Below are 471,521 nucleotides of genomic sequence, written 5' to 3' on the forward strand. Positions count from 1 at the left end.
CAACCAACCACACAAAAAATTAAATTAATTCCTCAATGTTTTTTAGCTGGTAAAACGATTACTGTTAGCCCTTAACTACTATGACCGTCTCTCACACTGCTACTAATTTTTGCGTCGAGATATTTCTCACACCCCGACAAAGCCACATGGACTCTTCTGTGTACCTTCCCATTGACTGTCAAGCTAGGCGTGGCAGCATTGTTGCTGCTCTTTGTTTCGTAATTATTAGCCTTGAGAGGTCTCACAGACACACCATAGTGTTTGCATGTCATGTTTTTGTTGCATGTTACTGTTTCTCCATGGTGGGGAAATCTGGGCCTTCTATGCAACGTGTGTTATGTGAGTCAGATATGGATGTTCAAGATCTCCTCGTTGAATCTTCAGATGAAGACTGATGACAGTGATAATGACCCTGATTTTGAGATATTTAGTGATCATGACACTAATTCAGAGCAGGAAACTGCAGGAAGTGATGAAGATGTGACAGCTGATGATGATGGAGCTTACTTCTTCGGTAAGAATAGATGTTTTCGATGGAGAAAAAAATCAGCCACCAGCTAACATAAGAACAAGGCAACACAACATCATCTTGCAGTTTCCTGGACTACGACAGATGGTGAAAAGTCTTGGAGAAAACACTGCTGTTTTGGAAGTATGGAAACTGTTCTTTACACCAGACATTCTAGACGAAATCGTTCAATGGACAAAACTGAAAATATCTAAGCTTAGAGCAAAGTATGCTAACGATTGCTTATCCCATCTACAAGACATTAATATCATTGAATTGAAGGCTCTAATTGGTCAATTAGTGTATTCAGCCATTTTCAAGTCGGGGAATAAGTCTGTTTACAGCTTGTTTGTAACTGACGGAACAGGCAGAGATGTTTTCAGATGCACTGTCAGCAAAGAAAGATTTCTGTTTTTATTGTCTGCATTATGAACTGACAATCCAGATGATCGGGTGGAAAGAAAAAATATAGACAAATCAGCAGCAATTTCACAAATCTTTTTGCGTGTCATAGAAAACAGTCAACTTTGCTACTCTGTAGGTGCAACATTGTTTGTCAATGAAATGCTTGTTCCTTTTTGTGGAAGGTGTGAGTTTAGAATGTACATGTCAAACAAACTGGCAAAGTATGACCTGAAAGTTCAGTGTTTGACTGACGCTCGTATAAGTTACTTGCACAATGCATATATTTATTCTGGAAAAGGCAGCAACAGTCACACCCTTCCCAGCCATGAGAAAGGTCAGAGTGTTCCTACACAGGCTGGTCTTCAATTGGTGAAACCCATTGAAAACACAAGAAGAAATGTTACATGTAACAACAGGTACCCATCAGTAGAACTAGTCAATAAAATTTAAAAAAAAAAGGTCTCACATACGTTGGTACGCTGAAGAGAACAAAAAGGAGATCCCACAGAACGTCTTACCAAATAATAAATGTGGTGTCAAGACATCTATTTATGGTTTTACAGAAGACATGACTCTGGTTTCCTTTGTGCCCAAGAAGTCCAAAGCTGCAATACTGACCTCTTCTACACAACATTCAGAAAACAATGATCCTGAATCAGGAAAACCTCAGATCATCCTGTTTTATAACACAACAAAAGGTGGTGTGGACTGTCTCAACCCAAGGCGTGCAGCTTATTCGTCAAGTCCCCGGGCAAGAAGATGGCCTTTGGCCATTTTCTTCAAATTAGTGGGTGTAGCTTGCAGTGTAAATTGTTATGTGGTACATCAAGTTTATCCAAAGGCAGAGGTAATGTCAAGATTGGGCTTCATGAAGACTCTAGCAAGAGACCTAGTTGAACTTCATATGAAGCATAGAATTTCTATTGGACGCTTGCCAGGAAAGCTGAGCGACACCATCAAAAGAATACTTCACTTACAAGATGTGCCTCAGACACGGTAATAAGAATTCGAAAATCAAAAAACGTGTGCCTTTTGCCCTCCTCGTCTGAAGAGGAGGAAGGTCTGCGTGAAGTGTTTACAGGTGGAAATTGACTAAAGTATGATTCAGTGGCACCAAACAGGTATTTAGTTTTTACTTGTAATTTTAGAAGTAAAATGTGGCAAAGTTTCTCCATTCATAGACTTATGGACTGAAATATTCGCTCTACATTGCAAAGATGAGTTGTAAACTGAAAGTTGACTTTGCACACAATTTATCATAAGTCAAATTAGATTTTTCTTCCTAGTTATATAAACCCTCTGATGAAAATCTGGGTGTGAGTAAAGAGCTAACTATTTGCTGTTATTTTCATAAGTCATAAAATAAAAATATACTCCACATTTCACTTTGTTTTAGTTGTCAAAGTGTTTAAAATGCTGCATTCTTTAAAAAAATCAAATTTCTACAAAGACCACCTCTAAGAAGTGTTATAAATGACAGGAAGTCAAGAAACTATATATATTCAGCAAAATTCTGGTTTGATATATAAAATATAAGAATGCGGTCTGTGAGACCAACCCATTGTAATTGTGTTCCTGTGAATGACCATAGTAGTTAAGGGTTAAGTCATACTACTTATTCATTTCAACCTCGAACACAAACAAGTTCTTAACAGTTTAGCTCTACTTTTTGTCAAGTAGTTACTTACCAACCTGGTCCATATGCTGTTGCCTCATGAAGATTAATGGAATGTGTACTTTAATCTCCTACCTGTGGCTGTTTAAGGAGGTGAACTATTATTAAACAATGTACACAACAATGTACAATTTAGTTTTCATTTCTCTTCACATTTATCAACACCCGGCTCAGTTCAAAGATCGGCTTTGTAAACTATGGGATGTCTATATGTTATCACAGGTTAGTAAGTACAATCTATTACAAGAATTTTCAAATACTTTACAAGTGGAAATGATTAACAAACTGACTGTGTGTGTTGCAGATTCACTATGTACTTCTCCAGATTGACACATAGTAACTACACACTTTCAATATGATCTTCATCTTTTGAATAATGGACACAGACCAAATGACACGTTAATTTAGTTTATGATTACTAAACATTGACTTACATAGTGACTGTACTAACTGAATACCAATTGCAGACTGATTGACACAGTAACTGCACTGTTTGAGTAGTAGTCACCAACTCAGTATGGTTTTGTGCCGGACACCTATTTACATACCAGCAATTTGGTAAAATATTAGGCTATTACATTTTGAATATTAATGTAAAAGGGAAATCACAAGAGGTAAATATACCATAGGCAGTTAAGTAAGTGTATACCTAATTGCTGTGTAATTAGAAAATGCAAAAGTATAAGTACTGTTTTATGACAGGGACGTTTCCATTTGCACAGGAAATCTCAGACTTCACCAAAAAGTTTCTGGAAGTGAAGTGTCCATACTGGAATTATTCACAAACTAACAAGTTATTTATGTAAATGCATATATCATTGGAAATAGAAAAATCAGGGCTGCAGAAACATGGCACTGGATCTTAGAAATAATTACATTTTAAGACTGTAATATTCTGGAGCATGAAAATTTTGAATAAATTATGAATATATTACGAAAAATAGAGCTTTCGGGAAAAATAAAACATTCATGGGAACGTGGAGAATGAGCTATGTGGACCTTAAGATGACAACTTTCAGAAATATGGAATTTTGAATTTCACATCAACTGTGAATGTAAAACATTCTGAACATTTCTTTTAAAACAATGTTTTCATAAGAAGTAAATGGAAATGAGCATTTGGCATCATTGGCCAGGAGGCTCCTTACGGGGCATGTCCAGGCGCCTTGGTGCCGTTCTTATTACATTCGATGCCACATTGGGCGACCTGTGCCAGATGGGGATGAAATGATGAACACAACACAACAGCCAGTCCCTGAGAGGAGAAAATCCACGACCCTGCCAGGAATTGAGCCCGGACCAGTAGGACAGCAATCCGCCACGCTGACTACTCAGCTATCAGGACGGACATAAGAAGTAAATAACTTTTGTTATCAGCAACTGGCAAACTACATAATGGATAATTAAATTTAATGAATTATTGGTTGAATAAGATACCAGTTATTTCATGTACTAACTGTCATATATATATACTATTAACAATAAGAGATCAGGAAAGGAAGAAAATAATATTGACATCAGAAGTGGTAAAAGAAAAAGTAAGGTATACCCCCCACTTCACTCTGTTACAAAGTAAGACATTTGCTCAATTAACTGCTTCCTGTAATGCTTGTTTGAAAGTTCTTTCCAAAAAATACTTAATACCCATTTTAGACACTTAATCCATACAATTAAACAGAATGTCACTATATCTTGACACAGCAGGCCATTAACAGGGTCTTAATAAACAGTGCAAAAACTGAGCATAGCAGGAAAAGAAAGATCTTGCTGCTAGGTAGTGTTAGTGGAATCGGTGTTAGACAACAGTTACAGGACGAACTAGGACTAGGGTATCATATGACAAGTTTGTTAAATCTAATGCTAGCACCATACAGTTAATAGATGATATTAAGGCACTGACAAAGGTTATGAGTAAAAAGAACCAGGTATTGATACTTTAGGGATGAGACATAGGCATAACCAACAATAGAGATTAGAGTACTGCGAATGACTAGATTATTTGACAGCAGCAACCTCACACACAAATGTGAGCTCTGTTGAGTTTCTGGAATGACACAATCAATCCTTGACAATCAAATCTGACAGGCAAGTTAACCAGGAGCCCACTTTGGGTAGGTCTCACATCTGTGTTGTCTCAGTTGCTGCTACTGAGACACAGTGATACAGTAGGGAAAAGATAGATCAGATGAACCTACAGCTGAAAACATAGTCCCTTACGATAATAGGCAATGGCACCCAAAAGAAAGACATGGGAAAAATGGGGAAAACTGTACTGGAGAAAATGGAAGAAGTAGTAAAATCAATTAATCAAGTGAAATTTTGTCTGTGTTAAAACAGTCAGTGTTGGTGCTAGAAATTCACACAAATCACTTACGTCCTTTATCCACATCAAAGATAAATCTACATACATCTTCTTTTACCACTTTTTACTGTGATTAGGACTCCAACATCAATTAATTTGAACAAAAGGGCTAGATATGATCAAATGTTGTGGCCAAGGCTATGATGGAATGAGGACCATGAGATTTATTTGCGAATCACAGACTGAAAAAATCTGCACAACACACTTAACACGGACGAAAAATATTATACGCTCTGTAATATAAAGGCAATCTATAGTTGCGGCAACACACCTCTGTGCAGACTTCACAACCTGTGGTGTGGTGGGCAAACTAGCTATGAAATACTGCTGCTGAGGCTGCAGTATTGCTGAAGCATCATGTTACATGACCCCAATCTGCTGCAGGGACATGCTAAATGTCCCCGTGCCATGGGCCTACAAATGCAGTGCTTTTGTCATGTACATGACCAAAGATGCAGCCTTGTCACAACGAAGCTGGGCAGAGCCACTTTAATACCCATGCTCAGATCCTTAACGTCCCTTGTCTACACAACTGCCAATGTTGAGGTATAATCCCCAGCAGCCATTACTGCCATGTGGGGCAACCAGCTTTTTCTACATCTACCTGTTCTCATCCACTAACTACTGGTCTAAGAGCTCCTATTAAACATGATATTTCCAAGGCTTGAGGTCGTGCCGCAAGATTGACTATGTCCAGTCTCTGGGCGTCTCCAAGGGAGCCTGTGCACCAATTTGGCACATGCCTGACCTACTGCTGGATATGCTCACTGTCCACCTCACATGCTGCTGCCTGCCAAACAGCTGACCTCAGTTTCACATCTGCCGTGTCACACCAGCTGCTTCCACTTCTCTGATGAAGCACTCGTGCCCTTAGTCCTCTTGCTGCCACAGCCAAGTACATCACCATGTGCTACACTGAGTTAGGAGCTGCTGCATGGGAGTCTTTGGATGCCACTGAACCACCACCATCAACCTCTCTATGAGTGCCTTACTGAACAGAGAATATTATTGTTAATTGCTCTCTTCTGACACCATGACTGTATAAAAGCTGGTAAGACATAACCAGTGTGTATATGTGGACGAGGAAAAAAATTTCCGGATTTTTCCTGGAATTCCCAGTTAAAAGTTCATTTCCTCCCGGGTGAAAATACACTTTTCCTGTGTTTCCTCGGAACTGTAAAACTTATCAGTCTTTTGAATGGTTATGGTTTTATACACGGGCGTAGAATTTCCCAGCACTTTAGAAAACGATACTCAGGGAACCAAACACGTTTTGGGAAGATGTCTGACATGCAGCAACATGTACACTGCACATTTTCATATTACGAAAGTATAAATTCGAATTCCACCAAACATCGCATGTTACTTTCCGAAGCATTGAAATCGTTATTACGATGGGACTTTGTGAGTGAGTCATAGCTCACGTCACGTGATCTCGCCAGCCGATGACAGCGGATATTCAGAACATAGGACACATGATGTAGTTGGCCAAAAGCAACATCACTGTTAGGTAACGCGAACACACAATAGGAAAAGTTAATGGTTTAACTTAATACACCTAACAAGAAAAGAAAACTTCCACATATAATGTTGCCCCTTTTTTTGCGCGTGTTACACTTTAAGATACATCACACAAATGTAACAGTAAAATGTCTAAGAAAGACATAAATGTTAGATCTTCTGGACTTGAAATTATTCTAAATCATCGTACTCAAAGTGTTGATTTTTAAATGACGAGTCAAAAGCTCTGGGATTTATGAAATTCATCGTACATTCTCGCACATAGTTCATCTTGCGTAGAAGGAAATTAACTTTGAAAGTAACGCTTTTCAAACCACCATTCGCAATATTTTCCAGCGACCTGTTAGAAACAGGTTCGTTTCAGCACTTGCCAGAGGGCGCCTGATAACAAGATCTTAGATAATGTCATAAATGAAACAAGACATTAAAGTACACTCGAAGAGTACGGGTATTTCGTGAACCATACTAAAATGCATAATTCGGCTTAAAGTGCACATTTGTACGTACAGATTCGGATGTAAATATTCTTGGAGTACTACTACTGTATTATCTCATGTTTGGTTCTGTATTATGGCATAATGCCATACGTTCTAGAAGATGAAAATATGCGCCTGAAATGCAGCGAACAGTTGAAACTAGCCAATAGTATGGAATTAAACACTCCGTTTCAAATAAATTGGCTGGTTCAGCGGAAAAGATTAATAAAAACCAAATTTCTTTAGCAAATCGACAGAAATAACTTCACTGTTCTGCAATGCATTAATGCTTCACTGTCAGAAAGGGGAAATAAAATAAAATCTGAAACTAATAACATATTTTAGCCTTCCGTAATTATGTAATTCACTTGATAGCTCCCGGTCACAGAAATCAGTTTTGTTTTCATTTGACGTAAGAGCAGTAAACGAAATCAGCAAAATCACCAAACGTAAACACGGGTCACGTGAGACTACCCACTTCCCCATTACAACTTAAGACTGCTCTGTAGATCTGCACCGGATCTACAATATTTCCGAACCGGGGCAGTACTAGATACTGGCATGTGGGAAAACTCACAGAAAAGATACTCCCATTCAACAGTAAGTGGACTAAAGCAAAAGCCATAAGTGTATCAGCAACGCACAGAGATGTCAAATACATTAGACATAGCAGATGTGTCTGTGTTGATAACTGGCTCCACTGATGCAGGACCGGTTATCAACATACATACATTTGGCAGCAGTGCTCTATCTAATGTACTTGACACCTCTTTGCCTTGCTGATACAGTTATGGCTTTTGCTGAATTGGGAACAGCAGTAAAAAGTGGGGCAAAAAAAAAAGGGATCATGGAAATTGTTAGATGCTACTTATGAACTAAACAACCATAGTTCTAAAATTGTAGGCAGTTTTTTATGTAAGGAGAACATAATTTAAGAGTGAATACTTCCTTAGCGGATGAATTGCAGTTTCCAACAGAAATCGTTGCAAGGCACTCTTAATGCGCTTGAACTCTTTTTTACTAGTGTTCATCGAAATACTCAGTTTTACTAAATAGGCCTATAATACATAATTATCTGGAATGGAACGTTCCAATAAAGCGTTCGTAGTACTAGTTCTAATGGCTTGCTAAATCGTTTTTGAGTAACCGGCTGCCAGCAATATTGCCTCCGAGACTGCCAGCGATACATCAGTCGTGTGTGTGCCGCTCATAATTAACTCGTCGACGGAACAACTTTCGTCAGGTCAGTGGATTCATAATGGCTTAAGAGGTCCTGTACAAAAGATATTGTCATAAATTATTCATTGATTATTTGTGATATGTGCATGAAAAATGTGTATTTCAAGATACACGCTATCTTTACGAGCTACAAGTTGGACTCGGCACATCAACTACGCAGGAAAATGTATAATTTGCACTACTCCGATTTTCCTGTAATTAAAACGAAACGGATACACTATTACCCAAACGCCGAGCAACAAGCAGCGACGAAGAGAATGCTCACGTAAGCTTTCAGCCAAAGCCTTCAGAACGGGCATAAATGTTCATACAATTAAACGTTTAAGACACACACAAACGTATTAAAAGTGGCTTGGAACTTTTTTTTTTTATAATTGGGGACTGCAATCCATCTGCTAAGGATGACTTGTGTTCCCCTTACATAAAGAAAACTGCTCACAATTCAGCATTATTATTAAAGCAGTTCGAAGTCCAGTGACCACCACTGCCGATTTATTTTGCCAATTATTTAAATAGGAAAATTGGTTTTCTTGCAGAAATGCAGCTTAAAGCGAGAAATCTGCCTACAATACGTTAGAAATCATTTTAAAAACTTATTATTTTTTATGATATGTGCATAGAAAATGTGTGTTTCAAGACTCACCTTATCTATATGAGCAAATATAAATTGGACTTGGCACATCAATTTTGCAGAAGAACTTATAATTTGCAGTAATCCGGTTTTCCTGTAATTAAGATAATATATATTCATATTTTTCTGAGTTAATTGCCGGAAATGACCTTAAATGTAGCTTATCTCGGATTGGTAGAACTCTGATAGACTATTTGCAGAAGGTTTACCGCCTGACTAGTATCGCTGCTCTGTGCTCTTGCTTCATTTCACGGTTTTTCTTAAAGAGTTTGCTGAATGGAGACGGCGACATTCATTCACGCTCGATTCACCTCAAAATGATGCCAAGCAACGGCCTGCGGCGCTGTGAAGATCCCGGTATTGTTGAAACCAGCGCTACGTCACGGTCACGTCGCGATTCGTTGTTTATTCAAAGAATATAAGCGGAAATAATTACCATACTTTTAAATGCTACTATCAACGATAATAATAAGAGCATAAACCATGCAGGCCTGCCGCGGTGGTCTCGCGGTTCTAGGCGCGCAGTCCGGAACCGTGCGACTGCTACGGTCGCCGGTTCGAATCCTGCTTCGGGCATGGATGTGTGTGATGTCCTTAGGTTAGTTAGGTTTAAGTAGTTCTAAGTTCTAGGGGACTGATGACCACAGCTGTTAAGTCTCATAGTGCTCAGAGCCATTTGAACCATTTTTGAGCCATAAACCATGCAGGTAATAAAAGAAGGGAAGTGTTATTACGTCACAAACTTGAATCCGATGTTCGCCATATTAACTAGCCCAAAACATTCACTGCATTTATACCTCAATAGCTCACCGTTGTGATACTTCTCCATGACGTCAGCCTGTTGTAACCGTGCCTAGTATCGACGGTGTCGGGTGTTTTTGATTGTGTAGAGGCGTAGTTGTTCCATCAAAAATGTCAGTTTGCATTGTTTTCATGTGTACTAATCAATACGTACTTGGTCTAAAGTTTAAAGGAATCACATTACATTCGTAAGTGGAGCCATCGAAGCAATATTTTCTTTTTTACACGTCAATTATGGTTTCACTGTTTCTTTTATCGTTCTGATTTTATTTCTGTGATTTGACTTTAGATTTGCCTTACTTTAGTCAGTGTCCATTCTCTCTCTGCTTTCCGGTCTCGTCCCCGCACAACACATGGCTACGCAAATGCGCTGATTGTTGGGGCCTAAATTCCTCTCGCCCATAATGATTCATTGTTTACGTTTCCTCCCTCTTTCAAAAAGATTCGAGCTAGAACAGCCGGAGACAGCTGTCATGTGTGTGCAAGTTTTATGCGTATGATTGTATAAACATTTACGTGTGTTTTACAGTACAGTTATTTCCCAATGAAGTTTGTTGTGAATATTCCGCTGCACTCCAACAGGAACGATTATGTACATAATTACAATACCACAAGAAAAAAGTACATTCATTATGTCACATTAAGGTTGTCTGTAGCACAAACAAGGGTTCACAGTTCTGCAACTAAAAGTTTTGATGGTTTACCCATTGATATAAAATTCCTGACACACTGCAAAGGACAATTGGATACTATACTGAAAAAGTTTGTCTTCGATAACTTCTCCTATTCTGCAGAAGATTGTGTATTACTATAATGTGTAAATGGTGATGCGTAGGAATTACGAACATCAGGCTGCCTGTAATCAAAAAACGTAATGACTAATAAATGATCAGCATGGAAGCATATTTACATAAAAAAGAATGGTGTCACTATATAATGACTCGTTCCGTATCATTACGATTTTTCGTGCAAGGGCTATCATTACTAAAAAGTTATCCCATACATGTCAAAGCAAAATATCCATTTGAAGGGGTCTTAAGCGTTTGAGATCATTCCCCTAATCACATTTGTAGCATTCCACAATGCTGGAAGATGTTTAAAAAAATATATGTTTTTTTTTTACTCTGTAAATTGTTATTATTGGCCACACACTAAATGACATATCATAGCAAAGATTTCAAAGTGAGAAGATATGTGAACTACTGTGAAACTAATGAACTGGAATAAAACAAGAACTCTATTTTGCATGTAGGTATGCCTCTACGCAGTTATGTTTCTTTGACATTTCAATAATCGTTCGCTCTGTTGTCATGCACAAGATATCATGCCTTGCTTATTCCCTCATCCACACATTTATGGGCTAGCAAGGAAAACGCAGGTAAGTATTTTGCACAAGTGAACACAAAAAATGCTGTGCATATGAGTTGAAAGCTGAAAATTTAACGAACAAGAACCAGTGCCGGTACTAGTAAGCAAACGGGCAATGGTTTCAGAGATCTAGTTTCGTTTGCTATCGACACAAATACAGTAAAATCGGAATTAAATGGATTACGAAAGCATGCTTTTCATATCACTTCGTTCTATTTCTGGTTATCCGAAATATAGTAGCAAAAAACAAGTTACGTTAACACGGCCAAATGTTTCGTATTACTAGAGCAAATATACATTCAAGAACAGAAAAACTTTCGGAATTGCCATCCTGACACTTTGTCAGTCCTGTAAGCTCTATAATTTTAGTACTTAAAACAGCTGTTGCGCACACGGCAGAAACAGTGAACAATAAGCAACCATAAACACAGTCTGCTAATGTTTTGAGCTATTTAAAATGGTGGCAGGTCCCGCAAACTCTGCCTTCGGAACAACGTAGAGCGTTAAGTCTGTAGCACAGATCATTGTCAATGGTCTGTAGTGCCACCTCCCTTCTTCTTTTACCTCCATGGCATAAACAGACTCGTGCCACTGAAGCAATGACCCCAGATTAGGCGCCCATGGCCCAGAAAGTAAGAATGGAAAATATTACGAAAAATTAAAATGCGAAGGAAAAGTGGGAAAAATTAGTAAGATCGACCAATTACGTTAAAATAATGAACCATTGTTTTGAAATATTTTAGAGCTGAAGATATGCGAGTCATTTATCTCCTTTATCTAGAACATAGATCAGTCTGCATCAGGACATGAATATCTGCTACCGATTATTAAGTTTGGAGATGGGGCCACTTTCAAATATCTCGTTTTACGATATGCACTCAAAGAAGAGGGCGCCGTTGTCAGTGCCTTGACGTAGTGCGCCGGCTGTTTTTCTATATCGCCTCAGTCCATAAAATAACCTTATCGTCCGACTGCAACGAGACTGGTGCGACAAATTGGTACGCCAGCAACTAGGAAGGTTGAGTTAGTGCTCCACGGATGCTTCGCACTCTCTACTTTGAAGAGGACATCCTTCATCTCGTCGAAGAGGACCTGACAACGAGTACTTGAAACATTACTTATGCCGTGGATGTGCCCCACGCGAATGTCTGGCGTATTCTACATGACCAGCAACTTTACTCTTGCTCCTAACAGAATGGGCTTGCACTAACTCCGGCGGATTTTCCGCTACGTGTCAATTTCTGAACGAGCTTTCTACATCACTGTGTCGACATGCCCGAACTTTGACACTGCATTCTCATTATGGTTGAAGCTCCCTTCACCTGGCAGGCTGTTTGACGGAAGAGTCACATTTGGAATGAAGAAAATCGTCATTCCAGACATTCATGTGTATTTCAATAACATTTCAGTAATAACTATGGGTTGTTATTATTGACAGTTGTCTTTTGGGCCGTACGTTCTTCTCTACCGCCTTACGGGTCCCTGGTACTTCACATTAAATCAAGAGATGCTGCTGGAGTTCTAGGAAGATTTGACACTGTCACTCCGTCAGCAAATGTGGTTTCACCATAAAGGCGCGCCCGTGCATTTTTTACGTGGCGTCCGCGAACATCTGAACCAAACATACGATGAAAAGCGCAAGGGTTGAGGACTACCAACTTCTTGGCCAACACAGTAGCCAGATCCATTGTTGTTATATGAAGAACCTTGTGTACAAGGTTCCTGTACAATCGCATGATCTCCTTGCTCGAGGTCTCTATCTGTCCTTCTGCAAATAATGCATCGCAGTATTCTGCAACTATGACTTATTAAAGTTATAGTTCCAATGTCCGGAGTCTTTGTCAAGTCTGCCACGCGAAGTTTCTACAGGACAGGTGCGTTACTCCGTGCAAGAGTGTAACAAAGATGTTGAGAGAATGTAAATTCATTCTGATTGGAGATAAGCAACGGCGTTCCCACGAAAATCTGTAGCATAAATTTAAGGACCAAGAATGTGTGTTTGGCATTACAACCAAACTAATGCCTCCATCATGAGAATGAGAAAAGATACACTAGCATGCACACAGCAACAATATAATCCTCCAACCTTACACGCATATAGATAGTACGTGCAAAGTACTTCCCGATATGCACTGTAAAGTAGGTTTTTCAATATGTACGTAGATTTGAATAGTTTCTCCCCAGTGCATTATCATACCTCATTGTATGTACTCATGAACCTTGAAACAACTATGGTGTTCCTAAGTAGTTATTCCTTGCCACACACTTTACAATGAGCTAATAGTGAAGAACAGTCACAATCGGATAGTGGGATAGCAATGGAAGTAGGGATAGGGCTTAACTTGTTGTAGATGTCAAGGTAATTGGCGATGGAGTATTGACTTAACAGTGGAGAAATATGAAACTTCCTGGCAGATTAAAACTATGTGCCGGGCCGAGGCTCAAACGATGGACCTGTGCCTTTTGCGGGCAAATGCGCTACCAACTGAGCTACCCAAGCTCGAATCTCGACCGACCCTCAAAGCTTCAATTCTGCCAGTACCTCGTCTCCTGCCTCCCAAACTTCACAGAAGCTCTCCTGCGAATCTTGTAGAACTAGCACTCCCGGAAGAAATGATATTGCGGGGACATTGCTTAGCCACAACCTGGGGGATCTTTCCAGAATGAGATTTTCACTCTGCAGCGGAGTGTGCGCTGATATGAAACTTCCTGGCAGATTCCAGTCTCCGCAATACCCTTATCCAGGAGTGCTAGTGCTGCAAGGTTCGCAGAAGAACTTCTGTGAAGTTTGGAAGGTAGGAGACGAGGTAGTGGAAGAACTGAAGCTGTGAGGACGGGTCGTGAGTCATGCTTGGGCAGCTCAGTTGGTAGAGCATTTGCCCGGAAAAGGCAAAGGTCTCCAGTTTGAGTCTCGGTCCGGCACACAGTTTTAATCTTCCAGAAAGCTTCATATTAGCGCACACTCCACTACAGAGTGAAAATCTCATTCAGTGGAAAAACAGTCACAAAAAAGACAACAAAAGCAGCTTTCAGTTCCCTGCGAATCCTTGCATCGTGTGAAGCTGCTTAGAGACACTGTGGTAAACATAAATCAGCAAGGATGAGACAAAACGGGGATCCGAAGCACAAATCCTGTGTTTCACTATAAGTAACCAAGCAACAGCTTTCTTTTTAAAACAGTGGTTTTCTTTCTACAACTGCCTGCTACTCACCCTCGTCCGACAGGAATCGGCAGCTCTTCAAGGTCTTAAGAGACCGAAGACGCGATGATCGTGTGAGGAGAGATCAGGACCATACAGCTCGAATGTCCCCCACTAAAGCTGGTGTTACTTCTGCGTTACGACGTTCGCGATATGGGACCCTGCGTTATCATGAAGCAGCAGCTCTCCTCGTTGCGCACCATTCCATAACGGTTGTTTTCCAAAGACATGCTGCTGCATACACATTCTTTCTTCTCCGATGGATGTTTGTGTGTGTCGCCCAGCAGCCAATAAAAGAATACAGCACTTTGGTCCTATTCTGACGTATTTAGTAATAACGTCGTTATACTTCATGTTTCCGAATTTACTGTAGGCACATCGGAAATACGCGAATGCCTCATTAATCCCCCGCCTAGATGTCCGTGCTTATTTACCCGCATTGCAGTGCACTAGTGCTACCTTGCTTATATGGTGCAGCAACGTCCTCAAACGGAATCTTTTTGGCCGGGCTTGTATTGGGTTAAGCTTAGCTGGCGTAAGCACGGAGCAAACACAAGAAATATATTAATATTTTATTATTATCACAGGGTACGGATCAAGTTTTTATGATTTTCTTTTTTCAAAGTACACATCAATTCTTTCCACACCCCTCTGCCCCACCCTTCTCGCTAATGGCGATAGGAACAAGCCCAGAGGAGCACTGAGATGGTGTTTCTTTCTTTAATTTCGTTTTGGACACCTTGTATCATAGAAATACAGTGAATTTTTCATTAACGACCACCGGTTTTGGGAGAGATCTCTTCCCCCCCCCCCCCGCCCCCCCGCCACAGCAATAAAAAAAGTTAAGTGTCGCATGGACAGTGCGTGGAGATGACTGTACTCTCTCTCTCTCTCTCTCTCTCTCTCTCTCTCTCTGCTCCTCCTTGCCTCTCTCCCTCTGTCTGTTGACGTCTTCAGTTTTCCTGTAGTGTCGTCTGGCGTTCACTGCCAGCTGCCAGAAGCGCAGATAACGTTTCAAGGAATAAGAAACCACGAAAGTGATCAACACTCTCGCGAAAAACGGAGGAAGTGTAAATAGTTCCTTCTAGCAGGAAACCCGCAAGAGATGGGAACGTGAGCGTATCCGCAAGTCGCGAGTGGATGAGTGCGAGTGGACAGGTAGGGGAAGCATATTAGCTCTCTCGAGCTCGCTGGCGGACTGGAAATAATTCAAATACAACGAATTGCAAATACAGCAAGTATAGACACCAACGAAAAAGGCAGATATTGCCCATACGGTGCAATTCTGGAGGCAGTTCTCAGCGAGGGGTTTCGAAATCTGGAACCAAATTGTGTTTTATCTTGTGTCTTCTTGATCGACAGCGAAGTTACTACGAAAGAATTATTTACTTTTGTTTGGCAAAGATCAGCAAAAAAACATCAGTTTTCTTGAATAAAAGCGTCGTTCGGTCACTTGTACGTGGTGATTTTCAAATCTTGAGCCGAGCTGCAGGACTCGGGAGATAACGTTACACGCCCGAATTACAAACTGGTCACATCGCGTTGATCAATGAAGCGAAAATGGGACAATTATACACCAAGCTTCTTGTCTAAAAGTTAGCAGGTGGACTTTTATGTGCGCAGGCGGTCCCAAATTAGTGTAGTATAATATTCAGCTTAACGATTTATTTGAACGGGGACAACAAAACAAAAAGAATAGGCAGTACTCCGTGAACGATGAGCAGCGCTGCTGCAAGGAGGTATGTAGAAGACAGATAGGTCCGGCACTCGACGTGGGGAAAGCTCTCACGTTCATCACATTTTCACAGAACGACTTCCAAGTGAAAACTGTACTGGGCTGTATTATTAGCGGGGTCAAGTGGCTTGCTCTCTGTCACTCGGTAGCAACAACATACGCCAGAAGACCAGTAGATATTTCTTCCGCACGGTCTTTGTTTTCCGATTTGCCCGTCGCGTACGCCGTGCAATGCCACGCTACCTACTACTGCAGATGCAGTAGCGTCAATGAGTTGCTGCTGAAGAACTAATTATCGTTTGTATTTTACCATATCTGTTAACACAGTATTGCACTAGACTAATCTGAGGCCGATCTGAAGAACTGGCCATAGAAGTCCACTTAAGAAACATTTTGTTCGTAACGAGCGTCGCATTATAACGTATGAAGAGTAGCTGTCGCTTTGGTCTGACTCCACATGTGCTTGGCAAAAACGAAATTGCAAATATCTAAGCATCCGAGAAAATGCATGTGATGGTACACAAATTGAAGGTTATACAGAAGTCTATACAAAACATCTTTGGAATAGGAACTCTGTCAGTAATCCTGGGCCAGTGAAAGCTTTGGAATGCCGGAAACATTAAGGACAATGAATGCTTACGCGCCTAAGATCAGTAAAGATGATATACTCTTTATCCAGCAATTTTGTGCACAACAGAATGTGTTCGAAATAGCAGTCTTCGCATTCAGTAAAGACACAGCATCTTCGAACAACATTCTGGCACACCTTTAAACCGTCTCCGTACTGTTTATTGATTTATAGTTTATTGTTACTACTGACTGGAAAATTAGGCATCGGACAGTCATAAGAAGTCAGTTTTGAGGGCGAACTTGCTCTCGATATAGATGCTCCGATAGCTCTCACCATGAGCCTACAGCACATACCCTATCTATTCTCCCACACTGTTCTATAATTCATTCCCTTCCAAAATACTCTAATAACAATGTAGATGATGTATTATGTGAACACTTTTGTACGGCACAGTTAATTCATTCCACCTCAAATTCAAGTAGCTTGTCCCTACTCGTTATGATCACACTCTACTACAATTACTGTCATTCATCGATCACGAGCATGTAACAGTTCATCATTGCCGATTCTTTACTGTACGATTGCTTTTTTATTGTATAGCAACTCATCCGATACGGAATTAATCCTAAGCTTCAAAATTCTCACTTTGCCCACACATATGCGCGTCCTAATCGCATGATGGCTCTAGCGCGACTTTCAATATAATATTTGCGCAAAATACATCACTTTTATACGCGAACGCGAGGAGTGCTTTGGCGTCACTGACACACACATTCGCGCCAAACCCCTCCAGGCGCCAATCTCTTCCCTTATAGAACTATGGAGAACCCCCGTCAGGGACGCCGCTGTGCTGTAGCAAAGAAGCGAAAGAGTAGATTCGATCCTTCAACTACAGGATCGATATCTGTACCTTTATACACACAACCAGCTACACCAAGCAACGCACGAGCCTCATAAGAAACTGCAACACCCCCTCCCTTCCCCCCCCCCCCCTTCCCCCAACACCCAAGCACGCACACACACACACACACACACATACACACGATTAAAATCAAGAGGCGTCAGATCGGGGGAGCCATGTGGCCATGTAATTGGCTATCCCTTTTCGATTCAGAGAGAAGGACGGAGAGAGAGAGACAGAGAGAGAGAGAGAATGAGTGTAGTAGACACAGGAACTCGTACAGCAAAGTATCAAGATATTAACGGTTATCGCAGTATCAGTGCGGAGAATCTGCGAGTATTGCCTGAGAAGTTCCCTTGAGGGCCGTTGAGCCGAACTTTTACATTTCCCAGCAGAGGTGAAACGTAGAAAGCCAATTTCGCAGGAGACCCAGGCGAGAGCGCCTGCTCACCTAATCTCACCCCACCTCACTTCACACAGTGAGCTACAGTGCAGTACGGCTGCTTACACACAGCCGACTCGTGACATTAACAGAAGCGTGCTCCTGTCGTTTACATGATGTCGGAGCGTCGACAAAACATGTGGGCTTCACAGCTAGATATGTAGGTTGTAACTGAATTCCCTTTACAGACTTTGAGCATAGACTTCTTACATCACAATAAGAAAAAAAGTCTAGTAAATATGGGCTCTAAGGGGCATGCCTTAAGAGCTATGAGCACTTTCTCATCTTCGAAATTGTGACACGTCTCTTCTATCGAACAAGTGTTCATAGCTCTTAAGGTATGCAGTTTAGAGCCAATATTACCTAGACATTTTTTCCCTTGTTTTGGTCCATACTACCTTCTTCCAAAATATGTAAAGCAAAGAGCTTGCAAGAGATGTATCAGTATCGAAGAATGTATGCATTTTAGAGTCCATATTTTCTAGACTTTTTCCTTGTTTTTTGGTGGAAGGTCTGTGAAGTCTGTAAAGCGGATTTGGTTAAATCCTGTGTAAGAAACATATAATACTATAGCAGTAGTAGTAGGTGCAGTTTTCTTCTTTCAAGGCTAGGTTTTACAGTTGAAGAACGAAAATGTAGTTCATATATACAAATATTTACATACTGGGTGATTATAATTAAAATTACAGCTACTCACGAAGGTCCGGTGTGCATTATAATTATTGTATGACAGCAAAACTTGATAGATATGTTAATGCGGAATCTATTTATGATGGAGAAGATAGTTCCAGTTTTGGCTACCAGGTGCCAATCTGGCGCTGTGTACAGTTAACGCATTAGCGTATCTACCAAGTTGAAAACAGCGTTTCCGCATTCCATTTGTGCATAGTGTACAACAATGTCTTGCAGAGAAGTGTTTAAAAACTAGTATAACACTTTTCATTCATTTTTCATTATCGATGACCCCCTTCCTCCACAGCGCCCGCACACACACACACACACACACACACACACACACACACACACACACACACACACACACACACTGGAGGATCACTGTAACACTACACACACTATCAGCTGACGACATTTGGTTTTCCGTTTTGAGCACCGCAGCATTCTGTTTTCTTGCCCGAAAAACTGAGTCACCATCGCTTCTTAACGAGTGGTATGTCGTGCTCAGAAAGGGGATAAGATGTCAATAATCTACATTGCAGAGCTTTGGAAAAACGTTTTATATATAAAAAAACATTGTGATGTACTTTTATTTATCCATGTATTGCCAAACTAGTACGTAGTATCGGGCGCTTGTCCATCAGCGGCATCTGCATTACAGGAGACAAAATATCTTTCAAAAGACATTTATCTCTAAAAGTTTCGTATTATTTAATGTGACTGCTGTTTCTCCCTATAATCTAGCGTGTCTTATACTGTATAGTGGTTTCTGAGCACATGCCAGATATATTTGTCAATTATAGTCATATATTTATCTAATTATATGACAATTTTAATCAGCATATTTTGGATGCATGTACTTTTCAGTGGCAATGTGTTTAACGTTGGGCCGGCCGCTGTGACCGAGCGGTTCTAGGCGCTTCAGTCCGGAACTGCGCTGCTGCTACGGTCGGAGCTTCGAATCCTGCCTCGGGCGGCATGGCTGTGTGTGATATCCTTAGGTTAGTTAGGTTTAAGTATGCACGCCCGGTTAGCCCTGCGGACTAACGCACAGCTTTCCGGATTGGGAAGTAGCGCCTGGTCCCCGGCACGAATCCGCCCAACGGACTTGTGTTGAGGTCCGGTGAGTCGGCCAGTCTGTGGATGGTTTTTTGGCGGTTTTCCATCTATGCGGGCTGGTTCCCCTTATTCTGCCTCAGCTACACTATGTCGGCGATTGCTGCGCAAACAAGTTTTCCACGTACGCGTACACCACCACGCAAACACAGGGGTTACACTCGTCTGGTGTGAGACGTTTCCTGGCGGGAGGGGGGGGTTCCACCGGAGGCCGAACCGTACAATAACCCTGGTGTGGGGCGGCGGTGGGGTGAAGTGAAGTGGACTGCGGTAGTCGTCGTATGGGTTGTGGAGCACTGCGGCTGGGGCGGGGACGGAGCCTCTCCGTTGTTTCTATGCTCCCGGTTAACATACAATGCAATACAACAGGTTTAAGTAGTTCTATGTCTAAGGGACTGATGACCTCAGACGTTAAGTCCCATAGGGCTTAGAGCCATTTGAACCATTTTGTTTAACATTCAAAGATGCTGATTAAGTAGCTTACTTTGTGGATTACATAATTTAGTTTCTTAATTGTATCGTTCGTGTTAACGGAATCTCCACACAAAGGAATGTATTTCAGCACAAAATCTTTATAAGAACATGGGTGTAATTTTAGATGCATTTTAGTGTATTACGTTGCTCTATTCGTTCGAAATAATGCCAAGATGTTTCGTCAAATATTGAAATTTTCTGTTCCACCAAAATGTCCTTGATACCTCCAGAAATGAAACTGTCCTAAATATTTTTCCAAATTTAATATGCTGAATAAAACTGTCACATAATAAGATGATCATCAACATGAGTAAAAGTAATCTCTACTGCGCAGCTTACATGTATACAAAGACTGCCGTCTCTGCTAAGATTGTCAGGCACATTTTCTCTGGTGCTTCGGCAGATATTTGCCATTTATTTTCTGTAAGGTGTAGTTGAAGTTGCACCGGACAAATACAGCTCGTCAACGTCTTTCAGGCTAACCCAGAGTCGACTGAAAGTGTCGATTTGTTATTCCTTACAAACAAAGTGATTTTTAAAGCGGAGTTTTACAGAGCGGCCCCAGCGTAGTCTAGTGCGATATTTGTTTTGCGGATATGTATTAACAAGGAGAGTAAAACACGAATAATAAATAGCTAGTAGCCCAGGAGCGACAGCACCGTGCGGGACCGCGGAGACTACTACTGCAATGCACCAACGATGCTCAGTCGCTGCGCGCGTTCTGCTTACTCTTCCTGTTGTTCTGTTCCTGATAATACCTATCGATAAAACAAATAACGCACTAAACTAATTTGGGATCGCTCTACCGAATGAGCACGTAAAGTTCAGCATCAAAAGTCATTTTGTTTGTAAAGGAAAACAAACCGACGCTTTCTCTCGACGCTGGGCATCGCAAGACAAATCTGACGAACATTATTTCTTTAGGCTGACTCCAGCTACACATCGCAAAAACGAAATCGGAGTTATCTGACCAACGATTTATTTATCGAAATGATATGGAACTAGTCCGTTTACAGGTTATGTATACATCATTAGTGTTAATAAACAAATTATTTTTAGTACTACTTACGCAGTTACAATTAAAAACTTTTTCCCTTCAGGCTACCAATTTTCAAATACAAATTCGTCCATGGAATAGAAAGAGTTGCTCAGGGGAAATTATTTCAGCTTAGATTCAAAATTTATTTTGCTAACTGTCAAACATTTTATATTATTGGGCAAACGAAAAAAAAATTTTTGCTGCATATTGAACTCATATCTCAACAACTGACAGCATTAATAATGAGTAATAAACATCGTTTTTCCCTCTATGGACCCCACTGTTGTTCTTAAATTGTGATATATTATTTATGACGAATTTCAGTTGCGAATTTGTGTATTGTGACAATGGAGTTGGAATGCCTAGTTCCTTGAAGAGGTACCAACATGATGTCGGGGTGAACACCAGATACTATATTTTTCTTACTTCACGATATCATTCTAAGTAATGAGTTACATCAGAAAATTACTGCACCAGGCATTATTCAGTGGAAATACGCGAAAAATTTGAGTTGGTTAATTTGTTTGTTTCTAAGATTAGCAATTATGCAAAGATCAAAAGAAGCCGAACTTAATTGTTCGAGAAGCTTAGTAATATGGTGCTTCTAGGTCAAGTTTTTATCAGTATGTACACCCTAAACTTTGGAGCATTCTGCCCTAATTACTGACTCCTGCTCAGCCGGCCAGAGTGGCCGAACGGTTCTAGGCGCTACAGTCTGGAACCGCGAGACCGCTACGGTCGCATGTTCGAATGCTGCCTCGGGCGTGGATGTGTGTGATGCTCGTAGGTTAGTTAGGTTTAAGTAGTTCTAAGTTCTAGGGGACTGATGACCTCAGATGTTAAGTCCCATAGTGCTCAGAGCCATTTGAACCATTTTAAACTGACTCATGCTCATCTGCTACATCAGTTGTTGGAGTCAGTGTATTTGCTGTACAGAACCGATTATAGCGTGTTTTTTTCCAGAATTTTGAGAGAATCCATTTTCTGAGAACCACTTTATAATTGTCTGTAGAACCTCTTTTATAACATTTGCTGTCGTTCTCTTTCCAATGGGAGATATTATAACACTAATATCGTCTGCAGAAAGTACCAGTTCTGCTTGTTGAATGTCAAGTGGTAGGTCACTCACGTATACAGGGTGTTTATGATTAAACTTTCGCTACTCGCGCCAGTGTAGACGCAAAGCTATCTACCGTTTGGGTACCAAACGTTGTAGGAATGGTGTTCAGACTCCGCGCTGCAGGATTTGCGTTGTTAGTACATGACTTGCCATTAGGCGCTGACACTGGTACGACGACGTTGTATTGAAACACAAGCACAAGTATGTTTTAAAACCGCAGACAGCCAACAAAGATCTGGACAAGCTGAGCAGGGCTTTACTCGTAAAGATGTTTTACCATAACAACAGCAACAGTGCTGCCACACTCTTCGCGAGTACCGAGGAATTAAAGCAATGCGGAGAGGTCCTCTTTCCGCACCTAGGAAGAAGAAAATGATTTGGAAGTTCGAATAAACTGGCGGTTTGGAAATTGCTCCTGGGAGATGCCGACGGCCAATTGCGCCACAAATTGTTGAAGAAGTTACTATTGTCATGGCTGAGAATGATGGGCGCAATGTGTGACTTCAAGGAGTGCACGAGCTGTGTCACGACAGCTCAACATTTTGTGGTCCACCGTTCGAAAATGCTGCGAAAAATTTATTGTGAAACGGCAACCGTACAAACTTCCAGGAACGTAAGAACAACGTAAGGAATTACCAAATGTTGCACTCTCATGTGGAAATTAAAATGTGTTTCTTTCAGTGGTTTATTCGTTATTTCTCTTTCGCACGTCCTTCCAAATGTTTTCACTAACTATCCTTGCCCTCCGATTACTCGTTTTTCATGAGGGCCCTTTCGAGTAGTAGCGAAAGTTGAATTATAACAACCCTATATAGGGTGTTACAAAAAGGTACGGCCAAACTTTCAGGAAACATTCCTCACACACAAAGAAAGAAAATATGTTATGTGGACATGTGTCCGGAAACGCTTACTTTCCATGTTAGAGCTCATTTTATTACTTCTCTTCAAATCACATTAATCATGGAATGGAAACACACTGCAACAGAGCGTACCAGCGTGACTTCAAACACTTTGTTACAAGAAATGTTCAAAATGTTCTCCGTTAGCGAGGATACATGCATCCACCCTCCGTCGCATGGAATCCCTGATGCGCTGATGCAGCCCTGGAGAGTGGCGTATTGTATCACAGCCGTCCACAATACGAGCACGAAGAGTCTCTACATTTGGTACCGGGGTTGCGTAGACAAGAGCTTTCAAATGCCCCCATAAATGAAAGTCAAGAGGGCTGAGGTCAGGAGAGCGTGGAGGCCATGGAATCGGTCCGCCTCTACCAATCCATCCGTCACCGAATCTGTTGTTGAGAAGCGTACGAACTCTTCGACTGAAATGTGCAGGAGCTCCATCGTGCATGAACCACATGTTGTGTCGTACTTGTAAAGGCACATTTTCTAGCAGCACAGGTAGAGTATACCGTATGAAATCATGATAACGTGCTCCATTGAACGAAACTAAAATGAGCTCTAACATGGAAACTAAGCGTTTCCGGACACATGTCCACATAACATGTTTTCTTTATTTGCGTGTGAGGAATGTTTCCTGAATGTTTGGCCTTACCTTTTTGTAACACCCTGTATAAGGAATAAGAGTGGACTCAAAAGTGAATCCTGTGGGACTCCCTTTGTGATTTCTCCACAGTCAATTTTTCTACTTTTACATACGTGTACTTAAATGTAAACTATGCTCTCAACTTTTACATATACTGATGAGTCAAAATATCACGACTACCTGCTTAACAGCATGTTGATTCACGTTTGGAACGGAGTACTGCAGCTATTCTACGTTTCAAGCATTCGACAATGCCTTGGCAGGTTTCCACAGGTATGTGGCACCAGATATCTCCGCGCTGGTCACGAAAATCCCGTAAATTACAGCTGATGGTTTGAGGGCGTGGAGACGGCGCCCGATAGCTTTCCAGGGGTCCTCTATTGGGTTCTGATCAGTCGAATTTGGTGGCCAAGATATCAACGTCAGTTAACCGTCATTCTCCTCAGACTACAGTAGCATGACTGCCTTGTGACACTGACAGTTACCCTGCTGGAGGAAGCCATCGGAAAGGCGTCAAGCATGAAAGGATGCAGATAGTCCGCAGTAATGTTAGTGTAGTCTACAGCAGTCACTGTACCTTCGGTTACTGCCACAGAAGTCCAGGTGAATGACCCACGCTGGCCAGTGTCCCTGGTGCGGTGGATAGTACCTGTCACCTTACGCCTGTGTGACGGTATATCCGGACACGACCACCGACCTGATGTAACAAGAAATTTGAATTCATTCCAGCAGGTGAAAAGTTTCCATTGGTCCTCGGTCCAGTCTCGATGATCCTTTGGGCACTGCAGTCGTAATTGACGATTTCACTAATCAACATGGGAACATGTAGGTATCGTCCGTTGCGGAACTCCATATCAGCAAAGAATGCGGAACCGTGAGCTGCACCTGCATTATGTTCTATCGCTATATCTGCTACAGATCGACGTCTATCCTGCTTTACAGTAGGGCAAACCACCAATCTCTGCCTTATGAGAGGCGTGATCGTCCAAAGTCTGGAAGCTGCTGGTGGTTTCATCGATCTTCAACCACTTTCCACAGATGCGACAGTAGCAAACAAACAGCCGACTAGCTTCAACGTTTCTGAGATGCTCAGTGCCAGACGACTGGTTTAACAATTTGTCCCTTGTCAAAGTAGCTTAGATCAGTTGATTTCCACATTTACGGCTTGTTTGTCGTCCTTTGTTATGGTCAGTTTCATGAATGATGACGACTCGCTCAGGTCGAGGCACGGACAGGGTTCACATAGTCACCGGTTCCAAGCGACAGCTGCAGTACGCGCATACAAGTGCTATGCTCTTGAAGAAAGTGTGTACCCTGCAAATTACACCTCTCGCTTGCTTATGTAGAATTTGTCTCGTATCACCACCGTCACCGGTGACAACTCAAAAGCAATGGAATAAAAATTCATTAAACAAATCGCTACGATCACGTTTAATGGTCGCACCGGCTAGGACGTTCACACCAGAGCGCTAGGAACACTACTGAACGCCGCTGATAACCTCGCCTTTGGGCGCCCGTAAGCTCCATCACTGAATGCTCGGCTGTCGGAGGATGTGTGACGTAGATGCGCGAAACAAACATAAATTCGTCCGCTATCGTTGGTTCTCCAACTACAGCACACATACCGGTACTTTCCTTACCTCATCACTTGCCCGCAACGCTGCCAGGCGTATAACAGGGGACAATGTTCATAGTGTTTTGGCCAATCAGTGTACTAAGAACTTTGTATTTTATTCGTCTCATACATTTTACAGATAATATGACCACATTGTACGAGAGGCATGTCAAGTTTTATTTTTTGATAGTTACTAAATATTCTGACGCTACAGGTTTTCCATAAGTAGGCTGATTCCATGCTTTCAAAAGATGTATGCACTCCGTCTTCAGGCCACGAGTGGACTACCAGGACCATCCGACCGCCGCTTCATCCTCAGAGGAGGATGCGGATAGGAGGGGCGTGGGGTCATCACACTGCTCTCCCGGTCATTATGATGGTATTCTTGACCGAAGCCGCTGCTAATCGGTTGAGTAGCTCCTCAATTGGCATGACGAGGCTGAGTGCACCCCGAAAAATGGCAACAGCGCATGGCGGCTGGATGGTCACCCATCCAAGTGCCGGCTACGCCAAACGTTGCTTAATTTCGATGATCTCACGGGAACCGGTGTATCCATTGCGGCAAGGCCTTTGCCCTTTCAAAAGATGACTGAAAAAATTACATGTAGAAAATAGTTTTGACTCACATTACAGTGGCTCAATAGGGACACCTTTTGTATCGTAATACGTGCGTGCAGTAAGTCGCCGATACGATTTTTTATGAGAAGGAGCGAGATCAGCCCGCTTTGGTAATCTGCTCATTCCGTTGCCTATCTGCAGACACGAAATAACTCAGTGCGGCAATTCATAGCGAATGACTTGACCGCATGTTCTCATATGCCTGCCCCGTAGTTCAACTACGCATCGGCGCGTGTTACTAATCGAGACTACATATAGAGAGATGCTCTATTCTCCGACATGTGTCAGTTTTCGGTATATTTTGCAGTTTTCATGAAGTCTTCTTCTGAAACCGCTGAAGTACTTACGAATAACCCTTTATTTTTGTAAGAACCATTTTATAATTAACACAAAAATACTATTAATTACTTTCTACTTATATTCTAAATTTTCTGATTATTTAAAGCTATATTTGTCACACAGTTCAAATTATCATCTCGTCATCTTGTTACTGAGCACTAAAAATTTCTTTACTCGCATATCATATAGTTTTCTCCTCAATGAACCTATATCCTTACTCAGTACATCTCTACCTTTCAATTTAATGCAAATTTTTAACTACCGTTTACTCGTGGTGCCTGTTAGAGTTTTAAGCGGCGCTTAGTAATCTTAAAATTCACTTTGTGGCTACTGTTATACACACGTTTGCATATCTTCGTGTATCATCATACAACGCACTTTACATTCTCGGGAGAAAGTACCGGTCTTCTTCGAGATATCTTGGTGCTACTCAGAATGGGAAGCTGACCGTCATTCATGTCTTTCCAAATCGACGTTGAGATGCGATGACTCTCAATTGATACCGCTGTTGCTGTTGTTCCTGTGCTCCACAGATCGAATGATCGAACTAGGAGACGCAGTCGCTGAATCGCTGAACTCACATTCAGGTGAAACCTGGAGTCTGATCCCTGTCCGATAGCTCAGATTTCGATTTTCCGCCATTTCCAAAATCGCTTATGACAAATGTCGAGACCGAGACTGCGTCAGTGAAAAACTTAACGTCGATTTGCTTCACCATCATTTTCTAATCTAAGCTCGTATTCTATCTCGAGTGCCATTGTTATCGACGGGGTGGTAAAATGTAACGTTTCTCCTTCAAATGCACATTGTGCCATTTTCATGATGCGGAATGACAACTGGGACACTATGCTGTTTACGACATTATGCTGAAAACAACTTTTCACTGACATTGTACTTGTAGAGAAATCATTTAGAAATGGTTTTCTGCAACGATTGAATTTTTATTGCATATTTCTGCGCAACTAAATGACGTACAGGGCACGGTATCGGACATTTCTTTTCGAAAGTGGCAGCCATAGGTTTCTAGCCCTGTAACCCCGAGAGGGCATGGCTTTTAAACAGGTTCTCAAGACAGTTTAAGTGATACCTCTTTGCTCGATGATCTCTGCCCCTTAAGCATCACACACAGACAGTTAAATACGAAAGAAAAACGAGGCAGGTAACACAAATGGCGCCCACAAAAAGATGGTATATTGTGGAACAAATGCAAGGTGTAACGCGTGGTCCCGGCGGAGGTTCGAGTCCTCCCTCGGGCATGGGTGTGTGTGTTTGTCCTTAGAATAATTCAGGTTAAGTAGTGTGTAAGCTTAGGGACTGATGACCTTAGCAGTTAAGTCCCATAAGATTTCACACACATTTGAACATTTTTTCCTAACTCGGGACTGGAGGTAGCACTTGTGAGCGCTAAGTTAGTGCTTGACAACGATAATAAGTAAAACTGGCAGCTTCACGTTCTTACCAGTGTTGGAGGAAAGTACATCGTTAATGGCTTATGGTGTGATATTCGTGAATATCCCCTCGCTGAGGCAAGCCTGAGAGGGTACAGTGGCGGACCTGGGAGGTCGCAACGCTATGAATACGGAACGGCTCAAGCTCTCCCCTGCTGGGCTGTAGGTTTGCAGAAATTTTGTGGCCACGCACTGGCCAATTTCCCGTTTCCACGAGGTGGCACTGTCTTGGACGATAGCAGGGTGACCACGAGTTCCCGCCGGCCGCGGTGGCCGAGCGGTTCTAGGCGCTACAGTCTGGAACCGCGCGACCGCTACGGTCGCAGGTTCGAATCCTGCCTCGGGCATGGATGTGTGTGATGTCCTTAGGTTAGTTAGGTTTAAGTAGTTTTAAGTTCTAGGGGACTGATGACCTCAGAAGTAAAGTCCCATAGTGCTCAGAGCCATTTGAACCATAAGTTACCTGACCATTTCTGGTGTGACGAATCTGTATTTCCTATTGGCAGCTGCACTTGCACGACGCGGACATTGTTCCGCGTTGAGTGTGGGAAAATTCCAGAATCTAACTGTCAGCTAATCAGAAAGGTCATCAGCATAGGCGCTATAGCGTAAATATCTGAACCAATGACCGACGACACAGCATATACACTTCTGGAAATGGAAAAAAGAACACATTGACACCGGTGTGTCAGACCCACCATACTTGCTCCGGACACTGCGAGAGGGCTGTACAAGCAATGATCACACGCACGGCACAGCGGACACACCAGGAACCGCGGTGTTGGCCGTCGAATGGCGCTAGCTGCGCAGCATTTGTGCACCGCCGCCGTCAGTGTCAGCCAGTTTGCCGTGGCATACGGAGCTCCATCGCAGTCTTTAACACTGGTAGCATGCCGCGACAGCGTGGACGTGAACCGTATGTGTAGTTGACGGACTTTGAGCGAGGGCGTATAGTGGGCATGCGGGAGGCCGGGTGGACGTACCGCCGAATTGCTCAATACGTGGGGCGTGAGGTCTCCACAGTACATCGATGTTGTCGCCAGTGGTCGGCGGAAGGTGCACGTGCCCGTCGACCTGGGACCGGACCGCAGCGACGCACGGATGCACGCCAAGACCGTAGGATCCTACGCAGTGCCGTAGGGGACCGCACCGCCACTTCCCAGCAAATTAGGGACACTGTTGCTCCTGGGGTATCGGCGAGGACCATTCGCAACCGTCTCCATGAAGCTGGGCTACGGTCCCGCACACCGTTAGGCCGTCTTCTGCTCACGCCCCAACATCGTGCAGCCCGCCTCCAGTGGTGTCGCGACAGGCGTGAATGGAGGGATGAATGGAGACGTGTCGTCTTCAGTGATGAGAGTCGCTTCTGCCTTGGTGCCAATGATGGTCGTATGCGTGTTTGTCGCCGTGCAGGTGAGCGCCACAATCAGGACTGCATACGACCGAGGCACACAGGGCCAACACCCGGCATCATGGTGTGGGGAGCGATCTCCTACACTGGCCGTACACCTCTGGTGATCGTCGAGGGGACACTGAATAGTGCACGGTACATCCAAACCGTCATCGAACCCACCGTTCTACCATTCCTAGACCGGCAAGGGAACTTGCTGTTCCAACAGGACAATGCACGTCCGCATGTATCCCGTGCCACCCAACGTGCTCTAGAAGGTGTAAGTCAACTACCCTGGTCAGCAATATCTCCGGATCTGTCCCCCATTGAGCATGTTTGGGACTGGATGAAGCGTCGTCTCACGCGGTCTGCATGTCCAGCACGAACGCTGGTCCAACTGAGGCGCCAGGTGGAAATGGCATGGCAAGCCGTTCCACAGGACTACATCCAGCATCTCTACGATCGTCTCCATGGGAGAATAGCAGCCTGCATTGCTGCGAAAGGTAGATATACACTGTACTAGTGCCGACATTGTGCATGCTCTGTTGCCTGTGTCTATGTGCCTGTGGTTCTGTCAGTGCGATCATGTGATGTATCTGACCCCAGGAATGTGTCAATAAAGTTTCCCCTTCCTGGGACAATGAATTCACGGTGTTCTTATTTCAATTTCCAGGAGTGTACATTGTATCAACTTGTGGGCAGTTAATGGGCATACTATAAGCGATGGTGGAGAAGTTTTGGCAGGCTTCCCCTTGCGTTTGAGTGTGTAGAGAGTAATTCTTGGTCGTCACAATTTAGGAATCTTCTCCGTCAAGCGTTCTTTTTTCTTCTGGAAGCAGAGAGGAATCAGAAGGAGCTGAGGAGTCGGTGCGCCGCCGCGTGGCCAATAGGTCACATTGAGAGAGAGAGAGAGAGAGAGAGAGAGAGAGAGAGAGAGAGAGCAAGAGGCGCCAGGTCGCAGCCTGGTGAAGTTTACGCTGAATCGATCGAGTAAGTGTCGTCTTTTTAGTGCTAGCACTGCATTCGCTCGAAGCATCTCACCTCACGAACTGCGAGACCAATTCCGTAGCGTGTCTTGCTCATCAGTGTCTTTAGATGGAGTTTAGATCTGGTTTTTAACTTGGGTTTGTGAGCTGCACACATTTTGGAAAAGCCAATCGTGGTTCCATATCAATCTTCTGTTCAGTTAAAAGTATTCACCACTTGTTGCTAGAATAATCTGCCCCAAGTGCGCTTCGCAAAACGATCATTTATTGTACTTTGGACACATAAATGTGCTTTCCATTGTGGAAATTGGTGAGTTAGATTTTTGCAGAAACAGTTTATCTTTAATTTGACTATCAAATGAATAATTTCTCGTATATTCATTTCGATGAAATATTAATTTTAGTAGTGAAGCACTTTAGAGAAAGTAAATCCAGTGTTTCAAAAATTGATTTGTGTTCCCCTTTTTCTTTAGTCCTACAACAAATTGGGTTAGGCGATCCATAAATACACTACTGGCCATTAAAATGGCTACACCACGAAGATGACGTGCTACAGACGCGAAATTTAACCGACAGGAAGAAGATGCTCTGATATGCTAATGATTAGCTTTTCAGAGCATTTACACAAGGTTGGCGCCGGTGGCGACACCTACAACGTCCTGACATAAGGAAAGTTTCCAACCGATTTCTCATACACGAACAACAGTTGACCGGCGTTGCCTGGTGAAACGTTGTTGTGATGCCTCGTGTAAGTAGGAGAAATGCGTACCATCACGTGTCCGTCTTTGATAAAGGTCGGATTGTAGCCTATCCCAATTGCGGTACTCAACGACGAACCTGGGTGCACGAAAGGCAAAACCCTACATTTCAGCAGGATAATGCACGACCGCAAGTTGCAGGTCCTGTACGGGCCTTTCTGGATACAGAAAATAATCGTCTGCTGCCCTGGCCAGCACATTCTCCAGATCTCTCACCAATTGAAAACGTCTGGCCAATGGTGGCCGAGCAACTGGCTCGTCACAATCCGCCTGTCATTACTTTTCATGAACTGTGGTATCTTGTTGAAGCTGCATGGGCAACTGTACCTGTACACGCCACCCAAGCTCTGTTTGACTCAATGCCCAGGCGTATCACGGCCGTTATTATGGTCAGAGGTCGTTGTTCTGGGTACTGATTTCTCAGGATCTATGGACCCAAATTGCGTGAAAATGTAATCACATGTCAGTTCTAGTATAACATATTTGTCCAATGAATACCCGTTTATCATTTGCATTTCTTCTTGGTGTGGCAATTTTAATGGCCAGTAGTTTATAAATATGACCAATTTCTTCTACACAACTAAATTGTGCACTCTTTGTGCCGGCGTTCCTTTGTAAATCACGTGCCCCTACATGGAACAAAATATGCGTGGTAGCATACTTAATCAATTTACATGATACTCGATTGATGACTATTGCTCCTATTTGCAGTCACAGTCTGGAGACCACAGAGCATTTTCAGTTACTGCCATTAGCAATTTTCTGGGTTAACAACATAAAGCGTACATCAGTTTGCATATCGTTTGTGTTTCGAGCATTTAAGTGTGGCAGGCAGATAGCACTTTCCACTGCCGAACCGTGGCACGTCACACTCAAAGCAAAGATCTTAAGAACCGTGCATTTCAAGTGACGTTGTTCTGGTGCCAGTACGGACTGCTCATGGATGCATTTTCACTAGGTATGGCCCACACCTGATCAGAGGTGAGAAAATATAACTAACCCATGAAGGAATAGTCTTGTCCAGTAGTTATTGTCACGCTCACAAATAGGTGGAAAGCCCTATTATTGGTTGAGCTCATGATTGCCAAAACAATTACATCTATTAAATATCTGAGAGTATGCGTATAGAGAGATTTAAAATGGAACCATCACATATAACTAACCGCAGGAAAGAGAGAAGCCAGACAGAGTCATTGGAAAAAAAACCTCTGGAAGTGCAGTACACACACCATTGAGGTATCTTACAACACCATCGTTCGAACAAATCTTGAAAGGAAGGAATATTAGGCTTTAAAGGCTTAGGGAAGAGGGGAAGAAGCCCCCATTCTTTCCAAAGGAACCAACCCTCTATCTGGTTTAAGCCAGGCATAGGCAACTGCGGGCCTGATTCACATATGTATTTAAGCTAACTCGTCACCTCGTCAAGTGACGCGACATCAGCGCTCCTGCCGCATAAAGTCAGTTCTGTGCCGTCCGAGACGTTAATTTTCACAGGGTAAAGCAACGACACTGCGCGCCAACAAATTATGCTCACAGCATGGGTTTTTGAGAATACATTCGTTTTACATTCACCCCATCTTAAAATGTTCACATTTGCTTACGCGTCGTGAGCATGCGTCGTGAGCGATGTTTTCCAACAGCTACCTTACAAACTTCCGTTTCAAAATTCTGCAGCGCCGTTAGTAAAGAGAATGTTCATAACAAATAAATGCAAACGTCTGAATATGAGATGCCAGGCTTCTTGTAATGTCATCCAGGAAAAATAAAACCCTATAAAAGCAACGGGTAGCAGTTAATTCATTACAATACCTTCTGTTTCAACGGTTGCGGGGTTCTAACATGTACACAACGATCAAGAATTATTTGCTAATATTAAAACGAGAAAGAACAGATAAACGGCAACGAGATAAGCACTTCCAGTCGACAAGCAACTAGGAGTAACTTCACGACTTTTTGGCCACAGGCATGTCATTCGAGTACCTGAAATTTAGTGTGTTAATGTCCATAAATACCATTAGTTGTTGTTTCAGAAACTTCGCAACATGAACAGTCAAAACCTTTCTTTTCGCACAACAAGAAAAATCAGAGAGTTTTCTTTCAGTAGAATAACAGTTCATTTAGATTCAATTAGTACACAGTTCTGGAGGTTTGAAAATACACCCACTGCAGAACTACCCAGAGAACGCGACGAGCCTCAAGCTCTCACAAAGAGAAACCAGCGGTAACGAGCATCAGCTATGTTTGCACTTCAAGGAAGGCACAGAATCATGTCCTAACAGCATTGACCACGTACGGCTAGCGACGACAGTTGCGGTGCCAAGGAGAGCGCAGCACGCTTTATGAAGTCCCAATTTTATAATCATCTCGTAAGTGAGGAGAACGCAGTAGCTCTGGTTCAGAAAAATGTGTTCTACCTAATTAGTCGATTCAGTCATTAGAAATACCTGTATATGGTAGACTGGCGATCCGGACCGTAGGTCTTGTCAACATCATTACATACCTCCAGTCATGAACCTGTCACAATGTACCGATACGTCTTGAAATCTTTCAGTAGTATTTCAAACATTGCGCACTGACGAAAGGACATGTCGCCGTTAGCCATTTTGCTATAATGCGTATTACTTACGTGGTCAACAGCTTGTCATTAAAATGGAACAATCTGCTACAGCACGCAAACATAAATACTGAGACATGTGACGTAGGAAAAGAATGTTGATCAGGATTTCAATGTGACATCTCCATATTAAAAACTCATTCTATAAGCGATGTATGATACGTGACTTCAGACAGCAAGATGATGAGGCCAATGAACATGAAATGTTCATGAGAGTGAAATACAGTAGCTCGACGCCAACACAGATAAAAGACTTATGACTGACTTAAAAATCTGAAAGTGCAGTAAAAGGAAGAAAGAAAGTTGGAGGTCATCGCTTCCTCGGCGTCAAAGTGTCATTATGGAGAGAAAACTGTAGGGGAAGAGGTTTCATTTGCTAGACTTTTTAACCCTGCGATATCAGCAGTTCAGAAGTCCACCGTTAGGACTTCAGTTGGTAACAAAACTTTTTCTTACAATTCATTTGAATTCCGTTTTTAGCAATGTGTCGTGTATGCTAAAAAATTAAGTTCCACTGTGGTGCCGATTTCACGTTAAATTTGGCGTCTCTCTATTATTGCTTTGCCCCCGAATGCCTTGTCGCAGGAAGACAAGGAATATTACCTCCAACAACAGCGAGCACAATATAGCCGAAACCGATCATAGAGGTCATGACGACATATTTGCTAAATATCAGCAATATTAGAATAGAGTTTGAAATTTATAAAGATTAGAGTACATAATGTATACAAAAGACAAACAACACGCGACACTGAAACTTTTCTGTCGGCGTGAGTCGGATCGGCACTCAAATTCTGACCTTTCTTCTCACAACCGATCGAGTGAAAGCTTCACTGTGCGAGTGTCTCGCTCCTAACCTTCCTAAGACCACAGAAGTTCCTCTGTGTACTTTGAAATAAAACAACCTCTTGTTCTACATTCCTTTTTCGACACCCTAATAAAATACTCTACGACCAGGTAATTTGTTGAAAGTTTCGCAATTCCAACTGAATCTAGTATAAATGAACAAAATAAGTGATCTCGTGTAATACATTAAATTTCATAAAATTTACACTACTGGCCATTAAAATTGCTACATCAAGAAGAAATGCAGATGATAAACAGGTATTCATTGAACAAATACAGTGTACTAGAACTGACATGTGAATACATTCTCAAGCAATTTGGGTGCATAGATCCTGAGAAATCAGTACCCAGAACAACCACCTCTAGCCGCAATAACGGCTTTTATACGCCTTGGCATTGAGTCAAACAGAGCTCGGATGACGTGTACAGGTACAGCTGTCTATGCAGCTTCAACGATACCACAGTTCATCAAGAGTAGTGACTGGCGTATTCTGACGAGCCAGTTGCCACCATTGACCAGACATTTTCAATTGGTGAGAGATCTGGAGAATGTGCTGGCCAGGGCAGCAGTCGAACGTTTTCTGTATCCAGAAAGGCCCGTACAGGACCTGCAACATACGGTCGTGCATTATCCTGCTGAAATGTAGGGTTTTGCAGGGATGAAGGGTAGAGACACGGGTCGTAACACATCTGAAATGTAACGTCCACTGTTCAAAGTGCCGTCAATGCGAACAAGAGGTGACCGAGACGTGTAACCAATGGCACCCCATACCATCACGCCGGGTGATACGCCAGTATGGCGATGACTAATACACGCTTCCAATGTGCGTTCACCGCCATTTCGCCAAACACGGATGCGACCATCATGATGCTATAAACAGAACCTGGATTCATCCGAAAAAATGACGTTTTGCCATTCGTGCACCCAGGTTCGTCGTTGAGTACACCTTCGCAGGCGCTCCTGTCTGTGATGGAGCGTCAAGGGTAACCGCAGCCATTTTCTCCGAGCTGATAGTCCATGCTGCTGCAAATGTTGTCGAACTGTTCGTGCAGATGGTGGTTGTCTTGCAAGTCCCCATCTGTTGACTGAGGGACCGAGACGTGGCTGCACGATCCGTTACAGCCATGGAGATAAGATGCCTGTCATCTCGACTGCTAGTGATACGAGGCCGTTGGGATCCAGCACGGGGTTCCGTGTTACCCTCCTGAACCCACCGATTCCATATTCTGCTAACAGTCATTGGATCTCGACCATCGCCAGCAGCCATGTCGCGGTACGATAAATCGCAGTTGCGATAGGCTACAATCCGACCTTTATCAAAGTCGGACACGTGATGGTACGCATTTCTCCTACTTACACGAGGCATCACAACAACGTTTCACCAGGCAACGCCGGTCAACTGCTGTTTGTGTACGAGAAATCGGTTGGAAACTTTCCTGGTGTCAGCATGTTGTAGGTGTCGCCTGTCGGTTAAATTTCGCGTCTGTAGCACGTCATCTTCGTGGTGTAGCAATTTTAATGGCCAGTAATGTATTATTTCATTTGTTTACTTGTGTGTCATGTTCGTCCAGTATATGCTAGCATTATTTTGCATTCACTAATTAAGCCATAATTAAGAAACAATAGGCTGGCATTCAGAATGAGATTTTCACTCTGCAGCGGAGTGTGCGCTGATATGAAACTTCCTGGCAGATTAAAACTGTGTGCCCGACCGAGTCTCGAACTCGGGACCTTTGCCTTTCGCGGGCAAGTGCTCTACCATCTCTTTTTTTTAAAAAATCTCATTTTGTTCGCTTTTGTTCGTTGCATCTGCTCGGGGCGAACGTCGTAAGACATCCATTTATGTTCGTTTTTTTGATCAATTCACTCAGTTTTTTTTATTACAGAGGGCGCGTAACCCTCTGACCGAACACGCTGACCATCTGAGCTACCGAAGCACGACTCACGATCGGTACTCACAGCTTTACTTCTGCCAGGTCTCGAGTTCGAGTCTCGGTCGGGCACACAGTTTTAATCTGCCAGGAAGTTTCATAGGCTGGCATTGTTGTTTTTCACTATCTCATATAATGTGATATATATCTTATGTAATAATCTTTTATATTGTTTACGCACGATTGGGCGTAAAATGCGAATGGTTTTGTATTTTGTCGTTCATAATAACTTTGAACTTGTAATTGCTAATATTATAAATTGGGACTATAATTTTGTTAACTTCATTGTTAAAAACATATAAATAGGGGGAGCAGAGGCTCAGAGGAGGCTCAGTTGGAGGCAGTTCACAGACGTGACCGCTGTGTCGCACGTCAGTGTAATAATATAATTGTTGTACTACATTGGTTTTGTAACTATGCAGACTGTTACGTGGAGTGGGCTCCCACCAAGAACAAGTTATGGAGCTTATCATAAATAAACCACTATAAAACGACTTGGTACCTGGATTTTTTCATGGAATTCACGTAACTAGATCCAGTTTTCAGATGAAATGGACAGGGACGACGACTTCAGCACGGCGCCAGGGAGCAGATTACTCCGAGTCACACCGAACTGAGATATGTATAAGCAGTGCACTAAACTTTATATGTCACTGCAGAACTAAGTACTAAAGCGCAATGTTTGGAAACTGTTCTAGCAATAAATATATGTATTTGTCTCCAAGTTATCCTTGAGTGATGGAGACCAGAGTGATGAGTAACGAGGAGACCCCCGTGATCACACATTCTTGATGTAGAACAGAAGTATAACAACAAACTTTTCAAAATGGGTTCAAATGGATCTGAGCACTATAGGACTTGACTTCTGAGGTCATCAGTCCCCTATAACTTAGAACTACTTAAACCTAACTAACCTAAGGACGTCACATACATCCACGCCCGAGGTAGGATTGGAACCTGCGAACGTAGCGATCGCACGGTTCCAAACTGTAGCGCCTAGAACCGCTCGGCCACCGACGGCAACACACTTTTTAAATTCTGTGCAATTCGTTACAACTTGGAGGGACTTGAATATCTCCGAGCGCGGTGACACAGTACTTAGCACACTGGAGTCACATTCGATAGAACGACGGTCTGAACCCGCGTCCGGCTGTCCTGATTTAGGTTTCTCGTGAGTTCCCTAAATCGCTTCAGTTGGGACGGTTTCTTTGAAAGGGCACGGCCGACTTCCTTTCTGTACTTCCCGAATCCGATGGGGCCGGTGACCTCGCTGTTTGGTCCCCTTCCTCCAAATCAACCAACCGACCAACTGAAATATCTAGACAAAGAAATTTCTAAGACAAGAATAGTCGCTTGGTCGCAGTCTGTTGGCTGTATCTAGAATGAAACTTCCAGTCTACGGCGAAGTGTACTCTACAATCAAACTCTCTATCAAGTTAATACTATCTGTTGGATCAGGGCTTGAACGCGTACCAGTCGTATTATCGTGCGGAACCTAGGTCTCAATGTATAGTTTCGAGACTGATACCGATTGAGCTATGGGTCGTCGTAATAGCGTGCCTGGATGATAAGCGCGTTGCCCCAGAAAGGCAAGCGTCTGCGTTCGAGTGTCGGTCAGGTATTTAGTTTGAATCTGTCAGGAAAATTAAGTATAACGAATATTTTATTGAAGTGCGAACATTTTAGGTTAGGCCTAATAGTGATTGTTATGAACATCAACTAAAAATATAAATTAGTGTAATCAAGTCACACTTTAGATCTTCCCACAACGCGTTTCGTAGGATTATACCTCCATCTTTCGGTGGATTTATTTAAAGTAATGACTTAGACGAGTTGTACATATGGCTTTTTTTGGCAACCTGTGGCGCTATCTGACAGCAGAAGGAGATAGGTTGGGTTGATTTGAGGTGGGAGGGGACCAAACAGCGACTTATCAGTCCCATCGGATTATGGAAGGATTTTGAAGTAAGCCGGACGTGCCCTTTCAAAGGAACCATCCTGCCATTTGCCTGAAGAGATTTAGGGAAATCACGGGAAACCTAAATCAGGATGGCCGGACGCGGGTTTGGACAGCAGAAAAAAAAAATATTTGCATATGTTAGAATGTCACGTAGACGCTTTGATTGCAGGGGGCAAACAGTAATAATATATATTCCATATCACTGTTTTCTTTTTATTATGTTGATTCTCTCTCTCTCTCTCTCTCTCTCTCTCTCTCTCTCTCAGGGTGTGTGTGTGTGTGTGTGTGTGTGTGTGTGTGTGTGTGTGTGTGTGTGTGTGTGTGGTAGAGATAGATAGATAGATAGAGAGAGAGAGAGAGAGAGAGCAGACGTGTTGACACAAGACAAAGGTGTTTTATTACCACTGAAAGCTATGCATATTTTATTTACATCACTGTTCACTATGCAATAGAAGCATGTAAGAAACTTTGAGTCATATAGCACAACGGTTTCTGGGCTTCTGCTGCCTCATAGAACTACAAGTCGTCCACAAAAGTTGTATGTACAAATGGTTCGTGTATTATTAATTTAAACAAATCTCTCTGACTCTGGAGGCATAATCTTCGAAATGTGTTGTAGAAATTCACATTCACGAATATTTTTAATTTGTATAACGCACACTCGGTGGCTTAGTGGTAAAAGAAGACTGTGTATCTAAAGGTCTCCGGTTCGATCCTTGGTCAACATTACGACCTTTGTCACTAGTAATTTCCATCCCTTCAGAAAATACTTGTTTGTGTGAAAAATGCCGAGTTGAACCGTGGGTCGGAGTAAAAGTTCAACCGTATGGCCCCCTGTAAGTGGCTTGGTAAGTCATTTCAAAGACTAGAGAAAGGCAAGGCCGCGATACGTCTAACAGCACTATGCATGGTACAGCTCCGTGGTGTTCAAATCAACCTTCGGGCTTGTGACAGCCTTGCCTTCAACGCTTGCAGTGAAAGTTTCTTCTTCAAGATGGGTGTTTGACGCTTAAATAGTCAGTAAACACTGGATTATGCCACTAGTTCCTGGAGCAGCTTGCGACTTGTACGCTTCAGGTGGCACGGCCCTCTCCGGACCGACGGATTTCCCCAGAAGTGAGTGGTCCAACTGCGGTTGCGGGAGGGGTGTGATCTTGCGGCAGGTCGGGGAGAGATGCGCCGTGTGGCTCGCTCCCCGTGCCCTGGGCGCTCGCCGCGTATGGCGTGGGGGAGGGGGGAGAGAGTCGCTTTTCACTTTCCGTAGGCCGCAAGTGGGTCAGCCGCCGCCCTCGGAGGACCTCCCCAGCTGCGCCGGCCAGTACGCTCTCGTTCGCCGCCACGGACTCTCGCGTCCCGACGCCAGCGATCGACCGGAGAAAGTGTTCAGCGCGGCACGGCTCCCGCTGTTGGCTTCGACGTAGGGCACGGCGTTTGGTACGCGAGGCACACACAGCTCGAGGAGTCGGCATTCTGACGCGCGCTCTGTCGGTAAGTACTGTCCGCCAAGCGACTCAGGTCTCCTTCAGTATGAAAACGATACCGTCGTGCGAACTGTGTAAATCTGTAATGTCGATGACTTCAGCTATCCTAGCAACCGAGTTTGTCATAAACTTTAATTATTTTCTCTATTTAAGTCTCTAAAGAAGTTCACCCGCCCGTCAACATCGACGAACGAAGTCATCAGAGGCGAAGCAACAGCGGCCTGAACGCTGTGTACAGAATGGAATGCTTAGTCTGCCCAGGGCAGGCGAAGCTCTGGCTTCTAGTATCCGACTGATGTTCACCCAATGTCTATCGCGAAGTTTCGTTACAACACATGTTACCATGCAGCGGAAAGTTCTTTCTCGTGATGGGAGATAAAGGTTTTTTTATATACGAAAAGGGTGGTCGAGTAAACTCCAATGTTAACGACGAAATCCGCTCGTTAATCTGCTGTTTCAGGAAGGTTTAAATGCGAGATGTCATCGACATCGAGAACATTTGAGACAAGACATTAACGACGTTGGATAAAGACGGAACAGGAAGTTTGATGCAGCATTTCTGAAACAACCGTGCCAGAATATGTGCTTCAACGAAACTGGAGGAAATCTAAACCAGTATGACTGGGAGACAATTTGGTCCGTCATACCGCAGAAGGTGAATTCAGTGTCCTGTCCACTTCTTCTGTCCTTGTCAATTCAGAGACCTTCTATAAAATGTGCGTAATAATAGCCGTGTCAACTCACGGAATCGCATAGTGAAACTAATCTTTTAACACTAGATCACGTGTTTGACCGTCTTCCCCACCCTCCTGTCTCGTTATTAGTACAGTCTCACTGCTACTTTTATTCTCTGTCTGTTTACGTTTCAGGTTGGTGTAACTGTTAGTCTTCCGAACACTACAGTGATTAGTAGTGCATTCTGTTCGCAACCTGCAGCAACAATGTTCGTAATAAAGTTTACAAAAGTTGCAGATGATGTATCCAATATATCTAAAAATCAGTCTTCATGGAAGTTGAACTGGTTTATCACGAAGATTAACACCCACATTTAGGAATCTTTTGTGTCCATTGGCTCCAAATTTTTTCTTACTTCTATTGTTTGTACAATATTCGTCAATAATAACACGCTAATCTCACAAAAACGAAAACAATAAAGTGCTCTCAAAGGGAATTCTGTTAATAAAAGGAATTAGCACCTCTTTAAAACCGAACTGCACACTAAGATCATTTTCTACCACTAACGACGTAAGAAGTGGTATAGGTAGAGCACTAGATGCCGTCCCCGGATTCCATCCAAGATAAAGGGGGGGGGGGCGGATTTTTTCTCGTTTAGGTCCCTCCAGCGCGACCACAAGTCCACTCAGACTGCTATCAAATGACTACCTGTGATCTCTCCCAAGGGGCAAAAACGTGGTCAAGGCGATGGGCCCGCCACCCTCTCTCTCTCTCTTAAAACGGTAACAAAGCACGACTGTGCTCTGTCTTAAGTCAGACTAATAGTTCGGTCACGAGCTCTGCTACACAGACTTTACCTTCTTTTAATAATGTAAGAAACTAGTCACCTGATGTGTGTTGGGTTGGAACGAGATCAAGCTAAGGGCTTCTGCTTGGGGAGTAGGAAAAGTAAAAAAACGGTTTACAATATTTATAGAAGAAGTGAATCGCAGAGCGAATCGCAGAGCGTAACTTTTTTCGCCGCTTCTAACACTGATCGCAAGACCCGTGCAACGGAGATGTATTTGTCTGTGGCATACCGAAAACCATTTCGCGAAGGAAGTTACAGATATCGTAGGTTTAGCTACGTGTGCTGTTACTTATACAAAGACAGTGACAGATACTGTAGCCAGCAACGAATTCATAGACAGGGACGGGTAATACGTATCCCAAATCGTGGCCACAACTCGCTCCTCTAGGAGGCAGGTATAGCTGCAATACATTAATGTTCTCCTCCTCCATCAATCTCAAAAGGTCCCCCCCCCCCCCCCCCCCCCCGCGGGTGGAATCGAATCACATGTACACGTAGAACACACCTACACTTAGGAAAGAACTTACTTATTTTCCCGGTTACTATAGAGTGAGAAAGAACTCGCTTTGTTGCCTATACATATCAATGACGCGTCTTGTCATGCTAATTGCATACCCAATACACCTTCCAGAAATACCGCAGAGCAACAAAAAAGTAGTTCAAATGGCTCTGAGCACTATGGGACTTAACATCTGAGATCATGAGTCCCCTAGGACTTAGAACTACTTAAACCTAACTAACCTAAAGACATCACACACATCCATGCCTGAGGCAGGAATCGAACCTGCGACCGTAGCAGTCGCGCGGTTCCGGACTGAAGCGCCTAGAACCGCTCGGCCGCCGCGGCCGGCAGAGCAACAAAAGCAGAGCCTGGAAGCAGCTCTGTTTACACTTGAAAATAAGTAATTTGGAAGAGTCAACGGCACTTCGAACTATTGGACATACAAGTTTCAAATTTTTTTTCCGTGCAGAGACATTACCAGCTATCTCTCTGCATGGCAGACTGCACATGCACTAGGCTGAAACTGTGACTGCCTTTAGCAGTGAACATTTAGGAGCAGTAAAAGTTCTGGAATGGCCTGTAAGTTTCCAAGTTTGAATCTCTATGAGAAACCGTAGCATCTCCTTGAACGACGCTCGAGTATGAAAGAAGGCGTCCAGGTGCATTGGCCGACATGTTCGGGTTGTCGGGGCAAGGTGGCTGGTCGTTGGAGCTTTATACATCCACGTCTTCGTTCAGGCCAAGTCACAGGTGACAACGAGGATCATTTATTTTATTTTATTTATTTATCAAGTTCCGTGTGACCATAAGAACCAAAGCGACTTGGTCATGGGATGATACAGCACATAGCTTTTACAATACTATTTAGAAAATGTATAAACAAAAGAACAAGAGAAGTAATAAAGAACGAAAAACTAGTGAGACAGTCTATGAATAAATAACGAATGACAGAGAAAGGGTGTCAACTACCGCGAGGAATTACTGTACAGAGTAGGAGTGTGCCGTAGGTTAACTTCTCAACTTGTGGAGAACGTGCATATGCTAGAGGTAGCTGCATTTAGCTTCTGCACAATATCACGAATATGAAGCTTCCAAGAAAGCTTTCCATCTACCCTCAGTCCTAAGAATTTAAAATGGTGGACTTCGATGACTGACTGATCACGTTGACACAGTAATATTTATCTTTTATAGGACTTTCAAAAAAAATGGTTCAAATGGCTCTGAGCACTATGCGACTTAACTTCTGAGGTCTTAAGTCGCCTAAAACTTAGAACTAATTAAACCTAACTAACCTAAGGACATCACACACATCCATGTCCGAGCCAGGATTCGAACCTGCGACCGTAGCGGTCGCTCGGTTCCAGACTTTAGCGCCTAGAACCGCACGGCCACTCCGGCCGGCTAGGACTTTCATGTCAGGAACTGTATGTGTTGTGTTTTACTCCAATTAAGAGGTAATCTGTTCTCTTAAAGTTACATGTTGATATTACTTACTAACCTGTTGACTATATCACTTGGATTACTTTCCATGTCTTTCACAGCAACAATTTTGTCGTCTACAGGGGAGGCTGTGCTGAGAAATAATTTTTGAGAACAAAAAATCGATGCTTTTTGCGCCATTTCCGAGCCATTAAGCATTGATGCTAGTCAATCAGGTCGCAGCACGCTCAAATTCAAGTAGCCTGCCAGGGACAGTGACATCAAACGTGGTTTTCGTTTGGTTTCCTCAAACCGGACTGTTTTTGACCATCCTGTATAAAGAGAAAAATGTCTTACCAGATGTTAGGACCGAGAAGTCCAATAACATGAATTGTGATTTTATTAAAGTAATAAAATAATAATGTATACATTCTTCAAAGGAAATGTTCTTCTTAGCATACATCTTATTCGAATATTAATGCTACATAGAATTGAGCGCCATGGGCCCGTACCCGTGTTGTCCCTGGGTAAATGTCGGTCAGAGACAACCAGCCTTCATTTCTGATTGTGACAATCGTCACACCCGAAACCGTGCGCCTTTACTGATGTGGTAAACAAGGTGAGAGCACTTTTTCTGGGACCTTGGTTCGCTCAGTTCCCGTTTCCTCTGCATTTTTAGCTTCTAAATTCCTTCTAATTTGCTAGTTTCCGTTTATAGACCCTTTAATCAACTTGGGTGCACCTCATTTCTCATGTTTTTATTCAGTTACCCAATCATTTTTTATATTCAAGTTTCTTAGCATAGTATTTCGACGGACGGTTACCACCACAGAATTCAAGTCATGGGCTGCGAACCAGGATAAGCATCTTGACAGAAATCTGTTTAGCGCATATAAATTAATTTATTTTAATCACTTAATTCCAGTTTGACGTGTCACTTATCATGTACAATTTTTTCATCGTGTATTTCATGTAGGCAGATACCTGGCCAGTAGTCCTCCTTTACTCATGCTGTCAAAGCTTTTGTTCTTCATACGCATTTAATGTCATGTCAGACAGAGCACAATCTCGAATTTGACAGGTACAGGGAAGGCACTGGTAATGCGCATTTCAAAGAAACCATGCATGGAATCACCTTACCTAGTTCATGAAAACCGCGGAAATACCGCACCTCCATTGTGCGAACCACTGCACCTCCTCACTCCGTTTAAAGCTCTGGATGAAGAATACAATCATTTAATGGCGAAAATGAGTTTAATACAGACAGTAACTGAGTCATATGATATTTTAATCGTGTGCAAAGTGAATCATTAGTACAAGAGGAGTCAAAAAGAAAGAACGGGTTTCATTTATTACAAAGTACATTATTCTAAATGATGGACCCATTTTCAATACTTCGTATTTATTCAAGTACAAATCCTAAATGAAAAAGCTTAATGTTAATGAAAAGAGGAAGTTTCAAGCTTTTTTTCATAATGTTTGGTATCAGTTTCATAAATTTAATAATTTGTGATTAATTAGTTTTTCATAATTATAAGTGTGATAAATGTCATAAATGTTCAATGTGGCCACCGTTGGCTGCACGGCGAACATCAACACAGTAGCCAAACTCGTCCCGCACATGCGAAAGAGTATCTGCTGTTTCTGAGTGCACGGGAGCAGCGATGTGGCTCCGCAGATCGTTCAGAGTGGTTGGCAGAGGCGGGACGTAAAACGCTTCCTTCTCATAACCCCTTAAGAAATAGTTGCAGGCTGTGGGATCAGGAGATCTCGGTGGACAGAAGTGCAGAGCCAGGTCCTCAAATCCTCTGCGACCGATTCGGCGCTGAGTAAGGGAGTCATTCGAAAAGCCTCATACATTACGCTGGCAGTGGGGCGGAGCTCCATCCTGTTTGAAAATGAAGTTCTGGGAGACTTGAGGGAGCAGCCATTGTTCCAACATCTCCAAGTACATGATTCCTGTTACATTTCTTTCCGCAAAGAAAAATGGTCCATAAACCTTTGTATGGGATATGGCACAGAACACGATCTTCAGTGAGTTCCTTTCGTGTTGCAATGGTGAATGTGGATTTTCCAAACGCCATATGCGAACATTCTGTTATAGCTAAAAATTATACCCTGTAGAAATGCGTCATCCTCCATCTTTGCTAGCACATAACCACAAAATGCGAGACGCTTCTCTTTGTGATTGGGGTTGAGAACCTTCACAAGTTGTAATCGGTAGGGCTTGTACAGCAAACGCCGTCTCAGAACTTTCCATACAGTTGGCTGGGGTATTTCAAGTTCTCGACTGGCTCGATTGGTAGACTTACTGGGACTGCGTACAAAACTTTCTCGAATCCGTCGGACATCATCCTCTGACACATGTGGTCGTCCTGTGCTTTTTCCTTTGCATACACTCCTCGTCTGTTTAATTGCTTAAACCAACGGCTAATGCTTTTGCGAGTTGGTGGTTGAATACCGAATTTGATACGAAATGCCCGTTGCACTGCAATTTGCGACTCGCTTTCGCGACCTCAAGAACTCAGAAAACCTAGTACACCACAGTCGCCATCTCACTCACAACTGATAGTGAAACGGAATGACAGCCGTTATTGTCGCGCGAACTCTAACGGCTGCTTCTGAAACCATCACCGCCCGTCCGCTACAATCCGCCAAAAACTTTGAAACTACCTCTTTTTATTGGTACAAAGATTGTTCGTACTTGAATACTTTAATTTTTTTTAAATGGGTCCATCCTTTAGAATAACCCTGTGTAAAAGATAGGAACACAACTGCGCATGTTACTGGATAGAAGAAGGCTCAATGTTTTGGCACTGGTGCGCTGTTATTTATTTGTAGCAACAAGGTGACTACACCACAAGAGAAATCATTTTGTGTGTTGGAATTACAAGCGAAATTAGTCCATTGTTCAACAGCAACGTGCATTCCAACTTCGATTTAGCAAGAAGCCGCCTCTGCACAAGCAGATATATGAGTGTCATACAAAATTCTTGGAAGCTGGTTGCATATTCAAAGGAACGAGCGCCAGTTGGCCGCGCACGTCTGAATGTAAACGTCGAACTATCCGAGATGAGTTCACAGGGAGCCCTCGGAAGTCTACAAGACGGGCACGCCATGATCTTCAACTTCATCGAATAAGAGTGTGGCGTGTTCGGAAACGCAAGTTGCAGTTACTGCAGCAGTTGTATCCCAACGACCGCAACAAACGATATGAATTTTGCCTTTCAGATCTCCAGGATATGGCAGAATACACCTATTTCGAACGGCTCATATTTTCGGACGAATCGACGTTTCAGGTATCTGTTAAAGTGAACTGCCATGATTTAGAATTTGGGATCACAAAATCCTGTCGTCGTCGTCTAACATGAAAGAGACTCACCGAAAATGAATATTTTGTGTTGCTTCTGTTCACAAAGTTTATGGACCTTTCCTTTTTGCGGAATAAACTGTGACAGGGATGTCATACCTGGACATGGTTCAAAATTGGTTGTTTTCTCAACTGCACGAAGATTCCAGTGATTTCATTTTTATGCGTGACGCCACCCGGCCTCACTTTCACCTTGGGGTGCGACGTTATCTGAACAACACCATCCCCACAACGTCGGATTGGATGATATGGACAACAAGATCTTGTTCATTGCTTTTGCCTTGAAAATGAAGGGGTATGCATCTGTCGTAATGTAAGCGGTTGTCGACGTCAGTCGGCTGTATTTCGTAATGAATGTTGACGTGAGAATTGTATGTGAAAATGTAGCACGTTAACTCTCTGATAGAACACCTTATGATTTTTTTCTGTGGGTAGCTCCATAAAAAACAGTCTTTCGTCCCAACTATGGCAGTTACTCATCATAAGTTGAGAAAATAAATTATTGCAGCTATCGAGTCAGTTAACAGAGACCCGTTGATTTATGTGTGAAATGAAATGAACAGCCGTTTCGAAGTTTCTCGAGCAGTTCATGGTGCTCATGTTGAGTGCGAACATAAATTCTGAAACTTCCGTCCATCGAGTGATATGCGCATTGTGTTTCTATTTTTCATAGTTAGTCTGTAATAAACCTGTTAAATCCGTTCTTTGTTTTTCAATCTCTCTGTACTTAATAGCCAGAATGACTTAGCTAACAAATACTGTTTCAGACTGGTATGTGCTTCTCGCGACAATGGCACGAGAACATCAACTTAACCTATAGGGACGCTCAGAAACGTAAATCATTTATTTCTATTGGGAGACATATTTAAATGTTTTACTAAAGACAGAAAAAACTGCATGTGCAGCTATTTTTCAGAATAGCTATCTTTTTGAAAGATACATCGGCAAAATTTCTGAGTTGTTCAGCAATAATTTTTGGGTGTTTTGGTATCAACGACCCGGGGCCTCTGGCGATTCATTACAGAGTAATACAATTTTGTTCGATTTCTTGCCCCATTTATTTTTCTGTACTGAAAATATCTGCTCAACAGCGCAGTTGTCGACTGTATGCGCTGTGTGATTTGTTTAGAGAAGAACTTGTCCCACTCCCATTGCTGTTGCTGTTGAAAACAGAACTGTTTCGCCCTCAAGCTTGCGTCCACCACTTCGCGGTTCTCTGTCGCGATTGACTTTTCCGGCAATGTTACTTGTATATGTGCGGTGTATGAATAGAGACGGATCAACATTTCATTTCTCATGGGCAAGCAACCACTGCGATCTAAATTCCTATTGAATGAAAGACGAAAGGTACTAATTCTGTTAAAAATTTCTTAGCTGTTACAAGTATCGAATACACCGCAAATTACAATTCCGACACTGAACAAGAAGTGACGACAACACAAAAACATATTATGCATACAACAGTTCGCCGGTACTTGCAAACGTGCTTCCCGGCGACTTCAGCGCTAACCACGATGCACGGAACGAAGGTAGGCGTGGCAAAAAGCGTTTCAAATTGACGAGCGACGTACTCTTATGAATCACCTAGGCCGTAAAAGTGTACAGGTTTGGCTTCCTGAGAGCAATTAACTTCTGCCTAACGGCGTCTGGCAACGAGAACAGACTCACTTATTCTCACTTTCATTCACTCTTGATAAACCAAGCCTGCTGTAGAGAGGACACGTTCAATGCCAGCGTACCCCGGTTACCCGTCAGATAAGAGCACGCGCTCGTAAGTTTAGCCTGCCGAAAGAAAAGGCAAATGGAATTTGGCACATTGCGTTACTGGTGAGCAGTTACTGATCTGATGTAGTGTATGTCAGCTTTAAGCTAACGTGAAAATTCAGACAGCTAGAAATATATTCCATTGGCGATGGTGATGAAACTCATTTTTTTAATATGATCGAAAACGATTCTTGCCTGTGAGTTACTGACACGATTCTAACAAGATCCACATGGTTATGTAAATGGTTTATTCCTGAAGCGGCGAAACATAGTCGACAGTACTCTAGGCGGCGTGTATCAATTCGTTAGTCCATTGGTCAGAAGTAGATGAGACTAAACTGGACACCTCTCACTTAGGACGAGGACAGATTGTTAGAGCGGAGTTTTTGAAGTAAATGTATTAAAGACAGTCAGTAAAACGCCAAAAATGAAGACGACCACGATTATTGACACAACATATTAAAGGAAAGCAAGTCCAATTATTACGATACCGACAAAGTATAGTACATCTAATGAGACACAATTGATGTCACAGCTCATCAAAAATCTCAAAAAACCGGTTTCTATGACTACAGCTCGAGACGAGATGTAAAAACTAACATCCACTAATGGGACACATGCCGTGCAGAAAAAACCAGCGATGAACATTAGAACGTGATGTGATTCGAAGAGTGGGTATTCACAGTTTCTTCAGGTACTGAGCGGTCTCATAAAGCGTAGCAGAGATCCTTGTAAGCGTATGTTTCTTCTTCCTTCAGATGCGTTTGAACATTGCTCAGCAATAATGGGAGTCGTTAACCCAGTAACTGACTTGGTAATTTTGTTCAAGGATGACTTATAACCAATGATTATGTAACCATTTTAAGCCACAAAGCGTATTTTATCCATACGATAAATGAAAACTTCCACGTTGGCAACGATTGTGTTTGTACCGTTAGGCCTGTTCGGGTCTGACAAACAACCCTAATCTACTAACGTCTGTCCTAGATTAACTGGTAAATCGAATAAGGGATGCCAACAAACACTCAGATATTTAGCTGAGGTGAAAGTGCTAAATGAAATCATCTCTAGTAGCAGTCGGACCAGTTACGAGTTAAAGGTAACGAAAGGTAGGAGCTACAGTACAACGGACGAGCGTTATCGACGTAGCATCTTGTGACACTTGTCACACATGTTTCAAGTAAGGTGTAGTAACCCTTCGAACAAGCATCAATGCTCGTGCATCCCCGTCTTTAGGCGTTTATGCCTTTGGTGTCCTGTGCTTCCACCACAAGTTTGAGTGTAGAGAAGCTAATATCATGCCTCCGTCGCAAAAAGATCTTCCTGGGGTCAATAACAAGTATTGAAATTTGGAAGACATGTACGGCGATAAGAACTCTCCTGGCGATCGTGAAATCGAACACTGTATCTTGTATTCGTTGAAAGTATCTCCAACGAATTACTCTCATTTTCTCACGTTCCTGATACCCTCATTTGAGGCAAAGAACAAGTTAGGTAAGAGATGAATTAAGGTTGATTTGTTTCCTGCATGATGTCAGAATATAAATTGGATACTGCTGTTTCCTAACATACCAAAATGAATTTCCCCTTCACTGTACAGCTTTCATTTGATGTTTAAATGTGTGGTTCATGGTGTGGGTTCCTGTAGTCATGTCCTAGTTCATGAATCACGGGCAACGTATGAGTGGCCAAGTAAGTGGTCCCGACAGTCGGAATACCAGTTACCTTGGAATAAGGCTGGGCATCTCGGACATATTCTGAGACGTGGTCACCTTTGTGCTCATACGGCAAAAACTAGCAAATCCACCGGTTAATCCCTCAACCGTTAGGGGTAATACCCAATGGGACTCGGGGCAAGTAAGGCTAGCAACCTGCTCCCCTGATACTTTAAATATGTTGCTGGCAACAATCAGAGCAAAATGCCTCGGACCTTTGGAGGTGACGGAGTCCCACCTCTAACTGACAAACCAGGGACTTCTAAGATACGACTTGGCAAACAAATGGCAATGAGATGGGGAGCTACTAATATCAATGGGGGCTACTCTGGGAAGAAGGTAGAGCTGGCAGAGGCTGCAAGTAAGATGGGGCTGGACGTTTTAGCTGTTAGTGACATTCGGGTAAGGGGTGAGAAAGAAGAGGAAGTGGGAGAATTCAAGGTCTACCTGTCAGGAGTCAAAGCAGGAATAGCACAATGGGCTGTAGGTCTGTACATCAGGAGAGAAATGGAACCCAGCGTAGTTACAATAAGGTATGTAAACGAACGACTGATGTGGATAGATTTGACAGTGTCTAGCAAGAAAATTACGATTGTGTCAGTATATTCGCATTGTGAAGGGACAGATTAAGATAAGATGGATAGTTTTTATGAGGCACTCAGTGATGTAGTTGTCAGAGTAAAGGACAAGGACAGTGTTCTGCTCATGGGTGATTTTAACGCCAGGACTGGAAATCGAACTGAAGGGTATGAAAATGTTATGGGTAAATTTGGAGAGGATATGGAGGCCAACAGGAATGGGCAACAACTCTTGGATTCCTGTGCCAGTATGGGCTTAGTAATCACAAACTCCTTTTTTAAGCATAAGAACATTCACCGGTATACTTGGGAAGGCAGGGGAACCACATCTGTCATTGACTATATAATAACAGATCAGGAACTCAGGAAGGGTGTGAGGGACACACCTGTATTCAGGGGATTCTTTGATGACACTGATCATTATTTAATCTGCAGTGAAATTGGGATTGTGAGGCCGAAAGTGCAGGAGGTCAGGTCCATATGTAGGAGGAGAAGAGTGGAGAAACTTCACGATAAGGAAATCAGGCACAAGTACATAACAGCGATCTCAGAAAGGTACCAGTTAGTCAATTACAGTAATTGGAAAAGGAATGGACAAGGTACAGGGACATAGTACTAGAAGTGGCTAAAGAATGTCTGGGAACAGTAGTGTGTAAAAGGAGGATGAAGCAAACAGCTTGGTGGAATGACACAGTCAAGGCAGCCTGTAAAAGGAAAAAGAAGGCGTATCAAAAATGGCTACATACTAGAACTCAGGTAGACAGAGAAAGTTATGTTGAAGAAAGAAACAAAGCCAAACAGATAATTGCAGCATCCAAGAAGAAATCTTGGGAAGACTTTGGAAACAGGTTGTAGACTAGGGTTCAAGCTGCTGGAAAACCATTCTGGAGTATAATTAGCAGTCTTCGAAAGGGAGGTAAGAAGGAAATGACAAGTATTTTGGACACGTCAGGGAAACTGCTGGTGAGTCCTGTGGATGCTTTGGGTAGATGGAGGGAATATTTTGAAGAGTTGCTCAATGTAGGTGAAAATGCGATCAGTAATGTTTCAGATTTCGAGGTAGAATGGGATAGGAATGATGATGGAAATAGGATCACAGTTAAGGAAGTGGAGAAAATGGTCAATAGACTGCAGTGCAATAAAGCAGCTGGGGTGGATGAAATTAAGTCGGAACTCATCAAATACAGTGGAATGTCAGGTCTTAAATGGCTATACAGCATAATTGAAATGGCCTGGGAGTCGGGACAGGTTCCATCAGACTGGACAAAAGCAGTAATCACACTAATCTTTAAACATGGAAACAGAAAAGATTGTAACAACTACAGAGGTATCTCTTTAATCAGCGTTGTGGGTAAAATCTTCTCAGGTATTGTTGAAAGGAAAGTGCGAGTGTTAGTTGAGGACCAATTGGATGAAAATCAATGTGGGTTTAGGCCTCTTAGAGGTTGTCAGGACCAGATCTTTAGCTTACGGCAAATAATGGAGAAGTGTTATGAGTGGAACAGGGAACTATATCTATGCTTTATAGATCTAGAAAAGGTATATGACCGGGTTCCTAGGAGGAAGTTATTGTCTGTTCTATGAGATTATGGAATAGGAGGCAAACTGTTGCAAGCAATTAAAGGTCTTTACATGGATAGTCAGGCAGCAGTTAGAGTTGACGGTAAATTGAGTTCATGGTTCAGAGTAATTTCAGGGGTAAGAGAAGGCTGCAACCTGTCTCCACTGTTGTTCATATTAGTTATGAATCATATGTTGAAAACAATAGACTGGCTGGGTGAGATTAAGGTACGTGAACACAAAATAAGCAGTCTTGAATATGCGGATGACTTAGTTGTGATGGCAGATTCGATTGAAAGTTTGCAGAGTAATATTTCAGAGGTAGATCAGAAATGTAAGGACTGTGGTACGAAGATTAGCACCTCCAAAACGAAAGTAATGTCAGTGGGAAAGAAATATAAACGGATTGAGTGCCAAATAGGAAGAAGAAAGTCAGTACCAAGACTAAGTTATCTGTGCACCGTTCAATCTTTCGACCAACATTGTTGTATGGGAGCAAAAAGCCGGGTGGATTCTGGTTACCTTATCAACAAGGTTGAGGTTACGGATATGAAAGTAGCTAGGATGATTGCAGGTACTAGTAGATGGGAACAATGGCAGGAGGGTGTCCACAATGAGGAAATCAAAGAAAAACTGGGAATGAACTCTATAAATGTAGCAGTGAGGGCGAAGAGGCTTAGATGGTGGGGTCATGTTACACGCATGGGAGAAGCAAGGTTACCCAAGAGACTCATGGGTTCAGCAGTAGAGGGTAGGAGGAGTCGGGGCAGACCACGGATAAGGTACCTGGATTCGGTCAAGAATGATTTTGAAGTTATAGGTTTAACATCAGAAGAGGCACCAATGTTAGCACTGAATAGGGGATCATGGAGGAATTTTATAAGGGGGGCTATGCTCCAGACTGAACGCTGAAAGGCAAAATCAGTCTTAAATGATGATGATGATGTTGATGATGATGATGATGATGATGATGTGTACCTATATTGCCGCACGGAGTGGCCGCGCTGTTTGAGACGCCATGCCACGGATTGCGCTGCCTTTCCCGCCAGAGGTTAGAGCCTTTCCTCGGGCATGGATGTGTATGTTGTTCTTAGCATAAGTTAGTTTAAGTAGTGTATAAGTCTAGGAACCGCTGACCTCAGCAGTTTGGTCTCTTTGGAATTCACACACATTTGTGTTGCTATTGTGATTACCTCTCCATCTTTGAAAGGCAATACTTAAGAATTGCTGCTACAAATTTCAACATTTGTCTTTCATTTTTCCTTCTTGCACTGGTTTTAAACTGCTAAATTTCTAGTCTGGTATGTCATATGACATGCTACATCGCACTTTTTCCAAGCATTCTGCATAGCTGTTTTTACTCATCGACAACAACCTTTTTTTTTCATTCTGCAGTAAAGTGTAAGCTTAATGAAAATACTGAACCACTATTTGAGATGGCCAGGATTCCAATCCCCATCCGCTCATCTAGATTTAGATTCCCCATAGCTTCCTCAAGTCGCTTAAGGTAAATGGCGAGGTAATTCTATTGATACGGATATAGCTGATTTCCTTCTCTCTCTCTCTCTCTCTCTCTCTCTCTCTCTCTCTCTCTCTCTCGTTATCCATCCCCAACTTCTGCTCGGGCTGTTACGAAAGGGTTGTCACAGGACGTTAAATCCCAATTTCTCCCCATATCTTTCTTTCTCTTTGTTTCTTTTCTGTAAGGAAACTTAATACTATCAGTTAAAACAGTGTGCCACACCATGATAAAGACCAGACCATTGCCTTTCACGAGCGACGCGTTACGAACGAATCCTAGAAAGCCTCTTGACTCGACTCAGAGTATATTCTGCTACTCTTCAGTTTCCGTGTGACGTAATACCTTTCAGCCATTCCTACAGTTGTCTGTGATGCAAAAATATAAGTTCACTAACTGTTTTTCCAGTCCTTAATCCACACCGAACGGCATGTCGGAGGTCAGTACTGGGTGTTTCAAAATAAACATACCAGTTTTAAGGCGCTGTAACATTTATTACATTCAACTTACAATTGTAAATAATACACCAAATGAAAGAGCAACTCAAACAGTTTTGTTTGTATATCTGTGCGCAATGGGAAGAGTATGGAGTGACAGAGTGACTGAACAACTTGCTCAACGAGTGCGAGTCTTTCACGCTTAGCCCCAAGAAATATCCTCGCGGAAAGTTTATGGGCCTGTCTTTTTCGGTGACTCAAGTGTAACTGATGTTTCTTATCTTGATGTGCTACAGCTATGGCCCGTACCTCAATGGGAAGAAGCTGTATTTGGGAGCAAGATAGTGCGCCTCCTCGCTGGTATAGCCCAGTACGCGACTGGTTAAACGACGTTGTATCCGACCGGTGGACAGGGCAAGAGGGGCCGCTTGACAGAGCATTTTATGCATGACCTCCATGTTCACACACGATCTGACGCGATCATGCGTATGTGCCTCCGATATCAGCTGATCCACCCTAATTCAGAAACAGTGTTATTGCAACAGTTACTCCTGACACTTTGATCAAGGTTTCGGAACAACTCGCCTATCGACTCGATGTGTGATCGGTGTTCACACTGATTAAGTGTAAGAAAAACTGTTTGTGTTTCTCTTTCATTAGGTGTTTTATTTATAATCGTAAGCTGAATGTAATATGTGCTACGAAGCCTTAAAACCCGTATATTCATTTAGAAACACCCTGTATTTCACGACAGTGGATATCTCTCTCACTCAACCTCCCTTTCTCCCTCTCCCTCTCTCCCGCTGCCGACCACTCTTTCGCCTCTCCCCCCCTCCCCCCCCCTCTATCTCAAACTCTCGTCCCCTACGTGCCTCCTGCCTAGCCATGTCACTCCCTCCCCCTCATACATATTTCTTATGTCACCTTCAGCGTCTAGCGCCACAGACGATACGATATTATTGATATGAGTATCAACTATTGCGATGCCAACAGATTTGGTATCGGTGCCAAGTAATCAACGACTTCATAGCAGCGTATAAAATATCGCAATATCGGTATTGGAAATATCATGTGACAAGAGATGAAAATAAAAGCTAATTAAACGAGAGTTCAAATGTATGTAGTATGCGTGTAGTGTCGGTGAAGCGCAAGTGCAGTAGCAAAAATGTACATACTACACGAAATCTGTAATTAACGTATCACATTGCAACAACGTATGCCAGTAACATTAGCTATATACACCCACTACCTTGTAAAAGTGGTTCTAGTATTTATTTTTGTATCTAGTTGGTTCATACAAACGTAACATGGTTCCCAAGTTTTGCGTTATGCTCAAAATGAGTGCTTTTTGTCTCAAGATAAAGTCTATTGTAAATGAGTGCTTTTTTCTACATAAAACCTAATAACGATGCACTATAATAATGGCAGGTATGCCTAGCATATTATTTATATCATGCCCCAGTTTTTTTCGCAGATGGAGTATTTATCCTAAACTCCTCATTTTTATATTTGAATTTTGTGCGGAAGTCGGTTCACGAAAATATAGCACGAGTACCATTTTTGCCCTGATATTTAACGAGCCTTGTCCGAAGCTCGTGGTCGTGCGGTAGCGTTCTCGCTTCCCGCGCCCGGGTTCCCGGGTTCAATTCCCGGCGGGGTCAGGGATTTTCTCTGCCTCGTGATGACTGGGTGTTGTGTGATGTCCTTAGGTTAGTTAGGTTTAAGTAGTTCTAAGTTCTAGGAGACTAATGACCATAGATCTTAAGTCCCATCGTGCTCAGAGTCATTTTACGAGCCTTTAATGGCGAAGAACAGCTTAATAAGCACTATTGGCCATTATAAATGCAACACCACGAAGTTTGGCAAGTAGCGGATTTCTATTTAATGTGCGTATACAGTGTAGCTGGAAGACTGTATGATAACATATGTAGGTGATTTGGGTATGTACAGGCTACAGGGCGCGAAATTTAGTACACAGAGCTGACACCTCTGGAATCGGTAGAGGCTCTAAACTGGCTGGGCATACAATATAACTGATCTGGAATGACACATATGGATACGTCAATACTAGAGTTCAGCAATCGCAGTGACTGACGAATGATGTGGTGCCAATCTTTCAACAAGCAATAACCAGATATTCTCAAAGGATAGAAGATCTGGACATTCTCGCCAGGGTAACAGCAGAACACCTTCAGTATCGAGTTGGACCATGACAGTACGGGCAACATGCAGTCTTGCATAATTTTTTTAATCTAACGTCGCAGGAGATCTCGAAGACAGGCCTTAAAGCGTCAGAAAATTAACGACTCCCATCAAAAAAAAAATTAGGATATGCGAAACAGAGGCGATCGTGTTGGGTTCCCGTAGGCAACCCGTACCATCAGGTAAGGTGTACAATTTGGCAACGTTCGTTCTTCTCGAAGTCTCCACCGAAGGTGCGTCCATCGTGACGCAGTACACAGATCCGGGACTGGTCTCAAAACAGGATGTGATGCCACTCAGCTGTCCACGGTTGTCGCTGGGCGCACCACCGTCGGCTCACCTCTCTGCCTCCGCATCAACGGAAGCCACAACAATGGTCTCCTTGTTGGCAGACAATAGTGTCCCAGACGTCGTCTCACTCTCGATGTGGCTACTTTTCTTGCAGCAAACAAGCCATTTTCCTGACTCGAGGTACGTGACCTGGCTACACTATCCTGTTTGGCCGAACGAACAATACGTCTGTCCACTCGGGGGCTAGTCGCGGGCTGTCGTGATCCCGCTTGGCGTCGAATATGGTCCTTCTGAACTCATTGATTCCATACTCGCGTAACAGACGCGAGATCTTGACCAATGCGAGTAAAAATATGGTGGAACGGTAAACTACAGACTAGACAGACCATAATCCTGCCACTTGTAACACATCGCCTACAAGGCCCGTCAATATTTGTTTTAACTCATAAGTACGCTTCGTCTTATCATGATTTTAACAAATATTAACGTCCAGAGATCAACGGTCTACAGGTACTTACAATTTTATGTGTGCTATGTTGTTGTTGTTGTTTTTGTGGTCTTCGGTCCAGAGACTGGTTTGATGCAGCTCTCCATGCCACTCTATCCTGTGCAAGCTTCTTCATCTCCCAGTACCTACTGCAACCTACATCCTTCTGAATCTATTTAGTGTATTCATCTCTTGGTCTCCCTCTAAGATTTTTACTCTCCACGCTGCCCTCCAATACTAAATGGGTGATCCCTTGATGCCTCAGAACATGTTCTACCAACCGATCCCTTCTTCTTGTCAAGTTGTGCCACAAATTTCTCTTCTCCCCAATCCTATTCAATACCTCCTCATTAGTTATGTGATCTACCCATCTAATCTTCAGCATTCTTCTTTAGCACCACATTTCGAAAGCTTCTATTCTCTTCTTATCTAAACTATTTATCGCCCACGTTTCACTTCCATACATGGCTACACTCTATACAAATACTTTCAGAAATGACTTCCCGACACTTAAATCTATACTCGCCGTTAACAAATTTCTCTTCTTCATAAACGCTTTCCATGCCTTTGCCAGTCTGCATTTTATATCCTCTCTACTTCGTCCATCATCAGTTATTTTGCTCCCCAAATAGCAAAACTCATCTACTACTTTAAGTGTCTAATTTCCTAATCCAATTCCCGCATCATCACTCGATTTAATGCGACTACATTACGTTATCCTCGTTGCGATTTTGTTGATGTTCATCTTGCTAATACCGGTTAAAATGTTGCAGAAGTCTTTCACATATACGAGTCACGTTGTCCAAGATGCGGCTAGAGGACTTAAAATAGCTGCCCCTCTACAGCGAGTGCTTCAGCAGTTATATGTTTCGTAGATGCAGTCGTGTCTAGGCCTATTCGAACTCTAAACCGTATGCGGTCAGATATTGCGTTACTCCTACCTGATTGGTGTGGTTGCACTGAAGTGTTTATCGTTTGCATGTTTAAGTCCGTAGTACACCTCATGTCAATTTGACGTTTGTTGCTTACCGCTTTCGTACTCTAGGGCAACGTCGATATCGGTATCTTTCAGCTGATGTTAACGACGTCTCTACACAATTTGATGTATTGGTATCGACATCAAATGTCCCATTGAATCTGGTATAGGAACATAATTACTTACAAGCAATGTCTCTCTTTTATTTGCTGCTTAAATTGTCGTATTTTACACTAATGGCCATTAAAATTGCTACATCAAGACGAACTGCAGATGATAAACGGGTATCCATTGGACAAATGCACACTGATGACCATTAAAATTGACACACCACGAAGATGACGTGCTACAGACGCGAAATTTAACCGACCAGAAGAGGATGCTGTGATATGAAAATGATTAGCTTTTCAAACATTCACACAAGGTTGGCGCCGGTGGCGGCACCTACAACTTGCCGACATGAGGAAAGTTACCAACTGGTTTCTCATACACAAACAGCAGTAGACCTGTGTTGCCTGGTCAAACGTTGTTGTGATGCCTCGTGTAAGGAGGAGAAATGCGTGCCATCACGTTTACCATCATCATAATATTGTAAACAGAATATGGATTCATCCGAAAAAAAAGACGTTTTGCCATTCGTGCACCCAGGTTCGTCGTTGAGTACACCATCGCATGCGCTCCTCTCTGTGATGCAGCGTCAAAGGTAACCGCAGCCATGGTCTCCGAGCTGGTAGTCCATGCTGCTGCAAACTTAGTCGAACTGTTCGTGCAGACGGTTGTTGTCTTGCAAACGTCCCCATCTGTTGAATCAGGGATCGAGACGTGGCTGCACGATCCGTTACAGACATGCGGATAAGATGCCTGTCATCTCGACTGCTAGTGATACGAGGCAGTTGGGATCCAGCGCGGCGTTCCGTATTACCCTCCTGAAACCACCGATTCCATATTCTGCTAACAGTCATTGGATCTCGACCAACGCGAGCAGCAATGTCGCGATACGAGAAACCGCAATCGTGATAGGCTACAACCCGACCTTTATCAAAGTTGTAAACGTGACGGTACGCATTTCTCCTCCTTACACGGGGCATCACAACAACGTTTCACCAGGCAACGCCGGTCAACTGCTGTTTGTCTATGAGAAATCAGTTGCAAACTTTCCTTATGTCAGGACGTTGTAGGTGTCGCCACCGGCGCCAACCTTGTGTAAATGCTCTGAAAAGCTAATCATTTGCATATCACAGCATCTTCTTCCTGTCGGTCAAATTTCGCGTCTGTAGCACGTCATCTTCGTGGTGTAGCAATTTTAATGGCCAGTAGTGTATTTGTACTGTTCGGAACCGGGAAATGCGGTATCGTGTTTGCTGAAGTTCCGTTTCACGTCGCTGCCGAAAGTACAGGAAACAAAACACGGTGTGACAGGCGTGAAGGCCGGAGAAAGGGGTGGGCGGCGCGCCGTGGCCGCTGGGCCGGCGCCGGCAGCCGATTCGTCACGAGCGACGGCCGCTTCACTTTCCTGGTTTCGGCACGGTGGCTGCCCGTCGTCGGACGACGCCCGGAGGCGCTTTCCCGCGTCTGCGCTGAAAGGGAAGGAAAACAGGAGCACCTCTGGCGCGACACCGACACGCGCACAAGAAACCGTAGAGGGACGAGGCTTGGGAGAAGGGTGCATTCCTATGGAAATGAACGCGCGTTTCCCCGGACTGCGGCGAGGAGAGGAGAGACCGGCGCGAACAAAGCCGACGGCAGCAGCAGCAGCAGCAGCAGCTGGGACCGCGGAGAAAACGGGAGAGCGGCGCGCTGCGGCGCCCGCACGGCCTTGCACTTGCCTGCGGGAGCTTTCAAGGGTCGCTGTCAGCGGGCCCGGCCGCGTCACGGCGCCGCCTGCACACTCCGCGCTAAACAACACACAAGGACTGCTTACCTGTCTGTTCCCAAGATACTTTAAAATACCGAAAGATGTAACCAGACGCATTTATTAGATTAAACTTATCACTACGATTAATCTTATCACTACGCGTTTCGAAGGATTATCCTTCCAGCAGCAGGTGGAGTAAAAATAATTAATAACGCACAGATGTATTCGATGTATGACTTCTGGTTAATATGTGGTACTGTACATAGTATGTGATGCACATACGTTTGGAAAAGGAGCTTCTGACCACTGAAGGACAGTGCCATAGAACACGCAAAAGTCGTACATACACCACTGGCCATTAAAATTGCTACACCAAGAAGAAATGCAGATGATAAACGGGTATTCATTGGCCAAATATATTTTAACAGAAATGACATGTTATTAGATTTTCACGTAATTTGGGTGCACAGATACTGAGAAATCAGTACCCACAACAACCACCTCTGGCCGTAATAACGGCCTTGATACGCCTGCGCATTGAGTCAAACAGAACTTGGATGGCGCGTACAGGTTCAGCTGCCTATGCAGCTTCAACACGATACCACAGTTCATCAAGAGTAGAGACTGGAGTATTGTGACGAGCCAGTTGCTCGTCCACCATTGGCCAGACGTTTTCAGTTGGTGAGAGATCTGGAGAATGTGCTGGCCAGGGCAGCAGTCGAACATTTCTGTATCCAGAAAGGCCCATACAGGACCAGCAACATGTAGTCGTTCATTATCCCGCTGAAATGTAGGGTTTCACAGGGTTCGAATGAAGGGTAGAGCCACGGGTCCTAACACATCTGAAATGTAACGTCCACTGTTCAAAGTGCCGTCAATGCGAACAACAGGTGACCGAGACGTGTAACCAATGGCTCCCCATACCACCACGCCTTGTGATACACCAGTATGGCGATTACGAATACTTGCTTCCAATGTGCGTTGACCGCTATGTCGCCAAACACGGATGCGACCATCATGATGCTGTAAACAGAACCTGGATTCATTCGAAAAAATGACGTTTTGCCATTCGTGCACTTAGGTTCGTCGTTGAGTATACCATCGCAGGCAGCGTCGAGGGTAACCGCAGCCATGGTCTCCGAGCTGATAGTCATGTTGCTGCAAACGTCGTCGAACTGTTCGTGCAGATGGCTGTTGTCTTGCAAACGTCCCCATCTGTTGACTCGGGGATCGAGACGTGGCTGCACGATCGGTTACAGCCATGCGGATAAGATGCCTGTCATCTCGACTGCTAGTGATAGGAGGCCGTTTGGATCCAGCACTGCGTTCCGTATTACCGTCCTGAAGCCACCGATTCCACATTCTGCTAACAGTCATTGGATCTCGACCAACGCGAGTAGCAATGTAGCGATACGATAAAGCGCAACCGCGATAGGTTACAATCCGATCTTTATCCAAGTCGGAAACGTGATGGTAGGCATTTCTCCTCCTTACACGAGGCATCGCAACAACGTTTCACCAGGCAAAGCCGGTCAACTGCTGTTTGTCTATGAGAAATTGGTTGGAAACTTTCCTCATGTCAGCACATTGTAGGTGTCGCCACCGGCGCCAACCTTGTGTGAATACACTGAAAAGCTAATCATTTGCATATCACAGCATCTTCTTCCTGTCGGTTAAATTTCGCGTCTGTAGCACGTCATCTTCGTGGTGTAGCAATTTTAATGGCCAGTAGTGTACAATGAGATGACAGGTCATGGGATAGCGATCTGCATATACACAAATGGCGCACGACGGGAATTAACGGAGTTTGGACGCGGAATGGCAGTCGGAGCCAGAGGCATGGGACACTCCATTTCGATATCCACAGTGTGAAGAGTGTCCCGAGAATACCAAATTTCGGGCATTACTTCTCACCACGGACAATACAGTGGCCGATTGCCTTCACTTAACGACTGAGAGCAGCGGCGTTTGCGTGAAGTTCTCAGCGCTCACACGTAAGTAATACTACGTGAAATATCCGCAGAATCAATGTGGGAGGTACTACGAACGTATCCGTTAGGAAAGTAGAGTAAATCTGGCGTTCATGTGCCACGACATACGCGAGTGCCTTTGCTAACAGCACGACATTGCCTGCAGCGACTCTCCTGGACTAGCGACCCTATCGATTGGACCCCCGACGACAGGACTGGTTAGATGAGTCCTGATTTCAGCTGGTAAGAGCTGATGGTAGTGTGGCGCAGATCCCACGTAGCAAATGGACCCACGTTGTCAACAAGGCACTGTGCAAGCTGCGTGCTGTGTTTACATGGAACGGATTGGGTCCTCTGGTCTAACTGAACCAACTGAGACCATTTGCAGCCATTCGTGGACTTCATGTTTACAAACAACGGTGGAATTTTGATGGATGACAATGCGCCGTGTCACCGGGACACAACTGCTTGCGATTGGTTTGAAGAACATTCTGGTCAGTTCGAATTATTTGGCCACCCAGATCGCCCAGCACGAATCCCATTGAACATTTGTGGGATATAATCGAGATGTCAGTTCATGCACGAAATCCTGCATCGGAAACTCTTTCGCAATTGTAGACGGGTAAAGAGTCAGCAAAATTTCAAAACCTTAACCTTAGAGGAAAGTGAAGGGTTGTGGTACTGGTAGAAAAACAGAGCGTGTTCGACAGTTCGGCAACCAGTTTCACCAATCTAAGAGGCAGTACAGGCAGTAAATCAGCCATGCAAAATGTCGCATAGTCGTCTGGCAGGGTGAAACATTCATTTTCCTCTTTCGTTAACCACAATCACTTGCTAGCTAAGCACTTTACTGTTTGGTAGGAAACCTGTTTCGACCAATCGCTTGCTCGCGCAGCAATCCGCAATATTTGCCTGTAAAATCAGAAATGACTCACTGAATTCCACACCCACGCACTGGAACACACTTAACGAATTTACTTAAACTACATATAGTGGATAATTTTGTGGATCACGAACCGTCAATAACTCCTGAACTTGCTTCTACAACAATCTGCAAATTAACTTCTGCCGTCAAGTTGCCCACGACGTACCTCGTAGAGCCAGGAGAGATGCTAATCACCATCCGAAATGTGAAACTCTTTTAATCACCTTCACCACCCTAGTAGGATCGCATCTTACTCTCTACATCTGGAACGGCTCGCGACCTTTAAGCAGCTCCACGAAAGCACGAGGCGCTGTCCACTCCTTTCTCCGGCCTTCACGCCTCTGACGCCGTGTTTTGTTTCCTGTGCTTTCGGCAGCGACGTGAAAGGGAACGTAAGCAAACACGATACTTCAGCAGTAACAATAAGAAATGACAATCTAGGGAGCAAACACAAGAGAGACATTACCCGTAAATACGTATGTTCCAATACCAGATTCGATGCTACATTTGGTATCGACACCAATATATAAAATTGTATAAATACCTAAATAATATCGGTTCAAAAGTATCAGCACCAATAGCACCGTGAAGTATGAAGGCAAATACACCAAACATCAAATTGGCATGAGGTGTACTCACGGTTGTATATGCAAATGGTAAACATTTCAGTGCAAAGCCACAAATTAGGAGTAACACAGTCTACATTCAAGCCCTTCAGATAAGCGGCCAAAGGAGCAAAAGATAGGAACTTTCATTGACCACTTTCTACTCCTGCTAAAAGCACTCCCCTGGAAAGCGCTGTTTTCTGACAGGACTTTTCACTAGTTTATTTGCAAAATGTGCTGCAAAACACTTGATTTTATGGGAAAGCCACTAACCCTTCAGCTTGTCTAGTGGGCTCCGACCACAACCCAGTTTAGGAGGATTATGGAAAGACCAACCAATCAGATTTGAGCCGAACAAAGCCCCCTTCCACTAGATGACAGAAATCGACTTTGACGACCAAGACAACGACCTATCGGCGCAGCCAGGAGTAATATAGCACTCTGTCTTCAGGTCACAAGTGGCCCATCGGGACCATCCGACCGCCGTGTCATCCTCAGTTGAGGATGCGGATAGGAGGGGCGTGTGGTCAGCACACCGCTCTCCCGGTCGTTGTGATGGTTTTCTTTGACCGGAGCCGCTACTATTTGGTCGAGTAGCTCCTCAATTGGCATCACGAGGCTGAGTGCCAGGAGTAATACAAGGGGCACAAAATTCCAGGTGCGTTGTACATTTATGTGTAGGGACGCAATCGTCTTTCCAGTGGGCAGTCTGTGTGTCAGATGTCAACCAAGCCTGTTCGATGCTCATCCGACTGAGCTGAGGCCCAGACACCTAAAGGTTCACAGCGGGAGTCCTATACAGTGTTGGAGATGGACCGTCGGCCTTATGGTATTGGGATACACGGTCTCACAGAGCAGTAGTCCAAGAGTGGATACAGTGAGGAGCAGGAGAGGCAGACGCTCTTTCGCACTCCCCTCCCCATTCAGGAAAAAGTACTCCCAGCGCTTTACCAAACACACAGCGACATATCAATTCGATTTCAGTCTGAAGAATGCTAGAACATCTAGTACATATTTATTAGTAACAAGCGTATCCAGATACATCTTTTGTGAAATACCAGAACTACTTTGTCAGTCACCGAGAAATTAACACGATTAGCCCCTAGCCCCCTCCACCACATCTGATGTTGATAACCTCTCGCGTCACGCTCTTCGTTGTCCCCTGGATGAATAGAAGAGGCAATAGGGATGAATCTAGCAAATGCCGGTATGGTTCGCCATTTCCCGAATGGTAGGTGCCATTAGGCGATCAGTTGTCCGGTATGTCCACAGACGCGGGTACGACTGTGACTTGGCAACTTGGTCCCCAACAGAAATGATTTTCGTCGCCTAAAACCACCGACTCTCTTCAGACAATTGTCCAATATGTCCTTTGCATACACAACTAGAGACCTCGGCGCCTATAACCTGACATTTCCCTGACAACCAAAGGACACACTGCCCCGCCGGAGCACTGTGTGTGTGTGTGCGTGTGTGTGTGTGTGTGTGTGAGAGAGAGAGAGAGAGAGAGAGAGAGAGAGAGAGAGAGAGAGAGAGAGAGAGAAACACTACTTCTAACACTGACATGACATATTCTTCTGACAATTTTCTACAAGATGACATTGTAACCTACAAATCTTTCCTGTGAGTACGCAGGTTATTTTTGATGCTGTTTCTTACAAATTCTGCCTGTTATTTAGTCTCGCTGTTCTTTAATCATGCCTTACTTTAAATCTTTCTTCTTGGCTAGATTCATGGGTGTTGTATTGGTAACAACCTGAACTGAAAACTACTTACACGCCTTAGCTCAGTAACTGTTGTCTAATAGGTGAGTAGCGGACTTTAGAGGTGACATACTGTTCGTCTTTTCATGGACTGATATCTTATGGAATCATATATTGGGACAACTATTCACTGAGAAATATAGTGATCGTTGTGCAGAAGCGTGTAACAACAATAGTAATAAAACCTTTTTTCGTGTATGGATCCCCTGGATATAAAAAGTTTCTTAAAGATAGCATTCTTATTCACAGTTATAATGTTAAATTTGTTGTGGGCGATAGTTCAGACCTTACGTCATTGTCAACTACACGAAGTTGTGTCACAACAAAACTGAGTGAAAGATTCACAATTTATTGTTTGTTTTATATATCGTGTTTGCACCTCTGATTATTAGCCACAAATCTTGAAAATATCAGCATGTGGTTCCTACATAGGACACTGAGCGTTTTTCACATAGCTTATGCCTGGTGGAACACGCTTATTCTTAGTTCACGTGTTTGTTAATAGCTTAACGGTTTGGCAATAACAACAAATACGGGAGGACATCACAAAAAGTAAGTTACATATTATTATGGCAAGCCTTGTAATTTTTACTGAATGCTGGACTACACTTCTATATGACACAGGTACATGACACTATTTTTCAATATAGTAAGTTGTGTATGTTCGTTACACAGGCGAATCCAGGGAAGGGGGGGGGGGGGGGGAGGGTGTGCTGCAGCATCCTCCATTCCAAAACTATACCTGTATCTCCCTAATTTGTGTGTGTGTGTGTGTGTGTGTGTGTGTGTGTGTGTGCTGCACACACAAATTAGAAAGAGACAGGTGTAGTTTTGGGTTGGAGGATGCTGCAGCACACCCCTATCTTCAGTTAGTTGTCCAATATGCCCTTGCATACACAACCAGAGATGTCGTCGCCTATAGCCCGGCGTCAAAGAGTAAACAAACGCCGGGAACACAGAATTGCTGACCGACTTTCAACTGTGACATTTCCCTTACAACCAAAGGACACAGTGCACCGCTCGAACATTGTGTGTGTGTGTGTTTACATATATCCGTTGCAATACAGTTTTACAATAATAGTTTATCTATTATAGATTGCGAAAACACCTTCGTTTACTCTAGAGAATTTGGAGGCGCCATGGCGGCACAAAATTTCTATGAGCTCAGCCCCAAACCAGACAAAAATCCTGGATTCGACTGCTGGTTTGTTGCTTGTTGCGGTCCACGGAATACGCAGATAACGAAGTCTGCTGCGCCAGCGGGTTGAGCCGCGTGGTGACGGTCGCGGCCTTGACCCAGTGGGCGAGCTCCCACACAAAGGAGCCCCGGGCGCAGGGCAGGGGCAGCCGGGGCCGCGCTCGCGCATTCCTCCACTGCCTTCTCAGCTACGGCGTCAACAGGGATCTACACTGACTGTGACAAGTCTGCAGTAATTATATCACACGATGTTAATGGCAGTTCAGTTACACTCCTTAAAAGAACAATTTCGTACTCAAAAATATAGTAAACATTTGTAAGCTTTCGGTAACCTTACAGTTAATATCCTAACCTGCTTTCAGTTTACATACCCATTCTCTAGCAACAAACGTTTGATACCAAGCCAGTCACTTTCAGGAGAAGTGGAAGTAGGGATGTCAGATCCTGGAAAATCATCGATGTCTAAACCATAGACGTCTAAACCATGAACGTCCAGGTATCGATAGGCGACAATAAACAACCTCGAAACGTCATTTTTTTTAGCATCGATGTTAAACCATGAATTTATAGAGTAGCGTAAAAAGAAACGCATACAAATACATCTAACATATTTATTAATAAACTACCTGTACCTGTCTGTGCTTTTTGTGGCTCAGTCTGTTTAAATGGAAAAGAAAGAAAAGAAAAAGCTCACGTATCCAATATGTGTGGGAAGTGGATATACATCCTAATCTCCTCTCCTCTGTCTCTGTCCATTTCCTTCCCCCCTCCCCCCCCAGTTTCTTTCTGCCCCTCTCTCTGTCCATCACCTCTTCAATATTTCCCTATCCATCTTCTCCTCCCCCCTCTCTTTCCACATTCTCTTGCCCCTCTCCACCCCTCTCAATCTTTCACCTTCTCCCTCCATCTCTCTCCATCTCCTCCTGCCCCCTCACTCTGTCCATTTCCTCCCCCCGCCCCCAGTATGTCTCCTCTTTCCCCCTCTCTCTGACCTTGATTCCTGTTTATTGTTATTGCAAATTCAGATTCTTTAATAGTATTCTAATTATGAACCAATAATCCACAAATACAACTTCCCTGTTTCACTGTTGCAGATTTTATATATATACTTATATATTAAAAAGTATATAGTCTATATGTGTCTAAATGTTCATAACTGTAACGTGCAAAAATTAGAAGTAAATTGGTAAGGTAGATTTTGAGATCATTGGTAACAATGTTCTCCCTTTTTTATATATTGTATGTATTAAATATATACATATATTAAAGAATTACGTACCTAAAAATACGCCCGTATTATAATTTAACGTCGTATCAATATTTCAAAGCAACTGGTCAAGAACTTTCGAAGATTAATGATTCTGAAGAAACAAACATTTACATTTTCATTTATATATATAAATATAACAATACTCAACATACCTACCCGTCCACAATTTATGTATAGACTATAAAAATGAAATTTCTGAGACAAATTTCCCCTTCAATCCACTGCATGGTTGACAGAGAGCATGTGCTGCTTTTGAGAGCCTTTCGGTAGCTGACGAGGTTACTGTAGAAATACTGACGCGCTGTTTTTCGTAGCTTTGGACATGTAGTTCCGTTGATGTGATGCCATAGTTTTGATGGACTTTGCTTAAGATGTAAAAGGCGACTTTTCAGATTATAATTGAACTGTCATGGTAGATCCGTTTCTGTTTCAGCGTGTAAATTATTATTTTCTTGTGGTGTTTCGTAATGTGCACTCTATAAATCGTATTTGATTTCTCAATTTTCGTGTAATGCATCGGTGTACTACCCATACTCACTGCCTGTCGTTTCAACAGCTCCATACAAACCGTTCATTGTTTTGATTGTCTTTGAACATGTTAAACCCTCCTGAAAGTGCATGTTCTTGAATGTAGGCTCAAGCAACGTTGAAATGGATGAGATGTTAACGTTCTACTTCTCTACGCAGTGAAAGAATCGTTTATACGACAAAAATAATAATGACAAAGGTAGCAAGTAGCTTGTTAATTTTTTTTTGTTGACATAATCGAAGGTCGACATTTTAAAACACAATAATGGATAACATCATATGCAAAGACTTCACACACAAACCTATGGAAAGAAACTCTAGCCAACATTCCATTAACGAATAAGATAAATGTGAAACCATAAAACACTGTTCACGTCTGTCACGCGAAGCTGTCAAATTCATTGGAAACGAAAATTTCAACAAAAATTACGTAAGAATAACATGTACTGCCGAAAAAAAATTATATAAACAACAGCTCCATCCGTGCTACAAATAAAATACGCATAAGTATTTGATAACTGCGATGTGAACGATGAGATATGGAAGTAGGTATTCGACACACTGTAACAAAACCAGTCACATATAACCTAAAAATTGTATACAGTAAGAGCTGCGAGTAATTACGGATCGCTTGAAAATGGCAACGCAGCGAAAATAAGTTCATCGCCTAACTGTATAACTCTGGAAAAAGCTTCAAAAATAACTGCGTCCTGGCATAATATAAAGCGTTATAAAATATGTTAACATGTTCAGTTGGTAATAAGCGCTTTCTTATTGCTGTTATCATGTTACTGTTAAGTTGCTAATAAGAACTTTTTTATGATGTTACTGTTTGTAATGGCTGCACGCTAGATATATTGATATTCAATATAATACTTAACACGTTACTTTACTATTTACAAGTTACTTTTCTATGCATAGAATGATTAGTTTAAGTCCAAAAAATAATACTGAGAGAGGTAACAAGCACCCCGTTTTCTTTTTTTTCTTTCTTTTTTTTTGCCAAAATCGAATGTTAAAATTTTGTCTTTAAAATTAAGATTACTAAGTTTTCAAAGGCTTCAACATCGAAATCAAACATCAATACCTAAATTACAAACTGAAGTATTTTATAAGCGTCAATGGTAATGAAACATCAGTAACTGAAAGTGCCTGATGTTACAAAGGGAATATTGTGTTAGGACGTGCTACGGCACTGGAATAACTAATTTGGAATACTCCATACTCGAACAGAACAGCAATATTAGGTTTAATGACAAACTGAGAGGGTACAGGAAGAAAATTGGAAGTAAGTGTATTCCTTGTCCGCAGCTCGTGGTCTAGTGGCTAGCGTTGCTGCCTCTGGATCAAGGGATCGCGGGTTCGATTCCCGGCCGGGTTGGGGATTTTCTCTGCCCGGGGACTGAGTGTTTGTGTTGTCATCATTTCATCATCATCATCATTCGCGACAGTGGCTAGACTAGACTGCAAAAAAAACTGTATAAAAATTTGCTAATTTGTGCGGGCTCTGATGACCGCGCAGTTGAGCGCCCCCCAAACCGAACATCATCATCATTGAGTGTATTCCTTGTAGAGAAAATTGTTTGGAGCGACGAAAACAGAGCGGAAATTACATGCCTCTAATAGAAAGGTAGCAGAAGTGATAGCAGAACTGCCACCACCTCATACCTGTTGCAGAACGTTGGAACATAATATGATTGAATTGTTGCATAACTTCAAAGCAGTTTGGTTTTGACCATGACGGAAGATATCTATGACCGGACGACTTGTCTGGCGTAGCAGTAACAAGTTATATACACAAACCTTTCTCTTGGATCTCTGTCTGCTAGCGGAAAACGTACCAAAATCTCTACAGCAGTTGTTGAGAAGAACCTTCACATACGGACAGAAAACGCGCCGGGTATAGGTAGATATCATTCATTAACAACAATGGAATGTAACCTTCTTCGCCTTTTTCCCGTTTCGCTACGGGACATTGTTGTACGAGTTCTCGCGATTTGATTGACAGCTGGTGGCCGGATGCTCTTCCAGACTCCAACATCGCCACTCCCCCCCCTCCCCTCCCCCCACACGATTCGAAAAGGACTGAATATTACTTGATATTATGGAACGTATTCCTCGCGCCTGGCTATTATAATACTGACCCTCGCGGAAACTCTGTGCGAAGAATGAAATGGAATAATATATCTAAGGTTTTACAATAGTATAAAGAATTCGTAGGTTTATTCCTTAGACTTCCATTAACCCTACAAGTTTCGAAATGAAAACATAATCATCAGGCAGTTACGGCAACGCGAAAATACTTGTTAAGCTTTCATAAACTGGAAGGTTGGTCTGAACACCACAGTGCAATGCCCTATTAGAGCGGATACGCAAGCCTTCCTGCAACATTTGAACGAACTTTTACAGTCACTTGAAGAGACCTGTACTGCGAACGAAGGCATTTTTCCCGATGTGCAAATAATTGCCGCTTGTGAAACAAATGACAAGTGCTAAAGATCGTCGGACTAATTGAGGCTCAATCTCTTGGTCATTGGATTGGTTGTCTGACAGTTGTCCACTTGCTTTCTGAGACAGACACTGTCTCACTCACACCAAATACGTAACGATTTTTCTGTGGTATTATCGGCGTGACGTTGACGACGAAATCTATTCCATGTCCGTCACTAATAAATATTTTCATTTGATATATCCCTCTTCTTCTGTCACTGTAACTGCTTTAAATGTTGGGGATCACTGCCGGGAGTGTTGTAGGCGTAAACACGAGCACAGTGCTCAGTGAGTAAATAGCAAAGGAAGACATCTAGCCGGCCGGAGTGACCGTGCGGTTCTAGGCACTAGAGTCTGGAACCGAGCGACCGCTACATCGCAGGTTCGAATCCTGCCTTGGGCATGGGTTAGTTAGGTTTAATTAGTTCTAAGTTCTAGGCGACTGATGACCTCAGAAGTTAAATCGCGTAGTCCTCAGAGCCACTTTTTTTTTTTTTGGGGGGGGGGGGGCTTCAAATGCCGGCGGACACGGTGTTCCTCACTAGACACGAAAACAACGGCGTCGAAAAAATATTGTTCGTGCTTGAGTACATGTTTAGTGTAAGGTCATATTTGCCTAGCTATGTGTTTCTTCTTGAAAGATGTAGCAAAGTGAAAATGTTAGCAACACACCTAAAAAACTGTGACTGATTGCAGCCTCTGTAAATAATATTTAAATCACACTGTCCTTGCGGCCGCATGAACAGTTTGTTCTAGAATATAACTCCAGGGTTACCACAATTAATTTTCACTCTGCAGCGGATGAGCACTGATTTCAAACTTCCTGGAAGATTGGAATTGTATGCCGGACCAGGGCTCGAGGCTGGAACCTTTGCCAATTTTCGCGGTTAAGTGCTCATCCGATTGAGCTATCAAAGTACGATTCACGACACGCCCTCACAGCAAAGGTCCCATTCGTGTCCCGGTTCGGCACACAGTTTTAATCTGTTTCGCGGCTCCTAGGTCTCCTGCCCTGTCTAATGACCTGTGCTGTTGTACTTAGCCCTCTGCCGGTCCTGCATACAGGTCAACGGTACGGAGCTATACCCGCATGCTAACGCCAGCAACCTGACTACTGTATCGCGTACTCGTTGGCGGTCGGAAGTGTGCTACGCGGCTACACCCACACGACAGGGATACTAAATGTCGGTTTATCATATGGACGTTTTTCTTGTGGGGCCGAGGCGCAGTCCTTTGGCGAGCGCGATGTTTGGGCAGGCCTTCCCACGGACGCCGCGCCGCCCACTGGCGCCACGAAGCTGCCTCGAAAGTAGGCTAGGCCGGCCAGCGCGTGGGCGCGCGGAAACGGAAGCTGCCTGCGGCTCGACGCCGCTCGCCATCTTCTCTACTTGTACGCGCCGCGCGTCTTTAATGACCCCAATGTCAGGGCAAACACGGAAGGGTTGTACTGTTACCATCTACACATGAAATGCATTACGTTACACAGCACTAACAAACCCACAGCCCCTCAGGTTGTCTCAGCATGATTGATTAATGGTATGTTTTCGGTTGTTCAGCCGAGCTGATTTATTTTGTGAGCGATATTTTGATGACCGACCCTGTCAGTTTCTTCGGGTGCTCTGAGCTTTGTTATGAGTAGCCACGGCCTGGACTCCAGCGTCTTGCCGCTACTGTAGCTGAGTTGGAGTCCTGCCCGCACTGCTATTTCATTGAATATACATTCAACCAGTGTATTGTAGCTCTGATGGGTGATATGGCCGAAAGGATTTTAATAAAATTTAGCACTATACTAGTGATCGTCAAAGCTTTTTGCTCGAGAGCCAGTATTAACATTGAGGGACGACACCTCGGGCCGCATATGTTGTTGTTGTTGTGGTCTTCAGTCCTGAGGCTGATTTGATGCAGCTCTCCATGCTACTCTATCCTGTGCAGGCCTCTTCATCTCCCAGTACCTACCACAGCCTCCACCCTTCTGAATCTGCTTAGTGTATTCATCTCCTGTTCTCCCTCTACGATTTTTACCCTCCACGCTGCCGTCCAATACTAAATTGGTGATCCCTTGATGCCTCAGACCATGTCCTACCAACCGATCGCTTCCTCTGGTCAAGTTGTGCCACAAACTCCTCTTCTCCCCAATTCTATTCAATACCTCCTCATTAGTTATGTGCTCTACCCATCTAATCTTCAGCATTCTTCTGTAGCACCAGATTTCGAAAGCTTCTATTCTCTTCTTGTCCAGACTATTTATCGTCCATGTTTCACTTCCATACAGGGCTACACTCCATACAAATTCTTTCAGAAACGACTTCCTGACACTTAAATCAGTACTCGATGTTAACAAATTTCTCTTCTTCAGAAACGCTTTCCTTGCTGTTGCCAGTCTACATTTTATATCCTCTCTACTTCCACCATCATCAGTTATTTTGGTCCCCAAATAGCAAAACTCCTTTACTACTTCAAGCGTCTCATTTCCTAATCTAATTCCCTCAGCATCACCCGACTTAATTCGACTACATTCCATTATCCTCGTTTTGATTTTGTTGATGCTCATCTGATACTCTCCTTTCAAGACACTGCCCATTTCGTTCAACTGCTCTTCCAATTCCTTTGCTGTCTCTGACAGAATTACAATGTCATCGGCGAACCTCAAAGTTTTTGTTTCTTCTCCATGGATTTTAATACTTACTCTGAACTTTTCTTTTGTTTCCTTTGCTGCTTGCTCAATATACAGATTGAATAACATCGGCAGAGGCTACAGCCCTGCTCACTCCCTTCCCAACCACTGCTTCCCTTTCGTGCCCTTTGACTCTTATCTGCTTTCTGTACAAATTATAAATAGCTTTTCGCTCCCTGTATTTCACCCCTGCCACCTTCAGAATTTGAAAGAGAGTATTCCAGTCGCATATGTACCAATCTTATTATTAATTGGTAAGCTATACAAATCAATAAGTTGCAAGCGTCCAGTAGACTACTTGTGGTAAGGGCGCGATAAGTTGGCAGCTGTCACCCTTGTCGTGATCGTTAAAAATTGGTACCATTCAGACCACTTGGTGTCAGCTGTTCTTTATTTCAGATTGTTGCACCCTCAGCGACCCCAAAGTCGTCGCAAAGTTTTGCCGAACTAAGTCTTCTGTTGTATGTGTGAATGGATGGTTAATTGGTTAATAAAAGTAACTGTACTTATGTTTCAAAGCATTATTCATTATGAGACACTATGACATATGATTTGAATGTCAGTTTTCTTCTACTCATTGCACTGTATTAGAAGATCTTTAATGTAATGTTCCTCGTTGCAAGTAAGTACCACATTTGAAGATGACCGTCTCTGTAAGACGCATTCACAAATCCATGTTGCTTCCGTCCCAAAATTCATACCGTAGCAGCTGATCGCTACGAGAGCTCGCAAACGTGAGTTATCGGTACTGGAAGACAAAACAACAAACGTTTCCCGCTGTAACACAGCAGTGACCGCGCTATTTGACCCCTATATCTCTGAGTTAATCGGCCAACTTTACTTTGCTCATGGAAAAATTCATCAAAATCGATTAAAATTAAGCACATCTTAAAATCATAACTGCCTGTGTAAGTATGTTGTTTATTAAGCAGGAAAACTGCAGCTCTTAACGTTAGTTGACGTTTTGGATTCGGCTGTTAGTTGATACGAATACTTGATTCGGGCCGCATGCAACCCGCGGACAGCAGTTTGACGACCACTGCACTGCATTGTAAACGTTACTTAAATTAAAACTTCTATCCTCATTTATTAGGTTTTCAGATGTCTCTGTTTCGACATACACCTTAATAACGTTGTCCTAGAAACTTGGCATTCTTTGCACGATGCTACTGATTTCGTATTCATTCCTTCATTGTAACCGAGGCAGTGCTCAGCGACAGATGATTTGCTTCTTTGGTTTAGTCGGGTGAGTTGATGTTCCATCAACATCTCCTTGACCGTTCTAGTAGTCTGCCCCATATAAAACATGCCGCATTCGCATAGAATGCGCTGTACAGAACTAGACTCCTGAGACCTAGATCTTCTTTAAATTCAGAAAAAAAACTCTTCATCTTTGTTGACGACAGCCAAGTACATTGGATACCACGTTCCAGAAATTGGGCCAGTGTAAGGACGATAAGCAATTCGTGTCTGCTCTGGAGCAGGTTCCTGGTAAAGCCAACTAAGATTCTGATCGAACAGAGGAGAATTATCTACTAAAGGTTAAGAATAAAATGGAGGAGTGGTTGGCATTGCCGATAAGGAGCCCTTACATTGCAGACTTTGATATCACATTAATTCCAAGTTTCTGTGGGGAAAAGTTATCGACGTAACAGGCAGTGCCCCTGTGTCATAGGGTTGCTGTTTTGCGTATTTCTCTAGTATTACGTCGATTCTGCCAGAACTCTTGCAAACAAGTTCATTCTGCTATCATTCACATCACGACTTGCATTCATAATTGCTTATGCATTTCATACGATTGGACTTAAGTTGTTAGTACCTCAGTCAGATTAACGAAGTGATTGACTGTCAAAGTTAGGAGGGGGCAAAGTTGTCCGTTGACGTTTGTCTGCGCACACCACATGGCTGTGTTGTTGGTGCTTCTGTTCTGGATAAATTCTCACGCTGCCCGTCAACCTGCAGAATCAGGTTTGCTTAGCAGGCCAGTGACAGTGTTATTTGTCAGCACACTTTACAGCTATGCAATAAGGATATGGGGGTCAGCCTTGAGAAAATACAATTTTTCTTTGTATGCTACTCATACATATTTCGGAGAAGTTTCTCTATCTTCAGTGGGTTTCATTCATTTTCTGTTGAACAAGATATCAAAAATTTATGGATTATGCTATTTGACAGTTTTCTGAGATTATAGTATTTCTATCACTACAAGTGTTGACAGAAACAATAACATGATGAGTAAATATGTACCTTATTATTATATACTGGTGTTCACAAGTCTGTCTGGTATTTGCTGCACAGCCACCTTCAATTAGTAAGCGTTTATTATGGTTTTGTTATGTAATTTCTGACAATTTTTAAGGCCTATCGTGATATTAAGTTGTGTCTGTGTTTCTATTAAATGGTCTCAGATCCTTTTGTGTAGGTTTGCTGTTCTGTAGGTATTTTTCAGTCCTTGTTTTTCTGAATATATTGCTTATTCTGTGAGCTGCTTTGTTGTTGTAGGTACGTGTGTGCCATTTTTTTATTGTTGCGGACTGAAAATTGCCTATATACCAGATGACTCTGTACAAAAGAAACTGCGACAAACGAATACTAACACAGACAAACACAGCACATCTGGGATCTACCAACTAATGTGTCAAGATCGTAACTTATTTTATGTTGAACAAACAATTAGAAATTTAACCATCAGAGACATTGAACCAGAAGCGCACTTAAGAGTAACAGCAGTCACTCCACATTTGCAGATCATCTCATGGACAAGAAATACAGACCAACAGACATAAACATCAACTTAAAAATTCTTAAATGCAGCAGTAGCCCTCTGCAGGAACTAAAAATAGAAGAAAATTACCATATACAAAAACATCATAGCGGAAGGAAAAGAAGTGATGAATGAATCACAGCTTTATGCAATGGAACCCTGTTCTCAGCTCTACAGGATTTATCAGAAATCCAAGATGCATAACACACGTAGACATACAAATACAAACAGACACAGACACACACACAACCTACTGTCACTGCAAAATTCAAAACTCCCATCCAGAACAAGATGGAGCAACAACTGAACATCACGCAGACAGTGAAGCAGAATGTGTTAGGAAGCTCCGCTCAAACACACTGTAGAAGCACGAAAACGCGAGATCTACGAAAAGAAAGTACACATTTACATACATAGTTTGCTCCCACATCGTAATCGACATTTCATAAAGCCCAATCACAATCAGCATACATTTCAACAAAATTTTCGCAAAATAGTACAGTAACCTAAAAAATGCAAGTCAAAGAGTAAAACAGCCAATATTTGTTTACAGTACATCACAATATAATGACAGTAATCTATATAAAGAAGAAAAAACCTGTAATGTTATATTAGGCCTTAAAAAGTTGTGAAAGATTATATAACAAAACAATGATAAACACTTATTAATCACAGATGACATATTGGATGGGAATAATTGTAGATGTGACTGAAATTGCAAGCAGACTTGTGAACACCGATGTGTAATAATAAGGTATATATTCATTCTTCATATTAATATTTCTATCAATACTTACAGTAATGTAAATACTATAATCTCAGAAAACTGGTATATATCATAAGGCATAAATTCTTTGTATGTTGTTCAACAGATAATAAACAAAGTCCATTTACGATGGAGAAACTTCTCCGAAACTTGTATGGATAGCATGTTATTCAATCTGTATATTGAGCAAGCAGTGAAGGAAACAAAAGTAAAATTCGGAGTAGGTATTAAAATCCATGGAGAAGAAATAAAAACTTTGAGGTTCGCCGATGACATTGTAATTCTGTCAGAGACAGAAAAGGACTTGGAAGAGCAGTTGAACAGAATGGATAGTGTCTTGAAAGGAGAATATAAGATGAACATTAACAAAAACAAGACGAGGATAAGTCGGGTGATGCTGAGGGAATTAGATTAGGAAATAAGACACTTAAAGTAGTAAAGGAGTTTTGCTATTTGGGGAGCAAAATAACTGATGATGGTCGAAGTAGAGAGGATGTAAAATGTAGACTGGCAATGGCAAGGAAAGCGTTTTTGAAGAAGAGAAATTTGTTAACATCGAGTATAGATTTAAGTGTCAGGAAGTCGTTCCTGAAAGTATTTGTATGAAACGTAGTCATGTATGGAAGTGAAACATGGACGATAACTAGTTTGGACAAGAAGAGAATAGAAGCTTTCGAAATGTGGTGCTATAGAAGAATGCTGAAGATTAGATGGGTAGATCATATAACTAATGAAGAGGTATTGAATAGGATTGGAGAGAAGAGAAGTTTGTGGCACAAATGGACTAGAAGTAGGGATAGGTTGGTAGGGCATGTTCTGAGGCGAAGAATGCTGAAGATTAGATGGGTAGATCATATAACTAATGAGGAGGTATTGAATAGGATTGGAGAGAAGAGAAGTTTGTGGCACAACTTGACTAGAAGAAGGGATAGGTTGGTAGGGCATGTTCTGAGGCATCAAGGGATCACCAATTTTGTATCGGAGGGCAGCGTGGAGGGTAAAAATCGTAGAGGGAGACCAAGAGATGAATACACTAAGCAGATTCAGAAGGATATAGGTTGCAGTAGGTACTGGGAGATGAAGAAGCTTGCACAGGATAGAGTAGCATGGAGAGCTGCTTCAAACTAGTCTCAGGACTGAAAACCACAACAACAATAGCATAACAAGAAAAATTGTGTATGCTCAAGGGAGAACTACATTTCACTGTTACATAAAATAATGAAATGAGCATATGGCATGCGGGGGAGTTCGGCCGCCGTATTGCAAGTCCTTTTTGGTTGACGCCACTTTGGTGACTTTCAGGTCAATGGTGATAAAAATGACGATGAAGGACATACAACACCCAGTCCCCTGCCTGGAATTGAGCCCGGACCCCTGAGTGAAAAGCTGAAACGCTACCGCTATGCTACACAGGCGGACTCCCTATTGCATATTAGTAAGAATACGCAGCCAAGGAAAGAGCTTCGACACAAAAATGGACTTTCACAACTATTTTAGAGCATCCTGACTTATAAAACACATACGCCGCACAGAGAAAGAATGCAAACAGCAAAACGTACCACAATTGCTACTTTACAGGGCGCAAGCATTGTCTGCAACTGGACTTGTGAGCTAACGCCTGAAGCTGCAGAATGATGTGGCAAAAGCAAACAGAATAGGAGACGTGACCAATGTATGAATGCCGAGTCTCGCGGCGATAACATTGAATAAAATGTTCTCGGGTTTCCAACCGCGTCAATTGCTTAAAACTACACGAGCTTGCGGCCAAGCACTCCTTGGCCATTGTCAAGTGGTATGATTGCCGGTCGGCTGTTGGTGCGCCCTTATGTACGCTAGCTGCCGGCTGTGACGTCACTGGTGCCCGTGGCATTGCCATATATGGGCATGTTTTGAGTCGGCGTTCGATGTGCCCTCTTCAACCACGCCATCACTGAATCCCACGCAGCGTTGAGCTGCAAGCCACCGATAAATTACGGCAAACACCCTCAACAGAGAAAAGCACAAAATCTTTAATCACGTAATGAAGGAAAAGAAAAGAAAATGGATATTATAAAGCAAACTGAAATTTTTAGGGGTTTTAAAAATGAACCACAGACACTCATCAATGGCAAACAAATCACAAAAACGGAAGATTCCTCGATAACGTTAGTCACCTTCTACTTGCAGCTAAACGAAACTAAAGTAGCCGTTCTGATACTAGGTATCGTTTTCACACTGACTAATAGGATAGTGTATCTCTATTGTCTGACGGCAAAGTACTTGGAAGACAGAATAGTGTCTTTAAAAGGGAGTCATAAGATAAAAATCAACAAAAATACAACATGGGTGATGGAATATAGCCAAATATAGATAAGGAGATGAGCCGCTACAAGTTGTAGTATTTGAACACAAAACAGCTAACAATGGCCGAAGATGAGTACTACATAAAATGTAGACAAGAAATATCAAGATAAGTGTTTCTGAAGAAGAGAAATACGACAACATCCATTTAAGTGTTCGGTAGTATTTTTTTGAAAGTATTTGTCTGGAGTAGCAGCCTCTTACTAAACTGAAACGCAGACAGTAACCGTCCGGACAAGAAAAAATTAAAAGATGTTGAAATGATGTGACTAAGAAGACTGCTGAAGATAGATGGGTAGATCGAATAACTAGTGATGAGGTACTAAATCGAACTGGGGGAAAATAACTTTGTTACGCAACTTGTCTAGAAGAAGGGAAATGTTGGCAGGATACATCTATCGCCATCAGAACTGTGGATTTGGTAATGTAGGGAAGACTTGGAGGGAAAAATTGTAGATGGAGACCAAAGCGTGACTACAGTATCTGGGTACAAGTACTATAGGTTACAATAAGTACGCAGAAATTACGAGGCGTGCCCACCAATAAAGCTGCAACAAACACGTCGTGGGACTGAAGACAGTGACGCCACTAAAACATATAATACAATAGTGTTGTTGTACAACAAGTATTATCGATTTTTGAATATTTAACTTTATATTTATAAAAAGTTTAATACTTTAACTGTTTTAAATTTTAAATTTTGTTTTAGTTTTGGGACAAACACATCAGCAGCTCCATGTTTTTTTGCAATAAAATGTTATACATATACTTAACTTTTCTGGGTATGGTATGTTCGGACACCACAGCATGTCACTAGGTATAGTCCTATCGGAGGTGGTATGCCTTTTTGCCTTCATTTGGCCTCTGCGCTGACTTACCCAGCCTCTTGCAAGGGGGACTCCAAACTTCGGAGTGAGTTGGCATTTTTCTCATTAAAATGTGTTTCCAGAAATGAAAGAAGCGATAAGGGATCAAAAATATAATAATAAGATTGGCGGGGTTCTCGGATTTGCGGTAGTCTATTAATTACCTTTTTAGATAACAAGCCATACGCGAATAAGTATTCTTGCATATAGCTCTGAAACGAGTAATCTAATAGTGCTCCCTACCTAAACTGGATGTCGCATGGGTGCTCACTGAGCGTGCCGTCCACAGATTGCCGCACTTCCTTTCTTTGCTAAGTACATGGTGACCACGAAGGGTCACCATCAAAAAAAGAAAATACTTCCAGAGTCAGCGCACACATGACCTTCTTATGTCGGCCATTATAGATTTATGGAGAACAAAATGAACTGTTTTCAGAATACTGCAAAAAACAATGACAGATCGGGTGTGTCCTGTTTCCAAAATCCCAGTGTGATCTGGACACTGACAGGAGGGCCAATGTATGAATTCCGCTTAATCCCACTTATGTTTTACTCGTAAATTCTCCAAAACAACACCATCAGATGCTCTAGAAATGCTTGGTTATGTTCCGCTTCTTGGAGATCGTTTGCAGCCATTCACGGACTTCATATTCGCTGGAATTTTTATGTGTGACAATGGGCCATGTCACCACGTCACAGTCGATTCCCGACAATTCGAGCGACTGATCTGTCCACCAAAATCGGCCAACATGTCGCCCATTGAATATTTATGAGACGTAATCGAAAGTTGAGTTCGTGCTTAAAATCCTGCACTGGAAACACTTTCGCAATTATGGTCGGCTGTAGAGGCAACATGGCTCAAAATTTCTGCAGTCCGTGCCAGGCTGAGTTACTGCACTGCGCCGCGTAAAAGGAGGTCCGACAGGGTATTAAGGGGTATCTCATGACTTTTTTCACCTCGCTGTATGTTCGCTCTCAGTGTCATAGAGACACCTATTATCTCTGGGTAAGTAACAGTGTATTTTTATCAAGAGGATTTCACTATAGAGGTTTCTGGAAGAGTATTTGTACTTCTGAATTATAGATGTGGTTTTGTTTGAAAACATGGATACATGTAGAAGGTGACAGACAACGATTTTACATTTGCTTATCAGTTTGTTGCTGGAGATACACAGGAAAGGTGTAATAACACATGAGATACTTCTGGAGTGTTAAATTTTGTGTTGCTAGTTGCAGAAACAAAACCATAAGAGGACCTGTAAAATTTGTAGCTTATTTGAAGGAAGGAACTTTTTTGTTTATATGGGAATGTTGTAATTAAATATTGCAGTATTGCGCTGATCAGATGGATACAGTTACAGTGAACGTGAATTAATTTTTCGGGGCTACGTTGAAATACAGTTTCACTCTGTCAATACTTGCTTAAGATGCAGAGGGACGCCCGTGTAGGAGAAGGACTTTGACGTTTGCCTGTCTCTTTAAAATTTTTGAGCCTCCCATACTGGCCTCAGTAACTCCGTAGTGCCGTTTTGCCAGATTTCGATTCTGAGTACCAGGTGACACCTTGCGCTTTCTCTTGGTTTGTCACCATTTTGATGCATTACAAGTCAAATCTGCAACATGGGAAGATGAAAAAAGGCTTTGAGAGCTGCTATACGTGTTATAACAAACAACGATCCTCTCCTTCCGTTTCCAAGTTACGAGTTTCTGAAAAGATAGCGCGGCTTTATGGGACCCTGCGATGTGTTCAAGTTTCATGTTAACAATGCTGTATCCTTTTTAGGAAGGTACGCTGTTGTGTGTCCTTTCATAACATTGACAGTAACAGTGGGGCATAAAAGTTAGTTGTGAACTTTTACACTTATATTTGACAGTAGAATTTGTAAGTGCAATTATGAATACGTCTTCAGATTTAAATTTCGGCATTTCAACAAGACACACGTGGCGAATTTTCAAGTTCTTATTTGCAAATTGCTTATTGATGTTGTAGGAAAACGCTTTTCAGTGGCTTTATAAGCCGAAGCTAGGTATGAATATGATTGCACACGTGAGGCAACCAATAAGAGGTCTCAATAAATAGACTGTCAGACTAGAATAATTTTGTCTTTGTTGTAACGACTTCTGTTACACACAGGTAGAAACAATGAATATACTTGTGACGAAACTAAAAGGTTAAACATCGAGTAATTAATTGATTTTTGGGAAGGAGTTACTTCAAATGGTTCAAATGGCTCTAAGCACTATGGGACTTAACATCGGAGGTCATCAGTCCCCTAGAACGTAAAACTGCTTAAACCTAACTAAACTAAGGAGCTCACACACATCCACGCCCGAGGCAGGATTCGAACCTGCGACCGTAGCAGTCGCGCGGTAACGAGTTACTAGCACCGTTTGCCACGGAATGGCTGCACGTGTGCAGCAGACTAAATGTCAGCTGCCTGTCTACGGACACTGGGAAGACGAAGCCAGAGGCTAAGGCGATCACGCAGGCGGGACCGGGAGGTCCCTGCCGGGCAGTGATGTCCCCCGGGCGCTCACGGCCAGTACGAGCCCGCTGCTGGGGCGTGCAGCGTTGCGAGACGGCCTGGTTTATTTGGTATGCCGCTGCTTCCCACGGCACCCTGAGCTTCACAGGAAACGGGGTTTCTCTCTCTTCCGACTAGGCTTTCAATCTCCGTGATTTAGAGAGAGATTCCAGCCTATTCAGGTTTATAACAGAAGCGCCTACAACGCTAAAGTAAAAGAACCTTTGTTGGTGAGATATTTCTCCTTATGCTAGACTGTTTTTTTACTTTTCCCAAACATGTTTCAGCACTTATTGTGCTATCCTCAGTGAGATTTTTTTTATTTTACTCAGTCACATGGTGTTAGTAAGGTGTATTAATGTTGGTAGACTTGTGACTACCACACGTTTCCTTCCAGCCTGTCATGGTTTTTGGTTCTGCTAGCCTTTGTTCTCTTTATTTATGATGTGTTAATGCACTTATTTTCTTTAAACGGAAGTTCTATCTGTCTCGCGCGCATTTTATCAGAACTTCCGCAATAAAAAAGTAAGTGCCTTTAACAAATCGTACATAATGAGAATAAAGGTTAGAAGAACCAAAAATCATGACAGGCTCTAAGAAAACGTGTGGCAATCACAGATCTACCAACATAAGTACTCCTCATTAACACCATGTAAGACTGGAAAATAAAAGTATCCCACTGATGATACCACAGTAAGTACTAAAACAAGTTTAGGGGAAAGACACTACTGGCCATTAAAATTGCTACACCAAAAAGAAATGCAGATGATAAACGGGTATTCATTGGACAAATATATTATACTAGGATTGACATGTGATTACATTTTCACGCAATTTGGGTGCATAGATCCTGAGAAACCAGTACCTAGACCAAACACCTCTGGCCGTAACAACGGCCTTGATACGCCTGGGCATTGAGTCAAACAGAGTTTGGATGGCATGTACTGGTACAGCTGCCCATGCAACGTCAACACGATACCACAGTTCATCAGGAGTAGTGACTGGCGTATTGTGACGAGCCAGTTGCTCGGCCACCATTGACCAGACGTTTTCAATTGGCGAGAGATCTGGAGAATGTGCTGGCCAGGGCAGCAGTCGAACATTTTCTCTATCCAGAAAGGCCCGTACAGGACTTGCAATATGCAGTCGTGGATTATCGTGCTGAAATGTAGGGTTTCGCAGGGATCGAATGAAGAGTAGAGCCACGGGTCGTAACACATCTATAATGTAATGTCCTCAGTTCAAAGCGCCGTCAGTGCGAACAAGAGGTGACCGACACGTGTAACCAAAGGCACCCCATACCATCACCCCGGGTGGTACGCCAGTATGGCGAAGACGCATACACGTTTCCAATGTGCGTTCACCGCGATGTCACCAAACACGCATTCGACCATCATGATGCCGTAAACAGAACCTGGATTCTTCCGAAAAAATGACGTTTTGCCATTCGTGCACCCAGGTTCGTCGTTGAGTATAACATCGCAGGCGCTCCTGCCTGTGATGCAGCGTCAAGAGTAACCGCAGCCATGGTCTTCGAGCTCATAGATAGTCCATGCTGCTGCAAACGTCGTCAAACTGTCCGTGCAGATGGTTGCTGTCTTGCAAACGTCCCCATCTGTTGACTCAGGGATCGAGACGTGGCTGCACGATCCGTTACAGCCATGCGGATAAGATGCCTGTCATCTCGACTGCTAGTGATACGAGGCAAATGGGATCCAGCACGGCGTTCCGTATTACCCTCCTGAACCCACCGATTCCATTTTCTGCTAACAGTCATTGGATCTCGACCATCGTCAGCAGCCATGTCGCGGTACGATAAATCGCAGTTGCGATAGGCTACAATCCGACCTTTATCAAAGTAGGAAACGTGATGGCACGCATTTCTTCTCCTTTCACGAGGCATCAGAACAACGTTTCACCAGGCAACGCCGGTCAACTGCTGTTTGTGTATGAGAAATTGGTTGGAAACTTCCCTCATGTCAGCACGTTGTAGGTGTCGCCACCGGCGCCAACCTTGTGTGAATTCGCTGAAAAGGTAATCATTTGCGTATCACAGCATCTTCTTCCTGCCGGTTAAATTACGCGTCTGTAGCACGTCATCTTCGTGGTGTAGCTATTTTAATGGCCAGCACTGTAAAACAATCCAACAGGGTCTTCCATTAGCCAGAATATAATTACCGTAATAGCTGCCTTATCAACAGATATCCGTTTTGCATTCAATGCTTTTTGTTGCGGAAGCTCTCTTCAGCTTGTTCTAAATTCGCTCATTCTTTGTTTTAGTGCGAAAACAATGCCCAGAGAAAAATTTAGTAGTCCACCAGATGTATTCCTGTTCTAGGTGATATACCTTTGTCTTCCTCCGACCTATAGTCTGACTTACTCAGTTATAGGGGGACGTGCCGAGAAAGAAATTGTCGTATGCCATTGTTGGTTGGGAGATGCCAAGGGGGTGTTCAACCGATTTCTTCCTCCGTACACAATTCCCTTCGTCGTGGTGTGTGACAGTTGTGCCGCAAGTGTGTCTGTTGAATATGGGTGACTGCAATAGCCGTGTATGTATAGTGTGGTGTCTTGTCCTCTACTGTGTAAGGAGCGAAGGCTGAGGACGATGCTCAGGGCCGCGACATGGTTCCATGTGGGCCGCCGGGCTTAATGCTGCACCTCGGCATATTTCGCATCTACAAATTGTTGCCAGTGGTGAAGTAGGTCGAAAGTGATAGGAAAAAGTACTATGGCCGGATAGTTTAAAGTTTAAAAGAACTATCGTAAATGGCATTCAGGAAACGACTTACCTAATTCTTTATACTCACTGTTACCAAGTAAAAGTGCCAGAAAGATGAAAAACTGCAAAAAAAACCTTTAGAAAAGACTATAGAAACGATGCAGGCAGTTAAAAAGGTGTAAATATGCTAAACACTAGAAGAAAAGTACACGACGGAATGATAAAGGTGTCGGTGAAACAAAATTTAGTAACTTTTTAGAAATAGACGTTAACATGTCTACATTGCCAAGAGACTAACCCGGTTGATGGCTCCACGTTACCGTATTTGTAAGGTAATCAGAAGTCTGAAGCTGTTTTCCACGTGCGAGTTCAAATCTTTAAACTGTCGGGGATTTACTGGTTGACACGTACTTTGCTAGTTAACAAATAACGGCTAAAGACCTCAATATTAACTAACGCTGTATTTGAAGGTTTCCAGAAAGCATTCGATCGAGTAAACAGAAAAACCTTGAGGAGATCGTTTAGGAATGTGGGTATCTGAAACACATTATAAACAACACTGCAGCGTTCCACAGGAATAACAAAATGGAGACAGTTCTGGCAAATTCAAGTGGTGAACAAATTACTGCGAATAGGGGTGTCCAACAGGGATGCAACCTTCCAGTTACTTTTCTAAGATACCTTGATGAGCCAACACATTATGACCATCAAGCGCGTGACGAGGTAAAGAAAGTATATATGAGGAACAGTGACGAATGAAAAATCATTTTAGCGACGATACGGACCGCAGATGGGGAAAGCCACTGACATAAGCAACTATGACAATGGGCAGTTTGTTCTGGCCCAGTGGCTGGGAATGACCTTGGAAAGGACAAAGCTCGTCGGCTATTCGCGTGCTGCCGTAGTGAGCATCTACTGAAAATGGTTGAACGGCGGTGGAACCATGAGTAGGCGACAAGGTCGTGGATATCCATACCTCAACAGAGGACGTGGAGGTCGCAGGCTTGCTTGTTCTGTGAAGTAGGATAGTTGGCGATGTGTGACAGAGCTGACTAAAGAGCAAAATGCTGGTGCTGTCACAGGTGCTTGTGAGCATGTCGTGCAACCAACCTTGTATATGGTGCTCCGCAGCTGACGATCTCTACTTGTTCCCATGCTGACCCAACGACATAGTCAAATTCTACTGCGGTGGGCAAACAGCCATCGAGCTTGGACTGTGGATCAATAAAATCGTGTCACATGGTCGGGTGAATTAGGTTTCTTGTTTCACCAGATTGATGGTCGTGTCCGGATACTGGAAACATGCACCGCGCACGGACGCCGGCCAGTGGTGGTTGTATTATACGACTGCTATTCGGAAAGTAGGGAACGACAGGTCGCGAAATGGAAACCACAGTCAAAATCAAAACTGTTTCATTTGCAACGGATAGCTACACCTTCCAGCTTCTCTACACAGTCGCCGCTCGGACTTAGACATCTGTCATAGCGTTGTACCAACTTTTCAATTCCCTCGTTATAAAAGACAGCCGCCAGTGCTTTTCGACAATTTTCTACTCTGGACTGCAGCTCGTTGTCTGTGTCAAAATATTGTCTTCATAGACAGAGGTTCATTTGAGCAGAGATGAACCTCAGTGGTAGCCAATTATGGGCTGTATTGTGAGTCATCAAACACTTCCCATCGAAAACGCTGCAGGAGCATCTTCATTGCCCCTGCAGAGTGCGGCCGAGAATTGTCGTGCAGAACGAACCGCATGACAATAATGTTATGTGGATTGCATAGCTTCAGGAGAAATTTTTCGGCAGGCCGTCATACTTGGCGGGAGACGCTAATTTCTAGTCATCTTTACGTTCTCACTGTGAGCTCAGAACTGAAAAGAGCGACATGATGCGATCGACGGGCGTGCTAGACACAGTGCCCAACGCATCTGTGCAAAGCTTCATCAGATTTTAACTGTATTTTCCATTTCGCGACCGATCGTTCCTTATTTTTCGAATAACCCTCGTACTATTTGGGAGGGACGGGGGGGGGGGGGGGGCATTCACCTCGGTTTCCGTGGGACCTGTTGTAGTAACATAACGGACGATGACAGCTGCGGACACCTTGAATATGACTGCGAACCACCTGCATCTCTTCATCCTTGATATGTTCCTCGATGGACACGTCATCTTCCAGCAACATAATTGGCCGTGTCACAAGGGCAGAATTGTACTGCAGTGGTCTGAGTAGCATGATAATGAACTCACTTTGATGTCCTGGCCACCAAATTCACCTGATCTGAATCTGATGGAGCACATCTGGGATACTGTCGGATGTCAACTCTGCGCTCACAAACCACCAGTCTGTCATTTACGGGAATTGCGTGTCTTGTGCGTGGACATCTGGTGCTGTATGCCTCCGGAAAACTACCAAGGGCTTGACGAATCCACACGCCGCAGAATCGCTGCTGTATTGCGTTCCAAAGCTGGACCAACACGCTATTAAGCAGCTGGCTCTAATGTTTTGGCTCCTCAGTGTAATGCTTATATCTAATCGACGCTCCAAAAACAAGAAAAGAACTCTTTACACTCAAAGAAAAAATTGACAGCTGTAAGTTACAGATGGTTGTTTTTGCTGATCACCTTTCAGTTGTAAAATACACAGAAAACAAGCCGTTATTAATCATTCGAAATTTGAACCAATATGATGTGATCGCAATTTAATGGCCGTCAAAAAAATACCAATACAAAAAAATGATTGCTGATAATAAGGAATTCGAATAAGATTCTCGTTATAGCTAATAAAGACCCGACATCAGTTACTGCTATGATAATGGTTATCAGATTATACGAAATGTGCAGAACAATAATATGCCGTCTGAAAGGATAAAATATCTACTTGACTTAATATTTGATAAAGGTATGACTGTGTCATTACTTTTGTATGGAAGTAAAACATGGGTCATGACTAATATGGGCGAAATGTCTATAGAGGGTTGCAAAGATGAATTCCTTAGATCGATCAAAGCGATCATAGCGGTAAGATAAGAAAATCGAAAAGCTTAAAGCTTTTAGCATCAGTGACAAAATTAAATGTGACCAAAAGATATGGAAGGAGAGTGTAAATCGTATGTTAGAAACGAAAGCTGTACACCATCTACGTTGTAATGATGTAAACGTTCTGATCTGAGTTTTGGTCTTCAAACTGTTTTTATGTCGTGTTTATGAGGCGGAGATGCCAAAGGAACATGAAGTCTTCCTAGATGCCACAGTCGTGCTGGCTGAAGTCGCAGACCATCCGTCTTTATTTTTGTACGCGGATTCGATCATTGAACATCTCATGTCCTCTTCTCTAGAGGTAATGCTTTATACGTTATACTAGATAAGCCGCTCGCTCCAGTAATCCAGTAAGCACAGTAACAGTACTTCTTTTCCATGACCACATTAATCATACAAATTGATCGGGACGATAATGAGCTACTTATGATCTTAGTATTTATTGTTATTTTCCGCAGAATTTACGCTCTACAGCGTACGGGACGAGTGGCATGGCATTTCAGGGCTATAATCCAATAAGAAACATGTTTTTGCATTCGTAGGGAAAAGTTGGTGATTGAAATTTCGTGAGATCTTCCCGCAACGAAAACAGCCTTTATTTTAATGATGTCCACCCCAAATCCTGTATCATGTCCGTGACACACTCTCCCCTATTTAGCAATAATACAAAATGGTCTGCTCTTCTTTGAACTTTCTCGATGTACTCCGTTAGTCCTATCTGCTTAGGATACCGCGCAGCCGTACTCCGAAAGAAGACGGACAAGCTTAGTGTAGACAGTCTCTTTAGTATATCTATTGCATATTCTAACGGTTCTGCCAACAATTCACAGTCTTTGGTTCACCTTCCCCACAGTATTTTCTATGTGTTCTTTCCAATTTTAATTATATATAACTGCAATTCCTAGGTATGTAGTTGAATTTACGGTCTTCGGATTTGACTGATTTATCGTGTAACCGAAGTTTAACGGATTCCTTTTAGTACCAATGTGGATGATATCACAGTTTTCATTATTTGGGGTCATTTACCAGTTTTCATACCACACAGATGTCTAGATCGTTTTGAAATTGGTCTTGATCTTCTGGTGACTCTACTAGACGATAAACCGCAGCATCATGTGCAAACAACCGAATACGGCTGCTCAGATTATCTCCTAAATCGTTTATACAGATAAGGAACAACAGAGGGCTTATAACACTACCTTTTCGAACGCCAGAAATCACTTCCGCTTTTCTCAATGACTTTTCCTCAATTACTATGAACTGTGACCTCCTTGACAGGATCTCACGTAACCAGTCATACAACTCAGACGATATTCCACAAGCACACAGTCTGACTACAAGCCGCTTGGGAGGTACAGTGTCAAAAGCCTTCTGGAAATCTAGGAATACGGAGTCAATTTGAAATCCCTTGTAAACAGCACTCAACATTTCATGTGACTACAGAGCTAGTTGTGTTTCACAACGATATTTTCTAAATCCGTGTTCACTGTGTGCCAGTAGACCGTTCTCTTAAAGGTAATTCATAATGTCCGAACACAATATATGTTCCAAAATCCTGCTGCATGTCGACGTTAATCATATGCGCCTGTAATTTAGTGGATTACACCTAATACCGTTTCTGACTATTGTTGTGACCTGTTCAACTTCCCAGTCTTTGGGCACGGATCTTTCGTTGAGCGAGCGGTTGCATGTAATTGTTTAGTATGGAGCTACTGTGTATATAGTCTGGAACGGAAGACCTGCTCTTATTGATTCAAGTATTTTCACTACTCCAAGGATATCTACTTTTATATTACTCATTTGGCACCTGTTCTTGATTCGCATTTTGGAGTATTTACTTCGTCTCCTTTGGTGAAGGAATTTCGGTAGGTTGTGTTTAGTAACTCTGCTTTAGCAGCACTGTTGTCGACAGTGTTTTCAGTGCTGTCGTGCAGAGAGGGCATTGATTGTGTTTTGCCACTAGCATACTTCACATACGACCGGAATCTCTTTGGATTTTCTACTTGGTTTCGAGACAAAGTTTCGTTGTGGAAACTGTTATAAGCATCTCGCATTGAAGTCAGCGCTAAATTTCGAGCTTCTGTACAAGATCATCAATCGTGGGGGTTCTTGGTTCGTTTAAATTTGGCATGGTTTTGTTGTTGTTTCTACAACAGTGTTCTGAACCGTTTTGTGTAAGAAGGAGGGTCAGCTCCATCGTTTGTTAATTTATTTGGTATGAATCTCTCAATTGGTGTTGATACCATTTCCTTGAATTCAAGCCATATCTGGTCTACATTTACCGGTATATTGTTAATTTGGATGGATTGGAGATTGTCTCTCAGGAAGGCTTCAAGTAAATTTTTATCTGCTCTGCTGAGTAGGTATATTTTTCGTTTATTTTTGGAGGATTTGAGCATTCAATATTCAGTCTCGCTACGACGACCCTGTGTTCGCTAATCCCTCTATCCGTTTTGATGCTCGTTATTAGCCCAGTATTATTTGTTGCTAAGAGTGGACTCATGAATTAACTGCACGAAATAGTTTTCAGAGAATGCGTTTAGCTCAATTTAGGACGATGTTTTATGCATACCTCCGGATTTAAACACGTATTTTCGCCAAACTAATACATGATAATACGTGTAATAGTGCGTATATTGCTGGGAGCTGACTGCACGCAGTGCTATACCTTCGTGGAGCCTCTACTAGACAACGCTACTCCGTGACTTGGTCCTTGCGCCAAATATTTCTATATTCTCCGCTAACATGGGTTTAGAACTACTAGATCTGTAACATTTCTTTTATAGCAACATTTTTCGCTCTGTCGTTTCACCTCTTTTTGCGACTTTCGTTCGATCGTGGAAACGAAATCTCAAAAATCGCGCATGGCTTTTACTCGTACAAACTTTCTCTTGCGAGGTGTATCACGCTGTTTGTCTGTTGCATCTCCAGTCAAATCGGTTCAGAGGCCATTGGAACATTGGAAAGCAACAGCGAGCCACTTTCATTGTTACATCCTCGGGTTCTGTGATATACGAGTAGCATGTAACGTCAGCAAGGTGTACTCTGAAAATGTTCGTCAAAATTTTTGGTGCTTGAAAATACAGTGTGTACCATTCCTAGCAAAGCAGTCTGACAGACGCCTAATCCCGCAATCCGTGACAGAAAAATGAATGGCAGGAAATGGCCAACAATAGAATAACGCTTCTTGTTGTTCTGTACGCAGCAGATAGTGGTGATTGTGGTTGTGCCAACCACAGTCAACGAAGTAAAACTTTGTAGTTGTGTTCTAAATGTACACACTTTTTATTATGTCATTAGCTACTTTAAGTCATCTTTCTGTTTTACTTCTAAATTAATATTACCAGTGGTTGCTATTAACATGATTTACTATACGTAATGTAAAACATTGTATGTCTCCATGATTGACGAATATGTACGACCTGTTCAGAGTTTCCAGATAACAGGTCTAAAATTCGTAACAGTAAATTTAACTGAGTTGAATTGAAAGTCTAAGTCATGACGGCGACACATTTCTGTCACTTGGTGAGCATTGTTTAAGAAGGTTGTTGGTAAATAATCGATTATGGTATATAATATACATTATCATGTTTTAATAGCATTTAGCCTAATCTGTGTGTTGTTGAACTGTAGGTCACCAGAGGATGTTCGTATGGAGTCAAACCGGTCGTGGCTTTCTTTATACATGCACTTAAAGTAACAGCTTTGGTGCTTTTCTTAACACTTATTGAATAATGAAAAAGAAAGTTTGCAGTTCATTTGAAACCGTATAAGACTGTACCAGAGACACGTGTTGTGGCTGCCACTTGTATGACGGATCAGTGAGATGAATTATACTTATGTTGGAACTTCAATAGTAGCAACACTGCTGTGGAGACACAATGCAATGGAGTCTACTATAGTCGCTGATAGCACACGTTGTTGACATACCTACCTTACCTCCCGAGCAAATGGACTCGCCAGTCCCACGTCACCGACGTTAGCACAATCTAGGGAAACACAGTCACCTGAGAGCGAGCGGTCTAACGTAACGGTGTCACTATGTTTTCGAAACAGGAACAACGGAGATGGATCAAGATTGAATGTGCCAGAGGTCGTACAGCACGACAGTGTCATCAAGGTCTTCAAGAGGCGTGCTGGGAATCGTCATTGCTGTACAGAACAATGCCAAGTTGGGTAAAAGCCTTCAATGAAGATCGGCAAACTGTGGCAGACATGCATCGTGCTGGTCGTCCTTGCGTCTTTGAAGAAGAAGTACATGCTATTGCCGCTTTAGTGGAGAGTGATCAACGTCATACGATTCGTGAGCTCCGCCACGAAACCGGATTAGCGCATACGACTGTGCTTCGCATCCTGAAGAAACGCGTGGGCGTGCGAGAACCTGCATCACGATGAGTTCCGCATGACTTGGCGAAAATGGAGAAATGGATGCGTTACGACGCTGCTCAGACGCATTTGCAGCGCTATGAGCGCTAAGGAAAGGCTTTCTTACGCCGTATCGTAACACTGGATGAGACATGGGCTACATAGTACGAGTCAAAACTGAAACGCCAATCCAACGAATGGCGTCATTATGGGCCGCCGCGAAAGTCGATAGTGCATCAGAGCTCCAGTATGGTGAAAGTTATGGTGATTCTCGTGTACGACTGTGATGGTGTTATCCTAACGCATTACGTTCCTCCACGGCAGACCGTCAATGCACAGTATTACTGTTCGTTTTTGGAGCATCACCTGCGACCAGCTTTGCGAAAGAAGCGGCGACACTTTGTGCGCAATCCACCCATCATTTTGCACGACAGTGGGAGGGCGCATACAGCGCAAGCTGTGGATGCTCTGTTCGGTCGATGAGACTGGGAAGTACTGTACCATCCACCATACTCCCGGACTTAAGTCCTTGTGACTTTGATTTGATTCCGAAGATGAAGGAACCACTTCGTGGCAATCGCTTGAGAACTGTTCCAGAGATTCGACAGGCAGTAGACCGCTCCACTCGCACCATCAACAGAACAATATACTTACATGGATATGGTGTCTGTTCTTTCGGACAGACACCATATCCATATAAGTATATAGTTCTGGCAACACCGGCTATGACCTCCTTTTTCTGTGCGGGTGCACACATATTCCCCGAACTCTTACGGGACTTGGTAAGAATGTCTTCCACAATTAATGAGTGTGTTGGTGTGGGACACTACGAATGTAGTGTGTGGACATACAAGATGAGAATGTGGGTCTCGCGGGAGGTGTGAGCGAGATAGTGCCCTCGGTGGCTCAGATGAATAGAGCGTCTGCCATGTAAGCAGGAGATCCCGGGTTCTAGTCCCGGTCGGGGCACACATTATCACCTGTCCCCGTTGATATATATCAACGCCCATTAGCAGCTGAAGGTATTAATACAATACTAATCAACAGAGCAGGCTCTGCTGACGGTTTACTACGCCTTCCACATCGCCTGCAACGGGTTCTACACAACGCTGGTGACTACTTTGAAGGACAGTAATAGGTGCAAACATGTAACTCTTTTGTATCGGTTGTGAATAAATAGTTGCCACTATTTAAGTTTCAACCCTCGTATAATGATTCAATGCTCTACCAACAAGATATTCAGACTTATGCCCTGTCGATGATGCAAACACAGCACACAGCTGAACATACCACTGACCGCTTGAAGGACATCACAGATATGAAATATTGTGGATACATAGAGCAGGAGAAACAAGCTTTATGTAAATAGTGGAACTGGTGATCATTGCGAAAGATTATTTGTTGTCTAAATGCAGCATTCAGGTAGTTCAGTTATTTGCAAGACGATGTAACATAATAAGACACTAGCACATACGTCAAGGAAAGTCCATATTCGGTTTGACACAGTGTTTCTGTCCGCAGCTCGTGGTTGTGAGGTAGTAGCGTTCTCGCTTCCGGCGCCCGGTTCCCGTGTTCGATTCCCTGTGGGGTCAGGGATTATCTCTACCTCGTGATGACTGGGTGTTGTGTGATATCCTTAGGTTAGTTAGGTTTAAGTAGTTGTAAGTTCTAGGCGACTGATGACCATAGATGTTAAGTCCCATAGTGCTCAGAGCCATTTGAACCATTTGAACAGAGTTTCTGGAATTTCAGACAGTGTACTACGTATATTGGTCGCTTAATACGGATCCAAATTAGCATTTAGGCGGGATTTGCTCTACTTAAGATACGAATATCAGAAACATATGGTTAGTGGGTAAAACAGCATTGTTCAGCTTTTTACCTGCACTGATATTCTACCAACAAGCTGAGTTGATGACAACTGAAATGCTGCATTTTGTCGAACATGGGGGAGAGATGCGTACATGATGTTGTTACTGGAGATTTGCCCTGTAATTGAATATAGTGAAAAGGTAACGTTCCGAGTTCTGGCCCTACATGGGGCAATAGGGCCCGGCTGACTGCCGTGTTCTCCTATCTAGCTGCGTCAATGGATTCTCCTATCCAGCTGCGCCAATGGATGTGGTACGGGAAGCCATGTGCACGCCATTCTCCAGCCCATTGTCGGGTTTCTTGACCTTCGAACCGCTACTAACCGGTCGAGTAGCTCCTCAGTGGCCTTTCCCTAAATTGTTTCAGGCAAATGCCGGAATGGTTCCTTTGAAAGGGCACGGCCGATTTCCTTCCCAATCCTTCCCTAACCTGAGTTTTCGCTCCGTCTCTAATGACCTCGTTGTCGACGGTACGTTAAACACTAACCGCCACCGCCGCCTCGTCAGTGGTCCTCACGAAGCTCAGGGCATCCCTACCAGACCGCCCACCAAGGAAAAAATTTCTGTGACCATCGAGAATAGAGCTCGGGCCCTCCAAATGACAATCAGTTGTACTGACTACTGCGCCACGCTACTGAATTGAATATAAGTACAGTGGACAACTAGTTAATCTTCCCTCCGGGAACTATCAAGTTAATATCGTGAAACACCACCTGTAACCTTGACTTTGATCTCAAGTGGCTGAGGAAAAGAGTCCACAAGTTTTTTCAGGTAACGCAACATCCATCATTAGACGTACAGAGCTACCAAACAGTGGGGACATTAACTACCATGTTTCATCCGCTATTCCAAGTAGTCCAAGACTTTTCTTTCAGGTTAAGGTTGGTTATTTAGCAGTTCAATGAGGTGCGACGTGGTGCCTGAATGTTAGTCAATCCTGGAACGTAAGCATGTATTACTGAGAACATGGTTGTTGCCTTAAAAAAAAAGTGAGGGTTTCACTGTATAATCCTCATGAAGGTGTAGAAGAGGTTACCGAGAATGTTGAACTAGACATCCTGATTCATGTACACGGTAAACTGAAAGAGTGGCCCTCGTTCATGGTACGAAAAACTCCTCGCAAAACATCAAAGCATCACATAACGACCTCCGACCTGAATTACACCATCCACATACTGCAGGCCTTACTGGACCGTCGGTGCACTCGACACATTGGCTCACTTGCAAAAAGGGCAAAAGAGTGACTCGTAGGACCACAGTACTTACAATCACTGTTCTGATGCTGCGTTACATGGCTATGAGTGGTATAGTATTCCCTATAGACGCCTTTGATATATCAACGAACGGGGAAACTCCATTCACGGCGTGGTCACAGACACGAAAAATAAATTCATTTCTGGGGCAACGTTGGTCGTTAGTCCAGACATAAGTTTTAAAAAAAATTGTATATATGTTGTGTGCATGTACATCGTGTACGTGCTCATGTGTTGCTGTACATGTCACGTATCCACGTGCTGCACCGATTCCGTACAAATCACTGCGACGCGCGGATCGCCACACACTCGTGACTTGGTGTCAGCGGTGGAGGGCCACAATATCGCCTGGTACCAGTTCTATATCATGTACTACGCTCCAAGGCGACCAACGAGCTCTTTTAAGGATGTGATTGATACTGCGACTGGTTAACTTAGTTCTGAGTACTGGCCTGTAACTGCACTACGTCGACTACTACACGATGCAGTTGACGATCGTGAAGGAGAGCCTCAGTGCTGAGCATGTTCCGATCTCGCTTTGAATTGTCAGAAATGATCTCACCGGCTGTTACTTGCCCCTTGCTTTGTACGCGTTATGTCCCACTTTCTGTGGAAGGAGACGGGAAACCCGGACGAGTCTGGACATCTCGTGTGTGGGCTGATGACGGGGCACGAGGCGGCGCCGCTCCGTGTAGCAAGCTAGTCTGGGCCACTAGCGGTACCGTCACTGACTTATTAGTCTTCAGTTACTACCCGTCAATGCCAAATTCGTTTTGTCTCGAGCTTATTAAATTCATCCAGTTGTCTAACTTCGTCACCAACAATTGCTTTGCACGAAATATTAAGCAGACGTCTCTTATTATTAAGGATAATGGTATGACTCAGTTCGCTTTCGGTCCAAAGGCATCTCACAGTTGTTCCCTCAATCATATCTGAACAGTAGTGTATGTTTATAAATCTGAACCGAGCGAGCCAGTTTCTCTTACACTAGCGGAACGAAACGTAAAAATATAGTAACTTTTGACTAGAGGATTAATGTGTCACAAATAGGTTTAGACATGCGATATAAAAACCTGGGAATAATGTATAGAAATATGCATTGGAGCGACTACATAAGTTCAGTTGTTGTTAAACAAAATCGAAGATTTCCTTTAAATGGTTGGCGTTGGGAAACTACAGATTGCCTACAAATCCAATAGCTTACAGAACCCTTGAACGGCCTGTACCCGAAGGATAATGGAGCTTGTGGGATCTGTATCAGGGCAGTCTAACAGAGAACATCGAAGACACAGTAATAACATCAGAGTGAGCTGTCACAGTGTTGCTTGACTGTCAGCAAAATTTAATAATAATGCCACTAAATCTTGAAGAGAGTCGTAGAAGGACGCAGCATATTTCGCGATAACATGCTCACAAAAAGAAATTCCTCTTAATTCGCAGCGAAATGTTTAATATTCATTCTGACATGTCGGCGTTCTTCCTGCCCCACATTCAATAAAGAACTTCAAGTGCATTCAGGGAAGATTTCTAGCAGCATGCGTATTAGCTCTGAGGTTACTGAGCTTCGCAAACAGCTCTCCCTAAACTAACACCGTAGTAACAAGATGGGTGACGCAATATGGTGCAGGGAATAGCAACAGAAGATCGTAGAACGCCAGTAAAGTGCAGCTTTTATCAAAACGTTTCAGTTTGAGGGCGTTGCTGCAGCGTATGAGAACGTAGCGTGTTTCCGATGCGGGTATATAAGCACCGACTTGTAGGCAAGGAATTAGTGTGCCACTTGTGCCTTTCCGATGTGCGTGCGGTAAATACAGAAATGTGCATTTTGGTGAAGTTATAACCACCGTTGTGGAATGGTACGTCAAGTTTTTTTCTGGTCACGATTGGACACAAGACGCCGGTCGATAAGGAAGGCCGCCTCATCCATTACGGACAAAGACAAGTGGGAGAACCCAAGCACCCAGCCCCATATTCCCGATCTCTCCCCAAGTGATTGTCACGCCTTCGGTCCATGTGCAGCAGGCGGCTACGGACTTCTTCACGCAGGACGACCTGGTACGTAGGTGGGATTATTGCCTCAATGCTCAAGGCGGTTTTACCAGACTGGCATACTTACTCTGTCAGTACGGCCTTCGATCGGCATCTTTTTGCTCGTTCCTTATACTTTTCGTATCAGTATCGCGGCCACCTGTTTCGAGATTACGAATCATGTATTATCGTATACATCTTTGATAATGAGTGCTGAACGTGTGAAAATAAAAGAAGAGACACATTCGGCGAAGACTCGCGTTAGTTTCTGTTCTAATCGCTTGAGAGGCCGAATTCGCTTTCACACTGCAGCCTGATACCGCCTATCGCCGAAGGCGACGCCAATAGGCTAATACTTCGATTCTAGCAGGAAACAAGGAATTTCCAACCAACATACTGCAGTCTGCCTGCCTGTCGCCGTGGCAGCAGGGCTGATCCTGGAAGACAACCAATATCTTCGGCAGTATATGTTACGTGCCCTGCAGTGACACACACACAGAAACTGCTGATGAAGACCCGTCCGTCTTGGCGTTTTCTGAGAGGAGGAAGGTCTGTGCTCGCACAAAGTTGGGCTCATTCCGCCTTGGCACTGTCATCGGCAATATGGTTACGGCACTCAGTATGCATTCGTCACTGTCAACTAGGTTGGACAAATACAACATAACTCTGCACCTCGTTAGGGAGAGTGCCAAATGAATGCTGATGAGGAGTACACTTACTTGTCTAATTAGGCGGTTGAAGTACCATTCCGCCTCTCCCTGACAACAATGATGTATAACTTGACATTTTTACTTACTCTCATCACTCACCACCATAAATAACGAGTTCCCGTTTCCGAGAAAACTTTACGCTTACTACGTGCTATAGTGGAGTTTGCAATATTGGAAAGTGTCGCAGACACATGAACTCATATGAACTCATGAATTTACTTAAATTTCATGTGCGTTCCCGTATCATCTTGACCAGATATCGTAGTTACTTGACGCAGCGAGGTGTTGCAACAGACTAATCAGCAGAAATGTACACTCCTGGAAATTGAAATAAGAACACCGTGAATTCATTGTCCCAGGAAGGGGAAACTTTATTGACACATTCCTGGGGTCAGATACATCACATGATCACACTGACAGAACCACAAGCACATAGACACAGGCAACAGAGCATGCACAATGTCGGCACTAGTACAGTGTATATCCACCTTTCGCAGCAATGCAGGCTGCTATTCTCCCATGGAGACGATCGTAGAGATGCTGGATGTAGTCCTGTGGAACGGCTTGCCATGCCATTTCCACCTGGCGCCTCAGTTGGACCAGCGTTCGTGCTGGACGTGCAGACCGCGTGAGACGACGCTTCATCCAGTCCCAAACATGCTCAATGGGGGACAGATCCGGAGATCTTGCTGGCCAGGGTAGTTGACTTACACCTTCTAGAGCACGTTGGGTGGCACGGGATGAATGCGGACGTGCATTGTCCTGTTGGAACAGCAAGTTCCCTTGCCGGTCTAGGAATGGTAGAACGATGGGTTCGATGACGGTTTGGATGTACCGTGCACTATTCAGTGTCCCCTCGACGATCACCAGAGGTGTACGGCCAGTGTAGGAGATCGCTCCCCACACCATGATGCCGGGTGTTGGCCCTGTGTGCCTCGGTCGTATGCAGTCCTGATTGTGGCGCTCACCTGCACGGCGTCAAACATGCATACGACCATCATTGGCACCAAGGCAGAAGCGACTCTCATCGCTGAAGACGACACGTCTCCATTCGTCCCTCCATTCACGCCTGTCGCGACACCACTGGAGGCGGGCTGCACGATGTTGGGGCGTGAGCGGAAGACGGCCTAACGGTGTGCGGGACCGTAGCCCAGCTTCATGGAGACGGTTGCGAATGGTCCTCGCCGATAGCCCAGGAGCAACAGTGTCCCTAATTTGCTGGGAAGTGGCGGTGCGGTCCCCTACGGCACTGCGTAGGATCCTACGGTCTTGGCGTGCATCCGTGCGTCGCTGCGGTCCGGTCCCAGGTCGACGGGCACGTGCACCTTCCGCCGACCACTGGCGACAACATCGATGTACTGTGGAGACCTCACGCCCCACGTGTTGAGCAATTCGGCGGTACGTCCACCCGGCCTCCCGCACGCCCACTATACGCCCTCGCTCAAAGTCCGTCAACTGCACATACGGTTCACGTCGACGCTGTCGCGGCATGCTACCAGTGTTAAAGACTGCGATGGAGCTCCGTATGCCACGGCAAACTGGCTGACACTGACGGCGGCGGTGCACAAATGCTGCGCAGCTAGCGCCATTCGACGGCCAACACCGCGGTTCCTGGTGTGTCCGCTGTGCCGTGCGTGTGATCATTGCTTGTACAGCCCTCTCGCAGTGTCCGGAGCAAGTATGGTGGGTCTGACACACCGGTGTCAATGTGTTCTTTTTTCCATTTCCAGGAGTGTATTCTGGCGAACAAGATAAGTGTGGTTAACTTACCGCGAGGCATAGAATGATGCTATCCGAACGCCAATTTTTGTGTGCTCTAATAATCTCATTATTACTCCTCTTATCGTAAACAGCCTAAAGAGAATAAGAACATCAAGAGCAGTTTCCGTCACTCTTTTCGTGTGTCTGATGCTTTCAATGCGTTCCAGTTCCTTCGACAGAGCTGCCACTAAATCAAGGAGCTTGAGGTGAAAAAACTCTGCCGTGTGTCTAATCCCAACAAGGCTTTCTTCTATCAAGTCAGTTGTCAGCACTATGCCTGTTAACATTATTTCAATTCAAATAAACCTGTAATTTGAAATATTTATCTTCCATTTTCACTTCGTAAGGCCGCTGACCCATTGCTACTAGAACGTGGAACATGTCACCACTTTAAAGCAGTAATTAGTAACTAATCGAGTGAACACTGAATCAATACGAGAAAGAGGACAGGTGCCGCAGTAGCCACGGCAGTGGAGTCACATTTGGAACGAGCATGTACATATCTCTCGAATCTTGACATTGCCAATTGGACAACTGAAGCACGTAATCTGGTTTAGTCAAGCATCATTTTGTCAAGATTCTGTTGATGGCATTTAAAAGACTGATTGGCCAAAAGTCATGGGAAGGCTGCTGAAACTTACACCACCCATCCAAAACGTTTCAAGATTGCTTTTATTAGTCAAATGTTTTAGCGGAGCGAAAACAAGACTCTAAATATTATGCAACGGATTTCTGTCCGCATTTTCACAGCCAAGTGCCGCGCGGGATTAGCCGAGCGGTCTCAGACGCTGCAGTCATGGCTGTGTGGCTGGTCCCGGCGGAGGTACGAGTCCTCCCTCGGGCATGGGTGTGTGTGTTTGTCCTTAGGATAATTTAGGTTAAGTAGTGTGTAAGCTTAGGGACTGATGACCTTAGTAGTTAAGTCCCGTAAGATTTCACAAACATTTGAACATTTTTTTAACAACACAGCCAAGTGCAGAGCGGAAAACAGAAAAATCGGTATCAAAATGATGAGCTTGGCCTAGTTTTACTTTACTTTTGTTTGACTTTGAATTTAATTGCTTGAAAGTAATCGGTGTAATTAAGAAAAATTTTCGAAAATACAAAAAGTCGAAAACATGCGATCAAATGTTTTTTGAAATGATTTCTGTGAAAGTAAGAAATAAAATGATTAGAAAATCATTTGTCGAGCCTTTGAATGATTCTTGAAATCATTTGCAACACATAAAGTGGAGAGTGAGAATTTAAAGTTCGGTGCTAAACTTAGAATTTTATAAACTACTAGAAGATATTTGTCTGTTGCAATACTATTGATGTTCACGATTTCGAGCGTTATTAAAAGGCAGCTCAGATGTTGCTCTAATCTATAATTTCTTACTTTCAGTCAACTCAGGTCACAAAACATTTAACCGGTTTTGTTTTCAGTTTTTTTCCTAGTGTATAAGCAATATCAGCGCAGTAACTACGGTGATGTTATCAACACAAACCAAACACGAAATGACAAGGTGCAGAAAATCACTCGAAGGTTCGACGTTTTGACGACACAATCGACATTCAAGCCATTGAGACGCGCGAGTTGAACGCCATCCCAAAGAATGACTTTTTAGACAGGTTCACAAGGTTGTACGAACATTCTGTGCGTTGTACTCAGGTGGGGGAGACTATGTAGAACAATTGAAGAATTAAAACCGCTATCTTTTCTTTACTTTTTTTTATTAATATAGTCTCGTAACTTCGAGACTGTTGGGGAAAATGTGGTTCTCTGTTTGTTCATGGTAGAAATAGACGCAATAATCGGCAGCGATGTACCAGGTTCTCGGCCAATTTTGTTTGAAAAAATGTGGGATTTTTTTGTGGGACATGGTGGAATATTTCTGCTTTAGCCCCTGTAGTTCTGTGAAGTTCCGATAGGCGGCGACGCTGTACGTAGCCTTCAAAATGGTGTGTGTAAAGGAGGTGCGTTCCAGCCAGAGAACTGTTACTGAGTTTCTTTTGGCGGAAAACCAGAGCATGGCAGATATTCATAGCCACTTGCAGAATGTTTAGAGACAAAAGCACGATGCGTCGTTGGGTGAGACGTCTGTCATAATGGCAACAAGGTCGCGTAAACCCGTCCGATGCCCTGTGCACCGGCCGACTGCACAGAGCTGTGACTCCTGCAATATTGGAACGTGCAGGCATTCGCATTCGTGGTGATGGACCGATCGCAAACACCTTGCTCCACAACTGGACGTCTCTGTTGTTAGTGTTGATACACTCGTCCACCAGGTGGGGTACTCAAAAATGTGTGCCCTCTGGCTTCCTCGCTGCTTAACAGAAGAAGAAACAGTCCAAAGCTGAACCCTCAGATGGTAAAGTCATGGTGACTGTCTACTGAGACTCTGAAGGGGCTGATGTCCTCCCTGTTGTGTAATGATCGGCTCTGTACTGTGCTACCCTCAGGAAATTAAAAAAAAAAAAAGACTTCAGTGAGTTCGTCGCCACAAAAATGCAAACGAACTTTTCTTCCAGCATGATAAAGCAAGACCTCACACAAGTCTACTTACCCGAGAGAGTTCACGAAACTTCATTGGACTCTTCTTCCTTATCCACCCTGGAGCCCGGATCTCGCACCTTCCGACTTCCAACTGTTTGATCCGATGAAGGATGCACTCCGCGGGAAGCGGTACGTGGATGATGATGAGGAGGCTATGGATGCAGCAGCACGTTGGCTCTAACGTCGACCAGTGGAATCGTACCTCGTGGACATACAGGCCATTCCAGTAAGTCATCGTAAGGCCGTCGCACTGAAAGAAGAATACGTTAAAGAATTGGGTTTTGTAGCCAAAAGAGTGGGGAATAATTTCTGTACTGGAATGCTGAATAGAACCAATCTGCTTTGAGAAAAAATGTATTGTATTACTTATTAATCGCCCCTCGTAACTCACAGTAGAATGTCGACAGCTCGTTATGTATCTATGGGGGTGAAGTAATATCCGTTTGTCAAACACTTGCGGTCGTTCCTTGCGGCTGTATACACGAGTTGCAATTTTGTCTCTGCGATGTGGGTAAACCACACTAGACGCTGTTAGCCTCGTACATCCGAATTCTTGTGTAATCTCCGATATGCTACGACCCACATGTCCTGCACCAATATCATCCCACGCTCAAACTCGTGACGCGGTGAAGTGTTCACTACATACCTCTCAGTAACAGACTCCTTAAATATCGGCTCCGCATTCACACCATAAACCGCATCTAGCAACAACGTCTGGATGTAATACACGGCAAATCCTAAAACTGACCAGTTCCTTCCATGACCGTTGACCATTCACTGCCTGGATAACAAAAAAAGAGGTACGCAGAACGTGAGAAGCGAACGAAACGAAACTTCGAAGGGTGTCATAAAGCTGTTGTATCCTCTCCTGAGGCAAGCTTATCCACAACTGCTACTGGTTCTTAACTTCATGGATACTGGCACTGGGCGGAGTTGACATCGGAGTTGGTCCCACACATGTCCTATTGGGAAAAGATATGGGGCCACGTAAGTATATCAACATCACGCAGACAATTCCTAGAGACACATGTCATTTGTGGACTAGCATTGTACTGTTTAAAAACGGTATCCTGTGCTGTCGCATGAAAGGTAACATACAGGATGTTTCAAAAATGACCGTTATATTTGAAACGGCAATACAAACTAAACGTGCAGCGATAGAAATACACCGTTTGTTGCAATATGCTTGGGACAACAGTACATTTTCAGGCAGACAAACTTTCGAAATTACAGTAGTTACAATTGTCAACAACAGATGGCGCTGCGGTCTGGGAAACTCTATAGTACGATATTTTCCACATATCCACCATTCTTAGCAATAATATGGCGTAGTCTCTGAATGAAATTACCCGAAACCTTTGACAACGTGTCTGGCGGAATGGCTTCACATGCAGATGAGATGTACTGCTTCAGCTGTTCAATTGTTTCTGGATTCTGGCGGTACACCTGCTCTTTCAAGTGTCCCCACAGAAAGAAGTCACAGGGGTTCATGTCTGGCGAATAGGGAGGCCAATCCACGCCGCCTCCTGTATGTTTCGGATAGCCCAAAGCAATCACACGATCATCGAAATATTCATTCAGGAAATTAAAGACGTCGGCCGTGCGTTCGCAGTGTCGTCTAAGGCAGTTTGTACCGCCACAAATTCACGAAGAATGTCCGGATAGCGTGATGCAGTAATCTTTTCGGATCTGAAAAATGGACCAATGATTCCTTTGGAAGAAATGGCGGCCCAGACCAGTACTTTTTGAGGATGCAGGGACGATGGGACTGCAACATGACGCTTTTCGGTTCCCCATATGCGCCAGTTGTGTTTATTGACGAAGCCGTCCAGCTAAAAATAAGCTTCGTCAGTAAACCAAGTGCTGCCCACATGCGTATCGCCGTCATCAATCCTGTGCACTATATCGTTAGCGAATGTCTCTCGTGCAGCAATGGTAGCAGCGCTGAGGGGTTGCTGCGTTTGCATTTTGTATGTATAGAGGTGTAAACTCTGGCGCATGAGACGATACGTGGACGTTGGCGTCATTTGGACCGCAGCTGCAACACGGCGAACGGAAACCCGAGGCCGCTGTTGGATCACCTGCTGCACTAGCTGCGCGTTGCCCTCTGTGGTTTCCGTACACGGTCGCCCTACCTTTCCAGCACGTTCATCCGACACGTTCCAAGTCCGTTGAAATTTTTCAAACAGATCCTTTATTGTATCGCTTTTCGGTCCTTTGGTTACATTAAACCTCCGTTGAAAACTTCGTCTTGTTGCAACAACAGTGTGTTCTAGGCGGTGGAATTCCAACACCAGAAAAATCCTCTGTTCTAAGGAATAAACGATGTTGTCCACAGCACACTTGCACGTTGTGAACAGCACACGCTTACAGCAGAAAGACGACGTACAGAATGGCGCACCCACAGACTTCGTTGTCTTCTATATCTTTCACATCACTTGCAGCGCCATCTGTTGTTGAAAATTGTAACTACTGTAATTTCGAAAGTTTGCCCGCCTGAAAATGTACTGTTGTCCCAAGCATATTGCAACAAACGGTGTATTTCTATCGCTGCTCGTTTAGTTTTTATTGCCGTTTCAAATATACCGGTCATTTTTGAAACACCCTGTATGAGGACGCAAGATGTCCATGAGTCACTACCAGCCGTAACTTGTAGTCATACCCGATGGTTTCCCATACCATGACGACAGAAGTGAGACCACTGTGTCTCTCCAAAACATTCGAAGAATGGGAGCTCTCCCCAGTTAGCCGCCATACTCAATGATGATAGCCAAACCGGTAGTGCAGAACCGCGATTCATCGCTGAACACATCGTGACGCCATTCATCAGCAGTCCGGGCTTCACGGTCATGGACAAACTCCAAACGTAGCCACCATGGTTGTGACGTTAACGGCAACCTACACGTCAGAGGGTAATTCCCTAGTCCGGCTGCTGCTGGTCTCCGGCCAATGGTGCTGGTTGACACAGAATGTTGCAGGAAATCCATTGCTAGTTCTCGCAGATGTAAAGGAATTACGATGTGCTTGGCACACAAACGGCGATCCTCCTTTGTGTTCGTGAAACGTGGTCGGTCACCCAGAACCTTGACGATGAGTATGCCTTCCTTCATGCTTCCATGCAGCCCAAAATTGGCTAACTGTCACATCCGAACGCCCTGAAAATCTGGATATCGCATGATTCAAACAGTCGGCGAAATGGACACCCGACAATGAAATCCCGTTCCAACTCTGCCAGTGCTGATACCCCGCTGTCTCACACAAGTATATGGCATCTGTACGTCCTTCGCAGCAACCACTCAACATATGACCTGTTCACGTTTCTTATATGGCCTACCAGTCTTTGTAACAATACGAAGCGCGAACAACACTAATGTACTATGGTGGTCGTTCTGTTTGCGACAGAGAGTTGCAACTCTAATAATACCTGCCAATAAAGTATATGTTACGAAGTTACATTGACATCTGACCATGTCTTCTGAATGGTTCACATCTTTTTTCATGCAGTGTATTAAGTGCGATCAGGACAGTGTATCAAGAACGATCAAGACAGTTTTAATAGAAACATATTTCTTTATATCTTCCACTCCCAGCCATTCAGATTTACGAGGGTTGCCCAGAAAGTAAGGTACCGCATTTTTTTCTTCAACAGTTCTTCGTTGAACATAATAAAAATTATACATAAGAAAGAATGGGGTTTAATCTACACACCCTGCTTTTTCACGTTATCTCCATCCCGTTCTATGGCCTTGCTCCAGCGCGAAACTAGGGTGTGTATGCCCTGTCGGTACCAATCCTTTTCCTGGTGGCGGAACCAGTGCTTCACTGTGTGAATCACCTCCTCATCGTCTTCCACGAATGCCTTCCTGTAATGGCCTAAACAAGTGGAAGTCCTAGGGGGCTAGGTCAGATATAACAGGTGTGACAGCCGTGGATGTTCTTCCTGACGGCTGCAAATCGTGGAGTTCTGCCGAACCGCCATCTGATGACCTCACCCTCCGTGCCGAACGACTAACTACACTTCTGTCGACAGCAGATGCTCCATAGACTTTGCACAAATGTTTGTGAATATTCCCCCATAGTTTCTTTCTCTGCAGTGAGAAATTCAATGATATCACTTTGCTTGTAGCGTACGTCAACTACAGACGCCATTTTCAAACTGTACTGCATCTACGCTATCGGTCAGAAGTGACGGAAACTTGTTGCACTCAGTTACGAGACTTCAAATAATACATACGTAACGTTTCGCATTCGTGGCATTGTTTTCGGCTGAGAAAAAAAATGCGGTGCATTACTTTCTGCGCGACACTCGTGGGTGTTACTGGGTTCCCTAAATTACTTCAAGCGAACGCGTTTCTGTTACCATCGAAAAGGCCGCGACAATTATTCTTCCTTATCCTTGTTTGTATGGGACAGCTTTCCGTTTCGAACGGACTCGATGTTTACTAGATGTTAAACTCTAACGCCCCTTTTCTGTTATTTATAAAGCGAACAAGCAAGTTCATGTAGAGCAACGGATGAAATGGAGACATAAAAAGGCTCCCTGTAATTCGAAAGGGGCATATGGAAGCAAACTGATGTCCGTACGTTTGTAGTGGCACAGGTTCTCACCGCACCCTAAAACCCAAAATTAAAACCACATTTGATGAAGCTAGTGCTTCTCTGGCCGTCTGCTTCATCGATAACCTGACTATGTGACAAACTAGACTGTTTCTATAACTACAAACAATACAAGTCACATTTAAAAAAATAACAGTGGTCCTGCCAAAATAGAGGGATAGCTACAGAAAGGCGGAAGAGAAATAATGCTTCTGCTGAATCCCCTAAGGAGAAAGGCGCTTCAAACCTTCGTCCCATTCATCCACATTTAGGTTTTACATGTTTTCCAAGAATCGACGTGTATGGGCGTTGCTAGGCAACTTCCAATTTCCTTGGTCTTTTTTTTTTTAAAAAAAAGAAAAAGAAAAGAGAAACGACAGAGAGATTTGTGTCAGTCTGTGTGCGGCTCTGCGAAAGGTGCACAGAGTGAGTCGATGGATTGGTCAGAGCGACAGAGAAGTTGGAGAGATCCGTGAGGGAGGTGGAGTGACGTCAGGGCGAGAATGGCTCGGCGCGGCACATATGGGCCACCGGGGGCGGGCGCGCGTTACGGCGCCTGGGCGCAGCCGGGGTCACTGTGTCGCCGCCCGCCTCTTTGTGTGCGCCGTGAAGAACGCGCGGTCCACATTCCCGCTTAATCGCGATGCTGCAGATCGCGAATGGCCGCCGTTAGCTGGGAATTCCTCACAGCTGCGCGAGGATCTCCCACCCACACCTCGTCCAAGTTTCCTGGTGCCTCGGTCGCATAGGTCACAGCTCGTTATGAGGAACGTGAGCTGAAAACACGGCTTGTTGTTTTTGTTTTCGTTTTTTCAGTTTACATCTACCACGGCCATTATATCTCTTCCAAAATGATTCTACTGTCCATGATATGGTTACAAAGAGTATCGTCGGAAATATGTGACTGGTTCGAGATGTATTTGACTTACAGAACCAAGTACGTTTTACTGGACTGGGAATATTCCACAGAAACGAAAAAACATCTAGATTGACCAAAGGACGCGTTATACGATCTTCCACTGTTTCCAGTATACAAAACGATATGTCGTACTGGATCAGGAGCGCTATAAGATTGTTCGCTGACGACGCTGTAGTGTACAGGAGAGTGTCATCGTTCAGCAATCTTAAGTAATTTTAGAAAGACTTGGACAAAATCTTCACTTCAGGTGACGGATGTCAGCTGTCTGTAAATGTGGGTATGCGTAATGTAAAGCCCAAAACAGAAACAAAGAACCCGACGGTATCTCATTGCAAGATTTCTGATCAACATCCTGACCACTTCACACTGTCTGATCAAAAGCTCTCGGACATCTATTGGAGGACATTAATACACCTATTGGTTGATATTAATAAGGGCTGTGTCCACCCTTCGCCTTTATGACGCACTGAACAGTGCTGGGGACACTTTCAGTGATTTGTCTGAATATCTGAGGACGAATGGAAGCTCATTCACTCAAGAGCCGAAATCAGAGAGATTTTGGACGTTCTGACTCATCCCAAAAGTGTTTCGTTGGGTTCAGGTCTGGACTGGGGTCAGATCAGGCCAGACCACTTCAGGAATCTTATTGCTCCACAGATGCTGCTTTATGACAGGCTGAATTTTCATGCTGACAAACAATCGTCATCTCCGAAACATTCCTCCACTATGCGCAGTTCATAACGCAGTAAAATTGTTCATGTCCTTTCGCGTATAGCATCTTCTTACGCGCAACGAGGGAACCACACTCAAAACTATGGAAGATGCCCTCATACCATGGGATCACTTCCTCGTAGTTCACTGTTGACACTACAAAAGATGGCAGATAACGTACTCCAGGCATTCGCCAAACCCAAACTCTTTCATCGGTTTACCATAGAATATGTAGCGGAGTCAGCCCTCCAAATCATTCGTTCCCAGTCGTCCACCGTCCAGTGGCGTCGGTCTTTACGCCACCTCAAGCGTTGCTTAGCACTGACTACAGGAATGTGTCGCTTCTAAGGAGCTGCTCGACCACTGTATCCCATTTTTTTAACTTCTTACTTACAGGCATAGTGTTAGCTGGATTGCTGATAGTACTATGGAACTCACGAGTGGTTACTTCCGCCGATTCCATGTGATGTTTTACAACCACCCTCGACAATGCACTACGGTCCTTGTCCGTCAGTACATGAGGTCTGCATAGTCTTGGTTTAGCTTCACATTTCCACTTCACATAATCAAAGTTCGTTGGATTCGAGAGGTACTTGGGTACCTTTAGACTGGCAGAAATGTTCCTGATGGATTTGTTACTTAGGTGAAATCCAACGACTAGTCTACGTTCGAACGCATTGAGCTCTCTCGACTGATCCATTCTGCTGTTACAACTTCTCTACTAACAATACTTATTTTATACCGGCGGGTCCGCCTCTCGTGACACATAGTTGTCCATACCGCATTACATGTTTGTGTCTCGATACATTTGATCAGACAGTGTATTTGTGATAATACTACGAAGTAATATGAAATGGGACGACACCAAAATAATTCAGAGAGGCGCTGTTAAGGCAGAAAAAGGTCGGAATAATCCATAGGAAAGTGTATCAGATATGCCCGGAATACTTAACTGGGCGTCCTTGGCAGAAAGACGATGTTGTTATCGCGAAACATGTTGGTTAAATTTAGAGAAGGAATATTGGGAAAATACTGTGTGACTATTACGCCGCTAGCATCGTACATCTTGCATGGCAGTCACTGTAATAAGATAAAAAAGATTAGGGGCACGTACAGAGGCATACAGAGAGTGCGTCCTCCTCAAGACCACTTCAGCCAGCCACCCATAACTCTCTGAGATTGGTAGGAATTGGATATCAGTCATGCATGTCTAGCTCCGTGGAAAGTCAAATGTGTCTATTAGAATTGACGTCAGATGATCTGGAGAACCAAAGAAGCGCATTCATGACCTTATAATGTCATGGTCACACAGTTTGGGAGTGCTTCATTGTCTTGTAGAAGGGGTGCTATACCCAAACAAATTGATGCGCATGCTTCTGTATTTGTTCACTAATATCAGACGATGATTACGGTGCCAGAGGTCCCATTTTCTTCCATGTGAACATCCTGCTCGCTTGAGAACGCTCCCAATATATGCCTGAACGTCGCCCAATTGGCAAGTGACCCTCATAGCGTCATGTGGATTTCGGCGATACATTAGCCTGCCATCCCGCGGTTGCAGACGTTGGGCCTCCAGTGTGGTGTTCCTTTACTCATCGTAATCTCTGAGATATTGAAATTCGGTGTGCGGAGGTATAAGTATAGAGCAGCGGCTTCTTTACTTCACTACAAAGATATGGTCTAGATGGTATAGCTGTTCACCAGTTGTTGTCCACCAATAGCGGCCAAGTCATTTACTGCACTGTATTCATTCCCTGGACACTTTCATTTCGCAGCCTACAGTGACCTCTGTCATCAACATGCTTGTGCCCACGAACATTAACTGAGGGACACGGTTTTTCTCCAAATCGAAGTCCCTGGCACACTTTTGCCGTGGTGGAATGTGAAAAGCCCAGAGTGGGGACAATCTCATAAGGAGTGTCCTACATGTCGGGCATCCATGGACTGGCTGCGATCAACTGCACTGATACCGCGCCTCTTGATAATCCTGCCGATCGACTGTCATGCCAGTGGCCAGTAGGACGTCTGAAGACATCCCAGTTAATTGACATGCTTGAGCTATCCATTCGGAGGGGCGACAGGTCTAATTCAACTGTTTGTGAGTGCTATTCCGATTTTGTCCAATTTAGCACATATCATTACAATATATAGATCCTTCCAGAGTTCGAAAGCTAGCATCGATGGTTCTGTGTAAAGTGTGGAGAATCTCTCACAAAACTATCAGTTTTTATGACTCACTTCTACCTGAACATCTGCGAACTTACCGAAAAGTAAAAAGAAACATAACGAATAATGAACATGTCTTAGAAGTAGAGTCAGTAGATAGCTAGGAGTAGATAATGTGTGAACATATAAATTGGATCGGTAGCACTGGCTTTGTTATTGGTACAGAACGTGCCAGTCTTCGATCAATTAAGAGGGAAATGAAAAACTGCATAATATTTTGTAATAAATCATATATAGAACCCACTATGGGATGATGTATGAATATGTAGATTATAGTAAGAGAAGACATGGAGACCATTAGAGGAGGACGAATATGGATGCCACAATTTGTGTGATCTGGAGCACCTATATTAAGATGAAAGAATCGGTGTGGCAAAACCTAAAGAAAGAATAAAAAACACGCAAGTCAAATGCTGCGATGAACCTTTGATAATGACACGGCCGATTTCCTTCCCTATCCATCCTTTAACCCGAGCTTGTGCTCTGTTTGTGATGGCCTCCTTGTCAACGCGACGTTAAGACCTAATCTTCCTTCCTTGGTGCACTTGTAGTTGTACTTGATATTTGTTGCATACCGTGTGAATAAATTGAATACTACGCCATAGTGAAACGAACGCAACGATGATGAGGATGTGAACACGGTTGATTATTCGCAACTGGCAGTGTGTTGTGTGAACCATACAAACGAAGAAATATAATCCTATAAGTATACGGTATGTCCCATGAGTGTTGCTATAAAATTCTAAGGGAGGTGGGGCACAACAGAAGCACTGAGAATTGTACAGCAATCCATGGTCGCAAACGTTGTCGTACGCCGATGGGTGGTCCTCTACACGAGAGCACTGGAGGGGAAAGCCGCTACGTAGTGCTGTACATGAGAATACTGGAGGGGAACGTGAGGATTTCCCCATTCGAGTGCTAGCCAGCATACGAGGTGCATGGAACGGTGTACTGATGGTGAGAGTGCAGACATGCATATGGAATAGCTGAGTACAGTGGACGAGCCGCTGTTCGCTTTCATCAAGAACAATTCCCAGACACATCAACCACACCACTGTTTGTTTGCATGTGTGTATCGAAATTGGTGCTAGTACGGGTCATTATGAAGCGGTAGGGCTAGTGAGGGCAGGCTACGATCGTCGCGTTCAGTCTTAGGGAAGAAAGTGTGTTGGATGTTGTGGAGACTAATCCAAGCACCAGTATACGTGCCGTTGCGCCGGACATAACAATGTCTCGCAGCAGGATCAAGTGTGGTTTGAATGAGGAGTCCTTACACGCCTTTCATCTCCAAAGGATGTAGTTATTGCACCCCGTTGGTTACCTGCACGTGTGTGTTTCTGCTACAAAGTGCACGAGATGTGCACTTCCCAGCTTATGTGTTGTTCACTGATGAGGTCACATCACTAGGGATGGCATATTCTGTCACCACAAGCATTTTTGGGCACCAGAAAAACCCCACGGTGTGCTGCACCAAGCTGCACAACATCACTTCACAGTTAATGTGTCATTTTGAACTGGTCATTCCAACATCGATGGATTGGGGCTGGTGGATAACTTCCATGGCCCCCGTGCTCACCGGATTTATCGAGCCTTGATTTCTTTCTGTGGGGAGCATGAAATTTCTCATGTATCGCGGTCCTCTGGAATCTGAAATGGATTTAATAGCAAGAATCGTCTGCGCAGCTGCTACAGTCAAACTAACGCCCAGTGTGTTCGAGCGTGTCCGGCTGTCAATGCTCCCCCAGTGTCAGGCATGCATGGCGTGTGATGGTGCAAACTTCGAGCATCTGTTGTAACATTAGAGCTGTACTCATGTCGTACACTGTGTGTAATCATTACGTCCAATAAATGTTTTAAATGAATCACTCTCTTGTTTCCTTTCTGATCCTCGACCTCTGCCACCACTTACCCTGACATTTGCTGTCATGGGTTGTTATCAATTCTCAGTCGTTATAATATACCCCATCTCCCATAGAAGTTTGTCACAAGATTTCTGGGACTCTCTGTATATCCACAACAACTATATTCGACTTGTTTCGAGTGTTGTTTTTTCGTCCTCTAATTGTGAGAGCATAGTAGGCTGTTGTAGAACTTCGTTCATTTCAACCAGACAGAATAGTAGGCTGGGAGTGAGTGCAGGCAACATAACACGAACTTATGCTGTTAACTGAATTTAGGCAAGGCCACACTGTGGGCCTGCGAGAGGTTGGATAGGACATCCAATGAACTACTCAACACGTTAAACCTGAAGTGGGTGCTGAGTTATAGCTTTCGGACTGAAGCGGCATACAGATTCGCGACTGGACCGCGGCGTCAGATGATCAGCTGTTTCCAATGGCACAGATAATGACACAGATAATGACGCATGCTGTACGCATTGTTATATTCTGGAATGATTACGAACCTTGGCTGGAATCTGCGCTGAAGTGGTGCCGCCTACCTGGCTCCCTTTCACATCCAAGCGCTGGACAGTCCAGCTTCCGACAGTCTAGCGAAAGGCATGGTCAGGCTGGCGGGATGAATGGTACAAAATGGTTTTAATGATGAGAATTGATTTGGCCTGTGAATCAGTGATAGCCTTCCGGAATCCAGTGTCGACTACAGAAACGGCAATTACGACAGCTTGTCAAGTAGCGAAATATTATTTCCGCTCGCCTACATAAGCCGTACATCTCTGACGCTTGTGAGGAGACACTGAAAAGTACGGGATTCATCCAGAACATAACCCATTCTATTGTTACAGTTTCTACAATATCAGGGGAATGTGTTTTTCAGCAGTACGATGTGAGTGTCCAACTGACTCTTCAAGATATTCAGTTTCTCTGACCTGGATAATCATGATACCAGAATGGCATGCAGCATGTGTATGGAGTTTTGGGTAGCGTGTGGTCCAGTTTGCATTACAGACAACTTGCCTTTTTCACTTGCGGTAACAGGTGGAAGTACAGAGGAAGCCTAACCTCAATATGACTTCTAACACCATTGTGCTCGTCTCTAAGCACGACTGGATGTTCATAGGGGCTACGTTTTTGTTCAAAACGGTGTACTTACTGGCGTATGGCCGTGAGGTTACTCACCACATATTTTTTTCTGCATCCGACGTTCTTAGTTACTTGTTCGATGCATTCCAGTCTTTGTTCCCTTCTACAGTTTTTGTCTTTTAAAGCTCCCTTAGTACCACAGAAGTTGTTTCTTCATGTCTTAACGCAGGTCCCGTTGATCTAGTCAAGTGTTTGATGTACACTCCTGGAAATTGCAATAAGAACACCGTGAATTCATTGTCCCAGGAAGGGGAAACTTTATTGACACATCCTGGGGTCAGATACATCACATGATCACACTGACAGAACCACAGGCATATACACAGGCAACAGAGCATGCACAATGTCGGCACTAGTACAGTGTATATCCACCTTTCGCAGCAGTGCAGGCTGCTATTCTCCCATGGAGACGATCATAGAGATGCTGGATGTAGTCCTGTGGAACGGCTTGCCATGCCATCATTGGCACCAAGGCAGAAGCGACTCTCATCGCTGAAGACGACACGTCTCCATTCGTCCCTCCATTCACGCCTGTCGCGACACCACTGGAGGGGGGCTGCACGATGTTGGGGCGTGAGCGGAAGACGGCCTAACGGTGTGCGGGACCGTAGCCCAGCTTCATGGAGGCGGTTGCGAATGGTCCTCGCCGATACCCCAGGAGCAACAGTGTCCCTAATTTGCTGGGAAGTGGCGGTGCGGTCCCCTACGGCACTGCGTAGGATCCTACGGTCTTGGCGTGCATCCGTGCGTCGCTGCGGTCCGGTCCCAGGTCGACGGGCACGTGCACCTTCCGCCGACCACTGGCGACAACATCGATGTACTGTGGAGACCTCACGCCCCACGTGTTGAGCAATTCGGCGGTACGTCCACCCGGCCTCCCGCATGCCCACTATACGCCCTCGCTCAAAGTCCGTCAACTGCACATACGGTTCACGTCCACGCTGTCGCGGCATGCTACCAGTGTTAAAGACTGCGATGGAGCTCCGTATGCCACGGCAAACTGGCTGACACTGACGGCGGCGATGCACAAATGCTGCGCAGCTAGCGCCATTCGACGGCCAACACCGCGGTTCCTGGTGTGTCCGCTGTGCCGTGCGTGTGATCATTGCTTGTACAGCCCTCTCGCAGTGTCCGGAGCAAGTGTGGTGGGTCTGACACACCGGTGTCAATGTGTTCTGTTTTCCATTTCCAGGAGTGTATATTCCTTTCCTCGTCGATTCTGCAGAGCACGTCCTTATTTCTTATCATTAGGCCTAAATTTCAACATCCTCCTGACGCACAACATCTTAAACGTTTCGATTCCCTTCTCTCCCGGCTCTCCCATTTTCTTAATTCACTTTCACACAATGATGTGCCCCTGAAATACATTACCACACATTAATTTCTCAAACTGAGTCCTATACTTGATACTAGAAGGCTTCTTCTGGCGAGGAGTCCTTTCTTTGGCTTTGCTATTCTGCTTCTCATATACGCCTCGCTTCGTCAATCATGAGTTGTTTTACTTCCACAGGAACACAATCCCCTCACTTGAAACTTACGTGGCCCCCAATGACATTAAGTCTCATACTAGTCTGATAAATTAATTGCGGAGCACATGGAGAAACTACTAATCTGATTTCTCCTGCTCCTCAGTAACTCCTCCTTTCGTTGGTTTATTATGTCAGACTGCAGTGTATGCTCCTGTGATTATTCATTCCATTTTACAGGTCCTGTAATTTTCCTCACTTTTACTGAGGGTAGGAGTATCATCAGCGACTCTTATCGCTGATACCGATTTAACCAGAATTTAATTCTACTCCTGAACTGTCTTCTATTTTCGCTATAACTTCTTCGATAGACAAGTTGAACAGTAGGGCTGAAACAATGCATCCCTGTCTTCCACCGTAGTTAATCCGAGCACTTCTGTCTACGTCTTCAATTCCTGCTTCTTCTTGGTTCTTGTACGTATTGTACATTATTGTTGTTTCACTGTAACTTGCACCAATTTTTCTGAAGATTTCATACATCTTGTAGCATTTTACATTATCAAACTCTTTTCTAGGCAGAAAAATTCTATGAAAGTATCTTAATTTTTCATATGTCTTGCTTCCATTATCAATATCATATACCTCTCTGGTGCCTTTACCTCTCCTAAATCCAAACTGATCGTCAACTAACAGATCTTCCATTTTAGTCCACGACACATACAACTTGCTAAAGCGTCGATAGAGCTTTATTCTTCAGGTTGATAATTTGTCATTTTCCTATTTTGTATTATGGAATATACAATAGAACGCCTGTCGGAACTATTAAGAGTGATTCATACATGGGTCTTCGATTTCTCACTCCAACGTGTGGTTTCTACCACTTGATGTGTCTAATTTGGTAATTTGAAATGTTAACAACTCATCATTTTTGGAAGAAATCAATGGCTGTCTCGAACATGGGTCTAGAAAGGCAACGATGGAGTTTGATGGTGAATGGGCTGTCAAGAAGCCAAAATCTCCGTGTCCCAGAACAATTAAAGATTAGCATAGACAAGTTTGAAAGAAAACAATCTTATTTCGTCTGGTTGGATTCAACTGGAACAGCTGTGCACAGCGACTATGATGTAATTTAAACAGAGATGAAGCCAGCAATCAATCGCTATTCAATCTGTCTTCATTGCAGATCTAGATTTCTCTTATACTACAGCTATCACTAATGGGTAAGAAGTGAATCATATATACTGAACAGGCCTGAAAATGCACATGTTACTGCACGATTTTAGCATGTACATATCTTAATTCAAATTACACGAATTATATCAACAATGTGAGGACAATGTAGCATTATCGAAATGAGCGGTACTAAACAGTCTTATGACTTCTACAGGGCTTTCACAGTTCCTACTGAACTGTTCTAGGGCCTGTGGAGATTGAGTAGGTAAAGTTTTCATAAGAAATCCATACCCGAAAATGTATTCTGTGGATGTAAAATAAGACTGAAAATCGAATCACTCTCAAATCTCCCGCTTCACTATACGCACACGGCTGAAACAATGAGCTCTGGTCTGTGTACTGTACAGGAACTCATGACGCGGGCATTGTTTAGAGTACTCGTCGTCGGGTTCTCTTCTGCGTAAGGGAGGACGTCCTCTTCAAAGTCGGGACTGCGGTGCGTCCTTGGCGCACCTGAGTCCACTGTCGTTACTGCGAACGTCCGAATTTGTCGCTGCTGTTCTGTCAGCCATACGAAAATGGTATTTGATGTCACAATTACAACAGGGACTGACGACGGCGCTGTCTTCCCAGTTTGCAGGCGTATCGAGGTGAGAAATTTGAAATTTTCGAAATTATTTTATATCCAAACAGTACGTTTAAGAACGGAGTATTCTTATCAGAACTTTACCTTTTAAGTTCCTCCTACAGCAACTACAAGCCCATAGTACGAACTGTAGAAGAACCTGTACATCTTTTCTTATCTACTGAACTCCAATCAATAATGAATGACTTATGAAAAGATCAACACTAGGTATTTTGAAAAGCAGTCAGAAGAACATAAAGGAATCTTCTGCAAGAATATGAAAAAGATTTTGGCAGAAGAGGGAAGGAGGCACAAAAGCCATTTATTTGCGCTCCTAGTAGGTAGCGAGAGCTTTGGTGGCAATTTTCACTGCCAGCAACAGCCGTGTAGAATTTTCTGAGCGAAGTTAGGAGGAGCCTGGTGACCGGAGAAAGTCGATGGCGCCGTGTCGTAGGTCACCCCGGCCGGCAGAGTGGGCGGTCCTAGATCCGGCCTGCAGTGGGTGGCGCCGGTACCGAGAGCGTGGGTGGGACCTCCGGTCCGTGTAAAAAGATCCAACCGCCAGCTCTCCGCCACAACTCGGCGCTGTCGGCTGCGGTTTCGCCACGTCCCGATAAATTGCGGCATTAGCTTTTAACTTTTCGACGGGGATTATTTAAAACGTAGCACATTTTAGACTTAGCGGGATGAGGGAACGAAGTGTCACGAGCATGCTGAAGGCTTTGTTACGCTATTTACCGGAGATGATTGAGTTCGCTGCAGGCAACATGAATCAAGATTCCAGGCTTCCTTTTCCAACTAGGACCTAGTTGCCCGTACCAGGAAAAAGAGCACACCCAGCAGGTTTCACGTTGCTCGGTGGGGAATGTGTGCCAGCCTCAGTCGGCATCCAAAGCTTCATTACACCACGAATTAATAATACACTGCATAAAAAACATGTAATTTCTTCTTTATTCATACCCACAACATTCTCAAAATAGACTTGAACAACGTTCGTATAGCATAACACTTCTGTAGTTATGGTAAAAGCACAACAAGAACCAACTTGAATTACACTGTAACAAAAATAAATAAATGACTAAACAAAGAAAAACCACGAAGGAATTATCCTAATGAGACGGACATCGGTAGTTGTGATGTACGTATTCAGTAAAACAAATGAGTACAATGTGAGAAAAGTTGGATATTTATTCAGGAGAAAGAGTATTACAAATTGAACAAGTTAATAGTACGTTGGTCCACATCTGGCCATTATGCAATCAGCTACTCGTCAGGACATTGATTGATAGAATTGTTGGATGTCGTCCTGAGGGATATCGTGCCAAATTCTGTCCAATTGGCGCGTTAGATCGTCGAAATCCCGAGATGGTTGGAGAGCCCTGCCTATAATGCTCCGAACGTTCACAGTTGACAGAGTTGCTGGAAGGCTGCCGCGGATGACAACCAAACGGGTCCTATTATGAAATGAAATGGCTCTCCAGACCCCTGCTAGTGACCAGGGCGTCTCCAGACGTGCCTTCGCTGGTCATCGGGGCTCAGTTCGAAATGGAAATCACCACTGAAGACAATTCTACTCCATTGAATGAGATTCCAAACCGAAGATGTCTCTGGAGACGCCCTGGACAGTGGAGTGATACGAACCTCACCGTCGCCTGTTATACGGTCAGATAACAAGGACTGATGGTCTGAGGTGCCATTTCAGTTCATATCAGAACCACTTTGGTTGTCATCTGCTGCAACCTTCCAGAACAGCGGTTTGTGGACAACGTTCTGTGTCCCCTTTTGCCCTTCGTGGCACGCCTGTACTCGACTGCATTTCAACAAGATACTGGCTGGCCGCTCACGGCGAGAGTTTCTACTTCTTTGTCTTTCTGTTTGCCAAACCCTACCTTCGCTAGCAAGGTCATCGGATCTCTCCCCAGCTGAGAATGTTTGGGGCATTATGCGCGGAGCCCTCCAACTAACTCGGAATTTCGACGATCTAACGCGCGAATTGGACAGAATTTGGCACAATATCCCTCAGAACGACATCCAACAACTCTGTCAATCAATGCCAAGCCGAATAACTGCTTGCATAAGGGCTAGAGGTGGACCAACGAACTGTTGACTTGCTCAATTTGCGACGCTCTTTCTGTTGAATAAATCATCCAATTTTTCTGAAACTGTAAGCGTCACATTTACCGATGTCCGTTCCCTTCGCATAATTCCTTCATGGTGCGTATTTTTTCTTTCTTTCTCAGAGTGGTTCTTATTTCCCAATCCCCACCCTCCGTTATTCCGTCTCTCCCCATGTGACCTTGATCAAATAAACATACAAATTTCATTAGAGTCCTAGCTAATAAACTAAATCTTATGGTATTTTGCAAGACTAATGAGGTAAACTATTACCCAGCAGTACACCAGCACGCCATAGATCATGGGTTCTTGGTGTTTTATCAGTTGACTTACTATTGCTTATTATTATTATAAAAACCTGTCGAATCATTTATGATTACACAATATTTTTTCTTTCCCTTTGTCTGGAGTTTCCTCTGCCTCCACTACTTGTCCATATGTGTGCTTCCTGCGTTCTTTGCTCTTCTGTCCATTGTCGTCCATTTCTCTTAGGTTTTGCTTCAGCTTTAATCTTAAGCAAATTTTGCATTTTGATTCCAACGTACGTCTTTTTAACATTTGAGATTTTTCTAAATCTGTCCTAACTTCATTAATCCGTGGCGTAACGCTTTTTCCCTCATTGTAGAGATAGTTGAATATATGTTTGTTTTATATAGTTTCGTTCATTTTGCAATGGCATCCAAGAAACGTCAGCTTACTTCTCCACGTGGTTTTCGAATTCCTTTCACGTTCTAGCAGACTTTTCGAACTGTTCCCCTTATTTTTCTCAGAACTTTCTTTTCGAAGACCCATCTTTTGCTACAACTCCTTTGTCGTCCAAAAGTTGGATTTCTACTGCTTGGCATGGTACTGACTGCTTATGTACCATGTGGTGCTACTTAAATAGTCGGTTGCTGGTTATTCAGCTCTGCATTGTACTGATAGCAGTAGGAGATATTACATTTCACTAGCTTCGCAAAGCGATACGTTCTTTTGACAGGTTCTCGGCGTGGGGCATAACTGTGATGATATAAATGTAAATTTGATTTCGTTATGTATATACATGTTACGCAAAAGCTGAGGTCTAGTGTCGAGTGTTCTGTAAAATGGCTTCGTCCGTGCTACTTCTTAAAGTTACCGTGCTGCGTGATTCTTTAAAAAGGGTGCACTCGATTTCCGTATTGTCATAATTTTTGTTTTTTGACACTACGCGTTATCCCTTCTGCCGCTCGGGATGATCAGTGAAAAACTGGACCGCACGGAGAGTAATGAACTTGACATATGTACAGTAAAAAATGTAGAACGTGATGCAGAAATGAAACGTAAACTTCTAGACATTGCTTTCCAACACTCCGGCGAGCCAAGGCTTATTCGCATTAAACTTATTCTCTGGTTAAGTGATTTCTGCATACTGGTTGTTCTGAAAGACGGTTCTGAAAAAAAAATGAGGAGTCGGAAGAGTTTTATTATAATATTTCGCTGGACAGAGGTTTTAGTAGTTCTAAGTTCTAGGAGACTGATGACCTCAGAAGGTAAGTCCCATCGTGCTCAGAGCCACTTGAACCTTTTTTTTTTTTTTTTACGCTTCAATCCGGTTTCTTAATTCAGAGAGGTCTGCTGGTAGAGGAGGTACATACACACGATCCTTGATGAAGCCCCAAAGGAAAAAATTACATGGCGTTACGTAGGGTGAACGTGGAGGCCATGCAGAGCAAGCCCTGTCATTGTGCCCCTTGCGGCCTATCCACCGCTTGGGCACACTGAAGTTCAACCCCACGCACTTCACTATGCCAGTGAGGTGGCGCACCATCTTGCTGGAAAATGAAGTTCTCTGGCTCATCTTCTTCCAACTGAGGGAAGAACCATTGCTCTAGAGTATCAAGGTAATAAGTGCCAGTTACAGTAGGTTCACCAAAAAAGAAAGGCCCATAAACTTTCTGCTGGGATACGACACAAAAAACAGTCACTTTATGGGCATCTCGTTGCATTTCTACCAACTCGTGAGGATTTTCTGAGCCCCAGATGCGCACATTGTGATTTTTACCATGTCCACTAACGTGAAAGGTTGATTCATCACTGAAGACAACATGATCCAGAAAATCTTCATCGTCATGAAACAACATTTCGTTAGCTAAGTTGGCACATAGTACATGGTCTGCCAGCTGTGGAGCCTGTAATAACTGTAAACCGTAAGGACGTAGTTGTACGCATTTTCTTAAAACTTTCCAAACAGTCGACACGGGAACTTGTAATTCACGACTAGTTTTCCGGACTGATTTCTTTGGGCTACGAGTGAACGATTCTCTCACTCGCTCAACAGTCTCTTCACTAACTCTTGGTCGTCCTGTGCTCTTCTCTTTACAAAGGTAGCCAGTATCTTCAAATTGATGATACCATCTACGAATGTTATTATCACTTGGAGGATCACAACCGAACTTCAGCCGGAATGCACGTTGCACAGTAACTACAGATTCGGTCTTTACAAAGTGCAAAACATAAAACGCTTTCTGTTCATTAGTCGCCATCTTCGCTACTACCGCTGTCTAGCGGATTGCGGCGGAACCATTGTCCGCTGCGCAAGCGCACTGGTGCCAAACACAACTGAGTTGCTCTTTCATTTGACATATCATTTATAACTGTAAGTTTAATGTATTAAATATTATAAAGCGTTAAAACCCCAATATTCATTTATAAACACTCTGTATTATCAGTAATACGAGGTCAAATTTCTTTCACCGCTGCAGGAAGGTTTGGCATTCGTACTTACAACAAATATGATCCCCTTGAGTTACAAAAGTTAATTAAGCATTACACTTTAAGTACCAGCTATCACGATTAGAAAGTTGATGGATAATGATTCTCTCAGTTTGTTTGTGGAAAAATAAATTTTAACGTTCGATTATTTAATGGGCGAAGCCCTTTTCACATGATGGTAGACATTTGATTATCCCAAAGAATATAATTGCTTCAGATCAAAATATTCATCGAGTAAGACATACCACAAGCACAATTCAAGAGAATTAACTTAGCAATGAGGTGTTAGCTAGTGCCCCCCCCCCCCTCCTCCCTCATCGCGACCACCCTTCCCACAAGCCACTGCCCCATCATTACCAACTTTAGCGCCTAACTAAACTTTTAAATGAAAGAAGATTTTCTTTGAACACTTTCACTTTTAAAATGACGAAAGATGGATGATGTATAGTTTTAGTGGGTGTTACATTAAGCTATGAACTAACGAGCCAATGAGACAATCACTTCCCCCACACTACTCTTTGCCTCACCTGCATCCTACCCCCATTTCAATCCAACCATATTAAAATGTGTGCACTATACTTATTGTTTGTAAAGCACTTTCTTGCTGGACTCTTTACTTCCGTATTGATAGAAACTGGGAGCCATCAGGCTGTCAATGGTTTGTGTCTGACCCCTCTAATCACAATAATAATAATAATAATAATAATGTGTACAGCAGTCTAGTAGCCCTTGCGTAGTTCGTGTTTGACGTGATGCCAATTAGTTCATTTATCTATCTCGAAGTGATTAATGAAACCATTTCCGATCTTTTGCAGAAACTATCTAAAAACCGGAAAAGTCATTTTCATGAGATATTCAGCGTTTTCGTTCTGTATGTATCTCACTTTTACCATCATCAATGTATGGTACAAAACACAAAGTATGTGTGTAGTTGGTGGTATATTTGAGAACCTCCAATCTCTACTGGAGTGTTGTTAACGCTAGTAATTTGAGAAAAAAGTAATTACTGATAACTTGTGTAATCAGTATTAGACAGTTCTTTTAAAAATAATTTACTTCCATTTCTGAAACACTATCAAATCTTTGTTTTTACCCCTCAGAAAATTTCATTTTACCCCTCAGGATGTAACAGCCCCCAGGTTGGGGACCACTGGTGTAGAGAACAGTGCACCTAGGAACGCATGACGTTTTTTCGTCGGTACTTCAATCTAGAGACTGGTTTTAGAAAAACATGAAGGAAATTAGCTACCAGTAGCTTCAATATACAAATATATATAACTTATCACTGGTTTTTGCCACTACTTTTGCTTGATTCGATTTCACTTACTGATTATTGGTGTGTAGCAGAGTATTAATGTATCAGACAGATTATTAAAGCAATATTGACAGATTTTCTCCATTTCAACGCCCTAGAGACCCCATAAGCAGTTTCCGCCATTTTCTACGGTTATCGTTGTTCCTAGGCATGAGATTGTGTTCTGTACAGTATTTGTAAATCTTTCAAGTTCTACATATCGAAATGTTGTATAATACAGGGTTATTCTAAATGATCGATTGATTTTCAAAACTTCATATTTATTCAAGTGCAAATCCAAAATGACCACGCCTTATACTAGTGAAAAGAGGAAGTTTCAGTTTTTTTCGTAATGTTTGATACCAGTTTAATAAATTTAATGATGTTTAATAATTTGTAATTATTATTTTCATCATGGCAGCGACAACAGCAACCGTTGTGAAATTGTCTCGAATGAAAAATAGCCCACAGTTGCACTGAATTATGCTTTAAACCTTGACCATGGTTTCTGCTATAATAATATAGCCTTCTTCAGAAGTCGTCCACACTAATAAAAAAACTGTCTTAGCCCAGCGGCTGCGTCAAGACCAATAAAATAACTTCAACAGACGTAAGTAAAGTTACGTATGGTGCCGTATGTAAAACTTTGTGCTCCACAGTCGCCATCTCATTTACAATTGACAGTGAAACGGAATGACGGCGCTATTGCCGCGCGAACTCTGCCGACCGGTTCTGTAACCATCCCCACCCGGCCGCCGCCCGCCGCCCACCAAAAACTTTGAAACTTCCTCTTTTCATTGGTATAAAGCTTGTTCATCTTGCATTTGTACTTGAATATATACGAATTTTTGAAAATGGGTCCATCATTTACAATAAACCTGTATATTAAACCTGTGTGCAATATAGTGTTAATGCTTCAGTTACAGAATGCTATGTCAAGTACAATTCCATAAATTAGCATTAGCGTGGAAGGTAGAGTCATACTTCGTCGGTCGTGCATTGTCTTGTACCTTGCAACAGACGAACGTCGAATATTTGCAAATTAACTGAGTTTCATTAGCGTCTTAAAAATTGTACCTGTCCTGAAAATGGAAATTAGCTAACAGTAGCTTCAATATCCAAATACATTTAACGTATCACTGGTTTTTACCAATAAATTTGCTTAATTAGATTTCACTTACTGATTATTGGTGTGTAGCAGAGTGTTAATGTAACAGACAGATTATTAAAGCAATATTGACAAGATTTTCTCCATTTCAACCCTTTTAAATATCAATAGAGTATTTAATTTCCCGGAGTAATTGTTGTAATTTCAGAAAAAGAGCACAACAAACAAAAAGTGAGAGCCATCGTTTCAAAACGGAATGACATAACACATTAAACTTTCGTTACAGAGCTGGCTAGCGGTGAAAGTATGCAAAATGTCTCCCCTGCATTATGGAATAACCTTTCTAGACAGTGGCGCTCCATAAACGTTGCAAGTAGTAACTGAGACTCGTTTTTCATAACTTTCGTTTATGAACTTTAACATGCTTAGTAACGTATGTGGTAACTTCAGATCAGACGTTCTATCTGAACGGCCGATATATCCTAGCAAGTCGAGATTAATTCTACACATTTCAGATGTTGTGACGCGACTTGGCGGACACCATTTCATAATGTCTTTCGTGGGAGTAAAAAGTTTTAAGATGGTAATGACTGGCCGGAAGAAACTGCTTGGCACAGTCTAGGCCTTTAGCAGGCAAACAGAGGGTGTCGAGGAAGGGGATACCGAGTTTCTCGTGTCTTCCAGAGTAAAAATACCGATACTTTTTTTGATTTAACTACGTAGTGCTTGTGAACGTTATTCATCTTCTATACATAATTAAAAAAATGTTATTTACATGTTACAGACAGGCATCCCATTACATACTTTATCCCTCCATCGTCTTCCGCTTCATTATTTTTTATTTTGTAAAATAGTGCTTAGAGAATCCATTGAGCAAGTGGAAGAATAAGTGCTGCAAGGGAAGCACTATCTTTAATTGCGTTATTAAACCGGATAAGCGATAAAAATTTGAAATTATTCGGCAACGCGTTGAATCACTGGTTGCTGTAATTTCCATAAGCTCTACCTGCAAAACGGTGCAATGACATAAAAAAATCGTTAGGGTCAAAACTGTAGAGAATTTAGTCTTTCTTGTAAAATATATAAATATTTTAGCTGAAAATGAGTCTTGTTAAATATATAAATATTTTAGCTGAAAATGAGTCACTTAATAACATTTGCTTAGACTATGAGAAGACGTTGGAAGGGTGCATTGAGTTAGTTCACTGTCACAATGATTATACTGCATTCGCACTCCATATCCTACGCAACTAACTATCATTTTCGGAAAGAGAGCTTAAATCTGAGTTACGTCATTTGTTTTCTCCTTGGAGCCTTCAGTTTGACCATCTGCTGACTATACTTAATTACTGTTACTTTCTGTGTTTCATTGTCATTTGCTGTCATTGTCCCTTCACTTAATCAGCGCTCTTCTGCTCAATGTCGGATCTTGTTCTTATTTGAGTTTTTCTGCAGCTTTAACAGAGGTTGCCCTAGCACAGTTTCCAAGGGAGACTGTACTAATCTTAGCAACTGCGAACAGATCACGTCGCAGGAAAGGTAATAGTTACGCACAACTTGACCAGGTGCACATCCAAAAAATGTAAGTGCAGCTAAATATGCGCTTGCACTTACTACTGAACGCGCTAAGCCACTCAGTTACCTCTTGCAAAAGAACGAGGTGAATATAATCAAAACTGACGAAATAGTGGGATAGTGTACGGCAAAACTACAGCCACCTGGTCTTTAGACACAAAGTAATGAGAGACTGTTACCACAGAACAGCATCCATAGCATTTTTTAAGATTTTTTTACCATATTTTACGGACTGCTAGACGCTACAGACTATAAGACGAATCTTAATTTATAAATGTTCAAATGGGAGTGAAATCTTATGGGAATTAACTGCTAAGGTCATCAGTCCCTAAGCTTACACACTACTTAACGTAAATTATCCTAAGGACGAACACACACATCCATGTCCGAGGGAGGAATCGAACCTCCGCCGGGATCAGCCGCGCAGTCCGTGACTGCAGCGCCTTACACCGCTCAGCTAGTCCCGCGCGGCTCTTAATTTATAAAATATTCTTTAAAAAATACCCTGTACGCTAAGATTGTGTGTTCGTTTTTCTTACTCATCTGCATTAACGTAGATTCAGAGTAGCTGCTATTCATCAGGAGAGCTAGAATCTTGTGTAAGTAATCTTGTATCCTCCTACAGCCACTCAACGGCGACACCGTCCCATACAACACAGCAAACAACCACTGACTGCTGCTTACCCAGTCTGCCAGATCATTTACGAGTGTACATATAGAAAATAACAGCGTTCCTATCAAACTTCCCTGGGTCCCTCCTGACCATACACTTGTCGGGCCGTACATAATTTACTTAACAGTAACAATAACAGCTGACGAAAAAAGAACACGGGTTGGACCAATGAGAGAATAACATCATGTGGCGGGAGTATTCAATTTATCATAGCCTTAGATAAACGGAATCTGCGAGTTCGACACCCCTGTATTAGATGCAACAGCTACGGTCGCAGGTTCGAATCCTACGTCGGGCATGGATGTGTGTGATGTCCTTAGGTTAGTCAGGTTTAAGTAGTTCTAAGTTCTAGGGGACTGATGACCTCAGAAGTTAAGTCGCATAGTGCTCAGAGTCATTTAAACCATTTTTTTGTCTGAACTAGAGACAATTATGTTAGATGACTTTTCGGGAGTGCGGTCACATCATCATTTCCTGCACCAACATTTCGACTGGGAGGTCTCAGAAATTGCTGACTACGGGACCACTACGCGAACGGCTCTGGAATATTATTGCTCTGTCAACTATCGCTTGTTTCAACTCTGTAAATGATTCTTTTACTGGAGTTCGATATTCACGTTGATCTGTCACACTATAACTGGCTTGGTAAGTCAATACAAAGATCGAAGAAAGCAAGTGTGTACCATCCCCAGCCAAATCACCCACGTCTGGTAAAGCACTGTAGTATTAAGACAAACTGTAACGTTGACGGCAGCTTTACTTAACTGATTGAGCCACACGTACTCCTTTGAAAAGTTATTGCAAAATTTTCAACTTCCACCACATGTCTTCAACCATTAGGTGATACTCTTAGCTTGACTTTTTTCGGATTTTTGGAGTCACAAGATTGTAATACGATAAGTCATTATATGACCTAACTAATATCATGCCTACCTACAGTTTATGCTGCATCGAAAGCACTACGTTCTTAAAAAGTGGTACGAATATTGTGTTGTAGTCTATTATGTTGTCACAACAAATGTAAGATGTTTCAATAATATTACCAAACTGAATTATGTTTTATAAGAATTGTCGGACAAAATATCTTTAGACTGATTTATAGCATAAGATTAACATTAAGAAAACAGTCACGTACAGTCACAATAATCAATAAATGTAGTAAATTTCTTGAGTAGGTAAACAAAGGACCGAAAACGTGCATCGTGGCCGATATATATAGTCACGATCGCTCTGATTAATAAACATGTTTTTGGCATGACAGATTCAGGTGATGTAAGAGTGTATTTTAGGCGAGATGAAAGATAAACAAACTGTTGAGTACTGTATCAGAAATATTAGGAAAACGATAGACTGCAAATCGCTGTAAAGATGATACTTTTGAGTTGCTGACAGGCAGAACGAAAATACTGTTACATGTGTAACTTTCAGCAAAAGCCTTCATCAGAAAGGAAAAACAAACACACACACAAGGAAGCACACCACACGCACACACGACCGCCATCACGGGCCGCTCGGACCGGAATCCGTTGAGTAGTGATGATTTCTTTCTGTTCACAAGTTTGATGGTGAAAACTTGTATACATAAACTGCCATATCAGAAAATGGCTACAGCTGAAATCGATTACGTGTTTACTAACCAATGCGTTAGTAACTATGACCTCGTAGTTCTACTTTCATTTTTTTTTTAAGAATGTGATTAAATAATGTGTGAGATTCCTGTTGTCCCTATAATTGCTTAGTTGACCAGAATGAAGTAAGTAAGCAGATAATTTAAATTTAAGAGTGTAGCTATCAAGAACTAGGAATCCGACTGACATTGCATTTTTTGCTTTTGTTTTGTTTCAGGCATATTCCACCGAATTATCAAACGACATAACATCAGAAACAAAGCAGAACGAAGAACTGAGAGTAAGTAATCTTCTTTCCTCATTTTATACGAAAATGTGTCATCTTCCTTTTACTACTACGTAATCCATAAATGTCTTTCACATTACTCAAGATAACTTTCTAAAACTGTTACGGAACTACTAAAATGTTAGCTATTCTAGCGTAAAATTCCACTATATGGCGAACATCGTTTCCTAAATCACGAAGAATGTTATGTGTGATAGATAATATTGACGTTTTAAGGTCAGTACCAGTTACATAGCAATAATTATAAGCGTATTATTTAACTGAAAAATAATAAAAATATTTGGAGGCGCCGGGTATCGATCCCGGTACCTCTCGCATGCTAAGCGAGCGCTCTACCATCTGAGCTACGCCCCCTGTTACTGCGTGTTGATCTTAATGCAGTAATATCAGTCTGCTAATATAGCGTAGTGAAGACAGCAGAAAACCTGTTTGTGAGTCATTCATTCTTCGACAGCATTGTGGTATTGAAAATGTCTTGCGTGTTTGGTAGCTACTCAATTTGTAGCATTAAGCAGTCTGGTGGGAAGCCACCCATAATTAAATACTACTACGGCATGTGATTCTCTGACATGTCCTAAACTATTGCAGATTTCCTATCGAAAATAAACGTTATCAATGTCATTTAACAAGATTTACGAATGTATCGACCCCTCGATCTGATATCTACACTTTTTGTTGGCGTCCACAGAAATCTATCCCAGAGGGAACAAGATTTCTAAATTACCTGTTTTGCTATTTCTCACTTAGTAACACAGAATTTCGTACCCCAGCGCTGAATTTAACAAGAACTACGCAAAACGCATTGTATGCCGAATAACTGACAGTTTCAACTCAATTTCATTTTCTTTCTTTCTTTTCAGTAGATTACTTCCGAAACAAAAATGTAAACATTACTCAGCGATAAAATACTTATTCAACTTTAATGACATTTGTAAGGTTTTGTTTATTAAACATCACATCTGATACTGTCAATGGATTTATTGTATCATATTCATGCCCTCCATTTTTTTAAAGGCGACTGTCATGATTGAAGTTTAATCAAATGTCTACTTTTTATTGTAAAGTATAGCCCAAGCCAGCATTTGATGAGATGAATATGAGAATCTCTCCCGGAACAACCTGAAATTGTCCGGTGTAATCGACTCACGACAGCCTAATCTCTCCAGTTTGAGACATTACTGTACGTCCGTGTCAACTGGACCGCTGAATTCTTAACACTGTAACTGCATGTCGAACCCCATTGAGTTTCAGAAAGCTCCAATACATGGAGTGGAGATCTTTTTGTCCTACTTTTACACATCTTTCTCCTCTGTTATAGTGCAGCAAAGAGTATTTATACGTTTTCGATTGATGCATTTGGGTGTAGTTGGAACCGCGGACGGATGCTGAGGTGAAGAGCAGCCATAATTAGTTTGCGATGGGAACAGGTGCCCGAATCCACTGATTAGCCCGTCAATGCAGCTCGGGAAGAGCTGTTCGTCGAAGGGGCAAAACGTACACTGATGACTGGTTTTGCTATGTTCTGTAAATCTTCGCAACCACCTTGACTGCAGGAGAGTGCTGAAACCACCGCTGCACCAAGGGAAATGCGCCATTTCTTGTGAATGCCTGACAAACAAACAAGCAAAGGCAGCAGTCCTAGATAATCGGGTTAGTGCAATTACAGCCAGCCATATCTAGGAGTGAGTTCGTATTTTGTAATGAAAATATGTCTATACGCCAGATACCAGGAGGTGGCAAGTGCCATTTCTTGCCTCCTCATGCCGACACCTGTGGTGGTGGTCTATTATTGATAATGTATGAATAGAAATGTATAAAGGGGAGTCAAATGAAAAAAGACAGATGGAAAAACAGTAAGTAAAATGTTTATTATTCAAAATCAATCACCATAACTGTGGATACACTGATCCCACTGTAAGACAAGACAGCTCCCATGGCAAAATGTTTGCTGTTGCCTATGGAACCATGACTGTATCCAACTGTACACCTCTTCATCCGAAGCAAATTGATGACCATGAACGACTGTCTTCAGGGCTCCAAAAATACGGAAATCGCAAGGGGAGAGATCGGGACTGTGTGGAGGACGTGTAAGGGCTCCCCAGCGAAACTTCTGTTGCGCACTCGAAACAACCTTGGCAACATGTGGGAGGGTCCAATGTTTCCTAGTGTGCCTCTCTTTACTGTCCCGATACTACTTGATCCGAAACCACAAAAATATTCCATTGTGCTCAGCAGTGCTACACCTGCGGTTTAGCGGGGTGATAGTGATAGAAAGTATTTCTAGAAATGCATATGAATTCTGTAATCATTTAAATATCTTTTATCACAGATTCCAATGGACTACAGAGTGGGGGGCAGCTGCCGGCCCCCATCCCTTCCCTTTGCAAACGGCTGCTCTACTCTCCGTTCCGCTTTATTTTGCTTTTTTATCTCAACATTAATGCTCTTCAATTTGAAGTGAAGAAGATTGCTTTCAAATGATAACCGTCCTTACCATTTACTTCGTTCATCGGATTCAGAAGTAACACACTTCGTAACATGACTAGACACAACCATGTTTAGCAATTAAATTTACTTCCAATGTCACAACGAAGTTTTTAATTTCCGTATTGCTTTTCTGTTTTAAACTGTTGCGCTATAGCAGTTCACGGTAACCATAATAACTGATCAAAGAATCCCGCCAACAGCCGCTACTGAGTGAGCATCACGAGAAAGATTCGTCCATTAATTTCGTATTGATTATGCGCACCCTCCACGCTTAAATAGATTAATGCCTCACTGATGGGCTTCAATTCGACGGGAAATTTCTAAACTTACATGTTATCAATATCTACAAATTTTAGTGCGACTCGACTGCGTACAGCATTTCCACTAGAAACCTGAAGAACAACTCCCACGCCTCGCTTAAAGGCGCGTGACCGGTAGCACTTGGGCATTCTTGAACGAAAGAACATGACAGTGCCTCCCGCCGGAAAAGGCGGGCTCAGCACCTAAACTTCCAGAGAACCAGCTATGCTTGTAAAGAGGACTTCGTTATGTCATGAACATGGCATTACAGCAGAATATTCAAAAATGGTTCAAATGGCTCTGAGCACTATGGGACTTAACATCATTGGTCATCAGTCCCTTAGAACTTAGAGCTACTTAAACCTAATGACATCACACACATCCATGCCCTAGGCAGGATTCGAACCTGCCACCGTAGCAGTCGCGCGGTACCTGACTGAGCGCCTAGAACCGCTAGACCACCGCGGCTGGCAGAATATTCCCTATTACGCTTTTCCCACTTCCAAGCCGAGGCTGATTAAAGTAGTTATCCATGGGATTCCTCTGAAGTTGGCGGCAGACGAGGTTTAGGAATAACTCGAAGATATTGGTTTTGTAACAGTAAAAGTTGTACGGATGAAGTACCCAGAGATACAGCACCAAATGAACAAGACTGCTGTCATTCCCAGTGAGACAGCAGAGCATCGCACTATCTTCCACAGAGAGAGAGATTTTACTCGCTCCCGTTACGGTCGAGAAACTTCGCCCCATGCGCGGTCCAGCTCAATGTTTTAATTGCAGGGAGCCGCGACATATTGGTAAACATTGTACTATGCCCCCATAGTGTGTCATGTATGGAGGCAATCACGAGTATCCGCAGGGCAAACCTGCTACATGTGCTGGGCAAGCTCACGAAGCGAGCTAGACAGGCTGTGTGCATCACAAAAATGCAAAACGCCACCAGCGAGGCCTCCCGCCGCTTTCCAACGAACTTGCGGCCTTTGGACGCTCAGCAACGACTCGCCCAGAATGCGCTTCATAAGTACCTACTGCCCCTCCTTTACAATAGTCTGCGCAACAACTCATGCGTACTGTCTCATGTGGAATATCACATGCTGTGGTTTACCTCAGGCACTCTCCCAGCGACAATGGACCTGTCCACAGCTGCAGACCTGCCTTCGCAGCCGCACTCTCGCCAAGCGCTGGTGGCTCTGAAGCAGCAGGCACAACACCCTTCCCTTCCCCTGTGCCTGAGATAGCTGGCGACATGGCATGACGCAGTGATGGAGACGATTACCATTGTCAACGAGACGCTGAGGAACCTTCCATGCGCCATCACTGCTGCAGTCGCTGCATTCTTAGTATGCGACATCACAATCCAGCCAACGTTGACACAGTCTACTAATGGATCGGCCTAGTAGAGAACATGAACTCCATGTCACGACGTGGAATGCAAACAGCATTTTTCCATCTCTGTTGGACTTCACACAATTTCTCCACGAAGTAAGCAGATATTTGCATGGTCATTGAAACTCACCTCAAACTGAGACTTCACACGAATGTCACCGCACTGATAGGTTGACAGCTGGAGTGGTACGGCAATATGTATCAAGACTTCGATTCACCATTACCAAGTCCCCACTCTGCAGCTCACCAGCATCGAAGCTACTGCTGTGGCAGTGGAAACTACTCACTTTGTAACGGTCTATCAGCCACCCATGAGACAAACCAGCAATGAAGGCGCCATGGCGTTGCTGCAGTTACAGGGAGGGTATTTATAGCTGGTGATCTCAGTGCTAAGAACCGTGCCTGGAACTCGCCCATCACAAATATCAGTGGCCAATGGCTCCTCCACACTGTGGAAAAAGTTTGGCGATAAGTCTGTGAGCCAGTGGAGCCCACACTTGAAAGGCCTCTTTGATGTCATTGACATTAGGATCGCTAAGGAACTAACTAGTACGTTGGTGCAGAGGTCATATGAGCCTTACTTTCCAATCAGCAGCCAGTTTCCTTTCACCTAACTACTGAACCAATTTCAACATGACTGGGCCTTAACACGCGGAATACAGACTGGCGCCGATATAAACAGTGCATCGCACATCACCTCCATGGTGATCAACTTGATGCCGATGGCAATGTCGATGATGGCACACTGCTCTTCAAGAAGTGATCACTGAGGTACTGCACTCAGCAACACTAACTCAGCATTCTACAGGGCGTGGTCCATTCCTGTGTCGATAATTGAAAGCAACCCTCACAGACCACCGCAACCAGCTTTGATACGACAAACTCCCTTCAACCTGATACCCACTCTTGGAGGGTGGTTCGTCACATCAAACATACAATGCCCCCAACTTCCTCCTTTAGATACACCTCAGGACACCCCGTGTACCCTGGAAGCATAATCCAATGTACTGCTTGATGTTTTCCAACTTCTCGAGCGACCAATCAACCTCAAACATGTTCTGGTGTAGATAGATTTTAGGTCTTCTTTGCTGATGATTCCCCTTTAGATCCAATTAGGCCAGCCACTGAGAGGGAGGTGTGGGGTCCTCTGCAACGTCTCCCAATTACAAAAGCATCTGGTCATCACAACATCATGTGCCAAGCTCTCAAAGCACTGCCAGGAGCACGACGTTGTTCAGTGTCATCCTCACCCAAAAGAATTATCCTTGAACTTGGGAACATGCAGGTGTGGTGGCCATACCAAAGTCTGAGAAAAACAGGTAGGATCCTACCAGTTACTGGCCCGTAAGTCTCCTCCAATGATCAGCAAGGTTTCGAGCGTATCTTCTTTGCAAGGCTCAACCTGCACATGGAGCATGACACCAAATTACCTACTGAGCAATTTGGCATCCGCCAGCAGCGCTCGACCATTCAGCAACTATTACATGTTACTGCGAAGGCTACCCTAGCTTTTAATGATAAAGACTGTAGAGGAGGCAAGTTTTTGGATGTATCGAAGGAGTTTGACAACGTCTGGTGTAATGGCTTGCTGTATAAGTTCTTTGTTCAGGGCTTCCCGCCAACGTGAAATAATCTTTCAGCTATCTTTAACACTGCAACGCCGTTGTTCTTGCTGGAGAGAGAATATCTGCAGAATAGGACGTTGAGGCCAGAGTGCCACAGGACTCTGTTTTAGGTCCAGTGCTGTATATTACCTACATAGAAGACTTCTCGAAGTCGCTGAGAGTGACCAACACCATGCACGTCGATGACACAGCACTTATCACGCTCAGCAGCTGGCCAGTCGCTGTACATCACCGACTGCAAAATGCTTTCCACCAGCTTATTGCGAAAATATTCTGTTGACACCGACCTACATAGGGAGGAAGATCACCACGATAAAATAAGGGAAATCTGAGTTCGTACAGAAAGATATGGGTGTTCATTCTTTCCAAGCGCTTTTCGAGATTGGAATAATAGAGAATTGTGAAGGTGGTTCGATGAGCCCTCTGCCAGGCACTTGAATGTGATTTGCAGAGTATCAATGTAGATGTAGATGTAGCGTGATGAATGAGCCTATAGAGATCTATAGGATCAGAACGCTAACACTCCGAGCCTGTAGAGATGTAAAGGAGAAAATGAGTGTCTCACATACAGTGGATATTCAGAAAATGATGGAAACCTGATCATGCCATAGTGGAATATTGTATATTGAACCGGGGACCTAGCAACGACGGAGAGCGTTCGTCCCGCCGTAGCCCTCAGTGGTTCACAACCCCAGAACAGGCCACAGCAGTCCACCCACCCCACTGCCGCCCCACACGGAACCCAGGGTTATTGTGTGGTGCGGCCCACGTCGAGCCCCTCTGGAACGTCTCATACCACACGAGTGTAACCCCAAATGATTGTGTTATAGAGTAATTATGGTGTACCTGTACGTGGAGACAGTGTTTGCACAGCAATCGCCGACATAGTGTAACTGAGGCCGAGTAAGGGGAACCAGTCCGCATTCGCCGAGGCAGTTGGAAAACCGCCTTGGCTGGCACACCGGACCTCGACACTAATCCGCCGTAAACTTGGTGAAAACCCCCAAAAATGTGAAATCGCTTGCCAACAAACATTAAAATCCTATTTAGGTAGAACAATCTCGAAATTAAGACTGAGATGTGTAAATTTATACAGTATAATACTTGTATAACCGTGTACTTGAGATTTAACTGAATTACATTCCTTCTGTATGTACACTGTGTGCTTTATTTTTGCATTATTTTGTTGTGAATAACTGAACGGTTTGCAGATGAAGGTAAATAAATGATAAGTTTACGGTTTTCTGGGGTCTGCAAACTTTTGTTTCTCCCTCCTCATCTTTTTCGAAACACTCGTTAGTTACCCAAAAGTTTTTACGTACGAAATTTTTAACCCTTTAACGCCTGCGATAGCTGCATGGCGTGGCCCCACGTGCTGTGGAATCGTCTATACAGCGAGCTCCGCGGTACACGGAAATAATGTGTCTGAGAATGGACGAGAGATACGAGATTAGATGAGACGAATGTATCCTTATCCCTCTTTGGGACCCGCACCCGCACGTCGGACTGGATTTGGCTGTTAGAACTACGCATTTCTATTGACTGTTAAGTTTTAACTTATAAATTATTCCCTGTTATTACTTTTGAAAGTGGAATATAGAAATACAGGGTGGCGCACGAAAAACCGGCCCCAAGAACAGACTGCTCGCCAATTGTGCGAGAATTGTTGCCCGTCATGCGGACGGCCCATTCCCCGGATTTTTCGCCTGTAGACTTCTTTCGGTGGGGAAAGCTGAAAGACGTTCTCTACAAGGACATACTAACTACAGCAGATGATATGCAATGATTTTCTGCAGCCTGCTCGGACTTCTCCGCTGAAATGCTAGCACGTGTGCCTCAATCGTTCCATACCAGACTGGAAAAGTGTTTTTCCACTGCCGGTGGTCGATCTGAACACAGCTTGTTATGATCAATTGTCTTGTTACTGATCGGAGTCCACATAATTGGTGTATGCTCGTGTTGCTCTTTAGTGTGTGCTGCCACAGGTATTGTACAAACGACTCGCACTAGACTAGCGCCACAAACACCACTGACATTCTAATTTACCCACTTTTAGTTTGTTAATGCCAAAAGGCATTGGTATATTTAGAAAGTGTGTGTCTGCACAAAAAATACTTTATGGGTATTATTGCAATCTGTTGACTGACTAACGATACGAGACCCTAGTACCAACCCATAATTAGGACTTCCCATTTCTGCAATATTTTTGGTGTAAGTTTTAGGTGATTCACCCTGTATACACTGTGAGATTTATTTTTGATTTTTTAGCTTTTGCAGTACTCCTTGAAAATGGAGTACAGGCTGAAATTGGAATTGTGAAATAAATAATCTCTACAGCCAGCGGCGAATATGATGTGCTTTAAAAAAATTTTCATGACTGTGAACCCCGACCATGAGAAGTTAAACAATTGGTAGTCGAGTACTTGGGGCCTGTTTCTCGTGCACCAGTTTGTAGTGCTATATTTTAGTTCTAAGAAATGAACGTGCTGCTATGCACAACAGTAAACGTCCTGTTATGCACAACAGAACAAATTCTTTTCCATATTATGTGGTGGGTGATAAGAGTAATTTTTTGTTTTTTGTTTGCTATTAGTGGTGCTCAGTTATATTTTATACATAATTTCATTCGGTTGTTACACGATCTGTTGTGACAATAATGAAATGAAAGAAAAAGTAATTAAAAGCAATGTCGGTAGGTTACGTTTTGTAAAGCTAAGCCGGTGTTGGTGGCCGACCGGTTCTAGACGCTAGTCTGGAAACGCGTGATCGCTAGTTCCGACGGCATCCTCGTTATGGATGGATGGATGGATGGATGGATGGATAAATGGATGGATGACCGAACTGATCTTGGCGGTGTGACCAAGCGGTTCTAGGCGCTTCAGTCTGGAACCGCGTGACCGGTACGGTCGCAGGTTCGGATCCTGCCTCGAACATGGATGTGTGTGATGTCCTTAGGTTAGTTAGGTTTAAGTAGTTCTCAGTTCTAGGGGACTGATGACCTCAGATGTTAAGTCCCATAGTGCTCAAAGCCATTTGAACCAACCCTATCTCGACGTGAAAGGGTTAAAGTTAATAATAGATTACTAAATCCTTGTAAAATTTACGGCTGCAGTTGTTATCAATTCGTGGTTGCTGCCAATCTGATATTGTCAGTACAGGGTGTAAAACAGGAGATTTTGTACTTACTTTGTGTGTGACGTGCCATGGCGACGTTATAATTGTGTTTAACTAGTGCATAAACTATCACTATTGATGTCCTTTGGATAAAATTTGGAGTACTAAAATTTACGATGGTCTAGTAACAAGGTTAGATTTTCATCCTTTTAGTGTTCTAGGGCTAAGTTTTGATTTTAAGCGCACCGTACTTTTTGCAATGGGGAACGTATCTTCGAGTTCGTATCAGCAGTCCGAGAATACGTAACTGCCTTTAGAGCAGACAGAGTTGGCTCTGATAAGCGAACAGTAGTTTTCAGAGGAGAGTTCGTCCTCTGGCCAGCTGGCGGGCCGTTGAAGGCCGCGCTGGCGGCGCCGTCCTTGGCAGTGACCGGCGTGGCTGCGGGCCGTGTTGTCCGGTCAGGCGCCGCTATGCTACACCACGCCACGCCTGCGTGCCGCGGCGAAAGTCCGCAGCTTTCACACCGCAGCTGGCCTCGCCTCGCAGCCTTCTGTTTCGTTTCCCGTGTGTACAAACAACCTGACTACAGTAAACAAGCTAAGAGCTTCGCGGATACGGTACCACATGTCTCCACACTACTCTTACAAGTCATCTGTTCCAGTATTTTTCAGGCTCATCTTTCAGAGAAGTGAAAAGCTTGCAACTCAAGACTTTGTATCGCGTAGTGCGCTCAAAGAAGCGATTTTAATCAGTACCAGCAGGAAAATGCTCCTATCAGAACACAAAAAATGCGAATGTGCTCCTGTTTATTTAAACGACTGACTTCATTTTATCTTCTTCAGGCCTTCGAAAATTTTTTCAAAACTTTTGGCATGCGAACATACTCGCGCTTCTTTTTAACATGCCACTCACCTCAAACACCACGAGCTCCCATAACTGTGTAACTCATTCACACCCACTAGTCCACCTCTGTGAGTCACTCGTACTTATCCACCCCCAGTTTCCCTTTCTCACTCACTCACTCACTCACTCACTCGGTCAAATCAATTCATTGTCAATATCTCTTTGTGTCTCTCCAACTGTCACTGTCTCCTGTGTCACAGCCACAGCCCCCTTCGTTATGTCCTGCTACTACCATCTCCTTCACTGTCACTGTTTCCCCTCTTACTGCTAATATCTGATACCTTTGTACCTACTGCTGCTGTCTCTTCTCGCTTTCACTACCTCTCTCTTCCTCGTTGTCACTCTCATATACTCTGTCTCTCATTATCACTGCGTCTCACGCACTTCCACTTCTTCCTTCTTTTTGTTCCTCTCCCGGTGGCACTGTCTCATTCACTCAATTAACAAAGTTGTTCTGCCCCTGTCAACTATGTTTCACTACCATTGTGCCCCTCTCTTTTTCTCATACTGCCATTGTCTCTTTCGCTCTTTCTACACCACAACCAATGTCTACTATTTTCCAGTATTTATTACTTTTCCCTCTCTTTGCCACTGTCTCTTTGTTCAAATGGCTCTGAGCACTATGGAACTTAACATCTGAGGTCATGAGTCCCCTAGAACTTAGAACTACTTAAACCTAACTAACCTTAGGACATAACACACAACCATGCCCGAGGCAGGATTCGAACCTGCGACCGTGGCGGTCGCGCGGTTCCAGACTGAAGCGCCTAGAACCGCTTTGTCACACCGGCCAGCTCAGTTCGGTCATCCATCCATACATCCATCCATAACGAGGATGGCGTCGGAAACTATGATTTACGCGTTGTTTGTGCAGGTATTTACAGTCGGTTGCACACAATACTGTAAATCGCTATTGGTAAAAACGTCTTCTGTTCTTTGGACGAAACCTCCCACCTACAAGACAGTATGGTCTTCCTGTTAAGACCTGAATATGCAGTAGAGACCCCAGAGAGTGGAAGACGTGTGTCTGTGCTGCTTCTCTTTGGCATGGGTGAAAATCTTTCAGCTGAGTTTTTTCTCTTTAGAAGCTACTGCATTTTGGTGACAAGTTCGTCGTATAACTAAGTAAATGACGAACTAGCTACAGGCGTTCACCGCTCATACAAGTGCAATCCCTTTCAGATCGATATGAATAGTCAAATATGTGTACTTCGCAAATACGATTTTGGGAAACGGAAAATCTACTATCTGAAATGAATTTATCGAGTATAGTTTTTAACCAGTGCACAACCTCCTACACTTAAACGTTTCGTGCAAATGGTGAGCCGTGCTTCCACCCCATGAGCGAGGCTTTCTATTTTATTCCTTCCATCGATCCTTCCAAACGCCCGTCTGCAACGGGGATAGAGTTAGAACCCATGAGTAAGCTTTCATCTGTGTGGATATGAGCTATGATGGCGATATGTAGTACTTCATCTTCTTGGAATGTTTTGATGTAGTGTAATGCCCAGGCTCACACCTCTGAATGTTTACTTTTTATACTGAGTTCGGAACAACATTGTGTCGCAGCAACACGTTGAATCGGCACTGTAGGAGTATCCTCTTGTTCTGCGAATATAAATACCTCTGTACGGATAACTACTTCAGTGACAAGAGCCGGCCGGGGTGTCCGAGCGGTTCTAGGCGCTGCAGTCTGGAACCGCGCTACCGCTACGGTCGCAGGTTCAAATCCTGCCTCGGGCATGGATGTGTGTGATGTCCTTAGGTTAGTTAGGTTTAAGTAGTTCTAAGTTCTAGGCGACTGATGACCTCAGTAGTTAAGTCCCATAGTGCTCAGAGCCATTTGAACCATTTTTTCAGTGACAAGAGTTTTCCCTTACTACTCCACGTCCGCCCAACTGCCTCGTGACTCTTCCACACATGATGTCACTACCAGAACTGTACCTGCTTCAGAATCCGTTCACCACTAGGCCTCCGTCAGCTTCCGCAGTCGAAGGTTGCCAAGAACCAAGCGATTCAATTTTTGCCCACGCAGCCAGCCGTCAGTCACTCTGCATTTTGCTCAGGTTTAAAATCCACATGTTTGGTAGAACAGCTACTCCTTGTCTCCAGTTAGTTTAGTAATCCTTTCCTGTCTACCACTCAACTGGACACGAGCGAAAAAGAGCACACTCGACCTCCCCTATGCGTAACGATACGTAACGATAATATAATTCCCAGCTGAAGAAGTATTTCATGATGGTCAGATCACTGAATTATTTATACGCCTCCAGCCGAACATCCATCATGTCAGAAGCAGGGTGGAGCTAAGATACCCATGTGGCAGTCCTAGAGTAGGTCTTGTGCTGTCTCCCTAAATCATTTCAGGTGGATATCAGGATGGTTCCTTCAGATTCATTTTCCATCCTATCAGTTACAGTTTAGCCTAGCTGCTTCAGCAAACGTACAGGGTGCCCATAAATTATCGTTACAGTTTAAAGATTGTAATACCTTTAAAACTATACTAGATATTAACAAACGGTTTTCAACATGTGATAAGGTTACTCATGAAGTTCTGTTTTCTCATTCATAGACACCAGTGTGTGCACACTTAGTGGAACGGACAATGTCTAGTCGAATGACTAGCCGAGAGGTTTAAGGCGCTGCAGTCAAGGGCTGTGCGGCTGGTCCTGGCGGAGGTTCGAGTCCTCCCTCGGGCATGGCTGTGTGTGTCTGTCCTTAGGATAATTTAGGTTAAGTAGTGTGTACGCTTAGGGACTGATGACCTTAGTAGTTAAGTCCCATTAGATTCCACACACATTTGAACATTTGACGTGTTCAAATGCATTGCGAATGCGTACCTTCAAGTTCTGCAGGTCTCTGTGATTCGGTACATAAGATCCCTTACGAAACTGCACTCGAGGAAGTCTAGTGATGTGAGGTCATGAGATCGTGGGGGCAATCGAATTGGACCATCTTGCCCAATCCACCTCTCTGGAACTTTTCATCTAGAAATTCACAGGCACTTAGGGACCATCGGGATGGTGCCCCATCCCGCTGGAAATATGACATCAGGATGCAAGTGTTTCAACTGTGGCGCAGCAAACTCTTGGAGTGTGTCCAGATAAACACCATCATTGACGGCGGATTCCATGAAAAAGAATGGACTGCCGGCCGTTGTGGCCGAGCGGTTCTAGGCGCTCCGGTCTGAACCGCGCGACTGCTACGGTCACAAGTTCGAATCCTGCCTCGGGTATGAATGTGTGTGATGTCCTTAGGTTAGTTAGGTTTGAATAGTTCTACGTTCTAGGGGACTGATGGCCTCAGGTGTTAAGTCCCATTGTGCTCAGAGCCATTTTGAGCCAAGGCATGGACTAATAATGCAATTGTGCTCAGTCCGCACCAATCACTGACGTTCAGACTGTCTATATCCATTTCCCGTGGAACGTGAGGATGCTGTGAACCTCATAGACGAACGATATGACGATTAGTTTGCCGGATGTATGAAAAGTTGCCTCTTCGGAGAAACCATCTTTTCCAAAGAATCTTTGTCTGCGTCAATCTTTCCTAGCATATCCACTGCAGACTGTTCACGCTGAGGTTTGTACGTAGGTTTTAATGCCTGAAGCAGCTGTACCGTGTAGGAATATAGCCGTAGCCTCTTACGCAAGACATAGTGCAGTGTCGATCGCCTCGTTTCCAACTCTGGCCGCCGTACGCACCGAATTTGTTGGACTCCTTGCAAACACCTGCCGTACCTTGTCTACTTTGGAGTCTGAAACAGATGGGCGACGCGCCCAATTTTTCTTCATTGGCGTCCAAGTTTTAGCACGCCTTCAAGTTGAATTTTGCGTCAAAAATCGCGTCACCTGGAAGGTAAAAAAACTATATGAGTTATCACATGTTGAAAACCATTTGTTAATGTATAGCATAGTTTTAAAGTTGTTAAAGTCTTAAGTTGTAAAAATAATTTATGGAGAGCATGTATACGAAAACAAATCGCAAAACCTTTCGTGGTACTAACACTATTTTTTGTGCCCGAAAAAATAATCTATAAATACACATATTTACTACTTTCACATCGTGCCACTCTCAAATTTCCAAAGATTTGACAAACACCTAGTCTTACTTGGAAAGTGTATATTATTCATACACGTGTAACGTCACAATAATCTCGTCTTGAAACTGTTTTGTTGTGAAAATGTTGCAGCTCAGTACTAAAATGTTTGACAAAATGAAATAATACTGTAGCATATTGAAGTTAATATACATATTAATATTTTTTAAAAAATAGTCTGCCTGTTACATGCTGTAATGAATCGACTTTTCATTTAACAAAATATTAAAAACAGCTGCTGGCTTAGTCCCTATGTAAACATCAAAGAAAGTTACAGTTTATATTCTAAGTGCATCCAGCCGACTCACTGATTTTCATATAGAAATTTACTCTTGCCTTTGATTTTCACTATTTTGCACAAATTCATCTTATGCAGTACTCAAAAATACCCTTTATTTATTTAAGTGCTCTTCAGTCCGAATACTTGTCTGATGCACCTCTTCATGCTAGTCTATCCTGTGCAAATCTAGTCATCTATGCAACCTACAACCATCTGAACCTGCTTACTGTACTGAAGTCTTGGTCCCCATGTAAGATTTTTACCCCCACCCTTAATCCTCTACAAAACTGACGATTCCTTGATTCCACAGGATGTGTACTATCAACCGATCCCTTCTTTTAGTCACATTGTGACATAAGTTTCTTTCCTCACCTCTTCGACTCATTACCGCTCATTAGTTATCTGATCTACCCTTGTAACCTTCTGCATTGTTTGGCAGCAGTGCAGCTGAACTGCTTATCGTCCACGTTTCACTTCCCTATTAGACTACACTCCAGGCAATACCTACAAAGAGTACTTCCTAACAAATTTATATTCTACGTTAATTCCTCTTTTTCAGAAATGTTTTCCTTACCATTGCCAGCTTGAGTTTTATACCTTCCACCCTCTCTACTTCGGTACCGTGACTTAATTTGCTCCCCAAATGATGTAACTCATCTGCTACATTCATGTTCGAATTCTTTAGGCATGGCCTTATTTAATTCCTTTATTCTTGTTTTAATTTTTTTATTTTCATGTTATTACCTCTTTTCCATGCTCTTTCCATTCAGCTCAACTGTTCTTCCTAGTCTTTTGTCGTCTCTAACATAAATACAACGACATCGGCAGAACGCAAGGTTTTTGCTTCTTCTTCTTCTTCTTGAACTTCAATTTCCTTTCTAAATTTCTCCTTGGTTTCCCTCACAGCTTGCTCAATATACAGGCTGAATAACATCGGGGATAGGAAACAACCTTGTCTCACGCCATTGTCAACTATAATATAAAATTTCGCTCCCTGGATTCTATCCCTACTACTTTCGTAATTTCAAGGAGTGTATTTCGGTAAACGCTGTCAAATGCTGTCTCTAAACCTGCAAGTTGTATAAAAACAGGTTTGACTTACTTTAACATATTTTCTAAGATATTGTCTCTGATGTTGCTACATTTCTCCCGAACCCGAACTGATCTAACCTGAGGTCGGTTTCTAACAGTCTTTGCATTCTTCTATAAGTAAGTCGTGTTAGCATTTAGCAACTATAACTTATTAACCTGATGGTTCGTTAATATTCACACCTGTCAGCACCTGCCATCTTTGGAATTGCAGCTACTGCATTCCTTTTTGAGTCTATTTAGCCTTTGTCATATCTGGCACATGAGGTGGAATAGTTTTCTCATGGCTGGCTCTCCCAGAAATCTTAATAATTCGAAGGTAATGTTTATTCCAGGGGACGTGTTTCGACTTAGGTCTTTCAAAGCTCTATCAAATTATTGTCATAGTATCATGTCACCTGTCCCATTTTCATGTACTTCCTCCCCCCTTTCTTTAAAACTGATTTCAGGGTAGTGTCCCTTGCACATGCGTTGTATATATTCATTCGACCTATAGCTCAAAATGTTCAACTTTGTGTGAAATCTTATGGGACTTAACTGCTAAGGTCATCAGTCCCCAAGCTTACACACTACTTAACCTAAATTATCCTCAGGACAAACACACACACCCATGCCCGAGGGAGGACTCGAATCTCCGCCGGGACCAGCCGCACAGTCCATGACTGCAGCGCCATAGACCGCTCGGCTGATCCCGCGCGGCGACCTACAGCTCTCCCTTCTTTGCTTAATATTAACACAGGTGCATCTCTTGTCTCTAAAGGTGTCTTTAATTATCCTATACATGTCATCTATCTTTTCCCTGTTTACACATGCTTCTACGACCCAGCACTTGTCCTCAAGTCATTCTTGCTTTCCCATTTTGCATTATCTGCCAATCACGTTCATTAGTCCTTCTGTCTGTTTCATTTGTTGTATTTTTATAAACTGATGTGATAAAAGCCATGAGATAGCTATATGCACATACACCGATGGCGGTAGAACCACGTACACATGGTATAATAAGGCAGTGCATTGGCTGTGAAAAGGCTTCTGACGTGATTATAGCAACACGACGGTAATTAATAGACTTTTCACGTTGAATGTAGCTGGAGCCAGACGCATGAGACATTCCACTTTGGAAATCTTTTGGGAATTCAATATTTCGAGACCGACAGTGTCAACAGCGTGCCGAGAACACCCAACTTACCTCTCGCCACGGTCAACGCAGTGGCCGACTGTCTTCATTTAATGGCCGAGAGCGGCGGATTTTACGTCGAGTTCGTCAGTGCTAACAGTCAAGCAATGCCGCTTGAAATAGACGCAGAAATCGATGTGGGAAGTACGACGAACGTATCCTTTAGGACAGTGCGGCAAATGAGCTACGGCAGCGGACGAACGACATGAGTGCCTTTGCTAACAGCACAACATCGCCTGCAGCCCCTCTTCTGGGCTCGTGACCACATCGTTTAGACCCTAGCCGATTGGAAAACCATGGTCTGGTCACACCAGTCCCGATTTCAGTCAATAAGAACTGATGGTAGGGTTGACGGGTGACGTAGACCCCACGAAGTTGGCAATAAGACACTGTGCAAGCTGGTATGGCTCCACGGTGGTGTGGGCCGTGTTTACAGGGAATGGATTGGATCCTCTGGTCCAACTGAACCGCTCATTGACTGGAAATGGTTATTTCGTCTACTTGGAGACCATTTGCAGCCATTCACGGACTTCTAGTGTTCAAACAGTGGTGGAATTTTTATGTTCGACAATACGCCAGGTCAGTGGGCCACAATTATTCTCCCGTGGTTCGAAGAATATTCCTAACAATTCGACAGAATGATTTGGCCACCCAGAGCGCCTGAAATGTATCACATCGAACATTTACGGGACATAATCGAGAGGTCAGTTCGTACGCAACATCCTGCACCGGAAACACTTTCACAGTTATGGACGGCTATAGAGACAGCATGGCTCAGTATTTCTACAGGGGACTTCCAACGTGTTGTGTCCATTCCACATCTAGTTGCTGCACTACGCCTGGAAAAAGAAGGTCAATACGACATTAGCAGACATCCTATGACTTTTGTCACCTCAGTGTAAGCCCTCCCATCATCTGCCCCACTCCCCAAAGAGTGAGGAAAAAATAACTCTCTGTGTGGCTCCTTGAGTATCCTTATCTACCATATACTGTCCTGATAGTCATCCAACGAAATACATTCTGTGAAGGCATTGTAAAATCATCATAAACCATCTGCAGCTTTCATTCCCCAAGTTTATAATTATAAGAATGTTTCACAGCTTCCTATGCAAGTCCGCTTACTTTCCACCACATTGCCTTTTATCCGACCATTTTCTTCACCTCGGCACAGTGAGTATCACGTCTGTGATCTCCTTCGTGCACGTGGAGGTTTACCCGAAATATATTCACACACGTGCCCATGGAGTGTAAGTGAACGACGTTATATTGACACCCTACCACGTCGTCTGGGTACTTCACATTTTTGCCAGGCAGTGTATATTTGCTGAAAGAGATATTGTGTTTCGCGTAGGAACGAAATTAAATTCATAATACCCATCCCGTTCATAACAGGCTAACAATGCGAGGATGTTGCTAACTATGACTCAGCACTGTGCTCAGATGAATGTCGTGGGTGAAACTCCCTCTCGGAGTAGTCAGCGTGGCTATGAAGTTGCGTGAGGGATGTGACCGCTTGTACCACAGATGCACTCGCTCGATAGCCGGTGTTTTATGGAGGAAAGCATCCTGGCAAAATGCGCAGTGAAATGCGGCACCAGAAAGTTGTACGACGCCACGAAAGCTGCAGCTCGAATGAGCCGTCAGTATAGTACAGAGTTACCGTGGAAGAGTAGCACAGTGATGCTAAGTGGAATGAATACGTGAAGTCAGATGCAGATACGGCGAGTAGAAGACTTACATTTTGGGGAAATCTCCATGTGCACAAAGGAGATCACAGACGTGATACTCACTGTGCCATGGTGAAGAAAATGGTCGAAGAAACGCGATGTGTTGGACAGTAAGGGAACTTGCATAGGAAGCTGTGGTAACAATGCGACTTCTTTCAATTGAAACATTCTTATAATTATAAACTTGGGGAATGAAAACTGCAGATCATCAAGTCTGTAGCGAGTTCTTTCCAAACGTTGAGAAGTGTGTCTTCAGTGATTGTAGCAACAGCGGCTTCAATCCGATTTCTTAATTCAGGGAGGTCTGCTGAAGCCCCAAAGGGAAAAATCGCAGGGCGTTAGGTCGGGTGAACGTGGTGGCCATGCAAAGCAAGCCCTGCCATTGGCCCCCTTGCGGCCTATCCAGCGCTTGGGTACAGTGAAGTTCAACCAATCGCGTACTTCACTATGCCAGTGAACATTTATAGGTTCTTGGTAAAACTATTTCAGTTGCTCTTTCATTTGACATATCATTTATAACTGTAATTTTAATGTAATAAATATAATCAGGCGTTAAAACCTCGATATTCATTTATATAAACACCCTGTACTATGAATGAGCTTGGAAAAGTACGGCTACTCAGGTAGCATGTTCTGAACTTTCAGAGACAGGTGTACCGTAGCTTTTATGTGAGGGTCAAGTAAGCAGTTATCATTTAAGATGGACGTAATAACGTATAAAATCGAAGTACTTCATTTTAAAGTGCCTAACCTCAACCATTGTAAACGAACTCATGTTGCAGTACGTTTTGGGTGTGAAGTACTTTCTTTCCCATGGGTGACATAATGATAGACTAAAATGCACGCTAATAAATATTGCAGTAAAGGGCTTAAACGCAGTTTCATTGAGATTTCGCCAACCTTTTACACACAGTTGATCATTGTAAGCCACAGACAGAGGAGGGCCGTTCGTTGTGGCCAAGCGGTTCTAGGCGCTTCAGAGCGGAACCGCACGACTGCTACGGACGGAGGTTCGAATCCTCCCTCGGGCATGGATGTGTGTGATGTCTTTAGGTTAGTTAGGTTTAACTAGTTCTAAGTTCTAGGGGACTGATGACGTAAGATGTTAAGTCCCATAGTGCTCAGAGCCATTTCAACCATTTGAACAGAAGAGGAGGAGAAACAGTTGATGATAAAAGATGAAAGTGTACAGAAGATAGGAAAAAAAAATTCCATCTGCCGGAAAATAAAGAATTAATTTTTTCTAGGATCCTCACACGGAACATACTGAAGGGCTGAACCGTTATCGATGTACTCTGCACTGCCGGATCTTCGCGTTAAAATTTCTCGGGATGCGATTGACGTATTGTGATGCAACCAACGCCACTATCATTGTGATTTCTCATGTTATTGGTTGCGTATAGAATAATATGGGGTATCCATTTAGAAGAACATAAATCTCCGTTGAAACCAATATTTCCACTCGGTTTAGAATGTCTCATACTGTTTACTTTCGTGAGCCCCTGAAGTACATTGATACCTGTGAAAGCCGTTAGTCAATGTCTATTGTGGTTCCAGAGATACTGGCGGTAAATTGTTTGGGTGGTACACATAGTAGATGAAGATCGATAATCATCTAAAAATTACACGTTTGTTGTATGTTGCAGTAATGTCACCAGAAGAAAGTAGAACCTTACACATAAAGAAATAATACGATAAAATGGCATACTAGAAATAGAAAAACGCACTTGGCAATTGGAGTCATTTCCCGAAATGCATCGTCTAAAATAGGAATCGTGGCTGATAGCCGAAAAGCTCCTTATAAACAAACCCATTATTTCCATAGTGTGAGGCTCTGGCTCTAAGCACTATGGGACTTATCAGCTATGGTCATCAGTCCGCTAGAACTACTTAAACCTAACTAACCTAAGGACATCACACAATCCATAGTGTCAGACGTCCACAAACCATCCCTATTGGATCAAATCAAACGCTTTTAGAAAGTCGGGATGTACTGCATCCACCCGATTACCATGATCTTCAGTTAATATTAGGTCTACTTTCAGGATGTTATTATTGTAAAGCGCAGCGCGAGTTCCGTTATCCGTGACCGATGTTTTCGGAATGCATGCTGCTGTGGCATGGAGAAGGTCATTCGTCATTCTGTTCGAGTTAGCTCGTTATGTTTGAGCTCAAAATATAGAAGCAGCTGATCCATGTGGGGCTTCGCACTGGTATAGAGCAGCGGTTTCTAAACTTTCGTCGACCGAGCGAGGTGGCGCAGTGGTTAGCACACTGGACTCGCATTCGGGAGGACAACGGTTCAATCCCGTCTCCAGCCATCCTGATTTAGGTTTTCCGTGATTTCCCTAAATCCTTTTAGGCAAATGCCCGGATGGTTCCTTTGAAAGGGGATGCGCTCCGTCCCTAATGACATCGTTGTCGGGGACGTTAAACACTAACCACCACCACTAAACTTTCGTGGCAATGGACCATTCAGCAAAGCTCTTTTGTCTTATGGAAAGCCACATTAAATTATTATAAATTTCAAATAAGAACAAAAAACTTTATTAGAAATATTTTCTCAGCGGTACAGTTGTATTATTTACACTTTACCGTAACTTTCAATGAGACAAATGGGACTGTTTCATTGTTTTGAAGTTCGGTACTATATCCGACAGTTGTATGTACGTATCTGGGGCAATATCTAGTCTTGACCTACATTTATTTTTTGTGTAAGCTGAAAAGGCTGTTTCATAACAATACATTGCGACAAAATGTAGAAAAGTCTTGTTGGCAACTTCACGGTATTCATTCTTCAGACTAACCCGAAACTCTTTTAGTTACACAGACTCAAACGTTTGTTAATGCGGATGAACTTTGGAGGTCAATGAGTGCTTCGTATTCCAGGATAGTTAGCATCTCAGTCTTACTTCTAATGGTAAAAGAATTTTGTACCAAATCGGTCCGCGCGACCGCGACGGACGCAGGTTCGAATCCTGCCTCTGGCATAGATGTGTGTGATGTCCTTAGGTTAGTAAGGTTTAAGTAGTTCTCAGTTCTAGGTGACTGATGACCTCAGAAGTTAAGTCCCATAGTGCTCAGGGCCATTTGAACCATTTCTGAACCAAATCGATGTCCGTTGTCAGTATCTGGAATGTAATCTGACGAAGAGTTCAGCAGGTTTAACAAATAATCAGTGATGATATTTCTCATTCCAGTTGGTAATTTCAACAAATTTTCTTGCAGAAAATTATATAAAAGTGTAAAACTTTAAATACTGTCCTTCTCTACGCAACTAATCTAGAATTTTAATTTCTTTTTAAAGGCTTGTCTCTCGTGATAAATACGGTTGTTGATTTCCCCTGCAGAAATGCTGTGATTTCGTTGACCTTTCCAAAAATTTCGGAAAGATAGGCTAATTTTATAACCCATTGTTCATCGTGCAATACGCCGAAAAGTGTTACGGACACTGATATGTTTTGCTCCTTCAGCTCGTCACAAGGTTCATATAGCTTCGCTAAATCTTTGCCTCTGGAAAGCCATCGGATTTCAGTGTGCAGGAGGATTGATTTATACAGACTACCCATTTCTTCGCAGAAGTCTTTGAACGCTCTTAACTGGAGAGGACGACTTTTCACGTAATTAACGATATTCATTGCTTTCTTTAATCCAGATTGCATTTTCATTACTACAAGAGCATAACGATACGAAATATGATGACTGTTGTTATATCCTGGCGCAGTATTTTTAATTTCTGATACGGTGCCTTTATTTTTGCTATCATTGGTGCCGTCCTGTCGCTAGATATGTAAATACATTTTTTTCTAATCAGTGTTGTGTTTATTTATATAACAACCTATGACTTCAGATATTTTATTCTCCAACTCTATTGTTTACCAAAGGAGTGCAGAGAAGTAAACTTTCTTCGATAGATGTACGTAAGGTACGTCTCACGAATACAAGTAATATTGATAGACAGCTATATTAGTACTTTCAAGATGCGTTGCAAACATATAAGAAGCATTCAATTTGCGCATGAGTTCATCTTCAGAGTGATCGGATATTTTCTGAACGCTTTCAGACAGTGTTGTTTGAACACTGTACTGCTGCAACTTTATTTGCCGCACCTTGTCCAAGTGTACAGCTAACTGGTTCTAACACGCATAGCTTAATTACGTCCTCTGCAGCTGTATGTGGTTCCCAGTTCGAGCTGTCCTGTAACGTACGAGGAACGATGCTTCAGTGGCATTTTCACTATCGGTTTTTGCAAATTTATGCAGTTTGGACACTGTGGTCATTGTATCTTCTTTTTTCCATTTTGCTCCTTTGTTTTCTCTTCTATCTCTTGTTCATTGCTACATACAGGGACAAGGAAAAAATACCCGGATTTTTCCCGAATTGCCTCGTTATAAATACACTTCTTCGCAGGTGAAAACAGTGTCGGCACAGATCAAAGGAAACAATGTTTCAGGCTAGCAACTCCATGTACACGCTACACGGCGCTAGTGAAAGTCGCTTTGTGTCGCCTGCTCTACATAGTTGTTAGGTACTGTCTTTTCGCTTGCTGTATTAAGTTTTTCAAGAACAAATGGAAAGAATTAGGCAGCAGACTGTCGAACTGACACTGCTGTACCAGGCTGAGAACTGCCTGTAGAGTATACGGTGCAAGCAGCGCGAGAACAGCAATAAAAAGCAAGACGCTCTGCGGAGAATTGCTGCTGCATTTGGAAGACTACTGACAGAAACTGTGTAGAAGTAAAATAAGTTCGACTGTCGTATCTTCCTTCGAAGTGTGACATAAATTGACTAGGCACAAAAATAAATTTACTGTTGTCAAAAAAATAAAAGAAGAAGGAACAGTAACAGCATTGCTTTGTCAACTGTAGTTGCTTTCGTGAAACCTGTGTCTTTTCTTGGAGCAACCATTGTGAGCCAGAAATTCAGAATCGATGGATGACATCCGAGTGAAATTACAGAAACCAGAGACTTATGCCGTATTCAGCTACTGAAGCAAATTATTCGCACCATTTCTATATAGTATCTTTTCGTCCACCTACGATGACGAGGCCTTTTTTTTTTTTTAGCGTTAACTTTCAGAGTATTAAATAATGCAGTACCACATATCATCGCAGTTTCCTCGTCTCTAGACATAACGTAGCATAGTGTTGCAGACGATGTAAATACACAACGAGAAATGTTTCCTGCCATTGTGGACAGAAAAATAGACAAGAAACAAAATTGGTAACACACTGAAGCGCCAATTAACTGCTATTCAGATACAGAGATATGTAAACAGGCGGATACGGCGCTGCGGTCAGCAACGCCTTGTTAGATCGAAAAATGGTTCAAATGGCTCTGAGCACTATGCGACTTAACTTCTGAGGTCATCAGTCGCCTAGAACTTAGGACTAATTAAACCTAACTAACTTAAGGACATCACACACATCCATGCCCGAGGCAGGATTCGAACCTGAGACCGTAGCGGTCAGTTGTTAGATCGGTTCCTTGAAGAACGTCCATACATGCCAGCCTCATTAAACACATTTCGTATAGTTTGAACACTAACCGTCTTGTCGGACGTTGTCTGAACAACCTCAGCAATAGTTGCTGCACTTATAGCAGGTTCCTTCCGAGCAAATGGCGATGATACGGCGACGCTCTCGGGTTGTAAGCACTTTTGGACGTCCAGGACGCTGGCGGCGGTGGTCTCGCGGTTCTAGGCGCGCAGTCCGGAACCGTGCGACTGCTACGGTCGCAGGTTCGAATCCTGCCTTGGGCATGGATGTGTGTGATGTCCTTAGGTTAGTTAGGTTTAAGTAGTTCTAAGTTCTAGGGGACTGATGACCATAGATGTTAAGTCCCATAGTGCTCAGAGGCATTTGAACCATTTTGACGTCCAGGACGACACATTGTTGTTCCAGTCTCTGTATATTTATAAATGATGGCTCGTACCGTGGTCTAGCTAGCAGACACCTCTGCTCCGATTTGACGATAGCTTCTCCCTTGTGAATGGAGCAATACCACTCTCTCACACAAGAGCAATAACACTCTCTCACACAACGCCACTTAATGGTCCTTCTTCTTCGGCCCCATGCTGACGACTATCGCGCAGTACAGCATACCAGCGAATGGGCCGTCAACAACACGCAGTGTCTATTGCATCAGCAAATGGTGTTCCCGTACCTGAAAACCCAGCAATATACCGAGAAGTCACGCTCTGTGCCAATACTTTTTGTGTGCAGAGGAAATACATGTTTGCCCTTAACACTGCATTTCTTTGTTAATGGTAGGCACTGTGTGCAGAATTGTAATGTCTGTTGTTGTTGTTGTTGTCTTCAGTCCTGAGACTGGTTTGATGCAGCTCTCCATGCTACTCTATCCTGTGCAAGCTGCTTCATCTCCCAGTACCTACTGCAACCTACATCCTTCTGAATCTGCTTAGTGTATTTATCTCTCGGTCTCCCTCTACGATTTTTACCCTCCACGCTGCCCTCCAATGCTAAATTTGTGATCCCTTGATGCCTCAAAACATGTCCTACCAACCGATCCCTTCTTCTAGTCAAGTTGTGCCACAAACTTCTCTTCTCCCCAATCCTATTCAATACCTCCTCATTAGTTACGTGATCTATCCACCTTATCTTCAGTATTCTTCTGTAGCACCACATTTCGAAAGCTTCTATTCTCTTCTTGTCCAAACTAGTTATCGTCCATGTTTCACTTCCATACATGGCTACACTCCAAACAAATACTTTCAGAAACGACTTCCTGACACATAAATCTATACTCGATGTTAACAAATTTCTCTTCTTCAGAAACGCTTTCCTTGCCATTGCCAGTCTACATTTTATATCCTCTCTACTTCGACCGTCATCAGTTATTTTACTTCCTAAATAGCAAAACTCCTTTACTACTTTAAGTGTCTCATTTCCTAATCTAATTCCCTCAGCATCACCCGATTTAATTTCACTACATTCCATTATCCTCGTTTTGCTTTTGTTAATGTTCATCTTATATCCTCCTTTCAAGACACTGTCCATTCCGTTCAACTGCTCTTCCAAGTCCTTTGCCGTCTCTGACAGAATTACAATGTCATCGGCGAACCTCAAAGTTTTTACTTCGTCTCCATGAATTTTAATACCTATCCCGAATTTTTCTTTTGTTTCCTTTACTGCTTGCTCAATATACAGATTGAATAACATCGGGGAGAGGCTACAACCCTGTCTCACTCCTTTCCCAACCACTGCTTCCCTTTCATGCCCCTCGACTCTTATGACTGCCATCTGGTTTCTGTACAAATTATAAATAGCCTTTCGCTCCCTGTATTTTACCCCTGCCACCTTTAGAATTTGAAAAAGAGTATTCCAGTCAACATTGTCAAAAGCTTTCTCTAAGTCTACAAATGCTAGAAACGTAGGTTTGCCCTTCCTTAATCTTTCTTCTAAGATAAGTCGTAAGGTCAGTATTGCCTCACGTGTTCCAACATTTCGACGGAATCCAAACTGATCCTCCCCGAGGTCTGCATCTACCAGTTTTTCCATTCGTCTGTAAAGAATTCGCGTTAGTATTTTGCAGCCGTGGCTTATTAAACTGATAGTTCGGTAATTTTCACATCTGTCAGCACCTGCTTTCTTTGGGATTGGAATTATTATATTCTTCTTGAAGTCTGAGGGTATTTCGCCTGTCTCATACATCTTGCTCACCAGCTGGTAGAGTTTTGTCAGGGCTGGTTGTCCCAAGGCCGTCAGTAGTTCTAATGGAATGTTGTCTACTCCGGGGGCCTTGTTTCGACTCAGGTCTTTCAGTGCTCTGTCAAACTCTTCACGCAGTATCGTATCTCCCATTTCGTCTTCATCTACATCCTCTTCCATTTCCATAATACTGTCCTCAAGTACATCGCCCTTGTATAAACCTTCTATATACTCCTTCCACCTTTCTGCCTTCCCTTCTTTGCTTAGAACTGGGCTGCCATCTGAGCTCTTGATATTCATACACTTGGTTCTCTTCTCTCCAAAGATCTCTTTAATTTTCCTGTAGGCAGTATCTATCTTACCCCTAGTGATGTTATGTGAGGTAAATGTGCTGTGTACCGGAAGGTGTGGAGTTTGTAACCTGCAACGATAAATACGCACGTGTGCCAATACTTTTTGGTGTGATTGTATATTGCAAAACACCTCAGGAACCTTGTTTCCAACGGGAACATGTTTCCATTGGCAGTGTATACGCGTCTTTAGAAACGTAAGCACACTGCCGAATAGAAACAGTTGCAACGTCTCACTCATTGCTGTCTTCCTCCTAAAGTCTTTGACACATTTCACTGTCGGCAGACGCTTGTGTGTGCACTGTGTTTGTTGTTGTAACTGGTGCATTTTCTGTGCGACTGGATTTTTATTTTGGTATTATTCTTTCGTTAATGTGTTACTGCTGTAGGATAATTGTGCAGCGTCGGCCTAAAGCAAAATTCTTTGTGATACTGTCAGTTCTTACCAGCCAAAACTACAAAAATTTAACGGAAAACTAAAACAGGAATACTAAAAATTCACGCAGCCAATATTTAAAATACATTACAAACAAATAAGTTTTACCGAACATCTAGCGAGAACATTCTCCGGAAAAATTTCCTGAGGCTTTATTCCGTCTTCACTATCAGACCCTGCGTTTGAACTTCTAGTGTTTGACAGCCGTCCAGTCCTTAGCCATTTACCTATTGACAAACTAGAAAATAAATACAATTTCAAGTATATAGCTACCTACACTGAAGTAACTTTACAATAATTAGAATTAGTATGTTTAGTTACACTTTATTACAAGTATTACTAAATTTTAATAATACTAGCAGTACATATATAGCAATACATACAAAGATTAATTATTAATCTTTTTTTCACTGTTTTTTACGTGTAAAATCTTTTGAGTCACGGTCAAGCTATGCACAACTATCGTCTTCAATCGAATGAAATGTATCATCTTCAATCGAATGAAATTAAACAACTGAATGTCAAACATGGGGCGGACAGGAGATACTCTGTAAACGCGCCGAATATCAGGGCCGAATTCTCACAAACTACGATCATGGGTTCTTCTCAGGGCTATTCCAAAATATTTTTCGTAACTGTGGAATTACTTAACAGCCTAAAAGAATCGAACGATTCAATGATAAATATAACTTCGCGCAACACTAGTTCCGTGCAACCCACTTTAGGAATCACTGGTCTACATTACAAAGTTAGAGACTAGATTATCAGAGATGATGCTGGAACTCGCTTCGACAATGAAGTAACGCCCACGAATCTTACAGTAATAAAAAAATGGTTCAAATGGCTCTGAGCACTATGGGACTTAACGGACTTAACTTCTAAGGTCATCAGTCCCCTGTAACTTAGAACTACTTAAACCAAACTAACCTAAGGACAACACACACATCCATGCCCGAGGCAGGGTTCGAACCTGCGACCGTAGCGGTCGCGCGGTTCCAGACTGTACGCCTAGAACCGCTCGGCCACCCCGGCCGGATACAGTAATAATTAACATATCAATTAACTGTATGTCTTTTTATGAACTTCCGTTGGAAATAAAGCCAATGCATCTGACTTTAATTCTAATCAGATCAAGGAACCTACCAAGTTTCGGCTAGAGTGGTGATCAAGAAATCACACAACCGGATTTGTGGGTGCTGTGTCAACGCCAGCTGGTGCACGCTGGTAATGTTTTCTTCGAAGAAGGCGCATGCACCAAAACACGGATCGGACGAAGTCAGAGGAAAAGGCCTCTCGCCTCTCCACACGGAGAAAGTAGTGGGGAAAGTGCCGTGCTGAGTATCAGCCGAGCGCACGACACGCGCCACGGCTAGCCAGAGGGCGGCGCTGACTCACCAACCCGCACGACTGGGAGAGCTCCAACCCATGACCCGTCCTCCAAGGCCCAACGTGTTCTCAACAGCGCCGAGTAATGACGCTGCGTTATTCAAGATACGTCACACGTCGTTTCGACACCGCAGTCGCATGCTTTCAGAGTAGCAAGTTATTCCGTCTGGACTGTAATCCTGGACTGTTTTTATAGACATTAGGGGTCGAGTAACACACCCCCGTTTCTTAACCGGCCCGTGCTTCCTACGTCGCAGTAAAAAGTATTATTGTTAGAACTCGATTTGTATTTGCATCGTACTGTCATTATCGGATCTCTTGCGGACGACATTGTTGTCGTGACAGTACAGTGGTTCAAATGGTTCTGAACACTATGGGACTCAACTGCTGTGGTCATTAGTCCCCTAGAACTTAGAACTACTTAAACCTAACTAACCTAAGGACATCACACACATCCATGCCCGAGGCAGGATTCGAAACTGCGACCGCAGTCCGGACTGCGCGCCTAGAACCGCGAGACCACCGCGGCCGGCGACAGTACAATGATCGTCGGTTTTTTGTGGACGTTATTCTCCTTCTCTGTCGTGCAGCTCAACTACATTTTATCTGCATCTACATGGCTACTCTGCAAATCATACATAAGTGCCTGACAGAGAGTTCATCGAACCACCTTCACAATAACTCTCTGTTATTCCACTCTGGAAAAAACGGACACACATAACTTTCTTTATTTTGCTTATGACTATCGTTTCTCCCTATGTAGATCACCGGCAACAAAATATTTTCGCGTTCGGAGGAGAAATTAGATGACTGAAATTTCGTGAGAATTCCCACATCAACGAGAAACGCCTCTCTTTTCAATATGTCCAACCGAAATCCTTTACCATATCTGTGACACTCTTCACCTATTTCTCGATAATACAAAACGTGCCGCTTTTCTTTTGAACTTTCTCGATGAACTCTGTTAATCCTGTCTGGGGACGATCCCACACCGCGCAGCAGGGCTCCGAAAGAGGACGGACAAGCCTTGTGTAGGCAGTCTCTTTAAGAGATTTGCTGTATCTGCCAATAAAACGTAATCTGGTTCGCCCTTCCCATAACATTTTCTGTGTGTTCCTTCCAGTTTAAGTCGTTTGCGATCGTAATTCCTAGGTATTTAGTTGAATTTACGGACTTTACATTTGACTGATTTATCGTGAAACGTAAATTTACTGAATTCCTTTTAGCACTTATGTAGGTGACATCACACTTTTTATTTGTGGTCAATTGCCTATGTTCACAATATACAGATATCTTATGTAAATCGTTTTGCAATTGCTATTGATCTGCTGAAGACTTTACCAGACGATAAAAGACAGTATCATCTGCATACAAACTACGACGTCTGCTCATATTCTCTCCTAAATCGTTTATATAGATGCGAAACAACAGAGGGCCCATAACACAACCTTGGGGAACGTCTGAAATCATTTCTGTTTTATTCGATGACTTTCGGTCAGTTACTACGAACTGTGAGCTTTCTGACAGGAAATCACGAATCCAGACGCATAGGTGAGACGATATTTCATAAACAAGCAATCTAACAACAAGCAGTTAGTGAGCTACTGTGTCAAAAGCCTTCTGGAAATTTAGAAATGCGGAATCAATTTGTAATTCTTTGTCGATATCACTTAACGCTTCGTTTGGGTAAATATCTGGTTGTGTTTCACAAGAACGAGTTTTTTATATTCTTGTTGATTTGTGTTAATAGACCGTTCTCTTCGAGGTAATTCATAATCTTCGAACACAATATATGTTCCAAAATCCTGCTGCATATCGACGTTAATCATATGGACCTTTAAATTTAGTGGATTACGCCTACTCCCTTTCTTGAATATTTGTGTAACCTGTTCAGCTTTACAATACAGATCTTTCGTCGAGCGAGCTGTTGGATACGATTGTTAAGTATGGAACTATTGCATCAGCAAATTCTGGGAAAGGAACATAACTGAAATACAATCTGGAGCTGAAGACTTGCTTTTATTAAGTGATTTAAATTGCTTCACTACTCCGTGAATATCTACTTCTAAGTTACTCGTGTTGGCAGCTGTTATCTATTCGAATTCTGGAATATTTACTTTTATCTATTCGAATTCTGGAATATTTACTTCGTCTTCTTTGGTGAAGGAGTTTTAGAAGGATTTGTTTAGCAGCTCTTCTTTAGCAGCACTGTCATCAATAATATTTCCAGGGAAGGCACTGATTGTGTCTTGCCCCTAGCATACTTTACATACGACCAGAATCTCTTTTGAATTTCTGCCAGGTGTCGAAGCAAAGTTCATTTGTGGAAACCATTACAGGCATCCCGCACGGAATCCGCGGTCAATTTCAAGCTTCTGGGTTCGTTTAAATTTTGCATGCTTTTGCCGTTATTTCTGCAACAGCGATCTGATGTGTCTTGTGTACCATGGGAGATCAGCTCCGTCGTTTGTCAATTTATTTCGTATAAATCTTTCAGTTGCTGTCGAATACTATTTCTTTGAATTCAAGCTACAGCTGGTCAGCATGTACATTGTTAGTTTGGAAGGAGTTGAGATTGTCTCTCAGGAAGGCATCAAGTGAATTTTTATCTGATTTTTTGACTAGACACATTTTTCGTTTATTTTTGGTTGATTTGAGAGTTAAGGTATCCGTATTGATGCTCGTTATTAGCTTAGGATTATTTGTTGCTAAGAGGTGAAGTGTAATTTCAGAACCGTTTACTGTTCGAGTGAGCTCATGAACTAATGTGAGTAGGGAGGGCAGTAAAAAGATCCAATTCCTATTTTATTCCGGTTGTCAAGAATGACTTCTAATCATACTAACTCAAAGGAACTATCCAATTCTATTTCGCTAAAACATAAAGTACTTCTAACAGCAACAAACACGTCACCGCCAACTATGTTTAGCCTCTCCTTTCTGAAAATCGTTAGGTCCTTCGCAAAAATTTCGGCTGAACTTATCTTCGGCTTTAGCCAGCTTTTAGTGCCTATAACGTTTTCAGCACCCGTGCTTTCCATTAGCTCTTGCATCTCTGGTACTTTCCCAACATAGCTGACAATTTACAACCGTTATACCTATGGCTCCTAGGTCTACGTTCTTCATGTGTTCGACCTGCCCCCTTTGAAGCCCTTTCTGTGTTTTTCCGATGGCCTCTAACACAAAAAACCATCTAGTTCACACTACACAGCCCCCAATTCCCATGTAGCCGTCTCCTGCGTGTAATAGATTCCTGACCTATTTAGCGGAACTCGAAAACCCACCACCCTGTGGCGCAAGTCAATGAATCTGCGGCCTACACGGTCGCAGAACCGTCTGAGCCTCTGATTCAGACCCTATACTCTCTCTGTTCCACAGGTCCGTAATCGGTCCTGTCGACTGTACTGCAAATGGTGAGATCTGCTTTCATCTTGCAAGCAAGAATGGCAGCCTTTGTCACTTCTGATAACTGCTTGAAACCAGAGAGAATCCCTTCCAATCCAAAGCGACTTATCTCCTTCGTACCGACATGAGCCACCATTTACAGTTGGCTGCAACCTGTGCTCTTCACGTCATTCTGAAGGACCCGTTCCACGTCTGGAATGACTCCACCCTGTATGTACACTGAGTGTAGAGTGACTTTCTTCCCTCGTTGGCAGCCATGACTATAAAGGCCCGTTAATGTGCCTAACATTCGAGTTCCCAGCTACCATTAATCCCACCCTCTGTAACGGGCTGAATCTTGCAGGCTGTGAGGTTTCCTCTGAAGCAACTAACTGAGGGACATTGTCAGCTACAGACAGCAGCTGGAACCTGTTTGCCATACTAACTGGAGAGGTCACATTCCGCCCGCCGGATAGCCCCTCCCTGCCTGTCACGCCCCGAGGCGACCTTCCACTCGACCATGGGTGAGAGGTAAACCTCAGTGCGAGCAGTAACTGGACTAGTCACCGGTGCGGACCGATCTGCGGACTTTTGGGTCGTGCTGGACGTCTGTTGGATCTCCACGGCCGGCGCACAACAGTAATGCCCATCCATTGTAGCATCAAGCTGGGCAACCGAAGCCAATACAGCCTGGAGCTGAGAGCGAAGGGTCACCAACTCAGCTTGTATCCGTACACAGCAATCGCAGTCCCTATCCTCACCTAAGACCATGGAAAACTAAATTACACAGACAAACAAGCGACTATCGACAAACGCAACGGAACTCTACTGTAGACACCGATGAAAACCGAAGAACAGTGTCTAGTAAATTAGATTAAATTGCAGTGAATCTGAAACGAAAGTACCAAAACACAAAGGTGAGACTAAACAATTCCCTTATGTTTAGAAGGGCGCAAAATGTCATAAAATCGGTTACTTTCCAACACAAACGAAAACGCGAGAGCTGTGACTATTACATATTCATTTAACACGCAGAAATTCAAAAACTAAACTAACAAAGCACACAAATGAAACTATACTCATGCTCATAAATTAAGGATAATTGCAGAATGTGGTGCCACACAAAGTGGCGCTACAAAAAATGCGCTAATAGCATACATACATAGGGAATAGACATGACACAGATCTGTAAGTCCACGGTGTTGGTGATAAGTTGAGAAAACCGTTCCGAAACACATGTGCTACAAAACGCCACTGTTTCCTGCGCATGTAACCCGACGTCAGTATGGGATAAGGATCACCATGTACACACACACAGGCCGCACAACAGTTTGGCATAATCTGGATCAGGTGGTCGAGCAGCTGCTGGGGTATAGCCTCCCATTCTTGTACCAGTGCCTGTCGGAGCTCCTTAAGTGTCCTAGGGGTTTCAAGACGTCTACCGAGAGCTCCCCAGACGTGCTCGATGGGATTTAGGTCTGGAGAACAAGCAGGCCACACCATCTTTTGTTTAAAGGTACTCTTCCACGATGTCAGCTCGGTGGGGCCGTGCTTTATCATACATCAGGAGGAAGGTGGGACCCATCACATCCCTGAAAAGGCGGACATACTGGTTAAAATGACGTCCCGATACACCTGATCTGTTACAGTACCTCTGTCAAAGACATGCAGGGGTGTACGCACACCAATCATAATCCCACCCCACACCATCATACCACGACCTCCATACAGGTCACTTTCAAGGTCATTAAGGGGTTGGTATCTGGTTCCTGGTCCACGCAAGATGAAAACCCGGCGAGAATCACTCTTCAGACTACACCTGGACTCATCTGTGGACATAACCTGGGACCTCTCTTGCAATGACCATGTACTGTGTTCTTGACACCAGGCTTTAGGGACTCTCCTGTGACCAGGGGCCAGTGGAATGCATCTTTCAGGTCTCCAGGCGAATAAACCATGTCTGTTCAGTCGTCAGTAGACTGTGTGTCTGGAGACAACTGTTCCAGTGGCTGCGGTAAGGTCCCGAGCAAGGCTACCTGCACTACTCCGTGGCCGTCTGCGGACACTGATGGTGAGATATGTGGTGTTGCACACTGTGAATGTCCCGTACTGTAGCGCCTGGACACATTTCCTGTCTGCTGGAATCGTTGCCGTAACCTTGACATCACGCCTTGTGGCAAACGGAGGGACTGTACTACGACCTACTGTGTTTGACCAGCCTCCAGACGCCCTAGTATTCTACCCCTCATAATGTCATCGTATTCTTTGAACCATTTCCAACACTCAGTCACCATTAGCACGTCTAAAAACGTCTGCACATTTACTCGCTGCACCGTACTCTGACATGCACCAAAACACCTCTGCTTGTGGGGACTGCTGCCAGCGCCACCGTGCGACGACCGCAGATTAAATGCACCGCATGGTCATAACCGGAGGTGATTTAAACCCGTAAACCGCCCACCATGTATCAGCATTATCCTTAATTTATGAGCATAAGTGTATATGATTCACATCTAGTTAGGAACTTGTAAAATATTACGAAAGCGGTTACTTCCCTATCACTACTCTGTTTTGGCCGGCAGCTGCTACCTGACTCATGGAGTGACAGCTGTTTTTGTATTTTCATTTTGTAGTTTGTTATTTCATTTATCGTCTGGGTTGCCAAGTGTTTGGTTTTTACCTAATTGTACGATATTTCAGTTCTGTGTTCGGTAACGGAGTATGAGTGGATCAGTATTTTTAAAATTCCATTCATGCTATTTATTTATTGATTTGTAAAATCAAGTCAATAACTGAGCGTCGATGTGGTAAAAACAGAAATAAGCCCCGTTGTAATTTGAAGTTTGCAACAAACAAGGGCACTTCACACTAACTAAAAGTTGATTTCTTTTTAATTTGTGACACTTTTCTTGCCGGGGTGTGATATGACCTCTCGAATGCACAATACACAAACGCAAGGTTAAAAAACTGTGTATGGAGTAAAACTGGAGTACAAATCGAAACAAATGGCACAACATTCACGTTTATTTGCGTTAGCCCAGCATCAGAACTGAAGATTTCTGTGAATATTTGTCCAATACGAAATGGAAACATCAATGTGCTTCCTCCTCAGTAACTTATTTGTACCTTTTTTTAAAAACAAAATCATGTAGTTATCAGGTGCTTGAAATTATGTAATCTGCATCTTTTGGAAAAATCTCAATCTATCTTAACATTAAGAGGTTTATAATGTTTCCTTGCCAAAATCTTCCGGTTGCATGAATTATCTCGTGTTTAACGTGATATATGTTACAACAGGCAACGACTCCTCAGCTACAATAACGTATGAAACTTAAGTATTTGGGTTTGGCAGACCAGAGTTTTCTGGAACATTCAGTGCACCATGTCGAAGAGCTCAGAACCACTGTCTTGGCAAGAACACCCACAGCACTTTGACAGTGACTCGTTATGTGTGACTCGACGTTAAGTGCAGGGCCAGAGACTATCGTAGCATGGACTTGGATTCACTTGTCATCGAGACAGTTAACAAGAATTCAGTATATATACTACGTGAGACGCACCTAAGCGTGTATGCCGCCGTGTTACCACAAGCATATGCTATGGTTTCCGTTTAATCTGCAGAGAGGTGGTTTTGCAGGAAGAATCCAGCAGTCGCAAGTTATTATGGTGGCTGCTACAGGTCCCACGCAAGCCCAGCCGATTGTTCCGCACAGCAAAAGATAAGTTTCCATCGGAGTCCGTGGCGCGGTGGATGTCTCGAGCAGCCTTTCGTCTGGATAACGGAGTATTCAGGCACGATCATCGATCTGGTGTAACATGAAACTGGTTCATTCGACCCGGCGATACGTCTCTATTAAACTACAGCCCAAACTCGTTGATCCCAAGGGTACTGTAATCAAGGCCGGTTTGAGGCTCAAGAACACAAGCTGCTGTTTGCGGCACCAAGTTGAGAGGGGTGGCAGATGTGCCACAACTGTAAGATTTCTATCTAGATAGTACCGCAAATTAGAGAGGCCGCTTGGGGCGTTAACCTGAGAGGGACGGCAGAGCAGCTCAAGTACAAAATTTGTATACGGGCGAATCACAACCAGCAACAAAACTGATACGGATGAAAATGTACAACAGAAAACGGTGGCGAGAGGAGCTGCCAAATGCAAAGTTGCTTGTGTGGACAAATGTTCTCGAATAGGCCCTGAATGCAGTCGTGATTGACGATGACATGGGCTCAACTTAAGCCTCGTCCACGCCGGACATGCCGCGTCGCGCAATGTCGGGCCGCAAACAAACGCATGGAGCAGAGCAGCCAGAATGGAACAGACAGAGTGATTCTAGATGTGCAGCAATATTCCGGAACAATGTTCGTCAAACTTTTTTGCTGAAAAGCCAATACTAACATTATGGGAAGTCATGTTGGACCAATATGTGGTGAGCCCATTGATAATTGGTAACCTAAATAAATAATTAGTACTATATAAGCCCACGCAATAAGGTGGATTCCGGGTCCCAAGTACTGATCGTTAAAAGTCGGCACAATTTGGAACACCTCGTGTCGACAGTTATGTTTCAGATCGTTGCAATCGTCAACGAGCTCCAGAGTTGTCACACTGTAAATGACCGACGAAGTTTGTACGGGTGAGCGGATGATCGATTGATTAATAACAGTAATTGTACTTATATTTAAAAGCATTATCAATACGGGACACGATGAAAAATGTTTAACTAAATACACTGCTCAACATAAGTTTGGAATTCGATTGCAAAATGTAGTCTACGATACTAGAGGTGTCAATGACCTAGGCACTTCGTGCATTATCCAGTTAGAACCCATATACTGGACTATGTTTACTAATGGCGTGTTTTGTTTCCGTTTCCCAGTCATGTAACCATACCGCTGCCGCAGCGTTACTCCGTGAGCAGTCCAGTATCAACAACAGCTTCATTCAGTTTGTGTTCAGCACTGCAGTAACATGCCACGTAGAGGCATACAACACTGATGGAGTCAGAATAGTGGCTTTGCAACGTTTCCTCCAACTGTGTCGGCTCGTAGGTGCCCAACATCAACTGCCAGAAATACTGGAAATGGCTTCTCCCGGGCAACAAGCATTCGTATCTCAGAACAAAGATGAGGGTGGTCTTCATTCCAGAATACCAATGAGAAGTTTTGTACTGAGCCAACGGAACCGACACAGTCGTAGCCCTGGGCTCGTGCATATCAGTATAGGACCATTGCAGAATGGAGTAATGTCATGTCACGAGACCAAAATTGGTTTGCAGCCGTACATTAGACGTGTTAGGGTTTGGAGAAGGCTAGACGGCACCAGGAACGCCGATACGCTCAGGAAGTCAATATGTAATGATGGGATGGCGGATCCTTCTAATTTGCCCCTTCGGCAATTTTACTGGTCCCCGAAACCTCCAAGAGATCGTACAAACGAATATCAGGCCCTACAGACGTGAAATCAATGACAACTTCATCCTAGTCAATGACAAAGAGCGATTGCGCCGTACTGCAGAGGTAACTCGGTAGCTTCAAAGATGGAACATCAGCCGAATGCATTGGCCCGAATGCATTGGCCAACACAATCCCCAGACATGAATGCAACTAATCATGCATGGGACCTGTTGAAGGTGGCCATTGCACAGCCTCTGTGTCCACCTGACAATCTTCATGATCTCGATGAAGCTGCCATTAATGAGTGGGACCTCGTAGCCGAGATAAATTTGATGGTCTCATCCAAAGAATGCCTCGCAAAGTGAAAGAACGCATCCGTGTGCAGGGAGGATATACTCACTACTAAAGACTGATAATCATCATCATGAGACAAAGAGTTTTACTTTTTTGTTTTCAAGACCTATGCTTACGAGAGAGCCCACTTTGTTTTATAATGATTTTACTTTTTTGTTTCAAGACGTATGCTTACAAGATAGCCTGCTTTGTTTTATAATGATTTTTATAACTATCCAGAAGGAACTGTGCTTATTTTATTAATAAGGCAGTGTACAAACATCAGTGGGTGTACTATAAGAAACCATTGTTCAAGTAAACTCTATGATATTCCAAACTTTTACAGAGATGTATATTTTGGGTGTCATTTTCCTTCTACTCGTGACATTCTGTTACAACAGCCTTTATTGAATTTCATATTTCTTGCTACACATATGTACCGTAGTGAATATGAACGTTTCTGTAATGCGCATTGCAGAACCCATGGTATCTCAGTGTCAAAATGCATAGTATACCGGCCAATCGGTACGAGCAGTGCAAGCCCGTGAGTTGTCAGTTCTGGAAGACCAACAATAAAACATCCCCGTTTCACGTCCAGCAACCTTCCAGTTTCCGCGCTACTCTGCCTCTGATATAAGCGGTCAATAACTCACGGCCCAACTCAACAACATCAGTTTACATTTAGCACCTTATAAAATATTAGTGCCTCTGTATGAAGTTTTGTTTGTTAACGCGCAAGATAAGTACAATAGTAAGAGCTCTTGAAGTTAACTGACATTACTGGATTCTGCTGTTCGTTGTTAGATGCATATTATAATAAAATAAAGCTTGATCGACCATCCTGTTTTGAATTTCGTATGGCTCCTCTACATCACTTACGTAGTCGATACACTGTATTCACATCTTAAATCAGCGATTAACTTGAAAATCGCTCCCTTCGAAGGTGACTCCAGTGTCTTAACTACGGAAGCTATGCTGAGGAGCCACAAGAAATCTAAAAGTGGATGGTCGATCAGGGATTTTATCCCTTTTCGCACGGACATCAAGAATAGGTTTACCGTGATGCCTTAAATCGGTAAAATAAGCCAGCGATAGACCCTTAACTTTCCTTTACCTTTATTTCGCTTGACAGCGCCATACATTTATCACATTACAGATAATTTGCTCCTCAGTTCCCATACGAGGAAGACAACATCCAATAACATTTAACGCGCACCGCTACACGGGATCAATCACATAAAATAAAAATATTATATAACAGGTTTAAGAAATGTAAGGTAAGTTCTAGATACAAAACGCAAAGCAAAGAAGTGAGTATTTTGAGGAATGGTTAATACAGGTAACTTTTTATTTACCAAAGTGCAGAAAGAATGATAGTTTATCCCTTTCTTTTATTGGAAAGAGATATTTCTTTTCAGTACCATTCCATAGGTGGAGACTAGACTGTCATGCAGGGCCAAGCAATGTTCATAGTCGAATCTTTTAGCTAACAGTATGTAGCGTGTCGATGGGAACGACAGAAGGAAAACAATTGATTCAGTCGGTTGTTGCGGACAATTCGACATTCGTACATTTCCGTATCGGTTGAATTATTAATTCATTCTTTTGACCAAGCGAGGTGGCGCAGTGGTTAGACACTGGACTCGCATTCGGGAGGACGACGGTTCAATCCCACGTCCGGCCATCCTGATTTAGGTTTTCCGTGATTTCCCTGAATCACTTCAGGCAAATGCCAGGATGGTTCCTCTGAAAGGGCACGGCCGACTTCCTTCCCCATCCTTCCCTAATCCGATGAGACCGATAACCACGCTGTCTGGTCTCCTTCCCCAAACCAACCAACCATTCTTTTGAGTTAAACCACCCATTAGAACAACCGACTGGAAAAAAATCAATTCATCGGTTGCAGTTTACGTATCGATTGGATGATTCTCCGTTTGTTTCTTTCGAGTGAAACCGATCTATGGGAGAAAAAAAATGAAAACAATCGAAAGAATCCGTTGTAGTTTTGTGTATTGAGTGAATTATCATTATTTATTTCGCAGTGAAACCAGTTTGTAATTTTACCATTGGTTCAAAGATGTATACTTTCTTTTAAACGAAACCACTTTTCAGTGTTTTAATTCACTTTGGTTTAATCAACAATCGAAATCGCAACAACATTTGTTTAGTCATAGGGGACCAAAAAAATCTGAGGATGGCTTTAACGTAAGGCGAAACCGGTCATAACAAACGAATGTTATTGCGATCTCGACCGTTGTTGCAACCAAAGTATAGCACCAGATCGCTGCGCTCTACAGACAGTGTTGTCTAAATTTATTTTAATTCACTGAACTATCCATTCATTCTTCTAAGTGGAACCAATCTGCAGTACTTTCATTAGCTGAACCAAAGCAGTGATATACAACGAGAGAAACACATACTATGGAGGGTAGCCCTATCGCAGGGATAGGTGAAGAGAAAAGCTGATGTACTGATGGGGTACGGAGTTGACCTTAAGTTCCCTTAGGGGTATTTTCAGAAGAAAACTTGCGAAGTTTTATCGACAGTTTGCCTTCAGTTTTACTGAATATATGTGATTATTTTCATAAATTAAACACTTATTCATTGTAAAAAGTAAATATATTGTGCATGAAAGTAAGTTATCGCCTAAGAAGTACAAATCACACTTATAAATGAAATTGGCTTCTATACAGGCATTGGTACTTCAGTTTCACAAACCTCTAGCTATCACTGTGGACGACAACTGAGTTAGGTTGGTTGGTTTGTGGGGGTTAAAGGGACCAGACTACTTAGGTCATCGGTCCCTTGTTCCACGACCATAATAATACACGAAGAAAAGTCCAACAAGCAATAAACACATAACGGAGACGACAAGGGACGACACAGTACAAGAAAGACATAGACAAAGACCAGAGAAAAGAGATTAAAAGACACACAGAGGGCGACGGTCATTGGCCGACCATGAAAATAAAACTGGAAAGGCCAACAACCAAGGGACACATTAAAACACCACAAACTAAAACCCCAGGCCAAAAGCCACAGTCGACACTAAAAAAAATAAAAAGGGACTCTCATATTGAATGATAAAAACCCCCTGCTCGAATAAAACGGAGAACTAAGTCAGCCATAGTAGAGTCATCGGTTAAAAGAGCAGGGAGTGTATCAGGCAGCGCGAACGTCTGCCTGAGGGCAGTTAAAAGTGGGCAGTCTAGTAAGACGTGTACCACGGTCAGGGCCAATCCGCAGCGACAGAGAGGCGGGTCGTCACGGCACAAGAGATACGCGTGCGTGAGCCGGGTATGTCCTATGCGGAGCCGGCAGAGGACGACAGCGTCCTTGCGAGACCCCCGCATGGAGGAGCGCCACACACTGGTTGTCTCCTTGACTGCCCGAAGTTTGTTGGGAGAGGGCAGGGTGCGCCACTCATCACGCCAAGCAGCAAGGACCTTCTGCCGCAATACGGATCGGACGTCACTCTCTAAAAGACCGATCTCCATGGCCGGGGAACTGACCGCCTGTTTCGCCAGTTCGTCAACCCGCTCGTTACCCGGGATGCCGACGTGACCCGGGGACCAAACAAAGGTGACAGAGCGGCCGCAACGGACGAGAGTATGGAGGGACTCCTGGATGGCCATCACCAGACGGGAACGAGGGAAACACTGGTCAAGAGCTCGTAAACCGCTCAGGGAGTCACTACAGATGACAAAGGACTCACCTGAGCGGGAGCGGAGAAACTCTAGGGCACGATAGATGGCAACCAACTCGGCAGTGTATACACTGGAGCCAGCTGCCAATGACCGTTGCTCACAATAATCCCGTAGAGTGAGAGCGTAACCAGTGTGACCAGAGACCACCGAACCGTCGGTGTAGGCCACCGCCGCGTTCGGAAACTCGGCCAGGATGGAAAGAAAGCGGCGGCGGAGGGCCTCCGGAGGCACTGAGACCTTCGGACCCTGTGCCAAGTCGAGCCGAAGGCACGGTCGCGGCACACTCCAAGGGGGCAGACGGAGATTGGCCCGGAAAACAGGCGGCAGAGGAAAAAGGTCAAGGCCACGGAGAAGGTCCCGGAGGCGAACCGCAATGGGACACCCTGACCGGGGCCGCCTGTCTGGAACATGGACGATCGAGCGCGGGAACAGGAGACGGTAGTTTGGATGCCCTGGCATGCTATAAACGTGCGCGGCATAGGCGGCCAGAAGGCGGTCACGCCGGAACCGCAATGGAGGGACACCAGCCTCCACAAGTATGCTGTCGACGGGGCTTGTCCGGAACGCTCCCGTGGCGAGGCGGATCCCGCAGTGGTGTATGGGATCCAGCAATCGCAATGCTGAAGGCGAGGCAGAACCGTACGCCACACACCCATAATCAAGGCGGGACTGGATCAGCGCTTGATATAGGTGGAGGAGGGTGGACCGGTCGGCACCCCACCTGGTGTGGCTTAAGCAACGGAGAGCGTTTAAGTGCCGCCAGCATGTTTGCTTCAGCTGCCTAATATGGGGCAGCCAAGTCAACCGGGTATCGAACACCAGTCCCAAGAACCGATGCGTCGCGACCACAGCAAGAGGTTCACCGTCAAGGTAAAGGCTCGGCTCAGGGTGAACCGTGCGACGCCGGCAGAAATGCATAACGCAGGTCTTAGCGGCCGAAAACTGGAAGCCGTGCGCTACAGCCCATGACTGCGCCTTGCGGATGGCACCTTGCAGCTGCCGTTCAGCAGCGGCGATGCCACTGGAGCTGTAATATAGGCAGAAGTCGTCCGCATATAAAGAAGCCGCGACGGACGACCCCACCGCCTCAACGAGCCCATTGATGGCAATTAAAAACAGGGACACACTGAGGACAGACCCCAGTGGGACCCCGTTCTCCTGGACCCGGGAGGAACTATGCGACGCAGCTACTTGCACGCGGAAGGAACGATACGAAAGAAAATTCTGAATAAAAATCGGGAGCGGGCCCCTAAGGCCCCACCCATGAAGTGTGGCCAGGATGTGATGGCGCCAAGTCGTATCGTATGCCTTCCGCATGTCGAAGAAGACGGCAACCAGATGTTGGCGGCGCGCAAAGGCTGTACGGATGGCAGACTCCAGGGAGACCAGATTATCGACGGCAGAGCGGCCTTTACGGAACCCACCCTGAGACGGAGCCAGAAGGCCCCGAGACTCGAGGAGCCAACTCAACCTCCGGCTCACCATACATTCCAGCAACTTGCAAGGAACGTTGGTGAGGCTTATGGGGCGATAGCTGTCCACCTCCAGCGGGTTCTTGCCAGGTTTCAATACGGGGAGGACTATGCTTTCCCGCCATTGAGACGGGAAAACACCCTCGACCCAGACGCGATTGAAAAGATCTAGGAGGCGTCGCTGGCAAGGCACTGAGAGGTGTTTCAGCATCTGGCTGTGAATGCGGTCTGGTCCAGGAGCCGTATCAGGGCAAGCAGAAAGTGCGCTCTGGAATTCCCATTCGCTGAAAGGAGCATTGTACGACTCCGCGTGGCGCGTGTGAAAGGAAAGCCTCCGACTTTCCAACCGCTCTTTCCGGGAGCGGAAGGCCAACGGGTAGTTCGTTGACGCGGAACACTGAGAAAAATGCTCTGCTAACCGGTCCGCAATCGTGTCGGAGTCGGTGCACACTGCTCCATTCAGCGAAAGCCCAGGGACAGAGACAGGTGGCCGATAGCCTTGGAGTCGCCGAATCTTGGCCCAAACCTGCGATGCAGAGGTACGGACGCCAATGGTGGAAACATAACGTTCCCAGCACTCCTGCTTCCGTTGGCGAATAAGGCGTCGGGCTCGGGCGCGGAACTGTTTAAAAGCAATGAGGGTCTCCAACGACGGGTGCCGCTTATGGCGCTGAAGAGCCCGCCGGCGATCTCGAATCGCCTCTGCGATCTCGGGCGACCACCACGGCACAGTCCTCCGCCGAGGTGACCCGGATGTACAGGGAATCGCAGATGCCGCCGCAGAAACGATGCTGGTGGTGACCGACTGAACCACCGCATCAATCGGATCAGTGGAAGGAGGTGCGATCACTGCGACAGATGTAAATAAGTCCCAATCAGCCTTATTCAGAGCCCATCTGGAGGGGCGTTCAGAAGAGTGACGCTGTGGCAGTGACAGAAAGATGGGGAAATGGTCACTACCACATAAGTCGTCATGGACCCTCCAGTGGATGGATGGTGAAAGTCCGGGGCTGCAAATAGAAAGGTCAATGGCCGAAAACGAGCCATGGACCGCACTAAAGTGGGTCGCCTCTCCCGTGTTTAAAAGGCAGAGGTCAAGCTGTGACAGAAGAGTCTCGACATCTCTGCCCCGGCCAGTAATCGCGGCGCTACCCCACAAGGGGTTATGGGCGTTAAAGTCGCCCAGCAACACAAAGGGAGGCGGCAGTTGTCCTATCAATGCAGCCAACACATGACGAGAGACATCACCATCCGGCGGAAGGTACAAACTGCAGACAGTAATAGGCTGAGGCGTCCACATCCTTACAGCGACAGCCTCTAAGGGTGTATGAAGAGGCACACACTCGCTGTAGATAGAGTTAAGGACGTAGACGCAGACTCCACCAGACACCCTCTCATAAGCTGCCCGGTTCTTATAATAACCCCGATACCCTCGTAGGGCAGGGGTCCGCATTGCCGGAAACCACGTTTCCTGGAGGGCAATGCAGAAGAAAGGGTGACTGCTGACAAGTTGGCGGAGCTCAGCAAGGTGGTGGAAAAAACCGCTGCAGTTCCACTGGAGAATCACTTTGTCCATGGGCGAAATAGGCGTGAAGGGACCGAGGAGGCAGATCACGTCACTGGGTCACCTGCTGTCACCGATCGAGGACCAGTACAATCGGCGTCCTTGGCGTCTGAGGGTATGGCGAGATCCAGGTCCTCAGCGGACGCCAGGATCTTCACCTCATCCTCAGACGCAGAGCCTGTATGGAGCGGTGGGGTGGATGCCACCGCGCGTTCCTTGGCCTTAGAGGCCTTCTTCTTCTTCGTCTTCTCTCTCTGCTCCTTGGGCTTTACTGGCTGGGAGGGCTCCACCGAGTCAGTCTCCGGGACGGAGGAGGAGCGGGAAGCCCTGCGACCAGCCGCTGGCCTGCTTTTCAGCCATTGGCTGACGTCACCCTTCCCAGAGGTGGAAACCTGGGAAGGGAGGGACCCGAGGGATCCCTTGCGAGAGAGAGTCGCCGAAGAAGTCGGACGCTTCTCCGGCTTAGAGTTGGGGACTTGTGTCCCCGATGGTTGGGGGGTCGTTGCTCCTGAGGTAGGTGGTGCAGGAGCAACAGATGGGGAAGTGCCCCCCACCATCAAGGGGGCAGGTGTAGTATTCCGGCTCAGAGTGTTCAGTGGAATCGGTGCAGCAGATGACAAAACTACTGTTTTGGCAGCGGTGGCATAGGAGCTGGTCAGAGCCACAGGATGTAGCCTCTCGTATTTCCGCTTAGCCTCAGTATAGGTCATGCGGTCCAGGGCCTTATATTCCATGATCCTTCGTTCTTTCAGTAGAACCTTGCAGTCTGGCGAGCAAGGGGAATGGTGTTCGCCGCAGTTCACACAGATGGGAGGCGGCGCACATGCAGTATTAGGATGTGAAGGGCGTCCACAATCTCTGCATGTCATGCTGGAAGTACACCAAGATGACATGTGGCCGAACTTCCAGCATTTGAAACACCTCATCGGGGGAGGGATATAGGGCTTCACATCACATCGGTAGACCATCACCTTGACCTTTTCGGGTAGGACGTCACCCTCGAAGGCCAAGATGAAGGCACCGGTGGCTACCTGATTATCCCTCGGACCCCGATGGACGCGCCGGACGAAGTGAACACCCCGCCGTTCTAAATTGGCGCGTAGCTCGTCGTCTGACTGCAAGAGTAGGTCCCTATGGAATATAATGCCCTGGACCATGTTGAGTCTCTTATGGGGTGTGATCGTGACGGAAACATCTCCCAACTTGTCACAAGCGAGTAACCGCCGTGACTGTGCAGAGGATGCCGTTTTGATCAATACTGCCCCAGAGCGCATTTTGGACAAGCCCTCCACCTCCCCAAACTTGTCCTCCAAGTGCTCGACAAAAAACTGAGGCTTGGTCGCCATAAACGATTCCCCATCGACTCGTGTACAGACTAAATAGCGAGGTGAATAAGGTTCGCTGCCAACCGTAGCCTTTCGTTCCTCCCATGGTGTGGCCAGGGAGGGGAACGATTGTGGATCATATGCCTGAGCGTTGTATTGAGGCCGAGAACGCTTAGAGACTGCTGGCGGCTGGCCGCCAGCAAGAGATGATGTACCACGCTTCATCGCGGGTCATCCGCCCTGATGCCACCTACTCCGACCAAGGGCCCTCCCCACGGGCGCCACCCAGCCTCAGCAACGACCACCTGGCGGGATGGCCATTGCCGGGAGTCCCGATGCCCCAAGGAGACAGGCATCTACTCCTTGGCATACGCGGGGAGTTAACGGCGCAGGCATCAGTAGAGCGATCCCTGTGTTGTCAGGGGGCTACAACCGACAGGGTACATGGCGGCCCCACCACAACGGACTGGCTACCGTGCTGGATTTCAGGTGAAATGTAGTCCATGATCGTCATTGGCGCATAAAGCGACACAGCAGAGCAGACTGCAAAAACCGCACCCAAGAACAAAGCCACGCCCTAGAGATGGTGAGTGGGCGGGACAGCTATGCGACGACGACCAACCAAGCTAGAGATGGTAATGAGCGATGGACACATTGCACCTTGTAAGGCGCCCTTCCCCAATCAGCTCGCTCTTCGGAAGAATTTAGAAGATGGAGGTCAAACCCGGTAGGGGACCATCACATAAGGCCGAAACGTTTGAGACTCCTTTTAGTCGCCTCTTACGACAGGCAGGAATACCGTGGGCCTATTCTTACCCCCGAACCCACAGGGGGGGACAACTGAGTTAGACTGACCCAGCTGCATTCAATTCAGAGCGAGAACAATCTATCATTTTGATGTATGTTAAACCACTGATGTTGACTGCACCCTGGCGTGCTAATGAATAGTTCGTTTCCTTAATTGTAAACTGTATCTGGAACGGAACACTCAGTGACGAGGGGATAGTGGAAACCATATGACTGGATAAAAAGTTATACTCAGATAAATCCACAGCGATATACACTGAGCAGCCAAAACATTATGACTACTGCCCACGGCGATGGATGCCTCCTGGTGGCCTTGCGGGCACATGACGCAGTAAGAAAACTATGTAAGCCGAGCAGAGAAGGATTGGGGGAGGGGGGGGGGGCTTACCCTACCGAAGAAAATATGTACTGCAAATGGAGATATCCACTGAGATAAGTGACGTTCACAAAGGGCACATTGTTACAACACAGAGCCTGTGAACAAGTATCTCGAAAAAGACGAAACTGGTCGTCCAGTGTTCAAGTGCTACTATCGTGGGCGTCTGTGGAAGTGGTAGAAGGGCAATGAAACTACCACTAGGCGCCAAGTGGTTGGACGTCCACGTCTCTTCACACGACGTGGGGTTCGGAGGCTTGTCTGTTATGTAAAGTAGGATAGACGGCGACGTGTAGCACCTATGGCGAAACAGCACAGTGCCGGTGGACTCACATGTGTTTCGGAGCACACCATTCAGATCACATTGTTGAACAAGGAGCTCCGCAGCAGACGGCCCCTGCGTATTCACATGTTGCCCAACGACATCGTCAGTTATGATTGTAGTGGGCTTGGGATCATCGAGATTGGACCATGTATCACAGGAAATGTGTCGGCTCGTCGGAAGGATCACTTTCTTGCTACACCAGGTAGATGGTTGTCTCCACAAACATCTGTTCGACGCGTGCACCGTGCCATGGACGCAGGCTGGTGGGAGCAGTATTATGCTATGGGAGACATTCTCCTGCGCTTGCAACGGACCTGTGATACTAATCGGAGACACCAGGTCAGCTGCGGACCACATGCATCCTTCATGCTTGCTGTCTTCCCTGACGACAATGTCATCTTTCAGCTGTATCACTGTCCGTGTCTCGAAGACAGAAACTCCTACAGTGGTTCGAGGAGCATGACAGTGAAATCACGTTAATGTCTACCAAATTGACCTGATATGTATCCGATGGTTCCCATCTGGGTCACTATCGCTAATCAGCTGTCAGTTATTTAGTGGAATTATATGACTTGTGCGTAGACACCTGGTGCAACATAGCTCCACAAATCTATCAACGAACTGTAGTATCGACGATACACAGAATCAGTGATACATTGCGTTAGAAAGATGATCCACAAGGTATTAAGCAGATGGTGATAATGTTTTGACTCGTCTGCGTACAGTATCTGCAAATATGATTCATATTATGAAACTATATTAATTAAAGTATATCGGAGAAAGTTGACGAATGATATACTTTTCGCAAAAAATATGCTTTCAACAATGACTATATGCTTAAAAAGCAAATGACCGGAGTCACCAGCAATTAAAGGAAATTGAGTGTTATATGGTCTCTGTTCATGTCACCTCAGCATTTACTGAAACAAAGTTGTCGGTGATGGGTGCATGCCAGCGAAAAGAGAGAGAGAGAGCAAGAGAAGAACTTCAATAAATTTGAGTAAAAAGTAATTTTTAATTTATTTCAACAAATGTATAACGTATCACCTGATGGAGACGTTAAAAGCGGCCAGAAAATTCTTATTTAATGCCAGAAGTATGAAAAATTCGTTTTTAAGTAGGCAAAATAAATATATAGTTTTTATTCACCTCTCCTTGAAATAAGATAGTACGATATTTGTCTCTAAGAAAAGTTGACAACATCAGTCACAGTGCATGTGTAACCGAGAAGGCTGCTGAAGTAAGTAAGTGAAATCACTCATGTCATATAAGTGAGTGAAAGCATTCATCTAACTGACGTAGCACTCAAAGACTTGTGTCAGTCGGTTGCTTCATATTAATTGAAACTAATCATATCCAGAGAGTAAGTGAAAGTGTATACAGCTGAGGTACCCCAGACTTGTTTCATTCATACGAAAAAACCGACTGAACGTAAAAAATTCAACTGGCCAGCCACTTGTTGACCCATCATTAGGGTGGAGAAAAACAGCCGGACGAGGTCAGAGCCATAGGTCGGAAATATACCATAAAACGGCAGTCATTAGTGACGAGAGACGGGTGTGTGTGTGTGCTTTTGAACTGTGCTGCCCCTCTTAACACTCGGAATTCCAAAGGGCGAAGGTACTGGATAAATTAGCTGAAGATGATGGTTTCATATTGAATTTCTGTCCGTGGCTCGGAATTTCTGTCCGTGGCTCGGAATTTCTGTCCGTGGCTGGCAACGTTAAATGCGAATTTTATCTGATGTTTATCGGGTAGGGCTCCACTATTAAATTAACTACCGTACGTTAAAAGTAACGTAATGCCGTTGATTTGTTAACATGCTGTACTACAGAAACATCACCACAGTAAGGTGGTGGTACTCTACACTTGGTACTCTAAGGTGGAAAGACAGACCTAACCAAATTTGTTGATGTACAGAGAGCAAGCGTGAACTTTTATACCAATAACTACAGTAGATCAAGCCTATTCTTGACACTATGAGAGTTCTTCTGTTTTATTATTAGATTCTCTTTTTAACTTTGACTTCACGTCTCAGCGATGTGAAGTGTAGCTAAGAACAAGGAGGGAAGAAGAGATTACTGTTTAACGTTCCGACGACACAGAGGTCGTTCGAGACGGAGCACAAGCTCGGATTAGGAAAGGATGGGGAGGGGAATCGGGCGTGTCCTTTCAAAGGTGCCATCCCGGAATTTGCCTGAAGAGATTTAGAGAAATCATGAAAAACCTAAATCACGATGGTCGGACGCGGGTTTGAATCTTCGTCCTCCCGAATGCGAGTCCAGTGTGCTAACCACTGCACCACCTCGGTCCATCGTGTTAGAAACACATGCGGTTCGGATTCCTCGTTAAACTGTGCGTCCCCGCCCCTTTGCCCGGATGGATAACTGAGGTAGGTCAGGGACACGTCACCAATGTGGCGTCGAACTGAAAGACTTGCACCAGGTCACTGGTGGTGGTAACGTCTTATGGAACCAACCAGACCACTGAGCCACACGAAATTATAATTATTATTATTATTATTACGTGGAACAGCTACCAATCACTTACCTGATGACAGATTTCTTGAATAAGTTTTATTGTTTCTTGCCATTACCGGTTTCGAATATTATGTTATCACATGGATGCGTTGTTTTTACAGGACACAATATTAATTAGCTGTTGAATGCTCTGAATGTCATGGTGCCCTGCAATGAGAACATTTAAGACCGATAAATATTCGAAAAGAAAATGAAAATCGATCGGGAATTCAAATGGCTCTGAGCACTATTCGACTTAACTTCTGAGGTCATCGGTCGCCTAGAATTTAGAACTAATTAAACCTAACTAACCTAAGGACATCACACACATCCATGTCCGAGGCAGGATTCGAACCTGCGACCGTAAAGGTCACGCGGTTCCAGACAAGCGCCTAGAACCGCACGGTCACACCGGCTGGCGATCGTGAATTCAAGTTGGAAATTGCATGATGAACTTATATATACTTACATTGAATATGTCCTAGTTCTTTCAAGGCTTACACTTTTCTTCGTGTAGCATGAAATAATGTGTTGATAAACGTACCACTATGTTGCGTTTTTTTTTTCTAATGAAACTCTACAATGCTCAGTGTCAAGCTGCGAATGAGATGCTACTGAACAAAGAGTTACGTAATTTGCATTAGACGTCAGAGACAAGCGGAAAGAGATGGCAATACATCGATTATGTCGCATAAAAAGTTCTCCGTTTACTTGCCACGTCAAATTCAAATGAAATTCCAAGCATTCGATGATTGCCTCCGTCATCGTCGTCAGGGGCTAAAACTGAATTTGACAGGGAAAGTAAACCGAGAACTTTTTATGCAAGGACTCCGTTACGAAAAACTCTGTAGCAACATCGACAAGTTGTCGGCTGTAAGAAGTATATAATTCAAGGAGCAGCAAAAACTAATTAAACATATTTGAGAGATGTCAGCATGTTACTAACAGTATTTTGTAAATTGTCTCTGCAAGCCACCGTATAGGTCGCGGCGCAGAGTACCCTGTTCACAACCAGTCATTATCTTTCCTGTTCTAATCGCAAATAGAGCGAGCGAAAAACGACTGCCTATCAGCTTTCGCACGAGACCGAATATGTCTAATTTTATTTTCGCGGTCCTTACGCGAAATGTACGTTGGCAGCAACAGAATCGTTCTAAAGTCTGCTTCAAATGCCGGTTCTGGTATAAGCCACAAGTAATAGATTAATTTTGCACCCTTATAACAAAAGCCACTTTTACATTTGTGTTGCACATGTGGAATCGCGAAATGTGTGTTCTTAATTCTTTTTTATTGCTTTTGATTTGCATTAGGTACTATATATTATAAAAAGTAGTGGACATTTAAAAGCATATATGAAATACATTTTTGCTTAAAATAAATGACACAGATATAGAAACTGGAAGTTTTCTTTTTACTTTTGTCCTGTGAAAGAGTACCATTTGGAGACTTTTTAAGGAAATCATTGTTAGCTAGTTCAGTCCGTTCGTTTAGTTTCAGCAGATCAATAAGTGTGAATTAAGGAAATGGCGTCGAGACCGCGCTGCTAGACTTACCCAAATACGTACCGTGCGAGGAGGAATGTATCTCGTACCAGTATTAGTGATTTTGTACCCTGCCCCACTCGTGAATTGAGACAGAAAAAATGACTGCCTATATGCCATTGAACGCACCCTAATCGCTCTTATCTCACCATGATAATCCTTATACGAGATAAACAACGGTGGCAGCAGAATGATAGCATACAGGTTTTCTAATTTACCCAGTTGGGTTTCGCAAGAACTACTCTACTTTCCTCCAAATATTTTCGTTTAAGCTCCCCGACCATCTCTGTTATACTTTGAAATGGGCAATACCTTGTAACGACCCTATCAGCACGTCTCTGAATCCATTCAATGTCCGATTTCGCACCTACTAGAAAAGTACTCCAAGCACTGCAGCAATAGAACTGATACATAGTGTTCTATAAGTGATTTCCTTTACACATGCTCTACACTTCCCCAGAAACCTACCAGCAACTGTACGTCCTATTCAGCTTCCCTAACACTGATTTCACGTAATCGTTCGATATGATATCGCTTCTGAATATTACCCCTAAATATTCAAATGCTGTGACGTGCTCCATATGTTTGCCATTAATCCAATACTACCTGTTTATTCTCTTTGTTATATGCCGTAAACCCCCCCCCCCCCCCCCCCCCCCTCCCATGAACCATGGACCTTGCCGCTGGTCGGGAGGCTTGCGTGCCTCAGCGATACAGATAGCCGTACCGTAGGTGCAACCACAACGGAGGGGTATCTGTTGAGAGGCCAGACAAACGTGTGGTTCCCGAAGAGGGGCAGCAGCCTTTTCAGTAGTTGCAGGGGCAACAGTCTGGATGATTGACTGACCTGGCCTTGTAACAATAACCAAAACAGCCTTGCTGTGCTGGTACTGCCAACGGCTGAAAGCAAGGGGAAACTACAGACGTAATTTTTCCCGAAGGCATGCAGCTTTACTGTATGATTAAATGATGATGGCATCCTCTTGGGTAAAATATTCCGGAGATAAAATAGTTCCCCATTCGGATCTCCGGGCGGGGACTACTCAAGAGGATGTCGTTATCAGGAGAAAGAAAACTGGCGTTCTACGGGTCGGAGCGTGGAATGTCAGATCCCTTAATCGGGCAGGTAGGTTAGAAAATTTAAAAAGGGAAATGGATAGGTTAAAGTTAGATATAGTGGGAATTAGTGAAGTTCGGTGGCAGGAGGAACAAGACTTCTGGTCAGGTGACTAAAGGGTTATAAACACAAAATCCAATAGGGGTAATGCAGGAGTAGGTTTAATAATGAATAGGAAAATAGGAATGCGGGTAAGCTACTACAAACAACATAGTGAACGCATTATTGTGGCCGAGATAGATACGAAGCCCACACCTACTACAGTAGTACAAGTTTATATGCCAACTAGCTCTGCAGATGACGAAGAAATTGAAGAAATGTATGATGAAATAAAAGAAATTATTCAGATAGTGAAGGGTGACGAAAATTTAATAGTCATGGGTGACTGGAATTCGGTAGTAGGAAAAGGGAGAGAAGGAAACGTAGTAGGTGAATATGGACAGGGGCAAAGAAATGAAAGAGGAAGCCGCCTGGTAGAATTTTGCACAGAGCACAACTTAATCATAGGTAACACTTGGTTCAAGAATCATAAAAGATGGCTGTATACATGGAAGAAGCCTGGAGATACTGACCATTATATAATGGTACGACAGAGATATAGGAACCAGGTTTTAAATTGTAAGACATTTCCAGGGGCAGATATGGACTCTGACCACAATCTGTTGGTTATGACCTGTAGATTAAAACTGAAGAAACTGCAAAAAGGTCGGAATTTAAGGAGATGGGACCTGGATAAACTAAAAGAACCAGAGGTTGTACGGAGTTTCAAGGAGAGCATAAGGGAGCAATTGACAGGAATGGGGGAAAGAAATACAATAGAAGAAGAATGGGTAGCTCTGAGGGATGTAGTAGTGAAGGCAGCAGAGGATCAAGTAGGTAAAAAGACGAGGGCTAGTAGAAATCCTTGGGTAACAGAAGAAATATTGAATTTAATTGATGAAAGGAGAAAATATAAAAATGCAGTAAATGAAGCAGGCAAAAAGGAATACAAACGTCTCAAAAATGACATCGACAGGAAGTGCAAAATGGCTAAGCAGGGATGGCTAGAGGACAAATGTAAGGATGTAGAGGCTTATCTCACTAGGGGTAAGATAGATACTGCCTACAGGAAAATTAAAGAGACCTTTGGAGAAAAGAGGACAACTTGTATGAATATTAAGAGCTCAGATGGAAACCCAGTTCTAACCAAGGGAAAGCAGAAAGGTGGAAGGAGTATATAGAGGGTCTATACAAGGGCGATGTACTTGAGGACAATATTATGGAAATGGAAGAGGATGTAGATAAAGATGAAATGGGAGATACGATACTGCGTGAAGAGTTTGACAGAGCACTGAAAGACCTGAGTCGAAACAAGGCCCCCGGAGTCGACAACATTCCATTGGAACTACTGACGGCCTTGGGAGAGCCAGTCCTGACAAAACTCTACCATCTGGTGAGCAAGATGTATGAGACAGGCGAAATACCCTCAGACTTCAAGAAGAATATAATAATTCCAATCCCAAAGAAAGCAGGTGTTGACAGATGTGAAAATTACCGAACAGTCAGTTTAATAATTCACAGCTGCAAAATACTAACGCGAGTTCTTCACAGACGAATGGAAAAACTAGTAGAAGCCGACCTCGGGGAAGATCAGTTTGGATTCCGTAGAAATGTTGGAACACGTGAGGCAATACTGACCCTACGACTTATCTTAGAAGCTAGATTAAGGAAGGGCAAACCTACGTTTCTAGCATTTGTAGACTTAGAGAAAGCTTTTGACAATGTTGACTGGAATACTCTCTTTCAAATTCTGAAGGTGGCAGGGGTGAAATACAGGGAGCGAAAGGCTATTTACAATTTGTACAGAAACCAGATGGCAGTTATAAGAGTTGAGGGATATGAAAGGGAAGCAGTGGTGGGGAAGGGAGTGAGACAGGGCTGTAGTCTATCCCCGATGTTATTCAATCTGTATATTGAGCAAGCAGTGAAGGAAACAAAAGAAAAATTCGGAGTCGGTATTAAAGTCATGGAGAAGAAATAAAAACTTTGAGGTTCGCCGATGACATCGTAATTCTGTCAGAGACAGCAAAGGACTTGGAAGAGCAGGTGAACGGAATGGATAGTGTCTTCAAAGGAGGATATGAGATGAACATCAACAAAAGCAAAACGAGGATAATGGAATGTAATCGAATTAAGTGGGTGATGTTGAGGGAATTAGATTAGGAAATGAGACACTTAAAGTAGTAAAGGAGTTTTGCTATTTGGGGAGCAAAATAACTGATGATGGTCGAAGTAGAGAGGATATAAAATGTAGACTGGCAACGGCAAGAAAAGCGTTTCTGAAGAAGAGAAGTTTGTTAACATCGATTATAGTTTTAAGTGCCAGGAAGTCATTTCTGAAAGTATTTGTATGGAGTGTAGCCATGTATGGAAGTGAAACATGGACGATAAATAGTTTGGAAAAGAAGAGAATAGAAGCTTTCGAAATGTGGTGCTACAGAAGAATGCTGAAGATTAAATGGGTAGATCACATAACTAATGAGGAAGTATTGAATAGGATTGGGGAGAAGAGAAGTTTGTGGCACAACTTGACCAGAAGAAGGGATCGGTTGGTAGGACATGTTCTGAGGCATCAAGGGATCACCAATTTAGTATTGGAGGGCAGTGTGGAGAGTAAAAATCGTAGAGGGAGACCGAGAGATGACTACACTAAGCAGATTCAGAAGGATGTAGGTTGCAGTAGGTACTGGGAGATGAAGAAGCTTGCACAGGATAGAGTAGCATGGAGAGCTGCATCAAACCAGTTTCAGGACTGAAGACCACAACAACAACAACATATGCCGTATCTTCAATTTATCCACATTAAAGGAGAGCTGCCACTCATTATGGAAGTAACGTTCACAACAATTTATATTTCCTTACGAACGTCGAACAACGATACATTTCTGAGAACAGCATCGTAAACGAGTAATTTTATGGTAGTCCTAGTCCTATCTGATAAGTAGTTTATGTATACTGAAAACACTAGAGGCTCTGTTACGATTCCTTGGGAAAAGCCCGATCTTACTTTTGTTTCTGTGGTACATTAGTTGCTAAATTATGTTAATCGTTACAGCGCTGAAGCGCTGTGACAAATGTGTCTGAAAAGGTCGCGCGCAGAATCACGGTTTTGTCGGAGGGGGGAGGGGAGGGGGTTGGTCTTCCTATTTGATTTAGGAACATGGTGAAAATGTTCTTGGTTTAGCATATCAGCGGCCATTTGTATAGCCGTTCGAACATCTGTCCTGCTGTAGCTATGTTACAGAATATTAAGCAAAATTTGAACGACACACTGGATTTGGCGCCTAGGCAAATTGTTCGAATCAAAAAATGGCTCTGAGCACTATGAGACTTAACATCTGAGGTCATCAGTCCCCTAGACGTAGAACTACTTAAATCTAACTATCCTAAGGACATCACACACATTCATGCCCGAGGCAGGATTCGAACCTGCGAGCGTAGCAGCAGCGCGGTTCCGGGCTGAAGTGAATAAAACCGTTCGGCCACATCGTCCGGCTTGTGCGAATAAATTAATTCCTTTTGCAATAGATTTTAATTGGCCTGAAATTAACGCTCTGTTAATGGCAATTTTTGTATGTGTACCGTTCCGATTTTACGAGCAACAACAATCACCCTGAAATAACTCCAGACAGGTGCGAGACTGATGCTTTAAATTTAGTCCATCGGTGTATCGGACCGTCGTCTACAATAAATTTTAATCAGTTGAAAAATTCTTGAATCTTTTGGATTATCCGTACTTCTTTCTAAAGAGCGCAACTTCTATGTTTCACACTTGTGCGAATCGATTCAAATTTTGTAAGAAGGTAGACAAACACATGATCATCCTGTTGTTCTGTGAAAGCTTTATCGCCGCGCACGATTAGCCGAGCGGTCTAGGACGCTGCAGTCATGGACTGTGCGGCTGGCCCCAGCGGAGGTTCGAGTCCTCCCTCGGGCATGGGTGTGTGTGTGTGTGTGTGTGTGTGTGTGTGTGTGTGTGTGTGTGTGTGTGTGTGTTTGTCCTTAGGATAATTTAGGTTAAGTAGTGTGTAAGCTTAAGGACTGATGACCTTAGCAGTTAAGTCCCATAAGACAAAAAAAGAAAAAAAAAGCTTTATCTGCTGCCACGACATCAACAACATGGTTGGAAAGACAATAAAAAAATCCCATACCGGTTCAGTCGTCGCATTAGTGAACAAAAATCTACATGGCTGCCAAGCTATGGCTGTCTAATGTCAAAATTACGGAAGAGTAAAAGTTAGGATCCAGAATGGAAAATGCTCCTGTCATAGCACAAAAACGGAGAATATGTCCTACGCAGTGCTAGGCAATAGAAGAAGGGAACTAGCGTTTCGACTTATCTGGCAGCTTGAACGGCAATTAAATCAAAATATCTTGCCTAACTCCGTCCAGGACATATTCGCCTTTTTTGCTCTACGATAGAAGTATTTTTCATTCTGGTCAGCTATTCCTCCAGTTAATCAGATTCTTTCGAAGACACCCCATAAGATCGTATCTTGATTACTAGTCAACGATGCAGCGCAGTGGAAAACGTCTTTCGGAACTCTAGGAAGAAGTAATTTCAAAAATGGGATCAGCCTCTTGAGCTTCTGAAAACCCATCGTAGGATACTTCACATTTCACAAGAAACTGAAGTGCTGACCGTCAAAACAGCCATGAGATAGAGCACTAGATGGCTCTGAGCACTATGGGACTTAACATCTACGGTCATCAGTCCCCTAGAACTTAGAACTACTTAAACCTAACTAACCTAAGGACAACACACAACACCCAACCATCACGAGGCAGAGAAAATCCCTGACCCCGCCGGGAATCGAACTCGGGAACCCGGACGCGGGAAGCGAGAACGCTACCGCACGACCATGAGATGCGGGCGAAGAAGTAATTTGCCTGTTAATCTGCGTCAGTTGTTTGCATGGTATCGTGTACGAATAAAGCAATCTGCGTTTAACACGAGTGGTTTTCTTTCTGAAACAATACCGGTTCTTTAAGAGAAGATGGTTTTCCTCCAGGAACGTCATAATGATTGATCTTAGAATATGCAGTAGAATCCTGTAACAGATAGACAAGTGCGATATTTATCTGCAATTTCGTGCACCCTATCAACAGTGTGAGCCAGAGGTTACATAACCCAAAATTCAGAAAAGTATGTGGTGGGAATGTTTGTAATGGCAACGAATGACCTTGTGGGAGACGCATAGCATGCGATATCCAAGGAGCTTTTTTATGTTATTGTGGATTAGGCTGTGTGCAAACATGCGTTTTTCCCAGGTTGAACGTGTGATCATTCTTGATAGTTTATTCAAATCGCAATTCTTCTTAATATGTGACAGAGAGCTTACGGCAGGTTTTCCAGAAACAAGGATGCATAACAAATCAATGATTTCACGCATAGTCGCTCGTTTCAGAAAAATTAGTAGCGTACATCAACGAGAACGTTCCCGCCAACCTTCGGTGTTAAATGATGCCTCATTGGAAACTATCCGCACATCCTTGCTACGTTCGTCAAGAAAGTCGATAGGAAACTGTGTCCACACACTGGAATGTCTTATGGGAGTGTTCGCAGAGTCACAGCGAAGCTGAAAATCCGTCCGCATAGTATTCACGTTGTGCAATGACTTCAAGAACCTGATAAGAGGAAGAAGACTACATTGCTGTCAATGGTTTTTGCATTTTGTTCGCAACAGTGTACGGGTGTTGCTTTATGTTTTCTACTCTGATGCAACATGGCTTCATCTAACTGGCTACGTCAGCAGCCAGAACTATATATATTGGAGTTCAAAAAACGCTCATGATTGCTATCAGACACCATTACAGTCACAGAGGACTGCTGTTTTGTGTGCAATATCGCGCAAAAAAGTTGCAGGTCTAATTTTTTTCTCGGCTGATGCACGACATTGAGGGCTGCAGCAGGATCAACAGCACCCTCAGAGAACTGCAAAATGATAATTAATCTTGCTCGAGTTCTTTGGGGGCTAAATCATTTCACAAGACCTGTGGCCGCATAGAGTCCTAGATTTCTATCCACCCTTGGGGACATCTGAATGATAACATCTATAAGAACAACCCTCACACACTCGACAAATTGAAGCACAACAACGAAGACAAAATATCTCACATAAGTGTAGCGACCATCCAAAAAGTAGCAGCTAACACCAACAAACATGTTGAGAGATGTGTTGCAGCACATGCAGGGCATTTCTAGCATCTATTACGAGAAAAAAGGCAGAGTGTTTCACATTTCATGTTAGACATAATGTTCAATTGTGTGTGAAATCTTATAGGACTTAACTGCTAAGGTCATCAGTCCCTAAGCTTACACACTACTTAACTTAAATTATCCTAAGGACAAACACTCACTCCCTTGCCCGAGGGCCGGCCGTGGAGGTCAAGCGGTTAAAGGCGCTACAGTCTGGAACCGCGCGACCGCGACGGTCGCAGGTTCGAATCCTGCCTCGAGCATGGATGTGTGTGATGTCCTTAGGTTAGTTAGGTGTAAGTAGTTCTAAGTTCTAGGGGACTGATGACCTTAGAAGTTAAGTCCCATAGTGCTCAGAGCCATTTGAACCATTTTGAACCTTGCCCGAGGGAGGACTCGAACCTCCGCTGGGACCAGCTGCACAGTCCATGACTACAGCGTTATAGACAACGTGGCTATATTAGACACTCCTAGCAGTTGTAGAGGTGACGTAGTAGATCAAATCATAGGAAACCATGTCCGGAAACGTCATCAAACGACGCCACAGAGCGTCAAAGCTGACGGCGCCTGTAGATGTGTGTTTATACAGATTCATTCAACTTTCAAGGCTGATGATCAGCCGAGCGGTTCTAGGCGCTAAAGTTCGGAACCGCGCGACTGCGACGGTCGCAGGTTCGAATCTAACCTCGGGCATGGATGTGTGTGATGTCTTTAGGTTAGTTAGGTTTAACTAGTTCTAAGTTCTAGGGGACTGATGACCTCAGATGTTAAGTCCCATAGTGCTCAGAGCCATTTGAACAACTTTTTTTTAATGATGATCAACTAAGGTAAGTGTCCCTGTACCGGTAACGAACGCGTCTAAAGTTATAAGCGGAAATCGTTCTGATACCTATGACAGCGGAATACATGTTCCGGTACTGCTGTTGTTAGCATTGTAGGGTAGACAGCTTTCAGAGGTGGTATTATAGACCAAATCAAGAAAAAATGTCCCGTAAACATGGGCTCTCAAATGCATACCTTAAGAGCTATGAGCACTTGTTCAATAGAGGAGATGTGTTTCACGCTGACGAACATGAACAAGTATTCATAGCTCCTCAGGTATGAGTTTTAGAGCCTATTTTTATTAAACGTTTTCATTTGTCTTGGTGCATACTACCATCTCTGAAAGTTGGATACCCTACATTCTAACAACAGCAGTACTGGTACATGTATTCCACTGTCAGAGGTATGAGAATGATTTTCGCTTGTAACTTTCGATTCGTTCGTTTCCGAACCAGAGGCCCTTACCTCAAATTGATACATCTGTCCGTCGCCATAATCCTTAAAAGTTTGTAACATCGCCACGAAATCACCCTGTATATACAAATGTTTACAGGCGCCGACGCGTAGAACTTCGACGTTCTGTAGCGTCGGTGGATGACGTTTTCGGACATGGATTTCAACGTAAAACTTGATCTCTACAACATATGGAATTGTGTAACATGAAATGTGGAGCACCTTGCATTTTGTGAGTCCTTACATTGTAAGTGCATTAACAAAGACTTGAATTTCTTGAAGTTAGGGTTGCATAACTTCAGGTTCATTCTGTGTTAACGTTTTTGGAAACAGGAATGACCCGCACTCTTTTTCAGTCACGCTCGTCTATATACACGAGCTAAAAAAAAGGTGCTCATTCTGCAATGTCTGCAATATAAACGTTGACGCGTATTCTCTCATGACTTGGTGCCTTGTCTGCATTGTATTGTTAAAATGGTTCAAATGGCTCTGAGCACTATGGGACTTAACATCTGAGGTCATCAGTCCCCTAGAACTTAGAACTACTTAAACCTAACTAACCTAAGGACATCACCAAGATTCATGCCCGAGGCAGGATTCGAACCTGCGACCGTAACGGTCGCGCGGTTCCAGACTGAAACGCCTAGAACCACTCGGCCACTGCGGCCAGCGGGAAATGAACTGATGATATCAGTTGTATTGGGGCTTTATGCACAATCGATGGGTGGCAATGTGTGCCAGACCGGGACTCGAACCCGGGATGTCCTGCTTACTAAGTAGTTGCGTTAACCACTGCGACATCTGGATAAAAGTTTATCGTTAAGTGCACGGAGTATCTTGGCATACTCTCCGGCCGACTCGCATTCCCACCTATGTTGTCCACGCCCGCACTGTGTGCTCGTTCGGACATGTCCGGAAGAGCAGACATCACTCAAAAAATGGCTCTGAGCACTATGGGACTTAACTTCTGACGTCATAAGTCCCCTAGAACTTAGAACTACTTAAACATAACTAACGTAAGGACATCACACACATCCATGCCCGAAGCAGGATTCAAACCTGTGACCGTAGCGGTCGCGCGGTTCCAGACTGTAGCGCCCAGAACCGCTCGGCCACTCCGACCGGCAGACATCACTCATTCACATAAAAAATGTATATTGTAACACACTGAAGGAGCAATGTTTCGTCCGCGTAGACGCATCCTGCTATGCACAGGCAAAACACACGAGGTGAGACATCTCGACCTCATTTTTGGAGGACGCATGTTACACAACGGGCGGCGAAGCACAATGCGCACGCCTCGGACGCGTCAGGGGCCCACTTTCCTCCGTCCGTGACGAAGCGTCGAGGGCCCCACGGGTTTCCCCCAGGCCGTCTCCACCTCGCCCATGTTTCCTCAGGAATTCGAGGAACGGGCCCAAAACTACGGTGTTGTAATTGTCAGTGTTTCCCATGGACGTAATGGTACAAACTATCTCGCGCAGGCGAACTGCTATTGTGATGTGACGGCGCCTGGGCCCACCCATTCTCTTCTGAAGACACTTTCCAAAGCTTGCATTTTACAGGCCGTAATTTATAGTCAACGAAATGCAGTGTCTAATGCTCATGTGATCTCAGTCGTCCCTGCACTTGTGTTGCCAGCAAATTGTGGTCATCTGACAACATTTACAACGTAGCATTACAGCGATGTCATTACGTACGCCTTGTAACAAGTCAGATGCACGCCATAGTCCTAGCATCGTTGAACGTGTCAGAGTCTTTTCAAAACTATGTAGTACTCATTACACACCTTATTATAAATTTTGTGCTTGTGGAACCGATTTTTTGGTTTTTCTTCTTAATAATGTGTATCTACGGAAAAAGAACATCCTAATTACATTTTTTATAGCTAAGAAGAAAGGAAGGGAAATTAGGGTTTAACATCCGGATGACGACCGATGTCGTTAAATACAGACCTCAAGTTCGGAAAAATTGGAAATTTGTGGTAAGGACTATGGGACCAAACAGTTGAGGTCATCGATCCCTAGGCTTACACACTAATTAATCTAACTTACACTAAGGACAAAAGGACTACACACACACACCCATGCCCGAGGGAGGACTCGAACCTCCGACGGGTGGAGGGGGGGGGGGGAGGGGGGAGTAGAGTTCGGAGCGTTACAAAATGAAGAAGGAAATCGGCCGTGTCCTTTTGAATGAAACCATACCGATACTTTCCTTAACCGTAAGAAACCAAGGATGATTAACCGTAAGAAACCAAGGATGATCTAACTGAGAATTGCCGGATAGCAATTAGAACCCCACTTCTCAGTTCATGTTTTGAGCGATATTGCATGCTGACTGTCTCACGATTAAGCTTAACACTTTCCTGTGACCCTTCCGAAGCCCTAGTCAGGATGTGTCCTATCACTTCACGGCTATGCTGAACTTTTCGGTATTAGTATATGCTAAAGACGTACCATTTAATGTTTTAATACAAATACCCTGAAATAATCCTACTTTCAAATGGCACAAGTATTCTAATCAGTACTAATACACCACAACACATGGAGCGAATGAGAAATGATAAATAATGATAATGATAAATTGGTTAACTGTCTATCAAAAAGTTTCCCCTCCACTGACATACACCTGCTTGAGCAAACGAAGCATTAATTTAGTATTTATGGTCATGAGTAAGGATCTAGTAAGCAGAGAGTATCTGCTCAATTTCTGTAGGATAAAAGTTGAAGACGAACGTATTGTTTCGAGAAGCTTCCTAATCACATCGTTCTGGATGCAAAAAGTACAGGAAAGAGCAGCAACTTGGGAAGCAAAGTGTTCATTCCCCAAAGGAGCATCTCTTTTACTGCATGAAAACAACAATACGATTTACAAAATTTAATCCTTCTGTTTCTCTTAGGCAAATACTCTTTTATAAAATAATAAAAAACAACTGAAGTATTAACCCACGTAAATGTGAGCTAAAGGATCTCTACTGAATGTTGTTGCTAATCTTCTACTGCAATAAGTGTATTGTTAAAGAAGCTAATTGTATGGGTTTGTTGACTAATGCCAATAAATAAAACTTCAAGAATAGCCATGGTCGTGAGTAAACCCAAACACAGTTGGGCCTAGAATCTATCGTGGTCGTCGACAATAGATTCGGTCATTGAATATACTACATAGTTATGTGAATCAAGACAGATTTCAGGGATCTTTACAATAGTTATAGACCCGGCGTGGCGGTACACAGTAGTCATAGAAGTAATCTTATGTTTTTTATGGTTCATTTTTGTCCCATCCCATCACATGAGAGAGGGGGTGCGGGAGGAACCGCACTAGCAGGGACCTAAGGACATCACACACATCCATGCCCAAGGCAGGATTCGAACCTGCAACCGTAGCGCGTACAGTTAAAACGACTAAAAAAAGACGGGGGAAAAATAAAATGTTTCTTCCTTTTGTGGTGATGCTGTACGAAACACAGATGGCAATGGTGTGCACGGCGATATGTTGTAAACGACGATGCTGCTTCATAAAGTGCAGAGTGCAGCAGGGAGAGGAAGTGATGAGGGGGGGGGGGGGGGCTATACAGGTGGGCCGTTATGTCTGGTAGTGGGAGAAATGAAGCTGGGCTGAGAAGTGTATGATCAATAACTGGGGCTTCACTTGCAGCCCAGGGGATGTGACAACCGTTTCATTTGTGTGTGCCAGAGAACGCACAGCTACAGAAGGTACACCATATTTATTTGTATGATTGTTATCTTTACCCGAAAGACTAATTTTGAGAGCGTCTTTGATATTCAGCTCTTCTTCAGAGTTACTTTTCGCGCCGAACGCCATTTAAAAAGATAAAGAGCAGCTACGCAAAGGTAGCAGGTTGAGGGCATAGATACAGATAATTAGTATATGTGGCTCTCGTCGGAGTGTAGTAACATGCAGATTGTTTGAGGTAAACAAGTTCAGACCTGATTTGTATTGGATTGGTTCCACAGTTATTCATGGAAGTACTCTTTAGTGGTCGCCTATCTCGATGAATGAAAATAACTTTCAAGTTACTGTTACTCTTTGACTGTGGTATCTTTGTCACGAAACACGTGTGCTGTGATCTGCTCTAACTTTGGTGCTCTAAATACTGCTTAACGAAGATACTCTCCGATGCACTTGACCCAAATAACCGCGTTGAAAAGGAGCGTGGACCGCACCGTTTTTCCTGCACATACGGACACGTACTACAGGCTGGTGCAGATAAAAGTAGCACGTCTAAGTTTGAGCGAAATGCAGTAACTTTACAGAAACGAAGAGCTGAAATGGACACACCATTTATTTACAGTGAAAAATACGCTTGTATAAGATGTTGAAAGTTACCCCATGCGACATCAGCATTCAGCTGTGCACCTCTAAGCATATTTAGATACAGCCAGCGTAAAGTACGGATATCGATGGAAAGACGAAACCGTGCTTCCTCACTTGTGATATAATGGAAAGGGTCTAACAAACCATCGTCGATGTTATTCAAAGGCCACGTGCAGTAACCTACACTTTTCTGACTGCTATCCTCCCGTAATTGCTGCCCAACTGTCACACCATATGGCTTTGAATGATGACTTTTCAATGTCCGCTGGCAACTCCTATTTAAAAGCGCTTATTGGACCAGCTTACATGTAGGCTTCTTTGGGCTCTGAATAATTCTTCGGCGAACGTCTACAATAACTTATGGTGTGAGAACTTAAGGAGTTCTTTCTCGTTTTACATTTTGCACAGATCCGTAGATACGCCAATTTTTATACGCATTCTTTCCTCAATCGAACCTATTTTCACATATGCTTCCACAATTTCAATACTTTCTTCTATCGAGAAAATCATTTTGCAGACCGCAAATAGAAACGTCACTGAAGAAATAAACTGAAATACTGACAAAGTGCTAACAATAGATATCGGCATAAAACTGTTCTTTGTTGTCGCTGTTTATTTCACAAGTCGAAATATTGCATTCTTATTCAAAGAGTAGGAGGGCTACTTTTAACTGCGCTATCCTATATAACGACAACTACACTGCACACAAAGCTCCTTCCCCGTTGCAACAATCGAGAGGCGCAGCGGACGAGAGATCGGCGTGATCGCGTCAGCAAGGTGCTGCTGGCTGCCCTGAACGTTGTCGCATCCGTTTGTTGGATATCACCAAAGAGTGTAAGGCACAGCGGCTTTCCCTTTCTCCTCGCTTTCAGCGTACTGAGAGGGAAAGCCGGCGGGCATTCCCATCACGCCGCGGGCGAAAGTGCGGCGAGACGGCGCTGGCTCTTGACTGAGCCGGACACGGAGCGCCGGCTTGCGCAATGCCGCTCAGCTGGCGGATGTGCGCCCCGAACAGCCACTCCACACCCATCATCACGTCCTCGTTGCCGGCCGTTGTCGTGGTCGTTGAACCTCACAGTGCCTGGCAAACATTCACCAAAGTCATCCGATAACTGCGTCAGCTCCGCATCTGGACACCAATAACGTGGGACCCTTGTAGTGAGTTCATAGGGGGCAGGAAATTTCTTTTGGAGAAGCTTTGACACTTCAACACAGATGTACGAATTTAAAAAGTTTTCCTTTATGTACCAATAAATATTGTGTTTCGATTTTCCTGTAAACAGTAAAAGATTTTTGAGACTGTAAAGGATGTTTATTGATCTATGTAAATAATAATGCAAGTAACTGTAATTTTTACTGGGTCACAGCTGGTGACGGAAAGGTTAGGGACATGCATCAAAGGGTAATAACGCATTGGGCGCGAGTGGGGTGACGTCAGAACGCGCGCGCTGCACAAGCACTTGGCTGCGGACTCTGAAGACCTGAAGTTCGAGGATGTGCACCATTCCTGTGAATTTTGGGGTGTCCATACAATCTGGGTGGTACTGGCACTTTGGGACGCAGCTTGTTGATGACTTGTTCAGGCAGACCTGTCTCCTTCAGCAGAGCCCAGATCGTTTTGTCCACTTTGTGCATGGGGTCGCTTGGCATTGGTTTGTATGCTGGATCCTCCAGAAGTTGTTGCACCTTTCTGCCATACTCACTTTCTTTAGTATGACTGTGGAATTCCCGTTGTCTGCTGTCACCACCACAATCCTATCGTCCTCCTGGAGGTGCCTTAGTGCCACCTTTTCATTGCCTAAGATGTTGGACTTGGGTGGCTTGGTCTTTTGAGTGCCTTGCAGGTCTCCCTATGGATCTCATCGACAACACTGGAAGGTAACATGTTGGCCGCTTTCTTAACTGCATTGATGAAGGCTGCGACAGGTACGTTTTTGGGAGTCACTGTGAAGTCGAGACGCTTGCTGAGTACTTTTAAGGTGGTCTCATAAGGGTGTTTGTCAGTCATATTGACCACCATATGTGTGTCTCCATTCTGTTACACTCTGTTGTTGAGGCTCTCAAACTTGGCTAGTTGGCATGCCGTTGACTTCTTCCTGGTGCGATCTGCTAGAAACCAGAAGGCACCATCAACCTGATCCCAATCTTGGCTGGTTAAGGAAGCTGCTGTGGGAAGGTGCAGAAACAGCAACTCCCATGAACGTCACATCTAGTCGATGGCGAATGCCACGCACTCTCTCCCTTACCAGCGCTAGACTAACTCGGTGTTTGATCTTGTCCTCCACTCTGGAGTTAAAGTGATGTTTGAGATCCTTGCTAAAATTGGAACTATTCCCCCTCTCGACATCTCAGCAGGAAACTGTGAGAACTCAGCACCCTCCCTTTCCTTTGACGAAGCTTGTCCAGCTTCTTAATGTTGCGGTACATCTCCTCCCCGTAGAGTCTTCTAATGTAATTCTTCAGGCTTTTCCGGCGATCTGTTGACATGTTGAATAAACGGCATCTCTGCCGGATCGCGTCGTTCTCGCACGATATTTCGACTGCGTAATTCGCTGTCTTCTTCAGGTGCTACCCGAGAATGATCCTTGGGTGGAGCGAATCCAGTATTTATGACTGATGTCCACAGTCCTGTTGGTCTGGCCGCTGTATGATATGCCACATTGGCATGGGTCGTTGTAAATACATAGCCTGCGTAGCCCCAGGTCATCCAATACATTCTCCAGCATTATTCTAACTTTAATGGGCTGGAAAAAACACTCTTGATGGAATGTTTCATGAGAATTCTGCTGATCTTGGCAGAGATTGGTCCAGCATATGGCAGGCATGCCATCTTCTTCGCCTCTTCTGGTTCTTCTTCTAGATCCTGCAGCTGACTGGTAGGTCGAACTGCCTTCTGGATTGTCTCTAGAGGAAAACCCATTTTTTCTGAGCATCGATTGTAAGTGTATTATTTCCGTCGACGAACTACTGGGATCTGACAGGTTATGTGTCCAGTGGACTAGAGTTTTGATCACTACGTTCTTCTGTGGTGGATGGTCGCAGCTTTTGCCTTTCAGGTATAAGTTAGAGTAAGACGGTTTGCGCTACACACTGTGCCCAAATGTGCCATCTGCATTCCTCTTGAGTAGAACATCCAGAAATGGGAGCTGCCCATCCTTTTTTCAGTTCCATTGTGAATTTTATATTCAGATGGTGTGAATCCAGATGTCCCACGACATCGTCTAGTTTCTTCCTACCATGGGGACAGGTGACAAAGAAATCATCCACATTCCTTAGAAATGCACTTGGGTTGATATGTGGCTGATGTAATTCCCTCCGCCTGAAAACTTTCCAGAAATATGTTTTCCACCACTGATAATACAGGGCTGCTCATCACCACCCCCTCCGTGTGCTCATAAAATTGACCTCCATATACGAAGTTCGTCGAGGTTAACACAATCGGGTGTTCAGCAAAAATGGTCTTTCCTCTATAGACATCCAGAAGGCATTTGGTCCTGCCAGTCAACCACAGGATCCATAAGAACGAGAAGAGGCGAAGAAAATGGAATAATTGCCATATGCTGGACTGCACTCTGACAAAATTAGCATACTTCTCAAGAAACATGACATGAATAGTGTATTTTGCCCACCAACTAAAATTGAGAGTAAGCTGGGGAATGTAAAGGATGACCTGGGGCTACACAGACCAAGTATTTACAACATCCCACGCCATTGTGGGATGCCATACGTCGGCCAGACCACCAGGACTGTGGACATCAGGTGTAAAGAACACCAGACTCTAAACAGGCAACAAAATCAGCCATAGCGGAACACTGTCTAGAACTTGGTCACTCGATGAACTAAAATGACACCAAGATTATCACACAGACCCCAAGATACGGGGACAGTGACATAAAAGAATCCATCGAGATAAAGATCATGGAGAATTTCGTCAACTGTGACACTGGATACCAGCTCAGCACTACCTGGGATCAGCCTCTTGAGCTTCTGAAAACCCATCGTAGGATACTTCACATTTCACAAGAAACTGAAGTGCTGACCGACAAAACAGCCATGAGACAGAGCACTAGATGGCTCTGAGCACTATGGAACTTAAAATCTATGGTCATCAGTCCCCTACAACTTAGAACTACTTAAACCTAACTAACCTAAGGACAACACACAACACCCAGTCATCAAGAGGCAGAGAAAACCGTGACCCCGCCGGGAATCGAACCCGGGAACCCGGGAAGCGAGAACGCTACCACACGACCACGAGCACAGAGCACTAGACATTACAGGTCAGATCTGACACATCCCAAATGTCGACCAAAATACCAGATGTCGACCGAGCCGGACGCGGCCGGCAGTCAGAACACCAGCGGCCAGAAAGGACCACTGGAGCCTCTCTGGCGGGCGTGGACCGTGGACGGAACAGCCGACAAGACGCGGACCGATTACAGAGCGCCCAGCACCATGCAGTCATAAATACTGGACTCGATCCACCCAAGGACGCAGAGAACAGCTCGCGAAGAGGAACTCTTCGCCCACGACACCAGGTTGCCGTCCCCGATTTCTATATCCGCTGCCGGGACGATTGGTGGGACATCGACGGCAAACTGAAGACCGTCGCTATCGGCCCGCTAAAGGTGAAGTGTCTAGATAATGACATTTTATTGGTAGACCCACCTAGCTGCGTGCGTCACTTCAAGGTGTTCGTGTCAATCTTGGAGTCATACAAAGCACCGTCACCAGAGTAGATCCAGTCGAAGGAGAAGAAAGAAACAGTCCATGCCCTCCTTAGGGGACTCCCATGGCTATGCACCGAGGAAACAGTACGAAGAGCACTACGAGACGACATGTTCGGTGACGTAGCGGTAAAATTACGCAACCGAACTATTCATCCTGGCTGTAGACACATCAGCGATGATGGAGGCGCCCTTAGCGGACCAAGCCTGCGTGATCAACAGCATCCTGGGCTTCCATGTGACGCTGGAGCCTCTGTCGGCGGAACGAGACACCGAACCTCAGTGCTTTAAGTGGCAGTAAGAGGGGCATGGGGCAAAATATTGCCCCGAACCAAGCGACTTGTGTAAAGTGCGCTGGCAGTCATGACAGCCACACACGCACAAGGCCGAGCGAAGGCACGTCGACGTGCTTCCGCTGCGGCGGACCAAACGTGGCCAGCTCGCGCGGCTGCAGGTCTTCAGGGTCCGCGGAAACACCAACGATAAGGCGCAGTACTCTGCATTTGCAGACAATGATGAGAAGAAGAAACGAAGGAGGAGAAGACTCAGAAAAACCGCGCCTTCACCTCCAGAACAGAAAAAGGACGAGACGGCACCAAGCCGCCCACCCGAGCGGACGGCCACCCATCGCCATTGGGAGTGGTAGCGGGAAGGACTGGCTACGTGCAACCGAGCGGCGGCAGTCAGCGCCAGACCGCCGACACTGAGGCCGCAGTGGCAAAGGCTGCGTAGGAAAAGACTGCAGTGAAGACAACCCGCGTGCGACCATTGAAGCCGCACTGAAAGAAGCAGAAACGAGCTTTAAGATGGCGCTCCATGCGGAGATGGAAGCTGCCTGCATCATGTTGTGGGAGGCATGTCACCACAGGCCGCGGACGGAAGTAATGCAAACTAGAGCACAACCGTGTACTATGGCAGCATCCCAAATAGACGAACGTACGGCAAAAGACCAAGCCACGCAGACAAGCATAACGAAAAAGTTATTGACAAACCGCACCTCGCAGACGGCGAACGTTGCCAGAGAGGACAGGCCATCACTGCCAAGCAAGGAAGTGCAGACGAAGCTACCAGCTTGCGCAGTCTCGAGAAACCGCAAATAAATTTTCCAAATCCAGAAGACCGAAATATCTGACAACGTAGCTGATTGGCGTTTCGCAAACAGAGGGAAAAAGAAAAAGAAAAAGAAAAAGCAGAAAAAGAAGAAGAAGAACGACGCCGCTGGCATTACGGCCGCCAGTCTAACTACCACCACCGCCGCTGAGAGGACAGCGACGTGAGGGATACGTGCGGCGCAAGGCAGCCGAACCAGCACTGACGAGCGCCGACGTAGTGCCTCTAGAAAGGACGCGCGAGAAGGAGCAATACGAACTGCTAGAGCCAGGGTTTTGAGGTTTCCCCTCGACCGTAAGACGAATGCCGGAACTGTCCCCGACATCCTCCTCTACTCCGAATTGGGAAAGCTGAAGACCCCCCACATAAGGCCAAGAAGCCAAAAACACAGAACCCAACGCACAACCCCAGAACTGATTGAAATATGACTTCAAATAAAGAAACACAGGAAATCCCAATCTCGCATTGCTCACTGAGTAGGCAATGCATGCCTTCGACCAACCCGCCCGCCTCCTTAAGAAGCGAGAATTAAGCGATGGGAGAAAAGAAATAACGCAGGGACCATTCTCGGGTGGCACGTAAAGAAGACAGCGAAATACGCCGTCGAAATATAGTGCGAGAACGACGCGAACAGCCGGCGGAGATCCCGGTTATTCAACATGTCAACAAATCATTGGGAAAGCCTTAAGAGTTGCAACTTTTTAATTTATTATCTTTTGTTATTTTGTTGCTGTATACCAAACGTTTGTGTCTAATTATGTTCGTTTCATCTTAGCTGCAGATATCTGATTTTCGCAGTAGCCGAAACGTCGTCATAAATGAAGAAATTTTAAAATGCGATCTACATGATTTTATTAAAAAATATTCACAACGATCTCGGCCACATACTGGAAATTTGTTTCCTTTATTAACAATGTGCCGTAATGCGTACGTTGCAGCACGCATTTAGCTGGAAGACTTTCTCGTTTCTGTAAGAGCGAAGGGCTATAGCCGCACGCCCACCACGTGGAGTAAGCCGTGTCCCACGTTCTGGGCTACGCAGCTTTCCGCGGAGTCTCGCTCTGTTTACCGGGCCCCACAGTAGTGTCTCTTCAGAATTAATAGCCTGCCTGTGTTGAGAGTGTAAGAGTCCGCAACAACGTGACAAGTTCTCTACTGCTTCACGACTCGCATGCCCTACTTGGTCTAATAATGACAAGACATTGTTTATCCGAACAAATTTGCGATGAAAGGTCATAGAAATACAATATACTGCCCAAACTCAGACAGAAGCAGACAATTACTCACATTTTTGTCGACCTTATGTGAAGGTACAAAGTTTAACCACACGTTCGGGATGCAGAAGTTAAATGTACAGGTGACAGACCAATGATGCAGGCTGATCGACGATATTTTTAGATATACTTTAAGGAACAGGACAGCGATCAGTTTAAAACTAGTGATTGTCCTTGGACATATCGAATATCGCGCGCAGAATACTCTGTAGTGGAAAGTATGGAAGCGAAGCCACCAAGCACTTCTTTACCGGCCGTCGCAGTTGGTAGCCTCTCCACTGGGTTAACCTGGACGGGATGTCGGTGTACTTCACATACACATCGGATCAGTTGGGAAACAAATGATTTCGGACTGTGAAACAGGACCGTCTCACTTCTACAGAGATGATTTCCTTGATTTTCTTTTACGCCATGTCTATAGGTGATGCCTCCACCCTTTCTATCAAGCAAAGGCCTCGTCTTGTGAACGAATAACTTAAACCGCGAATACTTCCATTTGCAGAGAAGCCACATTAATATCCCCGTAAGATCTAGTAAAGCATATCTTCACATTTCAAACACGTTCCAAGTTCAGACATAGAATATCTTTAGCGTTATCATTTGTGTTTGTTTTATCTGTGATTTATTTCGATGTAGTTTATCCACGATGTTATTCGAGCAAGCAGCAAAGCAAACCAAAGCAGAACTTCGAAATGAAATGAAAACTTTGGAATTTGGCGATTACACTGTAACTCTGGCAGAGGCAGCATACGATTTGGAAGAGCACTTGAATGGAATGGACAGTGTCTTGAAAGCATGATATAAGATTAACGTTAACAAAACAGAAGAAGAGTAACGGAATCTCGCGGAAGTAAATCAGGTGATGCTTCGGGAATTAGATTACGAAACGAGTCACTAAAAGTACACACATCAAAATAAGTTTGTTCCGGGGCCTGTACAGAAAACCGGAATAGAGAGCAACATAAACATCGTTTCCGACCACACATTGCATGTTGTACCAGCAGACAGCGACCTTCAGAGGTGGTGGTACAGATTGCTGTACACACCGGTATCTTTTATACCCAGTAGCACGTCCTCTTGCATTGATGCATGCCTGTTTTCGTCGTGGCATACTATCCATAAGTTCATCAAGGTACTGTTGATACAGATTGTCCCACTCTTCAACGGCGATTCGGCGTAGATCCCTCAGAGTGGTTGGTGAGTCACGTCATCCATAAACAGCCCTTGTAAATCTATCCCAGGCATGTTCATGTCTAGAGAATATGCTGGCCACTCTAGTCGAGCGACGCCGTTATCCTGAAGGAAGACATTCACAAGACGTGCACGATGGTGGCACGTATTGTCGTCCATAAAGACGAATGCCTCGCCAGTCTGCTGCCGATATGGTTGCAGTATCGGTAGGAGGATGGCATTCGCGTATTGTACAGCCGTTACGGCGCCTTCCATGACCACCAGCGGCGTACGTCGGCCCCACATAATGTCACCACAAAACATAAGGGAATCTCCGCCTTGTTGCACTCGATGAAAAGTGTGTCTAAGGCGTTCAGCTTGACCGGGTTGCCTCCAAACACGTCTCCGACGATTGTCTGGTTGAAGGCATATGCGACACTCATCGGTGAAGAGAATGTGATGCCAACCATGAGCGGTCCATTTGGCATGTTGTTAGGCCCGTCTGTACCGCGCCCCGCGCTGCATGGTGTCGTGGTTGCAAAAATGGTTCAAATGGCTCTGAGCACTATGGTACTCAACATCTTAGGTCATAAGTCCCCTAGAACTTTAGAACTACTTAAACCTAACTAACCTAAAGACATCACACACACCCATGCCCGAGGCAGGATTCGAACCTGCGACCGTAGTAGTCCCGCGGCTCCGGACTGCAGCGCCAGAACCGCACGGTCACCGCGGCCGGCTGCAAAAATGGACCTCGCCATGGACGTCGGGAATGAAGTTGCCCATCTTGCATACTATTGGGCACAGTTTGAGTCGTAACACGACGTCCTGTGGCTGTACCAAAAGCATTATTCAACATGGTGGCGTTGCTGCGTTGCTCTCAGGGTTGCTACGAGCCATAATCCGTAGGTAGCGGTCGTCCACTGCAGTAGAAACCCGCGGGCGTCCTGAGCGAGGCATGTCATCGACAGTTCCTGTCTCTCTGTATCTCCTCCATGTCCGAAAAACATCGCATTGGTTCACTCCGAGACTGCTGGATACTTCCCGTGTTGAGAGACCTTCCTGGCACAAGTAACAGTGCGGACGCGATTGAACCACGGTACTGACCGTCTAGGCATTGTTGAAATACAGACAACACGAGCCCTGAACCTCCTTCCTGGACGAATGACTGGAACTGATTGGTTGTCGGACCCCCTCCGTCTAATAGGCGCTGCTCATGCATAATTGTTTCCATCTTTGGGCGGGTTTAGTGACGTTTTTGAATAGTCAAAGGGACTGTGATTGTGGTACAATATCCACAGTCAACGTCTACCTTCAGGAGTTCTGGGAACCGAGGTAATGCAAAACTTTTAATGATGTATGTAGCAGATGACTTCTGCTATTTCAGCGGTAAAATAACTGTTGATGGCCGAAGTAGAGAAGGTGTCAACTGTAGTCTGGCAACAGCAAGAAAAGCTTTTCTGCAGAACATAAATTAGTTAACATCGAATATGGATTTATCTGAAGTGTAGCCTTGTATGGATGTGAACGTGAACGATAAATATTTCAGACAGGAAAAGAAGAGACTCATTTGAAATGTGGTGCTTTGACATGTGGTGCTACAGAAAAATTCTGAAGATTAGAATTGGAGAGAAAAGAAATTTGTGGCACAACTTAAATGGAAGAAGGGATCAGTTGATAGGACACGTTCTGAGACATCAAGGGATCATTAGTTTAGTACTGGAGAGAAGTGTGTGGGATAAAAACTGTAGGGGGAGACCAAGACATGAATACAGTAAGCAGGTTCAAATAGACGTAGGTTGCAGTAGTTGTTCAGAAATGAAGAGGCTTGCACCGGACAGAGTAGCAAGGAGCGCTGCATCAAATCAGTCTTCGGTTGAAGACCACAACAGCAGCATTAGGTATTCAATATTTTGATTAAGATTCATCACATTCACTACACAACATTCTGAATTATTGTTGTTAGTGTGATTTTTTCTTTGTTATCTGAAAATTAGCGTGTTTAGAAGAGTTATAATTGAAGATATAAGTTTTTTCATAGCAAACAGTTATTGTTGGAAATTTCTATTTTAAATTTAATAACCACTTTTTCGCAGTTAGATGTTAAATAGCAGAAATTTATCATTTGCCTCAAGTACATGACGCGCTATCGGTTTTTCCCCCAAAATGTAAGCAGGATTGGTGGTCAGTTACTTAGGAATTTCAAGAACGTTTTATGTGGCCTATGTCATTAGCCTGGACTGCACATGAACAATCAATAAACTTGTCTGACTATTCTTTCTTGGTGGTGTAACTAGTGTGAGCTAAAAGGAAGATACTGCAGACTTAATTCAATGCAGGCATTAATCGACAGTGATGAAAAATGTTTGGCAGTTATGCCAGCACTGTTATTCTAACAATAATTCTGCAACCAAGACAAACAAAGCAAAAATAAGATTCATAGAGAGGCACATGAGCTTCGTATATGATACACTCACATAGCGTAAAGTTTATAGTAGTAGTTGAGGCATGAAAGTGATTCAAACTCGAGTGCGAACGGAGGTTACAGCAGAGTGGCCAGCCAAATGAGGTTTTAATATCCAGTTGTTTAAACCACACAGAATAGAATTTACCCCATTCGTATAGACAGCTTATTCACCTCTGGTTGAAGTGACAGACGTCCAGGGACATAAATAAAATGGTGGTTAATACCATGACGTGTGTAGTCCGAAAAGAAATATTTACTGCTCACAATTACACAATGGTTTACCGTGATTAATATGAATACCTGCTTGTTAACCCTTTCATTGTTGATGAGTCACCTTTATCCTACGAAAGTATATGCAGTTTTGAGCGCTCAGGTATCTGTGTTCCATATACGTCATTTCTTAGCCACCGAGGTAGCCCGATCTCAATCCACTGGATTACTATTTGTGGAGCTGGCTTAAGAGCGAAGTCTACGAGCGCAGAGTGGACACACAGGAGGAACTTCTCGCTCGTTTTTCACACACATGTGCTCAAGTACAGCATCATACGAATGAGCTCCAGGTCAGCAAAGTGGCAGCTGTCCACAAGAGCTGCAAAACGCACTGCAGTTGACGGTGGACTTTTTGAACATCTTTTACGAGTAAATGTACACAATTGAACTAAATATTAGGTGGCAGTGTTTCATATACTACTACCTGCATTTGTCCTGTTCCCCATTGTTTCCATTAGGTTCCTCGGAAACAGTTAAGAACAGGACATACGTTGATATGGTGTTTCTTGTTCAGAATCACTAATACTATCGCCCCTCAAACCATGTACGTTTCCTACTGACTCACCCTGTGTAAAATACTGGGAGAGATCAAGCGGAACACCGTGTGTTAATATCTGGCACTGTGCCCCTGTTTCACGAAAATAAAATAAAATTATCAGTTGCTTCATTCCAAGAATGTCTAAAGTGAGTAATTGTGTTTTTATACACTGCAGAAACAAAACGTTTTGTTAGGTGACCGTTTGCCGCCGTCAAGTAATTGATATAATGCATGTTTAATCATCAGCTGTTCTATTGAAAACCTTAACAATCAACCGGTTTCAGTCTCGGATCGTCATGAAAGGATATAAGGTTAAAACAGTTCAAGTATATATATCTCGCATATCATTATTTGACAGTGGATACATCTCATATGTTAAAGTGTGTAATAAATTCCAGTATAGTAATTTCTACACAGAACGTGTACTGGTGCACTCACTCGCGAACGTCCTGTGTTGAATTTATTACACACTTTAACACCTGATATGTATCCACTGCAGCCGGCCGGAGTAGCCGAGCGGTTCTAGGGCTACAGTCTGGAACCGCACGATCGCCACGGTCGCAGGTTCAAATCCTGTCTCGGGCATGGATATGTGTGATGTCCTTAGGTTAGTTAGGTTTAAGTAGTTGTAAGTTTTAGGGCACTGATGACCTCAGAAGTTAAGTCTCATAGTGCTCAGAGCAATTTGAACATTTTTGTATCCACTGCAAATAACGAGATGAGAGATGTATTTACTTTAACTGTTTTAAGCTTATATCCTTTCATGGTGATCCAAGACGGAAACTGGTTGATGCTTAAGAATTTCAAGAAATCAGCTGACAGTCAAATATGTGTTTCATCAACTGTGGCCACACGGTTCGAGGCGCCATGTCACGGATTGCGCGGCCCCTCCCGTCGGAGGTTTGAGTCCGCCCTCGGGCATGGATGTGCGTGTTGTTCCTAGCATACGTTAGTTTAAATAGTGTGTAAGTTTATGGACCGATCAAATATTTTGCCACTGCTCGGCAATTCTGCTGGTTTGCACCTCATGTTTAGTTGGTCGGACGTATGTGCCCCAGCAAACTTCTTAGAGTCTAAACAAACGACACCTTGGTATGTGATATATGCAACCCTTCTTCAAATTTTATGTGGAAAATTTAATGCGATGTATCACTTTTTTCATTATTATTGTAAAAAAATGTGTTTTGGTATTTATTTGTTATATTTATTCCGTATTTACCATCCTGATAAAACACCCTTGAACAAAAATGTAGCTCTGAAAATCCATATTTCAAATGGAAACACGGACTTAGTTACGCTAATGAGATAGGTGTGTCTCACTACATTGTTATGCAAAATCGGCCAACTTTAATTATTTGTGTTAGTCTAAGTGTACTATTGATCATAACGGCAGAAAGTTTCTGATCTTTTACTTGTGAAATGTGTGTACACTGTGTTTTAACCACGAAAGGACTATGGCAATGCTTCTGTGCTAAGCTATCCTCGTACAGACATAGAATGGCAACGACTTTTGCGAAGTTACGCATCATGACTGATTAGAATTCACTGCTAGTCATAATTTCGTGAAGGGTCGCCAGAGTGCTGCGTGCACGCCTGTGTGCGTGGGTTGCGTCCGCACTTTCTCTGGCTTCCCCCAAGCGTCATCTGTGCGCGGGCGCCTCGCTGCTGAGGTGATTCGTGCCGAATGCTCGCTCGCTGACGACTTGAGTCAGCACCTCCTGCTACAATACACCACTCCTTCCCCCCACCACCCCTGCCTATTACAACTTCTGCCTCCCCCACCCCCCACTCCCATGCCTTCACGTAATCCGGACCGGATGCTGCTACTTCTGCATTCCTGAACGATATCCACCACAAACAGATGACCTAACCTGAACAGGATCTCCACCAAATCGAAAGCACTCATTTTCTCCTCTTGCGTCACACGCAACCGTTCCTCGAATACTCACTTTCGCAAACTTCTACTTTGTCAGTTAACCATTAGTCCAGAGGTGTACAACCTTTTAGCTTAACGGGACTGCATTGGAAGAAGACGAGCATATTTGGGCCGCACATAATATGCTTAACGCTAGGAAAAAAAGAAGCGGGATGGGATGAACCAATAGAATAGCATCATATGGCATGAGTTCCATATAGAAAATAGTCAACTTATCATAACTTATGAATTTTTTTTTCTTTTTTTTTTTTACCAATCGTGTGATGGATGCTTACTTCTTGGGCTGCTTTAATACTTGCTTTGGGGTTCGACACCCCTGCATGGGTCGTATTACTTTGTATAGTCGACCTGGCCGCGTCAGAATCGTTCCAGTACAGTAACTCTTACTGTCAGCAAATGTATCATAACATTATTTTTTTGTCTAGCGCAATTATATGTAGATGGTGGTCTGCTTCGACATATATTAATACGTTACTCACGTTCGAGTTTTTTAATAGCAAATGACACTACACTGGGCTTGGAATTGATTCACTTTCACACTATTAAGAGGATACGTAAGCGGAACAAGTAACGACAATTTCTTGCAGAGGTCGTTATGACTAGCATTTCAGTCGTTTAAGAACATTTTCCACAGGAAAGTTCGTACTCAAGCGGATAATCTCGGGCTATGTGTATTGTGCAATAGTAATTAGTTAGCCATCCTTACACGAGTCGATAACAAGCTAAAGATGTCGGACCCTATCTGAGGATGAGATCCTTAATTGCGAGAATTCAACTACTTAAGACCTGAAAACGTTACGTTAATAAGTTGGGAAAGACAGAATTCTTTATTTAACAAGTTATTTTTGTTTATTTTAACAAAGCGACGTTAGCCTAACACATCTATTACGTACTTTCTTCACGTATAATACCAGGTAAAAGAATTGTTGCAAATTAATTCAAGTTTACGAGTTTCGCTAAGAAGTGTCTACATGGTATTCGTGTGACTTGGTGACCGCCATTTCCAGCACAAAGAAATACTATTAAACAGTGCAATGAGGTCTTATACATCAGCAAACTGGAAAAAAAAACTTTGGGACAAAGCCTTTCTATAAGCTAAGCAAAGTATCCCTCAGGACCTGTGATTCGGATCTAGTGCATATCTTTCAATTTACCAAACCTGCGCAATGGCTACCAGCATGCTATAGCAAAAATACTCGTGGCTGCGGGCCTAATCTAGTCAAGCTCATTTAGGAGGGGAAAAAAAGGATCAACAATCATCATGACGGCGCAGCAAAAATTCATTCACAATGAATTTGACTGTTTATGGCTCTCTGCCCATCGTCAGATCGCACCCATAACGTAGTATGTGTGAGTTATAACGGTACGTTTATAATATTTTGTCTGGAATTGGATACCTGTGGAAGATGGCTAGAAGAATCGCGGCTGTGGCAGTGAACTGTCGTTCTGCTGACATGTAACAGCCATATTGCATAAAACGCAGTTTGTGACTGCCCACGGATAGCTATTTGTGGCCATTAACATAGGTCATAGGGTGTGTGCGCCTTTCGCCTTTGTCTTCCTGAACTCTGTTGAGGACACTTTCAATAAAAGGTATGAGGAGCAATGGCAGGCCATTCTTCCTCAAGATTCGAAACAGAGAAGGCAGTAATGTTGAACGCTAGGGTCTCGAGCAAAGTCGCCGCTCAGTCTCATCCCAAAGTTGTTCCATTGGATTCATGTCGAGACCCTGGGCAGGCCAGTCCATTTCGGGAATGTTTTTGTCGCAAACCATTGCCTCACAGATGCTGCTTTATGACGGGGTGCCCTTTCGTGATGATACGGTCATCTTCTCCGAACTGTTCCTCTACGGTATGCAGTACACAATTATGTAAAATGTGCTCAATTCCTTCCGTATTTTACGTTGTCTTAAGCGCAGCAACCACGATGAACATCCACATACGATAACCCCACCTCCTCCGTCCTTCACTGTTGGCACTGCAGATGATGGATGATACTGTTCTGAAGGCATTCACCAAACTCAAACACTCCCATCGATTCGCTACGGGTATAGCGTGATTCATCTCTCCAAATCACTCGTTTCCAATCAGCTAGTGTCCAGCGGAGTCACTCTTTACATCACCTCAATCCTGCGTACAGTCATTGTGCTGGCTGAAACTCGTGACACTCCGGAACTCATGAATGATACCTTCCGATGATTTCATGAGATTTTTCGCAACCACCTTCCGCCATACTCGACGGTACCTGTCTGTCAGTGTATGATGTCTGCTTGCTCTTGATTTAGCTGTGGTTATTCCTTAACGTTTCCACTTCACAAATACGTAACCAACAGTCGACCTGCATAGGAGTTGAAATATCCCTGATGGATGTGTTATCGGTCACGTCCAATGACTAGTTTACTTTCGAAGTCAATGACCTCATCTGACTGATCCGTTCTGCTGTTGAATGAGAAATCAAAGTAAACTGAAGTATAATTTACGACACTATGAACGCAAGGAAAATGAGTGGATTTTAGAATTAACTGCACTATAATTTTTAACAAATGTTCATTAAAAATGTGATTAAAAAGAAAGACTACTTTACTCAAATTCGTTACTTTCGCAAGTGTCGATATCCTGGGCTTCATTACATGTGGTACTCCTTGAGATCACCAATGGCCACTTCGATAGGCCATCTCGCTTCAGCTGTTGGGCTTTTTATACAGCGTCCTTCCAGTCATCCGTAGGATTAGAGAAGGAAGCATTACTACAATCTGAACCGTTTATTTTTCTCGACAACTAGGTTCAGCACCCAGGAAGGGAGGAGTTGACCTTCAACCTGCGCCGCCCGTGGTGGTCTCGCGGTTCTAGGCGCGCAGTCCGGAACCGTGCGACTGCTACGGTCGCAGGTTCGAATCCTGCCTCGGACATGGATATGTGTGGTGTCCTTAGGTTAGTTAGGTTTAAGTAGTTCTAAGTTCTAGGGAACTAACGACAGCAGCAGTTGAGTCCCATAGTGTTCAGAGCCATTTGAACCATTTTTGAACCTTCAACCTGCTCCCCCACATGCCTTTCAGAGATAGATCTGGGGTTCTTGCTGCCCACTAGAGTACATAAACATCACGAAGACAGTTCACAGAGCCATGTGTGGACGAGCACTGTACTATTGAGAAATGGCATCACGATGCCGGCGCGTGAGAGGTAACACGTGAGGAAGCAGGATATCCTTGACGTACCATTGTGCCATCGTAGTTCCCCAGTCTCTGCCAGCCGTGACAGGAACTATTATCCAATGGCTCTCCGCATCATGACGCTATGAAAACCACCGTCGTGCCTTCCCAAAACATTGGAAGAATTATCAGACTGTCGCAGATCTCGCCGACAATGGTCACTCGGAAAAGTGCAGAACTCCGATTCATCGCAGAACACAAGTGGACGCAACTCACCACCAATCCATGCTTCCTGCTCACATTCACGTTACCCCTCCAAATGCAGCCGTTTGTGCTGCTGTGTAAACGGAAGCCTGCCTGTGGTACGGCAACTCCCTAGTCAGGCTGCTGCTGGTCTCTGTCCAATGGTGCCATGTGACACAGAATGTTGCAGGGAGTTCATTACTTGTTCTCGAATGGCTGGCACAGAGATGAAAGAGTTGCAACGTTCTTGGTGCAAATTGTGGCGATCCTCCCCTGAGGTGGTCAGACATGGTCAGCCGGAATCTTGACGACGAACGTGCCACATGCCTGCCCTCATGTTCCTAAGCAGTCAAATATCGAGCCACTGTCACATGCGAATGCCCCACAAAACTAGATAGTCCACGATTCGACAATCCGGCCATTGATAGATCCATAAAGAGGCCCGTTTCAACCTCTGTTAGATGCCGATAAAATGAAAATGAGCATATACTGTTGTCTTGCACGAATATATGGCATATCCATGTTCTTCAGAAACCAAACGTCTAAGATCGCCAATCTCGTATCCCGCCCCCCGCCCTAACAAGGATAGAAACTGTGTATCCCATGTGTGTGCATTTAAAATCTACTTGCAAGTGTGAAAAACTTTTCTAAACTTTTGCGTAGCGTGTATCTGAGGTGGGACGTAGATACAAGTCCGGCAATCGTCTAGGATAATGTGGAAAACCGCCTAAAAAGTATATCCAGGCAGGCCAGGGCCGGTGCGCCTCCCCGTCCTGGAAGCGCTGCTTTAACGAGCATGACTATCTGACGAATCGTTATGTACTCTATCAGACCTGGTAACATGAACTCTGGTAGCTTTTCTTACTATTACACAAAACTGCAACTCATATCATTTAGTTACCCGCCGACTGAGTTTACGTGTATGAAGTTACATTGAAATCCGACTATGTCTTCTGGGTACTCCACTTTTTTGTGAGACATTTCATTAAGACGAAAAGAATCATGTTAGAGTCATAGACCAAGGCAGTAAACGGAAAATTTAGAGATAAGCAGACATTTAAAAGCATTTTCGAAAGGTATAATCAACCATAAGTCTTTGTTATACACAAATTGAGTTAAAATACGTATAGTCCATTTGTACAAACTTTCGTCACTGTCTTTGATATAATTGTCCGTTAGAAACTGCAAACAGAACTGTAGTAGTAGGAGCACCCAGTCAGGATAAGTAAGGGTTCAAACATGGTTCAAATGGCTCTGAGCACTATGGGACTTAACATCTAAGGTCATCAGTCCCCTAGAACTTAGAACTACTTAAACCTAACTAACCTAAGGACATCACACACATCCATGCCCGAGGCAGGATTCGAACCTGCGACCGTGTAGCAGTCTCGCGGTTCCGGACTGAAGCGCCTAGAACCGCACGGCCACCGCGGCAAGCATAAGTAATGGTATCAGAATATGAGTAGAAATCGGTATAATACTGAGGGCAATCACAACGTAGATGCAGACTTTCACTATATACTGCAAAGTGCTGAAGAAAATCATGAGGCAAGTTAAAACACAGCGTCACACCAAGTGAACAGGAAGTTCCCAAGAGCAGAAAAACTAGATAACCAACTATGCAAGACGTATCAGGTAAAAATATGATTGGTTTATGGAAGATCCCAAGCATGGGAGAGTTCTCAGCTCGGGGTCTAGTGGCAACGTTGCTGCCTCGATCACGGGGTCCCAGGTTCGATTCCCGGCCGGGTTGGGGCTTTTCTGGATTGTGTACAAATTGAACTGTATAAAAATTGGGACTTTATGAAAATAGCTTAAATGGCTCTAAGCACTATGGGACTTAACATCTGAGACCATCAGTCCCCTAGACTTAGAACTACTTAGACCTAACTAACCTAAGGACATCAACACATCGATGCCCGAGGCAGGATTCGAACCTTCAACCGTAGCAGCAGCGCGGTTCCCGATAAAAGTGCTTAGAACCGCTCGGCCACAGCGCCCGGCTAATTGGGACGTTATACAGGTGCTGATGACTGCCCAGTTGAGCGCCCGAAACCAGACATCATCATCATAGGACAATAAAACTGTGCGAAAATTTTTTAATAATCATTTCCTGTCATAGTTGCAATAGTAAGTCAAATTATTATTGGTACAGTCAAATACGCATAATTTTTACAAGCCTGTATTCCGAAGATGTACCATGCAGGAAACAGGAAGGAAACTGAACCAATTGATAAATCACAGAAGAGTAAAGGTTCACATCGGTAAAATGAACTGTCATGTAGCATGGGAGAACCCAGTAGCGGTAAGAGATGCGGTCGGTCGCCCAGAAACACCAGAAAAAAATGTTTCTCACAAACAGAACTCAAACACTGCCCTGCCACACAGATACACGTATTTATCTGAAGAAACATGGCGCACAGAATGGATACTGACTCGTAGTAAATGTATTCACAAACATTTAGGTTTGTTACCAATGCAGTGGAGCAGAGAACAGGAAAGCCAGGACACAAAATATAAAATGCCATCACAGATTGTCTTTCATTCCCAAAGGTATTAACAAAGGAAATTTGGTGCAATTTAAGAAACAATCACCCACATGAACTTAAAAAAGTTACTGTTTTACAACATTTAAAATTAACAGAACGGAAGAAAAACTAAAAATAATCTTTAGTAAACAAGCAGAGCAATACTTGATATTTGCGGTCACGATCTGATTCTACTATTTCAGGTTGCGAAAAGCGATCTTGACATCCCAATTTACTAGAAAAAAAGAGATAGTTTCACACAAATAATACACATGATTATACAAAGGTGAATATACCCAACTGATTACCAACGAAGCGAAAATTCAGGCCGAAAGTAATTATATCCTAAACAATATCCAGCAAGAAATTAGCTATGCACATTATTATGTGCATTAAAAATTAAATATTCATAAAATAATTCATATAAAAGTGAGATTGCGCCCATGGCCCTAAACACAACTACACTGAAGTGACCAAAGTCATAGGATGTGAGCGAATACAGATGGCGGTATTATTGCGTACACGAGGTACAAAAGCAGTGACGGTTTTAAAATTTTGAGCCCCTAGGCACACTATATTATATGCCTCCCTAAAGAAAACATGTTTTAAATAATAACTATTACCGATAACTTCGCAATTGCCGTTTTGGGGGGAACGCTGTGAGCTGTTTCCGTACTCTGCTATTCCTTGTTCTGAAGGACGCGTCAGCAGTCTAGTCGCGCTCAATCAAAATGCAATACGGTTCCTGAACTGTGCTTGGTGTACGGCAGCGGATAAAACAAACACAAAACTGCATTGTGTTAACATATTCTTCTGTCGAAAGACAACAGAAACGAACACAAGGAAAATAACTTCTCTTTACGGTCTAATAATTCAGCAGAGCGTATAGGAGAAACCGGATTTTTGTTATACATTCACTTTTAATACGTTCTTTTACACGAATCAGTATGAAAATAAAAATAAAAAAGTTGTGTTACGATCTAAAACTTGAAGCGAACGTGTCATACATTAGAAACTAATAGGTCTACGTACTTTTACAGAGACGCATTCAAAATTAAACTGTCGTTTTACGATCTAATAACATGAATGTGTAGCAGATAAAAAAAAACACATTCGGTATTAATACATGAATCTACAGGAAAGCGTAAGAAATGAAAATCAAATGGAATTACGGTGCACAAACTAGTAACTAAATACAGACGTACAAACACAGAACTGGATTTGATATTACATAATTTTACAGATTAGTGGGGAAGAATCAAATTTGTTTTATAATCTAATAGTTAACGTGTAAAGCATTAGGGTCTTTGTAGCTAGATGCTGCATAATAAGTGTACACAAACTCTTAAATCCATGTAAGGGCTGAATAGTTTTGTACTGCAGCTACTGCACTCACCATAGCTCTTTCAAGCGGTATTCGCTAAGCTTTTACGCATTTATCGACAGAACTGGACTACGTTATTTATTAGCATTTTTTCACCTGAGCGTACTCACCGATAACGTATATTTCCGCGATAACTATATATTTCGGCAGATGCCAAGAATACGTATCAGTTGTAATATACTACAGTATCGGTATGACTTGCTCTGCAGCGCCGAGCGGCCTGGGTCATTTGGGTATAGTTCAGTATTGTCGGGCGCCTTCGCTCACGTCTGCATGTAAACGAGGTTAAGTTCTGCGTTCTGCCATCGGCAATTGTAAAATAAACAGGTAATACGTAGTTTGTAAATCCAATGAATGTGCTCTAAATTATAATAAAAATTATGTTCTAATCTTAAATTTTTAAACTAATATGAATAAATAAACAAACTCACCAGTTAGCAAAGTTTGCGTCTTCATTGTTCAGACGGTTATCAGTTAGGTTCAATGTGACTAATGGACAAGGCGTTCAATCTCTCCTCAGACAAAGTAGAACGTAAATACAATTTTAGTCTCCTAAGAACCAAAAACGAGTGTTCTGCTGAACAATTTGTAAGTGCCATACGTAGAAATATTCTAAGAGCAATGACAACATTCGGAAACACCGACTGTAACCTCTTTTTTCGTAAACATTTACTCATTTCGACTGGTATATCACTAATCTCAGAAGATTTCAAAAGTTCCGCGAAATGTACACATTCACTAGGGAAGGAAGGTTCTAAATCTGTGTCATATGATGGTTGCTGCACGTTCAGCAACATGGTTAGGTGAACGGTTCTTAAGCTTACTGAAAACTGTGGAGTCTAACTGTTCTTTCTAAAGCTTTCCTTCCTCCTCACAAATTCGGCGTACAAGTTGTCGAGCACTGGGAGAAGTATTTCGACTCTAAATTTTTTCCTTCCAGTCAGAGGAACTTCTTCAGAGTCCGCTTCTTCTTCATCATGAAGTTCGCGTTTTCGTGATTTTTTATAGGTACATTCATAGTCTGTATCAGTCACAATCTCCACTGATTTGTTTTCATAATAGTCGAACATGCCACTAATAGATTCAATAAATCCTACAAGTGATTCATATAATTCATGCACTATTTTAGTATCAATATTTACACTTCGCAATTTCAGATTTACGCTATTAAATCTCTGAAGTATGTCCTTCCAAACTGTCATCATGAATACTGTTTCTAGACTGCTGAGTTGATTCAATAAAGCTGAAGCCTCATTACGCACAAGTGGTTTTACAGGCATATTATTGGCAATATGCGTGAGGGCATTGTTAACCCCCCCCCCCCCCCCCAATTTTCATATAGACTTACACATGCGTCCTCTCTTGCTGACCAACGTGTTTTTGATAAAATGCTTACCGTTTTGCTTCTTGGTTTCATGAAAGAAAGCAGTTTATCCCAGCGCTGTGCAGAAGCTGAGAAAAAATTAGACAGGTTTTCCAATACATTGAAAAATGAACATGCTCCCAACAACGTGAAACTAGAAATCAGATACAATTTGCTTTTCTTCGTTCTTAACATTTATTTCGTCTGTATTTACTTCTTATACAACAGCTGCAGTGCCAGAAATATCATCCGTACTACTTGAACACAAAGTCGAACCAACAATATATTTTGCGAAAACCTTATCCCCTCTGCCAAACGTTTTTAGAACATTGGCTTCTCGTTCTCGCCTTTCCTTCGATAATTTCCGAAATGCCGCCCCACTTAATTTGCTTTTTTCACTGTTATTCATGTTAAGGCACTTACAAAATTGTCAACCAACAGTCGAAACAAAAGAAAAAAATTGTAAAAGAAAAGAAAGGAAGCTATATCAAGTTCCAATCGTACTGCACCGCACATTAGCACAAAGCTTTTTACTTTAAACACGGCACACGAGCACAAAGAGTTTTCTTTTAAACACAGAGCGATGAACTGACCAACTCGGATTACTCGACGTAACTGTGCTACGCAAGAACGACAATGCAGAATAATTTAACTTCATTGTCGCCTGTTTCTCTATTGTCACACCTGCCGGTTGGAATGCGTCTCAAAGAAAACGGGACAGTTCCTTTTTTGGGTTGTGTTTCCCGCGTCGCCAGAATATTAGCTGGGACACAAATACATTTTGAACAGTCTTCAAACTGTCTTTCTAATTTAAAAAGCAAATATTTTTTCCAATTTCTTGCAGTGAGGTGTGCTGGATCGACTCTTATCCCACTTACTCTAATATTAGTGTAACGATTTCTGTGGGCAGAGAAGACAGACTACAAAGTTTAAGTAGTCTTGTTGACAGGTGATGTGATGTATTGTCATTTGTGTGAACACTGCTGTTACGTCTACAGGCATATGTTCCAACATAAAATAAAAATAACCTTTCCTCGACGAAAAAAGCTTAAGGAAGAAGTTTAATATAAAATTTGCAATGCCACGTACTATTCGCTTGCACAGAGTGGGAACTTTGATATCGTGTAAGCTGCAGCACAATAAATGCGACAAACTAAAGTTGGTTTCTTCTTTTTTCGCCAAAAAAAGTAACTAAGTAAAGAAATAAATAAAATTTTTAAACTGTTGTGAAGTGTATTTCACACATGACAGTGTATTAGATCTTCTGCTTACGTTCTTTTCTTATAAACATGTATTTAAAAGTGTAAAACATTCCCAGTATCAACATGTTATTTTAAACGGGTGTCATTAAATCAAAGCTCAGATATTGAAGACCACAGAGCTTTCCCCATCAGTTACAGTAATGGAGGGTTGGCTTGATACTTCCCCGTAATTTCTACAAGAAATTTAAGTAGAGTCGGGTTTTACATACTGAGGCCCACATATGTTACAGTATTTAAGAAACTGCTGATTAGTTTATCACAGCTTTTCAGGGATCCCGGTATTTTCACGGGGAAAATACGGTAAGGTTAAGTAGAAGCCTACAACATTCTCGGAATAATAACTTTTTGAACATTGTATTGTAGATTGCCGTCCTGACAACTTACTTCAAAATATTTTGAACAATCATGAAGATGATACCAGACAGAAACCCAATGTTAAATTTCAGTCACCAAGTACACTATGTACAACCCAAGGTTGTATTGTCGAATTTCGTTATTAAGGCTTATTTAAACTAGCAAGTTGTTTAACAGTATTAACAATTTTTGTCGTTTGCAACCGCAGTTATTTAAAGGTTGAAATGAGTACAGAGCAAAAAACGCCGCCCCTAGGCCCGTACTTGGTGGGCCTATATGCAAATCTGCCACTGTACAAAAGGGCAGTGCAACGGGGGAGCTGTCATTTATACGTATGTGATTCATGTGGAAAGGTTTCAGACGTGATTATGGTCACACGACAGGAGTTAACAGACGTTGAACGCGGAGTGTTAGTTGGGGCTAGACGTCTGGGACATTTCATCGTTGGGTATTCAATATTCTGAGAGCCACAGTGACAACCATGTGTCGAAAATATCAAATTTCAGTTATTACCTCTCAGCACGGACAACGTAGTTGCCGCCGGCGTTCACTCAACAGTGTTGCTTGTCACTGCTAACAGACAAACAACACTGCGTGAAACAACCGTAGAAATCAATGTGGGACGTTCGACGATGTACCCGTTAGTACAGCACGGCGAAATTTTGCGTTAAAGGGGTTTTGGCAGCAAAGTTGGGTTCTAGACGACTGGAAAACTGTGGCATGGTCAGATTTGTCCCGATTTCGCTTGGTGAGAGCTGACTGTAGGTTTCGAGTGTGGCACAGATCTCACGAAGCCATGAACCCAAGTTATCGACAAGGCACTGTGCAAGTGGTGGCTCCATAACGCTGTTGGCTGTGTTTACATGAAATGGACTAGGTCCTCTGGTCCAAGTGAACCGATAATTGACTGAAATTGGTTATATTCGGCTTGGGAGCATTTGCAGCCTTTCATGGACTCCATGTTCCCAAACAATCATGAATTTTAATAGGTGACAATGCTCCATACCACCGGACCACAATCGTTCGCGACTGATTTGAAGAACATTCTGGCCAATTCGAGCGAATGATTTGGTCAATCAAATAGTCCGACATGATTCCCACCCAACATTTATAGGGCATAATCGATGGGTCAGTTCGTGCACAATATCCTGCAACCATGACTTATAAAACTCCTAGTTCGGTTATTTTCACACCTGTCAGCAACTGCTTTCTTTGGAATTGCAATTATTACGTTCTTATTGAAGTCTGAGGCTACTGTCATACGCCTTGTACACCAGATGGAAGTGTATTGTCATGGGTAGCTCTCCCACTTAGATCTTTCAGAGCCCTGTCATATTATTCTTGCAGTATCATATCTTCCCACTAACCTCCACCAACGCCCTCTCATTTCTGTAATATTGCCTTCAAGTTTATCTCCCTTGTATAGATCCTCTATATACTCTTTCCGTCTTGCAGCTTTAGTTAGAACTGGTTCTTGATATTCATAAAGCTGTTTCTCTTTTCCCCAAAGGGCAATTTAATTTTCCTGCAGGCGTTCACAATACTTTTCCTAAATCACTGCAGCTGAATATTTAGATGGTATCTTCAACGATCGACAGCCAATTACTTCCTTTACCCTTTTACAACGAACTTACTGCTCTGTACGTCATTACCTCGATTTTGTCAAGACTAAACTCTAGCCGCCCTTTCTACATTGTCTTTCAAATTTGAATGTTCTCTTCTTACAATGTAAAATTGCAGCTTTGCCAGAAATATGGAATTTGTATATATAATGCAACAATCTTCTAATAGATTTTCTGACGCGTTGCAGGTTGGAACGGCGTGTTCGTGATTTTTCCGCCGCTTCAGTGAGCAGCGGACATGGCTTGCGCTGCCATCTGCCGAGTGGTGGCGGTACTGGTCCTTATTGATGCTGTTCTGGCCACCGCTGCGAATAACGCTACTCGTGTCAAGAGACAAGGTAAAGTATCTTACTTGGTTTACTATTTACGCTTAATAGACGTGAAATTGTTGCAAATTCTACCAGACCGTAGTTTCATTAGCGCGATTAATTTTCTGTAAATTACAACAATTTTAGCCAATGTACAGAAAATAAAGGTAGGATATTAATTATCACAAATAAACCACTTCAGAAACAAATATGGGGACAATGGAAGACAGCGAGGCTTACGCTAGTGAGCCTGCATTGCCCCAAAGAAATCGCAAACAATGAACATTTAAAAGAAAATTCTGCTACAGCTATATAGTTGAATGACCCTATTTATAATCTCAGGCACATTCATTGCTGTTTTTTCACTAATGAAACACATTTCTTTGTTCGTAATTTCATGTACTGATCAATTTCCACTTATCCCTTGTGACGATATTGTGTCCCGAATGAGTAGATATGACTGTCCCATATCTCAAATATTTTGGGAATGTTTACTCGAGAATTAATGCATAATTGAATAACTCATCACTATGTGACCCATTACAGAGCGCTATGCTATCGATCATGGATAAAGCAAAATATAACTGCATTCATTATCTGAACCATAGCACTTGAGTTAAAACGATCACCTGTATTAACTGATAATTGGCTCTGACCACTATGGGACACTTCTGAAGTCATCAGTCTTAACTGATAAATCGAATAGTTCTTACCGTCTCAGAAATACTGTGAGAAAGAATGGTACACCCAGACTGGCAGAACCCAACCGATCTGATAGCGAGTGCTACGAGGCGCGTTGTTTTCGTAGACACACTCTATGATGCACAAATTTCGGAATGAACGTCATCAGAATGTCTCATTCACAAGAAACAGAGAAAGAACACGTAAAGATAGTACCTGCTTTAGGAAAATATGAGAAAACGGAGAGCGCGGAGGGCTGTTCAGTGTTTGAGAATATATGGCGCTTACAAATCCGTGCCATGTTTTAACACATAAAAACACAAAACTGAGATGGAGAATGCTGAATCCGTATTAAATGCATGTTATGAGGGAGTCACTTTGAGTGTAACTGGTTTAGAAAATCTGGGATTTGGTAGCACTTGAAATTTACAGCAATAGCGAGAACGCCGACACTAATATTCCGTTAATAGATATTGCACATTTCGTAATGAAATTATTTTTCTGCAGCTTGCTTAAGGAGAGCTACCTAACTGCCTGAATGCGGAGTCACGCAACAGTACAGTACAAGAAGAAACCAAGTCATCCCGCGGAGGCAACTTCAAATGAGTGACAATCGGTACACAACATGCTCAATACTTATAACTGTAGCCATGACTATAGTCTCAAAGTGAGGACGTGAGCCTTAGGTTTACAATAATATGCCGGTTTTGATAATTTTTCCTCGATGAAAGTGGCTACAACAGCCGTTAACAAACTGAAGCCCTTAATGAATGTATAGGGTGCGTCAAAAATACTCTTACGAACTTTGGGACGGGTTCCTTACACCAAAGCAAGGAAAAAGTTCATAATAAAAACGTGCCCGAAAATCCTTAATGTTCGAGGTATTAATGAAAGTGTACAGTTTAGATGATTGGAGCACATAAATACATAATAAATGCTCGAAATGCCCTCCTCTTGATTCTGAACATGCATACACTCTTCGAATCATGAGCTACCACACCATTTCAAATACTCTGAGGGTTTCGAATGGCTTAGCAGATTTCCAACACGTCGATGAAGAAGAATTTCTGTACCCGGGTGAATGTCATATAGACTATTTGTTTAAGGTGCTCCCAGAGATAATGATCCAAAGGATTGAGATCGGGGGAATGTGCTCCTCCTTTGCCTATCTTTCCGCCAAAGTAGATACCAGCCAGTGCATCTCGAACACAGACTGAAACGTGCTGAGATCTATCGTGCACAAACCCCAAGTTTCTCATTATTTGGAGGGGCACACTTTCTAGTAGGTTTTGGCGGAAGTTATGAATATATTGCCTGCAGGCAGCAGCTACAAGACGTGCTGGAAGAACGTATGGCCCTGCCAAAGTGTCACCTAGTCACCTACAACTCCAGGCCACACATTAGTCTTAAACTGACAAAGCCTGTATTGTAGCATGAGAGTTGCGATCGGCCAATACGTGTTGATTGCTGAAATTTATTATTTCATCTCTTCCAAACGTTGCCTCGTCTGTAAACAAAACTGAAGAAACAAGCAGCAAACCCTGGTGGGTCACTGGCGGGAGTAAGGCCGTGCACACGTTCAAAGTGATAGGGTGCATTTCTAGTGAAATCTCCTCTACGATGAACTTGTCTTACGCTGATACCTGACTCTTCTTCGAGAGTCCGTAGAACGTGCTCTTCCTGGTCAGTTGTACGAACATGTGGACTTACTCTACCGACAGTCTGTCATGCAACGGATCTTGTCTCGGCAATGCGACAATACATCCCACCAAAGGTTGGATGACTCTGCTGTCTTCGATGTGGTAATGCCGTCTGATAAAGCCATACAGCCTCATGTTCGTGACTATTCGCGCGGCCGTAAATAAAAACCATGTCTTCCTACTAACGAAATGAATTTCTGCCATGTTTGAATAGAGCACTTTCACTTAACGCACTACCTGTAGTACATGTACACAATGGACACTTTGAAGACAGACGAATGACGAATGAAAAGAAGTTTCGCTGGCAACACAACGCCATCTAGGATACAATGAGTCAAACCCGTGCATAGAAAAGTGAAGTTGTTGAGTTATTTAGATATTCGTAGAATATCAACTTCCGTTAATAACTCGAAAACGAAGGATTTTCGGACATACGTTTATGTGAGTTTTTTTCTTGTTTTAGTATAGGGGACTTGTTCCCAAAGTTTGTAACGTATTTCTAAATTGCCCTGTATAGTTAAGAGTTCGACCTTCACTGAACATAACCCATTGTTTAATACTTCTTGGATACTGTGTCACTCAGAAAAATACTTGGCAATGAAACCACCACAGAATGCATCAAAACATAATACAATAAGAGACTAACTTGAACATGCAGTTTGTATGGTTACATGCAATACAACTTTTTCGCCGATGAGGATTAAGAGGAGGGGTCATGTGGCAAGCAATTTTTGTGGTGGAGGGCAAGCAGATCTATTCACTGGGTTTTGTCTAATGTGTGTTTGACACATATCTTTTAGCAAAACCGTTAAGCAGAATATCAGTAGTGTGGGAAGGTGTCAGGCAGCCAGAACTACGTTATACTATAAAGAGAAACAATTCATTAACATGAAAAGTCGTAAATACGGCCACAATTTTATAGGTTTATTGGAATCAATTTCGTTCTTACACGCTGGAAAGGTATTAGTTCGTTCTGGATATAAGATTATTTTTCTCTGAGAGCACTTAGGAGCAGTAGTTCAGATTACTGTTGACAACAATAATAATCGGCCATTGCTAAAGCTATTATTATTATTTGAAGGATTTCCTGCATACACTTATTCGGCTCAGACATATCACCTACAATTGAAACAATGAGCGCTCAGAAACTCCCTTTTCTAGTGAGGGCCTTAGTAGTTTCCAGCATCGGTGGACTGGCATCCAGCGGACTGTTAGATACCAGTGAAAGCTCTTGTTTGAAGGCTCTCAGGAACGATGCAACTTACGCAAATCAGTGTACTGCTCTTGGAACCTTGTCCGTCGTCGAAACTGCCAAAATTACATAAAATGGAGATTTTTTAAAAATATACCTGCACAGGGTCTTGCGTGACCCGCAATTTCCAGTATCTTGTTTTATATTGGTGGCAACTATCAAGTATCGCGGCGCTTTAGCAACGTCTTCAGTTCCGGGACATCGACCTTTCTCTGTTGGGAAGAGTCACGCGGTTTTCACTGATCTTTTCATGACCTATCAGTGCGTTTCCTGTTCGATCCAGGAGCCCAAGCGAACTAATAATTACTAACAAAGTGGTTCTGGGTTTCTCCTGATCGCTCATCATATGTCGAATGGGTTGGCCGGTCGCACGTATGTTTTAGATTTGCTGAATAATTGAGACAGACCTTTCTTGGTGTATTTTGAACTTTTCTCTAACTTTTTCCCGTTACTAAAACCTTTTTTCCGAAATATTTTAATGGGATAGACCTAACCCAGTCATAGCAGAGAACAGGGTCTCTTCTTTCTTTGTGATGTATCCGCGGATAAGGCACAAACCATTCCGATTTTTCTTTCCTTGCTGGAAACTTATGATTAGGTAGGACAAAGTAGTTGGATTTAAGGACGTTCAACTCCATCCATTTGATTCAGTTAAAAGCAAAAATATCTGTCAACTAAAATACTTATGGCATATTTACAGACGTGCAGCAAAATTTTTATTGCTGGAACTGAGTGTAGATCAGACTGTGAAGGGGTGGGCGAGGGGGTAGGGGCGAGCGAAGGGGAGGGCGGGTGGTTCGTTTCAGTTGGAGGGGGATAACTTTTTTGTCATTCCAATATTTCTTCTTCCCCCAACACTGCACCGAAACTTATCTCCGTCGCCATAACTCATTCTGTCCGGAAAAACCGACGCTTTTAAATCAAGTAGTGTGGTGTGCGTACTGTAAGACCTTCGGTACACACACCATCAGATTATTTGACTTGTCGCTCTAACGAAGTAGGCGAGTGCCAGCAACATGTCTCGTGGTCTTATCTTCTGTCGTTAGGTCAGACGATAGAAATGCCACTTGCACGCTTAGAGTAGCAGATCGACGGTGACCAACTTTAAACAGAACTTGATTAGTTTTCACACACATTTATTAAAATAATAAAAATCATAGACATTACATAACTTAATTCTGGAAGCTGTTTACAACCGACAATCTGAAGTTCCTTTGGGCTTGGTACGTTAATCTTATTCTCACATATCTCTGATACTTGACAAAGTGTCTATACATTTCTCTTCATGGCTATGTACAGGAATATGATAATCTTATTACGCGCAGACTGAAACTTGACTATAGACTGGTATAGACAAATGCAGACTGGTGCAGACGAATGCAGACTGATTAATCGGAGGTCTGTACACTCGTCATAATACCTCGCGCGTAGCGGGGCGCGCTCTAGTGGGAAAGTTGTGTTCGCGCTGACTACGCGGAACTATGAACACAACAAGTAGGAACTGAACAATCGAAACACGTTTCAAAAACGATAGAGCTTTTACGCGGGAGTGAATGGAGGCAGTGTAAGAGGGAATCTAGCGGCTAAAAACGCTTTTCCAGAATCGGTATTTAAGTGTTCACATGGCCACCCAAAAACGGTATTGGGAAATTGGTTTACGAAACCGGATGTCCCATATAAACATAGCGACGGGCAACCAACGATTACACACATACGAAGAAAAGTCCATCTGAAAATGAGGACTGGAAACGAGTAAAAAATGTTTTACATTTACATTTTGGTTAAATATCGATTGAATACTGGTTGTTTTCTATATGCGCGGTAATACATTTCAGTTTAGAACCCCGTTATACACTTCAAAAATTATTGTCGCTGGGAAAATAAGTAATTTTGGATGGTGAAATAAGGAACGCGTGTGGTTTACGTCATATTGCAAACCTTTCATTCTACATGTGGAATTGTGGATAAAGTAACACAATATAACAATGTACCGGGTTGGAAATTCGAACTCCGTACTTAACAGCATGTGTTGGCTAAATTTCTTAAATTTGCACTTACCTCTACGGAACAGTAAAATTAAAAGTCGTAACGAATGACAGCGTAAGCTTTCTTACAGTGTATCATGCCTGCTGAATTAACTCATAATAAAATACTGTATGTAGTGAATAGCAACAATCCGTAACTGTGAGTAGCTATATCCAACAGAACATCACATACTAGTCCCTTGTACAAGGTATTAAACAGAATTTACCCAAAATTTAGTGAATTTAGACTCTTTATATAGTTACAGCTCAGTCTTAGACCTCAGACTAGTCGAAAATCCGCACAGCCACTAGAAAACGTGAACAATATTTTGAAGAAACAAATGCAAAGCGATGATTCTGCGTTAAGTCAAGTTTAACCACTTGGACATAAAGTAAACCATGAACAATCTGGAGGGCAACATAAAAAAATCAAGCCTATGTTAATAACTGTTAGGAATTTTGCTATACTGTATATTTCCAAGTCGCCGATCGGCAGTCCAGGTTTAGGTTCCCCGCAGTTCCCTGGATCGCATATAGCAAATACCGAGAAAATCTTTCAAAAAAAACACACAATTACTTTTCCCGCTCAGAACTTTTTCTTCTTTTCATACCTCTCGTGCCTTTCGCGATAATACGAAATAAAATTGAAACCATTTCTCCAGCCTTAATAAATCTGTTTTATACATAGCGCGCTGTTAGAATTCAGTAATGTAATATTCTTGAGGTTTCATCTTTCTCAGTCCACCTTTAGTACGCAACTATCAAAACGCTTGTTTCGGAGTTACTCCTTTAAAAGAGGTGAAATTGAACTACACGAATGGAGATGCATTTTTAAGGTCTAAGGCCGGTATTACACAATCATAATACTTTGACAAAGAAATATGATCAATATTCATCAACTTTATTTGACAAAGATCTTCGACGTAGCGTTAAGAAAGAGTATTATACTGTCGTCATTTTTTTGGTCAAATTTCATTATGGCGGACAATACAATGCAGTGTGTGTGTGTGTGTGTGTGTGTGTGAGAGAGAGAGAGAGAGAGAGAGAGAGAGAGAGAGAAAAGTGGCGGAAAAAAAGGAAACATATTTGGATGAAACCATTGGTATTACGTCGAGATAGTAAAAGTGTTCAGCAAAATTTGTTACGAGAGCTGCAAGTGGAGGACATCAGGTCATATATATATATATATATATATATATATATATATATATATATATATATATATAATTTACGAATGGATGAGAGTTTATTTCAGTATTTGCTCAGTATAGTGGCTTCTCATATTACAAAGAGAATACTCTTTTAAGAAATGCTATATGTACAGAAGACAGACAAACTATTACACTGGGATTTCTTGATACAGGAGAGAGGTACTCTAATTTACAACACAGTACTCGAATATCACATTGCACATGAATCAAATTAATTCCTGAAACGTGTGAAGCGATTAATAAAGCACTGAAGGCGGAATATGAGAAGGTAAATAGGCCGTATAGGCGATAAGAATTATTTTTATTTTTGAATAATTTAGTTAATGGAATTAGCGTTCCAACAACTACAAAATTAATTAAAAGTACGAACAGGTGATGTGCTTTTTAATTAGTAGCCTCCAGAGTTCAAAAATAGACAAAGTACAAAATTAAATCTAAGAAAGAATTTTTTTGTTTTAGAGTCTGACCACATCCTGTAATCCAGCATGCTTAAAAGCTGTCTCGGTGTTTCTAGAGGTAGGAATGGATGGCTGAGGATATGAATTCTCCTGCAGCATGATCTGTTTGCCCATCAACAAACAATTAATAGCATGCACTCTGCCCCTTGCTCACCCCCCCATCGTAGTCAAAGCAAATTTACTAAAATAAAGAGAGTTGAAGGAATACACCAACTTCGAAGCCATGTTTACACACTACAAGACGTCAGATTAGCTGTAGCGACACCAGCGCTCCAAGCGGCTACATTTTACATTGCAGTGAACAGAAGACGAACGACTTTTATGATCAAATCTATGGCGAGGCCCCAGATTTCATCACATTCACTAGACGACAGGCGAGACAAAGTTCTCTGTTACACCATAAAATTTCTTTGACATAAATAGTTGACATATCAACTTTCACAAAGAAATATAATAGTGTAATACCGGCCTAACGAATGAAAACTCCATAACGCGGAAACGCACACTTGTTTTAATGCCAGCAGTATTAAGTGTGTGTGAATGTTGAAGTTCTTCATTCTCAAACATCAGTGTATATTATTAAATTTTAGTGTAACTTACGGAAATAGAAGTGGTCCTTTCGTTTAGTATTATTTATGAAGACCTGACGGTGGCATTTATCTCCTTAGAGGTATAGTTCTCGATCACAAAATTAAACTTCCCACGCTCATTCTAAAGCCTAAACTGTTAGAATAGAGCCAAAGACGGTACTAATCGTCATTGTATTACCAAAGATATATACACGCACTTTTCTTTCTAGACATTTTCCATTGCGTTTTGCTATCATAGAGTACGAAGATGTATAGAGTGATGATTCAGATTCTCAGAATAAAATTTCTGTCGACTACATACATTGGCTTCGAAAGTCACGTGGCTGTAATGCATCGTGAGCGTTGCCTCATAAACATTCTGCACGTTTTGAATGTCGTTACGTTGCTAGTAAAGACAAACGTTTTCCGAAAGTACGGTATATTTTGAACGTTTGTTTCATAGGCACATTAACATTTTCCATTCGATATGAGGAATGAACCTGATTTAAAGTTTTTAAGTCATAAATGCAGTGTAATTTTGCTTGTTTCTGACAAGTGTTACAGCTAGTCTTTGACTTTTTTTTTTACAGGATAAGATGAGATAGTCACTGCTATTTTTAGGTTTTGCTCTACATTTCACCGCATTACAGAGTCCCCGTTTTTATCAGTTCTGCCTGGGTAGCAATGTGTAATTGTATGACCAGAAAAAGCATGGAGTTTGGATCTACAGCATGCAGCAAATCAACGGTTTATCGCACAGTGAAATACCTTTGGGGATGAAATTTCTCCGTTTTTTACTTTCTGATGCCACATGTTTAATTTTCCTTAATTTTTATTGAATTGATTTTTTAATCGCACATACTCCATGACATTGCTACTGGTACTACATTTTCGTATTATGATCACTTTACAGTAAACACAGTGGTTCAGAGATCTATATAATCTGGAGGTTATGACTCAGACTGTCGTATGCAAACCTTATCTTCAGGTGAAAATTTCTCGACCTGTGTAAACATTCAACAGATTGATTAGTGGCATACTACAGTAATAATCTACAGTTGACTTATAAAATTATTATCATGCCGTCACATAAGGTAGGTAGCCTTACGATATTAACTCTTCATTGCACTGTGTCTCAGTATCATCAACAAATAATTCGGCTCGTTCTGGAATGATAACTGAAATTAGACCTTTTTGGCACTTACCTATGAAAGTCCACTTTTCCTCCATTGACATATTTCGATTTGGATTCATGTTAGCATTTATTCATCATTGCTTTTACTAACAAGTAAGTGTGTAAAACAGGGGAAATGAGTGTGATACTAAAGTCTCAGTTTCAGCGCAAAATGCTAACGAACAGTCTTACACACAAGCCACATGATAGTTTCAGCTTGATGTTGGCGACCTACGCATTAAGCTATGCTCACGCCATGGATATGCATGCCCTATAGTTGTTAGTAGATATATTACTGTCTGCCTTAAAATTCTGAAAGCTGTTCATAATTAAACTGGCCATTAATACACAGAGTTAGGTAATAAGATTTTAGTAGTTTTTAACATCCTTCAATGAAAAAGACGGATACCGCAGCTTATCTCACTAGGTGTAAGATAGATACTGCCTACAGGAAAATTAAAGAGACCTTTGGAGAGAAGAGAACCACTTGTATGAATATCAAGAGCTCAGATGGCAACCCACTTCTAAGCAAAGAAGGGAAAGCAGAAAGGTGGAAGGAGTATATAGAAGGTTTATACAAGGGCGATGTACTTGAGGACAATACTATTGAGAGGGAAGAGGATGTAGATGAAGATGAAATGGGAGATAAGATACTGCGTGAAGAGTTTGACAGAGCACTGAAAGACCTGAGTCGAAACAAGGCCCCGGGAGTAGACAACATTCCGTTAGAACTACTGACGGCCTTGGGAGAGCCAGTCATGACAAAATTCTACCAGCTGGTGAGCAAGATGTATGAGACAGGCGAAATACCATCAGACTCCAAGAAGAATATAATATTTCCAATTCCAAAGAAAGCAGGTGCTGACAGATGTGAAAATTACTGAACTATCAGTTTAATAAGTCACAGCTGCAAAATACTAACGCGAATTCTTTACAGACGAATGGAAAAACTGGTAGATGCGGACCTCGGGGAGGATCAGTTTGGATTCCGTAGAAATGTTGGAACACGTGAGGCAATACAGACCTTACGACTTATCTTAGAAGAAATATTAAGAAAAGGGAAACCTAGGTTTCTAGCATTTGTAGACTTGGAGAAAGCTTTTGACAATGCTGACTGGAATACTCTGTTTCAAATTCTGAAGGTGGCAGGGGTAAAGTACAGGGAGCGAAAGGCTATTTACAATTTGTACAGAAACCAGATGGCAGTCATAAGAGTCGATCGGCATGAAAGGGAAGCAGTGGTTGGGAAAGGAGTGAGGCAGGGTTGTAGCCTCTCCCCGATGTTATCCAATCTGTTTATTGAGCAAGCAGTAAAGGAAACAAAAGAAAAATTCGGAGTAGGTATTAAAATTCATGGAGAAGAAGTAAAAACTTTAAGGTTCGCCGATGACATTGTAATTCTGTCAGAAACAGCAAAGGACCTGGAAGAGCAGTTGAACGAAATGGACAGTGTCTTGAAAGGAGGATATAAGATGAACATCAACAAAAGCAAAACGAGGATAATGGAATGTAGTAAAATTAAATCGGGTGATGCTGGGGGAATTAGATTAGGAAATGAGACACTTAAAGTGGTAAAGGAGTTTTGCTATTTAGGAAGTAAAATAACTGATGATGGTCGAAGTAGAGAGGATATAAAATGTAGACTGGCAATGGCATGGAAAGCGTTTCTGAAGAAGAGAAATTTGTTAACATCGAGTATAGATTTATGTATCAGGAAGTCGTTTATGAAAGTATTTGTATGGAGTGTAGCTATGTATGGAAGTGAAACATGGACGATAAATAGTTTGGACAAGAAGAGAATAGAAGCTTTCGAAATGTGGTGTTACAGAAGAATGCTGAGATAAGGTGGATAGATCACGTAACTAATGAGGAGGTATTGAATAGTATTGGGGAGAAGAGAAGTTTGTGGCACAAATTGACTAGAAGAAGGGAGCGGTTGGTAGGACATGTTTTGAGGCATCAAGGGATCACAAATTTAGTATTGGAGGGCAGCGTGGAGGGTAAAAATCGTAGAGGGAGACCAAGAGATGAATACACTAAGCAGATTCAGAAGGATGTAGGTTGCAGTAGGTACTGGGAGATGAAGAAGCTTGCACAGGACAGAGTAGCATGGAGAGCTGCATCAAACCAGTCTCAGGACTGAAGACCACAACAACAACAACCGCAGAAACGTCACTGTGAAAGAAATGTAAATGGAATCAGAGAAGTTCATTTATCGTAGTATATTTAAGAACTTTTAGTGTTCTTCCAGTACTGATTTCACTACCGTTGAGTCGAATTTTACGTTCGTATTTACACAGATAACTTAGTTTTGCTTGTATTTGTAACTGTTTTTACAGCAGTAGCACTCAGTATTTGACTCTGTCTTTCGGAGCAAACATTAAAGGACAGTCCTTAAGCGATATGATGAGGTACAGTCACTATTAGTATAATGAAGTATTTCTGTTAATAGAAATATCACAATTAGAAGTGAAATATAGTTGAGAAAATGTTTCACACGATCATAAAAAGTTAATATCAGAAGGACGGAGGATTAAACTGTAGCGGCCTATCGATGACGAGATCATTAGAAACGGAGCACAAACACGGAATGGACATAGATTGGGAAAGAAGCTAGCCGAAACCTTTTCAAGGAATACGTTCTGTCTTTCGCCTTAATCGATTTAGCGAAACCAAGGGAAACCTAAATCTGGATGCCACCTCCCGAAAAGAAGTACAGTGTCTCAGCCACTGCCCTATCTCTTTGGATAAAACTGAACACTAGATATGTTCTTTTGTTTGATGATGCGTTATTGTGATTTTAATCGCGTGTCTGTTGATAAATATTTTCCAAAGGAAACTTTATGTTTGAACGAACAATCACAAAAAGCGTTATTTGCTATTGATTGCCGAAACTTATAGCTTCTATCTCAGTTGGACCCGATGAAACATCTTTCCAAAATACTCGCACGCTCAATCTCACTTACTGTCGAATGCAGATCACACCTGTGAAGTTCCACGTGTATCGTGGTCAACGCCCTCTCTAAACGTTTTATAGTCATATTGTTCTTTTCATTTTTCTTCGTGTCTTTCACTGAAACTGTTAAAGAGTGTACTGAACGCACACACATAAAAGTGGACAATAATATGCGTAGAATTTAGAATAATGGTCACACTCCTACGTTTTGAAAGAGTTCGAAACATCATTTACTGGAAAAAGACTTGATCTTGAGCTGAATTCAATGGAAAGAAGAAAGCAGCTGGAGTCTGCGATATATGGGTGGAACAGATCAAACTCCACGACCCTACCGCCAAACAATAGATTTTGCAACCACTGTCTAAAAAGATGCAAGATCCAGATCGTAGTGTTGCTGAAACACAGGAAAGACACATGTCAACCAAAGAACTACCGTATTTAATCGAATCTATGCCGCACCTGAAAAATGAGACTCGAAATCAAGGGGAAAAAAAATTTCCCGGATCTAAGCCGCACCTGAAATTTGAGACTCGAAATTCGAGGGGCGAGAAATATTTTAGGCCGCACCTCCAAATCGGAACAAAGTTGGTCCATTGTAATATGAGACACAATTTAGGTCGAATGAATGACAATACAGCTACAGTAGTTTGGTTCGAGTCGTAAGCTTAACAGTTAAGCTTTACCAGGTAGCCATTGCTATGCGTCTGGCGCTCCGTCCGTATTTACACGGGTACCCTTCCTTTTTCACGTGCTTCGTCTGGTTTGAATTGATTGCTTATTTTTCTTTGATCTATGTGCCGTTCTCTTTGTTATAAGTGTTGTCACTCTAAGCTGAAAATGTATTATTGTTCTGTGTCATGCATTGTTTGTCGCATTCTGATAATGAGTGTTTACGACCTGTCGGCGCTCGTGGCATGGCTTGCTTTTGTGCGCGCTACCACCGCCTACCTTTTTTTTTTTTTAAAAAAAAAAAAACTGAGAGAGAGAGAGAGAGAGGAGAGAGAGAGAGAGAGGGAGGAATTGTCTCATTAGCGAAACATAGCAAGAGACTGTTATTTGGTGTTTAGTTTAGTTTAGCGAAAATTTTTCTCCGTTTGAAAATCTTTGCAGGCGCCTCTTTAATACGTTGCATTCTGCGCAGAAATGAGAGTCATCTTAGATTTAAAAATCTAGTCAGTTGTTGTGCTTCATTTCTGACTGTATCGCTATTCGCCGTAAGAATAATACGAATATAAACATGGCATGATATGTATATTCTTCCGCGTTTGCTGTTGTCTCACTCTAGTTTCGTTGTTTATTAGGCAGACAGGTTTTAAATGAGATAGCAGCAAACGCGAAATAATACATGGCAAAATGTTTATATTCGTATTATTCTTATGGTGAAGAGAATACTGTATGTGATTCACAATTCATAAAAGTTTCTATTAGAAACCATCTCTTGTCACATGTAGGAAAAAGTTCAGAACGTAGAGTTGGCCATATTGACAAACATCCCAAACAGTCTTGCCAGTCGGATTTACGTAGTACATTGAAAGGCTGCTACATTCGAAGATGAACAATTCGGAATTTGTATTTACTTCGGTGGATAATGTATGAAAATGCAGTGGTCGAAACTCGGGGTGGAGAAAAAGCTCGTCTTCCACCATTTAAAAAAAAAAATATTTATTGACGCCGAGGCCCAGATCACGTAAGAAACAGATTGCCCAATCGCTTGGTCTAGCAGGCAACCCTTGTCAGAGAACGGCCACCAGGCGGCAACAGCGTCGCACCCTTACTTGTGGAATCAACCGCTAGATGGCTCTCCGTTGTGTGAAATATGTGGCAACATCGGCGGAACGCGTGCAGCTTTCCACTATTTGGCGTCTGTGAAGTACAGCTGTTTCTGACATACCAGTGGTAGTGGATCGAGTCCTCATGCCGAGGGCCTGCGAGTACATCAACTGTGGAAGGAGTAGACGAACAAATCCTGAATTTAAAATGTTCAGATTTCCCGTCAAAGATAAAGAAAGGTTATGAGAGTGGATTTTAAATTCAGGTAAATCAATAAATTAGTTAAGAGTAAGAATTAATGAAGAGCCCTAAGCATTCAGTCCTAACTACATTCTGTCGATCTTATATTCTGATATAACGTGGCAGTCCTTCCTGTACAACAATCATATCATATAATTTTTAAATGAAATCTTTGCTGCGATTTGGACTTTTTTAAATGTTCAAAGACAAGTGTAGTAGAACCGTCTCAAAACCGAAAATTATAAAAAAATAGGTAGTGTATTAATATTGTATTTAAGTACCAAATAAACATTCTCCGTTGGGCTGCACAAATAAGTTTCGTTGCCTTTCCTTGATCACTCTGCCATGTTTGACTAGAAAGAAGCAATGTGTTAAATCTGAGCAAAACAGTACTGCTTGTGACAATAGTAGATGTGCTGACCGCAAAGTTAAGATGTTTACCATCACAGAATTTTTTTACTTACGATATTTAAAGTTTCACAATATTTATTTTTTTCGAAGATATCGTTGTTAAGTGCGAACATGAAATGATATTCGTTTACAACTAACAGTAAGCAAATGCAAAATGTGGTTATACTTGAGAACGCTTACAGAAATACTTAGAAATGAAGCAAAATCTGTTTCTTAAACTTATTTACAGTCTCAATGTGAAAAATACCTTGTAGTTATAACTCACCTAATCCCTATACATACTTCATGCAAAATAAATAACTATGTCGGTAATGTCAGGACGCGAAACCTACAGTTCAGTGCAATATTTGTCAGTAAATTAATGGATTATATTTCAAAGACGTTGAGGTTTTGAAAACTTTATAGTGTTAACCTGCACGTGGAGATCATTTTTACCACCATAATCCGTATCAGAAGAGCTGTATAACAAAGAGGAAATAGACGGCATGGAAGGCGAGTGTAAAACCTATGCGACCGCAATACAGTCTGCATTTAAACAGTAACTCACGAGAAATATTTGTGTGTTACTTTTCATTTATTTAACTTCGCATATGATTGTGAGAAGTATCCCTATATAGAAATAAACTTGGTTTGTAGAATTACAGGAGCTAATATACATTCTTCGATTGAAAACTCGGGAAAAACCATAGCCGATCATGGTCTACAGTCAGCTGTGTGACGAATGCATTTCGCGCGCAACGCTCTATCCGAACACAAATCAGCGTCATTCACGTCACCGAAGATACAGCGTTGCCAATTCCGCGACATGGACAGGTCAGTTAGCATTGGAGCGTCGCCTGCGACATCTGTTGACCGACAGGAAAACTACACTCCTGGAAATGGAAAAAAGAACACATTGACACCAGTGTGTCAGACCCACCATACTTGCTCCGGACACTGCGAGAGGGCTGTACAAGCAATGATCACACGCACGGCACAGCGGACACACCAGGAACCGCGGTGTTGGCCGTCGAATGGAGCTAGCTGCGCAGCATTTGTCCACCGCCGCCCGTCAGTGTCAGCCAGCTTGCCGTGGCATACGGAGCTCCATCGCAGTCTTTAACACTGGTAGCATGCCACGACAGCGTGGACGTGAACCGTATGTGCAGTTGACGGACTTTGAGCGAGGGCGTATAGTGGGCATGCGGGAGGCCGGGTGGACGTACCGCCTAATTGCTCAACACGTGGGGCGTGAGGTCTCCACAGTACATCGATGTTGTCGCCAGTGGTCGGCGGAAGGTGCACGCGCCCGTCGACCTGGGACCGGACCGCAGCGACGCACGGATGCACGCCAAGACCGTAGGATCCTACGCAGTGCCGTAGGGGACCGCACCGCCACTTCCCAGCAAATTAGGGACATTGTTGCTCCTGGGGTATCGGCGAGGACCATTCGCAACCGTCTCCATGAAGCTGGGCTACGGTCCTGCACACCGTTAGGCCGTCTTCCGCTCACGCCCCAACATCGTGCAGCCCACCTCCAGTGGTGTTGCGACAGGCGTGAATGGAGAGACGAATGGAAACGTGTCGTCTGCAGCGATGAGAGTTGCTTCTGCCTTGGTGCCAATGATGGTCGTATGCGTGTTTGGCGCCGTGCAGGTGAGCGCCACAATCAGGGCTGCATACGACCGAGGCACACAGGGCCAACACCCGGCATCATGGTGTGGGGAGCGATCTCCTACACTGGCCGTACACCTCTGGTGATCGTCGAGGGGATATTGAATAGTGCACGGTACATCCAAACCGTCATCGAACCCATCGTTCTACCATTCCTAGACCGGCAAGGGAACTTGCTGTTCCAACATGACAATGCACGTCCGCATGTATCCCGTGCCACCCAACGTGCTCTAGAAGGTGTAAGTCAACTACCCTGGCCAGCAAGATCTCCAGATCTGTCCTCCATTGAGCATGTTTGGAACTGGATAAAGCGTCGTCTCACGCGGTCTGCACGTCCAGCACGAACGCTGGTCCAATTGAGGCGCCAGGTGGAAATGGCATGGCAAGCCGTTCCACAGGACTACATCCAGCATCTCTACGATCGTCTCCATGGGAGAATAGCAGCCTGCATTGCTGCGAAAGGTGGATATACACTGTACTAGTGCCGACATTGTGCATGCTCTGTTGCCTATGTCTATGTGCCTGTGGTTCTGTCAGTGTGATCATGTGATGTATCTGACCCCAGGAATGTGTCAATAAAGTTTCCCCTTCCTGGGATAATGAATTCACGGTGTTCTTATTTCAATTTCCAGGAGTGTATTTTTACGGTTGCCTGTTCCGCCGTAAGGACGGTCAATCTGTTTCTTACGTGATCTGGGGCCGAGGTTTTGGCGCCAGTATTTATCTTTCTGACTGCAAAGCATGCCTGTGTAGCGCTACATATAATCGACGGCAGAAGTTAGTTGTGGCGGCAACTAGCAACATTTACAGAACTTCAGCTTACTTTGCACTCGATTCTAAGCCGCACGCGGGTTTTTGGATTACAAAAATCGGATAAAAAGTGCTGCTTAGATTCAAGTAAGTACGGTACTACCCTACAGCGTTCCTATGCCATCTGCACAAACAACATGAACAAATAATTTTAAATCATATGGCACATACTGTAGACCAAGGGCTCATTTCCCAACAGACCCAATTCAGACCAGGATAATCGTGCACCAGTCAAATTCCGTTCCTTGCAGAACACACTGGGGAAGGGTTTGAAAATAAATAAAAAAAATAAAAAATAAAAACCTTGTAGGTCTGGTACATTTTAGTTCTGCTTGTCAACCATAGAGTGGTCATGAAAAAACTCTACAACGCACTTAAAGACCATCCGCTCACAAAAATGATTGAAGCTGTATTGCAAAAAAGGCAGTTTTATGTAACGCTGGAGGGTAGAAGAAAAATGGCGCCGACAATATGACGGTCTCTTCCAGGTTAGTGTCCCGTCACTCCTCGCCCCTTTTATTTAATCCACACACAAATGATTAATCAATACCAGACCATACTTGTGTGAATATGATCTGCCTGGCTGTCGTGCTGGCCAATTTACTGACACACATGCAGCATCACGGGAACAGCTGCTAAAAGACTGCCGCCGGAACAATACTTCAAGGAAAGTAGCGAATAGCAGATGGGGAAACAGACCGACTCCTTTAGCACTTTACTTTTCCATAGCGGAATATGCGTGCTCAGCATGATCTACATCCCCACATGTCATAAAACCAGTACGAGCCTATGTGACATATGAAAACTATCAACAGAATTCATGAAACCCACATCACTTGGGAAGCTATATAAAGCTGACAGATTCTCAGATCCTGAATCTCAAAGAATTGCGCGAGAGCAAATAGTAAAATTTAAACATACTTTCGACGAGCGCCACTTGCCAAACGGTGTTTTACGCGGGCCTGGGAGCCTTGAATCCTTCAGGAAATCCCTTAGTACTGAGCTGAGTGAGCCCCCAAAAACTCTGCCTCATAAGAGATCTCCAGCAGCAGTATATCAAGCCATATGATTTGCGGAACACTGAATCGATTCATAATGGTTGTAGCGTCAGAATAATTAAATGAGCCTCAAAGACGAAGCAGACAACAAATGCGACTGTGAGGAAGTTCAGGAAATGGAACATCTTCTACAATGTCCCAACTGTCTCACAAGGTGTATCTTGACGAACTATGACGTGATAAGAATGAAGTACTGGACGTGGTCCGGTATTGAACTGAAAAAATTTTCCGAACACGAAAATTAAAGTAACATCGTAGAGATGATATTTTTATTTGCTTTGTATTTCTAAGGGCTAGTGCTCGTTTTCAGGTAATGTATTTGGCCATAAATTATATTGATGCGGAAACTAACAATTCACATTCATATACGTTAAAAGTTTTATTGATTGTTGGTGCTGCTAACAAATTATCATACACTTTGCCTTGCCAACTATAACTAAAAACAATACTTAGGATTATTTGATATCGAACTGGCCTTTTAATGAAGAGGCCTTTGAAATGAAGTCTTACAGAACTCTGAAGATTAGATGAGTAGATCTCGTGAACGTATACGATTACATAATGCAATCGAGAAGAAAACTGCAAATCTTCGCTAAAAGGAGTAAGACAAGAGTTTAACGTCCCATCGACGTTGAGGTTATTAGAGACGAAGCACAAGCTCAGATTGTTTCAAGGCGGCGGATGGAAATCAACTGTGACCTCCCGTGATCCCGTGGCATCAAAGAGTAGTCAAGTCTGCTAATCGAGGGAAGTGTAAAGAGAAAAAATTGGACTGAATAGCGTGGAGAGCTCCAGAAAACCACCTTCAGACTGAAGAACACATCAACTAGAGGCAGGTCTTTTCACATTGACTTACTACATGTTTTTTCTGTTGATTGCTTTAGCATGCAAAGACATCGACCTTAGAAGAACAGAACGGCTCGAAACGCATGGTAAACAAATTAATTCCGAGGAAACATCAGTATTGCTATTGGTCCGGAAAAGGTATAGCCAAATCAGCATAGATCCCAAAAGATAGTAACATAAGAGATTAGTCGCAAACAATTCACAAGTGAAGTTTAGTTACAATGTAGTTCTACATAATCCTATACAGCTCCCAAGACATTGCATACCAAATGTTATCAGAAAAGACTGTACAATTAAAAGGAAAGCTAGCTGTCCTCATGACTATAATCGTCAGGAAGCATTGTGAAATAAAGAAAAAAGGTACCGAAGTAAATTTTGTGCACCCCGGCGTTTTACAACAATTCTCAGTCTCTGAAACAAGACCTAACATAGTAGGGTACGGAGCTGCAATGTTTTAAATGCTTTATGCCTTATATGGATCAAAGCACGATTCGTTTGCGACCTTTCAACAAACAAGACACAAGGAAAAGGGGAAACTCGAGAGTCGTCGCAATTCAAAACGTCACACTGATTACTCATTTATACATTTTCAGCTGCTTATTTATGCCACGACAGCTGTACAAAGTACTTTACATCTAATTCCAGAAAGTAGCTGATACATTTTGCATACGTGTTCCATACGTATGTACTTTACGATAATTTCTCTTAAATAATACTTAATTTACAATTCTCACTCAATAAAACAGGAAAAAAGTATTAAAATTGAAGAAGAAATTGTGCTCTAAATAATTAGATGTAAATTGGTGTTCATTTTTATTCACAAAGTTTCATAATCACTATGTGAAGGAAAAGAGCTAGATTTTTAAAATGGTTCATAATAATGGAAGCATTATAATATTTTGAGTCCAAATCATCCAAGCTCGGAACAGAAACTGATGATGGCATTTTTCACAACTTCACAACGAGAAGGGCTCCACAAAATATATTTGTCAAATGAGACTTTCAAAAACAAAAATGATGTTATTAGAGGATACTGAACTAAACAGAAGACTGTTGTCTCCACCTACTAGGGCCAGTACAGCACAACACACGGCACGGTATAATCAGACTTCAAATATAAAACATAGCTTTAGCAGTGTGGAGAGATTAAAACAGTTCTTGTAGTATCCTCGGTAAATAAACTACTACAACTAAAACTTAAGTTGCTGGATTTATTGCCAGGTTGAAACGATAAAAAGTTATCAACGTAACAAGATAAGGGATGCACTAGACATCAGAGGCAGCTTGCTACCCAGGTAGCTGACGACACATACAAGACCTTTTTTTTCCTTGTTGACAGATCGACTCTAGTCCAGACAATGATAGATGTAGGACATTCTGAAGTATTAGTGTAGCATCAAAAGAAATTACCCCTACAGAGGGAATGTTTAAATCCTCGTAATAAACTACCGAAACAAGTGTAAAACAGAAATAATTTGATTTTATGACTGCCGTTTCATTAAATAAATAGAAAAACTGTTGCAAGTTCTCTGTACCTCGTTATCTCTTCGTTTACTCCATCTAATCGATAACACGATATACTGGTAAACCAACTTCTCAGGTACTGAAATGTCTCATACTTTCTACATAAACCACACAAGTACGAACACACATACTTCGACTACCACCTCAAGTATACAGACATAAGTGTAGAATAATAAGAATATATTAAAATAGTATAATATGCAGTTTGTGAGAGTATGTGTTATACACTAATCAGTGTCTGAATTTAAATCATACTTCACGTAAGAATTTCTGCTATATATAAGTTTTTATCATTTCATACCCTCTGTGGGTTAATATAACGTCAAAGTAAAATCGCAAAATACTAGCGTTACTGCTTGTACTCTAACAAAAGCCCATGATGAAAATGATTAAAATTTTCTTCAATATTTATCCCAATTACAATCAGTTTAACTGACTGTACATATACAGAAGTTGTATGATACTAGACTGCTAGAGAAATTACAGCGTGTGCACTCTACTGAAATCGGACTGGCTACCGTTAACCTGAGTGTAGTTTCAAAGTATTGCCCTGCAAGTTTAATTTATTTCTGTTATTCCATTTCGTAGTGCAAATGAATGTTTTGAGGTTCAATTAATTCGTTTTCTTGAACTGCTGTAGTGATGATCGGAACATTCAAAGTCGTTGTGAATAAGCTTTTGTTATTTATTCTCGCCTGTTGTCAGAGTTGCAGGCTATTTCTGAGACGCTGCTACCTCTGGCTGAAGACAGGTGCCTGTAGCAGAATGATGTGTGAAACTCAATGGACCGCGGTACCTTCGGTCACCTGAGATGGCTGCGAACGTTTCAAGTTCAAATTTACTAAATCCTCTCATAAGTACTTTCACCAAAGATAAAGCTCCGGCAAACATCTTAATGACAAGAAATACTGTAATCACTCCAGGGAAAATAGCTAGATGGGTTCGGATGTGGATAACGTTCAAAAACACCGTATATAAGTTTAACAATGAGCACCCGCCAATATGATGAATTTGTATGACAGCGTGCACATATTCGACAAGTCATACACTATGCTCTCACAGAGAATTAACCGGTTCTAAATGACCTTCCGCATACGAAAGGCAAAGCAGTAGTCACTAATTCAGGTAAGTACTCGTTCTTTTGCTACAGTCCACGTAGGCCCTTGTCTTCACTGAAGAATAAAATAATTCGGAACTTCAGTAGCCGTTACATTCTTCCCTCACGCCTTCCACCAACGCATCTTCAACTAGGGTTAAAATAGTTGCTCAGAATCCTTCAAACTCGATGTGGTTACCGTCCGCCATTAGATAAGTCTTGGTCTCTTCTGTTCTTCTCTTCTCGTTCTCATCAAAAATTCATTTCGCTGCTTCTTGCTTCTTACAATCGGCTTATCTTCTCTCATGATACAACTCCACTGTCTCTGAATAATCTATGTCACAATATTCCGACGAAGATGTTCACCAATGCGTTTTACCGTGACTTCATTATAATGTCTCTGGAGATGCAGGAATGTTCGGTACTAGTCGTCGGCTTTGACCAGTGACATAGGAAACATGTGACAAATGACGTAAACAATATTGCAACTATAGCGTCATATTATTGTGGATTTTTTCAAATGGTCCAAGCTACAAATCAGTTTGTCATCTTTTTTTTCTAGTATTACATTCGTTTGCTCCATCAGTTCACAGCCAGTCACCTTCCAACCTAACCTAGCAGGGCTTGGGCAAAGCTACAGATCAGTCTGCCACCACAACCAAATTTATTTCGTTTCCCATTCGTTGGCTCCGCCAACTCAGAACCAAACTGTCGTCCTCTAAGATAACCTATACCTCGGGCTAAGCTACAGATAACACAACCAGTTCTTTTTTTGTGTTTTCAAATTCATTCACTTTGCCAGCTAACAACAAAACTGAGAATACATGCAGCAAAGGTAGAAAAGATGTCGTGAAAGCAGCTATTAACATTACATTACTGACCAAAGCCGACGTCTCTTATCGAACATTCCTCTTGACCCAAGTCTCTGACGACGCACTCTATTACAGGGATAAATTCTCAAAATAACATACTTTCATATCCTTCCAGTTGGAATAATTTCTTCCGCACTCTTCTTGACGCTTCAGAGTCTAAATATTGCTTCAAAATATTTATTCTTTCCCCGTTACACAAATAGTTCCTCCATTTACGCACCGTCATCATCCTCTGTTCGCCATCAACTTTCTTCCTTCTCCTACCTCAAGCAGGTTAACCACCTTGTCCTACCGCGATTACAAAACACAGATATTGATTTTGACGTAACAGGCATAGTATTTGATTACAGTGCATACATACAATACACTAACTTCACACAATATTACAGTAACTGGAATACATTTACAAATAAAGCTTCATTCATTCATGTACTAAAATTTTATTAACAAAATTAGTAAATAAAACTTTACACTGAAAACAAATATAGTTAACAAAACAGCGGCTACTGTCGAATTAACAAGTAGAAATTACGTGAGGCCAAAATCTCCGCCACAGTGTGTATCTAAAATATGCGCTAGCAGGAAATCATAGTAGATAAGAAACACAAATCTACTAAGACAGAAACTGAAGCTGTACCGAGATTGTATGGGCAGTACTAAGTATTAAAAGTGGGCATAAATTTATAACTGGATCATTCTATTCACCACCAAATCCGCTCTCAAATACAGCCAAAAACTTTTGAGAAAATATCAGGTGGCTAATACGTATGTCCCCCATTCATATTATCATAAAGAGAGAAGTCTTTAGACATCCAATATGAAATAATGCTAAACGCCTTCTCTAAAACCACCCAGGACTGATAGTTTGGAAGCCCGATCAAGATAAAAATTTATTAGATCAATGGCAACCAGTTGATCTAACCAGTTTGCGTATGTCCACAATGAAGCTGAAATCAGGGGCGATGAGGCGACTTTAGTAGCAACTGTTACCAAAGTGTAAACGGCAACTAAAACATGAAGAAAGTTTTACGTGTTCAGTAAATAAGATGGAGAAGCAGTTGTGTCGTAATTCAAAGAGGGACGTGAAACGATTAATTTTGGGAAGGAGCATATAGAAGAAGTATGACTGCGGTTTGGAAGAATATCTGATCAAACATTGAAAAAATATGTGTCTAGTAGGATGGTTCATGATGGGAGGGATCCTCCATGACATAGTTTCCCTAAAGAAACTTCAAGAGACAGCGACTGCTGCATAACAGGAATAAAAACAAAGCATAAGGCTATAGATAGGGAGATGCTGAATAAACGCATTTGGCTGTCAAGAGGACAAAACGTGAAGACTTCAACGAATACTATAGCAGAGTGCTATCGAAAAATCTCTCACAAAATCCGAGGAAATTCTGGTTATATGCAAAGGTTGTTAGTGGCACTGATGTGTGTCCAGACAGTCAAGGAGGCAACAGGAACTAAAATTGATAGGAGCAAGTCGAGATCCGAAAGGAAAATCCAGGAGCGCTACGCCGGTTTAACTGTCGCGCAAGAACAAAAATAAGTGATACAGAAGTCAGTGGCGTCGGTAAACATCTGAAGTCACAGAAATTGAACAAAGCTTCAGGTTCCAATGGAATCTCAGTCAGATTCTATGTAGAATTTTCGATTAATTTAGCTTATCTTTTAACAGTAATACGTCGTACATGTTTCGTATAAAAAAACTTTGGCCAGCAGTTTGAGGGAAGCAGAGACCAAACCCGTCCACAAGAAGGATAGCAGAAGTGTTCCATAAAACTACCGTCCAATGACATACATCTGTTGTAGAATCTTATAACATATTATAAGTTCAAACGTAATGAGGTATCTCGAACACAACTACCTCCTCCATACCAACCAACATGAATTCCGCAAACATCGGTCATGTGACATCCTGAAAGCCATACATCAAGGCAATCACGTTGTTGCCTAATTTTTGACTTTCTGGAGGTATTAGACTCCGCACCAAGTCAAATTTTGTTAAGAAAAGTATAGATCATATGCGTTATCACACAGTACACACGGCTTGATTGATTTCTTGGTAGAGAGTACGCAGCATATTATCATGGGCGGAGAGTCATCAAAGGATGTAGGAGTAACTTCAGGCGTCCTCCACGGAGGTGTATTAGAATCTTGCAATTCGTATTGTATATTTATGACCTGCAGATAATATCAATAATAAGGTCAGACTTTTCGCAGATCATGCAGTTATCTATAACGAAGTACTGCCTGAAAAATGCTGCCCACATATTCAGTCAGACCTTGATAAGATTTCCAAGAAATACAAATATTTGTAACTTGCTTAGAATGTTCAGAGATGTAAAATTGTGCTCATAAAAAAACGAAAGAAAAAAACTTAATATCCTATGACTACAATGAGTCACAATTGGAATTAGTCATACAAATTCTTTTGTGTAACAATTTATTGGGATTTCACCCGAAATGATGGCATAGGCTCAGTTGTAAGTAAAGCAGGTTCAAAAAATGGCTCTGAGCACTATGGGACTTAACATCTGAGATCAACAGTCCCCTAGAACTTAGAACTACTTAAACCTAACTAACCTAAGGACATCACATACATCCATGCCCGGGGCAGGATTCGAACCTGCGACCGTAGCGGTCACGCGGTTCCAGACTGAAACGCCTAGAACCGCTCGGCCACACCGGCCGGCGTAAAGCAGGTGATAGACTTCCGGTCGTTAGTAGGATACTAGGAAAATTCAATGAATATATAAAGGAGACTGTTTACAAATCACACCTGCGATCTACACTCCTGGAAATTGAAATAAGAACACCGTGAATTCATTGTCCCAGGAAGGGGAAACTTTATTGACACATTCCTGGAGTCAGATACATCACATGATCACACTGACAGAACCACAGGCACATAGACACAGGCAACAGAGCATGCACAATGTCGGCACTAGTACAGTGTATATCCACCTTTCGCAGCAATGCAGGCTGCTTTTCTCCCATGGAGACGATCGTAGAGATGCTGGATGTAGTCCTGTGGAACGGCTTGCCATGCCATTTCCACCTGGCGCCTCAGTTGGACCAGCGTTCGTGCTGGACGTGCAGACCGCGTGAGACGACGCTTCATCCAGTCCCAAACATGCTCAATGGGGGACAGATCCGGAGATCTTGCTGGCCAGGGTAGTTGACTTACACCTTCTAGAGCACGTTGGGTGGCACGGGATACATGCGGACGTGCATTGTCCTGTTGGAACAGCAAGTTCCCTTGCCGGTCTAGGAATGGTAGAACGATGGGTTCGATGAAGGTTTGGATGTAGGGTGCACTATTCAGTGTCCCCTCGACGATCACCAGAGGTGTACGTCCAGTGTAGGAGATCGCTCCCCACACCATGATGCCGGGTGTTGGCACTGTGTGCCTCGGTCGTATGCAGTCCTGATTGTGGCGCTCACCTGCACGGCGCCAAACACGCATACGACCATCATTGGCACCAAGGCAGAAGCGACTCTCATCGCTGAAGACGACACGTCTCCATTCGTCCCTCCATTCACGCCTGTCGCGACACCACTGGAGGCGGGCTGCACGATGTTGGGGCGTGAGCGAAAGACGGCCTAACGGTGTGCAGGACCGTAGCCCAGCTTCATGGAGACGGTTGCGAATGGTCCTCGCCGATACCCCAGGAGCAACAGTGTCCATAATTTTCTGGGAAGTGGCGGTGCGGTGCCCTACGGCACTGCGTAGGATCCTACGGTCTTGGCGTGCATCCGTGCGTCGCTGCGGTCCGGTCCCAGGTCGACGGGTACGTGCACCTTCCGCCGACCACTGGCGACGACATCGATGTACTGTGGAGACCTCACGCCCCACGTGTTGAGCAATTCGGCGGTACGTCGACGCGGCCTCCCGCATGCCCACTATACGCCCTCGCTCAAAGTCCGTCAACTGCACATACGGTTCACGTCCACGCTGTCGCGGCATGCTACCAGTGTTGAAGACTGCGATGGAGCTCCGTATGCCACGGCAAACTGGCTGACACTGACGGCGGCGGTGCACAAATGCTGCGCAGCTAGCGCCATTCGACGGCCAACACCGCGGTTCCTGGTGTGTCCGCTGTGCCGTGCGTGTGATCATTGCTTGTACAGCCCTCTCGCAGTGTCCGGAGCAAGTATGGTGGGTCTGACACACCGGTGTCAATGTGTTCTTTTTTCCATTTCCAGGAGTGTATATTAGAGTATTGCTCCGTTGCATGGGTACCAACACCATTTACATTTAACAGGGGACGGTGAACGTGTTAAAAAAATAAAAATAAAAGAAAAGCGTGATGACTGGGTGTTGTGTGATGTCCTTAGGTTAGTTAGGTTTAAGTAGTTCTAAGCTCTAGGGGACTGATGACCGTAGATGTTAAGTCCCATAGTGTTCAGAGCCATTTGAACCATTTGTTCAAAAAAGCAGCACGGTTACCACAGATTTGTTTGCACCACGGGAGAGCGTGAGTGAGGTGTTGAAGAAACTGAACTGGCAGACGCTTGGAGACAGTCGCAGCTGTCACGCGAAAGTCTAGCTATACCGTTTCAAGAAAGCGAATTAAGTGATGAATCTAGAAATCTGTTACAGTCTCATACATATCGTAGCCATAGGGATCGGGAAGACAAGACTGAAATCCTGTAACTACGGACGTACACAATCATATAAACAGCAATTTTTCTGCGCTCCATACGCGAGTAGAACGAGAAAAAACCTTAATGCGTGGTACGACAGTAAGTACTCTTTGCCATGCGCTTCACTACAGAATGTAAATGTGAATGTAGATGCGTACGAGTCAAGTCAAAGAGTAAATCTAGATGTACAGGTTAAGTAAATATTTGAGACTACTTAATGTACCTAAATTTACATACGCAGATGACTCCAGCTGAATCCAGAACGCACTGTCAACCTCTCGGTAGCTGTTTCTTTTGCATACGCAAACTGTTTTCACAACGTGCAGTAGAGTGCATTCGTCATGATGAGTAGATAGCATTCAACTTGCATGACACGATAACTATTTCCAAAGTCTGTTCTGATACATACAATCAGCCGACACCGTCACAGAACCAACATATGCTTCGTTACACATGGAAGCCTTCTCTATATGTGCTACAGGGCAATCCATTTCATTTCTATGATGTTGAGGACAAATTTTAATGGTTTTGACAGATGTAATATTCGAAACTGTAAGTGCAGTGTCGCTACTACGTGCGCACGTGTTAGATGTAATTTTATTTTCAGGACTGAATTTTCGTACCAAATTAATACGACACAGAATATACTGATGGAATTTGACAATTCAAGGTCATGTAGGTAACCTCATTCTTCATAGAGCTCATAATTAACAGATACAGTATTTTGAGATGTTGTAATTCTAAGAGCTATTCGTGCATGCCGTATTTTACGAACTTTCTTCAAAGAGTTGCGAATAACAGTCAAGTGTTGCATATAGCTTCAGTTACTTTCGTCTTTTACGTTTACATTCCACATAATTATGTTAGCTTGTACTGGAAATTTTAAATACTGTAACTGTCATTATTTACCATGGTACAGTAACTTGGAATTCCGTTTTAGAGACTGAAATTTTATGAAATGCGTTCCTTCGTGGAGAACAGAAGTGTTGAAACGGGCAACAATTATTACAGTTAAGTAGTAAAATAGACAGGGAATTTTTTAGGTAGTTACTTACAACCTTTATCCATCTGAACCACTCACTGCAGACATGCGTAATACCCTTCTACAAATTTACTCAGACAGTTCCCTCCATTACCAAACTAACTATTACCAGGTGCCACACGATTTGGCCTATCAACCTACCTCTTGTTTTAGTCAACATTTATTTGCCCATTTCGATTCATCATTACCTCTTCATCAGTTACTTGACCTATCCAACTCAGCCTCTAACATTCTTCTGTAATGCCCCATTTCAGTAGCTTCTTTTCTCCTCTTGTCTTTGCTGTTTATCTTTCACATTACACTTCCACTTAAGGTAACAATCTAGACTAATAATTTTAGAAAATACTTCTCAACACTCCAATTTATATTAGATGTTTTACATATTTCTGATTTTCAGGGAAGATGTTTATGTTATTGCCAGCCTGCATTCTGTACCCTATTTATTTCGGCGTTTTCCTGATGGAACTAAAAGGAGAGAATCCGCGACGCACCCATTTCGACATCCATTTCGACGACCTTCAGGATACCAGTCGGGCTGCTTTTGGAGGGTAGTGCTCGTATAAGGACTTATATCACTCTGCTGCCGTTTTAGAAAACAAAAGAAACCGAGGTCTGAAATCATGAGGCATCAGATGGGATCTTCAGATCGCTCAATTAAAAAAAAAGTTCTTGAGGATAGAAGCCTTTGGACCACTGCCCTGTTGATGAAAGCTCTCTATTTCTGTTTTCCGCTTTAAGTCTTCACTTTCCCATAAAAGGACATGTTTTGTGAGGATGAAAATCTGTAAGCAGGTACGCTGATCACTATTTTTGTTCGCAACAAAATTTATTTTATTTACAGTAACAAAGTACAAGCTACGCAACAGCTTTCATTCCCGTGTAACAATTATCCCAATAATGCAGTGGGAACTCACGCGTTCTTAGGTAAACTATAAGCCGAACGCAGGTCTTATACCACTTTTTTTTTTTAACGGGCCGAGACTCGAAATCGGGACCTTTGCCTACCGCGGGCAAGTGCTCTACCAACCTTTTTTTTTTGCACTGACCACTTTTTTTTACATGACAGTCGCTCTATCCATCTTTTTTATATTTTTGTCTTTTTTTACCGACTTTTTATGTTTTATTTCCTTGTTTTTATTTAATTATTTTGTTTTTGGAAGAGCAACAGCCTAGCATTTGCCTTAAGCAATAAAGGAAAACTTAAATATGGATGCCCCTGACGGGATATGAACCACTGTCCTTCTGAACGCAAGTCCATTGTCTTACCACTTTTCCACTTTTTGTTTTTTTGTTTTTTATTTTTTTAATTGTAAATTATTTTCTCTGCCAACCTTTTTTTAAATTTTTAATTTTTTTAATTTTTTTATGTGGAAAAAGGCGTCTTTCAGTTACGACAAACAAAATTGGAATGTACATCCGTAGCAGCAACAGAACAAGAGTTCCTTATAAACTATGAAATAGAATTTGAAACTAATAGTGTGATGAAAGATAATAAAGAAAGGAAAATGTAACCAAATCCCGCACGCCATTCCATGTGCATGGCCCATCTGCGTGCAGATTCCAAGTTCCCAATTGGCACAACATTTCGCAGCGTGTGGAGCCCCATGAAGGCGGACATCCTCTGCCCGGTACTCCACAACTGTGAGGGGGGCTATCGAGGACACTGCGCAAATAGTTCGCAAATAGTTGTCGGTATCGGGGTGTACACTCAAAAGCGCTATGACTGTCCTGGAGAAATTGCCAGTAATCAAGCACCATCTTCTCATCATCTCGAAAGAGGTAGTGTATGGACATGCCTTTAAACCATGTGAGAGCGTAAGTCTTCGCAGGTGGGAAATAAGTATCCTCTGGACAAAGGAGGAGCCGTGGCTCAATTGTGCTAGGCGCGTTTCGTAGGTAGCAGGCGAAGATCTTCTGCACTAGCAGCCATACCTCTAACGCCGATCCACATGTTAAACGGTGTTCGTCAGTATCCACGAGGTAGCAACGTGGACAAAGGGGGGAATCCGTCATCCCAATAGCGTGCAGCCTTTGTCGTGTTACAAACTTACCGTTCACCACCTGGTACCACGCGGCTCGTACCCGCGTTGGGAGGAACGGCTTCTGGACCGCTCCCCACACTGCAGGCCATAGGGTCGTAGGGCTCTTCCTCTCAATAATATTGCGAGGGATGGACCTTAGCAGCAGTATGCAAACGTCTCTCGCCTTGGGAGTGCGAGTGTTGGAAAGGTCTGGGTGCAAGTAACTATACTCAACAATAAATGCCGAGAGGTGCGAGAGTGAGGGTGTAATGTGCGCAACTGTGACAGGTGGCAGATTAGACGCCGGCAGCAATTCCTCTAACAGATGTCCCGTAAGGGAAGCGTCTTTGTGGGTCCACAATTTCATCATTGTGCACAAGTATAACGCTGAAGCTCTCGCTCGTACATTTATAAGTCCCAGTCCGCCATCACACGGAGGGAGAGTGAGAGTTTCGTAGCGGACTTTGAATAGGTGTCCGGCGGTAAGGTAATATCCAAACGCTGCTTGCAGTCTGTGTGCCAATCTCTGTCGATATCGGTAGGACCTGGGCCATGTGGATCATCTTAGTCGCCACGTGAAGGTTGAGGTATTCCACACGCTGTAGGAGGTCCATTCGTCGAAGTAAGTTCCGGCGAACTTCTGTGCGTATTGCCTGTAGTAATCGTGCATAGTTCATGGCAACCGTGCGGCGCACATCCTGTGTAAATGTTATGCCCAAGAACCGGGTCTTGTTAACCAGTGGGAGTGGAGCTAAAGAGTCCTCCTGTAGACCTCTCCCAATGGGCATCGCTGCCGACTTGGCCACATTCATGAGGCTGCCCGCTGCCAATCCATAGCTATTGTTCCATTGTATCACCGAACGTACCTCGTCACCAGATCGGACAAGTAATAGAAGGTCATCAGCATATATCCTGCAGTGAAAGGTGTGATCCCTCAATGACATGCCCGAGAGCCTGTTTTTCAACCCTCCGACAAGCGGTTCGAGTGCGATCGCGTAAAGGATCATGGAGAGTGGGCATACTTGGCGGACTGACGGTCGGATCGGAAAGGGACCCGCAATCCGTCCATTCACCAGTACACGGGATGCAGCTCCACGGAAAAGGCGCTGAAAGATGTCGAGGAAGTCAGGCGGGAAGCCCATGCGGGCCATAACGGACAGAAGGAACTTGCGGTGAACTCTGTCGAAGGCGTGGTCGAAATCAATGGAGATCAGAGCAGCTCGAAGGCGACAGGATGTGGCGATGGCTATTAAATCCCTGCATTCGCTGGTTGCCGTTTGCATGTTGGTCGCTCCGCACTGTGTCGTTTGCGCCATTGAGAGGAGTACGGGCAGAACCTTCTTTATGTGGCTAGCGAGTAGTCGGGCGAAGATTTTATAGTCCGAGTTGAGCATTGTAATTGGCCTGTAGTCCTCGATCATCCAACCTCTGGAAGGCTTGTGTATCGGTATAAGGAGACCTTCCACGTATGCAGGTGGCACGTGAGAACTGGGGGTCATTAGTTCTTGGTACATGATGGTCCATCGGGGCATCATTAGATCGCGGGAAGTCCGTTAAAGTCGAGCGACATTCCGTCTGGCCCGGGAGATTTGTTGAGTGCTCCCTTGTTAAGCGCGTCCTCGATATCGTCCCGTGTAATTCCACCTAACAGCGTCGCCGCTGCTGCATTGTCGAGGGTGTGCGACACGAGCTGCAGTATGTCGTGATCGTCCGCTTCTTCGTCCTCTGTATTCACCTCGTCGTAAAACCGGCGATAGTGATCTGAAAAGGCCTCTGTAACCGCCGCCTGAGTCATTACGACCCTACCACCTGGCAATACGAGGTCTGTGATCAGCTGCTGTCGGCATCGGCGGCTGTCGAGCACGATGTGGTGCATAGACGGGTTTTCTCCTTTCGTCGCGATCGCACTACGACCCCCTCCAAACGTTTCCTCGTAAGAGACAATATTTTACCTTTAATTCGGCGGCTTCCCATTTGTCGATTTGGAGATGGTGATTGGCTGTCGAGTTCGCGAAGCATCGTGTAATAAAAGTCCAATGTGTGACGATGCCAAACTGCGATATATTTTCCGAACTGTGTTAGCACACGCCGAAACGCTGGTTTTGCACAGTCCACCCACCATGCTAGAGTCGAAGGGTATCGGGGAAGATGACGTTCGCAATCCAGCCATGTGTTGGTGATAATCTGACGGAATTCCGGGGTTTGAAGATGTGCTACATTCAGCTTCCAGGGTCCTCGGCTGCGCCATATCCGCTGCTGTTGTAGAGTGAGTGTGCATATGAAAGCGCTATGATCGGAGAAGGCAAGCGGCCAACGTTCGGAGTCCAATACTCCCGGCGCTAGAGCTCGTGAGACATAAATGCAGTCCAGGCGACTGGCTGAGTGACTAGTAAGGTATGTTGGCCCGGGACGGTCACCGTGCACTGTCTCCCACGTGTCGGTGAGAAGCAGATCTCGAACCAGGAGCCGAAGTTCTTGACAAATCGAGAAATGTGGGACTTGGTCTTTGGGGTGGAGCACGCAGTTAAAGTCGCCGCCTTAGATATATTGTTCGAAGCGACTAATAAAGAGGGGGGCGATTTCCTCGGAGTAGAACAGCGATCGCTCGCGGAGTGGGTCAGTTCGTGATGGGGCATAAACGTTAATGATGCACGTGCCCAGCGCTGTGATCGCCAGCCCCCTTCCTGATGGAAGGTAAGTCACTTCTTCGATGGCAGTTCCGTCGCGCACTAGTATTGCCGTACCGCTGCCATTCGGGTCCGCCGGTGACACATATGTCACATAACCGTAGAAAACGGGGAGGGCCGCTATATACACTTATTGCAACTGGGCAATGTCAGCATCCGAAGAACGAAGCATCTCACGCAGCAACTGGATCTTCACTACCGTTCGTATCGTGTTGATGTTAAGCGTGGCGACACGATAAGCTTGTTGCCGAACCGCAGGTGTTAAGTTATCCATTAAGACTGGAATTACCTATGACGCTTCTGACTGTATTGACACCTCCACATCCCCCCAAGCCTCACCTGCAGTCGTTTCTAGAGAGCCGGCGCCAATGGCGTGGGCTCTGATGGCGTAACTTGCATGGTTCGGTCGTCGTCGTGGTCATCCGCCCACGTCGGGGAACTCAAAGCAAGATCGGCTTCCCTAGCTTCCTCAGGACACGGCATGGGTGCTTGCACTCCAGAAGGTGGTGGGCAGCATCTGTCCTGCATATCCCAGGATCTGGGAAAAAGAAGGAATGTTAGAAGGTCATCGACGACGAGGTCATGAAATACGAAGCACGAGCATGAGGAAGTAAATCGATATTTACATCAGGTCGTTATGGAAATCTGGATGGCTAGAAGGGACTTTGATGGTGCGTCCTTCTTGATACGAGTCCAATGTTTCAACACTGTACCTCTTCGCTAGGTCAGATGTCTGGTTTCTCCTAGTGGGAGAAGATACACTTCCAAATTTACGGATAGGTTGACAATTGCACTCGGGTACATCTTTTTTTGGTGGGTAATCGTATCAGTCTTCACACGGAGTGGAAGAGATGGCCTGGAATACAAACAGACACCGAGCGAAGTTCTGCAGCATTTAGCGCTATGGAGTCGCATCGTGGTTCGAATCTTGGCCAGTCACGAAAATTAGGATTCGTTTAGGTTATCCAAGACGCTTCTGACGATTGCCAAGAAAATTCGATTGGAAAAGACCACAATCTTGTTGGCTAATTCAAGTTAATTTCGCGTCTGTAGACCTCGTCGTTAATGGGATATTAAACCTTACTTTCTCCAGGGCTTGGTTTCCAATCACACTGTAGGCTACGAAAACCTCTGAGACGACCGCTCGTAGCGCCCGATGAAAATAATAATAATAATTTCGTATGGCTCACTGGCTGGTATAAGTCTTTCAATTGAATGCCCTTTTGGCGACGACTGAAAAATCCTAGGTTCGACCGAGACTGGATCCCGTACGTTGTGGTTTCCAGTCAAGCGCTTTACCGTTCGTTTTTTTCTTTTTGAGAAAATCTCCGATTCTGCTAGGAATCTACCCTGGGCTCCTTCGGCTAGCTGTTTAGCAGTGTGCCGCGCTGACAACGCGGCTGTTTTTTTAAGGGAGAGTGAGCAGTATTCGATACCACAGCCTTTCAGTTTCCAGTGAAACGTTTTACCACTTTTTTGTTTTTCTCTTTTGTGGGTTTACCGGAATGCACTTTACGACTTTTTTCAGATTGTCACCCGGTGTACCGCTTTTTTATGACACATAAAACGAATCCCGAGGTCTTGTTGCCGCTGACCACCTGACCAGACTGCCTGATAAAAATGACTACATCTGTTGTCAGAATATTGCGCATAAGCATGAAATCCTGTTCCGTACTGATAACTGTCAACGTGCTTCTTGTTCAATTACTGGACTCGGTAGAAGACAATATTGACGTGCCGACGCGACAGACAAACAGCGACGATTCCGTTTGCAGCGACGTACGACTCTGGCTCGGGGCGCTGGGTGTTCCCCGAGTCCGGTGGCGGCCGCGAAGCCCGGTGGCCGGCGCGGCGCTACGGCCAGCCGCCCGCCGCCTACGGCTACAGGCCGGGCTGGCAGGACGGCGGCCCCGCCTGGGGCGAGCAGCGCCACTACCGCCGCAGGCTGCCCGACGAGGGCGCCGGCGAGTCGGGGCGGCTGCTGGCCGTGTCGCCGGACCAGCTGGCGACCATCAGCGAGACGCTGGGCGCGCTCAACACGGTGGGCCGCTTCCTGGTGCGCGCGGCGCGCCACGAGGGCCCCCCGGCCGGGGGCCCGGCGGCCGGCCACGGCGACGCCGCCTCGCAGCAGCTGCCCGCCGCCATCCTCACGCTCTCCAAGAACGTGCTGGGCCGCAACCTCACCGACGCCATCGCGCCCATCGTGCGCGGCGCGCTGCCCGCCGTCGTCTCGGCCGCCAACGCAGGTTCCTAACTCACTCACTCACCCACTCACTGACTGCTGACGCCTTTCGCGTGTTGTGATGTCTGACCCGACCTGACGCTCCTTCCTCCACCCGACACCTACTCTACACTGTACATATTCGACTCACTTACTGGTGAATGGTTTCTTCTTGCACCCCTTACCAGAGTCTGGGAAATAATTTACTTTTTAAGACAGTATTTTCAATAAAATAGTACTTTCCTTTGTGTCTATAACTATAAACTTTCATTTACGAGGGTAATCCCAAAAGTAAGGTCTCCTATTTCTTTGATAAGTACAGAATTCTGAGTGGCATTTGATCACACTGTTATGAAGAGTGCTTCACGTGCTGTGTGTAAACATGCCCACGCCGCGCTGAGACGTTCCGTCTTGGCTTGGCAGCCGTTGAGAATGGAGCTTCCGTTGGACGTTACCGCCAACTGCGAATTGCGCCCAGTTATTCAGTTTTTTAACGCAAAGGGCACTGCGCCGATTGAAATCCATCACCAATTGACGGAAGTGTATGGTGAGTCGTGCATGGAAGTCAAAAATGTTCGTAAGTGGTGTAGAGAGTTTGCAGCTGATCGGATCGAAATCCACGACGAACGAAGGAGCAGGAGACCGTCAGTTTCTGAGGAGACAGTTTGAAGGTTAAAGTATGCGTGAAAATCGGCGGATCACCCTGGATGATCTCTGCACGTTGGTTTCTGAGGTATCCCGAAGCACCACTCACAGTATTTTAACGGAAACATTGAACTACCGGAGGGTGTGCGCAAGATGGGTGTCACGCTTGCTGACTGAGGACCACATGCGGCTACGAGTTGATGCTTCCCGCTCATTTCTTCACCCCCTTGCAGCCGAACAGGACAACATTCTGGTTGGTTCAAATGGCTCTGAGCACTATGGGTCTTAACATCTGAGGTCATCAGTCCCCTAGAACTTAGAACTACTTAAACCTAACTAACCTAAGGACGTCACACACATTCATGCCCGAGGCAGGATTCGAACCAGCGACCGTAGCACTGGCGCGGTTCTGGACTGAAGCGCCTAGAACCGCTCGGCCAAAACGGCCGGCACAGCTTTCTGGACTCAATTGTCTCTGGTGACGAAACCTGGGCATACCACTTTACACCTGAGACCAAGCAACAATCACGCCACTGGCAGCATCCGTCTTCGCCAAAGCCGCGGAAGTTCAAACAAACGCAGTCTGCCGATAACTCATGACAACCGGAAAGGAGTATTGTTGGTCGACTTTATGCCCACTGGGACCACAATTTATGCTGACAGATACTGTGAGACTCTGAAAAAAGTCAAATGGGCAATTCAGAATCGGAGAAGAGGAATGTTGAGCAAGGGCGTACACATTCTCCATGACAACGCTCGCCCACACATCGCTCGGCAAACCGTTGCTCTCCTGCAACAGTTTCGGTGGAACATAATCACCCACCCACCCCATAGTCCTGACTTGGAGCCCAGTGACTTATCACTTGTTCCCTTAGTTAAAAGAACATTTGACCGGAAAGCGATTCATCTCCGAAGACGAGGTGAAAGAAGAGGTTCATAACTTTCTGAGCAGCATGGCGGCGAGCTAGTACGATATGGGCATACAAAAACTGCCACAGTGTCTACAAAAATGCATCGACAGAAATTGTGATTATGTCGAAAAATAGCTAAATGTTCAAGCTGTAAACTGATGTAAACCATTGTAGAAATAAACGGGTCTATGTACTTATAAAAAAATAGGAGACCTTACTTTTGTAATTACCCTCGTATTTTCATTTCTCAATTTGTAGACTGCAAAATCATTTATATTGCACAATAAGGATACACACGATGTTTAAAAGTCTATGTATGAAACGTCTGGGGATGATAGATCACGTCATGGGCAGGAAATTTTCTTCTAGACGAAATCTTCGCTGACGCTTTCTGGCGACGCCGAGCGTCCTTTCGTATTTGTTACGCCCCTGAAAGGCGACAGGGTTAGACACTTTATGACAAAGCAAAGTAAGATGCCTATAATCCACTCATCTGTTTCGTATAAAAAGGAGTAGGCCCTACAAAATTAAAGTTTCTGATTCCCGTCGAAAATAACTTTCTCCGCTTACAGACGTTCTTGAGTTTTTCCTTGTTGAAGATCACTGTATGTGGAGTAGGTAAGATGCAGCGACGCTGGGTGGTAGACCCTGCTGGTTTGGTCATATCTGCTCGTCCCAGAGCCGGCGAATATTAAGGGCCGTCTAGCGTCACCGCGAAGCATGGGCAGCCTTGTTTTCCATGACGTAATCTTTGAAACTCCCTACGTACACTGAGCTGGCAAAAGTCATGGGATACCCCCTAATATCGAGTCGGACCTCCTTTTATCCAGTGGAGCGCAGCAACTCGGCGTGGCATAGACTTAACAAATCGTTGGAAGCCCCTTGCAGAAATATTAAGCCATGCTGCCTCTATAGACGTCCATAACTGCGAAATTGTTGCTGTTACATCATTTTGTGCAGGAACTGACCTTTCGATTATGCCCCATAAATATTCGGTGGGATTCATGTCGGCCGGTCTGGATGGCCAAATTATCCCTCGAATCGTGCAGAATGTTCTTCAAACCAATCGAGAACAATTGTGGCCTAGTGACATGGACCATTGACATCCATAAAAATTCCGTCATTATTTGGGATCATGAGGTGCGTGAGTCGCTGCAAATGATCTCCAAGTTGCGGAACATAACCATTTACAGTCAATGATCTGTTCAGTTGGACTAGAGGATCCAATCCATTCCACGTAAACAAAGCCCACACCATTACGAAAGCACCATCAGCTTGCCTAGTGCCTTGTTCACAACTTGGTTACATGGCTTCGTGGCGTCTGCACCACACTCGAACCCTGCCGTTAGCTCTTAAAAACTGAAATTCGGACGCTTCTGAACAGGCGACGGTTCTCCAGTTGTTTACGGTCCAACTGATATGGTCACGAGCCCAGTAGAGGCGCTGCAGGCAATGTCTTGCTGTAAGCAAAGACAATCGCGTTGATCGTCTGTTGCCACAACCTATTATCGTGAAATTTTGCGGTTCTGTCCTAACGGATACGTTCATTGTACGTCCCACATTGATTTCTCCGGTTACTTCAAGCATTGTGGCTTATCTGTTAGCACTGACAACTTTACGCAAACGCCACTGCCATCGGTCGTTAATTGAAGTTCCTCGGCCACTGCGTTGTCCGTTGTGAGAGCAATCTTGGACTGTATACACTATTAGCTCTACCAATTTTCTGGATGTTGTCGTCGTATGCTTGTACGACTGGTGGATACCGTCGGGATTTTCCCAATTTTTGGATCATCATACAACACAATATATATTCACATCTTACGTTTTCTTTTCGGAATAGCTACATCAGTATTATTCCAGTGAAACTGGTTTGTGCGGAAAGTTACTGACTATGCAAATACACACATCAAAAAAAGTTTTGCATCACTTCGGTTCCGAGAGTTCCGGAACCTGTACAGAACATTGGAATTGATATCAACATAAATATCATTTCCGCTCTTTTTATCTCTCATGAAAACCACACATTGCATGTTATACCACCATGCAGCGAGATCTTCAGAGGTCGTAGTCCTGATTGCTGTACACACCGGCATCTCTAATACCCAGTTGCACGTCCTCTTGCATTGACTTATGCCTCTATACGTCGTGGCATACTATCCACAAGGTCATCAAGGCACTGTTGGTCTAGATTGTCCCACTCTTCAACGGCGATTCGGCGTAGATCCCTCAGAGTGGTTGGTAAGTCACTTCATCCATAAACAGCTCTTGTTAATCTATCCCAGGCATTTTCGGTAGGGTTCATGTCTGGAGAGCATGCTGGCCACTCTAGTCGAGCGATGTCGTTATCCTGAAGGAAATCATTCACAAGATATGCACGAAGGGCGCGAACTGTCGTCCATGAAGACGAATTCCTCGTCAGTATGCTGTCGATATTGTTGCACTATCTGCCGGAGGATGGTATTCGCGTATCCTACAGCCGTTACGGCGCCTTCCATGACCACCGGCGGGTGCCGTCGGCCCCACATAATGCCACCCTAAAACATAGGGGAACTCCGTCCTGCTGCACTCGCTGGACAGTGTGTCTAAGCCGTTGAGCCAGATCGGGTTGCCTCCCAACACGTCTCTGACGATTGTCTAGTTGAAGGCATATGTGACACTCATCGGTGAAGAGAACGTGATGCCAGTCCTGAGCGGTCCATTCGGCCTGTTGTTGGGCCCATCCGCGATGTACCCGCTATCTGTAGTCGTGTGGTCGGTTGATTTCTTCCCCACCCCTCGTAGGTTTCAACACTAGAAGGGGTGTGAGTGTTGAACAGGAACATTGGTCCCAAGAGACCCTGTTGCTGGCTTCCACGTTAAAATCCAGTATTGACACCATTCTGCGATGTGTTGTTATTCGCCGACGGTCAGTAGATGGTAGGAGGTGAGTAGCGTGAAGTTCATCCGGTGATGGCCATCATCTTGAGTACATCTTCAGCTAGTCCATAGACTGTGCTGGAGCATCTATGACATAGATTCAGTACATTATCGTAATCGTGGAATCGAGTGCCATCGATCCCATTGATCAACTAATGACAAGAGTTGTGGAGCTGAAATATTTAAAGAGAGCTATCGTAAGGCTACGACGCAAAGCTCGTGTCCCCCTTACTCTGCTATATTCGCTTAACAGGCTGTCAACTGCTGTGTCGGTCCCTTGCTATGTGCTCCTACGAAATAGATACAGTTTCTTGCAACGTGCCTTACGAGCTAAGGAACATGCTTGTCTCGCTTCCTTTGGTTTTCCGTTCTCTTTTCTACTGAATGTATATTTCTTACTCGGCAGACAGTGTCATCGACCTGATCCAACTGCGACATAATGGCTCACTTCCTGCTTCCGCTTCTGGCTGTAGCATGACTTGAATTTTCCTGAGGCAATATCAGTGAATTTTAATAAAATATTTTCTAATTTCTACCCCTAACTATTCTGTGCCGTAACGGCGTCGAATAAAAAAGACTTGCAAATGGTCACCGGGCCGCCACATGGCAGAGATCTCAAAAATGACGTGTACCGAAGATCTATTTTCTCTCCGGTTAGTTCCCCCGAAACAAAGAGAACACATAATTTTGGCTTCCATTAAGTTTCGGGTGTGCACCCGCAAGAATTCTCCCTCTTCTTCTAATATTTCGGCTGTATAACGTTCAGCCATCTTCACTCGCTGGACAGTGTGTCTAAGCCGTTCAGCCAGACTGGGTTGCGTCGAATAAAAAAGACTTGCAAATGGCCACGGGGCCGCCACATGGCAGAGATCTCAAAAATGACGTGTACCGAAGACCTATTTTCTCTCCGGTTAGTTCCCCCGAAACAAAGAGAACACATAATTTTGGCTTCCATTGAGTTTCGGGTGTGCACCCGCAAGAATAATATTTCGGCTGTATAACGTTCAGCCATCTTCACTATTTCGATTCCCCCAGAAGGGAGCGGGCTGGCAGCAGCTTATTACGCTGCTCTGCAGCCTACCGACTTTTTATAATGTAAGGAGAGCCGCTCCAGTGCCCGCTTCGTCCCTTTATACTCGTCTACCGCGCAACTGCGCATGCGGCCACAGATGCAAATGCGCCAGAGACGTTGGTCGGCGGCAGAGACGTGCACAATGCGCGAGTTACATCTATGACTCCGCAGTCGATCTGTGATGGCATGTCGATACATCATTGTGAGCTGCACTGTGACGACGTCTTTGTGAGTTTATTACACCAAGTGCCGAATTCCATGATTTATCAAGTTTAAAACCACCGTCTCTATTAATTAAATTCGTCGTCAAGTGAATATCAATTGCCTACTTCGAATCCCAAAAAGATGGTGTAGCTGCCAAAATTTCGACGTTGTCATACAACATACTGTGACCAGTGTCGATACAGTGCTCTGCCACTGCCGACTTGTTGGGTTGTAAAGTCGTGTGTACCTCCGGTGTTCTGTACACCTTTCTTGGACAGTGCGAGTTGTTTGTCCAATGTAAGAAAGATCACATTCACATGGAATTTTGTAAACTCCAGATTTTAGGAGCAGCAAATCATCTTTGACGGAGCCCACGAGTGCAGCTGTCTTGGATGGAGGACGAAAAATCACTTTTACTTTGTGTCTGCTGAGAATCCGTCCGATTTTTGATTAGAGGCTACCCACATATGGCAGGAAGGCCATCAATTTAAAGGTTTCTTCGTTTTCTTCTGCTTTCTTTGTGGCCTCTTACGGTTTCATTTTCAGTGCCTTCTGTATTTGCTATGGGGAGTACCTATTGTCTTCAAACACTCTTTGTAAGTGGGAAAGTTCATTTTGCAGACTGCTTTCGTCGGAAATAATATGCGCTCTATGGATCAAAGTTCGCAGAACACTCATCGTCTGGGCAGGATGGTAGTAGCTATTTGCACGTAAATACAAATCCGTGTGCGTCGTCTTCCGATACACTTCATGTCCCAAAGTACCATCCTTTCCGCGCTGAACCAGAACATCCAAGAATGGAAGGCATCCCTCCTTTTCAATTTCCATTGTGATAATGGAAGGAGTTCAGATGTCTTAAGAAGTCTTGCAAGTTATCTTCACCATGGGGCCAAACTACAAAGGTATCATCAACATACCTCCAGAATACCGTGGGTTTCAAGTCAGCAGATTCAAGCGCCTTCTCCTCGAAGTCTTCCATAAATAAATTGGCCACCAGAGGGGATAAGGGACTACCCATGGCGTCTGTTCAAAAAATTCGTTGTTAAATAACAAGTATGGAGAGGTCAGAACATGTTTGAATAAAGCTGAAATATCTTTGTCAAAACTTCTTTCAATACGTTGTAGAGATTCTGGAAGGGGAACCTTTGTGAATAAAGACACCACATCGAAACTAACTAATATATCAGAAGGGTTCATTTTCAGTTATTTCAGTTTACTAATGAGATCAGCAGAGTGTCTTATGTGGTGAGCACATTTTCCCACAAGAGGCCTCAACAACTATGCCAGGTGTTTGGCAACGTCATAGGTCGGAGAGCCTATGTTACTCATTATGGGGTGGAGAGGAACATCTTTTTTGTGGACCTTTGGCAGTCCATAAAATCTAGCAGGCACCGCACCACTTGGTTTCAATCGCCGAACAACTTCTGGTGGGAAGGGAGAATCATTCAGAAGTGAAGCAGTTTTCTTCGCCACTCGATTAGTGGGATCCCTGCTGGTCTTCCGGTACATGCTGTCACTCAATAAATTGTACATAAATACAATACAGTAAAACAGTAGCATTATCTTTATCCGCTGGGAGTACCACCGTCTGAGTATCCTGGCGAAACTAACGTAGTGCAGCCCTCTCTGCCACAGATAAATTGCTCCTTTGTGGACGAACCTTCATACTTGCACGGCATGTTTCATTTCACCGCTTCTTCAATGCCACTGATGAACGAAGGTAATGGCAGAACCTGTGGCGTGGGTGCAAAATTCAGTCCCTTACTCAAAACAATCATCGTAGCATAGTCCAGATCTCTACCATAAAAGGAAACCAATAATGAAGTAATACGTTCAGGATACAATCAAGGATATGCTAGACACATATAACGTAGTTAGCAAACATACTGTAAGACACAAGTCAGTTATCTGAAATAAAAAGTAACAGTAGTGTTATTGCAAAGCAAACATTAATCCTAGACGCTCTTAGTCCAGAAATATGTAAGGATATAGACGAGAAAGATCCAAATTTTTTTTGAACGGAATAAAATGAAATATAGTATCAGATAACTAACGTAAAAAAGCTAATGAGTATGGTAGCTACTGAGTGTAGTTGTGATTATTCGTTATAACAACCATTAGGACTCTTCCTCATTTATGTCATTTTTCAATTACTTATTAGCGAACAGCACCGTTATCTGTAGCGACACTCCTCGCATCTTACAATATTCTGGTTCTGCTCTAGATATGATACTTTATTTATATTGTCTTCGTGTCGTAGACGACATGGAAGCCTACATTTTTGGCCTCCTTGCCAAGCCAGTTGTCTGATATACTTTTCCAAATACAGGTCATTTCTCAAATGTTTCTTGTATGTCGGCATTTCATATTTTCGTCTTTGTTAATTGACCTTCTTGTTTCATTGACACTCGTCCTGTAACTAGTGTGTGTGGATACCTTGCTGAGGCTTTCCCAGGTTGTAACTATTACTTTTAGGTCAGTGCATCGCATTGTCCTCGTGAATTTTCTTGTCTGTAGATTCCTTCACATCGATTACTAAGTGGGTCCTCCTTTGATTTTAAGTAAGCCACTAGCAAAGACATGTTGCTCCTTATTACTTTCGTCATTTAGTAGGCCCAGTGTCTGAATTTTACAGTGTCCTGCGGACATGCACGAATGGCACTGTAAGATACAGATACTGTCCTACTGTATTTCATTCAAAAACAAGCAATTGTGATGAGCGAAAACTATGTGTCTCCCTATGCAGGAATCGCACGATTTGTATGCGAGCGCTATGGGATGGGGACACTAGGACGTATGGAAGTAATGAGTCTGGCTGTGAGTCGTGAACAGATAGCCAAAGCGGTTAAGGCGATCGGTCACGAAAATGGAGAAATTCGGGTTCGAGACCCGCTCCAGCGCAAATTTTCATGTTACTAGTACGTTGTATAGCCAGTGTGCAATTGTATTTTCAATTTCGGAATAATTTCATAACCTTCGCCATTCTTTGGCCAGCTTTCCATGTCGCTTTACCCTGACAGAGTCATTTAACATCTCCAGGTGATTTCGATAGTATGCTCCTGTAACAGTTAGAACCCATGTAACTGTACCGCGACGGCATGGCAGTCCCAAAAAACATCATCTCATCCGATGATGGTTGGGTTCTTTCGTTTTTCGGTCCTGGTACATGTCTACATAGCTTGATTTTCGCCTTTGACCCAGGGTCACACTGATCGCCTCAGCACGATTAGGCGGCTCCAGTCCTCTGGACTGGTTTCACATAGCTGCTGCGTCTATTCGGCGGGCTTTTTGAATTAGTGTGAGCAGTGCGTGTCATTTTCAAAATGTCGTGTAAAATGTTTTAAATTGCAGAATGAGTGATTTTCATTATTTCCCTTACCGTTTTGAGAGTTGCACGCCGATAACCGAGCACAAGGTCCTCCACTTCATTTGCGATTCTAGGTTCTTCACGGAGAAGTGGTCTGCCACTTGGTTCTTCCCCACTGAGACTTGTGTGATCACACTGGAAGCGTGAGCACCACCTGACCGCAGTGTCATGTAGTGGTGCACTGTTGCCTTACACTTTCACCAACCCAGCATGGACTGTTGCACCGTTGTTTCCCTTCAAGCGCAGAAAACAAATCACCGTACGATATTTCACTTTATCGTGTGCTGAGCCATTTGTATCGGGCTTTCAAGCAGCGCTATATTTCAGTGTGTACCTGAACGGCAGACCCGTACCTGCTAACAAACAAAAAATTACTTACGACACTTTATTGTTTTCATTGAGATAATACACTGAGGTGAGAAAAGTCATAGGATACCTCCTAATATCCGGTCAGACCCCCTCTTGCCGACGTAGTGCAGCAATTCGACATGCATAGACCCAACAAGTCGTTGAAAGTCTCCTGGAGAAAGAGTGAGCCATGCTGCCTCTATATCCGTTCATAATTGCCGGTGCAGGATTTTTTTGCATGATATGGCCTCTAGATTATGTTCTACAAGCGTTCGATGGGGTTCATATCAGGCGATCTAGGTGCCAAATCATTCGCTCGAACTTCCCAGAATGTTCTTGAAACCAGTCGCGAAAAAAATGTTACACAGTGCATTCTCATCCATAAAAATTCCATTGTTGAATGGCTGCAAATGGTCGCCAAGGAGCCGAACACAATCATTTACAGTGAATGATAGGTACAGACGCACCGGAGGACGCAGCCCATGCCAGCTTACACAGTGCCTTGTTGACAGCGTGAGTCCATGGCTTCGTGGGGTGTGCGCCACATTCGAACCCTACCATTAGCTCTTACACTGGGGAATCGGGACTCATCTGACCAGACCACAGTTTTCCAGTCGTCTACGGTCCAACCGATATGGTCACAAGCCCAAGGAGGCGCTGAAGCCGACGTCGTGCTGTCAGCGAAGGCATTCGCCTCGGTCATCTGCTGCCATAGCTCACTGACGCCAATTTTCGCCGTACTGTCCTAACGGATACGTTTGTCCCATTTTGATTTCTCCGGTTATTTCACGCAGTGTTGCTTGTCTGTTAGCACTGACAACTCTGCGTAAGCGCCACTGCTCTCGGTCGTTAAGTGAAGACCGTCGGCCGTTGCGTTGTCGGTCGTGAGAGTTAATGCCTGTAATTTGGCATTCTCGGTACACTCTTGGATCTCGGAATATTGAATTCCCTAACGATTACCGAAATGGGATGTCCAATACGTGTAGCTCCAATTGCCATTCCGCGTTCAGAGTCTTAATTCCCAGCGTGCTGCCATAATAACGTCGGAAACCTTTTCGTATGAATCACCTGAGTACAAATGACAGCTCCAGCAATGCACTGCCCTTTTATACAATATGTACGCGATACTACTGCCAGTGGAATTTTTATGGATGAGAATGCACCGTGTAACACTTTTTTCGCGACTGGTTTCAAGAACATTCTGGGTAGTCGAGACCCGGTCGGGGCACACATTTTCAACTGTCCCCGTTGATGCATATCAACCCTGTCGACAGCTTAAGGTATTGATTTAATTATCGTTTCATTCTAGAGAGCTGCATGGTAACCGCTGGTATCTGTTCCTTCGAACATGTCCGAAAGAACAGATACCATCTCCATGCATATATACTAAGTTTGGTTGAAATGTCTGCATGCGTTCTGGAGTTATGCTTGTTTTTCAACTCTATACCTCCCCTATCGCCATCGTGATTGCTAGGAATGTAGGGGTGTCCTACTCTCACAGTACTTTTTCCGATAGTAAGTCGTCCATGTACGAAGTTTCGTTCAAATTGCTGCAAGCGTTTGACAGTTACGCTTACATTTCACTATTTTTTCGCCCTCAACTCCGAAGGTGTCTTGCCTTCATGACAATTTTCTCCTGTGTAGCAAGTCCGTCTGCAATTGCTCCAAGCGATTCGGAACAACGCCGGAACAGTCAGACGCGCACAGACACATACATCCAAGTCTTTGTGCAATTTGTAGACTACTGAGAGTTGTGAGGAAGAGAAGAGAAACCTTACAGAGACAGCAATTTGAGAGGAGGAATGTTTGCAGGAGACGACCGCGTGGGGGAAGATGCGGCGAGCCCTGACGCTCGCGCGTGCCGCACGCCGGGCGGAGGCCGCGGCGTCTGCGACGACCTGAGCGAGTGCCCGCAGCTGCTGCTGCACCTGTCGCAGCTGCGCGACTCCATCTGCTTCAAGAGCCTCTTCACGCCCGGCGTCTGCTGTCCGGCCGACGAAGACAGGTGCGTCTCACCTAGCGTACTCCACAGGCCTTCACTCGCACATTCATATTGGAGGCGTCGATGATCTCGTCCTTGAGCGCCCCAAATGTGGAAATAACAACCGAATTTATATGTGAAGCCCCTAAACCTGCTCTTTTGTCAACGATGAACCAGATCCTGCATGCCGCTCTTGTAAAAATCGGAACCAGTTGAGGCTAACCGCTTTCTTACAGCTTTGACAACAGCATCCGAGTCTTGAAAATGTTCGCCACGTAGTTCATCTTTCAGAGGCGCAAAGAGATGGAAGCCTGAAGGTGCTAAATCGGAAATGTACGTTGGATGTGGTAAGACAGTCCAGTTGAATTTTTACAACTAGCTGCGTGGTCGAAAAACTGGTGTGGGGCTTGGCGTTATTATGTTGCAGTTGAAAGTTCGTCTTCTTCTCTGGCCTTACACTGGTAATTCGTGCTTTCATCTTAGACAGTGTCGTCTTGTAGCATGCTGAACTGACAGTTTCGCCAGGCTCCGGGACATCCAAAAAGACTACACCATGGACTGTCTTTTGGGTTTCCTAGCTCGTAGTGACGTCACGTCTCATCTCCGGTGACGATATTATTCAGAAAATTGTCGCGTTCAGCATCATATTGGTCCAGCAGTTCCCAACACATCTTCATTCGATGAGTTTTTTGTTTTTCTGTAAGCATCCGCGGGACCATTCACAGAGACTTTGCGATAGCCAACATGTTCCAATATTGTTTTCAAGGCATCACAGCCGACATTCAGCTTTGCACGTGATTCTCTGGTCGTTGTTCACCGATCAGCACGGATGAGTTGACCAAGACGCTCTTCACTGCAGGGTCTACCGCGCCGTGGCTTGTTATGCACACCCTGTTCACCATCTTGAAAATGCCGTACCCATCGCCTCACGTTGCTGACGTCTATCATTAGCACTACACCAACGACATCTGGCGTGGACATCGAGAATCACAAAAAAAAAAGAAAAATAGGAGGCATTACTTTCGGAACGACCATCGTATGTTCCATGAATCGTAGTTAAAGATGTCTCGCTATGGTGTGGAAAGAGTACATTACGATTGTAATACACTTTATCAGTAAAAAATATGGCAAAATTCCACGTTTTAGATGACCATCATTTACATTAATCTTAAGCTACCTTTAATTTTATTTCTGCTACAGCGATTTAGGCTTAGCTACCCTGATGAGCCAAAACCTTATGACCACCTACGTAAAAGCGTGTTGGTTTACCTCTGGAATGCAATCCAGCAGTGATTCTGGATGCCATGGATTCGACAAGTACTTGATGGGTTTCCAGACGATTGTAGCACCAGATCGTTATGCACGGGTCACACACTTCCCATAATTTACGGGCGGTTGGTTTGTCGGAGCGGAGATGGAGCCAGATAGCGTTCCGGTTGGATTCCATCGGATTCAGATGACTCGTATTTGATGGCCAAGACATTAATGTGAGTTCAATATCATGCTCCTCAAACCATTTCAGCACAGTTCCGGCCTTGTAACACCCCTTGAGAGACTTTGCTGTTCAGAAAGACATCAAGCATAAGGGGTTACAGGTGGCCCCTAATAGTGTTCACGTAGGTCACAGCTGTCATGGTACCTTCGATTACTACCGCAGGACCCATTGAAACCCAGATGAATGTCCCTCGTAACATAATACTGCTCCCACCGGCCTCTGTCCGTGGCGCGCTGCATGTTTCGAGCAGCCGTTCGCCTGGATGACGGCGTATGTGGACACGACCATCGACCTGGTTTAACAATAACCGGGATTTATCCGACCAGGTGACACGATCGATTGATCCGCGGTTCAATATGGATGATAACTTGCCCACTGTAATCATAACTGGCGATATTGTGGGGTCAACATGGGAACGCGTAGGCGTCCTCCGCTGCGGAACACCATGTTCAACACTGCACTGAGCGGTGTGCTACAAAACACGTGTGCCTGTGCCAACACTGTACACTTGATCACATCTGACACACATCTACCCCAATCCTGCTTTAGAGAACGGGAAAGCCTCCGATCCTTAAGTTGTGTGACGTGGTATGGACTACCAACTTCTTGTCGCCTACTCGTGGTTTCAGCATTCCTCAACTACTTTCCACAAATGCTCACGACAGTAGCACGCGAACAGACGAGCAGCTCCGTCGTTTCCGAGATGCTGCCCCCAGACACTGGGCCACAACAATCTGGCTTTTGCCAACGTCGCTTAAGTCGGCGGATTTCCGCGTTTGCGCTCCTTATCGTTGCTAGAGTGATTCCCCATTCGTCTCTGCTTGCCTCCTATCCTTCTCTTACCGCAAGTGCCTTCGGGACCACTCTCTCTCTCCCTTCTCTATTTTTTTTCCTCCCTGTCTTTCTCACTCTCTTTCTCTTCTTTAGACACGCTTACATACACACCACACACACACACAGACACACACACACACACACACACACACACACATGCGCGTACATTCATAAAGTATGCTATGGGATTAGAAGGATCTGTCAAGCAAATATAACTTCACTTCCTATTTGCCTTTAATTTTATTATTATATTCATGACAACACTGCGTGAAGTGGTCAAAGATTTTTATGACAGTATAGCTCACTTCGTTATGTGGAACGCTAAGGTTGAATGATGGATTGGGGACACCATTTCTCCTTTTAGTATTTATTTTTGCATGTTAATGTTGTTTTCGAATTTTGGTTGACTGTTGACAACAAATTTCGCAAAGGAGTGAACGTTTTCGTGAGCATATTGTGAGTATGCCAGACTGTGTAAAGACGATCTAGAGTGGACACCACATATCAACGTTGTTACAGGCTTCTGAGAAACCCTTTTTCCCTTCTAGATGAGTCTCCCGAGGTGTTATATTATAAAACATTGGCCAATGGGAGAAAAGACAAGTCAGCTTATTGATACCTTCGCTTCCAGTACCTAGTGTCACATGTAATGCAGAAGTTTCCGATCTTGGGCGTTTAAAAAGATCTGTAACAAGTAACTTCCATTTAAGGTTCTTCTCGTTATAAACATCCAAGAATATAGAATGTTTTGTTTCATTTATCAATACCCCTCATGCATAATGATATGGTCAGACCATGTGCGTTATACAGTTGGATGTACTGCATTTTATCTAAGTTAAGAGACAGATCATTTGTAGGGAACAGCTTATTAACTACCAAGAACGTTTTGAGTTTTCAAATGTATCGTTAGCTAACAGCAGTATCTCCACTTCTTCGGTACACGATGGCAAATGATTTATCGTGGTGTCTTAAAATTAATGTAAAAATGAGAGGGCTGATATAACTGATATAATGGGTCATAACAAGCAACTTTGACATAGCAAGCCTTGTCCGCATCCCTTACTAGGCGCCCTTTGACTGCGTAGCGCACCACCAGGAAGATAGCCATACAAACCGCCACCCGAGTTAACCTACTAGCAGCTCTGCAGGGCACGTTTTCAGTTTTTTTTATATCAAGGTAAGAGAGAGGCGGGGTTGACGTTTCGTTACCTGTATTTGCAAATACCTATAGTAAGTGCTCGAAATTGCGCTCTCTTGCAACGATGCCCGAGTGATGATTGCACGCATCCAAACGGCCCTCGAAAAGCGGTTATTACATTAGAGGCTGCCAAAACCCGCGCTATCAGTTCTTCATCCGTCTCGATAGGTGTTTCTACCCAACAGATTTCATTTGCTCCCATACGAAAACATCGATGGGGAACGCGCAGGACATATCTCATTCAAATGATTTCGCACTGCATGAGAGAAATGTACGGATGTACCATCATGTTGGTGCCACGTGCGAATTCACACGTTGAGTGGGGTATGCTCTGGTAACTCTGATTCTGTTTCCTTAACAAGATTATACATCTGCTTGTGTTCAATCGTCGGGAGAATGTGTATGGACCAATCATATTGTCACCCACCAAACCAGTCCAAACGTTGGCGGCGAAGCGCTCTTGGTGACCATGAACAAAGGTGGCGTGTGAATTGTCCTATGCCCTTACATCCTGGTTGTGGCTGTTGAATACACCTTCCCTTGTAAAGAATGCGTCATCCGCAAAAAGTGCGAAGTATGGAAACTCAGGTTGAATGGCACACTTCTGCTAAAACTACACGCAGAAGACAATGCGACGCGGAAAATCTTCTGGCTTAAGGGATTGTACTTTCTGAAAGCGGTAAGGGTGCAAACTATATTCATTCCAATCACGTCCGACCTTGGAATTTCTTACACCAATTTCTCGAGCAACACTGAACTCAACGAGGGCGTGTTTTTTGCAACACTGCTAACGGCTCCTCTTGAAACTCTGGTATACGCTATGCGTTGGTCTTCGCACCTGTATCACAAAATGAATGCATCGGGTTTCGACGTAGGCCTTAAATGCACATGTGTCGTTACAACCCACACGAAATGCACCTATCTCTCTCAGGGAGTTCTGGATGGCGGTGAATGTGCGGGATCTGGTACTCTCCGATTCGGAAACCGCCGAACGTACAACCGCTAAGCAATGCGATCATTTCCATCAGCCGATCCGTAAGCACAGTGCATGTCTGCCCTTTCCTACCAAGGAAAGAACTCCATTTCCCGTCCGCTCCGCACAGTACCAAACACAAGAGTGTCGCCGTTTGTTGGCAAACAGAGTCAGGACGAACCAGACTGGGCAGTGTGCACAGGTGCCGCACTCTGTGCAACATGGTATCAGTGGGCATCTGCAGTGCCAATCGCAGCGCGTTCGCGTCCCAGCAAATACCGAAGGAACTCCGTGGCGTTGTTCCTAAATGCCTGCTACCATTTCAACTCGAACGGCTGGCTGTATGCCTAACTCCCCGGCGGCGCGACGCTGTTAAATGACGCCTAGCGCTGTACTCTATGGGCCACGGATGTTGTTTGCTGTGTGAAAGTTGCTTGTTACGACCCACTTTACCCCCTCTCATTATTTTACATTCATATATAACAAGAACAAGAGTGAAGTCACTAACGATGCCTGTGGTACCGATACACCTGTAGTTATGAAGATGCTATGTCACTGTGTTCAATCTCTAAGTTTCTTTATATGACACAGTGCATTCTTTTAGTTAAACAGGGTGTAACCTACACCGCAACCCCAGAGAAACTGGCGTAGACATGCGTATTCAAATACAGAGATATGTAGACAGACAGAACACGGCGCTTCGGTCGGCAACGCCTATATTACACAAGTGTCTGGCGCAGTTGTTACATCGGTTACTGCTGCTTCAGTGGCAGGTCATCAAGATTTAAGTGAGTTGGAAGTGGTGTTATAGTCGCCGCACGAACGATAGGACACAGCATCTCCAAGGTAGTTGTGAAGTTTTTTTCGTACGACCATTTCACGAGTGTACCGTGAATATGAAGAAGCCGGTAAAACATCAAATCTCCGACATCGCTAAGGCCGGAGAAAGATTCTGGAAGAACGCTACTAACGACAAGTAAAGAGAATCGTTGAACACGATACAAGTGTAACCCTTGAGCAAATTGCTACAGATTTCAGTGCAGGGCCATCAACAAGTGTCAGCGTGCGAATCATTCAACGAAACATCATCGATATCGGATTTCGGAGCCGAAGGCGCACTCGTGTACCCTTGATGACTGTACGACACAAAGCTTTACGTCTCGCCTGGGCCCGTCAATACCGGCGTTGTACTGTTGATGACTGTAAACGTGTTTCATTTGGGTATGGAGACAATCTCATGAAGCTATGGACGGAGCATGTCAGCAGGGGACTGTTCAAGCTGGTGGAGGCTCTATAATGGCGTGGGGCGTGTGCAGTTGCTGTGGTATGGGATCCCTGATACGTCTAGATACGATTCTGAAAGGTGACACGTACGTAAGCGTCCTATCTGATCACCTGCATCCTTTCGTGTCCATTGTGCATTCGGGCGGAGTTGGGTAATTCCAGCAGGACAATGCGACACTCACACGTTCAGAATTGCTGCAGAGTGGCTCCAGGAACACGCTTCTGAGTTTAAACACTTCCACTGTCCACCAGACTCCCCAGGCATGAACATTATTGAGCATGTCTGGGATACCTTGCAACGTGCTGTTGAGAAGAGATGTCCACCCCCTCGTTCTCGTACGGTTTTATTGGACAACTTTGCAGGATTCATGGTGTCAGTTCCCTCCAGCATTACTTCAGATATTAGCCGAATCCATGCAATGTCGTGTGGCGGCACTTCTGCGTGCTCGCGTGGGCCCTACACGATATTAGGCAGATGTACCAGTTTCTTTCGGTCTTCAGTGTAGTTATCAGCAGCGTCCGTGATACTGTAATGACTGCCTCACCAAAAAAGTGAAGCATCCAGTAGAGGTGGAGGAAACGAAATGAAACTTAGCGGATTGAGAAGGTATGTGATGTAGTGATTAGAATATCGAGTCAAATTTACAAATAACTTGGTAGTATGAGCATATTTACCAGTGTAAAGTTACTCGCCATCTGCTTGGAAGCATGCACTAATTCGTTTAGGAAATGTGTTAAAGCCGTTATGTCCTCTTGTGAGGCAAGATGGTCCACAACTGTTGTAACTGGTGCGCGATATCCTGGATACTGGCAGTGGGACTGAGTTGAAGTCCGGGCAGGTCCCACGCAAGATCTATCGGGGACAGATCTTCGGATCTTACTGGAGATGAGACTACATCTAAATCATGCAGACAGTTCATAGAGGCACGTGCACGTGTGTACAAACACTGTCCACTTGAAAAATTGCACCATGACACTATCACAAGAGAGGAAACAAATGAGGATTCAGGACTCATTAATGTACCCTTGTGCCATCAAATTTCTCTCACTCACTACCGGCCGTGACCTGTTAAGCAAAACCTGATGGGATGATGCCAGGAGTAAAGGAGTAGGACCGCTATGCCTCTCCAGAATGCAGGACGAATGGGACCTCTCCTCAGGTAGCCGTCATACTCGTCCACTGTTCTTCCAAGGTAGTGTATAACTGCTTATTCACCGCAGAACACGATGCGACGCCTTTCATCAGCAACTCATGCTTCCAGGTCACAGCACCACTTCAAACGCAGCCGTTTGTATTTTGGTGTTAACGGCAGCCTAGACGTGGGATGGTCCTGCTACCGCTAACTAATGGTGCGGACTGACTCAGAATGTTGCAGGAATCCAGTACTTGTTCTCGGGCGACAGGCGCAGATGTGACGAGCGTATGATGTTCTTGATGCAAAACACGACAGTCCTTCTTTGTGGTGGTCAGACGTGGTCGACCAGACTCTTGACATTTTCGTGCAGTCTAACATCGGGCCACTGTCACATCGGAATGCGTCACAAATCTGGATGATGTGCAGTTCACCCAGCCGGCCAAATGGTCCCCACAGTGAGGCTCGCTTCAAACTCTGTCAGGTTCTGATAACGCTGCCACACAAGTACACGGCATATACCCGTCCTTCACAGTGACCACTCAACATTTGACCTGTTCACGTCCTGTATATACTCTACCAAGCCCGGTAACAACACTTAACACCAACAACACTAAAACATCCTGGTGACCGTTCTATCTGTCAGAGAGTTACAACACTAATGATTTACGTACAAGTCGATGGTATGTACGTATACGAAATTACACTGACATGCGACTATGTCTTCTTGGTGATTCACCTTTTTATAATGACGTGTATTTGCGTTTGTACGGGATAACACTGTGAATAGTACTATCAAATATTTTTGACAAATCACAGTACGTGTAAGGTAACAGATGATGATAAACAGAAAGCCGAAATTCTAAACCTAGCTTTCAAAAACTCGTTTACGATAGAGGACTGCAGCGCCATTCCCCCTTTCAATTATCGAACAAACGCAAGGTTGGCTGACATAGTGTTTAGTGTATCTGGGATTGTAAAACAGTTAAGATGGTTCAAATGGCTCTGAGAACTATGGGACTCGTATGAGGATATCAGTCCCCTAGAACTTAGAACTACTTAAACCTAACTAACCTAAGGATACCACACACATCCATGCCCGAGGCAGGATTCGAACCTGCGACCGTAGCGGTCGCGCGGTTCCAGACTGAAGCGCCTAGAACCGCTCGGCCACAACTGCCGGCAAAACAGTTAAGATCTTAGACGCCAGGAAGGTATCTGGTCCAGATGGTATCCCCGTAAGATTATATGTTGACTATGCTACAAATATAGCACCATTTTTATCCATCATCTGTCAGATGTTATTTGAACAGCGGAAAGTTCCACGGGACTGGAAAAAGGTCCACGTCATAGCAATCTATAAAAGGGGTAGAAAATCGGATGCACATAATTACCGGCCAATTTCACTGACATTGATTTGTTGTAGAATCATGGAACATATTTTGTGTTCAATCACAATGACCTTTCTAGACTCTGAGAATCTCATCTGCAGAAACCAGCACGGTTTTAGGAAACAGCGGTCATGCGAGACACAGCTGGCCCTCTTTGTGCATGATATACAACAGGTTCTTGATACCGGCTCCCAGGTTGATGGCATATTTCTCGACTTTCGAAAGGCGTTCGACTCAGTTCCGCACTGTCGCTTGCTCCAAAAAGTGCACACTTACGGTCTATCCGATGACATATGCGGTTGGATAGAAAGTTTTCTAACAGACAGAGAGCAGTATGTCGTCCTGAATGGGGTGACTTCAACAGACACCAGCGTAACTTCAGGTGTGCCCCAGGGCAGCGTAATAGGTCCACTGCATTTTACGATTTACATAAACGATCTGGTTGATGGTATTGACAGCGGCATTAGACTGTTTGCCGATGATGCTGTAGTCTACAGGAAAGTAGTATCACACGAAAGTTGTGAACAAACCAATGAGGATTTGCAGAAAATAAATGCGTGCTGTAATGACTGGCAGTTATCTTTCAATATTAGTAAGTGTAACCTACTGCGTATAAGAAGGCGAAAATCCCCATTAATGTACGAGTACAAAACAAATGCCCAGTCTTTGAAAGCGGTAACATCCGTCAAGCATCTGGATGTGACTGTTCGAAATGATTTCAAATGGAATGATTAGATTACACAAGTAACGGACAAGGCGAACTCTGGATAGGGGTTTATTTGTAGAACACGGAAGCGATGCAGTCTTTCAACACAGGAAATTGCTTACAATACGTTAGTTCGTCCAGTCTTAGAGTATTGTTCGTCTATATGGGACCCTTACCAGTTGGGTCTTATTCAAGAGATTGAGAAGGTCCAAAGAAGAGCGGCAAGATTCGTGACTGGTACATTTAGCCATCGCGAGAGCGTTACAGATCTCATAGAAAGTTTGAAGTGGGACACACTTGCATATAGACGACTCGCTAGACGGAAGGGGCTGCTCTCTAAATTCCGAAAGCCGATCTTCGCCGAGGATGTAGAGCATATATTATTACCACCGTCCGTTCCCGGTAGCTGCGTGGTCAGCGCGACAGAATGTCAATTCTAAGGGCCCGGGTTCGATTCCCGGCTGGGTCGGAGATTTTCTCCACTCATGGACTGGGTGTTGTGTTGTTCTAATCATCATCATTTCATCCCCATCGACGCGGAAGTCGCCTAACTGGTGTCAAATCGAAAGACTTGCACCCGGCGAACGGTCTACCCGATGGGAGGCCGTAGTCACTCGACATTTATTTATTTATTTATTACCACCAACTTTCAAATCGCCCAATGATCACCATTCAAAGATTAGCGAAATAAGAGCTCGTACTGAGGCGTTCAGACAGTCGTTTTTCCGTCGCGCGATCCGCGAGTGGAACAGAGGGAGGGGAGGGGGGGAAATATGACTTTGGCGCGAATTGTGCCCTCCGCCACTCACCGTTTGGTGGCTAGCGGAGTATGTATGTAGATGTAGATGTAGAAAATAGAAGTTGGCAATATTGTGTCGCCACTACCTTTTCCCACAACTGCATGAATTCTTCCATGGCAAATAATTCATTGCAGTTATTCGGGAATATTTTCCAGCCATTGGCAAACGATACTGGCCTTATAATACAGAGTGTCCCACACGAAAGAGGCCCCAAAAAGAAACATTTGCTTAAATTATACTTAAAGCCATGGATAAACATGAGGAAATGAAATGAAACGAATATGCCATACCTTCGTCACGGGGAATAAAGGTGAATCACAAAAGGTGCTGGAAGTTACCGCCCTCGACTTGTAAACATAGTGAACACGACTTTGTAGATTCTCGACTGTTGCTGCCAGAGCCTCTGAAGTCACTACCTGCAATTCACGAATGATGTTCTCTCGTAAATCTTCCAAGCTGTGTGGTTTGTTCCTGTAGAGCTTGCCTTTTAGGCCACCCCAGAGGAAAAAGTCAGGTGGTGTTACATCAGGTGACCTTGGGAACCATAGTCCTTCCAAAGTCACTCGGGGGGGGGATGCTTCGATCTTAGCCATTATCACTCGAGACGTGTGGCACGTGGCGCCAAGCTTTTGAACCAGCCGAGAATAAGTTCTTCATCGTCCAACTGGGTCACAAACTCCCGAAACATTCCTATGTAAACAGCATTTGTCACAGGAGATTTGAAAAAAAAAAAAAAATGGTCCGATGATGCGGCACTGTGATATTGCACAGAACACGCCAATCTTTTGTGAAAAAATGTGTTGCTCGAACAGTGCATGTGGATTTTGATTACTCCAGGAAAGTGTATCCGAGAATTTACATAGCCAGAGAGGTGGAACCAGCTCTCATCAATGAACCAGTAGTACTGCAGTATTCCTGGCCTCTGAGCAACCAGTTGCTGAAACCAACTTCAAAATGTAATGCGTTTGTCTTTGCCATTGACATACAGTTCCTGAACAACTGTAAACCTATACGGATACAAGCCAGGTTTCTTTGCAGGTCTGTGACACATACTCTGTGACATTCCACATTCCTGAGATAAACGTCGAACAGACTTTTCAGGAGAGGCCAACAATCGTTGTTCCACGTCAGTCAGTTTTTCTTCTGGTAATGGGGGCCATCTCCCGCCGTGAAGATCCAACACCGTTCCATATTCTCCGTCGTGTTCACCACCTTTTTTTATGCAGAATTTAGACGTATACGCTGGTCACAAAACCGTTCAACAAACATTCACGAACATATCTTAATGGAACCAATAATCCAATATTGTTTCACAAGGAACAAGCGGCCTTGGACAGAATAGCGATACGTTGTCAAAACACTGAACATGAGCTCCACCACAGCGACGCGCGGAAACACCACTGCTGCGTCAAACGATATTGCAGAGTGCGTTGTTGCCATGTCGAACGACACAAGTTACACGGTGCTATTTCAGCGGAATTGCTACAAGTGTTTGCGGGGCCTCTTTCGGGTGGAACACCCTGTACATTGAAATAGAGATAACCACTTACTAGCGTGTTGCACCATTTGCGGCCTGATAATGGCGACATCGCATCTTGGAATATACTCCACGAGTCTCTGAAAGTTTTGATGAATTCACCTGAATCACGATGTTCGACTACCACCTACAACAAAACGAGGCAGGTTCAAGGCGCCTGACCTTAACTATAGAGTGCGCTCGATGATATTTCAGGTGTTCTTGATACAAGTGAGAGCAGATGACTGGAGAATCTCATAAGCACTCTCATGTTCAAAGAGCATTCCCGAGTCCCTTTTTACACATTCGGGAGCGATGGCGTCGTGCTCTTGGTGAGTGTACTGGCTCCCTGCGGGAAATTGGAGTCGAAAGAATGCTGCTCTCTGTGTACCTGCACTCGTGGTCTACGGGTAGCGTCCTCGGGCCCAGGTTCTATTCTCACCACTGCTTAAATTTTGATTAATAATCAGCATTGGCGGCCGAAGACTTCCAGCATAAGAAGTCACCCTCGTTCTGCCAACGGCCTTCTCAAAGAGGGCGGAGGAGCGAACAGAGGTTCAGGACACTCACTTGTCCCAGGGGTGGGAAACTACCCCTAAAGGCGGAAGAATCAGCAGTGATCAACGGCATGAGGATGCAGAAGGCAATGGAAACCACTGCATTAAAGACACGTAACGTGCATACACAGGACATGTGGCTTGTAATTGAAAAGTGTCGTGATGATCTCTCCATTGGCAAAATTTTTCGGAATAGTCTTCCATTCGAATCTCCGGGAGGGGACTGCCAAGGGGGAGGTGACCATGAGAAAAAGATTGGATAATGAACGAAAGTATAACGTTCTACGAATAGGGGCGTGGAATGTCAGAAGCTGGAACGTGGTAGGGAAACTAGAAAATCTGGAAAGGGAAATGCGAAGGCCAACCTAATAGTAGGGGTCAGTGCAATAAAATGGAAAGAAGACAAGAATTTCTGGTCAGATGAGTATAGGGTAATATCAACAGCAGGAGAAAATGGTGTAACAGAAGTAGGATTCGTTATGAATAGGCAGGTAGGGCACAGAGTGTGTATCTGGGAACAGTTCAGTGACGGGGTAGTCCTCATCAGAATCGACAGTAAACCAACACCGACAACGATATTTCAGGTTTATATGCAAGCCGAAGATGAGGAGATAGACAAAGTATATGAGGATATTGAGAAAGTAATACAGTACGTAAAGGAAGACTAAAATCTAATAGTCATGGGAAACTGGAATGCAATTGTAGGAGAAGGCGGAGAAGAAAAGGTTGCAGGAGAGTATGGGTTTGGGACAAGGAATGAGAGAGGAGGAAGACTAATTGTTCTGTAACAAGTTTCAGCTAGTAATAGCGTATACTCTGTTCAAGAATCACAAGAGAAGGAGGTACACTTGGAAAAAGCCGGGTGATATGGGAAGATTTCAGGTAGATTACGTCATGGTCAGACAGAGATTCTGAAATCAGATACTGGATTGTAAGATGTACCCAGGAGCAGGTATAGACTCAGATTACAATATAGTAGTGATGAAGAGTGCGCTGAAGTTTAAGACATTAGTCAGGAAGAATAAATACGCAAAGAAGTTGGATACAGAAGTACTAAGGATGACAGGATACGCTTGAAGTTCTCTAAGACTATAGAAACAGCAATAAGGAATAGCTCAGTAGGCAGTACAGAACCTCTACAACGGGACATTACAGAAATTGGAAATAAAAGCGTAGGTACAAAGACGGTAACTGCAAAGAAACCATGGGTAACAGAAGATATACTTTATTTGATCGATGAAAGGCGGAAATACAAAAATGTTCCAGGAAACTCAGGAACACAGAAATACAAGTCGCTAAGAAATGAAATAAATAGGAAGTGCAGGTAAGCTAAGACGAAATGGTTGCAGGAAAAATGTGAAAAAAGAAGAAAAGAAATGGTTGTCGGAAGGACAGACTCAGCATACAGGAAGAAGGAGAAACATGAGTCGATCTAGAAGAGATAGGGGAACCAGTGTAAGAATCAGGATTTAAAAGAGCTTTGGAGGACTTAAGATCAAATAAGGTAGAAGGGACAACATTCTATCACAATTTCTAAAATCATTAGGGGAAGTGGTAACAAAACGACTATTCACATTGGCGTATAGAATTTATGAGAATAGCGACATACCATCTGACTTTCAGAAAAATATCATCCACACAATTCCGAAGACTGCAAGAGCTGATAAGGGCGAGAACTAACGCACAATGCATCTAAGTTGCTGACAAGAATAATATACAGAAGAATGGAAAAGAAAATTGAGGATGTGCTAGATGACGATCAGTTTGGCTTTAGAAAAGGTAAAGGCTCTAGAGGGCAATTCTGACGTTGCGGTTGATAATGGAAGCAAGACTAAAGAAAAATCAAGACACGTTCATAGGATTTGTCGACCTGGAAAAATCCTTGGACAATGTAAAGTGGTGCAAGATGTTCGAAATTCTGAGCAAAATAGAGGTAAGTTACAGGGAAAGACGGGTAATATACAATATGTACAAGAGCCAAGAGGGAATATTAAAAGTGGACGACCAAGAACGAAGTATTCAGATTGAAAAGGGTGTAAGACAAGGATGTAGCCTTTAGCCCCTACTGTTCAATCTGTACATCGAGGAAGCAACGATGGAAATAAAAGAAAGGTTCAGGAGTGGAATTAAAATTCAAGGTGAAAGGATATCAATGATACGATTCGCTGATAACATTGCTATCCTGAGTGAAGGTGAAGAAGAATTACACGATCTGCTGAACAGAATGAACAGTTTAATGAGTACAGAATATGTATTGAGAGTAAATCGAAGAAAGACGAAAGCAATGAGAAGTAGCAGAAATGAGAACAGCGAGAAACTTAACATCAGGATTGATGGTCACGAAGTAGATGAAGTTAAGGAATTCAGCTACCCAGGCTGTATAGTAACCAATGATGGACGGAGCAAGGAGGACATCAAAAGCAGGCTAGTAATGACAAAAAGGGCATCCCTGGACGAGAGTCTACTAGTATCAAACATAGGCCTTAATTTGAGGAGGAAATTTCTGGGAATATACGTCTGGAGTACAGCTTTGCATGGTAGTGAAACATTGACTGTGGGAAAACCGGAACAGAAGAGAATCGAAACATTTGAGATGTGGTGCTAAAGACGAATGTTGAAAATTGGGTGGACTGATAAGGTAAGGAACGAGGTGGTTCTGCGCTGAATCGGAGAGGAAAGGAATATGTGGAAACAATGATAAGGAGAAGGTACAGGACGATAGGATACCTATTAAGACATGAGGGAATGACTTCCGTGGTACTAGAGGGAACTGTAGAGGACAAAAACGGTAGAGGAAGACAGAGATTGGAATACATGCAGCAAATAATTGAAGACGTAGGTTGCAAGTGCTACTCTGAGATGAAGAGGTTGGCACAGGAGAGGAATTCGTGGCGGGCCACATCAAACGAGTCAGGAGACTGATGACCCCTTCCCCTCACAAAAAGAAACCAACCTGCAATGTTTGTCAGTGAGAGACGACGGCCGGGCAAAGTAGGATCCTTATATCACCCCGTCAAAACTGCTGCCATAGGACAGGATGATATCTCATTCACTTATTTTGACTGTTCCTGTTTCCAACCAGCACGCATCGTCTCGTACCTGTACCGCACCACCATCGTCTAATAATGTGCACTGTGGTTTTTCAGTGTTAGCGCATTCTGTCAGTTTCATCTACCTGTAACTTATGCTTTTGCTGATTATTTTTGTCAGTTACTGCTTCAGCTTTCATAATGGGTCAAAATGCTTTGGATTTGTTTGTTAATTCTGAAAAAATTACTTAAGAATATATGTGCAAAGAATTTCTGTAACTACGCACCCATTTGTGTTCTGGCAGTACAGTCCCAGAGATTGGACCATATTACAAACTAATGAATGACAAAGAAACTTTTACACGAATAGCTGTAGGTCTGCTGCAAATATCATTGCAGGTTGATCGACGTGATAAAAATGACGGAATACCTGGATCCACGCAAAAGGATAAGAGGTTGTTGATATTTTGTGCTTTTTGAATTTCAGTAAGGTTTTCGATGTAGTGGATTTCGACATCATCTTTACCATCCCGCCAACATGTAGTGTCCGAGCAACCAGACCAAATGAGGAAAGTAAGTGACATGGGTTAGAACGTGATCCACTATCTTCCGTTCCAGTGCAAGTACCACCTATGAGCTGACCATTTCAGTTGCACTTAAATACAGGGGCAATGAGTCTGAGCACCAAACTCCATCGTCCAAAAATGTCTCTGAGCACTATGGGACTCAACTTCTGAGGTCATTAGTCCCCTAGAACTTAGAACTAGTTAAACCTAACTAATCTAAGGACATCAGACACATCCATGCCCGAGGCAGGATTCGAACCTGCGACCGTAGCGGTCTCGCGGTTCCAGACTACAGCGCCTAGAACCGCACGGCCATCCATTGTCTTGTTTGCCGTGTCACAGTGGGCACAGCATATAGGTCTGCAACTCAATTGATCTAAAACTGAAGCAAAGTTATACGCTCATAAAAGACTCACTGCCTGTAGTTCCCAAGTTTCTCTACGTCCCATTGTTAAAAGGTTCACAAATAACGATTTCTTTCTAAACAAGAAACTTTGACGTTATAGCAGAGGATACCACACTCTTTATTTTACCTACTTGTCATTTGCTTTTCACAGTCTCTTATTTGTATTCAGATTAATTAATTCCAGAGAATACAATTTTCACCAAAGCAAAATCTTCCCTGTACCACTCCATAACACAGTAATAAAAAGAAATATTTTTCTCTGTCGAGAACCAGACTCTGGAACGATCATCACAAAACACAGAGAAATCACTCCTCTTCCTGTCTTCAGAAAACAGCTGCTTTGCACCCTCCATGAAAATACGAAAAAATATGATTGCATAATTCCGAGTACTTTCACATTATTTACATTTCTACTTAATTTATATCGTGTGTTAGAAGAAAAGTAGAATAAGTAATAGTAACGATGTTATTGACCATATATTATTGATCATAGGTGTACCTATTTCGTTTCGTTATAGGCCCCCATAGTGCGGATGTTAGTGTTCCAAAACAAGAGCATTAGTAGTCTTGTCATCGTTACATAAAAAAGGATCTGAAACATTAATCCAGCCATGTTCTGCACGTCAATATACACAAAGGTGACAGAAGTCATGGGATAGCTATATGCACATATAAACATTGCGATAGTATCGCATCACGAGGTATAAACGGGCAGTGCATTGGCAGGGTTGTTATTTGTACTCAGGTGATTCACGTGAAAAGGTTTTCGACGTGAATATGGCCACAGACGAGAATTAATTAACTTGGAAAGCGGAGTGGTATTTGAAACAAGACTCATGGGACATTCCATTTCGGAAATCGTTAGGGAGTTCAATATTCTGAGATTCACAGCATCAATAGCATGCAAGAGTACCATATTTCAGGCATTACCTCTCACAACCGACAACGCATTGGCCGACGGCCTTCACGTAACGACCGATAGCAGCGGCGTTTGAGTAGAGTTGTCATTGCTAACAGAAAAGTAGCTCTACGTGAAATAACAGCAGAAATCAACGTGGGACGTACGACGAACGTATCCGTTTGGGCAGTGCGGCGAAATTTGGCGGTAACGGGCTATGGCAGCAGACGACCGACGCGAGTGCCTTTGTTGACAGCACCACACCGCCTGCAGCGCCTCTCCTAGTCTCGAGACCGTATCGTTTGGACCCTTGACTACTGTAAAACAATGGCCTGGTGAGATGAGTCCTGATTTCAGTATGCAAGAGCTGATGGTGGGGTTAGAGTGTGGCGCAGACCCCACGAAAGCATGGAGCCAAGTTGTCAACAAGGCTCTGTGGAAGATGGTGATGTCTCCATTGTAGTGTGGGCTCGATCCTCCAGTGCGACTGACCGTAAATAGTTATATACTGTAAATAGTTGTATTCGACTTATTGGAGTCCGTTTGGAGCCATGCATGCACTTTATCTTTCCAGTCAACGATGGGATGTCTATGGATGATAATGTACCAAGTTACTGGGCGACAACTGTTCGCCACTGGTTTGAAGAACATTCTGGACGATTAGACCGAATTATTTTGGCCACCCATCAAACATTTATGGGACATAATCGAGAGATCAATTCGTGCAGAAAACCCTCAACCGTCAGTACTTTCGCAATTATGGATGGCTATAGAGACAGCATGGCTCAATATTTCTGCAGAGGACTTCCAACGACATGTTGAGTCCATAGCACTTATGTAGCACTGCTGCACTATGCCGGGTAAAACGAGGACCGACACAATATTGGAGGTATCTCATGACTTTTGTCGCGTCAATGTATACACAATAACATTCTCTGTGGGAACCACAGGGTGTAGCAGAGGCAGTTTCCACCATACCTTTTCTCCCTGGTGAAGATCCCTCCGCAGAGGATGTTGTGTGAAATGTCTAAAGCAGGGGAGACTTATCAACAGAATCGCAGTTGTGAAGCTATCTTATATAATTGCCCAAGACGGGTGCCAAATGCTTTTTCAACGTGCCGGAAATTTCACGTATTTACACAATGAACACCGCGAAGGCAACATGCAACAAATGGCAAATAGGCCTGAAGTGCACTACCTTCTTGGATATGGAAATGATAAGCATTTCAGCGCATGTGCATTAAGTAGGTAGGAGGAACGCCATCTAGATTCTGTATGTAAGGAAAGATTACATAAGAGTTTATCAATCATTAATAACGTTCGAATGTTGTTTCTTTGTTGGAATATCGTGCTACATCTCGACTAAAAAATGTAAAAGTCTACCAACACCAGTCGGAAATCGATAACGGCAGGATCGTGTCCTATCGATATGGTGGTTGATCGTTCCGTGATACTGCTGCTTGTGGTGGTCTGGATCCCACAGCTGCCATGCTACTCTATGGTTTTAGGAGCACTATACCAAACGCTATGTATTATCTCAAAGGCCCCACGAGACCAGCGTACGAGTCATATTGTTCGTTGGGCCGTTCTGAATCTTAAAACCAAGTCACATACCTTGAGTCAGGAAATGGACTTGTTTGCAGCAAGATTAGGATCCACATGGGAAGTGTGACGAGGTTTGGAGCACTACTGTCTGTCCAAAGAAAAGCGGCGCGTTTCGCCACAGGGTTATTTGGTAAGCGTGATAGTGTTACGGAGATGTTTAGCAAACTCAAGTGGCAGACCCTGCTAAAGAGGCGCTCTGCATCGCGGTGTAGCTTGCTGCCCAGGTAGATGTAGATGTATTGCTTCTCTTGACGAGGGAGCAAGGCGGAGCATCAACGTTACCGCGCAATGGAAGTAGCACGAGCCTCTGTCCTACACACAGCCTAACGATGGACGTATCCGTATGTGGAAGATCCAAGAGGAGAACGTTGGCAGATTGTACACGGTTAAATCATGTAAGTGTGACCACAACCTACGTTCAGCGTCAACGTGCAACCACTCGGATGGCAGATGACAGCGTTTGTTGTGGAAGGTATATGAAGCGTGTAGAGGGGACGTGGAGAACAGTGCAGTCGTTCTCGTAATGCGGAAACAGAGTGATTTGTCTGATATCCAAAAGGGCATCATCATTAGCTTTTAGATCAAAGATGTAGGCATTTACGAAACGGTTAAGTCTGTAAATTGCTCGCGTGGTGCCGTGGTGGCGTGGTGAAAGTACACAGAGCATGGAAAAATATCACTGTCCAAAACTGGTGCCGGGACAACCGTGGCGCGTAACATGCCCTAGATGAGATAGGTGAACGAAAGCTGCGGAGATTTGTATAGCCGAACAGAAGCAGGACTACTGAGCAACTTAACACCGCCCAGATGAACCAAGGGGCTACTAAGAGTGCCAGCTCAACGACCATTCAGCAAATGTCACATCGTATGTGCCTCCACAGCAGGTCCCTAATTCATGCAGGGTGAGTCCTGCCTGCTGTTAATTGGCGACGAAGGCTGGAATTTCCACGCCAATAACACAACTGGATGTCCATTGAAACTGTAATTATATTAATACCTTCAGCTGCTAACGGGCGTTGATATACATCAACGGGGACAGGTGAAAATGTGTGCCCCGACCGGGACTCGAACCCGGAATCTCCTACTTACATGGCAGACGCTCTATCCATCTGAGGCAACGAGGGCACAGAGGATAGCGCAACTGCAGGGACTATCTCGCGGACGCCCTCCACGAGACCAACATTCTCATCTTGTCCACACACTACATTCGTAGTGTCCCACCCCAACACACTCATTACTCGTGGAAGACATTTTTACCAAGTCCCGTAAGAGTTCTGAGAATATGTGTGCATCCCCACAGAAGAAGAAGGTCATGGCTGGTGTTGCCAGAACTATATACTTATATGGATATGGTGTCTGTTCTTTCGGACATGTCTGAAAGAACAGACACCATATAAGTAAATAGTCCATATAAGGATGTCCATCGAGTGGTGACAGGCAGCATTTTCAGATGAGTCATATTTTATCCATGAAATAGACTGCCGTTATCGTGTCTAGCGTGGAACGTCTGAAAACAAACACCCTGCCACAATAGCAGGGATAGTGCAGGCCGGAGTGATCTCCCTGAGTGATCTCGTCATTCTGGAAGGGACAGTGGATCAACACAAGTATTTAGCTATCACTGGGAGCCATGTCGACCCCTAAATGCAGTCGGCACGGTGGCAGCTACCTTTAGGACAATGCGAGGTGTCACACAACTCAGTCTACGTGCGTGTTCGAAGAGCACCAGCATGAGTTTACCGTACTCCCATGGTCATCAAATTCCCCAGTTTAAAACCCAATCGAGAATCTGCTGGACCACCTCGATCTGGCTGTCCACGCCACGAATGCTCAAACGAGAAACCTGTCGCAGCTGCCCGTGTCATTGGAGTCGGGACAGTTCCACATCCCTGTCGGTACCTTCCTGACTGTCTCTGTTGCTGCGCCTCTCGCAGCAGTATGCACTGTGTATGTCATCGTCACACGAACCCAGCACCTGAGGTAATGTTATGTGGTGCCACTCAGTACGCAACTCAATCACCTCTGGTTCTAATAGCCGGTAATTTGCATAGCTGACGTTACGTGTTAAGGCCGGCGACTATGCTCTGTTGTCACAGACCTCTTTCAACATCATAACGCAAGACCGCTTGGTCCCCGTGCTATCCTGACCCACCCCGTTTCCTTGACCAGCAGGTTTCCCAAATCTCTCATCCATTGCAATCATCTGGTCATGGACTGCGGAGAAATTTGCAGGCCACCACTAACCCGCCAGAACGACTGGTAAACGCCGGCATATAGCTGAAGCAACATGAAATGGCGTACCCGTTTTTGTCATTCAAGCTCAGTTAGACTCGGTGCCCAGCTGGCTAAGAGCCGTCGTTGGTGCCAGAGGTAGCAGCTGTGTGCACTAACCTTCGTTCTGTGTGCGCCTCCAGATCACCTACGAATTTAATCGTGTAATCTTCTTAGTCTAATATATAAGCACAATAAGAAAAATGTGATTGCTGTTCTTGCTTGTGTTTCAGTTGTAGTGACCGGAGGTGTAATGACCACCTTTGCTGCTGTTATTGAGTCCCTTATCACTCGTGCGCCTTTTCCAGCGTGGTGACGCAGCGGCCCACGCAGCTGGTGACGGTGAGGCCGCTGACGAGCACCACGCGCAGAACGACGACGACGACGAGCACGACGCGGAAGCCCATCATCCTGCCCATCACGCCGCCGCCCGTCTACCCGGTGGCCACCTCCACCAGGTTCCCCGCGCTCATAGCCACTGACGGTGGTGAGTCGACCTAGCTAGCGCCATCCTGCTCCTGGGCCAAGGCTAAACATACTTACTCGACCCTGCCACCAGGTACAATGCCAGTTCCACCGTTCGATTCTAGAGATGTCACAGATCCTTACTGCCCCCCCCCCCCCCCCTCCTCCCACGACCACCAAGTTGTATAACATGCTATCACTCCCACCTTTGCTGCAGCACGCATCCCTAGGATATTAATACTAATAATTAGTTAACATTAATGCTTAATGCTTCGCTTTAGAATAGAAATTCAGAGAAATAAACCATTCAGAATACAGTTTTCCCAAAATTTGAGAAGTGCATGTGCAGTGCTTTTAACTTGAGTATAATATAGCAACAAAGTGGTTCAAATTACTTCGAGCACTATGCGACTTAACTTCTGAGGTCATCAGTCGCCTAGAACGTAAGAACTAATTAAACATAACTAACCTAAGAACATCACACACATCCATGCCCGAGGCAGGATTCGAACCCGCGACCGTAGCGGTCGCTCGGCTCCAGACTATAGCGCTTAGAACGGCACAGCCACTTCGGCCGGCTAATATAGCAACGGATTAGAACTATTCTCACATATTTATAATTTGCACAATATAAAATCGAAGTTTGGACTCATCACGAATCATGTCAGATTTGTTGTCGGCAGCATACATCGCAATAATTTTCTAGCATTCTCGACTGTCTTCATCACTCATTGTCTTTACGCTTATTTATCCTGCGAAAGTTAGCCGAGAACTTTAGAAATTGATAATGTAAAAATAGGTACGCTTACAATATAATGTTCTTTGTGGCGGGGCAAGAGCGGGTGCCTCATCCCTGTGACTCCCATCTCAGTTCTCTCTAGGCTCCGCGCCTCACAGGTACAGAAACAATGTGTCTACTAACAATAGATAAGCAAGCAGACAATTAGGAAGTTAGACTGCTATTAACATTTACTGTGTAGCCGGCGTAAGCAATGTAATGCAGGGACGACCCTCATTTTATTCTTTGTGTTTACATTCTAGAGCTGGTTAATCAACAAAAAGTATGTTGTACATACTAAAGTTTTGTTCTTTACTTTTTTTACTTCTGTAGATAATCTGCTTGTAGTTTATTAAAAACTTAGGGTATCACTGTATTCATACCCAGTACACGCGTTTAATCAATGATAGGAACGACAGCACATAATACGATGGTTTTTGATGCCGTTGATAATTTGCAATTATTTAATGTTTTGTCGTATGGCAAACAGAACCACAAGTTCCAAATTGCAGATTTTACATAAGATAAGCAGATTAAAAGCCACAAATTTTACAAAAAAAATCTACGAGAGAAACGTCTTTGACACGACATTCCACATTCGCAGATCTACATCAGTATTCGATATCCGATTGATAGCTTCAGCTGTAGCTTCCAGTATATCACCACTGTTTCCCTGAGTATCTTCTCTTAGGGCAACGTGCTCCAGGTCCTGTCCTGCTGCTTTGAAGTCACATTCAGAGCTACCGACGATGTCCAGTCTCCACAGGACAACTCTATTTGCGGTTTGGCCTGTTCGGATCCTGTTTAGGTGGCACCAGCTGTTCCTGTGTAGTTGGGACACTGGCGCTGTTATTGTGGGCGCTATGTAGACGTTACGACGGAAACCTTTGTCGGGCGTCAGTCGCTCTTTCCATGCCTCCTCCAGGAGGAAGGACATCATCCTCCCACACAGGTTTTGTGGAATTTCGAATGGGAGCGTGGAATGAATAGTGTAATCCAGTTCGGTGTGAAACTAGATACCGCACAAGGTGGCGCAATGATAAGATGCTGGATACGTATTCTGGAGAACAGTGGTTCAAATTCTTGTCCAGCCATCAAGTTTTAGTTTTCCCGTGCTTTCCTGAAATGGGTGAAGGTAAGCAACGTGACGATTCCTTTGCCAAGGACACGGCTGATTTCCTTCCCCATCTTTCCTCAATCCGAGCTTGTGCTCCGTTTTTAATGGCCTTGTCGCTAAACCCTGAGATTCCTTTAAATGTAATCCCTACATAGATATAGGGGAGGGATGACACCACATATGTTTGTTTCACGTCTGTTCAGTTTTCATAAAGTGAGAGCAGTTGTGTAGTTAATGCAGCCTATTTCACAAAATTATGGTCATATCCCTGACGGAAGCACTCTTGTGACATTTTAGATTATTCGAAATACGATTTAATTTCAAAGCCTCATCTGGAAACGAGGATGCTTGGAAACGCAACGTCAGTGTCGGTAACATTATAGCATTTGAGAGGGCCACGCCACACTCTGTAGAACGTTACAGCCCGAAGATTTGGCACTACTAATCTTCGTTGACTGTAGCTCATACATCACGATATCTTTACTAATTAAAAGATGTTGGACCAAAAAACGTTTGATTCTGATGTCAGTTCCGTGTCTGTTAGATTTAGCGGTCGCATTTCACATTCTTCATCCGAATTAAATAGACGTTGATGCCGTGTACGTGCTTGTTTGACATTTTCTTGTCTCCAAGTAGTTTATTTATATCCTTCTCAGCGCTCTTTACTTTTATTCATTTTTATTTAAGTTTCTAATTAGCTTTTTCATTTATTCCGGTATTCTTCACAGTTATAAGTTACTTATGTAGTAAAACACTTTTGTTTGTACTGTATGAGACACGCCTAGAGGTCTTATACATATCATCTGCTTATTCTTATAACACATTCGTAATTTTTATATTATCAATGATTCCTTCAAATCTATCAGGCTTCGGCCTGGACTCGACATTTTTTAACGGTGAAATGAAATTATTGTATGGCATTGTTGCCCGGAAGGCTCCATGCGGGGAAGTTCGGCCGCCGTATTGCAAGTCCTTTTTAGTTGACGCCACTTCGGCGACTTGCGAGTCAATGATGATGAAGAACACACAACACCCAGTTATCATGAGGCAGAGAAAAATCCCTGGCCCCGCTGGGAATCGAACATGGGACCCCGTGCGCTGGAAGCGAGAACGCTACCTCAAGACCACGAGTTGCGGATTTTTTAATGGTATCTTGGTGATATGTGGAACCAAACCCACAGTCATTTTATTATCTCGATTTTCGACCGTTTTTTCTTCTTTCTAAAACGTTTCTGCTTCTCAAATCGTTCACAGAGCCTCTTCCAGTCTTTTCTTTCCTCCAATAGTCTATCATTTAGCATCTCTTTCCATTGCAATTCTCTTCGGTTCACATCATACTTCGTCTCTCCGTCTCTTTCGTGGTCGTCCAGATTCTACCCATTCTAGGGCATTTCTCAGAAGTCTTTCTGGTCCCGATTTTTTTATGTGACCAAACCATTTAAGCCTATTACTTTCCATAGTTTCTTTTAGGGGCTTGATATGCGTGGTGTTTAGTGTTATTTCATTCCTGTTCTGTCCTTGTCGGATACTTTAATCCATTAAAACCCTCTGCTATCCTCTATTAGCATCTTCTTAAATTTTTAAATTGTTTCTATTTTCTTTTTCCTAAATTTATGTTCATTTTATTCCAGTACCAACTCATTATTGTTACTCTTGTTTTATTACTTAAGAAAAAAATGTTAGAAATATGAAAAAATGTATTGTGAAATGCAATGTATTGTAATATGTACGAGCTGCTTCTTAAAATAGGCAGCAGGTCTTTCAGTATGCAATAAATGAAATGGAAGTAAATGTGCCTTCTTGTCCTACTGAGAATCCCTCGTAGAAAGCGCATCTATGTTGCTTGTGTTTTGCTCGGATCTTTCTTTGTCCAAGTCCATCATTCTGATCCATAGGTCAAAATGGACAGATCATAGGGCTTGTACAACATAATGTGGCAGATATTTTCCAATTTCTAATTATGCCCGTTACACAATTATAAAATTTCGAACAGATTTCTATTCTCTTCGAAATTTCATCCTAGCTAGTTCCCCTAATTAATTTACTTCCTAGATACTTGAAAGAATCTACTTCTTTCATAATTTTCCATTGCAAGCTACATTCTTCATTTTTTCATTTTATCGCTGATTTTTATTACTTTGCTGTTCGTTAAACTTACTTCCGTAACTGCTGCTTCAAATACTCTCTGCCACGTGTTTAGTTGTTCTTCCAATTTCTGCTCATTTTCTTCCCAAATCAGGATATCATCTGCTTATACTATGATTTTCATATCATCTGCTGTAGACCCTCGACGAACTTTCCTTGTGATAGTCAATAAAATTCTTCTGATTTTGAGGCCGCATTGTCAACTATAAAACTCCGACTTTTCGGCGACTATTGCAAGACGCCTTCCTCAGGTTGTATTGCTGACTTTAGTTTTGTAGTTGACAATGCGGCCTCAAACCCATAAGAATTTTATTGACTGTAACAACGGCCGCATAAGCCTACTTTTACATTTCCTTGTGATGTTGCCGGCCTCGGTGGCCGAGCGGTTCTAGGCGCTTCAGTCCGGAACCGCGCTGCTGCTACGGTCGCAGGTTCGAATCCTGCCTCGGGCATCGATGTGTGTGATTCCCTTAGGTTAGCTAGGTTTAAGTAGTCCTAAGTTCTAGGGGGACTGATGACCTCAGATGTTAAGTCCCATAGTGCTCAGAGCCTTGTGATGTTGTCCATGACTATATTAAAAATCACTCCTGAGAGCACGCTTCCTTGGGTTACTCCTCTATGCGTTAGAAACCATTTTGATTTTTTGCCGTCTATTATAGCCCAATTCGGGCGTATTTTATCCATCTTCCTGATTCTCATTTGCATTCCTTTTGAGAGTTCCAGTCTATTCAGACCTTGCCAAATTTTTTCCCTTTTGACAGTATCATAAGCTTTTTTCATTCTATGAATGCAACTACGATGTATTTCCCAAATTCCCATTTCTTTTCTACAACCTGTCAGACTACAAATATGACATCTATAGTTGATCTTCGAGGTCTAAATCTTTTCTGTTCTTCTCTTAACTGTGGTTCAATTTTTTCCTTATTTTCTGTAAAATCATCTTTTCAGAAATCTTCACACCGTGGGACATTAGTGCTATTCCTCTGTAATTCTCACAGAGCACCTTTACCCTGAATGAAATTTTCACTCTGCAGCGGAGGGTGCGCCCTTTGCCTTTCGCGGGCAACTGCTCTACCAAGCACGGCTCACGCCCCGTCCTCACAGCCTTAATTCTGCCAGTACCTCGTCTCCTACCTTCCAAACTTTACAGAAGCTCTCCTGCGAAACTTGCAGAACTAGCACTCCTGAAAGAAAGGATATTGCGGAGACATGGCTTAGCCACAGCCTGGGGGATGTTTCCAGAATGAGATTTTCACTGTGCAGCGGAGTTTGCGCTGATATGAAACTTCCTGGTAGATTAAAAATGTGTGCCGGACCTAGACTCGAACTTGGTCATTTCGACTGATATGTAGCTATTTGTCCCCTTGTGTATGTGTGAGATACAGAAGCTTCAAATGATTGACCGTAATGATTTCATTAATTCAGTCGTCACAATATGTAATTTTTCCATTAGTTACGGTTGGAAATCGTGTTTTATGGAAGGTGTCTTCTTGTGATTCCCTATAGTTTTTCCGTCTTTTGTATCCCTGGGAACCTGATTATATTGCTTCTTTTGTGGTGCGTCTGAATCTAGTACATTCGTCTGTCTACATTTTTCAATATAATGTTGAAGAACAGTGATACATTAAATCAAGTCAGACCGGACCTCGAACCATGATCACACTGCCTTTCGGAGGCAGACTCTTCCTGCTTAAGTCATCGACCACCGTGGCGTGTGGTTCGCGATCCACACTGTTATGGACGTATTATAGGAAAGCACAGTAAGAAACGTTCCATAGAGCACGATATCCAACCGGAACTGGTGAATAAACCACATATTGTGACGTTTGAATTATTGAAATCATTACGGTCAATCATTTGAAGCTTCTGTATCTCTCTTTCTCTCTCTCTCTCTCTCTCTCTCTCTCTCTCTCTCTCTCTCTCTCTCTCTCTCTCACACACACACACACACACACACACACACACACACAAAGGAGACAAGTAGCTACACAGCAGCCGAAATGAATGGAAAAAGGCAATTATTGTTTCTTCTTTAAGAAGGGTAACAGGGTTCTCTGTGAGACTTGTAAAGGAATAGCACTACTTTATCAAGGGTAAAGACGTTCGCACAGTAGGTAATCCATTATTACAGTTAGTTAGCTCGTCGCGATTCGAACGACATGGAGGACAATTGTCTCAGTAGGTGTAAAGCAAAAATTTTGGTATAGCGTCCTTATGTACTTCGTACTTCGTGTTTTTATTTTTCGAAATGTCCTAAAGAAATTTTGTCTCAATAAGACTGCCGAATATTGAAGTGAGAGACTGTATAAATAAATTAGTTGGGCGTACTATCACAGATAAGAGACTATGGAGAGGAAAGAGGATATTTTCTGAAGCTTGAAGTTTCTAGCAAATTACGTCGTCCTGAAAATCAGATTAATTTTGTTGTCTGCTCCAAGCCCTCAAAGAGCAGTTTTACTTTCCGGCTGGCACACTCAGTCAGCAAAATACATTTCAAACACACAGCCAACCCTTTGGCTTTAAGAAGTCACTTACTATCGTTTGTTTGTTCCACAAGAGATGGTTCTGCATTTCATTAAGAGAATTGTTGTGGAGGTTAGAAAAACGATTGATGTGCACCGGAACATTGAAGACCGAGGCGTGTTCGGTTAGCTTGTTGGTTATGATTGCGTGGACTTCCACAGTTTTTGTTCATACAGTTCACTGACATATTATACACTGATATCGGATAACTGAAAGATTTTAGCGTCAGGTATTGTGAAGTGTAAGTCGTGAAAGGCTCCTAAGTTCACTCCTGAGTTAGTAACTCGCTGTCTACTAACTATGACGTTAGCATGTTTTGTGCATGGGAGCGGAACCCAGTTATAGCTAGCACGGGTTCATTTAACGCAGGGACTGTTTTAGAAGTTGTTGAGAAGGACAATGGATTTGGTCTGCACAGCTTATTTATAAGTTTGTAGTGTTCTGTATTACTTGAGAACCTGCCACTGCGGAATGTGATAGGGGCAGTATATTTAAGTAAAATCTTGTTTCCCAGGTTTAGTAATTGCACTTGACAATGACTTAAGATGAGGATCAAATGCTGACAATCTCCAATGGACCCTCATGCAACTGCATAGCGCATTAGCTCAGTGGTGGCGTCACGGAAGACTGTTTATGTAACATCTCTATGTGGTGTGATCAGGACATCCTGTTTATTTTAATGTAACTTTGTGAGGACTTGGACTTGGGATTAACTAATACAAGACGCCTGTTGGTTGTGATGATCAAGTTGCACAGGCAGTGTTTGTTCCTGGGGATGACTAGTCAGACTGGTAGCCACTACTGCTACGACTGTGTACGGAAGGTAACAGTTCCTTAGGAGGGGACTCCACAAATATAGCGCACGGAAGGTACGGATCAACTTTTAACCTCGCTCCGGATTACCGCTATGGTCTGTAAGAAAGACTGAAAGCAAAAATAGAGAAGTACGTAGCATATCGTCTGCACATCTCTATGTAAGGAAACGGACAGGTGTTAAACCATTGTTAAATGATTAAATCATCATCATCATCATTTAAGACTGATTATGCCTTCAGGGTTCAGTTTGGAGCATAGCCCCCTTATAAAATTCCTCTATGATCCCCTATTCAGTGCTAACATTGGTGCCTCTTCTGATGTTAAACCTATTACTTCAAAATCATTCTTAACCGAATCCACGTACCTTCTCCTTGGTCTGCCCCGACTCCTCCTACCCTCTACTGCTGAACCCATGAGTCTCTTGGGTAACCTTGCTTCTCCCATGCGTGTAACATGACCGCACCATCTAAGCCTATTCGCCCTGACTGCTACATCTGTAGAGTTCATTCCCAGTTTTTCTTTGATTTCCTCATTGTGGACACCCCCCTGCCATTGTTCCCATCTACTAGTACCTGCAATCATCCTAGCTACTTTCATATCCGTAACTTCAACCTTGTTAATAAGGTAACCTGAATCCACCCAGCTTTCGCTCCCATACAACAAAAGTTGGTCGAAAGATTGAACGGTGCACAGATAACTTAGTCTTGGTACTGACTTCCTTCTTGCAGAAGAGAGTAGATCGTAGCTGAGCGCTCACTGCATTAGCTTTGCTACACCTCGCTTCCAGTTCTTTCACTATGTTGCCATCCTGTGAGAATATGCATCCTAAATACTTGAAACCGTCCACCTGTTCTAACTTTGTTCCTCCTATTCGGCACTCAATCAATTTATATTTCTTTCCCACTGACATTACTTTCGTTTTGGAGATGCTAATCTTCATATCATAGTCCTTGCATTTCTGATCTTACTCTGAAATATTACTTTGCAAACTTTCAATCGAATCTGCCATCACAACTAAGTCATCCGCATATGAAAGACTCCTTATTTTGTGTTCACATATCTTAATCTCACCCAGCCAGTCTATTGTTTTCAACATATGATCGATAAATAATATGAACAACAGTGGAGACAGGTTGCAGCCTTGTCTACCGCTGAAACTACTCTGAACCATGAACTCAATTTACCGTCAACTCTAACTGCTGCCTGACTATCCATGTAAAGACCTTTAATTGCTTGCAAAAGTTTGCCTCCTATTCCATAATCTCGTAGAACAGACAATAACTTCCTCCTAGGAACCCGGTCATATGCCTTTTCTAGATCTATAAAGCATAGATACAATTCCCTGTTCCACTCATAACACTTCTCCATTATTTGCCGTAAGCTAAAGATCTGGTCCTGACAAACTCTACGAGGCCTAAACCCACACTGATTTTCATCCAATTGGTCCTCAACTAATACTCGCACTTTCCTTTCAACAATACCTGAGAAGATTTTACCCACCCCATTGTTAAATGATGAGCGTAATATAAAGAGGGATAATATGCAGTATTTCAATTAATCAAATATGCTAGCTACTGAAATGCCATCAATTGCAGCCATGTGCAGGGCTGCTCAAGAAAGAAGGCACAAACTTAGCACGTCATTATCTACAATAGTGAAGAACGTCTACACTCTTTTGTCTCTGAGTTTCTGTGCTGCGAGGGAGGTTGAGTAATCGATACAACATTGTGTGTATCTGTATGATGCATTAAGTAACGGGAATTAAAATTAAACTACTGTTGTTTAACATCCAACCCCCGTATCACAGTGACCGTGAGGGGTGTAATGGCTGCATGTGCGTACCACAGATTGGCCACCGTACTCTGGGCACTGACATAGTACACAGAACAGAAAGTAAGAGATTTCTTGCTCCCTGCTGGTGCACAACACGCGCCAGGAATGTGAAACACATCCACCTACAATCTTAACGACTGTCTGTTAGGTACATCTATATGCATGAGTTTAGATTTTAGGTAGTTTGTCTGGGCTAGTGGTAGTCAACCTAGTCTCTACCGCTCACTCTCGAATGTTCCAGCTTTCGTGGTGGGCAGTAGGCAGTAGGGGTTTTAAAAACATTTTCAATAGGTGTTAACAAAATTTTAACTTAAAGAGTATGATAAGTTATTACTATTACTATTATTATTATTATTATTATTATTATTATTATTATTATTGTTATTATTACACTGAAGATCCAACGAAACTGGTATATCTGCCTCATATCTTGTAGGGCCCCCGCTAGCACGCAGAAGTGGATGTACTCGACTAATGTCTGAAGTAATGCTAGAGAGAATTGACACCGTGAATCCTGCAGTGCTGTCCATAAATCCGCAAGAGTACGAATGGGTGGAGATCTCATTTGAACAATACGTTGCAAGCCATCCCAGATATGCTCAGTAATATTCATGCATGGGGATTTTGGTGGCCGGCGAAGTGTTTAAACTCAGAAGAGTATTCCTGGATCACTCTGTAGCAATTCTGGACGTATGGGGTGTCACAATGTCCTGCTGGGATTGCCCAAGCCCGTCGGAATCCATAATGGACATGAATGGATGCAGGTCATCAGGCAGGATACTTACGTACGTGTTACCTGTCAGTCTTCTCTAGTCGTATCAGGGATCCCATATCACTCAAACTGCACACGCCCCACACCATTACAGAGTCTCCATCAGCTTGAACAGTCCCATGCTGACATGTAGGGTCCACGAATTCCTGAGGTTGTCTCCATACCAATACACGTCCACAACGAGAAACCAGGCAACAAGTTTCCAGTCATCAACAGTCCAATGTTGACAGGCCCAGGCGAGGCGTAAAGCTTTGTGTCGTGCAGTCATTAAGAGTACACGAGTGGGCCTTAGGTTCAGAGAGCCCATATTGATGATGTTTCGTTGAATGGTTGGTACGCTGACACTTGTTGATGCCCCAGCATTTAAATCTGATCTGCAGCAATTTGCGGAAGGGTTGTAGCTCTGTCACGTTGAACGATTCTCTTCAGTCGTCGTTGGCTCCGTTCTTGCAGGATATTTTTTCCGTCCGCAGTGATGTCGGAGATTTGATGTATTACCGGCTTCCTGATATTCACGGTGTATCCGTGAAATGGTCGTAGGGGAAAATCCCCACATCATAGCTACCTCGGACATGCTGTGTCGCATCGCTTGTTCGCCGACTGTAACATCACGTTCAAACTCACTTAAATCTTGATAGCCTGCTATTGTAGCACCAGTAACTGATCTAAAAGTGCGCCAGACAGTTGTTTTCTTATATAGGCGTTACCGACCGCAGCAAGAAATTCTGCCTGTTTACATATCTCTGTTTTTAAATACGCGTGCCTATACCAGTTTCTTTGGCGCTTCTGTGTATATGCTTTAACTTGTCGTACCCCTGCCCCCCTTTTATAATTTTTTAATAATAAAATTGCTTAACTGCTTTATGCCAACTCCTTGCTGCAGTGACAGCACCGGTTCTCGTCATATACCCGGAATTAAGCGCCTTGGTCTTGGCTAGCACTTGGATGGGTCACCGTCAGGATCTGCCGAGTGCTGTTGGCGAGCGGGTTGCCCTAAAATCTTGTGAGGCAAACTGGGGAGTTACTTGATTGATAAATAGCGGCACCTGTCACGCAAACTGACAGCAGCCGGAAGAGCGGTTTGCTGACCACATACCCCTCCGTATCAGCACTCGGTGATGCCTGATGGCTGAGGAGGGCACGGCGGCCGATTGGTACCGTTGGGCCTTAAAGGGCCTGCCTGTTCTGATGGTGTTTGTTTTAACTGCTTTATAAATGACTTTCATTATGGAACCAGTGGGTGGTTAGAAAATTTTTCTGCTAACAGAGCTAAAAAAAGTGAGTGGCAGGTAAGGATGTTGACTACACTTCATCTAAGCGAACACTAGTTGGTTTCCCATCTCGACTTCATGCACATAACACAGTAACAATTACTATACGAATACATACATATTGAAGATTAAACGAATTACTCCTTTAGAGTAACTGTCGATTGTGGAGGCAGGACTATTCATTCTCAGATTGTAAATAAAAATAGCTGTCAATTCGTGACTTGGTGGTTGTTCGTAATTAGCAAATTCTACCACAGAAGACACAAACGCCAAAGGAATGATTTTGTCATAACAAAAACAGAAATATTTCAGGTATCCACTGTAATATATCCTACAGTACCTAAAACACCATGTTCCAATGGGTATTCCTTTCCACATTGTACCAACTTAAGCAAGTCCTATCTAATGGTTTCGAGTTCATAAACTTCAGACCATTACTTGACGCCTACAAGACTAGCAGCCGCGGAAACTTGTAAGTATTTCTGGTTGCCTATCGTGCCAGGCGCAATTGGCGCATATGCAGCCCATTATAACAGCTTGTTTCACAAAGCGAAATATTATGGCTAGTTAAAACCACAGAGATCACAGTATGACTAAATATTTTACTGTAAATTGAAGTACAGACCTTCGACCTTCTTTTAACTTATTACTAACAATGTTGAAACACATCTCATAGCGAGACGACATATTTTGCAAGTTCTTACCGAAGAGCGATATCGTTAGTACAGAGAGCCCAGTAATAACGATTAGCTTAATAGCATACTCCTCCTGCAGTCCTTCTACACAAAAAACTGCTTTTAAGTCCAAAACGAGTTAAAATCAGTTGTACGTAGGAAGAAAGGAATATGTTTCCTTGAGTCAATGCGTTGTAGCCGGCTTATGAGGCGAGGAATATCATGAATGAAAATAACACCAAGTCTTAATAAGTCATGTCACGTGTTTTGCATTAAACATGCAAGTTTTCTTAAGGTCTGGTAGTACGGTCGGAAACATCAATCAGAAGTGAACATTTTTTCAGACACTCCCTCTGTTATTCAATCCAATAAATACACATAAAGTAGGATACAATTAAAATCACCTCCAGGACTGCACAGGTCTCGAACCAGAAACCAGAACCTCTGCTTTGCGAGACAGTGACGCTACTCAATATTTGTTCGTCATCTTCATGCCTTTTATCTAAGAGCTATGTACGCTATTTTATGCTAAAATGTTAAAAAAATTTAAAAAAACTGAGAATTAATTTTCGTCCTTCTAACATTAAGTCTTATTTCTTAACAATATTTAAGTCTTGCGTGTTTTTGACATATTTAGAAAACAATGAAAATTTAAATTTTGCTTACACATGAACGAAAAAAGTTGTGTAAGGGATTCAAATTGCTCCCACTGTTTTTCTTTTGCTAAATATTTTTCTTCCTAATGATTGACAGAGACAACTGGGAGCAAGTGTAAGTTAAAGAAAGTTTTGAAATCTGTTCTTCTACTTTTAATCCCACTTAACTCTTATCCTCCAACACTGGTGCGAGATTAATTTTAAGTAGGGAAGAAGCCAATAAGCACGGCACAACGCGCCACAGTGGACAAAAAATTAGTCACACCTCAGAAGACGTCCCCCTGACACCTTGTAACACCGTTTCTAGCTTTACGAATGGTGTCAAAATACCTAGTTTGACACGCCCCTGCTTCATTTGTACACTATTCGCTCAGAAACTCCTGTGTAAATTTCTTGTAAGCCCTGCAGTTTGCTTCAGTCACTCACGTCGTGGCGACTGCCTTTTCATGTAGATCCCCACGAATGAAACTGATTATGTAACCGGCAGAACAAGACCTCGAGAGTTTGTCCAGGAACTGCCTAATTGAAATTTTTGGATGCAGACTCTTCGATCTGCTTGGGAACAGCTCCCCCTTTTGTACAGAAACAAAATGTTTTCTAAACTCGTTCTTTCCAACGTCCTGACAACCTATTCGTACCGGCACAAAATTTACTGTATATTCACAAGTGGCGACACCAGGTCACTGCGTGTACAGCAGAGTCTGTCTGTTAACTGACGTAATTCCTTCTGTTCATTCTGCCTATCTTCTTCACCAATTAACGTATATCCGACCCCCGTACTGTTTGCTGAACCACTATTACTTTTTCTCTCCTTCAACAACCTGTACTTTTTCAACATGGAACAACGCTTATTTTCTCCTGATCTTTCAAATTTACCAGAACGCTCCTATCCGAACTCGCTTAGCTACTTAATAACAACTCCTCTGCCTGTGTTTTGACTTGTGATAAGTAGACCGTGACTTTGTCTTTCCACTCTCTAATTGCTTCAACTTCCTTGCGTAATTCGTCAGTTGTGCTCTTAATTTCTTGAGTCACCTTATCTAATTTATTTTCGCAAGTACTGATTTGTTCTGCAGTTACTTGTTTCCTCTTGTTTTTGCATTTCTTAATTTCTTCTCCGATTTTTTGTCTAATATGACCGTCCCAGCGTAAACACTTGTACAACGCGCGTTAACTGGTGTTCTAATCTCTTGAAATGGTCTCTACAGTTCTTGAAGTTTCTTCAGTCTATTTGAAATGCACATCATTCTTCTCTTTCTGTTTGAAATTTTCGTCTACCTTCTTTTTAAAGTCTTCCGTCTTTTTATCTTGTTATTCCGATATTTTGTACACCTTATCAGGATGTTCCTTATTCTCTAGCATCATTTCAATTAAGAAAGACTTCAGATCACAAGGTGGCGATGAAGCACGAGATGGCGTGCGATTAATAACACTATATTTCATGTCCTCTCGTTCTGCGGCTACGGACTGTCCCGTTGCTTGTGATATTATCACAGTTCTTTCGCATAACACCATGGCTTCCGATTGTTCCCTGGTACTTTGCAAGATATTTGATTCACTGTCCATTGCTACTGACCCTTCTAAATTAGGGAGCGATGACCTAGCATTTGGTCGCTTCCCCCCCCCCCCCCTCCCCCCCTCTTTCAAACCAACCAACCAACCCTTCTAAATTACTCTCACGCAGTTCAGCCAATAAAACTTTTCTCTAAACTAGATGCTAAAACAGAAAAACAAGCACATACGTGTATATGTACTTTGTACAATGAATTTAAAATTATTTTAAAAGGTGGTTTTAATGAGAGAGCATAACGAATACGCTGCAGCGCACAAAGAAACTGGTATAGGCATGCGTGTTAAAATACAGAGAAATGTAAACAGGCAGAATACGGCTTTGCGATCGGCAACGCCCATATAAGACAAATGTCTGACGCAGTTGTCAGATCGGTTACTGCTGCTACAAAGGGAGGTTGCCAAGATTTAAGTGTGTTTGAATGTGGTGTTATAGCCGACGCACGGGCGGTGGGACACAGCATATCCGAGGTAGCGATGAAATGAGGATTTTCCCTTACGACCATTTCACGAGTGTAACCTTAATATCAGGAATCCGGTAAAACATCCTGCAAGAAGGGGACCAACGACGACTGAAGAGAATCGTTCAACGTGACAGAAGTGCAACCCTTCCGCAAATTGCTGCAGATTTCAATGGCGGGCCATCAACAAGAGTCAGCGTTGATGCACTAGGAAATCGGGCAACTACAGTCACGGTTTGGTCGTGGAAACGTCGACAATATAGCTCCTTTCTGCCATTCATCTTACTGCGTTGATTCTATACAACCGACTGGCACATGGTCATGACTTGTTTCAGCGGTGAAGGGTCACATACGCCTGGTAATGGTTCTACACCACCTGCAGTGTTCCAAAGTGACCAGTGAGCTCTTTTAAAGAGGTGAAAACTTTTTTGTTTAGCTTTCTTTATGATCTCTTGCTCTACTACGTGATCCCCTGAGCGCGCAACCTGCCGCTGTTGACTGGTGCCTGGTTCTCCACAGAGTGCGGCCAGCCGGAGATTCCCGGGTTCCGCGTGGTGGGCGGCGAGCCGGCGGCGCCCGGCCGCTGGCCGTGGATGGCGGCCATCCTGCTGCACGGCAACCGGCGCACCGAGTTCTGGTGCGGCGGCACCCTCATCGGCGCCCGCCACGTGCTCACCGCCGCGCACTGCACCAGGGACTCCCGGCAGCGCCCGTGAGTACCACCGTCTGTACCGCAGGCAAACTGTCCGTCCATGACTACCGCCATGCCGACTGGGATGCCTACCAGGAATCCATTACCTCACAGGTCGAAAGCCACCCCCTCACCTTCCACCATCTTCCTGACATCACCCATGCCTCTTCCTTCCTTCAGAAGACCATCACTGACGCTTTGGAGGCCCATGTCCCTACCAAACTCATCCACCATCACCACCCTACGCTTCCTCCATAGGCCGTCCTCCTTCTTTGCGAATCCCACAGGCTTTACTGCTCCTTCCTCCACACCCATGATGAGGGTACACTCATCCGCCACCAGCAATAACAGCAACACATCGGGAACCTCCTTACAACAAAGAAACGCTGGGACTGGCGCCAGACATTCACACGAATTAACTCCACCCTCTCTGTCAACTCCTCCAAGTATTGGTCAGCCTTCCACCGCCTTGCTGGTAGACATCCCACGCCGCATTACCCTGCCCTCAACGACGATCTACCCTTTCCTGACAACCTCATAAGACTAACCATTTTGCTTCCCACCTCTGTGAGGTCTTCTGCATTCCTTACGATCCCCATTTTGATTACTCCCTCTTCCCCACCGTCCTTGATCACACTGATACCTCTGTCCCACCGCTCGCCCCTAGCTTCCAGTACTTTGATCAGTTACCCACCTCAGACATCAACACTTCATCACCACACTTGACATCACATTCGTCCTCCGCTCCAAATGCAACACTGCCCCTGGTCATGATGGTGTCACCTACTGCCACCTCAATCCTCCACCCCCCACCCCCCCCCAATCCTTCCTGGCTGTACTTGCTACCCTGTAGAATTTCCTCCTCTCCATTGGCTTTTACCTCAACCTGTGGAAGACTTCCCATATCCTGTTGTTCCCTAAACCCAACAAACCCCCCTCTGATACCTCTTCCTATCGTCCTGTCTGCCTCACCTCCATGTTCAGTAAGTTCTTCAAGACTATTCTCTCCCACCTATTCACCGCCACCTTAACCAGCCCCACCTCCTTCCCCTTACCCAGTGTGGCTTCTGGCCTTCCTTCTCAGCCGACGACCAGCTCCTTATCCTTACCAATCTCCTTTCCCTCCGACTTAACTCCTGTCACACCGCTATCTTTGTTTCCCTTGATCTCCAGAACGCCTACGACCATGTGTGGCATCCCGGGTTCCTCTTCAAACTCCAGACCTATTCTCTCCCTATCAATTTCTTCCATCTCGTTGCTTCCTTCCTCTCCTGTCGTCCCTCCTATGTCACTATCCACAATTCCAACTCCCGTACTTTCTATCCCTCCATCATGCCTCAAGGGTCTGTCCTTTCCCTCTCCTATATCTCCTCACCTGTTCATCTCCTCCAATTTGCTGATGACACCGCCTTCCTAGCCGTTTTCCTACCCTTCAGTGGTCTCAACATACCATCCAAGCCCACCTTGATCAGTTCACCGTTTGGTGGAACCAGTGGTTCCTCTGTATAAACCCCTTCAACACCCAGACAATCGTCATAGGCCACACTACCTGCTCCTTCTGTCTCCATGATATCTAACTCACCATTTATGGCCATCTTATACACCTGACTTCTCAAATACCTTGGCCTGACCCTCGACCACCACCTCACCCAGACACCCCATCTCCTTACCATCCAACACAAAGCTCACAACAGACTCCACCTCCTGAAACTCCTGTCCAGCTGGACATGGGGTCTGCATCCTTCCAATATCCTTTGCACCTACAAATCCTTGATCCACTCCATCCTTTGTTATGCCAGTGATGTTTGGATTTCTGCCCCTCTCAGGTTCTATGAAGCCCTCCACATCCTTGAATGCCATGCACTCCCCCTTGCCTTCTGCATCCGCCTTCCATCCCCCACACGCATCCTCTACTACCTCATCCCCTTCCTGCACCTTCTCCTTTTCCTTGAACGCATCCGCATCCTGTATATTGTCTGCTGCCTCGATCCCTCTCACCCCCTGGTGTCTCCCTTCCTCTTCAGCCCCAGCCTGTTGCAGCACCTGTACCATTGTGTCCCACTCTCTCCCCATCTCCACACCCTCCACCTCCTTTCCTTGCGCAGCTTGCGGCATCTACCTGTCCTGGATGATGAGCTTCACCCTGGCGTCTACCCCTCCTACCAACTCTAACCCCACCTCCCTCCACCTCCTCCTCAGGGCTCACTCTCCCCCTCCATTCTCCTGAGCGGCTTTCCACCTCCTATGCCCCCTCCCCCTCCTGTACTCCCCTTCAGTGACTCTGCACTCCCTCCTGCCTTGTCTTTCCCCTTCATCTCCTGCCCCACCTATCTCCTGCCTCTTGGTGCAGCCCCTGACGCCCCTCCTGTTTTCATCCCTCCCCGTCCTCTGCTACACCTTGCTCTCCCCTCCTTTTCCATCCTCTCAGGTCTCTCCCTCGGCAGGTCCCGCCTGGAAGTTTTATTCTTCGTCGTGTGTGCTTCATCTCTTCAAGTGATTTTAAAGTGTCTTGTTCTGGAATGTTTTTAATGTTGTGGCCAACTTTCAATCTGTGAGTGTGGTTTAGGTGCCCGTTTTGTGCACTACGAATCGCCAACTGTTTTTTTAACTTCATGTTGACTTTTTTAATTTTCCCCCCTTGAACGTTTCCATGTCAATGTATTTTTACCTCCATTATCTCCCCTTACCCTGTTTTTATGTCCCCCTTTTTATCGCCTTTATATGTATAATTTTCTTCCTTTATTAGAAGAGGGGCGGATTGTGCCGCTGACAGCCCTCCCCTGCTCATATGGGGCAGGGGAATGAAATCACAATAAAGAAAAAAAGAGTAAATAAAATAGTTTTAAAATGTTATTAAGCGACTGATTGCAGTTTCTTCTTCTTCTCTTTCTTGTGCCCTTTTCCCGCACCTGCGAAGTGTCGATATGGTTATGCGTGGCTAGCTTAAGTGGTAGCCGGTTGCCCTTCCTGTCGCCACCACGTAACCCCACAGCCGGAATATGTGTACCCCAAATGTCTGCGTGTAATGTTATTCATGTGAAAGTGTGCGAAAGTTTTCTAAATGTTTGTGACTCGTGTAACTGAGGCGCGACTTGCGTACCAGCCTGGTATTCACCTTATCGGGTGTGGGAAACTTCCTAAATGCCATATCCGGCAAATTGATCCTCGTCGCTAACCCACCGGGCGAATTCGATTAGAAACCGACACAGCTTCCGGTCACAGAAGCGTCGCTTAAACTCGCTCTGCTGTCCGGACGGGTGATTGTTTGCAGTTTTGTGCCATGTACAGCTACTCGCTAGGATTGTGGAGGTGGTGAAAATAGTTGGAACTATGTAGCTTCTACCAAATTGTGGGCATAATTTAAGACATGCGTGGAAAAACGGGCTAAATCCCAAAAGTAAAAGCTTATAAATAAGTGCTACTATCTGTTGCTGGGTATTAGAACTATCAAAATTAACATAGGAATCACCCCTAAGTGATATTTAGGAGTGAGACCAATGTCAGTTTTGATAGTTTGCGTACCGAGCAACAGATGGGAACACTTATCTCTAAGTTCTTACATTTGAGAGTGAGCCAGTTCTTCTGCGCATGTCTTCAATTGAAATATTTGTAAGATTAACAGACCGACTCAGAACTGCTTGAATCGTCACTTCTTAAGAGGTATGCCTGCTGCCCACGATTCTACATGTAACACAGGCGCCTTTTCTCTTACTATTCAAAACATAATGTCAGTAGTGGAAACAACTGTATATACGTTCTAGAACATTTCCGATGCTCCCCAATTTAACGATTCCCTCTTCCCCAACGGCATTGAACGTATGGATACCTCCACTCCTCCCCTTGCTCTTAGCTTCCAGTACTTGGACCACACACCACCATCAGTACTTAACGCTCCCATCACTACATAGGTCACCAGCCCCACACTCCACACTAAATGCAACACCGCTCCCGGCCACGACCACATTACCTATTGCCATCTCAAACACTGCCCTCCCTCCTTCCTTGCAGTCCTTGCCACCCTCTACAATCTAATTCTTGCCACCGGCTTCTACCCCAACCTGTGGAAAACCTCCTGTATCCTGATGTTTTCCAAACTCAACAAGCCTCCATCTGATGCCTCTTCCTATCACCCTATATGTCTCACCTCAGGGTTCAGCAAGCTCTTGGAATACATCCCTACCCAGCGCATCTGTCACTACCTCCACTGACACCACCTCCTTCCCCACACCCAATGTGGGTTTTGACCTTCCATCTCTGCCAGTAACACCTCACTCATCTCCTCTCCCTCCAGCTTAAGTCCCATTGCTCCTCCATTTTTGTCTCCCTGTACCTCAATAAGGCCAACGACCATGTATGGCATCCCAGTCTCCTGTTTAAACTCAAGACCTACGTCCTTCCTAGCAACTATGTCCATCTGATTGCCTCCTTCCTCTCCCGCCGCCCCTTCTACGTTACCACCCATAACGCCAATTCCCGCACCTTCTACCCCTCTGCGTGTGTGACCCAGGAGTCTCCCCTCTCCTGTACCACCTGTACATGGCAGATATGCCCCAACCCCACCCTCTGGTCCACCTCCTGCAGTATGCCGATGGCACCGCCTTCCTTGCCCGTGCTCCTACCCTTCAACGGTCCTAACGTCTTCTCCAGAATAACCTTGACCTTTTTGCCACATGGTGTATGTAACCAGTGGCTCCTCATAATCAATCCTTCCAAGACCCAGGCAATCATCGTAGGTTGTACCACTCGCTCCTTCTGGCTCCTTGATTTTTCCTTGACCATCTGATCTCATCCTGTCCGTCTATCCCCCACTCTCACCTACCTTGGACTCACCATTGACCATCACCTCACCCGGATCCCTCATCTCTGCTCTATCCAATCTAAAGCCCACAACCGCCTCTGTCTCCTTAAACTCCTCTCTGGCCGGACATGGGGGTTGAACCCCTCTACCATCCGCAACACCTACAAATCCTTAATCCATCCCATCATCTGTTATGCCAGTCTCGCCTGGGTATCTGCCTTCAGATCCTCGAGCGCCATGCACTCTGTCTCACATTCCATATACACCTCCTGCCCCCATGCAGATCCTCTATGACCTGATTACTTTCCCACATCTGCTCCTTTTCCTCAAACATTTTCGCATCCTCTACACCTCCCGCCGATTTAATTCCCCTCATCCCATGGTTGCTCCTCTCCTCTCCAACTCCCGCCCACAGTTGAGCCTACACCATTGTGTCCCCCCTACCCTACACCTCTACACCCTTCATCTCCTTTCCTGAGGTGGCTTCCATTAACTCCCCCTCTCGGATGATGCCCTCTCTCCCTCCATTTATACCTCTTATCAACTATGATTCTCAGCTTCCCCTCCCACCTCCTGTCCTTTTCCCGGGCTCCCTCTCCCCCCCTTCCATCCTTTTTTTCTCCCTCTCCCTCCATTTATACCTCTTATCAACTATGATTCTCAGCTTCCCCTCCCACCTCCTGTCCTTTTCCTGGGCTCCCTCTCCTCCCCTTCCATCCTTTTTTTCTCCTTCTACCCACTTCTTGACTCCATTCTCTACCCCCTGATTCCTTTTTCTTTCCCCTCCACTGTCTTCCCCACTCCTTTGTCGCGTCTGCCCGGCTCCCCCCTATTTTCTGTGCCCTCTTCCTCCATCGCCTCCCCTTCCCCACTCATCTGTCTGGTTCCCCCCACCCCCATACCCTTATGCCTTCGTGCTACATAGAGCAGCGTTTTCTGTGAGTGTTCAGTGTTGTGTGTCCCTTCTTAAAGTGTTGCGAACAGAAACCAGACTGTTGCTGTGTTTTTTAACTGTGCCTGTCTATTTCCTAAGTGTTTTTAATCAGCATCACTGACCTCTTTGTTTTTTATGTTGTCTTCACAACTTTTTCGCCATGTACCAGTTTTAAACAGTCACCGTTTTGTCGCCTCTTTTTATTGTTATATCTCCTCATTATGTTTTTTAACTTTATCTGTAGGCTGCAGAGCGCCGTATTTCGCTGCTGGCAGCCCGACCACCCACGGGGGGTGGGGGGGGGGGGGGGTGTAATCGAAATATAATAAACGAAAAAAAGACGTTCTAGAAGGTCGTTCATTTTGGGTAATAATATCATACATAACATACGTATCATTATTCTTGTACACATTATATGATATATACAGAATGAATAAAATAAATTTAGTGTGTGTGGGCTAGCAAGAAGGCCTCAAGATTGGTTGAATGGTAAATTTATTTTCATCTGGAAGTATGTCTAGAAAATTGTCGAAGTGTTGAGGCGATGCATGTGTAATACAGTCCACGTATGTCCAATATTTGGTCAAAAAAGAAAAAAATAAAGTCTGCGTTTACTAATGAGACTTCAGTAGGAACTTCCGATTCTTCACGTGTACGTTAGCTAATCGATACGTGCGATGTTTAAAAAGATGCATTATGTTAATTCAATAGTAAACTGCACTACTGTCCATTTTATATTTAAGTTACTTGACAGTAACTGCGTTTCGCCACCAGATAACTTTTTTTAAATTTAGTAGTAAAAAAGCTTCCTTCAGCTACAAACACTTCTTATTCATGCGAAATGCATATCGAATCTTCTGGGTCTGCCTTCAGGAGTTTCCTAGACCCTAACAGACTACTTAACTCTTGGCCATTTCCATGCGTCGCAAGCGTCGTTAAAACGCTGTTGAAGGGTCTGCACATCAGGAACTGGTTCAGCGTACACAACGCTGATAATCCTTGCACTCCTTGGAGGTACTAGAGACGGTAGCGATTGGCACGCAGATAAACTTAATCGTGCTTTGGCTTACACCATGTTGGCGGGCCACATGCCTGTAGCTTGTACTAGGGTTCGCCTCAATATCCTGTCGAACAGGGTCCTCCAAATCTAGTGCACGCACAGGCCGCCGTCTGCTTGCACGTTCGTCTGTCTGAAAGGATCCCAGATCATACAGGCGCCCTCCGAGCGAGGTGGCGCAGTGGTTAGCACACTGGACTCGCATTCGGGAGGACGACGGTTCAATCCCGCGTTCGGCCACCCTGATTTAGGTTTTCCGTGATTTCTCTAAATTTCTCCAGGCAAATTCCGGGATGCTTCCTTTGACAGGGCACGGCCGACTTCCTTCCCCATCCTTCCCTAATCCCATGAGACCGATGACCTCGCTGTTTGGTCTCTTCCCCTAAATCAACCCAACCCTCATACAGACCCCCAGAAAGGGCTTGACGTGTTGTGTCATGTGTTTGGTTTTTGTGAAGGTACTTCTTTTGGTATAGTCGTGCTGCCTCTCGACCATTTCCATCTGCTTGGCCATACACAGACACAGACTGGACTTGTTCCCTAAATGAATACCGGACCATTCTGCTGCTTACATTACGCTGCGTCAATCACACAGGGTGCAACACACAGGGAACACAGGGCACGTGGTCAGATGAGCTCCCATTAGACGGCGCTATCTACTCTGCATTTCCGAAACCATGTTCGTAGGACCTATTTTCCTCCATTTCGAGTCAGGAATCGGTCCCCGCAATGCGTCAGTACTATTCATGTTCACCCTGTATATGTTTACAATGTCAGTGTTACAGCCGGCAGAAGGTAAGAACCTTCTGCTTCTGTTAGGAGAACAGGTCCATGAATTATTAGGCACACTCACGCTAAAACGTAAACTTCATCAGTTTCAACACCAGCCATTTTCATTAAGCACCACTGTCCTGTTAGAGGTACCAGGTCACTGAGTACGCGGCCTCTCCCGTCGGAGGTTCGAGTCCTCCCTCGGGCATGGGTGCGTGTGTGTGTGTGTGTGTGTTGTTCTTAGCATAAGTTACATTTAGTTTAAGTGGTGTATAACTCTAGGGACAGTTGACCTCAGCAGTTTGGTCCCTTAGGAATTCATACACATTTAAACATTTTTGAACCACTGTCCTGTTTTTTGACGTCTTCTTCTCAGCATAGCTGACCTGAGATATAAAATATATGTGCATCATAGACAAACAGTTCAGATCTTTGTATAAATATACCAAAAAGAAAATATAATCTCTCTGTCTCAATATCTTTCTAGATAATTTTAATATGATTAGACAAGAACAGGTTGTAAATATTCGAACACCGGTCTATGGATTGTCGCACATGAGCCTCGTTTATTCATTAAGTAATGCCCGAAAATAAGATTCTTGAAGATCTGCAAAATGTCCATTTACAAGTGCCATAACCTCTTCTTTGGACTTAAAACTTTTCCTCCTACAAATCACTATGTTTTCCCATTCCCGAAGCACTTCTCATCATCCTGATGAAAGATGCTTCTGTCTCGAGCGAGATCCCTTCTCAAGTTCTGTCTTAATTCAGAATAGCATTCGACTTCTTTGGTCTCATCTTAGCAAGATAATAAGTAAGAAGTTTTTTTTGTATCCCAAGAAACACTGACAAAACATCTTCCGACAGATGAAATCGACTTTTCCATTCTTGGTACAGGCTCACCTGCTTCCAACACACTTGGGATTGCTGTTTCATATTTGGCGTGAAGTGGTGTACTGAAGTCTCACTCATACTAACAAACAAGCGTGTAAGTCCAGCTGCATTCTCTGTGATACATTTGAAACGCTGCAGATATATCCGTTGTCATATTTGATTCTTGTAAATAAGATATGCGGGACCTACATTGTGCGAGGCTTTCTCATTCTGTTTGTAAATTACACCGCACTTAATCTTCTTATTCGTTTTTGGAATCAGCTGTTTCGTACATGTTTAACAGGTGATAGCTCAGTTGCATAACCGCCGGCGGGAGGGGCCACTCAACCCGTGACATGGCGCCCCTAACCGCGCTGCCACACTTTGATGAGTGTCTTCAACACGTGGCGATATCAAGGTGACTCTACGCCCAGACATCGTGGGTGGCCGCCCCTCATTACAGATGTCGGACGTTGTAAGCTGGGCAGACTGGTAAAACAGGACAGGCAGCGGACTGTGTTGGAACTAACATCAGACTTTAATGATAGGCAGAGTACAAGTGTGTGTGAACACACAGTGCACCGAACACACCTAACAATAGACCTCCACAGCTGACGATCCATACATGTGCCAATGTTAACACCACGACAGCGGCAACTACAACTGAAATGGGCACGTGACCATCGGCACTGGACGTTGGTGCAGTAGCAGACCGTTGCATGGTCTGATGAATCCCGATGCCTTCTTCATCATGGCGATGGGAGGACGCGAAGCCGTCATCTTTCAGGAGAACAGTTCCTAGACACTTGAACTTTGAGAGGGAGACAGGCTGGCGGCGGCTCTATTATGCCCTGGGGAACATTCATGTGGGCATCCGTGAGTCCAGTGGAGCTCGTGCAAGGCACCATGACAGCCAAGGAGTATCGTACACTGGTTGTAGCCCGCGTACACCTCTTCATTACGATCATGTTTTCTGACAGAAGTGGCATTTTTCAACAAGATAATGTGCCATGTCACAAGGCTAGGAGTATAATGCAGTGATCGAGGAACGCAGTGGCGAGTTTCAATTGATGCGCTGGCCCCCCAGCTCACCAGAACTGAACCCGACCGAACACATCTGGGAGCTCATCGCCCGCCTCCCCGAAATATACTGAAGTTAGGTGACTTGTGAGTGCAGATGTGGTGCCAATTCCCTCCAGCGACCTACCAAGACCTTATTGCTTTCGTGCCAAGACGTGTCGGCGCTGTTATCCGTGCCAAAGATGGACATACCGGCTATTAGGTAGGTTGTCATAATGTTCTGGCTGATCAGTGAGTGTCCATTATGTGGCTCACCTTCAAAGGAGGCATCACTAAGTTTGAATTCAGCCGCCTACTTCATAGTTTAGACAAGAAGAAAATAGAAGCTTTCGAAATGTGGTGCTACAGAAGAATGCTGAAGTTTAGAGGGGTAGATCACATTACTAATGAGGAGGTACTGAACAGAATTGTGGAGAAGAGAAATATGTGGCACAATTTGACTAGAAGAAGGGATCAGCTGGTAGGACATAATCTAAGGCATCAAGGGATCACCAATTTAGTATTGGAGGGCAGCATGGAGGGTAAAAATCGTAGAGGGAGACCAAGAGATGAATACACTAAACACATTCAGAAGCTTGCACAGCAAACAGTAGCATGGAGAGCTGCATCAAACCAGTCTCAGGACTGAAGACCACAACAACAACACTTCATACGTTGAAAATGAAAGAAAGTATTCAACATAAAAATGCACCAGCTATTCATGAATTTTCAATGTCGATGAACTATACAAAACGACGAAGGTTGTGACAGTGCGGTACAACAATAGATTGTTTTGAACCAAATGCGTACAGCTCAACAACCTAATGAAGCCGTACAAACGAAACTCTTTCGGAGATCAAGTCGGCATTCGACGTACGTTCTTCAGTAGCAAGTACCAACATGATAAGAACGAAATTTAACTGATGTGAGTTAGACGCTTGTGTTTTGTCCTAATTTTTCATTAACTACTCTGGGTTCACAGTAAATGAGAGACACTCTTCTCTTCTTGTCACACGAGACAAATACGTATGTCACATCATATTTATTTGGTTATACGGGGTGAAAGAATGGTTTCTTGTTATTTTTCAAAGCGCCTCGGGATCAGATATTTACACGTACTGGTAATCAAAAGGAGATTCTTACGCTGGATGGAACTGGTGTCTTGTACAGAGACAGCATCCTGCTGAACAACCTGAACTGCTCACTGACGCACTCGATTATTTAAAGTGTAAGGCGATGATTTATTTATTTTCCCTTATAAATGATTACATACTTGAAGATCAAGCCATCGTATCATGCACCCCCATTCTCGACAGCTCCTACACACTGCTCACTTGATGTCGTGCTACCTAAAGCTACCTTGTCAAGATATTTTAACAATTTACAGAATATAACAACGTTACATCCATCGATTTTGTTGGAGCACACATCGAGTGTCAGATCGAAGAATCGCTCTCTCCTTATACGATTCCTGGTGCATCTCGGCAGATTTCTATTTCCTATGAATATTGTTAAGTGGATTGATAAGCTTCTGTTCGTTTTGTTATGGTATTCAATTTATTTATCGATAAGAGCTGTTACAGGACATTACTACAGTCTTTCACCTGTTCTGTTCGTGTGGCTCCTAGGGATGCCTGCCGAATCCTTCTTCTCGTGTGATCCTAAGCCGTACTTTCACTTACTTTTGTATCTTCCTGCATTTTTTCCTCTCGCCGTTCTCCTTGTGACGTCCACTGGGTTCCATCTCTTAAATTTCCATGTCTCTTTGCTAGATGCAATTGTAAGTTGTGTGACGTCACCTTTAAACTTACCATGTGCGAGGGTTCGTTTATATTTAAGTTATCTCGTTGTGATCTTCAGCTCGCAGTAGTCTGCGAACCACCGACTTGTTAAATATTCTTCTTGTTTGTAGAATAACTTATTTTTCCGAAGATAAACAAGAAACATTCTGGGTGGAAAGTTTGACTTACTGTCTGTGGGTCCACCTCGATTGTGCCGTAGCACAGAAGAAAGATTATACTTCTAATTTCTGAAAAAAAAGAGCCTAGTTGCCTTACTAAGCTCCAGAATCTTAGAGTTGTTGTGAAATGCATTACACAAAATGTAGTGTCTAAGTCTATTGCATTTTTTGTCAAACGTAGTTTAACCTACTATTTCATGTTACCGCTCATTTGATACTTCTTTATTTAATTTATTTTCCGTAAGAATACTCTTTAAAAACTATTTGTTCACATAATGTAACATATCACAGTAAGATACAGTCTCTGTTCGCTTCTGTTTTGGTCATTTTAATCATTCTAATAGTTAACTGTGCTCAAAAATGTAACTGGTATTCTATAGTACCAGAATCGCCTATGTTTGAATTGTTTTAAGAGAAGACCCTTTCATTTTCTCGACGTAATTTGTATCTTTGTCCTGTATTCTATCTGTTCTGTAGAGTTTCCAGTCACTATTAGAAGTACATCGTGTGCATATGAAAGACAGACTATTACGTTTAGGCCGCTGTCATTTTTTTTTTCTTTTTATGGTTGAGGGATCTGTGCCTACATCCCAAAATATGGGACCGAAACTATACCAATTTGAACGTCCTTTCGTTATTGATTGCTTTAATTTTTGTACAGAGGAGTTGGTTTTGCAAGGACTCAGCCGTGAGAACAATGAAGATCACCTCAGGTTATCAAGTACTCCTTCGACGATTACCATTTTCCCACAGCATACGTATCTACCGTATATTTTACAATTCTCAATGCTGGATTAATGGCATCTGCCAGCAATATCCCTCTCCGAAGCCGAAACTGGTTTCCATTGAGTCCCTTCAGTTATCTTGCCTCTGTTACTCTCTTGGAGAACAAGTTCTGGCCCCCTTGGTTAAGTTACTTATCAAGCAAATGCGCCAGTAGGATTTAATCAGTATGGGTACTTGTCATTCCATTTTTTAACAGTGACTAGATGTGCTAGTTTTTTTGGCTTTGGGGATTTCCTTTGCAACAGACACTCGTTAAGCCGACATATCAAGTAAGGCGCATTCTTGTTCTCCAGTGCTCGATGCATTGACCCTTTTGCGTAGTCTAGTTCAGGAGCCTTTCTTTTCTCTAACATGTAGTCACTCTTACTTCCTCATGAGAGTAGAGCATTACTGAAATATGTGCTCCACGATCCACGTCCACTTCTGACAATCTGTTTTGTGTGTAAGTGATCGCATAGAGAGAAACTGAAAAATAATAATGTTACGTTATTTTCCGCGCTTTTCAAAAAATCAACGAAATCAGTTCCTCCTTAAGAGCGACACTTTTAAAGTTCGTTTTGCAGACACCTGAGTTTTTCTAGTTTGTGAGTGTTCGCCCGTTTATCACGAGTAGTGTTCGGACTGGGATAAGCTATGTGGTTCAGCGGTGTTGCCAACTGTTAATACTCTGCCTTAAAAACTTGTATAAATAGTGGTTTAGAGTTTTAGCTTCACAACCAGCACTTTATGAGGTGAAAATAACGCCTGTTAGCGTCCAGCTTCTCTCCCGCCGCGGATGAACTATCTCCGCGCGTAAACTGTGAGGCTACCTGCAACAACTTGTTCTATGCAGTTCGATGTCTCTTTCAAGAAGAAAGATAGCTCAGGCTCGAAGTGGACGAAATCAACCATAGAATTGTTCAACAGATACTCCTGACTCTCACTGGAAGTAACATGAGCAAACCTGAGGCTCTCTACATCTCAGTAGGTAAATGGATATTTGACTCCTCCACTTCAAGAATTCAATTATGGACTGATGTGTTTATTAAGTGACTAGAAGCAGTACCAAAACTACCTATAACTGCCTGTGGAATTTTAACTTTTCCAGTTTTGTTGATTGTAAAATTCGCAACAGAAAATTTTGTCTTGTCGACACCACAGTCAAATCCAAATCCGCAGCCAAGATCGTGAATGAAGTACAACACATAGGACTTAATGCTCGTTTAGTACTGATACTAATGTACAGTCAGGGCAGAGCTGAACTACTGGGTGGAGAGTGTTGCTATTTACACAAACATCGATTATTCCAGAATACAGCTGTTTATACAAACGCAGAATATTCCCGGAATACACCACTACACACATATATATCGAGAACAAAAACGGTAAATAATAAATAAGTGCTGGTAAATGGAAATGAGCGTTTGGCGTCATTGGCCGGGAAGCCCCTTACGGAACAGGACCGGCCGCATTGGTGCAGCTCTTATTACATTCAACGCCACAATGGGCGACCTGCGCGACGGATGGGGATGAATTGATGATGAAGAAAGCACAGCACCCAGTGCCTGAGCTGAGAAAATCCCCGACGCAGCTGGGAATCGAACCCAAACTGGCGACCCACAACACACTGGCCAGCGACACTAACCACTAAGCCACAGGGTAGGCTCCTCTCATGGAGACGACCAGCGAAGTTCTCATGGGAGCAGACTACGGCACCCTGGATGTAGGTACTGTCAGTGGTCGCCGTATGACAGCGCTGGCGGATTCTTGCGTTCTGGTCGTGTAGTCACATCCTATTCATTATGACCACCATCGGCTGTAGTTCCTCCTGTCAAAGTTTCGCAACCGTCGACTGGGTCTGTCATTTCCTTGAGCCTCCCATCGTCGATCTGCTCCTCGGAACAGTAGTAGGACTTTATACGAAGGATAAGGACGATCTCTCTGTCTTCTTCATGAAGATCTAGTTACTTGATCGTCCCATCTAGTCATCAGCATTCTTCTGTAGCATTTCGAAACCTTCTATTGTGTTCTTGTCTAAACTATGCATCGTCCATATTTCACTGCCGGCCGCGGTGGTCTCGCGGTTCTAGGCGCGCAGTGCGGAACCGCGCGACTGCTACGGTCACAGGTTCGAATCCTGCCTCGGGCATGGATGTGTGTGATGTCCTTAGGTTAGTTAGGTTTAAGTAGTTCTAAGTTCTAGGGGACTGATGACCACAGCTGTTAAGTCCCATAGTGCTCAGAGCCATTAGAACCATTTGAACCATGTTTCACTTCCATACATGGCTACACTCCATATAAATACTTTCAGAAAAGACTCCCTGACACTTAAATCTATACTCGATGTTAACAAATTTCTCTTCTTCAGAAACGCTTTCCTTGCCATTGCCAGTCTACATTTTATATCCTCTCTATTTCGACCATCATCAGTAATTTGCTCCCCAAATAGCAAAACTCATTTACTACTTTAAGCGTCTCATTTCCTAATCTAATACCCTCAGCATCACCCGATTTAATTCTACTACATTCCATTATCCTTGTTTTGCTCTTGTTGATGTTCATCTTATATCCTCCTTTCAAGACACTGTCCATTCCGTTCAGCTGCTCTTCCAGATCCTTTGCTGTCTTTGACAGAATTACTATATCATCGGCGAACCTCTAAGTTTTTGTTTATTTGCCATTGATTTTAATTCCTACTACAAATTTTTCTTTTGTTTCCTTTACTGCTTGCTCAATATACAGATTGAATAATATCGGGGAGAGGCTAAAACCCTGTCTCACTCCCTTCCCAACCACTGCTTCCCTTTCATGCACCTCGGCTTTTAGAACTGGCGTCTGGTTTCCGTAGAAATTGTAAATAGCCTTTCGCTCCATGTATTTTACCCGTGCCACCTTCAGAATTTGAAAGAGAGTATTCCAGTCAACATTGTCAAAAGCTGTCTCTAAGTCTACAAATGCTACAAATGATTAGACAGATTAAAACAAAAAAAATGTACTTGACTGATTGTGCCATATGAAATAAGAAGAAAAAGTTTGAGCATCTTTATATTTGGAAAACTGTGAAATAATACGTGGGTAGCGTTATTTGTCATCAAAAAGTATTTGTATCGGAATATTAGTTAACTAATATTACAACAATTTATGTGCAACATCCGCTGCACAGAATTGTAACGTTTGCCTCAGCAGAAAACTGATAAGTCAGAAGAAGATAACAGAAACATTTGTACGTCAAAAAGAGCTTTCCACAGATTCCAAATTGCGTCTCCACCCTAGATAGTTGTAATTTTCCACCGTTCGCCTTGACGTCGTGATGCAAATAAGCGCGTCATCACTACGTGTTACGTGCTCGAAATCGTTACATGTTTCAGGCGCGGTTTAATTTCAAGGCTCAGTAGTGTATGTGTAACATTACCAAGGGGCAGTGATGCTTTCGTTTTACAATATTAGAGTATTTCGAATTCGGTGAAAGCTGTGGTAAACATAATGAACGATACTATTTTAGCTCCATGAACGAGGGAAGCAACACACCTTTGCAGGGAGTTATGAGCGGCTATGTGAAGTTAATCTGTGTAAAAGATCAACGGGGACACAGTGGTCATTCCTTCAAATGACCCCCACCTTACTCCTCTGTGCATACTTCTCAATTTTGCCTTGACGTCCGACGAAAAATCACAATAACCAATGTTGTTTGTAATTTAATTTCTTCTCTTCCAGTAAGCAGTTTAGCAGTTAATCACCTAAAGTGGAGCTACTATTATATGTACTGTCGAAAAGCCGTTTGCAAAGTGCTATTATCTGACCATGTTTTTGTATGTCTCAGGTTCAGCCCATCGCAGCTAACTGTTCTGATGGGGGACATTGACTTGAAACGCCAGGATGAGCCTTCGCAGCCAGAGCAGTACAAAGTGGTCCAGGTTAAAGCCCATCCCAAGTACGTACACATGATCCTAAGTTTAACAACAATATTGTCACACACTGTCTAACAACTCATGGAACCATATAGTCTACTTCCAGAGCATAATGTTGTTTAGAAATACTGCGTTCTAAACTTAATGCTATTTATTTATTGTATTATTAATGCTTACGGCCAATTTTCTTCAGTTGCTAGTTCAGTGCTGTTTATCTTACAGATAAGAATAACTCATATATCTCGTGATCCTGAATTTCATGGTGCTTAAACAAACATGTTTCAAGTAATTGTTTTGTTAATGTTAAAGTAATCTTCGAAGGAAATTGTTGTGGTGCTATTTTTTGTTATTTTGTTTTGAGTCTCTCAGTCTATATATGTAGTGTTACCTAGCAAGAAGTTATTTCACATGGAGAGCCATAGGGAAAAAAATAAAATATGCTCTACGATCAGAACAACACCAACTTAAGAACGACATTTCCATTGACATGCAGTTTACAGTAAAATGTAGTAATAGGTAAGGAAAAAAGTTGAATACACACACACACACACACAGAGAGACATACATACATCTATCACACCGCCTCACCTCAGACATAATATCCCCACTTCAGTGCAGCCCTGAATGAGCAATATGTCCCATGATGCCACCGATATCCTTTCGCCAGGGGGATGTGCAATGCAATAATGCAGAGCGGTATATTGGACACGCCCACCCAAGAAAGTCATATTATTTTCAGTACCAAAGGTGTGACAGAAGAGTCAATGTGTGTATGTACGAAATAGGAAAGGTAACTCAAAAGTAACTACTTTAGTTATAAGGTAGTCCCAGGACGAATTGTCATTTTCAGGGATACTACGGGATCATTCGATTCAAAAAGCCTTTTAAACGACGGCTCTAAAACGCATACCTTAACAGCTATGAGCAATTATTCAGTAGAAGAGATGAGTTTGACGCTAGTGTAGATGAAGAAGTCCTCATAGCTCTTAGAGTTATGCCCTTTAGAGCCCATGTATACTGGACATTATTTTTGTTGTTTTGGTCTGTACTATCAACTCTGAAAATATGTAAAGCAAAGAGATTACAGTAGAAGAAATTTGTTTCACGGTACCGAAGATAAAGAAGTGCTTTTAGCTCTTGAGACATGAACTTTAGAGCCCATGTTTACTAGACATTTTTGCTTAGAATGATCCTTCCTGTCGTAGCCTTGAATACTGACCATTCCTCATGGGATACTTTTGTATTTTACTTATGACCTATATGAATCATTAGTTAAATGATGTTAAGAAAGATTACATACCTAAACTAAACGACCCAGCACAAAATATTTATTGCAAGCAAGTGATTATAATTTTAATAATTTCCTTTTCCAATCACTGATGATGCCCAGAAGAGCAAGGTGAAATGAGGTTGATTTAAAAACAAAATGCTGTGTAGTTGCAGATGACAACTAGTAGTTTTTCTTATCTACTTTGTAACCAGGATACAATTATTTGAATTTCGTGCCAGAAGCAAATATTGAAACATCAAGTAAAATACACAAAAATTTCATAAACTGACTGAAAATTAATTACACTAAATAAGCCACGTTATGTTAAATTGCCATGTGGAAGGCAGGCTCTATACTGTCATTCGTAAAAACAAATTTTATTCACCTACAAAGGCCACTTACTGAATATTATTTGTCAGTCTGGGACCGTTATTAGGTTGCGTTTAAAGACTAGCTGCGCAGTTCTTCACGCTTTTCTTTATCAGCACGAGAAGATCACAGAAATGCTCCTGTCCCCTCTGGACAACGCCACAAGAACGGCGTTCGAGGAACTCAGAAATGGAGCTTTCCTCCTTTCTTCGCTTCCTGTTTCAATTTTAAAAGGCGTGTTTCAAATGATTGTTATGTAAGTTATTCAGTTCCACTCATGGAAGATAGGAGATCAGACTTTGTCGTCTTGTTGGCGTGGGGTTTATTAGAGATGGAGTTCAAGCTCTGACTCAACAAAGCAAGGAAGGGAAATGACAGAGGTCTCGCTGAGTGATTCATGCCGACGCTCGCCGCAGTGGTTTAGTGAAACTACGTTACGCTTGCAACGGGGTTGGCTGGACGAGTGTTCAGCATTGCACTGCTCGAATCTGAGTCCCAGTTCACTTCAGGATTTCTGCTAAGCTCAGCCTGTAAGGAAAACATCAAGTTCATTTTACACAAGAATTAAATCCTAACTTTTTGTTTGGTTCCTTAGGCAAATCTGCTAGCATACCTGAGTCCCAGACTCTGATGCCGACATTGTTCTTTCCATCTATAGTCCAGGTAAACAGTAACACAGTCAGAGATGATATTTTGATAATTTGTTCTATGGTAGAGGTGCACACTGTGGAAAAAATAGCAATGGGCAGTGAGATCGTGAAGCAAAAATATTTAAACTAAAAGGAATTATCGCAGATACATAACTGCAGGAAGTAAACATAAGATTTAGAAATATCCATACGTTTACTGTCAATTTCTTATTTATACTTAGCAAGAAATCAACACCGCAGAAGATCTGAACACAAATGTTTTAAATTTCTACAAACCATAATCACTTTCTTTCATAGCTCCTTTCCTCTATTTTGAGGAAGCAGTTGACAGCCTTCTGATTGGTTTGTTTGTATTTGCTGCGAATTCCTTTTGTATCAACGTCTTCGTCTCAGTGTAGCATTTTCACTCTACGTCCTCAATTATTTGTTGAATCTATTCTAATTTCTGTCTCCCATTACAATTTTTACCCTCTATAGCTTCCTCTAGCACATGGAAAATATTCCATGATATCGTAAGGTATGTCCTATCATCAGATTAGATTACATTTAGTTTCATTCTAATTGATCCGTAGTGAAGAGGTCCTCCAGGATGTAGAACATGTCAGAAAATCAAATGACAAAATGACAAATATTGACAACTCAAACAAATAAGTTAATGTACCATTCCTGATGTCCCAAGTGGAATGATCGTCATTTTTTTTAATGAACACTATATGAAAGAATCATTTATCGAACACTAATGAACAGAATTTAAAATAAAGTTTTTTTATGTGTAAGTTAATAAGCATGTAAGAAAATGTGTGTTCCTGAATAACGCACATCTTTTTGTACGAGAGTAAGTGACTTCTAGTCCTTGTGAAGATTATTCTTATTTCTAGTACTGATTCCACGAATTGAGCTGTTGGTTCGAAAAAGTGATATATTTTTAATGACAAATTTCACTAAGGAATACACACATTGGGAAGCAGTAGTTAGTATTCCTAGTTCCCTAAACAGGCTTCTGCAGGATGTTCTTGAGTTCACACCGCATATAACTCTTATTGCACGTTTTTGTGCTCGGAAAACTTTAGCTTGGCTTGATGAATTACCCCAAAAAATAATCCCATATTACATTGTGGAATGAGAGTAAGCACAGTATGCCAGCTTTTTCATCTGGTCCCTTCTTCTTTTCAGTGTTCCTTTCTTCGCCGTTTCTGCGTGGAACCTCCTCATTCCTTATCACTCCACGTGGTTTTCAACTTCTTCTGTACCAACGCACTTCAAACGCTTCGATTCTCTTCTTTTCCGATTTTCCTACAGCCCATGATTCGCTATCACAGAATGCTGTGCTTCAAGCGTACATTGTCAGAAATCTCTTCCTTAAATTAAAGCATGCATTGGATACTCGTAGACTTGTTACCTTTCACCCTAAACTTTAGCCCCGCTCTTGAACCATTCTTTCATTTCCATCGCTGCTTCTTCGATGTATAGATTGAACATCAGGAAAGAGAGTGTGCATCCTTCTCTCTCACCCTTTTTAATCCGAACACTTCGTTCTTCGTCTTCGATTCTTACTGTTCCCTCTTTGTTGTTGTACATAATATATACGAACCATCTTTCCCTATAGCTTACTCCTATTTTTGTAAGAATTTCTAAAATCTTGCTTCATTTTACGTTGTCAGACGTTTTCTCTAGCTTGACAAAGCTTATGAACATTCATTGAATTTTCTCAAGTCTTGCTTCAGTTTCTAAACACACCATCTAACAGATCCTAAGTTTTGTTTCTCAGTCCTCTGTATATTATTCCTGTCAACTGTTTCGATGGATGAAATGTTAAGCTGTTTGTGTGACAGTTCTCAGAATTATCTGCCCTTTCCATTTTTGGGAATGTGTGAATGATATTTTCCCGAAAGCCTGATGGTACATCTCAAGTCTAACAGATTCTACACACAATGTGTATGAATAGTCGTTGGATTGCCACTTTCCCCAATGATTTTAGAAATTTCGAAAGAATGTTATCTGGCCATATTTAAGCAAGTCATCCAAAGCTCTGTTAAACTCTGACTCTGTTACTGCCCATCCACGTTTTCCATGTCGACTCATAGCTATTTTTTTCCTCTCAGGTCATCAGACAAGTCCTCCCCCCCCCCCCCCCCCCCCCTCGTGGCTGTCTTCAGTGTACTCTTTCCACCTATCCTGCATCTCACCTGTGTTATCTGTGGAATTTGCATTCTCAACATTGCTGCCCTTGCTTTCACGACCGCTACGGTCGCAGGTTCGAATCCTGCCTCCGGCATGGATGTGTGTGATGTCCTTAGGTTAGTTAGGTTTAAGTAGTTCTAAGTTATTTTATGACCTTAGAAGTTAAGTCCCATAGTGCTCAGAGCCATTTTTGAACCTTGCTTTCAATGTCACCAAAGTTTGTTTTGAGTTTTGTGAATACTGAGGCAGTGCTTCTGACATCATTTTATTTTACGATTTCTTTGCATTTTTCTTGAATCCGTTTTGCTTTGGATTCCCTACGGTTCCTAATTATTTCCTACGTAATTGATTTATATTGCTGTGTTCCAGTCTTCCTCTGAATTTTTTATACGCCCTTCCTTCATCGATCAGTTCAAGTACATCTCTTAGCCAAGGTTTCTTCGTCGTTACCCTATTATACCCATGTCTGTCAGACCCCTGTGATTACCTGTTTTATAAATGTCCATTTCTCTTCAGCTGAACTCCATAGTGTGATATACATTTTCGCAAAATCTACAGCCCTAGAAAATTTCAAATGCATCTCATCATTCTTCAGTACTTCAGTATTCTATTTCTTTTCGCATTGATACTTTAGGACGATTCTCAATGTACTCTTGAGTATTATAAAATTGTGATCTGAGTCTATATCTGCTCCATCTTACAATCCATGATGAGATTTCTGAATCTCTGTCTTACCTTGACGTAATGTAGCCGGAATTACCACCTGTTGTCAGACCTTCTCCTCTTTCGATTTTTGAGCAGTGTATTTGCTATTACTAGTTGAAAAGTAGTGCAGAAATCAGTTAACCTTTCTCTTCTCTAATTCTAACTACCGCCTTACATCTTTTTTCTACATCTTTATGTTATGCTTGTTACGTCGTCATATATACCTGAACTATTGTTTGGATGGAGAGAACAGCTCTATCATGTTCATAATAACTCTGTCCTATTCATGACGAGTCCTACTCCAGTTATACCATTCTCTGATGGTGTTGATAATACCCTATATTCATCTGACTAGAAATCCTTGAATTCGTCCATTTCACTTCACTGACCCTCACAATATCTCAATTCTTCTTCTTCTTAGCCTTTTCCCTTGTCTGTTTGGGGTTGGCGTGGTACTTTGGTTTTGTTAATGTTACGATGCCCTTCATGACTCCACCTCACTTTCCCTGGGACGGAATTTATGTGCGCTATCTGTTGTGTGTAGATTAAAACCCATTTTCAAATTTGAGAACGTTTTCTAAATGTTTGCGTAGCATGTATCTGAGGTGGGATGTGGGTATCTGCCCGGTATTTACGTAGCTGAACGTGGGAAATGGCCTAAGAACCATAACGAGGGTGGCCAGGACAACGGTCCCTATCCTTAATCTGCCAGGTGGTTTTGATCTAGAGCTGATGCGTCTCGCCGTGTCCCAGTAGGAGACACTTAACACGCTCCGTTACCCGCACAGGTCCCTACTACATCTAGAATGTACCTTTGCTTTCCCCTTTCCAGATTTTCTAGCTTCCCTATCGCTTTCAAACTTCTGAAATTTTACACTCCGACACGTAGAATGTTACCCTTTAGTTAGTTGTTCCACCTTTTTGTCATGGTTACCTCCGCCTAGGCAGTCTAGTCTGGGAGATCTGAATGGAGGACTAGCCTTGGATGTTTTGCCAACAGAGAGGTCCTAATGACACTTTTCAGTCACAGGCCGCATTTCCTGTGGATAAGAATTATGTGTCTTTAATGCAGTGGTTTCCACTATCTCCTTCATCCTAATGCCGTTGATCATTGTTGATTCTTCCACCATTTAGTGACAGTTTTCCACCCCAGGGTATGGAGATTGCACTGTACTCTGTGCGTCTTTCCGCCCTCTTTAACAAGACTTTTGGCAAAACGGGGGTGGCTCCTTAAGATGGAAGTCTTCGTCCACCTTTTAAGCAGTGGCCGGAATCAAACCTGGGATCCATGATGTTGAAATACAATCCTGACATGTCAGTTAATGAAGACCAGGCATACTGTGTTTGTTGTGCTACTTTAGTATTTTTAGTTTTTGCTGTATTGAGTTACTGCTGTTGATCTTTTCTCACATGATATACTGCAAACTATGGGTGAAGGGAAAGGCAGTGATTCCATATTTTTAGGTTTCCGAAAAGCATTTGACACGGTACCCCACTGCAAACTGTTAACGAAGGTATTTACACACGGAACAGGCCCACAGATATGTTACTGGCTCGAAGACGTCTTAAGCAATAGAACCCAGTATGTTGTCCTCGACGGCGAGTGTTCATTGGAGACAGGTGTAGCATCAGGAGAGCCCCAGGGACGTGTGATAGGACCGCTGCTATTATCTGGCAGATAGGGTGGGCAGCAACCTGGGGTTGTTCGCTGATGATCCTGTGGTGTACAGGAATGTGTCGAAGACAAGTGACCATAAGTTGATGCAAGATGACTTAGACAAAACTTCTAATTGGGGTGATGGATGGCAGTTGGCTCTTAAGGTAGAGAAATGTAAGTTAATGCGAATGAGTTGCAAAAACAAACCTGTAATGTTCGGATACAGCATTAGTAGTGTCCTACTTGACACAATGATGTCATTTAAAAGTCTGGGCGTAACGTTGAGTTGCGATGTGAAATGGAACAAGCGTGTGAGGATTGTGGTAGGGAAAGCAAATAGTCGACTTCAGTTTACTACGAGAATTTTGGGAAAGAGTGATTCATCTGTAAAGCAGACTGCGTATAGGACGCTAGTGCTGCCTGTTCTTGAGTACTGCTCGTGTCTTTTGGGTCAGCACCAGGTTGTATTCAAGGAAGACTTCCAAGCAATTCAGAAGTGAGCTGCTAGATTTGTTACCGTAGGTTCGATCAGCATGCAAGTGTTACGTGTATGCTTCAGGAGCTCAAGTCGGAATCCATGGAGGGAAGGAGACATTCATTTTGTAGAACACTACTGAGAAAGTTTAGAGAACAGGCATTTTAAGCTGACTGTAGAACGATCCTACTGCCGCCAACATACATTTCGCTTGTTGTTGTTGTGGTCTTCAGTCCAGATACTGGTTTATGCATCTCTCCGTGCTACTCTATCCTGTGCAAACTTCTCCATCTCCCAGTACCTACTGCAACCTACATCCTTCTGAATCTGTTTAGTGTATTCATCTCTTGGTCTCCCTCTACGATTTTTCCCCTTCACGCTGCCCTACAGTACTAAATTGGTGGTCCCTTGATGCCTCAGAACATGTCCAACCAAGCGATCCCTTGTCCTAGTCGGGTTGTGCCACAAATCTCTCTTCTCCCAATTCTATTCGATATCTCCTCAGCAGTTATGTGATCTACCCATCTAATCTTCAGCATTCTTCTGTAGCGCCACATTTCGAAACCTTCTATTCTCTTCTTGTCTAAACTTTTTATCGTCGACGTTTCACTTCTATACATGGCTACACTCCATACAAATAGTTTCAGAAACGACTTCCTGACACTTAAATCTATACTCGATGTTAACAAATTTCTCTTCTCCAGAAACGCTTTCCTTGCCATTGCCAGTCTACATTTTATATCATCTCTGGATGTAGGTACTGTCAGTGGTCGTCCGTATGAGAGCGCTAGTGGGTTCTTGCATTCTCGTCGTGTAGTCACATCCTGTTCATTATGACGACCATCGACTGCAGCCCCTCGTGTCGTAGCTTCGCAACCGTCGAGTGGGTCTGTCGTTTCCTTGAGCCTCCCATCGTCTATCTGCGCCTCGGGACAGTAGTAGGACTTTATGCGAAGGATATGGATGAACTCTCTGTCTTCTTCATGAAGATCTAGTTACGTGATCTACGCATCTAGTCATCAGCATTCTTCTATGGCACCACATTTCGAAAGCTTTTATTCTCTTCCAGTCTAAACTATTTATCGTTCATGTTTCACTTCCATACATGCCTACACTCAATACAAATTCTTTCAAAAAAGAGTTCCTGACACTTAAATCTATACTCGATGTTTACAAATTTCTCTTCTCCAGAAACGCTTTCCTTGTCTTTGCCAGTCTACATTTTATATCCGCTCTACTTCGACCATCACCAGTAATTTTGCTCCCCAAATATCAAAACTCATTTACTACTTTAAGCGTCTCATTTCCTAATATAATTCCCTCAGCATCACCCGTTTTAATTCGACTACATTCCAATTATCCTTGTTTTGCTTTAGTTGACGTTCATCTTATATCCTCCTTTCAAGACACTGTCCATTCCGTTCAACTGCTCTTCCAAGTCCTTTGCTGTCTCTGGCAGAATTACAATGTCATCGGCGAACCTCAAAGTTTTTATTTCTTCTTCGTGGATTTTAATACGTACTCCGAATTTTTCTTTCGCTTAGGGATCACAAAGATAGGATACGAGAAATCAGGACACATATGGAGGCGTACAGATAGTCGTTTTTCCGTCGCTCTGTCTGCGAGTAGAACGACTAGTTGCGGTATAGGGTACCCTCCGCCATGCACCGTACGGTGAATAGCGGACTATGTATTCAGGTGAAGATGTAGATCTTTTCTGTAGGCTTTTCAATCACTGTTTATGTGAGTATGATACCTAGTCTATGAGCTGCCTTGTTGTTATGACATTGTACCATTTGCTTGTTGTTGTGGGCGACTTTTGTTCATGTGTGCTTGTGTGTATTTTTTGTGTTGTGTATATTTATGTTCTGTCTCTCTGTATTTGTGTGTCATCGATGATTTTTTTGTGTGTGTAGTAGGTGTCTCTTTCATTTTTTACTTTTTTTGATTAAGTTTGTCTATAACGTTCGTGTCAAATTCATTCTCTACAGTTATTTGTTTGATTCTCTGTAATTCATTTCTCCAGTTGTCTTCACTGAGCGGATTTTTATTCAGCCTATGCAAGCAGGTATCGGAGACCAGTATGCTTTGTGTGTGATTGAGTGGTTTCAGTTTGTGTATGGCTGTGTGGATGGATGTGTTAGTTAGATGAAACTGGGCGTTTGATCTAGAAGATGTGGTCTACGTAGCGATACTCATAAAGTGCTATATTCTTTGGGTCATACTATAATTTCAAATATTTTGTTCTCATTGTGATTAAGGAAGATTTTGGGTAGAAGCCAGTACTATTGTGAGTAGAAGTGGTTGTCAAATGGGAATTAGATTTGCTCTGTGACTAATTCCAGAATTGTTTTATATTTCTTAAATGTGTGATTTGGGAGTGTTTTTCCATTGTTCTAATTGATGTTTGATGATGTTGATGATTTTTGTGGTGGGCATAGTTACGTATGAGGATGTGATGTCGAATGATGGAAGAGTGACTGCTGTGGGCGTTTGACATTTTCATCTTTTGTATCAGCTCTTCGATGTTGTGTATGCTTCTGTTTGTGTATACATAATGTTTCTGTAAGTGTGTGTGTATTTCTCAGGCTAGGAGCTACGTAGGTGCACCACTGAAATTTACAGTTGGGCTTATCGGTATATCCTGTTAATGGATTTTTGATATGCTGTTAAGTGTGGGTGTCTTAGGATCTTGTGGTTTTAGCTGTCTCATTTTTTGTTTTGTGAATACGTATGAGGTGGTTTTTGAAAGTATCTGTGTATATTTCTGGTATCTTTGTGTTAAGGCATTGGTAGGCTTTAGTACGTTGTCTTATAGAAATTTTAGGCTTTTATTTTTGAATACCTCCTGTTTCTTTATTACCACAATGTTGCCCTTGCCTCCTTTTGTGACAAGAGCCTCATTGTTGCTAATTCTATTCATTATTCTTCTGCATTTTTTTAAATTTTTTGTTACAGTATATTACTTTTGTTTTCCTTCATTATACATCAGTTTTTTTCTACAGTTAGCTCCCTTATCATACATGCACTGAGGTCTGTGTTACTCTTCCTTTCTTGTTGTTTCATTATGTCAGTAGTCAGTGGATTCCTAACATACATCTTCTTTAGTCATATGTTTGAAACAATAGCAAGACCTACACAATACGGGATAGTATATTGGCATCCCTTGTAGTTGGCATGATATGCCTTTCAGATGGAAAACCCAGTCACGTCAAACAACTAGATATTGGCCTAAGGGCAGTCCATCCAAAAACAAAATTTGCTGTAAAAACACAAAATATCAAAGAGTTAAATTTCCTTGACCCCACAAGACAAAGATACAACTACCATCATCAATTTTCCATGTTCTGGAAACTCATCCCCACCAGTAAAAAAGCGCAAACCACACAATCAGCCACAAACAGACTGGTATCCGAAACGTGTTGTACAGACTGAATAAAACCCGTTCAACGAATAAAACTGCAAATATGAACTACAGATAATCAAACAAATAGTTGTGGAGAAAGTATATGGCACAAATCTTACAGACAAACTGAATCAAAAAATAAAATAATAAATGAAAGGAACGCCTAGCACACAAAAACAAACAGATCATTACCAACGTACAAACACAGGCACACATAACATAAAAACACAGAAAATCCACAGAAACACACATGAACAAGAAGCACCCACATAAAATCTAGTAACTGTGGAAAATTACCAAACACAGAAAGCCATAGCTGAAGAAAAAAAATGATCAACGAATACACAGCTCTCTTCACTGTAGCTCTGCCCACAGAGAAGTGTCAGACAGCTCAAACTCGAAAACACACACACACACACACTCACGATCTTCCACACAGAATAAAAACACACGATCTTCCACACAGAATAAAATAATGTTAGTTATAACATTCCTACTCATAAATTTTCGATGTAAATAATTTCCTGCATTAAGTTTTCTATGGTTGCAGATGATGAATTGTGCCAGAAAATAGCTATAACGCAAAATACAGAAAACCATAGTGTGTTGTAACAAGGTATATGTAAAAAAAAATCTGTTTGCTAATTTGTGAATACCTTTCTTAAAAACTGAAAGTTTCTGTACGTACAGATAGTTAAGAGCAGTGTTGTTTAATACAAAGAAAATAAAAAAAAGGCTGTTGATGCTTTAGCTTCAGCGAAACGCACTTGGGTAAAAGAAAAAAAATGCTCAAGGGGCATCTATCCAAAAACAAATGTTCAAAATTGTTGTTCCGAGAGAATTGTGGCAAATGTAGCTACAGGAAACCACAAGAACTGAAACTGTATCAATTAAAGAGTAAATGAGAGTAAATATTTATATTCCTTTGATGAAATAAGCAGATTTGTGAAGACCGGTGCACCAAACGTTAATGTTGTACTCAGTCACCTTCGCAGTTTGTATCAGATACAGTCATATTGCAGGTGGATTAACTACTCGTTGTTGTTGTTGTGGTCTTCAGTCCTGAGACTGGTTTGATGCAGCTCTCCATGCTACTCTATCCTGTGCAAGCTTCTTTACCTCCCAGTACCTACTGCAGCCCACATCCTTCTGAATCTGCCTAGTAACTACTCGTTAGCAAAATCTTTTTATAAAACGGAAAAAGGAAATAGTGTGGACAACTACAAACTAATTTCACTACTTGCAATGTTTTCGAAAGGTTTTTGATAACTCAAGGACAGTAGCTGTCTTCTTTTATGAAGCAAAGACACTTCGTTAAGTGTACTACGCTATAATTTTACATAACTTGGGGCATTACAAGAACTTGTGGAAAAGCTCACCAGTGATTCATTTCACATGAAGTAGAACGTAATTTGCGAGTAGATTTCTATCCTGTTTGTGGTGCAAGTAACGTTAAGCGACGATTGCGTCTTCAAAGATTCGCTTGGTAGAACCCAATGACAGCACACGATTCAAATTCAGATAATTGTACCACACTGGTTTGATTCCAGTCACTTTATTAATAAACTATGTCTCTTTGTCACCAATCATTGGTTTTATAGATAAAGGGAGTCTGACAGCATAGGGGGACGGGACCTAATACTACATTCCTGAGTGCGGGGATGGCTAACATCGATAACCAAAATTTTAGACAAAAACACAGTTCGATAGTAGAGATGTTCCTCAAAACTGAGCTTGGGGAAGGAAGGAGCATGAAGAGGAAACGTGGCTGAAATTTAGTAGAATAATTAACAAAGCACCGAAAACAAGTGTACCTAGTAGAATAGTTCATGATGAGAGAGTCCTTCCTTTGTATGGAGTCTACATAAAGAAAAAGCGATTATTGTGCAATACATATAAAACGAAGTGTAGGGAAACAGATACATAAATGCTTAATTAAACACATTTGGCTGTCAAGAAGGCTGCAGAATCTTATCGAAAGACGTTCCAAAAAAACCAAAGAAATTCTGATCATATGTAAAGGTTCTCCTTGGCTCCAGAGATAGTGTCCAGGCACTTATAGATGACACAGGAAATGAAACTGAGGGTGTTAAAGCAAAGGAAGAAACGATGGGCTACGTTTTAAAATGCAACTTTACAAAGAAAAATACAGGAGTATTCTCCTATCATAATTTACATATCACTGAAAAACTGAGTGATATAGATATTACATAAGGGGCGTCAAGAAACAACTAAATTCTCTAAATTTCAACAAAGCTTAAGGGTTCAATGGGATCTCTATCAGACTCTATAAAACTTGCAGTTGACTTTTGGATTCTCTTTTAACCATCAGATACCCTGAACAAAAACTGTGATGAATAGGCGGAGACAGTAAAAGTCACACCAGACAACAAGATTCTAAGTGTTTGAGGAGATCAAACAGCTAAGGTCGTCATTCTCCGATGTTTCCGTCTGGAACGATAGTCCAAATCGAGTATACTGGGTGCAAGATGTTCGTCCTGACCCAAAATATCCTTGTGAGTCCGTGACCGTGCGATTGTGGCAGGAAGTGAATGCTTCCCACGATAGATGGCCATTTTGCTACCGATCAGAATATCCACGCTATGAGTAATATTACGAGGGCTATTTTATTTTTGAAACTGCAAACGCTTACGAAATTAAAACCACAGTGAAATCTGATGAAGCTTTGCGCCAATGTATTGCACAGTGTCACTAGAGCGAACGTCGGTTGCGTTACTTCGCACTTTTCAGTTCCGAGCGCACAGTAGGCAAATAAAGATGTCTGAAAAAAAAAGAGTCCTCCGACAGGTGTGAAGCGGGTGCTGTCATACGCTGAGTATTTCCGCCTGATTCCATTAATCCCAAACTGCGGCAATATTGCAGGAACTCCCAGCAGCTTTAACAACGGCTCTCCTGCAACGTTTTCAGTGGGAAGTGTTTGATCACGCAGCATACAGCTCGGACATGGCTCCCTCTGATTTTCATCTTGTTGCTCAGAGGAACCGCTGGCAATGATGGCAGCATTCTGGCACGAACAACGAACCGCAGATCAGCCTAGAGAAGTGGCGGAAATTGCAGGGGGCTGCCTTCTATGACGTGGGTATGGTTGGTGTTGGGTTGGGTTGTTTGGGGGAGGAGACCAGACAGCGAGGTCATCGGTCTCATTGGATTAGGGAAGGATGGGGAAGGAAGTCAGCCGTGCCCTTTCAAAGGAACCGTACCGGCATTTGCCTGGATCGATTTAGGAAAACACGGAAAACCTAAATCAGGATGGCCGGACGCGGGATTGAATCGTCGTCCTCCCGAATGCGAGTCCAATGTGCTAGCCACTGCGCCACCTCGCTCGGTCCGTGGGTCTGTGGAAGGAGGTACAACGCTACGACAAACGACTTTGTCGGAGCGGCGACTGTGGAGAGAATTAGGTGTAATGTGTAGCTCAATGTTGCAAATAAAACATTTTTTACTTTGAGAGGGGTTTTCATTTCACGACCGATCTGAGCTTGAAAGAAAAATAGTTCTCTTATGACCACATTTAGTGCAGGAACTATAATCTGCGGTATTAATCTGTTTTTAGCAGGATCAGTATCCTTCATAAATGCCCTCATCCTAAAACATATTCAACACCGTTGAAACACGAAGCGGACCATAAACTCGTACCATGAGGCAGTGATGATCTTTGGAACGTCATCCTAGCTGCTTTGGATTAGGTGGCCGAAAATGAGACTTATTACCTATTTTCCATCTCTTGTAGAATGATTATGATGATGAAAGTTTCAGGCCTTTGTAAAGCACAGAATCGTGAAATGATTCTTATATTTAATTCGTATTTTCTACAGAGTAAATAAATTACCACACTAACCAAAGATTGCCGTGACTGGAATTCGAGCAGAACCTCACTTTCTTACCGCTGTGTCTGAGGAATTACGTATCTTCCTCCAAACTATTAATATTAAATTATCTTTTGGTGTTATATTTGTTGTAGTTTCACTAAACCACTCCATCTGCAGGCCACAAGTGGCCCATCGCGATGATCCTACCGCCGTGTCATCCTCAGTTGAGGATGCGGATGGGAGGGGCGTGTGGTCAGTAAACCACTCTCCCGGTCGTTATGATGGTTTTCTGTCACCGGAGCCGCTACTATTCGGTCGAGTAGCTCCTCAATTGGCATCACGAGGCTAAGTGTACCCCGAAAAATGGCAACAGCACATGGTGGCCCGGATGGTCACCCATCCAAGTCCCGGCCACGCCCGACAGCGCAACTTCGGTGATCTGACAGGAACCAATGTAGCAACTGCGGCAAGGCCGTTGTCCAGATTCACCAAAGATTGACTATTATTTTCCACCCTGTTTTTATGTCAAGCTAATTAATGGCTGCCATTTTTCGTGTTTATAAGTTGTCATAGGGCTGTACTGGAGAGCGGCCTGGTCTTATTGCGCCCTGGCGGTAGGGTCAAATTTCCATTTATCTCAAGTGCGCTCGTTAACAGTAATGATTTCCTGCGTGTGATATTGCGTAGTGTACTTTGACGTGATAGTTCATGTATCTTTAACTTTTATAGTGAACGTTCCTTTATACCTGAGTAGCTTTCTGCCCACAACGGTGAAATCTCATAGTGTCCGCTCAGTTTAGTTTCTTACTTCTTTTATTTTGTGAGTTTCTTGGTTTCTTGTGCATGTGATCTATGCACTCCTGTCACTGCTGATGAATACAATAATGAATTTTGTCTGATGCTACTCTTGTCACTTCGTTAATGAGTTTGTTGTTCGAGCTCTGGAGACAACATTTGGTATACTAGCGACACTTTTTTTTTTTTTTTTAGTGAAGAGAACAATGTGTATTCTTTCTTTTCTTTATGTGTTGTTAGTTAAAGTTGCAACATATATATGGAGAAGAATGGTGATTGGTTGCCATTGTACATCTGTTGGTTGTCACGCCTAGTTAGACGCTTTCTTTACGTCAATTTTTAACAATAGTACTTCCATGGAGTATCAAGGCTTCCCCTTTTACATTTTCCTCACAATGGGCGGTTGTGTCCGAGTCACCTGCTTGCACTATTTCCCCCCTTTTTCGATAGTTTCGACCCGTTGTTCAGTTGCGCGTGAATGCCGTGTCCTCTCGCCAGGTTGCACGACAATTGGCCCACTTGGCTGTAATCCAGTTTGCCTACGCAACGCTTTAATCGAGAAACAACATTTTCAAGTTTCGGATTAGGCCACATCTTGTCATTATGCTATATGTTATTCATCAGGGCTTGTCACTCCATGGCTTACTGCATGTATCGCTCCCTTCAGTAACACCAACTGATATCCTTCTGGTTGACAGGCGGAGCTGCTGCGGAATTACCGAGACTCATGTTTTGTGTCCTCTTTCAAGGTGTAGTCGCACTGCCACGGGCTCGTTCACTCTTGGCACCCTGCAATATTAAACCGTGTGGTACTAGAAGTATTTCGCATGGTGTTCCAGGAGGAATGGTCAGTATTCAGGGATATGACAAGAACAAGCATATAACCAAAAAAATCTTCATATGAACATATGCTCTATTCCGAATGGTTTGCGAAATACACCGCATTTAATATACATTGTTATTTATTTTCTGTGCTATTCAGAACACTGTCGGCTTTACACATGTTCACAGCAAAATAGTTATTAAACATTACAACATGAGTTCTGTAAATTATGAGTTCAAATGGTTCAAATCGCTCTGAGCACTATGGGACTTAACATCTGCGGTCATCAGTCCACTAGAACTTAGAACTACTTAAACCTAACTAACCCAAGGACATCACACACATCCAAGCCCGAGACAGGATTCGAACCTGCGACCGTAGCGGTCGCGCGGTTCCAGACGGAAGCCCCTGGAACCGCTCGGCCACAGCGGCCGGCGAACATTGTCGGCTTTCCACATGTTTACAGCACAATAGTTAGTAAATATTACAACATGGGTTCTATACATTATGAGTTAAAAAGTTTATCGCATGTAATGTTCGCCATGTACGTGTTCGTGGTACACTGATACGTACAAAAGGTCACCGTGTGCTGGTTACAGGATTACTTTGCACCATTTCCACAAAATGTTGCTGTTCCTGCACTGGTCGTTGAACTACGTGTCCAGATGAAAACCGGGAACATGGAAAATATCTGTTTCGCACAATGTACTAAATCTGTTGGTTTTTGCTTCAAATGAGCGTTTCTGTTGTGTCCCTCATTATTGAGCATCCCCCCTGCGAGAGTCTGTAGAACACAAAGGAATATTGATAAGTGCACAAAATTCACAAACTGCATGGATATTTCAACAGCACAAAGAAAATAAGTAACTTATATGTAATACAACACAACTTAATATTTAAATACATTTTACTCGCATATTCTACAGAAAAATGACAAGGTTCTTCACTCTTGTCAGATACACAGACTGATATGTTGAAATCACAATTACGTAAGACTGATGCGCTGATTATAAAGCTGTGACTTCAAAAGGTACATTGTCATATTAAAAATGCTATTGGAAAGACAGTGCACGGGTTGAATTACTGAGTTTTCCAATGTATTTGTGTAAAAAATGCAGTATAAATGTATAAAAGTGTAATGACAATGTTGCTGATGTCAAGAAGAATCTAAAATATTGCACAAGAGACAGTTAGCTGCCAGCGGAGTGCTGTCTGATAAGACCGCAGAAGTGAGCACGTGGAGCTGACGTCTGGACGTTTTCCAGGTTCAACCGCGTGGGCTACTACCACGACATCGCGCTGCTGGAGCTGGAGCGGCCCGTGCGTCGCTCTCGCTACTCCATCCCCATCTGCCTGCCGGACAACGAGCTGCGCGACGAGCCCTTCGTCGGGACCCGGCCCACCGTCGTCGGCTGGGGCAGCACCCACTACGGTACCGCCGCCTGCTCTCACACTCACTACAGCCTGCTAGCCAGTAGCGCTGTACTATACAGTGAAAACGTACCCACCTAATCTTCTCCACACTGTCCATGTATGTAGTCACGATCTGCTCCTGGATATCAGGACTACAGCGAATGGTTGACAGACTGCGACATAGGATATGCACTGCCGAAGAAGCTACACGAGGGGAAGGAAAAAATCTCTGTTTGGGATAAAAATGGCTCTGAACACTATGGGACTTAACTTCTGTTGTCATCAGTCCCCTGGGACTTAGAAAAACTTAAACCTAACTAACCTTTGAACATCACACACATCCATGCCCGAGGCAGGATTCGAACCTGCGACGGTAGCGGTCGCACGGTTCCAGATTGTAGCGCCTAGAACCGCTCGGCCACCCCGGTCAGCTCTGTTGGGGATACATATGGCGCTGATACTAGGGACTGTTTTCTGTTATCTTGCTACCTGTTGCATAATTACGTCAGGCAACTGTCGCTTTAGCTAATGATTAATTTTCTTTATGCTGGTTTTAAAAGTAATGGTACTATGCATATTTCGTTCGAACTGGTAAACTGTTGTACTGTGCAATCGCAAAATCCTTGCTAGTGCTAACCCGTCGAAGTTGCCGGATACCTTTCTGGGGATTGGCTGAAAATAACCTTGATCTTCAATGGACTAGACCTAAAATAGTACAAGAGTGAAACATATTAAGTACGGCTGAAAGTTTATGCAGTATGCACACTTTATGTGGTCGTCAGACAATAAAAAAGAAAGCAAGAAAACTAGATACACAAGGAGAGAGATGGACTGATTTATGTATTATTTCTTGTTTAATTGCGTCCACAGTGCTACAGTATTACAGAAATGACAACATGATCTGTCTGTACTGTAACCTTGTGCTCAAGTTTCACGGCAAGAGTTTAATTTGCGGCGATCGGGCGTGAGTAAGGGATAGTTGGATAGTTAACTGAGACTTTACGCTTCGTTGCCAAATCTAACCATGCTGCCTAAAAAAAAAGCCATTACGAATATTTAAGTTACGAAATTTAAGTCCAAAAAATTTTGCTTCAAAGGATAACAGTGCAAGCCACTTTACGAGGACTCTTTGGAAAATAAGGTTCGATTGGGTGCAAAATGGAAACCACAGTGAAAATATGGTATGCCTGTCGATCGGGTATCTTTGCTCTTTTCAGTTCTGAGCACACAGTGAACACGTAAAGATGCCTAGAACAAGTCTCCCACCAAGTATGAGGGCCTGGTGAGAGATTTCGCCTGATGCCATGAAGACCACGTAATGTAACAATCATACGTTTCCCTGTTCATGACAGTTCTCGGCCGCGCTCTACAGGGGCAATGAAGGTGCTCCTGCAGCGTTTTCGGTGGAAAGTGATCACTCACATTACAGCACGTAATTGGCTCCCCCTGAGTTTCATCTCTGCTCACATGAAGCGCTGATAACATGAAGATAACAGCAGACGACGAGCTATAGACCAGGATAATGAATTGGCGGAAAGCACAGGAGGCTGCCTTGTGTGGCAAGGGTATTGGTAAGTTGGTGCAGCACTATCACAAATATATAGGTCGGAGAGGCTACAATGAACTGTAACGTGAAGCTAACTGTTTCAAACAAAATATTTTTGACTTTCACAGTGGTTTCCATTTTGCGACCAATCGGACCTTCCTTTCCGAATAGCGTTCGTATTCGTTTATTGATTTGGTGAGTCACACACTGCCTAACAATGCCTGGACCCAACAGGTCCCTATTAACTGTTAAATTTATTCCATTTCCTGAGTGAAATTTGCCATTGCAGTATTGTTTTTCCAAATATACTTGCACGCTGCGACAGTTCACGGTGCCTTAAAAATTATTCAAGTAATAATAATACATGTTACAAATGGGCGCTACTGACAGATCCGATGAATTCTGGTGCAATTACGCGCATCCTCCGCGAATAAACCAAATAATTACTCCCTGTTGCTTTACTTCCAGACTCGTATTTCACCACATAACCAAACTGTTCAATTGCACGTGACCGTTCCGCTTGTGACACCAGTAGCACTTGACCGCACTGTTCAGCTTAAAACAAGAAGCAATGTCACTGCTGAAAAAAGGTGCGCTCAGGTCCGTAACTTGCAGAGAACCAACAATGCGTAATGAGTACGATTTACTACTGTACACCATATCGATAGTAGTACATCTTACAATACTCTTTCTCGATTTATTTATTTCACAATAGCGATTTCGGCACGAGTGCTCTTCTGAAATAACCCATGAAGTGAAGAATAGCACATTGTTTACTGCCAAAATGACATCATCCCCACGTATGGCCATGTTCATGTATTTTACAAAATTTCTCGTCGTCTGTTTAAAAGGAGGATCTGACACTCCTTACAATAATTCCTACCGAATTAAAAGTGAATGCTGCACCATTTTGCGTCTATACAGTAGTTACATGTCATACACGGTAGACCCAAAAAATGGTGCAGACCTCACAGTTAATTCGGAAGGAGCTATTATAAGGATTGTCACTTCCTCCTACAGTCGATGAATCTCCTTTATTCTTAAACAGACACTGAACTATATGAATATGGGTGGATACGACAACAACGTGAAAAACATTAAAGAATATGTATTGATGCCATTCACGGAATATTATCACCTAAGAAAGACACACATAAGGCACACATACTGAAATCGCTATTGCAAAATATATAAACCGTGTGACAGTACTGGTGTTACATTTCTGAATCTATCAAATTCGATCACTCATGACTGAAGCAAATGGTTTCTCCTAATCACAAAAATGCCCTGCCCGTCCGGCAGGTTTGGAGAGGGAGGGAGACTAATTGCAAAACTACGTAGATTTTGAAATGTTAATATTAATCACTACCAAAAAATATTTTGAGAAGGCTGAATATAGATTTTAGATAACACTACTGAAACTTACCGGGGCTGTTAGACATGAATAGTGGTCATGCCGATACATTGAGGACAACCATGTTGATACTTCACGTCTAGCGTTGGGTTAACTTTAAGGAAAAACACATGGAAGGTGGACCTACATATTTCGTTACTTGGTGTTTCATGGAATACACTTTATTGCTTAACAACAATATTACAATAACAATTTAAAAAACATTGTTTAAACAACAAAAACGCTCACAATCATTTTCAATACTTGAACAGGCTCATTTCATTAATAACAACTTTAACAATTTTTACCATTAAGAGCAGGGCTTTAAATCAAGGATATACAGTTCCCAGGTACAAGAAGGAAGTCACGCAAGCCAGCTAGGTGTCGCTGCAAGCGGGTTCAACAAGCAATTTTATCAGTAGAATGAATTACAATGACAGGTACTAAATATACTAACAGTTTCCAAGCGTGGATAACACGTTACAAAAGTGAACAACCCCCATCCAAAATGCAGAAAGGATTACTAGTCACACCACTGACTGTGGCTCTTGTAAAGGTCTTAACAACGTACAACCCTTAATAAAAGTGCCTTAAGCCATAAAATACATAATCCCCCAAAGTACAGGCAAAGCTGGGGTGGCATACAATTTAAATGCGACTCCCAACTGGCACACATCAACGGAAATACTGATAGTGACCTTTAATAAAAATACAATTTCCCAAATACAATATAAGTCGGTAAAAATAATTCAAAAGCCAAGATCTTGGCTTTTGAATTATTTCTACAACAGAGTGATCGCCTCATTACGCACTGTGTGTTCACTGCAAAATAAGTTGGTAAGTTGGAAGGACATGCAATTTAAACGTGACTTCCAACTGGTACACACCAGCAGAAATGTTGACAATAACCATTAATAAAAATACAGTTCCCCAAATTACAAGGAAAGTTGGGAGGACAAGCAATTTAAATGTGACTCTCAACTGGTACACACCAGCAGAACGCTGGCAATGACCTTTAATAAATATACAATTGCCCAGAATACTAGATAAGCTGAGAACTGCAGCAGACGGCTATCACAGCCAACAAGGAACTAGGAACAAGCAGTCAAGTCTCACAATGAGGACTGTGGATCATAGGAGAGGTTCAACAGCTCACATTCATAAGTGAAAGGGCTTCAAACTTAACGTGCTCTGTAAGTAGCAACAATGAGTCAAGATATAAACGAGCAGTTAAAGAACAAGTACAGCAAGGAGCAACTTGGGGCTCGCAGAACGCGCTTTAAACGTCGTGAGCTCGCTGAATTCACCAAATAGGACAGACTAATGGGTTTCGATTAATCGGCGACACTCTGCTGTGGCACACATCAAACGACCAATTTTATTTAACCTTAGCCACCACGACGCGGCCAACCCAGACGTCGTGCGACGACGGAAGTGCTGGCAAGCAGGAAGCAAACACGCCTGTGCTCTCGACCCAGGGAACATGAACGCTTCATACGCGGCTAAAGCTACCCCACCAATACATGTCGGAAGGGAACAGAAATCGGCGCAAGTAAGTCTACAGACGAGAATGCCTAAGATATAGGAAATCTCAATTCATCACGAAAGCGACTACACTTACAAGTTATCAGCTTAACACTCCTTAAAATTACTTATAAGTTATAAGACGAAATATTAGCGCTTGCTGATACGAGGCTTAAGACATACTCATCTACAATGGGTGCTTTGCCTCCGACACAGATTATGTTACAAATTTAATTTCGTCGATTCAGTTTGTAACATAGAATACTGTTACACTTGCATAGGATATGACCTGGAACAACAAATTGCGATCAGTTACACTGACCGATGAAGATACACACAGTCGCTCGGAGGCGAATTAGCATACCAGGTCCAATTTCACATTAGCGCAGACGTCGCCCTGCAGTATCGCAGACAAAAAAATAAGAAAACAGCACTTATCTTCACTCAGATGTGAAGGAGCCGTGACCTGCAGGACCCCAAGCCGGGGTGTTATCGCCTCCAATATGTAGAGGCAGTCTTCGATGTGCCGTAAAATTTAAGCTTACAGAGTAGGCCAGGAACTTGCCGAGAAGGTTGCACGCGATCTCGGCTGCTCTTCCCGGAACTCTCCGCTATCAATCCTTAAGCGAGCCAGCAACGCTCGCCCCGGCCTATTTAACCACTCGTTGCTTCTCGAGGTCCATACCGGCAAGGCGTACTGGACAGGCGGAGGCCCCCAAAAGCAACAACTTGCCAGCCACTTACCCTCCAGCCAACTGACTGTTCCAGGGCTCCCCAAACCAACATCACACGCCTCGGCCAAAGACCCTAGTTCGCGACATATGATCATATCAATATCGGCAACCCAAGTACACTACTGGCGTGCTACAGACGCTAAATTTAACCGACAGGAAGAAGATGCTGTGATGTGCAAGTGATTAGCTTTCCAGAGCAGTCACACAAGGTTGGCGCCGGTGGCGTCACCTACCACGTGCTGAGGAAAGTTTCCAACCGATTTCTCATACACAAACACCAGTTGACCGGCGTTGCCTGGTGACACGCTGTTGTGATGCCTCGTGAAAGGAGGAGAAATGCGTACCGTCACGTTTCCGACTTTTATAACGGTCGGATTGTAACCTATCGCGATTGCGGTTTATCGTATCGCGATATTGCTGCTGGCGTTGGTAGAGATCCAAAGACTGTTAGCAGAATATGGAATCGGTGTGTTCAGGAGGGTAATACGGAACGCCGTGCTGGATCCCAGCTGCCTCGTATCACTAACAGTCGAGATGACAGGCATCTTATCCGGATGGCTTTAACGGATCCTGCAGCCACGTCTCGATCCCTGAGTCAAGACATGGGGAGATTTGTAAGACAATAACCATCTGCACGAACAGTTAGACTGTTTGCAGCAGCATGGACAATCAGCTCTGAGACCATGGCTGCGGTTACCCTTGACGCTGCATCACAGACAGGGGCGCCTACGATGGTGTACTCAACGACGAACCTGGGTGCACGAATGGCAAAACGTAATTTTTTTCGGATGAATCCAGGTTCTGTTTACAGCATCATTGCGGTCGCATCTGTGTTTGGCGGCATCGTGGTGAACGCACATTGGACGCATGTATTCGTCATCGCCATACTGGCGTATCACCCGACCTGATGGGATGGGGTGCCATTTGTTACACGTCTCGGTCACCTCTTGTTCGCATTGACGGCACTTTGAGCAATGGACGTTCCATTTTAGATGTGTTACGACCCGTGGCTCTACCCTTCATTCGATTCCTGCGAAACCCTACATTTCAGCAGGATAATGCACGACCCCATGTTGCAGGTCCTGTACGGGCCTTTCTAGATGCAGAAAATGTTCGACTCTGCCCTGGCCAGCACATTCTCCAGACCTCTCAACAACTGAAAACGTCTGGTCAATGGTGGCCGAGCGACTGGCTCGTCGCAATACGCCAGTCACTACTCTTGACGAACTGTGGTATCGTGTTGAAGCTGCATGGGCAGCTGTACCTGTATACGCCATCCAAGCTCTGTTTGACTCAATGCCCAGGCGTATCAAGGCCGTTATTACGGCCAGAGGTGGTTGTTCTGGGTACTGATTTCTTAGGATCTATGCACCCAAATTGCGTGAAATCACATGTCAGTTCTAGTATAAAATATTTGTCCAATGAATACCCGTTTATTATCTGCATTTCTTCTTGGTGTAGCAAATTTTAATGGCCAGTAGTGTAGTTAGTGGCGCCAGCGGAATGCCATGCCGCCAAAATTAAAGCCACCGTGGCTCACATCTTTCTTGGATAACCTTTCGTAGAAATAGGGAGATACCGATGATCGTGTCTACCCTTTTTATCAACAAACTCTTCTGAAAATCGGGGTTAGAATGAGTCTGATGACGACGCTTCATCGTGTGGGATCTTTGGCTACTAGCAAGATGGCTTCGCCATGTTATTCCCGAGGAAGAAAGGACCTGCACTTACACCCTGACCGGATTTCAACCACATGTACACCGGTGTTCCTCAGTGGCCTGTCTTCAGGAGACATCCGCTATGTGGACAGGTGTCTGCAACAGTTTTGGTGACAAGACAACACAAAGACGGAAATAACAACGCGGTTTGTTACTGCTGAGAACTCAGAACGTGGTCACTGCAGGCGCTAGTCTACATCTGCATCTACGTGTTTACTCTGCTATTCACAATAACGTGCCTGGCAGAGGTTTCAATGAACCACCTTCAAGCTGTCTCTCTACAGTTCCATTCTCGAACGGCACGCGGGAAAAGCGAGCACTTAAATTTTTCTGTGTGAGCCCTGACTTCTCTTATTTTATCGTGATGATCATTTCTCCCTATGTAGGTGGGTGGCAACAGAATGTTTTCGCAATCGGAAGAGAAAACTGGTGATTGAAATTTAATGAAAAAACTCAATCGCAACGATAAACGCCTTTGTTTTAATGATTACCACTCCAATTCACGTATCATGTCTGTGACACTATCTCCCCTCTCGCCGTCAGGTGCCGTTAAAGTGGATAACAGGAGACACAGCCAGCGCGGAACTGTTTCCCTCCGCGAGTTACGTACCAGAAAACAGTCCGCTTTGTATACCTCCGCCTCAGCAATGCTCAGGCTGGCGCACGGCCTCCGAGAAGCCAATCATCGTCGGGAATTACGCTGGGAAATCGCGCCGACCACTCCGTGGTTCCTCATTGAGAGAAACAGCCGACCAGCGGCGACCTCCGCTGACGAGCCCTTTTCTCGGCATACACCGGTTTACAGACCTAGGCCTCGTGCTACACCTGTTCTAGGGCTTCATTATGAACCTTCTCACGGAGTTAAAAGATAGTGTTATCTCTTTCCTATAACCCACATAGACTGTACATTTGCTTGCAGATGTTATTTCTTCTTGTAACTGTAAAATGGTTCAAATGGCTCTCAGGACTATGCAACTAAACTTCTTAGGTCATCAGTCCCCTAGAACTTAGAACTACTTAAACCTAACTAACCTAAGGACATCACACACATCCATGCCCGAGGCAGGATTCGAACCTGCGACAGTAGCGGTCGCGCGGCTCCAGACTGCAGCGCCTAGAACCGCTCGGACACTCCGGCCGGCCCTGTAACTGTACCCTGAATAAACGTGTTATTACTTCCGGTCTACTTGATGTTGTTTTATCTGTATGTACCAAATCCTGGTATACAACACATCAAAGGGAAAAGACTCGAATTTGTCTGCCGACAAAGAAACGACACACTTTCTGGCTGCTCTAGCGCCATTGCACCATGTAAACGGCGCTATTGGTCTATTTAGTTACGACCCAATCATCATCTTCCTTCCACAGGATGTCCTGCATGGTAACGATGAATATGTGTCTTGCTACACTACCAAAAGCGTCTTCAAATGACTGAAAGAGATCAATGAAGCACTATATTTCCCTGATCAGGCCAAATGATTTTCCTCTTTGCTGTGCGAACCCTCCTGCGCACACACCTCCATGGGAAGTACACCAGACAGGGTGCCAGCAGGTATCTACAGATTCTTAACACTGATTATATTCACTTAGAATTCAACTAGATTTTATTTCTGCGGTAAACAGATTTAATATGTACTGTTAAGATTTTGAGAGGTAGCATTAGGGAATGATTGACTGTAAGAGGGGAATGAAATACCATAGAAGAGAATGGATAATTTTGAGAGATTAAATAGAGAAGTCAGCAGAGGATCATGTAGATACAAAGACAAGGCCTGATAGATATTCTTATATAACACAGAAGATACTGAATTCCATTGACGGAACGATAAAATGTGCAAAAATGCAGTAAATGAATCAGACGAAAGAAAAGACGGACGTCTAAAAATGAGACTGACAAAAAATGCAAAATGATGAAGGATGAATGGATACAGGACAAATGCAAGGTTGTAGAAATACTCGTGACTTGGGAAAAGGTAGATGCCAGCATAAAAAATAAAGATACCTTTGGAGAAAAGAGAAGCAGTTTTATGAACATGTTGTTGTTGTTGTTGTTGTTGTTGTGGTCTTCAATCCAGAGACTGGTTTGATGCAGCTCTCCACGCTACTCTATCCTGTGCAAGCTTCTTCATCTCCCAGTACGTACTGCAACCTACATCCTTCTGAATCTGCTTAGTGTATTCATCTCTTGGTCTCTCTCTTCGATTTTTACCCTCCACGCTGCCCTCCAGTACTAAATTGGTGATCCCTTAATGCCTCAGAACATGTCCTACCAACCGATCCCTTCTTCTATTCAAGTTGTGCCACAAACTCCTCTTCTCCCCAATTATATTCAATACCTCCTCATTAGTTATGAAATCTACCCATCTAATCTTCGGCATTCTTCTGTAGCATCACATTTCGAAAGCTTCTACTCTCTCATTCTCTTAACTATTTATCGTCCACGTTTCACTTCCATACATGGCTACACTCCAAACAAATACTTTCAGAAACGACTTCCTAACACTTAAATCAATACTCGATGTTAACAAATTTCTCTTCTTCAGAAACGCTTTCCTTGCCATTGCCAGTCTACATTTTATATCTTGTCTACTTCGACCATCATCAGTTACTATTCTCCCCAAATAGCAAAACTCCTTTACTACTTTAAGTGTCTCATTTCCTAATCTAATTCCCTCAGCATCACCCGACTTAACTCGACTACATTCAGTTATCCTTGTTTTGCTTTTGTCGATGTTCATCTTATGCCCTCCTTTCAAGACACTGTCCATTCCGTTCAACTGCTCTTCCAAGTCCTTTGCTGTTTCTGACAGAATTACTGTGTCATCGGCGAACCTCAAAGTTTTTATTTCTTCTCCGTGGATTTTAATACCTACTCCGAACTTTTCTTTTGTTTCCTTTAGTGCTTGCTCAATATACAGATTGAATAGCATAGGGGAGAGGCTACAACCATGTCTCATTCCCTTACCAACCACTGCTTCCCTTTCATGTCACTCGACTCTTATAACTGACATCTGCTTTCTGTACAAATTGTAAATAGCCTTTCGCTCCCTGTATTTTACCCCTGCCACCTTCAGAATTTGAAAGAGAGTATTCCAGTCAACATTGTCAAACGCTTTTTCTAAGTCTACAAATGCTAGAAACGTAGGTTTGCCTTTCCTTAATCTTTCTTCTAAAATAAGTCGTAGGGTCAGTATTGCCTCACGTGTTCCAACATTTCTACGGAATACAAACTGATCTTCCCCGAGGTCGGCTTCTACCAGTTTTTCCATTTCTCCGTAAAGAATTCGCGTTAGTATTTTGCAACTGTGTCTTATTAAACTGATAGTTTGCTAATTTTCACATCTGTCAACACCTGCTTTCTTTGGAATTGGAATTATTATATTCTTCTTGAAGTCTGAGGGTATTTCGCCTGTTTAATACATCATGCTCACCAGATGGTACAGTTTTGTCAGGACTGGCTCTCCCAAGGCCGTCAGTAGTTCCAATGGAATGTTGTCTACTCCGGGGGCCTTGTTTCGACTCAGGTCTTTCAGTGCTCTGACAAACTCTTCAAGCAGTATCGTATCTTCCATTTCATCTTCATCTACATCCTCTTCCATTTCCATAATATTGTCCTGAAGTACATCACCCTTGTATAGACCCTCTATATACTCCTTCCACCTTTCTGCTTTCCCTTCTTTGGTTAGAACTGGGTTTCCATCTGAGCTCTTGATATTCATACAAGTGGTTCTCTTTTCTCCAAAGGTCTCTCTAATTTTCCTGTAGGCAGTATCTGTCTCACCCCTCGTGAGATAAGCCTCTACATCCTTACATTTGTCCTCTAGCCATCCCTGCTTAGCCATTTTGCACTTCCTGTCGATCTCATTTTTGAGACGTTTGTATTCCTTTTTGCCTGCTTCACTTACTGCATTTTTGTATTTTCTCCTTTCATCAATTAAATTCAGTATCTCTTCTGTTACCCAAGGATTTCAACTAGCCCTCGTCTTTTTACCTACTTGATCCTCTGTTGCCTTCACTATTTCATTCCTCAAAGCTACCCATTCTTCTTCTACTGTATTTCTTTCCCCCATCCCTGTCAATTGTTCGCTTATGCTCTCCCTGAAACTCTGTACAACCTCTAGTTCTTTCAGTTTATCCAGGTCCCATCTCCTTAAATTCCCACCTTTTTGCCGTTTCTTCAGTTTTAATCTACAGCTCATAACCAATAGATTGTGGTTAGAGTCCACATCTGCTCCTGGAAATGTCTTTCGAAACCTGGTTCCTGAATCTCTGTCTTACCATTATATAATGTATCTGAAACCTGTCTGTATCTCAGGGCTTCTTCCATGTATACAACCTTCTTTTATGATTCTTGAACCAAGTGTTATCTGTGATTAAGTTATGCTCTGTGCAAAATTCTACTTGGCGGCTTCCTCTTCCATTTGTTAGCCGCAATCCATATTCACCTACTACGATACCTTCTCTTCCTTTTCCTCCTGTCGAATTTCAGACTCCCATGACTATTAAATTTTCGTCTCCCTTCACTATCTGAATAATTTCTTTTATCTCATCATACATTTCATCAATTTCTTCATCGTCTGCAGAGCTAGTTGGCATATAAACTTGTACTACTGTAGTAGGCGTGGGCTTCGTGTCCATCTCGGCCACAATAATGCGTTCACTATGCTGCTTGTAGTAGCTTACCCGCACTCCTATTTTTTTTATTCATTATTAAACCAACTCCTGCATTACCCCTATTTTATTTTGTATTTATAACCCTGTATTCACCTGACCAAAAGTCTTCTTCCTCCTGCCACCTAACTTCACTAAGCCCATATACCTAACTTTAACCTATCCTTTTCCCTTTTTAAATTTTCGAACCTACCTGCCCGATTAAGGGATCTGACATTCCACGCTCCGATCCGTAGAACTCCAGTTTTCTTTCTCCTGATAACGACGTCCTCCTGAGTAGTCCCCGCCCGGAGATCCGAATGGGGGACTATTTTACCTCCGGAATATTTTACCCAAGAGGACGCCATCATCATTTAATCATACAGTAAAACTGCATGCCCTCGCGAAAAATTACTGCTGTGGTTTCCCCTTGCTTTCAGCCGTTCGCAGTACCAGGGCAGCAAGGCCGTTTTGGTTAGTGTTACAAGGCCAGATCAGTCAATCATCCAGACTGTTGCCCCTGAAACTTCTGAATAGGCTGCTGCCCCTCTTCAGGAACCACACGTTTGTCTGGCCTCTCAACAGGTACCTCTCCGTTGTGGTTGCACCTATGGTTCGGCTATCTGTGTCGTTGAGGCACGCAAACCTCCCCACCAACGGCAAGGTCCATGGTTCATGGGGTGGTTTATGAACATACAGAGGAGAAATGGCAAGACAGTAATAAGAAAAGAATGGAAAACTGTAAAGTTGAAAGAGAACATAGAAGATCTACGTAAGGGAAACATGCTCGAGGACAATATTACAGAAATAGTAGAGGATGTAGATGAGAATGAGATGGAAGAAAAATTTAACAGAGCAGTGAAAGACCTTAGTGAAAACAAGGCCCCTGAAGTAGACAACACTTCCTCGGAATTATTCAGTTCCATGATGAAACCAGCAGAAGAATGGAAAAACTTAAAGAAGCAGATTTTGAGACCCGAAGAAATGTAGGAACACGTGATGCAGTGGTATCTTACACTTACGAGTTATATTCGAGGATACATTGGAGAAAGGGAAACTTATGTTCACAGTATCTGAAGATTTTGAGAAAACATTTGACAATATTTAGTGGCCTACACGCTTTGAAATTTTGAAGACAGAGGGGATAAAATACAGGGAGCGAAATGTTATTTACAACTTGTGCAGAAACCAGAGTGCAATTATAAGAGTCGAAGGACACGAAAGAGACAAAACTAGATTGCCGTAATAACGGTCGAAATACAAGAAAGGGAAGCAGTAGTTGGGAAGGGCGTGAAACAGGGTTGTAGCATTTCACCGGTATTATTCTGTGTATACAGTGAACAAGCAGTAACGGAAACCAAGGAGGAATTTGGAAAAGAAATTAAAACTTTGACGTTTGTCATTGTTATCGTAATTGTGTCAGGGACGGCAAAGTATTTGTAAGAGCAGTTGTACGGAATGGATAGTGTCTTGAAAAGAGGACAAGATGAACATAAACAAAAGTGAAACAAGGGTAATGGAATGTGGTGGAATTAAGCAGTAAATGAGTTTAGCTACTTGGACAGAAAAATAAGTGCCACGGCCGAAGTGGAGAGGAAATGAAATGGAGATTGGCTATAGTAAAAAAAGCTTTTTACGAAAAAGGAAATTTGCTAACATTTAATATAAATTTAAATATTAGGAAATCTCTTCTGAAAGTATTTATCTAGAGGGTAGTCTTGAATGGAAGTGAAACGTGGACGATGGGTAGTTCAGACAAGAAGGGGCTAGAAGCTTTTGAAGTGTGATGCTGCCGATGATTGGGTAGATCGAATAACTAATGAGGTGATATCGAATCGAACTGAGGAATAAACAATCTATGGCACAACTTGACTAAAAGACGGGGTCGGTTTACAGAACACATTCGCAAGCATCAAGGATTAGTCAATTTGATAACGGTGAGAAGTGTGGAGGAGAGAGGGCGGCAGATAAAAATTGTAGAGGGAGACGTAGGCTTGAATACAGTAAGCAGATTCCGATGGGCATAGGCTGTAGTGGTTATTCAGAAATGGAGACGCTTGCATAGGACAGACTAGCGTCGAGAACTGCATCGAATTGGTCATCAGACTGAAAAACCACAACTGTAACAACATTAACAACGAGTAATCTTGATGGTAGCATAGCTTTCATAATAATGTTTATATGACTGCGAGGCATCTGTTCCTTCGGACATTGTCCAAACAAACAGACACTAGCCATTCATATAACTGATTCACCTTGATGGGCACTGATTCCACAACCTTCAGTACGGGTTTCTTAACATCGGTTTGTTGCAGGATTCTCGAACATATTCTCAGTTCGAATACTATTTGGGCGCAACATTGGAGAGCGATATGAAGTGGGAGAAGCATGTAATGGCAGTTGTGGGGAAGGCGGATAGTCGTCTTCGGTTCATTGGTAGAATTTTGGGAAGATGTGGTTCATCTGTAAGGGAGGCCGTTTATGAAACACTAAAACGACCTTTTCTTGAGTACTGCTCGAGCGTTTGGGATCCCTATCTTGTCGGATTGAGGGAGGGCATAGAAGCAATTCAGAGGCGGGCTGCTAGATTTGCTACTGGTATGTTTGATCATCACGCGAGTGTTGCGGAAATGCTTCAGGAACTCGGGTGGGAGTCTCTAGAGGAAAGGAGGCGTTCTTTTCGTGAATCGCTACCGATAAAATTTAGAGAACCAGCATTTGAGGCTGACTGCAGTACAATTTTACTGCCGCCAACTTACGTTTCGCGGAAAGACCACAAAGATAAGATAAGAGAGATTAGGGCTCGTACAGAGGCATATAGGCAGTCATTTTTCCCTCATTCTGTTTGGGAGTGGAACAGGGAGAGAAGATGCTAGTTGTGGTACTAGGTACCCTCCACCACGCACCGTATGGTGGATTGCGGAGTATGTATGTAGATGTAGATGTAGTTGTAGACGCACAGTTGCGTTCGACCTCCATGAATCTAAAATTAGCGAGCATGGAGGACATGGACGGCAGTTGTGAATGTGTGGCGCTGGGTGTGAGTGTGAGTCGGCCGGGAGAGAGTCGGGATCGTCCACGAATTTACAATAAAAACTGTGTCCGGGTGGTGCAATGGGCAACGCAACTGTCTAGTAAGCCGAAGATCTTGGGTTGGGGTCCGGGTCCGACACGGCATGTTGATCAGTCGTCGCTGATTTCGCTTAAAGTCTCGATGCAGCTGATGTAGCTTTGAGGATAACAGACGAGCTAATTCGAAGGACAAACAAAGGTTCTGAATGGAGAAAATTAACATTTGCAAACCAGAGAGCAGTACGCTAACCATATTCGTTCCAAGGAGGAAAATTAGAGAAAGTAAAGACAGTAAAAGTTATAAATTTAAATATAAATGTGATGATTTTCTTGGCCCAAATTTTATTTCCCTTTTGTGCGCTTGAATGACTATCAGATATCAATGTCTCAGTTACAGGTACTATTTTCTCTAGTCAGAAAAGAACACTAAAACCACGGAAGAAGAACGCTGAAAGTGTGGAATGATAGAGCTGTCATGTGTTGGTATTGTCGTCGTTTTTTGACATTACTATAACAAACGGTAATTTGATATTTCTTTCAGTGTTTCAGTGTTTCTATCTTCGGATGATGCGTCGATTTTCTGTGTGATAACAGTGTGGCACAGAGATTCCGCACACTCAGAATTTGTGAACCGTTAGGACCATACAGAGTTAGACTTCAATCAATTCTCTCCGTAAACTCGTTCTGACAGACAACACGTTGCCTTTTGTGCCTACACTTAGGTACCCTAAATACACTGCCTGACATGATATGGAGAACGGTCACTTGACTTACTATGGGCTTGGCCACACAATATGTTACACCTGTCCCCACAACGAGTTGTGAAGCAAAAAGCTGTTAGGAGTTCTCATTGAGCCATGTTCTATAGTCAACATTTGCTTTGCCTCGGAAGTTTGGTCGGACATTAGTTCGCAGAACCCCTAGGCCCTGGCGTGCTGTAATTATTTTTGTCTCTATACAGACATAAGGAAGTGGCGTCCTGCGTCAAACAATTATTTTCTGCTCAGCAGTATAGCGTACCGGCGGCCAATGTCACGGAGGAGTTACGTAACGCCTAGTACTTAGCTTGAAGGTTCTCCATGTAATGTAGCGTTATTTCCATGCGCCAGAAAAAGTTAATGAATAAGAAAAGGAATGAAAAGTGAATCTGTTACTCTCAAACGGAATGTAGGTTTTTCAGAAAATTCCTTACTGATTAAAACTGCTTATTGAACAACAACTCGGCTCTAACCTGGACCACTACTTTTCGCATTACAGTCTGAGTTATCCAGATAAGACTCGTGACTTACATAAAACCTTTTATATCTCTCTGCACTTTTCAATTGCGTTGCATCGTAGATCGTAAATAAGCGAAATGTCGCAGTAGTTAAGACTTTGGACTCGAATTCGGGAGGACAGCGCTTCAAATCGCCGTCCGACCATGCACACTCAGTTTGTTTTCGTGGTTTCCCTAAATTCCTTAAGACAAATCCCGGAAAGGTTCCTCTGGAAAGGTCATGTTCGATTTCCTTTCTAAATTCAAGAATTACTTCCATCCCTAATGACCTCGTCGTCGACACGACGTTAAACGTTAATCTTCCTTGCTTCCTTTATGGATTGCGTGTGTAAAGCTCAACCTGGATCGTTTCTGTGATAACCTGTGGTGAGCTAAGTCTGGTGCAAATTTTGTATAGAATATGACAGGGTTCTATCGGGATCTTTGTTTAATTTTAGTGATTTTAGCGTTTTTCGACGCTACTGACGGTAATATGTGTTTACGCATTTTTGCAGTGGCGCGGGAAGAAAAGTGGCGCAATATTTCTGCCTCTTCCTTAGTAGAGGAATACGTAGAAACTTAATTCAGTAATTCTACTTTTGCTTTGCTCCCCTCAGTTTCACCTCCTGAGTCACACAAAAGTGTCTGGACACTAACTGTGGTGCCATTGGCGGCCTATACATATGACAAAATCTTTCAATAAGATTCGGCTTCATACATAGCCCTCTTGAGAGAAAAATGTTTTTCACTCAGCGCCTATTATAGCCCTGGGCTTTATTTTACACCTAGTATACAGTAGTCACTGTTTCTTCAGGTTTTCACAGTGACCGAATACCATGGAGGATCCTTCAAGTCACGAACTTTCCTTCTAGATACATAGCTTTCCAGTGTATAGTTAACTTTTCTTTTAAACTTGATACGCAATTCTTCCCCTTGCTCCTGTTCAGGGGCAAATAACTGAATTTCTTCTTTGAGATAAAACGAGACTACCTCTTTACCTACCTTACTGAACATGTTGGTAGTAATTTTTGTATTAGGTGCCCTTTGTATATCAGTAATCATTGTTGGTACAGTTGCCTCATGGTCGCTGATTCCACATTCAATATTGACGTCCTCAAAGATATCAGGTCAATTTGTTGCTATTAGGTCTAATGTATTTCTATTGTGCCCGAAGAAAGAAAACCACTCCAGTTAAGTGGCTCAAAATACCCCTTGGGCACTGCTGTACATTGTGCTGACAAAAAATTGTTAAGAAAAAAAATTCGATACGTTACCCCGTTCCCGATTTCATTAGCACTGACGTTAGCCAATCACGTAGATGAGCGCGCAAATTGAAGCACTAGCATGCGCTAAAATGCGGCAATGCACAGATATCTGTGGGTCAATGAGTTACTGGTTGTTAAAATGCTCATTTCCATTGAAAATGAGCCTTTTTCGGAAATGGAATTTAAGCTACGTTCTCAAAACCAACATATATTCAGTTTGATGAAACTAAACAATAAATATGTTGTATGTATTTGCACGTGCAAAGGCGTTATTGCCTAACTTCAACGCTAATTAAATCGGAAACGGTGGAAAGTATCAGATTCTTTTGTTAAAAGTTATTTCTCAGCACTACCTACCCTGCAATTATATTACCATGCTCTTCAGACTGGTTCTGACACCCCGTATGGCTCTTACTTTCACGGCTACTAACATTTTGTTGGTGGAGTGGTCTTAAGTCCGAAGACTGGTCTGATGCAGCTCTCTGTGCTACTCTATCCTGTGCAAACCTCTTTATCTCCGAACAACTACTGCAACCTACATCCTTCTGAATCTACTTACTGTAGTCATCTCTTGGTCTCATCTACGATTTTTACCATACACACTTCCCTCCAGTACTAAATTAGTGATCCCTTGGTGTCTTAGAATGTATCCTATCAACCTACCACTTCTTCTGTTCACGTTGTCTCACAATTTTTTTCTCTCCCCAATTCTTTTCAGTACCTCCTCATTACTTACGTGTTTTACCTGTCTCATCTTCAACATTCTTCTCTAGCACCACATTTCAAGAGCTTCTACTTTCTTCTCGTCTAAAATGTTTATCGTCTATGTTTGACTTACACACATGGCTACACTCCATACAAATACTTTCATACACTTAAAAATATTCGATGTTAACGAATTTTTCTTCTTCGGAAACTCTTTTCTTGCCATTACCGCTCTTTATTTTATATCCTCTCCAACTTTGGCAATCACCAGTTTTCTTGCTGCCCAAATAGCAAAAGTCATCAACTACTTAAAGTGTTTCGTTTCCCAATCAAATTCTGTTAGCATCACCTGATTAAATGGGACTACATTCCGGTATACTTGCTTTGCTTTCTTTGACGTTCATCTTATATCCTCCTTTCAAGACGCTGTACATTCCGTTCAACTGCTCTTTAAGATCCTTTACTGTCTCAGACAGAATTACAATATCATCGGCAAACCTTAAAATTGATCTTCTTCCCGGACATTGAATCCTACTCAGAATTTTTCTTTGGTTTCTTTCACTGATTGGTCAGTGTACAGACTGAATAACGTCTGGGATAGATTACAGCCCTGTCTCACTCCCTTCTCAAACACTGCTTCCCTTTCATGCCTATCGACTACTATGGATGCCGTCTGGTTTCTATATAAGTTGTAAATGACCTATTGCTCCCTGTATTTTATCCCTGCTACCTTCGGAATTTCAAAGAGAGTATTCTAGTCGGTTCTGTCAAACCTTCGTTTAAATCTGCTTTCCTTAACCGATCTTGTAAGATAATTCGAAGGGGCAGTACTGTCTCGCGTTTCCTACGTTTCTCCAGAATTCAAATTGATCTTCGCCATGGTCGGCTATACCATATCCTCCACTCTTCTATAAAGAAGGGGCATCCATACGAAATCCCGTCACAAGTGTAAAGTAACGGCAAAGATTTTATTAACTCAAAAACGTAGTTATTCACAGTACATATACTCCAAAACAGTCGCCAAAACTGTTGGCACATTTATCCCGTTGCGACACTAGCCAGTCGATTCCATCCTTGAAGAAGGTAGTAGGCTGTCGGATCCAGATCTGGATCCAGTCACACACTTCTTCGTCCATTGCGTATCGATGTCCGCCAATAGCTTGGTTCAAATGGCTCTGAGCACTATGGGACTTAGCATCTGAGGTCATCAGACCCCTAGAACTTAGACTTACTTAAACCTAACTAACGTAAGGACACCACACACATCCATGCCCGATGCAGGATTCGAACCTGCGACCGTAGCGGTCTCGCAGTTCCAGACTGAAGCACCTAGAAGCGCGAGACCACCGCGGCCGGCGTCGAATCACATATGAAGGGCTTATTTCAGTAGTGGTACAAGTCCATTTTTGTTCATTTTGAGATACACACTCCTAAAGTTAAACGAGCGCTGAAAAATCTGCAGCTGTGATACCAGAAATATTCAAGCATATGGCTTCTTGCTGGAGATGCGAACATCTTGTGTTAGAGATCCAAACACATGAAAGTCACACGGTGAAACGTCGCGACTAAACGGTGGATGTTCTAGCGTTTCCCACTGAAACTGCTGCTATGTCGTCTTCACGCATTGGCCGTGTGTGGGCCGGCATTATCTTGCAGGAGGATAACGCGATCGGAGAACATGCCGCGGCGTTACGACTTGATGGCTCGTCTAAGGTTCTCTAAAGTGCCTTGAAAACGCTGGGCATTAATGGTAGTTCCTCGTTCCAGGAACCTGACAAGCAGTTCGTGCTTACTCGCCTGCATGTTCGGCAGTGGACGATAACTTGTGTGGCCACCTTCTCTTCGGCGTGAAACCACACTGGTGCTATTCAACATCAAACGGTGCGCACGATTCAGTCTCTCTGGCAGTAGATGGCGCCACCATACGTGTAAGGCGAAGGTAGACGCACTGACCAGGTTTCATTTGAATGAAGCTAATATTTTGCTGCCAAGACTTATTAAACTGGTACTGCTGTAATACTCACACCTGTCAGCACCTGCTTTCTTTGTAGTTGGAATTCTTATATTCTTCTTTAAGTGTGAGGGTATTTCGCCTGTCTCATACATCTTGCACACCAAGTGGAAGAGTTTTTCATGTCTGGCTCTTCGAAGGCTGTCAGTAGTTACGATGGCATGTCGTCTACTTCAGGGATCTTGTTGCGACTTAGGTCTTTCACTGTTGTGGCAAATTCTTCTCGCAGTATAATATCTCCCAACTTATCGTCATTTATGACCTGTTCCATTTATATAGTGTTGCCTCAAGTACATTTCCCTTGTACAGGCGTTCTATGTACTATAACAATATGTTACTGAGATGAAAAAATTCCTTGAGGTATTTAACCATTTTTGAACTTTGGTAAAGGAGAAATGCTTCTGAATTTTTGAGGCTGTCGGTCTGGTAGGGCTTTAGCACGTTATTACGACTGTCGGCCCACCTCACTGACGTCCATCTGCTGTAGAACTTGTAGACTCCAAGAGCATATTCTAAGTTTAGACATAATGATGTTCCTCAAACTTTATGACTGCTTAGTGCCTAACAGCCTGGAACCTGAAAACATTGACGACCAACTCATACATTTCTCAGATGACATCCTGAAAGCCGTGGATCAAGACACTCAGGTGCACTTGGTATTTCTTGACTTCCGGAAAGCATTTGATTCTGCACCACAACAGCCAATGTTGATAAAGAGACGGTAAAATGGGGTGTCAACCAAAGTCTGTGACTGGATTGAGGATTTCTTGGTAGGAATGACGTTGCATGTTACCTTGGATTGAGAGTCGTCTACAGAATTAGAAGTAACTTCAGGCATGCCTCATGGAATTGTGTTGGAACCCTTGTTATTAACATCATGTATTAATGACATGGTAGACATCATTAATAGTGAATTCATACGTTTCACACATGGTGCAATTACCTATAATCAAATACAACCTGAAAAAGATGCACGAATCCTCGGTAAGATCTCGATTGGATTTAAGAGGAACGCAAATATTAGCAATTTTGTTTTGAAGACACAGAAACGGTACATTTTGCGTTTCACAAACAGCAGAAAAGAAATATCGTATGATTACATCAAGGAATCTAAATTAATATCAGCCGATTCTAAATTAAGATCAGCCGATTAAGATCAGCAGTACCCAGGTATAACAATTTCTAGGGTTATGAAATGAGTCGTTCACATGTACTAAACCGTAAGTAAGCCGGGCGACAGACTTAGATTCATTGTCAGGAAACCGGGAAAATCCAATCACTCTATAGAAACTACTGGCCTATCACTCGTACGTCTTAGAATATTGTTCAAATGTTTGGCACCCATGCCGGATAGGGTTAGTAGAGGACACTGAATGTTTAGACAAAAGGGCAACGCTAATGGTCACAGGTATGTCTGACCTACGGGAGGGCGCCTCAGAAATGTTGAAAAACCTAAATTGCCAGACGCTTGTAAACAGTCGCCGTTTATATCACGAAAGATTAGTTCCAAGATTTCGAGAACCAATACGAAGGGACCTTGAAGAACAGACTAAACTAATTTCAGCACCTGCAGAGGCTTTTAAGCAGTCGTTCTTCCTGTGCTCTATACGAAACTAGTATAGGCAGAAGCTCTAACAATGCGTCTAACAGTGATTTTGCAGAGTATGAATCAGATGTGGACGTAGAATTTTACCGTTCCTTCACGAAATTTGAGAGCTGTGTCTGAAGCGTAATTGAGTGTATGTTACTAGTGATGAGCTTTAGCTATCGTGCAAAGATTTGTTATGTTGTCAATGATGTGAGAATGGAGACGGTGAAACCAGCAGTCGGCTCATAGCCTACTGCTTGAGCACTAAGAGGCCCCTCGACTAAACTCCTCTAACCGACGGAGTAGTCAACATTAACAGCGTCAAACTCCGCACTCTGTCAAGCCACAAAGGCGTTTGGAATTTAATACAGGGTAATAACTCAGATTCTGGTGTTAAGAAACCTTGAGTCCAAACCTCGATTTCCCTACCGTCGAAATGCTGTCGATGAAAATGCATTCACCACAAGTATTCTAGTTGGATATCTCCGCCGGCCGCGGTGGTCTAGCGGTTCTAGGCGCTCAGTCCGGAACCGCGCGACTGCTACGGTCGCAGGTTCGAATCCTGCCTCGGGCATGGATGTATATGATGTCCTTAGGTTGGTTAGGTTTAAGTAGTTCTAAGTTCTAGGGGAGTGATGACCACAGATGTTAAGTCCCATAGTGCTCAGAGCCATTTTTTTGGATATCTCCCGATCGGGCGCCACCACACAGGCTCGTGCTAGCAACCTTCCCTATAGAGGGTCATTTAGTACAATTAGTAAGTATGGCGAGAGATTAATGAGACGGTTAAGGCTATGGGCTCATAATCGGGAGTAACGAGATTCAAGTTCCCGCCCAGCATTCCAACTTTAATTTTTTCATACTTTCTTCACCTTTGCTGAGTCCAGGTTTGTTCTCGATCTCCAGTGATTTCGGCTTCAAAGAGACGGTAAGCCTTAATCTCTCTTCCTTCCTTCCAGAGCGACTTGCTCTGTGTATGTGAGTGTATCTGTGTCTTGTTGTCAGGAACATTTATTTGCAATACATTCCTTGAAAAGAGTTCCTTCTATGAGGACCTCCAAAAAAAAAAAACCTAAAACTTAACTGCAGCACTTTATCATGAAAATCAGCCTAGAAAATGAAGCTTAGAAACATGTAAATATTGTCTCGGCAGGTGGCAGAGAAAGCACTGTTCAGAGGCAGGCGTCTATCCCCGCGTGGCGCAATGAGGACTGCGACAGGCGCTACCTGCAGGACATCACCGAGAACTTCATCTGCGCCGGCTACGCCCAGGGAGGGAAGGACGCTTGCCAGGTGAGCCCACACCATCGCGTAACATACATTCTCTTGAACTCTGGACTGTTAGAGCAGCAGCTAAGCACGAAGAGTGTCTAATAAGTTACTTTTAATTGTATGTTACTGAAATTTCAATGTCGCCTTTATTGTAAGTTAAACAACCTAAGCAAAATTAAAATACAGATATAAAAATAGAGTGCATGCTGATACAGTAAATTGAAACAGAAGTCACTGTTCAGCGGCGGTGCAGTCGTAGTATTCTTGTTGTGGAGGCTGGTCTTGCTCCGATTGCTACAATGACATTCTACTGTTGGTCAGCGGCGTTGTCAGATTACTGGAGTTGGTGGTCAGGAAGTGCCAAACGAATAAGGAATCCATATTGAATAATCAAGTGAGGCAGCAATTAGTAAACATATGTTACTGACGGTTTAACTGTAGGGTGGCTTTCCAAAGTTTCCTTGAGTAGGATATATTTATTTCGCCAATGCAGAATCGACGAGCCTAAACATCCACTTCGACCAGATCAATGTAATGTTCTGTATCCAGATTGTGGCGTGTTTTGATCCTACAAATTTTTATCTTTGTCTAATAATCTCGATTTTGATGCATGATGAACTACAGTCTTTCCTTAGTTATATTTTATTACGTAACATGGGGGAAACACTGCCATGAGATCGTGGATTATATCACTTAATAAAGAGAATAACAAGTAAATTAGAAAATAATTCAGTATATTAATCAATAATTATTATGAAAATGGGGTTACTGTACAAGACATTGGTTTAAAACCATTAATAATAATTAGCACACAGGCGGATTACTGATCATCACCTACCATAAGGAAATGCCGCTATATGAAATGAAATCTCAAATGAATGCAGTGCCTGTTGCTACAGTTGGGAGATGGGGATGTACTAGATGTGGCCTACATCTGAATAAGAGACGGAAAGATAGATTGGCTGAGATCCGTACAGGTGGGATGGATCCCTATGGTTGCTAGTGTGAGAGGGGCACCCTTTCTTTTGGTCAGTCTCAGGATTGAGGCACCCTATTACGAAATAAGTTAAAATAACAGAAGAGCTCTAAAATTGCTTAAGAAATCACAGCAAAGTAAGACTAGCTTCTTTCATAAAACTACACTACTGCCCATTAAAACTGCTACACCAAGAAGAAATGCAGATGATAAATGACATGTGATTACATTAACACGCAATTTGGGTGCATAGATCCTGAGAAATCAGTACCCAGAACAACCACCTCTGGCCGTGATAGGCCTGGGCATTGAGTCAGAGCTTGGGTGGCGTGTACAGGTACAGCTGCCCAGGCAACTTCAACACGATACCACAGTTCTTTAACAGTAATGACTGGAGGATTGTGACGAGCCAGTTGCTCGACCACCATTAACCAGACGTTTTCAATTGATGAAAGATCTGGAGAAAGTGCTGGCCAGGGAAGCAGTCGAACATTTTCTGTATCCAGAAAGGCTCGCAACTTGCGGTCGTGCATTAGCCTGTTGAAATGTAGGGTTTCGCAGGGATCGAATGAAGGGTAGAGCCACGGGTCGAAACACATTTTGAAATGTAACGTCCAATGTTCAAAGTGACGTCAATGCAAACAAGAGGTGACCGAGACGTGTAACCAATGGCACCCCATACCATCACGTCAGGTAATACGCCAGTATGGCGATGACGAATACACGCTTCCAATGTGCGTTCAACACGATGTCGCCAAACACGGATGCGACCATCATGATGCTGTAAACAGAACCTGGATTCATACGAAAAAATGACGTTTTGCCATTCGTGCACCCAGGTTCGTCGTTGAGTACACCATTGTAGGCGCTCCTGTCTGTGATGTAGCGTCAAGGGTAACCGCAGCCATGGTCTCAGAGCTGATTGTCCATGCTGCTGCAAACAGTCTAACTGTTCGTGCAGATGGTTATTGTCTTACAAACCTCCCCATGTCTTGACTCAGGGATCGAGACGTGGCTGCACGATCCGTTACAGCCATGCGGATAAGATGCCTGTCATTTCGACTGCTAGTGATACGAGGCCGTTGGGATCCAGCACGGCGTTCCGTATTACCCTCCTGAACCCACCGATTCCATATTCTGCTAACAGTCATTGGATCTCGACCAGCGCGAGCAGCAATGTCGCGATACGATAAACCGCAATCGCGATAGGCTACAATCCGACCTTTATCAAAGTCGGACACGTGATGGTAGGCATTTCTCCTACTTACACGAGGCATCACAACAACGTTTCACCAGGCAACGCCGGTCAACTGCTGTTTGTGTATGAGAAATCGGTTGGAAAGTTTCCTCTTGTCAGCACATTGTAGGTGTCGCCACCTTGTGTGAATGCTCTGAAAAGCTAATCATTTGCATAACACAGCATCTTCTTCCTGTCGGTTAAATTTCGCGTCTGTAGCACGTCATCTTCGTGGTGTAGCAATTTTAATGGCCAGTAGTGTAGTAGAGAACTGGGTAATAAGACAGAAGAGCTTCTTCTTGTCTGTATAGAAAAATTAGAGAGCTATGAAAAGACAGACATCTTATGCCTATTGAGTCCCATACAACCACAGGCTTCATGAAGTTAAATATAAAATTTTACACTCTAGTGTCTTACTCATGTGTAATCAATATCTGAAAAGCAAGAGTTGTGACATATATTAAGTCAGAATACATTGAGGCAAGTAGACTGTGCAGTGATTAGCACATGGAACTCTGTACTTGTGAGTTAATACCGAAAAATAGTTATCTTTAAATTTTAACCGTATGTAGATCCCCACTGGCAAATTTTGAACTGTTTATTAGGAATCTGGATTCCTAGTTACGCTATCTGCCAGGCAGCAGCAAGCAGCGTGCTCTGCCTGACCATGATGCACATTTAGTTGGGATAAATAAGATAGTGCCTTTCAATAATGATACTCCTCAATGGTGATTTCAATGTAGATTGTCACAGGATTCTGCTAGAAAAATGATCTGCAAACTATATTTGGATCCTGCAATTTGACCTGAGTATTTAACTTTCCACCATGGATGGACGAAGACAGAAGAACTCTTTGATGAACGTCATAGCAAGAAAATAACTGTATACCCAGTAACAAATGCTCTGAATGATCATGGTGCACATTTAGTTTGGATAAATAAGAGAATGCCTTTCACTAATGATACTTCTCATTGGAAATCAGTAAGAATACTTAATGACTCCTGAAAAAATGTTTTTAAGGATAGTTTACAAGAATGACCTGGGATGAAATTTATGATGAACCAAATGCCGACACAAAATTTAATCTACTCCATGATAAATTTCTATCATTATTTGAAAATAGCTTTCGGCATAAGGTAATCAGAAAGGACATTAAACAGCCATGTACAAAACCATGAATCACTAGGGGACTTAAAGTATCTTGTCAAGGGAAAACGGCAATGTTTATGTTGGCAAGAAAAAGTAGAGATCCTACAGTAGTTGAAGACTACAAAATCTACTCAAAAGTAGTAAGAAAAGTTGAGAAAAATCAAGGAATATGCACAGTATGCCATAAATCAGTATTTCTGACAACAAACGTGAGGTTACATCAAATGTAGTGAAACAAGAGGCAGAACAACCAGCTACAGAACAGGATATTGAATGAAATAGAAGACTATAAATAATGATGGAATTAAATAGATGGGCTAGAAATAATGAGTCACAGGTAGTGAATGTTTAATAATCATTTCTTAAGTATTGTAGAAAATACATGGGCAAACAGTTCAAGACAAAAATCACAGCAGTGTGTTGAAAAAGTAGTCCTCATAAAATTGAGTCATATGAGTGTAACACCAACTTCTCCTTCTGAAATTAAGAAAATTGCATGTTCTCTAAAAAAATTAAAAACTCGCCTGAAGTTGACGGTGTTTCTAATAGAGTACTAACGATTTCTCCCCATCTAACAAGCTAAGCACCGTTTTATCTGAAACATGCAATGCATCACTGCTTCAAAGCATTATTTGAGAGAGATTGAAATATGCAGTTGTGAAGCCCCTCTTTAAGAAAGTTGATAAAGGTTAGTAACTACTCATCTGTTTCGTTACTAACATCATTTTTAAATTTTTGAAAGGTGATGTATTCTAGAATAGTATCTCACCTGAGTATCAATAAGATTCTCAGTAATTCACTGTTCAAATGGCGGAAGGCTTTCCGTAAAGAGAATGTCCTTTACACTTTCATTCACCAAATATTATACCTATTAAGGAACAAAAAAACGCCGGTCAGTAATTTCTGCGACCTATATGAGGCATTTAACTGTGTAATTCACAATAGTATCCTAGGTAAACTGAGGTTTTATGGGATTTATGATATAGCCAAATAATGAGTGTCATATCCACCCAAAAGAATGCAGAAAGTCGTACTTAGTAATTCAACAAAGTAATTCAGCTATTGCGGCCAGGAGAGATTATTATAATTGGGGAAGAAATCAAGTGTGGGGTTCTTCAAGATAGTCTTAGGTCTGTTATTGTTCCTTGTAAATGTTAACGATCTTCTGCCTAATATGCAGGAAGCAGAATTTGTTCTTTTTGCGGATGGCACTAGTACTGTAATGAACTCAAACATACAAACAGCAACAGAGGAAATGGTAAATAACATTCTTAAAAGTATCATTGACTGGTTTTCTGCAAATGTCTCACTCTCAGTTTTAAGAAAGACAACATATTCAGCTCTCCACATCTAGAGGCACTACACCAGGGTTAAGTGTAACACTTGGTGAAGAAGTAATAAATAGGGAGAAACTACATAATTCTTAGATGTCCTTGCTGATGAGAATTTAAATGGGAAAAAAACACATTTTGGAACTTATAAAACAACTTAGCTCAGCTACATTTGCACTTGGAATCATCGCAAATCTGACAAATCAGTATGTTGGCGTATTCTGCATATTTTCATTCAGTAACGTCGTCATCTGGAGTAATGTTATGGGGTGACTCATCTTTAAAAAAGAAAACTCCCATTGCTCAATAACTTGCTGTAAGAATAATACGTGGTTCTCACTCACGATCTTCTTGTACGCATCTCTTCAACGAGTTTTGTATTTTGACTACTCCTTTACAGTATATTTATTCCTTCATGAAGTTTTTTTGTAAATAATCCACTACAGTTCAAAAGAAACAATGATGTACATAATTATAATAGCAGAAGGAAAACTGGCATTCTTCGCTCCACATTAAGGTTTAGCACAAAAAGGGGTACACAATGCTCAAACAAAAATTTTTGATACTTGAGCAGTGATATCAAATGTCTGGCAGATGGAAAAGTAAAATTTGAAAACAAACTGATCAAGTTACTCGTTGACAACTCCTTCTATTCCTTAAATGAATTTTTATTAGTGTAATGTGTAAAGGATGGAAGTAGGAATTACTAACTCACATCCGTCTGTAAGAAAACCACTTGTGAATGATCGCCCTGTAGCCATATTTAAAAAATAATTTGTTAATTTGTGATGTGAATAGAAAATCCGCATCATATTTTACAATTTATGGTGCAAATGATCCATGGAATATGAAACTAACTCACTAACTATTTATCTCATATTTTTTTCTGGAACGGTTGGGGAAACTCGATCATGGGGGGTGGGTCAGGTAGCAAATGTTACTCCTCGTTAAAACTGCAATATCGTAACATTCACTGATTTTTTTAAGGTAGGATAACGACAGTTACAGTCAAATGGATCCAAGGGATTTTTGCAGACAGTAAGAGACTGTCAAGACAACAAACTTTTAACATGGGTTGAAAAAAAGAGGTTAAGTCTTGTGGAAGCCTTTAGAAGATGCATTCTACGGAGTGTGGTACACCACTGCGAACGATGGGTTGTGTTTGCTATTAATTGGGTGGATGCAGTTCTTTTTTTTTCAAACAAGTACAAATTTCAGTGAGATAGATATAGTACTATGTCAGTGCTAGAGGTCTCAGGTCATTAAATAGTGACATCTACGAAATAGTTCATTATATCCTATATACCGTGTGATTCCGTGATAAGGTTACACACTTTCAGAGATGATGGAGAAGTGTAACTGTATCAATCCATGATAAGGGATCCCGGTCTGGAAGCGACCGAATCGAAAGTTAAAAGGGGAAATCGTTACGATATGTCTGACAGTGAAATTCTTTAACTCCAAGCTTTTGCTTTTCGTATTTTGGGAGGTAGTATGGACCAAAACAAGAAAAATTTGTCTAGAAAACATGGGATCTAAAATGTATACCTTGAGAGCTAGTAGCACTTGTTCTGTAGAAGAGAAACGTTTCACAGCACCAAAGATGCACTTTAGAGCGTATCGTTTAAGGACTTTTTTCTTATTTTGATCCATTCTACCTCCTAATGTAACACAAATTGATACATTTCCCTTTCTCTATCATCCCTGACAGTCTATAACCTCATCACGGAATCCCCTGTATGTGCAAGATAACAAAATTTTATCGAGTTAGCAAGTTACATATCCCACAGATCATTTGGACGCTTCTTTTATAGAAATGATGTGGAACGAGCCAGTTTACAGACTGTGTAGGTATGATTAGTGTTAAGAGTTGTGTTGATTTGGGGGGAAGAGACCAAACTACGAGGTCATCGGTCTCATCAGATTAGGGAAGGATGGGGAAGGAAGTAGGCCGTGCCCTTTCAAAGGAACCATCCCAGCATTTGCCTGAAGTGATTTAGGGAAATCACGGAAAACCTAAATCAGGATGGCCGAACGCAGGATTGAACCGTCGTCCTCCCGAATGCGAGTCCAGTGTGCTAACCACTGCGCCACCTTGCTCGGTTTAGTGTTAAGATTAAGAAACACATAATTTTTTTAGTCCTAATCTTACAATTACAATTAAAAATAAGTTTTCTTTTACTTGCACTCAATTTTTAGGTAGAAATTCGTCAATGGAATAGAAAGAGTTGTCTAGGAGTAAAGGTTTTAACTTAGATTTAAATTTAAAACTTGCTTTGCTACCTGTCAGACATGTTATTGTCAAAATAGTCAAAACCTTTTGTTGCTGCATATCGAACTCCTTTCTGGGCCACAGACAGTTATTATAATGGTTAATGAAGGTCATTTTTCCCTTTAGTGTTGTAGGTATGGACATGACGGTTTTTCTCAAATTCTGGTGGATTATTTATGACGCATTTCGCTACCGAATTGTGACATAGAAACAAAAACAAAATATCCTTTGTGCATGAACTGACGTGCTCCGAAATACGCCGCTTGACAAAAACAAGTAGAGCACCCAGAAGATGTGATCGGATGTCAATGTAAGTTCGCACACGTGCACATCATCGGTGGTATTACACTTTCAATTCTCCATGACAGACTCAACGGCCACCGGAGTACATTAGTGTTGTTCGTTTTTAGTGTTGTTACTCGGCCTGGTAGGGTGTATACGGAGCGTGAATAGCGTCAGATGTTGAGTGATCGCTATGAAGGACACGGAGATGCTGGGTACTCGTATGAGGCACCTTTACCAGAACCTCTCAGTGTGTGAATGGGGTCGCATTGTGGGACTTCATTTGGCCGGTTGATCTGATCGGAACTGTGAGGTATTCGGATGTGACAGTGGCCCGATGTGCGGCTGCATGTGGACATGAGGGCGGGCAAACAAATCAGGGTTCGCATCGCCCACATCTGACCACTGCAAGGGAAGATCGCCGCCAACTGTGCACCAAGCACACCATAACCTCTTCACATCTGCGCCTGCATCCGAGAACAAGTAAGGGATTCCTTGATTAGGGAATAAGCATCCCCTGCGTAGGCTGTTGTTCACGTAACACAAACGGCTGTTTTTGGAGTGATATCGTTACCAGGAAACATCGATTGCTGATGTATGTCGTCGCACTGTGCTCAGCGATGAAACGCGGTTGGGTAGTACCCCGGATGACCAACATGGGCGTGTATGGCGGCGGCCTGGCGAGAGGTCACATTCTTACAATGTTTTAGAGAGGCACAACGGTGTTACTCCTGGTGTCACGGCGTGTGAGACATCTGGTAAGACTTCAGGTCATGGTGGTAGTCATTGCCGGAACTCTGATGACTCATCAGTATGTCACGGACATCCTGTGTCCTTACGTGCTACCTCTATTACGACAGTATCATGATATCATTTTTCAACTGGACAATGCTTGTGCACATTTGGTATGCTTCCCTATGAACTGTCTGTATGATGTTTACGTATTCCAGTGGCCAGCAAGAATCCCAGATCTGTCCCCGATAGAACGTGTGTGCATGCATCTATGTCAGATGGGGTGCAACATCATACAGATAAGTGGCCCCATTCTGCCAAGTTCTTTTTAAATCACTGAAATAACCCTAGCAGTCCGTGAATTTTCATTTAATTTTCGCCTCAATTTTTGCTTCCTTCACTATTTTTTTTCAGAGAGAGTACTGTCTCCTCTGACACCATAATGAATGTATATACTGGAAAATATCTAAAGTATTGCACAAGAGCTGATGATGAGCAATATCATGTTCATAGAGTTAGCTCCTTTCAACTTCAGCAGAACGTCAGCCTTCTTTGCAGACTTATATTCATCGGTCAGAGTCATTCCTCTACGAATATCTGTGGACAAGTAACTCCTCGTCTGACTCCTGCTATATGAAGGGCTTATTTCAATAGTTGTACAAGTTCATTACCTCCACTTTTCTGCCTATAATGCTTCTGAAGTTAATGATCCAAACAAACAGAAAGAAAGGTTCATCTCCAGCAAGCAGCCATATGCTTGAATATTTCTGGTATCTCAGCTGCAGATTTTTCAGCGCTCGTTTAACTTTAGGAGTGTGTATCTCAAAATGAACAAAACTGGACTTGTACCACTACTGAAATAAGCCCTTCATATGTGATTCGACGCCGGCCGCGGTGGTCTCGCGGTTCTAGGCGCTCAGTCAGAAACCGCGCGACTGCTACGGTCGCAGGTTCGAATCCTGCCTCGGGCATGGATGTGTGTGATGTCCTTAGGTTAGTTAGGTTTAAGTAGTTCTAAGTTCTAGGGGACTAATGACCACAGACGTTAAGTCTCATAGTGCTCAGAGCCATTGGAACAATTTTTTTTTTTTTTTTGTGATTCGACTACTGGACGATTTCCATGAGATTATGTGGACGGCATTGCCTCTCCATGACTACTCCTGTGAGCCAGTTCTCCCAAAGCCAAATGTTAGTTAGCACTGCTAGTGCTCTCATCGAACAAACAAAAAGTCTATCAGCAGCAACTTACGTCCAGTAACCTCTTCTTCTAACGATAGATGGACTGTCGTCTGACGATCTTTCAGAATATTACTCAAGTTTGTCAAAAACGAAAGCAGATACACGTAAGATATGCGCATTACACATTGTATGTGATTACTAAAATTGTGAGCCACGCAGCGTGTAGAACCTCGATATCGGCCTTTCGCACGACAGACTTAAAGCTTTAACATGTTACAGGATCTTCCTCTTCGCTTCTAATGTCAGTAGAGGTTTTCCCACTGTATTGCCGGTCTAGCACCTACGAGAGATGGATATGGTGGTATAAGGCCCGAGACGAGCTGAAGTTCTGAGTCGGTCCTCGAAGCGTGCTTGGGCGGTACACTACACTGGCATCGAATGTAGCAACCGCGATTCAAATCCAGGCCGGTCCATCGTTTCCACTTGCCAGCAACATACAATCAATGCAGTGAAAGATACTCCACACGGAATGGGAGCGAACCAAGTAAAGAAGTATTTAATCCTAGTCACATCATACAGCCTTTTGCAACGTCTAGAACACCAAAGGTTCATCTGCTCTGACTAGACAGCTCAATAAATTCTCACAATCAATGCTAGACGGTTTGCTTGAGAAACACTAAGTCTGATTTTACAGCTTTTTCAGAATATTGGTTTACATATGGTTCAATAAGCAAAATGAAGTAACGAGGACTGCACATTGCCAAGTGCAGATAGTAGATTACTTGTGTTGTTGTACTACTCATTTGTTCGATGACTGGTTTGAAGCAACTCTCCACGCTGATCTATCCTGTGCAAGATTTTTTGTATGAGCACAACTACTGCACTCTACATGCGTTCCAGCGCGCCTATCTTATTCAGACATTGGTGTCCCCTTACAAATTTTACTCTCCTCCCTCCCTCCTTCACTCTCTCTCCCTCTTTGTCACCCTCTTTCTCTCTCTCTCTCTCTCTTTTCCCTCTATTGTCAAATTAACTGTTCTTTGATATCTAGTGACACGTTCTCTCAACTTATCCAATTATTTCATAAATTGTTTCATAAAGCTTATTCCCCGATTCAGTTCAGTTCCTCTTCTTTAGTTACTAGATTTATCCATCTAGTCTTAACTTTCATCTGTAGTAACGAATTTCAAAAGCTTCTATTGTTGAAGTTCCACATTCCGCGCCCATATAAGGCTACGCTCCAATGATTCCTTTCAAAAAGGACTTCGTAACACATTTACATACGATGCTAACATAACCCATTTTTGGAGAAAACTGTCCATTTTTTGCCGTTTTGCATTAGATCCTCTATAATTCTATCATCGTTTGCTGTTTTGCTTCCCAGGCATCAAAGTGTGTCTTCTGCTTTCATTTTCAAGAGACTATCTACTCCATTCGACGTATCTTCCAAACCCTGTCTCCCTCACGTCAGAATTATATTGTCATCGTCGAATCTCAAGTTTTTATTTCTTTACTCTAAAATTTAATTGTCTTTACAGATTTCTCCTTGGTTTCCTATACTGCATACTCAGTTTATAGACTGAGTACCATGGGATATAGGCTGCACTCCATTTTTTCAACTTTCTGTATTACAGCCTAACTTTCAGGTACTTCGAATGTGTTTCAGTTGTATCTGTCTACGGGTTGTCTTCAGCCTTTCACTTCTTACCTTAATAGCTACACAGTTTCAAGAATTGTATTCCAGTGAATACTGCCAAAAACTTTTTCATTAAGGTTAGTTCATTATTATTATACATATTCTTCTGCAATAGTTAGTACTTCTCAGTTAATCTCATCTGAGGTAGCTCTTAAGGAACAATATTAAAATATTGGCTACCTATTGTCACCACACAGTCTGTTTATGAAATACAAGTGATAAAAATATCTTACTGAGATTATTAACTTGGAGTTATGCCGTATGAAACAGATAAGAAACTTCTTTTCCTGAAGTGGCGCATTTTCTGTTTCAGGGTGATTCCGGCGGCCCTCTGATGCTGGAGCAAGACGCGCACTGGATCCAGATCGGCATCGTCTCATTCGGTAACAAGTGTGGGGAGCCGGGCTACCCCGGCGTCTACACCAGGGTCACTCACTACCTCGACTGGATAAAGGAGAACATGAACGAGTGACAGAGGCGGCATGCTGCCGAATGAGCCCAGGTGTCTTCGCGTCGTGGAGGAGACACCGCGCAGGGAGGTGCTTCCTGTGGGTTGAGGCGGACTTTCTGTTCTCGCCTGAAAGTGCTCATTGATGGTCCGCATTTGCATTTAATACCAGAAGTAGATCATATAAAGACAGCTCACGAGACAGTTTCATTTCAGACATTTTATGTTCTTCTCATTTCTTATGTCGAAAAATTCGCTCCTTTACGAATTAGCTTGCTGATAGTGAGACGTGCCGTGTAAATCTGTATAATACAGTACCACGACGCACCAAATTGACAACACTCTTGTTATCGCGTTGTCTATTAGCTAAGGATCTTTTTCTGCACTAGGCAATTACAGCATAGTCATGGTATTTGCTGTTACATACTCTTTGTATTCTTATATAACGATAAAACTGTGATATATTTCCTTTTACTCATGTATGTTCTGCGAGCGGAAATGTGGTGAGTGAGCAGACTTTCTGTTTACCGTGTTTCTATGACGAATCAAGTAAAGCCATTGTAAGAAGTTACATTTTTATACAACACATTCCTTCGAATGTAAGAATCATTTTAATATATTACTGAATTAGAATGATTCCGCAAGTGATACTGTTAGAACAGTATATCAAACATAAATCAATATGAATATTTATTTCAAAAGTACTCTTAAGAATGACTTCTGAATTTCATCGTCAAACAGTTATTTAAATATGTTAAATATGACTTGTAAATAATGTATGTAATAAATATTTATATTATAAAGTACTACTATTTTTGTGCACATGATCATATCAACATGCTGTAGTTAAGGATAACTAGAAAACTATTTAGCATTTTGCGACGCTGTTACGTGGTGAAACGGAGACTGAAACTATAGAAACATATCTATTCAAAGAATCTAATATTTTTATATCTGATGTTGGTCGAGATCGCCGAAAGTGGGATATTTGTTAAAAGCTGTCGGTTGTAGGGTTGCCATCAATCCTTGTTTTGTCATAACTATCATGTTTTTTTTCTAGAAAATGATTTTCGTCTCGCCATCTTTGTGTTGTATAACACAATAGTTTGAAATTCAGGAATTTCTATTCTCAAGAATATGGACCAAAAGTTCTGAATACATTTTATTTTTCAGTGGTGTCTACTGTCATCGCTCTTACATGAATTACTTTGGCTTGCCAAAATGATTATCAACAAATATTCTGGATAATATGCCTTGTTTTATCAAGTAACTGTGTCAATTTTTCCATACGGCAGTACGATGCAATGTATTTTGTTGTTCATTTCGTTTACAGTCGATTTTAATATCATAGGGTTCCATCGTCAGATATAAAACATGCCTCAAGATTGGATTTTTTCATGCTACAGGTAAATGTTGCGTCTGCAACGTCCGGCACCCTCTACTCAACGCTTTGGCTCATTTCCTCGTGGTGTCCTCCTGTTCTGTAAATACGGCCGTGGAATGTATGGCACGCCATTTGGCAGGCACGTTTGGCACCTGATAATGCGACTATATAATCTTGAAATCTGTCGAACACGACTCGAATATCAAAATAAATTCTGTCATACAGCTCAACAGTGAATCTGGCACTGTTACTGGAATAAATTAAACAACAGTTGAAAGAACACATATTGATGCACTACACGCAATGTCTACTTTATGCCCTGTCGATAGCTATTGTTAAAATGTTTAATTTTTACCTAACAGAATGTTATCAGATTTCTAATTCTAATTTGAGATAATTGGACCTCTCGTGGCTTGTAGGTATACTTCCTGTCATTTGATCCAGTTTTCACCTCTCGAAACACTTCCATTACGTGAAACACCAAAGTTGGACTGTGGTTCAAGTTCCACTTCAAACCTAGTGGCCCCAAGAACTGACTGTGTAAACCATTTCTCGGTTCAGAGGGTGCCGAAGGCATACCACCTCCAATAGTAACGCAGTTAGTAAAATAGTGGAGCTGCTCGAAACATTATTTATGCTATTTATTTATTTATTCATGTCAGAATCATTTGCAACATATAAAATAATGTACAATATTTACATGTTGTTTGTAGGTACATTTACAAGATAATTATTTACACTTCTTCCGCCCAGAAGTTAGCGATCTCTATTGCATTTGGCGTTGCATGTAGCAGGTCTTCTGTTGTGCATGTTGCTGGACACTGGGTACACTGGAGCAGGTGGAAGGTCATCTGCGTTGCTCCACACTCGTAGAGTGGCGGCTCCTCTAGGAAACCCCATTTAGTCAGACTGTTCTTACATTTCGTGACACCCGGGCGTAGTCTGTTGAGGGATCTCCATGTACTCCAACTCTCTGTGTAGCCGGGTGGTAGTCTTTCGCTTGGTGTAATCCATCCCACAGTACTGGTAAGCCTTTCACGCCATAGTTCGATTTGGCATTGCTGTGGCGCCCCAACTCGAGCCTCGGTAGATCTGAGGAAGCTCTTTCTGGATTTTAGTCGTGGGTTTGCTGGCTGATAGCCATATAGGGCGTGAGCTGCAGAAGTTTCTGATTTTTCCTTCTCGCTTTTTGTTGCTGCCTCCCGACGGATGTCGGGAGGGGGGGGGGGGGGTCCAGAGGAGTAGGCTTCAGACACCCGGTGATGATACGACAAGTATCATTAAGAGCAACATCTACTGTTTTGGCATGGGAAGAATTGAACCACACTGGTCTTGCGTATTGTCCGGCAGAGTAACACAACGCAAGGGAAGAGGTTCTCACAGTGTTGGCGTGTGCTCCCCACGTTGTGCCTGTTAGCTTTATGATGATATTGTTCCTGGCTGCCACTTTTTGCTTGGTATTTAGGCAGTGCCTCTTGTATGTTAATGCACGGTCAATGGTGACCCTTAGGTATTTGGGATACGTACAGTGTTCGAGTGATGTTTCTTCCCAGGTGATTTTGAGGGTTCTAGCTGCCTGTCGGTTTTTAAGATGGAAAGCGCAAGTCAGTGTTTTTCCAGGATTTTGTCTCAGCTGGTTTTCCCTGTAGTAAGCTGACAGTTCTCTCAATGCTTTGGACAGATTCTGTTCAACAGTTACAAAGCAGCGGGCTTGGGCGGTGATAGCACAATCATCTGCATAGATGAAGCTCTGTGTTCCTTCAAGTAGTGGTTGATCATTTGTGTAGCTGGAGCAAGCACACTTCCCTGGGGTAATCCGTTTTTTGTGATCTCCATCTGCTTCTCTTGCCCTGGAATTCAACAAAAAAATTCTATTTTCAAGGAGATTCCTTATGAAACAGGTTAGCTGGTAGTCTCTAGTGGCATTGTACAGCTTCATTAGAAGTCTTCTACGATTGACTGTGTCATAAGCTGCTGTTAGATCTATAAATACAGCTCCTGTGATCTCTTCCCTTTCAAAACCATCTTCGATGTGCTGTGTTGGTTTCAACACTTGAGATGTGCAGCTCTTTCCCTGTCTAAATCCAGCCTGCTGTGGGATGTATATTGTCTCTAGCTTCTCCGTTAGTCGATGTAGTGTGAGTCTTTCAAGGAGTATATACAGATGAGATAGGAGAGATATAGGGCGGTAGCTTTTAGGATCATTTTGGTCCTTGCCTGGCTTGCGGATAGCTACAACTTTGGCTTTCCTCCAGATTTTAGGAATCTAGCAGGATTGGACACAGTTGTTCATTAGGTCTCTCAGCCATGCTTTTGTTATCGGCCCAAAGTTCTTTATCTGCTCAACTCTTATATCATAGAGGCCTGCCGCTTTCCCATTTTTGCACTTACTCAGAGCGAGATCCACCTCAGTCTGGGTAAATGGTTAAAGCAGAGTATTGGTTTCTTGGTCAGGTCGTCTCTCACATGTCTTCTTACCAGGCCTAGCTGAATAAGGTGGTTTCCCATTTTGTACGAGTTGGTGTGCAATTTGATCAGCTCGGACATTCGCATGCATATTCGCCTGTGAAGGGTCATTATTCAAGCGTTTTAGAAGCCTCCAGGCCTCTTGACTATTTCTACTCATATCACAGTCTTCCATCAGTTTCTCCCACTGTCTTCTCTTCGCCTCGGAGATTGAGGAGAGGACAGATCTAGCTATTTGGGAGGTTTCCTCACTGAATGGGTTTTCAGAGTATTGGGTATAATACTCCTCGAGCAGTGTAGCTGTTTCTCAAGTTACACCCTGCAGGTAGTTTGTCTTGCAGCCTCATGGGATACATGCTCGCGAGCAGAATTTAACAAGCTCAACAAAGTGTTCATACTCTTCAGGCACAGGCTTAATTGTTTGAACTTTATCGTTCAGTATTTTAGAAAGTTTTGGCCAATCTGCCTTCTTAAAATTATACCTTCGTCTAAAACCAATTTCTCGGTGTCTTACGATGGGAAGAAATCGGCTCATTATTGGTCTATGTTGTGTGTTAGGTATGGGATGACACACTGATTTGTGGGACTGTGGCGCTGCATTTTCACTCACAAATAAGAGGTCAGGGTTGTACCCGCGTTGCCACCTTTCACTGTCAAAGGATGGAGGAAGTTTACTATCATGAATGAGGGAGAGGGAGTTAGTTTCCGCTCAAGATATAACGGCTTCTCCATTTTCATCTTCTCGGGTGTATCCCCAGGTATGGCTGTGGCTATTAAAATCCCCTATTACCACAGATATCTTCCATGAGTCAAAGTTTTTAGGAGGAACAAAGGAGAATTTTTCGGAAGGAGGCTTGTACACTGACGTTATCACACAGTTGCTGAGTTCCAAGGTGATGATCTCGATGTTATTGTCATGTGTGTAATATGCACTCAAGACTTGGATTTCAGGCATGAGGAAATTGCACTTCCATATTTAGCATGAGGTATTTCTGCAGCTAGCTGCAAACCAGGTATTTTCGGTCGTCTTTGCTGGGTATCTCTGTGAGTTTCTTGTATGCACAGTACATCACACTTCTGTTCACGGCACAGTTCTTTATGCTGATTTTTATGCTGTTTATTTATGCTGACGACCAGTTTTCTTTTCTTTGTGTCTTCCACTATTCAGTCTGATAACAAAAATTCGTTTTTCTCTATATTACTATTTTATAAACCTAAGAAACTTAAATCATGGTCTTTAATATTCGTTCTTTGTATTACTGAACTATTATTTCACTGCGGGGAGATTATAGAAGGACATCATATTACGCTAAAAAGTTCATTTTGCGGTAAAGGCCGAACTTATACAATATATCTCGTGTGGCTAGCTCGGTAAAACACTGTGAAGTCATCTTAGCTTTCACATTACTTTCAGGAGATTAACGTGCTTTAAAATATGAAATCGCGGCTATACACCCAGGCGACAAAAGTCATGGGATACCTCCTAATATCTTGTTGGATCTTCTTTTGCCCGGCGCAGTGCAACAAATCGACATGCCATGGACTCAACACTTCTTTAGAAGTCCCCTGCAGAAATACTGAGCCATGCTGCCTCTTTAGTCGTCCATAATCGCAAAAGTGTTGCCCGTACAGGATTTTCTTCACGGACCGACCTCTCCATTATGCCCCATTAATATTCGATGGGATTCATGTTGGGCGATTCGGGTGGTCAAATCATTCGCTATAAATGTCCAGAATGTTCTTCAACCCAATTGCGAACAATTGTGGACCGGTGACATAGCGTACTGTCATACATAACAATTCCATCATTGTTTGAGAACATGAATTCCATGAACGGCTGCAAATAGTCTCCAGGTAGCCGAACATAACTATTTCCAGCCAATGGTCACTTGGGTTGTACCAGCAGACCCAATCCATCCCATGCAAACACAGCTCACACCATTATGGAACCACCACCAGCTTGCACAGTACCTTTTGCAAATTGTGTCCCTGGCTCCCTGCAGTCTGCACCACATTCGAATCCTAACGTCAGCCCAGTCAGAACTCATCTGAGCAGGCCACAGTTTTCCAACCGATGTGGTCATGAGTCCAGGAGAGGCGGTGCAGGTATCTCGTGCTGTTAGCAAAAGCACTCGCGTCGCACGTCTGTTGCTATAGCCCATTAACGCCAAATTTCGAAGCACCGTCCTAACAAAAAAAAATGGTTCAAATGGCTCTGAGCACTATGGGACTCAACTTCTGAGGTCATCAGTCCCCTAGATCTTAGAACTAGCTAAACCTAACTAACCTACGGACATCACACACATCCATGTCCGAGGCAGGATTCGAACCTACGACCGTAGCAGTCGCGCGGTTCCGGACTGAAGCGCCTAGAACCGCTCGGCGACCACGGCCGGCGCACTGTCTTAACAGATAGTTTCATTGTACATCAGATATTCGTGCAGTTTTGCTTCTCTGTCAGCACTGACAATTTTACGCAAACGCTGCTGCTCTCGGTCGTTAAGTGAAGGCCGTCGGCCACTTCGTTGTCTGTTGAGAGAGCTAATGGCAGAAATTTGGAGTTCTCGGCACTATCTTGACACTGTGAATTGCTGATTATTAAATTTCCTAACGATTTACGAAATGGATTCTCCTCTGCGTCTATCTCTAACTACCGTTCCGCGTTCAAAGCTTGACAATTCCCGTCTTGCGGCCATAATCACATCGGAAACCGTTTCACATTAATCACCTGACAAGGGAAACTCGCCGTCGCACCCCCTCAGATGGTCCAGTGTATAGACCGCCAATAACTGAACACAGATCAAGCATGGAAACAGGGAGAAGGTGTGGGGAACTGTGGAAAAAGAAGTAAAATAGAAACAGTGAATGGTCCAAGCTCCAGACGTGCAACATAGAGCATATTTGAGTAGCTATGGCGTTGTGGAGGTGTAGTTATGCTGTTCGACTGCGAAAGGGGAGATCTGTGTTTAAATCTCTCTAGTAACACAATTTTTTTCACAAAATTATGAACTGTTCGTCCTGTCATTGACGTGTCTGTTCACTATACTCAAATGCGAGTCTGTGTCGTGGTGTAACATCCGTTTGCAACAGCCAGGTGTAAGGAAGGGACCTCCAGACGTACGTACCTCCTCTTTGTTCTACACGAGTACCTCATGTTATGACTGTTGCCTTCCTATGTTGTTTTCATCTCTGTAAGAGGTCAATGTACCATCTCGCCTGCTCTCACTACTCATCTCTTTTACTTGCGACAGTAATATCTTCTTACCGCATGATTCATATCCTTTAACCAACGTATAGCATGACAATTGCAAAGACTATATGACAACAGGCAAGTCAATGACAGGACGGAAAATTAGTAGTTTTGAGAAAAAAGTGACAGGAGTACGAGCGAAATTTGAACTCGGATCGCCCGCTCCGCAGGCCACACAACCACGACGCGTTAAGTCTAGACCTAGCTCGATGAGACACATCTTCAGCATGGACCGTTTACTATTTCTATTTTCCTTCTTTTTTCACCGGTCAGTAGACCTCCTTTGTGTTTTCATGCTTAGTCTGTCCATCTTAGTACTAAATTTCAGGGGAGTGCGACGGGGAGTTTCCCTTGCGAGTACAAACGACAGCTCTGCCAATGCACTATCCTTTTATACGTTGTGTACGCGGTACTACCGCTATGTGTGTATGTGCATGTCCCTAATCCATAACTTTTGCACCTAATTGTATGTTAACCTTTTTAAATACCCCAACGTCCTCTTGCAAAGCTTAAATTGCAAAGCTTAAAAAGTGGAAAGTAACTTATTTTGCTATTTACACTGCCAGCACGTTCAGATTGCGCAGAAGGTGTAAGAAAACGAGAACATGATGACCACAGCGATAACTGAGAATACCTAAGATGTACACTAAGGAAAAGAAAAAATATTAAAATGAAATTTTCGGTGACAATTAGTTTAAAACTTGATAAATAAGATAATGATGAATGGACAGAGCAATATATACTTCCTCTGCTGATTTCTGGGAGCATTACGTTTTCTTTAGTTGAACAAGGCATTGGGCATACCAGTGAAAATCCAAAGGCAAAGAAAAAGCGGTACATATTGAGAAGAGACATAGTACTATTTTGATTGATGGTGCCTGTACCGACAGGTCCAGCATACACTAAAAGGTAATAAAGTAGGGGAGTGCTTTGGAATACGACTGGCTTCTACAACGAAGTCGACTTTAATGACACCTCGATTGCCGTAGCAGAATTAACGAAGGACGCTAGATGTAGACAAACACATAAACGTCTTAGAACGGCCAGAGTGAACAAACGACTCGTGTCCATTTTCTGAATGCAAAAAGAAAGGGAAAGTAACGATTCCCGCATGCCATAATCACAGTCACGACACGTGTAAGATTCAATTTTTCCATTTGGAGAATACACGTTGATAACCCCTTGCAGATTCGCATAAATCGACGGGGAAGGAATTACGAGACAACCGTGCCTGCTGCACGCTTGCCTTGTAGTAACGCGCAGTACGTTTTTTTCCAATATAATTGACGGACGTGGGCCTGAAAGAAGTCTGTAAGCTACAATAAATGTATGAGACGAAGAGTAGAAGTCGTCCTTGTAACTGCTCCTGTTTGTTAATCCCTTGGGACAGATGACGTGGTACAGAATGAAGTTAACTATTCATCCCAGCATTCCTCGTAAAATGATTATGCACTGTCCAGTCACATTAATGTGACCACCTGTCAGAAGCCTGAATAACCGCCTTTAGCGGACCGCTGCGAAAAGTTCAGGAAGAGTGAATGAACGCCTGTAAGTTACCGACAGCGGTGTGGAGCCATGCCGACTCTAGAGTCGTGGCCAGCTGCGCTTTGTTTCTCGGTTGAGGAGCCACGGCGCGTGCAGCCCGATCGAGGTGATACAGAGATTCTCGAGCGGATTTAAATCCGAGAAGACTGGTCGGCAGGGGAGTAGGGTAACTTACTCTGGTGCTTTCGAAACACGCACGTACACAGCAAACTTTATGACGCGTTGCCCTGTCCTGCAAGTAGACGCCATCATCCGGCATGTAGGGGTGGACATGATCCTCAAGCATAGATGCAATCTTATGTAGAATCATTGTGCCTTCTACACTAAAGCTCATAAATTAGGGATAATGCTGATACATGGTGAAACAACGCTCTGGTGGGCGGTTTGTGGGTTTAAATCACCTCGGTGTATGACCATGTGGTGTATTTGACCTGCGGTCGTCGCCCGGTGGCGCTGTCGGCAGTCCACATACGCAGAGGTGTGCTGGAGCATTTCAGAGTACGGTGCAGCGAGTAAGTGTGCAGACGTTTCCAGACGTGATAATGGTGACAGTGTGTTGGAAATGGCTCAATGAACAGAGCGGTAGAATACAAGGGCGACTGGAGGCTGGTCAAACATAGCAGTTCTTAGCACGGGCGCTCCATGTGCCACAAAATGTGATCTCAAGATTATGGCAACGATTCCAGTAGACAGGAAACGTGTCCAGGCGCTACAGTACGGAACGTCGACAGTGTACAACACCACAAGAAGACCGACGTCTCACCATCAGTGCTCGCCGACGGCCACGGTGTACTGCAGGTAGCCTTGCTCGGGACCTTACCGCAGCCAATGGAACAGTTGTCTCCAGACACACAGTGTACAGATGACTGAACAGACGGGGTTTATTCTCCCGGAGACCTGCAAGATGTATTCCGCTGACCACTGATCACAGGATAGCACGTAAAGCCTGGTGTACATGGTCATTGGAACAGTGGTCTCAAGTTATGTTCACGGACGAGTCCAGGTGTAGTTTGAACAGTGATTCTCGCTGGGTTTTCATTTGGCGTGAACCAGTAACCGGATACCAACACCTTAATGTCCTTGAAAGGGACCTGTATGGAGGTCGTGATTTGATTGTGTGGGGTGGGATTATGGTTGGTGCATGTATACTCCTGCATGTCTTTGACAGAGAAACTGTAACAGTTGAGGTGTATCGGGACGTCATTTTGCACCAGTATGTCCGCCTTTTCAGGGTTGCAGTGGGTCCCACCTTCCTCCAGATAGATGATAACGCACAGGCCCACCGAGCTGCCATCGTGGAGGAGTACCTTGAAACAAGAGATGGAGTGGCCTGTTTGTTCTCCAGACCTAAACCCCATCGAGCACGTCTGGGATGCTCTCGTTCGACGTATCGCTGCGCGTCTTCGGACCCGTACGACACTTCAGGAGCTCCGAAAGGCACTGGTGCAAAAATCGGAGGCTATACCCCAGCAGCTGCTCGACCACATGATCCAGAGTACGCCAACACCTTGTGCGGCCTGTGCATGGCGATCATATCCCATATTGATGTCGGGGTACATGCGCAGGAAACAGTGGCGTTTTGTAGGACGTGTTTCGGGACAGTTTTCTCAACGTATTACCAATACCGTGGACTTACAGATCTGTGTCGTGTGTGTTCCTTATGTGCCTATGCTGTTAGCGGCAGATTTGTGTAGTGCCACGTTGTGTGGCACCACATCTGCAATCAATCTTAATTTATGAGCATGGGTGTATAATGACAAGGCGACTAAGCGAATGCCACGAAAACATTCCCCATTCCATAAATCTGAGGAGGTGTTTGCTTTCAGACATTTCACGCCGTACACGCCAACGGCCATCTGTCCGAAGGAGCGTTCATCTCAAGAGGCCACCTGTCGCCACTTAGTGGACGTCTATTTGCGGTACTGGGATGCAAATCCCAGCCTCCGTCGTCTGTAAACAGCAGCCACCGTAGTGCATGAGCAAGGCGACTGCTGCGGAGGCCTGTACGGAGCAACATCCGCCAAATTGTCGTTCAGGGGACATTGTTGGTAGCCCCTTGGTTCAAATAGGCTGTCAGTTCACAACAATGAACGTCTGTTCGCCTGTACACGTCTCCGCAGCCGTCTTTCTCCCCTGACATCTATGGTTCGTGATGTACAACAGCTGCCGCTGCGCCGGTTATGTATAGCGGCATTTTGCCGGGTACGGTGTACATAACTGTGGCGGCACGAGAACAGACTTCCCTTTTCGAAACCCTTCCCTCATAGCACGAAAGCCAATGATGCCTGCCCTTTCAGACGTCAGCGAAATCGCTCTGTTTCCACAATACGACAAATACTGCAATGATTCCCGCTGCCCCCCGGCACGCGTGTTACACTATGTGATCAAAAGTATCCAGACACCCCAAAAACATGCTTTTTCATATTAGGTGCATTGTGCTGCTACCTACTGCCAGGTACTCCATATCAGCGACTTCAGTAGTCATCAGACATCGAGAGAGAGAGAGAGAGAGCAGAATGGGGCGCACCGCGAAGCTCACGGGCTTTCAACGTTGTCACGTGTGTCATACGTCTCTACGCGAGACTTCCACACTCCTAAACATCCCTAGGTCTACTGTTTTCAATGTAATACTGAAGTGGAAATGTGAAGGGACACGCACACCACAAAAGCGTACAGGCCGACCTCGTCTGTGACCGACAGAGACCGCAGACAGTTGAACAGGGTCGTAATGCGTAATAGGCAGACATCTATCCAGACTATCGCACAGGAATTCCAGACTGCATTAGGATCCACTGCAAGTACTATGACAGTTAAGCAGGAGGTGAGACAATTTGGATTTCATGGTAGAGCGGCTGCTCATAAGCCACACATAAACGCTGGTAAATGCCGAAGGACGCCTTGCTTGGTGTAAGGAGTGTAAACATTGGACGACTGAACAGTGGAATCACGAATCACGCTACGCAGTGTGGCGATCCGATGGAAGGGTGTGGGTATGGCTAATGCCCGGTGGACGTCATCTGCCAGCGTGTGTAGTGCCAACATTAAAATTCGGAGGCGGTAATGTTATGGTGTGGTCGCGTTTTTCTTGGACAGGGTTTGCACCCCTTGTTGTTTTGCGTGGCACTGTCGCAGCACAGGCCTACATTGCTTCGCACTGTTGAAGAGCAATTCTGGGATGGCGATTGCATCTTTCAACACGATCGAGAACCTGTTCATAATGCACGGCCTGTGGCGGATTGGTTAAACGTCAATAAGACACATGTAATGGACTGGCCTGCACAGAGTCCTGACGTGAATCCTATAGAACACCTTTGGGATATTTTGGAACGGAGACTTCGCGCGAGGTCTCACCGACCGACATCGATACCTCTCCTCAATGCATCACTCCGTGAAGAATCGGCTACCATTCCCCAAGAAACCTCCCAGCACCTAATTGAACATATGACTGCGTGAGTGGAAGCTGTCATCAAGGCTAAGGGTGGGCCAACACCATATTGAATTCCAGCATTACCGATGGATGGCGCCGCGAACTTGTTAGTCATTTTTTAGTCAGGTGTCCGGATACTTTTGATCACATAGTCTATATCCTCCACTGCTAGCGCTGCCACCTGCCATCTGTGAGTGGTTACTGCATATTCCGTCGAACATAGGCGTTGGTCACATTAATGTGACTGGACCGCGTAGAAAGGGCAGCAAACATTACTCAAAATGGCTAGACAGAGTTTTAAATTCCGAACTTCAAAAAACCAGTCTGATGCCGTGACTTTCGAAGCGCGATTAGGCAGAGCAAAGCGGTGGTGAGGGCAGTCGCTGATCATTAATCGACAATGTGTTTACACTTTCTAGTCGGACTGGTTTAAAGAAATTGGCATACCCAGTGTCCACTTACCGCTTCTACTAATGCCGGTATCGCAGGAATGACCAATACTCAGCTCATCCTTTGGCGTTTATCTCTAAAAAAGAGAACCTTTTGGCGTTACTAGCACATCATCTATTTTTCAACCATATTTGAATCAAATGATGAGCAGATATGAGCTTTTGTTTCTATTTAAACAACATTGTCATAATGGCTGCTATCATGAGAAGGCATACCGTTGACTTGCAGGTGCTACTTTCAAGTCGTCAGGCATTGGTCTTAAAATGCGATTTTAGCTGATGCCAGTGCGATCACACCTTCCCAACACCGCATCCAGGCCATTAATGAAATACATCATCATCATTAGTGTTCTGCCAAAAGGCAGGTTATTCACATGGTAGTTCTCCAGGCTGCCCGGTCTTCTACCATCCTCTTCAGATCCCCATAATTTCCTCTTCCCTTTATGTCGTTTATCATCTTGTATCGCCTTCTTCCTCTCAGTCTTCTTCCACGAACCAGTCCATCCAAAGCATCTGGTAGCAAGCGCTTCCTTCTCAATGAATGTGCCAACCAGTTATTTTTCCTTTCTCTTACAACCTTCTCTCACCAACCCTTGCCAATACTCTTTCATTTCTCAACTTTCCATTCAGCTTATCCTCTCCATTCTCCTCCACATCTACATCTCAGATGCTTCTAACCTTTTTTCATTCTCTCGTCTCAGCATCCATGTTTCTGCCCCATATAGTGCCACACTCGAGACAAAACAATTGACATGCCTTTTCCTTAGGCCTTTACCTAATTTGTCACATAACAGTCTCCTCTTTCTGTTAAATGCCTCCTTCGTTATGGCAATTCGAGTTTTCGCCTCTTGGTGACATTTCAAGTCTTCAGTTATTGTGCTTACAATATTTTTAAATGCACTTACTTGGCTAATGGTAGCTTGTCCTACTTTAATATTGCACAGTCTTCGTCTTATACTGATGATCATACTCTTTGTTTTTGCTGTGTTTGTTTGCATCCCATATTCCACACCAGCTTCATTCAGATCTTTCAGCATGTTATTCACTGTCCACTCACTTTCTACCACTAATACCATATCATCAGCAAATATTATATATTTTATACTCTTTCCACCAATACATATTCCTCTTTTCCCATCTAAGCCTTTCGCAATAATCTCTTCAAGGTATGTGTTAAACGACAGTGGGGAAAGGCAACAACCTTGTCTAACACCTCGTCCAATGATGTTTCCTTCTGAATTTCATTTCCAACCCTGATCCTTACTTTCTGGTGTAAATATAGATTCTGTATCAGGCGTCTCTCTTTCCAATTCACTCCTTTTCTCTTCAGAATATCCACCAGCTTGTCCCAATGAACTCTGTAAAAGCCTTTTTCTAAATCTATAAAAATAGCAAAGATTTCTCTACCTTTTTCCACATATCTTTTCCCTATAGTTTTTAACTGGTCAATGGCATCTCTTGTTCCTTTTCCTCTTCTAAACCGAACTGCTCCTCTGCAATCCCTCTATCCAGCTTGCCATATAGCCTTCTGTTCAACACTCTCAGTAACACTTTAGCTGCATCAGAAATTAGACTGTTGTTCTATGCTCTTCACATAAATTAGTGTTTGTCTTTTTCTCAGTTGGTATCATTACTGTTGCAAGGAAGTCCTCATGCCATTCCGCTTTGTCATATATCTCATTACAGAGGTAGACAGTTTCTTTTCTTGCCTTGTTTCTCAGACTCTTCAACAGTTCTGCTGCAAATCATCAATTCCACATGCTTTCCTATTCTTCATCTCCTTCAGCGCCTTTTCTACTTCTGCTTCCAAGGTGGTGAATCCCTTTCCATCTTCCGCCACATATTGTTCCTCTTCAACCTTAATTTCGCTTTGTATTTCATCCCCCTTATACAGACATTCAATATATTCTTGCCATCTGTTCAAAACCTCCTGCGGTTCTTCTGTTAGAGTTCCATCCTCTCTTTCTATTTCCATGTTATTCCTCTTTCTTTTACGTTAAAAAAACTATCTCACTAGCCAGTCTATACAGCATTTCATACTTTCCCACTTTCTCCATTTTCTGTATTTGTTCGCATTTCTATTTCATCCATTTTTCTCTTGCTTCTTCAGTTTCTCTTCTTAATTCATTATTCAGCTTCCTGTACGTCTTTTTTCCTTCTTCAGTTTCTACATTTTTCCACTTTCTCCACTCTTCCATCTTTTTCAACATGTTTTCTGTTATCCATCCTTTCCTGGTACTTCGGGATACTCTAATTTCTAGTATTTGTTTGGCAGAGTCCTTGACTCCTGCCCTCATTTTTATCCATTTTTCATTAACATTTTCATCAACACTACATCTTTCCCATTTTTACGTAAATATGTTTTCCAAATCTGATGCCTTTCCTACCTCTTTGAGTCTTTCTATGTTTAGTCTTTCTTTTGTTTTATCACTCCAGACTTTTTTCAACTTCACTTGTATTTCTCTCACTACTAGGCTGTGGTCTGAATTTATATTCGCTCCTGGATAAGCTGTGGCATTCTGCAAACAGTTCCTAAACCTTTTTTGTATCAGGATGCAGTCCAACTGATGCCTTTCCCTATTCAAATTTGATATCCATGGGTGACGTCTCCTTTTGTGGTGTTCAAATAATGTGTTACCCACTGCTAATGAACTTTCTACAGAGAAACTAATTTGTCGTTCACCTTTATCATTTCTTATTCCTAAATCCAATTTTTCCTACTGTATCTTCATCTCACCCTTCACCCACCGCTGCATTCCAGTCCCCCATAATGATAATGGAGGCTTTTATATTTTCTTTCTCGATGAGTTCTTGTATTTTCTCATAAAATTCTTCCGCTTCCTCATCTCTATGCTGGCTGGTTGGCATATATACTTGTATTAACACTAGATCTTTCGAGCTACCCTTCAGTCGTATCATTATCAGTCTTAGATCAATATATTGTACCTTCATTACCTTATTTTTCAGCTTTTGCCCTATCAGTATACCTTTTCCGTTTTCGCCACTCTAGATTTCCTCTGAAGAAAAGAGCTCATAATTTCCATTTTATATCTCCCCTTTCTCTCCCCATTTTATTTCACACAAACCAAGGGATCTAATCTGTTTCTCATCATCTTCTGTTTTGCATTTTCTAGCATTCTTGCTTGCAGTAGTGTCCTCACATTCCATGTTCCACTCTACATCTACATCTACATCCATACTCCGCAAGCCACCTGACGGTGGCTATTTTCAATGTGTGTCCACCTTTCCCCAGAATATCTGAATGAGGAGAAGTTTCAACTTGGAATCTTTCACATGGAGAGACATACCATGTATTGCTTGGGAATGTAATGTGATGTGATAATTTCCCGTTACTTTCCACATAGGAAGTAAGTTTCCCACCCTAAAATCTGCCGCTCACTATGAGTCAGACGTTGTCTGTAGCTGCCCTTCTGAGATACACTCGCTACTTGTACTGTTTTTGTACCCAAAGAGAAAAGGTGCCTCTTCCACCAGCTTCACCGTTCTGAAAGGCTCTTTCTCTGCTGTCGCTGCCGTTGAGGTCTTATACATATAACAGGAAATTACAGGGAAAGAACATGGTGAGGACAGGTTTGGGATAGGAAAGGGGGAGCAATAGGTGGTTGTGGGACATACTTTGTCTGGCTCCTCCCCTTTGGCCTGTCCGGACTGGGTGACCCTTCTGATACCTACGCTACCGCCGGTATAGCCCTCCGGATCCAGAGCACGCAAACCTCCTCGCCCGCACGAACAGCGCTAAGTAGCGGTGTCCCCTGAGGAGGTAGTGAAATACCTAGGCCCTTAAATCTAAAAGAACTACAAACTTTCACGAGGAAGGTTAACTATAATATTCAGTTCATTCTGAATATGGCAGACATTGCCAAACCACTTATCATTTTGTGGGCCGCTTTACAGTGTTGGCGACAAACAAAAGCTGACTTCAGCACTGTGAGTGGTGCCATACGCTCTTGGAAAATAGTACGACTTAGCAAGTGATGTCTCATAGTGTGTATCGGGTCTGTATTGCTTCACCAGGAAAATGATGGTTCACAGAGCCTGATAATCTACATTTCTAAAACACCTGTTATTGCCCAACAAAACTCGTTCATTGATAGGTAAGCCGTAAGTATAGTTTATGTGGTCTGTAATGTTACATATTACTCATACTTACAGAGTGTCAAGATCTGCTGGATTTCGGATCAGAAACTCCTGCTAGCATTGCCTCGGACGAAGCTGCCTCTTTGCTGTAGGACAGCAAAAATGATACAGAGGTAGTTTACATTCATGAGGGCATACATATATAACATACAATACAAGATGTAATGCAAACACATACTCATTATCCTGATTTCCAAGACTTACAGATACAGACTTTGACAGACAAGAAGTTCTTTGTTTAAGACTGGCATCATCATTTGCCATGTTTTAGAGTAAATTCCTATGACGGCGTCGAAAGTCTCCAGTGATTTGACTAAAGGCCTGCTACTCTTGAAGATAATACGGTGAGCTCAAAAAAGGCTTGCCAGACTAGACTTCTTCACTTTCTAGTCCTCTACTATGCAGGAACTTTTCTTCATAACGTCAACTGTCAGTAAGCAAGCCGTTTTCTTACTCATTACAGAACAGCACTCACACAAGGTTGCAATCCCACCACAGATTTATAATCCTCCTTCACTGAGGCCACGGGCAGCTCACAGATGAAAACGTTAACATTTTGACATGTTTATTGGCCCACAATAGACAGGGATATCGAGAACCTTGTAGCTCCACACAAGATACATTCAGTGTACCATAATCTGACACACTTTAAATTGATTATGCAGTTTTGTTCCAAAATTCTATGGGTCCTTTTATTGTCAAAGGGTTTACTGAGTTCTCGTGCATTTGCCGGACACAGTCCACAACAGCAGAAGCAATGATCCACAAGTTCTTTCCTGATATACGGTTTACGATAAAGGATCTCGTTTTAAAACTGAGAATTACACGCCACAGCATGGAATACAATAGCTGCTGGAGGCTTCCTTCTATCCTCAGTACAATAGAGAAATGGAACATGTGGTATGCACTTTTAAGGAACGAATGACTAAGGTGACTCAGTCAACACCAACATTCGAGGCCGTTATCGCCTTTCTGAGCCAACTTGAAGAGCTCGGCAGAACAACTCCACGAGCAACAGATGTGAACACTCCTCGCTCTACAGAGCCATCAGGAATTGCGGGACGCCAGTGGTTCCCAGTTGGCGATGCAGTCTGTAGCAGAACGTAAGGGCGGTGCCAAGGGTTGGCCAGCAACTATCAGAAAGACCCTCAGGTAAAGGTGGTCGAACCTGCCGCTACCAATACTAACTCTCTCCCCACAGGGGAATCAACCACCACACCGTGACTGGCGGGATACCGTAGTCCAGAGACAGGTAGTGCTTATTTTCAACAAGAATTGTCTAGTAACCACAGTTTAGTCAGCTTTCAGCCGCCTTTAGTGAATTAGCAGTCTAGTTAAAAGTTGATTAACTCTCTACAGTAACTTGATTTCTTAGGATGGATAGGATGTGTGACTGCTGTGTACGGACGCAGGAGGAGCTAGCCACTGTTGGCGAACAGCTGAACGTGTTGATGACCGCGGTCACCCGTCTTCAGGCTGCTGCGTCGGAGTGTAGCGGCAGTGCGTCGCATGGTACACCGCAGGTGTTACATGCTTCGCCCACGGTCGCTGCTGTCGAGACATCTTCGCAGTTACCGGGCGCAGTTGGGACACCCTCTCCCCAAGGGGAGTGGCGGGTTTAGCAGCGTTCGCGGCGCACGAGGCGGAGGTTCAAAGTGGAGGCTGGCCGTGTGGCATCGCCCGCTCTGCCTTTGAGTGGACATGTGGCCGCTCCTTCAGCAAGGTCCGAGCAGGCACACAGGGTGGGAGGGTTTTATTAGTGATTGGGTATCTCCAACGTTAGGCAGGTGATGGAGCCCCTTGGGGAGATAGCGGGAAGGTCGGGGAAGAAGGCCAGTGTTCACTCTGTCTGCTTGCCGCGGGGTCTCATCCGAGATGTGGAGGAGGCCCTACCGGCGGCGATAGAGAGCACTGGGTGCACCCGACTGCAAATTGTTGCTTATGTCGGCACCAATGACTCCTGCCGTCTGGGTTCAGAGGTCATCCTCAATTCATACAAGCGGTTGGCGGAGTTGGTGAAGGCGGAAAGTCTCGCTCGCGGGGTGGAATCTGAGCTAACTATTTGTAGTATCGTTCTTCCGGTTTGGAGCCGAGTGGAAGGCTTAAACCATAGGCTCAGACGCTTCTGCAAAGATCCGGGGTGCAAATTTCTCGACCTCCGCTATCTGGCGGAGAAATGTAGGGTCCCTCTGAATAGGTCAGGCGTGCACTACACGCAAGAAGCGGCTACAAGGGTAGCGGAGTACGTGTGGAGTGCACATGAGGGTTTTTTAGGTTAGAGAATTCCCTCACTAGGCCCGACAAGACGCCTCCTGAGACGCGACAAGGTAGTAGTAGGCAAAACGCAGCAGGGAATAACAATATTAATGTGCTAATGGTAAACTGCAGGAGAGTCTATAGAAAGGTCCCAGAACTGCTCTCATTAATAAACGGTTACACCGCCTACATAGTACTAGGGACAGAAATTTGGCTGAAACCAGACGTAAACAGTAAGGAAATTCTAAACTCAGATTGGAATGTATACCGCAGAGACAGGCTGGACACTGAAGGGGGAGGCGTGTTTATAGCGATAAGAAGTACAATAGTATCGAAGGAAATTTACGGGGATCCGAAATGTGAAATAATTTGGGTGAAGGTCACGGTTAAAGCAGACTCAAACATTGTAATTGGATGTCTCTATAGGCCTCCTGACTCAGCAGATGTTGTGGCAGAGCACCTGAAGGAAAATTTGGAAAGAATTTCGAGTAGATTTCCCGACCATGTTATAGTTCTGGGTGGAGATTTTAATTTGCCGGATATAGACTGGGAGACTCAAACGTTTATAACGGGTGGCAGGGACAAGAATCCAGTGAATTTTTTTAAAGTGCTTTATCTGAAAACTACCTTGAGCAGTTAAACAGAGAACCGACTTGTGGCGATAACCTTCCGGTGACCATCTGGTGACAAACAGACTCGAACTATTTGAAACAGTTAACGCAGAACAGGGAATCAGCGATCATAAAGTGGTTACTGCATCGATGATTTCAGCCGTATATAGAAATGTTAAAAAAGGTAGGAAGATTTTTCTGTTTAGCAAAAGTGACAAAAAGCAGTTTTCAGAGTACTTGACGGCTCAACACAAAAGTTTTGTCTCAAGTACAGATAGTGTTGAGGATCAGTGGACAAAGTTCAAAATCATCGTACAATACGCATTAGATGAGTTTGTGCCAAACAAGATCGTAAGAGATGGAAAAGAGCCACCGTGGTACAACAACCGAGTTAGAAAACTGCTGCGGAAGCAAAGGGAACTTCACAGCAAACATAAACATAGCCAAAGCCTTGCAGACAAACAAAAATTACGCGAAGCGAAATGTAGTGTGAGGAGGGCTATGCGAGAGGCGTTCAATGAATTCGAAAGTGAAGTTCTATGTACTGACTTGGTAGGAAATCCTAAGAAATTTTGGTCTTATGTCAAAGCAGTAGGTGGATCAAAACAAAATGTCCAGACACTTTGTTACCAAAATGGTATTGAAACAGAGGATGACAGACTAAAGGCCGAAATACTAAATGTCTTTTTCCAAAGCTGTTTCACAGAGGAAGACTGCACTGTGCTTCCTTCTCTAGATTGTCGCACAGTTGACAAAATGGTAGATATCGAAATAGACGACAGAGGGATAGAAAAACAATTAAAATCGCTCAAAAGAGGAAAGGCCGCTGGACCTGAAGAGATACCAGTTCGATTTTACACAGAGTACGCGAAGGAAGTTGCCCCCCTCCTCCCCCCCCCCCCCCCGCCCGCCCCCTTCTTGCAGCGGTGTACCGTAGGTCTCTAGAAGAGGGTAGCGTTCCAAAGGATTGGAAAAGGGCACAGGTCATCCCCATTTTCAAGAAGGGAGGTCGAACAGATGTGAAGAACTATAGACCTATAACTGTAACTCCTATCAGTTGTAGAATTTTTGAACACTTATCATGTTTGAGTATAATGACTTTTCTGGAGACTAGAAATCTACTCTGTAGGAATCAGAATGGGTTTCGAAAAAGACGATCGTATGAAATCCAGCTCGCTCTATTCGTCCACGAGACTCAGAGGGCCATAGACACGCGTTCCCAGGTAGATGCCGTGTTTCTTGACTTCCTCAAGGAGTTCAATACAGTTCCCCACAGTCGTTTAATGGACAAAGTAAGAGCATATGGACTATCAGACCAATTGTATGATTGGATTGATGAGTTCCTAGATAACAGAACGCAGCATGTCATTCTCAATGGATCGATGTCTTCCGAAGTAAGAGTGATTTCAGGTGTGCCGAAGGGGAGTGTCGTAGGACCGTTGCTATTCACATAACATCGGAAGTTCACTGAGGCTTCACGCGGATGATGCTGTAGTATATCGAAAGGTTGTAACAATGGAAAATTGTACTGAAATGTAGGAGTATCGGCAACGAATTGACGCATGGTGCAGGGAATGGCAATTGAATCTCAATGTAGACGAGTGTGATGTACTGCGAATACACAGAGAGAAAGATCCTTTATCATTTAGCTACAATATAGCAGGTCAGCAACTGGAAGCAGTTAATTCCATAAATTATCTGGAAGTAGTCATTAGTAGTGATTTAAAATGGAATGATCGTACAAAGTTAATCGTCGGTATAGCGGATTCCAGACTGAGATTCATTGGAAGAATCCTAAGGAGATGCAGTCCGAAAACAAACTAAGTAGATTACAGTAGACTTGTTCGCCCACTGCTTAAATATTTCTCATCAGTGTGGGATCCGTACCAGATTGGTTTGATAGAAGAGATAAAGAACATCCAACGGAGAGCAGCGCGCTTCGTTACAGCATCATTTAGTAATCGCGAAAGCGTTACGGAGATGATAGATAAACTCCAGTGGAAGACTTTGCAGGAGAGATGCTTTTGTTGAAGTTTCGAGAACATACCTTCACCGAGGAATCAAGCAGTATATTGCTCCCTCTTATGTATATCTAGCGAAGAGACCATGGGGATAAAATCAGAGTGATTAGAGCCCACACAGAGACATACAGACTATCTTTCTTTCCACGAACAATACGAAACTGGAATAGAAGGGAAGATCGATCGAGCTACTGAAAGTACCCTCCGCCACACATCGTCAGGTGGATTGCGGTGTATGGATGTAGATGCAGATGTAGATCACAAGGAGCGGATCCCCCTATCTCATCAAAAACCAACGGCAGTAGCTGACGTTGTAATTTTCGACCACCGTTGAATCTCCGTCGTATTCATCCCGACACGACCTGGGTTGTTTCAGACTAAATGTCCATGGGTTCAATGAGGAGTGACGATGTATCAAAAATAGTTTTGGATGAACGTTTCAGTAAGGTCCGAAACGTTTCACCAGCGACACCGACACCGATGGCAGAAAGAGGGTCACATGGTCTGGTCACGTGCCTATCCAAAACTGAATATTCATAAATGATACCTCTGCTGTCTCTGGTGAGCCTGTTCGTTACGAAATTGATGTCTTCGTGGAATGATGATGAAGTTTTATCGGGTTATCAGCCTTGTTAAGGCCTCGTTCTGTAGCAACGTTTCGACAAGTTTCGTGCCCGTCATCGAGATTCGCCGAGAAATCCTTGATTCCCGTATTTCAGGAGGTGTGTTTGTAGCTTCCAATCAGGCTGGAGAATTCAAGAATGTTCTCTAACAAACCACAAGTGGATAACGACCCGGTGGATAAGTGCAGACGACATTCAGTAATTTTAAGGCCATCTTTAGCTCCGCACTATAGGTTGTTCTTGTTAAGTTTGTCTGCAGTTCCGACGCAAGAATTATATGAAGGAAGACTTACGTTATTCATCAAATCTTTTTGATTTTCATTTGTTGCTCTGTACCTAGTCCTGTGTTTTGCTTATTAAACTATCTGATTAATGTGTTACAAGACAACAATTATTTTATTACAGCAAGCATATATTTTTCTTCTGTTCCTTTAATAATGACCGTTATATTCTTATTACACGTGAAAGTTTCAATCACGTACCGTAATTTCTACACCTCGTAGAGTTAATGTAAAACTCGATTGTTATTCAAACTTACGCCACTAACATCGATTGAATTGTTTCGTGATTACCCAGAACCAGTTCTAACGGAAGCTGGAATGTTTCTTTCAACAAGTGTTTTTGTCACTAAGAACCTCGACACCAATAAGACGCTAATCTACAATTTTCCACCCTTGGTATACGGATCTTCCAAAGTTAACAATAGAGGCTTTCTAATGCTAACCATACAGTATTAGAAAACACACAAGAAACGACACGACGAGGAGAGTTTGATTCAAAATCACATATTCTGACTGTCGTGATATGGTCACTGAATTGTGCTGAGAGGTGTAGTTAGGAGACTAGATAACCCAAGATCGTAGCCGAGCTCGCTACGGAACGCTTTCAAGAGCATGTTGGGCTCGGAGTTAACAGCTTCATGTGCTACTGGTCCAAGTAATTTCCATCCCCAGTAGACTTCTGGTCCAGAAAAGGAAAGAGATACGCAAAACAGTTCTTAGACGCTTTGTTCGCGTAGTGTCCTCAGTTTCACTGTTTGGGGTCCAGGCGATCAGAGGAATAGCCTGGTCGACATGTTACGATAGCGATCCTCTCGTCAGGTGGGAATTTTAAACTCGATGCTCGCTTTTCGTCCTTTCCGAATAAAGTAGTCGGTGCCTTTTTCTCTCATCACCACCGGCAACAACAACGCAAACGCGGAAATACGATATTCATGCCCTTATTGCAATCAGACAGTTACAATTATGACGCCTGACAAGCAAGGCACCCAAGAAGCATCAACTGGAAACGATTGCACCGTACTGTGTCACACGAGCAAGTGAGCCGGTGTGACAGGTTAAGTGCGCAAGAAACAGTGAACTCTGTGGCAGATAGTGGAATTCTAGTCCTTACACTAAGCGCAAAGATCCAGCCTTTATGATAATATTATTCCCTGGAGGATATCCATGAAATGAAGAAACACGCAGGTGATGACAAAGGCAAACTATAAATCTTTACACTCATCAATATTTGCCACCTCCGTTTCAAGTTAAGTGCTGTTTGTATTGCAGGTAAGACTGGCTATTTTTTGTCTATTTGTATTTTTTGTTTGACCGTATACATTTAAGCAGCTTCAGTGATCCGATATAGAAAGTAGTGCTGTGGTTATTTTTATTATAAGTACTAGGCGAAATAGCCCCACTTCGCTTAGTCTTTATTTTTGTTCGTTTTCTGAAAACATCCCGGATCATTCGAGATTATTCGAGAACAATGTAAACATAAACATTGATAAAACATAAAAATATTACCATTTCACGCTCAAAAATTCTCTAGAATGCTAAAAAAATTCTGTTAATTACTCTTAAATAAAATTAATTAATCAACAACGACCTAATTTGAAATAAAGTATTCTGTCCTCTCTTATTATTTATTTATAGAACACTCAGAACATTCAAGAACAATCGATAAATACTTAAACATTCGGGAATATTAAAAAAAATTAGAAATAATATCCGAGAACGTTAAAGAAATCTGTGGAAATTCCATTTGTTTTTCGCCAATGAAATCGACTTGCAAAAATTTATAAGATTCGTTTGCCGATGATATGGTCCAGGTTGACTGCCCATGGAAGTAGCACGAAATCCCATTTCAGAGTAAGCATTGTATGCTCTCACATTTTGTAGAAAATTCTTTCGTTGTTGAGTTTCTCCAGTTACATTATTATTCTGGTAGAGGCACCTGCAGTGGTGCTTATCGAATATTTCCACTTATCCAACACAATTTTGATGTTTCTCTAATTTCTTAACGTCACAGAACTAATACACTTGACCATTTTTCCAGTTCAAATGGTTCAAGCGGCTCTGAGCACTATGGGATATAACATCTGAGGTCATCAGTCCCCTATACCCTAGACTTAGAACTACTTAAACCTAACTAACCTAAGGACATCACACACATCCATGCCCGAGGCAGGGTTCGAGCCTGCGACCGTAGCAGTCGCCCGGTTCCGGACTGAAGTGACTAGAACCGCTCGGCCAGTGACAACGTGTATGTGTATACAGGGTATTACAAAAAGGTATGGCCAAAAGTTCAAGAAACATTCGTCAAACACAAAGAAAGAAAATATGTTATGTGGACATGTGTCCGGAAATGCTTAATTTCCATGTTAGAGCTCATTTTAGTTTCGTCAGTATGTAATGCTCAGTGGAGCACGTTATCATGATTTCATACGGGATACTCTACCTGTTCTGCTAGAACATGTGCCTTTACAAGTACGACACAACATGTGGTTCATGCACGATGGAGCTCCTGCACATTTCAGTCGAAGTGTTCGTACGCTTCTCAACAACAGATTCGGTGACTGATGGATTGGTAGAGGCGGACCAATTCCATGGCCTCCACGATCTCCTGACCTCAACCCTCTTGACTTTCATTTATGGGGGCACTTGAAAGCTCTTGTCTACGCAACATCAGTACCAAATGTAGAGACTCTTCGTGCTCGTATTGTGGACGGCTGTGATACAATACGCCATTCTCCAGGGCAGCATCAGGGCATTGGGGATTCCATGCGACGGAGGGTGAATGCATGTATCCTCGCTAACGGAGGACATTTTGAACATTTCCTGTAACAAAGTGTTTGAAGTCGTTCTGTTGCTGTGTGTTTCCATTCCATGATTAATATGATTTGAAAAGAAGTAATAAAATGATCTCTAACATGGAAAGTAAGCGTTTCCGGACACATGTCCTCATAACATATTTTCTTTCTTTGTGTGTGAGGAATGTTTCCTGAAAGTTTGGACGTACCTTTTTGTAACACCCTGTATATCATAACACAATGGTCCGTCTGCTAAACTGTAATCTCCACTTCTTTTGCTTTGCACTTCTCACAAACTAATATTCTGTTCCTGTGCTTGCGGTCGTTTCCTTTCACGAACTTCACTCACCGTAACTGTACTTAGTTCATTCCGTAATATTGTTTCTTCAGCAGTTTCTCTACGTCAGCTTGCTGAATGCCCACCTTGATCCTCTTCTCTAATCTTATATCGTTGTTCATCTGGTTTCTCACAATCTATTCATTCTCTAGGGTTGTGAAGCTAGACACGCTTCTGGCTCCTCATCTGTCTCATTTTTTCACAGTTGTGTTCCCTTATTTTCAGGTCACCACAAGCTACATCTACTGTTTGTTTACGTATCGGCATCCTGTTAAGTGTTAATATCGAGTAACACATTAAAATTCTACTTAATACACTGTTCATTTATTACACGATTCACGTTCACTTAAATTTAGTTCACTTTTTATCATGTTCACTTTTCCTTGCTCCAGGTAACAGATTATTCACTTTTACGAATGTTTAATGATCTCTTTGCCATATTCTATCGAAAAATCATGAAATTGCATTTACACATAATTATGTCAGACTAGACATGTCAGTATTTTAAGTCCAGCTGAAGCGTAGAGCAATAGAGTGGGTATGTTAAGTACAGAGAACGGGATTGTGGGGACTACCGTGTCTAACTGGCAACAAACGAAGATAGTGAAACACTTGTAAAACATTTACAGGCAACGCAACAACAGCAACAACTTCAATGAAATGTATAAAAAAATGAATTTTTATATTGACTGGCAATTCTAAGGCCATACCAAACAACCTTGAAATCAGCAGTGTGCAATGCTACAAAATCTTTTGCATTGACACATGCAGATCTTAACCTGTGCCTTTTCTGTACCAGGTGTGTCACTGTTCCTAACTACTTAATATACTAGTATTTTTCAGACTTTTATTTACACTGTAAAATTCATTTATTAACTATGAGCCACCAATTTAGTCAGAGTGTTGTTTAAAGTTGGAAACAAGATTTAAAAAAAATATTGCAGAGCATATCCAATTTGTAACACTCGTGATACGTGAAAGCAGGCAGTGTTGCATGCCGAAGCCCAGCATTAACCAAGTAATAACAGAAATACACTCCTGGAAATTGAAATAAGAACACCGTGAATTCATTGCCCCAGGAAGGGGAAACGTTATTGACACATTCCTGGGGTCAGATACATCACATGATCACACTGACAGAACCACAGGCACATAGACACAGGCAACAGAGGATGCACAATGTCGGCACTAGTACAGTGTATATCCACCTTTCGCAGCAATGCAGGCTGCTATTCTCCCATGGAGACGATCGTAGAGATGCTGGATGTAGTCCTGTGGAACGGCTTGAGATGCCATTTCCACCTGGCGCCTAAGTTGGACCAGCGTTCGTGCTGGACATGCAGACCGCGTGAGACGACGCTTTATCCAGTCCCCAACATGCTCAATGGGGGACAGATCCGGAGGTCTTGCTGGCCAGGGTAGTTGACTTACACCTTCTAGAGCACGTTGGGTGGCACGGGATACATGCGAACGTGCATTGTCCTGTTGGAACAGCAAGTTCCCTTGCCGGTCTAGGAATGGTAGAACGATGGGTTCGATGACGGTTTGGATGTACCGTGCACTATTCAGTGTCCCCTCGACGATCACCAGAGGTGTACGGCCAGTTTAGGAGATCGCTCCCCACACCATGATGCCGGGTGTTGGCCCTGTGTGCCTCGGTCGTATGCATTCCTGATTGTGGCGCTCACCTGCACGGCGCCAAACACGCATACGACCATCATTGGCACCAAGGCAGAAGCGACTCTCATCGCTGAAGACGACACGTCTCCATTCGTCCCTCCATTCACGCCTGTCGCGACACCACTGGAGGCGGGCTGCACGATGTTGGGGCGTGAGCGGAAGACGGCCTAACGGTGTGCGGGACCGTAGCCCAGCTTCATGGAGACGGTTGCGAATGGTCCTCGCCGATACCCCAGGAGCAACAGCGTCCCTAATTTGTTGCGAAGTGGCGGTGCGGTCCCCTACGGCACTGCGTAGGATCCTACGGTCTTGGCGTGCATCCGTGCGTCGCTGCGGTCCGGTCCCAGGTTGACGGGCACGTGCACCTTCCGCCGACCACTGGCGACAACATCGATGTATACTGTGGAGACCTCACGCCCCACGTGTTGAGCAATTCGGCGGTACGTCCACCCGGCCTCCCGCATGCCCACTATACGCTCTCGCTCAAAGTCCGTCAACTGCACATACGGTTCACGTCCACGCTGTCGTGGCATGCTACCCGTGTTAAAGACTGCGATGGAGCTCCGTATGCCACGGCAAACTGGCTGACACTGACGGCGGCGGTGCACAAGTGCTGCGCAGCTAGCGCCATTCGACGGCCAACACCGCGGTTCCTGGTGTGTCCGCTGTGCCGTGCGTGTGATCATTGCTTGTACAGCCCTCTCGCAGTGTCCGGAGCAAGTATGGTCGGTCTGACACACCCGTGTCAATGTGTTCTTTTTTCCATTTCCAGGAGTGTATACACTTTGGGTGATGAAAGTCAGTTTGTCTTTAAAAGTAAGCCAGCCGCAGTGGCCGTGCCGTTCTAGGCGCTACAGTCTGGAACCGTGCGACCGCTACGGTCGCAGGTTCGAATCCTACCTCGGGCATGGATGTGTGAGATGTCCTTAGGTTAGTTAGGTTTAAGTAGTTCTAAGTTCTAGGGAACTTATGACCTCAGCAGCTGAGTCCCATAGTACTCAGAGCCAATTTTCCCTAAATTGCTCCAGGCAAATGCCCGGATGGTTCCTTTGAAAGGGCACGGCCGACTTCCTTCCCCTTCTTTCCATAATCCAATGAGACCGATGACCTCGCTGTTTGGTCTCTTCCCCCACAACAATCCAAAATCAGTTCGCTGTTTTAATGCACAATGACTCATTTCTGTAACAACTCAACAATACGAGCGTCTCACGACAACTAACGGACGAACTCATAAACTTTCGAGACAGTGTTGCCACTTCATATGCAATTCGACTAGAGATGATTAACCCGCACGTGAGGCATACCGATTTTATATGAGATACCCTGTGTTAGAGTGTTGAGAAACTAGGATGCATGAAAGTAGAAGATCTGAAGACATGAGAGACGGAATGCTACTTGTTAATCCACCTGTTGTATCGGTGGTAAGGGGAGATCTAGGTGAGCACTTAGACGTTCTTTTTGGGGGAAGGGTTCATGTAATTTCAGAGACTCAGTATTTGAGACGGAATGTATTGCCACTACCGTATATCTCGTTTAATAGTCACACGAACAAATAACAGAGATTGGGATTGTAACATTTCACATATGTAGGCGAGTTAATCGGCCGCCTTGAGTTGGTACGAGGTGAGGTGAATTTGCTGGTGAGGCTGTGTGCTGGTGGACAGCCCCACGGCCGCCAAAGTACTGCGGCTGGTCCAATCGCAGCGACCGTTGCTGGTGAGTCCAGGTGCGGGTACGAACGCTTGACAGGAAAGAGCAGGACACGGAATTTGGACAGCTGTCGGTCGGTTAGAAGGAGAGACGACGCACCAGCAATGGCGGAGTGTGAGACAAGCTGAAAGACGACTTCTTACAGTGCTTATAAATTCGACAATAAATCACAGTTACATAATAAAGCAAATCTTAATACATCGACGGTCTCAGATAAGTGGGGTGCCTCCAGTGACACAAAAATAATTTCAATTCTTTAAAACTACAGAAGTTAATGTTTCACAGCGACTAAATATTTTCAAGTGAACTTCTGAATTAACCACTTTTGTATGTTTCATGCGATTTCAACAAGTGACATCTCAGTGATAGCATTATGCTATATCTATGTCTCTGAAAGATAATATATCTGCCTGATTTATTTATGGATTCATTATGTATTTGTATCTTTCTCATCATGCAATTGTTTGTCAGAACATATTATTCTTTACAATAACACAGTAAATGAACGCAGCATGAATACCTCATATCTTGTCATACTTGTGTAATAATTTAACTAATATTTTGCTATTTTTGCCAGATGTTTAACTACTGATTAAAATTGCTAACACAAAATTAAGGAAATTTAAGAGGTGGTCGATGACATGTGGCGGCTTACATCACCATTGTAAAGACTTCCAAAAGACGCTTCTATCAAGAAGGCCTAAATAATTCTTTAAACAATATTTCACGACAACAGGTTGTCGTTTAACGTGAGAGCACCTGCGCAAAATCCTGGCTTACGAGGAGTGTTTGAAAAGCCCGTGCAAAGTACAAAGATGGCACCACCGGTGCGTATCGAGGTCATGTTTAGTTAGTAACATATTTGAAAAGAACGCACAGCACGTTTCAGCCATATTGGTCTATTTCTTTGTGTTTAGCAGTCGTGTGAATCAAGGAAGTCGAGTAACTGTCAAAAAATGGACGAAAAAGAATTTATGAAAGGGAAAACGCCTCAGGAGACTAAAGAGAAGCTTGATAAACATTACATTGACTCTGCACCCGCGATTAGAACAGTTTACAAGTGGTTCCAAATTTTTCGGAGGGGCCATATGGGGACAAGTGATGCTGAGCGTTCTGGACACCTTGTGGAGGTTACGACTCCAGAAATCATTGATAAAATCCATGATATGTTAATGGATGACAGAAGAGTTAATGTGCGTGAGGTTGCCAGTGCTGTGGGCATATCGAATGAACGGGTACATAATAGTTTGCATAAAGATTTGGACATGAGAAAGCTCTCCACAAGATGGGTTCCGCGATTGATCACGCTTGACCAAAAACGGAACCGTTTGAAGTGTTGCAAGGATGGTTTGCAGCTGTTAAGGAAGAATCCGCAGGACTTTAAGTGTCGTTTCGTCACTGCTGACGAAACATGGATACTTTACTATACTTCTGAGACCAAACAGTAATCTGAACAATGGGTTACCAAGGGAGAATCTGCACCAAAACAGGCGAAGACGATTCCTTCGGCCGGAAAGGTTATGGCGAGTGTCTTTTTGGGATTCGCAAGGGATAATCCTTATCGACTATCTGGCTAAGGGTAAAACTATTACAGTGCATATTATTCATCGTTATTGGACCGTTTGAAAACCGAGCTGCAAGAAAAACGCCGGCAATTGGACCGCAAAAATGTCCTTTTCCATCATGAGAATGCACCAGGACACACCTCAGCAGTTGTGGTCGCAAAATATATGGAAATAGGATTACAACTCGTTTTACACCCCCCCCCCCCCCCCACTATTCTCAATACTTGGCTCCGTTGGACTTCTATTTGTTCCCAAATTTGAAGAAATAGCAGGTGGGACAAAGATTTTATTTGATCGAGGGGGTGATTGCGGCATCTGTTTTGCAGACTTGGACAATTCCTATTATTCGGAAGGGATCAACAAATTAGAATAGCACTGGACGAAGTGTTTAAGTCTAAAAGGAGACTATGTCGAAAAATAAAAAAGGTTTACCCCAAACACGTAAGTAGTTTTTATTTTTTGTGCGGACTTTTCAAACGCCCCTCGTATTTATTAATGAACAAACCTTTGTTTATATTTATTGCACACGGTTTGATAGTGGCCAAATGCTTGTGATATTTCTTTATTTAAATATTGTTGTACTATGTTAGTTTAGTGCAGAAAGTGGTCAAGTTGAGTCAGATCCTGTCTGTAGAACTTACGCATGATGTATTTTTGACGTGGACGGCCTTCAGCCAATGGAAAAGCAGGCAGTGAAGAACCAATGGAGTCGAGTGGAGACAGTCTTTTTTCAAGCTGTACACTCAAGGAAGCGGTACTGGACACTTTGATGTTCGTTCTTTAAGAATGGAGATCTGCGTGTGGCAACGAGTTGTGTTTTATCGTATAGGTGATTGATTCTGGGTGGTGAATGGCCCATCGAATACCGTAACTTGCATTACAGAATTGAGAAGGGACAGAGTATAAGCTTTTGTTCGTTATCTCGTTAGTGTTCCTTCATTAATCTTCATGATAACTCTGAACTATTTTGAGCTGGTGAATGTTTCGTATATTGTGATCACGAAATGGATTTAGTTTTTCGCGCGTGTTGGATGACTATTTAGCTTGGCACGATGCTACCATTCTCCTAACGTTCTCAACGCAACTTTAGTGCATTTGATAACGTATTTTTCTGTCTGTATGTTAACTGGATGTCGTGGGACCACTTTTCGTTTAGCTCAGATATACTTCCACAAAAAAAAAACATTATTCAGCTTAATTCTCTGTCGTCTACATCAATTACAGAAGTTACAACACAACCCTTTTTATTAAATTATTCAATTATCTTTTATTTTATATTTCTGTAAATTTTAGTAATTCGCAATTCCAGCCGATACACAGAGCATTTGACTGCAGGATCACAGCTACAGGTTATTATTTGCAGCGAATTAGCTGTGGGGTGTGAATGCTGACGTACGACCCTATGACAGTATCTAGTTATTCTTTTTAAGCAGAACCGTGCATAGCCCAGGTACCTAAAGTACAAGTAACCAAAAGTAAAGACCGTACGGGATGTTGTCTGAAGAGCAACTACTCAACTGAAAACCGTCAGTTAATGTCGCCGGATACGTATGGAAGATCCGCACATTAGTATAAGTCTAAACACTCTGACGAAAAACAAACGAGGGACTGAAAGATAATGTTATAACGTCTCCGTAGTGCAGGTTTTAGTGGTTTGCGAGGTCCACGCTTAAGAGCAAGATTCTGTGCCCATAAACGGGCCCCACCTGTGGCGTCAGACGAGAGACGGTCCCGAGAGCATCGACTGGGGCCGCCGCCTGCCAGCAGAGGGGAATGCGGAGTGTATGAATGAGAGGGGCGGCAAGGTCGTCTTCGTAGAAGCTGTGCTCCCGGATGCGGGCTTCACAGACCCGCGCGCAGCGCGCATGCGCCGTCTGCCGACACGCACTTGAACTTTCGCTGCTTCCGTATCACTAATAGCCTCAGTCAGCTGCTGCCGAGGATCCTCCTACGTCACTAAGGTGCCGGAACTGCAGGACGACCGACTGAATGACCCTGTCATGCGGTCGACAGTAATCTTATTGTGTAGAAGGCCAGTTACTACCGTAGCGACAATCGGATGGTAGCTCTGGTGTCTTCATGTGGACAGGAAATTACTACTCAGTGCCTTATGAGACTTGAAACTTTTTATATAGGCGTGTGGCACGTTCGTAAAAATCCAATCTGATAAACGGTCCTGACTGATAAAGCGCGGTGTACGTAGTGAAATGAGTTTATCTAACCACAATATATTTTAGTAATGTGTCATGTGTGAATTTTACAGTCTGGACTCTCATGAGCCAACTAACACGAAAATGGTGAACGCTCCCAAGACGGTCTATGTCGTACGTAGTCAGGTGGATCTATAGTCGAGAGCACCAACGCATGCAAGAGCAGCGACATTCAGCGTGGGAGTAGTCGGTTCTAGTCCTGACAGTGACAGAAATTTTCATCATCTGTATTTCAATGAAAACTGGGAAGAGACAGAGACGTAAAGTAACTGATCACCAAACTATGCGCCAACAACATGAGATAAAACCCAAATTTTTATGCAGCGTCTGTTGGAATGAGTACTTCTAAAGCAGTTTGCTGATGATGATCCATCTATCCGCCAGAATGAAACGGCAGCCCAAGTGCTGTAGTTCGAGAAAAATAGTCTGCCGGTAGGCATCGAGATTCACGGTCGCACTTCTGCTCAAGGCAGCACAAACATTAAAAGTACACTGATCCACCGCCAGCACGGAACCGTGGAAAATTGTCCAATGTCGGCAATAAAAAAAATCTTTCAGAAATAAGTTTCCGAAAAGCTGAAACCAACGAAGAGCGAGCGAAAGAAATGTTACACATATCCTCTGCTCGGATGCAGCTAACAGGACGACAAAAATATGAGTGAAAGAACCTAAAATTTCGTATTTTCTGCGTATTGTAGCAGAAGAGTTCACGAGAATGGAATTCTTCTGCCTAGCGATGAGACGTGGACGAGAAATATTTTGGAGACAGTCTTCTGTCGCTGTTCTGAGGTTCTCTTGGCCATATCTCCGGCAGGAGAAAGTATCTATCTTTAACAACCGCTACTGGAAATTAATACTTTCTATAATTATTTCAGTGCGTAACTAACAGTTACACTGTGTTTCAGACTCTAGATTCTCTTTTTTCTGGACTTCAGTTGATCTTTTCCGATGGGATGATTCCTTTGAATACATCTCTGCCTTATCCGTGTTCATTTCGACTGTAACATTCATATCTAATGAACGATACGACGGTTGGCGGAATGTTAACCCTTAATCCTCCTTTATCAGGTTTAAATACTATTTGCACGCAGTGCTGTAGATTGGCCCACTGCTTGTAAACTACGTTTTATGTGGCCTTATATAAGCGACTGATAACAGCCTCTGTAATTCTCCACTGAACAGCAAATCATTCTGTGTGTGAGATCCGCGACGTTGATATTAGTTCGTTGCACATCTGACATTTAATGCGACTCCTTCCAGTATGCTAGCCCCACAAGTTACGCAGGAGAACGTCTGTGAAGTCTGGAAAGTAGGAGATAAGGTACTGGCGGAAGTAAAGCTGTGAGGACGGACGGGCCGTAAGATTTCCTTGCTATCTCAGTTGGTAGAGCGTTTAGCCGCGTAAAGCAAAGGTCCCACGTTCGAGTCCCGTCCCGCACACAGTTTTAATCTACCACGAAATTAATTCTTGGTCAACGTCTTGATGAATCATTACTTACCACTCAACGTTCAAATGACAGGTATGCGAGAGCCAGTTTCAGCTGCACTTAAGTCATGTAAGTGTGCGTTTGTTACTATTCTGTTAATTATTAAGGGTTAGATTACGTGCCCAATTTCATTCTGGGACTTCAATGTTCATAACTAATGCATAGCATAAAAGTTCCGGAATTTTCTGTCCATTGCTCATAAGGATTATTCACTTTTTATCATAACTATTTACAAAGTTACAGACAATATGCTTCGCTACAATATGTGTTTCCGGTTTTGAAAATCGAGCTAACGATGATCGCTGTCATTAACATGTTATTGACAATACATTTGACCCTGATGATCTGAACCGAGGTCTCAGAATATATCCTTGATATGGTTGTCCTTTCAAAGCACAGAGCGTTGACGGCTTTTGTGAAGTGAATGATGTATAATAATGTTTATTGCATGTGTTCCTGATTAGCTAGCAGCGAAAACTGATTCTGGAACAAATGGGCTGTTAGAGTAGTGGGTGGTAGGATAATCCATCGCTGGGAAAGTACGCAACATAGACCAAGACAAATTAGGTGACTGTTGCGAAAACACCTGCTATTACTGGTGTGACCGACTGAGGAGGTCAACTGTTGCAACAAAAGCCACAGCCCCGCCACACCTAAGCGTCTTGGTAATAGCTAGTATTAGCAGTATACCGCGCTAAGTGAAAAAGAATATTGAACCTATAGAATATTGAACGAAAACATAATTTACATCATAGATAATGTGGGCTCGTATTCTCCTTACTAGTGACTGTGAGAGAAAGACGATATGCTGTGCACAAGTGAGTGTTTTTCGCAATCGCACACGACTTCGTGTACATCCGCATGAGGCACTCCAGCGGTAAATGTGAAACAGAGGTCACGCGCAAGGTAATGCCTCTTGATTATGCCGGTGACTGTAATTACAAACCAGGGAGACACCAACTACAACGTAAGTGAACATAACATGAGCTCAGGAACGAAACGAACTGCGGCATTTTAAAAGAAATTGTAGAAGACATGAATAATTCAACAAAGGAAGTGTACCTCAGTTTTCCACAGAGAAGTGTTACGTGATGTAACAGAAGGATTCTCTGTGAGAAAACAAATCACTAAAAGTGTCAGAATGGCTAACTGACTGCTGAATGTAGTAAGGAAATTCTACACAAAAAGCCACAGAATGTTGTTAGACTAAAGGCAAAAATCTGCCTGTAAAATGAGATCATTGTACTTTTCAAGAGACAGTGAGTAGCGACTGAATAAATAAAAAAGTTTGGAAGTACCTTTCCTTTCTGAAGATACCACTGTACAGTTTGTAACTGAATTCCCTTTACAAACTTCGAGGATCTGTTCCCTTCAGCAAAACAAGATAGGATCTAAAATGCGTACCTTAAGAGCTATGAGCAATTGTTGATCTTAGATACTGTGAAACACATCTCTTCTACTGAAAGTTCGTTGCTTTCCATATTTTGGGAGAATGTAGTATGGATAAAACAAGAAAAACTGTCAAGTAAATATGGGCTCTGAATTGCATTCCTTAAGAACTATAAGCTCTTGTTCAATAGAAGGAATACGCTTCATGAGCAAGTGGTCATAACTGTTTAAGGTATGTGTTTTAGAGCCCTTTTTTATTGGATACTTCGTTCTTGTTTTATCCACACTACCTCCTCCCGAAATATGGAAAGCAGTGAGGGTGCTGTAGAAGAAATGTGTTCCGCAGTACCGAAGATGAACAAGTGCTCATAGTTCTTCAGTGCCCATGTTAAAGGGACTGTTTTTCTTGTTTTCGTGGAGAAACCTTTCCTCAAAATCTATAAAGAGGCTCCAGTTACACCCTATATTTCTGGCACACAGACGCGAAAAATAGTCAAATCTAACATTTAATTAAATTACACTGCATCTAAGAAATACTGAAGTAATCAGAAAGTAAAACAAAGTAATTTATTAATGAGTCACTTTACAGACAATAGTGAGTAAGTACATATTCTGTTAGCTTTCAGTTTTATCTAGTAGACAAGGCGACTAAATTACGTAGTTGGACTAGCTGGAGATATGGGCATCCGCATAAAGCGGGGAAGAGTGATGCGAAAAGGAGGGGTGGTGGTATTTGCCGTTCCCTGGAGTATAGAGGAGAGAGATATTCATTTTAAATTTTCACGCATTTCTATGTATCATATGTCTACTAAAGCAGAAATTATTATTTTGGTATTACGTCGCAGAGTACGATATTAAGACAAATGGTGGGTTCAGAAATCACTACATAACATAGTTTAGTTTTTTTGTATCCTACGCTGTGAAGGTAGAACAGAATTTATGATAGCTGGTGAAAACGGAGAGGCCAGCGGAACGAAACAAGTGGTTTCATAGGTAAATGACAACGGAGGTCACGAAGTGAACGAATAACCACAAGACGTCCACACCGTTGCAAAGTCGTCTTACGCGTATACAACGATCCAAAAGTGCTCCAAATCACAAACGTAAATCGCATCGCTTGCGCCCGAGTATCTCTGGATTGTTCTCCCTATCGATACTCGGGGTACGCGTGGAAAGCGAATAACCTGCCACCGTTCGCGTTACGTTGAAAAAATGAAATGTCGTGTGACGAGGGCTTCCCGTCGGGTAGACCGTTCGCCTGGTGCAAGTCTTTCGATTTGACGCCACTTCGGCAACTTGCGCGTCGATGAGAATGAAATGATGATGATTAGGACAACACAACACCCAGTCACTGGGTGGAGAAAATCTCCGACCCAGCCGGGAATCGAACCCGGGCCCTTTGGATTGACAGTTTTTTTTACTGTTTTTAATACAAAGTTAATGTGGTTTTACTTTATACCACAACAAAAATAAATGTATCTAGCACCGCATCGTGCTCTGAGTAAAAAAAAAATATCTCGGCAAGTTCCTATACCGAGGTAATGTATATGGGGAAAACGAAAAAAATAGTGCTTCATACAGGATGCAGAAGGGTGTGTCGCTACTCTCCTTACGCTTCACCATCCAGGTACGTCTTCACGTATATCATGTTATTCCACCGAGAATCGAACTTAGTCTTGTCAGCTCACTCAATGGGTGTCTTCTCCTACCTGTTGATGATCCAGGTGCGTGGAGGGTCGCTTAGGGCACTCCCTAAGTAATTAGAAAAATACTGTCTGTATTTTGGGTTCCGTACGATTTTGCAATGACGTTCTTGTAGGTAATTCCAAAAGTCGAATACATCTTTAGGTCCATCGTGAAATAAGTAGTGTACCGCATGCGCACGGATCCACGTAACAGCGTTGGTCTTGTTGCGCGGGAAATACTGTTGATCCGGAAATAGTAGAAACCGAGGTGTAATGTGTTCCGGAGTCACTCGTAGAAAATACGACAAAATTTGTCGCACCCGTCTTCTGCCGCGCCACATGTGAGACGGTGTTCGTCCGTGTCTGGTATCCCGCAGTCTACGCAGAGAGGCGATTCCGCCATGTTTATCTTGTACTAAACGTGAGACAACTCCAGGTGGTGGTTTATCTTGGTACTAACCATGTGTGTCGCTTTGGTTTACGTGAAGTAAATGGACAGTCTTGCCTGCGAGATGAAGGCGGAGCTCACCGTCTGTATCATCGTCGACAGAACCGCTTGTGGTCCTTTGGTACAGAGTTGAGCGGAAGGTCGGAATCAGAGGCTCAGACAGTTCTCAAACCATGTGGGGGCCAGGGGCGGTTTTGTAGGTTAGAAAGCCTCGGGATTGTGCAAAATGGTTCAAATGGCTCTAAGCACTATGGGACTTAACATCTGAGGTCATCAGTCCCCTAGACTTGGAACTACTTAAACCTAACTAACCTAAGGACATCATACACATCCATGCCTGAGGCAGGATTCAAACCTGCTACCGTAGCGGTCGCGCCACGAACTAATGATGACGAATGGCGTCACACTGCGTTCAGCGACGAATCGCAGTTCTACACTACTCTGGAAGACCACCGTCGGCTAATATGGCGGCGACCTGGGGAGATATGCCATTCTTCCAATGTTTGCAGAGTACAGCGGTGTTACTGCTGGCGTCGTGGAGTGGGAGTCATCGGGTACGACTTCAGGTCACGGATTATAGTGATCAGAGCAGATCTGACGACGCAACGGAACGTCACGGACGTCCTGCGTCGTCATATATTACTTCTCATGCGTCAGTATCATGGTGCCACTTTTCAACAGGACAGCCCTGCACCATACGCGACAGGTGTCTCTATCAACTGCCTGTGTATGGAGGTAATCCCGTGGACAGCAGGATCCCCAGATCTATCCCCGATAGAACACGTGTGTCACGACCTCTGACGTGAACTCTGCCAAGGACAAGTAACAGTCGTATTCCAGGTTGCCTTACGAGAAGCTACAACGGCTTTATGGCACCCTTCCTAACCTATTTTCCTAGAGACCCTACCTACATCTACGTAAATATACTGAAAGCCAGTTTACAGTGCATGGCGGAGAGTACATCGTACCTTTGTTTATTAGTTTTGTCTGCTCTTCCATTCGGGTATTGAATGACTGTTTGCGTTCTTCTGCACGTCTGGTAGTCTCTCTTATACTTTTCTCACGATCCCTGGCCAAGATATACGCTGGTGGCAACGTGGTGGCACTGTAATAGCAGCAGAGACGTGCTCCCTCCTCTCAGTAAGAACCGACATTAATGCTTCAGAGTCTTCAACGTTTTTCACACTGGTCGCTGACGTAATTGATATCGCAGACATAGTCAGGTGCTGCAAGCCTGTTTTCAAAGAAATCATTCCGGACGTTGTTATGAGTACGGTAAAGAGCAAACGATGAAGAGGGACGCATTGTGACCACTTGAAACTCAAAAGGTTCGGGGAAATTCCACCAGTGTACAGAACACCAGCAGTGACATTTACGCAGAGGTGCGCTTGCATCTAGCACGAAGGTGTCCCAGGAAATTCCGTGCCATCACGTATCTCTTAACTCCTCGCTTCTCATTTCTCGGAAAGATTAACTTATTGCGGCAATGTCGGAACTTCCACCAATTCTATTTCCTGCTCGTTTGTCCGGCTGCTATGTTATAAGCAGTCAGGAAATTAACTATGTTCTGTTTACAGAGTTTTTTTGTAACAACCGCAATAATTTAGTTTTCATTTACTTCGGGAAGTATTTTCTCATGAATGTTCCGATAAGTGTTGTGATTATCAGATATTCCTAACAGTAAAACAGTTCCACTGAATTCGTGAAAATTGTTATACAACAACCTTCAGCTATTCCTGGGCGCGCCTTATTTTTCGAAACTGCTTTGTGTCATACCCCACATAACTAGCATTGATACTGAAACGAAATTGGAAGCGAAGAATAGTGTAGCGTTCAGGAAGAAATGGTAGTTCGTTGAAGAGGTAGCTATTACACACCAAGGTGAGTAGTGGTTCCAAACAATGCCGCTCATGCGAATGTGGAAAAATTATGGACGATGGTTGTCGCGTGCATCAGTCTGGTGAAAATGTTTACCTGTCGTTAGCATGCAAATGTTCCCTTCAAGAGAATGTGTTGGTGTGTAACTAATACCAGTTTTATTATAACTCAGTCTTTGTACACATTTTTAAAATTGTTTGCAGTTTCTTTGGTCGCTCACATGCACGTCCGCAATTATTCTGAGAGCCTATTGTCCTCACGGTAGGGGGAAGTGTTTTGGTAGAGTGTTTTACGTTGGAACACTTCAGACTTTACCCACCCTATGTTCCCTTATTCCATTTCCAAATGAGGGTGTTCACTTTTCGTGCGCTGCAGTTTTCCTCTGAGATTACAAAAATCACTCCGGAAAAGCTTTTTTTTAATGTCAAAAATGTTTCACAGCGCTACATGGTCATGCAGCTAGAACAAATATTCTATTGAAATTTAAAACTATGTATTCGAGAAAATCTTGTCAATATTTGTTTAATAATCTGTCTGTTACATTAAATACAAGCATTATCAGAAGTCATTAAAGTTAAATACATTTTGAAACAGAAGTTATTGGACATTAACATAGATTTCCATTTCTGAGATAGATAAAATTGTTAAGGAATTAAAGAAACTCAGATATTTCGCAATTATCACATGTTCCACGGCGGAAGATCTACCGTTCCAAGGTGCAAAGTGGTGCACGATCGACGAAATATGTATTAACCGCCCGCACGTTGTATAACTAGTTTTAAAAATATATGGAATTTTACTCAGCATACAGCTCTGTAACTGAAGAAGTAACAATATCTTCCACATAGCTTTAATATACTGCATAGCACTCGAATGTGTAGAAACTATATTTAAAAATGCAGCACAAAACGCAAACTCATGGCTCACAACAACAAAAACTGGGAACTGCTTATGCGCTTTATTCTAGTGTGCATTTCTAGTGCGCATACTTTAGCGTGATTCTAAAATGGGTCTTTAGATCGAAACACCGACCAAGAAACATTATGTATTCGTTAAGGTAGAACACCGTCTCCTACGTAGTACACTGATATGGCGTAAGTAGAGCCTTGACGGGTGGCAGTGGTGTTGCCAATTTTCAACTGCGAAACGTAAAAGGCTGCTCGCGCTATCGAAGCGTCTTGACTGAAAACAACAACCGTCCACAGAGCTACGGCAACAGAGAGACGTTACATTTGAAGCGTACAAAAAATCGCGTTACATGTTTGGTTGTGGCACACTCGTGAGACAGCCGTACCAAAACCACTTCAGCTGTCAGGACACTTCTTTCGTCTACGACCTATAGAATATTTCACTTATATCCAAATATTGTTTAACATGGATGTGAGTGTTTGAAAATGCGAGAAAATGTGGAATGTATGAAGACAGAACATGTTATTGTTGGTAGAATTCATCTATGTCGGAGTGTCCGATTTGGGACAATGCATAACATCGTCCCAGATTTCAATTAAGAATACTTGTAATTCCCTGGTTCCAACCACTATTTCCTGGAGGTTTCCCGAGATTATAGGGAAAATTTCTAAACTTCAATTTATTCCTGATGTGAAACTTCTCTACCCAGCTATCAGGTCACCTGGACATTAGCTGAAAAGAACAGCGACTCTAAAATGGATGGGACATCGAACAACCCAGAGTAGAGAATGAAGAGTACTGGTGAAAAAAAAAAGCCTTGTACCATAAGGATATCGCCTCCACACAAGATACACACACACACACACACACACACACACACACACACACACACACTTAATTATCCCAGAAATAAACTAGTTCTAATTCCCTAGTTCCGGCCAAGGTTTTTGGAGGTTTCCCATGGTTATTGGGCAAATTCCGGGACTGTAAATCCCTTTCCAGTTATTCCCAGTTAAAGATTACCCTCTGTCCCACTCCAATCCTGCTGAAATAATAGGTTGTAAAGAACACAGTTCTAAACATTCCGCCTCAGTCGGGAACGAAATGATGCTATGGCATTACTGGCTTGGAGGGCAGGTCTGTCGTTGTTCGACCTCATGACTCAAGTCTTTCTATTTGAAACCTCTTTGGCGACTTGAGTGTCTTTGTAATGATGAGGCAAAATCATTGGGACAACACAAACACCTAGTCTCAGAGCAAAGAAAATCTCCGACACGGCCGGGAATCCAACGCGGGACTCACGATCTAGTGGCAGCAACTGTAACCAATTACTCCATGAGTTGGGAACTCGGGAATGATATGTGTTAAAAATTAAAAAAATAGCAGCTCAGTATTAAAGAAGTAATAAGGCTTTATTGACTCGTTAGAAGCGAATATTGTCGTGTTGGAAGGTTACAAAGTTACGCTTTAACAACAGATCGTTTATTTGAAATCTACTATTAATTCGTTACTACCCAGAATTAGGTCAGTGCTAGACCTTCCATTACACTTTATCAGGGTAGTTTTGACTTCAAACTTGAACATTAATTAGGGAGGGAGATAAAGAATGACCAAACTACTGTACTAAGAGAAAATTTCAGATGCCAAAATCTGAAAAGAAGAATAAATACGTGTTAATAAATACGTGCTAATCAAACTTGACTGAACCACCCTCATTTTTTATGTCGTGGTACGGTTTTTCTCTACTAATGCGGAACTTCCAGCACGAATTAAATAACGTAATGGAGAAAATACGAAAGTAGAACAGAAAATAAACTAAAAAGACTAAAATAAAATCTAAATGACACTCAGAAAAGGAAATTGTACAAAATATCAATGAAGTCACGAATCCAGTTGAAGACAAGATACGAAAAGAAATATCTAGAAGAATGGAAATGGTTTGCACTGCTTTTGGGAAAATAAACAGTGTTTTCAAAATTAGTGTTCCAATGTGCCTGAACTGGAAAGTTTACTACCTGGGTGTCTTACTGCTTTGTCGCTTACTCAGCGAGCAATGGAGAGATGCATTACGTTGGAGAGGATTACAAAGTAAGAGAATATTTTGTAATTTCTGTAGTTAGACCATTGCTGCGATGTTTCCTTCAACATAGCTATTCTCGAATCTTCTAACTTTTTTCCAATTTATCCGGCGTTCAGGGATTGACCTTACATATACTGCGCACAAAAACTATAAAATGTCGCTGCAATGATTTTTCACTGTATAGTTTTTTCAATGAATGGCAAATTTTTGGTTAGATGGTGCAATAATGCTGAGCTATGTACGCGAAGCTGCTTTTCCCCCGATGTTTTGCTTGCCATTTAAATAACGAAAGCTTGTATCTGAATGCAATGCAATTCATAATGTGGTAGAGATTATTACCATTCGCATATAGACGGTTTGACAACTTGAGACATTACCCATACTGAAAATTATAACGTTGTACAATTCTAATGCAACAGATATAACCCTTCCAGGTTTCTGATACCGAATACTATGCAGATCCTAGCCAGAGAAACAAGAAATATAAATTTATATTTAACTAATTCATATTTTTACTTTTAGTGAAATGTCCTTTTAACTAAAGCTGTGTCGTATTTTTCAGTCCGAATACTCTTTTGATACAGCCGCTCACGCTAGTCTAACTTTTGTGTTTTCATCTTTGCGTAACTACTACGTCCACCATCGATTTGAATTTGTCAGGTCTTGGTTTCCCTCTAAAATTTTTACCCCTTCCCCTCTCTCCTCACACTCTTCTATCCGTTCTCACAGTGAGGATTCCTTGACATCTCAAGATGTGTTATGATAAGTGATCCCTTCTTTTATTTAAAATATTCCATAAATATAATTTCTTCTCAGTTCGGTTAAGTACACCGTCTTTAGTTATCCAATCTACTCATCTAATCTCCAATATTCTTTTGCAACACCAAGCTACAAAAACTTTTAGTCTCTTCTTGTCTAAATAGTACATCCTTTACGTTTCACTTCCGTACATGGCTAGCTCCAGACAAATACCTTCAGAAAAAACTTACAAATACATAAATCTAGATTAGAGGTCAACAACTGTCTCTTTCACCCATCGTAAGGTATTTTATTGCCCAAATTGAAAACGCATCGACCACATTTAGTGCCACATCTCTTGCATTTATTCCATCAGAATCATCTGATTTAAGTCAACTACATTCAAACATTCTTGTTGTACTTCTGTTGATACTCACCTGACAACTCGTTTGAAGACGCCGTCCAAATGAGTTTTTTCGTGTCTGACAATACCACTACGTCGTTGGAAAACCTTAAAGATTTTAATTTTTCTCCCTGAACCTAAACTCCCTTTCCAAACCAATTCTTGGTTTCCTTCACAACCTGCTCAATTTCCAAACGGAATAACGTGGGGATAGCCCACAACCTCATCGCACTCGCTTCTAAACTACTGTCCCCTTTCATGTCCTCGATTCGGTACAAGTTGTGGATAACGTTTCATTCCCTGTCTTTTATACCTGCTACCTTCAGAATTTCAAAGAGAGTGTGTCAGTAAACACTGTGAAGAGCTTTTTCTAAATCTGTAAGTGCTGTAGTTGTAGGGTTGCCATTCTACAGCATACCTTCTAAAATAAGACGTTGGACCAGTGTTGTCTCGCGTGTGTCTCTGGAACCCTAACTGATCGGCTTCTAACAATTTTTCCATTCCTCTATAAATATTTTGTTCCAGTATTTCACTATCATGACTTATTAAGCTGATGGTTGTGCAACATTTATATCTGTCAGCACCTACCTTCCTCAGAACTGCAGTTATTATGTTCTTCTTAAAGCTTGAGGGTATTTCGTCTGTCTCATATATTTTGCGTACGAGCTGGAATAGTTCTGTCCTGGTATGTTCTCCGAACTGCCGCAGTGAGTCGGAGGGAATGCCATGTGTTCTAGCTAACTGTTTCGTATTATGTCTTTCACTGCTATGTCGAATTCTTTTTGTAGTTTCTTATCCCCCATTTTATTTTCATTTATCTCTTCTTCCCTTTCTATAATATTGTCTCTAAGTTCGCTTCTCTTGTATAGCACTTTTATATACTCCTTCCATCAGTCAGTTATTCTTTCGTTGCATTATCTGACTTGTCTTCGGAGCCCCTGATATTAATACAGCTGCCTCCCTTTTCTCCAAAGGTCTCTTTTATTTACCTCATATAACTTTCACACTGTAATAAATGTCTCTAGAGATTTGCCTTTATCTTCTAGCCGTTCCCTCTTCCCCAATTTGCACCTTCTGTCAGTCTCACTTTTTAGACGAATGTATACTTTTTTACCTATTTCATTTGCTGCATTTGTATATTTCCTCCTTTCATCATTTAAATTCAAAATGCCTGTCCCTTGTTTTCAACGAAACTTTGTATAATCATTTCTGCATTTTCTGCAGTTTTAATCTGCAGTTCTGTCTCTCTCTCTCCCTCATACACACACACACACACACACACACACAGAGAGAGAGAGAGAGAGAGAGAGAGAGAGAGAGAGAGAGAGAGAGAGAGCAAACGAACCGGTGCAGTATTGAGACAATATGCTTCAAAGGAGGCTTAGGACTCAAAGAAAATCTGACATACTTCAAAAGGTCAGTTGACTAGTAACGGTGTTGTGTATATTATGCCATTTTTAACCCATTTATCGGTATAACCACACTCTGCTAACTCGGGCGAGCTTAGGGGCAGTCTGTCACCAGTATCGGTGGTGAGGCGGAGGTGTTGGTTGTCGGTGTGTTGCTGCTTTAGAATCTTCTGGTTGCGCTAGTTTTTCAGTTTTGAATTCTCCACTTCCATGAACAAGTTTAATGGAAGCTGTAGCATTACTAATACATTCTTCGGGATACTAACGTAGGTTGAATAGTTCTTCGAAGGCTGTTTGCACAGAGCTTATCGAAACTGCCTCACAATATGTGAAACCTGTGTAAAAGTAATGACTGATACTCATTGCTCCGTTCCATAATTCCGTTCAAGAATTGCAAATGGTATATCTATATCCACTGCCCAAACCATTATGTTCCTTTGTCAGGTTAAAATCTGTTATATCCACTATGGATGACGAACTGCATCTGTGTTTGTTTATTCTCTCTCTCTCTCTCTCTCTCTCTCTCTCTCTGTGTGTGTGTGTGTGTGTGTGTGTGTGTAAGCTGGTTAAAAGTTAATTAACAGGAATGAATTTTGTCATGGATACGATTTGACTGTGCTGTTACCACGGACGTACCGCCCAGCTACACATGGGTCAGATAATGTTCGTGTAACACCTCCATCTGATGGTGACCCAGCAGTGGTACAAAAACTAGTTAATGTTGCAACAACTCAAATTTAAAAAATGACTGATTGCATATTATACTTACATAAACCGCCAGGATGAATAAACCGCTTTGTCTAAGCCGCAGGTGATGTTCGTGGTGGATATTAGTTCGGTAGTCTCTTCCCACTGCTTTCAATTGAAACACTATAATGTCTTAGCCCTCTTACTTTTCTCATTCCTCGAAAGACGTTACACACCTCTCCTGATACTACTTTTTGTATGTCTTTGCCTGCCGCGGTGGCCGAGCGGTTATGGCGCTTCAGTCCGGAACCGCGTGACTGCTACGGTCGCAGGTTAGAATCCTGCTTCGGGCATGGATGTGTGTCATGTCCTTAGGTTAGTTAGGTTTAAGTAGTTCAAAGTTCCAGGGGACTGATAACCTCAGAAGTTGAGTCCCATAGTGCTCAGAGCCATTTGAACCAACCATTTGAGCCATTTTTTACTATCGCCTATGCGTCCGATTCGTCTCTTGAACTATATAAAATTTTAAAGATATCTTGGATTGCAAATTTTTAGGCTTCCGCGTCCGGACTCAGAATAAAAATGTTGAGGAGCAGGGAATACGATGTGGAACGCTCTGGACTCGTGAGCTGCCAAAGACAACTCCTGTAGCCGGGTGTTCACAGTTACTCTGGTTGCGTCGTAAAGGTCTCGTCACTTTTTCTATAGGTGACGTACATACTTAGCAATCAGCGGAACAATTGCTGTCCTCGCTTTGGCGGCACCACACCCAATTCAATTCAGGTCAGGGCTTATGCTAAACGACAAGTGGGTAGGGGCACCGACCGCCATTCCTCTCCAAAGACTCTTCGGCGTCGGTGGATCTCGTCACTACGTAGACTCGGCATGTGGTAGTTTTTATCTCCTCCATGTTTGTTTAATATCACGTAACATTTCAGCCAGAACAGAATCTCAATCCAAGTGCTGTGTTATCTGCTGAGTATCAAAAATTTCGATTTTTAGATTGCAGGTTTTGTACAGCGTGAGAAGGGAAAGACAGTATGATACGTAGAGCAGGTATGACGACTGTGTTAAACTTTGAATCTACCTGTTGTCAGTAGCATTCACTAAATCACCGCTGATCGGCACAGAACATCTACAATAGGGTAAAGATAAAGCCTGTGTCGCCAGCCCCTGACAATGCTACTAGCTTGGTTGCAGGTACAATGCAGCCTTTCTTCGCTCAACCCTGGGAGGGGCAGGGTGGCGAACCCTTCGCCCCGGCCGCCCTTCACCCTCGGGAAAGACACCGGAACTCATTTTATTGCAAGATGAGTTGACGTCTGACAATCCTAGAAGGACTGAACGAGGAAAAATTCCCGCCTACCTGGGAGTAAACCGGAGACATTCAAGGCGAAAGTTTAGTGTTCTACCTGGTAGGCCACCACGCAGACGTCTACACACGATTTGAAAATATTAAATCTAATTCTTGTCTCTTAAAAATGTCCTCATATGCCTAAATAATCCATCAACCTTTCGTCGTGCATCTCATAAACACCTCTCCAGGCTTCAGTTTATAATAAAAATTAGAATCCATTTTTTTGTGAAAATTTCTGTGTCCTACTCAAAATTCAATGTAGTATTCAGGTCCGTAGCAACTGTTTTGTTATATTTCTATCTTCAATAAACATTTATTGGCGTTATAACCGTTGTACATCAAAATCAACAGACCTATTCTGAAAAATCCAAATTCACTCAATCCAATCTCATTAACATAAAGTCACGAATGACGATAGAAATCTCACGAGAAAACAGGTACAAAACATCATGACCACCTACGTAAAAGCGTGTTGGTCCACCTCTGGAAGGCAGCTCGGCAATGATGCTGCGCGCCTTGGATTCGGTAACTACTTGGCAGGTTTCCAGCGGTTTGTGGCACCAGATGCCTACGCACAGATCACACACTTCCCATACTTTACGGACGGTTCGTCTGTGGGAGCCCATCTGGCGCCAGATAGCGTCCCAGTCTGGTTTCATCGGATTCAGATATGCTGAATTTGGTGGCCAAGACATCAGCATGCGTTCATTATCATGCTCCTCAAACCACTGCAGCACATTTATGACCTTATGACACTTTGCTACTGGGGAACACATCAAGCATAAGGGGTTACAAGTGGTCCCTAATAATGTTCACGTAGTCCACAGCCGTCTTGGTGGTTTCTATTACTACCGCAGGTCCCATGGAGGCCCAGGTGAATGTCGCCCATAACATAATACTGCTCGCATCTGCCAGCGTCCTTGGAGCGCTGCGTGTTTCGAGCAGCCGTTCGCTTGGATGACGCCTTACTGGACACGACCATCGACCTGATTTAACGATTAACGCGATTCTCCTGATCAAGCGATTCCATTGATCCCCGATCCAATCTCGATTATCCAAATGGTTCAAATGGTTGCGAGCACTATGGGACTTAACACTTGGTGTCATCAGTCCCCTAGACTTAGAACTACTTAAACCTAACTAACCTAAGGACATCACACACATCCATGCCCGAGGCAGGATTCGAACCTGCGACGATAACAGCAGCGCGATTCCGGACTGAAGCGCCTAGAACCGCTCGGCCTGATCGACCGGATCGATGATCCAGTGTCCAGTGTAATCATAATTTACGATGTTGGTGGAACACGTGCGAAACACCATGTTCTCCGCTGTGGAACACCATGTTCAATACTGTGCGCTGAAGGGTGTGCTTCCAAAACACCCGTTCCTGCGCCAGCACTGTACTCTGTCGTCATATCTGCCATGCATTGCCGCATATCATGGTTTAGAGAGTGGGCAAACCTGCAATCCCTCTGTTCTGTGGCGAGATATGGACGAACAATTTGTTGTCGCCTACTTCCGGTTTCAGCATTCTTCAACCGCTTTCAATAGACTCTCACGACAGTAGCACGCGAACAGTAAACCAGCTGTGCCGTTTCCGAGATGCTCGATCTTAGACACTGGGCCACAACAAACTGGCTTTTGTCAAAGTCGCTTAAGTTGGTGGATTTCCGTAGTTGCGCCACTATCGTCGCTATGAATGGTTCCCCATTCATCTCTGCTCCGCTCATATACTTCTCTTACCGCGTCACGTGCCCTCAGTGCCACCGGGCAACATACAACCTCGCGGTGAGCAGCGGTCATAAAGATTTGACTCATCCCTGTATGTGATCGTTACTATGAGGAACCATGGCCTTCGGTATTTTATGGCTTGTGAACAGGTATTCGACAGCTCGGCCCGTCTTCAAAGGCGTTGCTCATTCTCCCCGTGTATAACAGTTTCGTGAAAACAGAGAAATGCAGTTTTGTAGCCACGTGGCATACATATATATAATTCAAAATATAATACAACGAGAGTAAAATGTGTCTAACATACATTGGGTCGGCAGTTGCAAAAAATGTCAACGTTTGTGACATTAGAACTGGTACCTCTTCGGTTTCGAGTTGTCCCCACAACTTTTCACTTGCACTGGAAAAAGTACGACATGAACATTATAACAAAAGTTACCAAAGTCTCTGTCTCAATGAGGGAAGAATATGGGTACAAAACATCACATGTCTTAGATGTAAGGAAAAACTTTCTAAAGCCAAGATTGCATAAATCTTACAATATTTTGAACAACCGGCTTCGACAAACTTTGAAGTCATCTTCAGGTCTTCAAATTTTTTTTTACAAAACGTGTTCATTGTGAGTTGGAACCTCACTCCAAGTTCTCATGTTAGTGAATGAAATGAAGCAACTTATACAAACGTTTCTCAGCAATAAAACATTTACAATCAAAAAGCACCTTGTGCACATTGCCATGGACGTATAAGCAGCAATCACAAATGACTGTTAATTCATAAAAATCACAATATAGCCTACAATAAATTGCACAGTAACACATCTGTTTACATTAGCTTGACATGTTCCATTCATTGATGATCCACCTTAGACGGCGTACATGATACAGCACATAGGTAAGTCAAGTACGATACAACCTCTAGGTTAGTCTTATAAGACTTTCGTTGGATATTTACACAACTACGACTTAATATCACTGTCATTCCCTTTCTCTCTAGGTTGAGATACGTATTAACTGCTACACATCAATGGGAGCTGCCTTATAGCCATATATAGTCTCGAAACCTCTACAAATCCAAGTAAATGAGGTAGAGAAACTACGGTTCAACTTATTCTAATGAGATTTACTTTGATCTCAAAAGTGTAGTTTACATGGATGTACCGACGATCTGCGAAACGACAGATACTTTCCTGGGTGATAAATTAATCCGATAGCACAAATAACAAAGGTTGTTCTCCGGCCACCACACTGATACCCGTAATTTTCAGAAGGGCTATTAATTGTGAGGTTTCCAGCCTTTCTCAGAACAAGTGCGTTAACTATCCGTGAACATGTTTCCTGATACCTCACAATTAGCATCCTACTTGTAAGAGAGTCGATTATAAGTACTTAGTTTGTTTGCGTATTTCATATATAATATTGGTACATCTTGAGAATCGAGATTATATTTAGGAACTTCACTAATAATCCTTTGCCTCCGAATTCATTTACTTTATATTGAGAAAATAAATCATCTCTGCGAATTTCAGAGACATTCTGCATTTCTCATGCGAGTTCATGCCGTCACAAACTGCTCAAAAATGTTCTGCACCCCCTGCATATTTACAGTCGACTGCCAGCTTAGATTGAAGGAAGAGAAGAAATGATAGACTAAGGCCTATGAGATAAAAAAACTTAAATGTCAAATATAATCAAAATAAGTACCAAATAAGGCAGACTGTTCGAAAGTGCCCATCTTTGCATACCTATGAAGTCAAAATGTGCTGGTTGTTAATATTCAATAACGAGTTGCTGTTTTCCGTGCTCCGTGGATTTTCCTTGGCATGCTACGGAGAAGGTGCGTTCAATTTTGCTGATCAGTTCTGTTCCACTCTCAAATGGCTGCCCTCCTGAAATACACTCCTGGAAATGGAAAAAAGAACACATTGACACCGGTGTGTCAGACCCACCATACTTGCTCCGGACACTGCGAGAGGGCTGCACAAGCAATGATCACACGCACGGAACAGCGGACACACCAGGAACCGCGGTGTTGGCCGTCGAATGGCGCTAGCTGCGCAGCATTTGTGCACCGCCGCCGTCAGTGTCAGCCAGTTTGCCGTGGCATACGGAGCTCCATCGCAGTCTTTAACACTGGTAGCATGCCGCGACAGCGTGGACGTGAACCGTATGTGCAGCTGACGGACTTTGAGCGAGGGCGTATAGTGGGCATGCGGGAGGCCGGGTGGACGTACCGCCGAATTGCTCAACACGTGGGGCGTGAGGTCTCCACAGTACATCGATGTTGTCGCCAGTGGTCGGCAGAAGGTGCACGTGCCCGTCGACCTGGGACCGGACCGCAGCGACGCACGGATGCACGCCAAGACCGTAGGATCCTACGCAGTGCCGTAGGGGACCGCACCGCCACTTCCCAGCAAATTAGGGACACTGTTGCTCCTGGGGTATCGGCGAGGACCATTCGCAACCGTCTCCATGAAGCTGGGCTACGGTCCCGCACACCGTTAGGCCGTCTTCCGCTCACGCCCCAACGTCGTGCAGCCCGCCTCCAGTGGTGTAGCGACAGGCGTGAATGGAGGGACGAATGGAGACGTGTCGTCTTCAGCGATGAGAGTCGCTTCTGCCTTGGTGCCAATGATGGTCGTATGTGTGTTTGGCGCCGTGCAGGTGAGCGCCACAATCAGGACTGCATACGACCGAGGCACACAGGGCCAACACCCGGCATCATGGTGTGGGGAGCGATCTCCTACACTGGCCGTACACCTCTGGTGATCGTCGAGGGGACGCTGAATAGTGCACAGTACATCCAAACCGTCATCGAACCCATCGTTCTACCATTCCTAGACCGGCAAGGGAACTTGCTGTTCCAACAGGACAATGCACGTCCGCATGTTTCCCGTGCCACCCAACGTGCTCTAGAAGGTGTAAGTCAACTACCCTGGCCAGCAAGATCTCCTGATCTGTCCCCCATTGAGCATGTTTGGGGCTGGATGAAGCGTCGTCTCACGCGGTCTGCACGTCCAGCACGAACGCTGGTCCAACTGAGGCGCCAGGTGGAAATGGCATGGCAAGCCGTTCCACAGGACTACATCCAGCATCTCTACGATTGTCTCCATGGGAGAATAGCAGCCTGCATTGCTGCGAAAGGTGGATATACACTGTACTAGTGCCGACATTGTGCATGCTCTGTGGCCTGTGTCTATGTGCCTGTGGTTCTGTCAGTGTGATCATGTGATGTATCTGACCCCAGGAATGTGTCAATAAAGTTTCCCCTTCCTGGGACAATGAATTCACGGTGTTCTTATTTCAATTTCCAGGAGTGTAATTCATTATTTGAAGAAGATTCTTGCGACGCCGTAGTGCAATTTTTAGCTGCCCCCAAGCATGCTCAGTTCGATTCTACATCTACATCTATCTGTACATCTAAGTCTACACCTACACACATACTCTGGAAGCCAGCGTACGGTGCGTGGCGGAGAGTATCTTGTATCACCACTTGTCATTTCCTTCCCTGTTCCACATGCGAACAGGGCTAGGGAAAAACGACTATCTATATGTCTTCGTATGAGCCTAATTTTTTGGTATGTTCATGGTCCTTACGCGAAATGTATGCTGGGGGCAGTAGAATCATTCTGCAATCTGCTTCAGATTCCGATTTCCTAAACTTTCTCAGTAGTGGTCCCCGAAAAGAAAGTCGCCTTCCCTCAACGGATTTCTATTTGAGTTGCCGAAGCATATACGCAATCCGGAATGAGATTTTCACTCTGCAGCGGAGTGTGCGCTGATATGAAACTTCCTGGCAGATTAAAGCTGTGTGCCCGACCGAGACCTGAACTCGGGACCTTTGCCTTTCGCGGGCAAGTGCTCTACCACTGAGCTACCCAAGCACGACTCGCGCCCCGTCCTCACAGCTTTACTTCTGCCAGTACCTCGTCTCCTACCTTCCAAACTTTACAGAAGCTCTCCTGCGAACCTTTACTGGAGACGGTATGCCGGCCGCAGTGGCCGAGCGGTTCTAGACGCTTCAGTCTAGAACAGCGCGACCGCTAGGTTCGAAGGTTCGAATCCTGCCTCGGGCATGGGTGTGTGTGATGTCCTTAGGTTAGTTAGGTTTGAGTAGTTCTGGGGGACTGATGACCTCAGATGTTAAGTCCCATAGTGCTCAGAGCCACTTGAACCATTTTTTGCAGACAGTAAAGACTCCGTTAGTGACAGTGCGCATTGTGTACATAAAACCACAATCTTGACAATACCACGCGGGTAACAGTTATTACGTGATGAAAAAATAAAAGTCGACACCTGCTAGGAATTCGGTCCCTCTCAATCCTCAGCTTGCCAAGAAGTTGAACTTTGCATGTGCAGTGATGGATAACTTAGTTAGACCGGGTGTACGGTATGGACAGATCGGAAAATATGTGCAAAGTAGAAAATTATCTGAGACATAGAAAGAGTTACTGTTGCGCAAGGGAAGAGCCACTAGCCGTTATTCTCCTCAACTTGTTGATGGTTTACAGTTTACAGTAACTGCCAGATTTGTACGACAAATTTTATCACACGACAAACGTCTTGCAATCAAGTAACGGCTGCAGAAACCCGCTCAAAGACCGAAACATAAACAGTCTAGACAGGAGTTTGCTGAAAAATATGTGCCCTCGACCTCAGAATGGGATAAAGTGACCTTCAGTGATGAGAAGGCTTTTAATTTAGAAGGGCAGGATGGATTTCAGTATTATTTGCATGATCTCAGAACAGAGCCACAGTTAAGTATGAGCAGAAATTTTGATGGTGGAAGTGTTATGATTTGCGCAGCCTTTTGCGCTAAAGGTAAGTCATGCATAGCTTTTGTTGAAAACTAGAATGAACTCTAACCTGTACACTGAGAACTGTTTATAACGTATAATGACATAGGGGACGAAAGTCTAATAATTCTAGAAGCTAATGCATCTGTGTGTGTTTCTGCTTGAATCAAAAAGTGGTTTGAAGATAAAGTTATCAATGTCTTGCCTTGGTCTGAGCGTAACCTGGATCTGAATCACTTGGAAAACCTTTGGGAAATTGTTTCAAGCCATGTTTATCGCAATGGGAGGCATTTTGAGGCCATATATGAGCTGAAAAGAATGATAAGAGAAGAGTGGGCTACAATTTCACTGCAAGAACTACAAACTCTGACAAAATCAATAGCGAAGAGAATTTGTGAGGTTATAAGGAAGAATGGAAGTTGGACAGAGTACTAACAATGCAATAACACAACAGGACAGGGAGTGCCTTGATACCAATTTTCATCCAGCAAAAGCAAACGCCTTATTTTGTTATTCGTGTTATGAAAGAAACTATATAATTCCGTAATGATTGTTTATGGCCTGTACGTTTCCACTCCCTTCATAGTAAACTCGATACATACATGCTTCAGACATTGCACTATTACTTTCATGGAACCCTCCCTTTATATTGATTCCCACAACTGGATCATTCATTATTACACGTACAGATGTACGAAAATATCAAACTTCCTCTCTCTTCTTTATTTTCATTCTTGTATACCTGAAGTTCTTATAAGAATATGAATAATTCAAAACAATGAAATAAAAGATCTAACATCGCATAAGAAAGGTGAAATTTTGCGGATATGATTTAAAATTAAGTTGATGCCAATGAAACCTTAAACGTCGGTACATGTTGAAAAATAACATGGCTCAAGCCCAAGTTGATCTGTGAAATGCTGTTGTTTATATCACTTTAGAAAAAAGTCATCCGTCGTCTTGTTGGCGTTTCTTCAAATGGTTAAAGTGACATACAGTGCTGTTATAATATTCTGTATGTTAGACGACTAACCACAACATTCATTCAAAGTTGGTAATTGCAAATTAAGAGCCTGTCCCTTACTGTGAAATATCCGCAAATGGACAATTTATTCGAGCTACATTGTGAATTGCCCGTACGCTTCTGTTTTGAAAGGTATCACCAGTGGACCAATTGTGTCATTGTGACAAACTGTTATGGGAAGAATGGACCTTCACTGGCCATTAACGTTCGGTAGTGAACGTTGACTCCTGCCGTATTCTCAACCGCTATACCGTGGAACAGCCAGGCAGAAGCAAACCAAGGTACAACGCGGCTTGTTTCTATCACTACAGCTCAGCTAAAGACCCCGTGTGTGGATCGCACAGCTGGAAAGATCGTGTCGGCACCTTGCAAACGATGGGGCATCTACAGCGAAGATATTAATTTTGCTCGGCGGTCTCTAAACTGTCTCTAATGGAGACATATATATCCGAGGTACCAAGTTTTCTGCTTCTCAAGAATGGTGTATGTCGGCTTGTACAATGAAAAACAGTTGCTATAGCACCATTACCGAAATAAGTCAAGGTTATACAATTGAATGTTGCGGTGAGCTTCTAAGGGGCTGTTAACATAATTAGAGGCCAACCTTGATAGACTTAAATCGAATTCCTGCTCTGAGCTCAAGCTTACCCCTGAGAGATGATTGCCTCTCCCGGAAAACTTTCTGCTACGTAACTCACCTTTCCCTAAGATAGAAGCAACTGGAAATGGGTGCAAGAGTACAATCGACCACATCAAAACATTTTCCCAGTGCCCAGATTCGAGAAACTTCGATCAATTAGTTATCTGTAAGGACCATCTCAGCCGTAGTGTTGACAATGCCAGTCCTCCACCACGCTTCCTCCTTCTCGAATAGACGACCGCTGTGGCCGATAGGTTCTAGGCGCTTCAGTCCGGAACCGCGGTGCTACTATGGTAGCAGGTTCGACTCCTGCCTCGGGCATCGATGAGTGTGGTATCCTTAGCTTAGTTAGGTTTAAGTAGTTCTAAGTCTAGGGGACTGATGACCTCAGATGTTAAGTCCCATAGTGCTCAGAGCCATTTGAACCATCCATTACGATATGAAGACCTTGTTGCCCCAGACACACACAGAGACTGTCGGCCGGTGATCGCTGCGTGTGCTGTGTGGGCTGGAAACAGGGTTTTAATATTGTATTCTAGCATGCGACTCGAATATCATGATTCTGGCGAACTTGAGAGTAGCGTCGGTGGCTACTGACTCCTGTGTATTTCCCGAATCTGGCAATGGTTTAGGGATCAGAAAGGATTGCTTCAAAATTGAACCACCAATCACAAATAAACAAGCAGCTTGTGGTTGTGTCAGTAAAGAGGTGTTTACACCTGTGCAACGTTCCGTGCGCGCTAGATGCATGCAGCTGATGTACGAAGAAGCAAGACGGCGCGTGCTGCAATACAAAGTCAAGCATGGGTCTGACGATAGTGCGTTTGCGCGGCTGCGGGCCGTCGTGCGCAAGCGCAGTACTCTCTCAACGTCAGACGGGGAGATCCGTGCAACACTCGTGCGCCCGTCCGCGGTTCCCTTCGTTTGGTGCGTTGTTTTACTACGTCTCACAGTTAAAAGATTCATTCACACATGCAAACCTGCCTTTGTCTGAGCCCATGCGTCTAACGAGAGGTGTATTATCATGCATTTCTTGTTTTTGGCTGCCTAATTCTGCTGATTATGAAGACAGAGTGCAAAAGCCGGCCGGTGTGGCCGAGCGGTTCTAGGCGCTTCAGTCTGGAACCACGCGACCGCTACGGTTGCAGTTTCGAATCTTGCCTCGGGTGTGTATGTGTGTGATGTCCTTAGGTTAGTTAGGTTTAAGTAGTTCTAAGTTCCAGGGGAGTGATGACCTCAGACGTTAAGTCCCATAGTGCTCAGAGCCATTTGAACCATTTGAGAGTGCAAAAAAACTCACTCTCTACAGTTCACAAACAGAAAACTTTGAAGGGACAAAGGTAAAGCTGAATCGAATAGGAAGTCTTCGTTCGTACTTCCTACTTATTCATTTTGAAGAAGAGAAGCGACACTGGAGCCCTTGATGATGTGTCGAAGAAGCCACTCTAGGTCCATTGTCAGCCACTTACCTCCATAAATTGTTCGCGTCGACAAAAGTAAATAAAAATATTGAAATCGCCCTTGTAATTGATACATTTTCTTTCACTGTTGCATGGTGTTCGAAGTTCCCAAACTGCACGGGAAATTGGTTCTCACTTCAGGATCTTGCGTGACATGCAACCACTCTTCTCTACAGTTTGGAAGCTGTAAATAAACAAAAGAGAAACTAGAAATTCTTATTAAACACTTCTGAGAAAATAATACCCTCCAGCTCTTCCTTTCCATATACCTCTACAGTGTTGTGTATTCAGAAATAAACATGTATTTGCATATTCTTGGATTACTGGCAGTAAATGGAAGCATGAAATAACAAAGAAACGTTAAATGGTTATCAATCTAATTTAATGTAGTTTTTCAGGTATTTCACCAGAATATGGAAAACTTATGAAATGATGTTCAGAGGTCGACAAAGTAGATATCTTAAACCGGAACTTGGAACTAGAGCAGTTACCTCCGTTAGCAAGAATTCGAAGTGTCAGCTCTTCTTGTCACCACTAGTACAACGTCTCTGTAATTTTTTATTTTCGTTCGATGTCAGTGGCCGAAGAGGATGAAACATTGCTTTGAATTCCGCCTGCTTCGCTGAGTGATAACGTGTTTGTCCACCATGGAGCGGTCCCGCGTTCGATTCGCGGCCAAGTTGGGGATTTTTCCTGCTTGTGGACTGGGAGTTGTGCAGTCCTCAACATCCTTCATCATAACCGTAAGTCATCCAATGCGGCGTCAACTGAAATAAGACTTGTAGCGTGGCGGCCGAACTTCTCCGGTTGGGGCCTCCCAACATGCCACGCGATCATTTCATTTCATTGCTTCGAACCACGAGCACAACTATTAAATATGCTGTTCAAAGGAAATAGAGGAACATATGTATCAGCATCTGATATGTTAAATCCATTTTGATACAGGTGATACCTGAGGTCTTACTGCATGCCACTTTCACAATGCACTCTCAAAGACCTCTCATGGGCTCTCCTTGAAGAACGGGAACCGTTGCCACACAGTGACCACCGTAGGTCTATACGAAGGGTGCCATGTAGGTATCACGCAGTGATAAACGCTTACGGAAGCTCTCAAAGTCCAATGAAAAGCTCCCAGGATGACGGGACGAATGATTGTTTGCTCTTTGTTTTCGACATCTGTCGGACATTTCAATTCTTTTTATGTAAACGATCGAGGATGGAAATGAAACGAGCGTATGGCATTGTTGGCCAGAAGGCGCCATCCGGGGAAGTTCGGCCGCCGAGTGTGAGTCTTATTGCAGTCGACGCCACATTGGGCGACTTGCGCGCCAGTGGTGAGGATAAAATGGCGATGAGGACAACAAAACACCCAGTCCCGAGAGGAGAAAATCTCCAACCCGGCCGGGAATCAAACCCGGGCTCGCTTGCATGGCAGGCGAGCACATTACCACCTAGCTAAGCAGTCGGACAACGATCGAGGATATAATTATGTTTTGTTGTGGGCCTAATTTGTCAACAGTATAATTTGGTAACATTTTCAGTCATTAGTTATTCATCATTTGAGTAAGGCAGACGCCCAAAGTCATATTCACCTAATTCTTTTAAGCAGTGTATAATACACTTTGCCACCTTCATCTCTTTCACTACGCTCAAACGTGTATTACAGGAAAGGTATTAATTATGGCGATACTTGGCCTTCTTTCTACAATTCTGTCTTTGCCAGAAAATATACGGGCTGCGGCAACGGATGCTGCTAGCAAAGCGGACATCTTGATCGTTGGAACAGCGAGCGTGGCTCTGTCTAGTCGTGACTTGAATCACGCAAGCGCACATGTCAAGAAAGAGGCGTGAACCGTCTTCTTGAGTGTGAGGCAAACACAGCCGCACAGATGTAAATCCAACTGAAGCGAAACGGTGGCTGTGAGTTCCCTGAAGCAGACGCAGCACGGGGGCAGGAGCCGCCGCCCACATCCGGGTCAGCAGAGCTGGCCGGACACGGCCGGCCACGGCAGGCCACGGCAAGGAGTCGCGAATCGCCGCCCAGCAACAGCCGCGCCCGAGATCACCGCAGGAGGCCCGTTCCGCATCTGCGAGCAGGTCGACTCCGCGCGCCCTGGGGCGGCAGCGCCGCGAGGTCGTGACTTTGGAAGCCGCTTTCACGATCTTCCTCCAGACCACCGATCGGGTACAAGCCTTGCACCGCACTGTAATTATCTAAAAACTAGCAGCTAATGACCGGGAATCGTGGTCCACTGATCAGGTTCTCTTCACTCCCTCGTACTCTGTCACGCTCTTTTATTCCTTCCCTTTGAGACTGTCGTAACAAAACGGATGCATCTAGCACCAGGTCTTCGAAGCATGAAAAGCTACAGTTTGACGCCACGTCATCAGAGAGATAACTAAGGTGGAAAGATGAATTCAGCAGCGAGTGGGTTGGGGTAATGAACAATCCCTGATACTTTCGAATGGACTACGCAAACATTAGTCACAAATACTCCAAGGAAGTGACGGAAATATAATTTAGGATGGCCACAGGAAAATGTGAACCCCGTTTTTCTGGAAGGTGAGCCACTGACTCAGCATATCGCTATTTCGTTCTGTCCGAGCCTTCGATACAACAATTACTACGTGGAATCATTTTAAATCCGCTAACAACAACGAACCTCCATGACAGAATGTTATTCGAGTGATTTGATGAAAGTGATTAAGATTTTCACTCTGCAGCGGAGTGTGCACTGATATGAAACTTCCTGGCAGATTAAAACTGTGTGCTGCACCGGGACTAGAACTCGGGACCTTTGCCGTTCGTGGGCATGTGCTCTACCAACTCAGCTACCCAAGCACGACTCACGCCCGGTCCTCACAGCTCCACTTCTGCCAGTACCTCGTCTCCTACCTTCCAAATTTTAAGAAACTCTTCTGCGAAGCCGTGCGGCATTAGCCGAGCAGCCTGAGGCGCTGCAGTCATGGACTGTGCGGCTGGTCCCGGCGGAGGTTCGAGTCCTCCTTCGCGCATGGGTGTGTGTGATTGTCCTTAGGATAAACTAGGTTAAGTAGTGTGTAAGCTTAGGGACTGATGACCTTAGCATTTAAGTCCCATAAGATTTCACACAAATTTGAACATTTTTTTCTTCTGCGAACCTTGCAGAACTAGCACTCTTGAAGGAAAGGACACTGCAAAGACATGGCTTAGCCACAGCCTGTGGGATGTTCCGAGAATGAGATTTTCACCCTGCAGCGGAGTGTGCGCTGATATGAAACTTCCTGGCAGATTAAAACTGTGTGCCGGACCGAGACCCGAACTCGGGACCTTTGCCATTCGCGGGCAAGTGCTCACTCAACTTGGGTAGCTCAGATGGAAGAGCAATTGCCTGCGAAAGCCAAAGGTCCCGAGTTCGAGTCTCTTTCCGGCACACAGTTTTAATCTGTCAGGAAGTTTCACGTGTTGTTTTACTGTACGAACGTAATGTCAGTGTACTCAATTCTCCACGCCACTGTAAAAAGACGAGATGAAAGCCACGTATGACAGTTTTTGAGAGAAGCTTGTATCAGATCCCCATTTGGCCTCTCTGATGAAGGATTTTCCCTCAACCACTTGCTATAAATGTCAAACTATGTTCTTATGCGTCAAGCTCGATTTTATGCCTTATTTATGTCCATTCCGTGTTTCTACTTTGTCTTAAGGATCTAGAATGTATTACTTCTAACCCATCTTCCACTCGTTCATTGACAGGACAAAATCGTATCATCAAATAAAATTAATCTAGAAATGAAATATCTGGAATACAGTCGTCCAGATAACATATTTAAGTGATTAACATTGCAGGATGACAGGTTAATTTAAGCTCGAAATAAGCCATAGCAAATTTGAAATGCTGGTACGTTAATAACCGGTGTAACAGCCAAAGTGCTGAATGGAAGCATGCAGATATGCATGCATTGTTTGGTACACGTGCCGGGTGTCAGTTTGTGAGATGGACTTCCCTGCTTGTTGCACTTAGTCGGTCAATACAGAGACGGTTAGTGCTGTATCTGGATAACGCTGGAGCTGTCACACGATGATGTCCCATATGTACTACATTGCAGACAGATCTAATGATCGAGCAAACTACGGCAACATGTCGACATTCTGTAGGTCATGCTGTGTTACAACATCGGAATATGGGCGAGCGTTATCCTGCTGGAAAACACCCCCTGGAAAGTTGTTCATTAATGGTAGCACAGTAGGTCGAATAACCACATTGACGGACAAATATGCAGTCAGTGTGCGTGGAATAATCACGAGAGGGCTCCTGCTGTCATACGAAATCACATCCCAGACCATAACTTCAGGTGTAGGTTGAATGTGATTGGTTGGTTGTACGCTCTCAACTGCCCTCCTCCTAACAAACACACGACCGACACTGGCAGAGAAGCAGAGCTAGCTTTCATAGAAAAACACAAGGGTCCTCGTTCCTCCAATGAGCTGTCGCTTGACAGCAGTGAATTCGCAAATGGCGATGTTTTGGGGTCAGTGGAGTGCACGATGCAGAACGTCTGGCTCGGAGGTGTCCTTGAAGTCACTCATTTACAACAGTTCGCAGTGTCACTGTGGCGCCGACTGCTGCTAAGATCGCTGCTGCAGATGCAGTACGATGCGCCAGAACCAGATGCCGAACGCTATGGTCTTTCCCTGTCGGTAGTGCCGTGTAGTCGTCCGGAGCGCGGTCTTCTTGAGACCTCACATTCTCGTGACCAACGCTGCCAGCTATCGAGTACAGTGTCTACATTCCTTCCACGCCTTTCTGCAGTATCGCAGAAGGAACATACAGATTCTCGTAGCTATATTACACGACCTCGTTCAATCTCAGTGAGGTGGTAATAATGGTGTTTTTGTCGCCTTAAAGGCATTATTGACTAACTTCAGCTTACCACGTCCAATCAAAAAAGGTAACTAAAGGTCATGACCGTTACAAACTGTATTTAAAGCAAATTGATATGCATCTTCTAAGTGGTACTATGAGCGCCACTCCAATGCGACTGTGTACAGTCAAAATAGACAACTTCTTTCATATGTAGAAACACGCCTATCAACTTCCATTTATGTCGTACAATCCTTCTTGTTGTTTAGATTTTTTCTCGTCAGTGTATATTCTTACAGATCACAGTCGATTTTACGCCTCATTTATGTCCACTCCGAGTATGTGGTTTGTGTCTAATATCTCGAATATACATATTACCTTCTAACCCATCTTCCAATCGTCCTTACAGCCTTAGAACCGTAAATGATGCTCGTGGATTTCCTATTCTTATTAACTGTCGATATTTAACTGATATTCCCCCATGAATCATGGACCTTGCCGTTGGTGGGGAGGCTTGCGTGCCTCAGCGATACAGATAGCCGTACCGTAGGTGCAACCACAACGGAGGGGTATCTGTTGAGAGGCAACACAAACATGTGGTTCCTGAAGAGGGGCAGCAGCCTTTTCAGTGGTTGCAGGGGCAACAGTCTGGATGATTGACTGATCTGGCCTTGTAACACTAACTGAAACGGCCTTGGTGTGCTGGTACTGCGAACGGCTGAAAGCAAGGGGGAACTATGGCTGTAATTTTTCCCGAGGGCATGCAGCTTTATTGTATGGTAAAATGATGATGGCGTCCTCTTGGGTAAAATATTCCGGAGGTAAAATAGTCCCCTATTCGGATCTCCGGGCGGGGACTACTCGAGAGGATGTCATTATCAGGAGAAAGAAAACTGGCGTTCTACGGATCGGAGTGTGAAATGTCAGATCCCTTAATCGGGCAGGTAGGTTAGAAAATTTAAAAATGGAAATGGATAGGTTAAAGTTAGATATAGTCGGAATTAGTGAAGTTCGGTGGCAGGAGGAACAAGACTTCTGGTCAGGTGACTACAGGGCTATAAACACAAAATCAAATAGGGGTAATGCAGGAGTAGGTTTAATAATGAATAGGAAAATAGGAGAGCAGGTAAGCTACTACAAACAGCATAGTGAACGCATTATTGTGGCCAAGATAGATACGATGCCCACACCTACTACAGTAGTACAAGTTTATATGCCAACTGGCTCTGCAGATGACGAAGAAATTGAAGAAATGTATGATGAAATAAAAGAAATTATTCAGATAGTGAAGGGTGCAGAAAATTTAATAGTAATGGGTGACTGGCTTTCGGTAGTAGGAAAAGGGAGAGAAGGAAACGTAGTAGGTGAATATGGATTGGGGCTAAGAAATGAACGAGGAAGCCGCCTGGTAGAATTTTGCACAGAGCACAACTTAATCATAGCTAACACTTGGTTTAAGAATCATGAAAGAAGGTTGTATACATGGAAGAACCCTGGAGATACTAAAAGGTATCATATAGATTATATAATGATAAGACAGAGATTTAGGAATCAGGTTTTAAATTGTAAGACATTTCCAGGGGCAGATGTGGACTCTGACCACAATCTATTGGTTATGACCTGTAAATTAAAACTGAAGAAACTGCAAAAAGGTGGGAATTTAAGGAGATGGGACCTGGATTAACTGACTAAACCAGAGGTTGTAGAGAGTTTCAGGGAGAGCATAAGGGAGCAACTGGCAGGAATGGGGGAAAGAAATACAGTAGAAGAAGAATGGCTAGCTTTGAGGGATGAAGTAGTGAAGGCAGCAGAGGATCAAGTAGGTAAAAAGATGAGGGCTAGTAGAAATCCTTGGGTAACAGAAGAAATATTAAATTTAATTGATGAAAGGAGAAAATATAAAAATGCAGTAAATGAAGCAGGCAAAAAGGAATACAAACGTCTGAAAAATGAGATCGACAGGAAGTGCAAAATGGCTAAGCAGGGATGGCTAGAGGACAAATGTAAGGGTGTAGAGGCTTATCCCACTAGGGGTAAGATAGATACTGCCTACAGTAAAATTAGAGAGACCTTCGGACATAAGAGAACCACTTGTATGAACATCAAGAGCTCAGATGGAATCCCAGTTCTAAGCAAAGAAGGGAAAGCAGAAAGTTGGAAGAAGTATATAGAGGGTCTGTACAAGGGTGATGTACTTGTACTTGAGGAGAATATTATGGAAAAGGGAGAGGATGTAGATGAAGATGAAATGGGAGATACGATACTGCGGGAAGAGTTTGACAGAGCACTGAAAGACCTGAGTCGTAACAAGGCCCCAGGAGTAGACAACATTCCATTGGAACTACTGACGGCCTTGTGAGAGCCAATCCTGACAAAACTCTACCATCTGGTGAGCAAGATGTATGAGACAGGCGAAATACCCTCAGAATTCAAGAAGAATATAATAATTCCAATCCCAAAGAAAGCAGATGTTGACAGAGTGAAAATTACCGAACAATCAGTTTAAAAAGCCATAGCTGCAAAATACTAACACGAATTCTTTACAGACGAATGGAAAAACTAGTAGAAGCCGACCTCGGGGAAGATCAGTTTGGATTCTGGAGAAATGTTGGAACACGTGAGGCAATACTGACCCTACGGCTTATCTTAGAAAATAGATTCACTAAAGGCAGACCTAAGTTTCTAGAACTTGTAGATTTAGAGAAAGCTTTTGACAATGTTGACTAGAATACTCTCTTTTAAATTCTGAAGGTGGCAGGGGTAAAATACAGGGAGCTAAAGGCTATTTATAATTTTTACAGAAACCAGATTGCAGTTATAGCAGTCGAGGGGCATGAAAGGGAAGCAGTGGTTGGGAAGGGAGTAAGACAGGGTTGTAGCCTCTCCCCGATGTTATTCAATCTGTATATTGAGCAAGCAGTAAAGGAAACAAAAGAAAAATTCGGAGTAGGTATTAAAATACATGGAGAAGAAATAAAAACTTCGAGGTTTGCCGATGACATTGTAATTCTGTCAGAGACAGCAAAGGACTTGGAAGAGCAGTTGGTTGGAATGGATAGCGTCTTGAAAGGAGGATATAAGATGATCATCAACAAAAGCAAAACGAGGATAATGGAATATAGTCGAATTCAGTCGGATGATGCTGAGGGAATTAGATTAGGAAATGAGACACTTAAAGTAGTAAAGGAGTTTTTCTATTTGGGGAGCAAAATAACTGATAATGGTCGAAGTAGAGAAGATATAAAATGTAGACAGGCGATGGGAAGGAAAGCGTTTCTGAAGAATATAAAATTGTTAACATCGAGTATAGATTTGTCAGGAAGTCATTTCCGAAAGTATTTGTATGGAGTGTAGCCATGTATGGAAGCGAAACATGGACGATAAATAGTTTGGACAACAAGAGAATAGAAGCTTTCGAAATGTGGTGCTACAGATTAGATGGGTAGATCACATAACTAATGAGGAAGTATTGAATAGGATTGGGGAGAAGAGAAGTTTGTGGCACAACTTGACCAGAAGAAGGGATCGATTGGTAGGACATGCTCTGAGGCATCAAGGGATCACCAATTTAGTATTGGAGGGCAGCGTGGAGGGTAAAAATCGTAGAGGGAGACCAAGAGATGGATGTAGGTTGCAGTAGGTATTGGGAGATGAAGAAGCTTGCACAGGATAGAGTAGCATAGAGAGCTACATCAAACCAGTCTCAGGACTGAAGCCAACAACAACATTTAACTGATCACGTGATGTGCTGTGCCTAGTTTTGTCAAGTCTGCTTTCGTCCGCAATGCGTTCAGACCGCATCATCAGCATCCTCTGGGTGTTCTTTCCTTTTCCTTTTTTTGTCCTGTCATCTTGTTTGTAGAGCTCTCTTGATTGTGAAACAGTTCTGTGGTATTGTTTGACGCGCAGCTACAAGAGGTTGTTAGGCTGGATATGGCTGATTCATCGGCGCGCATAGCGCGTCTTCCTTTTCGATTTACAATTATTTTGTCTTAAGTGTTCTCTTTTGTATAGATGTTGCCATATTTGCTGATAGAAAGTGTTTGTGCTGTTGATAGTCAAATTTGGTGCAGATACGTAGCCTGTTCCTCTCAAACAGCCATGAGGACACCCAAAACGCATTTTTCTGGTGTCAAGGACGGACTAACAAATGCCACATGCTCTTAGACTAGGAGACGTTGATGACAATTTTGGTATTTCATTAAGGACTATGATGCACAGATTAGAAGTCAGAATGTGTATTCTATGGTATTTTCCCTCTTCGCCATGTCACTGAAATGAAATTTTGCTACGGCATTGTCTTACTCTGGTATATTGCCGAATGAGGAGGGCGTGGTACCGGCCTCTATCACGAATAGGGTTCTCATACTGGCGACAGGAGTTCGTGGTGTGCATCTCGTTTGATGTCCGCTCTTGCTCCGATTACTGTTGTGCAATCAGTATTCCCGGCAGCCACAAGTAGGCCTTGGTTTTGCCTGTCGGTGTATGGTGCTGCTGGCTAAAGGCTTGTGGTACATTTTTATTAATCTTACAGTTTTCCACACTTCGTGGAGCTCCGCAAGCAGAAGTCTAGGAGTAAACAACACAGCAAGACGATACAAAATTAAAGTATGCTGTATTCATATGCCACTGTGGTTGTGATAGCCATGCGTTGGTATCGTCCTGGAAAGCTGCAGGATTTTGGAAGAGGTGTCACAGGATTGATGAACTTGGGAGTGTGGGTCGAATAATAAAACGCTTGTAAAATTAGGACTGTGTTATTAAAACGTATGCACTGATACTGTTACTATTGGTAAGGGAATGTAGAGGGTAACAACTATCGTCATTGTTTCTCACTGACACAGAATAATACGAGGGCCAGTCAAAAAGTAATGCCTCCTATTTTTTTTTCTACGTTTAATTGTCAGGAAATTTAAATGCAATTACATAGGTTGAAAACCACAACATTGAGGATCATTTTGTCATTTTTCAATGTAATCTCCGCCCATCTCTACAGTTTTGGTCCATCTTTGAACAAGGGCATGTATCGCAGCACGGTAAAAATCACAGCTCTGCTTCCTAAGCCATTGACGCACGGATGTTTTGACGGCCTCCTCATCTTCAAAATGAATCCCACGATGAGCTTCTTTTAGTGGCCCGAACAGATGGAAGTCTGATGGTGCCAGGTCAGGGCTGTATGGGGGATGAGGCAAAACTTCCCATCCAATTTTGACAATCTCGTCAGACGTGTGACGACTGGTGTGTGGTCTTGCATTGTCATGCAAAAGAAGAACATCTGCCATTGATTTTGTTGGGCGAACTCGCTGAAGACGTGCTTTAAGTTTTTTGAGGGTTGTGACGTATTGAACAGAATTTATTGTGCATCCCTGCTCCAAAAAATCAACCAGAATCACACCCTCTGTATCCCAGAAAACTGTTGCCATAACTTTCCCTGCCGATCGCACAGTTTTGAATTTTTTCTTCCTCGGCGAGCTTGTGTGACGCCACTCCATTGACTGCCTCATTGATTCGGGTTCAAAAAAATGCACCCATGTTTCGTCCCCGGTCACAATTTTTTTCAGAAACTCATCTCCCTCCAAACGGAAGCGCTACAAGTGTTGGGAGGCTATTGTTTTCCTTGCCTCTTTATTCTGATCGGTTAACATTCTTGGGACCCACCGTGCACAAACTTTTGAGTACCCCAATTGTTTAATAATCGTGATCACACTGCCTTTACTAAGAGAAATAATGCGACACACTTCATCTGCAGTCACCCGACGGTCAGCACGAATGATGTCATCAACTTGCTGAATGTTGTGTGGAGTCACTGCACTCACCGGCCTGCCGCTCCGCTTTTCGTCAGTCAACGGTGTTTGCCCTTCAGCTTCCTTACAACGACGAACCCATCGTCTAACAGTGCTGACATCCACTGTCACAACACCATACACCTTCTTCAGTCTTTCATGAATGCGTATGGGCGTTTCACCTTCTGCATTCAAGAATTCAATCGCACAACGCTGTCTCAAACGAACATCGATGTCGGCCATCTTACAAACTTCTGCTGTGCTGCCACCTGTTGACACAGAAAGTTACTACTGCAGTGGATTGCAGAAGAAGGTTTGAGGAATGGCGCCAAATTCAAATTTTTCACTTAACTTAATTTTTTTAAGTAGAAAAAAAATGGGAGGCATTACTTTTTGACCGACCCTCGTAACTGCACTGACGTTGCAGCGGCTGTGACAGTTACTGTCCTCATATATGTCGGAGGTCTGGTGATACTGCTGAGTAATTTAACATAAGAATCTTCTGCAGACATTATTACAAAATAATCTGATACAGGTAAACTAAATTTTTATTATGGCACTTAGGCTACGAAAAATCGATGGTGACTGTATTGCAAAAGATTGTCATTTTGTGACTATAAATATAACATAGACTTTGAGTTAAAAAGAACAGAAAGTAATAGGTGTAGTGGAACAGCAAAAATCGATCACGAAACTTGTCTGCAAAATATATTCGTACACCAATGAGGCTGGAATACTCCAAGGAGGTTATTGAGCACCATAAATGGCATATCTGCTTTTCGTCGTATGTGTATTTGTTTCGTGTAGTCGACTGTGAGAAATGCGTGCAGAGATAGCCCGTACATATGATACAGAGCCAAGGTGCTAGAGGTGAAACCTGGTGCATACCCCATTTCCACCATTCCTCTGATTTAGTGTCATTGCAGCCTCTGAAGTTAACTCGATGACACAGTATTCAATGACCTCAACCGATAGACAGATCACCTTTAATACTCTAGTGCCACATAGCTTCCATGGTCATATTGAGGAGGGTGAACCTGTGGCGGAGGCTCTACCAGAGGAAATTATGTGATAATGAACCATAAAAAATAACGTTTCAGAGCAATTTTCGAATTAAAAGTCTATAATGTAGATTTTTCCCCGTGAACCGTAGATATTTATGAGGTGGGGCTGCTTACATTCCTCAACATACAGATTGCAGTACCCTAGATGCAACCACGACGGAGAGGTATCTGTAGAGAAGCCAGGCTAACACATGGTTCCTGAAGAATTGCAGCTAACTTTTCAGTAGGTACAGGAGTAATAATCTGATGAGCCACTGATCTGGCCTTGTATCATTACCGAACATGGCCAACATGGCCTGCTATTCTGGCACTGCGAACGGCTGAAAACAAAGGGAAACTACAGCCCTTTTTATGCCTAGAGGGCATGCGGCTCTAGTGTATGGATTAATGATGAAGACATCCTCCTGGCTAAAAAAAATCGTAGATAAAATGGTCCCCCACTCGGATCCCCAAGAGTGAACTAATGAGAAGGACGTTGTCATGAGGGAAAACAACTTACATTCTACTGCTCGGAGCGTAGAATATTAGATCTCTTAATGGGGTAGGAACGGTAGAGAATTTAAAAAGGGAAAGTAATAGGATGAGGTTAGATATATTGGTAAATAGTAAAGTACAGTGGTAGGAAGCAGGCCTTCTGGTCAGTTCAGTATGGGGTTAACAACATAATCATAAAATCAAGAGGAAGCAGTTAAGCTACTATGAACAGAGTAGTGAACGAATTTTCGTAGTCAAAGAAGACACGAAGCGAACACCCACAACAGCTGTAGAACCTTAAATGCCAAATAGCTCCACAGATGAAGAAGAAATTGAAAGAATGTATGATGAGAGAAAGGAGATTGCTTGGATAGTTAAGAATGAAGACAATTTAATTGTGATGAGTGAGTGGAATTCAGAAGTAGGAAATCTAAGAGAAGGAAAAATAGTGAGGGAAGTGGACTCGGTAAAAGGAATAAAAGAGGGAGCCGCCTGGTAGAATTTTCCACAGAACATAATTCAACCATTGCCCCATTAAAAAATATTTATACGCGGAAAAGACCTACGGACACTGGAATGTTTCAGATGCATTATGTAATGGTAAGAGAGAAATTTCGAAACCAGATTTTAAACTGCAACACATTTCCGGTGACAGATGTGGACTCTGACCATAATTTGTGAACTACTGACTAAAACTGAAGAAACTGCAGAAAGGTAGGAAATTAAGGAGATGGTAGTTGGATAAACTGAAGAAACCAGAGGTTGTTGGGAGTTTCAGAGAGAGCATCAGGCAACGTTGGTCTGAAATAGGCCAAAGGAGTCCAACAGTGGACGAATGCATACCTTTGATATATGAAACAGTGAAAGCAACAGAAGATGAAATAGGAAAAAGGTCAAGACTTACGAGAAATCGCTGGAGACACTGATTTTAGCAGATGAAAGGATAAAATATAAAAATGCAGAACTGCAAGCGAAAGGGAATTCATGCATCTAAAAAAATAAGACCGATAGGAAGTGCAAAATGACTAAATGGGAATGAATAGAGGACAAATGTAGGGCTATAGAATATAATTAGAGGAAGACAGAGTCTGCCTAAAGAAAAATTAAAGATGCCTTTGGAGAAAAGAGAAGCAGCTGTATGAACGTCAAGAACTCAAACGACAGACCAATAGTAAGCAAAGAATGGAAAGTTGGAAGGTGGAAGGAACGTATGGAAGGTTTGTACAAGAGACACAAACTTGAGGATAATACTGTAGAAAGAAAAGAGGTTGAAATGGTTCAAATGGCTCTGAGTACTATGCGACTTAACTTCTGAGGTCATCAGTTGCCTAGAACGTAGAACTAATTAAACCTAACTAACCTAAGGAGATCACACACGTCCATGCACGAGGCAGGATTCGAACCTGCGACCGTAGCGGTCGCTCGGTTCCACACTGTAGCTCCTAAAACCGCACAGTCACTTCAGCCGGCAAAGAAAAGAGGAAGTAGGTGAAGATGAGATAGGAGGTATGATACGGCGTGAAGAATTTGGCAGAGCATTGGAAAGCCTGAGTGGAAACAAGGCCCCTGGAGTAGACAACAATTCCACGGCATTATTGAGATCATTGGAAAGTTACTCCATCTGAGAGAGGAATACTCTCATACTTAAGCAACAATGTGACAATTCCAATTTCAAAGAAGGCAGGTACTAGCAGGGGTGAATATTATCCAACCAGTCTGGTTACAAAATACTTATACGCATTATTTACAGAAGCCTGGAGAATCTGATAGAACCCAGACTCGGGGAAGATGAGTTTGGGTTCTGGAGAAATGATAGAAGACAGGAAGTAATATTGACCCTACTACTGTTCTTATGAGGTAGGTTAAGGAAAGGTAAAGCTACGATAATAGCATCTCTACATCTGTATATTTAGAAAAATCTTTAGACAATAGTGCCTGGCGTACACTCTTTGAAGTTCTGAAAGATAGCAGGGATAAAATACAGGGAGCGAGTGGTGATTTACGACTTGGATAGAAACCAGAATGCAGTTATAATGTGTTGATGGACACGAAAGGGAAGCAGTAGTTGAGAAGGGAGTGATGTAGGGTCGTAGCATATTCCCGCTGTTATTCAGTCTGTACAATGGGCAAGCAGAAATTTGAAAAGGGAATTCAAGTGTAGGTAAAAGAAATAAAAGTTTGGTGTTTGCCGATGGCACAGTAATTCTGTCTGTGACGACAAAGGAGTTGGAAGAGAGGTTGAATGAAACTGATTGGCCAAGAGGTTCTAGGCGCTGCAGTCTTGAACCGCGCCACCGCTGCGGTCGCAGGTTCGAATCCTGCCTCGGGCATGGATGTGTGTGTTGTCCTTAGGTTAGTTAGGTTTAAGTAGTTCTAAGTTCTAGGGGACTGATGACCCCAGATGTTAAGTCTCATAGTGCTCAGAGCCATTTGAACCATTTTTGAAACTGATAAGGTCCTGAAAAGAGATTACAATATGAACGTCAACAGAAGTAAAACAAGGGCGACGGAGAGTGATCGAATTAAAAGAGACGTTGTTGAGGAAATTGGATTAGAAAAGACAGCACTAAAAGCAGTAGATGAGTTTAGCCATCTGGGGAACAAAATAACCGATGATGGGCAAAGTGGAAAAGAAATAAAACGCAGACAAAAAATCATTTGTGAAAAAGAGAATGTTAACATTCAATAAGTAAACGCTACTTACGGATAAAGCCTTAGGCGTGTTTCGACGGGCCGACTGCTGGCTACAAGGCAGTGTGGGGAGTATGATAGTGGGACTCATAATCAGCAAGTCGCCAACCCTCGCAGCCGTTATGGCCAGTGGGCGAGTCCTGATGATATCGCTGCTTCTTTACACAAGCATTTAATATAATACGTAATTAATATAAGCATTTAATATCAATTTAGATTCTAGGAAGTCTTTTCTGAAGCTATTTGTTTTGGAATGTTACCTTCTACGGAAGCGAAATGTGGATGATAAGCAGTTCAGACAAGAAGAGAGTAGAAGTTTTTGAAATGTGGTGCTACAGAAAAAAAGCAGAAGATTAGACGGGTAGTTCGAGTAACTAATGAGGAGTTACTGAACTGAATGGAGGAGGAAAGCTATTTATGGCACAACTTGACTAATTGTAGGACACGTTCTGAGCCATCGGGGGCTAATCAATCTGGTACTGGAGGGAAAGGTGGCAGGCGAAAATTGTAGAGGGCTACCTAAGCATGAATATAGCAAGCAGGTTCAGAGGGATACAGGTTGCAGTAGTTATACAGAGATGAAGAGGATTGCCCAGGATAGACTGTTATGGAGAACATCATCAAACCGATCTGCGGATCGAAGATTACATTAACAACACCGACAATGGAGCATTTAAGGTTTATTATTTTATTGCATAAAACGTTTGTACAATTTATGGCTTAAAGAACTAATGATATTAAAAAATTAAAAGTATTGAAATGATTATCTATTCACCACACTTTACTGACGTAGCTGTGAAGAACTTTACGGTTTTAATAAAAGACCAAAAAGTTGAACTTCATGAAAAAAGCAGTATTTCAGTTTCAAAAATAACATACTGTAACTAAAAACTAATGTGTGTCTTAGGCTAATGCAAGATAAGGAACGGCAAAGTCACAACAGAGTATATTTTACGGTTAGACTGAAGGAAAAAATTCGGGACACCAAGAAGGAATCGTGCGACGTAGACGAAAGTTGGTAGGCGTGTTCCTACATCTGAAGGGTGGTGTCTGTTCAAATTTCTCCCTGGCCGCATAAGAGTAGCACTACTAGCGCCGCTATGACGATGCAAATCAAGTTTGCTTTAAATGCACGCTGTAACGGTCGTTAGCGTCAGTTAGCTTTGAGACTGGACGTGGTAAGCTCCTGTTAGTAAAGAATGCCTTTAAGGCGACAAGGCGCCATTATCAACCGCACACTGAGTTTGAAGGAGGTCGTGTATTAGGGCAACGAGAAGTTGGATGTTCCATTTGCGATACTGCGGATACACTTGTCAGGAATTAAGTCACTGTATATGTCTGCTGGCAGACGAGAATGTACCGTAGCAACAAGACTGAGAGGAATGTCCATCGTGTTCGGCGTATAGCACTAGCGTATTGTGCTGCATCTACAGCACCAACTTGAACAACAGCTGACATCACAGTGACACAACGAACTGTTACAAACCATTTACTTCAAGGACATCTCTGAGCCAGACGCCCTGTAGCAAGCATTCCACTGATCCCAAACCACAGCTGTTTGCGATTTCAGTGACGTCAAGCGACAGCTCATTGGAGGGCAGGGTAAAGGCCTATTGTGTTTTCTGATGAAAGCTTTTTCTGTCTCGGTGCCAGTGATGGCTGTGTGGTGTTTAGAAGGACGGTAGCTGAGGGCCTGCAACCAAGCTGTCTGCCTCCTAGACACACTGGACCTACACCTGGAGTTATGGTGTGAGGTGCCATTGTCTATGAAAGCAAGAGCACTCTGGCGGTTATCCCTCTCACACTGACTGAAAATTTGTACGTCAGTCTGCTGATTCGGCCTGTTGTGGTGCCAGTCATGAACAGCATTCCAGGTTTTTTTCCAACAGGATAACACTCGCGGTTCTGCAGTAATTTTAATATTTTGGAAGACGAAAGGCGACTTGTAAGTAGCAATAATAAAGATCCAGTTCTAACCTTATTAAAATCCTGCATAATATTGACTCTTAAATCATTTTTGAAAGAAAACACCTGACAATATAGTTTCCCCTTTCCCCTAGAGCTAGGTCGGGGGGGGGGGGGGGGGGGAATCAAGCGGGAGGGCGTGACGCACCCCCCCTCCCCCCCTTCCCTCCTTGCTCCCTTGACCCTGGTTGTGGGCGCCCCTGCCCTGCTGAGCGTAAACGCGTCTCTGGCTCCCCTACTTCGTGAAACGCTGTGTCCAGGTTCGCGACTCACTCTCAACCCAGCGTTAGGAGCAGCGCTTCGCGAATTATCGCATGTCCTTCCTTTCTCCCCTATCATAACCACCCCTCCCCACTTCGGTCTTAAAGAAAATTAGTTCCACAAAAACAGTTCGATCACCGTGTTGTCTTGTGTTAGCTATCGATCTCAGCTACCAAATAGAGCAGTTCAGTGGCTCATTTTATCTTCACATGGAGCTCTTTGTTTGCAACATTCTCGTTTCCTCTCTTATTGTTGCTCTTTCCGAAAACTACTAGGACATTGACACGCATAACTGTGTCACTTTCGATCATTCCTGCCAAGAATGAATCATCCACACTATGCCCACAACATTGCGGTGCAGAACGCAACGATTTGCCTTTTACGATTAGCAGACAAAGGTCACCTAAAGCTGACGAGCATGACGTGGCTGGCCAGCAGGTAAAATACAGCACAGGCGGCCTTGGAGCGGCTTCTGGGTGACGCCAACATGTCACGCTTCGGGGAGCTCTCTATCTTGTGACATCAGCGTATACTAGGCAGTCCCTCTTTATCGCGAGCGCCGCACACAACTCACACACAAACACACATACATACATAAACACACTCACGCTCAAACACGGACACTTCTCACACATAGAAAGATTTCAATGTAGAACGCTACGTTCCTTAAAGCCTTTATTAACGATTCTGTGAACAATTGCTGTATTTATATTAGGCGAATAGTCTCAAATCTCACAGGTTCGTTTTCATGCCTGGCCTACTGAGGCTGCATTGATGGTGCCTGATCTTAAAAATAAAAATCAAAGGAGCAAAACATGCTTTATAAATGTTTGCCGAATGAATGCCACAATCAGTTCACACATGACTCTTACCAAGTTAGAAGCAGTCCGTTTGATTTCGACTTGATAAGAGGCATGTGTGGACTGATAGTGGCATTCATTCGGCAAACATTTATAAAGCATGTGTTGCTCCTGTGATTTTTATTTTTAAGATCAGGCTCCATCAGTGCAGCCTCAGCAGGCCAATCTTGAAAATGAACTTGTAAGGTTCGAAACTAGTCGCCTAATACAAATATTTAAACTGTGGAGAGAATCGTTAACAAACGCTTCAAGGAATTTAATAAAGTTGCTGGTTCTCCGTCAACAAAATGTTGAAACTAGAGAAAAGCGCTATGTTGTTTGTGTAGGTCCGGACGTTTGCCGGCCGCGGTGGTCTAGCGGTTCTAGGCGCTCAGTCCGGAGCCGCGCGACTGCTACGGTCGCAGGTTCGAATCCTGCCTCGGGCATGGATGTGTGTGATGTCCTTAGGTTAGTTAGGTTTAAGTAGTTCTAAGTTCTAGGGGACTTATGACCTCAGCAGTTGAGTCCCATAATGCTCAGAGCCATTTGAACCATTTTTTTCCCCTACCGTTTGTGAAAATTGCAACACCAAAAAGGATACACTTGATTAAAATGAATTTTATACCAACGAATCAAATGATTAAGATTCCATAAATGAGGCTGAACTCTAAGAATTCAGTAGCTAGTGAAGCATCGATATGTTGTAGTCGGAAACACTAAATGTTGTGGCATCTAAAGTGCCAGTCGCAGGCCACCAAAATGATTCTTCACTCCACGGGGATATGTACACTATTTTAAAACTTCCTAACAGACTAAAACTGTGTACCGAGCCGGGACACGAACCTGGAACCTTCCATTCATGGGCGCTTAATGCAAATCATGCCTAGATAGGCCAAATCATACACGGACAAATTGTTTTGTGTGTGTATGTGTTATAACTTACCCCTACATAATATGTAGCTTACAAGAGTGAAACGCAAAAGTAGCCAGAATTGCTTTATCGTAATACTACGGGAGAAGTTATATTCTTTCAATTGATAAAAACTAATAGTATTACTTAATATGAACTTGGCCTGTTTGGTTCTCTGAAGTGAAAATACATTCTGCCGTTTAAATAAACGTTTCTTTACAGAGCGTATTCTGCTAACTTTCTCAATGCATTATCATTTGCTGTTTGTTTGAGTTTGGGCCAAGGCAAAGTTATTGAGTAGCGTCGCCTCTGTGTGGCTGCATTAAGACCGCATTGAAATGTGTAAAGAAATTTATACAGTGTCGCCTATAGAAAAAACCGACTTCGAATACTACTAATAAACAAAGGAGATCCTCATTTGAAGATACTGGAATTACGATGGGTCGAGAATTCCAACCGACCGCCCACACACCCACACAAAGCGTCAGCTAGTACAGTTAGTAAGGGCAAAACTATTCTTTAAAAACTATTTCACTTTTGCAATGCAACTCGGAGTGATCAGATGACTCGAATAAAAACGAGATTCTTTTTATAGCGATATTATTGAAATACTTAAAGCAGCTGATACTTACTGTACATAACAATTCCATGAACCATGCGGAAGCGTCATGGAGAGAGAGGGAGGGAGGGAGGGAGAGAGAGAGAGAGAGAGAGAGAGAGAGAGAGAGAGAGAGAGAGAGAGAGAAACTGAATCTGAAGATTTATAGTCCGCAGCTCTTGGTCGTGCGGTAGCTTCCCGCGCCTGGGTTCCCGGGTTCGATTCCCGGCGGGGTCAGGGATTTTCTCTGCATCGTGATGACTGGGTGTTGTGTGATGTCGTTAGGTTTAAGTAGTTCTAAGTTCTAGGGGACTGATAACCATATATGTTAAGTCCCATAGTGCTCAGAGCCATTTGAACCATTTTTGAAGATTTGTATAAACAATATATTACTCTGCAAAACATACATCAAACATCGGAAACGTTCATAATTAAGACAAACTACGAATTTCTGTAAAGGATCTTAGACGTGGATATAGAATACAGAGTGAACTGGCGAATGAGGAAGTTAGTTGTGACAAGTTTTCGGCACATCAAAAGAGGCTCCGGTAGATTATTTTTTTCAGAATAGCTGCAGCCATAATTACATTAAATGTAACAAAAAAAATCACACAGTGAATTATGACGTCTATCACGTTTTTATCCCAACATCAACATGCCCAATATAAAAAATACTTGTCAAATATCGACTGACAAATTTCAGGTAAACGTGCAGTTTGCAAGCTATGCTGCTTTTCCCTAATATCCATATCGACAATTAACACAGTGACAAAGTTACCGGATATTCAGAATGAAACTTTAACGCCGCAGTGGAGGGTGAGCTGTTTGCAATCCGCGACTCGCCCTCAAAACTTCATCTCCACCTTTACTTCCAAAACATCTCAGAAGTTCTGCTGCATGGCTTGCGGGACTAGCACACTTGCGTGAAAGTGTATTGCGGAGAAATGTCTGAGCCGTAGCCTAGGAGATTGTTTCCAGAACGAGCGGAGTGTGCTCAGGCGAAGCAAGGCTGGTCGGTAATGTGTCCAGTAAGAATCCCGGTCAGCTATACAGTTTTAATCTGACAGGTGTTCTCAGACACTGCACACTAGAAAGCAACGTTAAATATTCGTTCTGAATACACGGTAAACTATCCAAGTACACTGAACTGACAAAAATCATGGGATAGCGATACGCACATATACAGACGTCTGCAGCATCTAGTACACAAGATATAAAAGGGCAGTTCATTGGCAGAGTTCTCATTTATACTCAAGTGGCGCATGTGAAAAGGTTTCCTAAGTGGTTATGGCGGCACGATGGGAACTAACACACTTTGAAAGCGGAATGGTAGATGGAGCTAGTTGCGTGTGACATTTCATTTCGGAAATTGATGGACAATTCAATATTCCGAGACCCACAAGATCAAGACTGTGCCGAGAATATCAAATTTTAGGCATTACCTCTTACCACGTACAACGCAGGGGCCGACGCCCTCCATTTCAAGATCGAGAGCAGCAGCATTTGCACAAAGTTGTCAGTGCTAACAGACAAGCAACACTGCCTGAAATAAGCTCAGAAATCAATGTGGAGCGTACGACGAAGGTCTCAGGATAGTGCGGTGAAGTTAGTCGTCAATAAGGTATGGCAGCAGGCGACCTATGCGCGTGCCTTTGCTAACAGATCAACATCGCTTGCAGCGCCTCTCCTGGGCTCGTGACCACGTCGTTTTGACCCTAGACGACTATAGATGCTTCTGATCGGTTACTTGGAGACCACTTGCAACCATTCATGAACTACATGTTCCCAAACAACGATTGAATATTTATGGATGACAGTGCGACATGTCACCGGGTGACAACTGTTCGCCATTGGTTTGAAGCACATTCTGGACAATTCAGGTGAATGATTTCGTAACACAGATCGCCCGACGTGGGTCCCATCGACAATTTATGAGACCTAATCGAGAGTTCAGTTCTTGGACAAAGTCGTACACATGCAACACTTTTGTAACTATGGGCAGCAATAGAGGCAGCATGGCTCAACATGTCTGTAAGGGAATTCCAACGACTTGTTGAGTCCCTGCCACGTCGAGTTTGCTGTACTACATTGGTCAAAAGAAGGTCCGACACGATATTAGGAGGTATGCCATGATTTTGTCACCTCATTGTACATTGTCATTTGAACTGAGATATCGAGGTAGTTGCCCAGACCATTACACACAAACATTGCCTCTCCATCACGAATATTAAATTTCAGAGCAACTGGGACTCCTCCATAGCGTCTTAGATCTCGCCAGGTCCCCAGCCAAGCTGCCTACGTTGAGGATTTCTCCAGTGGTTCAGAGAAAATGAAAACCGTGACCTTCACGGTGCCCGATCTGCATAAGCCTTGATGTCATTGACCCGTCCCCTCACCTGCCCCCCCCCCCCCCCCCCCATAGGACAGCTTGCATCTCTACCTTACACAGTACTAACGTCCTATATATTTGTAAAAGTAGAAAGAGAAAGGGTACGCGGAACGAGACCATGAAGTCATGACAATCGTGTTGCAGTCAACGTATGAGTAAACTACAAATAAGGCATTGTAAACAACATGAAACAGCTGATGTTTCGCGAAATTGCTTCGAAACACGTCAGAGATGTCCCAAAGAAAATAACTGATAAAATGAGACTTGGTCATATGCCAGACGCAGAGTCCGAAGCTTTGGCGAAGGTCGAAAGGAGAAAGAGTCACGGCCATGATCTTGCGGAAGAGACGCAGGTTTATTGATGAATACGGGAGGCAACATGGATAGCAGCAGGAGGAAACCACTAAGCACACAGTCACACACTTGCCGAGCACAAGTCTCTCCTTCTCACTGGTTTTTATTTATTTATTTTTTATTTTACACGTCTAGCTCCGTAGGACCAAATTGAGGAGCAAACCTCTAAGGACATGGAATATATCACTACATGAAATTACAACATAAAAGTAACAACAAATAAAATAAAATGTTTATGAACCCAAAGAAAGACAAGCCATAAGTTTATGTAAACGCAGTCAACAATATGATACAGGGATCAGCTCAATTTTTTAGGAACTCTTCGACAAAATAGAAGGAGTGACCCATGAGGAAACTCTTCAATTTTTACTTGAAAGCGAGTCGATTACTACTAAGAATTTTGAATTTTTGTGATAGCTTATTGAAAATGGATGCAATAGTATACTGCACACATTTCTGCACAAGACTCTAGAAAGTGTGATCCAAATGCAGATTGCATTTCTGTCTAGTATGAACTGAATGAAAGCGGTTTATTCTTGGGAATAAGCTGATATTGGTAACAAGCAACGACAGTAAAAGGTATACATATTCAGAGGCCAATGTCAGAATACCCGGACTAATGAACAGCTGTCCACAAGAGATTCGCGAACTTACACCACTTATTGTCCGAACCGCCCGTTTCTAAGCGAAAAATATCGTTCGAGAATGGGAAGGGTTACCCCAAAATATAATACCAGACGTCATAAGCGAACGTTAATAAGTAAAGTAGACTACTATTCGTGTCCAACTATCACTTACTTCAGATACCGTTCGAGTAATAAAAATGGCAGCTTTAAGTCTTTGAACAAGATCTTGAACGTGGGCTTTCTACGACATTTCACCATCTATCTGAACATCTAGAAATTTGAACTGTTCATATGCCCACGTCGTGAAATTAAAACGTCGGATTTTGTTCAGTTATGCGTTAGAAACTGTAAAAACTAAGTCTTGCTGGATTTAGCATCATGAACTACACTCTTTGAAACAGTGCCAACGTTGATCGCAACACCTTTTACTACCAAGCTAGTGTCATCAGCAAACAGAAATATTTTAGAGTCACCTGTAATACTACAGGGCATATCATTTATATAAATAAGGAACAGAAGTGGCCCCAGCACTGATCCCTGGAGGATTCCCCATTTGACCTTGCCCCACTGTACATTTTATAGCAAATTATGTGGAAAAAGATCAATTATCCTTAGATACACAGCCTTTTCAATAACTTTTGCAAACACTGGTGGCATAGAAATAGATCTAAAACTGTCTATACAATCCCTTTCTCTCTTTTTATACAGCGGTTTTACTAATGAGTGCTTTAATCGTTCAAGAAATTGACTATTCCTAAAGGAAAAATTACAAATATGGCTATGAACAGGGCTAACATGTGCAGCACACTACCTCAATATTCTGCTAGGTACTCCAACATATTCCATGAGAGTCCTTAGTCTTCAGTGATTTAATTACTGACTCAGTCTCCCTCTTGTCAGTGTCACAGGGGAGTATTTCAGACATCAGTCTAGGAAAAGCATTTTCAAAGGGAGTTATATGATTCCCTGGAGAAACTAATTTTTTTAATTCGCCATCAATGCTCAGAAAGTGATTGTTAAATACTGTACATATATCTAACTTACTATTTATACTACGAACTGACTTTATATCGTTGACCTTGTGCTCCTGATCAGACAATTCCTTCACGACTAGCCATGTGGTTTTAATTTTATCTTGTAAATTAGCCATTCTATTTGCATACCACATGCTCTTTGTGTAACCAATAACATTTTAAGCACCTAACAATCCTGTTTGTAATGGGCTACTGTCGCTCGACTGTGACTACTCCTAACATTCTGATATAATTCCCACTTTGTGCTACGTGATTCCACTAGTTAGCCAACCAGGCTGCCTTTTACTGCTAGTATCCTGTTCAGAACGTTCTAACGGAAAGCAATTTTCAAAGAGTATGAGAAATGTGTTAAGGAAAGCATTATATTTGTCATTTATCTTGTCAGTACTATAAGCATCCTGCCGCTCTTGTTCCTTAATGAGGTTGAAAAACCTTTTAGCTTGTGAGTACGTAGTTTGTAATTATATATAACATTTCTTTGAGTACAAAAACCTTTTAGTGTTACAATTTTTGTGTCGTGGTCTGGAAGGTCATTCACTCTTTTACAAACAGAATCCCCACCTAGTAATGATGAATCATTAAAAATTTTGTCTATAGTTGTGCTGCTGTTCCCGTGAATCCTGGTTGGAAAACCCGCAGTCTGCATCAAATCATATGAATTTAGGAGCTCTTCCAACATCCTTTTTCTTGAACAATCACATACGAAATTATTATTGAAGACACCACATACAACTAAGTTTTGGTACTTCTTACAAAGTGAACCAAGGATCCTCTCTAACTTGAGCAGAAATACTCTGAAGTCAGAGTTAGAGGGCCTATAAATAACAACAATTAGAAGTTTAGTTTCACTAAATCCAACTGCCCCTGCACAACGTCCAAATACCTGTTCAGTGCAGTGCCTTGACACGTTTACGGAATCAAATAGAATACTCCAGAATGAGATTTTCACTCTGCAGCGGAGTGTGCGCTGACATGAAACTTCCTGGCAGATTATAATTGTGTGGCGGACCGAGACTCGAACTCGGGACCTTTTGCCTTTCGCGGGCAAGTGCTCTACCAACTGAGCTACCCAAGCACGACTCACTCCCCGTCCTCACAGCTTCACTTCTGCCAGTATCTCGTCTCCTACCTTCCAAACTTTACAGATGCTCTCCTGCGAAACTTACAGAACTAGCACTCCTGAAAGAAAGGATTTCGCGGAGACATGTCTTAGCCACAGCCTGGGGGATGTTTCTGGAATGAGATTTTCACTCTGCAGCAGAGTGTGCGCTGATATGAAATTTCCTGGCAGATGAAAACTGTGTGCCGGATCGAGATTCGAACTCGGTCCGGCACACAGTTTTAATCTGCCAGCAAGTTTCAAATAGAATACTGTTTTTTACGTACATGGCCACTCCCCCATTCCGCAAAGAATTCCTTGAAAAACAACCATTTAATCTGTATCCTGGTAAAGGAAGTATCTGAATTGTCCAGTTACTTAATCGATGCTCCGATTTACCTGCAATGTCAGAGTCAACTTCTATAAGCAATTCACTAACTTTATCTGTAATTAATCATATATTTTGATGAGATATGCTAATTTCTTCACTACTTGGATACCTGACCTCCTTTGAAGGCGATTCCTTTGTTAGAAGAACTTCCTTTAAGCAGAGATACCTATCAACTGACTTCTACATCTACATCTACATCTACATGATTACTCTGCAATTCACATTTAAGTGCTTGGCAGAGGGTTCATCGAACCACAATCATACTATCTCTCTACCATTTCACTCCCTAACATCGCGTGGGAAAAACGTACACCTAAACCTTTCTATTCGAGCTCTTATTTCTCTTATTTTATTTTGATGATCATTTCTACCTATGTAGGTTGGGCTCAACAAAATATTTTCGCATTCGGAAGAGAAAGTTGGTGACTGAAATTTCGTAAATAGATTTCGCCTCGACGAAAAACGTCTTTGCTTTAATGACTTCCATCCCAACTCGCGTATCATATCTGCCACACTCTCTCCCCTATTACGTGATAATACAAAACGAATTGCTCTTTTTTGCACCCTTTCGATGTCCTCCGTCAGTCCCACCTGGTAAGGATCCCACACCGCGCAGCAATATTCTAACAGAGGACGAACGAGTGTAGTGTAAGCTGTCTCTTTAGTGGACTTGTTGCATCTTCTAAGTGTCCTGCCAATGAAACGCAGTCTTTGGCTCGCCTTCCCCAGAATATTATCTATGTAGTCTTTCCAACTGAAATTGTTTGTAATTTTAACACCCAGGTACTTAGTTGAATTGACAGCCTTGAGAATTGTACTATTTATCGAGTAATCGAATTCCAACGGATTTATTTTGGAACTCATGTCGATCACCTCACACTTTTCGTTATTTAGCGTCAACTGCCACCTGCCACACCATACAGCAATCTTTTCTAAATCGCTTTGCAACTGATACTGGTCTTCGGATGACCTTACTAGACAGTAAATTACAGCATCATCTGCGAACAACCTAAGAGGACTGCTCAGATTGTCACCCAGGTCATTTATATAGATCAGGAACAGCAGAGGTCCCAGGACACTTCCCTGGGGAACACCTGATAACACTTCAATTTTGCTCGATGATTTGCCGTCTACTACTATGAACTGCGACCTTCCCGAAGGGAAATCACGAATCCAGTCGCTCAACTGAGACGATACCTCATAGGCCCGCAGCTTGATTAGAAGTCACTTGTGAGGAACAGTGTCAATAGCTTTCCGGAAATCTAGAAATACGGAATCAACTAGAGATCCCCTGTCGATAGCGGCCATTACTTCGTGCGAATAAAGAGCTAGCTGCGTTGCACAAGAGTGATGTTTTCTGAAACCATGCTGATTACGTGTCAATAGATAATTTCCTTAGAGGTGATTAATAATGTTTGAATACAGTATATGCTCCAAAACCCTACTGCAAACTGACGTCAATGATATAGGTCTGTAGTTAGATGGATTACTCCTACTACCCTTCTTAAACACTGGTGCGACCTGTGCAATTTTCCAATCTGTAGGTATAGATCTATCGGTGAGCGAGCGGTTGTATATGAGTGCTAAGTAGGGAGCTATAGTATCAGCGTAATCTGAAAGGAACCTAATCGGTATACAATCTGGACCTGAAGACTTGCCCGTATCAAGTGATTTGAGTTGCTTCGCATCCCCTAAGGTATCTACTTCTAAGAAACTCATGCTAGCAGCTGTTCGTGTTTCAAATTCTGGAATATTCCATTCGTTTTCGCTGGTCGGCACAGTCGTCGGTAACAGTCTAAATAAAGGTTCACCTCTGACACCAACTACGACAGGGGTTTACCCTAGAGTGATCCCACCACTGCCCGCTAGCCTGTCCCCTATAAGCTTTGCCAGCCTTCCTTTCTTATACATATTGAGATGCAGGCCATGCCTTGTGAAACCTGACCAATTGACAGATCCAACAGGCATCACTGCAATGTGAGAGATGCCCTCCGCCTCCAGCGCCTTCTCCAGACGCCTAACAGCAGCATTATGATTAGACAGATCATGACGCTGAAACAGTTGCACGAAGTGCACTTTAGTGCCACCAGCTTGAGCAGCTATCTTTACCAGGTCACCACCTACATCATACTCTCCACCTACATCATAGTGTACATAGTGTACATTAATTTTACCCTCTACTGCATATCTTAAAATAACTTGGAGGTAGAGATGGTGATTTAGATGTATATATTAGGCTTTGACGGAGCTAAAAAGAACTGTACGACGTTTAATACAGAAAACAATGTTTCACCAACATAATTTGTAATAAGGATGACACAACATTAGAAACAAAACCTTACTGTCGAGCTGATCTGAGCATAATGATCGATCTGCATCACCATACGAGCCTCTAGCTAGGTACATTTATCTAGGATGTTCGCAATCCAGACTGGCACCTGCATCCACCACCTTTCGGGGGTAGTTTACAATTTTTCTTGTGCGATTTGAGGAATGACTAGAACGTGATAGAGTTATAAAGTGAATCATTTTACATATATTCCCCAGGCTTAACGTACAGAGACATTTCTGGTGTCTATTTTTGAGGTACAAACCCGTCAGTTCCCTGTAAAAAATGCAGCCCAATATTCTGATATTGAAGATGTCACTGAATAAAATTAGGTTGCATAATAAATCAACGTGAGCAATATTTCACCTAGTTTTCTCATAAAACTGCATCACCCAGGTATGCTATGACGTTTATTTGGAAAATGAGAAACACTATACTCTGCTGCGTACAGTCTTCTACCATTATTTAACAATTTATAATGTAAAAATGCAGAGCTGATTATTGCTTTCGTCGTACAGTTGCCATGCGTTTATCCTTTTTTAGGACAGAAGAGGTAGCAATTTTTTCTTTTCTAGAAATTTGCACTCAGTTTTTGTGTGTGATGTCCTTAGGTTAGTTAGGTTTAAGTAGTTCTAAGCTCTAGAGGGCTGATGACCACAGATGTTAAGTCCCATAGTGCTCAGAGCCATTTGAGCCATTTCAATTTTTGTGGCTCTGCGACTAATCTCCTCAGTAGTTAAAATATGCTCGTCAAAGGAAGAGACAAAAGTGATTCACTCTACTTTCCACCCTCTACCTCACGAAAGTTCAGTAGACATCCACAGCCGAATGTTCCCATGTTCCAGTAGGATTTCACGTCAGATCAGATTTCTAACAAATGTTTTAGGTTGTTGGTTCGTCTCTCAAAGATCTCCAGGCAAAACGTCCCCACATCCATATGTAAGATACTCATATAGATTTGCTTTAGAGAAAAATATTGCTCCCAAATGCTACCTTACAGTCTCAACAACTAAACGAGGCAGAAAAATTACCGCTAACGTGATGACGGAGATTCTAAACGTAACAAAGAAGAGAAATGGTAAACAATAAAAAAACATGCTAATTGCAGTGTAGTAGGAAACTTGTATTTAGAGAACTATGATACACGTTAAATCCAGCAGTTACATCGTGCACAAACATTTACAAATTACTGTTACAGTTCCTTGCGTATACATTCCTAAAAGAGTCATGTTGATTTTTCCTACGTATATCTCGTGAAAAGACCGAAGAGATAAAATTAGAGAGGATGGAAATAACATATTCTTCTCAACAATCGTTCTTTCCGTCCACCATTCGCGACTTGAACAGGAAAAGGGAGAGTGATGGTGGTACACGATGAACCTTCCACCACTCACCATAAAGTGACTTGCGGATTATAATTATAAGTGTGCTGAATGTTAACAAACACGGTTGGTACAAGTATTATTTCCCTCATGGTGCAACTGAAAAACTGCCTTTTGTGCTATATCGCTAAGAGGCACAACTGTAAGATTTACAAAATAAATATCTTCACTTGAGCCGACTGTTGATGTAAAAGGTATCACTTGCACATAGAGAAACTATGTTGGGTGGATGGGTGCAAAGCAGATTGCATCCTTTTGCTACTCGAGGCAAGATGAACCGCCGAAAACCATCTCGATTAAAACTGAATTCCGCTGCTTCATTACTTACTGAATATGGTCCCTAACGACAGCAAGATGCCGGCTGGCTAATTGACTGTGAGACGAGTTTCACATAATTACAACCTTGAGCATGTCACAAGGACGGCGTGCCGTCAGACCAGCCCGCGCGTTGTTTGAGAGCCGTTGCCCATCATTTCAACCTTCGCCGCAGTTTTCTGTCAGAGCGTGGGCAGGAGGGCACCCCGCTGCGTCCCCGCACCTCTTGACACATCTCACTTTCGAGCAGACACAATGTTCCTCAGTAACTGTAGCTACACAGCCTTAATAAGACTGACACCACACCCAACAACGCGAAACACAAGGTCATGTGCAATTTCGAAATTGAGTTACCACAACAGTTTTGCTAACTACAAGAAAAAAATGGTGAATACACAAAAGCTTACGTTTCACAAAGTAAAAATTGTTTAAGTGAAAATTATTTTATATTTTCCTCTATCGGGGTGGCCGAGCGGTTTTAGGCGCTACAGTCTGAAACCACGCGACTGCTACGGTCGCAGGTTCGAATCCTGCCTCGGGAATGGATGTGTGTGATGTCCTTAGGTTAGTTAGGTTTAAGCAGTTCTAAGTTCTACGGGACTAATGACCACAGCAGTTAAGTCCCATAGTGCTCAGAGCCATTTGAACCATTTTGAATAACACACGATTATAAACGAAACGCTGATTAGTAAGTTCGGTGATTCACAACGTATTGAGGTGAGATAAAGAACAGGATACCCAGCATTTGTCCGCGGGGTTAAGCGGCGCGGCCTCGAGAGAATGTGGAGCACCAGCTGGGCAGCGAAGCAGGCCCCGGATGCAGCAGGCCTCTTAACTCCGCGCTCCACGGAGCTGCCGGCTCACTACGCAATCGTGACTCACTCTCTACATTCACTTACTTAACAAGGTCTGCAGTGAAACCTAGCTGCTTTTACTCGTGCAGCAAACCTCCAAAAAAATAAAGAAATACCTACCAGCTGAAAAACGCTGCTATCGGAGCAAAATAAAAAAAATGCGAATATGCTCCAGTTTATTTACAAATCTCTGACTGAAAAATGGGATACCAGCTGCCTCACTCTATCTTTTTCAGCACCTTTCAAAATTTCCCCAAAAATATAGCCTGCACCTTTTTTAACATGTAAATCATCTCAAACTCTCACAAGCTCCTCTAACGGTAACCAACTCACACCCACTAGCCCATCGCTGTAAGTCGCTCATACCCATCCGCTCTCAGTTGCCCTTTCTCACTCACACATACAGCCCAGCTCATTGTCCTTATCGCTTTGTGCGTCTCAGTCGATGCCTCCTGTGTCACAGCCACAGTCCCCCTCGTTCTCTCCCACTACTACAGTCTGCTCTCACCGTCACTGTCACCTGCTTGATCTGTCTTACTGCTGCAGTCTTTTCGCACTGGCACTGTCTCTCTCTTCCTCGTCGCAGTTGCCATATACTCTGTCTCTCATTATCACTGGCTCCCACCCACTTCCACTGTCTCTCTTTATTCCTTCCCCCTCCCCCTGGCACTGTCTCTTGTCTTTCCCTAGCAATGATCTGTCGCTGTCAGTTATGGGTTGGGTTGGGTTGATTTGGTAGGGAAGGATGAGGAAGGAAGACGGCCGTGCCTTTTCAAAGCAACCATCCCAACATTTGCCTGAAGCGATTTAGGGAAATCACGGAAAACCTAAATCAGGATGGCCGGACGCGGGATTGAACCGTAGTCCTCCCGAATGCGAGTCCTGTGTGCTAACCACTGCAACACCTCGCTCAGTGTCAGTTATGTGTACTGGGTGTCAGCTGTGTGTACTGCCCTTGGTCGCTCTCTTTCTCTCAAACTGCTATTGTCTTCTTCGCTCTTTCTATAACACAACCACAGCCTGCTACCATACAATATTTATTACTTTCCTGTCTCTTTGGCACGGCCCCTGTCTGCCGGCCGCGGTAGCCAAGCGGTTGTATGCGCTTCAGTCCGGAACCGCGCGACTGGTACGGTCGCAGGTTCGAATCCTGCCTCGGGCGTGGATGTGTGTGACGTCCTTAGGTTAGTTAGGTCTAAGTAGTTCTAAGTTCTAGGAGACTGATGACCTCAGATGTTAAGTCCCATAGTGCTCAGAGCCATTTGAACCACTGCCCCTGTCTTGTTCTCTCTCAGCAGAAAAAATCACGAATACGTTCGCATGCCAAAACGTTCTGGAAACGGTTGGTGGATGGGTACAAACGCATTGCAGCGATTTACTAGTGGGTGTGAGTGAGTTACGTTAGGGGAGATTGTGAGTGCGTGAGGTGAGCTGCATGTTTAAAAAAAGCACGAATATGGATGCCAAACTTTTTGGGAAAATTTTTAAAGGTGGTGAGATATATAGAATGAGGCAGCTAGTACCCCATGTTTCATTGAGAGTCTTTTAAATAAACAGGAAGGTATTCGCATTTTTTGTACTCTAGTAGGAGCACTTTCCCTCTGGTTCCTTTCTTTTACTTGCTGCAACACGGCATGTAAGTCAGAAATGTATTGGTCAGTACAATTTAGATAGTTTACTTTTGTGAAAGTGAAATGAGACAAAACTAATTTTACACCTGAGACCGGAATTCACGTGCAAAAAGTTTTTGTATGTGCTTCATTGCTATAATGTGGGGCTCCCAGTTAACGGGGCGACTTGCAGCATATTTCCACGTACTGACTCACTTTATAAACTACGTTTTCACCTGACAGAGAATTTTACGAACTTATTCTACGTGTTAAAGTAAGGTGACTTTGAATTTCTTTATCGCAGAAAAGGATAAAGATGTGGATAAAATTTTCAAGGTTGTTCGAGAACGGGATCTAAGAAATACAACGTAAAAATTACAGACATTAGTATGCATAGTCATCTCGGAATCCGCGCTGGGTTTTGGTACCCAAAAAATAAGTTTTTGGGGTGTTACTTGATAACGGATAAAGGTTTTTGAAAACGCGGAGATGGCTCTTCAAGATAAATGCAATTTTCTGCGGTTATTTAATCTTTATATTTTCTCTCATACCGGATTTTGTGTGTAGAGGTAGGGTAAATCTGAACCTTTGTATCTTGGAAATGGCAAAAAGATCAAGAAAATTTTCAAGGTACTTCGAGATCTAGATCTTAGGAATATATCGCAAAAATTTCAGCCACTTGCTGTGCATAGTTATCTTAGAATCCTCGGTTGAATTTTGGTCCGGTGGTGACGGTGAAAATATAGTCAAAAACACTTTTTGTGGGATTTTCTGAGGAACTGACCAAGAACTAATGGTGCTTCCGTAAGTCCCATCAAGTCGACCGTGAACCACATCAAATGCAAAAACAACCAACTGATTTGCTCCATTTGCCTAAGCAGTAGAAAGTGAATAATATTCGTACTTTGGCCCTGTACTGTAGGATAGCGACACTGATCATTCTGTTGGGTATACAAATGGTCCATGGGCCAAGGGCTATCCAAAACGTTTGACCCTATCTTTTATAATTGAATTTGATGTGAGCTACGATATTTACTGCTCCTGTGAAGAGCTGGCACAAGTGAAATGGGATATGGAAGAATGATGCAGATGAAAGTCAGGCGAAGACGTGTATTGCATCATTATTAAAGATAAGGACTGCAGCATATTTCTGATGTGTGGTTCTATTGGTTGTAGGTTCCCCTCTTCCTTCTGTTGCAGATTCAGCATTCCAACGAAATCTGTAGTACATGTCTACATCCATTTTTTCTTCTCTTCTGTGAAATGATGAGTGATTAAATAGTTATTTGTAGTGGTTCCCTCTGTATTTGACTAATGCTCTAACTTTATCAAGAGATGCTTAACTGGGTTGAGAACACACACTGACGGAAATGGAAAGTGTTACACTATTAACATCATGACCGAACGCTGCCAAACTGACACTCCGGTATGCCCATACCTGTGTACCATCTACATATACGTCTACATACTTACCAAGCAAGCCACCGTATGGTGCGTCACGGAGGGTATCCTGTAGCACTACTTGTTACTTCCTTCCCTGTTCCGCTCTCAAATAGAGCGAGGGAAAAACGTCTATCTATATACTTCCGTACGAACCCTACTTTTGTATTCGTTGTCCTTACGTGAAATGCATGTTGACAGCAGTGGAAACGTTCTGTGGTCAGCCTCAGACGCCGGTTGCTCCTCGAGAAGAACGTCTCCTTTCCTCCACTGACTCCCATTTGAGTGCCCGGAACGTCTCCGCAATACCTGCATGTTTTTCGAACCTGCTAGTAACAAATCTAGGATCCGGCCTCTGAAATGCTTCGATGTCTGCCTTTAATCCGACCTGGTTCGGATCCCAAACACTCAAACAGTATTCAACAGTGGATCGCGATGGTGTCAGATGAATCACACTTTCCTAGCATTTTCTCAATAAGTCAAAGTCGACCTTTCGCCTTCCCTACTACAACCCTTGCGTGCTCATTCCATTTCATATTACGTATTTTGCGATGTTGCGCCTAAGTATTTCATCGATGTGACTGTGTCAAGCAGCAAACTACTAATGTTTTATTCGACCATTATAGGTTCGTTTCCATAGTCATCAGCATTTTCTTCCTTTTTCTACATTTAGAGCCACCTGTAATTCATCACACCAGGTATATATTTTGTCTAAGTCATCTTGTGTTCTCCTACAGTCACTCGACGACGACACCTTCGCGAACACCACAGCATCGTCTGCAAACAGGCACAAATTGCTGCCCACCTTGTCCGGTAGATCATTTATGTATACAGAGAATAATAACGGTCCTATTACACTTCTCCGGGGCGCTCCGACGATACCGCTGTTTCTGATAAACACACGACGTCGATGACGGCGTACTGTCTTCTGTTACTTAAGAAGCCTTCGGTGCACCTGGGAACCTGTTCCATATGCTCATACCCTATGTAACGGACTTCAGCGGAGCACCACGTCAGATGCTTTTTAGAAATCTAGAAACATGAAACCTACCTGTAGCCCTTCATCCATAGTTCGCCGTATGATCAGCGCTTTCTAAAGCCGTGATGATTCGTGAACAAAAGCTTTTCCCTTTTAAGGAAATTTATTATGTTTGAACTGAGAATGTGTTCAAGGATTCTGCAGCAAACCGATGTTAAGGATATTGGTCTGTAATTTTGCAGGTATGTTCTTTTAGCATTCTTATACACAATAGTCACCTGCGCATTTACCCAGTCACTTGGGACTTTGACCTGTGCGAGATATCAGTGATAAATGCAATCTAAGCAAGGGGCTAATGCTGTTGTGTACTCTTTGACCTGGAGATTTATTTGCTTTCAACTCTTTCAGTTGTTTCTCTACGTCAGAGACGCTTATTACTAAGTCGTCCATAGGGGTGACTGTTCGATAGTCAAACAACGGTATGTTTGTACGTTTCTGCTGAGTGAACGATTTCTTAAATGCGAAATTTGGAACTTCGGCTTAATTTTTGCTGTTTTTTTTTAATTGTTGACCTTTGGCATTAACCATTTAGATAAAGAAATGAGTAACCAGAGATTTGGTATAGAATTTCACAAATACATCATGTACATTACAAATTACATTGATTCTAGGTAAACTTAATGGTTCACTTTCTACAGTCACACACTCAACAAAGCCCACACTTCACAACTTTACACGCCGGGTCCTTTGTGTCTGGCTTATAACTGGACACCCGCTTTTTGCAGAAACCCTGCAATAGCGACATAGTCCATTGTGGACAGCTGTCGGAAGAGGGCCGTCAAAGGTGTAGGCTGTGGATTTCCTGCTCTGACCAACTTGCGGTGTTGTGTGTCATGGCGTGATCACCCTAGTATCACTTGGTTGAGATCTGAAATCTCAGTTGAGTGGACTTCGCAGTACAGAGACTGTTGAACTTTCATCCTATGAAGGCGTGAAGGGTAACAGTCGTGAGCCAGCCGTATGTTCGTTATAGCAGTGGTATAACGTCTAAATAGCATGATTTGGGAGACGCACTGAATTCGGGGAATACTCGACTGTATTGTGGCATAATGTCTTCCTTTGGGCTGTTGTGAGATCCGCAACGTCTGTGACCAGTCTTGATGGACGTTTTCTTTACGCCAGAAACAAAATCTGTATGTGGAAGATAACTGTAGTAAGTTTGGCAATCAAGCACACTTTGTTTATCCAGGTGGACCGCCATCACGTTACAAGAGATACCAGAGTGCCCTTGAGCCACAGAAATGTAAACGTTTACATTGACTTTGACACTGATGGTCTAACTTAATTACATCAAGCTCATGGTGGTTAGCCTTGGAGACCTACTGATGCTTTTTAAGGTTTTCCAGTGCTCTCTTCGAATCCGTGACTATGCGGATGTCGTCGAACTGATTTGCCGCATACCGTAAGGCATCCTTAATTCCAAGAACTTGTGCAGTGAAGATGCTGGCTTCCGTCGGAAGCTTACACATAGCCTTAGATAGTGGATCCCTGCAAAAGTGAGCAGAACCGGTGTCCTCTTTTGTTTTGAAACCGTCAGTGAACATTTTGAAAATCTGGAAATTTGTGGTAAGTTCCTAAGGGGTCAAACTGCTGAAGTCATCCGTACCTAGGTTTACATACTACTTAATCTAACTTAAACTAGCTTATACTAATAACAACACACACACCATTCCCGAGGGAGAACTCGAACCTCCGACGGGGGAAGCCGTGCAAACATGGCAAGGTGCCTCAGACCACGCGGCTACCCCGCGCTGCGAATTTATGACTGATGAAGGCCACAGTGTTGCAATCAGATGGGAAACGCCAATAGAAGTAGTGAAAGTTCGTTCCGACCCTCTGGACTGACGTGGGTCGGTGGTTATGTACTAGGTATTCCAAGCTAAAGGCAGGAGGCAGAGAGTTTTAGGACAAGGGGTATAATATCGACGCACTCGTTTTCCTCAATGAGGTAGTTAAGATTTTGAAGAAGAGGATGAACTGTTTGCGCCGCTGTGCTAAGGATGAATTTGTGAGGCAATTAAGTCCTCTGGAATTAAAGGGACATCTCCCCTGCCTCCACCAAAAGCACGTTTACAGGTGTAGAATTCATCGCTCCAAGACAGATTCATATTGCACCGTCCTGCAGACTGTCGATCTTCCTTAGGAGAGATGTCGAAGCATTGCCACATAACGTGCATCCATAATCAATACGGAGCGAACCATGCCACGGTAAAGAGCGAGTAGGACTGTAAAGTCAGCTCCCCACCGTACAAGGGATGTCACCCGTAGGATACTGAGCGATCGACCGAGCTTCGAAGTCCAATATTGCACTTAGCTTGCCCACGTCTATCTCCTCTCGACAAAGAGTGCAAGTCATTTGACTGAGCTACTTTTTGGGATCATAACAGGCTCTAATCGTATCTAGAGCCTTGTTATCGTCCGTTTGTGACGCGTAAAGACAACCGCCGAGGACTTGGTACGTGCCAAACTGAATCCAGTTCTGCACGACCACAAGTATTGTACGTCCACCGCTCAGTCTAACCACCTTAGCGTCATCCTCAGGTTGAGAGAAAACGTTTACATGTACATTAGAATTTTTACAGGAGGGCCATAGATTGTGCCAAGGACTGACAAGTAAACAGCATAAAGAATAGAACTTTAGATGGTGTCTTGCAGCAGTGCTCTGTAGACCAGAAGCGGACCAGCAAGTTATTGTCCTGCTGTGTGATTTACATTACATCTTTCCATAGGAGAGACAAAATTGCGGGTATGAGGTCTGGCATTTTGCTGTCTACCGCTACCACAGCAGACTGGTCAACAAGGGACTGGGTGGAAGCCTTAGAGTGGAAGCCTTAGACTCACTCACAGATTTTACGTGGAACGAAAATTTTCTCGGGTCTCAGCAAGATATTTTGCTACGGTATGACGGTGGTAGTTGTTGTAAGGTTCGCGCACCGATCTTTATACAGACGCACGAATTTCTATTAACTTTTGCCTGTCGTCATTTGAAATTTCTTTTGAAGCGAAAGTGCAAAATCCTGTGCTTTCTCAGCATTTTTCGAACTTCGTTGTTAAACCGTTTTGGTTTTTTTCCGTCCTTAATCCATTTATTTGGTGCAAGATTTACAGTCTGTTTAGACTTTGCCCATAATTACTCTAAGTCTATCGTACTGGACCTAAATGATATCACTTCATTGTATAAGTGTGTTGCTGACAATTGTCTATCTGCTCTTTCCAGCAGAAAAACTCTCCTAGCTGCTTGATTGATGGGCTATGTTGATTAAAATACCATCCTTATGGGATTTTGTATTTGGTATTTTCAGTATAGAAAAATCATTCACACAGATGAATGGTTTGAGTACGTGATGGCTACGCAGTGTGTCTAATTTTACCGGAATCTATCTGGTGGAGGTTGCAACGCAGTGTGCCCAGAGAATGTGTGTGTGCATTGACTACAGAACGAATGGTGACGAGATGAACCAAGGACAACAGTGTGGCTGATGAGTATGCTCAGATACTTTCAGAAGGACTACACCACAAATAGATAGGTGACAGCAGCTCAAATCTGGCAGAAATTACAAGCATCCACCAAGAAACGTCAGTAACAGATTACTACAAATTGAGTTGAAATCTCGAGTTGTCATACGTCTTTTAGCGGCTGGTGCATAACTTCGTAATGTTTTTGTTCTCCATGTTGCTATTGCGGTTGCTATGGATTTATTTATCGATCGTCATCTTTTGTTTGTAGTTCACCGTTGCTATTTCGGTTTACATACAGTCATTTTGTCATCTGTAGATAGTGAGTGGATCTGTGGACGCTCAAAAATAGAGAGCCAAGAGGATACATCGAAACATTTCCGACACATTCGTCTCTTTGAGTTCAGTAGAGGAGTGACAACAGAGGAAGCAGCCAGAAACATTTGCGCCGTGTATGGCGATAATACCATTGGACGGAGCACGGTAAGAAGATAGTTTTCTTGTTTCAAAGAGGATCGTTGTTGTTCCATACCTGTCATGGATTTTGGTTTCCTTACCAGAGGTTTTCATTTGCCACTAGAGGCTATCACATATTGCAGACCATGCCAACGAAATTCTATACCAACCTCACTGATGGAAAGATTGAACAGGTGCACAACGACAATTTTATTCCTTTCAACGGCATTCTTTTCTAATATTTTAGTAACATTTGCCTTAAAATTTTCTATTGTACTACACGAATCATTTTTCACAGGTACCACATACATCGTCTCTGAGACGTACAAAAATTCAAATTTTAAGCACGATGCAACTGAACTATCGGCAACGATAAAAAATTATTACATAAAATTCCAACATGAATTACATTATACAAAAACAACGTTACAACAACTTAATTTATTGCACATTACTTCGGTGTAGGTATTCTAGTGTAAAGTAGAATGAGCTGGTCAACAGAACAACCTTTAAATCGTTCTTAAGCAGTACTGTGATTCTCATAAACTATTTACTACATTATGAAGCTTGTTGGATTCATATGTACCGATGCAGCAAACTCTGCTTAGTTTGCTTTCACTAACTGTCCCGTCACAAAAGGCAACGCACTGTGTACACAAATTGAGAGCGGTGACAGTACGTTACAAACTGATGCGACACAAATTTTTGATACGAGCATTGAGGGACTACATATCCATGAAGAGAAAAGGAAGACATTAACCCTGCTGTATGTGAAGTCTCTCGCTCTAATGGGTTGTGTTATCATACATGGAAGTGGACAGAGCCACTATGATTTTACGGTAATATTACAGAAGATAATCGGATTGCTCCAAGAAATGTTTACCGTTTTAGCTTACGTTTCCGTAAAAATAACCGTCTGCACACTCTCCCCATGCATAGGTCAAATTATGTCGATAATTTTGTGGGGAAAGTAAGCGAAACACTGCGGTTTATTGGCAGACCACTTAGAAAGTGGAACAGGTCTTCTGAAGCGACTGCTTACATCATGCTTGCTCGCCGTCTTCTGAGTATTCCTGTGTGGTATGGGATCTGCATCAGATGGGACTAAGGAGGACATCGAAAAAGTTCAAATAAGGGAAGATCTTTTGGTACTTTCGCGGAACAGGGGAGAGAGTATTACGGACATTATACGTGAACTGTGGAGGTTATCATTAAAAGAAAGGCGTTTTTCGTTGCGGCCTCCGACTGTGGAAATATTCTGCTACCGCCCACCCATAGTAACAAACTATCATCATGATAAAATAAGAGAAATCAGAGCAAGCGCAGAAAGATTTAAGTGTACGTTTTACCTGAGCACCATCGAGAGTGGAATGATAGAGAAATAGCTTGAAGGTGTTTCGATGAACAATCTGCCAGGTACTCAAGTGTGGATTGCGAAGTAATCATGTAAATGTAATCTGGTTTATGTATCAATACTAAACCTAATTCTCACTCATGTGTCCAGAAGAGACATTTCTTATAGAGAAGCAGAATTTTTCATTTAAGAAACAGGAATTTTCCAATTAATTTATACCATGACGAGCTTTTGGTTTGTGCCAGTTTGACTTGCACGAATCCTATTTCACTAACGCAAGTTCAATAGTAAGTTTTCGCTATTATTCACGTATTCAACCAACCCTTAATTTTTTCCCTAGAAAGCAATAGCGTAACGAACACCTAATTTTTAGACAGCGTCCACAGAATTACCGACCTCTTTATCGATTGGCAAATCTAATGAACAGGGTCCTGTGGTTATGACATCCACTCGGAAGTTATGTAATCTTACTGAAAATCTATTTCGCAGCTCGTGACTCACTACAACACTTCTCTTAAAGAGAATTTCACAAGAACTGAAAAAATGTTACCTTTTTCGTGCAGCCTGTGAAGAATCCTAGGCGTCCGGTGGTAATTTAACACAGCTTCGAGCCACTCGTTATACAGATGTGCAACATCTGGGGTCAATACAACTCACGCCGCTGTTATCTGATGCTCGGAACCTCGATCGTGACTTGCGATCACGAGCCATTGTCTTATTGTGGCCTCGTCCTTAAAAGAGCGAAGACTGAGCTGCATCGTGAACTACCAACAGTCGTAAAAAATGCTGTTCAGGACCTCAGGTGTCCGCGTGAATCAACAACGCGGGGCGGCGAACACTACTGACCATGCTGCACTTCCGTTGTGTCGTGGAGGCCTCCGCAGGTAATTCTGACGAGCACTGGGAGATTCTGTTTAAAAGGATTTTTCGACGCGAAGGCGTGTATTACGGAACGAAAATTCACGGTTACATTACCGACCGTTGCGGACGATTATGGACCACAATAAAGACGTGGAAATTTCAAATAGAGAAATGCTTCTCCAGCTTTGTGCATGGCCTTAACGAAGTTTTCATTGTGCCCAATTTTACACGAAGAGCAGGGAGAGTTATGTTTTTGATTTCGACAAATGCTTCGTGCAGAGCTTGTGAGTTCCTGGTTCAAGTGAGTCTTTGTTTTTACAATGACGTGCTTTGGCGGTGCTATCCCAGAGGCACAGGAAGCAACAGAATTAGGTGTAGGCGTTTCGTAGCCCAAGTAATATGCCTATGACTTTCAGTTCCGCGGAAACCCGCCATTTAAACTTGTCACAGTTCAATCGTAATATCAATTGCTTCATGTTATCATAGTTTCTATGATGTAAGGTGCATACCCAATTGGAATCGATGGTAACACGTTACCACATGCAGTACCACACACTTGACTTGCTTTGGACGAGTCGATGAGCAACCTCCACTGGTCACTTTTATAATCAATGTCCATAGCTGCTACTAGCCCATGTCCATCACTACAAAATACCAATTTCTTTTCATTTTCGAAAAATGTAAGGAATGGCGTGTGGCGGTTACGGACTGCTGTCACTTTTACCGTCTTATCAAGACAATTACTTTGTTGTAGTCTTGACGCCAACACTTCCGCTTCAGCTTTCGGCAGTTCCACATCTCTCAGCAGGTCAGTAATTTCCCACATATTATTTTGTGGATCTCTCTACATTCATAGTTACACATAAAATCAGGATCTTTCGAAGAACTGAGTTTTGAAGGTGATGGTGCATCACTAGTTTCACTACCGCCCTCGCCACTATCACAATCAAGTGGAACAGAAACAGGTGGTCCATCTCTGTGAGACTCTGGTCGCAGGGTCGATTGTGTGTTACGATATGTCAATGAAGACTTTTTTACTTGGAAGTGCCATGTGTCAATGGTGTTGTCACATGAAAGTAACAATCATTCACATGGTTTGATAGTTCTCACCAGACATTAGTATAGCAAAGCCCGTGGAAAATCTTTTAGATTCAGCCACGAATGAAGACTCGAGACACAAGAAATGCAGCATACAGGGGGAACCCACGGCTTGTCCTGGTCCTCCATTTCATGTACAAAGCACACTTCACACCTCTTCCTAATATACGGCGTTATTGGCCTCCTTCGAAATTTCAACGTAACCTGTACGCAAAAGTAGCAAAACTTGTCAGCACTGCTTACGCATTTGCGAGGCATATTGAACCCCAGGAATTACAATAACCACACGCCCTAACAACACTTCAGTAACACGTTTTCTTTTAGAAAACGAACAGAACAGAGTTGCTCTTCCCCTTCCCCTTGTTGCTACGAGCCCGGGCTAAAAATAGCGACAAAATACACACAGCTATTATTGCCTTAAACTTCATCATTCTGTCTACCATCATCGGGATTTCGAAGCCTATGTAGGAAAGGATCGACAACGAATGCAAATAAAATTATAGTTAAATGCACTCCCCTGTAACTCGGAAACTAAAGCTAAGTTCAGTTTTTCATTGTCGTTTTCGGTATCGGCGTGGTCAATATAGTTAACAAACATCTGTTTCATCCCAGCTACATTTTCACTCTTGGTTGCTGTACTTACAGGCGCACATGCCTGTCGTCAGTCTGTTGTAGAACTATGGAACATGTTTAAAGCTCACGCAATAGGAATTTTCTTGAGAAATAATACTTCCTTTATAAAGGCTACTATGAGTTTCCTCAGCCAAAGATCTTGCGAAACACAGCTCTAGGTGTTCGTCCATAAAATCTATACGGCCGTACAACGAGGCGCCCAAGTTGACGTGTTTTTCCTCGACCTTTAGAAAGCATTCGATAGTTCCACACTGTTGTTTAGTGACTAAAATACGAGCTTACCCAGTATCGGTTCAGGCTTGCGATTGGATTTAGAACTTTCTACCAGATGAAACACAACACGTCGTTCTGAAAGGAACAAAGTCAACATACGTAAAGGTAAGTTCGGAAACATCCCAGAGAAGTGTTATGGCGCAGATACTATTTACAGATTATATTAGCGCTCTAGTGGATAACGTTGGAGGGTCCGTCAGGCTATTCGCGGACATTGCTGTTGTCTACAAGGACGTTTGCAGTGTCAGACGACTGGAGCGAAATGCAGCGAGATCTGCAGAGGCTCGACGGTTGACTGTCGAGTACTGGCGAATGAGCTGGAGGTAAGTAAACGTAGCGTATTGCGTTTAAATAGGCGAAGAGATCCACTACTGTTCGATTACTCTAGTGGACAAATTACTGGAAACAGTACGTAATGTAAAATATCTAGTAGTAACCATCTGGGCCCGCTGGTGTGGCCGAGTGGTTCTAGGTGCTTCAGTCTGGAACGTGCAACCGCTACGTCGCAGGTCCGAATCCTGCCTCGGGCATGGATGTGAGTGATGTCCTTAGGTTAGTTAAGTGGTTCTAACTTCTAGTAGATTGATGACCTCCGATGTTGAGTCCTATAGTGCTCAGAGCCATTTGAACCATTTTGAACATGTGGAGCGATCCAAAGGTGAATGACGACATAGGAAGAACAGATGCCAGGCTGATTCTTTGGAAGCCTTTTAAGGAAATGTAATCCAAGAAGTCAGTGGTTCAAATGGCTCTGAGCACTATGGGACTTAACATCTTAGGTCATCAGTCCCCTAGAACTTAGAACTACTTAAACCTAACTAACCTAAGAACATCACACACATCCATGCCCGTGGCAGGATTCGAACCTGCGACCATAGCGGTCCCACGGTTCCGGACTGCAGCGCCTAGAACCGCACGGCCACCGCGGCCGGCGAAGTCAGTGGCTTGCAAAACACTTGTATGGCCAATTCTTGGTTCTGAGACCCATACCAGGTACACTGACGTGACAAAATTCATGGGATACCGATATACACATATACAGATCTTCGTACATCCATAGTTGAAATGGAGGACAGGGAGACGTCAGCTGGTATACATTTATATTAAAAATGAAGAAATCTCTCCAGATCTATTTAAGGTGTCGATTTTATTTTGGCAACTAGTTTCAACGTTGTAACAACGTCATCTTCAGGCCCATACACTTGTTGACGTCAACTGCGTGCGGCTGATAGATTACTAGAAGTCAGTGGTGAGATACGGACATGCTGCGTGTGGAAGGTGGTTAGTAACTAGTATGAGATTTAGAGTTTATGAAGTAGAGTCTAAACTTCATACTAGTTTCTAACCACCTTCCACACGGAGCATGTCCGTATCTCAGCACTGACTTCTAGTATCAGCCGCACGCAGTTGACGTTAACAAGTGTATGGGCCTGAAGGTGACACTGGCACAACGCTGAAACTACTTGCCAAAATAAAATAGACACCGTAAATATATCTTGGATATTCGGGAATCCAGCCGGATGTTCGCGTCGTACTCGCACGCTGTTGAATTATCGTGCGAGTACGACGCGAACATCCGGCTGGATTCACGAATATCCAAGATGTCAACAGATCGCCGGGAAAGCATGAAGAATTACACCGTAAATATAGCTGGAGGAATTTCTTCATTTTTAATACGAATATATGCAGATGGCGCTGGTATCGCATACACAAGGTTTTAAAGGGAAGTGCATTGGCGGAGTTGTCAATTGTACTCAGGTGAGTCGTGTGAAATCGTTTTCGACGTGATTGTCGCCGACCCACGGCGGACCTCGAATGCAGAATGGTAGTTGGAGCTGGACGCACGGGACATTCCATTCCGGGAATCGTTAGGGAATTCAGTATTTCGAAATCCACAGCGCCAAGACTGTACGGAGAATATGAAATTTCAAGATTTTTTCCATGCGTCTAGTTCCATCTACCATTACGCGTTCAAATCTTTACATCTACATCTCCATTTACATTTATACTCCGCAAGCCACCATACAGTGTGTGGCGGAGGGCACTTTACGTGCCACTGTCATTACCTCCCTTTCCTGTTCTTGTCACGTATGGTTCGCGGGAATTACGAGTGCCGGAAAGCCTCAGTTCGCGCTCGAATCTCTCTAATTTTACATTCGTGATTTCTTCGGGAGGTGTAAGTAGGGGGAAGGAATATATTCGATACCTCATCCAGAAACGTACCCTCTCGAAACCTGGACAGCAAGCTACACCGCGATGCAGAGCACCTCTCTTGCAGAGTCTGCCACTTGAGTTTGTTAAACATCTCCGTAACGCTATCACGGTTACCAAATAACCCTGTGACGAAACGCGCCGCTCTTCTTTGGATCTTCTCTATCTCCTCTGTCAACCCGACCTGGTATGGATCCCACACTGATCAGCAATACTCAAGTATAGGTCGAACGAGTGTTTTCTAAGGCATCTCCTTTGTTGATGGACTACATTTTCTAAGGACTCTTCCACTAAATCTCAACCTGGCACCCGCCTTACCAACAGTTAATTTTATATGATCATTCCACTTCAAATCGTTCCGTACGCATACTCCCCGATATTTTACAGAAGTAACTGCTACCAGTGTTTGTTCCGCTATCATATAATCATACAATAAAGGATCCTTCTTTCTATGTATTCGCAATACATTACATTTGTCTATGTTAAGGGTCAGTTGCCACTCCCTGCACCAAGTGCCTATCTGCTGCAGATCCTCCTGCATTTCGCTACAATTTTCTAATGCTGCAACTTCCATGTATACTACAGCATCAGCCGTGAAAAGCCGCATGGAACCTTCGACACTATCTACTAGGTCATATATATATATATATATATATAGTGAAAAGCAATGGTCCCATAACACTCCCCTGTGGCACGCCAGAGGTTACTTTAACGTCTGTAGACGTCTCTCCATTGAGAACAACATGCTGTGTTCTGTTTGCTAAAAACTCTTCAATCCAGCCAAACAGCTGGTCAGATATTCCGTAGGCTCTTACTTTGTTTATCCCGTCATGTGGCGATAATCACGTAGGAAACCTTTCCACATGAATTACCTAAATACAAATGACAGCCCCATCAGCGCATTGTCCTTT

General features: G+C 43.4%; 1 protein-coding gene and 1 non-coding gene across 2 annotated transcripts; one reads left to right on the plus strand and one right to left on the minus strand.

Moving 5' to 3' along the window:
- The first annotated feature begins 39,611 nt into the window (after positions 1 to 39,611).
- Positions 39,612 to 369,668, plus strand: LOC126269465 (proclotting enzyme). The gene is made up of 11 exons (XM_049973995.1): positions 39,612 to 39,798; positions 129,055 to 129,117; positions 218,442 to 218,591; positions 253,045 to 253,515; positions 264,766 to 264,958; positions 285,905 to 286,083; positions 301,196 to 301,388; positions 317,405 to 317,515; positions 334,919 to 335,085; positions 357,681 to 357,820; positions 368,967 to 369,668. The coding sequence occupies exons 3-11, from the start codon at positions 218,492 to 218,494 to the stop codon at positions 369,123 to 369,125; spliced, it is 1,713 nt and encodes a 570-aa protein (XP_049829952.1). The 5' UTR covers positions 39,612 to 39,798; positions 129,055 to 129,117; positions 218,442 to 218,491; the 3' UTR covers positions 369,126 to 369,668.
- Positions 129,405 to 129,477, minus strand: Trnaa-agc (transfer RNA alanine (anticodon AGC)). The gene has a single exon. It is a non-coding gene; the product is annotated as a tRNA-Ala (tRNA).
- Positions 369,669 to 471,521: the final 101,853 nt, after the last annotated feature.

Source organism: Schistocerca gregaria, chromosome 1, assembly GCF_023897955.1.
Source record: "Schistocerca gregaria isolate iqSchGreg1 chromosome 1, iqSchGreg1.2, whole genome shotgun sequence".
In the NCBI taxonomy this organism is placed as follows: Eukaryota; Metazoa; Arthropoda; class Insecta; order Orthoptera; family Acrididae; genus Schistocerca; species Schistocerca gregaria.

What these genes read in the sequence shown, in the direction of transcription:
- LOC126269465 (XM_049973995.1), top strand. Translation starts at nt 218,492, where the DNA reads ATGGCTTGCGCTGCCATCTGCCGAGTGGTGGCGGTACTGGTCCTTATT. An exon ending in TGTCCGGCCGACGAAGACAG is followed by an intron (nt 264,959 to 285,904) that starts GTGCGTCTCACC and finishes CGCCTTTTCCAG; the next exon opens with CGTGGTGACGCAGCGGCCCA. An exon ending in CTGGGGCAGCACCCACTACG is followed by an intron (nt 335,086 to 357,680) that starts GTACCGCCGCCT and finishes TTGTCTCGGCAG; the next exon opens with GTGGCAGAGAAAGCACTGTT.